We start from the raw sequence: 576,716 nt of genomic DNA, 5'->3' as shown, positions 1-576,716 counted from the left end.
TTTTTCTCCTATATTACATGTCATTTGCCTATTGACTGCCCATTAAGTAGAGGGAGGGACTCCTCAGTGTTGGACTCCTTGGGGGTGGGAGAGATGTGGGAGGCAGTTAGACAAGAGCACAAGAGCAGAGTAGGAATCATAGGACAGGTACAGAAGGTCACCAGGTCAGGAAGGCCCAGGTGCGTAGCAATGAGCAAAACAAGGAAAACAAAATATTGTAAGGTAGGACCTTGTCCCAGGGTAACCTGTTCTCCCCTCATATATCATTGATCATGCAGTTCGGTCACTCCCCTGACCTTTCCTCCCCAGCATTGTCACTAGTCAGGTGATAAATCCCCATAGAGGAGGAACAAGTGGCAGGAGAATAGCCTCATACAACCTCCATACAAGCCTTTGTACAACCACTGTCTTAAACCTTAAGCTCCCAGAACAATGAGGTTCTGCCCTGCTTTAAAGAATCCTAGGAGCAAAACCTCTGGTCTGTAGAGCACAGAGACAGAGTTTCGGTCAAACTAAAGGCAACACCTAGGCCTCAGCTATGTTTTAACTCCAGGCCCAGGAAAGCAGCAAAACCAGGTGAAGACATATCATGGCCGACATCAGGACCAGATGCAATGTCTAATGATCCCCTACCCTGGCACTGACCAATCAGTGGAGACAATGACCCTGAAAGGACACACCTGAAAAATATGATGAATATACATACTATTGAGATCCTCCCCTGAGACTTCCCCTAAAATCCCTGCTTTTGGAAAGCAGATAGAAAGCCTTCATAATGAAAGACCCAGCTCTCTCTCTCTTTCTCTGTGGAACATGCACACTACCTTTCTTCCTCTCCTTCTTCTAGGTGCATTTTCTTTGCCTTTCTTTCTCAAAAGCTCCAAGGACCTTTCTTTTGCATCTGTAACTTGTTTCCTGAGTCCATGCCATCCAGCTGGCTCACTTCTTCCACCTCTGTGGCTTTTTTTAAATTGCATTTTCCCATTATCACTTATCCTCCTTATACCACCCTTCCCCAGCAATCATCAAACTGATGTCCATGTACGCAAGTCCTTTTTCCTTTTTGCTCAATCCTTCCACCCTCTAACCTCCCCATACTTGTCCTCCTGCTCTCCATCTATGAGTCTGTCTCTATTTTGCTTATTAGTTCAGTTTGTTCATTAGATTCCACATATGAATGAAATCATATGGCATTTGTCTTTCTCTGACTAGCTTATTTCACTTAGAATAATGTTCTCCAGGTCCATCCATGCTGTCTAAAAGGGTAAAATTTTCTTTTTTTTATGGCCAAGAAGTATTCCACTGTGTTAATGCCCCATAGTTATTTTATCCACTGATCTACTGATGGACACTTGGGCTCCTTCCATACCTTGGAGATTGTAAATAACTGGCATAAAAATAGACACATAGATCAATGGAACAGAATAGAGGGCCTAGAAATACACCCACACCTTTAGAGTCAATTAACATTTGACAGAGGAAGCAAGCACATACATTGGGCTAAAGATAGTTTATTCAATAAATGGTGTTGGGAAAATTGGACAGATATGTGCAGAAAATGAAACTTGGCCACCTTTTTATACCACACACAAGAATAAATTCAAAATAGATAAAAGACTTAAATGGTAGACCCAAAGCCATAAAAATCCTAGAAGAAAACATAAGCAGTAAAATCTCAGACATTGCTTGTGGCAGTATTTCATCTGACATATCTCCTCAGGCAAGGGAAACAAAAGAAAAATAAGCAAAGGAGACTACATCAAAGTCTGTGACTTTCTAAATAAACTTTTGCTTATATTTGAGTACTTGCCTATGAATTCTTTTTTTAGCTAAACTCAAGGACTGAGTTCTAACATCTGGGGCTGTTTGCTGTGAAAAATTTTTCAAGATCATAGATCCAAAGTCATCACCTTTTGTATCAGAGGCTTCATGCAAACTTAGTCAGGTTTGTAGATAAAGTTGGAATTATGTAAACATACAAGGACACATATTATGTTCATCTTTTGTGTGCTCATAGCTGTTAGGAGGTAACCATTGTGTGGTGTTTATAATCATAATACTTTAGAACATGAAAATATGGAAAATGAGATTTAGAGTGTCTAATTTGTTTAAAGTAAAAAACTGAATGAGTAATTCAAACAGAACCAAAACACGTTTCTGATTCTCAAGATTCTATACACACTATATTGTGAACATATAATTTATGCAAAGATTTTTTCATTAAAAATCCTTTCAGATTACCCTTAAAATTATAACTTAAACAGTTATAATTTGTATATCCATGTTTGCTAAGATTTTGGGATCATTTCTCTTTAATATTTAAGGGGGGGAGTAGAAAGCCAAAGAGACCCTCCCATATACACGCATTTATATCCGAGACCACATCCGTAGTTCTGTGAATTCCCAAGGAGTCCTTTATTCAACTCTCATTTCAATATCTAACTACTTTTGTTATTTTTGAATCATTGTATATCTTCTCTTATGAATGTTCTTTTTCTTCTCCACATCAAACCAAATACCAACAGCTCAAGGAGTGGTAGATTGTATATTTTCTGAAGATAATGATGAATAATGATGAAATATTATGGAGTGACACTAGATAAAATCATTATAAAATTATATAAATCCAAGAAAAGAACAGTAAAAAATATGGAATTGATTATTTAAAATCATTTGTCTCAATAAGTTTCTGTCACCAGCGATTTCTTACTTGTCAGCTTCTCACTTTGGTGGTTAATTGTAAGCATCAACTTGACTGAATGTAGAGGAGCCCAGATATTTGGCTAAACATTATTTCTAGGTTTGTCTATGAGGTGTTTCCCAATAAGATTAGCATTGGAACTGGTGGATTCAGTAGAGTAGTTTGCCACCCACAATGTGGGTGGGCATCAATCCAATCCAGTGAGGACTTGAATAGAACAAACAGGCAGAAGTCGAAGAAATTAGACATTTTCTACCCGACACCAGTCTTCTCCTGCCCTCGGTGCTCCTGGTTCTCAAGTAGTCAGATCCAGACTAGAATCTACCTCATTGGCTCTACTGTTTCTCAGGCCTTTGGACCTGGACTGAATTATACCACCAGCTTTTCTGGGTTTCCAGTTTGCAGATGGCAGGCTGTATAGCTTCTCAGCCTCCATAATTGCATGAGCCAATTCTTCATAATAATTATCTTCCTGTTTATACATCCTACTGGTTTTGTTTCTCCAAAGAATCCTAATGTGCCGGTCTCACAATTCTCCCAGGATTTCTTCTGGGCTGTGATTGTGTGTCCCCATTAGTTATTTACCATATCGTTGCAACAGTCTTCTTATTAGCCTTTCTGTAACCATTGCTTTCTCCTCTCATTACTACCAAATTGTACTCTGTATTTCTGCTTTGTGCCCTTTCTAACATATAAGCAGGTTAAAATGGTTCAATTATCTCTTATGCTTCTAGGACAAGATCCATATTTTTAAAATAATACATGAAACACTCTTGCTAACTTACCTGTTTCTGTTAAAGCCACTCTTCTGTCAAACTCTCATGCAGATTTTATATGAAAATAACACAAGCCTCATGAGGTATCTTATTATTGAAGGTACAATTTTAAGTGACACTATCTTACTTTTTTCAGTAGACTGGGATGTGGGCACCTGTCTGTGGGGAGCCGGGTTTACCAAGGGCTAATTCATTAAAGCAGCACATCCATGAGATTATGTTAACCACTGAAGTTCAAACTAGATGTGAGCAGATGATGACAAAAGCTGACACCTCACAAAACAGTGAAGAGATATAACAACACCAAAGTGCATTAAATTAACTAAAACTACAGAAAACATTTGTATGTTTGTATATATGAAGCTGTGATACAAATAAACTAAATAAAATGGTATATCTTGACCATAATCATTAATAATAATTATATTTAAGCTATGGCCAAATAAACTGTATGCCATATCTGTGTATTAAGATTTTCATCAAAGTGGGGGTTTTAAATAAATTATCAATGAAGAAAAGCATGCCAGGATTGGGATAGAGCAATCCGAAGGACATTTGGTTTGCTTATATGGTTTGCTTAGAATCCAGGTAAGCTGTAAAACTAATTCCACATTCATACAATATGTGAGCCTTTCAGATTGGCTACTTCCACTTAGTAATACGCATTTAAGGCTCTTCCATGTTTTTTCATGACTTGATAGCTCATTTAGTTATAGTGTTGATTAATTTTTAAAGTGATAAATATAAAAAAGTCTGAATTACCCATAATGAATCTAAACAGGAAAAAAATGAAAGGACTCTAGCTGGAAGAAAATATGAGTAAGAAATCCTAAAAGACTCGCTGAGATTGTAGAAACCTGACTTAAAATAAGGTTTTCATCAACTACACCAAGAGAGCTCATTTAAGTTCAAAGAAAAAATCCATAGATCCATACCCATTCATGATGGGAATGACCTTTGAGGTCACATAGTCCATTCTTTAGCTATTGAAGAATGTGTTCCATTGCTTCCCAATTTAGTTTCCCAATCTGATTTACCGTGTAAGACAATATGAGCGGACACGGTAAAGTGACCTTTACAGAGCGGGCTCTGCAGTGTAGCAGTGCGCCGGCCCGTCGCAGTGGACTCGCTCACTGAGGAGTTCATGTAATTGGTCAGCAGAGAAGTCACAGGGAGAGGCCGTCCTTAGAGATGTCTAGTTGTCTTGATGGGGAGGAGCTACTTTTTCACCCATGATTTTTAAAAACCTTAGATAAGACTATTCACTAACCAATGAAAAATTTTCATTTTGGCAAAGTAAACTAAAAGAGATAGATGTGTGTCCAGCTGTAGCAGTTCTTTACCTCTTCTCTCATTTTTAGTAATGCTTTAAGTTTTACAGTTTTCTGGACAACACTGGGCCTCAGTAAACGCCTCCTAATAACAAGGACTTTCTCAAGAGCAGCAGTGTAATTTTTCCAAAGGATGATCACAGATTTCTGCAAAACCCTCCTTGATCTACTGGATAAACTGTCACCGTACCCTCTTGAAGTACAGGGTCTGTGATGAAATGAGTACGGGTTTTAGATCCAGCTCAGGTCTCTGCTCCTTCACTGACTTTGCAGTCACCTTGACTAATTTAGTGTCTCTAGGCCTTAGTTCTCCCTTTATCATCCTACAAAAGTATAAAGCAATAACATATTAATTACAAGTATGTTTAGCTGCTGTAGCAACAACAAGCCATCACTGACTTAAGCAAACAGTGTCAATTTTCTTGCAAGAAACCCAGAAGTAACATATTGCAGTGGTTGATTCCACTTCTTTACCGTGGGAGCCGGAATTCAAACTGTCTCTGCATTCCTACCCTGTCATCTTGGGCGCGCGGAATTCTATCCTAAGATTTGGTGATTCGAAATCCCCAAATGGCTTTTGTCACTCCCCATTTATTATTAGGGTTCAAGGTAAGAAGCAGGAGAAGAGAGATAATGCCAGGGTTGTCTGTTTCTGTGTCCTTTTACTAAGAAAGAAGAGTTTTGTCAAATTCTCCCTGCCACTAAGAAGCTGTCCCTGTACTTATCACTGCTGAGATTTTAAACATATGGCCAGCCCCTGGCTTCAAGGAAGACTCATAAATCACAGAGCATGATTATGTTGGCTATTTTTAACCAATTGTATCTCACAAGACTGCACATATTGGGAGAATGAACGCAAGTGATGGCTGGTGGCAGTATATGCCACTTTCAGACTTTGAAGAGTTATTATGAAGGTTAAATGAAAAGGTATGTCAATACCACTCCACAGTTAATGATAAATAAATTTTATTCCATTTTTCAAGTATGGCTTTAAGCAAAAGGGGTGCTTCTAGCCAAAAACAAAAAACAAAAATAAACCATCATGTGGACCAACAATGCAAAATCAACTAGCACCATGTCAGAGTCCTGTTGAGAAAATGCAGCCCCTGAAGTTTAGAAAGATTACTTTTCCAGTAGAGGCAGAAACTGCAGCAACTTGATGATATTGCCAGGGTAATAAACATTGAGAATCATCTGGAGTAAGATCCTTAAAGTGAGAAGCGGGCCTTCAAATATAGAGCAGCATATGAGAGACGAGATTATACAGTCTCTGTGTGTCAGACATACAGACACAGGTTTCGACTGAATTAGAATTAGTTCTTTACCCACAGCAATTCAGACTTTCAGAGCCCGCTGTATATCGTCATTGTTGTTGTTTTAGTCCATTGTACATTATCTGAGTAAGATGGTTCATATACTTGACAGTTTATTTTTCAATTATTGTTTACATTCAGGGTTACTTTATATTGCTTTCAGGCATAGAGCATAGTGGTTAAACATTGATAAACTTTATGAAGTATTCCCCTTGATATTTCAAGTACCCACCTAGCACCATACATAGTTATTACAATATAATTGACCATATTGCCTGAGTTGTGTTTTACATCCCCATGGCGATTTTGAGACTATCAATCTGGCCTTCTTAATCCTTTCATCTTTTTTACCTACCCTGCCAACTCCCCTCCCTTCTGCAACCCTTATTCTATTCTCTGCATCTATGAGTCTGCTTCTGTTTGGCTTATTTATTTATTTTGTTCTTTAGATTCTGCCTATAAGTGCAATCATATGATATTTGTCTTTGGCCGTCTGACTTGTTTCACTGAGTATAATACCCTCTAAGTCCCTTCATGGAGTCACAAGTGGTAAGATTTTATTCTTTTTTTTATGGCTGAGCAATATTCCACTCTCTATATATACCACAACTTCGTTATCCATTCATTTGTTGATGGCAACTTGGGTTGTTTCCATACAAATGAGGATTCAAACATTCTTAAAGATTATTTGGCCATTTTCCTAAATATGAGTTTAGATAACCTTTAGATATTACAATATTTTATACATGCTGGACTATGTTAATCTTACTTAGTTATTAGGTGCAAGAGTCGTGAAATCTAGATGTACAAAACCTAGACCCTCCCACAGAATTTTGTCTGTATTCCAAAACAATGCACCAATCCCTATATAAATCACAATTTCTCATTAAGAAAAGTATTTATAAATATTCAGCGACTCTGACATTTCTTTCTCTCTATAATCCATGAAATCTACTAGGATAGCAAGTTCACAAGGTCACGGATCTTTGCTGGGCTCACTAACAAACTCTATCCCAAACAGTTAGAACACAGGTCCTCAATGGTTTTTTTAATGGGTAAATTAATAAAATTTTAATCATGTGCTTAATAGCAAGTAAACACAGAAGTACACACACACCCACATACACACAGCTGAGATATTCCTGCTTTTTAGAACCTTATCTTCTAGATCCCTAAATACGCACATGCAGCAAATAAATCTACATTAAATGCTGTCAATTTGGGGAAAATGCCAAACATGAATTATGAAAAAAAAAGGGTTTGCTTTCTGAGAAAATACTTTTAATATTTTCTCATATTTAAGCTTAAGTAACCTCAAGTAAACATTGCAAATTTAGGTAATTTTAAAAAAAAAATTCAAGAGGCAATTAACACATGTTAACTAGTGAATTGATGGCAATCACTATGCACAGCAGGAAACGCTTAATATAAAAAATTCAAAACTTCCCATGAGATTTAAAGAAGAGGGGATCTCCAGAGCTACTAATTCAAAATGAGCTGTGAAAGAAAAACCTGAGATTTCAGGTAATTATTGACTTAGCCTTTCTAATTCTTGGAACTGCCTGAGAGATCACTTAGAATATCTATTCCCACCATATGCTTTAATTCTATCTGTGACATCCTTGACAAATGAACCACTGGATCCCTAACACTAAGTTTGAAATATTATTGAGTCAAATATTGCTTAAATGTCTCTACCTTTTTCACTTGGACTTGAAGCTTAAAGTTAACCCCAAAGAGAAAAAAAACTCTATAAGAAAGTCAGCTCACAAACTTATTTCTGCATTTGCTACAAATAATGTACCCACATATGATGTCTGTCCAGAAGGTGTCTAGCCATGCAATAGGAAAAATAGAGACATTTATTGAAGGAGATGTAAGATACAAGAAACATTGTACATAGGACCATGATGCCTCAGTCCCCTTCAAAGTAGGCACCTTGGGACCTCACACAGTCCTCCCAATTGCCATCAGCTGTCCCGTTGAACTTTCCTGAATCTCATTGAAGGTCTGAGATCTCTTCCCTTTCAAGGGTGATTTTAGTTTTGGAAGAAGTCAGAAGTCACAGAGAGCGAAATCTGGGCTGTAGGGGGCTTAGTCACCTGGTGGTTTAAAGTTTTGCCAAAACACTCTGCATGAGACGTGATACATGAGAGGGCACGTTGTCATGATGAAGCTGCCAACCACTAGTTTTCCATAGCTGCAGCCTTCTGAATCTTCCGAACAGTTTCCATGGAGGAATGTTCAAGCTTAACTCAAAATTTGATACAGACTCGTTGGTCTACTCACTTAGTCATTTTGAGTGTGACAGCCACACAGTACACATGCTCGCTCAACAGCATCTGCCACCCTCACTGACTAGTATGGTGAAGTCGTCATTGTTCACACACCCATATTCCAGCCCACTCTCCTTGGCTGCCAGGTTACATCGAAGCTGTGCAAACCATTCTCATTATATTAGCAATGGCTGGATTTTTCCAGCAGACTTCATACAATAAACATGTTTTCCCCCTCAAAGTAGTTAAAATAATTAAATGATTTTTAAAAGCTATTTTTTTCATTAGTTATAAATTATTCTAATATGTATGGTAGCCAAGGGGTGGAAGCAACTCATGTTCATTGACAGATAAGTGTGTATAAAATACATGTTTGAACAAAAGTGGGTTTACATTTGTGAGTATGCATAACAGACTTTATTCATGTATTATTTATTTATTAATCATTGTATTATTTATTATTATTAACCTACTTTTGTCCACCAAAGTAAAAACAATAGAATATTACATAGCCTTATTAAGCAAGGCAATTCTGACACATGCTACATCGCGGATGAACTTTAAAGGCATTATGTAAAATGACATAGGTTAACCACTAAAGCACAAGTATGTATGATTCCACTTCATGAGGTACTAGAGTTGTCAAATTCACAGAGACAGAAAAGTAGAGTATGGTCGCCAGGGACTGTGGGAAAAAGGAAATGGGGAATTACTGTTTAGGTGCATAGTTTTAGTTTTTCCAGATGGAAATCATTCTGGAGATGGGTGGTGATAATGGTTTCACAAAGGTATTAATGTACTTAGTGCCACCGATTTGTATACTAGGGGTACCCCCTTGGAAAAAAATGGAACTATCTTCTGGAGGGCAGGCCCCTTGTAGTACAGGTTTCCCCCAGTAGGTGAGTGTTCTAGGAACCCCTCTGTATCAGTGTACCAGCTGGCATTGTTGTGAGAGGCTGTGTTTGGCTTCAGTGATTTTTTTTTAAAGACTTTCAACGTGTTTACCCATTTCATGATGGTGATTTACTAGTGTACCTGCTCACACCACACTGTGTGTTCAGCAGTTTTGATAAAAAAAAACATGACCTCCATGCCCCACCCTCCCTACTCATCTGACCTTGCCTCAAGCAACATTTTTTTTTTATTGTTTCCCTGGATGAAATAAGTGCTCAAAGGGAAACATTTTGCCGATGTGGAAGAGATCATACAAAAAATGGCAGAAGCACTAAAATGCATCAAATCTGACAAGTTCAAAAACTTTTGAGCATTGGAAAAAATATCTCAATAGATTGCATCAAATGGAGAGTGCTTTGAAGGTGATTGAAGTTTAAACATGTAAGAATACAATGCAAAATTTTTATAAATAAATTCTGGTTTTTAAATGGTTAATTTTTTAAATGTATGCTGTGTGAATTTTACTATACTTTTAAAAAGAGAGGAAATGAGCCTACAGTGGAGATTAAGTTCAGGATTTCGCAGGAGGCAGATAGCTGCTGTGTCGCAGCTGGATGTGGGAAGCGGCAGGCTGCATCATGCGAGGAGGCAGCCTACACCACACTGACACATCTGGGTAGCGGCAGTTTGAGCTCATTGTTTTATTAGTTGGAAAACTTCTGGTGCCTAATGCCTTTTCTATTAGGATATATTTGTGCTGAATTATTTTTAATTTCACCCCATAAGTTAAGCATCTTCCAGAACTCTTCACAGTGGAATATTCCCCTTATTTTTAAGTATTTTCACATTTGTGCATATCCTATAAACTTATAAGGTGACTAGTACTTCTTTAATTCAAAAGATATATTTCTAATTCAAATCTTACAAAAGCATATCTGTTATTGATGGAATTAATATGTTCAAGAAAAATTAAAAAATAGAAATATATAAAAGTAGCTGGGAGACACCTCTCTATAACTTTTAACAGTTCTTTTGAGTCACACCATCATCTTGCTGCATTACTAAAATAACTTTTAACATTTCTGAATGATAATTTAAAAGATCAATTCATATTAAAACGATATGACAATTTCTTCCTTCTAAAAACCAATGGAAAAACAATATTATATTCTTATTCTCAGATAAAAAGTATTTAAACTGCCCTGGCCAGTGTGGTTCGGGGGTTCAATTGCAGGTTAGGGCACATATCGAGGTTGTAGGTTCAATCCCTGCTCACGATGCAATCAATTAATCTTTCCCTCTCAGTCTATATATGTACTGAGGGGATTCCCTGATTTCACCATTTCAGGGGATTCCCAGATCCCCTGAAATTCAAATATTGTCTCAAGGTTAATAACTTCCGATGTTTAGAGATACTTATTTTTCTATTCACACAAGCATAAAGGTCAACATCCAGTTTATCTAATAATAGCAGACTATGAAACTGTGTGCCAAATGGAAGAGATACAAAACATGAATAAATTTATATACTTCTTTCAGCAATTTGGAGATGCATTTGGCTTATTCTGTTATGAAACAGTACTAAATTTAAGCAGTCAACTAGAAATAAATATAAGAACCTGGTGACTATATTTACTGTACTTATTTATTTCAGAAACATTTAGTTTAGTCTGACTCTAGTGATACGGGAATGAACAAAATAAACCTGACAACTGATACCATGGCCCTTGAATTAAAAGCAGAGAGATGTGAATTAGCAGGTAAGCCACTGAATACATTGGTAAGATATCTCTTTTTAAACTACAAGTTGTGTAAGGAAAAGAGAGGGATGTGAGAGAGAATGACTGATGGGTTTACTTTACATGAGGGCACTAAGGAGGGGGCTTTTTAGAAGATGATGATTAAACTGAGCCCTCACCGAAGAGGAAGCCAGCTGGGAGGCTGTGCTATAACAAAAAATACTTATTGTGGTCTCTGTCCCCAGCTCCTGGCCAGGGTTCCTTAAATCCTTTGCAATTTCTTAAGCAATAAAGATTCTAGGAACATCTTTTGTTCTAATATTTGATCTTTGACCCCATTCCTGACAAAGAACTCCTACATCCCCTGAAATTTCCTGGATCAGAGGAGCATCTCTTGTTGTAATGAGGCTACTCTTGGTGAGCTACTCTACTGCATAGCTTCAGGTTGAAGGCTGGTCACCAGAAAGACCAAAGCCAGATTATTAGCTTAGAACTTTCAACCCCACCCTTTATCCTCTAGGGAGGAGAGAAGGAATGGACTGAGTTAATAGTGACAATAGGTCATGCCTACATAGTGAGGTTTCCATAAAAATCCCTCAACTGTGGGGTGTGGAGAGTTTCCTGGTTGGTGAACATACCCCCGGCCCAAGTGGTCAGCGCATCCCAGCACTACTGAGACAGAAGGTCCTGCATTCTGGACCCTCCAAGATCTCACCCTATGTATCTTTTCATCAGGCTGTTAATTTGTTTCCTTTAAAACATCCTTTGTAATAGATCAACAAGAGTAAATAAACTGTTTTACTTGGTTAAATCAGCCACTCTAACACATCATGAAACCTGAGGAGGGCGTCATAGAACACCTGGTTAATAGTCAATGGAGAAGGGCAGGTGACAAGGTGGACTTGTGGCAGGCATCTGAAGTGAGGCCAGGCTAGTGGGACTGATCCCTCAACCTGTGGGGTCTGCACTAAGTCCAGGTTGATAGCATCAGGACTGACCTGCATTGCAGGAAACCCAGCAGGTGTCAGAGAATTGCTTAATGTGGGAAAACACCCACAGATCCAGTGTCACGTGGGCCGTGAGTGTGAGTGTAAAGGAAAACACATGAGTTTCTCCCAGCCACCAAAACAGATGTTGCAAAAGAGCGTCCCGGCAGAGAGAACAGCGAGCACAAAAACCTTCAGGTGGAGCTAAGTCAGACCGGCCTCAGGTACAGAAAGAAAGCCAATGTGACCACACACGGTTACCGAGGGAGCACAGGACTAAAGTGAGGCCAGAGTTAGAGGCAGAGTCAAAGCTAATGTATTATGATAAAGGGTCTGCTGCTTAAGAATTTCCTTGGGAAATTCTACCAAGTCAGGCAGCTACATTCACAGCTCTGTTTCAGAACCTGGGTTATGGGGATACAAAGAAATATCCAAAATGTGAACCCGGTAGATGAAACTGCAAAGCTAAAGTTGGAGGGCAGAAGAGAAATACTGTCTTCCAAGAGGTAGCACTGGGTGGTGAACTCACTGAATTCGAGAATTTGTCTTTCAAATTTTGTCATTATCTGAAGAGGAGATTTAACTTTCAGGGATAAACTAATATTATCCAAGACTATCAACCCTCAAAGGAAACGTCTTTGAAATATTAAATGCATTTACCCCAAATTTCCTTCAGATCTTTTTATCAGGGGGTTAAATCAGAGTGAGAAACGTACAATTGTTAGGAATTTTATACCACAATGCATTAATGCCTACTCTTTAAGAGAAGGAAATATTTTCAAGCTTAATGAAAACATTTGGATAACAAAACAGAATCTTCACAATTTTACTTTGCCTTTAAACTTTCTGTATCAGCAGATTTTGAAAAAAAAAATCTCTACAACTCTTGGGAGGTCAGTCATACAAATTTTCTTTAAAAAAAGGAAAAAGCTCAACTTGACTGAAAAATCTCAAGAATTATTACTAAAGACTGCTGGGGAGATAACCACATTTGTTAAAATTTTAGGCACATGATCACAAAATAAATTCTGAAATGAAGAAGTCAGAAATTATATGCCTCTAATAACATTTGCTTGAGGTTAGCACAGGAGTAAGCCAAAGAACAAAGCAATCACGTGGCAATTAATTTTGTATAAAATGGTAATGACTCAATTAGTTGAATGTAAAAAAAAAATTGGAAATTCTCTCATGATTTAAAATCAAGGGGTTGGTCATCAAACCCTTGCTGGGTGACAGGCTGTTCTGGCAGAACAACCAGAAGCTGCAGAGAGAGCATCACATCATGAATTAGTCATTAAAGTACACAAATGCAAATATGGTCACAGCGACGGGAATCGCACAGAGGGATACTGCCGCCAAATGCTTTCACTCGTGAAGGGTGAGTGGTAAAAAACAGAAAAGGAACAGTGATATTTTAAACATCTACTTTGTTCTAAGCAATATCATAGACTCCTTAAGTATATTACATTATTTTTCATATGTTTTGTCTACGAAATGAAAATATCATAAGCATGTAATTATATCATTCAGTAGAGGTTATATGATAATTCACAGTCTCAGCTATAAAGTTTATGCTTTTATTTTGAAATGTTGGTTGGCTCTTAGTTGGGTATCAGCTAAAACAATTTTCTAGAAAGACTAAATTTCTGAAAGTTATTTATAAGAAAAAATGGGGGATCTATATAGCAGAAGGACCCAAAATTTTGCTCCATAATAGTAATCCAACTAATCGTTCACAACATTTTATTTTTATTAGGCTATATTGAATAAATCTATCTCAATGTATCTGTTTCAGTGGCTCTTTGTTAGTTAAAAATTTAACAACAAAACAAGCCCTGATCTTTAAGCTCTATTTCGAAATGTATTTATAGTTCTAGCATGCATGGACCTGTTGTCTTCTTCTATTTTGAAATATAAATTGCTATGCCTCAGTTCTCTGGAAATAAAATATTTCCAAAAGCAGGCACAGTCTATGAAATTGAACTAGTTGTGGTTACTTTTAAACAGATTAAAATAAGAAAAGACATTTTTCCAGTTTTTCCCCAATATATGAGTTAAGACATTTTTCAATTTCCCAGCATCCAACCCTACATGTGTCCTTGTTTGGACTTCATATGCATAACCAAGTTTTAAAAGTCTCACTTTTAGTTCAATAATTAATTTAATATGTGTAGATAGAAAAGAATGAGAAATTAGAGACATAAGCTAACATTGTCACGAGCAAAGCTAACTAGGCTTCTATATGTCTGAAACCATTATAAGTCTACAGGGTGATTCCATTCACGGGTCCCTTGCCCCACATACTGCCCCAAATCTTCTGACACAGTTCATTACCTTTCTCTGCATGACGAACCGAAGGCAGCCTATAACACTCCATTCTTTGACTAGCTTATTTCACTTAGCATAATTTTTCCAGGTAAAGACACATACTATATAATTTCACTCATATGCGGAATCTAATGAACAAATTGAACTAACAAGGAAAATGGGGACAGACTGATTAGAAGGAGAGCAGGGTGGTAGCTAGTATGGGGAAGGGAGGGAGGTGGGGGAAGGAGTTGAGCAAAAAGGAAAAAGGACTCATGGACATGGACAACAGTGTGGTGATTGTTGGGGGAGGGGTATAAGGAGACTGAATGGTAATGGAAAAACATGCAATAAAGATTACATTTTTTAAAAAGACTCAGTTCAAACTATCAACCTCACTTGTGTAGACTTTATGTTTGTTCATTCCTACCACTGATGCTACTTCTCTTTATATAAATGTCTACCTAATAACTATCATTTTTATAACAAGTATTTATGACAAAAACCATTTTCCCCTCAACTATGTTTCTTGGGAATAGTGATCACCTTCAGCCACTAGCAAAGACACTGGCATATCTCATACCAAGAGCTATTTCTTTCAGGCATACAAGAGATGCTCCGTCTCAGTGAGCCTTAGCTTCAGAAATTATCTTTGAGCGTCATGTAAGGTCCTTTAGCAGAGCTAGAAGATCCTTTTAAACTTGCCTTTAAATAGTTATTTCTTCCCCTTCTCTGAACCACTAGAGGCATCTTTCAATTGTTCTCTACGATTAGGTCATTCCTTTTCTGCAAAACCAAGACAATGGTAAGAAACAGTGCAACATTACTCCTGAGCTTATTTCCAAAAACACAAGTATAGCAAATTTCTTAACCTTTAAAGAACAGAAAACACAGTGACCCATTAAATGCGACAGAACATCAGAGAGCATATGTTAGCAGGCATGCACTGAATATAAACAAGAGCTGCAGATACTGCGAAACATAAATGATTGCTTTTTGTCCTGTGAAAATTCATATTCCTTAAGTCTTATTTTTTCACAATGGAGGACTTAAAAGCAGAACTAAGCATGCATGCTACCTTACGATAAAATTAACTTCACATAGATTGTGCTTTCCTCTCCCAACTCACCCTCACAAAAAAAAGCCCAGAATACTTCTGTGGAGGAATAGCCCGTGTCATGTTCTTTATTCTCATTGTCCTCCCAACCAAACCCATAGTTCCACATGCCTGTGCTCAATTTTTTAGGGTTCAACTTTCCAATTGTAAATTAGACCAGTAGGGTATAGCCACCTAGACCAGAATTTCAAAAAAAAAAAATACTATATTTAATTTGGAGAAAACTTGGCTGGTTAATCAGAGGTTATGGTGCAGCTCAATCATCAAAACTCCAGATACAGATGCTAAAGCAAAACCAGATAAGGGGTCTGAGTCTGGTTACTAGTAAGGATACCCAGACCAAAGTCCTTTGTAAATCAGTGCCAGCAGAGAGGAAATGAAGTCAGAGTCACTGGGGATCAGTGTTGCATGACTGAACATGCTCAGCGATGCGAGAGATGGTAGTGTGCAGTAAGGAGAGTAATAACAAAATAAATCAGCTTCAAGTTCCTGTGATACGTGCATGTCTAGGAATAGTAGCTAAATTTCTGTGCCTAATATTTTCTCCTCAAAAAATTAACTCATTTTATATACCCCAAACTCCATAAATGAAGTATATAAAGATTATATAATTATATTGCTTTGTTCGGATGTGGAAAATGAGATACAGAGAAGTTAAGTAAATTATCCAAAATTAATGATGAATGAATGCTATAGTTCAGACTCAAACATGAATAGAATGTTTCCGGAAGTGCACAATTTTCCATTATACTTTATCACAACTGGTCTCAATGGTACAAACCTTTTCTTATGTGCTTCTGCTGTAATTGATAATGTAAGGTTGACACCAGGTTTCTGGAGAACTACAAATATTGCTTCTTTGTAAAAAGAGGAGAAGAGAGTTTAGAGGTAGATAGAAAATTAGATGTAGCAGAAAGGCTTTCAAAACCTAACTACCTAGTGGAAGTAAAAAGAATGCATAATTGACTGTTTCTTAACAGATAAGTAGCATGAATTAGGGTCAACTTTGCCACTGTATAGACCTGGGTTCATGCCATGTATCTCTCAGTTCCTTGAGATCCAAGGAAAGCAATCGCCTTTAAAATTCACTTTATTGTATTATAAGAGGATAACCACCTACCCTTAGAGTAAGAAAGATTTACCTAGAATTTATGCTAAACATTTTGCAAATTCAAGTTTTTCAAGAAATAATTGTTTCTTCTTTCAAAATTGTTGCCATTGTAATAGTTCCATGAAGTGAAATAATAAATTATCTTAATAGGCACTCAGAATTTTATAAACATTGAAAGATGCTAGCATACATGTCAATAAAGGAATGCAAAACTGATCACAGATCTCCCAAATGTCTCTGCATTAAAGTTCAAGAACCGATAAAAAATAACATTTTACTTGAGTGCCAATTTATTCTAATTAGAAAACAGAGGTAATTATCACTAACATGTATGCAGCTAAAGAATAAAGTTCGGACCTAAAACAAAACTTAGAACCAATATTCTATTAATACAGAGGAACATATTATTGCTCAGAGCCAGGATTTGACTTTGTTTTGTGTCAAGAGTGTATATCAGAAGAATAATATTTTGGAGTAAAACTAATAGTAAAAGAAAAGAGAGATAGCAATACATAAAGAAAAAGAAAAAGTACAAATTAAAAAAAATTCCTTTCAAATGTGGAAATGTATACCATTAAATAAGAATGCTCATGTTCTCCAAAGTTAAAAGTATTAAAGGTTATTTTATTTATAATTTTTCTGTAGTTCTGACTCAATCCCTTTAGATATGCAGATAATAAGAAATAATATGCATGGTAACTCAAAAGAAAATAATTGGGCCAGCAGCTAAGCAAAATGGAGAAATTTTAATCCCAGAGATCTACTTACACTGCATTACCACTTAGAGAAAGGAGGGAGGGTGAGATGAAGGGACAGAGGAAGACTGAGAGAGAATATTTTCATGAGTGTAGCTCAGTTATTTCTCTAAACTATTCACTGTTCCAAGAATATAGTGAAGCCCATAGTACATAGAATTCCATTGCCACGATATCCAAATCCTTTTTAAAAAGTGTGTCCCTAATTGTCCTTCCACATCCAACTTAAAATCACATTCTGTTTGTGATATCACTTACCCTTAACTTCCAGATGAACACTCAAAACACATAGGTCCTTTACAATTAATCTTTCTTTTTATTTATTTATTGTTGTTCCGTTACAGTTGTCTGACATTTATCCATTGCTCTCCCTTACCTGCCCCCCCCAACTCCCACAGTCAGCTCTGCCCCATTGTCTGTGCCCATGAGTCCTCTATTTGAGTTCCTTTGCTTGCCCCTTCCCCTTCTCACTCTGTTATCCCGCCCCCCCCACCCCCTGCTCACTGTCAGTTCGCTCCTTATTTCCAAGTCTCTGGCTCAGTGTTGCTCAACTGTTTGTTTTGTTGATTTGGTTCCACTTATAGATGAGATCATATGGTATTTGTCTTTCACTGCCTGGCTTACTTCACTTAGCATAATACTCACCAATTCCACCCATGCTGTCCCAAAGGGTAAGGGCTCCTTTGTTCTTTCTGCCTTGTAGTATTCCAAGTTCCCTACACCTCTGGCCTGATTTGTCTAAATGTAGGATACACCAAAACCTTTCTAGTTAATGTGCAATCAGCAATATATTTTATTTTTACAGTGAAATTAAACATATTAAGCATGTGCATCATTGGCAAAGTATTTGGGTATGATTGAGATATCAGAATAAATTCATATTTCTAAAACTATACAGACCACCTACAGGATGCAAAAAAAACACAAAAATAAAACAAAAAAAAACCCAGCTCTGCGTTGAAGATCATTAGAAGCTAATATGAGTATTCTGAAGGTACTTCTTTCACATGACAATTTCAGTCCAAAAAATGTAAAGCCTTGAGTTTCTGTTCTATATTCATGTCCAAGCTCTCACTTCTACGAAGCACATTCACACACTATTCCCTGTAAACAGTTTATATTCCGTTCCTAAAGGGAAGAACATATTTCACTTGCTTCAATCTCAGCAAATGCCTCCACTAAAGAACCAGAGAATTTTCTCAGCTTTAAAATGCAATTCTTCATAATGCGTACTTTCCAATTAAAGTAGATATCTCTATAGAGCTTTAAAAAACAGAAGTTAAGAATGAATATGTGCAGAATGGTTCCACCTTAAAAATAAAAAAATATTTTACATTAAGCATTATTTTCTTATCACTTGGGAATGAGTTGCTACATTCATTCAGTTACATTTTTGAGCACCTGGAGAATAAGAGCAATCCTCTGGGACTCTACAGTTTAAATAAAGCATGCAAAATTTGCATGTTGGAAAAACATTGGTTATGAGTGTATTTATAGATATGTACACGTTTTATCTAAAGTATGAAATATTATACGTACTCTGTCTGGAAAAGTCCAGTCATTGTTGATATAACAAGAGAATGGTTTATGCAACACTGATGGGATCTGGCAGCCAAGGAGAGTGGACTGGAATGCACATGTGTGAACAATGACAACTTCATTGTGCTCGTCAGTGGAGGTGGTAGACACCCTTGAGAGAGCACATGTACTGTGTGGCCATCGCATTCAAAATGACTGAGCAAGTAAAGCAATGAATCTGCATCAGATTTTGGGGAACCTTGAACATTCCACTGTGGAAACTATTCAGATGATTCAGAAGTGTGCGACTATGGGCAGCTGGTGTCATCTCGACAACGGACTGGCTCACGCACCACGTCTTGTGCAGTCTTTTGGCCAAATATCAAAATACCAGGTGACTCAGCCCCCTACAACCCAGATGTGGTGCCTTGCAACTTCTGGTTTTATCCAAAACTCAAATCATCTTTGGCAGGGAAGAGATTCCAGGCTGTCAATGAGATTCAAGAAAATACGATAGGACAGCTGATGGCAATTGGGAGAACCGTGTGAGATCTCAAGATGCCTCTTTTGATGGCGACTGATGTATCATTGTCCAATGTGCAATGTTTCTTATATTTCCTTCAATAAATGTCTCTAATTTTCATATTACATGGCTGGATATGCTATATATACACACACATATATCTATATAATAAATATGTGTGTGTATATATATATTTATATATATACGGTATCATAGTAGAATTGTTTTCACATTTTTAAAGGAGGCTAGACTATTCTGTTTGTAAGGAAAATTATTTAAGCCAAGGAAAAGTATATTAGCTTCCTTATTTTTAATAACCAATAAGGATTTTGCTAGACAGAAAGCTACTTGACAATAATAATAAATTAACTTGTCTAAATAGTCCTCTTATATTTTATCTCATACAATATTATTTTTATGTGTTTAGACAAGGAAACTGTACAACAAGGAGTTAAGAAATTTGCTGAGATAGCCTACAATAATATTGATCTCATATTGCACAGAATAAAAATGCATCTTATTACAATAATACTTTTCTCTCACTGTCAGTGTGTGACATCATACTCCTTCAGCCACTGATATATTTATATTTAATATTCAGAGTTTGGACCAGAAGTCTGTTTTTTCCATTTTTTTATTTTTGTTCATAAAAATAAGATTAGAAATTAAAGGCACAACATACTGCCTCTATTTTCTTAACTTATGTAAATAGGAAGTCCTTCAGTTGCCTATCAAGTCCAGGCTGAGTTACTCCAAAGTTTTCTGTTAATGTCTTTTTCTTCCAAATAAATTCACTTTTTAAAATCTCACTTAAAAATGAATAAGGTAATGTCATTCACATACCATTTTCCCAGATGCAATTTTCAAATAAATTGGTTCCATAAAATTCATTCCAAGTATAAATGACTGTACTTCTTACAAATCAGACTAAATATAGTTTTCAAAACACACTGTTGAATGACGACCTGTCTCTTCACTGGCTAACATCTGGAGCAACATTTAAAACATCCCCTGCTTATTAAACTTTCACTATCAATTTCGGGCCCTTGTGTGTGAACTTTTAATGATATATGGCTTAATTCTAACATGAATCTAAACCATAATGAGACAAAATTCATTGGCTGTAATATTGCCTTCTAAAATTTCCAATCAGTACAGTAATAGAATTAAAGTATTTTTCAAACAAACTTTACTCAAATATACAAAGTCTGGTGGAATATTAACCAACATTATGGCAGCTAAGCTAATTTAGGTTGTAGGGTAAGAAACCCTGCACTTGGAATAAATTCTGCCTTTAAGTAACAGTTCTGCCACTTTGCAACATTTTGACCAAAACTTTTTCCTCCTTATAATTTCAAGCTTTTTTAATAGAAACTAAAGATATTAATATTATAATATAATATATGCATTTCGATAACATAATTGATGCAATATAAATGTCATCATTATATAAAAACTTCCCAGCAAAATAAAAGTTGCAAAGTAAATCAAACCTCATTAACCAGTAAGGATCACAAGATATGTATAAAATGACTCATTTATCTATGAATGTCTAAAATACTATGTCCTCAGGGGTCTAACATAAAAAAAAACCCACCTTGTCAATAAGTATTCATTGTTACAAAATAATGGGACAATGCCTCACATTTTATGGTGTCAGTGCTCCAAGGAACAAGGTTAGAAAAAATTATGAAAGGAACCTGATATAACTGATTTAAAAAGGGGGGAGAAGGATGGAAATGTGCAGCAGATGAGGAACAGATGTTTCCATTTTAGTAAAATAGCGCTAACAGAAGTAACAGCAAAAGTCTCATAACACTTAGAAATAAATCTTGGGCTACTAGGTATTGAGGGCTGGCACTTGTTTTCTAGAATGATCACGTCAGGACAGAGCAATGTGGGTGACAGTGGTTATCTCTGGCATGGCAGTGCAATAAAGAGACCTGTGTTTATGCACATACTTACATGATGCAAACGGGATTGAGACTTTGAATGGCAGTTTTCAGACGGAAAAAGAACCCACTTTTCTAGACTCGGGCAATGTGTTAGATTAGATCCCTATATAAAATCATTGACTCATATTCCCAAAAGTACATACTGTGTTGAAAGTATGTACTTCCCTCCCAACAGTTAATGGGCTCAGTCATGGTACTTGCTTTGCCTCCTGGTGAGATGAATGTACATTTTCCATTTAACTTTGGACATTTGACTTGTTTTTTGCTAATGAGACGCTAGCAGATACGAGGAAAACAGAGTCTTGATGTGTTTGTGTGGTTGGACATGTTCATTAAGCTTCCCTAGAAACCACGAGCAGAGTATTTCCCGTGTACTCCTGCACCATGTACAAACCAGACAGACAGTCCTTACTAGAAATTGAATCTACCAGAAACTTGATCATGTTTTTTGTTTGTTTTTCGGAGACATTATTTTATAAAAAGTTTTTTTCCTTTATATCCACAAAATGATATAATTTGTGAAAGTAGAGAAATGTGTCATAAATTATACAGAATATCCCTTAATAATAGCTCAGTGCAACTTGGCACTTGCCTCCCTGCTTAAAAATAGTAGAGAACAAAAAGTAATATAGGTAAACATATGTATAATCAAATATGAATTTGTATATGAATTATATACAAATCAAATATGAAAAATATTTCCTATATATAACTACACATAATTCTGTAACTATATATATAGACAAATCAAATATGTAAGAATCATTTTCTCTTAGGTATAAAAATCAGACTGTCACCCTGAGAGACATACAAATAGACATGATGTTGGGTTTGTAAATATACCTTGATCTTGGATTTCAACCCTCCAGAACTGTGAGAAAATACATCTCTGATTTTTTTATTAGAACATTTTTTATTGTGATCTATATTCCCAGCATCGACCAAAGTTCCTTAAACATGGTAAACTCTAAAAAGATGTTTGTATTTTTTTGAGTTATAGTTTACATGCCATATCATTTTGTTTTTAATCCTCAACCAAACATATGTTTTTATTGATTTTAGAGAGAGAAGAAGAACGAGAGACAGAGATACATCAACCTGAGAGAAAAACGTCCATTGGTTGCCTCTCATATGTGGCCCAACCAGGGATAGAACCTGCATCCTAGGTATGTTCCTGACCTAGAACTGAATTCAAAAACATTTTGATTTATGGGACAGTGCTGCAACCAACTGGACCTCCCAGCCAGGGCTCAGCATTATTTTGTTGGGTTTCAGGTGTATAGAAGTGTGGTTAGACAATCATATACTTTACAAAGTGTCTGTCCCCCACTACCGATAGTTCCAGTACTCACCTGGCATCATACACCGTTACTGAAATATTATTGACTATATTCTCCATGCTAGACTTAACATCCCTGTGCCTGTTTTATAAATATCAGCTTTGTTTTCTGTCAAATTCCATCGAGACTAAAATTTCCTTTCAAGGGGCAATTTTAGTCTGTGCCTTCATGAGAATTTCAAACATTTCATTTTCAAATAACTACCCACAGCTGTGACATAACTTTACTTAAACTATGAAGTTTTTGAATAATGACAATGAACTTAGAATTCTTGGAACTATAGGCAATGTGCTAGTTAAGCCTGGGGATCTCTGATTTCCTCAGAGAAATTTTCCTTTCCAAATATTCTACTTTTTATGTTTTTACACTTCTGTAAAGATCATCCTTAAATTACTTCAAATTTTTAATTCACAGGCTCATCAATTATTAGAACAGGAAGGGGCCTGCCAATACCTGCGAATCCCTGAGAGGTTGGAGACTAAAACACAAGCACAAAAGGTGAAAAAAATCCTATAATTAAGAATCTTTTGCTTGTAAAGGTGTATATTTTTGAGCCTGTCTTTCTAAAATACTACCATTGTGTACCAAATGGATGTCTCATTTATTTAAAAGTGCTAATTTAGCAAAGTTTTCATACTTTTAATCAGAAATTAAATTAAGATAGAAGAGAAAAAAATTGTAAAGTGAAAGCTAGAATGCCTAACCAAGTCAAGGCCTCTCATTTTAATTGATGTAGCTGATGGTAAGTGTGTAAGACTAGGACTTAGTCCTTCCCAAACGATGTGCCCTCACTTCCACATCTCTGGGAAAGTAACTCTCCCTGTTCTCTGAAACAGTTACTTCATCTATAAAGGAAATGAGTGACATTTGTGAAATATATAGCCCTGTCTATTGAAAATTGCATATTTTGATTTGAAAAAAAATATCATTAAACTCTGATAACATGTATCTTGCAAGGTGCTGAAGGGAAAACAAATATATTATTGTACTTTTTCTCAAGTCGCTCACAACCTATTGAATAAAATACACCTTACACAAGTAATAGAAATGCAGACGAGTCTGTGTTACAGTCAAAAATACAAATATAAAACAAACTTATGAGGGTCACAGAGGAAAGAGCTAATGTTTTTCTTAGAGTAGTCACAAAATTATGGATATCTATATTTGCATATTACGGATTTGGTGACCTCCTTATCTAGCATGGCTCCTCTTGTATTTTCTGTATTAACAGAAAAGTTGACCCCCAACTTTTTTAAAGACAGGGAGAGAAGCAGCAATGTGTGGCTGCCTCTTACGTGCCCCAACTGGGGATGTGGCCTGCAACCCAGGCATGTGCCCTGATGGGGAACTGAACCAGTGACCCTTTGGTTCACAAGCCAGCACTCAATCCACTGAGGCACACCAGCCAGGGTGACTCCCAATTTTTAAAAGTCTGTAAGATTGAGGGTAAGAAAATAGAATGTGTCACATTATCACAGGATCTAAAGACAGGTATTATAGATGATAGCTACCTAGTAGGCAAATCAGTCAAGTGGACTTAAAAATGTGAAAACTACCCACCAGGTCTGTAATATATAGGAACAAAACTGCTTCTTTTTCAAATAAAATTTCACAGTAACAGAAAAGTTTTGCATGAAGCAACCTCTTCTGGTTGTTTCATGTAGTGTAGTCAGAGGTATTTCTAGACATGAGTTCCATGCATCAAAGTATAGCGGAGAACAATTGATCTAGAAAAAATTAATCAAAATTCTATCAAAACCTCATCAAAGCCTGCATCTACAACATACAGGTTAGCTACTGGGAGTAAGGACAAAGTAGGGTTTCACAAATACCTGAAAAAAATCAGTTTTAACTTAATAAAGCCTTGCATAATGTTCCTTCCTTAACTACAGGGCTTAAATTTTGCATTTTTCTTCTCCGATTGCCTCTAGGTGATGACTTGCTGTGTAATAACTCCCCTGGTAAGCAATGTGCGCATGAATATAAAGTAGGAACCCAAGAAAGACCTGCCAGTGCTTGCCATTCCCCTTCCCCTTCCCTCCACTTGTGAAGAAAAAATGAATATTTGCTATACCCAAGAGTTGAAAACATCGGAAAACACATTTTCCTTGAGCATTAAGTCCTAACCCCCAGGTGAAAGTTAGAATTAAAGGCACAATTTCTTTAATTGAGCTATACCATTAAACAATATGGAGCACAATTTCAAGCTGCAAGGAAATGGGTTGAAGCAGGTATAGCCTTTATTTTCTCCATGTGATTCCAATATTATCCTTTAAGTAAAGCTGCTGAAAATAACCAGTCATTTTAAAGTAATTTAAACATACCCCAAACTGAAAATTCAATATGCCCCTGAGCTCTCCACAATCTATTTCGTTTTCAAACTCTGTTTAGAATAAAAACTATCAAAGAATGTAAGTCATTTGCTAAAAGGTCCCACCAAACATGTATGAGGTTACCTGCCGCATGTAGAATGAACCCAAGAAGATCCCTCAGAATAATCACACTCTCTGAGGCAAAACTCGGCTGTCGAAGGTTCAGAAATCTAGCATATTAAAGTTATGGAGCAGGATTTTGATAAGGACACTGATAATTTTAATATTTATTAAAACACTATGTGTTTACAAATTATTATAAGTGACCAAATCTACAAGATATTAAAATCAGTGATTCTCAAAGTATGAAACAAAAAACATTGAGAGAAGACATATAAATGCCATTTTTATGAGTTCACAGTATATTTATAATTCACCCTAAAACCAAAAACGTTAATCTAAATGATATGCATGAGGAAGCCAACATGCAGAATAATGACTTTTCTGAAGGACAGGCAAAGTCAGAATCCTAAGTCTATTTAATTTCAAGGCTTTTCCCCGATAGGACTCAGTCTCATAAGTGACCAACGGAAATCAAAATAACTCTCTTTTGCTATTTATTCACTAAAGAGGCAAGTGTGCTCCTATAAGCCTCCACTGAAATCTCCCAGGGTCACTGAATTCCTGGGTTGAAAGGAAACCTACTATCACCTAATCCCTACACTGCCTACTTCACTGTCCCATTACTCTGAGTCTGAGTAAATATATTTTATTATTCAATAATAACAATTTACTACCTCTACATGTGGCTCTTTCTGTTTCTAGCTAGTTCTTTAAAAGAGTTAATTTTATATTTAATTAAAATGTTCTCCCTGTTCATATTTTCCCTGGCTAAATTAGATTCAGCTGTGGATGTGTATCATACATAGTTCTGGAGTATCATCTACTCTATTTAAAGTGGTTTCCATATCTAATTTCTCCCCCAGGGAACTGAATCTCCAGCACCCAGCACTGGTGCTGTAGGGGAGAAAGAAACCCTTCTCTATCCTCAAGGTTCTATCATCTGGTCTAATAATTAAATCTACATAAGAAATATCAACAAGAAAAAATAACCAAATTTAGTAGATAGGTATGTATGGGAACCCCACATACATGAGAGGATAAAGAGAACAACACCTCCCACCCCCCCACCTACATAAGAGACTCGGACGTTATTCTGAGCTAAGGATAAGATAAGGTAATTTGGGATTTCTATAGGTGATTGCATGATGATAAGAGCAAATGCATAGTAATTAGTAGTTCACCTTTCCATATAGCTTATTATAAACAAGGCCTCTACTTCAAATTCTTCTAGGTAGTTAAAGGGCATTTGGAAGTTTTCCTGGGCCCTCGGTATCTCAGTTCCCTTGAGCTCAGTATAATCTGCATACTACAGAGTCACATCTTGGGTAAACCTCTACCCTACTGATATATGACATTAAACACATTGCATTGAGTTAATATATGAGTGTCCACTGCCAAGTAGTAATTTATACAATGTTACCATTCACAAAACAAGAACCTTACAGCATTTAGTCATTCTGGTGTAGTCTTTGAGAATTGTGGAGGCATTTTACTTTAGGAATCTACTCCCTCCATCCCCCTAAATGTCTAAATTATGTTAGCTCTTTAATTGATCACTGCATCTCTCTTAAAAATACTCAGGTTGTACACTACCTACTACAGAAATCCAACGATAATATTGCCAGCCAACTGTACAAGGAAGAAGCAAAGATTCAGTCTGACAAATCTGAGATGTCCCCTTACATCCCACTGTGCACTAACAAGTGCAGCTTTGGTTCGTGTAATCTTTGCAGACAAGAACACCTCTGAGACATAGGAAAGTTTGTGACATCCAAAAGGCCTTTTCTTTAGTCCCGTAATTCTAAAACAAATGCTTTAAAAGTATAGACTGGTATTCTGCATAAACATGCCTTAAAAGGAAAAACACCCTTATTAATTTGACTTCTGGTCTAAGTACAGGTCTACTTACAAATATTGATTGATAATATTGATTTAATCATTAATTAGTATTTTCTATCATGAGAAGCAATGAAAACACTTAGAAAATTATATGAATAAAAGTAGACCATTTTTGAATAAATGAACTTATACACAAAATCTACATATAACAGGAAAATTATAACTTTCCAATTAACAAAATAAAATTAGTCAGCAATAAATGATTTAATGTACAGCCTGGTGACTGTAGTTAATAATAATGTATTTTATTGAGCATAATTTGCTAAGGAGAAGGTGAGATAGATGGTGGGGTGTTACCGAACTGAAGTGGGGTTCAGCTGCTCTTCATCACCCATAGGAAAATTCTGAAGGCAAGAGTTTGGTGAGAAAAAGAGAGAGGTCTTCTTTTATTCCAATGCTGTACAGTCTGGGAGGGTGGCAGGCTCCCGGCTCCAGTCTTCTCCAGGGCACCCAGAGGAAAACCCAGCCGCCCCCTGCCAGACCAGTCCAAGGCTGCACCCAGAGTCCCTTCTCCCTTTCAAAGTACCATCCTTCAGGAATTGCATAGTTCGCTTTTTCAGCCCCGCTGCTCTGCTTCCACCAGCCAAGCCACTGGAATCAATTCTCCCCTTTAACATTTCTGAACCCTATGGATGAGGATCTCATTCCTTGTAACTATTTCCCCCTGGCCAAGGACATAGTTCTAGCTATCCCCAGGTCCAGAGAATCTTAACAAACAGGGGGTCTGGAATGGAGGGGGAGCCTTTACAAGAGAGGGAAGGATCTTGCAAAGTTCAAGCCAGTTGTCTGTCCCTGGGGTGTTTTTTTATCCAAGCTGGAAGACATTTTTTATGTAGAGATAAAGTGAGCACTGTTATCTTAGATTTAGTTTATTTATTATTTAATCATTCAAATGTTTCTCTCTTTAATGATTCTTCAGAGCTTGTCCTAGTAACTTGAACTCAACAGAAAGTTTACCTCCCAAATTGTCACTTCAGTATCAAAAGCCAGCCTTTGTGGAGGAAGCCCTAGCTGACATATTCGGGGTTTTCTTACCCAGGAAAGCACAAGATGGTGTTTAGAGATACTGATCCTTCCATATAAGCATTGTTTTTTATTATGTATGATGAATGATAAATAAGCACCATGCAGTTATTTGCCATCACACTACACATACCTGAAGCCCAGGGTAAAATTTGGCATGATCTTCTGAAGGGTTGTCAGAAATGAATTACGTGTGTGGGAGTAAGGATGAACATTAGAGAAAGAGAAAAGGAAGAAAATCTTAATTGTCCATATGTCTTTCTTTTCAATGCCAACTTCTCTGCTCATGGTGTGCTGTGGAGCTGGATAACTACAGAAGTCATGTTACTCCAAAGAATAATTGAAGGAACACAGATAATCAAGGGAAGAATATAAATGGACATCACCAGGTAGAAGGAATTAAAATAGTTTACCATAATCATATCTGAAATGTGTTTGGTACCTAAAGGCTACATATCATTTATTGCAATTATACCACCAAACAAGGTATATCCTGACTTTGATTGAACAAATAGTTCTTTTAAATGAAGCTAAGATTTTCTTAAAAATTATTTTGAAATGAAGATAGTCTAGAGAAAATATCGGCACAGATAATAAAAATAAAAATGCAGTTCCAATTTTCTCACATTTGTGTGGAGTGTGTGTGTGAGAGAGAGAGAATGTTTAAATGTTATATTGTTATGACTGAGAACCTACGACTTTCTACTTCTAAACATGTGGCATAATGGGAATAATGGAGGGCAAATTATCCCATGTTGTGAAAAACTGGAAATAGAAGAAAAATCTATAAAATAACAGTTGTCAAAGGGACTGGAACTCCCTGCTTTGAGACATTTTCTCGGCACAGACACCTGGAAGGGAATTCACAGGCCCCACAGTGGTTTCTCTGAGTTGGAGGGAGGGAGCTCAGAGTGCCGGAAGGATGAAGCGGTGCAAAGTTGTAAGACGGGTCTCCGGAGGCGTCCCTGAGTCGCGCGAGGTCTGAAAGCACAGGCTGCATCTCCGCGAAGCCAGGCTAAATGTGTGAGAGCTCACACATGGCGGGGGGCTGTTCTTGCGCTGGACAGCCAGAACAGAAAGCATTTGGGCAGTTCCTCTGGCATTCCTTCAATGGAACCTCCCGACCTGCCGCATGCTACAGTACGGATGACTGATCCCTGGAGTAAAGCCTTCTCTGAGCCTTTTTGATAAAATACAAAAACAGTCCCAGAAGTGATAAAACTAATTCCAAAAAACTCAATGTCAGGACAAACACATACATTTTTTAAAAAGTAATAAATCCCAGACATCACAAGGTTAAACATCCAACGAAAAATTACTAGACATTCCAAGAAACAGAAAGATATGACCCTTATCCAGGACAAGAATAAGTTGAAATCAGGGGAAGGGCAGGGGTGGGGGAGGGGCAAGGACAGATATTTGGGAACCAGAGAGGACACTACAACAGTTATCATGAATGTATTACAGGGTTTCAAAGGCAGCAGAGACATAGGGCAGTGACAAATAGAAGGTACTAAAAAAAAGCATCCAAAGATAATAAAGTATAATATCTAAAATAAAAATTGAACTGGATGGGAGTAATAGAAGATTAAGTACTACAGAAAGAAAGATTAATGTACTTAAAATAAATCAATAGATTCTATAAAACTGAAGCATTCATAATGAAAACAATAGAAAATTAATGAATATTAATTGGAGTTCTAAAGAAGAGATTCATAGTGGAGAAAAATGTGAGCAAATAATGGCTAATTTTTTTTCCAAATTTGATGAAAACTATAAAAACAACATGTCCAAGACGCTAAGGGAAAAGCATAATTACATGCACAAACGTGTGCCACACATGTACGCACACAGACACTGAGTTATAGTACAGTCAATTCTTGAAAACTCTAAAGAAACCATTTAAAAGCAGCCAGAGGTGTGGTGGGCTTGATAGCAGAGGCATTACAGAGGGAGAAATAAAGATCCGATTGATTATTATCTTGTCAGAAAATATCCAAGCAAGAATATAACAGAATAATTGAGCAAATTAAATCTGTTAAAAAATAAAGTCTACGGTTCTTGTAAGCAAGCCAGATGCTGTTTGGAGTAGCCCCCTGACCATTCACATTAGGGGGAGAAGGCAAGGTGAGAACATGTTCACACTGACAGAACTTTCGAATTGATGATCTTTGCACCTGGGTGTGGAAGGAGGCTGAGTATCTCAGAAGAACGGTAGAAAGGTGTAATGCTATTCGCAGGCTCTATATAAAGCAGAAAACTATAGAATCTTATAGAACAAAAGTTTTAATATTGTGTTAGATAATTATACACAATGACCTCCATTAAACAGAGCTCAGCATCCCCAGACATCTTTGCAACAAGAAGTAAAAGTGATCTCTCTACCTTTTAAATCTACGATGGCCTTGTGACTTCCTTGGAGCCACATAGTGGCGTAAAAGTGACATCATATTAATTTGGGGGCCTTAGGATGCCTTACAGTTTGAAAATCTGGAATCACCTCGCTGTGACAAAAGCACGTTTAGCCAGCTGAGAGGAAGAGGGACCACCTGGATGAGCGTTACAGCGGCAGAGCACACAGCCTACACAAACAAGTGAGCACCTGGGGCAGGTCACATCGGATTTTCCAGCCCCAGGCAAACTATCAAATATTTGCAACCTCAGGAGTGAGCCTGAGAGAAAAATCAAAGAATTGCCCAAATCGGCAACCCACGAAATTGTGAAAAATAATAAACCCTTGCTTTCTAAGTTACTAAGTTGTGGGTGGCTTTATTTTGTTTTCTTCAGAGCCATAGATAAGTGAATCAGAAATGAATTCTAGAAGAGGGGTGCTGCCATAGCTAAAATAAACCATGGGGCCATGGCTCTAGGGTGCAGTAGAGAAAAAAGGCTGGAAGGGAGATAAGACTGTATAGTGAAGGTTTGAGGAACAGTGAGGCATTTTCTGTTAGAGGCTGCTGTAAGTTGGAAGCTATAAAAATTACCTACTGAACTTGAGTAACTAAATAGGATGCTGCAAATTCCAACTGGCTTCTTTCAGCTGTCTATGATATGTTATTGCAAGAGAGAAACAGATGAAAGAAAAAAACTCTTCACTTTCAGAAGAATTTAGAATAAATGGAGGGAGGACATCCAAGTGATTTTTCAAAGCCAGTAAGAATTTTCATTTAGTGGGTGGCCTTTTTATTTTATTGATGGTTTCCTTTGCTGTGCAAGAAGTTTTGAGGTTGATGTAGTCCCATTTGTTTATTTTTTTTCTTTTGTTTCCCTTGGAGGAGATATATCAGAAAAATATTGCTATGAGCAATGTCTGAGATTTCACTGCCTATGTTTTCTTCTAATATTTCTATGGTTCTGGATTTAACTTTTAAGTCTTTAATCCATTTTGAACTTATTGTTGTGAGTGGTCTGAGAAGATCATCTAGTTTCATTTTACTGCGCGTATATGTCCAATTTCCCCAATTCCATTTGTTGAAAAACTGTGTTTAGCCCATTGTATCTCCTTGTTTCCTCTGTCAAATATTAATTGACTATAAAGACGTGGATTTATTTCTGGGTTCTCCATTTTCTTCTATTGTGTGCCTTTATGCCAGTACCATGCTGTTTTGATTACTATGTCCATATAGCATAGCTTGATATTAGATAGCGTGATTCCTCCAACTTTGTTCTTCTTTCTCAAGATGGTTGCTGCTATCTGAGACCCTTTGTATTTTGCACAGCAAAGGAAGCCTTCAACAAAATGAAAAGAAAACTCATTGAATGGGAAAACATATTCACTAATACATCTGATAAGGGGTTAATATCCAAAATTTATAAAGATCTTATCAATCTCAACACCAAATAATCCAATTAAAAATTGGGCAAAGGACCTGAATAGACACTTTTCCAAAGAGAGCATACAAATGGCAATAGACATATGAAAAAGTGCTCAACATCACTAATTATGAGACAAGTGCAATTTAAAACCACAATGAGATATCACTTTACACCTGTCAGAATGGCTGTCATCAGTAAATCAACAAACAACAAGTGTCGGCAAGGATGTAGAGAAAAGGAGAACCCACGCACACTGTTACGGGAATGGATTAGTGCATCTACCCTGGAAAGCAGTATGGAGGTACTTCGAAAAATTAAAAATAGAACTGCCTTATGGCCCAGTGATTCCACTTCTGGGAATATATCCAAAGAATCCTGAAACACCAATTACAAACAACATAAGCACCCCTATGCTCATGGCAGCATTATTTACAATAACCAAAATATGGAAGCAGCCCTAGCGTCCATCAGTAGAGGAATGGATAAAATCACTATGGTACTTTTATACAATGGAATACCACTCAGCTATAAAGATGAAGAAAATGCTGCCCATCTTTGCAACAGCATGGATGGACTTGGAGAACATTATGCTAAGTGAAATAAGCCAGTGGGTGAAAGACAAATACCATATGATTATACTTATGTGTGAAATCTAATGAACAAACTGAACTAACAAGCAACATAAAGGCAGACTCATAGACAGAGAACAGGCTGACAGCTCTGAGGGAAGAATTAGGAGGTGGCATGATCTAACAGAAAAGAAAAAGGACTCGTGGACATGGACAACAGTGTGATGATCGCAGGGAGTAGGGGAGTGGCTGGAGGTAGAAGAGGGTATAAAGGGGATAAATGGCAATGGAAATAATACAAGAAAATAAAAAAAGAAAAAATGAACTCCCAAACTATGAAAGAGCTTTACAGTAAATTTGAAACAAAGGATGGGTTGGTAATAATCTTGTTAAAACTTCTTAAGTAATTAAAACAATTATTTGTAAACCACCCAAACCCAGTTGAAAAAGGGTCAGTTAAAAACGTTAAGAACAATGTCTTCATATGTGACTAAGAGTAGAAAGAGATCTCACTCATAAAACACACTCAGCTCATCTTCACTGCTCTTACCAAACCATGTTAACGACTTCAAATGAGAAACCTTAGAAAAAAAGTTGAGTTCCACTAGCTTTCCAAATCATATCAAAACCACTTAAGACTAGGACTGTTTGTCTTCAAGCAAGCATCCTCTTGCACAAACTTTCAAATCAAAATTTATTTGTATTTAGATACAATTGGATTGCCCAGGAAAATATTTTGAATCTACCATAATTTTCACACAGATCATTAACAAAAAAAAATAATAAAATTTTCTACCAGATTAAACTTGTGAAATTGTATAAAGCATGGGTCACTTATACTGAAGTAACTGAAGAGTCTCCATAATAAAGTGTAGCATTGCATAATTTAGCAGTAGTATACCTTTTAGGAAATTGAAATTATCTAATTTTGTCAAAAGGGGTTGCAAGAACATGTTCCCAATAGCCCTAAGAGAAAAATATTAGGACAACGGATGAAGCCATTCAACCATAGCAGTAGGAAATACTGTATTAAGGTTTACTGTGGCTTTGATTCCACAGGCTCTTCATTCAATATATGGCATTTAATAAAAGAAGTTTGGAATCCAGAGAAAGGTTGAACACCCATGGGCTTTAGCAAGGACTAGAAGTAGGAGGTCTCCAGGGAGCTCTGGACGATTTGATGTGGAAGAACTTTGCTTGCTGTTTTCCTTGAAATGAAATTAGTTTCTTCTGTGTGCTGTATTAAGGTATACCATCCTAAAGACAATGGAAAATTACTCAGAGTAAACATCATTTTCCCTCTATTCCCTCTTCTTATCTTGAAAAATACACAAAAAATAAAAACTCTGTCTCAGCCTCACATTTCAGACTTCTGCTTGTGAACCTGAAAGCCTGGAATCAGCAGAAAAGAACAGAAGGCAAGGCAGGAAGTTCATATGCGTTTTACAAAGTTTTGATTAATAGCCCATAAAAATCCCAGTACAGATTGATGCACTAGCTTCCTATTCTATTATGTAGGCATTGCTTCTAATTCTGGCTAAGAAATGTGGCACTAGATTTGTCTGTCTTGTTCTCGTTCTATCTGTCAACTATTTATGATCTTTAGGATGCAGTCTGTGATCTGCATACTTATTCTATGTCTTCATTCCATAGTTTATGTTTTTATCTGAGAGCTTTTAGGAATCTTTACAGCTGCCTCTCCAAGGCACTTTACAAATTAGGCAGTTAAGCTGCAGAAACAGTACATAATATTTCCGTAGTACAAGTAGCATTGACAAATAGACTTTAGGCAGATATCTAAGTTTTGTGACTTATCCAGGAGTCTTTTTACTACAAGATGGTCCTTTCTGGTTTTATCATTTCATCCAACAGAGTATATAAAACCACCGGTTTTCTTCTACATCACATTAATATTAGATGTTATCAGTCCTTTTTAGCTGTTCTGTTCACTGTAAAGTGGTCTACAGTTGTCATTTTAACTTTTATTTCCCTGATGACTGTTTATGTTGAGTGGCTCTTCTTGTGTGTGTTTATGTGCCATTTACATATCTTCGTTTATAAAATGTCTTTTATCCACAGCTTTTTCTCTTTCTTTTGGTGAATTGTCTTTTCATTGTTGATTGGTAACAATTGTTTTTAGATTTTTAATATAAATCCACTGACAGAAATATGTTGTGAAAGTATTTTTTTCTTTTTTTGCCTTTTGTGTGTCTACCTATTCATTTTCTTAATTGTAACTTTTTGTTTTGGGTTTCTTTTATAAACAGTTTTTTAAAAGATTTTATTTATATTTAGAGAGAGAAGAAAGGAGGGAGAAAGAGAGGGAAAGAAACATCAATGTGTTGTTGCCTCTCCTGCGCCCCCCACTGGGGACTTGGCCTGCAAACCAGGAATATGCCTTGACTGGGAATCAAACTGGCAACCTTTTGGTTCATAAGCCAGAGCTCAATTCACTGAGCCACACCAGCCAGGGCTAAACATTTTTTAAAATATTTTATTTATTTACTTTTAGAGAGAGAGGAAGGGAGAAAGAAATGGAGAGAAACATCAACATGTGGTTGCCTTCCTCATGCCTCCTGCTGGGGACCGGGCCCATAACCCAGACATGTGCCCTGGGTTTTGGAGGTTTTTTTTGTTGTTTGCTGGTTTGTTTGTATAGTGGGACTCGATGCATTTCTCTTAATTCCCCTGCTCTGATCCCTGCTTTTGGAGACTGACTATATCTGCACTTCCGGGAGGCCCTGGCTTCCTCAGCTCTCTGAGTTTAATCTGACTTTTTTCTTTTAGATCCTCTGCCTTGTTTTGAGAATGGAAGTTGTTAGTGAATTTCTATATCCTAACTGGAAAGGAATTTATGTCTCATCCTATTTTAAAGTAACTTTTTCACAAAGTTAGAAAACATCAACAGTTTACTCTTGACTGTCAGGAACTCAGCTGAGCTGGCAAAAGAACAGAGCTGTCAGGTGTTGGAGTAATTGGTTAAAAACAATGAGCCAAAATGCCAGTAACAGTGAAGTCTTTCATTATTTATTGTGACAGTGTAAACAAGAGTCTCACCCAGAGAATGTGCCTGCTCCCTGTTCTTCTCTTTTCCTCTGTTAACAGTGCACTGGTCAATGGTCGGGTGGATCAGCACAGATGAGAGGCTCATCTGACTTTCAAGGGAGCCTGAACAAAATCATCCTGAGTTTTATGGACCCCAGGGCTGAAATAGAGAGCAAAGGGAAAAAGACTAGGAGTGACCAAAACTGAGTACTAAATCCAAGTGGATAAATGCAACGTCAAAGTTTTCCTCTCTTCTCTTGTACCCCCATAAGTGGACCTCGGTAGAACTGCCTGAAAAAGACCACTTTTGAAGGTCCCCGATAAAGACACTTAGGAATTTGCATTCCTAGCACCTGGTCTAAGAATGCAAAAATGCAAAACAGCATAACCAGCCAGAAGAACCTGGGTCCTTCGAGTGCAGCGCCCCTTAAATCCTGCAGTCTATCGGCTGCGTCCCAAGTCTGCTGAGGGGAGGGCAGCTTTCTCCCATGATTCCTGGCCAGGTGAAGACTTTGTGATTCCCTATATTTAAGCTTGAAAATATATGTAAGTTTTTGGCCAGAAGCCATACTCCTCATTGTCTGTTTTTGAAGTTAGAGAAATCAAATACCCCCAATACAATGGTGTTTAAATGACAGATACTTTATACCTAACATGGAATCTTTTAAACATTCACAACATGAAATAACCTGTATTTGAGTCATAGTATTAGCAGGTGATAATGACCTTGAAAAGCTCATAGTTTCCTCATCTATCCTATGCAAAAATAATACAACCTATTTACAGGATTTGTGGAAATATTTGTAATGTTCTGGGACCAGCATCTGCCATTTTCTAAGAGCTCCATTAATGTTAGCTTTATTGTTTTGCTTTGTTTTCTTCTGACCTCCTTTTATCCTGTTAATCCCTAAGGCAACCTGTAACATTCTGATAGAAATCAATCATCAACCAGAATCTGCAAGTGTCTGAGAAAGTGGCTGCTGTGTAAGATAGGAAACCTTTAATTCAAATCGTGCATGGAGAACTGCGACAGAATGACGAATCTGCATGTTCTTTCCCATCTCTGCGCACAAATCCAGATCTGTTTCCAAAGCCAGCAAACCTCATACATCCAGGGAGTTTTTGTTACCAGCCCAGCTTTCCTTGCCCTTGCCTTGAAGGAAAAGAGTCAGGCACCAAGAATAATGAAATAAAGATGGGTTTCAATACAAATAATCTTGGTGACCAAGTATAACTTATTAGCTATGTTACCAAAAGCAAATTTCCTAAACTATGTGAATTCCCTATCTATCCATATATATAATGGGGGAAATATAACTTATTTGGGGGCATATGAATATATAATTTAAAATTTTAGTACAATTCTTAGCAAACACAGATATATACATGGCAGTCAATGAAGAGTACTTATTAGTTTTATTGTAATGACAAAGAATGATAGTTCTCATATTGCGAATGTTTAATGCTAGATTCTTATCTGAATATTAACTTTGGACATTTGGATGTCCAAATCTTATCAACTGTTGCTATGAGACAAAGTTCAAATGCTAGAATAAAATTTTCTAATGTGCACATTTCCCCCTAAAATGTTAGATTACTATTAGAATCCTTCTAATTTTGTGTTGTGATATAGATGAGATCACATAGACCCTCTGACCCCGAAGAAATTTATATAGAGTTTAGAGTCTGAGATAATCAGACTTATTTATTACTAATGTTTCCACAAAGTCCTTATTGTTTTAGTCTTCCTTTGAGAACATATAAATAACTAAATATTTTTGTAGCAGGTAGGGAAGCCTTGTGGAACTTACAACTTAACCGTGACTTGTCAAAACACATTGTCTGGACGGTGTTGCTTTTCAGCAGAGTCTATCCTTGGCTCCTGAAACTTTCTTTTAGTGGCCAGGTGGTGGGCATCAAATGTGAGTATCTGTAGAGATTCTTTAAGTTTGAACTGCATACGTGGCAAACTTATTTTCCATGATCGAGCCACTAGGACATCATCATGTGCCCTTACACGGGGCCCCACACTTAGAGGGCCCCGCACTCCATTTAATGATCTTAAAAGCCTTAACCGTTTTTGAATGTAGGTCTAACCTTTTCATTTTGCAGCGGGCCTGCTGAGCCCATAATCTATTAATACAAACTATTTGCATTCAGTCTATATACTTATGTACAATGGAATGTAAAAAATTTGCAATGCATTTCAATATCAGCTTTAAGTTTCTCGACAAAAAGGCAATGAATCTAGATAATTGAGGATACTTGATATCCAGATTAGGTTTTTCTGTGTATGTCCCATGTCTCCTGCTGTTTGCATTGAAGATTTTGATCTTTTTAGGTCTCTTATAACTAAGTATTAAGCTGTGCTTCTGCTGAGTGATCATTCTTTGATTGTTTTGAAAGCCTCTTCTCTTTGAAATGCTGAACACAATCTTTGCTCTGGGTCAGCAATCACAGTGTATTTTTGTGTTCCCATTGCCAGCTGTTATCTAAAATATTAGAGTTCCGCTTGCAAAAGTAATGGGAACATGGTCTTTAAAACCTTTTTTATTTCCTGTGGGAAGAGTGATATCCATTTGAAGTGCAGTCTAAAAATAAAACCCTGTTGAATAGAAAATACAGAGTGCATGGCAAGTATTTAACAATAAATGAAAAGCCTACATCACAGAGGCTATCGCTGAGAACCGGCTCAGGCACATGTTGCTGATCATACCTATGGCTATGGGGCACTAGTTTTTTTAATATATAATCTATCCCCCTTTTCCAAGCAACAGTATACCAACTTTCTCATGGGATGCAACCCTTCCTCTAACTCTAATTCTACTTGGTTCAGTGTAACCTCATTCACATGTGGAGGTGAGCGTGAACAAAAAACATTGTTCTAGACATGGTCCTTCACTCATTTTGGTTCAGAAGTAAACCCCAACATGTGCGCAGAAGTTATCATGCGGAGAAGTTTCTTTTCCTGCCAAACTGTTGGCAGGCAGGACGACGTAAGCTGAGGATGTCCGACATCACCTTTATGAAACCTGGGGATAAAGACGACATAGTGCCAAGGAACAGTCAGTCCCCTGGACCACGCTGCTCTGGAATTCTCACATGTAACTAAAATAGTTACTTTTTCACATAGTATTCACTTTTTCACTGTTAGTTGGGTCATCTACTACAGTCAAATGAGTGACTTCTAAATAATAACTGGTTAATCAAGCCACACTCCATTTTGTGTACATTTTTCTTGTTCATGTTCAGTTTACGGTTTCTACTTTTTACTGTCTTTCATGTCTGAATTCACTGTTTAATAGAATTAAAAAGAAGAAATCTTTTTGGTAATTCCAAGAATATTGTCCTCCATAATTTATAAATATGATATGTTGTATTTTATTTGTATGTATTTGTGAGGTTATTAGTCCAATCTATTAGGGTAGACTTAATATCTAATACTTGTTAATCATCTGGTAGGTTATAATCAACATTGTGTTTCCACCTAGGAGAGTTTGGTGCTTAGCCCCTCCAAAGAAACCAGTTTTGCCTAATTGGTCCAACCACATGTACCCTACTATAATCCTTGTTATCCCTTATGAAGAGTTTTTTAAAAGGTAACATTGCCCAAATTTTAATTATAAGCATACCACATTTATCATGTTATTGGTGTGACATTTGTACTAGTATTTGTTTACTATTTTTCCCTAAACTGATTCAATTTTTCATCAGTTCTTATCTAATTATATTTCCTTAATTTGTATTCAAGATATATTTATAACAGAATTTTATATTTATTCAATACATGTGAACAAAAAAATTGTATTATACAGAGTTATAGGTGTGGACCTTGGACACAATCTCAAGTTGGAGGTGATAATATTTTTATTTTTTTAAATATTCTGTTTTGATGACCCGTACCTCGCATTAGCAGTATTATTTGATGTACTATCTTGTGGGTTTGGGGTGAGTTAATGAACCTTTAAAAGAAGGTGTGTAGTAGTTTTCCAGTATTTTAAGACAGCCTGGAACAACGCTAGACACACAATAAATGATGAATAAATTATGTTGGATTGTTGTTATCACCTTACCAAAGTATAGAAGCTTCCTTGGGAATGCCATTTGAGAAACATATTTAATTCTCCAAGCAGGTAATAATGGTCCATAATAGATAACAGTATATTTGCTAAAGTGATTTATATCCAAACCTGTTCTTTTTACCTCTAGTGTATTGTACTGCAGATGGCGTGAAGAGAAGCTGGCATAATGAGGCATTCTGTGGAGCATGGTCCCTGACAGTTCACTTCAAATTGCAGCCTGTCTGAGTTATCAAAGCTATAGTAATTCTAGTAAATTGATGTAATTTTAGTGCCGATCCGGCCTGATTGTTTTTCAAGAAATCAATATAAGACACTGTCCCTGACAAATGACTCTAAAGATTACTTAGACTGCAGAATGGCTTTACAGGACCATGTGAACCTGTGGCACAGCTACAGGTTCCTTTGACTGAGACACCGCAGGTTTCAGAGTTTGATAGTAAATGACTAATACTTAGCCTGGTTGTCAGTAGCTGAAAGCTTCATGTCTGAGGGCAATTTATTCTTCTTGATGACATTATGCACAGAAGGCAAAGATGATTGTCCTATGGGTATTTTGTTAGTTCTTCTGGATCAGTTTTCCATACTCTCCACTTCCATCTGCATCCCTCCAAAAGCAAAAACTATATCCCAGAGGTGTTCTCATTGTTTCTTTGTTCTCTGATTTCTACGTGGTTTTGACCAATGAGAACTACTAGAGAAAGGCTGAAAGGTGGAATAAAAAGAAAGGTTCTTTGCTTTTTGGACTCTAGATTAACAGAGAATATTTCTTTAATTAAAAACCATTATCTCTTGACTGATGGTTTTTACCTAAAACTAGATTGTTCTTCAGTGCTTCTAATGTGTCAAACCTCTTGGCCCATTAAAACCAAAGATAGTACTTAGTTGTTTACCTCTGCGGCTGGGCCCACGTGCTTCACCAACTCTTGTTGGATTTCTTTACCTATGTCCACATTCTACTTAATAGTCCTATTGACTCTATATTCAATAAACCCTTCTGAGCCGGTATTTATTGTCTAACTGATACAGTGATATCAGGAGTAGTTCCAAGAAACAGATTTTCAAAATGTAAACATGGGATTGGATATTTTATATCTTTGACCAATTTGTAAATATTCTGGTCAGGAAAAATAGGACTCCAGTAATATATGAAGTACAGTGGCATCATGATTATAAAATTAACAGGGATGGGGTTATAGACAATAGTGCAAATGGAGAACAAGATGTGGGGGTTAGAATATCTTTGACAACTTAGTATTACAATAAAGAATAAAGAAAAGTTGTAATATATTATGTTGCTTCTGACAAAACTAGAGACACAAGGAAATGGACAGAGTAAGTGCTTTTCATGCTCAATTAAGGACAAGAGAGGAAAGAATATTTACTAGTTTTAGTAATTTTGGTCCATGGGAAGTTAGCCTATACATGCAACAGAAGAATTACAAGGTTGTATCACTTTAAATCAGAAGGATCATGAGCATATATACAAGACTGTATTTATTCATTTATTTATTTACTTACATACTTTTAATTTTTTTACCTTTCTTGTATTTTTCCCATCACCATTTAGTCCCCTTTTATCCTCCTCTCCCCAGAAACCACTACACTATTGTCCTTGACCTTGAATCCTTTTCTTCCCTTTTGCTCAATCCCTCCACCCCAAACCTCCACCCCAACTAGCGGTCATCCTGCTCTCCTTCTACGAGTCTGTCCCATTTTCTTGTTGGTTCAGTTTGTTCATTAGATTCCACTTGAGTGAATCATATGGTATTTACCTTTCTTTGACTGGCTTATTTTACTTAGCATAATGGTCTCCAGGTCCATCCATACTGTCATAAAGGGTAAAATAGAAATTAAAGAAAATACACATAATTGGAAGCACATACTGTGTTCATGGGAAGGAAGAATTAGCATCATTAAAATGCCATACAACTCAAAACAATCTATAGATACAAAGCAATTCCTAACAAAATTCCAATGAAATTTCACAGAACTAGAACAAATATTTCAAAACTTTATATGGAACCACAAAGGGCCCTGCATAGCAACAGTGGTCCTGAGAAAGAATAACAAAGTTGGAAGAATCATGCTACTTAATATCAAACTATATTATAAGGCCGGAGTAATCAAAGCAGCATGGTACTGGCATAAAAACAGTCACATAGATGAATGGAACAGAATAGAGAGCCCAGAAATGAACCCGCAACTTTATAGTCAATTAACATTCCACAAAGGAAGCAAGCAAATACAATGGGCTAAAGTTAGTTTATTCAATAAATGATGTTGAGAAAATTGGACAGATACATGCAGAAAAATGAACCTGGACCACCTTCTTACACCACACACAAGAATAAATTCAAAATGGATCAAAGACTTAAATGTTAGACCTGAAACCATAAAAATAGTAGAAGAAAACATAAGCAGCAAAATCTCAGACATTGCTCATAACAATTTTTTATTGGATATATCTTCTCAGACAAGGGAAACAAAAGAAAATATAAACAAATGAGACTACATTAAATTAAATATTTTTTGCACACCAAAGGAAATCATCAACAGAATAAAAAGACAAACCCACATAATGGGAGAACTTATTTGCTGATATATCTGATAAGAGGTTAATATCCAAAATTCATAAAGTATTTATTTATTTATTTATAGTCAACATGGATGCATTTACTTGGGATCAAAATATTGGCTTGAACAGTAGGAGCTATATTAGCTTTCTGATCTCAGTCCTATCACCAGGAAGGAGCTGGTTTGATAGAGCAGTGTGATGGCCTTTCTAAGGTTCAGACTAACAGCTAGGAGAAAACACCCTGCAAACCTGTGGCTCTGATTTAAAGAATGTCATATACGCCCCAGACAAGGGGACTGCATAAGCTAAAGTCTCTCTTGTAGCTATATTATGTATGTCCAAAAATTAAATGTAGGCGTGAAGGTGGTCCTTGGTACTAGTTCACCTAATAACTCCATTGAGAAATTTTTGCTTCCTGAAGCTTCAGCTTTTGATTCAGTAAGTTTGGAAGCCTTGCACCCATTTGCCTCAATCTGGAGTCATAGGCATGAAATATTGTCTTTTTCATGTGTGACTTATTCCATTAAACAAAGAGGCAGAGAAGAGAGTCATTATACTGGGCCAGATGATTGATATTGATTATACAGCAGAAATTGTTTTGAGGAAGCAAAACTATATCTTAACCCACTGAATACACTGGGGAACTTCTTCATACTTTCTTGCCAATAGAACTCGTTAATGGAAATCTCTATTATACAAATAAAGACAAGGCCACCTGGGACTCATATAAAAACAAATGAAGATTTACCATTTCTATTTTTTCTCTTAACCCTATTCAAACTTCTATACACCTTCATTCACTGAACGCCTGGTTTGAAGTATGTAAACTCTTTATTAGGGCCGAAAGATTGTATAATGGTAAATGTAAGGAATACTGAAATCTAAGGGATATCGGCAAATTGTGATATACAATAATCCTTTCATTCTTTAAAAATGAAAAATCATATTATTTCACTTCCCAGCTGAAACTGTTCAAAGCCTCTACATGGCCATGTGTGATCTGGCCGCTGCCTCTTCCTCTGACCTGGATTCCGGTCACTCTTCCCCTCGCTCACTTTGATCCCATTACACTGGTCTTGCAATTCTTGAAACATGCCAGGCTCATTTCTACTAAGGGCCTCGCCTGAAGCACAGGGGTCCTACATCACATCCCTTGAATAGCGCTCAAATTTCACATCTCGGGAAAGCTTTTCATAGCTCAACAATTTACAGTATGGCACTTTTCTCATCACGATCTCCCCTTCTTCCAGCTTTATTTATGCCTCCACGTTCACCATTCTAAAAGTTACGTGAGTTATTCTTTTGATGACTTTTTGTTGTAGTTTCCCCAGAAAAGAAATTAAAATCTGTGAAATCACGAGCTTTGTATGCCTCAGTAACTGAACCCTGACCTCTAGGACAGTGTCTGGCATTTCATAGACATTAGCATTATCATCATAGAAGCCTTACTGTCTCTAAAGTTTCAAAAGACTTTTCTTATCTCTAAGACATCAATCCTGTGTGAACCTATTTTCTTATCTGTAAAAATCATAAAAAAATTAACATAAGCCCTGGCCATCTGTGATAATACACATAAAAGCGAATGAATATTAAAGTTTTGCTTTATCATTCTCAACTTCCCCTTTCTCTCTCTACCTCTAGTCCCTGCGACTTGATTAAACCATAACATATGCATACCTTCAGGCATTTTATCTGATCCGCACATTTTAAATAAGTAACCAGGACTGGTTTCAATATAAATGCTGAATTATGTTTAAGTGTGGTGCATATGGTATGTATAAATATCAAATATCCTATGAAAATTGGAAATAACAGTTGTAAAACAATCCCTGCTCTCCTCGGTACATTTCTTTATAACTATGTTTTATCAGATTTTTTAGGCATCAATATTCTATGTCTAACAACAAATGGTTAATTGCTATTGTTCTTGGACACTGCTATAGTCCATTGATTACCAAGAAATTAGGGTTAAACTGTAATGGGGAATGAATACGCTATACTTATATAAAACTACCATATTAATCTTAACAAGTGTTAAACCCAGCTTGATATTCTAACCTGATTTTTCTCTCAAAACTAGAGCTTACATGTTAAAAGGTTTTTTTTTTTTAATTAGTAAAATTTAGCAGAATCAGCAGTTTCAGTTCCTGTGTGAACCTAAGGAGCAGCCTGCCCTCAGGGGCCCCAGACTCGGACACTGAGTCAGACGGCCAACTCAAGGACGCTGACCATAAAAATCCATGCTGGGACCACAAAGAATGTCGCCTGCATGTCCATAGCACTTCCCCCTGGTCCCCTTGTTCTGCTGTCCCTCTCCACTCTTCATAAAACCTCTATAGTGAGTGGGTTCTTGAAGATGTGAGTCCCCCATCTTCTCAGGCGGCTGGCACTTGAATAACCCTCTTTCCTTCCCACCAGACCTTGTCTTATGAGTTTGGCTTTCATTGTGGTAGGCAGCTAAGTTTGGGTTTGGTTGCAAAACCACTGTAGATTAACACAATTACTGAGAGTGACGACACCATAAATTAGGTGGGTGTCATAATCAACTGCACTTAGTGTATGTATATAAACAGGATTAGTTAAGAAAAATTTTAAAGGAAACTCTAATTTAAACTAGGTTTATAGTTATAATCACTTAAAACCAAGATGTTAAAATTGTATTATACCCTGGTTTACTAATTACTCTAAGCCACTACACATTTGAAGAAAACATGAGTTTGGGGTTAGATAAAATTGAAATTGATAAAATGCCTATTATATACGTGCTGATTTGCAACTTAACATACATGATGCCCTTCAAAACTCCACAAGAGTTCAATGAGGTAGATAATACTATCCACCTTGGAAAGACTTAGGAATTGTACCATAACCTTTTCAAAGGGCAAACCCCCAGTAAGAAAAGGGTTTCTCTCATCCTGGAAACCAATTATATTTTCTTCTTCGCACTCTTGTTTCCACTTGAGACAAAGATGCTAGTGATTACTCCACTTGCCCTCTGACGGAGAGCCTAACCCATCCTTTCAGCATCCCTGCGTTCGTTTCATTGTGCACTGTTTTCTTTGCATATAGTGTGAAGGCACTGATGTAGCTAGCCTTCCTCACATTCTTATTCAGCTTTGCAACAAAGTATATAATGGATTTGGACTGCATTGTCAGTCTTTATCAGCATGTGGTATTGCATCGTGACTTTCACTGACAGAAAAATCTCTTCATTTAGTATCTCTACTCAGTTAAAATCAATGTTTTCTATTTTATCAGGCATAAATTAGCAGTGCTTACATTGTTGTACTATTCTCCTTTTATGGTGTCCTTATTTTCTTTTGGACATAGAGATTACATTTCTGAGCGCCTTATTACTGAATAATCACTTTATGTAATATTTGCATGGTACTTTATGATTTATAAAACAGTTTTACCCAATATGCTCATGCTATCTCTGTATATTAGTATTCGTGTGCAGAAAATACTCAGTTTTTACTATATCTGCCATTAAGGTTCTCAGGTTAGTTTGGAGAAAATTAAAAAGTAAGAAAAATAAATTGAATTATAGTATGACTTGGGCTGTTAACACTAATTCCCATGACACTACAGAGAGGTGGGGTGGACGAATTGGGTAAAATATTTCTGGAAAAGATTTTACCTGTAGAGATCCTAGAATGAGATGAAGAACTATGGCAGCGAAGGACGCAAGAAAAACATTCCATCAGACCTAGGCCCACGCACACGGTTTTAGAGCTGTGAATCGGTGCCGCAGAGAGAGCAGAGATTTGACTCCAGATCTGGAACCAGATGATCTGAGCTCGTGGAACAGCTCTTGCTCCTTACTAGTTAGATGTATAACCTTGGGCAAGTTACCCACCACTCCGTGCCTTGGTTTTCTAATCTGTAAAATGCGGATTATCACAGAACGATTGTTATAAGAATTAAATAAATTAACATGTAAAACAAATAAAATACTTCTTGGCACATAGTAAACACTCAATGAAGCTCGGCTGTTAATAATCCAGTCATCATGACTGGATTGTGGGGAGACATTAAGGTAGTGGAGAGAGAGAGAGATGAGACTCCTAGTGTTATATAACAAACATCACAACTTCTGGGCCACTTACTAAATGCAATTCTTGCTAAATGTTAAAAGAGAACAGTATTTTTCAGATCAGCTATAAGCAGGATAAGCTTGATGGGAACCCAACCTGACAAGTGTAGCCAACAACAAAGAAGAAATCAACATGCAATTGACCAAATGGTGTATATAAGCAATGGCCAAGCCTCCATTTGGGGAAGCAGATCTTGGGATATGAATCCCCTGCCTCCTTTACTTGCAAGCGAGTATAGCTACTTTGTAACAACCATGTCTTATTTTTGAATAGTCAACTCCAAACAGCACACCCCTTGAGTTCTGTAATACCAGCAGAGCAAACATTGTCTCCATTTTACACATGCAGAAACTAAAGATCAAAAGTTATAAGTAGAAGGCATGGGATTAATTATTTTTTTAGTGCCTTTTATTTCTATCTATACCATTTCAGGATACTATTTTTTCCTGAGACATAACATAGGAATACCTTGTTTTATTGTGCTTCACTTTATTGTGTTTTTCACAAATGGAGGGTTTGTGGCAAAGCTGTGTTGTGCAAGTCTGTGTTATTTTCCAACAGCGCTTGCTCACCTTGTGTCTATGTCCCATTTTGGTACATCCAAACACGTTAGCCTGAAACCTTCACCATTTGCGGGATTATTTAATGTTTAGCTTTTCCAAGCAGTCTAGTCAGCCATGAGGTTACAGATTATGACATTCCTCTTCCCCTATTTCCCCACACTAACAAATGTGTGATACCTTGCAGGATATGCTGACATTTGTTGACTCAGTTAACGAAATAGGATCAGCCCCAGTCACGCAACCCCAGTCCCGCTGCCTGCACAGTTGGAGCACATGTCCATCGCCTCTGCATGCATTGGCTCTGCTTTATGTCTCCAGAGTTAATTGACAAAAATATTTATTTCCTCCGGTTCGCTGATTCGCATTCACTTCTTTCAATACTCCTGTCCCTAATCTTTGTATAATTTTTATTACTACTTTGTATAATTTTATTACTACTTTGTATAATTTTTATTTCAAATAACTTCAAAATAACGTGGGAATAAACTAGATTAAACTATCAGAGCGTAATTTCATCTAGATTTTATTATATGTGCAAAATGCTTAAGAAAAATGTGTTGTTTATTTTCCACAGTAGAATGTTAATGTTTGCAGACTTGATCATTGCATCTGAGCGCAACAAGTAAGTGCGTGGATTTTGCAGAATAGTTTCTCATGTCTATTTCTCAATATTTTCTTCAACTAAGGGCAGAGTTACCCCAGGCTGCTCTGACAACATTACATCTTGAAAGAGAAATGTTTATAAGCTGCATGGCATTGTGGTGAAACAAATGAATTTGTTACTGTGTACTGCAAACGAAGGGGGCAGTTGTTGTGAGTGCACAGACAAAATTAGACTGTGCAACATAAAGATAAGAAACTTATTCTGCCTTCACAAGTCACTGGCCATGGGTCATTTTAACACGTCCACGGTGATACGGCAAAGCCGGTTCGTTGGCTGGACTGGATGAGAGGCACTGCGACTGCCCCACGCTTTCTCTCTCGTGGCAGAATCTGAGACATCTGGGTCTGCCAATATCACCACCAATCTTTGTGTGAACCGTCATTGTTCACCAGGAAAATCACTGAGTACATTTCATGTTTCATGAGTACTTAGGATCTATGTGGCCTTATGCAGCCCTGTTGCAGAGATTACTTAAGGCAGTTACCTCCCCACAGTAACTCAAGAGATGAAGCTGTGTGTGTGGGCATGCAAGGAAGCAGGAATGCATGTTGTGACTTATTTTAGAAAACAGCTTAACTTCCCTTTTTCCTTTTCTTAAAACAAATACACAAACAAAATATCACAGCATAGCATTTGGTTTTGCCAAACCTTTTTTTTTTTTTTTTTAATAAGGCTCCATCTTTGGTCATGCCAAGAATCCACCTTGAAAATGGCTTCATTGTCTGAGATGGAAGCATAAGTGATCCATGCCCTGCTACTAAACATTCTGAGGCAGATGCTGATTGATGCTGGGTTTCCTCCTGACAGCTCCATCGGGAAACCTCCTCCAATTTCTTACTAATGGAAAAAAGCCACTGATGCATTGGATGTCAGGGTTTGGATTCCAAAGCTTTATCACTTCTAGTCTTTTGCAATCTGCTTTATTGCCCATATCTTGACACTACTGCAATAGTACTTGGTGAGCCAGTCACCACGGTTTTCAGTAATCAGAGTTGTTCCTGCTGTTTGCACAAACGCTTCTGTCTGTGTTGCTGGAGATTTTATGTGTAGCGAGTGTTGAAACGCAGCTGTCCTGACAAAATGATGAATCTTTCAGTACTAGACGTGAGGCTCCCTGAACTTCACTAGGTTGGAAATATCTATTATCTTTTGGTTTCTACTCTATACATGATAGAGAAATGAATATTGTCAGATTGTTTCAATTCTCCTGAGGCTTTTCTAGATGGTGTGTTTAGTATCAACCCAAAGAACCTAATCTCCTTCAAACCCATTCTGTCTTCATTCTAAACCACAATTAACAACAATGAATATTAAAACCAAAATTTAAAATGAAATATTCATCTCATATCACTCACCAATACCTGGAATTATTGGCCAAGGGCTGACTATCACTGCTAAGATACAGAAATAATGTATTTGTTTCCCTAATGATGCACTGGATTTATCGATTCTACCCCTCTCTCTTTTTTGCCATCAATCCACATTTTAAATGACTATCCGGATCATCTCAGGTTCTACCTCCTCCAGGTAACTTCCAGAAGATATAACAAGATTTAAAATTTGGCTCTGGGTTCCTCTGATTTTACTCATTCAATCACCCTCAGGGGGTCAGACAAACCTGTATTGAAATCTTTACTTCATTTCTCCATAGCTGTGTGACTTGAGCAAATTATTCAACTTCTCTTATCTCACCTGAAATGTTATCCCTCAGAGGCTTTCTGGTAAGTTTGTTATGAGATTTTTATACAAAGCATACAGGACAGTACATACCCCCTTTATTAGACACTGAGTTAAATCTTAGCTGCCATCATCATCACCACCACCATCACCATTCTGTCCTCATTTCTACCACTCTTTGGTTCTTCCTTGCATTATTTAATTCTCTGGGTATGCCAATCTTTTTTCCTTGACAAATTTATAACATACTTAATAGCAGGAACTCAATGTTCACATTATTCCATGTCTTGAATATAAAAGGGACAATAAAGACAAGCGAAGGTCTCTGAAGTCCCGAGGAAGAGACTCCTCAAATGAATATAGAAGGTGTGTTTTGTTTAAAAGCACAAATTTGCGAGTGCAGGTGTGTACTCGTATTCACAAGAAAGAGAGAGCAGGCAGTGGGATGCGCGGGATTATAGAAGGACTCAATAGATGGCACTGAAAATGTTGGGAAAGTGGGCCATATCATGTGGCCATGGTGGGGTGTGCTTCCGGGGGGCAAGGTGAAATGGTCCTCGAATGCTTCAAAGAAAGTCATTTACAGTTCAGTTTAAAAACAGAGTCATATTGCTGAGTGGATGTTCACTCTGTATATCACTGTTGTGGAAACATCAATTAATTTGAGTTCAATAGATATGAATCTGAAACCCAGAATCATCACTTATTAGTTGTTATCCTTATTTAGTTACTTAATTTTCTCAAACCTTATTTTTTATTAATTCTATATTAAGCAAGATATTTTTACTTCACTGATGTTGGTGAGGATAAAATGAAAGTCAGGATTTCAAAGTACTATAAAAACTAATATAAAAATACTTATAGTATTATTATCTTTAGGTGCTCTCAGTGTTGTTATTACAAGACCATTATACTTAACCTGAGAGTGAGTTAAAAGATATATTACAGAGGATAGTAAGTGGAGACAGCAAAATCTGTAGCCAGACTCCTGGAGTTCTGTAGATGTGAGGAGACAAAGGCTTTGGTTGCGTTATTGAGTCTTGAAGCAGCTAGCTTGCAACCGCCACACACTCCTACTGTGCTGCCCGACCATGACGGGCGGCCCTAGCTTCATTTTTATTACTAACCTATCTGAATCACAAATCTCCTTGTAAGAAACCAGTTAACATTTCTAAAGTGTGTGGTTCAATATCAGTCTGGAAACTATGCAAATATTTCAACAAATGCAAACGAATATAGGAGTATTAATAAATATCCAAAAAATATTTATTGAGCAATTGGTTTAGCTGCTCTATGCAAAGCACTGATAGTTCTGTGGTAAAATCTACAGCATATATCACTATTATTGACCCCATAAAACTTAGAGTGCACTGGAAGATACACACACTTCAATTAAATAGCTACGCAAATATATAAATTCAAACTATGGTAAATAACACGAAGAAAAATAGTGTTTCAATCGAGGAGCTAATGGCAGGCCTGCTGAGATAGGAAAAATAAATAGGAGAGGACTAGATGAAGCAGGCTGAGCGCACAGCCTGCAGAGTCACAGTCTAGAAAGAAAGAGGTGTGTGTGAGAAACTTGAAGAAAGTCAGTGCAGCAGTGAGGGAACAAGAAATGAAGGCTGTTTTTGAAGAACATTGAAGGGAATATTTTCTCTTAGCTTCCTGTTTTTAGGAAAGGATACATAAATTAGTGTCTGACGGACAAATTCTGCTCTTGCACAAGGACAAAGGAACTGATGTGAAGCAACCCCTTCCTTTCTCTCTGGCTCTCAGTGCTCTAAACAGGTGCACTGTTTCCTGTGTTCCTCCAGGCTAAAAGTTTCCCAGGCTGGCCTGCCTTGGATGTAGCCTGCCATTGTATCTCTGAGCATGTTACCAAGTGGCTAAATCTAATTTTGCAAGACAGTGTTTTTAAGTTCACATGAATAATAGATCCAACACTTACGTGACAATGCAGGTATTATCAATAACAAAGGAGATAGATTTATTTTTAATTAAATTTATTGGGTTTCATTGGTGAATGCAATTACATAGGTTTCAAGTGTACACTTCTATAATACATCATCTATATATTGCATTGTGCGACATTTTAACCTCTTTTGTAGAGAAAGAATAATTGTTGAATTAAAAAAGGTGGGTGTTATATATGATTACTCAGGTTAAAACATAGGTATAAATCGTATCTGGTGCACTGGGCCCTTAGGCCATGGTAGAGATTTAGGTCATAATTATAAAATCCAATGAAAAATGCTGAACATTACTCAAAACCAACAAGACATGATAAGTATATAGTTACTAATGTGTACTCTCGCTTATGTGTGGAGAACAGTTTTGGCACAAAATAATTCACTATTAGGAAGTTTCCAAAGTAATTTTGGTAAGTTTGTCGTGTCCATATGTAAGTGAACAATATTCCAGCACTTAAGGTTATATAAATATGTATAAGAGCTGCCAATCATTAACAAATTTACCCATAAGATATTTAAAATCCATTTTCTGATCAAGGTGTGGCACATAGAAGGTTCTCAGCAGATAATGATGAATGAAGAAATGATATGCCTGTCAAAACCGACATACACAGTGTCATAAATTATTGATTGAACAAATGATTTAAAAATATATTGTATTTTTCTTTCTCACCCCATAAGATAATCCTGTTTTAGCCACACCAATTCATAGCCTTTGGTTCCATGTTATTGATGCAACATGGTACACATAAACACACAGTTAAAGTTTAGGAAGCAACTTCTAAATTTAAAAAAAAAACAACCTTTAAACACATGATAGTTCTGAAATTATAGTGTTATTGAGTGAGTCAAGCATTTCCTAAATTTCAAAAGCTTTATATCCAGAGCCATTTAAATAATAGAGATTTATTAATGAACAAAAATAAACTAATGAACAAAATAGAACCAGAGACATGGAGACATGGAACAGATTGACAGAAACCAGAGGGGAGGAGGAAGGAGACAGTGGAGGAAAGAAGGGGAAGGATGAGTCAAAGAACAAGTATGAATGGACAGCAGTGGACATGGACATGGACTACAGTGTGGAGATTGACGGTGGGAGCAGGAGGTAGGCTGGGCAGAGGAGGACAAAGAGGGAAAAATGGGACAACTGTAATAGGATAACAATAAAAAAATCTTTTAAAGAGTTACTTCAGAAATCATTTGATGAAAAACAAACAAACAAATAAATAAATAAAATTTACTCTGGAGAATAGCATAGGGAAGACAGGGGATTGGTATAAAGGAAGTTCCCATCAGACAGGGAAAGAAAGTGGAAAACTACCATGGCAAGAAAGGAGGAAATTTGAATGTGAAAATGCAAATAGATTGAGGTTGAATCTAATATCTCTGTCACTTCAAGCCCTGTCAAAAAAAGGTAAAGACCCTTGAGACTCTAATAAAATCGATAGACGTGTTGAAAAGATTCAGAAAATATCTAGGTACTGCACTTCATCACAATATTGAACAACCGCAGAGCTGCATATTTTAAAATGATCTTGAAAGGCGAACAGATGATCTCTTTATGTCATGCAAAAGAACCCTCTTGAGATTACTTGAATATAAGATGAAGTATAAGGGATGCCAAAAAGACTTGTCTTGGTACCACTGTGGGGTGTGAAGGGGTCACAAAATTCAAGCATCTCAAATCCAGAGGCTAATGACAGGACACACAGTCTCCATCCTGTTGGGGCTAGAACAGTCCTCAAGTGATAGATGGGATAAAACATAACGCGTTGGACTCTAGCACAGGACCACGGAACCAGGCCACACCAATGTCTGTATAGTGAGAATATCAAGGCTCAGAAGACAGCATCCAAAGACCTATGCCTCTCTCTCTTGAAAGTGCATAATCTTGTACTCATAGCACCACTTTTTGGCAAGGAGGGAGCAAGTGGAATTTGAGAGAATTGAAAGAGCTCTGAGAAGGAGTTCAGATTTTGAATTCACTGAGAATTTACACCAAAGTGACTGAACTGGCCAGAAATTGTCTCTTTTTTTTCCCCATAACAAATGCTTTATTTTTTGTCATTTCCCCCCCAACACTCCCTCCCACCCCAACCATCGCCACCTCCCACCCTTGATCCTACCCTCCTTCGGCTTTGTTCATGAGTCCCTTATACATGTTCCTTGATGACCCTTCTCCCTAATCCCTCCAATATCCATTCCCACCTTCCCTCTGGTTGCTGTCAGTTTGTTCTTAATTTCAATGTATCTAGTTATATTTTACTTGCTTGGGTTTTTTTTTCTTTTCTTTTCTTTTTTTTTTGTAGATTAGGTTCCAGTTATAGGTGAGATCATATGGTATTTGTCTCTCACTGCCTGGCTTGTTTCACTTAGCATAATCCTTTCTGTGGTACATTTATACTACGGAATTCACGCAGCAGAAAGAAGCAGCTCCTACCCCTTGCGACAGCTTGGATGGAACTGGAGAGAAACAGTCTTTTTATATATAAAATTGTGAGTTTACATTTCACTTGTGATATATTTTCTTTTTTCCCCTGATTTTGGGTAAAAAGAGGGTCTCCAAGAAAAAAGTTATTTAATTATTACTTTTTCTTTCTTCTGAGGTTTAGCAACAATTATTAAATATTCAAATATTCCTACAAAACATGACAATCACAGTCAAACCCAATATATACAGGCAATAAGTGTCAGAAATTCATAAGAAAATTTTCTATAAGATTTCACATTGAAGATGGAATTTTGGACATAAAAATGAATATGTATATGCCAAATACAGTGAATTCATAAACCTGGAAAAACCCATGGTTTGTACAAAGCTAAGAAATAGGACATTGGATATTCAGTAGACCAGATAGTATAGAAGTTTGAATGCCAAGTTGAGAATTTTAAAGTTCATGTGAATATAAAGTGAGAAAGGAGTTGTGGGCAAGAAAAGAAATGGTGTTTCAAGTCTATGTGATGATATGTTATTTGAAAAATCTGTTTCTATTAGTTTTCACTGCCAGATTCTATGCCCAAAAAGTGATTAAACATTCCAGGAAAAACTCAGATTTTATAAATGAAAACAAATACATATCTTATTTATTCTTTTTCATATAAGAGATGAGTTTCATTAAAGAGAAAAATTTCCTTTTCACCTTACTTTATCCAAAAGTTTCAGAGCAGGTTATAATTTCTTAAATTTATTTCTTAAAATAAATGAGGAAAACACTTATAAATTAATGAATTAACATTCAGTTTTCTACTTTAATGTTGGGTACAGCCACATCATACAGCAGTGTGAGCTCCACACACCGTGTGCACAGGCTTATCAGTTATTTTAGAAACTAATATATTCAACTGTGATTTAAGCAAATCTGAAAAATATATGAATAAGATCTTTTGTTACCGAAAAACATTTATCTCACTTTTGAATTTTCTAAGTTTACAAAACTAAGAAATGTGTCACAAAGATTTTGCTGATAAAAGGAAAACCTTCATCTACAAAGAATGTATTATTTCACTTTCAGGAGATAACTGTGTGAATTTTTAGAGATTAATTACTTTTGAATGAGAACCAGTTAGTTCTGTATGAAAGTACAAAACGACTTCAATTCTGACCTTTATATTCCACACTGAGAACACACTGTGGAATCACTTCCAGGCAGACAGGAAGCAATTTACTGTGGGAATGCTGACGGTCACAAAAACTTTTTTTGTTGAGCAATTTTGTCAATCTGAGTTTTTAATAGCATAATTATTATTTTATTTTCTTTAAAAGAAAACATGATGTTCTTGTTTTGAGGGTGGTAGAAAAATAATCCAAAATTCGAGGATGATTTGAGAAATCATTTTCTCTACATTGAACCTAATCCCAACTCACAGCCTCATTAGCACTGCAAATTGCCAAGTCCAGAAAATTCTGTGTCAATTAGCTATGCAAATCCAATGAGAATAATCACTATACATATACACATATATGCCCATATATATATATATATCCACATATATATGTGTGTGTGTATAGTGATTATTCTCATTTGATTTGCACATACACACACATGCACACACAGATATATGTGTGTAAAACTAAAACAAATTAGAAAAGACCCGTGGTAATGCTGAAATAAATATGGTTTAAGCAGAGAACTGTACAAGTCCTCCAGTGTAGTTCACATGACCCTAGGCCTCAAGAAATGTTTTGTTTGTTTTCAAATTTAATAGGATAAGAATGTCTCTGACCACATTTTCCATGTCCCGTAGGCTATTTTTTAAAATTTAATTTTATAATTACCATCTTTGCCAAGAAAAAAAAAATAGTCTGTGTTAGCAAATTAGACTTGCATTATTAAAATAGCTAACTTTTTATTTGAATGTACAGTTTGTGATTCAAACAGAAAATGCATGTCCACCTTGAATGGGTGTTTTGAATCAGTTTATCTTGGCTTGTTGACATATTAACACAGGCCTCGCTTTTTCAGGTAGGCCTATGATTTCTATCTGAACTCCTTCAAAAACTGGAAGACTTTGAAAGCACCATAGGAAAGTAGAAGCACACCAGCTAGATGACACTTACATCTGTTGGGGATGATGCCCCTGGCCACCAGTTGCTGTATCTTTGTGGCTTTCAAGAAGATACATTATTTGAAGGGTTATTTAAACAGGGACAATGGATAAAGTCTTCTCCCTCTCCCAATCCATCTCTAGTAGTTATCCAGTACTCCTCTTTTTTCCCCACATGCATTTGCCGCCGTTTATTTGAAAAGTCATTGGCCCCATGTTGTGTTGCTTCATGGAGAGGGGCGGGGAGGCCTGGAGTGTGACAGCATGAGCCAGGAATCTAATTTCTTCATTTCATCATCTTGACAGAAAACAAGGATGAGACCCCATCTCAGCCTTCTTAATCACATATCCTCTTCCTGGAATTCGATTGCTGGAGTAGATTTTCAAAACCAGGCATTTCGGGGCCTCATCTCTCCTGTGCAGGATCTAAGGGTTGGGGTGCCTGGTGTGGAACACAAACCCCTCGAGCCCCAGGGGGGAAGTCCTTTACTTTTGAGAAAACTTTCATTTGTGGATCTCCATGCCTGGGTGGGGTGGTTGTTGCTGAGACCACGTCTCCCCACTCCGACTTGCCCGATGCCGCTGTGTCACCTCTGTCTCAGAGGGTCTGTTCGTCCGGTTGTCAGGGCTTTTTCAGAGGAAATCTTTCCGCGTGTAGATGAGAACCTGTTGTGTCCTTGGGAAGAGGGGAAGTAGGGGCCTTCTTACATCCCATCTTGAAACATTCCCCATGCATTTTTATAAATAATTTTCTTTGTTTGACTGATCTAGTAGGGAGATGTTTTGAGAAAGGAAATCTTTTCTCATTCACACGCACACGCGCACACACTCGCGTGCGCGTGCACACACACACACACCACCATATTGGAAAATGATGGCTCTGCACTATGCTTAGATTATGAAAACTGTTATCCATCTCGTCCTTAGAGCAACCTCCTATAAAAGAATACTACCCTCATTTCACAGATCAATAAATTAAAGTGTGGAAAAATTGATATGGGTCCAAGGTTATAGAACTAGTCACCAACAAACCCCGAAGTGGTGCTTAGATCTAACTGGTTCCAAAGTAAATACTATTTTTTTAATTCTTAAAGCAAAATTTCAAATCTATACAAGATCAGCATAATACCATCACCTTTACCAGCTTTCAGCATGTTGCCATTCTGGTTTGATCTATAGCTACACCTTATTTCCTGACTTCACAACCAACTGTTCTGTAGTCAGGGTTCAATACTAACAAGAACATGGAATGATTATCCGCCGCTTGTGTAGTAGTGTAAATAAATGTTCATGACTACATTTACATAATACCTGTGACATTAAACGAAGGAGCTGGAGCCTTGAGGGCTAATCACACATGTAGCCCAGCATTTGTACCAAAAGCGCAACGTTGTCTCAGAAAAAAGTAATAGTAGAAAAAGACTGTACAGGGTGGGGCCAAAGTAGGTTTACAGGTGTTAGTGTGGAAAATAATATAACAATTCATAAATAGCAGTACAAGAGTAAACTCTGTGGCTCACGTACCCACAATTCTAAACTTACTTTGCCCCCACCTCTATTCTCAGTAGAGGTCCGTATAAAATTGCACTTGACATTTACTTATGCAACATGTCTACTTATTCCTAATTTACATATTGGGATTATTCCTACAGGGCTATTGACCAATACAATAGCTACAGCATCTGTAAAGGCCAATTTTCTTGATACAAAGACATGGTGATGAGCAAAATAATTTTGTTGGCAGCATGCAATGCCCACTGTTTCTTGCTAATGCACCACATTTTTATATTTTTATTCATAATTGGTGAATTTTATCTTAAATCAGCTTATTATGGAACAATTAAAGACTCAATTTGCCAGAATATCATTGTAAGCACAAGGTATACATTTAAATATTAATGATTATGCCTAATAAGTATAATATATTATGCTTGACGATGTGAGCTTGAGAATCTGAGTGTTGCCATTAGTGATTTGTTCACAGAGTATAAACTGCGTATAATGTCATCATTTATTGCCCTGTGGTTGTTTTACACTGTGCAGGAACTTGGAGTTCTAGAAATGATCACATTTCCTTAAAAATATGATTAATTATCTCACTGAAATATCTGATTACATTATATAGCATGCCACACACCCTGGTATTTACTGATCCACTATCATATATTAAACTTCACAACTAGTCTAAGCAGCTTTGTAATAATTATCTCTTTTTATTGATGAGGAATCTAAGACTAAGAAAAGTCTCAGACTTCAGGTCATACATCTGGCAGGAAATGTTGGAATCAGAAAGCCAACTCAAGTCTTTCTAAAATCAGATTTCTTATTATGCTTCCTTTCCTTAGTTTTATTATCTTTCAATCTTGGATAAATTAAATTATCAAACCACGTTCACACTAAATTCTGAAATATACCTGTAGCTATGGATTACCATTCATTTCCATCGTAACTATTTTACTTTAGGACATGTCATCTTTACCTGAACTATACACATGGCGTCCTATCTGGCCTCCCTGTCTCCTGTTTCTTTCCCTCCAGATTTGCCTAAATATAGCCAGTTCCTAAGTCAGAGTTCTGTAATGGATACCATTCTCCTTTTCAAAACTATCTGTCTACTCGTTGCCTTTCCAATTGTCAGTATCAGAGGTGAATGTTAGAATAAAAGTGCCTCCAACAATTCTTAATTAACGAATGGGTTTTTTTAAAGCCCTGTAAAAACACTGTCATAGCATGACACTAAAACTTTAAAAAAATTGTTCTACAGTGTTTCCTGCACATACCAGACATACTGTCTATGGTTTTGATTAGCTACTTGTGTCCCCCTAGCTTCCACACAGACACTTACAGGCATGCAATACTACCCACCAAGCTAAACGTACCTGTGCCTATTCTTTTACTTGCTCTTTTCTCATTCTCCATTTTCTCAGTATAGAACTCTTCTAGGAGAAGGGACACTATTATTTTTCAGGTATTTGATATTTCCATGTTCAAAGATAGGAAAATGAAGAATACTTGGTCCCCGGCAAAAACAAACAAACAAACAAACAAAAAATTACGTGTGACTTTTCAAGCCCAAGCACAGGCAGTTTTGAAGGCTTTACCTTGCAGGTATCGTGGGAAAAATCCCCCCTCCCCTCGCCAGACTGGGAGCATAGCCAATAGACTGCAGTCATTAAAGGGAGCTGTAGTCAAGGACCCAGTTCCTTCGGGCTCGTTGTACTATTTTGCACATATTTTTCTATACCTGGTGCCTTCTGCAAATATAGAACTCTGTCCTTAATGCTCTTTTTTGTCCTTACCCTCCCACCATAAAACCAAAGTGTTATCTTCCTATAGCATTTATATGCTCTTGTTTTTTCTCCAGGTTTGTACTATCTCATAAATAGCTGTCTATATAGGTTACAGCACCTCCTCTTAGAAGCAAACAGACATGAACACAGTATATAGAACATTAAACACAATTTAAGTGTGTGGAACTGACAGATTAGGGGACATTAGATGATGCCATGCCGTAAAAATCACGACATTCCATTTGTCCTGTGAAAATATAAAGTTCTCAAATCATTCTTCAGAATGGAAAATCTATACCAAAATAAGTAGTGGTTGCAACCCAATGCCATAAGTTTTCTACAGGGTTTAAAATCTCTAAATATATCTCCCATATTGGAAAATATACCAGTTTGTTAGTAAAACCACTGCCCAGTGACATGTGCAATTAATAAGACTCTATCAGGCCACTGAACGAAGAAATTCCTAAAATCTTTAGCATTTAGGAAGTCAAACTCTTAATCCACTGAACCATTTCTGCCAGTGACATAGATGGTACATCAAAATTTAAACTCACTCATCCTTACTGGCAATGAAATAGAAGCTAAAATCAGATGAGTGATATCTTCTGTCTTGCTTGCAGCTGTTCATGTTCTGCTTTGTTGCTTGTTAACAGCTGGGAGCATCTTTGAGAACACTCATGTTCTCCCTCTCTACAGAAACCCAATGAACATTGTGTCAGTCTCTGTGGACTTCTCCCCAGTGGACACGCTGATGAATGACAGCCTGGAAGACTGACGTAGAGATACAAACCCAGTGTGTGTGGAGAACGGAAACAGAATGAAAGTAATCTTTGTGCTGAAGGCAGATTGGATAATCGCGTGAACATTCATCTGCATGCGCATATTTCTCCAGAAAAGTTCAGCCCCCATGAAAATCTCAAGTCTAGAATGCCTGTTCCATAATTATCCCCAAGCTTATCGCTCATCTTTCATCTCCATGGAGGACAGCCACTCATTATTTTATATGAACACGTGATAGTCTTTTCAGTGACAGAAGACATTTCACCTGATTGATTTCTATACAGACTAAGCACTTCAAAGGAGTTGCCTGTAGTTGATTAAAGCAATGTGTTAATAGATTGCCTGACTTGTTCCTTTGTAGTAAATGCTTTATAAGTTTGTTTCTAAAGAACACATATTAAAGTGGAAATTAGGGAAGAAAGAACTGGGATAGTTCTATCTTAAACTCTAGTAAAAAACAGCACCTGATCATTGTGCTTTCATCACCTGGAAATGACTTGCTATTTTAATTTAGTGGTTTTTTTTTTGTTTGTTTGGGAGTATTTTCTACTTACTAGGTGCTATATTTTCTATTTTCACTGGGATACAGCAGTGAACAAAATAGACATAGTTTGCCTTTATGAACCTTATGGTACAAATGGACATACCCAATTAGACAAATAATTTTAAAGGTAATTAATTAGTTACAACTTGAGTCAATTATCTGAAATTGTTGAAAAAAAAATCAAGGTCAGTCTAGAAAGTATCCAGCCATATACTATGAAAAATAGAGACATTTATTAAAGATACAAGATACAAGAAATATTGTACACAGGACCCTTCAGTCCCCTTCAAAGTAGGCACATTGGGACCTCACACAATTCTCCCAGTCACCATCAGCTGTCCCATCATATTTTCCTGAATCTTATGGACATACGAAATCTCTTCCTTTACAAAGGTAATTTTAGTTTTGGGAAAAGCCAGAGGTCACAGTGTCACAGTATAGCCCAAATCTGGGCTATAGGGGGGCTGAGTCACCTGGGTGATGTGATGTTTTGCAAAAAAACACGCTGGATGAGATGAGATGCATGAGCAGGCACATTGTCCTGATGAAGCTGCCAATCACCAGTTGCCCATAGCTGCGGCCTTCTGAATCATCCAAATAGTTTCCATAGAGTAATGTTCAAGCTTAACACAAAATTTGATGCAGATTCATTGCTCTGCTCACTCAGTCATTTTGAATGTGTTGGCCACACAGCACTCAAGGACATCTACAGCCCCCACTGACTAGTATAGTGAAGGTGTCATTGTTCACGCATGCACATTGCATTCCACTCTCCTTGGCTGCCAGGTTACACTGATATCATGCAAACCATTCTTGTTATATTAAGAATGTCTGGGCTTTTTCCAGACAGGCCTCATGTATAACAAAGTTCCATTCTAGCATCTGGGGACAAGGGATTTGGGGGGAAGCAATGGAATGTAAGTAATATAAGAGATATACCTTAGCTTGGGAAGAATGATACAAGTGCAGAAAACAACACATTAAGATTCTGTGGTGGGACCCTGGCTGGTGTAGCTTAGTTTCTTGTAACATAGTCCATTGGTCCCATAATGCAAAGGTTTCAGGTTCTATTCCGGTCAGGGTAATAGGGGACTTAAGAGTTGGAAAATTTTAGTTTAAGTAATACCTAATAAGCTTAGCAATCAATTCATGTAGAAGCTTTTGTTCCAGGAACTGAAGGTATGACCCACCCCGACTCCAGGAGACCATAAGCAGTTCCACCTTTGTTCCTCAGAAGGACTGCAAGCAATTCAAGATGATATCTAAGCCATTGTGCTCCAGGGTGAGATGACCACTGCCCAGGACACAGCTAAAGACCACCGCCTGGGGCACAGGATAAGAATGCTGAAGTCCTTTTTTCTAATCCAATTAATTTTCCCCTGAATTTCAAAACCCCTCACCACACCTTGTTTATCCCCTGCTATAAAAACTTAGGCCTGGAAAGAGAAGACATAGGGTATGGACCTGCCATCTTCTCAGATCACTGGCCATCTGAATAAAGCGCCCATAAAGATTCAATCCCTGTCTCTGCTTATTGGGTTTGGTAGTGACAGGCAGCCCGAACTCCACTGTCTTTCTGGTTTCAGGGGCACATACCTCGGCTGCAGGTCCAATCTCTGGTCTGGGAGAAGTCTTGTGCATCCCCCCAGTCTGGACACAAATGACACCGGTCCAGCACTGATACCTGTCCTGGTGCGTATGGGAGGCAACTAATCAATCAAGGTGTCTCTCTCCTCTCCTGGATACTTCTCTCTCTCCCTTCCTCTCTCTCTCTCTCTCTATCTAAAAGCAATGAAAAAATTGACTTCTGTGGTGGGAAGAAGTTTGATAGAATTAAGAAGCAGAAATAATACTGTGTCATTAGATCATACATAGGCAGGGCAGGAAGTCAGGGCAGGCAGGGCCCTGTGAACCTATAAAGAAATGTTGAAATATTTTTCCCTTTAGAGAAAAGCTATGGGGACTGTGAAAGCCTCTAAATAAGGAGCTGGCCATGTGCAAAGGGGTGGAAAGGGGATACTAAGGGGAACTGGGAGAGGTGTGAGAGGGCTATTAATAGAAACATAATAGAGAAGATAGTGACTAGCCTGAGGTGGTAGCAATGAGAAGAGAGAGGAACAACCACCTTGGAAGCCCAAACTAATAGGATACGAAAATTGATTAGATATGGGGATGAAGTAGAAGACCGTAAAAGCAACTTCAAGGTTTCTTAGTTTGAATGATCATTGCTGTCAAAATCAACTTACTTATATCATGTGAAAAAAATCCGATTGTGAAATAAGATTCAAAAGGATCGGAGATCTTAATATCAAGTGTTACTGAAATTAAAGCATGAAAGTCATGATTAAAACAGGGCGAAGTCAGGTCTAATGCTGTCTGGCTCTTCTCTTCTGCATTGGGTGGAATACGGGCACAGACAGACCTGGGTTCAAATTTCAGGCCTGCTGCTTCCTTGCTGTTTGGCCTCAGGCAAATTACTTAACTGCTTTGGATTTTAGTTTTATCATGAGTAAAACTAGGATGACAACATGTAACTTTTATTATTGCCTTAAGTGGCATAAGCAAAGATGTTTAAAATAGTAGACATCTGATAGTAATACAGTTCTGCCTTTCTTCCTCCCCCTCTCCTTTCCCTCTTCATCTCTCCTTCTTGTCTCATTTATTTCAGCTGGGATTGAAATAACACAAATGTATATACCCGCATATCTCTTAATCCATTTCTTCCCCTTTTAAATAGGAGCCTGGCTGATGTATCACTGTCCCAGAGAGATGGCCAGGTATAAAGAAACTTCTTATCTTTACAGAGTTGGCCTACAGAGCAATACACGAGTTCAAGTACTTTTCTGAATATGATCTTTCCAATGAAACAATGCCTCAGAACAGGATCCTCCTATATCCTTTGTCAAATTGAACTCTGTGTTGTGACTGTTCAAGGTTGGACAGGGTCACTTGGGATTCGGGGAGTCGGAAGGATGTATGCAGAGCCATTGGGATGTCTGGAGTGCCTTTATTCTAGGGTGGGGCCACCCACACTCGCCATAAGCCAAGTATCACACAGGCAGTGAGTCCCAACTCCCATATACACCAAATGCACACAAAGCTGGCAGGGTGCCAAGATACTATATAACAAAGTGTGATTCTGTGAACGTGGCCCAGTCTCAAGGTTAAGGGAATGCTTCTTATCATAGTTACCCAGACATCTGAGTGAGGGAGCCTGACTGTCTCTGTTTACCCTACAAACTGCAAGTTAACTTTCTTAAACAAAAGTAAATTTTTAGATCCTGCTTTTCTTTGTTCATGTAAGTCAAAATATAGTTTGACTTCATAAAGCGTGACTATAGGGGTAATGAGGTACAGGATGATTATTTCTCCAAAAATTCCTTTATTAAAAAAACACATTAAAATACTTCAGCTTAAGAACTGTGCAAAAGAGTAAAATCAAAGACTAGGCACACGTTTGCAAACCACTTCTATCACCTCAATTATCTAAAATTTCAACATCATTAACAAACTACCTGCATCAGGAAGTTCAAGCAATGAAATATGCAGTTTGATTAGGAAAGCACGCACAAACTCATCTCCTTCAATATGCAGCCCATCCACTCAATTATACAGCAGGCCTAGGGAAGGGCACTGCTGGCTCTGTAAGTTAGGAAACGAGATGAACCATGAAAGCATCTTTATTAAAATGATGACACTCCCTATTTCTTACACACATACCTCCTCCAACCCCACCAGACTAATCAGTTGATTTCTGTTCCTTTTGACAATGGACGTCAGTCTGCCAAAACATAATAATGTAACTTGACACAGGCAAGGAAACAGAGTTGTAAATTAGTCAAACCCTGTTTTGTTAATTACTATCTCTTTGCATAAAAGTAACAGACAATAATGTGGGGCTGGGGGGTGGAGATGTCATACTTCCTTTTCCCTAGTAATCAGCAGGACTGCTTTGCAGTGGGAACAAACGGGCTTTGGAGACAAGTGAATGAATCTGAATCACAGTGCCACCACGTGTTAGCTGTGACGATGCGGTAAGGTAAATTATAAAGGACACATGGACAATAAGGGGGTGGGGTGGGGTGGTGCAAACAGGAGGGAGGTGGGGAGGGCTGGAGGGTAGGCCTGGGTGGGGGGAAAAGGCAGAGAACTGTAGTTGAATAACAATAAAATTAGAGGGAAAAATAAAATAACAATTATTTAATACAAAAAATATTATTGTAAAGAAGAAATTTCTTAAATATATTTTATTGATTATACTAAAAAAATGTACATAGAGTTTTCAGGACTGTGATGTTTTATGGAAGTGTAAACTTAAGTAGTGATAACAAAAATCTGAAAGGCCAATATAAATTTTGACATTAAAGCAAATAAACCAACACATAGAACTGAATGTTTGAACACTATTTCATAAAAAAGGGTGGGCCGTTTTAACCTCCAAACTATTGCAACAATCCAATATCCAAATAAGTGATCATTCTTTAAAGGGATGTGGGAGGGGGGATGAGGGAAAGAGATTGATTCGTGGAGATATCACTAATACGTAAGTACTTGTTTCATTTATCCACGCCATTTTTCTGTGTCTCTGGGCTGTTGGAAACTTCATCACATTTGTCTGTGCACGAGTTGTCTGTGAGCCAGAGCCTGGAAATCACAGACCAGATTGATTTGTCTTTTATTTCCCATTTGTAGAATTACAATGCTGCCAATTACTTTCTAAAGATTGGCACAGAAGTGAAGTGAAATAGCGGATGTTACAAATCTCTGAAAAATATATAGTGGCCCTTTATTGTATTATCACACAGCTAAAGAAAAAACAAAGTGCCCAATCCAGATTAGAATTCTTTATTACGTATTCACTGTATGAACTTGGGAAAAAGAAATGCATGTTTCTGCAATAGGCTGGATTATATCCTCCCCAAAATATTAGAGCTTAATCCTGGAATTTATAATGTGAATTTATGAAAAAATGGTCTTTGTACATGATGGAGTTAAGGGTCTTAAAATAGAGAGTTAACCTGGATTATCCTGGTGGGCCCTAAATAAAATCCCAAGTGTGCATTTGAGAGGGAGAAAAAAAATTTAACACACACACACACACGTGAACACGTATGCACACGGAGGAGGCAGTGGGAAGATGGAAGCAGAGAGAAATTTACAGATGCCGGCCCTAAAGATTGGGGCTGAGGTCACAAGCCAAGGAACAGAGAAACCATCAGAAGATGAAAACAGCAAGCGACCAATTTTCCTCCAAGTCTCCAGAGGGAGCACATCTCTGCCGACACCTCGGTTTGGGCCCAGCGCTGCAGATTTCCGGCTCTGGACTCTAGAATCGTGAGAGGAAAAAAATCTGTTGTTTTAAATACTAAATTTGTAGGAATCTGTTATAGCAACCTCAGAAAACCAATACGTATTTCTGAAGATGACTACATAGATTGGTCTAATATTTGTGTCTTAAAGAAAGGGGGCCCGGCAGTGGAAGGGTAACGGACCTTCTGTACAAGGCCAACTTTACCGAGGAAGGCTGGAAGACTTGCATTGCGACTCACCCACATCTCTGTCTTCAAAACAAACATTCCTTCGGAGATGCCGAGGCTGCACACAGACCTTGCCCTTTTGCCTCAATCTGCTGACAAGGTCAGACACAGGTCGTGCGCCCTTTCATGCCTAGCTAATTTCCCCTTCTTTGTTTCAAGAGCCATCAACTAAAATGAGAACTCTTTTCCCTTGAAATTCTCCAGCTACCACAGAGACAAACATCTCCTATTTAAACAGCTGTAGAACTGTAGCAACTCCCGTCACTCCACCTGCAGCTTGGTCACTCGTCCCTGTGAGAGTTTCAGGCGACCACCCTGCCCACACACAGCCATCTTGGGGTGGCACGCTCCCCCTACTACAAGAGCCTGAATACATTCAACTCAGTTGTCTGGTGCACTTTGTCTTTCAGAGAAGTTATTCATCAAAATAACACCTGTTATTAGAGGGATCTGTGACGAAGGGCCCTGCTACCGAATTAGCAGCTTTTAAAAATAATGTAGATGTAGTGGTATAGGAGTTGTTCCTGGTACATCTTGGAGTTTGAGTTAGTGCTCCCTGCCTGTTGCCCTAACCTCATTAGGAATGTGAATCGCTTTGTTCTGCATTGTCAGAGAGACCAGTTAGAGATACTAGAACCTTTCCCTGGTACCTTTTAAAATATCAGCATACTTAAATCATATGCATAATTATTAGGCAAGCAGAAATTCTAACAGCAAGAACAACTTGGACACCAAAATTACAACTAAACTACAAAACCACCATCCTTCAGAACCATGTGAAATCTAGCTGAATGGAAATCTACAACTAGGGATTTAAAGAAGGAGTCACGTTGAAATGGGTAAAAAGAGAGGTAGAACAGGCTGGTCCCGCATTCATATGTGCCAGATAAAAATTTGGAGGGATATCTTGTCTGTGGAGGTCACTCTTGAGGAGCGAGGGGTCTCAGCCCCACACCAGGCTTCTCAGCCCAGAGTTCCAGTGCTGGGAAGAGAAGTCTCCATAACTTCTGGCTGTAAAAACCAGCGGGGATTAAGACCAAGTGGATGAAATGCTTCTGGAGTCCCAGGCAGTTCTGTAGGACCCTTGCATGGACTTACTCAGACTCACTCCCTCTGAGCTCCAGCTTCGGGGCAGTAGCTTGAAAAGAACTAGGGACATAAAAAGGGGCACCAAACTGTCTGGCATCAGGGCAAGAGCTGAGGGGGAGGGGGTAGCTTTCTGCCCCACAAAAGTGCTTGCAGAGGCAATTGTTCCTTTTCTGATACCCACCCCCATGCACTCAGAAAGCCAGCAGGTGGGCACCATATCTGAGTCTCCATCAACCTGACTCATACTTTCACCCCACCCTGGTGATTTCCTGAGACCCCCACCCCATCCGCCTTGCAACCTCACCTAAGCTGTTTCCAGTGGTTTTTCCATACAAATGACCTATCTTGGCTCATGCTTCAGACTTGCCTAAAATCTCTCAAACAGCATCATATGGTCTTAGCATGTCCTGTACCACTTGCTAAGTGGCCCCCGACCTGGCACTAGAAGCAACAGGCCTGAGTTCACAGTGTGGCCTCTGCTGGGCACCTCCAGGCCCAGCACAACCGTGCTCCGGGGTCTGCACCTAAAACTAATATAATAATACCGCATGTCAACTGTAACCAAAAAATAAACAATTATTTTAAAAACTGAAAAAAGAACAACCTGCAGCACATTAAAAAACAAAACAAAATAAAACAATTTCCCACTTCTCTCTGCCTATTTATTTGAGAGAGGGAAGGGGTCATAAGCTAAACACAAGCCCATTTCATTTTGAAGGGAATAGTTGGAATTAAGCACCATATGGCTTACAGTACTTTTGCATATCGACCAGTAATTTAATAATAAGACCATTTACACATTTCAAAAAGTTAATACTTTCCTACTGTACAGCTGTAAAGAAAAAGTAACAAAGTGGACGATAATAGTAAGGAATAAAGATGTTACCAAATGGAAAATAAGATGTTAATCATGCAATGACTGAAGCCAACTGAGAGCCAAGAGCACGAGTGTTAGAGGAGGGTGAGGCCTGGTGGGGGCAGTTCATGCAGGTGCTCATGTAGGTTCGCCAGTGCCTGTCTAGGTTTCCCCAGGAAAGCGACACGCCTCATTCCAAAAGTTAAAATCTCTGTCTCTCCAGGTTAAAAATTAAGCAATGTTATTCAGCAAACATTACTGAGCACCTGCTAGGCAAGGACATTTATTGGTAAGTGGTGAATTGAATACACAGCTTCTTATAGCTCATGTTCTCAAGTTCCATTAGTCCACTTCAACTGGAGAAACCTTACACAGGCAGTTGAGTACATGAAGCCTTATACAAGTAAATTCGCTAGAGGATGTTGCCCTAACACCTGAGTATGTCAAGTACCATGGAGACAGAGAGGAACAAGCCAATATGTATCTTGGAACAATGGATCAGATTAATATCTATGTTTTTACATTTTCACTTTTCACAATAACTTTAAATGTCGCCTACTTTTTGCTTTGCTTGTAACCCCTCAAATAAATATGATTACTATTTTTAAGATATCAATAAGATTTCCAAAGAGATCATAAAGATGCAATCATATCGCCGCACGTTCTAAATTCATGTTACAGGAGAGCAGATGTGAAGGATTGGTACTTGACGGAAAAAGCAGCCACTTTGGTCCAGAGACCTCGGAAACTATCACATCTGCGATATAGGGAGGAGGCGAGCCTGCCTCTTCTTGAAAAGTACCTCAGAAGCGGGAATGCTATGTGCGAAGCAAATCTTTTCAGGTGACTCCATGCAGTGATGGATTTTAGCCAGACTGGCAACTGCGTACGGTCTCTGTAACCAATACAGCGGGAAATGAATGTCTTTTACTTTTTTTAACCAAATATCTGCCAACAAGTAATCTGAGTCTTCAAATGCAACACAATGAACATGGAGTAAGAGCAAATGATTTTACAAATTGTTGCTGGCAGTTTTAGTTGGGAAAAAGCTGGCAGAATATTCTCTCCTCTGCTTTGGTATGTATTTTCTGCTCATTCTCTCCTGTCCTTGTCCCTGGACAATGTCATGCTATTCAGAAAATTCCCCTGGTCAGACGTGTGAGCAAGTGCAACACAAGCAAGGCAGCTCGAGCTCCCAGTGCTAATTAAAACCAATGCTGCTTTTCTTTTCCTCAGTACCTCTCTATATTTTTTTAAATGCATTTTACATCTACGCATTGGAAACATTGCAAACCCTATTCAAATCAAACATTAAAGCTCAATGCCTAAATTAAAAAGGGTTGCATAATTTAACCCTTGCTCCATTATTAAACAATAGGAGGCTCATTTATGAGCCGAAGGAAAATGGGTTGGAGCAGGTGCATCCATTCTTATTTCTGTGTTCTTTCAATGTTAGTACTTGAGCAATATGGCTGAGACTATTCATCCATTTTAGAGTAATTTGAACAAATCCCAAACTGAAAATTTTATATTCCTTTAAGGTCTTGATCCATTTCAAGCCTTCTCCATCTATTAAAAAGAAAGCAAAGGTAAGATAATTTTTTAAATGGCCCTGCAGGATTGCAGTGGTTCCAAGTAGCAAGGGGAACCCATGAATATATGTAAGATACAGTGTGTGTCCAAATACAAAACTAGGAAACTTTACATTGGCTCAGGTAATTTAAATATTAAGATTGCTAAACAAGATATTTTCAAGAGGAAGCTAGTAACTACTAACAACCATCATGTTTCAAAAGAAGGCGTTCAGCGTTTATCATTAGTGGGTATTCTGGGTAAATTTAGAGAAACCAAGAAGCAACAGTTAACTTGAAACAGTTTTATACTTTCTTCTTATAGGCTAGAAGAAGAAAGCAGAATTAGCTTCTTTCTAGTAGAAATCCCTAGAAGGAAACAGCAGGGTTCCTAGTTACAGCTTACTCATACCGCACTGCTTAGCTGGTGGCCAGTGCCATCTGTGTGCAGTAGTCAGAGACAGGTTTAAGCCAGACTCTGCCTCAAGAAGACACTTGAACGTGGGTCAGCACAGATCAAGGTACATGCAGTTACAAAGTGGCACTTAACAGTTTTCCAAGTAAGTTTAAAAGAGTAACCTACTGTTAATGTAGGTGGTTTAAACATTTATTAGGTTTTTGGTTCTTGCTTTCTAAGTGTTCTGTGTAATATATTTTTCCAAATGTTTTTACGGTTGAAAACTATTATTATTATGAAATTTGTACAAATAATAGCAAAATCTCAGCTATAAAGTGAGTTGTAAAAGTGTACTCAGTGGCGAAGAAAAACTAGGGTTAAAACCCAGGAAATCTGAGTTTCAATCTATTTTTTCCACTAAAACAGTTTTTGGCTATTTGCAAAAATAAATTCACACATTCCTATTTTTTCTTAAACATTAATACACATGCAAGAAAAAAATGAGAAGTTGAAACATGTTTATGGGTGATTAAATGTTAAATAAAATAAAAGATATCTGATAATAGCAGAATCCATAGTTTGCTATGGGCACAGCTACTTAAATATAACTTCTGAGAGAGAACATGAAGATGATTTTACCAAGGATAATTAACTAGAATGCATGGTTCTGCAAGAAAACTGATCATTTAAGTGAAGAAGAATATAGCTTTGTTCTAAAAACCTTATTTTAGCTCCAACAAGTGGTACCTGAAAATATCATGGCTGGAAATTCTCAAAGATAATTTTGTTAAAAATGTAGAAGTAAGTAATCACACTTAATTACAAAATGGTAAATGTAAAATAAACTTCTATAATTTAGTTTTTACTTCTTAAAATAGCTCAAAAATTGCTAAAGTAGTATTAGATAAAGTAGAGGGGCTGAGTTTAATTTTCCTCCAAAATAAAGTTCTTTTCTTATCTGTCTCTTTTTATATACATCATGCGAAGGCTACTGTGAAACTTTCCCCAATGTAGATTACTCATTCATGTGTACATAAAGATGCACACGTCATCAGAAAACGCATTGATTCTCAAAGGGGCCTGGAGCCTTGCCTCTGCCATTGCTGCGGGGCACAATGAGCAGTTAGCACAGATGGAATCTTTAGAGACTCAAAAACTCAGTGAGGCCGTAAATAATATTGTAAAAAAGGCAAATTCCAGGATGAAAAACCCTGAAAACTTGTTAAGCATAACCACGTACAGCACATCACATTGGGTGAAACCAAAGACTCATTCCCCTCAGGTTTCTGCTGCTGGTAGTGGCCACAGGAAACCCCAGATATTAGCTTAGGAAACCCCGAAAAGTCAGCTTCAAGTGTGTGCCTGACACAACCCTAAGCTTAGTCATGTAGTGGTTGACCAATCATTCCGTAAACAGTTATTGATCCCTACTACATATTAAGTCACTATATTAAATGTTATTGATTAACAGGGATAAATTAGAAAGAAAGGAAAACTTAACTGATGCACCAGTTTGTTTCTTTAAGAAATTAATTTCGTAGGAATGAATATCAGAATTATATCTAAAATGTTACCTGAATTTTTATAAAAATAGAAAAAAATTGAAAAAATTTTCAGAAAAAGGGACATTCCTAAATTAAGTATAGTATGGCTATGTGAATATATGATATGAAATTTGTTAAGTTTATCTAAAATAAATTTTAATAAAATATGATTTATTTCCTATAAAATGCTAACTCATAAAAGTAGTATGATCTTTGTAAATTACTTATTTTCTCTGTGCTTCATTTTACCCATCTGAAAGAGATAATAGTTTTTATTCTATGTAAGTTTTGAGAAGATTAAATAAGTTTACGTGGGTAGCATTTTGCATAACACATACTAAGAGATCAGTATATACTATCTGTTTTTATATTCCTCTTATAATCTTATAAAAATTCCCATGTCATACAAATATAGCTTTTATAATATGAAGAAAAATACTCAACTGGATGTTTGTGAGTGATGTCACATCTTATAAGCAGGAACATAAAACAAATTATTTTCACCGTAATATAAATGTTAAAAGTATTAAAAATTCACCTTACAGAAGTGGGGGGAGGGAGTCCTATAAATTTAAGAAGTCTTAACAGCATACGCCCTTTTATTCATCTTAAGTTTGAAGCAGCAGAATATTAAAGGTTTGAAGAAGCTGGGGGAGCTCTGATTTTCTGTGTGGTCTGAATAATGAAAATAAGGTCACCTGTCTAACTTTCTCAGCACTGTGGGAGTAGGATTTGGGGTTTTAATGGGCCGTCACGGAGACTAGGCCACATGGATGGGAGAGCGAGGAGGAAGTGGAAACAGATGCGGCAGTGATTAGGAGTTGTGTCCCGGGTGTACAGAATGTGTCCCTAGCTGATGGTCGGATGTTTATAGTGTGTACTGGGTTCATCAAATAGGCACGCTTGGGCGGGAAACTGTGGGAAGAAGTTGAAGAAAGGAGATTAAAACAGGCTAGTGAGTCATAGCATTAGAGACAGCATGAAATAGAAGTCAGTGCTCATCGTTTCAGCTGTGTAATGATTGAGGTCAGGGAGAGAGAAAATATAAAGAAAAAGGATATTGTATTTTCTCCTTGGGGAGAGACTTGAAAAGTGATAGATAGGGTTTCTCAAATGTTCAGGAAAGCAGATGGGCACTAAATAACGAGCCCAAATCCTAAAAAGAAACCTGAATACTAATCTACAAAAATAAGAAAACATTTGGGTACCGCACAGGGTCAAAGCTGTGGGGGGAAACAGGAAAGGATCTTGCCCCTTGCGGCTGAACATAGACATCCAGTGGAACTTCTGGTGGTGTGGGTCTTTCGGCAGTTAGGGCCCGTAGTTGGTGAAAGGGATCGTGGTATGCATTCTGAATGTGTTAGTTTTGACTTAGGAAGAGAATGGGTCGGTATCTTAAAGTGATACCCAGTGGTAAATTTTGCCATAGGGAACTAGAAGAGGGAAGGTGAGAGAAAGACAGCCGGATGTTTAGTGACCTCATTGACTACCTTCCGTACTTTGGGCAAGGTCTGGACCATAAGTATGGAATCAAAATTGGATTGGGGATTACAGATAACCTAACCACGGTAGTATATCCCTGTCCATGAGAGGGCACTTTGCTTCTCTATATATTTCCCTTTTACTGTCTTTTTTTTTTTTTTACATTTTGTCTTGAATTAAAAATTAGAATATTTACACATCCGAATGTGGAAAAAATGGCCAGCACTCCAAATTCTTACCTTGATGGGAGTTGAAATTTAAGCATATACATAGTAATGGTAAAGTAGGAGGACATGTGTTTCATATGAAAAGTCATGGCTGTTATAAAAATAAATACGATTATGTGATAGAATGACTTTGTAGATGGGTAAACACACTGAGGGAAAAGAAGCCTTTCATCTGCATGTCGGAAGCTGACCATTGTAGAAACATTTACTCTTTCATTAATTCAGTTTTTTTAAACTTTTTTTACTCATCAAACATTCATTGATCTTTACTGTGTACTATGCCTCCTGATAAACATTAAAGGCACTAATAAAATGCTCAGACAGAGTTTTACCCTCAGACAGTTTGTAATTATGAGTGAATCAATTAGTAACATTGTATTTACATGTAATAGCATCATCGTTAAATCTCAGAAGTGTCAATCACTCTAGCATTGGTGTGGAATAGGGAGGTAGGTTCAAATGACTTACTACCCACAAAAGAGCAACTAATATTAATTGTTTGTACTCGGGGGCATGCTGTCAATATTCTATTTCATTCAATTCTCCTTGACCTAAGGTAGATTCTATTATTTAACCCACGGTAGACTTGAGAAACTAAGACTTAAAGATGGCATGGAATTATCTCAAAAGCCAAACAACCAGTACACCGAAACAAAGAGATTTAAAGTTAAATAATCACAAAATGGTTAATCTCATCTACCTACACACTTGGAATTTAAAAATAGACAGTTTATATTAGTAAAGGTCTGGAAAGGGAGCAGAGAGATATTTTCAAAGTTGAACATTGCAAGGTAATGTTCTTGGATTTTTTCCTCATACACTTAATATACTTCCAACAATACTGAAAAATAGTAACAAAAAGTAGGTGTACCCCCCTATAGAAACTATCATATAACTCCAAAAAATAATATGTAAATATTAACATTGATTTAACATTCACAACAATTCCAAGATTAGGCCAATGAGGCAGGAGAAGGTAAAGTAACGTATCCAAGGACACGGCCGGAGCGGAGCAGAGCCAGGATTCCCGCTAGTGCCCATTCGGCTACAGAAAGCCAGCTCTCACCACACTCTGATCTATGGCCTTGTCCGCAACACAGCAGGGAGCCAGATTTTGCCTCAATACAAGGACAGTGTTTGCTACAACTCAGCTGTCACTCCAAAACGAACGCAGCTCCCCTGGAAAAAAATTCAGCAAGAGTCGGATGCTCTGCATCAGGATTCGGCCAGCTTTCTCCGTGAACAGCATGATAGTAACTACTGTTTAGGCCAAGGCACACGATCTCTATCACAACCTTCCTATTATTAAAGCTGTAGTGTAAATGCTGCTATAGACAATACGTAATGAGTGAATGTGACTTTGCTCCAATGAAACTTTATTTACGTACGCTGAAATTAGGATTGTATATAATTTTCAAGTGTCACAAAATATTTGTCTATGTTGGGTTTCTTTTACCCATTTAAAAATATAAAGGCACTTTTTCGCTAGAGGCACATAACAAAAACAGGCAGAGGGCCAGATGCCTGCTATAAGTCAAGGACTATAATAGGAAGTTAACACCTCTAGGTGAATTAAATATAACTCCTACCTTCTTGGAACTCACAGTCTGCTGAGGAGTGGGCGCAGGTGGGTACATAGACATTAAATAACTCACAAACACATGCAGAGAGCTACACAGCATGTCAATTCCAAAAGATCATTCACCCTGACTTACGTTAGTTTAGGCTGCCTTTTCAGTTGACTGTATGAATTGTGTGCTAGGAAATTACTTGAAAGGAAAGAAGCCTTCAGCTGTAGTTGCTGTCAATTTCTTTGACTTAAATGTTCTCACCATGGCTGATTTTAACCTCCCAACATGATGTCACTGGATGTGCGTAATCCACTCTTAGAAGTATGAAACCCCTCACAAGTCTGTTATTAATAATAACAGAAACATCACGTTTAGTTAGGACTATCAAATGGTCCTGCATTTCTTGTGGTTCTATTATATATTGATAATATAACCTTGGAAAAATATCATAAATTTTCTTCTAATGTCAGTTTGGTTATATGTTAAAGGAGAAATATAACAACATATAAAATATAGGATTATGGTGCACGAAGTCTTATAGTACCTGATATATATGTGCTTAATAAATATTAGCTATTATTATTTTCCTTATACAAAAACATATTGAGTCAAGTTTCTTTATCAGCAAGAAATTAGGTAACTACTCACAAGAATATCATGGAGACCAAACCCACACACTGTGATAGCTGGAAAGCCCAATACTGAGATGGGGAACAATGGAGAGACTTAGTGTATATTATGCCTTTATTACAGCAAATTCAAAGTAAATCACTACATACGTACTGAGATGCACTTTGCCCACAGAACACATCTAACACCAGTTGTCAGGGTTTTCTCCTTGCAGCAGCAAACAATTCTTCAACGCTCCAGGCACCACTTGGGTGTCCTACAATGAAATTCACCTGGATTTTGCATCAGGTCCCCTCAAGTTCAAGGCTCAGTTCCACAAGATTGCCCCCATTTCAGAAGCCAGTTGTGAGCCTTGAGTCTCTGACTGACTGGCTAGTCACTGGGGGCTTCCCACTAACCCCTTCTTGAGTTCTATAATTTTGTAGAACCAGCCACAGAACTCAGGAAAGTATTTGACTGATTGTTTCTGGTTTGTTATGAAAGATACGACTCAGCAGAGCCAAGTGGAGTGGCACGAACCTCCGTGCCTTCTCTGGGAGTGCCACCCTCCCAGTTCCTTGATGTGCTCACCAACTCCAAAGCTCTCCAACCTTGAGATATATGAATGAGGATGTCGGTGCATAGGCATGGTGGATGGAGTCGTTGCTCTCTAGCCCTTTGCCCCTCTCCAGAGGTGGGGAGGAGCTGAAAGTTTCAATTCTTTCAAGAATTTGTGGTTTTCCAAAAGACCAGCACTCATTCGAAAGCTCTCCAGGGGTCCCCAGTCTCAAGAGTCACATAATCACACAAAAAGTATTCACCACTCTGGTGATTGTAAGGGCCTTATAAGTTCTTGTGTCAGAAACTAAAGACTAACACCAAATATAACAAAAGATATTTCTATCAACTCCATCCCCTAGGAAATTGCACGAGTTTCAGAAACTCTGTGTCAAGAACCAGGGATGAGGGCTGTGAAAGAAGCTTAATGAAAAATGAAGCCACCGGATATAAAATGGAAAAATCTCACGTGCCCTCAGGAAAAGAAAATTTAAGAAATACAATGTCTGATTTACGAAAGACTGGTGTTTTCTTAAATGATAGGGAGTTAGTCAGAAGCTGCCTCATGGTGTTTCAGAGGCATGGGCAGGAAATGACCCACGTGGGGCTGGTCTCACCAAATAAGCTGAATTGAACTTTGTATATGACTGGACTGGTTTTGTCTGCTCAGGAAATTTTCAAAGCTGCCCTTCATTTGTTTTGTTTTGTTTTGTTTTGTTTAACAAAATCTAATTCAACTCTTCTGTTTACATCCCTTGTTCATAAATACAGCCTAACCCAAACCCTGAATGAACTTGCCTGTAGCTTGCTACAATTTACTAGTCCCAAATTACAATTGCTCTGCTATCTCAAATAAACTGTTTTTTTGACAATTTTGAGCTTGCCTCTGTAAGATAGTTTCTTACTATATCATAAAATTACAACATTCAAAGCCTTATAGCCTCATGACAACACACGCCCATTTTACAGACGAGAACACTGAGATGATGGGAGTCGGAACAACTGCCGGAAGTCAGAAGTGTCTGTGAGTGAGAAATCTAGGATTCACAGCTCAATGTCTCTCTTTAAGCTTTGAATCAGTGCACCGTGCAATAAAAGGCTGTGTGTTTCTAGGTGGACGGTTTTCCCAGTGCAAGGCATTTCCCCACATGTCATTTAAAGAAGATACAGCACTTGTCATCCTGTTACTTTTTATTCATAGTCCCAGTGACTCTCCCTTTGTCCTCATTCCACATGTTAACACCTATCTCAGGGTTCAGACAATCCATAAATACAAATGGGAAGATTTAGGTTGTGTTGTATTTGTTCTGGGGCTTTCAACATCTTCATACATCTTGGTAATCATCGCTTCTCCAAACAAGTCTAGAATTGTCCTACTGGTTTGTGCTGTCATATGTGAATTCGTTTTTTAAAAGTATTACTTATGCACAGTCATCAGGGAATGTGTACGTTCCATGTTTGCTTAGAGCACACACACACACTACAGATTCATTTAAACTTTGTTACAGAACTCCCAGAAATCCTTAGTGTGTATCAGAAAAGAGGACTAAAGGTGCAAAAAATAGGACACAGATATACAATAGGTAGAAGGAAGAGTGATTTAAATAAATGAGGACTTTAAATTCTGCCCATTATTCTTGAAAATATCAAAGGCTTTTAAAGACCTTCTTTTTTTCTTTTAAGACAATCTCAAACATGCAGAAACAGCTGGAAGAATAGTCCAAAGAGTTTGTTTACTCCTGGACCACTTGTGAGCAAGGAACTCAGTCCTATTACCCCAAAGACTTCACTGTGGATTTTCCGTTCACAAGGATATGGACAGGTGTGATCTCTCTCTGCTTTGAATATCTAATAGGTGTCAAAATTAAAGGTCCTCCAGGGCAGAGACATCCTTATTGTACTCATTTATTTATTTATTTGTTGAACAACTATGCACTTAGCATACCTGTGTGTGCTGAACCATCTGGAATATTGATTATGTATTATTATGTGATGTGGATCCTGATTACATGCCTGTATTCAGCTAGCGAACAAGTGTCAAGCTGTACAATTATGAAGCATGCACTTTGTCTGTATTTAAATGGTCTTTTAAAAGTTCTGAAAATAATTGCACTTAAACTTAGTCTCTTTGATGGTTTCACATCAATGCGATTGCATTGAATGCCACTGAACTCTGCTCTTAAAAATGGTTACAGCAGTAAATGTTATTTTATGTCTATTTTACCACAATAAAAAATTAGTAAATCTCACAAGTGTTGTACAAGAGAAAAAAAGAATGGGAGAGATCATGATTTTCAGTTTTTCTCGTGGGCCTTCTGAAAGATTGTGTAATAAAGGACAAGCAGTAAAAAACTCAGGAGAACTAAATAAGTTCTTTGTGTATAGGCTTACCTGCTATTCTAAAGCTCTGGTTTATGTTGTATCTTAAGTGATAATCATATGGTTACTTGGAAGACATCTGGAATAATTAAGCTTTTTACACAATCTGTATCAGTAACATTTCTTCAGTAAAGATATAAGCTATGCCTCTCATACTTTTCTTCTGGTTTTTTAAATTTTCTTTTCTAGTGACTTTTTCAAGCAGGTATCTGAGGATATTCCAAAGGTTCTTCTTCAGTTAAGAGCCCAACTGTTCCCCATGAACGAGGCCCACACCATTCACCTGTTTACGTGAATTTCCTGCCTGTTTATTCCCGCCTCGTCACCTTATCCATCGCCGGTGGTAGTTCTTTTCATCACCATCGTACAACTCTGTTTCTTTTTCCTTTGGTAAAATTCTCTCTTCATATTTCACTTCAGTTTTTTAATTATAATTTTACTGTCTCTATGATAAGAATATAAACTCCTTGAAGGTACAGAATGTGTTTTATGTTGATTTCTTCTGTATTCCATTAATGTGCCAATTATGTGTCATAAGTAGCACTCAGTATTTATTCTGGAATGATTAAACAACACAGGCCTTTGGACCATAGAGATGTATCCCACAATAGTAGAAGAATTTGGAAATGTACATAAGCTGAAAATCAGGCATTTATTTATTTTTTGTCCTCACCCAAGAACATTTTCACTTGCTTTTTGAGAGGGAGAGAGGAAGGGAGAGAGAGAAACAGTGATGAGAGAGAAGCATCCATTGGTCACCTCCACAGACACCCAGACTGGGGATATGCCCTGGGATGGGGGACTGCACTACATGTCTGAACCGGGGGATGCAGGCACCTGCCCCAGGACCAGGGATGACCTGCAACCTAGGTATGTGTCCTGATTGGGAATGGAACCCACAATATTTTGGTTATGAGGACAATGCTCCAACCCCTGAGCCACACTGGCCAAGGTTAGGCATCTACCTTTGGCCCGATAGTTCTTCATGGAAAATATGTTACACTTAGAAAAAATATATATGTAATATATATTATATTTATATATATTTTTTTTTTTCAAGTTGACTGAATTTCAGGAATGAGAAATTTAACAACTGTAACATTTTCTGTGCTCTCGTTCATCTGAAATTAAGTGAATTAGACTTGTTTGCTGAAGAAATCTGGAGAGTGTGAGATTGGTAACTTTTCAAGTCTGTAGCACATGGTCCAAATCTTCGTCCTCAGCAAACACTAAATGTGGCCATTTTGTTTAAATGAAGTAAAAATAGTTGTTCTGGATATAAAATTAGCATCTACATCATAGTTCTTTCAGCTGGTTACTTATTACATTCTAAAAATGCCACTTGTCATGCACTGCAAAATATCTTCATGCGATATGGAGATCTCTTCCAGCTCATTTTTGCAAATGTGTACTAAAAATTGATTCTTTCCGTTTTTGCTACTAGTATATCGTATACTCTCAAGGTACTGGTGCTTTAAGAAGTGTCAGACATGAAGCAGGGTGCAGTTGGATAGAAATATTTAGACACTTGCTGGATAATTCTCCAAGCACTTTGAGTAACTTCAGCTTAGTTCTTTTAAACAGCGTTGGCTGAATTCCCCTCCACAGAACGGCACAACAGAAATAACTGTCAGTGGGAATTTTTCAAAAACCTTTCGGGATGATGACAAGACGAGCTGTCTCACAGAGGAGTAATGTTCAGGGTCTTGGTGTCGAGCAAGCAGATGCCATAAGTGGTTTCCTGTCGGGCAAGTACCAATGGGAGAATTATTTTTGCCTTTATGAGAATAGGTAACTCACTTCACTGGATGAGTAGGAAAATATCAGGCCCATTTTATTTCTAAAACATAGAAATTTGATTTATGGAAGTGGATTTATAAATCCACATGGATTTATAGTAATTTTGATCAGTTATAGGAAGTAACACATAGCCTTAAAAGTTAATTTCTTCCAAAAAGTATCAGGGATTAGAAGACAGCATATTAAAAATGGAAAAAAAAATTGGAGTTTTCTTAGTTTGTTTGATTCCTCAAATATTTACTGAGTGCTAGCTAGATTCCGGGCTCTGTGTTAACCAATTTCTGTTAAGTCTTTCTGTGAATTAGTTCTACTTTCTCTTCAGGCCTCAACTGAAGTCTCTTTGTCAGAGAAAACTTCTAAGAGTGGGCCCTGTACCATTCGATCCCCTTGTCATCCATGGCTTCCTGAATCAATCGTAAATATTATCATGATTTCTTTATGATGTTGCCTTTCCCAATTCTATAGAACATTTCAGAGAACAGGAACTGTGGCTTACCGTTAGCAACCTGTCTCCAGTATCTGTTAACTAACTGGCATATAATAACCACTCAATAGTCTTCATATAGGCATGATTTACAAATGCAAATAGTTAAAAATAAAATAGTACATAAAATGAAGAATTCCTGAAGGTACAATAGAAGCCCATGATTTGGGTAAATTCTGTTACCTGTAGAAGTCAGGAAAATTTCCACAGGGATGAGACAATAACATAAAAATTTACTCTGCAAGAAAGAATTCCAAGGCCAAGGAGATGGAAGAGCAGCTGAAAGGAAATTGCATGTAAGCACAGGATATTCAGGGAACTGGAGCCTGGCACCTGGACTGTGAGGTACAGAGCGCCAGGTAAGGAATCCAGGGAGGCAAAGTTGTCCAGTGGTCAAGCAGCCGTGCTGACCGCAGCCTCTACCTCTGCACCCAAGCTTTCATAGATTCTGCCAATAAGGAAGCAGTGAGCCAAATGGATTTCAGCAGTTTAATACTCACTATGTAACAGGCAGCATGAACACTATGTTCCTATTAGTCTCCCTTGTCCCCAGTGTGAAGCAGGCTCAGGTGAATAGTGCCCAAGCAGTAAATCGATGGCACGACTGAGAAACCTGGCCTTAGAAACAACCTAATTTACACAGAGAAACCTAAGCAAGTAGGCCCTACCCTAATTACCCTGGCGAGGGAACATCTGCCTTCTGGGTTCCAAAGCTGTTTACTATGTAAACCTCCTTGTGAACAAACTCTTGTCACATGACCAGTAGAAACGTCTTGGAGAATTGCTTCTCCATAGTGGAACACGTTATTGAAAGACTTCTTTAACAGTAAAGGCATTTTTATGTATATTTTCCTGGTGATGGCAAGATGATGAGGAGCTATATGTGAGTGAATAATAGGATAATGTGTCTATATGAGAGAGTAAAAATAAGTACTCTTGTCAAAGATGGTAGGTAAGCAGTTGCCTCATGTTTCAAATGCCCGAACACTATATGTCTAGCACAGCCAAACAATTTAGTCACTAGGCATATCTTTTGAGAGACATGCACAGCAATTCTGAGTGGAATATAAATTTATAGTTATGACTACAGTTTACATTTTTTCTGGGTTTCTTTAGGGTGTTGTCTGTGTTAATTCACAACTTTGAATTACTGTTCACATTTTATAGCACATAAAAACTTTCTGGCACGTAATGTGATTCTTTTGTTAATCGAATGCAAATTACTTTCTCCGAAGTCAAATTTTCTTTCCTTTTCCAATTTTCAACATACACTTTTTTTCCTTGCAATAACTTGTTTCAGGATGGTAATTTTTATGAAACAACGTCTATTACAAAGCTTAGTTTCAGAGTTGCTTTGCACTTAGAACTTGCTGGACTGGAAATGCCTCCATCATGAAGACTTTTTCTTTGAAACATTAATGAAGGAGAAAAGATAATATTAAATATACAATATGAGACCTCCATTCTTTACTTCCTGGACCAGTACTATATTAAAATTAATTATTAATTTAATTCACTTGAGATGGTGGGTATTTTAAGGAGCATGAAAATGAGAATGGATCTAATTCATTCATTTGACATTTATTGTGTGTGTTATACAGTCTTGGCCTTCTCTAATGTTTTTGTAGAATCATGAGAAAATGATAACTTTTCATTTATACACTCAAGAAACTTTCAGTATACTGAGAGAAACAAACGGGAAAGCTCTTATAATAAAGTGTGGAAACTGCTAATAATGGATTAAAGCATACAGGGGCATAAATAGTCTCTCTCCAAGTTGACGCAAAATTGTATTGGAGAAACAGAAGGAGAGCTTGGCCTTGACTCCTAAAGAGAGAGAATAAAATAATTAGAAAGGAATGGGCGAAAGAATGGTATGTCACATCAAAGGAAATATATGAAAAAATGTGTCACAAGGAGATCCAAGAATGTGTTGGAGTGGTGGGTCTGGGATTACACAATTAGGGAGTCACAGGAAAGGGACAGAATATGAGACTGGAAGGTTAAGGTAGAGCAGGCAGGTCCCCACGGGCCTTGGATAACTTGCTGCAGAAGACTTTAGATTTTGTTTTTTAGAGATGATATAAATCAACAAGAAAACTTTAACCCCTGTTCTAACCACAGTCATTCAAAGTTCACATGATAGAGTATTGGGAGGACACCAAATGGATGCAAGGTATGACTACAGTTGATATTAAGGCATTAGAAGTGAAAATGGTGAATAAATAAAAAAACCATGAAACATATTTCCAAAATTGATAATTTTGGTAACTGGTTGGTTGGGGAATTAGAATAGAAAATGGAAGTAGGAAAGTCCATGTGATTCGGAGCTCAGACTAGAAACATATTTCTGTTTTGGGGAGACTGAATATGAATCGAGGGGTAGATAACATGGCAAAAAGAGCTTAGAGGTCACTCAAGTTGTTGTCCAGATGCCAGCATGCATTCTATGAAGCAGAGGACTTTAGTAAACGTGAATGTGCATTAGTAACTTCAGTGGAAGATCTGAAGCTACAATGCAGACGTGGACAACCTGATTCACGTCTATCTCCTTTTGCACTTAATCAATGAATTTGCAAATCCACAACTGGGAGTATAAAATGACAGTTTTTCTAATAGGGTTGGAGGTTAATTATCAGTACTACTGATGGTTCAAATACCACACATATCCTATCTTTTCTTCCCCCCTTCATATTTTGCCTATATTTTGATAATGCACGTTGAAATCAATTACATACATGTACGTTGGTAGTTGTGGAGGGTATCCGACTCAGCTGAGTGAAGGTTAAAATATTTGGAGGCTGAAAACAAACCCGTTTCCTTGATTTTACATAGTTTTCTTGAAGTTCCTCAGAGCTCATCTGAAAATAGCAAGTATCTCCCTGAAACTCATCATTTTTGCATGAGGTACCATTGTAGTGGGAAGTGTATATTGTTGAGGCAAACAATAATAAAGTGATTTGTCCAACTTATGCACTGAGGACAAATATCAAAAACTAAGATATTTAATTCATTTTCTCCCAAACACCAAAAGCTAAGTTTCTGAATAAATTATTTATTATATGCAATGATTTTTAAAATTTCTTTCAACAAGCACAGAAGACAGAGAGAAATGCTTTCAGAAAAACAATTAGAGCACCATAGGCTGTGATAACTAAATACTGATGTCCTTTAACAATCCTTTCACTTCAGTTTATTGGATTGATTTTGTGATTAAATTATAAAATAATAGAGATCCACTAATGTCATTTTAATAAGGATGTTTATGTGTTATAATCTAATTGTGGATATATGAATACATTTCCAGTTTAATTAGGCAAGTATTTTTTTTAAAAAGTGATGGAAAAAGATTAATAGGACCAAAACTTTACTCTCTCACTTTCAACTTTTGAAATTTATATGATTCAGAAGATATTGCTGAATAGTAATTAATGTTGCTTCCAAATTGCAGCTATCAGAACAGTGCAAAAATCCTGCCGTATTTCAATACAAATCTCTCCTGTTGTGCTGCCTTATGGTGCTGAGCCGTAACTGCCAGAGCCATCTGAGACTTTTGTGCTGAACAAGTCATTCCAGTTTTTGGGGTCAGTAAAGAAGTCAGTTAGTTGGAAGCAGGGAAAGGATTTCTCTAAAGGTAAAATTCAAAGAAAAATGAGCTCTTCCTCATTAAGTATTCATTTCACACTACCAGGAAAAACAGCATTCATGTGTTTGAGAAAAATAATTATCCTTTCAGGCCTTGGTGTCACATAACCCCCAGAATTAGAGAGCTGTGGTTCCTACTGGACCTCCCAGAAATATTTTCCAGTAAACCTTTCTGGACTGTACTTTTTATTCATATGTTCAATATATTTATTAACCATCTATCTTTTGGCAGGTTTTAAAGCAAAAATTAGAAATAAAATAAATAAATAAAATCTAGGACCTAACTTTAAGACTCATAGTCAAGGAAGCAAGATACACATATTATACCAGTCATCTGTAAGTGCTACAGTATAAAATTATTTATAGACTATAAACATTTGACACAAAAACATAATTAATTCTCCTGGTAGTAGAGGAATAAATGTGGTGGGAAAGGTTTCACCTAAGAGAGAGAGAGAGGAATAAGCATATTGGAACTTAAAAGAATGGATAAGTTGGAGTTGGCCCAAAGATAATAATAATAATAGGTAACAGTATTAGTTATTGACTATATTCATGGATATCACTAAATGCTTCCCTGCATTAATTATCTCATGTGCACCACACAAAAACCTTAAAGTAGATATCATTACTGTTATTATTTATTATTATCATCATCTCCATTTTTAAGATGGAGAACTGAGGTCATATGAGTAGAAATGGAGGACATAGGATTTGAACACAGACATCCAGCTTCCAAACACCACATTATACTCTGCCTCCCACAGAAGACCATCTCAGACAGGAGTCACAAGCAAAAGCTAGAGCATGAAACACTCACCTTCAGAAAGCTGTATGTTTTTCAGCAGGACTGGAACCAAAGCTGTGCTTGGGAAAGTGGCGGATCACAGGGCAGATTACAGATTACCGTGACTATGGGGCATTTAAGGGAGAGCTATGACAAGGAGAGCAGGAAGATCGGACAGAAGGTCACTACAACATGCCAGGTGAGAGGATCAGTGCGGTCCGAAATAAAACTGATAAATGAGGATTAAGAAACAAGACAAGGTTACAAAATGTGGAGGAAGAGTGCGCAGGAGTTCAAGATTTAGGTTGTATGCATTAAATAAACCAAAGCACAGCCCATTTTAAAATTTGGGTTTAGAGTGTGAGAAATTGGTAAATATTAATGTCACAAACGAGTTCATGAGGAAGAAAGCTACTTTCCCAGGGATCAGATCCCCCCTATATTCTGTCTTTGAGGGTTTCATTTGCATTTCAGATGTGTATATGCCTAGTGTACATGTGTGAAACCATCACTCAGTCATCAGAGATTTCTCTGACACGGACAGGCCACCTTTGGCAGCCGTGAATCACTTGATTCCTTTGCAGAGTGGAAAAATAAAAATAAAAACAAAACAAGCAAAACAAAACTCCCTTCATGCCGATCCCACTCGAGGCCACAGGAGTCATCTAACGTCATGGGTTTGTCCTTCAGACAGATTAACCCAGCAGGTGGTTTTAAAATCACATGGCAACCATTTTATGAGACATTCCAATTGTTCCGCCAAAGTTATCTCTTCAACAGCTACATCATCTCATTGCAGAAAGTCAAAGAACAATCTATCCTTATTTTTAAAGGTAATGAGAGGTTAAGTGACCCAATTGGAGAGCTAGAAAGAGACACTCAGTCCATGGCATCAGTTCTGTGTAAGACAGTTCTGTGTCAATGAGTACAAAACAAGATATAGTTTGAAGATTCTTTGTGTTTACATACTTTATGCAATTTATACTGGAGCTTTCATTTACTAGTACAAAATGAGTTTAAATGAAACCAGAATTGAAGAGGTCTTTTTTTTGTTAAGATAAGTACTTTGTTTTTACTTCTTTGTAACCTTCTCCCTTCACTTGTGTGGTTCAGTAAACAAGAATGTCAAGGTGATGTTCAGTATCAGTGAAACAAACACAATATATGGAGAGAAACGATCACAGTGAAATTTCATTTGTGTACTAAACTTCATCCTGCACCACATTAAAATATAATGATAATAAAAATGTTTTTCAGTGTATCATATAAACACATTTTATTTCAATAAAGCTGGAAAAAAGAGAACATTTTCTGATTTAAAACATTTTATTTCAGAAGGTGACAGTGGCACTTTGAAGGGTCTTGGCTTTTATCAGCTGAGGTTGTGGAGCAGCAGGGAGATTTAGAGTCTGCTCATATTTGCCTAATAAATACAAGTGTCAAAAGAAATGAAATTCTTAAACACTTGGTACTTCTAGGTATTAATTCATTTACAATTATTGATTAAAAGAAGATCAGCAGAGAAAATGTTACAAACATTATTTTTTCCTAAGAAGCAAATATCAGCAAGAACCAAGTTTAAGTTACCATGGAATCCTTACAAGAATTAAATAACAATGTGTTTAGAAGTTGATAGAAGAGAGTTCAGAAAACCTTCTAAGATATGACTTTTCCTGTAGGTTTATCACTGTGGATGCAACGTGCCTCCCCAGAAGTATGTTACTAAATTTAACTGATGTTCTCTGGAATCTCCAAATTCCACTTTAATCTGTAGTATATAAGGGACTGGTTGGGTATCACAGGATCATTATAAAAGAACATCCGGTCATAGAATTTCACACAGAGAATACATTCCAAATCTACAACTGGATAAACCATTTTCTGAGCTGAGAGAACATTTTCAGTCTTATGATTTTCAGTCTTATGTGTCATGTGAAGAAATGAAGGACCATAACTGCACTCCATGAACTGTGATCACAGCTGAATATTAGTATCGTCAAATGGTGAAATAAATGGATAAATACCTAAAATGTATAAAGGAAAAGAGGACTTCACTTTAGAGGTTTGATTAGACAAGGGATTCTCAGGAATAAAATCAGGGTTCCAGAAGATGAAGAGAATTTTGAAGAAGCTATTAAAAATATAAACAGCAGCAAAAATAGTGATTCCAATGAATATTAAAGATATATTTAGTGATGATTACTTCATAAATGTCAGTAAACAGGCTCCATCCTTTAGGGTTTCAGTTATGCCTTAAGGGACTTTGTTTCCAAGGATACTTACCTGTTTGAGGCACAATTTCCTATATGATTGCATATTTGGGTGCATGTATGAAGCTGAAAAATGTTTGCCATGTTAAAGCAAAGAAAGGTGTTCTGCTGTGAATAATCATATTGACAAGATGCTGCAGTCCAGGCAACAGAGATCATTTTGGAGAAAGAATTAGTTATTCTGCAGCAGTTCTTCATGTCTTCGAGTTGTAAGACAGTGATCCTTAACTAAAGAATGTGGTTTATATACAATTAACAAGGATAAAGTCATTTCCAGTGGGGACACTCAGATAATGAGATAGTATTCTACTTAATGTTATGAGCTATTGATAATGTTTCATAAACAACAGAGTGGACACGTCCAGGGGTATCTAATTATCGTTTTGAAAAAATATAAGATGTCTTTTCTTACTGGCTTTCTTTATAAATAGAGGTTATCTGTAATGGTGAAAGATGCTAAGTTTTGCTGATATGGAACAGTTGAGCCATATACAATTATTACATTCTTTACAGGAGCTGCAACTCAAGAGGTCATCGCAATTACCACCAAACATTGTAATCTTTAATAACATGATTATATTGGCATGTCACAAACTTCAGGCAATGCCCACTTATAAAATATGCACTCGATGTTGTGTGTTAATGATTAAAACTGTAATAATTGTCTTCACTTTTTGCTCTCATTTATAAAACTCCCCTCAGGGAGAGCTGTTAGAAACAACCAAAGTGTCCTTCAGTAGATGATCGGGTGAAGAAGATCTGATGTATATATGCAATGGAATACTATTCAGCCATAAGAAAAGATGATATACTGACATTTGCGATAATATGATTGGACCTTGAGAATATCATGCTAAGTCAAATAAATCAGTTAGAAAAAGTTGGGAACCACATGGTTTCATTCATATGTGGGGTATAAAACTGAAAGTAACAAATAAACAAATAAGAAAAACAAACAGACACAGACAACAGTGTGGTGATTATCAGAGGCGAGGAGGACGAGGGGGATAGCAAAGGGTAAAGGGGACCAAGTACATGATGACGGAAGGTGATTAACTTTTGGGTGGTGGCCACTCAATGCAATATAAAGATTATGTATCATAGAAATGTACAATCAAAACCTATATGATCTTATTAACCAACATCTCCCCAGTAAATTTAATAAAAATAGTTTTTCTTAACAAATATTTTCATTTGTAAAAAGAAAAAAATGCATTTCTAGCATTTTTGTCACCTAGTGACACAGGAAAGACTGGCACTGTCTTATCCTTTTTATTATGTCCAGGGAAACAATTTAGATAAAAACCTGAAGCCACTTACCCAATGACAAAATTCAGTGATGGTGAGGGGAAAGGAGAAATGATCACTTTCTTTCTTGGCCACTCTCTTTGCTTGATTTTTTGAATCATGTCTTAGATTTCCACCTACACTTAGATATTTCTTCTTGGTGTCTTTGACATCAAAAAACTGGAGTTCCCTCGGGCTTCATTCTTATGCACTTTCTCTCTTCTACCTACACGAATCCATTAGGTGATGTACAGTTGTTGTATCTTGTGTACCACCTCTGAAGGACTAAATCCAGGTATATGCTTTAAGCCCATTCTCCTCTCTGCATTCTAGGAACACCGTGTAACTGCCTGTACATGGTGGTTTTGTTCTGTGTCAACTGGTTAATCTGGGATAACATATCACAATTTTCTTCCCTGTGTATTGCCAACTAAGGGTTGACTGCAGGAAAAAAGTATTTGGAAGCAAAGCAATGGCCCTTAAGCACTGAATGTTGATACAGTGTGCCTGGTACTGCTGATTAAAATACTCTGCATATATTTTATTTTATGTCATCTACCAGATTGTAAATTTGATGAGAGTAAAGATATTGGTTGTTTTGTCCAACAGTGTAAACTGAATCCACAGTACCACTTCTGCCAGCTAGTAAGCCCTCAATAAGTACTGTTGGATGAATGAAGAAACATTAATGTTAGAATTCATACAGCCACGTAAATCCACTGTCTCAAAAACAATGGCTGCGTTCACAGAACAGTTCTAAAAGAAGACTTGTGTCATTTTGTTTGTCAAGTTGAACTCAATGACATTTCTAAGATTTAACTCTTTTTAAGTTATACAAATGGAATTTCACAGGGTTCAGCCTATATGTAAAATAAGATCTTAAAAAATACACAGCAACTTGGGTAAATCTCTTATGCATTCTATTGGTCAGTTGTTTTCTTCTGTTTTGTATTTGTTCTCAGTATGATTGCTTTTCACTTAAGAAGTTTACCAATATAGTTTCCAAGTTTTAAAACATACATACTAAGTGGATATCAGTGACTTTAAGGACACGTGTTTTACCAAACGCTCAGAACCCACCCCACTGCGATTCAGCGGCACCTCTGCTATTGCACGCAGGTTAAATGCAGGCATTCATGCCTCAGTGGTGCACTGTGACTCTGGAATCTGTGTGTTTTTTTTGACATCATGAAAAGTGTTTGTTAAACATATATTTTCTTCTATTGTGAGAATATAAAAAGAAAAAATCAATATTATCTTCTGAAGATTTTGAAATATGAAGTCCAGTTCTCATTTTCCCGTTCTAATTCACTTTTGAATACTTGTCCACTAAGCAGATCAGATTGCTTAATATTGAACAAAACTACAGTGTGTCTCTTTTATAGGGTGAAAAAAGAAACCCAGAAGGAATCTCACCCTTTACCATTCAGTAGACAACGATCACCAGGGAGTTGGACATTCATTAAAAGTATTTTTAAAATAATAGACTAATAGTCACACCTACATCTTCTCCACCATTTATTTTCAATCTACCTTAACAATTACATGTGGACATTATATCCAACCTATTTCTGCAATGGTAGAAAAAAACTTCAAGTAAAATAAAAATAAGAAAAAATAAAATATCCACTCAGGAGTCTATGAGGTATGAGAAAAGAGAAAAATTACCCCTGTAATTTGGTCAAGCAGTTCTGGATGGCATATTGAATTGGTAATGACAAAAAATGATATCTGGGTGAGTAGCTTAAAAAAAAAAGCTACATATTGATCCCCTATGGTGTAGTCAGCCAGGTGTTAGTATTTTTTCCCTAGCAAAGTTATTGGGTAAGCTTTTCTATCCCTATTGTTCACCTGAATAAACTAAAGGTAATAAATTTATCCAAGTTAGCAAGGGTATTAGATATAAAATATACATGTTTTATATATTTATACACTGTTACAATATGACTTGAGATAATTTTAAGATACTGCAATTAACAATGAAAGTTAACGTAGAACACATCTTTGATATAAAATTTTTTGCTTTGTTAAGTAAATTATGCAATAATTATTTAGGCAGATGGACGTGTGTTGATAACCAGATAAATATTTATTATAGATTCTTCTTTTCTCTATTCAAGAGATTAAAATTTACTAGTTTGAAAATGTGGTCAAGAAACTAAGTTCATATTATCTATCTTCCAGGATTAAATAATATTAATGTAAGTCATTAAAAAGGTGTTTTTATCTCTAAATCACCACAATTCTAGGATGACACATTACCTCTCATGAGACTCTTGACCTCACAGAGGAACATGTCTCCTCAGCATCATAAATTCCTTCAGTAGTAATTTCTGGAGTTCACAAACTTTAGAACTCTTTGTTGTATTAATTTTGGGTGGAAATTCCTAGCCTGTCTTGGCTCCCCCAAAAGACATCACAGAGTCAGGTCTATAGCTGTCAGGCATTTCATTAGAATGCCCCTTTTTACATGTTTAAATTCATACATTTGATTTCTATAGGGTTTGGCACAAATAACACCCCTTTATTGTTATAAAATATTTTATTACAAAATCATACGCGTGTAATTCTGTAACATAACAATATCACAGTCAGCACACAGTATGGCATTTTAAGTGAGATGTTTAAATTAAAACTATAAATTATTACACCCATATTATTGCCCTACCAACCACATTCAAGGAGGCGTTAGTTCTGCTGGGCCTTGTATATCTATTAAAAAGTAAGCCAAAACCTCATAGTCCTGTAGCTTTAAAGGAGGGAGAATCTAATGTTAAGATATTCACATTGATAGCGGTCTTTCCGAGAATATCACCAAGTAGAAAGTCACCAGTATGATTGTAGGGACTCAGTCAGTACAGGTTAAACATAACTAAGCATTAATACTGTAAGAATATGATTTTATGTGTTAAATTATGTTATGTATTAGTTACATCACATCTATAAAAATAAAATGCACTATTCTAACATGTGTCTATCTCCTATGATAGCATTTTCCCCTTACATTTAGCATTGACACTGATTTTTGTTACATGGTGTAGCTATTTGACAAAGTAGCAGTTTAGAAATAATAGATTTTCAAATTCCTGTTCTGTGGTAGCGAAAACCAAACTATAAGGTAAACTCAAACAAATTTTAAGGTAATATATGGGTCATATAAATTAATTTCTGAAATGCTAGTGACTCTAAATAAAATAAAGATTTTTTGCTTTGAATGGTTTATTTGAAAACTTATTATGCAGGCTAGGAGAAGATGGTGTTAACATTTATTTTCTGCATTTACATTAGTGTCCTGGTTCTGACAGTTTACAGACTGGCTGTTCCTGACAAAGGAAAGTCAAGTTTCTTACCCTCATTTTATTAAATAAGGGGTAATGCATATGCTAGTAATGGTTATTGTTGATATTTGAATTTACCAACCTTGAAAGTAGCTTCCACATGTACTAAAAAGCATCTTGATAATACATAGTGGTCACAATCATGACCTTCTTGGGGATATAAATTATACTTTTTCTATCTATATTCAAATTTAATTTGAAGTAGTTAGGCTTAAGGATACAACAAAAATACCCATATGAACCTCCAGTGTCTCTTGCAAGGGAAATTTGAATTATTTGAAATTGAATAAGTATCATATGTGGGAGTGTTCTTTGTAAATGGCAAAGGGCTTAAAAATATATATTAGATTTTTTACTCTTACTATCAGGATAACTTCAGCTTTAGAGCTCCTTTAGCAATTTAATAATGCAACATCCTAGCTTCTGGCAAAACCTTCCCCGAAGCATTTCTGATGTGACTTAAGTCATTGGATGTTTGTTCTTTTAGTTCTTGTCTGATCTCAGCTCCAGCTTGCAAAGTTACTACTGCGACCACTAGACTCTAGAGTCTTTGGACAGTGTCAGCTGTGAACGGGGCCACGATTAGCATGTGTCCTGGTATAAGGGTCCCCAGCAGAAGAAGCCAGCTGCCAGCCACTAAGAGACTTGGTATGTTAATACCCAACTTCCTCACCCCTGGGAAGCTTTTCTTGTTTTCCTGACAAAAAAAAGAAAGGCTCTATTTATCTTCATTGTTGACCTGAAAACATACTCTGTATTGGCTGCCATCCTTTCTTTGTCTTACTTCTTTACTTTTTCATTGGTATTTCTCCCACTCTGAAATACATTACTTGCACTCAAAGCTTTCTCAGGGTATATTTCTGGGGGAACTCAAGCTAACACACATCTGGTGAGATCACTGCAATGGCCATATCCAGCTCTACATTTAAATGGCCTAAACACTTCAAGAAAATGGGTGAAGACCTGACTTAAAAGAACCAGCTAGTGAATGTTTTCTGAATAAATCAAGTTCTTTAAGGGCTATACAAATAGACATTTATAAGAAAAAACAATGAAGCTAGTTGGGGCTTTCTGTGATCTTCCTATTTTGAGGAAAGAGTAAGAGAAATTTAGACTCTCACTGAGTATCCTGGTGGTGTGTCCGCTGTCTTCTCAGTGGGCTAATTCTTGTGTTGCCCCTTTGTCTGCTCATCACAGTTGCTTCAGTATTTAATTCAGTCTCTCAATAATAGCATGTTCTATCCTTTTGCTTATTTTCGTGTGGACAATACCTACAAAATATGCGTCCGCTAAGTCCTTGAAATTCACCCTCAATGCTGGAATAAAAGGTTCTCTTTAAATTCAATAAGACTGCCAGTTTTGAGAGCTTCTCTATGTACTGTTTTGGGTATTTCTTATATATTTACATTTCATATAAATGAGAAAATAATTTGAGGTTATTAGTATTTATTAATCTTATAGGAAGGTGACAGGCTCAGACAATTTAATAACTATCTCCCAAATCACCCATCTATTAGAGTGACAAGGTCAGTTTTCAAGCTTAAACACATATAACTCAGTCTTTTCATTATATTACACTTATTTTTAACAAATAAATGCATTTATGCACATATATACAAAGTTAGAACAATTTGTTGACACATTGTCCTTGTAAATTGTGGTGAACAAATCCCCAATGAAGAGAATTCCATTTTCCAGTCATAGATCCATTTTCATTGGAATGCTTACTTAATTTCTCTAGGTCTCAAAACAAAAAAAGAAAACCTAAATTAAATGCAGGGTAAAAAGAGTACCCACTTAACAGTATTGGTCAAAGGATCCAATGAAGTAGCAAATCTAAAGTGCTTGACATGATTTCTAAAGCATAATATACTACCAAAAACTAGAAACTATTATTATTAACGATCTGAATAAAAGATGTGTTAATGGTATTTCAAGAAGGCTGTGTAAAGACAGAGAGTGTGAGCTATAAAGACAGGCAGTTCGATATCTAGAATAGGGAAATATTATTCCCCTGTTATCCTTGCTTAAGAAAATGTAAGCTCTGTTAGAGATTTCTAATAATCTCTATTTCTAGAGATTATTTCATCAATACCTTTGGTAATGAGTAGTACACTCATTCAGTAGAAGCAGCAATCTCATGGGAGAATATTGTGTTATAATAGAGGTCCTTTACACAGCTTTAATGTTGGTGCCACCCAAATTAAAAACAGAGACAAAACCAGATTTCATGATGTAGCATAAAACAAAGCAGTGTTGTTAAGGTTAGATCGACTTCATACTTTTACTATAAATCTTCTTTATTCTGGTGGCAAATGCAGATACAATTCACAAAAGTCATGTGGTGATATACATTAGACACGAATACTATTACCATAAACTAAGTGCCAATAAAGCAAAAAAAATCCTCTTGTAGAATTGTCCTTCCAAAGGAGAGTTTGAGGAGGTATTTTAAGAAAAGCAAAGTTGACCTCAAATAGAAAATGCTTTTGACAAAATACTGCCTTTTTTATTTTTCTCATGCTTTGGAAAAATCCCAACTAGGCTCTTGGTCAAATTTATATTCATGGCACAGAGTCTAAATTCACAGATATCAGCCTGATCAGATGCCACTCATTCTCCCAGCATGAACAGTGAATTGGACATGACTGAGAATACGATGCGGAAAGCAAGGACACATTAGTTTTCCCAGAGACACTGCTGGGTTGAATGTGAATGTAGCATGGGCAGTTAGAACATGCACGCACTTCGCCTCTGACTATTCAACACCCCCTGCCTGAACTGTTGTCCTGTTTCTCATCCATTCAGCAGATGCTGATGGTAACATAATGTCACAAACCTGGTTGGTTTTGTTGACTCAATTGAATCCAAAGTTAGCAGGTGGCAAATATCACAGTATAATACAGTGCGACCCAAGGTTGAGAATGCTAGTTCAGTTTATTGTGTAAGACAGGAGGGTGCCTCAAAGCTCCTTCACAAAGATGTACAAACAAAGATTTTTTGGGAAAGTCTGCAGCAAGGGGAAAGTTTTCAGTCTTATTACCTTCAAAGCTTTAGGTGTGTGTGGGGAGAGGGTAAGGGGAAAAGAGTGGAATTATTCTTTCATTTTCAAATTTCAACCCTGATAAATTATCTGCTTCCTTCTAATAAAAGGGGCTGGGAGAAGAAGGTAGGATGAGATGGAGGAAAAAATTATGAGAAGGAAGACAAAAGAAAGAGGAAGATGTGGGATGATCTGGAATGGAATCAAGAACACTGCAAATCTGCAGATCTGAACCTTCTTGCTAGTGCGGCTTCCAGCATCTTGTCTGTCACCTAAATTAACTACATACTGAGAGACTCACCACTTGAGTCCACAATGGCCAAACTATACACATAATATAAAACTCTGACCTCTAACCCACAGCAACCAGCCCAGGAAGCCACACTACAATCTTTGCAATAATCCACCTAAAATGGATAAAACTTAGGACCAAGCCAAATATGCTCCTTTAAACAATCACATCGGATGCCCCGCATCTACTTAGCCAAACTTTAACTTCACCGTACACACAACCTCCAGTCAGTGCACACTAAAGCCTTCCTTTCTTCCCCCACTTCACAGCTTCTCAGCTCCCCTGGCTGCATTCCAGTCTTTGCCACGTAATGAGGGGCTGACTTCCTTGTCAAGGAAGCACTGAATAAACAGTCTGCTTGGTTTCATTTGGGTATTATCCAATTATTCCCAGAACAACTTTATTGAAAAGTCTCTTTGATTGCAGCAATTAATGAGACATTATCAATGTCTTAGCTAGATTGAAAGAGAACATTACATTTTATTCATTCTTTCTGAAACAAACAAAACCAGAGTTTGATAAGGTTTTACTTTGGGACATTCAGCTCCATTGCCAGACTCTAGGCTAATCATTTCATTAAATATTCACAACATATCTAGAAGATAAATATTATTTACTCCATTTATGGATGAGAAAACTGAGGTTTAGAATGCTAAGTCACTTTATTGTAATTGGTTAAAAAATAAAAGGAGACATTTGGGAGAGCTAATATTTGAACATATTTTAAACTGACTCTGGAGCCAAGATGCGTATTACTCTGTGGCGCAGTGGTTAGGATTGAATTTACTAGTTCTAGACACTCTCGCAAGTTGCTTCCCCTCTTTGTTTCTCAGTTTTCTCATCGGAAAAATGAGGATAAAATATTTCTATACAAAGGGATGTTGTGATAATTGAGTTACAGCATACAAAGCACTTATAATAATGCCAGAAGGTAGAAAGTACTCAATTTGTACTTGTTACTAAGGAGAGGAAATTGGAGGAGGAAGAGAGGAAAAAGAAATAATGTTCTGCTTTCATCCTCTACTCATGGGTAGAACTTCCATTCCTTGGTGTTAGTTGCTTCCCAAATCAAGAATGGATTGTAAAAAAAAAAAATCTTAGAAAAGAAGGATATATTATGCATTGTGAAAAGGCTAGCCTCAGCCACAACAAGCCCAACCGTGGATTTATGTTTCACCGCTGGTCATCATGCTTCCACCGTCCTTGATCACTCACTTTAGCTTCCCATGAAAAGTGTGTCCCCAGGTCCACTGCAAAAAGCTGGGGATGCAGCTGCTTCTCCTCCTCCCTCCCATTCCACCGGCTCTAGGGATTTTTTCACTTCTCCTAGGGGAGTGGGGATGGGATTCAGGGGATCTCCCAGCATAGGTACAATGGTTATTCATATACTTGAAAAACTGGTTAAAGCAGTTATGCGAAGCCTGTGTTTTGTTTTGTTTTTTCTAATTGCAGTCTCCTCAATGGATTCTTCCTGTGTATTCTGCTTGGACCGCCACAGGGCAGATGACAATTTAGAGGCACCTGCTCTAGTGCACTGCTCTGGTTCCGACTCTGCCAGTCTCTCAACATAATAAGAAGTGTTGAGCTTCAAAGAAATAAGTTAGCAAAATACTTTGATTTTTAAAAATGTGTTTATTTTGAAATTCCTCTGTTTCAGAAAGCACCTGTGTCAAAAATAAAATGACTTAAAATATTATTTGTATTGTTTTTAAAATACTCTTTGTATCATATTTGGATAATTTGTCCTTTTTATCTCCCTTAATGAACGTCTACCTTAATACCATTTTAGAGGCCACCCTTGGGATTTCCATTCCCAAATAGTAAAGGCTTTGAAATACCTTTACAGAAACAAAGGGGAAAATGTATAATTCTGTACCATGTTTAAAGGTTAATCTAAATCCTTTGTTAATGTCTTGCCAGCAGATGTTTTAAGATAAGAGGCCTTGGTCAATAGATAAGCCTCATGGTCTATAAGCTTTTTGTAGATTTTTTTTGTGATACATTTTGTGAATGGCTGTTACCCTGGCAATCTGAACTTAGAACAGTGGTGGACAACTCTTTTTCTCCCTTCTGATAAAACCACTTATGAATAGACAGGGAGCATCCTTGCCCTGTACAGAGAAACTCACTGGAAGAAAAAAGGACTTGAGGATTGGATTTTGGCTACGCTGCTTGTTTGTTTTGTACCCTTAAAGAGATTATTTAAATGTCCCCATTTTAACTGGGAGAAGGTAATAATTGGCTTGAAATATTGTTTTTGAATTATAGGATGTAATGTAATATCATACTCATACAATGTATGCCAAATATAGTTATGTATATTTTCCTCTTTACCATCAACATAATCATCATCTTCTTCATCATCTCTGGTTCCAGAAAAGCACAACTACCTTGGATTAACAAATCTAATTATAAATATTCAGACAAACCAGATTCTAGCTAAACTGAAGAATTAAGCATCTCTGATTAGCAAAAGAGCAATGTTGTTAATTTGCATTACAGATATCTGTTCAGAGAAAATGAATTAATATTTATTTAGACTTATCTGCCAGGAAGTGTCATGATTTATTTTGGGAGCCTTTAGCTCTTCCAGTAGCTCAGTGCCAGTCCCCAAACCTCAAAATAAATATACAATCTAGGATGTAGCAATAATTTTAAGAAAAAAATGCTCATCCCATGTCCCAGTCAGATTGTTCTCCACACATTCCACACACAGGCACTAAACATTTACCCACATGATTTAGATTAATCCTCACAATACTTCTCTATGTAGGCAATGTTTTACCTTACAAAAGAGAAAATTGACATTCATAAATAACTAATTTATCAAGAGCTATCTAACTAAAAGGAATTAAGGAATGTCCATAGACAAATTCAAAAAAGATAAGCGATTTGATATTTACTTGTATGTGTATGTATGTACATATATATAAAAATGTATATGTACATTTGCATATAACTGTAATGTAATGATACTAGTTTTTCAGTAAGGTAATCAGAAAGCCTAAAAAGATGAGTATGAAATCACGGGCTGCACTAAAAGCCCTCTCAAGGCAAGATGAAAATTCAGAATCCTTCATATACATTGTATTATAAAATGTACTATTTGTGTTTCAAAACTATAACTTAATTTACTTCTCACAACTGCCCTATCGGCACTATATTGCTGTTATACCCACTTTAATCATGGGGAAACTGAAGCAGAGAAAATAGTGTGCCCAAGGGAACACCGCTGGTGAGTACAAGAACCTGATTTGAACAAAGGTGATCTAATGCATCCCGAAACATTACTTACCGTGCAGTGCTGCCTCCAAGCATGTCCTCCATTCACAGAATAATGGTTTACCTTAAAGGATAAAACATGAATGTGTAGATGGTGTCAAATGATTTATCTATGTATCTTCACAATCCATTAATTTGATTTTCCTAGAAAGGTAAACAACAAAACTATTAACATCTAAATTTTGACAATAAGGAACAGCGTTTCCTTGCAAGAAGTATTATAGAGGTCTGAACTTCAGCTCCTTTTGAACATAAGCAAATCCAACCCATCATATCTCATCAGTGCCCCAGTTGAGACATTCCAATTAGGGCTGGCTTGTGTTGTATATATCTCTGTGTCCTACTTGCAAAAGATTTTGAATTATTTTTCTCTGTTTTTTATTCTTTCACAGCACATACAAATATAGACACACAGTCACATACAATGTTTGTTATTCCAAAACCAAATCATATAGTTGTTTGTTATCTTTTTTGAAAATAATCTTTTAAAAATAATCATTTGTTTAAATCAATTTAAAAAGTAAATTCTGAATGGTCAGTGGCTGTGTTATGATGAAGAATATATCTTATTTTTGTCCTAGGTTCCCAAAACTGAGCTTCAGAAACTTTTGGAATTGCCTGACCTGAATGATAGGGGTGTCTTTCCTGAATGAGAGGGGAACCTCTTTTACCACACTTGAATTTCTATTAATTGGGTGAATCACAGTAGGCCCTTACTTTCAAGGAAGTCTCTGGGCACACCAGAATGACAAGTGATTAAGAAGGTTGGAACTTTTAGCCACAACGTCACCTACATCTCTAGGGAGAAGACAGGGACTGAAGACTGAGCTCAATTACATGACCTGTGATGTAATAATACCCAAATAAAAGCTCAACATGCAAAGCTCGAAAAACTTGAATGGTGAATACACCCATGTGTAAGGAGGGTAACCCCCTGGCAAGGGATCTCAGCACCTCAAATCCACCCAAATATTGCCCTATGTGTTTATTCCATTTGGTTGTGTCCTTTACAACGAAACTGAAATTATAAATAGAGTGTTTTCTTCAGTTCTGCAGGACAATCTAGCCTATTATTGAAACTTATGAGCTCATGGGAACCCCTAAATTTATTGCTGATTGGTCAGAAGTGCAGGTATCTGAAGTAAAAGCAGTGTCATGGAGGACTTGACCCCAGTCCCAGAGAGCTATGGAGCTATGGGCAGATTTTAATTGAATTACAAGACATCAGTTAATGTCAGAGAATTGCTGTTAGATAAGTGATTAATAATAAAATATAATATGATACTCAATGACCTCCCTACCAAATAAAAACATTTGCATGTCGGGGAACATTTCCAAAGGAGAAAATTTGACTCTGGTTACTCAGAAAGACAAGTCAATATAAGTTTGGAAGAATGCAGTTTTCTTCACATGTATTGTTTATCTAAGGTTTTGTGACAATTTTTTTAATCCCTATGAAATACAACTCTACTTAGTCATCAACTTCACTGACCAGACTTGACTCCAAAACACTATAATTGTTGCCAAAAATAAATTTGTATGTCAAATACAAAATTGTGCCATATTTGAGAAAATTCAAAATGATCTGCTTAAGGAAAAGCTGGAGACCGTGGAAGGAAATAAACCTCCTAAGCATCTCTAATCAGCAGCAAAGGAAGCTCGGATCATTAACCACTCACAGATAATGAGAACAAGGGCATGGTCACTGCACATCAGTGCTCCCTGGAGTGGCCAGGGCCATGCTGGCACATACAGAACATGCAGAGAAGTTGTACCAGAGGTAATGGAGGTGACGGGTTGAGAGTAAGTTCATTTAATCTTAATATAGTCTAGTCCAGTGTATTTTTTTCATGTTTTCCTAATCTCAAAGTCATAAGTCTAAATTATACAAGACAAACCACTTGTACAAGTAAAGGAGGAGAGTGGCCACCTGGTCAGATACCAATGGAGCAGCACTTTGTAGTCCTAGAAAGTACTCAGGCTTCAGAGTCAGAAGATGTCATTCAAGTCACCACCAGTTATTAGTAGTGAGATTTAAGGCACTTAAATTCTCTAAGCCTCACATTTCTGATTGGTAAAATGGGGATATACCTCACATGGTTTTAGAAGAATTTTAAATGTAATAAGATCAGGAATGTAATCCTTGATACACAAAGCTCTCTCCACAGTTTTTTTATTACATTTATTGGGGCAACAGTGGTTAATAAAATTATATAGGTTTCAAGTGTAAAGTTCTATAATACAAGATCTGTTTATTGCACTGTGTGCCCACCACCCAAATTCAAATCATCTTCCATCACCATATATTTGACCCCCTTTGTCCTTTACTCCCTCACTCCCCTTTCCTCTGGTAACCACTGTTACCTCTGTTGTCTGGGTATCTATGCGTTTGTTTGTTTGGTTGGTTTTTGTTCACTTGTTGCTTTCAGATTTATATTCCACATATGAGTGAAATCAAACAAGTTCTTCCGATTTGTTTTGCTTAGCATGATATTCCAAGCTCCATCCATGTCATCACAAATGGCAGAGCTCCCTCTTTTCTTATGGCTGAGGAGTATCCCACTGAACATACTCACCACATCTTCTTTATCACGACACCTACTGAGGGACGCTTCAGTTGTTTCTATGTCTTGTCCACTGTGAATGATGCTGCCATGAACATGGAGTGCCATGTCTCTGGTAATGTTTTAAAAGTCCGGGGCTAGAGACCCAAAAAAGAAGATTCTGGGTCATATGATAACTGTATGCTTAAAGTTTTGGGGAATCTCCAGGCTGTTTTCCATTAGGGGATGTACCGGTTTACATGCCCACCAGCAGTGGAGGAGGGTTCCTGTTCCTCCACACAGTTTGACATTTGTTATTTATATTTTCTTCTTATTCACATAGCAAATACTATTTTATACTGTATGTATCAGATGCAATCAGAAAATAGCTAATAACCTTTACAGTCATAAAACTAAATATTATATTACTGATCTTATACCAATTTTCAGAAAAAAAAGAAGTCATAATAAAACAAAAAGCACAAAGAAAAAAATATCCCCATCATATATAAAGATATGAGGTTACTTTTATGTAACAAAAGATAATATTTATAATAGTAAAACAGTGAAAAGGTGAAAATGAATAGGACAATATTAATAGTAAGAATTAAGAATTGTAATGTCACCCTATTCAGAATTGTGTAGTTGTCAGTCATGAACATGTATGTGCTGTGTGTCACTGTGTCTGTGTGACATGAGTCATAGAGAATCAAAGTGTACACGTTGTCATTGTTAAAGAAAGAGCACACTGGAGAGTAAATTAAGGTAGGAATGTAAGTAACTACAGTTCAGCACTAGTCTTAGGATTAAAATTAAAAATATTTAATTGCCCTATGTCAATTAAATAATTAAAATATGACATGATTACACATTGTCAAAAGATCTCAAACCCATTAAGCTTTTAGAATTTTGATACTTGGAATTTGCGTGTACATTCTAGATAGTGACAGAGTTAGACTTAACTGGTATCCTTCCCATCTGTTAACCACATAACATTTTATGTTACTTCAGTCAACACGTGCTTTCACGTCCATGCTTTATTTGATCCTGGAAATAAAGCCAGTGAGAAAAGTGGAACAGAGACTATCACTCTCATCTTACCAATGAGAAAGTTGTGCAAAAACTAACACAAACACAGATTAAGTATTTTATTTGTTCAAATCACATGACTCTAAACTGATTTGACTCCATACCAGTTTATAAACCTGTATCTCCTCCATTTCAAAATGTTCTCTGTCAAACTACATGTGAGTATTTAGTTCAATTGAGTAGAACAAAATATCTAGGAGTCCAAAGTGTGGTTTTGATTTTCACTAAATCAGTTCATTTCTTTCTATTTCTCTGGCATGGATCCCAATCCCGGCCATTCTGAATAAAAATACATTATCCACCATGGGCGTTTCTGAAGAGGAATAAGTGTATCCTCATCTCTCACTTTTGAAAACTAAGCACAAGAAACACAGCTTGACCAATTAAACTTATCTGTAAACATGTGGAATCTGAGCACCTAGTCCTATCACTTTGACCTTGCTGAGTCCGAGTGCAATGCATCTTCTTCTCGAGCTCTTGGTATGACAGCTAACAGGACACTTACCAGCACCTGTGGGGCTAGACTCAGGTTAGACTCGTAACCTTCTGCCCAGGATCCATTGGCTAACTTAACAGTTAAAAGCATCCTATTCACCTCAGCTTCTTTGAAGTGAGAAATTCAAGGCCAGCATTAATAAAAATAGATTCCACTTTCCTCTCAAACTCAGTGCTAAAATGACATTTTGTTCCTATCCTCTCTAATAATAAATGATTAATGATCACCTGAGCACAAAAGAGAAAAAAAAGTTAGTAAATATAACACTGTGACAATGTGTGAAATAGCTACAGCATCTCCAAGCAGCAAGTGAATGCAGTTAGAACAGCGCCGTGCGTGTGTGTGGTGAAATTCAAGCCTGCATCATCCATAAAACTCCTCTCACCTCGGCCAGTCCCAGAGCAGAATGCACGCATAGGCATTTTCAAGAGGACAGAAGTAGATTTCCATGTATGGGCAGTGTCCATAGGCACGCCCAAGGATGCAGGGTTACCTAAAATTGTTTACCAAAAAATCAGCACCTGAAGTTATAAAGAAAATCAGTATAAAATAAACAAGACTCTACAAAACAGAATGGCTTTAAAATTTCAAGGCCAAAGTATGAACAAAGACAGAGGGAATGCTTAAGAGTTAATGTGTTAACAATGACATAAAACAATCGCACCTGGTCCACTGGTCCATTGTGAGACTTAGATCAAAATGGTGCCCAAAATTTCTTCAGAATAAAGTGAAATAAAATAACTTGTCTGAAAATAGCATGTTGCAAAGTAAAGATCCACACTTAGATTCTTCCAGCTAAAAAGTCAAAACTTTTGCTGCCACGGGTTTGCTTTCCACCCGGGAGTATTGACCTTGGAACAGAACCATCAAATTTAAAGCCCTGGAACTAGTTAAACAATGGCAGAGCTTGGAATTCTCAGGGATGCAAAGAATCAGCACCAAAAAATCATGAATGAGCCTCAAGAAAAACTACATAAAACCAGATATAAGTTATATATATATATAATATATATATTATTTATATATATATACAGTAAAATATATACAAACAATATATAAAATGTTCTACAACACAAAAGAATCTGTTTCCAGAATAGAGTAAGAGAGAAGCACAGAGCTCTAATGTAAGAAGAGTAAACGTAGAGGGCCTTATCAGACTCGTATACATTTCTTTTATTGTTGACACAATTACAGATGCCCAATTTTCCCTCCCTTTGCCCCCATCCACCCAGCCCCCGCCCCACCTTCTTACAAGTACATATTTTGACTTTTACTGTGATTGACATGGGAAGCTACTGTGGGGTTTTAAGGAGTCAGGTGATACATGTCATTTACAATCCAATAGCACTTCTCTGATTTCTGTGTTCAGGAGGGATACAGCAATGCAGAGAAACCCACTAGGAGGTTCTACAATAATACAAAGACAAGAGAATAGTGGCTGGACCGGTAGGGTTGTGTTAACAGTGAAATAGACAGGATTGGTTGATGAAGCCACTGCAGGGTATGAAAGAAAGAGAAGCATAGGAAATGATTCCAGATTTTAGTTTGTTGTTTCGTTTGTTCTTGTTTGAGTAACTTCCACAGATGAGGAATCTAATGGGGCAGGAGGGAACAGATTAAAGGGGTGCCCTTGATTTTGGTGGGTCATGTGTAATTATGGGGAGTGGTCTTGGGAAAGGAAGGTACATGCAGCATATTGTTCCTCTGAAGTGACTTTCTAGGGACAGGATCTTCTTGTGAACTAACGTTCGCCCACAGAACACATCTAGGCTCATATCCACCTCAATCCGGTGTACGGTGCTGAGGAACTAATTTTATGGGTAAAGGGTTATTATCATACAAAGGTATACCTTCTGATTCATGATAACATTAAAAAATTAACATCCTGCAAAAAGATAAAAAAAGATTCATATTAAGGAGGAGAAAGGTCAGAAAAAGTTTCACAAACTAGGCAACAAGTGAACTAGAGCCACTAGCTAAGTACCATTCTACCAATGTGATGCTGGCACCTCTCACTGATTCTTTGAATGGTTATACATAACTTATGACATTTTTTTCAAATTCCATATTAGGTGGAAAGAAGACAAATAATGGGGACTGGGATACAGCTAACATGAATGGATGCTGACATTGTCCTGGTCTCTTCTAAGCACTTTCCACACGTACATTTTTTCGGTCTCACAATAAACCCAAGAGATGGAGGGTATGATTATCTTGGTTTTACAGATGAAAAGAGCTGATGCAAAGAATTGAATCTGCTAGAATCAATAGATAGCTCAGTCTCCTTGAACCTCGGCGGTTAAATCTATCATAATAAGAACTGATCTTCAAAATGATAAGCTCAAGACCCTGAAAAAGTTCTCAGTTTTCAAGAAGTTTACTGTTAAAGGAAATTAATCATTGAAGGTTTAGAAGGATCACAACTTACAGACATTAAGAGAATAATGCTATCTTATTTATATGGGATAGGGAGAAAGTAAATGAGCTAACCTTCTGTTATTTTTGTTAGCAAGGACACTTGATTCACCTAAATATTCTTTTCGAAAACCCTGATTAATTGGAGATAAGTTGAATAAACAATCCTGTCAATTCCGTCATATATAGCGACAGGTAGGTTTCTTGATAATTTAAATTATCTCAAGGAATATGAAGAGCTTCCCATTCCATATACCAATATTGTTCTCAGTTTGTTAAAATTCAGTTTATCACAAAAAATAATGATAAGGAAATGTAAGTATTTAATAGACAACAGAAAGAAAACATAAACAATTGGTTTTAACATTGTGCTCATAGTAGAAATCTTCAGGTGACACTCCCCCCACAAAAAAAATTGCAAACTGCAGAGAGGGGTCAGATGATACAAATAAACAATTATTTATAGAATATTTATCAGGAATATTTAATTAGAGAGAAATCAAACAAAACATACAAATCTGTGTATGGTCATATTCTATTTTTTAATTTTTATTGCATAAGAAATGCCAATGTATTCTAAGTACTCATTTGTGTGGTGATAAAAGGTATATGATTGTCTGTATTATTTTTTCTATGTCACGTTGAAGTACTTATGGTTCTCAGAGGTATAATTTTCACATTTCTAACTTTTGCACATGTGATTTCTGCCAGAAATTCCCTGCTTACTTTTGCAGGAGATGTAACAGAATTTAGTAGTCAGGGGCAAAAGTTTTGATACTTGACTACTTGTGTTCAAATCCCAGCCCCACTGCCTTCCTGAATATGTCCCCAGAGCACTGTTCCTTATCTTTAAGGAAGAAATAATAATGCCTACTTTGACAGTTTGTGTGGGTGAAATACGTGTTAACATATGTATAGCATTTAGAATCATGTCCAGAATTTAGTGTGGGATTTATATTATTAGCTACTATTATTTTACATTTTGGCCCATTTTGAATTATGTTTTTTATAAGGCTTAATTTGCCTCTTTGTTTTCTGTGGAATTTTTTTTCTATCATATTTCTCCTCCTAATACAAAAACTAATGACTCCTTTGGTTTTCATTGTCTCCCTTGTGAACATAGTCTTCTATCACTGTTATGTGATTAATATTATTTGTTTACATTCCAGTATTGCTTCCTTGGGAAGAAAAGTATCATGAAGGAGGAATCAGGGCTTGTTTATTTCCCCATACACATTATACACCTACATCCCAGATCTAGGCATATAGGGGTGTGTGATATATATATATAGTAGATAAATGAAAGAATAGTAAAATCCAATAGACTCAGTTGGGAAATAGACTAGGGGGATGAGAGAAAAATGTAACTTCTTTGCTCTTTGGAAATATGTGGGCAACAAGAGCTTCCTAGGAGAAATAGACTCCTTTTTGTGTGTGTGAATGCTCCATTTCCTTATGTATGAAATGAATTTTCTAGGGAGAACAGTCCTTTTTCATTGATATATTTAGAGCCAATAAGTTGTTATATATATATGATGTATACTTCTTTGGGAAGCATTTTCTCTATCAACTCTGGTGCATCTTAGAAGAAATATTTAAAAATGCATCTCTGGAGATAATCATGAGTTTAGCTTCAGGCATTTTGGAGAATATTGAATTGGATTTTCTGGTACCTCAACATTTACCCTTAGCAATTTTTAAAAGTCATCTGTAATAAATTGTGTTTACCTCAGTAATAAACACCACCCATTCCAGTGGGACAAAATAAACAAAAGCAGAGTAGAAAGGAAAATAGAGTTCTTTCCTGATGGCATCTAAGAGAGTCTTGCTCTGTGAACAGCCTTAAGCTGCTCATCACATCTCAAGTAAGACAGGACAGATGGGTTTGTTTTTCAGCTTCTTCCTCTCTCAGCCTCCACTTAGTGATTTGTCCCCCTGGAGAGTTGATATATTTCTTATTTCATGAGATAGGGGTGTTTGATGCTCTCTGTGTAGCATCAAAAAAGCCTAGCAAAACATGTTTTAAATGAGCTGGAAGTGACACCCCAGTTTCCATCTCAGAATAAGCATTACATAGATCCACTGGATGTAAACTTGCTGTGTTTAAACTTTTTAATAGTTAAGTGCGGTGTTCAGGTAATTGGACAGATAAGAAGAGGGTATCTGTGGCTTGCAACCAGGAACGTGGTGATGTTGAGAAATGGAGTTGGATTTGTACTAATGAATATATTTAACATCTTTAGTTGTGTAAAATAATGACTAAAGATAATTATGCATCTGATTCTTCCATTTGGTTACTCAATAACAACAAGTAAGTTAAACATTCTGAGGTTCCTTGTCCATCTATAAAAGGGATAAAATCTTCCAACCGACAGTTTTTCAATGAAGATTGGAGGTACTTCTGTGAGGCTCAACACCGGACAGAATTCATGATAAATATACTACAAATGGTAGTTAAAATGACTGGGACAAGATCTTTCTCTGAGGTTTGTCTCCACTCGAGTCACGGTGATTAGATCCCCTTACATTGCATTCTTCCTCTCAGATCTAGCACTGTGTCATTGTCATAGTCACTTCGTCACAGAGACATTGTGAAGACAAAAGGTTAGTTCCATCAATGGACATTTGGATGAAATGGGAAAGAATCATTTCAGCTGCCTCAATCATACCTAAGAAGATGTGTAAAAACCTAGGTATGCTTATTTAAAAGAAGACATTTTTTAAGTGTGGTTTTTATAGCTTTCTTACACTGGGAAAAATAGCATTGAACTTCTGTAACCATGTGTATGTGTGTCTGTGTATATGTATATGTATATATATATATAAATTATTTGCTTAAACATGGAAATAAAAAAACTAGCTCCACCTCTGCCACCTCCCTCTTCTGCCACTCCTGGTGCTGCCTGTGTGTTCATTTGGTGTGGACCTGGTACCTCTTCTGTGAAGTGGCAGCTGCGGAAACTAAGGTGCTTGTCCTGGTCCACGAAAAGCCCAAGGAAGGAGTCAAGATTGAGAACGTGGTCATGTTAATTTAAAGGTGGTGCGGCAGGGGGCTTCTGTGGTGCATGAAGTTCAAGATTAAGAGACGTATACCACTTAGGAAATGACTGAAGGCCTGTTGTGAACGATAGGATTTGTCAATGATGTAAATCAGATTCTGATTTGATGGGCGGCCACTCAGTGAAGGACACAGCTGCCCAGTTGGAAATGGACGATGAGATACAATTAATGTGTTCGAGCCGCAGACAGGAAGTGTCTGCTAAAAAGAGAACCTGCTACTTTACTCCAGGACTTTGTTGCTGCAGAACAAGACAACATCCTCAATTAGAAAACTGCAGTTTGGCAGTTTTCTCTATTGTGTTATTTTCCCATATTCCCTTATTATACGTAAAGTAACTGATGTATGCGCAGAACCATTTGCATTTTTTAAACTAAATGGCCAACAGTGTGTTTTGATAGACCTCAAATGGAGATGGGATGGGGGGAAATACTGTTCTGTGAAAGTGCCCCTTTCTCCATTACTGGAGCTCATTCAGTTCTTATCTTCATATTCCACTAAGTTATCTTGCTCTCACTGTTTAACCAAAGTAAATAAATAAATAACATAAAAATTCTTGCTTACCATGTCTAATTGGAGAATTTTAATGTTTTTTTAATTTATCGTTGTAAAATCAAAGACAATTTTATAGCTTTTTTAATGCAGCTGTTTCACATTAGGCAATCTGTCTTTAAGTATGGATAAGTTGCTCTAAAAGAAATGAGTCTTAGTTTTCCCTTCAAGTCAAGTCTTTTTGTTTAAATAAAACTCTTGTTTAAAAAAATAAAAAGGAAGAAAACGAGCTCCTACCAAATCTCAAGTTATTATCATGTTTTAAAATAAAGCTGAATTCATCTACGAGAAAGTTGTAATTTGTCCAAGGGGGTATGTTTCAAACTCTCTTTGACATCAGATATTGATGGTGTTCGATGGGTAAAAGCAAGACAGCCGAAACCAAGACAGGATCACATCTCCACATTGTGTTTAAGAACATAGGCCCTTCCTGTACGGGATTAATGATTAATTTGGAACCAAAAGATGAGCCCTTCAAGTTGAGACAATGCCCTATGAAGTCAAATCTGGACTTTGAGCTTGCTTCACTATTCTCTGCCTTGAGGAGTAATAGCACCCCTCTGAGGAGCAGGTCTATCATCTTCAAAAGATGTGGGGAGGTGAATAGTATCGATTGCTTATGTGACAAGGTTGTCTATTATTACATGATAAACCACTGCATAACTTAGCAGTGTAAAATAACAGCAACATTACTGTGTTTATGAAGCGGCAATTTGGGCATGGCTCAGTGAGTACAGCTTGTCTCTAAATCCGCTCAGCCATAGTGGGAGTGTCTCTAAGGCTGGGAAGTAGAACTCTCTGAATATTGCTTCACTGACATGTCTGACAGTTAATTCTGGCTGTTGCCTATGGCCATGGCTGGGACACAGTCGGGTGGTCTCTCAGTGTGGTCTGCGTTTCCTCATAACTTGATCGCTGAGTTCCAAGGGTAAGAGTCCCGAGGAAGAAAGTGCCATGGAAAAGCAGAATCACTTTCTATGACCTAGACTTAGAAGTCATGCAGCATGGCTTCCACTGTATTTTATTTTTTGAAATGGTCAAGAACGCCTGCCAAGTTCCAGACAAAGGGAATATAGACCATACACCTTCGTCAAGAATGTGCAATGCTCTGGAAGAACATGTGAGCCAAAAAAAAAAAAATACTGATATGCCATGGTGGAAATTAAAAGAATATGCCAGCCTATATTTCATCAGCAATGAAGAAGTAATCAATATCAGTAGGAGCAATGTCTATCCAGATTTCCAACATAGTTTATAAGGATATGTGCCTGCAAACAACTAATCCTCACATTACCCTTAAAATGCAATTAATATCCCCAGTTTGTAGATGAGGAAACAGTCTCTAAGGCACTAAATGACACAAAGAAAAGAGCTAATAAGAAGATGTAGAAGTTGAAATCAGGTCTTTCTGGCTTCAAAGAACTCGTATCCCCATGTCAGATCCTGAGCGTATGGGAACAAAGGCTTTTGAAAAGCAGATCACACTTCTCTACACTCGCTAGTGACATAAGACACTAAGAAGGAATAAACTTTGTTTTTCAAACACTGTGCTTATACTTTCCATTTTATTTGTTCACATTTTATTTTCTATGCAAAATGACTTACAACTTCCTAAACCTGTCAACTAAGAGCAACCTCTCACACCCTGAGACAGAGAGATATTGTGGTCTCAAGAATATGGAATCAGAAGGTATAGACGCTCATCTTGGTTAAGTAACTGAGGATGGGGTAAAAAAAAAAAGAGAACCCAGGCCCTTAACATCATCATGGAGCAGCTTAACAGACACTAAGGACCTCCATATGGACATCTGGCCACATAGGAAAAATAACCCCCTTCTGCTTAAGCTGCTGAACTGATACTAAATGATGCTTAGATTTCCTTCAGTTTAATACAATTCCTTATGGATGCCTTCTTCTTCAAAACAGACTTTCTCAAGAAATTGAATTTTTCCACCACAGTTCACAAAGATGTTCCTGTTGTTAACTCCTGTGACTAAAGAAAACAGTTTCACATTTCACAGGAAAATGCCAAAATTGTTTAATTTGAATCTTAGTAATAAAGGCAAATTGTTTACTGTGGTATTCAAGCAGACGGGGTTTAAGACTTCTTAAATGAAACACCTATGAGTCAGCACAAAGTCACAATAATAATTATCTTTATTTTTGATTTGTGCCATTTTGTTCCCTAAGCATTTTGCTTTCTCGTTTGGTACTATCAGCTAAAGCATTATTGCCAGAGACTTTCCAGGATATTTTTGTTGAACGCACTGTTCCGTAACTAAATATGTATGGGAAATGTGACATATAATGCTCCTCTTTTGAGTTACAAAGCTTATTGATACATTCAGGCTTTAAGAATTTCTGCATCAGGGATCAAAATTATTGAGTCATATCCCTGTAGTGCTGCTCCTGTTGCTGTGTGTAAATGATTCTTGTTGACAACACTGGGAATTAACTTTTAGAAATGATGAACTTAATTACACTCTTCTGAACAGGAACTAGTACTAGATACTTCACCTGCCTTTTACAAGTTTCAGCTGTGCAGAAAACAGGCTAACAATAGATAATGTACCTGTCCAATGCATTAATCCCCTTCACCTACCTGTTCTCAAGTTTGCATCCATTTACTGTTCATGAATTGTTCATTTCAAACTGAACTGTACATAATTAGTGACATAAAGTTGGAGTAACTTTTGTGGAACCTATGCATTACAAAAGAAATGGCAGATCAGATCATTACTTATCATCTCAGTGAGTAGCAATTCCATTTTCTTATTTTTTCAGGATAAAAACCTTGGGGTTGTTCCCAATGCCCCTCTATTCCATATTTCACCTGTCTTCTAATTCTGTTGACTTTACCATTTAAGTACATTCCAAATTCTGATTAGTCAAAATACATTTAAATTTTGACCCTTCTTGCCACCTAAATTACTACAAGGCACAACTAAGCTATCAGCATGTCTCCCCTGGAATGCCTGCATAGAACAGCTCATTTCCCTGCCCTGTTCACACGCCATGTACAGTATACTCTAGCAAAACAACTGGATCCTTCTCTTTTAAATTAGAGCTCAAATTGCATCACCCTTCTACTCAAAGCCCCTCAGTGGTGTTCCAGCTCACCCAGAGTGAAGACAAATTCCCTGGAGGGAATTGTAAGGCTCTCTCAAGTTGCCCCCTCAGACTCCACCCCCTTCAACTCCTCCTCTTTGAAGACTCTCCTCTATTGCAGCTACAAGAGCCACACGTGGTTCTTCCCACACTCCAGTTCCACTTTGCTCTTGGAGTTTTGCACTTTCTTCTACCTGGAGTGTTTTCACCCCACTACTCACAGGACTCTCCCTTGCTTTCTTTAATAGGTTCCTATTCAAAAGTCCATTTTCAATGAGGTCTTCCTTCACTGCTATACCTAAAAGTATTTCTGCATTCTCTAGTAACCCAAGTCTCCCCTTCTCCTTCATGATTTTTCTTGTTAAAAGTCATCATAATCCCATACCCTATATACTACTGTATTTTGTCTCTTCCCATCTGGAATGTAATCTTTATGATTTCAGGAATATTTGTCTGTTTTATTTTTCTGTTCCATCTCCAGAATTGATAGGAGTACATGGTCAAAGCAGATATTTAATTAATAATTAATTAATTAATTAATTAATTAATAATTAAGATTTAATTAATATATGAATACATAAATGTACTATACTTTTTCAGCCTACACTTGCATTAGTCTGCTCAGCTTGCCAAAACAAAACAACAAATACTGTGTCACTTAAGCAACAGTCATGTATTTTGCTGCACTTCTGGAGGGTAGAAGTCCAAAATCAATGTGCCAGCAAAGTTAATTTCTGGGGAAACCTCTATTCCTGGCTTGCAAAAGGTCATCTTCTTGCTGTATCTTCCTTCCTCTTTGCATGTGCCGAGAGAGAGAGAGAGAGAGAGAGAGAGAGAGAGAGAGAGAGAGATCTGCTGTCTTTTTGTCTTCTAATAAGGACACGGGCCCTATAGAATTAGGGCCCTTCCCTTATAACCTCTTTCAACCTTAATTACCTTCTTAGAAGCCCATAAATATACCCATTTGGAGGCTTATGTTCCTACAAGAAAAATGTAATACAATCTCACTCTTTTTTCTGCATATGGCAAACACATATGTGCATCGTTATAAGATATTTCAAATCAGAGACCAAGAGCAGAAAGCTGCATAAATAAACTGTCCCACATAAAGTGTGTAGCTACAATTTGGGTGTGCTAAATATGGGATGAAAAATCTCTCTTCAGAAATATAATTAATGAAGACTATGTACAAACTAGAACTTTGTACAACTTCAGATGAAGAGATTTAGAATTCTTTTAAATATTATTAGTGACTCCAATACAGAGCAATGATAATTCCATCATAAAACTACCTCAGATGGCAGTAGGCATGTCCTGCGGGGAAAGGGCCAACCTGCTATGTGATCCTGAATGACAATAAATACTGAAAAAGACCAGATCATAAACTATGCTGTTATTTATCTGCTTAAGATGTAATATTTCTTTCTATGGCATAATAGAAGACTTTGTATTAGTTTTCTACTTCTTCTGTAACAAAAAGTCATAAACATAGTGCCTAAAACAACCCTCATATTATCTCACTAATCCTTAGGTCAGAAGTCCAGGTGGGCTCAGCTGGTTCTCTGCTCACAAGGCAGAAACCAAAGTGTTCGCAACCCTGTGTTTCTTACCGTAGGCTTTGAAGAAGAATTTAGTCCCAAGATCATTCGGTTCAAGACTGTTGGCCAAATTCGGTTCCCTGGGGTTATGAAAGTGAGGCCCCAGTTTCCTTTCTGAATGTCACCTGGTAGCAGATTTTATTCCCAATGGCTGATCCCATTCTTTCTAATGTCTTCCAAGTAGCCCTCTAGTAATAATGGTGAGTCCCACTCAAGCTTCAAGTGTTTATGATTTCTTCTTTTGCCCTACCGCTCTGATTTCAGCTGAGGAATGCTCTTCATTTTTAAGACCTCATATAATGACGTATGCCTACATACATATTTCAAAATAACTCCCCAATTTTAATATTTCTAGTAGCCTCAATCTAGGCTTTAAGAAATAACAAAAATATTTAATTTTGTGCCTGGACAGATTAATAGGACATTTCAGTGCTGAAGAAGTTGCGTATATGGCAGAATGTAGATTGTCTTAAATTTAGCTAAGATGTTCAAAGTAAATCTCTTAAAAATAAACTTATTTTAAAAGTACCAGATTTACAAAAAAAAAAAAATGAAGGGGCTACAGAGAGTCCCCTTATAGCTCATATCCAGTTTAGTTATTATAAATATCTTACATTAATATGTATAGTTTTCAAAATTAATTAACCAATATTTATACATAACTAAACTCCATAATTTATTGAGCTTCCAATTCTTTTCTCTTGCAACATGCTTCCTGGAAGCCCTGTATCAACATACAAAAAGTCTGACAACCCTAGATTTCCTGCTGGAAAAGCATAAGCACTCTGAGCCACCACTGCCCAGGCATCAGACACATGAGTGAAACAAGTCTGAACCCTTCTGACCAGCCAAGCGAACAGCTGAATTCCACTGAGCGAACTTAGTCACTACCACATGAAACAGAGGTTAGCCTAACTGAATTTTAAACCATAAGATCGTGAGATCGAATCAAATAGTATTAATCTTGGGATAATTCATTACAAATCAGTATGTAAAAAGGACATTTGCCTCACCCTAAACATTAGGATACAAACAGATGCAAAATATATCTCATGAAACAATCTTAATTCCCTCTGTAGAGCACAATATTGCTCATTTAGTTTTCCAAGTCCTTGGTTTCCCCAAAACAAATCTGCTCTCCTTCCTCCCAAATGCCAAGCCTTGCTCCCTCGTGTCTGCCAGAGGCAGTGTTGGATCAATCGTAGATGGAATCTTAGGCCGTAGTGGAGCCCTGGCTGTCCCAGGCTGTGGAACAAGCCGAGGAGCCAGAACCCCTGCAAATCAGGGCAGCCATGGACTGCACAGTAAGGAAGGTGACGTGAGGAAGCAGCACACACTGGTAGAAAAGCTGTAATGGGAGAAATAAATATCACTGAGGGCGGAGATCTACAGAGATGGAAGAAACTAGCCAAGGACAATTAGTTGTGGTCAGAGACATGCCCCTGACACCTAGTCAAATTCTATGTGAGTCTCACTTTTTTGTTATGGACAGTGAAACCTCAAGTGTTGGATGAGTTTAAGTCTTAAAGGAACATAAACTAGGTACATCTTTATGGAGGGAGAGATTAAAGGGAAAAGAAGCAAGGCTGATCTTTATGTACCTGAGCAAAAGCATGATATTTATAGCGCAGTAATAACCACAATATCTGAACTTTGTTTTCCAGGACACATAAGGAAATAACAGTGTGAAACTACTACAATGTGACCCACTAAAAGTTATAGCTCTAGTGTGACATATTTTTAAAACTTATTTTAGGTCTTTAAGACAGCCAAAAAGTCAAGTTCACCTATTTTCTTCATGATCGTTCTCTATGAAAATTTACGAACCTCCCCTGGCATAGTAAAAGAAAAAGAGTTTTAAAAGGGTTGTTGCTAAACCATATAGTGTGCAGGATCACCTGTGGTAATTCATGGTTTTTCTTTTTTTTAATTCGAAGCACCTTGTTCTCTTTGCTTTCTATGTTTTCAAGATTTACTCTTGTGCCATTGCCAAGGGCCCCTCGAGCTTCACAGACGCGCTCAAGGGCTCGCAGGCGTAATAAACACATACCGCTGAGGAAAATGTGTTTGTTAAAGTGATCTCATACCTTGGAGGGAAAAAGCCTCCAAGTAGTTTTATGGCTTAATGTTGGGTGGCAACTGTTACTGCAAACGTATTATTCCATTTGATCCAAGTGTTATTTATAATAAATAGAAATACGAAGAAATTGGGGTATACGGCCTGGAATTGATTGAAGTAGTCTACTCCCTAAATAAATTTTCCTCAACCTTGGCAGCACTGTATGGACATTGAGCTGAATGATTTTGTGTGTGTGCTGGACTGACTTCTGCACTGTATGGAGTTCAGCAGCATCCCAGGCTTCTACCCCTGAGATGCCGGAAAACCCCCAAGCTGGAACTTTTAACAATGTCTTCGGGCAGTGCCACATGTTCTCTGGGGCACCCAGTCACACCTGAGGGAGAACTACTCCCCGATGGGATAAACGAGTGTTCTGAAATCAAACAGATCTTGCTTCTCATCCAAGTTCTCTCAATGTGGAATCCTTCAAGGTTATCTCATTCTATGGGAGATGGGAGAGTGTCTCCTTTACCAGAGGTTGGGAAGTGGGAATAACAGGGGAGAGGTTGGAAAGGTATACAAACGTTCAGGTACAAGACCAATAAGACCGGAGAATCTAATGTGTAACATGGTGATCATTGTTGATGACGTTGTATTATAACACTGAAACATGCTAAGAGAGTAGAACTTAAATGTCCTCACAAACACATGCACACACAAACATAAATAGGTAAGGTGATGAACGTGTACAAAATAGGAGGAATCCTCTCATCACATCTATGGAAAAAAGAAAAAAAGCCTGAGGTGTTGAGGTTGTCACTTGTGTACAAAGACAGTGGCAGGACTGCACAGTGGAACCATCCCTCTTATCCAGCTCAGCACACTGGCTCTTTCTTTACCTGCTTTAATCCTGATAACAAACATCCTTTACAAGTGGGTATCAGAGTCACCATTGTGTAGATGGGTAAACGAGTTCAGAGGTCTAAGTTACGTAGCTAGTAAGGAGCACACCGTAGCACTTGAATGGCTTCTTTCATGCTCTGCTCTTGAGAACCCTTTCTTCCTGTCCTGTCTGATCTTAAATTCATGTAGACCTCCCTGACTTCTCTCTCCCTCTGAATGGGAGTTTCCTATATTTTTATGCCTGCTATTTTAATTATATAGTTATTTCTGTTACTATTATTTCAACTGTTGCTCACTCTACCAAATATTAAAATTAAAATTGTAGTCAAAATGCTTTGTCCAATTTCTGTTCTCAAGGCTCCAAAGGCAGGATGAACAGTTCCTGTCCAGAACTATGCTCTCAACTTAAACATGACCAAACACTAAATCTCTGCCGTGGGAATCATTCTTTCTGATTTCCCTTTTTCTTTTAAAGAGTTTCATTTCTTCCTAATTACGCAGAACTGAGACTTCTCAAACAATTTTAACCCCTCCCATACCCAATTATCTATCACTTTTTTCTCTTCCGCCTCAGCTGTCCCCTTCTCTATCCACGATATCAGCACAGTACTTGGTTGTACAAATAATCCTGTAAATACTTGCTGTCAGCACTCAAGGTAAACAAGAAGTAGTGTTATGTGAGAAAAAATAGAAATTTTAAAGTAGATTATTAAAATGTCTAAAATAAAGCAATAAAAGAACCATGATTATTCACAATTAATTACAACAAATTTCTACAACCAGTGTTTCTTTAACCCTCACCACAACTGAGTGAATTGAGGTAGGTGCAATTATTGCTTTTATCTTACAAACAAAGCATCCAAAGCTCAGGGAATTGGAGTAATCTGTCCAATAACACTGCTAGAAAATGCTAGTGCTGGGATTCAAGCTTATTTATACCCCAAACTCATTTCTCGTTTAATGTCACTACAGGCTTTCTACAATAATATAAAATTGACTAGTGAACAAATCCAGACAAAGTATACCCAGTGAAACTGGAACGACAAAAGGTTTTCGCTGCCCTGGCTGGTGGAGCTCAGTGCATTGAGTATGGGTCCGCAAACCAAAGGCCCGCCATTCGATTCCTAGTTAGGGCACATGCCTGGGTTGTGGGCCAGGTCCCCAGTAGGGGGAGCACAAGAGGCATCCACACATTGATGTTCATCTCTTTCTCCTCCCCATCCCCTCTCTCTAAAAAATAAATAAATAAAATCATTTTAAGAAAAAAGGTTTTAGCTGCACAAAGATAAGATTAAAGGCATATTATAGCATTCTATCAATGCCACAAATGTCCCAGTAGGCTTCAGGCTTACATTAATCATTCCATGATCATTCAGAAAACTGTGTAAACATTTAACTAGAGGTCAGACCAGTAGCTCATTCATGATAAGACTTAAGATAGTTGTGCACATGAATCAAAGAGTCTACATAGTATATTGAACACAGAATGGACTTTGGAAGAAGGTAGGTCTGGATTTGAATTCTGACTCTATCACTTAACTTGGCCAAGCTCTTTACTTCACTTCCTTCTTTGAAGCAAGAAATAGTAAGATCTACCTTAAATTGCTACTGGGAGGACAAAACAAAGCAATTAAAGCATTTTATGCAATGAACGCTTGGTGCTAGTAGGTTCTTATAAATAAAAATAATATCACAATTTAAAAATTTTCAATAATACTTTCTTACTTTCATGCCATTTTTAATGAAAGACTCTTAAATTTGACATAGGAACTTATGAAATGCAGACTCAGAAATTTTTGTAAAGTCCTGATTTTGCTTGGTTGCTGTGTACGATTCCCTTGCAAAGAGCCATTCCATGCTAAAAATCTATCCTGTGTCAAGCTGACATTTGCAAAGCACTGGGGAGAGTCATTTAATTGTATATAATGTTAATATGCATCATTGAGAGGAGGATTCTGAGCATTGCTGGTCTCCAATAAAAATAAGCATAAGCCTCAAAAAAATGAATGTGTATAAACAATTAAAAATTTCTCTTTATGCTAAATACTGACTAAAACACTAAAAGTAATAATTTAAAGATTTAAAACATAAAAGTAATGTCATTTGTTTTAATTTAGTCATTTTCTAAAAGAAAAAGATATCTGGTCCATCTATACAATTTGTTTCTCCAGACCTATTTTCTATTTTTTTGATATTTATGTATCTTTTATCTGTCCAAGGTTGTTCCAGTTAGAAAAAGAGAGTACTGTACTACATTTGACTTTTAAAACATCAAGCTCTCTGATCCAAGGAAATTGACTCAAGTGGAGCAAGTATGACTGTTACTTTAGTGCACAATTTGACCTGGTTGATAAGACCTTTCAAGTAAACATAATAAGCACTCCTAAGTCACTGGCCTGAAAAGAAACATTCTAGCCTCGGAAAGATCAACGCCTGTCATAGTAAAGTAGGTTTACCAGATGGCTGAATTCCTCAGAGGAAATCACAATCCGCATGTTGATATTCTTTCATGAATTTACAGCGTGCAAAAAAAAATTGTTAATACTGCATCTAAATGTTGAATATGCACACCGAAGGCTTATATTTTCACCTTTCTGTGCATTTGGCACAAACCGCTATTATGATCTCTAAGGCGAATCTGATCGACACCTAACAGGACACAATAAGCAAGGAGCAGTTTTTCTCTAAGGATGAAACTCAGAGAAATCAAGGAATGGCCTGTGTTCAGCACTAACCTAGATACTTGCCATCGAAGGTCATAATGGTCCTGGTTCAGCTCATCCTCTTCAAATTCTGTTTTGTGATCCACAATTGTATCGATTCTTTTCTCACTTTGACAAAACACGTACAGTGCCCAGGACTGCTAGGAACATAGCAGTGAAAGCTTGGCTCCTCGTGATGGAGCTCACAAACGTTCAGTGCAATGTTTCACGTGGTTTCTGCCTCCCTTCCCTCGAAGCCCTGGGCCACTTAACGTGAAGAAGCCAGACTATCACACTGATGATGAGCTACTCAGGGGAGAAGTGGACAACGGTGTTAGCACATGAGAGGCCACTTTGCACTTGCTGGCTCAGGTTATAGCGCAGCAGAATACAGCTCCGTTAGTGGGCTCAAGTGAAACCAGCAAAGAAATGTCAACAAAATCACAAGATGAGAGAATCTAAATTGCTAGTTTAAACCACGAAGTTTCGAAAGTAGTTTTGTTATGTGGTATCTTGGTCCCAACTGTAAACATTTCAGGTTTGGAGTGTGTGTGTGCGTGTGTGAGGGGGGGTGTCCCATGATCTTTGTTATACCTGCTTACATTTACTGCCAGCAGTGCAGAAGCAGTGATGGAGAGCAGGTAAAAAAATGACATGGTGGTGTTCCAATAAAACTTTATTTAAAAAAATAGGCAGATGGGCAAATTGGCTTACATGCCATAATTCGCTGACCTCTGCTTTAAGTTAACAGCATACAGAAGTATATGTAATTCCCATTTTATAGTATGAATTCAAGTATTAGTAAGTAACTTTTATGTTGTCTTCAGAAAATTTTATATTAAAAGAAACCCCATAGACATTGTTGTAAAAAATGTCTAGACCAACAATCACAGTCAACACCCTCATGCACAGTGCGGTAAAGATACATGTGCAGTCCTGAGTACAGAACATTGTACAGTTTAAGAAATAGTTTTTAGTATCATATTCTTTCTAAAACCATAATAATGCTATTTTAAATACACTGACATTTAAAAACAATAAAAAGGAATAATACAACCTTAAAATTGTCAGAGCAAACATAAATTAATATGAATTTATGAAAAACAAGGTATTTCAACAAAATGTTTGTGTCTGGTGAAATAATAAGTACATAAATAATATAATTAGCACCATGTATTGATTAATAAAGATGTATCTGAAAAGATCCTTCTTTTGAACTCCAATTTCTTTTATCCTCAGAACACTATTTCACATAATTTTATGCAGATTATCTAGTTTTCATTGTTCCTTCAAGTTATTTATAGCAAAGAACAAATCAAAGCATAAATAAATTACATTTAAGATACAAATAACAGCTTCTCACTGGAGAAAATTAAAAATAACTGGAGCAACCTGGAAGACAGTGAGCTTTTAAATGCTTCTTCTCGCATGCTATTCATCTCTAGCTAAATGAGACAATTGTTCTACCAAAAGCCTCTCCTGACTTCAGAACAGACATAACACAAACAGAGATGGCAAGTGATAAAAACAAAGACTATTTTTTTTTAATTTGGAAAACGGTTTCTAGAAATGTCTTCTCCCAAGGCTCCCCAAAGCTTCTATCTTGATTTGAAATAAACAGAGTACTTGCAGTTCTACCAGTCACTGAGTAATTTTGAAGACCACTTCCTGTCGCTACTGGCACATCAGTACGCAGATGGATCAGTGGACAAAAGAGAAAGTTCAGAAATAATAAACTGAAGCACACTTGGAAATTCAGGATATTAAACGATCTCAAATTACTGAGAAAAAAACGACTCAAATAATTTGTGGTGGGTGTCCTGATAGAAATTTGGTAAAAAGAAAAATTGAACCAATAACTCACCTAATACGTGAGAGTAAATTCCAAATGGATTAGAGGTGAAATAAATAAACCATAATGAAGCTTCTTCTGTACTAGAAAAAATGATTAATTATTTTATAATCTGAAGATATAAAAATATTTTCTAACAATGACATAAACATTCAATAAAACATGTAATAAATTTAACTACATTTAAATACTTTCCAAAGTGAAAAGACCCTGTAGATAAAACCAAAAGATAAATGAATACAGGGAAATATTTTCAAAAAATATCAATAATAACAGGATAATCTTACTAACATAAAAGGAGTTCATACCATGTAAAGACAATATATCAGAAACATGATTTTTTAAGTTATTAACACTGTAACTGAAGTAGTGTTATGAAACAGATATGCAAAATGGCCCTTAAACTTGTAAAAAGATGTTCAGCCTCTTCCCCAGTAGCGGTAACGCAAATGAAAACTACACTGAGATGGCATTGCTCCCCCACAGTATCGGCAGAAGTGCAAAGCCTGACAAACTCGCACTGCAGGTGAGCCTGTTGGAAACCAGGCACTTCTGAGTGCTGCTGGTAGGCTTGCAGGGCTTCTGGAGAAGAATGTGGCAATATCTAAGGAAACTGCTTATCAATTTATAATTTACCCAATAATCCCACTTCTACAAATATACTCTGAAGATTCATGAGCAGGAATATGAAAAGAATGCACACATTTAGTCATTGTGGCATTTTTTAAATAACAGAGTATTGGGAACCACATCAACACCCAGCATAGAAGACTGAACAAATAGACTGAGACATACCCTCATAGTCAGGCAGTCATTACCACTACTGTGCAGTCGCAAGAAAGAATGAAGACACTCTTACAGACTGATTCGGAGTGATGTCTGAGATATAGCATTAAGTGGAGGAGCAGATTGAAAAACAGTTTATGTAGTATGCCACTTAGGTGTTTAAAAAAAGGAAATAATAATGTGTATATGCACATCTGTGTAAAGACTATATATAAAACAGATGTATATTAACATGTTACACAGTATGTGTCTATATGTACATATATAGACACATGTGTATCTAGGCATATATATGCATATACACTTATTTTTTGCGGAAAGAAACACAGGAGAACATAAACTGAAATGGATCAAATTGATCACCTACAGAGGGTAGCGTGAATCACAGTGGAACATAGGAAGGGAATGTGACTTTTTTAATGTGATATAGTTTGATATTTGATATCCTTCCATAAATATAGTCAGAATAGAAAAATACTTTATATTTTACATGAACAGAAACAAGTCTACAGATATTTTAAACCAATAACCTAAGCATAAAGAAGAAAGAAATTAAAACAAGTCAGGTGACCTTTGAACGTAATACTATGACTACATATGTTCAGTGGAATATATTTTAAAGAAAAAAAATGAAAATAAATCTTGAGTCTCAATAGCAGCGTTTTTGTAGTAGTAGTGACGGTGCAGTGATTTCCAGACTCTTATGAGTATTACACCATTAAGCAAATAATATTAATGTATTAAATGTTTGGAGAACCGGTGCTCTCTGTGGGAGAATGGGGAAAAACAAGTATGGAATGGGGAAGGAGAAGAAAGACTGTGGTTTTTAAAGACTCAGGTCAAAATTAGAAGTGTCATTATAAACTCATAATTTTTAAAGAAATATTTCTTAACTCTGTCCAGAGGACGGCCAGATAATAAACATAACCTAATTATGAACACTCCCAATATTGGTTTCTAAATCTCTTTCACTCCTGAAATAAGACGTCTTGGATCAACACTTGTTTCCTGAGCAAAGACAGAGAAAGTATAAAATGAGACATTCCGTTGTAACTCACAGGATGCCTACGATCGAAATGTGACAAGGACATATCAAAGGATACATAGGACCAGTGTGAAGGGTCTCCAACTGTCCACATCTGAGACATTTTGAGAATCCAGAGAAATACTACTATTACTACTACTACCAATAATAATAATAACAACACATTATACAAAAAAGAAAAGAATCTATGATCCCATTGTAATTGAAACAAAGCAAATAGAAACAAGCAGTGGGAATATTGGGAAGAAATGTTACCGGCAGTGTTTAGCTAGGAAAGAGAGCAAAGGGAACTAGACATTGGGTTTAACAAACTGGGAAGCATAAGCTTGCTTGCTAGCCAGGAAGCTACAGCTTCACACTTCAGAGGGATTAAAACTCCTCCCTCCCCAACTCCTCCCATCTGAGATTGGGGGTGGAGCAGGGGAAGGTAGGCATATGCACAATGGAAGTAAAGATGGCGCAGGGGGAGAAGCTGGACCATAAAGGCCTCTCAGATTAGCCTGTGGAAAGAAGGGATTGGTGGGGTGGTGGAGCCACCCAAAGCATGACAAAATTTGGGAAGTTGATTGGTCATTTTAAAAAAGCACCTAGTCTGTCCCAAATCCAAGTTAATATAATCAATCCCAGGGGAACAAAGAATCTCAATCTCTCTCTCTCTCTCTCTCTCTCTCTCTCTCTCTCTCTCGACCTACACTTACACAGTGCACTGGCCAGTTCTCTCCATGGCCATGTGGCCTTAGCATCATCCCCTTTTCCCATGGCCTTCAAGAGGGAAGCTCTCCCTTTGTCTTGCGAACCTGATAATGTACTTGCCCCATTCACATGCTCTTCCTAGCCCTGGCGCATGCAATCATGTGGCCCTAGCAGCCTGGTGGCCCATGGTCGTGCAGCTCTACACACAGGCTCCAGGTGAAAGGAGCCTGAGATGGACGACAGCTGGAAACACACACTAAACTAGCCGGGTGCTGGACTGGACTGGGTTTTCATATGGAGTATAAACTCTGGGCAGTGGCCTTCAACCTGTTCCTACTGAAGACAAGGCTGGACTTTTTCCACGGCAAAACAGTTGGAGATGGGGTGTTGGACATTCAAGAGAGAAAACCCCTGAATTGTACATCATCAATAATCTATTCCACAGAGCCATAGTCTGCTCTTCCAGTTTCAGGATTTTTTTTTTCCTTTAGATATCTCAAGAGTCCTACTTTTACTGCTAACACGTGTTCTTACATGAGTAACAGAAACACCTTGCCTTTACAAAAATTATCAACCATTAATAATAGAAGAAAAGATTAAACTGACAAATCTCCATTTTAGAATCTATAATAGTTTCAAGCAGGCATTGTTAATAGATACTAAAAGTCAGTAGGATATCTCTTTAGATCACTTATTAATGACAAGAAAAATGTACAGTGAAGAAATCTGAAAACATGTTAATTCAAAAATCAGAAGTTACTATCACCAATAACAATACAAATTAACATCTTAATATAGAGAACAGCTCGTTACTTTATAGAATTTACCAAAATTATTTAACCTGAAACTAATTATAAAGGAAAAATCAATAAATAAATCTTACAGACATTAAAGATAACATCTGAAGTCTTAAAATATATTAGTGTCATGAAGGACCAAAAAAAAAAAAGCAGGAAAGCTGTTCTCTGTTAGAGGAGAATGAAAAGATGGGCAACTAAATGCAACAGGTAATACTTGATTAGAAACTTGGTGGAAACAAAAACTGCAAAGGTCATTATCAAGACAATTGGGAAATTTGTATATAGACGATATATTAGGTAATAGAATCAGGTCAATGTTACATTTCTTCAATGTGATAACTGTGCTGTGGTTACTTAGGAGAAAGCTATTCTTTAGGAGATACTAACTGGGGTATTTAGGAGTAAAATTTGTGAGATCTGCAAAAAGTTCTCAAATGGATCAGCCAAAGAAAAAAAAAGAGATAAACTGTTAACAATTGAAAAATCTAGGTGAAAGGTGGATAGGTGTTAATTTTACTATTCTTTCCACTTTTCTATAAATTAAAATTCTATAAAAATCAGAAATATGAAAGGTACTCCTTCTACTGTAATTCCTATCCTTGTAACAATCTTTAGTTACTTTAGTTCTTTATATATTTTGGTTCTGGATTCGCTGTCTTCCACTAACGGGGATGCAGGCAATATCGACACTTTAGTTGTCATTAATACTGGAAGATACGTACATGCATCTCAACCATAAAATCTGTTTCACGTACAGGTTCCTAGGCTCCCACAATCTGAGATTCTGATGTAGTAAATGCAGAAAACAGCTTCGTAGCTTAGTATCTGGAACTTCAGAAAAATAATTCAGGGAGATTTTGAAGCTTGTACCTAAAATCCATATTTTATATGATTTCCAGAACTGGTTGATAGACTAACCCGAGGAGGTGTTTTGTTGTGTTGCTGGTTTTCGCTTTTTTAAGTGCACAGATTATGAAGCTGCTGTCAACTCTACTGAATAAGACTCTTCAAAATGATGCCCAGAGTTTGAGTTTTAAAAACTCCAAAGAAGCAAAACAAAGCAAACAATTTTTCAATCCCCCATGAGATTCTGATTTGGACCTCAATAATATATGAGCTCTTATGCTCATTCAACTTCATGGTAGCTTCCTGTCAAATGAAGTGTGGTATGGTTTGTTAAAGTTATCAATCTCAAGAAGTTACTTTAAATTGTGTTTTTAGGAACAAAGGATAAATTCAGTCTACAAAATTCAAGTGAACATTTGTTTTAGCCGATAACTTCAACTTCACCCTTCCTGCTACTGTGCAGATTTCTTATTTGTAGTAACACTACAGCAAATCCTTTGTCCTTTATAAATCAAACAGATAACCATGAGGGATTTTACACTTGCAAGGTACACAGAAATTGGCTAGGTACTGCGTGAAGGGGAAAAAACGGGGGGAATTTGTCCTTTAAAATAATTGAGAGGGGGAAACAAAAGAACTACATGCAGGCTGGCAAAGTTTGCAGAAGTAAGTATGCCACTTCTCCAAGGAACAGTTTTCATAGCTATTATATGCAAGACAACAGATGACCTTTCTTCACAGACCATGTGTGACACTCTCTCACCTGGGGACCTTTGAAAGTGGAGCTGCTGCGCCCACACCAGTAGAAGGCAGGGCCAGGGGAAAGGAACAGCAAGCAATTCAGTGCATAGAGGGTGATGTTAGCAGAACACAGGGCTGGAAATTTAGCTTGCAAGCACATTACAGAGGACATTCAATTCCAGAGGAATAAATTTAAATGTTATTTCAGTGGCATTGCTGAGATGAAACTCTTTAGAGTCATTCAGCCTGTGGAATGGATATTATCTCATGGTTTTGATTTACATTTCTCTAATGAGTAATGGTATTGAGCATTTTCATATATTTATTTAGCTATTTGTGCATCTTCTTGGAGAAGTATCTATTCAGATTCTTTTGCCAATTGTATTTTTATTATTGATTGATGAGTTCTTTACATATTCTTGATTCAAGTCTCTTACCAGATATGTGATTCACAAATAGAGAAGTTTCTTTAAAGTTAAGAAATATGTCCCCTAGAGAAGTAACTTGTGGTTAGTTGAAACTTGGTTAAGATTGTTTAGGCTTTGGGGGAATAGTAGAGTAAAAATTCTACTATGAAAAAATGCTTAAGATTCTGGAATAAATTATAAGTGTGAGAATTTAGGCATAAGTATGGACATTATTTCTTTTCTGAGCCTTATGCCATGCAAACTGCATCGCTGTTGAAGCCAGAGTGCTTGTCAGCTCATATTTCCGAAAAGTGTTTTATTATAGAAACTAAAAAATTTAACACGGGATATCAGGGGGAATCGATTCTTTCTACACATATTGTTGCAATTTGAAAATCTTAAATATCAATCTCCAAGGTCATTCCCTCCTTCATGAAACATTTCGTTTTTTCAGTCCTGAAGAAATGTATTGGTCTTTTGAGGCAATTTATATCTGGCTTCCCTCTGTAGATTACGCCATTGAGTCTCACCTCTACTTTTATGAGAGGACTTGGATAGATTTGAAGTTTGAGAAATCTCACCCAGGCAATTAGAAGTAATAAAGAATGTCTCTTTCACAGGGTAGCACTAATTTAATGTAAGGCTTGGAGAAAGCTTGGGGCTGGAGAATTATTGTTACTATCATATTTTATGCATAGTTGAAGTTCGACTCCCATTATTTACTCAGGCAAACAAAACATATCTTGTTCAGAAATTTGGAATAAAAATGAGAATGCATACTTAAAGGATGTATTTTAGCAAAGTCCCCTTCTGATATTTCATGTCTCTGAGGACCCGATCCATGAAAAATCATTGCCACGGACACATGCCAGGACTGAGAAACTTCAGAAGAAGGGGCATTGCAGAAGTTATAGACAATTTGCAGTAAATACAAACTGCAGTAGTCACATAATCTGCAGCTTTGAGATGGCCCATCCTTACTCAGCTTCTTTGCGACAATTCACCATCCTAAATGGGATTCTGAAAACAGCTAAATCATCAAGAGGAGCACCAGTTTGGTTGTAAATGCAAGCACCTACATCGTTAGGCACAGCCTTACTGTCTACACAATAGTTACTCCTGTGTTCTTTTAACCATTTGCACAGGTGCAACCCCCATGCTGAGAAGTATAGTCACTCTGTCAAATAAAAACATAATAATTATTAAACACTTATTGTATATCAGGCATTTTTCTAAGAATGGTGCCCTTGTTAAGTCATTCCAATGACTAATATTATTATTTCCATTTTACAGGTAAGAATATTGAGGCACAGAAAACTAAATTTAATTGCCTACGATCACAAACATTTTAAGCACGTTTGCCAAGATAAAATCTAGAATTTGAACTCCAGAGCCCACTGTTTTAGAATAAGTTGGACTCTATTCTCAAATGCATTATTTCCTGAATCAAGAGTCTAATTATTTCATTGTGTCTACTCTAGGACTTATAGGTTAACTACAGTGAAAATACTGGACTAAAGAGAAATGTTACCTGAGTATTTTAATCATGAGCACGTAGGGGAGCTCCTTCATGTAATCAATATTGACCTACCCTGTTCTGTGCTGGGACTGCAGTTGTAACCCTGAATGAGACGGGCTGAAGAGAGGCTCTCAGGAAGCTCAAACAGAGGAATAGGAGGGCAATCAATAAGGAAAGAAGAAGTAATTATGTGATTTCAGTGCTCTCAAGAAAATAAAATAGTCAATATGCCTGAGAATGCCAAAGAGAAGTAGGTGATTTAAGTGGCACGTCAGAAAGGACTCTTTGAGCAAGTGGCATTTGATTTGAGACCTTGTTCTTGAAAAGGAGCCAGACTAAGACTAGCCATTGGAAGGGAGCTCCAGACAGAGCTACAGGTGCACTGCACCAAAGGGTGGGAAATGCTCAGTGACCACGGAGACATTGGAGAACTCAGCACTGGACTCAAGTCACAGAGTCATCTTCAGAGTTGTATATTCATCACGACACATGTTAGTTAGCACTGCTTCTTGTCCCCAAACCTTGGTGTAGCAAAAATGAGCATTCACCACTTTGATGTCCCACATGAACTAGAATTTAGGACTTGTAGGGAAATCTCAGATCATTTGGCCGACCTCTCCTTAAAAACCAGTTGAGGGTGACCTCTGAATTACAAATGAAGGATGTTTTAAAATTATGATATATTTTTTCTATGAAAGCAACTCATCATCATCAAGTAAATAGTTAAACAATATCTCTATGCATTTCTGAGTATAAAATCAGATGATATTAAATAAATTAACATCAGCATCCATTTTTACTCTTAGTCTGCTCTACTTTTTCTTTTTTCCCAATTATTAGCTTGTCCTATGCTGCCACTAGTGGAGGAGTTTGTCCCCTCTCAGGACAGAAGTAAAGAGAGGGGCAAAACAAATTCAAAAGAGAAGAGGTTGAGAAAAACTGGGTGGGAGAAAAAGGGAGTGAGAGGGAGCCTGGTGCATAAAGGGAGCACACACGGACAGAGCACAGGGCTGCCTGCAGTGTCGCTGGGGTCAGGCTGATATAGGGCCGGGATTCTCCATGAAGGTACAGGGTGGACGTCTTCATTCTTCAGTTTCCCACCATGGGCAGCACTGACTGGCAGCGGCACGGATTCATTGGTTTGGGAAACACCCAAAGGGAAACCTTAATCTTACCTAGAAGAGGCTCAAGTAGCAATTTAAGGACCTTCCCATCTATCTAAGAGAGGCTCAGCCTGTATCAATACAATGTAACTTATATATTATTATACGTAATGTTTATGGATTGACTCACTGCAGAATATAAGCTTCAAAAGTAACAAGAGTGGTCTGATTTGTTGACTGATGTATTACCTTAAACAATATTTAGCCTGTATTACATAGAAATTAATGAATGACTGAATGAATGAATATATAATTGTGTTCAATGACTGAAAATATACAATAAAAAATGGTTTTTTAGGCTATTGGTGGCTATATTTTTTCCAGAGTTGCCCAGGGTTGAACCAGGTCATCTTTAAGTTACTTTCAACCTTACTCATATATGACTTCAGTTAAAGTTTTTGGTTACTGTTTCTTGAATAAACTCTCTTCCTCTTTCTCACTTTCTTTTCCTTCTGAGACACCCACAATTAATACAGTGGTCTCATTTATGGCTTTTATTTATTCTTTTTGATTCTCTGATTTAATATTTCTAATAACCTGTCTCCAAATTTGCTGATTCTTTCTTCTAATTGATCAAGCCTCCCTTGTGAAATTTTCAATTCAGTTATTGTATTTTTCATAATCAGAAATTCCATTTAGTTGTTTATATATAGTATCTATCTCTCTGGTGGTATTTCCATTTTTCTCATCACTTCCTGATTTTGTTTAGTTGTTAGGTTTAATGTAAGTCCTTGAAATACAGTAGAAACTTCCTAAAAAGTATAAAATAAAATGTAGGTGGAAGTTAAAACAATAGCTAACATTTACTGTTGTATATAGCATATCATATGTGGCTTTTGTTGGAAAAACACTTCACAGAAACTTCACAAGCCTTTGAAGCTATTTCCCCTTTCATGACGGTGGGATTGCCATGTGGAACTCCATCATTCCATTTCAGCTGTACACGTCATAACATCTCAGTACCTACTCTTTGGGAAAAATAAACAAATAAAGGCAAAGGTAAATATTTTCAAGATAGATTGGAAATTTGGAATTTGGGTCATGAAAACATTTTGTAGACTATTCAATCTTTTGTAAGTTATTTAAAGAATATGTATACTCAATAATTTACAGAATCTTCAAGGAAGGCAACAGCAGAGTTATTCATTCTTCTATTCATTAAATCATCTTATTAAATTTCTGTTGTTTAACAGGAATTATCCTAGTCCCTGACATTCAGCATCCACCAAAAGTACACCCTGCCTACTTTCTGGAAAGCACATCACCACCCGCATCACCCTTAGTTTACATCTATCTTACCTGTTGATTATTAAGTTGGAGTATTAAAGTCAATAATTCTCTCTCTTTCTCAATATAAAGTAAAAGAAATGAAAGCCTTCTCTTCCTACCTCTCCTGAGAGCTGTGGCCATGTTTCCTTTGCCTTCAAATTAATTCCATATTTTGTGCAATGTCTCACACTTAGAAGGTATTCAACAAATTCTGTGGATTTATAAATAATACACTGTAAATATTTTAGAAACTATACTTCATCCTACAAATTTTTATTCATTTCCCTTTTTCTGTGATGAAGGGTTTGCTTTAAAGTCAGATTTTCAATGTGTCATGTAGGTAATTTGGTGAGCTGTCGGGGGGCTTTAACGCAGCCCCCCAGTCCACCATGGATGAAGAATAAGTCCACCAAGACATGATCTGCTTGGGGAGGAGAGGTGGCTGATCTCTCAAAGGAGAAGGGCCCACAGCCTTTCCCTCCATGGGCTTTTATTAGGTTCATTCCCACAGGAATACAGATAAAGCTCATCAATCATTGTTAGGCAGTAAGGGTTAAACAATACATGATTTACAGAGAACTTTGAGGGCTTATTCTGAGTTACAGCCAATTAGTTAGAGGGCCATAAAACTTTAGGCGCCAGACTCATCTCAGGTCTGGACCCTTATCTTTTAAGCTGAGGGTACAAATTAAGGAGGAATGTATGTATTTTTTCACAGGAATGTATGTATTTTTTCTTAGGCCTGATTCCCCAGGGAATCCACCCCTCCCAGCACAGGACTGCACCACCCTCTGTTATTGTTTCAGGCTTAAGTCAAGCAAGGGAAGTAAGGCAGCCAAGAGATTAGGAAACTTCTTGCAGACAGAATGAGGACTCAGGCTATGTCAAGGCCCAGGGGCGAGGGTCCATCACCCCCTTTCTCTATAGACCCCCGAGTCCTTCCCTGCGAGCTTATCCCTGGTGACCAGAGCCTGTCTTAGGTTGATCCTCCCTTGAGGATTCTTACCCATCATTGGCTAACTGGTCAAGCTCAGGGCCAAGCAGGGTGAAGTGGGCAGAGATGGCACCCCTGCCAGGGAGATAAGCTTTGTCTTTTTGTGGCTTATGGTCCCAACTCTCTCTCAGCCTTAACCATGGGGGGTTACAGCCTCTGAAACTATGCAGGGCAGTTCCCAACAGTGAGCACCATAAGTGACCACCCCGACGCATGGTGTAGGTGGACCAGAGTAAGTACATAATAATGACCAGCCAATAGATGTTTGAGAGAGCACTAGAAGGTGCAGGCATCCTGGAGCTGGTTTCTGGGTGACAAAGAAACATGCTGATAAATGCAGGAAAACCATAGCTGGCTCTTGAAAGCTGCTAAGAAGGTGCAGAAATGATATTCTCTTGCAGCTATACCAAAATCAGCCCACTGGAATATGGAAGAGCGACACTTTCTGTCGCTATAGCCTTGCAGTTCCTCCATGTTCTTTTTTGATAAAGCCTAATGCCAAGCCAACATGCAAAGGAGAAATATTTCCCATCCAAATATAATAATACAAAACAAGGCAAAGGACTGGGCTTGTACCTGGGAGGCAATATATTTGCAACTGTCACAGAAGGTATTTTGACAGGCTTGGAAGTCTCACCTCTGTTGTAGGTAAGGAAACCTGTGAGCGAAAAACCATTTTTATCCTCATAACTAGTCTTGCTTAACATACTTAAGCACTGAATAGTCATTCCTTTTATGAAGAGGCATTAGACCTGTCATGGGTGGGTGTCTCTGAGTAAATGCATTAATTTATCTATTCATCACACATTTGTTTCCCCGTGATTCTGCTACAAGCCAAACACTTTGCTGAAACCTGGGAATAGTGAGGAAGAGGGAAATAGTATATAACCACACTGAGTTAAGCCTGGCCGAAGACGACAGCTATTAAATAATTCCACAAATGCTGATGAAATGCAATTGTGACTATCTCAGGCCAAAAACCTCCCAGCATGCTATGATATACTCTAAGATAAAGTAATTGTGATCAAATAGCTTGTAACGGGGGAAAGATTGGAAGCTTACTATGTATCCACCTGAGTTCCCTTCCTGATGCTTCTTTAAATTTAAGGCATAAGGTTATCTTGCATTTCATTGTAGGATGTCACACTCTTCTGCATTTTCTGAACTACAGAATGGAGAAAATAAGAGTTACACAGGAAATTACAGGGCACTGGAGAACATATTAGGTATGGAACCTATTTGTGTGTCTCTTGCCAAACATGGCCCTGGTAATTTTGTAGACACACTGACAATTCTAGCAATAAGAAATTCTTCCTAGTTTTATGTCAGCTCAGTTAGTGTCACAATCATTCTTCATTAATCATTTTCTGAGTAAGAATTTGCATCTGGAACTCAATATAGATTAATTAAATAATGGCTTTCTAGATCTCAAAGACATTTTCAGAAAATTCCTAGGCCAGGCAAGAAAAAACATTATCAATCCCCATTCTCTAATTAGTTTGTTGTGCTGCCCCTGGAATTCTATGTTCAAAGTGATTTTGAAGTCATCTTTACCCTTAAAGCAAGAACAATTAAAAGAGGTTACATTATCCCTGGACATAGGACAGTATATTTGAAACTTGTGTAAATTATTTTACATGCAATCACTTTACTTTTAGGCCAAGAATGTCTCTGAATAAAATATCACCTACTTAAAAATTCACTGTTGTCTTAAAATATAACTTTCCAATAATAGGCTGCTCGAGTCAATGCGCAGGCCCTGATTTCCGTGGTAATGCAAAAGGGCATTGATCTGAAACAAATGAAATCAAAATCAATTGAATGAATATGTAAGCTAGTTAAGTCACAGATCATTTTTTGCTATGCACCATTTGACCTATATCACCCATAAATTATTTTCCAATCTTGACAAGATGGAAGAAAAAGTAGAAACTAAGCTTGTTTCTTCCTATAATGGGCAAACATAGTAGGAAACTGAAATACTTAGTTTCTATGGGAAAGAGCTTGGCAATTGGAAGCCTTTGTATACATGGAGCAATTTTAGTAATATTTATTCAAGCACCGGAGGTCAATGAAGAGAGTATAGCTTGTGAAGTCAGGAAGAATGTTTAAATGCTGGTTTTACTACTGCTTAGTAATATGATCCTTGGCACATTAATTAATTTTTTAGGTTCAATTTCCTCTGCCAAAAAGCACAGATAATTGGGAATGTACCAAACCAGGAAATAGTAAATAAAGGAATTAATATATGTATATACCTATTTCCTTTGTACTCAAAAAATACTAGTTCTCCACTTATCACGTACATTTCTACTTCACAATTAATAATCCCATTGTTATCTAAAGGAATAACCCAACTCTTCCTCCTAACCTTACAGTGATGCTTTTTTTTTTTTTTTTTTTTTTTTTTTTTTTTTTTTTTTTTTTTTTTTTTTTTACCAGGAATCCCTTATACCTTTCTTTCCAATTCATTCCTTTTTTGGTGTTCAGTTCAAACATCTCTCCCTCCCGAAAGCTCCTATGATCCCTAGACTTCCTAACATATTCTCCCTCCGCAATCCTATAGCATGCTGTGCCTACTTCTGTTTACATGTTAATTGCTGACATATCTTCTGTCTCATCACCAAACTATAAGCACGTCTGGGTAGTTAATCACATTTTACTGTAATATGCTTCCCATGTTTTAATTGCCAGCTTCAGGGAGACCTGTTATTTTTCCCTTATACAATGTATCCAGTATTGTTTTTAATTCTACTAAAAATGCATATATTAAATTTGCATTTAATATATGCATATATTAAATGCATATATTATATTAAATAGAAACCAAATGTCACATATTGAGTTCCACTGAGAGTTAAGTGGAACTGAAATATATGCAACCTGATGTCAAAGACACTTCGCTTCTGTCCCTTTACTGCCATCTTCTGACGTGATCAGTGTTTGCTGCTGGAGTCATTCGTTCCTTTGAGCCTCTTCTTTTCCTGGGCTGAGCATCAAGGCAGCACTGAGGAATCTGAGCTAAGGCTAGTTAGTGATGCTCTTGTTGAAGACAACGGTGGTTTTATTTTCACCTGAAACTCAGGGTTGCCTCTGGTTCATTTTGCTGACGGGAAAGGCTAGGTGACTGTCAAAATCGATATCCTAGGGGTATTGCATTGGGTCCAAAACAATTAAAATAAAAATATAATGCATTATTCAAGGTAGCATTTATTTCCTTGATGATGCTTTTGTAGATGCTGTCTTAATATTCAGGGTTAGTAGATTATGTCCATTTTGAACTTGAAAAAAGTCACTAGGCCTTATTTATCTGTAAAAGGATAATATAGAGAGTGATTTTTTTTCAATTACTCTCATAGGTGCTGAATTTTATAACTCTCTTTCATTTTATGGGAGATTTCATTCAAAGTCACCTAGAATGGTGCATGATACAAAGCTTTTACTTTAAGGATATATATTGATTGCAGAGCATGTTCACATAGCTAATTTTAAAGGCACTTTTACAAATCCTGTGAAGTAAGCAAGGAAGATACTGGGTTTTTTTTCCATTTTTCACTTGAGAAATCTTGCACATGGATTCAAGGTCAAAAAGCACGTTCTTGCTATAAGCTCCAGGTTCTTTCTTACTTAGAGCAAATTATTTTGGTCCACTATGACTCTCAAATACATGCAAACATAAACTTTTGTAAAATAAATGGTAAAACTTGAGTTTCTATAAAGAACATGGAATTATGTGTCCAAAACATAGCATACAAAGCATTTTTATTTAAAAATGATTTACTAGAAGACTATATAAATAAACAACTTCCAATCCTATCTCTTGTCAACCAATAGTTGCTGATGTCATTTCAACACCAACAGGAATCCCCAACCAGGGGTGCCAGAAGGAAACTTTATGCAGTGCAAATACCTCAGCTGTGAAACAGCAGGGCTGTGGAATAGCTCCAGAGTGTTAACAGCTCAATTATGATGGCTGAGTTCAGAGAGTCTATGGTTTAGGAGAGAATATAAATTGCCACGATCCTAAGCCCTTAGTCTAGAAACTTCCCTGGTGTCTCATGTCAATTCTGCCATATTCTATTGTTCAAGCAATGAGAGTCTAAGTTCAAAACAGCAGATATAGCCCTGACTGGTGTGGTTCAGTGGATTGAGTGCCGGCCTGCAAACCAAAGGGTTGCCGGTTGGATTCCCAGTCAGGGCACATGCTTGGGTTGAGGGCCAGGTCCAGCCCCCATTAGGAGGCATGTGAGAGGCAACACACATTACTGTTTCTCTCCCTCTCTCCTTCTCTTCCCCTCTCTCTAAAAATAAATAAATAAAATATTTTTTTAAAAGGAGGAGACATAGAATCCACATCACAATGAAACAAATATCAGTGAATTTGGTGACCATACTTTGAAAATGGCAGCGTTGGTCTTCTGGTCACAAATTATTTATCTACCAACCACATGAAAACAACCTTCTCACTTCTAAGACCCCCTCTCCCAAAGTAATATCTCTTTATGAAGTCAGCCCCAAGCTTGAGTCCTGAGTATTGTTCTTTATATCAGTTCCAGATCCAGATGAACTCTTTCATGTGGTTCCTAAAAGACATTTGTGAGTATAGTTTCTCTTGACATAAAAAACTCTCAATTAAAAAGATAACACTTGTTTCTTTACAATCACTATACAATGCCAGAAATGGTATAAAATATCTTCATTCCAAAAAGCAGACATTAGGATTCACACAGGAGTCACTGGTCCATAGATATCCTAAAATATATCTGGGCACAAGTTGCCAATCCTTTCATTAAGGCTACACGCTACACCTTGAGAATGATTCTTCATGGCTTTTGGGCTCTGCCCTCTTGGATATTGGTTCTGTCCCCTGGTTCACCCTTTCTTTTTCATTAGAAATTACAAGCATTTACTGCTTCCTCATTTCCTCATCCAGCTTTCTAACTGTATTACATCAAGGACCCAAAGGCCTCTTTCATTTCTTACTGTCTCTGTTCTTCTAGTATAAGCTAGTGGTACTTCTACCAGAACCTAATAACTCTTAAGATTTCTATGAATCAAATTTGGGTATACGAGATCAGACAAAAGCTACAACCACAAATCTTGTTAAAATGTATCAGTTATAATAATGGAATAGCTGCTGCTGTAGGTTATAATCACGATGTACATCATAGAAGAAGGCAATGCTCTTTTCCTGACTCAGCCTTATTAAAGCAGGTGTTCCCAGCATCCTTCCATTCTTAACTAGAGAAAAGCATAGCCTTCCTGGTGTTTTGTAAAAGATGGAGTTCCATAGTACCCTATGCACCTCTCTATGCTCTGTGTATGTCTCTATCATGTCACAACATTGTTCCATCATTATCATTTGTGTGTCTATCTTCCAAACAATGCTGAAAGATTCTAAAGTGTGAGAGTCTCTATTTCTTCTAAGTACCCAGCACAGAGTCTGATACATAGTAACCTAACAGTCTTATAGGGAACCAGTTTATTTTTTTGAACAAAATCACCATCTTGTGGCATAATAGAATATTGTCACTGTGGAGTTTAAAATGGTCATTGGCCCTGGCTGGTGTGGCTCAGTGGATTGAGTGCTGGCCTGTGAACCAGTCAGGGCACATGCCTGGGGTGTGGGCCAGGTCCCTGGTCAGGGGCGCACAAGAGGCAAGCACACATTGATGTTTCTCTCCCTCTCTTTCTCCCTCCCTTCCCCTCTGTCTAAAAATAAAATAAATAAAATCTTTAAAACGAATGGTCATTGTATCTTTATAATCTTTGGCATAAATATCACTACTTTCTGATCTCCTGGCTCTAACTAATATAGGATTAAGTAAAAAGTAAAGTCTCGAAGATGCTCAGTTTTGACATTTCTGCTATAATCTCTGCCTATACGATTTAAGTGTTTGGTTCTATTTAACTGTATTTTGTTTTTGTTTCAAGGGGAAATTTTTCATATATGCTTAAGACAGGAAAGTTTTTATTTAAGAAAGAAACCTGGAGAAGTTTTCAAGAACCCAAAATACAGAAAGTAACATAGGGTTTGACTTCTTGAGAAGTAAAAATCCACCAGGAACACAGGCCAGTTCATCTCTCGAGGTTTGAAATTATTTCCTGCTCCTCTTATTATTTTCCTCTCTCTCTATAGAGCCCTCATCTTATCATTCAACTTGAAAATGTTTACATGACTGGCCTTGACCCTTTCCTATGTAAAATCGTTTGTTTTAAATCTACCAGCTAACTGACACAATCTCTATGTCCCGATACTAAAAGGCAGAAGAGTTGTCTAATTGGCCCAGATAATCTTTTTCTCAACTAGCCTGTCTGTGAATGATATTCTTTCATCATGTTTCCTCTCTGAATTTAATTAGTTGTGTTAGTGAAACTCTCTTGGTTCAATGATCTGTGATAACAAAATAGTACAATAATTTCCCCCAGGCTCACACAGCAGCAGCACCACTAAGAACATATTGGGTAAGGGGTGGGCTATAAGGATTAAACCTTACACAATGATTGAAGAAATAAGTCCAGAAAGGACAGTGGGAGGATCAGGAAAAATTCACTGATTGGCTTCCAGAAGACTTCCCAGCATTAAGTCTGGAAGAGTTGTACAGAAATGCAAATTTCATCCTGAAGATCTGGTAAAGCACATCTATAAATGGAATGGTTTTATTTTGTTTTCTGCTATATTTCCTTAAATTTGGAGGTTTTGGGTTGTTTGTTCCCAATGATGTATTTACCAACCTTTATGATTTGGCCTGATGGAGAACAATGAGGATCCTAACTTGATGAACTTGATCTAAAATCCAGACATTACCAGTGAGTTCCATAAAATGATATCACTTTTTCCAGTTTAACATCTATGGAATGCATTAGATTTAAGTCTAATATCCTCCATGGTTTGGGTTTGTATGACTTGTCCCTGGAATTTCTTATGAATCTAAGAAAATGATGAAGGTATTATTTATTTCTTCTTCAATATGAAAGGAAATTAAATTTCTATATTAGTTTAAGAATATCTATAGACAGGTTTCTGAGTGGTCTTCTGCAGATTAGTGTAGTCAGCCATTATTTACAGGTCCAGCATCATCACTGTAGAAAGTGCTGGACATCAGAGTTTGTTTGTTTGTTTGTTTTTCCCAAAATAAGAGTGTCACAGAGAATAAATTTTCTAAGATGTATGGAAATAGATTATGGGAAGGAGAGTTTAGTGATAAATGTTTATTGGTGGATTTTAATGTTTTTCAAAATGAGAACACAGAAAAAGGGGGAAATTAACTAAATTTTATTGTCACTTACGGAGTTGTGAGATGTTGGGGGAGAAAGAATGTAGAGGTTAACTGTCTTCCTACAAGTCCAATAAGCATTGAATTTGCTTTATTTGGCTGAAAAGGGAAAGCTAGAATTAGACTGATTCTTGGCAGCCTGTTGTAAGAAGAAATAATTTACTTTAAACAATACAACAAAAGGAAACAAGAGTTCTGGAACAAGCATCCTTAGTTTCTGATACAACAGTATTTCCTAAAAATTTGTTCACAGATTTGAGAAGATTGTCTTCTAAGCCCACAGCACAAATGCCCAGGTCAAGTCCCGTAACAGTTTATAGGACGTGCATCTCCTTGTCATTTTTAATTCACCTTACATGAATATGAATTGAAAGATGAAATATACAAGGCCATGCTTATGTTCAGTGCAGAGCATAAACTAGAAGAAAAAGAAGGTCATGACAGGGGTACTGGCCTTCAGTGTCTGAGGCGTTACGTCTGAGAATAAATCTACCAAGACATGATCTGCTTGGGGAGGAAAGGTGGCTGAACTCTCAAAGGACAAGGGCCAGGAGCCTGGTCCTCAATGGACTTTTATTGGGTTTATTTGCATAGGAATACAGGGCATATATGGAAAGCTCATCAGTCACTGTCAGGCAGAAATGATCAAACAATAGATAACACTTAAAGAACTCTGAGGGCTTATTCTGAGTCAGGGTCATATAGCTAAAGGGCCGTAAAACTTTGGGGAAACAAACTCATTTCATGCTTGGACCCTTATCATTTAAATTGAGGGTTTCACAGGATTTTATGCATTCTTTCTCAGGCCTAATCGCCCGGGGAAACCTGTCCTTTCTGGCACAGTGCCACACACACCTCCCGCATTGTTTCAGGCTTAGTTCAAGTAGGAGAATTAAGGCAGCCAAAAGATCAGGAGACTTCCTACAGACACAGTGAGGACTCAGGCTATGGCAAAGCTGAGGGGCGAGGGTTCTATAGCCCCCGAAGTCCTTCCCTGAGGGCCCCCTCGTGACCATGCCTGTCTTAGGTTGTCCCTCCCTTAAGGAATTTTACCTGCCATTGGCTAACTGGTGATGCACTAGGGACCAGGCAAGGTGACGTAAAGTGGACAGAGGCGGTGCTCCTCCCAGGGAAACAAGCTTTGCCCCTTAGTGGCTTGGGGTCCTAAGGTCTCTCACTCAGCCTTAGCCATGGGGGTTTACAGCTTCTGAAACCAGGCAGGGCAGTTCCCAACAAGGTCACACATAAATGATGTCACAAGAGAAGAGGTACTTTTTAATATTTATTATCAAGCCTATGGCTATACAGTATGAAAGAGTCCAAGAAGAATGTTAATTTGAAAGTAAAACAGATAGAGCATTATATAAGTTATCAACATCCATCATACTGAAGAGCTTATAAGGGCTGCAAAATACATCTGTATGATCTATTGTATAACCTAGGTGTATGCTATGGAGGTAAAACCTGCCAGAAAGAGGCACCAAAGGAAAGTACCTGTTGCCAAAATAAATGACCTGCGTTGTGGTACCACCTTAACTTGTAGTATATGAAATTACTTATTAGCTGTAACAAACTCCTGCCTAGCCAGTTGTGGGTGCCCTATTCAAAAAGGTATCTCTATCACAACCACTCCAAATCACAGACACTTTTCAGCACAATTCCCAATTCTTACTTTCACTCTAGTCTAATGACCTTGTCATTTCCTGTAGTCTCACTTCTATTCCAAACCTTCTCCGACAATTGCTTAGTCCTATCAATAATAGCTCTGTCATCTAAGTGGAAACTCATTTTCTAGTGTCAACGGTCAGAGAATTACTGAACACCATGCCTATTCCCAGATCACCAGTAACAATTAACTGTAACTTAATCTACATGGAAATGACTATTAATTGTATTACAGACAAAACCACAAACCTAAAATGTCATCACTTGTACTAAAGCCTGTGATTGCTATTTCAGCCTCTCCAAGAAGCAACGTCAATCAACCTGTCCTCAATTTTCTGGTCAATACCAGTGAGGTAATCTATCACGTGGGTCCTCTCCATCTCCCAACCACCCAGAAAGAAGACACAATTTGTATGACAAGAAAATCCCTGCCACCCTTTTTTTCCCCAGAAGATAATATTCTGGTCTAAAAATGATCTTTCTTCTTTTTTTTAACAACTCCCTTCCACCACCCTTCTTCCTATGAATCCTTTCATTTTGTACAGCCTCCCTGGGGTACCTTTCTAGTTACTAGAAAGGATGCTGCAGGATTCATGAATTGCTTCGTGAGGGCACTAGACCTTCAGATTTACTCTGTTCATTTTGTTCTTTAACAAATACAAGGACCGTAACTAATAGACGTCAAGGCACATTGCAAGACTTAAGTTTGGTTCAGTCTGTTGTCATAAATTTTTAAGAAGCCAATTTGTTTTCCAGTGAACATATATCATCCTACATAAATTTGACTAAAGTGTGCAACTTTGAAAACGGGTCCTGCAGATTCGTGCTTTTATTCAGTGATAGCTGGAGGTCACAGAGTGCCTAGTTAGATTACCATAAAGCACGTCTACTAAAAGTCTTCGGGATAGATAGCTCTGGGAACTTCAGATTTTCCTGGGAAAATTATTATTCTCTTTTTTAGATAACAGAAGGGAAAAGCTAGTAAACACTCAGGCCTCCTGCCAAAGGAAAACTATCTACGCCTAGAATGGACAAATTCCCAGCACATGAAGGTTTCTTTTTTTCATTTCCATGACACAGTCACATCTCGTTCCAAGAGCCTCTGGCAGTTGCAGAACATTGTTGGACCACTGGCCTTCCTTAAGACCACCTCTCCCTTAATAACAAGTGTACATCCAAGTATTGGCTTCAATTCCTGTTGTGCACAAATAGTGAAATTTCTCATAATTTAAAGCCAGAGAGTAATTACCCAGACTATATAGGAGAAAATAAATTAATACTTGTTGAGCTGTTGCTAATGCTTGGTAGAGAGTGGGCTTAGTGATTCACATTCTCACTTACTACTTGATATAATTTATCCATTTATGTTACTATTTGACTCTACAAGTCAGGGCACTGAATCACAGAGGTTATGCAGTTTGTCCAAAGTTATAAATCTGATAAATCAGGCAAAGGTTTGGATCCGTGTCAGTGGTATTGTATAGCATTAATGCTTCTGCTACTAGAGCACAATTTGCAAATTAGCATTTATTTAACACCTCTCAAGATGGAACTTGAGAGTTAAACATTGCAACAGAAAAAGTGACTGCAGGTTTTTTTCCCCTCACTAATCTGCTAAAAGATAGATGAAATAGCATAGCACTCTTCAAGATAATGTCTCCTGGAAGTATATTTACCACGTGACATTTTCAAAATCTATTTGATTTACTGTGCCTTCAGTTACATACACTGATTCAAAAGACAAAGAGCATATGATTTCACCTAGCTGTGGAAGCTAATGAACAAAATAAACTAACAAACAAAGTAGAAACTTTGATACAGACTCATAGATACAGAGAACAGCTGTCAGAGGAGAGGAGTTGGGGGCTGAGTGAAAAAAGTGAAGAGATTATGAAAAAACAAACAAAAAAACTTCTGGAAACCTGATAGACAACTACATAGTGATGATTGGAAGAAAGGGGAGTGTGGGGAGGTAGGAGAGAGTAAAGGGGGGGTAAATGGGGATGGAGGGAGACTTTACTTGGGGCCACAATACAGTATACAGATGAGTATTATAAAATTGTACACCTGAAACCTATAAAAATGCATTAATCAAGGTCACCCCAAAAATTCAATAAAAATTAAATAATAATAATCACATATACTGGTTCCCTCCGAGTCTCATTGTTCTAACCAATGGTGTACTCTCTAAACCACTGTCTCCAGCCCGCAACACCGCAAATGTGTCCTGAAATGCCCTTTCCACTCCAGTCTTGACCCTCAACTTGCAGTTCCCCAAAAACAGTCAGGGCAAGGTTTTGAAAATGTAAATCACATCATATTGTACTCTGCTCAGAACCTTTCAAAACTGTCCTGCCAAACTTGGTGTTGACTCCTGGCTCCCTCCCTGTCCTACTTTTTCCTGCTCTTCCAGGTCTTTACCATGTGGCAGCCACACCAATCCTGCTGAAATCCAAACCAGGCACAGTTCCCTCCTGCCTCAGACCATTTGTTTGTTTGTTTGTTTTCTGTCTGGAATGCTTTTCCCTTGATTTCCACTAGTTTTTCATGTATGTCTCCACAAAAAGGCCCTCCTTGACTATTCTATCAAAAAAAGCACACTTATATCTCTATCTCCAGTCTCTGCTGGGTTTAGCTTCACAGCTCTTGCTACTATTTGAAACTGCATTGTATACTTATTAATGTCTAGCTCCCAGCAGGATGTAAGCCTGCTCTACCTGTCTGTCTGTCTGTCTATCTATCTATCTATCTATCTATCTATCTATCTATCTATCATCTATCATCTATCTAATTTCAGTGTCTACAATATTTCTTATGTGAATAAATGAGTGGTTGAATGAAAAAGGGAATCTTATCACCACTTTCCTTATTCAATTTCACAAGCATTCGGATCATTATAGAAGACATTGTAGGACTAATTTTCTCCATTTGCCATTGTGTAACAACCATCTTGTCAAATTCATCACTGTTGCAGTCATTTATGTTGATGGTTGAAAAATGGGAATCCACTCTCCTCTGTTGTCCCTGAGGAGGCCAAGAGAAGCTGGGAGGCTGCCAGCCATAACAGAAAAGAAGGCAAGATGAGAGTACCATGGAGAAACAAGCAAAAACTTGGGGTGTTGAACGTCATTACAACTAATGAACCTACCCTTCCTCTGTCTTCTTAGTTGCATTGAAAACCTCCAAGTTCTAAAATCACTGGGATTTTTATTACTTGAAATCAAAAGCCACCTTAGTTAATACTTATTCACATGATATGTCTGGTTACTTAGCAAACTTAACTCTAGCTTTTAACCTAACTTCCCTTACTGTCACCATACATATTAGATTTTTAAGAAAAACAGTAAAGAATGTTTAGCATGTATTTTAACCAAAGTTATAATTTGTTAAAGCATTTAGGGACTCACAGAGACAGCAGATCATTGGCTGGGTTTTTACTGAAGTTGTTTTTGTACTTCAATGTTTTTTTTTCTGTTTTCTTGGGTATATTTTTAGTTTGTTTCAAGGAATTCCAGCTCTAAAAGATTTCGCTCTCTTTGAAGTGTGATTGTCATCACACACTAGCTTGAACTCTTGGTTTTCTGAGGAATGTGATTATTTCCAAAATAAATATAAGTCCATCTGACTTTTTAAATATACACAGACTAAGCTGTAATAGCAAGCAAAAGTCGGACACTTGATTAACATAAGAGGAAGGTGAAACAAATTCATAAGTAGGTACAATGAATGTCTTTTTACTTGAGGAACTATATGCAAAAAAATGAGGTATGACAAGAGATTTTCTAGGGCAGTAAATGGCAAATCAGCTTCCTCCTTGGCCTGAATCCTTCCTAAAGTTCAAATTAATTATATTCTGTAATCTCATGAAAAAAGAGGAAAGGGAGATTAATTCTCATGGAAAAAATGACATAGTTAAAGAAACATAAAACAAGACAGCAAGGGAATTACTGTGTGGGGAGAAAAAAACAAAAGGAAAACTTAACATTCCATTTAGCACTATGTAGTACAAGAGTTGGTGATGGCATTGTATTTGTAGTCACATACTTGACAAGTACACAGTAAAGATGTGGTCATTTTTATTCTATTGAAATCTTCCACAGGTAAAGGTCATGGATTAACCCAGTGATAATTATATTTTGATCCTAGAAGCTACCCTCCGTATAAGCTACAATACTTTGGTGAGCTATAATTACTGTTAACCAGTTTGCACTTTTGAAAACTAGGATAATGAAATGACATTTTGTTGGGTGATTTCTGCCTACTAGTTATTAGTTGTAATGTTGGTGACAACCTGGTTTTATGAAGTCAGTTCTTCTCACACAGTGTTTTATAGAACAGTGAGTTTCCCAAATGCTAGTCACTGCTCGACCAAAAAACAAGTGAACTCATATCTCTATTAAGATACATGGATTACAGAAATACTGAATTGATGTTAATCTGATTCTTTCCTGAAAAACATATCAGAGATTCTAACATTCTAACGGGACATTTTATACGTTCTTGAAGTGCTTATTTTTGAATTTATGAAAATATATTTAACATCTAAAGAAGTTAGTATTCAAAGAATCACAGTTTTGAATATATATATATATATATGCACACTCACTAATTAGGGAATAGATTAACCATTCTAGGGCATTTTCATCATTTTTAACCAGTTTACCCTGTGAACTTGAGGATTTGAGAATGTTTCCCTCCCTCTCTCCCTTTCTCTCTCTCTCACATCCCCTTAAATCATATTTGAGATCCATTTTCACATCAATATTCTGTGATTGTATATTTAATAAATTTATGGCAATTTAGAAAGTCTCATTTGTCCATATAAATATATGGGGCCTTCTTAATTAAAATTCTCTCCCCACTAATACTGAACCTCAGAGCCTTATGCAGTTCAGGGCATCATCAACCAGTATTTGTTGAGTGCCCCGAAAGCTCAGGGGAAACAAAGATTTATGAGACAACATATAAAGTGTAAGTTTCTTGACAATAAGGATGGCTGTTGGAACTAGTCTCAGACCTGGCATACCTGACCATAGGTATTGTCTTTACTCCTTAATGGACCAAGACCCTGGATGTTTTTAGTCTTCCAAAACTTTTGATCATATTAAGAAAACTCCCAAGCATGCATCACAATGGTTTCAAATAACATAGAAGTAAGGCATGCTGGTCAGGACAGTAAAAATAAAAGACTGGGCATAGAAACAAAAAACGACACTGACTGGAATTGTACATTACCAAAGCGCTGACTGATTTTGAATTGTTTTTGTCTGAGGGACTGAGCTATAGGTTTCTAAAGGGCCCTTCAGCCAAATATTCAAAGGAGAGGTGATGAGTGTTTATATACTTCATGCTGAAAAACATTAACACAAAAGAATAATCACTTGAAAAAAATGGAAGTGTTCAATAAATAAAAGGTTTGTCTGGGAGATTGCTGAAATTTTTATATCGTCTTAATCCCCTTGCGGTGAATGAAGCAACTGATTCCTGTGGTGCTGCGGGGCTGTAGGCAGATGTCACTCAATAAGTTGTTCAGCCACACACTGATCCTTTCATTGATTTGTAACTCTAATATTTACCCTGTAGTGGCTGAGAAAATACACAAGTTTAGTATCTGCAGATCTGGTCTGGATCTGGTCTTAGTCATTGCATCTTGGAGTCTGAAGAACAGAGAAAACATTTATTTCCCATTCACCTAATGCCATCTGCCCGCTGGTATTTGCCCACCCTTCATGGTACCAAAGAGCTCTCTTCCTTCATTCTTTCACCTGCATTTGCTTTTTACCCTCTTCTCACCAGGATATTTTGCATTCTCATCGTTGTTCTTTTAATTATTGCTGACATTTCTAAGAGTCGAACGTGTACATGGAAAACATAAGTCTCTCTTTTTAATATTGATTGCCTCTCTCACCTAGCATAAGTCTGATGTTGCAATGCCAGAAGACCTCTTTCACATGAGACAATACAAAGTGAGAAAATGAAACACAACCTCCCCATTTGGATAAAGAATCTTCTAATGTACACTTTTAATGTCTTCCTTAGTAACTAAACTCTACTGAACCATATTTCTCACTTAGCTATTTCCTTTCAAAGTGTGTAGCCATGCAACTAAGATCTGGTGAATTAAATAGCAATTAATTCTAAGAGTGACTTAGGATTGGTTCTTAAGGGGAAAGAAAAGACATTCGCAATACTCTTCTCTTTATTGTTAAGTGTGGTACTGTTACAGAGCAAGGGGGGTGGTTCACGATAAATTATTACAGAAAGGATTCCCCTTTTCTGTCTCTGGAGGTTCCTTCCCCCCACGCCCACCTGCTAGGTTCGCAATGCCCACCGCCAGAGGAAAGACGTCTCTCAATGCCAGAGACTGGTGAAAAGGAAAGGAATTGTTTATTTAAAAGTTACACAGACTTAGAGTGATGACTTAATGTCTTCAATAAGATACTAAAGTGCTCTAGAATGCCCACAGATGCACAGTCCTTCCCTCTCCCTGTGCCCAGTCCGGGGTACCGTGTCTCAGGAAAGGATGTAGAAGTCCGTGATTCAGGCTCCCGTCACCATCAGCTGTGTGGCTGCTGCGATCTCCAGTTAATCCAAAGCCATGCGGCACCTTCTCATGGCCCAGCAGCAAGAGTCCTTTCTCCCCTTTTCTTCCCGGCAAAGTCTCTCCTGCTGCCTAAGCCGCGCGGCAAAAAGAAACACTCCAAAACCTCGTAGTCCTCTCTACTCTCCTTCAGAACCGTGTGGTCCTTTTCCCCATTTCAGAACCACGTGGCCCTCTTCCTTTTCCCTCAGAACCTCGTGGTTCCCTCTATTTACTTCAGAACCGTGTGGCCCCCTATTTACTTCAGAGCCTCATGGTCTACTCTCTCTATGGCTGACGGGCCTAGGTTTAAATCCCAGCGCCCATCTTCCTTTGCAGCCCCATTTCTGACTCCTCCTACAGTCAGTTACACCTGCCAGCATCCCGGTATTCTTCCAGCCTTTCTGGGCTGCCATAGTAAGTCTGGGCAGGTGTGGCCCCTTGGCATGGAGCCAATCGTCTCCAAGCTCTCCCACAGGCCCTGTAACCAGGGGGAGTTGTTTCCCAGTCCCATCTTGGGTGGAATTTGGTCCCATCCCCCTGGCTCAAAGCATGGCCACAGCTACTTAACACATGCATGAAACCAGTTAAAGGTTATAGATATGTTAAATGACTGTGCCAGGGGTTAGCTGCAAAGCTCTTGCTACCCAAAACAGCTCTGAATGGCCTTGTTCCATGTGTCCCATCCCCCCTGGCTCAGGCTTGTGGGGGTGAGGACATTCTACATACATTTTTCTAATATTTCCTGGACACCTTGAGCTCTGGACCCCATTACGAATCCCTTCTTGGGGCCCTCCTCTTGGCTGCACCCTGCTTCAGTACTGATGTTACTGCTGGAACTACAGTGGTCATTACATAGGGAAGCTTGAGGATGAAAACAAGCAATGGTTGCACAGAAGGATGAAAGAAGTTAAGGTTCCTGATGATTTTATGAAGCATTAGATATACTCAGGGTTGTCTAATTTTTTACTTCTTTTACTCAAGAGGAAAAACTCTAGAATAGTTAGAGAAGGTCTTTTTTTTCCTTAGAAGCCAAGCGCAATGCTTATCTGATGCAAATATTCTACATGTCTTCTTAGAGCCCATTCTGCCCCCAGAACTAAGCTATGTTATTAAACTATTTTGATAGTGACTCACAAGAACAGTTTAATTTACATCACAATCCAGTGTTCACATATACAGTTCTTATGTATAATAGAAAAATCTTTTAAGAAAGAATATTTTATCTTTGTTATATTTAATGTTTGTTTGGTATGTACAAATACCCCTTCACTATTTGTGATATTTGGAAATAGATTTAGGAAAGAAGTTAGTGATATAATCATCACTATATGCCCGGCAGGTTGTTAGGTGATTTGCATAGGTTTAACTCATTTGATTTTTATAACGATGCTGTGAGTTAAAGGTGTCTACATTTTATCAATGGGCAACTATATATTTTTGAGGTAAAAGAACTTACCTTATATCCTGTAGTTAATGCGCACTAGAGCCAAGATTCAAATTCAGGTTTATCTGTCCAAATACATTACTTCCAAGTATTTAGCTCTTTCAGAATTAAATACCTCAGTTGTGTGACTCAAAAAACATCAGTACTCATTAGCTTGTTTTATTTTCACTCAAGTAATGCCTTTGGAATTTTAAGGAGTAAAGGAAAAGAATAAATGAAATCAAGGCAAAATACTGTGTTCACTTCTACTTCCAAGTAAGGCCATTGACAGGCCAATTAAAAAACCGTCCATGCTCAATGGATTCACTTTAAGTCTTGTAAAGAACCATGCTCTTCCTTGCGTGTCTCTGAGCATCTCTGTGATGTTTTATTGGTCAAAACTTCTTGATATCATCTCTCTTTTATTCTCCTTGAAGTTGTGAGTATTAAGTGCCAAATCATACTGTGCTGAATTGGACATTGGAATTATAAATACATTAATATAAACCTTGGTTTAAATAAAAATGGCACCTTGTGCAAATTATTTAACTTCAGTTTCCTCACATGGGCGATGATGATATAAATGCCCACTTCACAGTGTTGGTTTTAGGACTGCATCTGTGAAGCAGCAAACACAAGATGGGCATTTGTAGTGCTAAGTGTACAAGCTCCAGGTCACACAGACCAAATCGCATATCTCGGCTCCTTCATCACTACCTGAGCTGGGAGTGTTATTTAACCTCCCTGAGCCCTTTTTTTTTTCTCCCTTTACAGTAAGCACTAAAATACTCCTTTTGTGAGAGCTGTGAGATTGTAAAAGATAATTCATTTGAAGTGCTTATCACAAAACATGTCACATCTAAGCATTCAAATGTTAGCACTTGTCATCATTCTTCAGGGGATTAACACTGAGTTCGTATATAAAATAGAGGCTACGGAATTTTTGCAGACAGGCTTTTAGAATCTTTCTAGGAAATCTATCCAATTAATGCAATTAATCTACCATTTGAAGAAACATCAAACTCCCCTTAACAATATAAGTATCCGCTTACATAATCCAACAGTGCTAGTTCCAGAAGACTTGACTTATTTCAGAGAAAAAAAAAAATCTAAAATGATTAAAGATTAAAGTATGTACAAACTTTTGCAGTGCATTTAGTACATTTCTCTGTTCTGATGTTTAAATGATTAATTAGAAAATACATTCAGTGTAAAACTGAAAATAGAAGTTTTCCCAACATTTGACTCAATGTAATTTAGGTCATAAACTGATTCTTTACTAAATTGAAAACAAAGTTGAAAAATTCCATCTGGGACATAAAGTACTCTTTTCTTTACTTGAAGATTTCTTCTTGTGAATTCTTTAATATGTTAACAATTATGAAGTTTCTGCAGAGATTAGATGATTTTCTTAACTGCCACTACTTCAAAAGAACCCCATTGTTGCTCTAGCTCAGCAGTTTTCAACCAGTGCACCACAAGAATTTTTAAAATGTGCAATACTTGACTATTTAGTCAGAGGCACTGACCTCTTTTCCCTTAGATTTTTGAATTTTTTAAAAAAATGACAACAGCCAACATAATAGCCATCTGATGTGAATGAATGAAAATTAAGGCTATTTTTTGGTCAGATCAGCAAAAAATATATTTTGGGGTGTGCCATAGAATTTTAGTATTTAGTTTATGTGTGGCATTAGATGACAAAGGTTGACAATCACTGCTCTAGATTATTCTGTATTTCTGTATGACATACACAGACAAATGAACAATAAATAGACCTTAGGATTTCAAAGTTTACATAGCAAGTCTAGTTAATAGTCTGCTGTTTCCCTTTCTTTAATTTAATAGATATCCTATGAGATTAACTCTGTTACCTAAAAGCCACTGAATAAAATTATTTTTGAGGCACATTTTTTCTAAGTTTTTCATCTGGATTGGTCTTTTGTGCTGGTAATTTATATTCAATCTATAACCACTGGTGTTATCACTGGCAAGACTGGAATTCATTTTGAAATGTGGAAAAACCTCAAAAAGAGTTAACAAGACTAATTTAGTAAGAATTCCCTTGTCATTTTATTTCCTGTAGTCCTAGGAAGTGAGATAGCCTTGGAAACTTTGTAAAGCAAATTCTGGATTAAACGAGATTTAAGGCACAGATGCTAGATTAATATGCATCTTGTAGGGAGAATTTACTGTTGGAGAGGTAGTCTCCATAAATCCAAAAGGAATCAACCAGCATTTCCACACAACTATAAATCTATATTCTAAATCAGGGCTGTCAAACTCATTTTCCTGGGGCTACATCAGCCTCAAGGTTGCCTTCAAAGGTCCGAATGTAATTTTAGGACTGTATAAATGTAACTACTTAATTAGGGGCAAGGAGCTTAGTGCTGCCATGGGGTAAAACAAGGTGTAGGGCCAGATTAGGTCCTCAGGCCTTGTGTTTGCCACCTGTGTTCTAAATCAAATTTTATTTTATAAATAGGTGTTTGAAATCCATTCATCCCTTTTCATACCATTGTATCTCTTTGATCTAAAATCATCAGCTAATTAATGACTGAGCTATCATTTTGAAGTAATAAATAGCACTATAATTTGGGTACAAGGATATAAATGACATTTTTTATGTAATATTGGAAATGACTGCTAGCAACTACAAAATTATGCTTGTTTCCAGATTAAAACAATACTGAAAATAGTATTGTTTTAAAATCTACTAGATTGAGACTTCCAGTCAAGATGGAGGTTTAGGTAAACATAGCTCACCTCCTCACATGACAACTATACTACAGAACAACCATCAGTCAGAACCATCAGAAATTGAGTTGAATGGAAGTTCAGCCACTACAGAATTAAAGAAACCTCATCCATTCATACTGATAGGAGTGTCAGAGACATGGAAATGGCTGGTCTGATACCCATGTGTGGAGGACAGAACTTCAGGAGGGATATCTCAGGAGTGAGGGGTGTCAGCTTCACACCATTCCCTCCAGTACAGGGTTCCAGTGCCATGAAGATAAGTACCCATAACTTCTGACTGCAAAAACAACTAGGGATTGAATTGGTGGAAGAAACTTTTAGAGTCCCAAGCAGTTCCTCTTACAGAACCCTCCTGTGGACTTACACAGACTCACTCCTTTTAAGCTCCAGTATTAGGGTAGCAGCTTGAAAGGTACCAGTGGCATACAAGAAGGAATAAAAGTGTCTGACATCAAGGCGAGAGCTGGAGAACAGCTTTCCCCAAGACAGAAAGTCGGGCAGACACCACCGTTCCTTTTCTGAGCCCTCCCTCCACAAAGCCACAGAGCCAACAAGCAAATGTTAATTCTGAGACTCCAGCAACCTGGCTAACACCATTTGCCCTGCCCTGGAGATCCCCTGAGACTCTGCCCCACTGCACATACGGACCCACTCAACCTGTAAACAGTAGTTTTTCTGTATGAATGGCTGGTCTTGGCTTATGCTTCACGATTTCCTAAATTCTCTAAAACAAGTAACAGCTGATCTCAGCAACCCTCCAACCTCTGAAAATATTCCCACTTCCCAGGAGAGATTATATAATTAAAATTTTGAATATTGGATTAACAAAATAAGAATAAGGTCAGTAATAGCAGGTAGGAGATGAAAAGCAGACACTTAGTAAGAGATTATGTGTTTCTTCTTTTTGTTGAATGAGTTCAGCTTTCCATTCATTATTTATTTATTTATTTTCATTTTTAACTTTATTTTTATTGTTTACACTGTGAAATCTATGGCAGTAGGAGACTGCATATACAAACTCACTGCTGTCTTGTACAGGTGAAGATCCTGCAAAACAGAGTCCTGTACACTACAGTGAGTCAGAGGTGTTCCTTCATGTAACTAGGACATATTTGTGTTAAAATACATAGTTAAAATTGTATAGTATAAAATAGCCATGTATAACATATGACAATCCTAAACTGATTCTTGGATTTTTAAAAAAGCCAATGTAAATGATTAAAGGAAAGTTAATAAGCAGAAAGTTTAAAGCCAAGAACAAAGAGGAATGAAGCTAGCATTTTAGGACATAAAATAAGGATGTTGGCATTATTTGTCTCTGAGGGAACAGGAAGCAGAAAGATTAGAAAGTCACAATCAGAGCAAACAACGTGTTCAAGAAATTTAGGTGCACATGAAAGTTTCAGCAATGGTGTTTATATCTCCCTTGACTTTGATGAGTTCTCTAAATCTTTCCAGTATGTGCATTATACCACATCACATTTTTTCAAGGGTTGGAACCTAGCTATGATCCTGCCTCTCACTTTGCAGTCTTCCGTTTATTTGTCTCCCTTTTTAGAACTAAAGCAGACCTGAGAAAAAGACCAATCATTTAGTCAACGACTGGATACCAGAAGACAAGGACAGATTTTAAATTTTTCTACTTAGATCAATCAGAAGCAGATAGAATATAATAGATAAGTTCAAATATTGGTTTAAATAAGGAGAGAAGCAGTATTAAGCATTGGATCCAAGAGTATAGAAATAAGGATGGGAGATGATAAATCAGGAGTCAAGGAGACTATCAGGTGACAGTACAAAATAACCAATCAGGATGGAGTCACTAGATTCAAGATCTAGGTTATCAACAAAGCAAGGGCACTGTGAAAGCATTTTTACTGGGTGATAGCTGCTTCGGTGCTTATGTTCATTCTTATTTCATGTAAAAAGGAAATGAGTCTCCAAAGGTTTAAATATCTTACCTCATTTTACATGCATATGCCCATAAGTAACAGGGCTTTTATTCAAATCCAGTCTTTTTGGTTTTGAGATCCACAATTTTGTCCTATACCATATTGACCTCAAAATTTTAAGACATTTTTAAACTCTTTTAAAATACATTCACATTCATTTTCTAGAAGGATTCTTTTGGCATGGTTTACTGGTACATGACACGTTATAGGCATTTTCTCCTAACTAAATATTTTCAATTCTTTTATGTGTTTTACATTCCAGTTCTTGGAGCATTTCGTTGTTTTACCTGTTTACATTTCAGTCAACAAACAGGGTTAAATACGCAAAAGCTTTATTAGGGAAACACCTGTTGGAAAGAAAATAGAGGAGTCTGGAAACACTGGGAGAGTAAGTAGAATGGGCAGCAAATTCAGCCCTGTGTGAAAGAGAAAGGAGGGAAGGTTAGGTAGAATTGTTCTAGACTGCAGTGCAGTTTAAGAAACTTTGAGACAGATCAAAATCCTCCAGGAGTTCCAAGTCTTCTGGGAGTGGATCTGCCTTAGTAGCCCTGCTGCGCTATCACTGGCTAAGAGTAGGCACAGAAAGTAGCACCTTGGCAGAAACACTGCAATGAATCTCAGAAGGCAATAGCTAGAAATCTTACTCAGCCTCTGTGATTGGAGATCTGCAAGGTATATTCTTATGGGTGCCAGAAATGACTTCCAAGGCCATACACTTTTTGTTTAAATTACCAGACACAATCCACCCTATACATTACGTCTCAGATAACTAGATGGCATTATTTATAAAGACTTTCTCATGCCTCTCCAAAATCTTTTATATTCTTAGATGAAATTCATGGGAAAATATTTTTAAAGATTGTTTAAATAGAAAGAATAATTGAACATCCAAATTTGAATTATAAGTAAAATAGAGCACAATCTATTGCTAACCGTGAAAAGTGTATTTTCTCTTCTCAAATCTAAATGACTTGAAATTCAAACCAAGAGCATTACTGGATCTTTGGAATGAATTTAAAATGGACTTATTTTTGTTGTGAGAGATAACATGCAAAATTTGTTCAATTTATTCCAGCAGATATGAGGGATTATGGGGTGAGGAATACTAACGTCTTTGGAATGGCCGCAATGTGCCAAGGTGTAAGGGATAACTTACCTGTGAAGGGTTGCAGAATATGCCACCACTGCATGTGACTGTAGGATTTTTAGACCATGCCACCCCAGAATATGCTACTTTGATGTATTGATTGTTTTGCACTGTCGACACTTTGAAAAAGAGCAAGTGCAGATAAAGGCTGTATCTGAACTCCCCTTACCTGCTTAAAGACAGATCTTCCAAAAGAAGCTCAATTGTCCTAAGTCCTCTTCCTGGGAGTTTCATCAACCAGGGAAGAATGAGTCTTATTACAGGAGAGGAAATTAGAAATTGATTCTGTAATGGGTACAGGCTGAGAGGCCCTAGGGCCCCCCACAAGCCTAGTTTGGAGGCTGGGAAAAGCAGCAGCACAGGGATTGAGAGTTATTTTTGCATATCAATAACAGCAGGCTAGCTTCCAACCTGCACAGAGGCAGGCAGATGGGCCTGACTTTGACCTGTGATGTAGCTGGGAGGCAGCTTCCCATTGTTACAGTGCCTGCGTGAGAGCTTGGAGAAGGTTCCCTCCCACCCATCTGGCCACACCTGCCCCAACTAACTATGGCAGCCAAGAAAGGCAGATAATTTAGGAGTGCTGGCAGGTGTACCTGGTAGTGGGAGGAGTCAGAAATGGGGTTATGGAGGACGTTCCAGCCTGAGAATTAAAGAAAAAGTAGGCCGCCATGTGGGACAGGGACAATGCGGGAAGAAAAAGGGTGAAAAGACTTGCTGGCAGGCCATGAGGAGGTGCCACGTGATTTTGGATTAAGAATTGAGATCGCAGTGACACAGTTGATGGTGCTGGAATCTGCAGGAGACCTGCCCAGGGAAGCAGGGATTACTGGGAGGAACCAGGAGAAGTGAGCTTCCGACTTCTGTTTTTTTCTTCTGAAAGATAGTGCTTCTGACTGGCATGCTCTGAGACTGGCCCAACTGGGGGAGGGCAGGGCTGTGTTTTTGTAGGTGTATCTTTGTTTCTAAAGGGAATGAGATTTAATGGTAGAATTCCACCATTTTTATGAGCTTGTATAACTTTTAATTAAATAGGTCCTTTCCTTTTTACCAAACTCTGGCACTGAGAACCACAATTCCTACCTGCAGCAGGCAAAGAAGAACCATAGTACAAAAGACCCTGGGGGGTGGGGGGTTGTTTCTTTAACAATACCACACTCGGGCAACCTTCATACACTCCCCTGAGGGCCTACATCCTCTGCCCTTTCCCTATTAAGATTGTAATTAAGCCTGAATTCTAAGCCACCATAAGAAGTTAATTCATTTTCCCTTGTTACCTTCCATGAATACATGAGGTATACATGTTAATAGACTTGTTTATTTTTCTCTTGTTAACCTTTCATTATAGGAGTCTCAGGTAAAAACTCAGAATGGTAGAGGGAAAAATACTTTTTACTGTCCTACACATTCAATCTATATAATGAGCGTGGTTGAAGGAGATTATTGGTCTAATTTAACAAATGGAGAAAGTAAGGGCTCAGAACCACTACCCAGGCTCAAAGGTTAGGAAATATCAAAGGGGATTTCTACATAAATCTATGTAGCTCTAAGTCCTGTAATCTTTTCAAGTACATATATCTTAATTTGTTTATAAAAGATTTTCCAAGTAACTTGTGTATTTTCAGTATATTTTCAGACCTGTTTTATAGACTGCAAATGTATGTGTGTGTGTGTGTGTGTGTATCACATTTCTATCAAGGAGTTTTTAATCAAAGTGGAAGAGATAATACTGTATCCAAAGAGCTATAAAACAACCCTGCTTGTGTATTACATGACTATTAAATACGATAAATACTATGAGCCAAAGCTATTGCTATGGGCTGTATGGCAGATTAGGTGCATGCAGAATAGAAAGTGGAAGGTGTTTTTGATTAGTTTTCTTGTTTGATCAGACTGATGTAACACTGTCGGATACGTGGCGGCAGTCTGCCTTCCTTACCCACGTGTCTGGGTAACTAAGGGAAGCAGGGTTCCCACAGCCTTGAAGGGGTCTGATAAGCAGTGTTCTCATAGCCTTGAGACTGGGTCTGATAAACTGTTCCCATAACATGAAGTGGGCTCGCATGGGCAGAATTGTGTTATGTAATATTCTGGCATTTTTTTCCAGCTTTGTTCCCCTCTAGCATTTAAAACAAGTAGGGGCTTCTCACTGGAGAGACACACAGCTTGCAGCATGCGTGGCTCGCCCACCTGTGAATAAAGGAATGTCAAGCATCCCCGTGCGTTTTCTTTCACCTCCTGGAAGTGAGAGTGGATCTGCCCGGACTTGATCAGCTGCAACACAAACATAATATCACAAACCTGGTGACATAAACATAAGAAATGTATTTCTCACCTTTCTGGAGGCTACAAGTTCAAGATCAAAAGAGCCAACATGGTTAGGTGGAGCCCTCTTCCTGATTCCAGACTTCTCCACATGTCCTCATATGGTGGAAGGGACTAGAGATGTTCCTGGAGCTTCTTTTATAAGGCACGAAACCCATTTATGAGAGACCTGTCCTCATGATTTAAGCACCTCTCAAATGCCACACTTTCTGATACCATCAACAATGTGGATTAAGATTTTGACATGAATATTTTTGGAGGAGACATGAATATTCAGATCATAGCACTAATGATTAAATGTTGGATTTCAGATGCCTAAGATTGAATTCTATCTCTAATATTTAAGTTCACAGTTATTTTAAATTACTCTGTATAAATCTTAGTTTCTATATCTTCAACATGGGGTAAATAATATGCCCTTCACTGTGTTGTGACAAGATAGGATAGCAAAATGCATGGGAAAGCAAGAAGAAAATACGTAGTCTAAATACAAAAGACATTAATATAGGTGATGAGATCAGCATTTTATGTGAATGCCAAATTCTAGTCATATTTAAAGTAGATAATAATATTTAACTGAACTGTCACAGTTTTCAAAAAAACCATCAAAACTATTTGTTCTTGAATTTTAGATTCTTCTTTGAATTTTATGACTCATCAGTCTTCAAAATATTTGTGGAGCTCACTGATGTCCAAGAGATAACAAAGCTCTTAAGTAAGATTTTTAAACTTTGGAAAGAAACAAAATCCTAACTCTATCCAAAAGAAACCTAAAAATAAAACAAGCAAAGAGAAAAGCATATTTTCGGAATAGAAAGTACCCATAAAATTCACATGAATAAAGTATATTTCAAAATATCAATTCCAAGAGTTATTTATTTATTTATTATTTATATTCTTATTGTTTACTTTATCACATTTTTCCTTTAGCCCCCTCCAGCCAGCCCACCTCTCTCAGCCATAGTCAATCCCCTCTGTTGTCCATGTCCATGAGTCATTCATTCCCCTTCCTTCGACCATTCCACCCTCCTTCCTATAGCCACCGACCTGTCCCATGTTTCCATGTCTCTGATTCTATTTTCTCATTACCTTGTTTTGCTCATTAGATTCCAGTTTTAAGTGAGATCATATGGTATTTGTCTTTTGCCACTGACTTATTCACTTACAATAATATTCCCTAGTTCCATCCATGCTGTCACAAAAGGTAGGACTTCCTTTTTTCTTTCTGCTACATAGCATTTCATTGTGTGAATGTACCACAGTTTGTTAATCCATTTATCTACTGATGGACACTTGAGCTGTTTCCAACATTTAGATATTGTAAACAGTGCTACTATGAACATAAGTGTGTGTAAGTTATTTTGAATTGGTGTTTCAAGATTCCTAGGGTATATTCCCAGCAGTGGAATCACAGTGATTCATAAGGCTGTTCCATTTTTAATTTTTTGAGGAAATTCCATACTGTTTCCCACAGTGGCTGCACCAGTCTGCATTCCCACCAACAGTGCACTAGAGTTCCCCTTTCTCCACATCCTTTCCAGCTCTTGTTATTTGTTGATTTATCAATGATAGCCATTCTGACACATGTGAGGTGATATCTCATTGTGGTTTTAATTTGCATCACTCTGATGGCTACTGATGTTGATCATCTTCTCATATGTCTCTGGGCCATCTGTTTGTCTTCCTTGGAAAAGTGTTTTTTCTGGTCTTTTGCCCATTTTTTAATTGGGTTGTTTGTCTTCCTGGTATTGAGTCTTATGTGTTCTTTAAATACTTTGGAGATTAGAGACAAGGGTTTATTTCTGGGTTCTCTATTTTGTTCCATTGATCTATGTATCTGTTCTTATGCCAGTACCAGACTGTTTTGATTACAGTGGCCTTGTAGTATAGTTTGATATCAGGTATTGTGATCCTTCCTACTCTGATCTTCTTTCTCAAGATTGCTGAGGCTGTTCTGGGTCTTTTTTTGGTTTCATATAAATTTTTAGAATCTTTGTTCTAGATCTGTGAAATATACCATTGGTATTTTAACAGGAGTTGTGTTGAATCTATAGGATAGTGTGCACATTTTAATGATGTTAATTCTTCCAATCCATGAACATGGTTGATGCTCCCATTTGTATCTTCCTTACTTTCTTTCTTCAGTGTTCTATAGAATTCCAAGTACGGGTCTTTTACCTCCATGGTTAAATTTATTCTTAAGTACTTTATTTGTCTTGTTGGTATAGTAAATGGAATTTTTTCCTCTTAGTTTCTCTTTCTGATGATTAGTTGTTGGTGTATAAAAATGACATCGATTTCTGAATATTGACTTTGTATCCCACTATTTTGCCAAATTCACTTATTAGTTTGAGTAGTTTTTTGGTGTATACTATAGGGTTTTCTATGTACACTATCATGTCATGACACTACCTCAAGCAATCTATAGATTCAATGCAATTCCTATTAAAATACTAATGGCATATTTCACTGATCTAACAAATATTCCAAAAATTTATATGGAACCAAAAAAAAACCCCAAATAGCCTTAGCAATCTCGAGAAAGAAGAACAAAGTTGGAAGGATCACAATACCTGACATGCAACTATACTACAAGGCCACTGTAATCAAAACAGTATGGTACAGCACAAGAATGGACACATAAATAAATGGAACAGATTAGAGAGCACAGAAATAAATCCAAATAAAGCACAGTCTCTATGGTCTACTGATATTCAACAACAGGTGCAAGAGCATACAATGGAGTAAAAACAGCCACTTCAATAAATGGCATTGGAAGAACTAGACTGGTACATTCAAATAAATGAAACTAGACCACCAATTAAACCATACACCGGAATAAACTCAAAATGGTTACAGGGCTTAAATATAAATTGTGATACCAAATCCAAGAATTCTGATGGGAATGTATTCTTGGAAAAATGGAGATTGAGTTTTCAATAAGAGGGGCATAAGATCCTTAGTTCTTAATTATAAAATTATTCTTTGCTATTTAATGTGTACTAGCACCTTAATGTTTGTTAACACACTTAGTTTTGAGAACAACCCTAGAGGACAGTTGCTGTCACTTTACAGACGAGGAAACCTAAACCCAGAGGGCTAAGTGACTTGCTAAGTGTAGACATATGACACAGACACAGATAGTCTGACCCCAATATCCTTGTTTCTAGCTATAGAGTTTATTACATCCTATTTATTATATTATCTCCTGGTTTACCTTCTAGGAACATATTAGAGCCTCTGGGACCTACTGTGCTCAAGTAGTAGAGCACATATCCTATTTGTGGATGTTTTCCCTTTGCCTGGAATGTTCCTACTGCATTTATTCACAAAGTACACCCCTTCTTTCCTTTTACTTCCCACACAGGCACCTCCCAAGAGAACTTCCTTGACTATACCAATGTGTGTTACCTTTATACCTAATATGTGTGTGTTTTTTAATAATATTTACTATTCTTTGTATAGCATTATAGGTTTATTGGCCTTATTCTATCTTTCCAACTGTTTTGATAAACAGTGTCTAAACCAATGATTGGTGTGTGGAAAACACTTAATACTTATGTGTTGAATGAGTAGGCAGTCATGAACCAAATTTTATGCTAGCAGTTTTGAATATAATATTTTATTTATTCTTAAAATAATCCTTCTAGGCTTGGATTATCATTATTTCACTTTCACATGGGGAAGCAGATTCAAATATGTCAAATTTAACAGATGAGCATAAGTACTTAATATCTGAGATAGGATTGAATCGAGGTTGATTTTAGAGTTTCAACTTTTCTCATTACTCTGCTGCCTTTCCAATTACTTTAAATAAAAAGTCAGGAAGGTGAAGATTTTATCTGTACTGCAAGACATCATTTTATAGCATGACAGTATGTTACAGTGTATCCATGAAACTAAGTCTGTGGTTTTGCAAGGGTGCCTATCCATACTCTTACAGTAAAAGCTCTGATTGTTTTCTTCTAATATCCTTTTCTCTCTCTTCTTAAGTCTACTAAGATATGCAATTTAAGTTCTTCATTAAAATACAATGTGTAATTTCTTGGAGCTAGGAACTTTAAGAGCACATTTATCCTTAACCCTATGGTTAAGGATAACCCCCAGGACCAAGTCAATTGTAAGGCTTTTTATAACAAAATTAAAAGTCTATTCCTCAAGTGGCCAAAGTTATCTCTGCTCTATTTCAAGATAAATAAATGTATCTTTTTCCTTTGGTTTTACAAATTTATTTTATGAAGGCGTAATATTTTTGGAAATATAATCATGATATTATCCTTGTACTTTCTTATAAGTGTTTGATTGCTTGTCTCTGAACTCATATATTTTTTTAAAATTTATTGTTATTTAATTACAGCTGTATGCCTTTTCTCCCCATCCCTCCACCCCACCCCAGCCAAACCCACCTCCCTCCTCCACCTCCACCCTCCCCCTTGATTTTGTCCATGTGTCCTTTATAGTAGCATGGATGGAACTGGAGAGCATTATGCTAAGTGAAATAAGCCAGGCAGTAAGGGACAAATACCATATGATCTCACCTTTAACTGGAACATAATCAATGGAAGAAAAAAGCAAACAAAATACAACCAGAGACATTGAAGTTAAGAACAATCTGAACTCATATTTTAAGAACACGCATATAATCATCTTTTCTTTTCAGTATTAGAATGAATCTTTGGTTTAAGATAGCAGTCATGTGATATGATAAACGTAGAGGTGGTCTGAGAAAATGATTTTTGTGGCTATAGTTCATAAGAGATGGAATGTGCAGCTAATGCATTCAAATAACTTTCCATTATTTCTAATAAAACTTGTGCTAAATTGAATTTTTTAACTCTCATAAAGTTTTTAAAAATACATTGGTGTGTGAGATTGATTCCCATAAGTGATTTTCAGCAGCTCATTTAGAAAATGAGGAAGCAAATATCCAAAGCTTAGAAATATGCATTACCTATGTGAATGGCAAATAAAATGACATTTGAACACATTCTTCTATCAGTATTTGTTGCCATTGGATGAAAATATATTATTTGGTATATTATTAGTTTGATTGCTTATAGAGTTCTGAATGACTTCAATACAAATTGTGAACCTGTTATAGGTAAAGTAGTATATAAAATGATATCTGGGAAATATGTAAAAATAATTAATCAATAGATATAGGATCAAAAGCCATAATAACATAAAATAACATTCCATAAAGTTAAAGTTGGACACCAAGTAAAAGAAATGTTTGCCTTGACTGGCGAGGCTCAGTTGCTTGGACGTCACCTCACAGGTCTGATCCCAGTCAGGGCACAGGGCTGGGTTGCAGATGTGTTCCCGGGTTGGGGAGCGTATAAGAGGCAACAGGTCAATGTTACTCTCCCACATCAATGTTTCTCTTCCTCTCTTTCTCCCTCCCTTCTCTTCTCTCTATAAATAAATAAATAAATAAAATCTTTTTAAAAGAACATTTTAAAAACTCTTTTTTTAAAAAAAGATCCTCACTGATCTTTTTTTCTGGCTGTATAAGGATAGTAAAAGCCTCAGAGTTCAAGCTGGAACTTGCCTTGGTTTTATTCTTTATAATTCATTTTGGAAGTTAGAACAAATCAGCTAATTTCACTGAACTTCTTTTATGGAAATAGATGAAGAGTTTGGATTATATGATGTCTAAATTGCTTTTAAATTATAAGTAAATTTTTTGGAGATTCCCAATATCAAATCTTTAGAATCTTATATCACAGCATCTTAAATAACTGCAGGGCTCTTGGGAAATCTCTAATCCACTGATTCCCAAATATGACTCATTACTGAGATTGATAGATGACTGTTGAAACATGCTGCTCTGCCAACTTTACTTCAACAACTTCTGTTTCCATAAATCTGAGGTCTGGCCATGGAAAATGAATTAACACTTCATGGATAAGTCTAATAAACAGTGCCATTGGGAAAACTGAGGATAAATGTATGACTTATATGTATAATAAGTATAATTTCTCAGAGAAGTCATCAAAAATAATGAAATTTCAAAAAGAAATAAAAAGATAAGGACAGGGTAAATATTTTAGTAAAATCTAAGTGAAATCATGGTCATATTCTCTTGGAAGAAATATATATATACAAAATTAGAGTTATACCCCCAAAAGGGAGGGGACAAAGGGAGCTAAATAAAAGAGTTCTACGGTTTAAGTATTTTTCAAGAAATGACAAAGTACCCATTTATTTATTTTTTTATTTTATTTTTTTTAAATTTATTGGGCTGATATTGGTTAATAAAAGGCAAAATATGAATTTATTAAACTCAAATAAGCATGCTAAGCAGAGATCAAAGTATGCATAATTACATTATGGGGAAATAGGAATAAGACCATTTTATTTCATCTGTCTGCAAAGTGAGGCTGATTGACACTTAGGTAGCTTCCATGTCTTAGCTATTGTGCACAGTGCTGCAATGAGCACGGGGGTGAAAATATCTCTTTAAAATAGTGATTTTAATTTCATCTGGATATATAACCAGAAGTGGGATTGTTGGAACTATCATATCATAGTTCCGTTTTTAGTTCTTTGAGGAATTAATGAATTAAATGTAATTTGAATTACTACAACTGAAGCAGCAAGACTGTCCATGAGATTTTAAAAATCTCATTCTCCTTGGAAGAGTCAGAACTATAACATAAAATTAAAAGCAGATATAAAACTATTGTACAAGAATAGAATTCAGGAGAGCTTTCTTACTACAGTAATCCCCTCTTATCCATGGTTTCATTTTCCACAGTTTCAGTTACCCCTCGTCAACTTCAGCCTGAATATATTAAGTGGAAAATTCCAGAAATAAACAAGTCATTAGTTTTTAAAGGCACGTCATTCTGAGTAGTATAATGAGATCTCACACACAGTCCCCGCACATGGACCATTCTCACCAGCATCTGCGTGTTACAACATATGCTACCTGTCTGTTAGTCACTCAGTAACCTTGTTTGTTCACAGGCTGTCTGCTGAGTTATCGCTATGCTTGCAGTCAAGTAACCCTTAAAGCGTCCTACCACTACGTCACAGTGTCTGTGTCATTCACCTCACTTCATCTCATCACGTAGGCATTGTCGTCTCACATCACCACAGGAGGGGTCAGTACAGTACAGTAAGACATGGTGAGAGAGAGACCACATTAACTTAACTCTTTTTCAGTATATCATTACATTCATTCTATTGTATTACTGGTTATTGTTATTAATACCTTACTGTGATTAATATATAAATTAAACTATCATAGGTATTTATAGGGAAAAAACAGTATATGTAAGATTTGATACCATTCTTAGTTTCTGATATCCACTGAAGTCTTAGAACGTATCCCCAGAGGATAACTTGAAAAGATTAATGTAATTGATAATATCCTGAGCAGGACTGCTCAAATCAAAAGAAAGAGGCATAAAGCACCTATAACAGGAATGAAAAATGGACATAAATTTAGGTCCTATGTACATTAAAAAGATATTGAGAGGATATTAGGAGTAGCACTATGCAAAAAAATAAATTAATTAAGTAGCTAGAAAAAGAGAATACCTTGAAAAGACAACATTCCACATCTGACTCCGGGTATTAGGGGTGGGAGGAGCAAAGCTCTGTATCTAGTAAGGAGATTAAATCAGTAATTAAGAATTTTAAAATTAAGAAAACTTGTAAACCTAGGTGGGTTCCAAGTTAATGTTATCAAACATTTAAGAAAAAACATACCAATCTTTTAAAAAATGCAGAGATTAGGAAAAATGATAGTTTTAAAATGTTTTATATGAGGACAGCATCAGTTTCAACACCACATCTTACTGGAACTACCGGGGAGAAAATTATATGCTGGTCTATCTCATAAATACAGGTGCAATATTAGCCTCTGAGTCCAGTTGATATATTAATAAATCATTGCATTAAGGCCAAGTTCAACTTTAATATAGAATTAAAAATTAGTTTTAATTTACCACATTAAAAAGGAAAAGGTATTAGTCATCTCAGTAGAAATTGTAAAGTCAACTCACATTTATTATTTATAAAAATAAATTTTTATCAAACTAGGAATGACCTTAATCTGATAAAAAGAATAAAAAAAATATAACAAACTACACACTTAGTGAAATGCTGAAAATTTTCCAGAAATTAGGAATGAAATAAGAATATTCACTATTACCATTTCCATAAACACAATACTTGATTTACTGACCAGTGCGGAAAGGAAAGAATAAAAGTAAATGTAGTTATTGGACAGTTTCCAGGTAAATAATTGCTATCATCATATTATCCCTTGATCAAAACTGATCTTGGACTCAAACCAGTTTTAATAACCTCTTATATATTTCCTTAACTACCATGACATTTTTAGTTTTTTATACCTTTTTTTTCTACATATATAACATTTTCACCTGAAATTCAGGAAGTGATTTGAAATGTGTTGGGGTTGGAGAGAAGAGAGAAAAAAGTGGGAGTAGAAAAATTATGAGTCCCTGTTTAATATGATTACTTAACCCCCTTTCATTGATATTTTGCTTATTGCTGCCATTTTATTTATTATTTTTATTGTTTCCCTTTAATTAAACACATATTTTACTAGAATATTTTTGTTCACCATTTGCTATAAATATCTTTCTCTTTTAACTCTCTAATTCTGATTCATTTGTTTGTTTTTTTCTCCCTCTTTGACTGGAGTATTTCCTCAAATAACGTTTCTAGAAATAACACTTGTATTACCTACTTTTGAGTCCTTCCTGTTTAATAATGTTTAATGTTGCTGTGTTTTTGGATTATAGAGATGTGATCTCTTTTAATCAGATACCTGTAAACTTCACCTTATAGTCTTCCAACATCTGATGTTAAAGTTAAGAAGCCCTCCACTCTGTTAGATTTGAACACAACTTTCCCAACACTCTCAAATTTATTTTGAAATTTTTTAGACACTGTCTTTAACGATGGAATTCACATTACTTCAAGGTATACTTGGTGTCAACGTAGGTACCTTCTTTCATTTCAATATCGGTACTTTGTCTGACCTTAATATAGTCCTTTGAATTTGAGGAATCAGTACTCCTTGTTTTCCTTTCTTATATTTTCATCATAAGTTCCATTCATTTGTTTGAATTTCTGTTTTGTACATATTGTACTCTATCCTGTCATAATTTCCAACTTTTAATTTTTTGCTCTATATTTAAAATAAATCTTCATGTTAATTTTCTAATCAAACGAATGTGCTTTATAGCAGTGATGGACCTGTCATCCAGCGCTTATACTGAGTTGACTTTTAAGTGTGACTTTTACTTATTTTAAACAATGTATTTTTTACTCTGCCCCCTTTTCCTAGAGGCTTATTTTTATCATATGCATATAATAGTCTCAAATCTCTGAAAGTAGAGTAAAACTGTCTTCTGTTTTATGCTTATGTTAATACCCTGGTTCATTTGATTTAATTGCTCAGTTTGTTTATTTAAATTGTTATTTCTCTTCAAACATTTGTTCTTTTTTTCTCAATTTTTAAATTATTTTATTCTGTTCAATTACAGTTGTCTGCATTTTCTCCTCACCTCTCTACCCCACCCCAGCCAAACCCACCTCCCTCCCCTGCTTCCCCCCTCCCCCTTGGTTTTGTCCATGTGTCCTTTATAGTAGCTCCTGAAAACCCTTCTCCCCACTATCACATTTGTTCTTATTCTTTGAGGTGGAGATAACTTGGGTTGATGAGAAGTGACCTTCATTTTACTCAATTCATGATCTGTACCAATTGCTATTCCTATGCTAGGATTTTGTTAAAATAGCCAAATTCCTGACTTACACACTGGCTTAGCTTATGCTTCCACCAGCAATAAGGAACTTGGTGCCACTGTTAATGGAAATTTGGGAAGGAGATTTTGAGGAGTCAAGGTATGTGCTAAAATTTCACTACTGAGAAGACTGATTTTCCTCAATTTCTTGGGGGTTTCTGCAGTTAGCTGGGGAACGTCCCCTTCTTTATCTTGCCCTGACATCCAAAGAAATGACTATGCACTGATATCTTGTTTTCTTACTGTGATTTTGGAATCAAATGATGCTTAGGGACAAAGCTACATAACCTGACTCACCTTACGTTTCTCCTGTTCTGAACTAGGGAGGGGCGATGGCTTATTCATGGTTGTCCAGAGTGAACATCTTTGCTTACTTCTGGGCAACTTCTTCTTTGCCTTCATGGAATTGCCCATTATTCAATCTTTTCAGAGCTCACTCCCACCAGATATTCCAGAATTTCCTCAAATTTTCTGATAACTCACTGTTTTGCTATTCTTAGATTTTTAAATTTTTTCAGAATAGAAAGTAAACATCCAGTTCAGAGTCATTCTAAAACCAGAAAACTAATAAATATATGTCTAGTGGATTGGTTCAAATAATGTTTGGGAGAGTAAAGCATCTGAGACAATGAAAATATATTGTCTGACATACATTCCTAACAAATGTTCACTTGTGGACTTGTGAATCTACTAAAAACTATAAAAAGCAAGCTTATTATACTTGTTCAAAATGTACTTTTATGGCATACTTAAAATTGCATAATTCACACTAAGTTTAGCTGTTTTTTAAAGAAAATAAAGTTAGATTGGCAAGTTAAGAGAACTAAAACAGATTATACCTAAATTAGGCATGCCTAAGTAAAAAGGTTTACAAATGCAGCTTATGCTTTGAAATGAATGAAGGACCAGAGACCTGAATTTACTGTAACTACAGGCAAGTGAGTGGTTTCCATAGAAACAGAGAAAAATAGTTGCAGCTAGATCACCCACAAGGAAGGAAATTTTTGTGTGGCATTTCCTGCCATCCTCTGTTTGCACTTTTAAGAATAAAAAATTAGAAGACGTGTTCTAGGTATTAGGAAGATGACATGAGTAAAAATTTGATTCTGTTATTGCCTAAGATTTATAGAAAATTATTCTAAATATAACTATTAGCTGAGATTTCATGGAAAATACTTCACTAAAGACTTGAATTCTACAAAAGGTTGGGTAACACCTCCATCTTATGTAACGCCATGTGTCAATTGTATCTCAGTAAACACAGTGGGGTGGGAGGGAATAAAGTGCTTTCAACTGTCAAGTGTCAGTATACAACACAGTCTCATTAATGTAGTCACCCTATGGTATATTATATTCCCAGAACATATCCTTCTTATAACTGGAGGTTTCTACCATTTGACAAACGGCTTTCATTCCCCCCTCCCCCAGCTCCTGGATGCACCAACCTACTGTCTGTTTCCATGAGTGTGGCTCCTCTAGATTTCACATGTAAGTGAGATCATGCAGCATTTGTCTTTAGCTGTCCAACTTGTCTCACTTAGCAAAAGGTCACAGTTTTCTTCCATGTTGTCTCAAATGGTTTGAGCTTTTCATTTTTATGACTGAATAATATACCATTCTGTATCCCATTTATTTTATCATTCACCCACCAACTGACACTTAGGTAGCTTCCTTGTCTTGGCTATTGCGAACAGCGTTGCAGTGAATGTGGGGGTGAAATTATCCCTTCCAGATAATGATTTCATTCCTTTTGGATGTATACCCAGAAATAGGACTGCTGGATCATACGGCAGTTCCTGTTTTAATTATTTGAGGAACTTTCACATTGTTTTCCACAGTGGCTGTACTAATTCCCATTTCCATCAACAGTGCACTAGTGTCCGTTTTTCTCCGTGTCCCTGTCAACACATGTTATTTCTTTCTCTTTTATTTTTTTACCCACTTGCCTACCCTAACCCTTCCTTTGGCAAATATCAACTTGTTCTCTGTATCTGTGGGTCTATTTGTGTTTTGTTCTATTTATTCTTTTGTGGTTATTTTTAGATTCCACATATAAGTGAAATTTTATGGTATTTGTTTTTGTTTGAGTTATTTCACTTAGCATAGTATCCTTCAGGTTCATCATGTTGTCACAAATGGCTAGATTTCATCCTTTTTTATTGCTGAGTAATGTTCCACTGTATCTTTCTTGTCTTCTTTACCCGTTCATCTATTTACAGACATCTAGATTGCTTCTACATCTTGGTTATTGTAAGTGATGCTGCACTAAACATAGAAGTGTGTATACTTTTTCAAATTAGTGTTTCGTTTTCTTCACATAGATACCCAGAAGTAGAATTGCAGGGTTGCATGGCCACTTTATTTTTAATTCTTTGGAGCATTTTCATGCCGTTTTCCACAGTGGCTGCACCAGTTTACAACCCTATCAATAGCGCACAAGTGTTCTCTTTTCTCCACATCATCTCCAGCATTTGTTATTTGTTGACTTTTTGATGATTGCCATTCTGACTGGTGTGAGGTGATATCTCATTGCGGTTTTAAGTTTCATTTCCCTGATGATTAGTGACACTGAGATTTTCTTGTACCTGTGTGCCATTAGTATGTTTTCTTTGGAGACATACATGTTGTTTGGCCAATTTCTTTAATCTGATTATTTATTTGTTATTGAGTTATTATGTGTTTCATATATTTTGCATATTAACTCATTGTTTGGCCATTTTTTTAAAATCTGATTATTTATTTGTTATTGAGTTACTATGTGTTTCATATACTTTGCATATTAACTCTATCAGATATAAGACTTGTAAATATTTTTCCCATCCCATAGGTTACTTTTGCATTTTGTTGGTTGTTTCTTTTGCTGTACAGAAGCCTTTTAGTTTAATTCACTTTTTTTTCAGTATTTTACAAGCATTGTATTTATTGTGAGGAAGTCTTTTAATCTCCATAATCATAGTCATCTTTTAATAAATAGCAGGGACACAGTCTCACAGTCCTGACCCAGGAAATATAATTTAGGATTAATTTTCTTTCAAATTAAAACATTCCTCTGATGAGCTGCCCAGTGGAATAAAGTTGCATTCTCTGACAGTCGTTAGCCCCTCCCAGCTGATCTTTTGTATACAGGAATGTGAATGTGAACTTCTAATACCATGTTACTAAAAGCATCTCTCTGCAGCCTTCCCTATGTCTTCACTTAGCCCATGTTACTTTTCACTGTAGCCTCTCAGAGATGGGGATAGTACTGCTATCACTTAAAGGCAGCAAGATATCTTCAAGAAAAACAACTCTCAAATTCATCCATCCTACTGAAGCCAATTGCTTAGGAAAAGCATGTTACGGAAAACTTCTTTGCGAACCAGTTGTGGATCTTTTCTCTTTTGGATTTCCAAGTGAAAATAATTATTGGAGAGCCTAGAGTTATTACTGATTCCAATACAGTGATTTTTCTGCCTTCTATGATTTTTAAAACTTCAGTAGTGTAAACTTTGATTTCCATAGCTTTCAATGAATTTCGCAATGTCAACAGTGACGTTTGAACTGGATTATCTTTCTTCTGAAGGCTTCAGACACGAGCACGCTTCCAGCTCAGATTTTACTTTAACCCCTTTGACTGAACTCTCTGCTGATTCTAGTCAACTGGAACTTCAGCACCCCAATTTTGTCCCCACTGGTAAGCTAAACTTTACATTGATATTTTTGAGTATATTAACTTACATCTGTACTTCCTAATGTCAGATGTGTAAAAAATTAAATCATGATGTCACTTACTTTGTGGTGGTATGGCTGATGTGAATTTTAACTTTTTGAATTATTTTTCCCCAAAAATATATAAATAGATTTTTACAAAAAGTACAGAGAGATTTGCCAGTGGAGTGAAATTCAATGAACCCAGAAAACTGTTCATAGTAAAGTAGATTTTGTTTATTTGAATACTGAAGCTTTTTAAGGCTGAGTTTTGTTTGAGATGACTGATAAAATTAGGGATTTTATTTATAAACTTCAGAAAAAAACTTTTGCCATCTTCCATTTATTTATTTGTGTCTTCTTTTTCATAATTATATAGAATATAATATGTTCTTTAACTTCTTATTAAGAACATAAGCCAGGCAGTAAAGACAAATACCATATGATCTCACCTTTGACTGGAACCTAATCAACAAAACAAACAGGCAAAATATAACCAAAGACACTGAAATTGAGAACAGGCTGACAGTGACCAGAGAGGAGAGGGCAGGGGATAATGACGGAAAAGGGTGAAGGGTTTACAGGAACAATTATAAAGGACAGATGGACAATAACAAAGGGGTGTGAAAACAGGAGAAAGAGGTGCGGAGGACTGGGGTGGTGGGAAGGGGTAGGGAAAAGGCAGAAAACTGTACTTGAACAACAATAAAAAAAAAAGAACAACAGAATATTCCTTTTGGTTATATTATTTTATGACCTGGCTTAGGTTCCGTATCAGATGGCAGGATTGATAGATTTCAAAGTGAAGAATTTCTATTTTGATACCTACAGTGTTAAGTATCCAGAATTGCAGTTTTCATTCTTGCTCAGCAGGGTTGAGTAAATAATGATACACGCTAGTATTTTGCAGTTATCAAAAAGTTCTGAGGGTTTTGTTGATAATGAACAACTATGATATGTCAACAATGAATTAATTATACTTTGTAGGAGAATTTTGTATAATCAAAAATTAATATGCTAAATGTTATTCAAAAGGAAAAACTTTGTTATGATTTAATTGTTTATCTTTCCTCATAAAAAAAAGGCAGTATGATCTGAAAGTGAAAGTTAAACAAATAGTTTATAGCCCTGGATGTTACTGTACATTAAATTTTGTCCAATGAAAAGTACTTATAGGAAAAATGAATTGTATTTTGCAACCAGAGAATTCTTCTAACAGAATTTAGCACACTTACTTACTTTTAAATATTTGAAATGAAGTTTTATATCTCAACCAATAGTTGATTTGTTGCTTGTAGATTCTTTTGTATTCTATGCCTAATTTTACAATATCAGCCGTTATATAAACAGGAGATATCACATCCTTTTGTATATTTTCTTTCAACTGTAAGAAATCTCCATGTTATTATTACTACTTTTTGCACCTACAATTTAATAAAGTAGACAAGTCAGTTCTTTATAAATGAGCATAGCTTATTACAACAGATTTGGACAGGAAAAAGAGACTTATAAACAAAGTATGTGCCAATGCCATCATGATTTAAATAGCTATGTTCTTTTAACCTTGTGTTTTCTTCAATTTATCTCTGTCTCTGCACATCTATTTCTTTTTTTTTTCTTATTGTTGTTCAATTACAGTTGTCTGCATTTTCTCCCCAACCCAGCCAAACCCACCTCCATCCCCCACCCCCACCTTCCCCCTTGGTTTTGTCCATGTGTCCTTTATAGTAGTTCCTGAAAACCCCTCTCCCCACTATCCCCTCCCAACTCCCCTCTGGCTATTGTTAGATTGTTTTTAACTTCAACGTCTTTGGTCATATTTTGTTTGCTTTTTTCTTTCGTTGATTATGTTCCAGTTAAAGGTGAGATCATATGGTATTTGTCCCTCACTGCCTGGCTTATTTCATGTAGCATAATGCTCTCCAGTTCCATCCATGCTGTCACAAAGGGTATAAGCTCCTTCTTTCTCTCTGCTGTGTAGAATTCCATTGTGTAAATGTACCATAGTTTTTTGATCCACTCATTTGCTGATGCGCACTTAGGTTGCTTCCAGTACTTGGACATTGTAAATTTTGTTGCTATGAACATTGAAGTTCATAGGTTCTTTTGGATTGGTGTTTCAGAAAGATGCAAATTAAAACCACAATGAGGTACTATCTCACACTAGTCAGAGTGGCCAACATAAACAAATCAACAAACAAATGTTGGAGAGGATGCGGAGAAAAGGGAACCCTAGTGCACTGTTGGTGGGAATGCAGACTGGTGTGGCCACTGTGGAAAACAGTATGGAATTTCCTCAGAAAACTAAAAATGGAACTGCCCTTTGACCCAGCAATTCCACTGCTGGGATTGTACCCTAAGAACCCTGAAACACCAATCTGCACATCTATTTCAACAGATTCAACAGTTGTCTTTATGCAGCTCACCCGCACATCTGCAGCTTAGGTATAAACTCTTCCCCAGAGGCTGGAAGACACTTTTACTGTAAGAGTCAATATCCTGGCACTGCCTCAGATTCAGTGCAAATAGGCTAAACTCCCTAGAAATGTCTCTTCCTTCTTACATTCTTATTTTTGTCAGTAACCTCTAAGTCATCTCTAACATCCCTTAGCATTTATTGCAATATAAATTTCATGTTTATGTTTATGTACATTAGTTTAATATCTGTCTTCTCTACCTCTTTGTCCATCTCTATTGCCCCATCAGTCAATAGGTTGCCTGAAAATAAAGGTTATTTATGTTTTGACTCATGACCTCCTGGCTAAGAGACTGAAAGATTAGCCTCCTTCAAATCCCACAGTGAATGCACCTGTCTGGGCTTCAAACTGATCTTACTTCCAAGGTTTCCATTACACCTCTTGCCCATTGAGGGCCACACAGTCCTCCATAAGCACGCAGTCCTTCATGAGCTCAAGGCTAACCCATTCCTGCCTTTGGTTTGCAATTTCTACAGCTCTGTGTGACCTGGTTTATAAACCTGATGATCTATGATCTATATCTGTTTTTATTTTTTTCCAAAACTTTTTGCATCCTCATGTGACCTACACATATCCTGCAAGAATGAGTTATACCCCCAATCATTGTTCAGATTACTTCAAAGTAATTTCCCGTATTTCCCTTGCCTCTATTGATTAAGATCTCACTGAGATAAAATACTTTCTTATTCCCAAATGCCTATGGTTAACTCAAATGTCTACAAAATGTTTGTCCTGCATATTCAAAGCCTCACATTCTAATTTTGTTGTAAATACATAGGCCCGTGGCTCCTCTCCTGTGAGGTCATGCTTCTTGAGGATAGTTGCCCCTTCATAATTGTTTGTGCCTGTGCATAATACACAAGGAATACATAGGATTAGCTAAGTGATCAAATGTAATTTATCTTTTAAAGACTTTTCTTTATAGACAGTATTTGTTTAAATCATGTTACACATGTATTTTACCTGCAAGAACATTATGTTGAAATTATCACAGAATTTGTTACCTGACAGTACCATTGTGCAGGTTAGTGCCATTATGGAATTTGTCCTTCATTTGAAACTGTTACGGAGCATTATATATTCTAGAATCTATTCTGCATGATAGATCTTTTTGCCTTACTTCCAACAGAGTTAAGGTTGTATGAATGCATATAAAATATGTGAATTGAATATTTGTGATTGAGGGCTAGGGGCTGGGACCTATATGAACATGAGGTGATCGAGCTACATTCTTTCTGTCTCAGTGGTGTGGCGGTAGCTATTTGACATGCATGTGCACATATCCATAGCATGGAAAAATAAAACACAACAGATGACTGTTAGTCCTTAGAACATTTAGCAGGCCTGTCTAAGATGAAATATATTTCATTGTCAGCAAAACAGTATTTATAACTTTCACTTACATAATACCTTGAAGATAACTCATACCTATACAACCTTAGTAGTTCTCAATGTTGTCAATGAGGCAGAGTTCATTTATCTTTTTTTCAGTAGAAGGAGAATCCAAAGACTAGGAAAGTAATACAGTTAGACCCAAGTCACATACATGTAGTGTGTGTGTGTGTGTGTGTGTGTGTCTGTGAGGAGGTGGTGGCAGAGACAAGGATAGTTGAGGAGCTCTCAATCTATTTTTTGTCTTTAAATTTAGTATTCATTTTTCTCCTCAATACCACTTGGAAATTAAGTTTTAAAACAGTCACATGGGGGAGAAATGCTTCCTTGTCTTCAGAAATGGATTTTATCAGTAATCAGTAATAAGAATATAAATTTCCTGTCTAGGTTCTAGAATGTGCTTTCAAAGACTTCTAAGGCCATGACTAAATAGATCACCATCTATCATCATGACCTCAGGGTCATTGTCATCGTCACTGGGGTACTGATGATAAGCACAAACCTGTATCAGTGCCTGTGTGTCATGCAGTGTTCAAATGTTTTATATTTGTAAGCATATAATGTTTTATGTACATATGGCATATATAAACATATAATTTCATGTATAAAGATGTAATATGTTTATATGTAACTGTAATATATATGTTTATGTATGTTTATATTTACATACTTTTTAATCCCCCACATTCAGCCCCATAAAGAATTAGGTAACATTATTATTTCCATATCAAAGTATAAGCCAATCAACTAATATTGCCTAGTCCTTAAGAAATTTGAAGTGGAACAGTGGGTCACTCCCCACTATGAGATCAGCATGTTTGACACCCATGTGACACTGTTCCTTGTGACCAGCAGGAACAATGTGAATAAAAATATTTGTACATAAATGCAAAGAGTTCTTACCAATGATTCACATATATGCTTATAAAGTCTATATACCTGAAATGACCTATTATGTATCTATAATTCATCAAAACTCCTTTGGACCTAATTATGTTTTTGATTTCCATGAGTTTTTGTTGACTGTCTTTTTTAGAAGTTTAGAGGCCCCCATATAAAGAGCTGATCACTTGTTTATACTAGGTTAGTGTAATATTGCAGAATGAATGGATGACTGTTCTGTCTGAAGTTGTACTGGGGGCAATTTTAAAAGTTGTCCCTTGTTCTTGTTTGCAGTGTCTGCCTCTATGGATGTTTGATTCTTAGTTAGACTGAATTATGACTGTGTCTTCACATCTACTTTCTGTATGCTTGATGCTTCTGAATGTGTCTACGGCTCTTTCCAGCTCCTCAAAGATCCTACTTACCATTTTTATCTTCCAAGAATTAGTGTTATTCTAGTTCTAAATTAAAGTGTTGTTACATGATGAAGTATGGCATTCCTTTAGAATTTAAGTACCTCCATACAATTAGATTATCACCTCTTAACAAAAAAGTTATTTTATTTAAAAAAATTGTTTTGTTAGTTATCCCAGTTACATGAAAATAAGCCAGTACCAACAAATGTTAAATTGGACCAATGGCATACATATTTAAACAACATTGACATAATTCACATGGATACTGATATAATTACTTTACAGTGGTACTAAATATAAAATGCTAATCCCAAAGAATTAACACCATTTGTTTTTCATCTGTTTTTCCTTTTAAAATGGGTATGTTCCCCTGGTAGTTGTATAACATCCAGTTACCAAAAACGAAGATGCTATGTCTCATGACTGTCTGTTCATCACATTTCACATTAAAATAAATATCCTCCCTCGAAGATTTCTTGGTATCATGCTCCTGATACCAGATGACAATAAATCTGCTCTGCTGAAGTATAACTGAGTCATAGGATAATTAAATGCTGTGATTTCCTAAGAATAACAGATTTTAAGGTCTTATACAACCTCAGACAAATACCACATTTTCAAAAATGTATTACACTACCCAGGAGTAGCCAGAAGAGGAAATATAAACCCTTTATTAAAATTGTACCATACCCTCTTACATCACGCACATACACAAATGCATTCAGTCATTGCATTTTTAAGAAATTTTGACTATGTTTATCTTTTTGGATATGTCCTGGGACCCAGAAGTGACTGACCACTTGAATACAATTCCAGCTGTGTTAACATCAGCATAAATAAACAACCTTTTTTCTGTCAGGAGTAGTTTAGGGCTTTATGAGGAGGGCCTTTGGGATGATTATTTCTCTGTCTCAGGAAAATGAAGAGCGTGACTTCTAAGGATATGCAAGGAATTCCAATGAATACACTCTGTGTTTTTAACCTTGAGTTAGAGGGTGTACATGTAGCTAATTGCAGCCCAGAAGACCATCTCTGATCAAAAAGTAAAAAACAGGCCACTGTGTAAAAAGATGTTTGTTTAGTTAGAAGGAATTTGAGGTCCTAATTTCTGGAGATGCTGAGAACTATGGCTAGTTGTCCCATGACTAATGAGAGTGATGATTATACCATTACCAACTATTTGTATTTGTTAGGTGTCTACTCTGTGTCCAGCTCTCTGCCATTCTCTGTGAGAAATGTAAATTATTTGGAAGGTTCAATGTCTGCTCTCAGTGTACTCTCTAAATTTTCTTATGAAAAAAAATCCATATGTATGGTTGAAATAGCTCATCTTGCCAGTCTTATTCAGGGTAAAACATCAGCTGGGAGAATAGTGCTTTAGCAAGGTAGTTTCCAAAGCCAAAGTGTAGCATATGAAGCACTCGCGTTAGAATTATCAGGATACATGCAATACATGAAGACTTCAGGTTCCCATCCCAGCCCCTTTATATGTAAACTCTGTGGTTATAATCCAGAAATCCAGATTTTGGAAGTTCCTCGTGTTATGGACATACGTACTAAGTTGGAGAACCAAAGTTTTTGTCAATGGTCACGACAGGTTCATTGGAAAGAGATCCCTACAATGATCTTCTTAAGATATTTTTTCCAGATATATTTATTTTTTGAAGATTTTATTTATTTATTTTTAGACAGAAGGGAAGGGAGGGAGAAAGAGAGGAAAAGAAGCATCAATGTGTGGCTGTCTCTCACTGGGGACCTACCTGGTCTGCAACCCAGGCATGTTCCCAGACTGGGAATCAAACCAGTGACCCCTTGGTTTGCAGGCCAGTACTCAATCCACTGAGCCACACCAGGCAGGGCTCTAGATAATTTTAACAGTTTATTTTTTATTGTATTTTTCCATTACCATTTAACTCCCTTACTCTCTTCCACCTCCACTCGTTTCCCTCACCCCTGCAATCAGCACAGGGTTGACTGTGTCCATGATGAGTTCTTTCTCATTTCCGCTTGATCCTTCCACACCCTAACTCTCCTCATAGCTGTCATCCTTCTCTCTATCTGTGAGTCCATCTCTATTTTCCTTATTCAGTTTGTTCCTTAGATCCCACATATGAGTGAAATCACATAGTATTTGTCTTTCTCTGAATGGCTTATTTCAGTTAGTATAATGTTTGCCAGGTCCATACATACTGTCACAAAGGGTAAAATGTTCTTCCTGTTCATGGTTAGGTAGTATTCTACTGTGTAAATGTACCAGAGCTGTTTTATCCACTCATCTACTGATGGACACTTCGCTGCTTCCAAATCTTGGCTATTGTAAATAACACTGCAATGAACATAGGAGTGTATATAATCTTTCAAATTAGTGTTTTGGTTTTCTTTGGATAAATTCCCAGACGTGGAATCACTGGTTCATAAGGCAGTTCCACTTTTAAGATTTTTTTTAGATAACCTCATACTGCTTTCCACCATAGCTGTACCAATACACATTCCTCCCAACAATGTAGAAGGGTTCCCCTTTCTCTACACCCTTGCCAGCATTTGCTGTTTTATTGATGAAAGCCATTCTGACTGGAAGTTCCTCATGTTATATATATATATGCATTAATGTTTGAAAACTGATGTTTTTGTCAATAGTCATGATAAGTTTGTTGGCAAGGGCTCCCTACAATAATCTTCCCATTATGACAAGTTTTCCAGATAATTTTTATGACAGTAATCTATAACCAACTATAGCTCTATGTCAGTAGACTTTGTATAGTGGTTATTGATCCATGCATATACTTGACAGTGTTTTCCTATTTTTCTTATCCTCACAGATTATCCTCAGATGAATTAGGATTCAAACCTTTTTAATTATTTTTATATTTAGTGAATTTATTGAGGTGACATTGGTTAATATAATTATATAGGTTTCATCCAAACCCTTCTAAAAAGCCCTCCTTCTCATCCTTAATATGAAAGTTCTAATTTTCTCTCTATTGGATGCTGAATACCCACTTTTATGTTTTTGATATCAATATATAATGTTTATTTTCAACATTTAATCTTACATTTAAGTGTTTTAGCTGTTAGATATTGGGTGTAGATTTCCTTGTAATTTTATTAATAAATAACAAACTCCCACAGGATAAGAGATACATCGTACATCTCTTCTATTCCCCAGAGAGGCAATAGTAAAGAGCTCTATGAACAGAAGGAGCTGAACTGCTTGTTCCAAAAATGACTTTACAAAGATAGACCAATTGATAGGAACCTTCATTTCCTGTGTGGAATTTTAAAATTTAACTTTCATCTCTTAATGGCTCTACCTAGGGGCCTTCAACTCACTCTGTCTCAAGAAGAGCAATCCAGGTTCATATAATATGCATACATTGGCTGCCTTAGCAAAATGAAAAGTTAATGCTAATGTGATACTGTAAAACAAAATAACCTCAACAACTATCCTTTCATTAAATGCCTGCTGAAAATAATTTACTAGATGTTGAGTATATAATGAGAATCATGAGTTTAAAAGTGGCCTTTCTGATAACATACAAGGCAGTGCTAATGGAAGTATTGATAGTCATTGGCAGTGCTAATAGAGTCATTGCATTGCTCCATAGCGCCTGATGGAGTTCACTAAACTAGATAGAGGCAGAGATGAGAGAGAGATAGAGACGGGTATATAGATATCTCTTCCCACAGGGTTTCAGGTATCTTGTCTTCCTGATACCAGGTGAAAAATAATGTTTTTTTGGAATAGCACTTGATACTTTGGCATATCTAATGCTTTATACAAAAAAAAAATCAAGACTTGTAGTAAAGTATTGATGAGATTCTCAGGTTGACATGATAAAATACAACCAAAATCTTTATTCATAAAGCTCCTTCTGGGAAGCAATTGACAGAGAGCTCTCTTTTAAGTAATGGGTTTTCTTCTACACTATGAAATCAGGTTGGCTACCAATAATTTTTAGCCAACTATTGGAAATGTACTTTACTGTAACTGACAAGTATTATTCTCTTTTAAAGTACAATAGATTCAAGATTCTCTTGTAATCAATCAACCTCACTTTAAAACCAATGCTTCTTTTTTAAAAGGGGAGACAAAATAGTGGGGTATAGGTACACACTTATAATTAGTCATACCCTGCATATGTAAAATATGCCCATGTGTAAGTATGGGAACAAAATTGAAAACCATTATTTTAGTTACATAAGCAAGAAGATAGAAGTCAATGAGTAAAGTATTCTGGAAAAAAATTGCCATTTTATTTCAAATGAATTTCAAATCACACATAGCCTTAGATTCAGAAGTTCTGCTTCTAAGAATTTGTTTCAAATAAAATCAGGTACATACGCAGAAATAATGACGCAGAGATGTTCATTGCAGTGGTACTTTTAATAGAGAAAATAGAAAACAATTTGAATCCAACAACATTGTATTTTGTAAATAATTAAACTATATCAGACCCTACAAAAAAGCATGCTTTAAAGACTGGTATTATAGAACAGTTAATTAGTACTGGAAAATATTTTGGGCATGACATTAAGAGAAGCAGGCAACATAATTGCAAGCATACAGTTTTTGTGAAGGTGTTTATAAGTGAAATTTGCGCAAGAAAAAAATACATGAAAAACATATACCGAAACACTAAAATATATTAGTCCAAGGGATCGGATTCCATAAAACTTACCTTTTGTTTCTTGCTATTTTCCAAATTTTCTTGATTGATCATGTATTACTTTTGCAGTGAGAAAAATAAATTATATTAATGGAACTTTATATTTTATATACTTAAGAAAAACAAGAAACAACTTACATGAATATAGACATAGAAGGCAATGAATCATGACTGAGTCCTTCCCTAAATAGAGATTTCGTGGCATCTGAGAATTTTAGGTCTCCACATGCTTTTCACAGAATTTCTGTGACCCTCTTTATTCTAGTCCCATTTTTATGCTGGGAGCACAGCATAGAGGCCAACAAGAAAGCATCAGATATTCAAAACAATTGTTTAAGGACATTGAGGATATTAATCTAGAATGCTATTTTTGCAACCACTGTTCTCCCTAGCCCTACAAACTCCTAACCCTGCTGACAAAATTCTCCTATAAACAGAAATAGTTAGTACACACATGTAAATGGTCATTTGCTATATCAATTTAAAATTATGGCTATCACCTTATGAACTTCATTATTATTATTTCTCAGAAAAAATAAATATTTTAGGTATATTTTAATTTTATTTCTCATAATTACATTTTATTTATTTATTTATTTAACTTTTTTTATTGTTGTTCAAGTACATTTGTCTCCATTTTACCACCACCACTCCCCCCTACCCCCACCATTCCTACTTCCCACCCTAGGTTCCACCCCTCCTTGGCTTTGTCCATGTGACATCCATAGATGTTCCTGAAAATTCTTCCCCTTCTTTCCCCCATTATCCCTTCCCACACCCTGTCTGGTTACTGTCAGTTTGTTCTTAATTTCAATGTCTCTAGTTATGTTTTGCTTGCTTGTTTGTTTTGTTGACTAGGTTCCACTTATAGGTGAGATCATATGGTATTTGTCTTTCACTGCCTGGCTTATTTCACTTAGCATAATGCTCTCTGTGACAGCATGGATGGAAAACAAATCATTTTATTCCATTTAAGAAAGTGAATAATTCGGGGAAGAGAGGCACTGAGACAACCTGACGTGTTCCGTCAACTTTTTTTTTTAATTTTTATTCTTATTCAATTACAGTTGTATGCCTTTTCTCCCCATCCCTCCACCCCACCCCAGCCGAACCCACCTCCCTCCCCCACCTCCACCCTCCCCCTTGATTATAGTAGTTCCTCTAATCCCCTCTCCTCACTGTCCTCTCCCCACTCCCTCCTGGCTATTGTTAGATTGTTCTTAACTTCAATGTCTCCCTCAACTTTTTAAAGTCTGGAGTTAGGAAACAAAGAGGTGATAAACAAGGATAGCTTTAGGCATCAAACAAGCAACTATAGGAAAGAAGAAAAAAGTTCACCTATAAAAACTGTAACAAAAATAAACTACAGAAAACAGAGGACTTCTGTCCAAGAAGGAGGCAGGCATTGGTACATACACTTTGCTTCCTCACATAACCAAAAGAAGGAAAACAACAAATTAAAAAAAAAATGACAAGTGACAGAAAATTGAGCTGTATGGATGTCCGACAACAAAGGAGTTAAAGAACAAACATTCATCCAGACGGGTAGGAGGGGTGGAGACAGGAAGCTGGGGTGGAGAGGACCAGGTGAGTAAGGCAGGTTCCAAAGGACCAGGCAGTCTCACATTTCCATGTAGATAAACCTGGAAAAACAACTCGGGAGAGACACAGACTGTGCAACCCAGGGTTCAAGTGCAGTGAAATAAAGCCTCAAAACCTCTGACAGTAAAAATTTGTAAGGGTTTCCTCAGCAGGAGAATCTCCCAGCCTCACAGAAGAGTTTGTTGGAGAGATGCACAGGGTCCTAGAATATACACAAACCCACACGCCTACCCAGAAATCAGCACCAGAAGAGCCCAATTTGTTTATGGGTAATGATGGAAATGACTGAAGGCCAACAGAGAGCTGAGCAAGTTGCATTGTTCCAGCTCAGACCCATCCCCCACATATAGCACCACAAAGCAGCAAAGTGGGTTGCCTCACCCTGGGGAATAACTAACGCTGTGCCCCTTACAATGTAACAGCTGCATGGAAACAAAAAAATATGGCCCTAATGAAAGAACATATCAAGGCTCTAAAAATAGAACTGAGCTATGAAGAGATAGCCAACCTATCAGATGCAGAGTTCAAAACACTGGTAATCAGGATGCTCAGAGAAATGATTGAATATGGTTGCAAAATGGAGGAAAAAGTGAAGGCTATGCCAAGTGAGATAAAGAGAAATGTACAGGAAACCAACAGTGGATGAAATGAAACCGGAACTCAAATCAACAATTTGGAGCAGAAGGAAGAAATAAACATTCAACCAGAAGAGAATGAAGAAAGAAGAATTCAAAAAAATGAGGAAAGGCTTAGGAAACTTTGGAACACCTTTAAACATCCCAACATCCGAATCACAGGGGTGAGAGAAGGAGAAGAGGATGAGAAAGAAATTGAAAACTTATTTGAAAAAATAATGAAGGAGAACTTCCCCAGTCTGGCAAATGAAATAGACTTCCAGGAAGTCCAAGAAGCTCAGAGAGTCCCAGAGAAGTTGGACCTAAGGAAGCACACACCAAGGCACATCATAATTACATTAGCCAAGATTAAAGATAAGGAGAAAATCTTAAAAGCAGCAAGAGAAAAGGAGACAGTTACCTACAAAGGAGTGCCCATAAGACTATCAGCTGGTTTCTCAAAAGAAACCTTGGAGGTAAGAAGGGGCTGGAAAGAAGTATTCAAAGTCATGAAAGGCAAGGACCTACATCCAATATTACTCTATCCAGCAAAGCTATCATTTAGAATGGAAGGGTAGATAAAGTGCTTCCCAGATAAGGTAAAGTTAAAGGAGTTCATCATCACCAAGCTCTTATTATATGAAATGTTAAAGTGACTTATCTAAGAAAAAGAAGATGATCAAAACTATGAACAGTAAAATGACAACAAATTCACAACTATCAATAACTGAATCTAAAACACACACACACACACACACACCACAAGAACAAACTAAGCAAACAACCAGAACAGGAACAGAATCACAGAAATGGAGATCACATGGAAGGTTATCAGTTGGGGGGGGAATGGGGGAAAGGCATAGGGAATAAGAAGCATATATGGTAGGGACAAAATAGGGGGAGATTAAGAATAGTATAGGAAACGGAGAAGCCAAAGAACTTATACCTACAACCCATAGACATGAACTAAGGAGCAGATTGTGGGTGAGAGTGCAGAGCATAGGGGAATAAAGGCAGGAAAAATGGGAAAACTATAATAGCATAATCAATAAAATATATTAAAAAAAACAAAGGTTGGTAGGATCAAGGGTGGGAAGTGGGGATGGCTGGGGTGGGGGGAAGTGGTTGGGGTAAAATGGAGACAACTGTACTTCAACAACAATAAAAAGATGTGGAAAAATAAAATAATAAAATAAAAAACTATAGAAAGCAAGAAGAAAATATTATTACAAGGGAGAAATGATTTTAATGAATCAGGGCTTATCTACTTAAACATAGAAAGATCTGTTATGAAGATATTTTATAGCTCACAGAATCATTGCATCAAGTTGATATTTAAGCCATAGTCTAAGTTTTCAGGGGGGAAATATGTGGTGATGATGAGGCATGAAAAGTGAGACAGCTGCTGCCATTGCTGAGATTACAAAGCTTTCACTGCAGCTCTGAGAACAGAACTACACTGGAAAACTCAGTGAGTAAACAGGAAAATGACACAATGGTACCCCCCACCCAACCCTGTGCCGTGATTGGTTTCTGCTTGAGTCATGGCTGAGCTCCTAGCTCTGGTGCAAGATTAAATCCACACAAGACACACTGGCTTAGAGTAGGCAATGGGTGGGTCCGTCAAGAGAAAGCCACTCTGGACCTGCTTTTTCATTTTGAAAAACAAGGGACTTGGACAGTAGCCTCTTGTCCTGAGCCTCTTTCAAAGAATCTCTGATTTAATTTTTCATAGGCATTTGAGTAAAAAATATGAAGTCTCTATATTGGAAGGATTTAGGAAGTCCTACAAGTAACTATAAATTCTGAATGCTTTTACTTAATATAAATTTGCACACTGGAGAAATTTATTATTGGCTCCTGGCCACCCAACTTCTTATGGCTATGGTCTCACCCACCACCATTCACTCTTTTCAAAGTTCATTGTGCTGTAAGATATGGGGATACTTTTCATCTTCTCAAGAACATTGGAGAGACCATTGTTTGTCCCTTGAGTTGGCCATGGTGGATTCTTTTACTATTAGTAGAATTTTACCTATTTTTAGATGACAAATGTGCTACCTACATGTCCCATGTTTGTAGGTATCTTATTTTGATATCCTCATAAGACATCTATCGTTTTGCTTGTCCTTTGCTTTACCTGGTTGACAATTTGAGTTCTCAAAAGCTAATGAACATGGTTATGGTCTCTGAAAAATCTCTGCAGAAGGTTTTCATTCCAGTTTTTGAGTAGAAAATGTAAATTACAATGATAATTTAAGATTTAATATTCTCATTTTCTATAGTTCAAAAGTAAATTCAGAAGTCTGTAGCAATTATTACTTTTAATTTTCTGAGTTATACATTTTAACTGAACATTTATTGGTTGATATGGAAGTGGGAGTTGTTTACCTAGGCATGGAGTTCTCAAATAATCCAGTATCACCATCTAAATAAAAGTTGTTATTCTGTGTAGACAGCAAGGGAAGTAGTTGCTTAGAATCTAGAATCAAACTAGAGTTCATAGATTGCTCTGATACTTTCTAGTTTGTGACTTCAGAAAATGTAATGAATCTCTATGTTTTTCTATTTGTTATATGTGATAAGGGTGTAAAATTTCTACCTCATAATAGTTAAGAAGAATATTAAATGAGCCCTAGACAGGTAGCTCAGTTGGTTGGACCACTGATATACCAAGATTGAGGGTTCAATCCCTGGTCAGGGCACATATAAGAATCAACCAACGAACGCATTAAAAAGTGGAGCAACAAATCAATCTCTCTCTGTGTCTATCAAATCAATACATTAAAAAATTAAAAGAATAGTAAGTGAAATAATACCCTCAAAAGGCATTTAGTGCAATGCCTATAGCTAATGAGTATCTTGGAAGTGCTGTTAGGCCAAAGACATCATATAGGGTAGATTACATACTATCGTGGTGCTCCAGAAAGTGTCGACTACCATGTTTTAAGGATTGATCTGAATGATTCACCCAAATTAGTCCAAATTTCAGAACCTATGTAGTGCTAACGCTGCTCCAATTGAGGCACAGTTGTGCACAGGAGTACATGGCTATGCCGAGAGGAAACATCACCAACTGCAGGAGCATGTGCTTTACTTGATAAATAATCTTATTAATGTTAACTGACGGATTATTTGTCAGGAAATTAAAATAAATTAATATTTATATTATTTTTATAATAAAATGATAAATTTCAAGGAAAACTCCTATTAGCCTAGAGATGTCTGTGGGCATTCTCTATTCTGTAATGAGCTATAAAGCTAGAAGAAAGTTCTGAGACACTAGGAAGAAAAGTGACAGGTGTTGGCTGCCTAAGGGCCCTGGTTTCTGTTGGCTGCTTGGTGTTGGTATCCAATGGTCACGGTGGGTGCTCTGTGCTTCTTGATAAGATCAGTGATTTTTCCTTGATACAGTGAGGCTGTGTTATTTTTAAGCATTGGCGTCATGGAACAGTCTTCTCTTCTCAGCATATTGCGGTTTTTCAGAATCAGTTGGGAATTTTACTTTACTTCATTAAGAGCTGGGTAAGGAAAATGAGCTTTTCCTCTGTGCTAGAAACCAAACTTCTCTACTGTCTTCTCACTCCAGATAAAAGTAGACAGTGGAACATGTTCGCCGTGTCCATCTTTAAAAGAGTAATCAAACTTCAGAAATGAGATGACTTCTCATGAGATCAACTTCTCTGAATGTTGAACAGTGCATGAAATTAGGAGGCAGAGATATCAGTGGCAATCATGCATTATCGAAATTAACTTGACTAGATTGATCTCATAGATGGGAAGGGCTAGATCCATAAATTTCTCTTACATAAGAATATGAGAGTGAGGTTAAGAAGCATGAGTAGCTTGTCCAAGATCACACAAATAATTAGATATAGAGGTCAGTCTATAATTGTTTTATATCTTGCATTATCAGACCCTCAGGTGTGTTCTTGCTTATCTATTATCTATCATGGCCACTCCCAGTGGCCATGATAAGAACATGGCATGGGCTTTGTCATAGGACAGCTCAGATACATGGCAGATTTTTAACACTTGTGCAATTTACTTAATATTCTTTGCCTGTTTTTAGTGACATATCCACTTGGCAGAGTTGACTATGGGATTTAAAAATGTATAAAAATTGCCTTGTGCAGAGAAAGGGTTTAGAATACATATTTAATACATATGAAATATCTCATGTCCCATTTCCAATGTTCTGCCTACTTATACTCCCTTGTGACTTCTCAACCTAAATATGTGTTTATAGGTTTCTGTGAAGACAGGAGATAATGAATCTGAAAACCAAAAGTTTTCTACAAATACACATATCACTGTGAGTTTCCTAATTCTTGACTTTTTGGCCAAACTCCCTGGAAATGATTTATGATTAATTCCCAAAACAAAGATCTGGGAGTATCGGCCTAAATATCTTCAGTAATAAAAGAATCCTGTCTCCTCATTTGTTTGTTTATTTTCCAGTAATACTGAACAATTTGTCTTTCTTCTTTATCTGTCTCACAGATGTTTCCTTCAGAATTCTTATCTGATTCCACAATAGATAAGCATAATTCAGTGTTTCATAGTTCTTCCTTTCCACTAAGCATTTGGTTTCAGTCACTCAAATTTCAGAATTTAGGCTCCATTTCCAAGGCCACATGGAGACAAGCCTCAAAGGAAAACTATTTAAATAGTGGTTAATTCTGTAGCAGATCCAAGAGGGTGGGTTTCAGAAATCCCCTGACTTCTACGTGCAAATGCTACATATTTCATAATTGCTAATGAACATACATATAACCACAGAGAGCTTGGTCATTTCTTCACGTTATTTTGCCTTAAAAATCAAATACAACAATTCTTAACAATTTAACTCCTATGTTCATTATAAGGATTCTCTAAAAGAATGCATTTTAAAACAGTAGAATTTTATCAGCTCCATAAGAAGTGACCCCTTCATCACAGAAAAAAATGTGAGGCAAATAAGTAGAATTAATTTAAATTTTTGTGTGTAAATTATTTATTATCCATTTATTATCCATATATAGAGTAAGACATATATATATAAGTCACAATAAGACACAATATATATATATTGTGAGACATCCTAAAATGTAAGACATTGTACAAGGGAAGGAATTAATTAAAAGTAGACTTAAACACGGTGTCCACTCTTAACATTAGAGAAGACATCACTCATGACATTAATACTTACTGAGTAAACAACGTACTCTGATAGGTTTGCATTTGTTTGTGTGTGGGTGTGTACTGCCTGAGCAGGCAACGACCCTGTCCTCCCCAACATCCCAGACATCACCGGCATCCCTTGCCTTATTCTCATTCATGAGTGCCTGGCACCAGTGAGGGTCATCCTTTCAGTTTTAGGCCCATGCTCTCATCTTACCCTGAACATGGTCAGTATTAGGATCTTCAGTAGTCGATAGTTACACACAAGAAGGCAACCGAGAACAAAAGGAGAGCCTACGTGGAGAATTTCGCAATACAGTGACTGTGTGAATGTGTCACGTCAGTTTAGTCTTTAGTTTCCTGGAAGTTAAGTTAGAGCTTAGTCCCTTCCAGGGCTTATATTCTACACTGCCATGTCATGATATCTCTTTATTCGTGTTAGTCTTCCCCTGCTGTTTCTTTCTAATGCACACCCTTCTGGTCCAAACTTGGTCACTGTTCAATCCTCATCTGCACTAGACTCATTAGCCCCCACAAAGATCACATTCTGTTTTGCATCCTCTCCCCATGTCATCTGACTCAGGCCCACCTATTGGAGCATAACTCCAGCATCTGTATTGCTGAAGACCCTCAGCAGAATATGGGAGCCATCACGAATGATTGGTAATAAGCACCTCCTTCCACTTCCCAGCTCCAATGAGGCAAGAGGCAGAAACAGTATTCTTCCCTCTCCCAATATAAGCAGCAGATGTTAAAGAATAGTAAGAGATTTGGCCTGGCTCTGGAAAGTCAAATAAAAAATTAATATTGCACCTCAGTCACATGATGAATTAATTAATTTTGCCAAGCTGTCCTGGAAAACTAACACTGTGTATTACATCGTTTCTTAGGAAAAGGGTTTTCTATCTTCCATGCAGTGGACTTTAGAATTTAACTCTGTAATTTGGACTGATCACTCAAGGGAAAAAGGAGATGACCATTCGTCATAGTGCATGCCAAAGAAAACATCAGTGGCAAAGCACACATGTTCTAGACTTGCAGAAGAATAATCGGTATGTCCACAAGAGAGTAGAAAAGGAAAGAAATTTTAAAGTGGTACAGACTTTTTACGAGAAAGGAGAAGGGCAATCCTGGGGTTAGCTAGATTGGCCACAGAACGTGCTATCAAACAGTATTCACTTGTGTGCCTATGTATGCATGGCCGCCAGTTTATTTTTTGCCACCGCTGCACACATACCTCTTGCTTCCAGTATGAATACTCTAGACTTCTTTTGTGGAATCAATCCCTTTCCTACTCTTTGAAGACAGTTTATACTCTTAATTTAAACCGTGGATGAAGTCAGCCTTCCTTCTAGGTATTTCAGTTATTGGACCAATGGATTCCATATTGGTTATTTATCATTTGATTTGACTCTCCTACTACTTACAAAAGGAAGAGTTCAATGGTAGATGTGGTGATAAATTTCTAGTTTGGGATAGAATAGTGACAAGAAAAGACCTACTCGGCTAGAGTGGTAGATGCATGTTGTAGGGTGGTATTAGTTAACTATAGACAGAAAAGCAGGTCTCAAGAACTAAATTAATAGCAATAACCAGTAAGGTTGATAGACACGTTCCTATCTGTGGAAGGCCCATTTTAGCTTTCCTCTTTTCTTCTAGTCAAGGCCTGATAACATCAGGCTGGGCCCAGAGCCAAACAATCATTCTTAACTCACAGAAGTCTAAAAAGCTCTGGCCTTAGCCTCTGTTCTCAAAGTTCCTGACTCTCTATTCTTTTGTAGCGAAAGCATAAAAACTAAGCCGCATGTAGAAGTTTAATGTGTCCCCAAGGCAACACTGAGATTTTCCCTTCCTCCCACTGAAGAGATTTTGTATTTCATTTTTAGCAGGAGGAGGAAGTGGCTAATCTTAGGCTGTTTACAGAAACTCCTCCAGGGGCCCAGACTGGCCGAGCCTGTCCGATTTAGTTCTATTTCAGGGTGCCATCCATCCGACCCCTTCAGGTTCCTGTTTTTTATTTCATACAGGGATGAGACATAAGCAAACACGCATACTTGCATAACCAGTAGGAGAAGTCATGTGTAACCATCTGGTTAGTAACTGGGCCGAAGATGCTTCCCTGCTCTGAGAATCTGAGGCCTGGCAAGTCGCTGCTATTAATGACTCCCCATGTTTCTATATTTTCAGGTTAGCATGGGGACAAATCTTTCTTATATGATGAAACTGATTTTTTTTTCAGTAAATGGTTTTAGAACTAACTATACATCTTGGCAGCTGTGGTTTGTAACAATTGCAGCAGTGAACATTTTTTTCTTATGATAACTGTTAACCACATTTCTTTTAAGAATCCTTCCTTTGCCACATTCTAATCATGATGTGGGTAGATAAGCCCGTGTTATATGTGAGTCTGTCTGACCAAAGAGTATCTTACTGTTTTAGAAGGAAGACTAGGATCGTTCAATCAGAGAGGACTTTAGGACTTTAGTTAGACATGCCAGGCTTACCTTCTGGGCTTAGGGAAAGGATGGGGAGAGAGCCGGGAGTGGCAGGAATGTCCGTGCAGACTAATGATGGTGAGACCCCAGAGGAAATAGAACGAAGCGGTAGATACTACTGCAATGCTTGCGTACCAATCAGCCTCTACCCGAAACTAGACTGAACACAGAACTCAGTTCATTTAATTCAGTTTTGTTTTCTTAAACCAGTTCGTAGCACTATTTATGCAGCTATTTATAGTATGGTACCATAGGAAATATGTCCCCACTCTGCCTCTTTCCTTGGAAAACTCCTTTTCTTCAAAATTCCTCTCAAGGGTTTTTTCTTCTGTGAAGCTTTTTTTGGTACAGCTTGGGAGTGGGTGAGTCTATTAAAATCTTCATCATATAACACAATGGTGTGTTTACTTCTCTGCATTTCTCATATTGCAGGTGACTGTGATTTGTGTTATATTTCTTTGGTACCTATTCTGTGCCACATAGTGTCAGGTTTTGGGGATTTGGTGCAAAACAGGACAAACATTGGTTGTGCTATGTGTGAACTTGTGAACTGACAGGTTATTGATCATTAATGATGCGGTGTGTTTTAGCCAAAGGGAGAGCTAGACAACTGAGGAAAATGGCTAGAAAACTAATGATGACACATGTTAAGTATTTTGGTAGTCACAAACATGAGGAACACACAATGTTAAGTATCATGATTCCCGGGAACCAAGACTGGCCTCTTCAGCGTGGTGTTTTTGTTTTGTTTTCAAATTGGTGGGAGCCATTGCGGTTTGAGTATACAACAGAAACATGAACGAATTTACTGAATTGATAAATGATTCAAAGCATATTCATCTCTGAAAATTTCTCAACTAACACTACCACCCCACAAATATCTTAAACCTTTATTTAATATACACCTTTACCTTAACTTATTTCTTAATTTTTTGAGCTGGATGTTCATAGGCCACATGTCTCAGGTCTTTAAAGATCTCACAAATCGAGCTTGCAGACATTCCCCCCTCAATCCTACAGTCACCTGAAGGGCAGGTACATAGCACCCTGGGCCCGTGGCCCATGCTGGGCATCCTTTCAATTTTCAAATGTTATCATCTATGTTGTAGAAGTATTAGATTGGCTAGAGAACTCATTGAAACAGTTTTAAAAATGCTTTTTTTTATTTCCATGCATACCATATTATAGATTATGTCCATGGGATAGATCAACAGTGAACTTGACAATTCACCTTGGAGGGTATCTGAAGCTATTATACTCAGGCTAAGAACCAAGGATTTGTTATATCTATTGGCTTTACTTTTTCTTCTAATCCTGTATCTTCAGTTAGACTTTTATTCTGCTTTGTGCCAGGACCACTTTTTTTTTTTTACAACATGGAGGGGGGCAGTTTGTAATAGCATTTAAGGTCAGAACAAGCGGTTTAGCCTTCATTGTTTTGGTGAAGACAAGCTACCAAGGGTGCTAAGCAGGTTAGTGACGTGATCTCAGCTGTGCTGTTGATTGATAGTTCCAGAAGAAGAACTAATACTTTCTTTGGCTTCAAAATGAAGCTGAATTGTTTTAGTGAAATGATCACAACTTAGTAATAATCACAACATAGATGGCATCACTATTAACTAACATTATTTGGACCTGTGTAGATAAATTCAGAACCATGTTGTTGGAATAGTTTGATTTCTCTTTGTATTCCTTCCTCTATTCAATTCCTTTTTTCCCCCTCCTTCTCAACATTTTATTTTTTTAATTATATTTTATTGATTATGCTATTACAGTTGTCCTGATTTTTTCCCTTTGCTCCCCTCCACCCAGTACCCCCACTCCCTCAGGCAATCCCCCTGCCATTGTTTGTGTCCATGGGTCATGCATATACGTTCTTTGACTATTCCATTTCCTATACTGGACTTTACATCCCCATGGCTATTCTGTAACTACCTTTTAGTGTTTCTTAATCCCCTCACCACTTAAAAATTTTAAAATAAATTTTCTAGAACAGATTTAGGTTATAGAGCAATTCAGGAAATAGCACAGAGAGTCCATACACAACACCTAGTTTCCCCTATAACTAACATCTTACATTAGTGTGGTCCATTTATACAATGAATAATTAATACACCAATATTTATACATTTTTATTAACTAAATTCCATACTGTATTCAAATCTTCTTAATTCTTACCTGTTGCCCTTTTTTTTGGCTTCAGAATCTCATCCAGTAAATCCACATTACTTTTAGATATTTGTCTTCTTTCCTGAGGCTCTTCTTGGTTGTGATGATTTTATAAACTTTCTTTGTTTCTGATGAACTTGACAGTTTTGAGTACTGGTCAGGTATTTTGTAGAAAATTCCTGAATTTGTGTTTAGACTGGAATTATGTGTTTTGGGGACAAAGACCACAGAGGTGAAATGCAATTTTCATTATATCATATCAAAGGTTTATACTAGGAACACGACTTATCACTGTTGAAATTAACCTTTATCACCTAGCTGGAGTTGTGCTTGTCAGGTTTCCCCCTGGTAAGTGCGTTGTTGTCTCCCTCCCATGCCGTCATCTTTCAAAGGAACTCACAATGCGCCGTCCACGCTTCAGGAGTAGAGAGTTCTGTGTTTCACTTCCTTGCAGGAGTAATATCTAGATAAATTATATTAGTTCTTCTGCATGGGAATTTTGTCTGTTTCCCCCAATTTGTTTAGATATTATTAATTTTTATTAGTATGGGCACATGGATACCCACTTTATACTTTGGGTTTTAATACAATTTTCTTTTTGCTCAAATTCTTCTAGTGTCGACCATGCGGAGCTGCTTCAGTTGTCTCCCATTGCTCTGATGTACCCCTACCTTTGTGACTCATTTTTCTTTATGAGACGTTCTGTACTTTAGGACAATATAAGATAGTTCAGGTTCTCTTGAGTATTTTTCCTCAGTCCTCTAGTGAATGATTGAGCTATTTGTTTAAACCTCATTCTTTTCATTAAAGAAGCATTAGAAACTGAGATATGAGCAGTAGGTATGCTTACTAGTACAACAATATCATTACTTTCAGGCTCTCTTACCTGAAAGAACAGTGAAATATGTGTTTGCATAATAACCTATACATATACAATTATTTATAAGTGGAACTATATCTATATTGACCTGAACATGTGCTTACACTGATGTATCTAACTCACTACCCCGTGGATCATTGTGTCCTCCTCCCTCGTTTATCTATAACATCCTACTCTCAGCGACATGAAATCCTACTCACCGGTTTGTTTATCTCTTTTCATTTCCAGTAAACGTGTATGGGGTTATCAGAACTGTCAACCTGTACCCGCACCAGAGTCAACTCTACCACCCGGAGCACTGTACTTACTGAATACACTCTCTAGCCTTCAGCCTTATGGGTCGCATCCATTTCCAAGCTTACTTGGGACAGCCATGTTTTCCCCCACCGCCCCCACTTAGGTTGCTTCATACATTCACAGCACATGTAGATGGCTTTGTCACCCTCTTCTGCCTTCCGCCCTGAAATATCCCAACCACCTACACTGTGTGTTAATTTGCACACATTTGGGTCTGCTCTTTGTGTCACGAACTTTAAACACATGTGTAGTGTCATGGATCCTTGATTGCAGTGTGATAGATAATAGTTTCACTACCTGAAATATCACTATGCTCCACTCAGTAACCTCTCCTCACCCTAACAATATGCTAATGACCAATTTTTTTAGTATTTCTATTAATTTTTCCAACATCATGTACCTTGGTAGCACACTACATGCAACCTTTTCAAATTGGTTTCTTTCATTCACCAAATGCATTCAGTGTTTACCTGTGTCTTTAACTCTACATAGATACCATTTTATTGCCGAATGATATTCCATTGCATGAGTGTACCGCTGTCTGCTTAGCCATTCGCTATTAAAGGCTGTCTTGAATGCTTCTTGTTTGGGGTGATCTGAATAAAGCTACTATGACTTTCACAAGCAAGTCTTTGTATAGACATAAGTTTCCCATTAGTTTAACAAGTATCTAAGGGCATGGTTTCTGGATTGGATGTTAAGATTATGTTTAGCTTTGAAATAGTGACACGATCTTTCAAACCGGCTACATCACTCCGTATTCCCGTCGTCAGTGCATGAGAGTTCCTGGGCTCTGCGTCCTAGCCAGCAGTTTGTACTGTCACTTTTCAAAAAATCGTAGCCACTTGAACAGGTGTGCAGTGGTATTTAATTATTGTTTTAGTTTACACCTCTCTATACGGACAGGATGTCGAGTACTTTTATGTTTGTGTCTACCTGGACATCTTCTTAGACGAGGTGTCTCTTCAGAGCTTTTGCCCAGTTTCTGGTAGTTAGTTTTCTTATTGTAGAGTTTTAAGGGTTATTGCTATATTTTGTATGCAAGTCCCTTATCAGATAAACTTGTTGTGCAAACATTTTCTCCCAATCAGAAGCTTATCTTTTCCTTCTCTTAATTGTCTTTCTTAGAGAAACAGTTTTAATTTTAATGAACTCAAACCTATCAATTTTTTTCTTCCAAGGATGACACTTCTGGGTTTGTATCTAAGAACTCCTCATCAAATCCATGGTCCTATCTATATTCTCCTATGTTATCCATCAGAAGGTTTATAATTCTGTATTTACATTTAATTCTATGATTCATTTTGAATTGTTATTTTATGAAAGATATAAAACCTGTGTCTATAGGCAGGCAATGAAAACTTTGGAGTAGAGTTTGGATATAGGAGAGAGGATTTAAAATCTTTCTCCCTCCCTCTTGCTCAGCCTGAATTTTCAGAAGCCTAAATATCTATGTGTCTTGCCAGCAAATTGCGGTAAGTGTGTCCTCTGCCACGTGATGTGCCTTCATACGCAGGTTGGGTGGGCCTCAGAGTGAAGAGAAGAGAGTCACGGAGAGAGGCCAAAGACTCCAGGCTCAGACATTCTGGTTAGAGTTCCATGGTCAGCTTTTACCAGCTAAGTAACCTCGGACAAGTTTTAAGTAGTTTCTTGTGTCTCGGTTTCCCCATCTGTGTAGAATAATGGTAGTACCTATTCATAAGGATGATGTCCAGTCAACTTAGTTAGTATTTGTTAAGTGACTAGATAAAAACCTGAGACATAGTACATATTATTAAAGCATTTGAGAGGTAGATGCAAATTTAAACTCAAGTTATCTCTAGATATTTGTTGTTGTGCTTTTAAACATTTTAACTCTTTTAAAAACCCGTAGTCGTCATTAATAGGGTGTTTGTTCGGTGTGCACGTGTGTGCGTGCCTGTGTGTCCCTGTCTGACTGGCTGGGACTGTCCCAAGGTGTCTGTGTCCATGATGGACGGAAATGGAAAGGGGGGAAGGCCATCTCCTCTGTGACTGGTGTGGTGGTTCCGGACGTTGAGCTGTGAAGAGGAGAGTCTGGGAGCGGCCCTGGCTGTGTGCTGCAGTTTTCCCTGCTACAAGGAACGCCCTCTTTCAACAACCTTACCTTTTCTGGATTTTATTTACTTGTATATTTCTAGTGAGTGAGGCAGCCTTTTTAGGGTGAACATTAACAGAAATACAGTTTCTTGAGTTTCTGGCACTTTACGCCAAATGTGTCAGACCAAGACAGGCCGTTGCAGCCAACCCCAAATGCTGGCCCTGGAAAGAGCTGCCAGAGGGGGGGCCGCCGTGTGCCTGGCAGTATGCATAATAAAATGGCCTTTCCCTGCAGTCATATGGAACCCTAGACTGAGTTTTCCTCTACTTTCTTTCACATTTTATTTTTTGTAATTTTATTGAATTTATTGGGGTGACGGTGAATACAATTATATAAGTTTCAGGGGCACAACTTTATAATGCATCATCTGTATATTTTACTGTGTGTTCACCACCCAAAGTCTCCTCTGTCACCATTTATTCCCTCTGTACCTTCTTTTACCTGCCTCCCAACCCTTTTCTACTTTCTGTTTTAAATGTACCGTCTCTTGACTTTCTCTCCTCTGTATTTTCCCAGGCTAGTTCCTAGTTTTGTTTGACTAACAACATTACAATTTAATTTGTTACAGTCACCTTCCCAGGGCTCTTTGTTTTCTCACTTCTTTCCTAGATACTATCTATGTTCAGTAACACCTCCTGGCCCTTCCTGGCCCAAGGGGCTGCTTCACATCAGTGTTCAGCTTCCTGCAAATTTGCTTTTGCCAAATAGCTATACTGATAGGAACTCCTCAAAGGACAATATTAATAAACAGGGTTTTTTTACAAACTAAATGTGCAAATCTCTTAAGAGAACTAGAGGTAAATAAACCTCCAGCTTATTAAAGATAATTTTTTCAAAGGAAAAAGCTATGCAACCCATAACCCCAGAACATGGCACATATATATTTTTTATGTGGAAGCAAAACTGAGAACAAGTGGGGAGAGCTGGTGTCCTGCAAAGTGACAGGCGCTGTGTTCATTTGAAAACTTGCTTCCAGGTTTTCATATTAAATTTCATCTTGCGTGTTTGCCATCTGCTAAGTCAGTGTTCTGCCTTGTTGCTGTTCACATTTTTACCAGAAAGATTCTTTGTGGCAAAAAGTTGTCCTCTCGTTTTATGATATTTAACAGCATCCCTGGCCTCAGCAACGCCAGGAGAAACCCCACCCCCCACCGATGCTGATAAACAAAAACGTCTCTAGACATTGCCAGATATCCCTGGCTGAGGAGGCAACACAGCACATTTAAAATATTCTTTTTTCAGGAGAGGTTTAAGCCCATGGGGAAAAGATATGGTGAGAGGGAGAACTTTAAAGTGAATGTGAGTTAGACACTTGGGTAGAACTTCAAAGAGTTACATTAAAGTTTTTGTGTTATGAGAGCCTGCTTCATCATTGCATTTTTGTACTTGGTGTTTGTTTTTTTGAGTAGAACTCTGCAATAACCGGCAGTGCACAAGGAAGGCATATCCTGGTTTCATTAGCGCAAAATAAAGGAAGCCCTTTTCTTTGGAATCTCTCAGTTTTTCTTTTTCACGGACCCTTTCTTCGAGGCACACTTGTGCTAAATGTTGTCCCGGTCTCTGTGGCTGAGGGAAGTCCAACACACAAAGGGCCCAGCCCACCTAAGGAGCCCACCCTGAGACCCGGAGTCCAAAAGGAGACCAAAAGCGCACCTGAAGGAGTGCTCACTTCTGTATTCTTTTGCTTGTAGTTTAAAGCCGTTTGCGGCTGTCGTTTCGGGTTGTGTTTGTGGTGTACACATAAAAAGGCATGCTGTCTCTGTACCAAAGTGAAAAAGGGCCTATTTATTAAATGCTGACTACTGAGGTCATGTCGAGTAAAGATTTTCTAAAGAAAGCCCTCTTAACTCTATGTACCATTTTCCGTGTTGTAAGCACGGAGAGAATAATTCAACTTTACTCAAGCATGAGTAAGTGGCAGAAATAGATAAGAGTCCATGAACATCTCAGAGAAAATTGAAATGAAAAATTATTTCTGGCCTGAGACTAAGAAATGGACCAGGATTCGTATAGCCTGAAGCTGATAGAATTAGTAAGACTCCTTAAAAGAAATACTATAAAATTATATATACAATATTAGGTAAGAATGTGAACATTTATTTAGAGTTAAAAGAGTAAAATGACTACAATTATGCTTTTTTTCAATGCTGACAAATTGCACAAAAACATAATCTGCAAAAGATAACATGTTATTTTTATTAACAACTGCTATTTTTATTAACAACTGCACGATACCCTCTATCACATTTTCCCCCCTGTAATTTTTGGTGTCATGATCTTTGATAACCTCTTCATATGACACTGATTTTATAATAACATTTTCTACAACAAGAATTTTTAAAATAATTTATTATTTACTCTATCATGTTTGGCTGAAGTAGCATATTTTTATTTAAAAAGTTATTTTTAGATATATAATCATACTGCTAGTGCCCCATAAATTTTTAGGGTTAATGCCAAATTTGGAAATACCTCTCTTTTTTCTTATTTATAATGTATGAGATTTGGTATAATTTTTCAAACATGTTTCTGGCTTGGCACATTCCAAACGTGGTTCTCCCTCCAAGCGCAATCATCCGGAGTGAAACAACGTAGGTGACACTCATTTCATAGTCACAGTCACTGTCCTCGCACCTTGGTGTCATCGAGCTGGGTGAATTCACGCAGTAGACAGTAGGAATATTCCTGGAAGCCATTTCTACACTGGGACTATCAACAATAATTTAACTTTACATAGATATGGCTGATATGGCAACAATTGTATCTCACTAATCAAAAACAAATGCATTCCCACTTCAGCTTCCTCTGTGAAGCCACAGAAAATACCCATGACCATGCCAAAGCCCCAAGGCCCCGACTGATAAAAGTAAGGTGTGACCGAGGGAACTCAGAGTAGCCAGAAACAATAGTCCTAATGCATTATGACTTTTGCAAACTTTGCTAAAACAGATGATCACTTGAACATGGTAAAGATGAGGTGCCTTGAACTGAGGCTTCACTAACTCCATGATCTGCTTCTTCATGGGGAGCATCTTCAATAGAAGAGAAGTACTGCTGTGTTTTATCATCACACACAAGATATGTCATTGCTTAAACTCCTTCTTTGCACATGAACTGTTATACCGTGTGGCACAGGCATGGACATGCCTTGAGTGTGTAAGAGAGAGGCTGTTCTGGGTCTATTCTGATTTTTTTCCTGGTAAAGCAGTAGACTATCAGGGTCAGGGGTATTGTCTGTGGGTTTGGCAGGCATGGATTTAAATCCCGGCTGCACACTCATTACCTTTGTGACCTTGGAAGTGTTGCCGGTATCATGTTGGTGTCTTTCACTGCACCCATCACGAAATTCCAGCCTTGGACACTGGAGACCTTTCAGAGCCACCTTCCCCCAGTGTTGGAAACCAATGTTTAGCCTCCCTGTTATCACAGCCTGTGCCTCGGGACTTCATGGATTTCCCAATCCCAGGCCTTCTTCCTAGGCTTGCGTATCAATAGTCTGAACATTCTATAGGCAACCCGATCTATAAGCAAAATCCTGAGCCATTGTCTGGAACCATTCTAGCCTTTATTCACCACCGGTTTCTAGCTGACATTTTTAATATTTCTTTTTATCATTTACCCCTGGGCTTTCATTTATTTCTTAGGCTTGAAAACTTATATGTCTTTGCTACTCCGACCTTCTTCAAAACTCCATATGACATAGACTATAAGGTGGCATTTACCCTGTCACTCTTTCTCTTTCCCACTCAAGGTCGTCTCATTTCATTAAGTCTCAATCTATGTGGTAATTCTTGGCACAGTGTCCTCAAGCCCATTGGGTATTGCCACATTGCATTAATATCTTCAGTGGAAATTTTAAGTGACTCCTATGTTAGTAATCTTTTTTCCAGACTGTAAACAAAATCCCATATCACCTGCTATCATAGTTTGCTACCTTTACGTCCATGCCAGCATCAGCCAAACAAGCTGTGCAAAGGCCCATGACATGGGGACTTTGAAATAGCCCTGGGTTCCTTTGTCCTTTTCCAGGTAGACAATAAGCTATCCCAAACTTTAGGAAGCAAATTTTCTACTTGGTTTGAAATGGCCTTAAATGATTCTCAGTCCAGAGGTACATTTATTTTTATTCATGCATTAATTTACCTGTTCATTCATCCATAAAAGACTTTTGAAAGACTGCTGTGTATAGTAGCCACCATAAAAATCCGTGGAAATTAAGATAAGAGAGACATGACGCCCCATAAAAAGTCAAGCTTCATCACATCTACTTTGAAATGATCTTGTGTACCTCCCATTTCTCTCTGTTATCACTGAAGTCACTCTCCTTCTTACAGGTCAGAACCATTTAACCACAATTCATTTTTAAGCCTTTAAACTGTTTTTTGTTTGTTTATTTGTTTCACTTTGTGTCCTTATTTAAGTCATTCCACACAGAGAGTCAGAATTGTCTTTGAGAAAGCAAATCTGATTACATCCCTTCCTTGCCACAGCCCTTTCAAATTGGTTTCCATTGTCAGAACAGAAATCAACCTTGAATCTTTTTCCTTGCTTATTTCTCTGGCCTCTTTATTTCTTGCTGTTTTTTCCACCTTTGTGTCTTCCATTGTATACTTAATGGCTAGCTTTTGGGTTGATTCTTTGATTGCCTTCTGCCCTTTCTCCATTCTATATACTCTATTCATAAAGCCTGGAACACTTGTCCCACCCCTTCCAAGTCACCACTTTAGCTAGCATGGTTTCCATTGTCCCGCCTACTTTTAAGAGTCACTATCTCAGGGCAGCCTATTGATTAGGTCCATTAACAAACCACACTACTACTCCCTGTGCTTCTCCTATCGTGGTGAAGTTGTGTCTGGGTTACTTGTCCTTTTCCACAAGACTGTAATTTTCATAAGTAGACAGTCTGTAGTTTGATCACAAATGAACCCCTGGTACCTCCCAGATGGCATGTAGTGGGTGAGTTTGGTGAATAATCATGGAAAATGAATGAGTAGCTATTATTGTTTCAGGCCCGATGAAACAATAATAGCCTGATGAAACAGTCAGAGAAGTAAATGGTCAGTGAAAATGGGGTGTGATTGAAACTCAAGAGGTACATGGACAAAACAGCATGGAAGCACAGTAGCAGGATAGTTGAACCATCCACTGGAGAGACAGGAAACTTTCCACAAGGGTGAAGTCTGGGTGAATCTCGAAGGGCGAGTAGGAATGAGCCTGCAGAGAAGAGGGCTAGGCATCCCACTGGAAAGCACCATATATGATAAATACGAAAAGAGGCACAGAAAACAATGCTCACATCTGGGCCACGGGGCACACATGGGACGGCAGCGAATGATGAAGCGGGAGGGTGGACAGAAACCAGATGTCCAAGGATCCAGGTCCTTCAATTTATAACACCAACGTATAAATTAAGAGAGGCCACTGAATATTTAAGCAGAGAAGCGATGAGTCTAATTCCTTCTGTGCTGTCACTCTTTCTGACCTCTTGACTCAAGTACCCTGAGAAGCAGTTTTTGAAGTTTCACCTTAGTATGTTCAACCCACTCAAGACTCTTGTTAACCTCTTATATTCATGTTCAGTCTTTTAATGAGATGATGCACAATTGCTACCTGCGACACTTCCCTTTTTGTATATTGGACACTTCTTGATCAGATGTGGTGTCACATGAGCAAATCTCACAGTTTATATTTTAATAAAATGTGAGATAAATAGTATGGCATGTCTTATTTTAGTTACATGAATTTTGTGACAAAGAGCTTAAATGCATCATCCTTATATCTCAATTTATAAAAATTGAGACTAAACTCTGAAAAAATAATTTTAAAGTATTAATTTAAAAGACGTGAACATAAATAAAAATTAATAAAATATTTTAAAATAATGAAAAAATTTACCATGGCCTCATGCATCTGCTATGTTTCATTTTATGACTCCAACTATTTTCTCAAACCTGCTTCCATTTAGAAGCATAATTCTCTCAGCAACTGCTTTACAATTTGAAAGCAATGACTGGATCATCTGTCTACTACTGACATCTGCTGGTGATAGTTGACAACACACGTTTGCATCCTACTGGTCCTTCAGGAAATGTGTAAGGTGTTGATAAATATTTGTAAAATTAAATCCATTTGTAGAAAACAGAGATGAAGTAATCAGGGATTCACCTCTGTATTCAATGTTAACTTTATTCCCCTTGTGTCTTATAAGAATATCTCAACTCTCATTTATACATCTCGAGCTATATGATGAAGAGATTCTTTATTTGCACGGCTCCACTTGTATTTCCCATGTGCTTCTGGCAAACATCTGTCTTCAGCTAAACCACTCTCTAATTCTGATACTGTATACTCTTCAGCATAACAATTCAAACAGCCACTTCCACTTGCGTGCAACCGATGAGTTGAAAAGTTTTGCTATTGGTATATACAATAATGAACCCTTTTAACATAATTTTTATTTCCTTTTAAAAAATGATCTGATTTGATTGGGGTGACATTGGTTAATAAAATTTTATAAGTTTCAGGTTTACAGTTCTATGGTACATCATCTGTATATTTTATTTTGTGTTCACCATCCAAAGCCACGTCTCTTTCCATCACCATTGATCCTCCTTTACCTTCTTCTCTCTCTCCAACACCTTTTTCCACATGTAGTCTTCATTCTGTTGTCTGCATCTGAGGTTTTTGTTTAAGTCCTTTACTTTTTTCACCTAACCCCTCAAACCCACTCCCCTCTGAAAGCTGTCAGTCTGTTCTCTGTGTCTATGAGTCTGTTTCTGTTTTGCTTGCTTGTTTGTTGTGTTCATTAGATTCCCCATATGAGTAAACTCATGTGGTACTTGTCTTCCTCTGACTGGCTTACCTCACTCAGTGTAATGCTCTCCAGGTCCATCCATGCTGCTGCAAAGGGTAAGATTTCCTCTTGAAGGTGGATTCTCAGGATTAATTCCTAGAAGCAGTACTACTGGGTCAACACATATACGCTATAGAAAGTTTTCTTCTATTCCAGTAACACTTTGTATTTCCATCAGCAATGTACGAGAATGTCTGTAATGCCCCAGACTTACAAATAGAATGTGTCAGACTTTTAAACTTTTTGTCAGTCTGATGAGAACTAGTATCTGAGTCTAGTTTTAATATACATTTATCTTTTTAATGAGTTAAAACTGACTATTTCATATCATATTTTAGGGATGAACTGTAGATTTTAAGATTGTACATATTTTTGCCTAATTTTCTTTTGAATTTTTGGTATTTATATTCTTGATTTTTAAGAGCCCTTTTTACATATTAATCTCATTTTCAGTCACATTGAAACTAATTTTCTCCAAGTTTTTAAATTTCTTTTGATTTTATGTTATTATACATTCAAATTTATCATAATTTTTCCTAATGTATCAGAATTTTTGACTCAGTTAAAAAATAATTTCCCTCACACTGAGTTTAAAAGTTCAGTTATAATTTCTCAGAGTATGTATTGTTTCATTTTTTTACTTTTAGGTCTCTGGATTACTTCATTTATTTTTTTGATGTGTAATGTGAGGTACGGATACAGTGTTATATGTTTTCCAATAGTGATCCAGTTGTCCACTTACACGTTTTATATTTCATCTTCCCCCAGTGATTTGGGGGAAGATGCTTAACCAGGTGCTGAATTTCTCTTTGTACATGGTTCTGTTTCTAAACTGCCCTTATTAATTCACTGAACTACCTGCGTGTCTATGTTACAGTGTCAAGAAGGGAATACACTTCCTTGGTTACTCAGTGACTTTGAGAATTATAAGCACTTTAGTTTTTGTTAGTCACTGAAACCAAGACACAGACTTTTGAGTGTTGAAGGAGATGGTATTTGCAGAAACCGTTGCTTTAACTCAGCTAGTGCTGTACCACCTCTGTCTGTGTCATCTTTTTGTTTCGAAGAGATGAGAATATTATGGAAGACCCAGATATTTTATTTAATTGGGAACCCCAGCCACTTCGAAGACAAAGGATTTAAAGTTTACTCTTCCACGCTGATCTGTTTCAAGTTAGCCTTCTTTCCCAAATGAGAAGGTTATTATATGTCACGCTGACATTGCCTTTGATTTTTGTTTACTTGAATGAATGAAAGGAAATACAGAGAAACTGAGTAAGAGCTATGTCAAAGGGTATTTATTTCAACAAAAGACAGATTTTCTTTCAAGAGCTCTCTTCAGTGATATCCTTGTGAAGTCAATCAGTAGAGCTAAACTGGATTATGTATGCCGTATGTTTACCCAGACACAACCATTCTGCTGAAATGACTTGTCGAAATTGTGAACTTTTCATGTGGTATTCTCCATTCTACGGATGCACCATTCTTTTCTATTGCCTTTTGATTCTTGTATTTTTATATCAGAACTATAACTTAAGCAGTGATAAAATACTATGACTGATATTTGTACAGCACTTCAAAATATTCTTTAATGGAGGCTGATTACCTAGATTTACCAGTAGGACATGTAGAAGTCTGTGCAGAAAAAGTCCAACCATAGTTAATATAACAAGAATGGTTTGTGTGACATTGATTTAACCTGGCAGCCAAGGGGAATAGACTGGAATGCGTATGTGTGAACAATGACAACTTCACTGTACCAGTCTTCAGGGTTGGTAGATGCCGTTGAGTGAGCATGTGTACTGTGTGGCTGTTGCTTTCACAGTGACTGAGTGAGTAGAGCAACAAGTCTGCATCAAACTTTACGTTAAGCTTGAACATTCCTCTGCAGAAACTATTCAGATGATTCAGAAAGCTTTGGGGACAACGCAATGAGTGCAGCACAAATAAAAGTGTAGCACAACCACTTCGAAGATGGTCGAGTATCTGTTGAAAGTGATCCATGTTCTGGAAAGCCAGCAACAAGCAGCGCACCTGAGAATGTCAAATATGTATAGGCTCCAATCAACAAAGATCAGTGACTGACAATGCAAACATAGAAGCTGGTCTGAGGATTGCATATACTACTGTGTCCGAGATTTTGATGCAGGATCTTGGCATGAAACGTGCTGTGGAAAAATTTGTTCTGCAGCTTCTCCTTCTAGAGCAGAAGGAACATCGTGCTGCATTTGCTAATGAATTGATTCAAATCGCTACCATTGAACCAGATTTCCTCAAGGTCATAACAGGAGATGAATCATGGGTTCTAGGACTATGATCCAGAAATGATGGCTCAGTTGTCCCAGTGGAAGTTGCCTGGTTCTCCACACCTGAAGAAGGCACAGCAAAGTCACAGCAAGATCAAGGCAACGTTAACTGTGTTTTTGGATCGGGAAGGTGTTGTGCAACATGAGTATGCCTCTCCAGGCCAAACAATAAGGAGTACTACCTCAATGTTCTTCATTGGTTGAGAAGTGCAATATGATGAAAATGGCCACAGCTATAGGCAACTGGAGATTGGTGATTTATCACCGTGTGTCCACTCATGCATCATGTTTTGTACATAGTGTTTTGGTGAAACTTCAAATCACCCAGGTGACTCAACCCTCCTATAGCCCAGATTTGGCACACTGTGACTTCTGGCTTTTCTCACAAGTAAAACCACCTTGAAAATGGAAGAGATTGCAGACCATCAATGAGATTCAGGAAAATATGACGGGGCAGCTGATGGTGATTGGGAGAACTGTGTGAGGTCCCAAGGTGCCTACTTTGAAGAGGATTGAAGCATCACGGTCCTATGTACAATGTTTCTTGTATCTTGTATCTTCTTCAATAAATGTCTCCATTTTTCATAGTACATGGACAGATACTTTCCGGACAGACCTCGTGTGAATGTTAACTGCCGTATTGTAACAGGAGCCACTGGATCCAGACATCCTTCTATAACATTGTACGCCTGCAGGGTTTTGTTTACAATGGACTTTGTGAAGACAACAAAGCATTACTTATTTAAAAATGAGGTATCCTATGGAATGACAATTGAACACTTTCTATTACACAAAAGAACAGGTGAGAAGCTTTGCCATCTTTGGCTGAAGGAATGAATTGCGTGGTGTTCTGGTTTCTATTACTTCTTTAGTTGTGTAATTCCATGTCTCTTCTGGTGGCCTATGGTGACTGTGCTAAACTAATTCGTGCTTTTAAAAAAAGTGGGGGACCCACTGCCCTGGCCTGGTACCTCAGTTTATTGGAGCATCATCCCCATATGCCAGAGCTGTAGGTTCCATCCCGGGTCAGGACACATGCAGGAATCAACTAGTAAGTGCACCGATGAAGGCAACAACAAATTGATGTTTTTGCCTTTCCCTTAATCTCCTTTCCTCTGTCTCTAAAGTCAATAAATTAAAAAAAAATTTTTTAAATGACTGATCAGAAAGGAAAAAATATTTTAATATTTCTACACTTTTAAACATATTTTATATTATCTTATTTAATACATTGACTATATGCTGTTTATATTTATGAATTTGTAAAAAATTTATATTAAGTAACTTTTATTAATTGATTCTTATAGAAATAATTTCCTTGAAATATGAACTAAAGTCTCCTGCAGGACAAACCCAGAAATCTTTCAAACGACATAAGTGATACACCTTTTTTCCCCATGCAATGTCCTGTACAGTTAGTTCCCTTCCAAGCAGTGTCTCAGGGACATAGAATTATTCATTGAGGGCTGTGTTTTCTCAACATGTGACCTCCACTCTCACTGTAACAGAACATGGAGAACAAACCTGTGTTTCTCACTGCCTGGAAGCGGTCCGCATCACTATCACTCGTGCGTACAGCCCACCAGCCAAAACTATTCACCTTGCCCCGACCTAACTATCACGTGACTACAAAAGAGCTGGGGCCATGTCCTCTATGAAGTACAGAGAGTACATGGAGTACTCTATGGGCCATGGAATATTTGGGGAGCAATAACTCTGCCTCTTGCTCTCTAAAAGCTCTGCTGATAAAACTAGGAAACCTTCCCTTTTCATTTAGGTATGTCTGAAGATTTTCTTTTTCTTGCAGCTCTGAGCACTTTACATTTTCCGGTTGGTTGCCTCTTTGTTCCACCTATTTGTGTCGCTGAAGGTAGAGAAACAGAGAAAGAGTAGAATCTGCTCTCTCTGGAAGACAAAGTAACCGCCAGATTGCATTCTAAGCTGAAATGCCACGCTGGGCAGGGGCTAGATGCCACCACTCTCCCTGCGTGACATGTGCAAGCCGTCCCTCTGTTGAAATGCGTCATGTACTCCTGTTTAACACCTTCATGTTCGATATACAGACTACAGTTAAATGGTCAAACTCCCAAGGGATGCTATTTTACAATTTTTCTACTACCTGATGCTTACGTATGATGTCAGTGAGTTGATTTTATGCAAACAAACAAACAAACTTCTGTTGGATTCATCTCTGCCATTCTTCAATGTTGAAGCAATTTGCCGTGTGAAAGATGTGGTGGAGGCTCTGAACTGACAATCAGAAGGACTAAATTATATCTACAGTTCTGTCACAAGCTAGTTGTTTTTCTTTCTGGGCATTTTACTGAACTTCTCCAGGCCATTAGTTTCTTAATGTTAGACGAAGGTGCTATTACAGGAGTCCCTTTCCAACTTTGACACACAGACACATACAACCTGTTTTTAAAATAAAATCTGCCTTAGGACCCCTACATATACACAAGAAAATGAAAAAAGGAATAGCCTTGAAATCTACTGAATCCAACGTGTTCAGGAATTTTCCAACTCCTAATGTCTATGATTTTGTAATTCAAAAGGAAGAGTGGAGTTTTTTTTCTTTATAGATCAAAGTTAGTAATTCATTGCAAACACTAAGTAAATCTCTGAGCTGAGTTTCCCTTCAGTGAGACAATGTTTCCCTGCATTTATCTACTGTTTAAGAGAACCGGCAACACAAAGGTCTCACTTTAAGTGAAATGGTGCCACATGTGCTCAGTGCATATGATGGTCTCAGGAGTCCCTTGGTTTATGTTGTTGTCCCCCGAGGAAAGGGCATATCTTAAACTTCTATGTGAAAAATTTAAACACAAGATTAGAAGAATTATCCTCTTGTATAACCTACAAAGTGTTTCATTTTCATAAAACTAAGTTTAACTTTAGCCTTAACTGTAAAAGAGACTCAGGAAATCTCATTATTTCATACAAATTTCATACTACCCAAATTATATACTACCCTTTTAGTTAGTGATTTGGTCTGATTCTGGAGCTTAAAATACCCAAAACCATCACAAGGAAAGTGGTTCTGGAGACACTCTCATGCTGGCAAAGCCATGGATGATGACGATAGAATCCCTGTAGAAAGTCCTTTTCACTCTTCAGCTAGTTTTCCCTCTGATTCGTGAACTAAAAGTTCAGTGTCTTATGCAGTGAGGCTGACGAGGACTCCTAAGGACAGACGTGAATTTGTGTTCTTTAGTGTTCTAATATTTAATTATTTGGGCAGTTTTTAAAGGTTTCATGGCATACTCCTTCCATTACCTCTTTTACAAAAGTTGAGTCACTATAGTGAATGACATTATCACTTGGTGTACCTAATTATTTGATTTATGTTTCTTCTCTCATTTATTTTGAAGGCATATAATTAGCACATAAATATGTGTGATAATCCCTCTCTTTTTTCAAATACACAAGGGAACATTTTACACACACATTTGCCCCAAACCTCTCACGCCTGGCTCAGTGATCATTTAGTATCAGCATGTTCAGATATACCTCATTCTTTAATGTTTTTAGTTTTTGTATTTTATTTAATCTTAATTGTATTTTTCATTACCATTTAGTACCCCATACCTCCCTCCCCCAAGCAGTCACCACACTATTTAAGGCTTTGCTCACACAGACTCATGAAGACCTTTGAAAACCTCCCGCAGATAAACTTCTATTCATGCATATTAGACAGACACACATATCAATGTACACACACTTCATGCCTTTCTTCCTTCTTCACCCCGTTTTTTAAAAGACAAAACTTCTTTTGATCTTTTTGTGTGATTGCTCAGTTCTGGACAAAATTCCCACATCAGGTGGAATGACAGCGTGCCAGTGCCCTGTAGAACAGTTGTGCAAACTATCCGAGACATTTTCCTATGTCACTGACCCTAAGCGAAGCACTTGGAAAGTGCAAAGTGAGAACTTCCCGTGTTGGACTTCAGTTCATTGAGAGCCAGATTCCACACAGAGTGAAGACACTGGAGGAGTCGCCATCCTGTCCTGCATGAAGATGCAGGAAGCAGAGGGCTGCTTTAACACCTCACGTGCGTGATGACGGAAACCACGCCTCGCTGCCCTGTCCTTGGTGGGAGCCACTGCTGTGGCACTTCCCCTAGCACTTCTCTGCATGTGCTCAACAGTCAGACAATGTGCCAATGCTTTATGGCCTCAGAAAAGTATCCTGAATTATATAGAAAATAAGAGGGCAGCTTATGGGGTGCATTTTTTATCATTTGCAATGAGGAAATGCTTTAGTTAGACAATCTTAAGAAATCAATGAGTCAAATGCTTTTTATTTGCAGGTGAATAAATTGAAATTGAGAGACAATGACACTTGCCTCAGTCAGGTAGCCTGGTTGGTTAGAGCATTGTCCTGGCATGCCAAGGTTACAGGGTTGATCTCCAGTCAGGGCACTTGAAGGAAGCAACCAATGAATGCAGAAATAAGTGATAAATGGAACCACAGATCGATCTTTCTCTCTCTCCCTCCCTCTCTCTATTTATATTTATATATATAATATATATAAATATATATGAAATATATATTTGTACAAATATATATATAATATATTATATACAATGTATACTTATATATTTATATATATAAATATATATATATTTTAAAGAAACAATGGCAATCTTAGTCAAGGTATAATAGCCAGTCAATGGTAAAAATGGGATCTCAGGCCAAAACCCCATTGCTAATTAACTATTCCACCCCATTTGGTGTTTGCCGACTTTGAAGGAAAATTCCTGGGCTAAGAGATGAGTCTGTGCCACACTCTGACTTATTTGGGCTTCAAGGTCAAGACCTCTGAGACCTAACAAGGGCCAGGATGGTAGTTTGGGAAAATACAGGAAGACATGCTCAACATTAATATGCAATCCAAACCAGCCCCCTTCCATGCTGCGGTTTCATTCTGGAAGGAATTTCCAACAACAAGATTGCACCTTTTCCTGTGGAGCCGGCCAACTGGAAACAAATTTAACATGCCAGGCTTTCGACCTTCACAAAGCTAGAGCTTTTCCTTTCAGAGCTGATGACTTATGAGTGCTTGTAATGATTCCTGGAAAGGTATTATCAATTTATATCATGCACTAAAGTAGAGTTTGTAGCTGCTCCAATATAATCAATTATGGGAGGAGGTGGCGTCATGGGTCTAAATATTTTAAGATCTGGTATATTGCTGCACTTTCTAACCAGAATGACCTTGCATGGAGACAAGATAAGTGAACATGCTAAGGATAAAAGCAGAGCCAGAGACTTTAGTAATCTCCCACTAGGCCTCTGCAATGATCTTCATTTGAGTCAATGGCAAATTGTGAAAGGTGAATTGGAAGGTGACTAATAGGGAAAGCAGTGAGTGAGAGGCAGGAAACCATCAGGGAGTGTGGTAACCAGGAAGAATCCATTAAGCCTGGAGACAAATGGGTGTGTACTAGTCCCTGCACTCTATAAATTCATAGGGTGAGGAAAACAAATGCCTGACCTCTTTGAATTCGAGTCAATGGATGATTTTAGCAAATCTTTTAGATGGTCAGAATTATGCAGTATGAAACAAACTGTACCACGTATTGAAATTTAGTCTCAAAGAAGTTATGTTGTATCTGGGACTAAATCTGGAGGTTTCTACTGTTAGCTGTTGAATGGATCAATATAACACCGCTGCATACAAATGCTTTGGAGATTGCCTTCCTCTGACTTTCAGAATTTTTCTAAAATTATAGACATTATTCATTATAAAAATTAAAATTATAAAAAACTATGAAGTTTATTTACTTCTTTACTTATACTCGTAGTCTTATTTGCCTTTCAGACATATGTAGAATGGTGGATAAAATCTGAATATTTTTAGGTATTTACAGATACAAACTTTGATTTCACTAGTTACTAACTGTACAAGTTTGATCAAGTTACCTCACGTGCACAAGCATTACTACTTATTATGTAAAAATATACTTATTACTCCTGTGAGTTTCTTAATCCATAAAATGAAAATAAGAACAGTTTAACGGTTGTTGAATGAGTCAAGGGGTAATGCATGTGCAAGCAGCTAATACCACTGTCTCTGTCACGGAGTACACATCTAAGTATCCTGTTCCTGCCCTTCCTTTTTCTTATCTTTTTCAGGGTATAGCTAACATAAGCATGTGTCACATGTCTTTATTGCATGCTAGCTAAATAAGTGTTCTCAACTGGGGAGATTTTTTTCTTTTTTTTCTTTTTTCTTTTAATTTTTATTGTTATTCAATTACAGTTGTATGCCTTTTCTCCCCATCCCTCCACCCCACCCCAGCTGAACCCACCTCCCTCCCCCACCTCCACCCTCCCCCTTGATTTTGTCCGTGTGTCCTTTATAGTAGTTCCTGTAATCCCCTCTTCCCACTGTCCCCACCCCACTCCCCCCTGGCTATTGTAAGATTGTTCTTAATTTCAATGTCTCTGGTTATGAGATTTTTTTCTGCAGGGGATATTTGAAAATATTTTTCAAATATCTACAGTTATTTTTGGTTGTTGTAATAGGAGAGGTGGACACTACCACTGGTGCCCAGGAAGTAGAAGCCAGATACGCTGCGAAACAACCTACAATGCACAGGACAGCTACCCACAGCAGATTTATCCAGTTCAAAATACCAGCAGTGCAGATCAAAGTCGTCTATGGTCACTGACTAGATGTATACACTATCTTTTGACATGCAGTTTATTGAAAAGCGATTTGGAATTGAAAAAAAATCATCAAAATCCAGCTCATCCTTAATATCAATAATATTTATTGACAACTTTACACTAAATACGCATGTATGCAAATATGTATGCGTATGTGCATGTATTCAGATATAAGCATACATGTATATACACGTACACATTTGTAGATGGTGCTACCTCATTTTATTCTATACCGTTCAACAAAGTTGTTTATATTTTATACATTTTAAGGGGCTTAATCATGTAGTGTAACCTGACTCAAGAACAGCAGCTAATAACTGATAATGGCCAATATAATCAGGTGTTACTGAATCCAAAACCTACGCATTAAAGCCCTAAGCATTTTAACCCTGCCGCTTAATGATTGGGGCCTTCGACTAAGAATTTAATCTTCTTGAGTTATAGTTTCTATTATATAAACAGAAAAGTAGTAAATTTATATTTCCATCTATGCTATAGAATCAGTGCGAGCATCCAAAATATCAAGTCAATGAAAACATTAAAATTTTAAAGTACTATGAAATGCTAGCTGCTACGCCCACTGATGACAGATTTGTCTCATCACCGAGTATGCTCGGGGAGTTTCAGCTTTATGTTGGTGGCACAATATTCTACTGGTTGCTCCATATAGGAAGAGAGCTAAATGAACATAAAAATTCCGCCCAGTGAGACCCAGCTTCTGTTGGGATAAGTGCTGTTTCTGACAAATCATTAACCATAGGAAGACAAAATATATGTCTATCCAGTGTTTCCTCCAAAACTTCAACCTCTTGTAGGTATTGATGGGACCGGGGTTGATGGAACTGAAATCATTGATGCTGGAGATAAAGTTGGGTAGCTTATTCACAGTTTTTCCACACAGCTTTATTTCATGCTTTTTGTAAAAAATAAATCCAAGAACTATCAACAAATACTGAGACTCTCTACTCACAGAGACACATGTAACATGTGTGAGGGCTCCTAAAAAAAAGTACCTATTTCTATGAAGATTTCAGACTACCTTAATACCACAATATGTTCAAATAAAATGCCCTTACTAGTGACACATTTTACAGAGTAAAAATTGATGTATTTGGTCCTTATAAGATAACTAACTGTTTATAGTATTTTTCTTGGTTATTTACTCCATGGTGTAATATTTTTCCCTGATATTGATCAGGACATTTAACTTTCAGAAAGATGCTTCACTTAACATTCTTATTGATCAAAATGTAATATAATGATATTCAATACACATTTACTAAGCAGTTACATCAGTCAATCATTTAACACATACTTGTGAAATAAATGCTCATTACTGTGCAAGGACACTCGGAAATAAAAAAAAAGTTTACTTTCTGAAAATAAAATGGAAATAAATGATTTAATAATCTTTCATATTTCTTCGAGGAAGCTCAGAGCCGAACTCCAACCTCATTACAGTCACTTTGTGGCTTATAAGATCCTCCTGTTTGAGTTATTTACTGAGGCATCTCTGCTCCTTTCCCCTTGACTCTCTGCTAGGTTCCTGTGTTTCACTCATGCTCTGCGGGGCAGGAGTAGGACAATCTGATCAGAGTCCAGCCCTATCCATTGAGTCTGACAGTGGTGTGCAGAGGCAAGATTAAAATTGGACTCATATTTTTTATCCTCCCCCAGGACATTTTGTTTTCATTGTTTTTAGAGAGGAAGGGAGAGATAGAGAGACAGAGAGAAATATCAATGTGAGAGAAAAACATCAATTGGTTGCCTTCTTCTGTGCTCCCCACTGGGGATTGAACCTGTAATGTGGTATGTGCCCTGACTGGGAATCAAACTCACAACTTTTTGATTGATAGGACAATGCTCCAACCAACTGAGCTACATGGCTAGGGCTAACACTTTATTCATATTGAACCTATACATCTAGGCCTGTAACCAATGCATATTCACAAAATCAATATCAAAAAAAAGATTTAAAAACTTCAAAATTTCCCTTGGAACACGACTCAGATCCTTTACAGAATGAGAAACAGTATAAATAAATTAAATATGAATGTACAAAATCCTTATTTCAGTGGCTACCCACGATGGACATTGAAGCTGTCTTGACAACATCCGTCCGCTGCTCCCCCAGCGTGGCACTTTAATGGAGTTTGGATTGTAGCTACTTCAAGGTGAACCCTGATTGACCAACATTTACACTTTGCTCATTCTTGCCCCAATGAAAGATTCAAGTAGCCCATTCTGTCATTGAACACAGGGATATATTGACTTAGTTGTGTGTTTCTGTGTCTCTTTTATATGCACATGTGTGTCTGAATATACAAATATGCAAACAGAAAGGGGGGTGGGTGGAGAGAGTGATAGGTAAATGTACTCAACAACATCTAGTCATTCATAGAAGGGCACCAGAGGGGGAATATGTGAAAGTGCTTTGTGAAATGAGGAGATGTAATATAAAATAAGTATTCTCTACTCTCCATTGCACACCTATAAGGTGTAAGTGTTAAGTATTATTCCATTTTACAATTGAGGACATTAAAATCTCAAAGAGGTTTTTGTGTTTGATCCCATGACACAAATAGCTGACCCCTTGAGGACCACCCACCACAGGGTGGTAGATGAGCACAGACAGTAAGTGAACAGAAACTCCAGAAAGAGGGAGCCCAGCGTACAACAGTTCTTCGAGAAGTCTGAGACTGGCCAAGAAGCAGAATAGCTCTTTACATGGGGAACAATAAAAACAAGCAGAAACTAGAAAGAGAGAAGACATCTGGGAGCTGAGCCAAGGTCTGATTCCAGAATCCCTTACTTTACCCACTCAGACACTGCTTTCATTAATCTCTAATATCTCCAATAGCAAGGAAGTAAGAATTAGACACCACCCAAAATTAGATCCATACAACCACTTGTGGCCTTTTTGTTGTTGTTGTTACATGGCTAAAGATCACTTTAATGCACATACGCATGGATTGTCCTTGGTCGTTTTCACTTTTGTTAATCTTGCGGGCACTCAGCAGAGCCTCCTTTTGGTGAATGGATTTAGGCTGCTGGGAAGGCTCTTTGAAGGAGAAAATTACTAAGGCACAGAAACCCAAGAAGAGGATGTGCCTTTCCAGAAAATTAGTTTTGAACAGAATAATATGTCAATGAAATAGCTAATCTTACATATCACATAGTTTATCAACAGTATCTCTAAGATAGTCTCTGTACCAGAAGAGAAAAATAACATGAACAAAATAAGAGAATTTATATTTTTTGGCTATTATGAGGGGCTGAAATACCTTTTAAAGTACATGTCAAACTAGAACCATCAATTTATTTTTTGCCAGCCATTTTGGGATGGCTTTTCACCATTTTTTAAAAATGTTCATTGAAAAGACAATATTTTATATGACTTCACCATTAATCTATATACCTATCTGTTACAGAAAGATGTAAAAATTAGTCTCTCATTTTCCTTTTCTTATCTGTCCCTCAACCAAAAAGTACCTGGTACTGTTCCTTCCAGTGCTAAAATCAACCACACCGTGAAAAATTTTCTGATCATGACAAGAAGCACATTGGGAGAGACCCAAAAAAATTTGACTCAATTTCAAAATAATGTTCTTATTGCTCAGACTGACACCCCATTTTCCTTGCCTTTCCTTGTTCCCCACACTTTTGATTTCCTCCTTCCTGGATGTTTACATGTCTCTGGCACTACCCACCTGCAGCAGTGGCCTTCTCTGACTGCATGACCTACAGCCCACCATGCTAACACCAAGCCACGTGTTTTATCACACAACCAACAGCTACCAAGGCACCATCAGACAAAATGCCCCAGTTTAGATGGGCCTTAAGCTTTACTGTATCAAAAACTCAATAGAAACCATGGTATTTTGAAGGAAGAAGAGTGGATGCATTTCTGGAAAATTAGGAGTAATGCCTTAGCTTCCTCATAAAGGGTATTGAGAACAATTTGTCAAATGTTTCACATGTAGTTGTATTCTGAAACTTTTAGATTAGAAGTAAACAGGCATTTACAGATCTTAGAACAATGTGAGCTCTGTGTTATAAAGATGCCCAGAAGCACAGGGTGTAAATGAATGGTCAGTGGTATCAGATGTTGGAGACTGTATGGCTTTGAATCAAATGTCCAGGTCTAAGAACCAACATTATTGTCTGTGATGACAGGTGCTAGAAATCTGCAGAGTGATATGAATGAGGAAGACAGCTGTGCGGGGTCTATGGTTGCCTGAAATGAAAGAAGAGAGACATTTAGCCCACAAGACTGTTCATGACATGGCCCATTCTAACCTTTATGACATCATCAAAATTATAAGAATGTTTCTTTTATTAATTCCAAATCTCTTAGGGTGCTGTGAAAAATGCATTTTCTCCTATTCCTATTTTTATCCATATTCTCTTCTGTCTGATTAAAACAATTTCCCACTCTCAACACCTTTCTTCAGCCAGCTAAGTTTCATTAAGACAAAAATCAAATGACACATTCGACTTTTATTCTGTCTAGTTGCTGTTCCTCTGAGACCTAATAATCCACAGTGCTTATTTTTATCAGCCCTTAGGAGCATGCATTAAAATTGATGTTGAATGTTCAGCTTCTATTATGCTGTGAGCACTTTGGGACCCCAGAGGTTGACATTTTATTATATTTGCTTCCTTGAGTGCCATAGTACTTGAAATATAGTATGTACTCCTTGAATGCTTATCGAATAAGTAAGTGACTGAATGAATGAGGTTCCTGAACTCTTTGTCTTTTATTTTCATCAGCACTGGGATTTTCTCCTACCTGGTTGCCCATCTTCTTCCTTCCAACACCAAACTTTCTCTCAGCCAGTCATTCCTAAGCCACTACTTTCTCCTCAGTTGCTCCTTTGTCCCCTGTCCCACATTTACTCTTCAGCATCCAAAATGTAAATTTGTATAATATAAAAATGATTTGAGATCTAACTTTGTAAAATGTTATTCAACTATTTAAAACACTGTTCAGCTACGTGGTTACACTCAAATCCATCCCCCATTTTGTTATGTGTCACATTGACCACCCTCTCTTGTCATGACGCTTCTGCCAGCACTGGCTGAACACCGCACAGCAGAAGGGAAGAGACCAGGGAATTTACCGCCCTCCCCCACTTTCTCTGCCTGGGCTGCATTCTTTCCTCATTTCCAGTCCCTACCTGACAAGCATGTCATACTTTCAGATTCTAGGATACCCCACATCTTGATTTCTAGTAACTGTCTCTTCCTGTTGTCATTTTACTCCATGAATGTTTTCCTTCCTACTGTTACTCATTTCTCAGTAGCTTTACCATCCCTCGTTTAGCTCCTTCATTTTTCTGCAGCCTGAGTATTTAGTTCACTGATTTAAATTGCCTTTATTTTTTAATACTTAGAATAGCTTATTTCTTCATTGGACCTTGACTAATAAAGTGAATTTAGAGATATGGGGAAAAATGGCTAAAATTTGTCTTGCTCTATTTTTTAATTAATTACAAAAAATTCCTATGTTTTCTGAATGACTGCAGTGACTCTAAATAACTCATTTGCATCATATTGATTTTAATGGACACTGGAAGCTCTGTGAAAACTAAGAAAAAAGCAAACGTAAAGGAAAGTAACATTGGAAACATGATTATCATTTTATACTTTATGAGGACTAACAAACCTTCTTACTCTGTCAAAGACCTAAATTCAGCCAGTACAAGTGTTACTTCATGATTCTATAATCTCAGGTTTATTTAGCTAAAAGTAAACCAATTACATATAGTTCCATGTAAAATTATTCACCTTAATTAAAAAGATTGAAATTAAATACTGTTGGTTCTGTTCTTTGAAATGCCAGACAATATATTTTTTTCCACAACATGGGTGGCAAGCGGGTCATGTGGGCTAAAATGTTAAAAATAGATTTCCTGGAAGATTCTGCAAGTTATTCAAAGAAAAACATTACATCCCAGTGGATTTTCTAATATTTCCAAGAAATGAAATGAGGACATTTAGCTTTGATTTAACCAGGAGCCCATTTTATTCAGTAATTTTAATTAAATGAATCAAATAATTATGAAGCTTATCATGTATTCTAGCATGAAAAAGCTAGCAATAATACTCTCAAATCATGTTCCTAGGTAAAATTTGGCACCATATAACCCTTGAAAAAAGTCCAGGGAAACACACAAAAAATAAAGCGAAGACAACAAAACACAAAGTGAAAATGTGCCAACTACTCTAGTTCCAGACTTATAATACAAAACAAAGGCCCTTTATCTTTATACTTTTGCATGAGAACATTTCCCTTTATACCCGTAGAAGAGGGGCATGTGTACCCTGTTCATTGTGTTAGTTAGTCTGCTAGGGCTGCCATAACAAAGTACCACAGAGTAGGAGTCCAAACAACAGAAATGTACATTTTCACAGTTCCGGATGCTGCAAGTCAAAGATTAAGATGTCAGCAAGATTGGTTTCTTTGAAGCATTTATCCACTTGAATTGTAGAAAGCCATCTTCTCCCTGTGTCTTGGGGTGATTGTTCCTCTGTATGTGTCTGTCCTGATTTTCTCTTTTCATAAGGACAATCGCCACATTGGGTCAGAGCCCACCCGAATTACCCGTCATAACATGATTACTTCTTGAAAGGCCCTGTCTCAAAATAGTCACATTCCGAGGCCCTGAGGATGACTCCAACATATGAGATACAGGGGCACCAGTCAGCCTACCGCACTCGCACAGTGATTGAATTTCTCTTTCGGAGAGAATGAGTGTTGGACTTGGTGGTTTGGGTACTAAGAATGAAATAAAGAGGTAAATAGAAGACAATGAAAAAGAGAAGATAAAAATGTAGAATTATTTTTCACTATGCTATACTCAAATCTGTACTACTGTGACATTCTTTTCCATACTTTGTACATTTTGTCAATAATAATTGTTTCTCTCCTGATATTCCATTTTCACTGATCTGAATTCAGTGGTTTTCCTTTGTGCTGCTTTAGCAGTGGGATGTGTATCAGCACTGATAGGACTGTCATCTTGTACAATAATTACATATAGATGCTCCTTGTCTTAGGATGGGATTATGTCGATAAATCCATCATAAGTTGAAAGACTATCATAAGTTGAAAATGCATTTCATGCACCTAACCTACTGAATATTACAGCTTAGCCTGGCCTGCTTTAAAAGTACTCAGAACGCTATGTAGTTGGATAAAATTATCACGCTGCTGCTGCCCAAGCTCATGAAAGGGTCTCTATCCCTAGCCCAGGAAAATATCAAAATTCCAAATTTGAAGTGCGGTTTCTACTGAATGCATACCACTTCCGCACTGTCACGAAGTTGAGCCAGCAGAATCAGACAGTCTGTGTACTATGTCCCCCGTTAAACTGAGAGCCTCTTGAGGGCTGGGATGAGTTGTTTTGTCTTTATGTCATCAGTGCTTGGCTTGGCACCAAGTAGGTCCTACATTGACAACTTCCTGACCCAACAGATATTGTTCAGCATTCTCTTTGTGGGAGATGTAGAGGACACAGTGATGAGAAAAATCACACACAGTCCCTGCTCTACTGAAACAGTTTAATGAAAGAATCTCAGTACAGTAGACACTGCACACATCCCCATCATTAGCAACACCATGACCCACAATCAGGAAAAGATATCCTTTATGTTTTCTTTTCTAGACACATGGAATTTTATGATGAGCATTATAGTCTTTAGGCAAGGATCTCCTTCCACCTTAGTCATTCTGTACAGCACAAGTAACCATAGGCCCAAGACTTGAATTCTGTAGTGAGTCAAATACTGTCATGTGTAGGGCCAATTCTAAAACTTCAGGTGGGTATAAATATAGCCTGAGTAAGATGCATGACAAATTATAAACCCCAAAGCCTAGAGGTGAAATGGTTACAATTCAAAGGGTGGCCGTGATGAACGGACTGCATGTCGAGTAAAACTTTAATTCCGACTGAGTAGCCTGCTTCACAAGTTACTCAATGGAGGGGCTATCCCGCCTGTGTCAGCCCAGCTTTGCTAGAACCCTTCTAAGGGACAGAGATGGTATTTCAAACACATTCTTTGCCTCTCATCTCTGGGATAAAATGTGTGATCCAAAGCAATTTTATATCTAGATGTTTGCACTGGGATTCACCAAATTCCTCTCTGAATGATATAGGAGGATGTTTTTAGTTTACCTCTACAAAGTGGCTCAACTTCAGAAATGAAGTATTTTCAAATTTTCTCATACCCAACACTCAACTACTCTGAAATTTCCTCCATCTCTGCTTCATCACTTCCCCTTTCCCTGTGGTTTAGATTTTAAAAGTTTATTAATTAGGCTTTCCTCATTAATTTATCTTAACACCATTACTGGCATCTATTATATTCCATTAATATAACTCCTGCTCTTATGGAGCTTGAATCCAAGCAACTAAAAGTTAATTCAAACAAGTATAAGTATTTCTAAGTAAAGAGTATACATGGGTAAGTATTTTTAAAAGACTTTAATGTACAAAGTCCAAGTAGAGCATATGAACCACCTTCATAGACACACCCAGATCTGCAATGGTTCAAACTAAATATACCTGGGACTTTTCCATCACTCTCCATCACTCTCCAAAGTCACCAAAAGCTTGTTCTTTGAAAGCATGTATGAAAAAAGCAAATATGACACTCTAAAATCCTAAATGCTTGATAATACCTAACATATTATGTCAGTAATTCATCACTAATAATTTGTATTACAATATATGGTGAGTATTCAATCCATAGAAAATTCATATTCAGAGATCCCTATATTTTCATATGGATGTGGAAGAAACATGTCTTAAAATATTATTTTTCTGCTTTACTAGTTCCCTCTACTTCATCTTTGGTTTACTGGGTAATTTTGCAAAATTTTTTTGGCCATGTTTTGTAAACAACTTAAAAAACATCACCACCACTACATCAGCTAAATATATAAAACGTTTAGTGGATACAATCACAAGCACTTCTATAATATTTTCTTCTTTTCAATGCGGGACACTTCTCGCATATAATCCAAATAATCACCCATGTATGTGTTCCTTCCGGAGACTTCTGGCATATCAAGTTCTTCTTAAACTGACAAAAACAGATACTACAATTGATCTTAGTTAAAAAGTTGAGAAGCAATTATAATAGATTCTCCTTAAAGGTGGAAAGGCTGCATATGAAGCAGCCTTTTCACCTGAAAAATTGTATCTACTGGAGTGTTAAACCAAAGGTCTCAGCCTTGGCATATTTATATAATCCTGCTTATTGGCTTTTAAAATTATCATCTAAATTAAGAGGAGATTGCTAGAACTAATGATCTGAGGGTCTTATTTGCCATCTCTGTTGGCTGCCAAAGGAGTTACAAATTTCCTAGTTCCAGATCAGTGCAACCACAAAGCAGATTCCTTTCCTAAATGATTTTACTGACAGCATGGTTTTTTCTATAGCCCCACTTATCACCGTAGAGGCTTAATTGGAAGTGGAAGGGGGTCAGAATAAGCCATTGCAATAATGCAATGAGTACAAATGAAATGATGATCTAGTCAAGGCTACTCAAGGGAAAAATTACTCCATATCCATAGATAAGGGTTTTCCCACAACTAACAGATTCAGAGTCTTGGGGGAGGAGACCTCAAGTCTTAAACATTTAGATTATAAGTACTCTGGAACCTGGCCAAAAACCTATGTGTGATCTCTTAGGCCCACCCACAGACAATTACAAACACTTTACCTAGCAAGTGTCACAAAGGGAAATTACCCTTCTCCCACAAGATCTGGTGCACAACCAATGCATTGTAGTCACTGGAGGAAGCAGCACTCAAGGACTTAGCCCCTCCCTCTCCAGGCTGGCCATGCTCTTGCATACAGTCTGCCTTCCTAGAATAGTCACCTCTATTTCAACACCTCTTTATCAGGGGCCTTGGGAAGCAGACTTTCCAGGGCACCTCTGTCAAGGTGTCAAAGGGGTGGTAGAGGGGAACCTTGAAGATACTTTGTTGTCCTCTCTGTACAAGAAAAGTATTCAGTTGTTGTCTATTCCTGGTCTTTTCCCTTCTTCCTTTTCCCTTCCCTCTTGGGGTTCTCTCAGCAATGAAGAGACCCCACATCTTTGCTGATCCAGCTGTTGCTAGACCAGCACTATTCAATGGGAAAATGAGAAACAGGGGATGGGCCAGTGTTTTCTGTTCTTCAATATACTATCACAGTAAATGACTGTAGGCCTGAATGTTGCTTTCATTTTGACTACTGTCTTAATTGGCTGATTCAATACCTGGTAGTTCAGCTCCCCAGGTCCTGTGCAAGAAAGTAACAATATTTTCTTTACTGGTTTAAGGAAGATTAAAATATAATAACATACACACAGTGCCTAGCAGAGTTTGTTACCAAATACAAAGAGGCTTTGCCTGCTTTAAAAAAAAATTATGTATTTGTATGTGAGCAAAGAGACGACCCTTTACTTAGCTGCACTTAGGAGCCAGACACAACGCCTAATCCAGGTAACGTCCAGGCAGCCCATGGGATGCCACAATTCTTCTCCTCACATGTCACCAAATGGAAAGTTTCTCTTCATGATCTTGTCAACCATGCAGATACCTAGACCCCACCTCAGAAATTCTGGTTAGAAAGATCTGGAATGGAACCTTGGAATTAAAAGTTTAGCAACTATCCCCCAGGAGATTCTGGAACAGGTGGCCCACCAGTCCCTTTTCAAAAAACCCAGCCTTCATTTTCATAGGTGAATTTGATGTGTGTATAAATGTTCAGTTCTTTCCAAAAATAATCCAAGATTTTAATCTAAAATGGGACTGTGTGCATGTAGACTATCTTGGTTTGGTCATGCTTATATTCAAATAAAGATTGGTTTCCCAACGAATAAGTTCCCATAAGTCAACTACCCTTCAGGGGTCATATTTTAGCTATGATTTTCATTTAAAAGCACTTCCCCTTCTGTTCTATTTCTGCTAGGATTATACCAGGTTAGAACATGTTTTCAATAGTTGATTTAATGTGTTTGAAAATGTCTCCGCTTGTCGTATGTAAAGGTGAAATTGGTTAACCTAACTCACCACCCTGTTCCTCCCTCTGGAGGGTATCTCCCTCAAAACTGATGCTCTCTCCCTTTCTGGTGTCCATGACCTTCAGGTTTTGATGGGTATAATTGGCCACCTCGTCTTCAGAGTCGGATGATATTCTATCTCTGTCACTTGATAGACTGACCTCTCCTTTTACAGTGAATGGGGTCTCGATAACCTCTGCCAAGATCGAGGTCACCTTTGTTGTTCAATCATGCTGTAAATGAGAGTAGCGGGTTGCTAGGTCCTCATAGTATGAGGTGAGCTTGCCCTCTACTAAACACCATTCAAACTGCACCACAGCAGGTCTGTTCTGCCTTCGTTCATGCAGTGGGGGAGTGTTGAAGTCAGAAATCAATTCATCCACGTGAAAAGTATAGATCTCTCAGCTTCACAAAATAATAATTTCTTGGTGTGAGCATTTTTCTCATAGTATTATTTTCAGTGAGCTCACACGAACAGTATTTTAATGAAAATCAGCCATTATTAACAAATGACTTAAGAGTGCGCATGAGTATTCAGTAAAGGACATTTCCATCATATAAATGAACACAGCACCTGGAAAGGAGAAATAAGTGTCCATGCTATGTATAGATGTTAGCATAGATAGATTCTATTATAACATATCTCATTTTTATTGATATTAAGGAGTTGATTTTGATTCCCTGGATATCTTCATTCTCATCTTGTCATATAGCACCTTTGTTAAAAAAACAAAAAAACCTTATTAGACCCTTATTGCCAACAAATGAAAGTATAAACTTCTTGTGACAACATAAATGAGGTTTTCACAACTTGGGTTAAAATAATCTTTCTAATATTTCATTATTCCTAATTTGAATTCTGACATTTTAGCCAAATCAAACTACATGTATGTAGAGAAGTTATTTCTATTCATACTTCTATGCTTTTCCACATTATGTTCTTTCTACATGAAATGTATTTCCCCCCTTTTTCTTCCCTCCTTCAGATATTTGTCCATACAAGGCATTCCTTTTTCTTGATTTAAATATTATCTTCTCTGTAAAACTTTCCTGATCCTTCTTTTTCCCAATGTGCCTTGAACATTCTACGCGTCATGACTTCATATAGGAGACTGAGTTTTGGGGGATCGTCTTAAAGCCCAGTAGTGGGCCTGTGATGTAAAACATAGTTTCCTTTCTTTGTTGTGTCTTTATCTGGTTTTGGGATGAAGATAATGCTGGCTTTATAAAAAGAGTTTGGGAGTCTTCCCTCTTCTTGGATTTTTTGGAATAGTCTGAGAATGATAGGGGTTAGCTCCTCCTTAAATGTTTTGTAAAATTGTCCTGAGAAACCATCTAGTAACTCACATAACTCCACTCCAGGAAGACAAACAACCCAGTTAAAAAATTGGCAAATGACCTAGACATACACCGCCAAGAAGGACATACAGAGGGCCCAGAAACATGTGAAAGGATGCTCGGCATCACTAGCCATTAGAGAGATGCAAATTAAAGCCATAATGAGATACTACTTCATACCAGTCAGAATGGCCATCATAAACAAATCAACAAACAACGAGTGCTGGTGAGGCTGTGAAGAAAAGGGAACCCTAGTGTACTGTTGGTGGGAATACAGACTAGTGCAGCCACTGTGGAAAACAGTACGGAATTTCCTCAGAAAACTAAAAATGGAAATGCCTTTTGACCCAGCAATTCCACTGCTGGGATTATACTCTAAGAATCCTGAAACACCAATTCAAAAGAACCTATGCACCCCAATGTTCATAGCAGCACAATTTACAATAGCCAAGTGCTGGAAGCAACCTAAGTGCCCATCAGTAAATGAGTGGATCAAAAAACTGTGGTACATTTACACAATGGAATACTACACAGCAGAGAGAAAGAAGGAGCTCCTACCCTTCACAAGCACGCAGATAGATCTGGAGAGCATTATGCTAAGTGAAATAAGACAAAAACCATATGATCTCACCTATAAGTGGAACCTAATCAACAAAACAAACAAGCTAGCAAAATATAACCAGATAAATTGAAATAAAGAACAGAATGACAGTAACCAGAGGGGAGCAGGGAGAGGGATAATGGGGGGAAATAGGGAAGGGTCATCAAAGAATATGTATAAAGGACACATGGACAAAGCCAAAGGGGGTAGGATCAAGGGTGGGAGGAGAGAAGGGATGGGGCCAGGGGGAGCAGTGGAGGGATAATGGAGACAATAGTACTTGAACAACAATAAAAAATAAAAATTAAAAAAAGTATATAGGTAAGATTTCTATGAATAAAAGATTGCTTGAATATGTAAATAAGCTCCATTGTGTTTCTAAGTATAAACTAGTGGGTATACTCTGAACTAAATTCCACCCCTGGTTTTCCTTCTAAGACATTGTTAGTGGTATCTGTCATAGTACAGCCCAGCGGCCATTCACATTACCTGAGTAATGACTCCCAGGTTCTCTCCCTGGTCTCCCATCACTCCCAGGTGCATCCAGTCATGTTTAGATCTAGTGAGGTCATCACATTTTTCTGGCCTTGGCTATTGACTCAAGAATGTACGAAATGAGACCTTTGCTAATTCTCCTGGAAAAGAGATTTGTACTTTTCCACTAACTATGAATCTTGAAAGATGTGAGGAGTGGAACTTGACCACTCTGGCTACCACATGAAGCCAACATTATGGTAACAGAGTAGAGAGGCAGAGAAATTAAGGTGTCGGTGATGTTGTTGAGAGTGTAAATTAAGCCACGACACAATAGAACATACTTTGGAATGTGATTCAGTTAAGATTGGCTTCTCTAGCTTTATCTATTCCAACGAGTCATAACTGATCATAAAAATTTTAGTATTCATCCTTACTCAGACCATACTGTTTATTTTTACTTAAATGGGCTCAAACAGTAAAAAAAAAAAAAACAAAAAACAAAAAAAACAAGCAGCCATCAATGGATGGTTCTCAATAGTTGGCATAAACATACCATGGTTGGTTTGAACCTCAGATGTCCGAATTCTGAGATAACTGAATTTTGCACCAGTGTCTCCAAGTCAATTAAATTCCAATAACCCACAGTAGTAATTTTCTAGTTAATATATCCTTTCTTATCTGTCTGCCTATGTCACTTCCCCCTTTCTCTATTAGTGTTCTCCATACCTTCCAAGGAAACTACTCCCACTTGAAATTTTGCTACAGGGTCTTCTTCTGGGGGAACCCAAACTAAGACCAAGACAAGGGGACGTGCAATGTCAACGCTATATGCTGGCATTTGTACATTGGGGCCCCTTATAATGTAACTCACTGTATATGCACCCCTACTTTCCTGCCTTTATGTTCTTAGAGATCAGCATATGGCATCCAAGGGCTACTTCAGGAAAATCCAAGTGTCCTGGAAAGAGGTAACTTTGTCTGTAGGAAGGTGTAAGAAAATGGAGGCGAGAAAGTGTGTCTGATGGCCATCAAAACAATCCAGGAGAGGGAAAATAAAGGCTTCATCCCATCAGCCTCTTATGCTTTTGGCCTATGGGTTCCCATTACAGCTAGTTCCCTTCGAGTGGTGAGAGAGATCAGATCAGAAACCAGAGAAATTAAAGGTACTTCACTATTTTGACCAAGTCAGATTCATTATTTTATAACATTGGAAATGTCATAAAATAAACCATACATACAAACAGATATCCTACCAGCTGGCTACCTTTCTCAATTGCTTTTTTTGTTCTAAGTCCTGAAATTTAACAACTGTCCTGTAAATACACAACTGTGAGGATCTTTGCAAAGCACATATCTGAAAAGGGTTTTATACCCAGAATATATAAAGAACTTTTCTGCGATGTGACAAAAAAGGCAAACAATGCAATTTTAAAAATGGGCAAAGGACTTGATAAGCATTTCTCCAAAGAAGATATACAAATGTTTGACAAACATAAAAGGATACTCAATGTTGTTACTCTTGTTGCAATGTACAAGCCCTGACTCAAGTCGAATCACCGCAGCTTGCAAGCAGGGTCTTCCCAGAATCGGCCACTTAGGTCGCAGAACGGCAATTGTCTGGGAATGAGTCTTTGAGGGGGATCCAACCCTATTCTGCCTCCCTCTAATGGCCGCCAGGCTTCTGATTTTCACTCTAATTTTAGGCTATTGTATGTTTTAAAGCTGTTCAGACAAAATTTAGTTAGTTACTGATTCTTTTTTATTTTTTAATTAAAATTTAAATTCAATATTATTTTGTATTAGTTTCAGGTGTTCCGAAATCACGTACCTCACAAAGTGGTCCCCCGATACTTCGAGTACCCCTCTGCGCCATCCACAGTTATCACAGTATTACTGACGGTATCCCCTACGCTGTACTTCACATCCCAGTCACTACCTGCGCTATTGTGTTTTAAAGTTCCTCCGGAGCTAGAGGATCAGATGGGAATGGAGTGAGTTAAAACACCCCCAGACTTGCTGTTTTTAATGAGATGCAGCCATTTTTCTTGATTAAACTCTTCTTGGATTTCTGTAAACCTTTGGTTCATTTCCAAAGTTCTGAAAAAGTTCATTCTGACTATGTCTGTCAGTTTTCTTATTGCTTTTTGTAAAAGAGGGATTTTTCAGGAGATCCTCACTTTACCAGTTTTGATGACAATCTCCCCCAAGTATTACTGCAAGTGGAATGATGGTATAATATCAAAACCAGGAGCCTTACTTTGGGACAGGATGTGAGCATAGTTCTATGCCATGTCCTTACATGCGTAAAGTCGTGTAGTCGCTACTGAAATTAAGATACAGAACTGTGGAGATTTTTCTTGTGCTACATTTTCATAATCGCATCCACCCCTAACCCCCCACCTTCCATGATTCCTAAACCCCATATCCACTAATCTGTCCGGGAATCAACATCATCTGTCAGAAGAGGTCTCCATTTACCAGGAACTGTGCTTCCATGATATCCCTGCTACACTCAATTTTTGTCAGGGAGCAGCTGACAAGCCTCTTAAAAAAAAAAAAAAGTAATAGATTTTAGAGAAGGGCCCAGCCACTGGGCAGCCATCTTTCACGTTCCCTGGAGTCAGAGAGCTGACAGGTTCATTGCCACAGCTGCCAAAATCGGTAAGAACAAGTGTAATGTCTGTCTCTGCCATTGTTTCATCTCCAGCACTTGGCAGGTAGTAGTGATAATACTTTACTGGGTACCAAACACTGTTCGAAGTACTTTTTGTGTAGTGAATCACTTAATTCTTACTATAATCTTATGAAAAAGGCAACATTATTATCTCTATTTTACAGATAAAGAAACAAAGATATAAAAAGGCTACTTAATTTGTCCAAGGTCATACAGTTTATAAATGACAGGCAGGCTGGCTTCTGAATCTTCAGGTATATATAATACTATAGCAGGCACTCAATGATTTCTGTTAAAGACATGAGTGAGTGAATGAATAGGAAATAATTATTTTCTCCACAAATTCATCATTGGAAGAACATTTACAATTCAATCTTAATTCCTGCTGAGAATAGGAAAATAAAGCAACTAAAATAATTAAAGTAGGCCTAAAGGGACCCTACTCCCCAATTGTTACTAGCTTCAGCTCTGTCCAAACTCCATCTCAGATGAGCTAAGAGAGAGATTCTTCTTCACATTTAGTTTAAAAGCTTATAGAAACCTTGAAGCTTTAGAAACTAAAATTTGGCACAGATATTTGAAGCTAGAGTAAAATGTGATTACTTTTTACTCCACTATAGTAATTTTTACTTAGGTCAACAAGGGTTAGCAAAAGGTTTATAGGAGATTTTATCAAAGTCTATTGTTGGCAAGTAAAGTCTGAAATACCTCTGTGTATCAAAAGAATACATAGAATTATAAAGCCCAAGTGCTAGGTTATGTGCTGATAGGTCCCAAAAAATATTGTGGAAGACCTAACTTTGCCCTTTGTCTTTCTGTGACCTTTCCTATAACTAGAGCTATGCAGGTTTGATAGCCAGGCAAGCGACTTCCTTAGGATTTTAATCTCTTCTGGAGGATGTCTGCCCCAGCCCGGCTCACGCAAACACTAAAACAATACCTCAGCAATGGTAAAACTACCCAGATAGCTGTAATTCCTATCTCCTTATGCCAAAGAAAGAAAAGGGGAAACCATTACTCTGCACCTATATACTGTTTAACCTGTTTTGGAATTAACATTAGCAGCAGGGAACTGTGAAGCAGGGCTTGGGCCACATTCATTTGGCCATCAATAGAACTTTTTTTTTCCTTGAATTTCACTTTGCAATTATTGTATCATTGTGAGGTGTTAGAGAAAAAGTTCTGAAACTCCTTGTTTTCCATTGAAAATATAGTTGGCGATGCTGCTCATGTGACCATGGTCTGTCCTGCTCATAATACACTGAAGAAAAACATACATCTGAGGCCCAGGGACTGATCTGAACTGCACTTTTCCTAAGCAAATAGATTTTTGGTTTTTTATTCTTTTTTTCTTAATAGATTATCGGATTCCTGTGTCTTTGTGTATGTCTTTTTTTAGCTGGTAGGAAAGTCAGAGGCAAGTTTGTTGCCAACCTCTAATGAATTAGAGACCACGTAGGCTGCACTCTGCATATTCATTGCACTTTCGGATTCGTCTTTTCTCCAAAAATGCTCTCCTTTTTTAAATTTCTTCTCAACTTTTAAAATCTTATCATGTGTATTTATTCCTTCTTGAAAGAGACAAGGCAATATATTTTTATAATCAAGAAGTTTAATTTGTTATTCCTGGCATTATGTAGTCCACTGTGTGGCCTCAAAAAAATAAGCAGACTCAGCTGACTAAATAAAATTGAAAACACAAGAATATATCTCTAATGCATTCAGCTTAAACAATGTTTATTATTTATCACTTCAACCAAGCAGCAGGGGAAAAATTTAGGTTTCATGAAGACTCAGTAGTCTTTACTTTTATTTGAAAAGAAATACAAAATTACAAATATAGAATTAGGAAGTAAATGATAAAATAAGCCAAAAAATTATTATTTTTTAGAAGTGACAAAAAACATTTAAAAATTACAAAATCCAGAAAAAATAGCATGTTTTAAGTAACTGCTTGCTATGACTCTATAATTCCTCTGCTTATATTTTGACTACATGGTCCTTGAATATTTTTGAATGTAGTTTTATAACATTTCCTACAGAAAAAAATTGAAACAAACTCACTGCTTCCTCAAAATTGATCAAATATTTTAAATTATTATTATTTTATAATTTTTTTGCAACTTGTTCTTATATCACCATGCAACAGTTTAGGATTTCTATGGAATATGGGGAATTCTATTTTGATTCCCCTTCATATATGAGTTATGGGATGTCATTGCATTTTCTGGTGCAGAAACTAATTTTGAAACCTCTTTGAATTGATGTCAGTCACGTACAAATCTGTTAGCATAACCATAACTTTAAAAAACTAAAAAAAAAGTATGACAAAGTGAACATGTTTCTCACGTCCCTTTCTTGGTCTTGCAGGGTTCAGAGAAAATGAGGGATCCTGGTTCTTAAACTTTATTATCTTCACCATGAATTTCTTCTGCAAGCAATTGTTAAGGCATTTAACAATTAGTTCAACATTATTGCAGCTCATAATTGCTAGTAAAAATGAGAACTAATAGAGCCCACATCTTCCTGGAAAGAGAAAATGATTGATATTTCACAAGAACTTACACAGGCGACCCTGTACTGAGAAAAATTTTTAAAAATGAATCCATCTTTGAATCTACTTAATCAATACTTAAAAGCACCCATTCTTCAGTATACTAGAAATATGCCATCATAGAGACAGACCTGGTACATTAAAATGTAATGGGGGATAATAAACAATTAATTTAAATAAATAAGCAACAACATAATACACAATTAAATTAACAACTACAAATTGTAATGAGTGTTCTAGAGGAAACAAACAAGGTCACAGAGATCACTAAAGCATTATGTAAGCTCAGCCCTTCAAGATGAAAGAGAACTAGACACAAGAAAAATGAGAGAAGTATGGGAAGGGGGTGGAGATCCATTTATGCAAAAACCTTGACACTTAAAATACCATGACTTATTTGGGGCCACTCAGAGGAAAGCGTCGTGCTGCATAGAGTGGTCAGGCAGGCGTCATGATGTGACTTAGGGGCGCAGGCACCTCCGGATCGCTGCAGTCTCTGAGGCCAGGGCAAGGAGGGTTCCAAGTGCAGTGGGAGCAATTTCACGGTCGTATCTGCAGCTGACATGATATATTTTCCATTCAGTCTATAAGGCTAAATGTCTTGTGGGCAGCAGGGAAGCGAGTGGGGAGGCCAGTTAGGAGGCTCATCCGTCAGGGCGGGTAGGAGGTGATGGTGGCTTGCACTCGGTAATAGATTACAGACGGAGCCGAGTGGCATACAATAAATTGTTAATAGCTGGTGCGGAGAATGTGAGTCACAGGAGAAAGAGCATCCAGATTTGATGTGGAGAACGACTGAGGGAGAAACAGATGTTTTTAATCCTGAAAGCCACCCTCTGAGGTGAGTGTTTTTATACTCATTACATGTATATGAATGTGAATAATAATGAGAGAGCTTTAACTTTCCTTCTATCCTTCCATTTAGAAGTGGAAGACTATAACTCATTTTTTTTACTGGATTTGTTGCCTTAAGAAATGCACAGTTTGAATACTGATCTTCATTCCTTCCACTAAGTTTTTGGATACTTGGAATAGTTGGTGTCAAAGAACCTATGAACTGCAGAACTATTGTTAGAGCGTTCTTGCGTTCAGAATTTCCACTAGAGGGCGCTACTACAATGCGTTTTATTTTCTCTTTACTGTTCAATTTTGGTAACTGTGGTAAAGTCAGTACCTACTAGTCACCCACAGACTTAACCTTAATAAAGTTTACTCACTGTGTAATCTTTTAGAAAATTGTATGATCCTTTTGCACAGGAACCTAGTGTCTTGACCAAGACATTTTGAAAGGAGAAAAAGTAGAAAATTAAGGAAAATATAGAAAACAAAGGAAAAAAACTCATTATTTACATAATTGGAAACAAATTATCTAATTTAAACTGTAGTGGAAGAAGAATCTGAAAATGTTTTAGTAAGTAAGGCATACAAGATTATATAAAATTTCATAAAACTATTATTACCTTAAAGTGTATAAAAATCGCATCGTTGTCTTATTCACTGTGCTCTTTATTTTTTATTTTAAGTGACTATCTAATATATATTCAAATACAATTAAAGGGTACTTTTTAACATGGTCCCTACATCTGTTTTTCCTATGAGGGCATACATTATGGAAGATAAAATCTTTTTTACCCCAGCTAATTTTCAAACACCTGAGGGTATCTCCAATTTAATACATAACACCAAATAAGCATAAACATAAAAACAGTAATAACAGCAACCAGTTGGGGGCCAGTCGACATGCTAATCACTTTACACAGATGTAGAATCTTATGTAAATCATTTCTGTTAGATATGAAGTGTTGATTTCAGTTGCACGCGGGACAGACAGAGCAACCCTGGGGCGTCCCTTCCCTTTGTCACGTGCTGAATCAAGAAATGCTGCGTGGGGACCATAGCAGCAGCCTAGCAGCGGTTCACGGAAAGGCAAGAGTGATAAAGGCATCGCTCAAAGTGGAGTCCTCCCCAAGGCACCAGCGGATGAGCGCCCTTCCAGTGAGGCGCGTGTTTCTAATTTGGGCCCAGGGATCTGCCACAGGAGGTGGTGTGAGCTCTGAAAGGCCCTTGGGTTTCATTTGCTGCCTCCTGATATCAGATAAAGTGGTAAATACCACCTTTTGAATTGGCTGTGTTCCATCCTGGCAGATGGCTATTAGCTCCGCCTGCTGGGAAATGAACCTTTTGTTGTCCCTCTGAAAATAAGCAGGTCAGTTCACCACATCCTGAAATTACAATTGGAGAAAGAGCCCAGGGGGGCTCCAAAAACAGAATGTGAAAACACACTCCGGGGAAGAAAACTTCCTTAGCCACAAAAGATGTGTGTTTGATAGATCTTAACATTTTTGTATTCGGAGCTCATGAAAGAAATCATTATGTTTTGGTGTAAAGGCCCAGGACATGTCAGTAGTTAGCTCTGGTTGTGAATTCTGGCTACACATTGAAATAATTTGGAAAAATGTTAATAGTCTCAGATGCTCAGGCCACACTTCATACTAATTAATTCAGTATTTCTGGGATTGAAACCCAGGCATTAGCCCAGGCAATTCCAGTGTGCAGCCAATTCTGAAAACCATTGGTTGTAGAATGGTGTTTCCCAAACCCTTATAAGAATCACCCTGAGTTCTTATTAAAATATAGATTGTGATTCAGTAGGTGTTTGATGTAGCCTGAAATTCTCAGAAAACAGTAATATTGCTGTTAACACACCATTCTGCGTAAGGAGAGCACCAGGCGACGTGGGTGGGCTTTCCATTCTATGACAGGGAGAGAGCTCCTAAAATGTTGAATTCTACGTATTTGTTATGTATTCTGGAGACAAGTCTCTCAGCAGTTACATAGTCTGCAAGTATTTTTCTCCTTTCTCTGGGGTTATCTTTCCACTTGCTTGATAATGTACTTTGAAATTCAAAACTTGAATTGATGGACTCACCATTATCTAGTTTTCTTTGACAACTTGTGCTTTTGATGTCATACCTAAGAAATCACTGCCTAATCCAAAGTCACAGACTTACTCCGACGTTTCTTCTAAAAGTTTTAGTTTTAGCTCATATTTAGTTCTATGGTCCAGTATGATTTTTATATATGATATTAAGCAGCCTACCTTTATTCTTTTGCATGTGTATATCCAGTTCAAGCACAATTCTTGAATAAACTATTCTCCCCCAATCGAATTGTCTTGACACCTTTGTTGAAAATCAATTGACTATTAAAGATTGATTTCTAGACTCTTACATCTAACCCTACGCCAGTTCCAGGGTTTCTTCATTACTGTAGCTTTGTGGTAAGTTTAGATAATTGGAAATTTGAGTCCCCCAGTTGGTTCTTTTTTCTCAAATTGTCTTGGGTTCCCTGGGTCCCTTGCATTTCCACATGAACTTTGAAATCGCCTTGTGAGTGCCTGGCACACCCCCACACACACTGGCTGGAACGTGGATAGAGATCGCGCTGAAACTGTAGATCAGCCTGGAGAGTGTTGCCATCGTAACGTTAATTCTCCAGATCCAGGAACCTGAGACTTATTTCCATTTCCTTAGGATTTTGAAAATTTCTTTCAACAGTATTTGTAATTTAATAGTACAAGTTTAAAGACAGAGGATGGTAATTCTTTGGTTAAATTTATTCCTAAGTGTTGTATAATTGCTGATGCTATTGTTAATGGAATTGTTTTCTTAATTTTGTTTTCAGTCATTTATTGCTAGTGCATAAATATACAATTTATTTTCTGATAAGTTTTAATTGTTTCTTAGTGTATTTCTTAGAATTATATACATATGTATATATATGTACATATGTATGTGTGTGTATATACATAATTAAATTATCTATACATACAGATAGTTTTACTTTCCAATCTAATACAAATATAATCAATCTAAAGATTATATATATCCTAAAAGAAATAGCATATTTCTTTTTCTTGACTAATTTTTTCTTGCTAGAACCTCCAAGAAAGTGGGAAATATAAACAATGGTAGATACCTCTTCTTATTCCTGATCTTAGGGTAAAAGCTTTACTCTTTCACCATTAAGTATGTGTTAGCTGTGAGTTTTTTATAGAAACCTTTTCTAAGGTTAAGTAATTTTTCTTTTATTCCTAGTTTGTTGAATGTTTTTTTATTTTTACCATGAAAACCCTGAGATTATATCAAGTTATTTGTGTGTGCATGTCTATGGAGACGGTCACATGATTTTTGTCTTTTATTCTATTAATATGGTGTACTGGGTGGGCTGACATTCATAAATTATAGCAATCTCTTTTTCTGGGAAAAATCCCACTAGGTCATGGAGTATAACCCTTTTTATGTGTTGCTGGATTTGCTTTGCTTTTATTTGGAGATTTGTTGAGGATTTTGCATCTATATTTACAATACCATTTGGTCTTTAGTTTTATTTTCTTGCATTGTCTTTGTTTTTAGCATCAGGTAAGACTGGGCCCATAGAATTAGTTAAGAAGTAATCTATATTCCTCTATTTTGAGAAGAGGTTCTGATGTATTAGTATTAATTCTTCTTTATACAAAGTGTGCTTCTTCTTGTGTATAAGTTTATGTGCAGGAAACACTAGGTGAACACAGAGAACTGCACCCAGCTGAAGCCAGCCATACAGGGAGACGCAACACACTCACAGATACACACTGCGCCCCCACACCACCACCATCTCCCAGCTAGCCCCGTCTCGGCGTGTTATGAGCCTCCCCCATCCACATCTTCAGTACAAATGCCCACCAGATTTCGGATAACCCTCCTTCCACCCCTTCAAAATCGACAACTCTTTCAATGGCCAGTTCCAGAAGCAAACTTTACGTCGCTGTCAAATGTCACTTTATTATAGTATTTGTCTATATGTTAACCATTAAATATATACAACTGTGCCTCCTTTTTATTAGGTTTCAATTTTTAGGCTACCTAAGAAGTTTTTGAGTGTTGCCTCTAGCCCCATTTTACAGTAAGCCCTGCAGTTTTAATTGTGCATTTTGTGTAACGTGGTGATTTTTATGTATATGGATGTCTTGCTATAGCAAAACTATTTGTTTCTAAAAGGATTTCAAGTTATTTAAATATTGTTGTCTTGCTCCAAAATTAAAACCACAAATGCCTACAAGGTCATGCTTTGCCTGATTTTAAAACCCAAGAGGGTTTTTAAATTCTGCTCCCTTTTTTTAATTAATTACTAAGAAAATAATACGTATTTTAAGAGCAAAAAATTTTTGAAGCCAAAATATCCATATAAAATTATTCCTGATTTAGTTCTACTCAGTGTTTTCAAACCTAATTATGCTTGAGAATTATTGTACAAGTTTATAAAATAAAAACTATATATGAATACATAAAGGTGTTTTTGAGTCAGTTTGGCCCATCAACTTTTTTTTTTTTTTTACTTTATAATGATTAGAGGAAATGTGTCCATCTAGCATTTTGCTGATATGCTATTTAAAGTTTTGAGAACTATTAAAACCATTAGGGGTCACCAACCTTTTTGAAAACTGGATGAAAGTTATGGATCAACTCACCAGAACAAACATATGTATTTTCTCATGCACAAAAATTCTGAATATAAATTTAGGAGATGAAGAGAATCCCCCAAACCCAGTTACGTGTCTTCAGTTAAAACAAATCTTGCTATTGTGGAGTTTAACATGATTTCCCTTGGAAGTGTGAGCTGTTTGATATTCATTAAATTCTAAACCTTCAGCACCAACATTTGTAGGAAAGAAAAAATGAGTATAGAGTAAAAACGAAGTCAATCATGTGTATAGCCCTCGTGTACATTAACTCTTACACATACAGCTCTTCTTGACTCATGTCAATGAGCAAACTGTCACCATTGACCAGTATTATGAAGTGGTCTGTGTGTTGCAAGAATGAATTACTTTCTAATTGATACATGACTTTCCACTAGATATTTAGTTCAAAGGTGTTTTTAAATGGTATAATGACTATAAATTTAGTTTCATGTATGTTCCTATATATAAGCATGACAAACCAGGTGAAAGTTTGTTCCATATTTTATCAATGGGCCTTTGCAGAAAAGAAGTTATTACTTAAAGTGTGACACAGTAGACTGTGTTTCTTACCTTACACAATGCATTTACAAGCACTTTTTATATAATGCCCTCTGTAGTTCGAATTCATTGGTTAGAGCAGAAACTACTAGTAGGTAGGAAGGGCAGAAACTATTAGTTGCTAATTCAAGAGCATTCTCTCTTTCACTCTTGCTCACCTGGCTCTTTTCTTCAGCTATGAGGAAGCAAGCTGCTCAGAATAAGTGGGGCTGTCTGCCAGGACCTTGGATCTGAAGCATGATCTGTTGTAGCAAAGTCACAGTAAATTCATTACCCTACCTTTTAAATAGGAAAACAAGAAGAGTGGTTGATGGTATCGCTCTGAAACTCAGTCTGTCACCCTATCGTTTCAGTGCCCCCCTTTTTTTAAATCCTGAGTGAGTTTTCACAACCTGGCTCAGTAGCTGTGCCCACTTGCTCTATCTAGATTTTACATTCCTAGGAAATATGAGACCTATGCTTCTGTGGTTTGTTGTTATTTGTTTGTTTGTTCATAGATCATCTGGAGTCTAGAGCAAGCCCAAGGATTCTATTTTTGTTCTTGTTATTGCTATTGTTGGTGTGGTTTTTCACTGCTTTGCTTGTAGTATAAGAAATCCCGGGGTGGGGAGAGATTATTTTATGGAAATACTGATATACGCAGACAGAATTTGTCACACTAAGAAGGATCTTTAAAATCACCCATGCAAACCCATCATTTTACAGGTGGAAAGGCTGAGTCAGACAACAGAAAGTGTAATTAACCTTTCTTGAGCATCAATTATGTATCCATGTGCTCAGCATATGTTATTATGTTATTAAGTGTGATCCCTGAAACCAGCATTGCTAATAGCAATATATAGGTAAGGAAACTAATTCCAAAAATGATTAGATTACTAACTCAAGTGACAACCGGCGCTTTTGTGTTATTCACCTAAGTATTCCTGGCTCCCTGACGTGGCCAGTGTGTCTGACCACACTTCAGCGTGGGAGCCCCTGTGCGTGTGGTGGACTAGGCCACGGGAAGGTGGCATGCTGCGGAGAGTTGTGGGAGGATGGGGGGCAGAAGCTGAAAGAACAGGGGTGGGAAGTGGCCTCTGTGGAAGCAACATGTTTTTGAAGGACTGTGGTCCCCAGTTTGAGAAATTGTGATTTATAATCTTTTTTAGGGTTCAGAAGCCAACTTATTCTTAATGTATGATGACAGCCTCCATCCTCTGACCATATTTTCCATGTGGAATTTAAAAAGCAGATGGAGGGTCACTGAACTGTTCTCGAACCCCTATCACTTCAGGGTTGATCTGCAGCAGCTACGGTGCTGGTGCTTCCCAGAACATGACCTCTCCGAATCCTCGCAATAGCGCTGCGTGAGGTATTATCATTGCTGTAGTAATTATCACTACCACTCTCCAGATGGGTAACAAAGGCTCAGTAGATGAAGCAACTTTCCCAGGGTCACACAGCAGAACTGACAGAACCAAGATGTAGCCCCTGTTCTGATTCGACCGCTTACCCAGTGGCTTTGCCCCTCACTGGGAAAGAAAGCCTGTCATTTACCACAGTCTGATCCAACATTCTCTGAAACTTCAAAACAATGAAAAAAGGTGCATGCCTTCCTTTCTTTTTTCCTTCCTTCTTCTTTCTCCCCTTCTTCCTTTCTGCACGCCTCTAAGAGGCAGAAACATCTGACACAATGGGCACAGTCATCAGCGGAGCGTCCTCCACTTCTGTCACTTCTTTAACACGTGTTTTACTAATCCTCTCGTGACAAAGTTTGGGCCACAATCAAAGTCATTTGAGTCAAGAGATTAATGGGAAACAGCAAGGCTAATAAAAGGCTTTCAATGTATTTCATCACACTTAAAAGTAACATATAGTAAAAGAAGTTATGGCTATTTCTTTAAAAAGTCATTTAAAAGTTACCTATTTCTATAAAAAGTTAACATGTGAAAGAAATCGACTCATTGTTCCATCAAATATTGGATCAGACTGACATTTTCAAAGATGTCTTATCTCTGGGTTTGCCCTTACAGATTGTATTGTTTGGAACTAAGTCTGAGAAAGCAGCCCAATGAATACGTGGGGCCAAATTCCTCCCTTTCCACACCCTCACCCCCGCCTCCGGCTTCTCTGCTCTTAGGGAGATCGTTGTTCCTCCTGCTCTCAAAGTGCAGAGCTGATTCTGTTTTTACTGTTGAGAATGGAAATGCTCTCACAATAAGTACAGTCCAGTGCTAACTGGAAAGGGAATGGTAGCTACTTAAACACAGTGCTGCCAGTGACGTTCACTGCCTAAATATGCGGGGGGTTAATAAAGAAAAGAAAGTGAATTGGTTTAACATTCACTGTAATAAAGTGTCAGTGGGCAGTAAGATTAACTCATCTTCCATACACTGATTTATATATAAAATGTTTTGGGTGCCCAAGGAAAACAAGCTCTCATTTCGTGAATGAGTTTATTAAAACCCTAATGCCTTGGGCAAGTTAGCAGTTTCTTTCTGAGTCACTGAATGTAAACATCTCTAAAATGAAAGATGAGAAAATGTCAAAATGAGATGCCAATGCTGGTGCTGGCCTTAGATTAATTAACCTTCCCTTTAATGCAACATTTAAATCATGTCTCTGGCCGACCAGTCTCTGAAAGGGAGAGAAAGAGTAAAATATGCTGTCCTGGTGGAGTCCTGCCTGTTATTCATTCACACAGACTGAGCTCCTCCTCGAGCCTGGGGTGGTTTTACCGTGAGGCTTGAAGTTTTCACTGATGTTAAAGGTTCGGGGAAGGGAAGCAAGGGGTCAGTAGTTCTTGCTCTTCTTGTGTTAGGTGATGGAAAATCGTCACATAGCGGAGAAGTTGTAGACACTTCTGTAACATTTCACTGCAGTGAGTAATGATCGATGAATGACAGCAAAGGCCCTGATTTGGCAAGTGCTCTTATTTCCAAGATGAATAAGGCCATAACAGTATTTAACAGTTTTCATAATTTACATATAAACGAAGGAATCAGGTTTCACTATGAAAAATATTATTAGCTTCCAAAGCACATAACTATGGCTTTGCTCTGAGCCCTGGAGTATCAAGAACCGGAAGCTGGAACACATGTAAAAATCATCCAGAATTCCTAATGTTATACATGAACCCTCTTTCGGGCTACTGTAATTCACAACTGTTCAAAATTTATTTGAGGAGCTCTAGAGATAGGAAGCCACAACCAAGACAGCTCATTCCATATTGGAAAACTCATAAAATTTCACTGGTCCACATATTTAGAAGGTGTACTTTAGGAGTTACTCGATGAGATTAGTTACTATAAATTAAACTTAGCAATCACTGCTTATGTGTTATCTTGTGACCAAATATCCCGTTACTTCTACATGCAGGTTCCTTTTTACCTCCGAGTGTTTAAGTATTTCCTTTTCTTACCTTTAGGTACCCTTGGGTATTCCCCTTTACTTGGCTGACATCTACCAGGAACATATTGCATTTCGCTTTACAAAGGAGATATTTTTAGTAGTGAGTATTTCTGTCAATATCAAGAACAACCAGTGAGTGTCACTGTTCTAACACAGACAGGTACTTACTGGTTTGCGGTCCCATAATGGTCAACACCATCCTGCAGAAACCATAACTCTTGTCATCGTGAAGAGCACAGGCAGTGGGCTGGATGAATTGAGGGTCCTTTTATTCCTCCCACATAAGCTGCTGTACATTTGGACAGATTTATGATGCCTCACTGTTCTACTTCAGTTTTGCAAGAACAAAATTTATTTCCCTTCCCCTTCAAAATTAAAAAACTGGTTGTTTTCCCCAAAATGCTGCCACCACTCAATTATTTTTATGGTCATAAACAATTGTCTCATGTCTACTGATAAATATTTCTGTCTTTATTTCAATCATTTATTAAATTGATTATATATACTAGGGGAAAATAATAATTCTGAGTATACATCTGTACCAGGTTTTCTGCTAGGCACTCCGTGTCTATTATTTCTTTTCACCCCCCCACAATGCAAGGAAGGAGTCATTGCACGTGCCATTGTGTCGTCGTGAAAAAGAGGCTGAGAGACATGAATAACTTGACTCAGAGTGATGAAGTAAGTAGCACATCTGACATACAAGCCAAGACTGCCTGACACCAGACCCCTATTTTTTCCTCTAAACCCTCCTGCTCTCACACTATAGATGCAAAAACAGGAAACTTAGAAACTAGTGTCTCAGTCCTTCTACATGTTGGCATTTTAATAGCCTCCACTGATGTCTCCTCTGTCTCCCCTGCCAGAATTCTGAAACAATTGAGAAATAGAGCACCAGAGACTGACAGAGGGATATCAAAAACTCAGATGTATAATTTATGAAAGCTAGGAGACTGGGCCTTTGATGTTTGACCAAATGAGACACACAATTTCTTCTTCTTCTGACTCTGAGACCTACCCATCAAATTACTGACAGGCTGGGAAACAGGCAACTGCCATAATGTCAGATAGCAGATTTGGTGGCGGGAGAGAGGGCAACAGAATAAAATGAAGAACAAGGGAAAAACTGCTGAAACCAAGTATTACTAGCTCCTTTTTCTCCCAAACAAAGTTGAAAATACCATAACCCAAATAAATGAAAATTTCCCCAAGGAAAGAGAGGCCAGAAGTGTATTCTACTAACATCTCTACGCATGGCAACAGGGGGGCATGGAAAAATGGTTCCTGAAACAGATGTTTTTACATCTGTCATGCCAAGCAAATTAGTTTAGACTTTGTAGCACTTATTGCCACATAATAATTTCAGGGATTTACTCTGAGTGAAATGGGAGTTCGTTGAATGAAGAGTTTCAAGCAAAGGAGTTCTATTAGCTAGATTTCATTTTAAATTCATCTGCCTCATGTCCGTTTTCACTCAAACCCAAACCTACCTTCAGTTGAGATGGGGAAACTGTGGGTGAATATGGACTGAGCGCAAATAACAGAAAGTTCAGTTATGAATGTTGATTTTGAACATGATTCTTTCAGACCAAATGGAATGTGAAGAAAGATATGTGACATATGCCTGGAATCAGGAAGGGAGATCTGGCCCGGAGATGTGCATTTGGGAGGTGTACACATATAGATCATATTTAAAACCATGAGTCAGGATGGGATCACCCAGAGTAGGGAATGAAGATAAAGAGAAGGGTACAAAGGTTGGTCCAGGGGCCTATCCAGAGTTAACAGGTCACGAGATGATAGGAATGCACAGAGGTGCCCGAGAAGGAGCACGTAGTGGGGCTGGAAAAGAGCCAAGACAATGTGAGACCCAGGAAGCCCCATGAGAAAAGTGCATCAAGGAGGAAGGCACAAAAAAATGATGCCAGATGCCCCTGATATATCAATAATATAGCTAAGAAGTGATCATTGACTCTGACAATGAAGAAGTCATTGGGGACTTTGGTGATCTTAGTGGAGTTACAGGGCAAAAAAACATTGAGGAAGATTTAAGAAGTGGAATTAGAAATAATGACTATTGACTTGACTTTTTAGGAATTTTGGAGCAGACAAGAACACTTAAATTGAGAGGAAGCCACCAGGAGAATTAGAGTCCAGAGAGGTTGCTTTTGAAATTTTTTTCCGTGTTTTCAGGAATTGGAACAGCATGCTTGTATGTTGATGGGACTTATCAACTAGAGGGAGGAGCAGAGACTGGATTTGATTCTGTAAAGAGAGAGCATGGGGGAATTATTGGGCTGCTGTCCTGAGTAGCTGAGAGGGATGGTAAATACTGCATAAGTAGAGGAGATGGGCTGAGTTGGAAGTACAGTTAGTTCATCTGATTATCAGACATGAAGTCAGAATATATGAGTCCAGATGCTGGTAGGTGGGTGGAAGCTGTGGAAGTTTTCTTCAGATTGCTTTAAACTTCTCAGTGGAATTGGAAGCAAAATCATCAGCGAAGACTGAAGATTGGAGAGGAGGTGCTGGAAAGCAGTTTGAAGTGATAGAATAAAATATGAAATAGTTTTGTAGGAGAATGGGAAAGTAAGATAACCAGGGAAATCTATTTTGCCTGTTTGGCAGCATTAAGTACCCACTTGAAGTTATTATGAACTTGAAGGTGATCATTCTCCATTTTGGCATGTTTTTACCTTCAGTTTGGTTTAACTACCTGGGGATAATGCATGGACTAGATGTGATGAACACATACATACTTCATATTTAAAAAGGAATTTTTGGATCTCCTCTATTCTATTCAAAAGTATTTTTAATAACTTATGATCATATTACAGCTCTATGAGAGATGATATTTTAATTTAATCTGTATTATAATTTTCCATTATCATTTATCCCCCTTTTACACCCTACCCCCCCAATCACCATGCTATTGTCCATATCCATGAGTCCTTTTTTATTTTTTTCTCAACCCTTCCAAATCCTAACCCCTCCACAGCCATCAGCCTGCTCTCCATCTATGAGTCTGTCCCCATTTTTCTTCTTAGTTTAGTTTGTTCATTAGATTCCACATATGAGTAAAATTATATGGTATTTATCTTTCTCTGACTGGCTTATTTCTCTTATCATAATGTTCCCCAGGTTCATCCATACTGTTGTAAAGGGTAAAATTTTCTTTTTATAACCAAGTAGTATTCCATTGTGTAAATGTCCCATAGTGGGTATGTTTAAAAATAAGGATTCAAAGGTTTGATACCATGTCTCTGAGGCAATTACTAATATTTTTCTTTCTTTTGGTTTTTTCCTTATGCAACATGGATTCTGATTTTAAGAACAAACAAAAATGTGAACAAGAAATAGCATAGTGAACTAAGAGAACCAATTGGATAAAAATTTAAAATGATTTTAACAATCAATCCCACCCCCCTAATTACACAGAGAAAAACTAAAGCTCAGAGGGGAGAGGCGGGTCTATGGGACACTAGATTCTGCATAGTTCTACACAGAGAGTTTCCTGCTTAAACTTTACCTTATTTGTTTTCCTTAGAGCCAGGTCACAGATTGTATTCTGCCTTATGTTTTCAGGACCAGGGGGTATTACTCATTCCGATTTTGGCAGCTGAGCAGGAACAAACAGCTAGAAGCTTTCATTATAGATATTTTCCTACAGAACAGGTGTGTAGAAATTTTGTGCTAATTCCCAGCAGACGTTCCACCTATCTCCTGTTATATATTCAAGAGCTTAGCTGAAGCAAAAGTAACTTGTCCCTGCATAATATCCCTCATATCGTCATTAGGAAAATGGCACTACTGTTGCCTGGTTACAGTAGTTTTCTTAATTACCTCTTCATAATGTTGAGTTTCATAAGATACACCAACCCAATGGAAAATGCAGGTTTATCGTTGGTTACCCCTGTGATTACCTTTCTAATTTCATTTGGAATTTAAAAAATCTAGGTACATGGAGTCTTGTCCTGTCTTATTCATAGTCTTGTAACCTTGGTTAAGTAGCTGAGCATTCTGGGCCTCTAGTTTCTTAGCCCAGTAAATTATATTTTATTAGGTTTCTGTGGAGAGTTGGGAACATTTCTGTAGGACTGCTTATTTAAAAGTGATTACTATTTCTAAATGGAGGTGTTACTTAGCAAATTGCTTTTGAAGGTAATCTTGGAGCTGTATCTTAAAAGAGAAATAGATTTCCATTGACCTGGTGGGCAGGCAAGACATTCTAAGGACAAAAACCAAATTGACCAAAATTCCAGAGGCAAGGAGATAGAGGTTCAGGGTATTCTGGTGATTCATCATGGATAGAAAAAAGGACAGGGAGTGAGCAAAGGAGGGAGACATGCAGCTTTTAAGGCTGGGTGGGCAGGATATCAGAAGAGTGTGTTACTCACCCAGGGAAAATGTAACTGGAAAATCTAACCATTCTAAACTCTTTCAAAGATGACAGCTAAATCATCTTGCATAACACCAAACAGAACCTACCCACCTGCTTAGTTTCTAATGCAATTAACTGAAATTTGTGTCCTCCTACATACTTTTTCATAACTAATTTGACCTATACCACAGAGTAGTTTTACAGCAGCTGTAGTCAACATCAGAAGTTATTTTTAACGATAATTTTCTACTGTCTTTCTGGTCTATGGAGTTTCTAAGCAATTTTTTCTTGCTCTTTTGTTCCCTCACACAGGCTTGCAAAAATGCTCATCTCATCGTGGGCTTGAGAACAGCATGTGGGCTGCCAACGGCATGTACAATGAAGGTGAGGTTTGAGGATGGGTTTTCAGGCAATCCTACCACCTTTGCTCTTTAGTATAATGAAGTAGCAACATCAGTGTCTTTGTGGGGTGTGAAAATTTAACACTGATTTGCAGTATCAAAGACATATTATTAACAACAATGTACCTCATCACGAAGTTTGCAAAGCACATTCCCATCTCTAACTTAGTTCTACTCTAAGGTTCAAATGAAATTGCTTTTACTTACAAATGTCTAATACAAGATTTTACATGAAAGAATCTTTGCACCACTTGTTTTAAGAAATGTATTTACATTATAAAATAATAACTTGGTAATCTCATAGTAAGTATTAATAAATTAATCAGCAACAGACCATTGTGAAAATCATTTGATACACACGTACCTATAACTTTTAATATAAGATATTTAATGTAGATTTTATACGGTAACTATTAATTTATATAGATATGAATATATACATATGTATCTATAAAACAGAAAAATGCCTTAAAAACCCACACACTAGATGAAATCAGATAAATTGAAAATATACTTAGTAATCAACTGCTTCCTGAAGCCTGGTCCTCAAGAGAACAAGGCTATTGTTTAAGCAATTGATTGGTTAATCAGGCAAAGTGTTAAGGTTAGACAGAGAACGGGTCATTCAGGAGATAGACAGTTCAAGCAAGGAAACATAAGAGCAGAGAAGCAAACATTGACAATACTTGCTAGAGAACTTTTCGTGGAGGAATTTACTTTGGCCCATGACATTCCCTGTCCCAACACCACACTGAGATGAGGACACTGAGCCTTCACAGCCCAGTGCTATTAGCTCTTCAAATCATTACCTTGCCTTGGTTCTAGGCCAGACAGAATCCATTTTCCAGTGTGTATGATGTGGAAGTGTGCGTTTTGGAAAATGTGTGTCCTGGGTATATGCTATGACTGCTAGTTCACAAAGCAGTGTTATTTTCCCTAACACAAATGAATGTTGTTATCATTTTATTGGTATTATTTTATCCCAGGTTTTTTGAGATATTTTTGACCTATAGCGTATGTAAGGTTAAGATATACAATCTGATGACTTAATACATGTGTATAATGTGAAATTATACACATGTATTAAATAAGCTATATTATAAGGTTTTCATGAATGCCTCCATCCCTTCACATAATTACCTCTTTAGTGGTGATGACTATTAAGATTTACTCTCTTAATGACTTTCAAGTATATAATACAGTTCTTTTCATTATAGTCACCATACTGTGCTTTAGGTCCCCAGAACTTATTCATCTTTATTTGGAAGTTGTACCCTGTGACCAGCATCTCTCCATTTCCCCCACCATCAACCCCTGGTAACCACTATTTTATACTCTGTTTCTACTGATTTTGGCTTATTAAGGTTCCACATATAGGTGAGAACATTATCTGTCTTTCTCTAACTCATTTCTTTTAGCATAACGCCCTCAAGGTCCAACTATGTTCTCATAAAGGGCAGGATTTTCTTCTTTTTTGTGGTTGAATACTGTTTTACTGTGTATAAGTATATCATACTCTTTAATCCATTTGTCTACTGATGGAGACTTGTGTTTCCATATCTTGGCTATTGTGAATTATGCCACATTGAACATGGGGTTCAGGTATCCCTTTGATAACCTGTTTTTATTTCCTTTGAACATATATACAAAAGCAGGAATATGGATCATATGGTAGTTCTGTATTTTTTTAAGTTTTGAGGAATCTCCAGACTGTTTTCAATAGTAATTGTGCCAGTTTACATTCCCACCAACAGTGCACAAGGGTTCCCTTTTCTCCATAGTCTCTCAAACACTTGTCTCTTGTTTTTTGTTTTGTTTTTGCATTTTAATAGCCATTCAAACAGGTGTGAGGTAATGTCTCATCGTGCTCAGTGTGATTTTGATTTCCATTTCCCTGATAACTAGCGATGTTGAGTACATTTTTATGAACCCGTTGGCCACTTGTAAGTCTTTGGGAAAATGTTTATTCAGTTTCTTGCCTATATTGTAATTGCATAATTTTTTGTTCATTTTTCTGTTGAGTTGTATTAGTTTTTTTATAGATTTTTATTTTAACCCCTTATCAAATAGATTGTTTTACAATATTGTCTCTGATTTTGCAGGTTGTCTTTGTATTTCGCTGATTTCTTTGCTGTGCAGAAGCCTTTTTAGTTTAATGAAGTTCCACTTGCTTATGTTTGCTTTTGCTGCTTTCACTTACGTCAATTTTTTGTGTTATCCAAAAAATCATTGTCAAGATCAATGTCAAGGAGCTTTCTCTTTATGTTTTTTCTAGTCGTTTTACAATCTCACTACTTACATTTAAGTCTTTAATTCATGTTGAATACTTTTTGCAAGCGGGGTAAGATAGGGTCCAATCTCACTCTTACACATGGCAAGAGCAGGCCAGCTTTTCTCTGGCATAAAGTTTGCTATGATCTTCCTTCTTTACTGTTTAACATTACTTAATATTTTGCCTCTAAATGGCTTTCTTCTATTAAGTTTCTACAAACCCAAGGAAAGGATTATGGAATTAAAATTAGCAAGGAGAAATGGTAAGTCAATGACGAATCACATGAATAAAAACAGGGTCATGGTTAATATTAATGACAATAAGAATATTAGGAAGAACTGGTATTTCCTGAATTATTTTATGTGCCAAGTGCCTCCCTAAGATTTTTGTGTGGGTTCACTGATTCTTCCCAGCGACTCTATGAGGCCAAGACTACTATCATACACAGGTAAAGCAAATGAAGATTATATATGTGATATGTGATGTAACTTCTACACTCATGAGGTCTTGAATCAGGACTTGAAACCAGGTCTGTCTCCTGAAGAGACAGAGCTCTTGACCATTCACAGATATTGGTTTGATCCCGAAAACTAGTAACACACAAAACTTCTACCTACTGTAGAAATCAGAATTAGAAGCATTGTAATTGTTAGGTGCTCTATGAGATAAGCTGGTACAGTGTCCATCCACGTTCAAGACCAGGTTCAGTGACTCTAAAATTAGCACTCTTTCCAAAATTTAGGCGATTTTAACCTAGCGTATTAAACATCATAGACTTATAAATAAGACTCAAAGAAATAAAACATGTTCAAGCACATCCCTTAAGAAGTAACAGAGCATAAATTTTAACTGAGTTCTTCTGAGGTGAAGCTGCCTACTTTCCCAGCTCTCTCCCTATTTGGAAACCAAAGACCAAGCATTATATTAAACATAGCAATCACCACACTAAAGGTACAATTTGGTGACACATCAGTTGAAAAAAAAAAGGAAAACCTTAGAATAGGACTAATAGTTGGGGAGACACAAGTAACTGACATAAGAAAATCAGAGAACAACTCATGATTCCATATAATTAAGTACAGGATTACTAAGTAAGGAAGAAGAAGCTCAGAAGAGACTTCGCATGGACTGGCATGTTCAGGGACGAGGTCGCACATCAACTAAGCCTCAGAGAACTTGGATGATGAACAGCAGGTGGAGAACATTCTTAAAAGAAGTAGCAGAGAGAAGTATTTTTGGTTATTTTTGTGAGGCAGATAAAGGAATATATTCTGACCCAAAGTGAGAGAGTGTACTCAGGAATGGAAAGAAAGCTGGTATGGATAAATTAGTTTAAGCCAGATTATCAGAATGCTTTAATGTCTAATTTTGTTTTACCTGTATGTCTACATAACTTTATAAATGCATAGATGTGTCAATATGCTTGCTTTTGAATGTATAGTTTTATTTTTCCCCCTTTGGCGTCCTTTTCTTCCTTTCCTTTTCTATCCAGCCATGTTAAAATGACCTACCCATATTAACAACCTAGCCTGTAGCTTTCTATATCGTTTTCCCTATTCAAACAATCATAGGATAAATCGTAATTCACCATATTGCTGGGCATGAGTTTTGTTTCCAGTGTTTTGACACCATGACCAATGATGCAATAAAGACCCTTGACGTATAGGTCATTATTTATGGCTGTGTTGTCTGCATAGACTTCTAAGAGATGGATTACTGGTTAAAAATAGGCTCTAATGCTTCAAAGTTTCATACCCATGTAAGAAAGAATGCATTTCCCATATATCCTATAAAAATAGATGCCATGGCTCCTTCTTATTTTTGCTAATGTGAAAATATTAAACTTCCTCTATTGAAGGAGTTTTTGGAGAATAACAGTCTAAGACGGGATGTTGAGGATCAGAGTAAAAGCACTAAGCAGCCATTAGGAAGGCCTGGTGTGGCAGACACTTCAGAGCTTGTTAGGTATTCGGAGTGGGCCCAGGCTGGGGCGGTGGTGAAGCAGTCCATGGAGAGGCTGTTGCATCTGTGTCTGCTAGTATAGCATGGTATTCCTACAGAAGAAAACGCTGGACGTGGTACCAGAAAGAACAGGGCTAATGAGAATCAGCTTCCCTTCAGCATGCCTCGTCTTGTGTACATTTCTCCTTTATTATGCTTTATCTTGGAACCATACAGGAAGGAAATTCCTGTAGCTTAGCAAAATAGGTCCAAATGGACATGATCGATGTTTCTAAAAGAACATAAAATACAAAGATAATATATATTTATAAACTTCAGTTAAACGACATTCACTAAGTTGTAGTAAGTCATATAGATCTTTCATTATCATTTGTTTACTGTGGTATACTATATTGTTTAAATTTTTACAGACATATTGTCTTCCATTGCAATTGCAATCTCATTAATTTCTTTTAAAACAAGATTTTATTTATTTACTTTTAGAGAGAGGGGAAGGGAGGGAGAAAGAGAGGAAGAGAAACATTAATGTGTGGTTGCCTCTCATGTGCCCCCTACTGGGGACCTGGCCTGCAACCCAGGCATGTGCTCTGACTGGGAATTGAATCAGTGACCCTTTGGTTCACAGGCCAATGCTCAATCCACTGAGCTACAGCAGCCAGGGCCAATCTTATTAATTTCTTGATTGTCTAATAGTTCTGCTTTAGTGTTCAAAGCCATATGGTTTGATTTATAAAATATATGACTGTTATATCTTACTTTTATATTATCCTTTATCTTTACCTACTGTGCCTCTTTAATATTTATCCTTGTAATGAGGAATTCCATCTTGACTGATATTAATATTGTTAGACTTGCTTACTTTTCAATTTTCATTTACCTAGCATTATTTTGGCCACCACTTTATTACTTTGCCCTAAATATTTTTATTCCTTTTAAAGTACATAACTTCCCCTACCTCCACACTCCCCCTTGATTTTGTCCATGTGTCCTTTAGAGGTGGGGGAGGGAGGGTGGGATTGGCTGGGGTGGGGTGGAGGGATGGGAAGAAAATGCAGACAACTATAATTGAATAACAATAAATTTTTTTAAAAAAAGAAGTAGAACAGCACTGTATTGATGTAAGGGTACAAAGCTTGGATTTTTGTTTAAAGGTGGGCTCCATATTCCTTTATCTCCCACTAATGGAGAGTTATGTAACCTAGTACGCAGTTCATTTTAGGAAATATCTGTTAAATGCATGTATGCTTCAGGTACATATTATAGTGAATTTAATTGAAGTAAAGGGGTAAAATGATTAGTAAATGGAGATAATGTTTCATTTAAGTTCTTTAAAAAATAATAAAGTACATAACTTGATTTTAATCAAATATAAATCTGCCTTTATTAGAATAAATTAGTCTGTTTATGTTTGAAATTTCAGCTGATATGCTTGAATTTATTCATTGTATTTTGGTTTGAACTTATTATTTATGTCCATTGTTGAGTATGTATTTTATTTTTCCTTATTTTTCCTGGCTTGATCAAGGTGCAGTATATTTCATATTTCCTCTTTGGAAAATTACAGTTCTTTTCTCATTCATTAAATATTACATTCACTTTTTTCTTGTCCTCATAATCAGATGCAAAAATCATAATCATAAAACAAATTGTTTTGTCTATTAAAATATATACTTCTATTTGCCTCTTATTTGATCCCCTCCTCAAGAAAAGAATGTTTGAAGGTTATTTTCACTTTCTAGTTTTCCTTTCTCATTCTCCTATTCCTCATTATATTCCTGTAACATTCTTCCCCATGTGATTTGTTGAGAGAATTAATAACTAGTAAATATTATTTTATAGTGTTTCTTTTCTTTTCAATATTTTTAATAGCTCTATAGTAAGTATCCCTGGGAAAAGTATGGTATTATCCACTTGAGTTTAATCAGACAGGTAAATAGATAAATATTGTATACTATACTATTTATTCTTATTTTATCTTGAGGTCTCTCTCTTGATTCATCTTTATTTTAGTAGAGTCTTTCCTTAAATGTTTTGTCAAACAAATAATGTGTGTTATATACTTCTCAAATTATTGCAGACCCTCAAATGTCTTTCTATACTTGAGAATAAATTATATCTTGTTTGGGTATGTGATTCTGGGGTGAAGTCACTTTTATCAATCTGATATCAGTCTCTTTTCTGTTTTTCTTAGTCAATATTTTACTGACTCCCAAGTGACAAAATCTAATTTGGAGATTGGAAACTGTAGTCACTAGAGTTAACAGGCAAAATTTCCTGAAAGAGACCATATGCAAATCCTTGCTTTTATAGTGCAAAATGTAACACTATAAAAATTTTCCAAATGTTCAATCATTGTTTTACAATAAAACACCACAAACTTGGAAGGCTTAGAACTGGGCTTACATAACCATTTGCTTTCTATTCTTAAGTAATTGCAAAGATGTATTGTTTCTTCTTGCATAAAGCTGCAAAGACAAAAAATACATATCCTGGCTGAATTTGGCAGATAGATTTCAAATATATATATGTTTTTAAATATACTGAAAAGAAAATATGTAGCTTTCTTCTGTTACTTTTAGAAATTATATGAAGGGAGGAAGAAGAACATTCTACAGGGTTGGGCAAAAGTAGATTTACAATTGTTTGTATGAAAAATAATACAATAATTAATAATACAAGAATAAACTCTGCGTTGTTCATCCTCACAACTATAAATCTATTTTACCCCACCCTGTATGATAGAAAGTATGATTGCCAAAAGTTTTTCAAGATGACGTAATGTGATCGATTATTCAATGACGTTAATCTAGATTTCTTAGATTTGTTTAAATGAATACAAAGGCTGTAACTGACATCCAGATTATTGATACAAAAATAGTTTCAAGTTGCCAATATTGCTTTTAAGGTAAATATAATGCTGTCTCATGAGTTAAGTAATTAATTCAATAGTGTTTTCATCCTATAACTTTTGCTTTGGCAAACTTATTTCTCTTTATAGTATTATAGTGTCTAATTTCAGACTCTACTGAAGTTCAGATCCCCACAAAGTTATCTCTTTTGGAGATTGAATCAAGGGGATTTTCTGTACTATTTCCACTATTTTCCTTCAGAGGAGAAGGAGTAACAACCCTGGTAAAACCAGTCATAAAGACTGTATTTATGAAGTAGGAGTACGAAAAACTCTCTTCCAGCAGGCGAGAATCCTAGAATACGAGAGGTGGAACCGGCCTTAGGGAGCATCTATCTAACCCATGTTTGCCAGCATGCCAGTTCCTATACCAGGGCAAGTTCTGAGGCTCTACACTCCCCAAAGCAATGCCCTCCTTCTGAATTCCTTTGCTGGGTTAAAAAGGGAGCTTCCATGGCAAAGTGCTGGGCTTTGTTTTTGTTTTGTTTTTTTCAATTTTAAATCTGAGCTATCATTGGATTAAAATGGCATGATGATATTTTGTATTCAGATAATTTTTAAATACTTGTTATCATTTTGCACTTTGGTTTTACACTTATTTTTCTAACATAAGACATGGTTGATGGTTAATGTGACCACATAACTTACTGTCTAAATCAGGACACTTTTAAAAGTTTCAGGTTATTAATTACACCGTGACAAAAGACAACCCAGAATATAAGTTTCCTTCAAGAATGAATTCAGAATAAGGTTAAAATATTGGTAAGCAAAATGTAAAAAATCAATATCTCCTCCATGTGCACTTAGCTATATTTTGAGTTATCATTATAGATATATCTTATGCTTCATAATATTTTGCAAAAATTTATCTCATACTGCAATACTCTCTGCAGTCTGCTTTTGTTAATAAACAATGCATAAGAAACCTTTTTTCCAGTAAATAAAATTTATTCATACTCTCTTTTAAAAACATTGCTCAGCATTACATTGTTAATCTCTGGAAGAATGACAAGCCAGCAAACACATTCCTTGCTCCAGCTGGACTGGTTATGCTCAAATAGAGACCACAAGTGTTCACAACCAGTCACTCTAGCTTCTCAGGAGTCAAGAACATACTATCTCTGAAATGTAGATAGGTTCCTACAAAAGCTACCTTCATCTCACCTTGCTATTGGCAAACACCCAAGCAATCAATATAGCCCAGTCCTAGACCAGTCAGCCAGGGCATAGAGTTATCAGAAGACTGTAGCCATAAACCACTAGCACCACCAGCCCCAGAGCACCAGCTGAGAATCAGCTCTGCTCAGAAGGATGTCAGTTCATCCAAATGTAGCATAGTGGCCAGTATGACCAGTTATTAGTTTAAGTGCTTATTTCCTCCACTCCCTACTGAGCAGACATAGAAAATGAATCAGTAATTATCACGTTCTTAGATTTTTCAAAGAAACCACAGCCAAAGCAGTCTTTATTAAATTATCTGACTGGAAGAAATCAAGTCACAAAGCAGAGAAAAACCACAGTCTTGCATGTTAATTTTGAAAGCAGTTAATATACTGAATTTGAATGTCTTATTAGACTCCTTTAACTAATAAAAAACAATAAATAAAGATCGTGTAAATGTGTATTTGATTAGCTTTTATGTGTCAAGCCATCTTTTAGGGACTGTGACAAATAGAAAAATAAGTCAACACAAAGTTTTCCTTAAAGTATTTTTTCTGAACTAGGAGAAAAGACTGAGTCCACTTTCAAAAGCTTATATACAGGGTGGGGCAAAAGTAGGTTTACCGTTGTGAGTACATGAAACAAAGTTATTATTATTTAGTAATTATTGTATTATTTTCTATATTAACAAATGTAAACCTACCTTTCCCCCTCCCTGTATATATAAAGCATGCTAGAAAACATAGTTAAAAAAGCCATGAAGTAGGGTTATTAGTAATCTATGAGAATTAGAGGAGGCTAAACCCACATCTGACTGACTATAGTGGATGGATGTGGATAAAGAAAGGGTTCATCCTGGAAATGGCATTGCTCTGGGGCCTTGAAGGATGGGTAGGGGTTCAGAAAAATTATGAGCAAGACAAAAGTTTCAGGATAAGGATTCCAAGTAGAAGAAACAGCAGCAGCAAAAGCAGAGAGGCCTAGCAGGGGGCAAAAAATTATAGGATCACACGATTTTGTAGAGAGTCACAGAAACACAATTGAAAAATGCGGAGAGCAGGTCATGGAGCTCCCTGACTGGTAAAACAATGAAAATGGACTTGATTCTACAAGCAACCTGAAGAAACAATTGTTAAGATTTTGGCAGGGACATAAGATACAAGCTGTTGTTTAACCCATCATCACCTACTTTGTTCCACACATCTGTCTTCTCTTGATGCTATCTTCTTAAGCAAATTATTTTGTGTTCTTGTCTCTTCAAAATATTATGTGATAAGACCATGACAGGCCAGATTCAAACAAGTCGGAGGCTGCTGTTTTCTTCTACTGCTTTCGCTGAGTCTTTCATCCATCAGGAATGCCGTTGCAGAAGGCTTCTCTGAGCTCCCAGTCGGAATATCGGCGGGACTAACCTGCTTAATTCTGTTCTGGTCCTGTCGCCTGTGTCCAGGAAACATAGACTTCTGGGGAAGCAATTTTTGAATTGTATTCCACCCTCCCATGTACCCCAGCTGCCTTTGTTTTCCTTTTAAGAGCTTGTATGTGTCTTTAATACAGTGTGGAGAGCAAAGCGGAACCAAGGAAGTACTTAATATATTAATACAAATATAGAAAATATAAACATATTTTAAATATATATATATATAATATTTTAATGTATTTTCCTTGGCTTTATATAAGAAAGAAGACAGTGCTCGGGGTACTGAACAAGCATTTTTCTGGAAGTCATGTAAAAATGTTAACTTCATTCCTTTTTTACTTATTCATTAGTAAGCATTTATTAAGCTTGTGTGGCAGGAACTGCACTGGTCTCTGAAGGAACAGACACTCTACACTTAATTTTCTCTCGGGGAGACCATAGTCTCCCTTAATAATGTCTCCCAGGGAGATCCGTCTCTCTCCTCTGTTCCTACTCTCTGCAGATGAAACCATTACCGACATGACTTGGCTCTTTCACGTCAACCATTAGTACCTTACATAACTGAGTTCTACAGAGGAAATGACTGCAAAGAGAATTTCTATCTCTATTTCTGTCTCCACTTAGGCAATGAGAAGCAGACCTGGCAATTTCATTTTCAATTAAGTCAGAGATTCAAAACGCAAAGAGATCCTGACAGAACTCCCTCATTACCTACGATAGAGCACAGTACAGGGGAACTCACAATTGCCGAAGCTAAGGGTCACATATCAGACTTTATTTTTAAAATCATACATATTGTAGTATAATTAGTACACAGTATTATATTACCTTCAGGTGTACAATATAGTGATTCAACGTTTATATACTTAACAATGTGATCACTAAATCAAGTCTAGTAATCATGTCACCATGCAGTTGTCACACTATTATTAACTATATTTGCTTCATCTTTTCACTCATCAAAGGAATAAAAAGCCTCCTGGTGATATAAAGACCAGAGTCATTGCGTCTCTGGAAAGCGACAGCTAGCACAGGGCCTGATAAATTAATCATCTGGGAGGACAGGAGACAGGTGTTGAGCTGTGGGTGGGCGAAGGCAGCAGAAACCAAAACAAGAAAATAAAAAGCCAGGATTCAAAACTGAAAAAGAAAGAAAAGTTGCACTTGGACTTGTAGAAAGACAGATACGGAGGCAGTTTAAAGATATGGATATAATAAATAAAAGTCTATATATATATATATATATATCATTTGTAGAAAGTATGAAAATGATAGAAAAATACGAAGGTATTAGAAAATCAACCTTAATTTTAAGTTGCAAGAGTAATTATTCTGGACATTTTGATGTTTTCTTTCATTCTTAATTTTCCTACTTTGTCAATCATAGTCAAGATCATACTATATATGATATTTTCTCTCACTGAAAATTATATCAAATAAATATTTTCTCATTGTTAAAATTTGATGATGTTTGAAACCAAAAATAGTAAGAAAAAGCAACCCAACAATCAGTTTGGCCTTCCCTGAAGAGGCTATTTAACGTTGACTCCTAATCTTTCTACAATGGAGATGTCAATATCAAAATATTTCCTTTCGTCAGAGCAGAGGAATTCTTATCTTTTAGGAAGGTTTTGCTCAAATCCCTCTTTCTGCACTCCCCACTTTCAAAACATACACACTATCTCTCTTTACACACACACACACACACGCACATACAATGTTTCCTTATCTTTGCATTGCCTTTCCTGTAAAGCAGATGGTGCTTTAAATTCCTAGGCCCCTCACAAAGCTGTTCCTCTAGCAACCTTCCCTAAAACACTGATTTTAAAACGAGCAAAGATGTTCTTTGAATTCCCTGCTAGTCAATCTGTCAGTCCAGCCTAAAATGTTTCCAATTAAAAGTAATCAACTTAACAAGAAGACAATGCAATCATAACTGTAGTGCAGAGGTTAGGGTGCAACAGTGTTAGAAATAATGCAAAACTACTTTTTTCGTGGGGAACTAATTTCTAAAGTGGTTGGAATTTGTAACCCATTTCTAGCTCCATCCAGCACACACACCCCTACCTCCTGCTGGGTTATGGATAATGGGGATGGCTGGAGAAAGTCAGACATCTACAGAAACAAGAGGTTCTGGAAAATGGAAAATAGTACCTTGGTCTGGCAGTGAAGAGTATAATTAGAGCCTTTTAATTCTTGCCATTATTCCTCCTGATCAACAATTGAATTAATGTTCACAGTTCAAAAATATTTTTCCTAATCCCATGATTTAGAAAGGTTTTAAAAAGAAAATCAGATACTAAGAAGTCATAATTATAACATCTAATACTTATTGGACATTAATTTTCTGCTATGAAATACTCCTCAAACACATCATCTAATTTCATCCTCACCTGTGAGGATTGGGGTGTATTAGAGTCCAATGAGTTGTTAAGTTGTGTTAGAATTTTATTAACTGCAAACGAACAAAAACATAAAAACACACTCACGGAAATTATTGATTGCTTTCTGTTTCAGTGCCCTCTCCTATAAAATATCTGTAAAATGGGCTTTTTGTGGAGATAGTTGGAGTTTGTTCTAGATCTTCAGTTGCTGGTGAACTCGACTGGAGTTCGTTCTTCTTAACCAAGTATTTCTTCATTGCCTGCGTACTGAGCTCTTGCTGATTGCTCAATATGTTCCTTCTGGAAGGACCATTATCCTTCATTAATGGAGGCTGCACAATCTCGGCTACACTTCCCACTGAGCAGAATCCAATTTCTCTTTTCCTGCTTCAGATGACCTCAGGCCCAACCACTGAAAACTCAAGAGAGACTCTGAGTCAGAACCACTAGCCTGAGCCTTGTGAACATATAGAATACCTTGAGAAATAATAAATTAGAGATTTGAGTCTCTAGTTTCATGGTGTTTTGTTATGCAGCCATATAAAACAAGAACGCCAGCTTGCTTAAAGCTACATCCCCTTTGCTGTCCTTGTATCATACACCACAGGTGACGTAAAAGACTATGTCATAGTAAATTAACCTATTTGAGGTTCAAAAAATTTTGAATCTCTGTATCTTTCTCATCTGCTTTTATTTGGCTCCCTCACCCAATTATGAGTTGATCTCACAAACCTTTGAAACTCAGAAAACCATAGACTTTTGCTGTTCTTTGCTGTTTGGGGCTTCAGTTTCTTTTACAATATTCAAATAATAATATCCTACCTATTTTATAGGGGTTCTATGAAGATGAAATGAAGTATTATGGAAAGCTTTTCCCCCCCCAGCGTCTGTAACAAATGGTCCAGGGTCATTATCATGTGATTCAAGGTCATTATAGCTGAAGCAGAAGTGGGAAACAAACCTGTAATATGCTAGACATTTAACAATGCTTATCTAATAAAACTATTCTACTGGATAAATGGAGGTTATTCACATTTTCCATGCTGAAGTTTAAGAGGAAAATAAGAAAAACGTCTTCACATCTGCGGTTGCATTCTTCTCGAAGAGCCCAACTTTTGCCCTTCTGTAAGTGCCAGTGTTTAGAGACCAACTTTTAGAAAATTAATGCTTGTGCCTGGGTAGAAACCAGCCCCAAAACTTGAACAAGGGGGAATTACTAGCGGTTTTGGAGATTTGCTGGGACTTATTTACACTCCTTAAAAAAGGTCCTCCCCTGTCTCTCCCGGCAAACCCCGCGCAATTCCCACCCACTCTGCGGCACTGGAGGCCGGTGTTTCGGGATTATTCCTCAAGTAGCCACTAAGGGGAGCCGGACGCTGGACCGCCCTCCAACGTTGCCTTGACAACACTGGGCGCAAAGCCTTTGGAGTGATGCGCCCGCTAAAGCAGGTGTCGGATTGCAGCGCGCTCGCGCCTCTTCTGGGATTGCGTGAAGCCAGGGAGCCTCTCAGAAAGTCTGGCTACTATTCCTCCGCCTCCCTTTCGGACAGCTTCCTAACCCGGCGGGGACGCACAGAGTGAAAATGGTCCATCATTCAGGCTCGATTCAGTCCTTTAAACAGCAAAAAGGTCAGTTGGAACCGGTCCCGCTCCCTATCAGTGTCACGTCCCCCTCTGCATGCCCTTGCAATTGTGTAGGAGCATCTTTTGCAGGCTAATACTACGCAGAGGTGGAGAACTCTGTGAAGTTTTTTTTTTTTTTTTAATTATTCTTTGTCTTAATGCCTCTTTCACTCTGCATCTGAGATGACTCTGAATTCTGAGCCTCCGCACAGTCTTTGGGAGAAGTGGAATTCGTCATCTCAGGGACTGCATTTAACGTGAATTTCCGCGAAGACTGGTTCAGTGCACTGCAGTAAGCCCGCTGAGTGGGGTTGCCCTGCCAGCACTCTGAGTGAGGTTTCACGGCAGAAGGACCAGACCATGTTTGCCCGTCTGTGATTCAGATGGCTCATAAGCTTCATGCAAGCAGCTCTCTAGAGAAGCTTTGACACAGTCTTGGGAGAAATGAGTTTTTGGAGAATTCAAGAAGTTGGCCTGTTGATGGGGGCTCAGAAACTTTCTTGGAAAACTTTATTTTGTCTGTGTCCAGTGCTTGACTCTGAGTTTCAGATTTTTTGTGATCGTTGGTAGGTTCCCCTTCTAGGAGCTTTATTTTTGCTCTCTGGCATCCAGTTCATGTTTCTCCCTGGGTGCAGTGGTAGGAGTCTGCGTGTTCATAGTCTAATCAGGAATTTTTCCAAGTTATCCTGCTTACTTTTCTGTCCTTGTTCCATATTTTGTTTTAAAGGAATTTACAGAGTGCATTTATATTGAGGCATATTCCTAGTCTTCTGGAGTTTGTCTGAAACAGTTATTAAACAGCAACGTCGCCATTTTTTTGCATTAGTAATGGTAATTATGCCATACTTGACCATATGCTGCTATATGATATAAGTGAATTTTGTAATGGTAAATTTGATCATTCAAAGTGAAGTAAACATTTACTTAAATATCCCTACTTTCCCCCACAGAAGCCATATATATATGTATGTGTGTATATGTGTGTGTGTATATGTGTGTGTGTGTATATATATATGTATATATATAAACTTTGCTTGCCAACATGATTACTAGACTTAGTGTAGTAATCACATCATAAATTAGATAAATGTCTAATCACTCTATGGTACACCTGAAACTAATATAATATTGTATACCAACTATAGTTAAATAAATAAAGAATACATTATATATTTCAACACTTGTGTCTATGTAGATATTTGACTTTTTTAAGCAAAAACTGTATAAACACACCAGAGATAATTTAGTAGGGATTCCTATATTAGGTAGAATATTGGACTGAGTGAGCTTTGAATTCCATGATTTTATAAACTGTTCAAGACCTCTAGGTTCTTGCAAAAATATGTTGAAATTGAAAGTGAGTGACAGTTGTGTGAGAGGTTGGCCAGTAGGCAAACATTTCAGCTAGTATACAATCCCACTTCAAATCCAAATGTTCTGAAGAAAATTAAATTGCTTCAAAAGTTGTGTTTTCTTTTTTTTTTAAAAAAAGGTTTGATTTATTTATTTTTAGAAAGAGATGAAGGGAGAGAGAAAGAGAGAGGGAGAAACATCAGTGTGTGGTTGCCTCTCAAGTACCCCCTACTGGGGACCTGGCCCACAACCCAGGTATATGCCCTGACTGGGAATTGAACTGGCAACCTTTTGGTTCACAGTCCGGCGTTCAATCCACCAAGCCACACCAGCCAGGGCTGAAAGTTGTGTTTTCTTTAATCATTATTTTAAATACATAGAAGCTTTCAGAATGAAGACAAAGGTTATTGGAACTTTGCACTAGCTTTGTACAATTAATACCTTCCTTTAATACATGACTGTGGGTGATTCATTTCTAGGACCTGGAGCCTTGAAATGCCCCCATCATGATTTATTATGTATGGATATGTACTGTGTTTTTTTTTAAAACAAATAGTTGCCAACTTTAGACCAACTGTCATTGCTCAGTGTGAGTGATAAAAAATTTTGCTAGTCCTGGCACTTCATATTGTTTCCTTGATGATGCAGTATGAGCCAATATTTTCAAGTCTTTCTTTACTTTTGGCACAAAAGGCAATTTTAGCAGAGAAAAATATGGAGAGGAGGAGGGATACGAAGGATGTAGCATTAAAGTGGTCCTGCTTGATTCCTTTTTAAGTCTGGAGGGCATTTGTGAAAGACCAAAGTGAGGATTAGCTATTTCAGTTTTTCAAAGAGATAGAAGCAAAATAATATTCTAAATTCTTTCTGAGCTAGGAGGTATGAGACAAAACACTTGTGCTTTTGACCAAAACATTATCCTGAAAACAACACAATAAAGGTGGAGAAAATTCTGTATTAGAACTATGGAAACCTAAATTTTAAGCTTAAAGGGTTTAAGTGCTTTGGACTTTGTTTCATGTATACCACAGAAAGATTGAACTCCTGACCCCTGTGGCCTTTTCTATCTCTCTGCCTTTGTCATTTGGGGAAGGTCAGGTGGCAGTGTGACATTGTAACAATGGAGATGCTTTCCTCCTGGGCTAGATAAAGTGGAAAGCACTGCTTTTAGTTCACTTTTAGAAAATAATTTAGCTGAGTAATCCAGTTTATGGAGATTATTTTTGCTTTAAGCAAGTGGGGTCAATGTATTTTTATTTTGATTTTAAAGTTATAATACCTAGAAATAGCCTGAGCTATCCAGAAAACACCCTTACTGTTAGACTTAAGAATGTTCCACCGTCACTTGGAAAACGCACACACTGTATTTAATCTCATTGAAGGAGTGGATATTTTTCTATATATGTATGTGTAGTAATCCAGCCCTAGCGCAAACTCCCTCACTGATATTATGCAGTATTTTTCAACAAGTCAGGATAGACACCAGAATAGTTATCTATAAAATGAAATACTATATATAAAGCCATTTTTTCCATTAATTTAATCTATAGTCCTCATTGTCAGCCCTGGATTTTAATTCTCCATTCCTATTTACATGTTCTTTGATATTGCTCATCCTCAGTTACCACTTCTGTGAAATGAAGATAACATTTACATTGCAGATTTGTGATGTTCGTAGCAGTTTGGCATAGAATGGGGCTCAATAAATTTAGGGAAAAATAATAATAATAATTCTCCTCCCCTCCTTCCTTCATCTCCCTCCTCCCTCCCTCTTCCTCCTCCTCTTTCTCCTTCTTGTTCACTCATCTCTTGTTGACTCTTAAGGACTAAAAGAAATCCTTAGTAGTGTCCTTGTAACATTTTGCCTTTTATTTACTTCTTTTATCACTCAGGGTTTTTCCTTTGGGGTTTATCTTCAGAAAATAGTCGACTACAGACCATCAAAAGATAGCCATGTACAGTAATATTGAATTACAATCACAAACTACCGAAATTATATGCCCATTCCTCAGGAAAACTTCCAAAATTCCCATAGAATAAATTTAGATATTCCATTCATTGTATAATGTTAAACTTTCATCGCAAATAAATGGTATGTATTCACTCTCCACTCATCCCATGTTTCCCAAGCTCTTGCTGTGTGCCAGGCACTGTGCTCATCGATGGTACTAAGACACCTATTGCTGCCCAAACCTCCTTCTGCAGAGAACTTAGGAAAGCAGGAACTCTGAGAGCTTTGCTAAACACAGCCTGTATGAGAACTGTAGGCAACTCTACATTTTTCTAGAAAGACGTCTGCATTTTGTTTCTTGGCGACGCCAGTTAAGTTGTGTCTTCTGAAGAGGACATCCACAGACAGAGGGGAACAAAAGTAGGTTTGCAGTTAGTTGTATGGAAAATCATACGGTAATTAATAAATAATCATACAAGAATAAACTGTTTTACATAATCAAAGCTATAAACCTACTTTTGCCCCACCCTGTGTAGTTTTGAATTTTTACTACACTTTAACTACATTCTAGGTTGTTTTAATAAGAGGTTTACTGAGTTAGGAAGTACAATTGAGAATTTCTGGTGGATGGGCAGTGGGGTGGCGGTTTATTTCTGAAGTCCCATGGGTAAATCGGAGAGCATTATGCTTGCAGACAACTGTGAGCGTGTGTGTGCCTTTTCCTTAGTACATATGGGAGGAACACTAGCTGGCAAATCAGCAGTGATTTCTGGTGAAAGTCCAACCATGCTTCCTAGCCTGGCTTCCTCTGTTTCACTTGATTTATGATGGATTCATGTGCCATACAAGTGAGAAAAGGACAATGCTAGTTCTGCCTTCTGGTAGCTGTTATTTACCAAGACATCTAGCAAGAGTTTTAGTGAGACCATAGGTCACATCAAACACAGCCTGTCCTAAAAGACTTGGGTTTAATGGGATAAGCTGAAGCTGTCAAGTGATTTATTATTACCCTGGAGGACATTTATTTAAACATGAAAAGAGTGTTTTTAATAATTTCACAGAATCAAATACTTTGTACTCACATAAGTCTTTTAATAATAATAATCTTTACACTTACTTGGAGATTTATAGAGTATAAAATATTTTCATTCACTTTTTCTCAAAATAAGTCATTTGCTATTGCAGGTGCATACCTATAAAACTTCTTAGCAACCTTCCTGCTTTACGTTTAGTTCCCAATTCATAAAACCCAAAAGGGATGGTGTTAGGAGAAATACCTTGTTTCAGAATCTCTGATATCCACTCTTTCAGACTCTTTTGACCCTCGCGATGTCTGCATGATCTAGAACCTTCACATACTCTTTCCCAGTAAAACCAGAAAAAAATCTGATGCCATTACTAAACTCATCCACACCTGTATATTAACTCTCCCTGGTGTTTTGGCAGTGTGTTCTTTTATGTATGACTAACGAAAAGAAGACATTGTTCTTGTTACGATAATTCCCAGCTGCATAGAAAAAGAAGTTACCCATTGATAATCTCCCAGTAAGGGCCAGCCAAACCATGGAAGAGAATGTGGATATATTTCAACCCCCAAAGAAAATACATATGCCTGGGACTATTTCTTTAAAAATCCTGCATATCTTAAATAGCTCAGAGTAAATACTGTATTTTTTCAAAGCAAGGACAATTGATGTTTAAAAGGATGGCTTTGGATTAGCAAAACTAGTATTAGTTATATAATAGATATGTACCCTCTACTTAGGAATGAAAAGAAATGGTCAAGTTTAGAAAAAACTTGATCCCAAGTAATTATAATGTAAACATGTGAATATTTTAAAGCTATCTTGAAGTAAAATATCACACTTCTTGAGGATTATAGGGAACTGAAGTTTTCAATGAATCTAGATTTCAAAATTATACTCTGCACATGGATGTTACTGAAAATTTGGGGGTCAGCATGATTATATAAATCAAGTTACTGAAACAAACCTTTAAAAAGCACAAACATTCAACCTTTTTCTGTTTATTATATTGGTATTTCATAATTGTGCTGATGTTTAGGACCTATTGATGTAAGATTTGTGGATTAGTGTTAAGTAGTTGTACTTTGATGAAAAGACCATAGACTCAAAGCCCCTGTGAATGAATTCTGTAGCTTTGGGTGTTTTTCTTCTCTGAACCATACATTTCTCATTCAAAATCTTGGAATTATAATCATCACCTCTCAGGATTAGAGTGAAGAAACAATAATAAACACAACAACAAAAACAGCAGTAGCAGCTCATGTAGTGTGAACACTACTTATTACCAATTGTCTCAAAAGCTTAAACGTACACTGCATTATTTCATATTCACTGAAGCTTTAGTAGTTACATACATTATTTTTCCTATTTTCAAGGTGAAGGAATTGAGTTTAGATGTTACATGCATTAGCAAGTTAGACCTTAATGATTGGTGGAACTGGGGTTTGAACACAGCCCTGCCTGACTCCAAAGTCCACCTTTGTACCTGCTCTACATTCTGTAAGGAAGCTTTGTACCTGCTCTACATTCTGTATAGTGCAGGTTCTTTGGAGGAAAAGAAAATTTAAGCAGCTGGAAGGCATCTCCATCTGCTCTTACGTGATTCCTACCCCAGGCGTCTATGGCTTCTTCCCTTGCTCTACCTCTTCTCTGCAAAAATATCAGAGCTGCAGGCAGAGTTCTATGATTTCCAAGCTAGATCATGAGTAGCTCAGTGTCCCTTCTGTGGCCATAGTAAAATAAAAATTTCAGACAGGAAAAGCCCCACACTTCCTTCTGATTCTACAGTTCTTCAGAGGTTACAGAAGTGGGAAATCACATTCTTAGGCTGGCGGCGCATTAGTGCAACCAACGTGGCTGTTCCTTCTGTTGTTGCATTTCCTCCTGAATTGCACTGAATAACTTTTTGCAACGTGGCGATTACTTTCTTCTGTTTGATTTCAACCTAACCAGCATGTAAGATGCCTGCACCAGCTGCAGGATCCAAGTTCACCAAGTATGAGCCACCATATTTACATCTTCACTATAACTGAGATGCAGTTGGCCATAGAGGGGAGAACTTCCCTATGGATAAAATTAGGTGGATATGAAATTATATTGCTGCAAGAATTTTGCAAATGCACTGCATTAGTCATGGTACAAAGTTAATAGGCTACCCAGAAGGCATCTCCCACAAATGACTTCTAAAATTGTACATGCAGTATTTTATATCTGGCTTTGAAGTACTCTAGAGGTGGGAGGTGGCTACTTTGCAAATACATGCACTGCACAGGTCTGGTTTAAACAGTTTCCACCATTCGCTGGTATCTTGAGCAATTTGTTCTGCTCATTTCCCTCAACTATAAGATCAAGGTTTATCACATTAGCAAGATCTAAAGAATCATCCCGAGCTCTTGTTAAAATACAAAATGTTCAGTCCCTCTGACATAAAATCTTATCTCCAGGGGAGACTAGGAATCTGCTTGCTTAACAAAAATGCATCCTACAGGATTCTTGTAAGTGAGACCATTGGAAAAACAATTTTGTAAAATAATATAACTATGTAAGCATTGGGTGAGATAATGACTGTGAGTAGCTTATAGTAAGTTGTAAATAAATGCTCTCTCTTATTTGTAGAGGCAAACTATATAAATGCCAGGTATACTGACCTATGTACATGCATGTAGTACTGCGAAAATATAAGTGCAGCGTGTTTCTCATACTAACTATAATACCACACTTTATAATACTATACTATACTGTACTATACTATACTATACTATACTATACTATACTGTACTACACTACACTACACTATACTATAGTATACTATATGTACTATACTATATATAGTACTTTTCAAAATTTGGTGAGGTTCCTAAACAGGAGTTTTTGTTTTGCCTCATTTACTGGCCCCCTCAGTACATGCGTTGTTAAACCTTAGGGATGAGCTCTCAGGCTCTGTCTTCAGTTGTTCTTTCATGACCCTTGTCCCCACCCGAAATGCTCTCATTTGTCTTTTAGGTCCTTTTTTTTTTCACTGTGTAACATTTTGCAAAGCAAGGGGCTTTGGTAAATACTCTTTCATAACAAAATATCTCGAATGTCTTTTTTGAAGTGAAACACATGGCAACATTTTATAGCTTTCTTGATTTATGGAAAGAGAAGATGTACCTATGGTATGTATGTTCGTATAATTCGCTGTTATAATTTAAAGTCACTGTGAAAAAGGCAATGTGTGCAGTGAAAAGCAGGGCTGTGAAGTCACATAAAATTAATTGTGTTTGAACCTTAAGACTTACACAGTGAGTGATCGTGGCAAGCTAACGAGTTTCAGTGGGTGTCAGTTCCCCTGTGTATGAGAGCAGAATAATAGGTGCTATTATTAAATGCTTCCCCTTGGCCAGCCACCGTTTAAACTACTTTATTTATAGTAGCCCACTTAATCATAAAAAGAAACTCTATTAATTTCATTCCACAGACGAAGAAACTGAAGGACAGAAAAGTGAAAGAAGTGTTCAGGGCCACAACCAGGAGTAGTAGAGGTGCCTATCTGTCAGGTAGAAATGTTATGAGTAAACAATTGTGCAAGGTAAGTAACCCCTACAGAATTGTTCTTTAGTTCAGTACTTGATAACTAGTGTTTTAATAAAACACCAATACTCTTTATCTGCCCCAACTCCACATCAATAAGATTAAAGGTTGTTCATTACTCAGCATGAAGTTTGTGCTTTTTAACCTACATAATCCTTACTTAACTGCTTGGTTATACCAATATTTCCCAATTAATTTTTCAAAATACCCCAAATTTAGCTGATGGCAAAGATTTAACTTCTTTTTCTGTTTAGGTAAAGTAAGTTTAATTTACTAACATTGGCTCAAATTTAGGCCTATTCAAAAGACATAAGAAACGTATTTTAGCTGCGAAGTGGTGGTTCTCACAGACATAATGGTATCGCTGCAGCCGGTGGTACTCAAGAATATTCTAGTCTACCTGTCTAAAACAACCTTGAGAGCAGACTAGTCGTATAAGCACAAGGTAGCCTCAGGCTTGAAATAAGAGAGACGGACTTGGTCTGACCTTGAGTGCAGGAGTCAAGCAACTTGGATTCATATGATTCTTCTCTGTCATTAGCAATGAATGTATCATACGATTTTATGAGCTTTGGCACGGTCTTTACTTCTGTAAGTTTTTCTTTTTCTCCCATATGAGTTGGGGCCAAAAGGATTGTGTTGAAGATGGCTTTTTAGAGTGTGTACTTAAAAAAAGATATTTACCAATCTACCTCTCCCCCTTTTTTGCTATTTTTCTAACCTTCAAAAGTTCTAATACATTCCACTATGATATATGCTTATGTTGTAAATAGTTCTACAAAACTTTGATCAGGAAAAGTTAAATTTAACTTATTTTTCTTATAGTTCAGTAGTTAGGCTAATTTCTTTTGAATCATGTCTATGAATTTCAACATATCAAGGATTTAAATTTATAAAACAATATTATCTAAAAACTCTCCCCATATGTTGTTAACCTCTCAATTCACATTTATTTCTGATATAACATTGGTGATTTCTGATTATTTATGATTTGTTACTCTGCCTATAAAAATTAGACAGCAGTATTATTCATGGACTGTAAGTGTGGAAGTCAGCAACTGAAGAGAAATTTATTCAGGTGGGGTCCAAATTACATCTTTCTCTTCACTGTACTTTTGTCTGTGATAATATGAAATAAAAAGATTTAAGGTGTCATTCACTTAAAGTAGACAAAAATTGTGGGTAACATAGTAAATTCAGATTTCCTCACTGAGGAAAATACTGTCTTTTAGCATACTGTGTTTGGTATAATGCCTCTGTTAGCCACTGTATTTTGAATGAGGCTTCTCCCTCTCTCCCACACTGCTCCCAGATGAGAGAGTTGGTGGGTCACACCACACTGAACAGCTTGCAATTAGTCATATCTCTTACCAGATGTGAAGAAATCACCCACTCAGAGGCATTTATGCCCTTTTAGAAAACAGCACTTTGGAATTCAAATCATGTATAGCAATTACACTCATATATAGTCCATACTAAACTCATTTTTATCGATATATGCTCTAAAAACACTTAATAATTATATGATTGGACAATTACTGATACACAAGGATGTTCTGTCTATATATAACATTCAAAACATACTCTCTTCCTCGTACAGTCTGAGACCTGCATGGTCCTTGAGCACGCCATTGTCTTCAAGAAGAGCATGATTCGATATTAAAGGGTCAGAAAGGGATGGGGGGGTTCTGTACCATTGTCTGCTTCAAATATAGTCTTGGAAACACCTTCTGTGGCCAACTAGAAATGTAACAATCAAGGATTTCTTTGAAATTACCTGATATCCCTTCCTTCTACCAAGATGATAAAACTTGATGTGAATGGTACTCACCAGCTATAAAACTCAATATATGTGAATTTTATTTGTGTCAAGGATTTTTTTTGTCAGATTTAAATCTTTCCTTCAACTTCTCAGTAAAGAAAAGATGCTATCAACTTCCCAGTAAGTGAAAAGTTGCTATCGAAGAGTCTGAAAAATACCTGTCTTAAATCCATGGAGGATTTTTAGCAAAGTCAGTGCGTGCCATTCAGCAGTGTGTGCGCGCTTGACGTGCATACTTCCTCTCATTCTCTCCCAGAAACTCAAAGAAGGCGCTGTCAGATGTGGTTTACACATGAGGAAATCGAGGCACAAGCTGACAAATAGGTTCCCCAGTAACATGAGATAAATGTTCAGCAGAGCTGGAATTTAAACCAACAATACAGCCGTAAAACTTGTTCTCTACGAGAGCACAAAAGGTTTATCGAGATGGTCAAGAGAAGCTGATGGAAGTAGTTCTGGGCCCACTGTGTGTCTGTCAATGGGATGTCCACTGCAGATATGTTATATTAACACCTTGAGGCCAAAAGTCTGTTTTACAAATAAAGGAAACAAACTGAGAAGAAAATTGCACCGAGTCACATTGTTAATATGTGACAGACCTGGGAATAAATCTCATGGATGTGCACCATGAGATACGTTGTGTTTCAGAAGAGTCGTTTGTTTCTGAAAAAATAGATTAGGAAAAATAGTCTGTTGGTACATAGGCGTGGCGAACACTCCAGGATGTGATCTTTGCATGCCATACAAAGAGGAAAGTTATGGGCCCTTATGAAATTCAGTCAGTTACAAGGTACAACAAAGATACCAACAAAGAATATTTCAGAATTTTTGTTACAGCTTACATCTCACCTTTTATAGGGTGATCACAATCTATGAAGTGTTCTTACCATCTCAGAAATACTATTTTCCAATCGCTTGCTATTCCTAACCGCCTTCTCCTGCAATGCCCAATCCCTGTTAGTCACATATCCTTCATCCCACCCTTTCAAGTCTGGACTTGATACTTGTTATGCTATTTCCCCTGGACAGGAACACTGAGTGCGAGGTTGACGTGTACTGGGACATGTGTACGAGGATGGGAATGTGGCTTATCCTAAGCCCCAGGGCTGTGCATGTCTGCATACACTTACTGAATGTCTACTATATGTCAGACACCATGCTAAACATGGAAGGTACAACAGTTTATGAAATTTGACATCTGCTGAGGAAGCTCTGCTAAAATTTATGTTCTTTTCCATCAGTACTCTTAATGTTTTAACATAGGACTGTCTCTTAGCCACTTATTTGTTATTAAAGAGGTAACTGACTGTCATAGCTTTAGTCATAAAAGTGCTATGGTGGTCAAGGAGTCACTTAAACACTTGAAAGCAAGCAAAGCAGCCTCAAGAACAGGTATGGTCATCCTTATCCTTGGAGTAAACTCCTAGGAGCAGACCCAGTATTGAAATGAATGGCTGCCCATATTAATGCTGTGGAAGTACTTTAATAAAATTTCACAGCATCTAGTATAAGGAGGTAGTATAAGAAGAAAGTTGCATACAAATCCATAATCTATTACCCACTAATAGATCAGCCGTGTTAGCTGACAGCTTCAAAAATTATCTAAAACTTGACTCTTGTATCTATAAAATAATAGTTATTTCCTATGGTTGCTATATGAAGTATGGTGATATATGGGTTGGTAGTCAATAAATAGGCAACTGTATTGAGGCTAACCTTTTTTGATCATCAAAAATGTGAATCCAATAGTGATGACTAGACAGCAGATATTTATTGGGTAGCTAGCAAGTGCCACATAGTGTTGATGCTATACATCAGAGAAAGCAAACATCTGTGTACCAAATGATCATGCTCCTCTGTTGTCCAAGTGCAAGCCAGACTTCAAAACACTTCTTCACGTGCCATTCTTGGGACAGAGTTCATGTGGAAATGAGATCTTCCTGTCGAGCTTTTTATACAGTCAGTAATTCATCTCTACCTATTCCCATAGGGAAAACTTCTCAATATCACTTCTTCCTTTGTGCGCTCTTCTACTGGAGGATGGCCCTTACAGACAGGTAGCCCATTTTTCTGCTATTTATCAGTATTTGTGAGAGGAATGAAGGAAAGGCAAAACGGTGGGGTGGGGAGAGGCATCAGAGCAAAACAAAAACATTTGCAATTTTCTTTTGTAATGTAGTAATAAAAATAATCCAGGTATTTCTTGGTATTCATGTTGGAAGTCCAGGCATTGCTGGCTTCCCTTGAAATCTAGTGGATTGTACCACACCTTGTCCAAAACCATGTGTTCTACTGGGAGCAAAAATTGGGCATTGAACCCAAAGCCTGTAGTTATCAATCAATAACCCTCTCTGACCCTGCCCATTGGATACTGTTTGCAGAGATGGAGTGAAGGTTGGTGAGAATGCTGGTGGGATGCACACCAGGGGACAAGGACTTATGGGGGAAAGAAGCCTAACCCCAGATGAAGAGATGGGTTTTCAGGACAAGTGTATGGTGGCTCTTATGAAATTATCAAGGTTTTGCCTCTTTTGCTTCATTTCAAAACTTATTACCAAGGAAGGACTTTGATCACTAATGTAGACACAGAGGTTTATAGGACTCTTTGAAAGGAAGTCATGAGCTTATTATTACAGGGGAAACTTGTGTTAATAAATATTGTTTAGATGGTTAACTTAGATGCATTAATCACTTTCAACTCGGAAGAGGAGTTATTTTGATTCATAGCATGCACTTAATTCTTTACATGCGCATCCCCTTGGTACCAGTTACACATTACTTTGACATAGCTTAGAGTTTGACCCTTGAAGGTGAGCTTCAAAGTAACATTTTAAAATTTAAAATCCATGTTTATGTTCCCTCTGTAATCTACTTATTGAACTTAAAATAAAATTGGCAATGATTGCTTTTATAATATATTATACTTGTACAACCATTTATGGTATATACCATCTCAAAAATACAAGGATCATGCAATATTCACACCTCTCCAGTACATGGAATTGTTATTTTTAACTAGCATTTCCCAGTTTGCCATCGTAAATGGTACTATTTTGCTGGAACTCTTACTTGCTAATAAAAATCACATGATAAATGAGAATTGTTTTAAAGAAACTAATGAGTCAGTGAGGAAATAATCTTCTTTAGTATTAAGAAGAGCTCTGATATTACCAGAAATTAATAGTTAAGCACAGTGACCTCCTTTCTTAGTGGAGCAGAGTATTCCTCTGGCAATACCCTTTCATCTGAGAACTTCAGGAATCTGAAAGAAAGAAGGAAGGGAAGAGAGATGAGGAGAGGGCAGAGAAGAGGAAGGGCAGAAAGAAAAACAAACAAAAAGCAGACTGATCTATGGCGAGAAATGTGCAAAAGCAAACCCAAATTTTGAAGCCAGCCCAGTGTTGCCACTGAGAGCCCAATGTTTGAATTGTCTGAGGACTGTGGGATAGAATAAAAGCCACACTTACTCTCCTTTGGGAGACATGAATGAGACACTTCAGCATGGATGACCCACCTGCATCAGATGTGGCGTGTACTGCATGAGTGTAGACTTGGGATCTGCTGATCTGGGAGCTGTTACGAATTGCAGACACTCAGCAAGTTTAAGCAGGCTACCTAGCGGGACTCTATTTATGCAGCTATATTTGCACATGGCCTAAATTAAAAAAATATATATATATTTTTTGTTTCTAAATTTTAAAGAACACATGATCTTTGTAGAATATTTGAAAAAGAAAAATTACTACCTTTTAAAATTGTGCCTGTTAAAAATTCTACCTTTAAAAATTATAATTAGAACCCGATGTTCTAGTTTATCACTATTTAGGGTTATTTTATGTATTATTTTCTAGTTTATTATTGTTTAGACTTAACTTTATTTTTAGGTGCATCCATTTAAATATTTTCTACAAGTTTTACATTTGTTTAGTTATAAATATTTTGATTCATCTTTGAGTTGAAAAGTGTACAACTTCATGAAATTTTTGCAGGCAATACACGGCTATATCCGATGGAATACACTTTCTTGATACCATCACATGCAAATAAAAACTTTGACTACAGAATACATAGAATAGGGATGATTTTCTTTAAGTAGTATAACTTCTCCATATTTGAATCTAATTCAGTACTATGAAAAAGGAATCTAAATTCAGGCCAAATTTTTCCTTATGTGGGGTAAACTGCCCTTTTCTGCCTAAGTTTTTGTGGATTTTGTTATTAACAATGAAATTCAAGTTTCGGGCAATTATGTCTGGGCATTGAATCCCTTTCCATTGTTTTTGTCTGATGTGTGGGGAGCCCTGGGGAGCTGCAGTGTGTGTCTTCAGCTCGGGGAATTTATTGTAGCAATGCTTTTATTTTATTTCTGATTCTTTTATTCTTGCCACTGTTTAACCGTGACAATTAATTGTATAAACTCAGGGATAGACACCTTCAAAATGTATCTTCTCTTTTTTTTATTGTCATCATTTTTGTCTTCTTTTCCTACATTCCGGAAGTGTTGCTTAAGATTGTATCCTCTATCAATGATTCAGTTTTCCATAAGTTGATTTTGTTGTTTGTTTCTTCAAAAAGCATTGTAAATGTCTACCAATAATTATTAGTGACTCTAATTATATCTCCAAATTTACCTGGCTTTGTTCTCATTTAATGTGTTTTAACTTAACAGTTTTTGAGAACACTATTTTTAAGGGGAAATTGCAGATGCTGCCTATATTTTGTTTATTGTTGCATGTCTTGTTCAAAGTTTTACTCTTCTGTAACTTTTGAGACATTATTTCCAGTTCTATTGAAAAAAAAGACCTTATATAATCCAGGTGGCTCACCTACAGCAGTTTGAGAGGATTCTCTCTATACCCCCCCATTACATCTTAAGGTGGCTGACTGCTTGCTCTCAGTTCATTTCCCAGTAAAGTGACCTGGAGTCTTGAGATGACGGGAAAGTGGGTCTTTGGGCAGTCTCTCTAGGTGCCATTTTTTCTCATAAGTGTTCGATAGGCTATGCTTCTGACCACATTTACTAATGAAAAATCATTTTAGCTTAGTTTCTACTTAAGGCAAATGGTGTGTTTTTGTCTAATTTATTTGTGTTTCTGTTCCCTACTGTATCAAGGTAAACCCAGTAGAATCAATGAAAAACTCCACCTCCACTTGTTGTATGTAATGTTTGGGATGGACACACTAGCCCTGGGCTATTGCTTCTCACCATTGATACCATGGCGGTCAAGGGATTGCAAAAGTGTCTTAATTTGCCCTGTCCACTGTTCTCGTTAAGGGACATTAGTAAACTCAAACCAGAACTCCTTCAACTCTCTTCCCGCAATACAACACCAAAGATGTTTGTGCAATCTGGCTTTGTCTATTCCAAAACCTTTTCTTAATTTTTAGCCTTCAAGTAAGGATGAAGGTTTATTCATACACTTTCATCCTGTTGCTCTTCCTCTCTCTCATCTTTGGTCTCTTCATTTGGAATTTCAGGTCGAGGGAACTAAATGCTTTTCCATAAATGCGACTTCCCCAGAATTCTTACTTTACCAATATATGAATTATACCTGTCAGAATGAACGTGCCTTGCCCTTTTAAATTTTGCTTTAATGCTGCCTGGATTTTAAGGTTTTTACCATTTATGTTGCTTTCTATCTTTGATATATTGAAGTTCAGTTTGTTTGTTTTCAACTTTTTTTAATGATTTGAAATATATATATATGTATGTTTATATATATATTCTGTTTCAAATTCTGCTGATGGCCCGGCCTGTACCTGCTGTTCAGTAAGTATTAGATCATTCACACATTTCCCCCTTAAGTAACTTGTTTATATTGTTCATCCAACAAAGTTTTTTTTATAAACTTGGAAACTATTCCTGTTTTGATCATTTTCATAACTAAACCCAGCCACTTTCCCCATTTCCTTGAGCATAATCACAGTGAGTTCTAATTGTATGCTTACTTGCTTCTACTACCACCCACAAATAAGCTGTAATATGTTAACATCAGTTGCTTATTCTTTTTATTAATAAAATTGAACTAATTGCCTAACACAATAAATATTCATTTTATTTTGTTCTTGAAAAATTGGTATGCAAAGGTGATGAAATCCAGGTTTCTATTAAAATACATTATTCAGTTATTTTTCCTTTTGACCATAAAGCATGAAAATAAATGATTCAGCATGTGAATAGAAGCTTCCGCAGGGCTGCACTAATTAGGAGGTGTAGCTAAGACAACAGTTGCTGATTTCTCACTGAACACTTTTACAACATTAAAGTAGTACAGGTTCATGGTTTTAAAAATAGCACTATCGTGACAAATGACTTTAGAAAACAGCAGCGATATTATGTCACACCCTTTGCACCCCCAGGTAACGCTTCTGAGGGTATTCTCTTGGTGCAACATGTCTTAGAAACTCTCTCAGGCCAATAAACTGGCAGAATTATAGGCCCTCCTCATTTGTCACCATCTCTTAGGGATTACTGCCCCTTGGTGCCTAATCTCTACATTCTTACAAACCATTTTTTCAGAGGGGAAGGTATACTGATCCCCATTATCCTTTCTTGGTCAGAATGGAACTATGCTGCTAATTGTGTGTGAATATACATATTTTATATATATATATGTATTTATATGCATTTATATGCATTTATCTATATATAGATATGAATGTATATGAATTCATATTAATTTTTATATAGATAAATGCATACAAATACATAAATTAACATGTAAATTGTATATTTAATTATGTATAAAGTAATAAAGCATTTTATATAATTTAGATGCTAATACACTATCTATTTATTATTCCCTTTATTTTTCCCAGCATCCTAGACTTGATTTATGAACACAAAATCTCCTTAATCTTTTATTAACCTCTTTGAAAATTTTAATTGGACTTTCTTTTGCTCGTAATAAAATTTTTCTTATCCTCCCCTACTCCATCTTTTTTAGCATACTGCATTGTCTTTAGTGCCTCCTTAATTTTCTTCAACAATAAATGTTTTAGCTCTGTTTTGCCTTTTACTTTGCTAACTTTCTTAGATACCCACAGATCCCTGGCTGGGCGTGAGTCCCTAAAATGCCACACGGAAGGTCTATAGGCTGGGCCTGGTTCCTGATGTACTTCCCTGCAGGGAGATCAGGTAGTAGAGGAATACATTCAGCCCCCTGGCTGAGAGAGTGGTGGATGTAGGAAATACGGAAGAGTCCTCTGCAGTAGGGGAGGAGACCTGGCAGAGAAACCTCTCAGGATGCCAGTCTCTCTTGGCTTTAGGAGTCACCCACCTTCCCACAATAAGTCATATGTCGATGTGCTGACCCTCTTAATGAAAGTCTCATGGAATCCATTCTGCATGTTTTTATTTGAAGCTTTCTTTACTTCATTAGTTTCCCTTGTCACCTTATTACTGTATTCTGAAAGTTAATTCAAGTCTCTTAATGTTGTCTAATCATGTTTTCCTTGATCTCATAGATTAAAAACTGTACTCTTTAATTCTTACTTTAGTGAAGTTTTGGGGGTAGATGGATAAGTGATAAATATGTTTGCAATAAATCTTCTGTAACCAACTGGATAACCTGACAACTTTGTAGCAGTGACAACTTTGAATATGCACAGTTCCATATGCAGAGAGGATCCTGCACTGACACGGGTCTTGAAAATGAGTTTTTGGATTTACTCCAAAAGCAAAATAAGCAAGCAGAACTGCATCAAGCTACAAAGCTTCTGCAGAGCAAAGGAAATTATTAACAGAATGAAAAGGCAACACAATGAGTGGGAGAAAATATTTGCAAGTCATATATTTAGTAAGGGGTTAATGCCAGAAATATATAAAGAACTTACAGAACTCAATAACAAAAAATAGGACAAGAAAATCTAATTTAGAATTTAAAATAGGCAGAGGAGCTAAATAGACATTTTTCCAGATGATGTAAGATGGCCAACAAGTATGTAAAAAGTTGGTAAACATTGCTACTCACCAGGGAAATGTAAATCAAAACCACAATAAAATATCATCACTAACCTATTTAAATGTCTATTATTAAAAATACAAGAAATAACAAGTGTTGGCAAGGATATGGAAAATAGAGAACCATTCTGCACTGTTGACAGGAATATAATTTGGTGTTCCCACTATGGAAAACAGTATGGAGATTCCTCAAAAAGTAAAAATAGAATTACCACATGGTATAGCAAATCTACTTCTGGGCATCTATCTGAAGAAAACAAAAGTACTAACTCAAAAAAAAATATATATATATGTATGTATATATACCTCCATGTTCATTGCAGCATGACTCACATTAGTCTATGGAAACAACCTAAGTGTCAGTGGATGAATGGATAAAGAAAGTGTGTGGCATATACAGGTATATATCTCTATCTCTCTCTATATATATATCTGTGTGTGTGTGTTTAGTTGCTTTTCAACTTTTCCAATGATTTGGAAAGTATATACTCTGTTTCAAATTCTAATGGTCTGACTTGTATCTGCTGTTCAGTAAATATTAGATCATTCGTACCTTTCCCCTTCATTATCTTGATCATTTCATATGTGTGTGTGTGTACACACACATACATACATGTATACATGTAAGTAATAATACATAGTGAAATATTATTTAGCCATAACAAAGAAATTTTGTATTCGTTAAAGCATGGATGGATGTCAAGGGCAGTATGCTAAGTGAAATAAGTCAGACAGAGAAAGATAATGTCATATGATCTCATTTATATGTGGAATATTAAAAAAAAAAGCAAAAAAAATCCCCAGAGCACATAGATACAGAGAACAGATTGGTTGTTGCCAGAGGCAGGGGGTGGGAAAAGGGGCAAAACCAGTGAAGAGGGTCAAAAGGAACAAGCTTCCAGTTATAAAATAAATGTCATGGGAAATTAATGTATAGCATGGTGAGATGGTCGATATTGTGTTGTGTATTTGAAAGTTACTAGGAGAATAGATTTTAAAAGTTCTCATCATAAGTAAAGAAAGATTTTGTAATTAGGTATGGTGGCAGATGTTAACTAGACTCACTGTGATGGTCATTAAGCAATACATACCAATAACAAATCATGTTGTGTAACTGAAACTAATAATGCAATGGTATATGTCAGTTATGGCTCAATAAAGAGAGGGAGAGACAGAGAGAGACAGAGAGAGAGACAGAGAGAGAGAGAGGGAGGCCTATATTAGGTGTGTAAATATAGCTTCACCCCTAAATTTTACCCTATTAAGCTTCACAGTTAGCATGTGGCTACCTTTTATTCTTGTCTGCCAGAAGTCAGGAAAGGCTAGTATAATTTAACTTTAGGGCAGATTTAACCATGTCTGAGGTCAGGACTTATAGCCTGGGTAGTAAAAAGTGGTGTTTGCAACAAGAAGTATCCAGGTCCTTAGTAAGGATTGGTTAAGAGTTGCACTGTCTTGAGAGAAAAGGTTCATGGGTACTTTTAGAAGTGTTTTGTATGTACAGAAATTTGGGGAATATTAGATTTATTTTTCATTTCAAATACCTGTGACTTTTTATTGCTTCAGGCTCTGTCCTGCATCACAGCAGAACAAAAGGAAACTACACTTTGAAGAGATTTATCTTTTATTACAGTGCTTTCCTGCTGGTTTGCCTCAGTAATTTTTAAAACATACAATATCGACTATTTATTCAGGGGCCCTGACTTCTTTTCATTTAGATTGTCAAATTTTGAAACATGACAATGGCCAACCCAACAATAGCCATTTAGTGTGAATGCCCTGCCTTGAATTGGTCATATAATAGAGTTGCATCTTATTGGTCCTGTTGCATAATAAGGTTGCGTTTGGCTAATTTTTGGTACCAGAAATCCTCATATACAAGTATAGGCACCCGATTTTTTATAAAGTCATTTTGGAGCAAAAAGGGTAGTTGATTATTATTATTATTATTGTAAATCAGTCAAAATTATACATGTTTTCTCAGATCAGCAAAAAATATACTTTTGGTGAAAATATAATATATTTGGGTGTGCCAGAGGATTTTAGTAATTAGTTTATGTGTGCCATGAGATGAGAAAGGTTGAAAATTGCTGCTTTATTGCAGTACTTGTAATAAAACATAATTGCATTTAATATGGAAATGTGACTGAACTGCCTTTTATGATATAACTGACAATGTAATTATAAGGATTTATATGAACCATTGTTGTTTACGCTTCTCCCTTGTGACTGCTGGGCAAAAAGATTGGAGAACATTTGCAATAAACATATTTATTCTGAAAGAAAAGCAAAGGGAGGGTAAATTAGGCTGCTGGTATCAGCTGCCAACTTTGGTGCTTGCTGTCCTGGTGATCGAGAATGTAATATTTCTGAAACTATTATTCCGACTACTTGAAGCGCGCCCCAGGTAGCACAGTGGAAAGCACTTAACATAATTGTCAGTGACTATTCATCTTTAGTCCTTTCAAACTTCAACTTCTTTTGCAATACCCCCTGTTCCTTTAAGATTTTCATCTCACCATAGCTAGTTGTTTGGCTCTGCCTGTGGGCGGTGTACCCTGTTCCAGATATTTGTAAAATAACTCCCACCCCTCCCACATATATCCATTAGAATTTAGCAGAACAGTTGCCAATTTTCTGAACTTATTCAGTGCCTGATTTATGGATGCAGGAGAGTTATTGGAACCGAACATTACTGTCTCCATTTACCATTCCCTTTTTCAAATAAGAGTTTTCACCAGGAGGATGACAATTAAATCTCTCAACCATAGTCATGGATCTTGACTCAAACTGCACTCATGTTATTCTCATGATAGCGCTCCAGGAAGCTGCAATCAGTCATCAAAATTATTTTGTAATTTTTGCTTTGAAACAAAATAATAATGATAAATACTTTGTGTACCTACTCTATGTCAAATAGTCTACTTGGAGTTTTTTTCTGTATCATCTCTAATTTTTACAATTACACCAAGTAGATTGTGTTTTTCCATCATTTGGTAGTGGATATTGATTGAATCTGTGAAAGTTTGAGTAATTTAAATTCAAACTGTACTTTATGAACTCTGAAACAGCTATGTCTGACCTTAAAATCCCTCGCGTTCCATTAAGCCAGACAAATTATCTTGAGTGAGTGACTGGTGGCAAGCAAAGGCTGGAGATTTTTGAGCAGATGGCCTTGTGGCAATTATGAAATCATGTTAGCTAGGGTTGACCCTAAACAGAAATTCCACCACCAATTTTAAATGCATGAGCGAACTGTGCTTCTGGTATATGCCTCGGATTATCAGTCCATCTCCTAAATGAATTTCATCTTTGAGGGAAGGAATTACCTTCCAGCATAACATTGTACTGTTTTTTTTATTAAGAAATATTAATAGATTACTGTAACAACCAAGAATATATCTTTATGAATTAATATATTGCATAATTTTGCTTGTTAGTCTCCTATGAGGGATGGTCTCATGTGCATCCTCTTTTTAATTTTATTCTCAGGATCAGTAGAGATGTTTAATAAATATGTCTTAAAAGACTAGATAAATGTCTGATCTGGAATTTTCACTGAAGACTCTTATAGCTCAATTGGTGGAACTAACATATACGTGTATCAGTAAAGAAAAAATGATGTAATTAGATATTTGTTCTACAGTGAGCAATGCAGTCCGACAAACACATTGGTCAAAGAGTGTGGGAAAACCAGGTGGGATGGCAAAATTAGGGATGTGCCTAATTTAAATTTGTGAATGTCTTAGAGATCAAGTTCTCCCATCATCCACATATGGAAGCTGTGACCTATAGATTAAATAACTTTCCTTAAATCATCCTGACAGTTAATGGCAAGACACCAAATCATCAGGTAATCCATGTGCAAATTTGAATTGATTGGTGCCCACTTTTAGGGTCTGTATGAGTCAGGGTTCTTTTTAGAGCTGCTGTAACAAAGAAGCACAGACTGGATGGCTTGAACAAAATAAATTGATGTCTTCCAGTTCTGCTGGCTGGAAGTCCAAGAGTAAGGTACTGCAGGTTTGGTTCTTCCCGAGGCTTCTCTCCTTGGCTTGCGGATGGCCATCTGGCTGTGCCCTCACATGGAATCTTTTCTGTGTGCTTGCATCCTCAGCCTCTCTTGCTCTCCTTAGAAGGACACTAGTCATACTGGATTAGGGCCCCACCCATGTGACCTCATTTAACCCTAATGACATCTTTCTAGGCCTTATCTTCAAGTACATTCACATCGAAGCTTAGGAGTTTCTAATTGAATTTGGAGGGACACAATGCTGTCTATTTGAGTGTTCAAGTCTGTGCTTTCTGATGATGTGTCCTTGGTTTGTTTTCATATTCTTGAGGCAACCCTACCCCTTTACCTAATGAATTTCCTTTTCTTCAAGTCTCCTATCATCTTCACTTCTTACTGATAACTAATTTCCTCACATTCTTCAATGTAAGTTGTAGGAAGAAAAAGATGAAACCAATTGGCTTAACATGTCTCTGAAAGGAAGAAGACACCATAAGTCTTTGAGAAGACCAGAGGTTGTCTTTTCAGAGTTCAAGTGCCTAGTTTTGGTCCATTCAGTGATGGCCAGGACAGTCCTAAAAGGACTGCTTTTACAGTAGGGTTTAGTGCATATTCATTTGTAGTGTTCACGAGAAGATGAGGTGGGCTAGTGGAAACTAATTAACATCTGCAGTACAGATGTTTTATGCACATACTTTTGCACAGTTTCACCATGACAGCAGATGTGCCACCTTATGTGGGTCCACATAGCTCCAGGGTCCTGGGTGCTGTTCCAAATTCTGCAAGCTGAGAAGAAGAGATTTTAATTTGTCTTCCCCCACACAGAATGGGTCTGCTGGCAAACCCATTTCTGCATGTCTGGCTCTTGTTCAGTTTGAGGGCTTGTACCTACTCCTAGTATTTGATGTCCTCACTGGTCCAATAGTGTACCCCTTGCTAACATTTTCAGTAATTTCTGCAGCAATTCTAAAACACCTTTGCCATGGGACCAAAAAGGCCCTTTCTCTCTGAATCTTCCCTGTTCATGCCTGCAAGGCCGTCATTAGAGACAGCATAACCTCTGTGTTGACACTCTCTTGGGTGGACACCCTCTCCATTTGACACCCTGAACTCTGTAAGTATTACATTCTATCTCAGTGGGCAAACAAATCCTGGTGACCAAAATCTCATGTTCGGAAGTGCTGAGAGAGCTCTCTGTGTCCCATCACTGTGAACACAGATATTAAGGACAGCAAGCTTGTATGGGTTTTATAATATGAGCCAGAAGAATATGTGAGCTGTGACTTTGCTACAAGAGCTAAAAGGTAGCTCTAACAACAGTTTCTGAATAATCTCTGTATTGCTGTCTACATCAGGAACCTCAATATGAATACACTTAATTTTAAATAAAATTATACATTTTCTGGAAGTACAATTGGCAAAGTTCGATTTCCCTTATTCTTACCTAATTTTGTATAAAATATCAACTTTGGCCAGTGCCATATGTAAAAGAAAAGGCTTGTAGAAGGTGGAAAGAGAAGGGACAGCGTGGAGGAGAAAGGGAGAGAAAAGGAAATGTTTTTCAAGAATGTGTCTATGTATATGATATCTCATGGTGCAAAAGAGCACCAAGATCTACAATCATGGTGTAGGTGATTTATCTCCCTTTCTGTTCATAGACAATAATGTCTTGCTTATTTTTCTATTCTAAATTCGATAAGTATGACTCTAAAGTAACTTTTTTCAATTGATATTAATCTGCATTTGTGTGTGTGTTGGAAGTGTGGAGGTGAGTAGTGACAGTAAAGGTGGCAAAAGAAGCAGAGTCTTAATCTGAAATAGCAGATTTCAGAAATGAATCTAGGAAATCTTTCAAAATCTATGCTATCTGGATACATTTGAATGTCAAAGGAACTATACCATTTCTTTGGCATTTTCTAATTTTCAGTTTCCTCTCCTTCTTTCACCTCCTCCTCCTTTAAAAAAATGCTTCAATTCGAGAGCTTTAAGGCTAACAGGTATAATATAAAGCTGATTTTTTTTCATGCTCACTGATTTTTTAAATAGGAAGAAACAACATATTGTCAATTACCAGCTTCTTTAATTCTTCTTTTTAAATAGTTGTTCAAATGCCTGGCAACCTTTAGGATACTCTTCCAGTTGTAGCTTTTATTTTCAACAGGGTCTGATTTTGCTTGTTAACAATCTTAATTTATGTTCTGAATACAATTTCTTTCTCTAACTTTATCCTCATTTTGCCTGCTGTATGCCTGTATAAAGAAAGCATATTCTTTCACTTTCTCTTCAAACAATATTGCCTATTCTCTGGCTAAGTGTTGTTTTCTAAATTGAAATCCTCCTAATTTGGTGTGTTGCTGAACCATTATGTGGGGGTTACCCTTGGATGCTCAAAAGAATTTCAATTTGTCAACATCAGTCCTTCCACTTCCTGTACCCTGCTTATTTCCCAAAGAGAAAATGAGACTGGACAGAAGAACACCCTCCTCATCTTTTCTCTTGCTCTATATTCTCTGATGTAAGGAATAAGTCTATTCGTGGATGTAAATTAACTTGCCCTATTTAGAATGGCATATGAACTAGGAATAACTGTAACCCTTAAAAATGGATCAATTAACTATCCTTTTTGTCCTCTTCATGATGAAAAGTCAGACCTGGATAAATGAACTTAAACAAATAAATATCCTTTTCATAACAGAGGTTAGTGTGCATTTATAAAATGTCATCAATGAGTACATATTCCATTTAATTCACGGGTGAATCTTTAAGTAACTGTACTTTTTATATGACTTCAATTACATTTTTTTATTCGTCAGATCCTGGTGGACTTTATACAGTGCACTAGGCACTGTTCTAATTCTAGCAGTAAACAGAAAAAATAAGCATTTTTATTTTAGAGAGTGTATATTCTACTGGTAGAGAGAGACAATACAAGTGAGGAAAATGCATTATGTATCAAAAAAGTAGTAACTGGTACCACTTACAAAATTAAAGCAAGAAGATGAGCCATAAAGTAGCATTAATCACAGTTGAATTAGATAGATTTATAAATTGGCCAATTTACTTTGAACATTTATATTTATATTATACATATTTTTGTGAATACATTGTTTTATTGAAATATGAGTCATGCATGCTTATTACAAAATATTTGGAAAATGTATAAAATGCAAGTGATAACATAAAATCAATCATAAACTTTTACCTAGAAATTACAACTTTTACCCTACTGATTTATTTTCTTCTATTTTTCTAAGTCTAAAGATTTATACATACAAATGTCAGCATACATGTGTACTTGTAAAGTATTATAATATTTACTATAAAGACATAAAAGAAATGGTTGAAAGTATAAGCACGTCAATCACAAACAAAAAGAATGAATTTCAGAAGGAACCACATGAGCCTCTTGATTTCTCAACATTTAATCAAGGTCATAAACGGCTCACTGTTCAACTACAGAATTGACATAGATGAAGACAACTAACGAATTGGAATTTAAATATGACAAAAATTGCAAAACATAACTTAGCAATTAGCTAGAAATTATAAAGAATAGGCTGAGATATGGAGAACAGAATTAAAAATGCAAACATATACCTAATTGGAAATCTGGGAAAAGAGAATAGAGAGAATGAAGGAGGCTTTCAGATTTGTTGAAAGAGATAAATCTTCACATTCAGGAAGATCTTTGAATACCACACACATTAATCAAAATAATCCACATCTAGATACATTGTAGTAAAACTGCAGAATATGAAAAAAAGAGGAACTCAAAAGCATCCAGAGAGAGAAATGAATACCAGCAAATAAACAGTAATTATACAGAGTGCTGACTTCTCAAGAGTAACAATGGATGCCATCAGACAGTGGGATAACATCTTCAAATTGTAGAGAAGTAATTGTCAATGTAGAATTACACTGTGATAACACCATCTTTCAAAAACAACTGTGAAATAAAGATATTTAACAAGATTAAAAACTGCATTGGATACCAAAAATTACTTAGTAAAGAACAGTTTAAAAATATGATACAGTCAGAGGAAAAATAACTGGATATAATGCATGTAAGAAGGGAAATGAAACATGTGGACAATGTAAATAAGCAACAATCTATAATATCTTGGACTAGTAAATAAATATTAATGAAAACACTGCTGGGATTATACCCTAAGAATCCTGAAACACCAATTCAAAAGAACTTTTGCACCCCTGTGTTCATAGCAGTGCTATTTACAATGGCCAAGTGCTGGAAACAGCCTAAGTGCCCACCAGTAAATGAGTGGGTTGAAAAACCATGGTATATTTACACAATGGAATACTACACAGTAGAAATTAAGAAGAAGGAATTCCTACCCTTTGCGACAGCATGGATGGAAATGGAGAGCATTATGCTAAGTGAAATCGTCCAGTTGGTGAAAGACAAATACCATATGATCTCACCTATAAGAGGAATCTAGTGAACAAAATAAACTACCAAGAAAAACAGACCAAGAGACATAGAAACATGGAACAGACTGACAGCTTCTAGAAGAGAGGGGGAAAGGGATAATGGTGGAAAGAAGGGGAAGGGATTAGTCAAAGAATATGTATGAATGACCCATGGACATGGGCAACAGTGTAGGGGGACTATGGGAGCAGAGGGTGGGCTGGGAGGAAGAGGGCAAAAGAAGAAAAATTGGGACAACTATAAGAGAATAAACGAGAATAAAAAAAACCAGATGGACAACAGCACCATGTGAAAAAGGTAGGCATCAATTCACAAGCAACTCTGGACAAGACAAGCCTCCCCTATCAGAGTATTAGGTTGTAAGGTGGTTGGCAACACTTTTATTATCCTAAGTCTTTGTAGCAGCTCCTGAAACTGAGACCAAAAAAAGGTGGGAGGAGGTGTCTCATCTGATATAATTAATCAATAACCTAGCCAAGCCCAAATAAGAAATAATGGTATACAATCCAGGAATTGAAAAGAGCAGTATGAAAGTGACTTAGAATGCTACTCAGTGTTGTCTGGGAAAGTGTCATATCAGCAAATAGCCCAATGATAGGCTGAATCTGTCTCTGGAAAGATGTTGAAGATAAGCTGCTATAGGTATCCCAAGGAGGTAAGAACCTGACATGTTTGCAGAAATAAGAAAAGATGGCCTTAGTTGAGGTGAAAACAGAAAAGATCAAAGACGCAGACAACTAAGTGGAATCTTATAAATCTGGTTTGGAATTTTTTCTTCTGAATTAGATAGAAGCCATTGCAATATTTTATTTTTCTTTTCTTTTTTTAATTGGGCAATCACAGTCGTCCTCATTTTGCCCCCATTACTCTTCTCCCTCCCTACCCACCCCTGCCTTCCACATTCAATCCTCCCTCCACCCCTTTGTCCATGGGTCTTTTATACATGTTCCTTGACAACCCTTCCCCTTCTTTGTCCCATTATCATGCTCCTCCCCCCTCTCTAGTTACTGTCAGTTTGCTTTTTATTTCCATGTCTCTGGTTGTATTTTGCTTGCTTGTTTGTTTTGTTGATTAGGTTCCACTAATAAGTGAGATCATGTGGCATTTGTCTTTCACTGCCTGGCTTATTTCTCTTAGCATAATGCTCTCCAGCTCCATCCATGCTGTCACAAAGGGTAGGAATTCCTTCTTATGTCTGCTGCATAGTATTCCATTGTGTAAATGTACTATAGTTTTTTGATTCACTCATTTACTGATGGGTTCTTAGGCTGTTTCCAGCATTTGGCTATTGTAAATTGTGCTGCTATGAACTTGGGATGCATAGGTTCTTTTGAAGTGGTGTTTAAGGATTCTTGGGTTGTATTCCCAGCAGTGGAATTGCCGGGTCAAAAGGCAGTTCCTTTTTAGTTTTCTGAGCAAATTCCATACTGTTTTCCATAGTGGCTGCACAAGTCTGCATTCCCACCAATGCATTAGGGTACCCTTTTCTCCACAGCCTCATCAACACTTGTTTATTGATGTATTAATGGTGACCACTCTGACTGGTGTGAGATACCACTCATTGTGGTTTTAATTTGCATCTATCTGATGGCTGGTGATGCTGAGCATCCTTTAATATATCTCTGAGCCCTCTGTATGTCCTTCTTGGAGAAGTGTCTGCTCAGGTCCTTTGTCCGTTTTTTTTTTTAATTGGATTTTCTGTCTTCCTGGGGTGGAGTCATGTGAGTTCTTTATATACTTTGGAGATCAAACCCTTGTCCAAGGTATCATATGCAAATATATTTTCCCATACAATTGGTTCCCTTTTCATTTTGCTGATGTTTTCTTAATCCATGCAGAAGCTTTTTTATTTTGATGAAGTCCCATTTGTTTATTCTTTCCTTTATGTCCCTTGCTCTAGGGGACATATCAGTGAAAATATTGCTGCGTGGTACATCTGAAATTCTCCTGCCTATGTTCTCCTCTAAGACTTTTATGGTGCCATGACTTATATTGAAGTCTTTTATCCATCATGAGTTTATTTTTGTGTATGGTTTAAGTTGGTGTTTGAGTTTCTTTGCATGTAGCTGACAAGATGTCCCAACACCATTTGTTGAAGAGGGTATTTTTACTCCATTTTATGCTTTTATCCCCTTCATCGAATATTAATCAACCATAGAGACATGGGTTTATTTCTGGGCTCTCTATTCTGTTCCATTGATCTATGTGTCTGTTCTTATGCCAGTACCAGACTGTTTTGACTACTGTGGCCTTGTAATATAATTTGATATCAGGTATTGTGATCTCTCCTACTTTGTTATTTCTCAAAATTTCTGAGTCTTCCCAGGGTCGTTTATGGTTCCATATGAATTTTTGAAATGTTTGTTCTGTATCTGTGAAATATGTCATTGATATTTTAATAGAGATTGCATTAGAATACTTTAAATAGAAGAAAGATACCATCTAATTTCCATTTCTAAATCACTGTGCAATAAGGGAGTAAGAAGGTCAGGTAGGAGGCATTGCTGTGATCCAGTGAGCGATGATAATGGCTTGGTTTAGTGCTAGAACAGGAAGAATAGGGAGAACTGGAACGGGTTAGCATGTGTTGGGAGAATAATTGAAAGCACTAGGTGACAAATTGGTTTCAGGAGAAAGGGAAAAGAAGGAATCAAGAAAGACTGGAAATTGTGACTTGAGCACTTGGATGCACTGGAGGTCTCTCTTTACTTTAAAAGATTTTCATTTAATTCTGTTTAAACCCTATGTAGCCCTTACAGGCGTTCTTGACATGTATATGTAATTTTGAGCTGTTTTAGATTCCAGCAGCTGATAGGCATGATTCTTGTTGGCTTCTCCAGGAACTCTCAGCTCTTCACCTATTTTATCTTTAAAATGAGTTACCAATTGCCTCTCTGCTTTTCCAGGTTCCAAAATTATGAGGATCACTACTATAATTGTTGTTGAAAGCAAAGCTCTTAGAAATGCCTGGCCCAAAGTATGTGCTAAGTGAATGCTAGTTATTATTTTACTATGTTTACTACAAAATTATATTTTACAAGTTTTTGTGGTTTGTCTTTAGGAATATTTCACTGTCGTTTCCTTGTCAGTTGTGATAAGATTAGAAATAAGCAATCACGAGTCCATGTACATATTTAATCTAAAGTTTGAATTTTGTATTATTTTATCTTATTTTTTCTAATTCAAGCTGAATTCTGGCACGTGATTCTGGACGATTTTCTTTCTTAGATGCACTTCTTTTCTAAAAGCAACTCAAGATTACGGCGAAAACTAAAGCCTAACGTGCTAGCAGTCAGCGTTTAATAGCCTAAACTTATTGAAGATAGGGTGATGTATTATTTCAGTCTCTGTCAGTTCTGAAACATTCAGTCCACTCTCCTAAGTGAAGTTTAATTATCCAGAGCTTTTTCACGTGTGATTGTGGAAGGCCCATGAGACAACACACCACAGTAACAGTGTTTCTTTTTTTCTCCCCGCTGTATGCCTTGCTGTTCCTTCTTTCTAGAATGCTATCTCAGAGTTTGCATAGTGGACATCCTCTAATTTTTCAGACTTCAGTTCAGCATCCCTAATTTCAATAGTCCTTTTCCTGCTCTGACCTCCCGTTCTAAACAGTACTCATATTACTCTACATCCCATCCCATCCCACTATTGTGTTTTGTTTTCTTTATACCATCTGGAATTATTCATGGACTGTAGACTTTGTACTAACAATCTCATGCCGCTTGGAAGTTCCAAGGAGCAATGTCTGTCCTGTTTACTGGCACATACAACAGTACCTGACATGTAGACATAATAAATGTTTGCTGACTGAAAGAATGGTCTGCTTGGCTGCCATACATAACTGGTAAAGCCTCATTCTCACGGCATCTCCACGCCCAATCTCCGTTCTTGTGTCTGATGTAGAATATTGTCAACAGTGTCTGGAGAATAACTTGTCCAAAGCTTTCCTCATCAGCGGGCTGCTGGCAGGACCATTCCCCACAGATGGTGATTGTCGCCTGTGATTTAGAACTTACTAGTGATTGTCTAGTACGATGGAAAATGGGTACTTGTTTTTCAGAAATAAACATAAAGTGGATTTATGTTTAAACTTTTTATATTTCTTGGGAAAATGTCCTGGAGGGCAAGAAAAATCTTGATTGTATTCTTTGTTTTCCAAACTTTATTCTAAAGATAAGATCATACTGTAACTTTTATCTTTATATTTACTCTGTCTTTTATAATCTCTCTGAATTCTAGCCAATTGGGCTAGTACATTAGTATATATACACATGTATATACATGCACATACATACATATCCAATTCATGAAATTTATATTCAATTTGTGCAGAAAGACTTCTGGGCTTAGTACATTCATCAAAATAAAATAGTTTGCTCAAACAAGAGAAAAATGATAAAAAATGTCAGTTTGCATTTCCCAAGTTAGAAGTTCTAAGACAGTAATGTAGAATCTACTGATACTATGATAATAATAATAGATCATACAATGAATATACAATCTTAGAATTTTCAAAGCAATGGTTTATTTCTAATTAGTGGCCTACTGGATAACGTCCCTCTTCAGTTTGCTGAGATTTCCAGAGATTAGAATGTAACTGGCAAGGACATCCTCTAATACTTACACTCGGCTTTTCTACTCTTCTTTTTTCCTCCTCCCTCATCCACCTACTCTGATAATCTCTTAGGTAAAAAGAACTATGAACTCCTCCTACCTTAAGAAAATTTAATAAAAAATGGGTGTTATTTTTTAAAAGCTGCGTGCCTAAAAAAGAAACAGTTATAGAAAGAGGCTAATTGTCCCCAAATGCTCCTTTACTTTGCAGTTAGTCATCATGGCTCAGAAATTACATAAATATTCTCTCAAAGCCCGTTTCTATCTGGTAGCTCGCTTAGAACAGTTATGAACCCATCCTTAAGCCCTAGTTTCTGCCTCCTTGAGGATGCTCCAAGGTTATATAAAAATTGTACTGCTTGTATAATTAGAAGTAGGTGTTGCCCAGGCTGTGAGATTGCCCTCTTTAGTTGTAAAAAATACTTGCAGTTTTTGATAAAAAGTTGAAAAATTGCAGCTACTGTTCCTAATTATTTTTGAGCCATAATGGATTTCCCATACTGGTGAATCTTTGTAGGAATATTGCATTTATTCTAATCTGTCTTGCGTGAACATTTACCTGACTGGAGGTATTTGTAAATGCCGCCATCATTGTGCTCTTCAGGACTAAATAGAAAAGAGACATTCATTCACAGTTAGACTGTAGGTGAAGTTCACTCTATATCTACATTCTCAAAAGCCTGATCCTGGGAATTCTATTAAATATTTAAATAAAAAAAGGATGATAGTGATCAAATGAGGTAGGAACTTGCTTCTTCATAATATTTACTACCATCCTCTAATCACCTCTGAGATGGATATTAACAATAAAAAGCACAATGAAGACTTAAGTAGGTTAGTTTTCCCAAGCCCTAGCCAAACATGTTTTAAACAAACTTGTTTTCAGCCAATATGTACTAGCATACTAAACAAACAATTCCACAAGACATGCTTTGAGAAAGTTTAACCCTTGGGTCATTAAACCTACATATTCTATCGTGTTTAACTGTGAGTTTAGTTTTGAGAATCTTGACTTATTTCCACATTTGATATGGTGTCTTATGGACATTCCACAGTCACATTTTAGAATGCTCCTGATAATTAAACTCAAGTAAGGACAGTGAACTGGCTTCTTTTTAGGAAGTTGCAGCAATTTATATAAAGGGTCTCCCTATTCTGAATGAGTTTAGACTATTAAACCCTGAAATCTAACATGTCAGACTAAATGTGTTCACAATTATTTCAGGTTGCCTTTAGAGAAGAATTACACTGAAGAAACAAGACATCTTAAAGCGAGTGCCAGGATTCAACTGGAACTAGGAGAAAAAAAAAAAAACATGACATTTAGACTCCTGATTAAATATGTACATTGAATAATATTTGCCTATTTCTAATTCCATCATAACTGGCAATGATGTGGAAGTAAAGGATTGTGAGTGATGAAACAACAGAACGATAACAATAATAACTAACCCTTCTATAGCGCATACTTTATGCCACGCATTCTCCTGAGGGCTTTACATGTAATAGCAACTGGCAATAGAGGTCCTCACAATTTTGGAACCTGAAAAAGCAGATGAGCAAGTAGTAACTAACTTCATACATGACATAGGTGAGAAACTCAGAATGCATGGAGAAGCCAACAAGAATATTGCCCATCAGCCCTCAGAACAGCTCCAAAATTGCCAATACCAAGAACTTCTGAGAGGGCTACCTGGGTAGAGCTTAAAACAGGATTAACTGAAAACCTTTTGAAGTAACGAGACCCTTCCAATGCATCTGAGTGCTCAATTCCTAGTTTTTCTTGGTTCCTTCCTCTATCCTGGAAACAACCTACCACTTAGCTCTTTCAACTCTACACCCAACATACGCCAAATCTTTCCAACTCTCCCAGTTAATCTCTTTAACACTAGGCCAGGCCACCATCATGCCTGTCCTGGTTAATGCAGTAGCCTCCTAATTGGCCTTTCTGCTTATATTCTTACTCCCTACATCCCATCTTTCCTGAGTTTAGTAGAATATAGAGTCACTTTCAAAAAGGTATCAAAATGGATTTAGCATGATGGGCCTAGTTGTCTGATTTGGCATTTCAGTCATGTGAACGTGTCCCCTGTCAGTTCCACTGTTCCTGACTTTTTCCTCTAAGACTTCTGTCTGGCTTAATCGTTTTCTTACCTCTGTGGTCCTTTCACCCTTGCATGCTTAATCTCAGTCTTTCTCAAGTTCTTTAATGCATTTAAAGTATGTTTTTTTAAAACATGCCCAAATCCTTCTTATGCTTAAAAACTTTTCCTCTATGGTACTGACATTTTTATCCTAAAATTATAGAATATTTGATACATGGGGATTTGTATGAAAAGAACATTTAAGACACAGGATATAAATGAATATGTTGACAGAAAAAATAGATTGAATGAAAATGTAAATGAAGTGATGATATTGGGAGCTAAGTTTCTCACTGTTGGAAGAAGTGTTTACAAACATAGAAATAACCCTCAGGTCCTTTGGCAGCTATATTAGTTTTATATTACTGCTACAACAAATTAGGGCAAATTTAGTGTCTTCGATTTATACTCTTAGTGTTAATTCTGGGAGTTAGAAGTTCAAAATCAGACTCACTGGACTAAATTCAAGGTATCAGTAGGATCCATTTATTTTGAAGGCTCCAGAGAAGAATCTGTTTCCTTGTCTTTTCCAACTTCTAGAGTCTGCTTGGATTTCTGGGCTCATGGCCCCTTTTTCTCTTACAAGACCAGCAGGTTAGCATCTTCAAACCTCTCATTAACATTCTGACCTTTGCTTTCATCATTGCATCTCTTCATCTGACCTTGACTCTCACACTTCCTTCTTATAAGAACCCTTGTGATCACCTTAGGGTTACGTGGACCACACAGATTTCTTCTCCCATGTCAATATCTTTAACTTAATCACAGGATTCAGGGATTAGGGTGTGGGCATCTTGGAGGAGGGTGTACTCTGTGTCTGTGCGTGTGTGTATAGATAGATGTTACTATTCCGGTATCTGAAATATTGATATATAGTGACAGAAGATTCAACTTTGGGTGGTGTATACATAATGCAGTATACAGATGATGTATCACAGAATTGTATACTTGAAAATACATAATTATACTATTCAATGTGACTCCAATAAATTTAATTAAAAGCCCTTAAGGATATAAGACTATGTTTTTATTTGTCTAGATTTTCATGAGTAAAGTTCATTTTTTTTGTTCCTTTGGATGATCAAAATGGTTTCATATTTGCCAGACCATAATTGGTTGGAATGCTGAAGGCTTAAACCAAGGATGCTCTTCTCTAGGGAGAATTTGCCATTTTTATTGCTGGGAGCAATGTGCCTGGACCACTTTACCCTGCTTTAACTGCCCAAGATTAATGTGGAATTTTCAACTTTAGTTCCTCGCTGGTGGGTGGCCACTGTTCTAGCTATTCTAGTTCTAGATCATAGTTTTTTGGGGGAGTTGCTTAGTTTTTGTTTGATTTGATTTAGTAAGCTATTTTTCCACCCTTAGAAAATCTCATTACTTTCTACAAACCAAGAAACACATTAAAATATGTTTTAACCATAATGGAGTAGTACTTTAGCAGAACCCTTCAAAATGTTTTTCATTGTGCAAAATGAGGACTATTTTATATATAATATTTTATTCTCCCTTGAGTGACTGTAGGTTTCTTATAGATAACACTAATATTGTATATTGTATAGAATATTGTAAAGTCAATATTGTATTGACTTTAGCACAGTTCCACACAAATCAATTTTAAAGTGAACAAGTGAATTAATTAATGTTTTTTAGAAATCTCTTCACAATAGCATTACATGTAATATCTCATTTAAGCCTTCATAATATATTATGACTTCTCTCATTTTACAGATAAGGAAACTGAGAAAGCCAAAGCCACTCTTTAACATCAGGCCTTATTAGCAGTCCTATTATGAGTTTCTTAATGTCCACTGGTCAATAGAGCCACTTGAAGGCGCTGCTTACCACCCCCATTGAGAGAATGTCAGCATCTGCATGAGGGGGACTTGAGAACAAACAAACAAACAGAAATTTACCTGTGTGCACACACACACCTTTCTGTAGAGCTTTCTCTCTTAGATTTTTCTAGTGGGATTCTGCCATGTAAACTTTACTGAGAGAGGGTAATATTGGGGCATTCTGTACAAAGTTAGCCCTTAGAAGGAGTGCTGGGCAACCCTTTATATTTGAGAAAAGCTAAAACTCAAGCAAACCTATCGATGTTCTTGTATTTAGACTGCAAATTCAGTGCTTAGAGGTAAGCCCCACAGAATTTCTTCCTAGGCAGTGAGTCTTGAGGACCACTTGACTTGATATGTTAAATTAATGTATAGTTTATATCCTACTTCCATAGCAAAAGATTAAGCCAGTGTCATAGAGATACCAGCAACTACTGCAAATATGATTTTTTTTCTTTATTAGGGAAATGGTAAGTGTACCATTAGGGTTCACAATGGTACAAGTTAAAACACATGTACTGAGACAGCCTGGGGTCAAAGCCCAGATCTGACACTTACCCTGTGGTCCTGGCTACCTTCACACCTCAGTGCCTCTGAATATAATGGGAATATTAAGAGGACCTATCTCACAAGTATTTTGTGAAGTTTAAAGGTGACTAAATCTACCTAAGTGAGTGAATGAATGGATGGCCTCAAGTACCGACACATAATGAGCACACTGTGTGCTTTTTTAAATTTATATTTCTCCATCCTTAGCCAAGTTGACCTGCTCATTTTCAAATGGGCACGCTGCAAATCGATAGTTACAGGTACCGTTCTTTAGAGACCTTAGCACTTTGACTAACATTTGAAAAGAATTTTCTGATTCCTACGAATAGTCTTGCTTTATAATCATAAATATGTATTAAGTACCACATGTTTGCTAATTTTGTCTAAAAGTTGAATATCTCGATACCTTTTATAGTGCTGTGTCTTTTCATTATGCTCACTGAAAGTGTATTACTTTTTTCTTGCCTAAAAGACTCCGAGGAACATTGAAATTCTAATTTTGTTTGTACTCTGCAAAATTCTAGCATTTGAAAGAGGCTGACAGTAAGTTCAATGTATTTTTGAAATATTCTAATGGAAAGGGCTTATGCACCTGTGCTGCCTTCACTCAGGGAGCTGTTTTGGAAAGTAGGTGTGTAATGGTTTGCATTTGAGGGAACACTTGAAAGCAGATATAAAAGTTAAATAAGAAGGAAAAAAGAAAGCAATCAGTAATCAATAAACCACTCACTGTTTCTGCCTTAGATTGGGTTTTGTTAAATGTCTTCAAACTGTTCAAATCTTCAGGAATTGGTTTCACCGTTGGCAGAGAGTAACCTGCCAAAGCTCTGGGAAAATCATCAAGAATGTCTTTCAAACACCTTTTAGGGACGCTTTACAGAATTAGGTACTCAAATTAGGCCTTAAGTATTTCTTTAGTATTAGATGGATGTTATGGTTTGGGTAATTCAATTCAAAAAAGGAATTTTTTTATGGTTGTGTACAGGTGAATTATAGGTGGGAGAGAACAGACACAGAGAGGTGAGACACACGTTGAGAAGATTGTTACAACTCAATAAGGTTATAAATGTGCTAATTAGAAAAGAAAGAGACTCAAAGCCCCACTGCAAAACTATCTTTTCCTTGGATTTTGTAGGAATTGGCATTATGCTGTGTTGGGGGTTGGGCAGGCTGGGACACAGGAGACGGAGAGGGGGAGGAGGAGGGGAGAAGGAGAGTGAATTGAAAAGATTAGGTGACACGTAATTACTCTTTAAACTGTGAACTGGTTTAATTGTTTTGGCCTGGGCTCAAGAACTAGCTCTGTTACACATTAGCTCTATAACCTTGGGTTATAATACTTCCATCTTATCGTTAAAATAGGAATAAAGATACTTGGCCAAATGTATTATTGTGTAATTTAAAACCGAAGGAAAATGGTTTGTACACTCAAAAAATACATAGGTACGATGAAGGAATCCAGTATCTATTTCTGTCTTTATGAATCATGCACATTTGCCTTAGGACTCCACTGAAAGGACGTGAACTTATTTTCTTTATTTATCCCTTCAGTTACTTCCTCAGGATTCATTCCTAGGACTAAACACACTCAGGAGGATAGGTGTCATCATATTCTTGCTATGCCTTGCTATACTGTTTTCTACAGTGGTTGGATGAGTTTTTGAGGCTAGAAGTGGTATGTAATTTTACCAGTATCCTGGCTACCTCATCACATCTGGGGTTTAGTGTTTTAAAATGTTTCTTTAATTTTGTTATTATTAAAGAGCCCTCCATGGTGCTTTAAAATGTATACATTTCATTGAATAATTTCTGCAACTCTTGTTAAAACTATTTGTATTTTCTTCTTTTTAAATTATCTTTTCAATTGCTTTTTAATTGGCCTTACTAGGACCTTGAGTTCATAACATACATTATTAAATAATTAAGAAGTTAATTTTATGTTAATGTTTTATTTTAAATTTACTATATTTGACAATTAATAATTATTCATAATAATTATCTTACACTGATAAATAAAATGAAATATTTATATTTTGCCAACTATATTTGGCATTAATATATCCCTAGTGTGTCATTTTCTTTTTAACTTATTTTATTACTTGTATATGTATTTTTATATATACACACATAAATTCTATTTGTGATTTATTTTTGCCTTTTGCCTCAAAGTTGGTAATATATGTCTTCACAGAGCTGGTAGATATTCTATTCTTTCACTTATGTTATTTTCCTCTATAGGTTGTGTTTTATCAATATTTACCTTTCTAAAACATCTAGAGTTTATTTTGAAATGTGGTAGAACAAGTATGATTTTGATTTAATTAAACACCAGTCTACCTTGACCTCTCACCTTTCTAAGCTTCTGTGACTTGCTTTTTCCTGGTTCTTTTTCATAATCTGACTTCCACCCTTCCTTCTCCCTTCTTTCCCTTTCTTTTTAATTCTTTGTCCCTTCCTTGTCTCCACTTCCTCCTCTTGTTCTGTAAATAAGAACCATTATCTTGAATCATTTCTCAACGTTTTTCACTGGTTTATGCTCCTGAAGGACTTAGCTCTTCACATATCAGTGTCTACCTCTTTTCAATTTTTTTCTAGAGTTACGACCTACAGTAGATTAGGCTCCCCAATCCCATTTTTCTCCTTTGGGAACTTTGCTTGTGAAATCTTGCTTCTACTACAGATGTAGCTGATAGAAAATGAAGTTCACTTCCTTCTCCAAAATAAGTTTCCTCTCTAAATATCCTTAATTTTCTCTGACAGATTCTCCTTATAATGATTTGTACACACACATTGAGAAAAGAATGATAAATTTTAAAATTAGGAAGTCACTGGGTGTCCAGAAGGAAACTCCAGTCTTACTTACAGTTGAAGTCAGGATCGAGCTGTAAGGAAGAAGTGTGAGGGGCCAGAGTTCTGGAAGTTGAAGACTGAAACAAGACGTTTAAAAACTTGAGGTGGAGAAATAATATTAGAAAGGGATTCTAGCTCTTCTGTTAATATGCAGAAAAGTTCTCAGCAATGTTTGGACTAAATGATTTTGCATGTACCTTCTAATGCTAAAAAACAATAGATGGGTCCAGCTTCTTTGGGACTCTCTAAGCTTCCTGGACTTCCCGGAAGTCTACTTCCTTTGCCAGATTAGGGAAGTTCTCCTTCATTATTTGATCAAATAAGTTTTCAATTTTTTGTTCTTCCTCTTCTCCTTCTGGCACCCCTATAATTCGGATGTTGGAACGTTTCAAGGCGTCTGGGTAGAAGCCAAAGAACTTATAAGTATGACCTATGGACATGAACTATAGGGGGGGAATGTGGGAGGGAGGGGGGTGGGCAGGATGGAGTGGAGTGGGGGGGGAAATGGGACAACTGTAATAGCATAATCAATAAATATATTTAAAAAAAATAGATGGATAGGGCAGCTGGATACACGTGTCCTTTTAAATTTCTTCCCACCCTGTGTGTTCCTACCTCTCTCTGGCACTGATCACATATGCCTCGTTCCATGGCTTTGTGACTCTGCTTTTTCTCTCCCTAGATCCAGTAAAAATCCTCATCTTAATCCTCCCCCAAGAGCATCCGCCACAGCACCGAACACAGCCTGTGTACCTTTAGCATTTAGTACTCAGTGAGTGAAGGCCAAATCCTTTCCCTGGTATTTCCTGCTCAAGCATGCACACACCCAAAAGCACTGCAGCATGCCCTCTTTCATGAATGAAGAGGAAGAAAGAGAAAAAGAAAAGAAAGAAATCAGTATCTAAAGGCGGAGGAAAGAGGCCGAAGGGTTTGCACTAATGTCATGCAAGGAAAAGCCCCAGGCCTCTCCCCACAGTGGAGAAGGGTGGATCCCTATCCATGTCTAGATTCCGTCTTTTTAACAGTTCTGATGGATACATTTTGGTTATAAGTTCCTGTAGTCATACTGATGATCTACATTTGTTGCTTTAGTGATCAGAAGGTATACAATATTAAAAACAAATATAAGACTGAATTTTGTTAATATGTTAGCAAGTATATCAGTCTCAAATTTTTTCTTTTGATATCACAAAGTAATATAATTTAGGAATTGTTTTTGGCATTAACAAAGATCTTTTAAAACCTTGGATAAGTGGTTAATGTATATACTGATATATTTTTAATGCTTTGGTAAAAATATGTGATTGTTTTTATAAATTAGACAAACCTTGTCACTTGGAAATATTAAAGCAAATTTACTTTCAAACTAATCTGCTAACAATACCCAGTTGATTTGTAGATGCAATTTATCATTTATTTGAGTAGACTTTCTAAATCAGGAAATGTTTTGACCAACTTGACAAACAAAGCTGATTCAGCTTTTAGGATATCAAACAGTAACTTTAACTGCCAAAATTTTACCATTTCATTGTAAAAGATGTTTCATAAGTCATGTGATTATGTTTATTTTCTCGAACTGCTTGCAAGGTCTATGATTTTCAATACCTGGGTAAAATTCTAATGATATTTTCTAATTTGTGACAAAATATCACAGTGATTGCTAGATCCAGTCACACATGGCTTGAAACTCCTTAGCAGAATGAGAATTTAAAAAGGCATCAAACCAGGGAATGTTTGAGATCATCCGGCCCTGACGTTGTTGTAATTCTGGGGAAACAGGCTCAGACAAGACACACTGCTTGTTTGAGTCATACAAAGAGGAGACCTCAGGCCTTTTGAATCACAATTGATTTTTCTCATTATGTAATATCCATAAAATCAATTTTCTAGATATTTCATTATATTATACATCCTTATATATTACACTATTTCCTAAAAGTGTGTTGTTGTGAAATGACTTACTTTACCTTTCTAGCTTATTTAGAATAGTAAATATATTGTATATTACACATAGGTTTAGAAAGTCAGAAAACCCACAAAACGTATGGGACTAGACCACTATCAATGATAACTTTGGCCAAATAGCAAAGATGGTTAAAACTTTAAACCTCTCCTCAAAAAACAGTATTGATTAATATCTTCAGTAGCTGGAACTGAGTTGAAAAATATTTTTCATTGATTTCTCTGTATTTACACAATTTTCTACAGTTGTCAGTCTCATGAATAGTAATCAATAAACAAACACAAGTTTCTCATTCTCCTCAGCTCATAGGACATTTAGGTGCAGCTGCCATCGTCGTGTGACAGGTAATAAAACTTGTATTATGCCTCCTCAAACTCACCGTAAGGACTGAGGAAGTTCCCAAATAGCGGGCCATCCAGATTGTTCAATTCAGTAAGTAACCCAGAGAAAACTGTTCAAGACCAAAGACAGAGTGATATGGGTATTTTTCAGACAGACCTGGCTCCCAATATTGACCTAATCTGTGAGCTTAGGAAAGATATGTATTTACTATAATCCTGAATTCCCTCAGTGGTAAATGGTGTTATAAATATTTTTTTCTAAAAAATGTGATGAATAAGATTTAGCATCACAGCCTAGCTTTTAAAAGTTTGCATCTGGTATCTTTAACTGTCAGGTTTTTAGCCTGTGTCCTTTTTATACAAACAAAATTTATCTGGAATTGAAAAAATTCAAAATGCTAAGATAACAAAAGATCTCAAGATTACTCTTAAGAAAGTTGTGTTTGTTTGTTTGTTTCAAACAGTGGAACTGAAGTTCTCTGAAGACATAGTTGCAAAATGTCGAGATGACTTCTTTGTGCCCTCCCTTGTGGATTGTAACACCTTCAGCTTGTTTCTTACATTCTCTGTTCCTTGGTTTGTTTCGCCTATAAAATGGTGAGGAGAACCTGTTCTCATCAATTCTACTCAATTGCTATAAGGATGGGTGAGAAAAAAAGACCCTTGAAAGTAAAAGGTGCTGTGCAACAGTGTTGCATTACATAAGAAACTTGGGATCAAAATCAGCAGAGCTCAGTAAATGTTTAGGCAAAGAGCACTGTGAAAATGCCTTGGTGCAAAGCCAAGTGGAAGCTCTGACTTACAATACATTAAGGAAAAGTGTACCCAGAATCATATTCTATTCAGTGTTGTGAGCACACTAAATTTTGGGGAAGTCAAATGGTGTCGAGTCATTTGTAAAGCAATCAAGAATGAGTTTTTGCAGGAAAAAAACTGTCAGGCAGTAAATAATAAAGGGGGACAGGCTTGAAGTTTTCAAAAGACCCCTGTGAGTTTGGAGAGGAATGGAGGGAAAGGCTGAGAAGAGGTACCAAGTAAATGGTTTTCACATGTATGGACAATGTCTTTTGACTTACAGAGCATGACCCAAGCACATTTAACAAAATGGCAATATTTGTCAAATGTGAAATCGTACTTGATGGGTGGCTGTTCACTGTATTTTACTCTATTCCTTTTGTGTATCTGATATAATTTATAATTCTAAATTGACTTTTAGGTAGGGTCTTGTGCTGCACTGCAGCATGGATGATGGTTAGGAGGACTGAGAAAGTGACTGTGTGAGACATGACTGAAGCAGAAGCAATGCTTTCATTATCGGTGGAGAGGCAGGCCTTCCTCACACAGCCAGGCAGGGTGTGCTCTGCAAAACCAGGGGGATGTGCTCTGAGACTGTGCATCCGGGTGGCGTTCCGTGCATCAGCCTTTGGAGTGAAAGATGAAAGAGAATCACAAATAACCAAAGCGTCCTTAAAAAATGGAATTGAACTAACCAGAAAGGATAGGTTTCACGAATGTGGTGACTTTTGAACTCAGTCTAGAAAGATGACCAAAATTGGAGTAAGTGGTGGGTATAGGAGGGTGGTAGGTCATTCCAGGCAGATTGGTTGATTAGGGCAGTCAGTCACAGAGTCGAGGATATAGGGTGTTTGTATTTTCGTCCAGCTCAGATTTGTCCAATCCAGACACTGTTTTACCTGAAAAAAAACTAAAAGTCTGGAGAGATAACATGATGTCCAGACTGTTTTTGTTCTCCAGAGCCCAGTTTTACCTTCTTCCATCCACCAGTCTCTTTCTGTGAGTTTCAATGAATCTTTTTCACACTAAAGTCTTAAGAACTGTAGGTATTACTTCTCTTAGTGACGTTTGCCTTTGAAATCAGGACCATGGTGAAGGATGGTGCTTTCAATGAGAGCACCCTCACCAGAATAATCTTTCTAAAACAATGCTCCCCTTCATTTAAGAGACTTCTGTTACCTCCGATCAAACATGCTAAGTATAAAATACAAACTCCGCAGCATGACTCTCAGACCCTTCATTATCTGCGCCTGTTCATCAAGTTCTCCCCTCTCCACATGCTTCTGCCACACCTACCCTCTGTCTTCCTGAGAGGCACTCAGTGCTGGTGGGGGGTGTTGGCGGGAAGGAGCCCAGGCCTCATGTGCCAATGGAGCTCAATTACAGGCTTCGCCAATTATCAGCAGATTTAATTTGGGGCAAATTATTTCTTCAGGAAACGTTGGTTCTTCATTTGCAAATAAGATAAAAGTATTTAGTGTTCAGGGTAATTATTATATTTAAATGAAGCAGATAGAAATGGCTTAGAAGACTTTCTAGAGATAATCCAACTCTCAACATGGTTAGGTCTTTTGTCCTCATTCATCTTTGAATGGAGCCCTTCACTTTTGTTGATTTTTCAATGGACTCAGTCCTTCCCCTCTCTCCCCTGCCCCATAGCCCAGACACACATGTATATTAAATTTATTGGGGTGACATTGTAAAAACGATTATATATACTTCAAGTGTACGATTCCACAATACATTCTCTGTATATTGCATTGTGTGTCCATCACCCAAAATCACATCTTCTTCCGTCACCAAATATTTGACCCCTTATTCTTTTTCTTCTTTTTCTCTCTCACCGAGGACATTTTTTAATTGTCCTCGAGGAAAGGGGAGAGAGAAACATCAATGCAGGAGAGAAGCACTGATTGGTTCTACCGTACGTGCCTGGACCAGGGATTGAACCTGCAGCCTAAGTATGTGCCCTGACTGGGAGTAGAACCTGCAACCTTTTGGTGATGGGATGAGGCTCCAACCAACTGAGCCACACTGGTCAGGGCTGACTCCCTACTCTTAATGGGTTTAACCTGGTACATTTTATTCTGCCCCTACCACACTGGAAAGTAAGGCATTTTCCTCCTCTCCTTTGTGCCTCTCCTCTCCACGGTATCAGCTGCCTTCCTGGATTCTGAGATACGTTATATTGACTTTGGATTTAAATTATTTACTTTCTGCAGCCTGCAAAGGCAAAACTCCTGATAAAACACACAGTAATTAGGACAGCTTTAAAAATGCATACAATTCTGCCGGGCGCGGTGGCGCGCGCCTGTAGTCCCAGCTACTCGGGAGGCTGAGGCAGGAGGATCGCTTGAGCCCAGGAGTTCTGGGCTGTAGTGCGCTATGCCGATCGGGTGTCCGCACTAAGTTCGGCACCAATATGGTGACTTCCCGGGAGCGGGGGGCCACCAGGTTGCCTAAGGAGGGGTGAACCGGCCCAGGTCGGAAAAATGCATACAATTCTGCTAACCACATAGAGATTAAATGACTTCCTTAGATAAATTAAGTTAATCCTTAATCTTTATTACCTTTTCCTTGTTGCCACAGTGACACCCTTGTGGTAAAGTCTGTGTTTCTACAAATAGGGATTCTGCACAGTTTTTTTTTGGGTGTTGTGCTCCTAATCTGGGGCATTAACGCAAACATTTGAGGAAACTTTAATATGCAAGGTCATTGAGGGAAGTAGTTTCTGGGGTTTTTTTGGGTTTTTTTTTTTTGACCTGTTAAGAGCTTACAGTGGATTGCTGGGGCATTTTCATAGTCAAGTCTTAATTCTAAGGGAGCGCTCCACTGAGCATGTGCACCAGCACAGACTCAAGGCAGGCCCCGTGCGCACAGGGCATGAAAACATGATAGCATGCAAAAGAAAGAGATGATTCTGAACAGCTCTCAAATTTTATTTTTGGTGATTTTTGAAAATATAATACAATTCTGAAAACCATTTTGAAATAAAAATTACTTGTAACAAATTGTAGCATATTTATTTTACATATCACTGTCTCGGCCTTAATCAAAGATACAAGGTCTGTCTGGAAAAAGTCCAGCCATTGTTAATATAACGAGAATGGTTTGTGCAACATCTATGTAACCTGGCAGCCAAGGATAGTGGACTGGAATGTGCATGTGTGAACAATGACGACTTCACTGTATAAGTCAGTGGGGGGGGCGGGGGTAGACGTCATTGAGTGAGCAGGTGTACTGTGTAGCCGTCACATTCAAAATGATTGACTGAGTGGAGCAACAAATCTGCATCAAATTTCGCATTAAGCAAATGAACATTCCTCCATGGAAGCTATTTGGATGATTCAGAAATCTGCAGCTATGGGCAACTGGTGATTGGCAGCTTCATCAGGACAACATGCCTACTCAAGCATTATGTCTCTTGCAGAGTTTTTTGTCAAAACATCAAATTACCCAGGTGACTTATCCCCACTACAGCCCAGATTTGGTGCCCTTTGACTTCTGGTTTTTCCCAAAACTAAAATTTTCTTTGAAAGGGAAGAGATTTCAGACCATCAGTTAGATTCAGGAAAATACAATGGGGCAGCTGATAGCAATTGAGAAAGTGTGTGAGGTCCCAAGGTGCCTACTTTGAAGGGGACTGAGGCATCATTGTCCTGTGTACAATGTTTCTTGTATCTTGTTTCTTCTTCAACAAAAGTTTCTATTTTTCATAACATGGCTGGATACCTTTTGTACACACCTTGGATACATATTTGAGAGTTTCAAAGGTACTGTTGACCTAAGAAACACCCAAACCAGTAGAGAATTTTTATGAGTCTATTTGAGCCAAGTTGACAATGGCTGGGAAGCAAAATCTCAACAGATTTAGAAAGTGCTCCAGAGAATGGCAGTTTTGCAGCTTATGTTACACGTTACAAACAAAGGAAGAGACATAATGGGGTGGGGGGGTTTACATGAAACCCGTTGGTGGTGTATTAGGGAGGCAGGAGAAAGCAAAGCAAGGAGATCTCCTAGATTGGGCGAAGAGTGAAAAGTACAGAAAAATACTTCTTTTAAAGCATTGATGGGTATAAAATAGTTAACAATTCACGTTTACAGCACATAGAGATGGTATTTGAGGAAAAAGATAACAATGAGGGATTTCCTTTAATATTACATGTGAGGAACAGGTGGAAATGAAGTGACTGTTTCACAAGCTCATAACAAGGGTCACCATCTCCCAGGCCTGAAGTACCTAATGGCTCATCAGTGCCCTGTGCTCCACTGTGGAGTCGGCACACGTTTTCGGTAACAGACCAGGGAGCAAATACTTTGTTTTTTTTCTCTCATTCTCATAACTGCTGCTTTCTTTTATTTTTTTAAATTTCTTTTTAATTACAATTGACACACAATATTATATTAGTTTCAGCTGTTTAACAGAGTGATTGGACACTTCTATACCTTATGAAATGATCCTCCTAATAAGTCTAGTACCCATCCAATACCATAAAGAATTATGATATTATTGACTATATTTCCTATGCTGTACTTTATATCTCTGTGACAATTTTTATAACTGGCAATGCTTTGGGTTTTGCAGGCTATATGCTCTTTATTGCAACCACTGAATTCTGGCATTCTGGCATAAAAGAGCTATAGGTGATATATACGATAAGACAAATACAGCTTGTCTACCAATAAAACTGTATTTACAAAAACAAGTGACAAGTCAGATCTGACCTGTAGACCAGAGTTGAATGATCCTACTGTAACTCCTCCACTCATCCAGTTCCACATTTTAGAGTTTCTCACTTTCAACGCTTTGCCTTTCCTAAATAAATTCTGATTTGGCAATGAAAATCTAATTCAAAACAAACAGTGAAGAACATTTTTTCTCACAAAACCAGCACCTCCAAATTAGGGCTCCTTCAGAATCGTTTAATGCACCAACTTACCGGGTCAATGTTGTTAACAAGAACCCAGGTTGTGTACATCTACCTGCTTCGCCATCTTTAGAGTCTTGTTCTTGTCCTCTGGCTACTGCCCCTCATAATTACAATGTGGCTGCAGCAGTCCCTGCCATTAGACACAGACACAGTATTCCATTGTAAAAAGAAAGAGTATTCGGTTTGTTTCTCCTTTCCAGAGCGAGAAAACTTTCCCATATGCCCCCATGAGCATGCTTTCCATGACAAAAACCTATGAGATCTTATGAACCAATGCCATCTGAAGAAATTTAATTTAAAAAAACACATACATTTAAAATACTGTGGTCTATTTCCTTTGCCACATTGGGGAAGTTCTATTTCATTTTTATTCTCCTTATGTTTTCAAATAAGTTTTCCACTTCTTGCTCTTCCCCCTCTTCTGGCATCTCTATGATCCGGATGTTGAAATCTTTAAAGTTGTCCTAGAGGGTTGTCCAGAAAGCTCCGGGAGTCCCAAAGAAGTTGGACCCAAGGAAGCACACACCAAGGGACATCATAATTACATTAGCCAAGATTAAAGATAAGGAGAGAATCTTAGAAGCAGCAAGAGGAAAGGACACAGTTACCTACAAAGGAGTTCCCATAAGACTGTCAGCTGATTTCTCAAAAGAAACCTCAGAGGCAAGAAGGGGCTGGAAAGAAGTATTCAAAGTCATGAAAGGCAAGGACCTACATCCAATATTACTCTATCCAGCAAAGCTATCATTTAGAATGGAAGGGCAGATAAGGGCAAGTTAAAGGAGTTCATCATCACCAAGCCCATATTATATGAAATGTTAAAGGGATTTATCTAAGAAATAGAAGAAGATCAAAAACTATGAATAGCAAAATGACAGCAAATTCACAGCTATCAACAACTGAACCTAAGAAAAACCAAAAACAAAAGCAAACTAAGCAAACAACTAGAACAGGAACAGAATCACAGAAATGAAGATCACATGGAAGGTTATCAGTGCGGGGGGGGGGGGGCATGGAATGGAGGAAAAGGTACAGAGAATAAGAAGCATAATTGGTAGGTACAAAATAGACGGGGAGGTTAAGAATAGTACAGGAAATGGAAAAGCCAAAGAACTTACATGTATGACCCATGGACATGATGTAAGGGGGTGAATATAGGTGGGGGGTACAGAGCAGAGGGGAATAAAAGGAGGAAAAATGGGACAACTGTATTAGCATAATAAATAAAATATATTTAAAAAATAAAATGCTATGGTTTTATTAGTATTATGAATTAAAAAAAGAAATATGTCCGGCATATAAAAAGCCCTTAAAGAATGTAACTTTATTATAATAATATTGACTAAATGAAAACAGGAAAGTCAAATAAAGGATTTGTTTGATAAATAGTAACTCACCAAAATAAAAAATTTGATATGTGAATAATAATCTGAGTATATACATTTTAACAGATAAATTTAAAGAATCTCTTAAAACTACAGTGTAATGAAGCAATATTGTTAGTGATGTAATACTCTGATAGTTATTTTAGGATTTTTTGTTTGTGGAGTAATATTTTTAAAAACATAACAGGCCCTTGGAGTACTGAAATCTATGTAATGCTTCAAGTTGTCCCATAAATGTAACGCACTGAGCAGGCTACTATGGAGGAAATGAACAAGCATTTATGATCCCTGACCGCAAGGGGCTGAATACAATGGTAGTGATATAGCTTACTCACACACATTATAATGCACATACAAATTACCGGTATTCATTAAACAGACTAAGTGCTATTAAAATTCAAAAGAAAGAGACTTTACTTTTAAGGACGGCATAAAGACTGTACTAAGTATGGATGTTTATGGATGCATGACTGGGTGCATTAAACTACAGAGAAAGTAGTCGCACAGAACCACATTCCTCTTTAATGTGCATTTCACACTGTACGTTCCGCTCCCTGTTAACTTCTAAAGTTAGAAAGGGTGTCAGAGAAATTTCCCTGTATTTCTGAAAATGAATGTTGCAGGCAGTCACTGTAGTTCCAAAAGCCAGGAGTCCCTTTTAAAGTGAGTCACAAAACAGAGCGTTTTACACGTATGCCTTACGATGAGAAGGGTGAGAACGCTGTGACCTCATCCTGCAATCCCATGGCAGCCATGGGCTCTATTTGCTCGTCACCGGTGAGTCCTGCTTTGGCACTGTGTTGCCCATGGTGTTCCTATAAGCAGGAAGAGGAAGTAAAGGAGCTTGTCTGGTGCAGTCACACATATTTGGAGATGTCATTTTATCATCCCTGGATGCCTTTATCGTAGCTACTTCAGGGAAGAAATCACTTCAGGGTTTTTTTTAATAACTAAGATAATAATTAGATTGTCTGGTGTATTTTTTAAATCCTTAAAGAGGAATATTTCAAAGCAAATATGACTTGCAATTTGGGGAAAACTATTATCTGAGGATGGCTTAAATGCATTTCCTTGATCTTGTCTAATTTTTTTTAATTTCAGTGTAATTACTGTCTCTGTTTTTGCAGTAAAATTGTATTATTTTAACCTTCATGTAGAAATATCATACATTTTGTTTATTTGCATATGCTGGAGAACCAGTCTAAATTTTGTTTAAAATAAAAATAATATGAAAATAACTTCTTACTTTAGGAGGGGAATTGTCACAACCCCAAAGCCCTAAGCTTATAAACTATATTTATGTACCCTTTGTTGATTTACTCTCTGAGGTCTTGTCATTGTTGTTTTGTTCAGAACACGGAATAAAGGAGTTGAGTTGGTGGAGCAGATTCACAAACAATGGCTCCTACCCAAGTCCACCTGCCCTTATTGGCAGCTGCACAGTGGAAGGCTTCAATTGAAGAGAGATTATAGTGGAGGCGAAAAGAAGTGGAAACAATTTTGAAATAAAGGGCTTGAGACTTCTTTTAGAAACAGAATGACAAAAATTAACTACTGAAAACCATAAAATATTACAACATTGGAACTGAAATTGTCCAGAATTTGGACATTAGTTGAAATTTAATTTTGGAGTAATGCCATGATTTGGAATTTTTTTCTTTTTAATATTATGTAGTAGCCTTCTTTGGAATTGTCCATGACCATTATGGGGCAGCCAATGTATTTGTTTCGATTTGGGGAAAATGATTAATGATTTAGAGGAGTGAGTTCTTTTATCCTGAAAACACACTTCTTACCCCACCACACACATTTGTGACTGTAAAATAGTAGCCACAGCTACCAAGACAGAGCCAGACTGCCCAAATGTTATTCGGGATAGGTGTGAGAGAGGGAACGGGTGTGTGTGTGTCTGTCTGTCTGTTTGGAAGTCATGTGAGCCGCTTTAGGGCTTTTATATTTCCAGGCCTACCTAGAAGCTCTTTATAAGGTGCTGAATATTCCTAGAACTACTCTAAGGCCATGGTGCCGATGGCCATATGGAAATATACCACACCCTAGACCTGCCAGGGATTTCAGAAGTAGGTACTCATTCATTTTCATAACGTGTGTGCTCCAAAAGGCCGTGCCCAGCCTAACCGAAGCATGCTACCTTCAGAGCGTCAGGGCTGTAACCGGGACTATGTCTGTGACCTATCACGACTTCACCATGATCAGTTTGCCTCCTGCGGCCTTTTTGACTGCAAAAGACTTGTCATCCAGTCACTAAGCTAAAAAGAAACTTTTCACTGAAAATGTGCATCTGAGTCAGGAATGATGGGCATAGTTTCTGCTAAAAGAGACAGAACAGCTAGTGGGCTCCTGTTTTGAATCAGTTTGACTTTACTTTCCCTTGCTTTTCATTGTTCTCCTCGCAAAAAGTGGCACTTATTTATCCACCAGTCCATTTTCTTTTCAAGGAGTAGAAAAGAAAATTGTAGAGCATTTTTTTTTTCCGTTGTGTGGCACTTTGGAAGAAAAACTATCAAGGACCAGTGATTCCTTGAAAACCAGCAACATAAAGGAACATGTTCTCTTTTCCTTTATCTTTGAACTGGGCATTAAGTCTCTGCACAATGTGAGTGATTTTGAAAGCATTCTTTTCTATAATGTCAGTCTGTCAATTAAAATACATTATTCACTCTATGATGACAAGATTAGAACATTTATATTCAGATGGCTTTTAAAAGAAAATTAGGAGGTGATGAAACTCCCTTGAGGGTTTTGACATTAGATTTGGACTGAATTAAATGAATTATGCTTCGATTTCTTACTGTTCTAAGGTTGAAGTGCTCGGCATTGATTTTGTGTAGGTTGGTTATTGTTTTCTTATGAATTCCCACTTTATATAACAAGTGGCCTTGCTCTAGATACTCTATTCATATTCTTGATAAGATTATGTAAGCTGTTTTTCTTCTCTAAAAAATATATATGCATATATATAAATGTATGTAAAGAAATTTGGTGTCCCTTAGATATTATTTGAGTGACCTTATTTCTCTTCAGTTGATAAGTTCCAATAACTCTGCTGAACTACGCAGTAATGTCAGTATGGAATTCCTGAGACTATGTAAGCATTTCTTGAGTTAAAACAAAGCTTTAATGGAGACCCAGGAGACTTACTTTCAAATCTTAAAGTAGGTTCATAGGAAAGAAATGCAGAGAAGATACTCTCCAGCTAAACAATGGTGGTTTTAGTCCTTTCTAACTGGGGCCGTGGCCTAACATTTATAGGCGAAATGATTGGCTCCGATGAATGGGGCTCTGCTTTCAGATATAATGTAACAGCAGAACTAAGGTTTCTTTATTCTAGGCCTATATCTAATTTTGAACCTTAATATTACATCTTTTCAAAGCCTTGCAAACACATAGAAATCCTGATGGAAAATGAAAATGCGTCCTTGTGTTACATTCCGAACTGGTTAAACGTCTTCAGGGAGGTTAGCTGCATACATTGTGTGCTGGTTTTGTGTCACCGTCTCAAGTCCTAACACATGGGAGGCAAATGTAACCAAACAGCAAGATCAAGAAAGAAGACGTAGGCCAGCGTTAGTGACTTTTGTCAATGTACCCACTGGCTTCACTCAAGAACCTTGGAGCAAAAGTATCTATTTCCTAGAGCATTTCCAAAGCCTCTTTGCCTTAGGAGTCGGGTATAGGAAAGGAAGGGCTTTATGGTTGCCCTGGAGGCCGTCAACAATGTTTCTTCTTATGCATCTGTGGAAGGTGCCATAATAAGAGGAACTTGGCTTGGAGAACCCATGGTCCTGAGTTCAGTTAAGGGGTTTGTCGATAATGGGGCTGAACATCCTGCAGGTAGTTAACTTTAGTGTTCTTACTATTAAATATTCATAATTAAGCTTTGTTTTAGGATTGTCGTGAGAATTAAATATATCAAATATCACCTAGGAATGTAAGGTTGGTTCAGCACTCAAAAATAAATTATTATAATTTATCACACTAACAGACTTGATAAGAACACTACATGATATGTCCACAGATACAGAAACAAACATTCAACATCCATTTGATAAAAACTCCAGCAACCTCATAATAGAAAATCCCTCCATATGACTTAAGGCATTTATAAAGCACTTCATGAGAGAGTATTGGCTTTCCCCCTGAGAGGTGGAACTAGGCAAGATTGCCTGCTTCCACCACTCAGCATTGCATAGGAAGTCCTAGAAAATTAAACGAGGATAGAAAATGAAATTAAAGGTATTCATTTGGACAGTAAGAAATTATAGTCCATTTTTTGCAGAGAGCCTAATAATTTATATAGAAAATTTCAAAGAATCTACAAAGCTGTTCCTGAAAGTGCTAGGCAAGTGTGCACGTTTACAGAATGCAGGAGCAGTAAAGGAAAACCAGTTGCATCCCTCCGGTAAACGTTGTTTGCATACTGTAAGTGCAGACCCGGGGCCCAGTGCTGAAGCTGTGCAGTGAGCAAGACAAGCACGGCCCATGCGCCTCATGAAACTTCCCTTGTAGCTGGAGAGACTGTATGTTAAATAATAACTAATAAATAAATAAATGCAAACATGGTAAGTCCTGTTAAAGCAAAGTACTTGTATCTAAGGGGACGTAAAACAAGGTAAATTCACCTGTTTGTGGTGGGCTGTTTGACCTTGGAAGTCAGCCAACAGGACACAAAGATAAAAGTAAAGATGAGGGCACTCATATCACGTTCAGGACTATTAAAAGGCATTTTCACCAATTTGCAACCCCCTGCATAACTTTGTGCCTTTCTTATAATATTCTGTTTTGCATTAAACTTAAGGAGAGCTTTTCTTATTCATTCTAATATATTCTAATTATATGAGATTACACACAGCCATCAAACTCAAAAGTACATTCAAGTCTGCAGATACCTTTCCCATGTTAACTTATAAGCATCTTAGAGTGCTTACAGTTTATAACCAAAATTTTTTTTAATTTTATTCTCTAGTGGTTAAAAAAATTGCATATGCTGCTTTCTGTGCCCAAAGGTTATGCTGAAAGCTCCCATCAAGTTATACATGTTTGTGTGTAGTGGATAATCTGTTTATCCCTCCAGATCCGTCCTGCACCGTTTTCTCCTGCCCAGTGTCCCAGGAAGCAGGTGTCTGTGGATGACAACAACCAGGTGTTTGCAGGACCTCCAGCTCCTGTTTAAATTTAACCAGTGGGAGGCAGCAGCTACAGACCACACGTTGACAAAAGAGAGGTTGGGTGTTTTATGTCCCTGGCCCCCAACCTTCCAGTCTGTGGTTTGACAGTGGCTACATTCCTCTATCCAAGAACATAGGTGCTATAATTACCTCTAGGTTCTTGTATCTGCTCCCTCTCCCTCCTGCTCTGCAGGCCCAAGGTTGATAAAGTTTTCTGACCCTTGTTAGTTGAAGAGAGCTTCACCAACCTTTGTTGGTTTCTCTTAATCTTGCCCATTCCTTTGTAAAAATTCCCTTAGTAAACTTTCATCAATTGCTCTGAGTTAGCCATCTCCATCACACTAAGACTCTGATGTAATGGATGTATTTTTCTTTGTTCAAAGTAAGGGTAAAACTGAAACGTGAGTGAAGTGCATACTGCTGTGACAGAAGTTTCTGAGTATGTGAAGAGGTTGCCTGTTGTATCACAAGGAGCAGGGCCCTAGGAATCAGATGCACCAGGTTTGTTTCACCTCCAGCAGTTCCTACATGTGGAATTTGAGACAAGTGACTTAAGTTCCCTGTGTCTCCGGATTCTCACACGTAAAGTGGAGAGGACAAGTCCTGCCAGGACTATTGTGAGAATTACTGATAATATGTAGGATGCACCTGGTACTTTGTAGACACTCGATAAATGTTGCTTTTATCATAAGCACTAATTCCAACATTCTTGCAACAATTAAAAAATGTGGCTTTGAAGAAGACAGAGCTACAGGGATATTGACATGTAAGAAGATAAGAAAAAAATTTGTATCCATTTATGCTTTTTCCCCAAATGCTTATTATTTAGATAAATATGCATTGATTATATCCACTAACACAGAATAGTGTGTGCGGATTTTATAAAATTAAATGGCATCCTGAGACACCACCTACCCTCAGCACATCCACTCTAAAATACTTCTGATGAAGCGGTGATGTCGTACTAAAACACATAATTCTTCTTGAGAATATAACAAGAGACAGACAGATATAATTGTTATTTTAAAAATTTCCTTCTTGAGGATATAATGTAAAATTTATTAGGTAATAATATCATTTTATTTTACTAAAATATTCCACAATTTTTCTGACCAATTACTTGGTGAATTTTTGAAGTTTATTCTATTAATTTTTTTTTACTTTCACATGAGTCCTTAGGATGAGTTATTTTTCTAGAAGAGAAATTTTATCAAAAGAATGGTCTTTTGAAAAATGTAGGGTTTACACTGAGATCAAACTTCTTTACTGCTCAATTTTCTTTTTGAAGTTTTCTAAAGATCTATTTTTTCCAATTAAAACTCTGTATCAGCTCAAAGCTCATTGAGTTATATGGTATCTGAATAGCAACTTTTTCTCTTTTGATGTTTGATGCCTTACGTGAATGCATTTCTAGAAAATACTGTTTTGCAGCTATCCCTCTTGGGTCTTTACATGCACCCAAGTGAAACTGTCGTTTCATTAGGTCCTTTCAAATATATGAACATTTATGAAGTGGAAGTGGTACTAATTGTTGTTTTAGAAAAATCTGTCTTAAGTATAGGAAATGACAGGTTTTCCACAGTTCTACAGGTTTATCCTGGAACTTGAGAGTAACATGCTTCCTAAAACATGTTACTACAGTCTCTCTTCTAGTTATCAGTTTTCAATGGGTAGTTATCAAACAGTATTTAAGGGTACCGTGTAAAACCACATAATAAAGGAAAGGGAACTTCGGGACATACTAGAAAAAGGCCGGGTTTTTGCTCTGGGGGGCGTTAATGTCGATCATGCCACACGAAGAACAGAACGGATTGCTAGGACAAACAGAACGTGATGGCCATTGATGTGGAACTTCGAAAAGAAACTTTGTACTCTTTCGACATAAGATATCTGACTGTCGGTTTTGACTATGTTGGTTACCAGCAAAGACTATCTGTGTATCATCTTTGGAAACAGTAGTTCAGAAAATGGGGAAGCTGCCTTTGCGTCAGGGATACAGTAATGCCGAGCAACAGGGAGGCCATTCGTTCCATCTTCGTCATTATTTACTCAATTTTCGTTGTGTTCATTTGGCAAATATTTTTAGCAGTTATGTGTTTATATATATTTTCTACAGACTTTCTTACCTGTGTACCAATTCCTTTGAAAAAATGTGTTAAACCCAAGAATCATAAATAGTAAAGTGTAGGAAAAGGAATGTATCACAAAGATTCGGTTCTGATGACCTTCACAGGTAAGACTACCATGGTACCGCCATCCGGATGAGGAGTTTAAACCTGGGTGGTTTTAGAATAGCCAGTGCACATTTTTGACTGTTTTTTAATATAAAGATCTGCTTTTATGTATATGCTTTCCATGTGAGTGAGAGCCATTTTACGCCCCACACCGAGTTAAGGCCTGGCTCAGAGGAAGAACTCAAGAATTATTTGAAATTATTAAATAAATGATGGGAAATGGAATGAACAAAAATCAGTGTTAAACATATTAATTGATACTTATTTTGTGTAACTCAGTTACATACATTGTTAACTCATAGTAAGTTATTTATTATCCATATCTGTTATTTTATAGAAGAGTTTGAAATAGAAGAAATACAGTGTGATGGACGGTGGGTAAGACATTCCTATTGCCATCAAAATATATTCTGCAGTTCACTAAAATTGTGTGTGTAGAATTATTAGAGGGCCTGAGGTTTACTTTAGCTCTATGGTATCTACATTCAGAGCACTCTGCTTAAAATTTGTGTGGTATTTATACCAAGCCAAGCAACAGTAACAAACCATCTGGGAATGGGTTCCCAAGGAGCTATGGAGCTTTCTGGAAAGATCAAAGGCTTCGGAGTCCAATAACTGTAGCATTAACATTCAGTTCTGCCAGTTGCTACATTCATGACCTTAAAGGTAAACTTTTCCCTGTTCCCTGTTTCACGTTCCATCTGGGGTGGGTATTCTTTGCTGACAGTTAATGGGGCTTCCACCTTCGGAGTCAGAGTCCTGCTGAGGTGTGTTCTTCCAGCAAATCAGCCTTCACTGCATGGGAGGAGGGACTGTTACACTAAGTCCAGGAATGCTCCCTCCGGACCTCTACCTGCCGGCCTATTAAATATTAATAGTTTTTGCACTGCACTGCGCTACCCCTTTCAGGCCTCTTAGTCACCATCAAAGCATGTGCATACGTTTAAGGGAGGCTGAGGCATATAAAGAAAGTCTTCATTTATTAATAGTAGTTTGAACGTTTATGAATTAGATTTTATTTATTTTTTTCTTAACCTAAATGGTTAGATTTATCCAAAGACAATCTCAATAGTTGTACTCACAACTCCCTAAAGGAACTTAAACATTTATTTCTTTAAAAAATGATGAAACTCCAAACTAAAAGAGGAACTGTTTATTTCTTAGAACTATTTGACATTAATCTCGAATACAAACAAAACTAATCCAACTAATTCCAATTCCTAAATGGTGCCTTTGAAGAGTAGTTTTCAGAAGCAGCCATTCCAAGAATAAAAATTAGGTTTTTAACTTCTGCTGAATGTGTCTGATAACTAACACTCTCCTATTTGGATTTTTAGGTATGAACATAAGCAAGAGTGAGATAGCCAAAGAAACGTCATTGAAACCGTCTCGGAGATCCCTGCCGTGCCTGACGCAGGGCTATGCTTACCCCAAGAGCCTGAGCCAGTCGACCTCACTCTTCCAGGCGGCTGAGAGTGAGTCGCAGGCTCCCACGTCTGTGACCTCCATCTCCCCTGACAAAGCAGAGCAAGGCGAGCTCCGTTTTCTTGTTCCACTTATAAAAACGAAGTTTTTGTTCAAACAATTCCTTCTGGTTTTTTCCTGTCTCCATTTCACTAGTGGGTGTAAAACTCTTCAGCAAGGAGGCTGGCATAGGAAGAACAGTACCCTGTGCGAGTTAGGTGAAAAGCTGTGTGTTGGCCACATGTGCCTTCAGTTCTGTCTTGCCTTGAAGGCAGCCAAGCCCACGGGAACCTAGACCTAATAACTGACATTTGCAGGGGAAGCTAGACCAGCGTATCTGAATTGTTGCCTCTCTGTCATTGCTCATGAAAATTTACAAGTAGTCATTGATTAGGATATGTCATCAACTATAAACCCAATTTCCTAAAAAGACCAAAGGCTTTAAATCGTATTGACAATAAAGGAGGGAAGAATCGGTCACATGAAGATGTGGTTGGACATGTACTGACAGTCAGATGTGGGCACTGAAGCCTCAGATAAATACAAGTGCTGAAATACGAGGTGTAGGGCAGAGCCAGCCAGACGACACGTTAGAGAGACTTTGTGGCTGCCCTCGGACATTCCTCTGCACTCAGATCTGCCCGTCGGAGACACGCCATTGTGTTCACAGGAGTCAGGAGTCAAAATACAGCCAGGCCAGCAAGTCACTGAGTGGAGAGAGTGTATTTTTATTTTCCCATCCCTTTCTCAGAGGCTTGGGTCTTACTAGAATGTATTTCCTTGGAATTCCTTAAGGTTGCTTCTTCCTTTGGATAACTTGAATATACCAAGATTATCTTTTCAATACTATTGTGCAATCACTACCTATTCTAAAAAGTCCAATGACATCCATGTCCAATAAGGAAAGTAGCTAATTGTTCAAGAGGGTGAAGGTATTGTGAAACACTGTACCGATGTTAATTTTAAATAGCTAATTTCAATTCATTAGCTTAAAACTTTATTTATGTTTGACCATCATTTAGATACCAGTCACTATGGTCATTTTTTAACTGTTATGTTTTTATTTCTCAAACCTATCAATTGTCTTTTTTTTTTTTTTTTGGTTCAGTTAATGCTGAAGAGGATAAAAAAGACTCTGTACTCAAGTGCTCTTTTGCTGACCTTAGTGATTTTTGCTTAGGTGAGTTGATTTCTAATATTCCCTTTATATTTTTCCCCTCCTTAAAGATAAGCTGTCTTCTTCAAACAGGAAACATTATTTTTTTTAAATTCATGTTTGGTTCTCAATATATGTTAGGTGAGTATAATATCCTGAGGTTAAATTATTAAGGTATTTTATATCGTTTGACATTTAAACGATATTTGTAAGCTTGTGATGAATAACAATCCCATCACTGAAGATGATGAATAATTTCTGCTGTTTTTCTCTTGGAAATTTTTTACAATTCTCCATGAATAAGTACATTTATATTACTATGTCTAGATTTATTAAAGTTCAGCATTACCTATTGATTTCCTACTGTGCGGGATGAAGGTTTATCTCATATAACCTTTCAATTTTTCATAGTTATATTGCCATTTAAATTTAATCCTCTCTACCAACTAAATTTGTTACTGTAAATAGTATATTTGCACCTTTATATCACATTTTATCACATTTCAACAGTATATCTTGACTCCTAACTTGGCAGGTATATTATAGCTATGAAAATTATGCCTTCTGCAGATGCGTATCACTTCCTTTAGTATAGTTCCAAGTTGCTATGACCTCTGTGTCTCTCTTGAATATTCCTAGAGTCAAGGTTAAATCAATTCCCCTTGCTAACCCTCCATCAAATAGTCAAAATCATACATTATACTTACTTCATTGTTTATACCACAAATTTTTGTTATCCTAGATTATCTGACATTGTTTTCTTCTTGGGAGAACAAAAATACCCTTTTTTCCAAATATTTTCATTATGTTTGAGTTCCTTGTTTTTATATCCATCATCTCAATCTTCTTCTTTAAGGAATTTTTGGTTCCATTGACTTTTCTTTGGATTAGAGGATGATTCCAGTTTCTAATGTCACACTTATTATTTTTTGCTAGTTTTCATTCTCATTTTTTTCAGAGTATGTCCTTAAGCAACTACCTCTGAAAGTTGATGTGATGTGCAAACTTTCTAAGTGATTGTGTATCTGACATGACTTCAGTGAGCTCTTATTATTGATTGGTATTTGCTTAGCCATAAAATTCTAGGTTAAAAGTCTTTTTTTTCTTAAATTTGGAGACTGTTATGGAGCATCTGTTGTTACTGCTGTTTCGATCTTACCTCTTTGCAATTGATATTTTTCTCCTCTATGTACAATTTTGTTATCTTTGCTTTTTGTGTTATAAAACTCTACAGCCCAATGAGGAAGTGTGTGTATGTGTAAACATGTGTGTGTTTTAATCTGTCCTGCTCTAGAGGTTGTATATCCTTTGAGTTTGTCTCAGAACTCCTTTTCACTTCTGTATGATTTTCCCACAATTATGCCCCTTTGTTTTTCCCTTCCTCTCTTTCTGGAGGTCCAATTAAAAGTTAAATATTTCCTTTTATCTTGCGGTTTTGATTTTTGTCTTAGATCTGGGAGATTCCCTAAATTTTTCTTCAAAATACCTTTACACATGTATTGGGAGAGGAGGGTGCTATAAAATCATATATGTTATTTAATTTCCAAGGTTTTTAAAATATTTTTAGAATGTAACTTTTAGAGCATGCTATTTTATTTTAGGACTAGATCTCTAATCTCTCCAGTGCTATTTGTGGTTGTCTTAAGGTTTTCTTTGCTCTTTAAATTTTAGCCTATTTTTCCAAGGATCAGTTTGTCTGCCTATTTAAATTAGTCATTCTCTTTTAGGCTATAGAGCTTACTAAAATTTGTGATCTTCAGTTGCTTGTTTACATTTAAGATTAAAAGAACAGGAAGGCTAACTCAGGGTTTTGGATACATGGACATGTCCCAGGAACTGACAGAGTTAACTTTCCAGTGAATGGCTGAGAAGCTACTGCACAGATGCCCCACCCAGGTCAGACTGAGAACCTCACTGTAAAGTGGCAGTCCCACATTAACTGCTCTCTCACTTTGAATTTCCTTAGAGAAAAGGTTGGTTTCTGCAGGGTCTGTTGTCAGGTTTTCAGCTTTCTTCATGTTTTCATTGTTCATCCTCACTCCTGGCCCCTGTACATTTGCCAGTTTGAGTCCAGACACCTCTAGGATTTGACTGAGGAGATATGCTCCTCCCGTTTCTGCACAAACTCTGGGCTAAGCTACTCCCTCAGTCAACACTCTCCCGTCAGAATTTATTCTCTAGAAAAGTGTTGCATGCTTTTACTTTTCAAAAGTTATTTTAGTGTCATGGTAATGAAGTCTTTAGAGGAAGGAACAATGAACAAACAAATTTAAAATTTATTCAGCTATTTTCAACTCTGCTTCTTTATCAACAAGTTGATAAATGGCTCTTTGATGAGTTGCTTTACTGTATGGACCAAATGAGGAAAACCTGTAGAACATTTATTTTAACATCTAAAAATCTATTCCAAGATAGATCAAAAAATGAAAAACATACCTCTTTTCTCATAGCTTTGTTTATGGTAATGATCAAACTTAGAAATGGAAGCAAATTGATTATTCTAATAGGGGTGTAGTTAAAATAATTGTAAAATATCTACATGCTAGAGTATCACATAGCTGTTAATAAATTTTTTGAACATTTGTACATGTTGATAGAGGGGAAAAACAACTTAAATATAAATGTGGACCTCTTATTTTAATTACTAACTTTAAATGTATTGGAAAGAACTAGAAAGAAATATGTCAGTATGCTAGCTAATGGAATTTTTACACGGTGAGCTTATTTGTGGTTGTTATATTCTTCTTGCTGTTTGTTTTTTCTTTCTTTTTTTCTGTAGACAGCATCTAAAATATTATAGATAAGAATGTGTAAAGAAAAATATTTACATCAGAACTTTTGATAAATAGAAAAAATGCTCATATTTCAATCAAAATATCACACATATCTTTAAATAGTTTTCAAAAACTGAAATTTGAAACTAGTTGATAGTTACCTAGCATTTGGAATAATACTGATACTGAAAGGTTCTATCCTGATAATCCATTAGTAGGCAATATAACATTTTCTTTATTTTTCCTATAACAACGACAAGTTTACTCAGCTGCCTCTGGGGCCTATCTCTATTATTGCAGGAGGTTTCCTTTAGTTGAGCAAGATTTACATTAAAACCTGTCAATTGCTGGGCTTGCCTATGATCAGTGCCTTTGAGCTGGGCCTTTTCAGATTAATAAATTGAACACAAGTACAATAAAGACAGATTTCATCAAAAAGTGATAATAATCTCCCTCCAAACTTATTTTACAACTTGGGAGTGAATTTATTTATGACCTGCATAGATGAAGTTCTCCTTGGTGAACGCATTGGTGGCCTGGCTCCATTGCCTCCACGAGGGTTCTCAGCCTGGCTCCACGTTCAGGTCACGCAGGAGCTTCTAGAGCTCCCTGGGCCCCAGCTCCAGAGAATCAGTTTTAAATGGTTTGGAGAGTGCAACTGATGCCAGTGGTCTTAGGTATTCCCCATGTAAATATTACATGTAGCCAGGGTTAAAAATTTCTAGCATAAAACCCCTATCTTGGTTTTTCTATGAGGACATTGTTAAGGTACCTTTTTACAATTTTTAACAAAGAAAATTAGTCATGGTTCTTATAATACTCTTTTTTTGTGTGCATGTGTCAGAGAAGCAGTGCAGGCTCATTAAGTTTCCTAACTAAAAGAAGACAACCACCAGCAGATTCATTTCATATAAAATGTCAAAAAGAACATTTAATCAGAACAAATACACTCAGAATACAAAGGCCTTTGCTATAGTAATTAACTCGGAAAGAGGTTACTATTGTTAGTTACTTTCTGGTAAAACAAAGAATAAAAACCTTGTCCGGAATATTCATAATGCGGTACAGTGTGCATGTCACCGTTCACTAATAATTCTCCCACGTCAGTGCTCGTCCACAGCCCAGCAGTCATTCCAGGGGTGCAGACTGGCCTGTTCAGTCCCAGGCTGCTTGTTTTTCACAACTTGCCACCACAGATATTACCGGTTTCTCCAAATGCTCAATATAATTTGGTGCCCTATCTCCATTTCCCCCCTTAATTCTAGTTCGGTATATCTCAGTCATTTGACACACTCGACTTGCGGGTGTGTCAGACTTAGGTCTCTCCAGGCATTGTATCTCATACTCAACAGTGTAGCACTTCCCAGCATCGTCCTATCAGTTATTCAATTCAGAGAAATATCACATCTTTTTAAGGCTTTAAAACATGTACATATGAGGTCTTCATTTTTATAATGAAGATGAGAATGAAGCTGTAGCTGACTGTAGTTATCACCAAACTGACTGATGTATCCAATCAATGGCTTTTCTTTTTTTACAGTAAACTTATTTGAAATGCCAATGAGAATATTAATGCTGTGGCAGAGTGAACTGTAGGTCTTCAGCATTTCGTTGAGGATTGATATTTCTCATTGTTCAGAATTAGAGCTATAGAGGAAGGACTGTTCCTAGTTTATTGGTTCAGAGCTGGAATTTCCTCCTTGGTTGTACAACTAGATTTGTAGTATGCTGTTTTCCCAGCCAGACATTGGTCAAATCTCCATTCTTGTTCCTATTAGCTGTGTGACTATGGCATATTATTAACCTCTCTGAGCCTCTGTAATTTCATTTGTAAATTGGGATTAATTATTCATACTTTGCAAGATTGTAGAATTAAATGAAGAGGCACAACTTTGCCATAGCTCCTAGCAAGAACATCATCATAGAGGTTCAACAGATATCTGTTCATTGCTTTATGCAGTAACTAAGCTTATCTTTCAACACCAGATTCTGCTAGTCTCAGAGATACCTTCACTAACCAGCTATTACTATTATAATCAAAATGTGATTCTTACGGCAGAGTGGAATAACAATAAGTTACTGAACTTTTCCTACACAACTCTCTACGTGCATTATCTCAATTCTCATAACAATCTTTTGGTCAGGAACTGTTATCTGCCTTTTTCTTACAGAAGAGGAACCCATCCACTAAGAAATAAATAATTTTGCAAACGCCTCGTAGCCAAGGGAGACTGAGATTCTGACTCAGGAAGTTTTAACGCCTGCCTGCCTTCTCTCTTACTCACCACAATAGGAACCGAGACCCGTAAGGTGAAAAGCAGTCAGTGATGTCCTTAGGCCACTGGCTCTGCCAGATGTTAGTAAGTACCAGGACCGGAGGAGCAGAGAGATGGACTGAGGGCTCACACTGTACGGTAAAATATTTCCTGGAGATAATCTATTAAAGCAAGCTAATCAGGTTGAGAGGTTTAGAATTTTGTTTGTTCTTTTTATTATCATTTCTGAGCCTTTATTTCTGCTCTTTATAGAGCAGCTCACAGAGCCAGGGAACCATTTCACCCCATGTTCCCAGCCACAGAGACACAAACACACATACACTCATACACTCATACACACACACACACACAATCATTCTGGAATGTGTTGATCCATGTAACAATGAATTTGAATTTCTGGTGTGACAGTAATCTTGTCCATCAGTCCTAGAAGCCTTGCTACTATGTATCGCCCACCCTTTTTCTTGTTAGAATGCCAGAAAATAACCAGGACAGAGAAATTCATATAAACAGGTAACCCGTGTTTGATTCTGCCTGTACTCATGGGGCCATAAAATCAGGTAACTTTGAAATGAAATAAGTAGGGCTCATTAGAACCAACATAATTTGAGTCCAGCCAACCAATATATGTATCTGTCGTCTAATCTGGTGCAATTAACATTTTGCAACTGTTATGAAACAGCTCCCTCCGGAAGGGGTTTATATTAGACAGTTAAGACATTTGTTTGCTTTCTGTAAGTGTAATAGTCTAGATTGGTGAAGTTTTCATTGGTCTTAAAACAGTTATGGTCATATGAATACATGGTAATTCTGCTTTTGTTCTGTAGCATTAGATAATTCCCACCAATTTGATTACTTTCACCAACAATATTTCTTATTAATTTGGTATAACAAGGACTTTCTACTAATGTGAGTTTATTTAAGAATTATAGAAATGAGGGACTTGCAATGAAATAACACTGTTTTCCAGTTATGACCGCCCTATAGTCACGGGAAATCTTTTCAATTGTTTATTGAGCACATTAAATAAGTCATCTGGGCTCAATTCTGAAGTTATATTTGGAATCTGACACTGCTCACCACTTTCTGCTACAAGTGGTGTACCCACTGCTACACCCTGGGCCAGCCTGCCTCCAGCTCTTGGTAGACAGTGCAGTAAACAACTCCTTACTGGTCTCCGCTCCAACTCCTGCCTCCTGATGGTCTGCTCTGCAAACAGCGGTTACAGGAAGCTTTAGTACAGGAAATCTAAATCTCATTATTTCTCTACTCAAATCCCTCCACATTCCCCATTACATTTAAAGTGTAAACTCCTTACTGTGGCTCCTAAGGTCTTATAGGATACCCGGGCCTGGCCCCTCTCGGCCATGTCCTAATGCTTCCTTTTATTTCGAATGCTACAGCCAATGCATATTTTTTGTTCCTTGTTCAGAATACATTTTCTCTTACCCCAGGGCCCCACACTGATAGAAAGAGAATTCATACAAGCTTGACTCTGTGTCTCCTAATCTTGATTTACTTTTATTCATAATACGTAAGTATTATCATGTGATTTATTGAAATTATGTGATTTATTTTTCTCCCTCTTTCTGTGTCCAGAGGACAGAGACTTTGTCAATCTCGTTGATGCCTGTAGCCCAGAATCAGGAACAGTACCTGGCACGTAGTAGGCACTCAAAGCATATTCTAGGATCAGCGAAAGGCCAGATGAATGGATGAAAGACAAAGAGGTTACTGGCACACATACCTTTGGACAGTCTGCTGTAGAATTCATTACCTTGAGATCTATGATGTTTTTCATCGCTGTGATTTTTCTCACCTGTTAGGAATCAGTACGTTCTTGTTTTTCTCACTCAGGACCTAATTTGATTATGTTCCTTATTTTCACTTAAATTCAGTGGGAAAATCCTTTTTGTAGAGCATTTAAAGACCCCAAAATCATCACTGTTAAGAAGTAGCAGAATGCTTTTTTAACATTGCTGTTACCTTAATCCTCCCTAATACTCAAAGTCATTTATATGCTTCCTCCTTCCTGTTATCATAGCACTTTGGATATGACTTTATTTACACTCAGTTCACTAAGTGATGATAAGTGTTCTTCATATCTGTCTTATTCACATTGCCTAGCAGACACTATCTATTCAAGGATAGCTGGATAATGACAACTGGGGGAATGTTTGGAAGGATGCGCGTGAATAGATTTAGACGGTGCCACAGCAGAAAGCAATTTATCTGCAGGATTTGTTTAGCGGTGGGGTTTACCAAGTTCAGCTCCTCTCTGTGACGGACTAGTGCCAGGACTTTAGAACAATGACAGTGTTAGGAAGGAGTCAGCAACAAAGGAAGTACAAAGAATAGACCTGGATCTACATTATCACCTTTTAACCACCGAGTAGTCCATGAACGGACCATTAGAATTATTCCTTACAGGAAACTTTGGTGAAATAATAATTTTAAACATCATGGAATGTATTAGCAGTCCAAAGATAACAGTTTCAGGTACTAGCTTTATTACTAACTGTACACTATCTGTGCCTCAGTTTCCTGACTTGTGATATCAATAATATGGTTTGATTCCTTATTATAATGTAAGTAAAGCTTGTTTGAGCAGAACTGAATTACGAACTTTTGTTAGATGCAAATGAGAGAGTATATGTTGGAGGTAATATATAAATTATAACCTATGACCATAATCTTAGGCCATTATGATTATTATTTTAATCTTCAGCCTCAACTACTCTGGCAGCTGTGTTAGCGGTGGGAAGGTTGCAGAATTACAAGTGAATGGAGGCCAACTAAAAAGATCACTCATGCATATTTAGCATTGTCCAAAAGTTACCTCATCCATTTCCAGATGCTCCAGCAGTTATAATATAATGTAACAAAGTAACGAAATAAATGGCATTGTACTAAAGAAGAATAATTGAGCTGTAATAATGTGACTATTAACATTACACTTCCAGAGACGGGCCTGAGTTTTATGTTGCAAACACAATGGCCTGCTGTACTGATTGGTCCCCTTGAGCTTTCAGCTGATGCTGGTTCACAAACAAAATGTAGAAGACCTAGTGGATTCCCACTCAAATCAACTTTGCATCATAAATCATAGTATTGATGAATGTAGAAGGGATTTACAATGAAATTTTAAATTGTTCCTTGGTATACTAAAGGTAATTACTTTGTGTCCTATCCTCTTAGGCTTTAAAATGGAAAATGTCTTTTTTATTAGCCGTACTTTATATATTTTGTTTGGTAGATTCCTAAACACTAGAATTGTGAATTTAAAGAAAGGCTAAAGAAAAGGAATATATATTTCTTCAGTACCTAATGTTTTCAAGTCACATATATTGTCCTTCTTATTCCTTGGAATGAAAGGATTTAATATTTCCAACTTTCAGATTAAGAAACTATAAGTGACCCACTGTCATTAGGCTAATAAATGACATAACTAGGATTTTGACTCGGGTTGCCTAAAACCAATATTAGTCCTCATTCTGCTACATCACTCTCCTTACTGCTTTACCGTATCTGGCCTTTGCTCAGAAGTTACTACCATGTCTGTACTACAATATTTTTCACCTTTTGTACTGGCATCTTTCCTCCCTGCTCTGTTTTTTCTCCAATGCACTGATCGCAAAGCACACTTAATATTTCACTTAATTTGTTATATTGTTTTTCTGCTCTTACTTGGATGTTTCATGATGGCAGAGTTCTGTTTGCTGCTAGAACTCCCACTCTTAAAGGAATGGCTGGCATGTCGTAGGTGTTTCATAAATAATTATTGACTGAAGGAAGTGTAATTTACCTAAATCTAGGGGAGACATTATCGTTTATTCACAAACAGCTTTGAAGTCAGATCCTGATGTGTTTCAAGTCGGAATGCACCCCTTGCTGATGTAGTGACTTTGGCATGCTACGTAATTGGCAGATGCCTGAGTTTATTATTAAATGTAAGTAAAAAATGTAACCAAATGCAGATCCAGCTGCCTGCCATTTTGTAAGTCAATACTCAAGAGACAGATGCTGGTGTAAATGAAAGAGATTTATTTAACTATCCGGTCACCGGAAAAGATGGGGGACTCATGTCTTAAAGTCCATCTTAACCTCTCAGTGCAGGCGTGGGTGTTTATAAGGAGGGAGAGGAAAGGCAGAACAATGAGATCAAGGGGAGGGGGCTGAAGAGTTTTCTACATGAAGCCCAGCATAGTCCACTCTGATAAGGAGCTCACAACTGGTCAAGTGATGGTCTTGTGTACGCCGTCCTGGTTTTCGTCATCCTGGTTTTCCATCTTCCTGGCTTTCCTGTTAAAGGTCAGCAAATCTCTCAGATCTGGCATGGCTGAATATCGGAGTCCGTAACTTTTGAAGTTAGTTACTAGGATTCTCACATAAACATGCTGTTCATCTACAAGCTACATGTTAGTCAGAATCAGCCCTTGACAGAAACAATGTCAAAGGAATGGTGGGTTGGGTTAGTATTCTCCACTGCTACAAAAATTATAACCACTTTGTAGAGTTGTTGTAAGGATTGAAGAAGATAATGTTGTAAAGTTTCTGGCTCTTAGTCCTCAGTAAATGTTAGCCATTGGTCAGTGTTAGCTATATTAATAGGTGAAGGTACAACCCTAAATGCCTAGAGCACTGTAACATAATTAATAATTATATCCTAAAACATGGTGTGACCTGTCCAATCTTAGTTCATACCAGTGCTAAAAACCTGCTATTACTAGCTTTATATGGCCTAACACATTATAGCAGATTTTAAGCTTTCCTAATAAAGATGTTCATGTATGTTTTATAATCAAAACTGTTTTTTCTGTCTTTTTTCTGTCACAATCCTATGTCAAGTGATTGAACTCTTTAAAGCACTATATATAGTTGTCCATGTCAGAATTTGTGTTTAATAGTTTATTAATAGTTTTTTAAAAATAAGCGTCTCCATAAGATTTTCATTTATTTGAAAAAGGTTCAACATATATGAATCTATTTTTTTAATTTGAAGAGACATTTGTAACACAGGGAATGTCAATTTTGTGAAGTGTGTCAACAGTTCTTACAGCCCCCACAGAGGTTTTGTGCTTTAGACTCTTTTACATCGATTGTAGCTTGTTCATTATTTTTTTATATCTTTCTTGTAATGTATGGTAGCATTTCTTCGATGGTTTCTCAGACTTCTTACACCCTTACATCAAATTCACATTTATAAAACTTTACAACTTTTTAAGAAAATAAGTTCTCAAATGTACACAGCTTTTAATTAATCAAATGAATGCTCAGAAATCTATTGAATTCTTACAAATATATATATATATATATATATATATTTGTATGTACTCTCTCTTGATATTGAATTTTTACAAATATCTCTAACTTCAAGTTCAAAAAGATGGTGTCCAGTAAAGTGTACATAATTCCAATTTTATTTTCAAAAAGTTTAAGCACATTAAATACCAGAGATGCATGTAATTTTTATGAAAGTTACTTTAGTGTCCGTATTAACCCACTCACAGGCAAGCTTTCATGTTGTTAATTTTTTTGGCTTACTAGGTGGATGGGTCCTAAGATAATTATACGTGGCTGAGTGCTGGAAAAATATGAAAAAAGGCAAGATTAGTACATGTAAAGAGACAGAAAATTAAAAAGGATAAAAATGGATATAATTATCTTTTTCTCTTTTGTAGCCCTAGAAAAAGATAAGGATTACTTGGATGAATCAGAGCACGCCAATTATGACCGTTCCCGACTCATTAAAGATTTTGTTCCCAAAGATAATTCTGAATCCAAGAGAAGATTGCCAAAGGTAATGTAAATTAAACTATCAATAAGCCACTTGAAGGCTATAACTTTTAAAAACTTTTAATTTTTCAACACTAATCTACATTATGCTGGAGAGTATGAGGACCCACAGTTTAATAGACATTTCTAAGGTTGCAAAATTCAAAAGTAATGTGTAGTTATCACAGTATTTTTATTATGCAACAGAATTTTTAAAAATCTGAAATATAAAATTATTTAGTAATATCTTCTTTAGGGAAGGGACCTAAAGAAGAATAAATGGAATAATTTTCCCATTATTCCACCATTTTTCATGTTTTTTGAAAGCCAGCATGGTTTCATGAATACATGAATTTTAATATCAAATGGACCCAGCTTTGAATTCCAGTTCCTTTACTTACTAATTTTGTTAACTTGAGCAGGTTAAACTCTCTCAGCCTTGTTTTACCTATCTATAAAGTCAGAAACACATTGTCTGCTTGACAAAATTCTTTGCCGACTACCTGAGTTAACCATATGAAATTATCCGGAGCACAGTGAAAGCTGACTATATAGCAGGTTTTTACAACAACTTGGAGGCTGATAATATCTCACTGAAACTATAGCTCATTAACAGTGAGTAACCAGGATAAATCTCAGTTTAAAAAAAATCCTCGCTTGAGCAATCACACCATCTCTCGAAATCAGACTCTTCAAAGCATCTGAGTGTGGTTGTCCAAAACCCTTTTGATGTGTTCCAACACTAATCCTGGCTCAATTCAAGCTCATTGTTTTTGTTTTTTATTGCTTAAAATAGGAATGCCTTTGTAAAATTTTCAGTTTAATACAAGGAATGACAGACAGCTTTTATTGTCACTGCATGGCTAATAATCATACTTGTGAATACAAAATTTGTCTGGAAAAAGTCCAGCCATTGTTAATGTAATGAGAACAGTTGGAACAACATGGATGTAACCTGGCAGCCAAGGGGAGTGGACTGGAATGTGCATGTGTGAACAACGACAACTTCACTTTACTAGTCAGTGGGGGTGGTAGACGCCATTAAGTGAGCATGTGTACTCTGTGGTTGTTGCATTTAAAATAACTGGGTGAGTAGAGGAACGAATCTGCATCAAATTTTGTGTTGAGCATGAACGTTCCTCCTGAAAACTATTCAGATGATTCAGAAGGCCACAGCTGTGGGCAACTGGTGATAGGCAGCTTCATCACGACAGTGCGCCTGCACATACATCATATGATCACAGAGTTTTCTGGCAAAACATCAAACCACCCAAGTGACTCAGCCCCCGTACAGACCAGATTTGGTGCCCTGCAACTTCTGGCTTTTCCCAAAATTAAAATCACCTTTGAAAGGGAAGAGATTGCAGACCTTTGATGAGATTCAGGAAAATACGACAGGGCAGCTGATGGCAATTGGGAGAACTGTGTGAGGTCCCAAGGTGCCTACTTTGAAGGGGACTGAGGCGTCATTGTCCTATGTACAATGTTTCTTGTATCTTGTATCTTCTTCAATAAATGTCTCTGTTTTTCCTATTCTGTGGCTGGATCCTTTCTGGACAGACCTCATACATCACATTCTCTGTAATGTTTGCTCTGATTTGACTTGGATTAATTTCACAAATCCTTTTTTTAGTCACTGCCAAAGCATTAATGAAGAAATATGGCACAATTTAAATGTTATTATAAAAGAGGCCAAACTTTAATAAATACATGAAGGGATAAATGTTGTGCCAAATGTACTCATTCTTGTTTGGTTTTGTTTAAAGGGGTGACTATTCAGTGCCTGTGATTCTTGGGGTATTCACAAACCAGGGGCTGGTCTCCCTGTGTGTGTTCTGTCTGCCTCTGTAGATGGTCAACTCAGTGGATGTCTAGAGAGTCTATTGTCTGTGAAGCATTGTTCTGAGTGACCTGAAAGAAGGAAGTATAAGAAAAATTGAGGAAAAACAGATGTTTTTCCTTAAGATACCTATATCCCCAACAGGAAGACAAGTACAGTGTACTTCGAATAATTAGAAAATGAACTGAGATTAAATAAAATTTGAATATGTGCTTCCCTAGAATTTACCCTGTGCCACGAATGATACCCTCCATTTCATTTCTGCTCAACAATAGTCATTTCCCAAATCTCACTTGGACTGAACTTGAACTTCAGAATATAAAATTAAGGGGAAAGTGTTAAACCTGCATGCATATTTTAGTGTAAATATTTTCGGAATGATTTTGAATCTCAATGGTGAACTTTTATTTTGATCATGCGTTTACTGCTTCTGATAATTTAGTAAGCTAAGTGTATTGGTAAGGCACTATAGATTGTTTTGGAATTAATATCAGAACAAGAAATTGTATCTTCAGAATATTTTGCTTCAGATTATTAATTTTACCATGTGTTATTTAACTACACTAAAATTCTTTAATATTTTAAAGATGGAAAAACATCTGCAATATTGAGATCTAATGTAATGATGTTATACTGATAAAGTAGTAAGACATATTTTTTCTTTGTTTGGAAGCTACTATGTTCTAAGCTTGGCACTATAGGACAGGGAGAGATGGCAAACAGAGAGCAGGTTTTGCTCTTCAGGTGCTGGGATGCAGTTCAGATACAGGCATATAAATGGAGAAAGCTAAGAGCTCTAGAAATTAGAGATGACACTAAATATAGGATAAGTCAAGATTTAGCTGGCCTGACTTTTTATAATAGACGCTGTATTTAAATATATCAGCAGCATTGTAGTAGACAGAAAATTGACCATAAGACCCTGAAAAAGACAAAAAAAAACCCAAGAACATAAAGAAGAAACTGAAAACAATGGAATCACTGAAAGAACAAACATACTACAAAAACAGAAAAGCAATCAGTTGGAGACAACTCAAAAAGAGAAAATGCTTCTCCAGGACCTGTAGGACTTGGCATTGGGTATCTGAAGATTCACAAAAAGCAAGTTGGCTACTGGAAATGAGTGCAAACAAACACATCTTTTGTCAAGTTCATTGGTGTGTACGGATTATCTGTGTGCCCACATCAAATATTCATCTGTAACTTTAACCATTTATCCAAAATTCCCCATCTGTGTGAAATTGTTTAATAATGCCTATTGAATTGATTCTTGCGTACTGCTTCCTATATCATGTCAGCACATAATATGAAAGAAAAAGACAGATGAATTTCCTAGTTAAGCTTGCCAGATTGAAAAACAGATGTTATTGTTTATTAGTAGGGGACAGTTCTTACCATATCAATGAATAAAGACATTTTAAATTAAAACAGAAAATTGGCCATACTTCTTTTTTTGCTGCGTCCACTCTACTTTCAATGAGACTTTACAGCTCCTCCCATCAAGAGGTGAGAAACGCTGAAGCTGGCCTGGGGCCTTGTGTTGGCCCGTAGACTGCTGTGGAAGGGAGGATGTGCCCGTGCGGAACTTTAGACTCTGAGGATCTGGCACTCACACTCTTCCTCTTGGGACTCTGCCTCCACCATGCGAACAAGTCAGAGCTGTTCTGCAGGACGGTGAGACCATGTGGCCAGAGCTTGGTGAGCCTAGCTGCCCGCCCAACTCAGGCAGAAACATGAGAAAACTCAGTGACGAAGAGCAGGAGACATAGACCCATGCAAAAGTCCCCCTGACACAGCCTACTCACAGAATCCTGAGCTGAACAAAAAGTGTTTGGGGAGGGTTTGTTTCTCAGCAATAGCTAATGGAGACAACCATAAATGTTAAAAGATGGCATGTTGGCTGGTATCAGTGATTGCTAATAAAAAGTGAATTTTTCATCAGTTACTGGGAATATTTGCAAAATTGTCTCTGAGTTGTTCACATCATACTCATATTATCCATTTAATTCTGTAGAACCCAAGTATATTTAAATATCATAACCTAAATTGTACGGTATTTAGGCAACCTATCTAAAACTTTTTGAAATTACCATTTCTAAAACTCTACAAAAGTGCTTTCTTTGTAATAACATTAAAGTAGGTCAAAATTCCAAGATTGCATTTAATTGGACTATATTTGTATATAGAGTTAACAGCAGTCACAAACATCCAATAAAAATAATGAACTAATTTTTTAAAGGCAAGTTTTTTATTATTTCCTTTCAACATTTTGACAAAAAGTTCTCTCACACCTTGGTGGATAGAAATCCAGAAAGCAAATTTGTAATGTAAGAAAATAATCGATTTCACAAATTTATAAACTGGAGTTCTTGGGCTATCTGCAAGCAAAGTTTTGAGTATAGAGGGATTGTTTTTAACATAGTTTGGGTTAAAACATAATTGCCTTTCTCTGTCGTAGTAATATAGAGAGCACTGTGAATAACACTTGACGTCAACAGGATGATCCTCAGAAGCAAATTCTTCTCTCCGTCAAAGAGCCACGCTCTACCTCCCAGCTGGAGCCCCTAGATGTGGACAGTGGGTGACTGTCTACAGTTAGTCTAAGCTAGAAAAACTAAACCTGTGAAGCGGAATCCATGATTTCTGCTTCATGAAGAGTTTGCTGCTGCTACTGTCTCTTGGGGTGCCACTGTCTCTTGGGGTACCACCGTCTCTTGGGGTGCCACCAATAACTACAGATGTTGCCAATAATGAATCCGAGAATATAAATCTATATTCCAAATGATGGTGATGTCTCCTTTTACAGAACGTTTGGTATCAAATTAGACAGAAAAGAGGTTATGGACTAGGAAAATCTTAGCATGAATATTTTAGCAGTTCATTAAATTTAAATCTCAAGGCCATTCAACTTGATTGTGTAAACTGGCATTGGCAGATGGTGTTCAGCTTTAACTCAGTAACAGGAATAACTTTCTGTTAAGACTGGAGACACTGATCATTTGGAGGAGAAGGTGAGAGGGAGCTGGCTCTGTGGCCTTTCATAATGTATCTTTCACGTGGGCCTTGGCAACACCTGTATTTACCTTCATGGCTCTTTACCTCTGTATTATGTACAGGGATTAATATCCTGTATGTGCATATTTTTCTTGGCAATTGGGGGATAATGATGATGAGCTACAAGATAAAGGACTAAACTTGACCCCATATGGCTGTTTTAATTGATAAAATTATGTATGAAATCAAATGTTAATTATCTGAATTTATTGAGGTAGTTATTTCCTAAAGAAAAATGTTAATACTTTGCTAACTTTAGGACTTAAAATGATACATTTTTATGCTTAGTAATATCATTATGGGCAATGATACCTTAGTATTTGATTTTCATGTAAAATATGGGACATACAGCACATTCTCTTGATTTATTAATATTTTGGCCAGTGTTTACATTTATCGTCTTGCCTAGTATTAAGAAAATTCCTTCTCCAACAGCCCAGAGAAATGCCTGGTTTGGTCAGCAGAGTCTGTGATACCGAGGGGACACATTCCCGCCTGTGATCATTGGAGGCACCTCCCTCCCCTTGTGCCATTTCATTGCTTCTAGTGTGTATTTTCCAGAAGATTTAGTATAAGGTTTTCCAGAATCATCCCACATTGTCTGTGAATTGCTTAACTTTAAAAGTGCGTGCGTGTGTGTGTGACGGCAGAGGCAAATCAGGTACGAAATGTTGGTCCTTCAAAACATGTGCAAGTGTCTCACAAAACCTGGTCGGTTACTCAGAGGGGGTTGAAACATTTTAGATGCCCACCTCACATCTTATAACAAGAACTTAAGGTCTCAATAGGTGTTAAATTCAAAATTAATATGTAAAAATAAACATTTTTTAAATCACACAATTTTTAAAAATTGACTTTTTAAAATGGATTTTGCAAATCAGCACTAAAATTAATCGTGGAATGCTTAATAGATTTGAGTGTTTCCATACTAATCAGTATCAAAATTATAATCAAATTTAAAGTAAGATATAAACTTAACATTTGGTAATGAGCTGATATACTGGAATATACGAGTATGTAAGGATGGTTAATATTCTCAATCTGCAAAGATATCATAATAATATAATTAATAAATTCAAGAGTAAAAAATATTGAAAAACAATATAATTTCAACATGTAAAATAATAAGCAGTACTAATAATTGCAGAAATACAGATGTAAGGAATGCTTTTTAAACCAAATTAGAAAACATTTTAACACAAAATAAAATCCAGAATTTACACTATAAACTTTTCATTCTATTTCTTGCTCATAGATGTGTATATTGATCCAAGTTTTCTGGAAAACAATTTGACCATAAGCATTACCAACCTTAAAATAATCTTGCTCTTTGACCCAGACCCACTCTAGGAATTTATCCAGAGAATATAATTAAATGTTATCCCAAATAATTATGTTTAAGGATGTTTCTCACACTGTAATTTGTGAGGAATGGGAGGGATTAAAGCATTTAAATGTTCAAGAATAAAAGATGACATTAAAAATAGAACTGCCCTCAGACAGAGCAGTTGAAAAACAACCAACCCCCCTCAGTACGGTTATGTAAGAAGGTAGGTTACAAAAACAGTATGTGAAGCCTGATACCACTTGTGTACAAATCTTCAGCTCTTTTTCACTGAGAAAATGCTTACAATTTAAGAATTTTTATAGTGTTAATGTTTTCTTAAATTTAATTCATAAGTATTACCATATTATCATTCCCATTTTAAAATTTTGCATAGCTACTAAATGCCTAAGCTAAGCTTTAAAATAAGATGGTTCTGTTCTCCAAAGGTGCTTTACTACTTTATTGCACTGGCAAGACAAGAGCAATTCGGGACTTTACCTCTTTAGTCTGGTCACCATAGTAAGTAGCACTTCAGTGAGCCCCCCCAGTACAGATTGATCACTTATACGCCAGAAGCTGTGGCTGAGCACTTGGTGTGCATCATCTCAGGTAATTCTCGTAACTCAATGAGAGTAAGCAGTAGTGGTCTCATTTTACCAATGAAGAAAGTAAGGTTGGAGAGGTCAGTTTCTAGCCCAGTTTCTGAGCTGGGCAGGAACACAGCTGGATTGTAGCATGTCTCTGACTCCAGAACCCTGTGCTTCTCTGACTTTGGCTCAATAGTTAATGTAAGAAATATACTCACATACATTAATCATACCTATCTAAAGCCCTAAAACATTGCTCTGAAGTAGATAGCTCAGCACTTTAATAATTGTGTGGCTAACTCACAAACCCCAGGAGTGGATTGACCTGTTTTTAATTGTATCAACAAGCTAATAAAAACAGACAAGGAGTCTGTTACAAACTTAATACTAAACCTCAGAAAAATAGTGAAAAGGGAAAAGGTTTATATTCCTTGGACTTGCATAATAATCAGTATACTAAATACTTTCAACTGCATCTGCAACACAGTATGGAACTCCTCTTGTCAATCAGGAAAACCCCCCACAAAACCCCCACCTCTTCCACCAAAGCCCCCACCCCACAGCTGCCGACAGCTCTGTGTAGAGCAGAATACTAGGGCACCAAGGCATGGAGACGTTTTAATTATTAGAGTAGATTTAGATGAGGGAAGGATCAGCTGGGGCAGATCTTTTAGTTCCCTTAAAAACTATAGAGGAAGAAATGTGCTTGTCTACTTAGGAAGTCTTAGTCTTATTTCATAAGAGATACAGAAAACGAACAAGATGCCATACGTGTTTTCTCTCTCCCGAAACGAGGATCTTGGTAATTAGACACGCAGCAGGCTCCCCCAATCACCGGCTTATGGGTTTTCCCCGTGAGTGCTTAAGAGCTCACTTCGGGAGAGCCATCTCCTGAGCCTCCCTGGAGGACCTTAACTGGGAAATGAGAGCTGCAAACACTCGTCTGCAGAAGTTTAAACACGTTTATGGAATGTGAAAGTAAATTCAATAAATGAGTGTGTGAGCATGGCAATTAAATTGTACAGATAATTGTTCTACTTGATATTTATACATTTGATCAATATAGGCTCCCATTGCATTGATGTTGTAACTACTTAGACATGAAGACAATCAGAGGAGTCAGATCAAAACTAATGTCATTCGAAGATACTGAAAGTCAAAGCCCCCTCACTCATCTCCCGTCTCCAGGTTCTGGAGGTAACCAGGTAACCAGGCCGTCCACGTTATGTGTGTATCAGAAGGATCACAGGATTGGGTGTTGGAACATTAATGATAATGATGATATTAAATAGTTACAACAGCTAACATTTATTAAGGACTTTTCAGGGATCTTGTTGGCGACCTATATTCTTTTAGCCTCATAGTAACTCTAAAAAGCTATGGTGTATTTTTACCCACATTTCATATGTGAGGGAATAGAGGCTTATAATGGCATCGTAGAGCTGGGTAAGCAGTAACAGGAATTGCACAGAAGCCAACACAGTGTTAAGCTCTGTGCCGTGCAGTATACATGTTCTTGCACAAATAACAGCCCTGTCTTATTACAAAATCTTTATTACAAAATCATAAGCATGTAATTCTGTAACATAACAATATCACACTCAAGCACACTGTATGACATTTTAGGTGAAATGTTCTAATTAAAACTATAAATTATTACACCCATATTATTACCCTACCCACCCCACTCAAACCGACCTTCTGCCGGATGCTATACAATGGAGGTACGGACAAAGGGCTACGAAGAAGGTATGAGACAAGTATATCAGGCAGGTAGAGAACATGTTTGCATTGCTGGGGTATGATCGAGTACATTAGGGACTATGCATATTGTACTTTTCTTGATACTTTATGCTTAAGATAAAATATAATAGAATTGAGAGTCCTGTGCTCAGATCTTGATAAACTATAAAATACCCCTTCCCTGCTGTTTGTAACTCTCCCCCTGCCCGTGTCCTTTTCCTACATTCACATGGGCATGCAGACTTCTTAATGTCACCAAATAAGTTCATCAAAATACGAATATTTTGAGCAGCTACCACTAATCTCAAAGGAAAAGAATGTCAACAAAAATAAAACACTCTTGTATTTCTTAAATAACTTCTGATGCTTATGGTATTTTTTAAAAAAATCATTGCTGTTGAGGTTTTTGCAAGATACAAATCAAGACTGCAGATGTGGGTGTCCATCACAGAAACCTCTATGGTTTTATTAATCCCCTGACGCCGCAGGCAATTTACACCCAGGGGTTACAGTAACCTACCATGGGTTGTTTAAAAGTGTCAGGCTATTGCATGTAGTTAAAATTGCCTACTCCGGGAGCCTACTGGAAAATCAGTGTTTGAGCCTGCTGACTAACTCAAGGCCGTATCCATCCAGTGGCTGCTGCTTAGCTCCGCGGCTCGTCAGTGCCAGGTACAAGTCGTCCTGTGGAGGCTTTCTCGACGGAAATAAATGTAACCTTCTGTTGCATCTCCTCAAGTGAATGTTAACCATGAGGAGGAGGGTGGCAGAAACACTTGACTCCATTTATTTATTTGTTTTTACGTAAAAGTTACTTTCATCACTTTCCGATTAAAGTCACTTCATTATATTCAGCCCAGTGCCGATATAATGCGATCTCAGTTTAACGGATGCAGGATTTTTCAGAAATTACAAAGGTTTGTATTTATTGTACTTTTCTCTAGCGAACAAGAAAATGGCACAATTTCCATGAAAAGCTGAACAAATCAGTAGGAATTCCTAGTGAACCTGACTCGACTATCATAAACATTCCCTAACCTTCCCTGGCTCACCAATGAAAAAGTCTCGTTTGCCAGACCACTACGGTTCAGACTGAAAGATGCCTCCTCCCTTGTATGTTAATCTGCATAACTCATTCAAATAACTTAAGAAAGTGAAACACATTTTTAAAAATTGACAATAAAATTATCAACATGTCATGACTAAACGTCACTTAAGTGAATCACGCATAGACATATTAACCAATGAGGCATGAAGGCAACCTCCTGCTGCACCCTATTCCTAACTCCCTTAAAATAAAGTAAAAAAAAAAAATACAGGTATTCTTCTAAGGAGATGAGCTGTCTGTTTTTAAAAGTCATTATTCAGACTAAGGCATTTAAAGAGTTGTCTAAAAACCCTCCAGTCAGAAGCTTTGCGCAGCATTCAATATGTAACACTCCGGCTAATGGAAAAGCAGACGTGGAGGAGCGAACTTGCTGTTGTCAGGCTGAACAGGGCTTTAAAGGAGATTGTCATTTGAGACTCTGGTGTCAGCAATGAAGGATTCCAAATGCAGCTGAACCCGGAATTCTGACTGTGGTATGTTTAATAGTACATCAATCTGTATTACTTTTCTGTTTTCTTAAAAATCAGTAGAGAAACCAATTAAGAACCATTGATATTGATTTCAGAATGGGGGAGTGAGTGTATCTGTTATTTCAAAATATTAGAAATTTATTTTTAAAAATAAGAAATGGAGGATCTATATGGTTATATTTTAAACATTAGTTTGTCTTCCATGTGAAACAAATGCCACCTCTCAAATTCTGACTAATCTTAAACTCATTTGAATGTTAGTTTCATTAAAAAATCATTCACAAATTCTACTCTAAAATTAGTTCTTGGTGCAAAAATGTATAAGATAGAATTACTTGTTAAAGTACTTATTTTGAAATGTTCTTAAAAATTATTTTTATATAAGATGTTTTAGTAAATAATTTCAAAGTAGAAAATCTATGAAAAAAAATCCAAACTTGAAGCATATCTCATACCAATAAATGCTGAAATAAACAAGTAACACGACTATGAAATTAACTGTGATTTAAGCTAGGGAACAAAACAAGAGGTGGTCAACTTGCTGTCTTCATTTTTTCATAGTTTTAAAGGTGATAAGAAAACTAATTTTGTCCCATTCTGAGGGCTTTATTTTAATGTCTTTGTTTAAAAATATTAACTGCTTTTCTTTGGAAGTGAGAGGTTTATTTTCTAAATAGGCATTTAAGGTTAAAAATGGATAATCTGTGGTATGGAAATGTGTTATTTTCTTTAAGAAAAAGAGTAAGTATTTAAAGATTCCTTATATAGTACTTAAATATAAAAATCAGTCACCTAGAAGAGGTATACCTAAATTTTTTCTGTGTAAATTACTTCCACTAAGAGGATATGAAAGCTCATATTTTTTTAAAATGTTGATTTCATGGAGAACCAGTAAAAAAAAACCCACAGTTTATGCTCCGTCATAGACTATTGTATTTTGAAAGGCTTGGCTTTGGTTTTCATCAGGTGAACCAGAAAAACTTTTGTACTTTTGAGTAAATAGAATTGGATGAAGTGAGACTAAGTTTAGAACAATGCTTGTTACATTATAGAAGTTCAATATTTTTTTCTCTTTAGTTCTTGTTTAACTTTTTAAAAGAATTCTGATTCTTTCCATGGATATGTGTCTCAGTAGACGGTGTTCAGAGTCGCCCCTGCTGCAGGTGCGCAGCTCACATAACTGGGGTGTTTTGGATCCGGTCTGAAGTCTTGTTGGTAACCCCACTGATAGCGTTGCCCAGCAAGGCAGGTCTCTTCTTCAGGGTACTCCAAACGTGGAAAGTGATTATCCCCCTTAAAGAAAACAACTAATGCCACTACAGGAAAATGTCCTTCAGAAGCAAATTTTCTGATAAATCCTCCAGACCGATACATTGTTTGAACCGTCTTGAGAGCAGTAAGAAACACAACTTTTCATCCTTTTACCTGATTTTAACTCAATTAGTACTCAACCATTAGTATGAAAGTAGCTTCCCATTTAAAGACTCTTCAGGGAAGAATATATGCTGTGTAATTATTCTTAATGTTCATAAGACATATGGATGTTTTACAACCTTAAAAGCAAACTAATAGGCAGACCTATCACTATTTGTTAGATTAAATATTTCAAAGATTATTTTTGAACATTTTTAATCAATAAAATGATAGATTCTGTGATATTTAAGGTTCAAATTTCACATTCCAAGAAATTTTGGCTGTGGCAACTTTTAAACAAGGTATGTGTGGTTCTGTTTCAACACAGATACTTTACCACGGTGGTTGTGGAACTGGTTCTATCAGAATCGCCTGTAGGGCTCACTGAAGACAGAGGACAGGCTCTGCCTCCAGGGCTTCTAATAACAGTAATTCCTACTGAGACTTTAGAATTTGCATCTAAAAAATTCATTGAAATATTGGGATGACATTGGTTCATAGAATTATATGTATTTCAGGTGTACAACTCTACACTACATCATTTGTATATTGTCTTGTGGGTTCACCACCCCAAGTCAAGTCACTTTTCATCACAATTTATCCCCCCTTTACCCTTTTCTGCCTCCCCCACCCCCTTTCTCTCTGGTAATCACCATACTGTTGTCTGCGTCTATGCAGTGCTTTTTTTTTTTTTTTTTGCTTAAGCCCTTCACCGTTTTCACCCAGCCCCACAACCCTTCTCCTCTCTGACAGCTGTCAGTCTTATCTCTGTGTCTATGAGTCTGCTTTTATCTTGTTTGTTAGTTTATTTTGTTCATTAGATTCCACATATCAGTGAAATCATATGGTACATGTCTTTCTCTGACTAGGTTATTTCATTTAGCATAATATTCTCCAGGTCCATTCATGCTGTTGCAAAAAGTAAGATTTCCTTTTTTTGTTTATGGCCAGGTAGTAATTCCCTTGTGTAAATGTACCACAGCTTTCTAGTACATTTATTTACACAAGGGAATTTGCATTTCTGACAAGTTCTCAGTTGACGTTAATGGTTGATGCTGCTGGTGCTGGTACCACACTTGAGAACCACTGCCTGAAAATTCCACTTAATACCTCCAGTGTACTCTGCATTTTGAGAGACTACCGTGTGCCAAAATCTATATTCAGTCTCAATATTTATCGATGAATAAAACACACAACATCTCTACCCTTGCAAAGCTTGTAGTCCAGTGGAGAAGTCGCAAAATAAATAAGTAAAGCAATACATAAATACCTGTTCACCAGTTGTCTTTAAGTGGGTCATTAAGCATTGGAAGAGGAGCTACTTGGGGTGAGCAGGAAAGCAGCCTCTCAGAAGGTATTAATGGCCAGAACTGAAAGATGAGAAGTCAGCCAAGGGAAGAGTGGGAGAAAGAGGCATTCCAGCCATAGAGTCTGCCCTAGGAGGGGCTGGAGTGGGGAAGAACTTGCTGTATTTGAGAAACTGATGCGTGGCAGGAACTCAGGGCCTGACCACCGGGATGGCCGGAATGAAAGGGGAGAGAGAGGTAAGCAGGCACGATGTTGCAGGGGGCCTATGGTGGGAGTTTGTATTTCATTCTAAGTTCAAAGGGTTTTGAACAGATTTTTGTTTTTATAAGATCACTCTGTACATGAGAGTGAGGTGTCAGTGGCAGGAGTTAGGGTGAGTTTATAGCAATTTAGCTGAAAACTGACGGTGGTTTAGCCAGGCCTGGTAGCAGTTCAGGTGGATACATCAGTTTGCCACATTAAAATGTGGAAACCACTTGGCTCTCTAACCACAGAGGTAGCAGTTGTTTAAAAGTTACAATAGGATTGACTATAATGATATGGGGACATGTCAGGGAAGTGAAAAAAGAAAGCAGGTAGAAAGCAAAATTATAACTGTGTATGTGTGAGAGAGAGAGAAACCAACTATTGTAGTGATATTATAGGTGACTTTTATTCCCTTTTGTATGCAGTAAGTAAAATGTTCATTATTATAAAATTCTTAAATTGAAATATTTCATTGAAAAGGAAAACCTGTGACTCCGAGGAGACCATCACAATCTGTACGGGTCGTGCGCTTGTGTGCGAATCGTGTGGGTGTGTGCACTGGCACGTGCATCCCGGCACTGTAGAAAGTATTGTAGATGCAAAATGAATAAAATACAGTTCCTCTCCGCAAAAAAGTTTGCAGTTTATTAGGGAGGATAAAAAATAGGAACATAAGAGCAGTGGGTTTCAAATGTTAAAAATTATCTTTATGTTATTTGAAAGCCCTTCCAGGTACCGATTGCTCCTATCACTACGAACCCTAACAGATCTTGACTACACTCTCCCTTTTCTATGCCCTGTGTTTCCTCTACTAAGGAATGCTCACACTTCCCTTTCTCTATTAATTTTTCAAAAATTGAATAACATATCATTTTTTAAAGACTAATGCAGAGCGGTCTGAGGATCACAATAAAATTGTGAAGGAGGCCCAGAGAGTTTGCACATACCTCCTGCCCCAGCTTCCCCATGATCAACACCACTTGCAAGCGTGGTAACATTTTTACAGAGGATGAACCTGCCCCTCTGATCCATCATTTATCTTAGGGTTCACTCTTAGTGTTGTGCCTTCTATGGGTTCGAACAAATGTGTAATGACATATACCCATCATAGTACCAAACACAGAATTTCACTATCCTAAAAATCTTTTGTTCTCTGCCTGTTTACCACTTGACCCCACCCCAACAACCCTTCCAGCAACCACTGATCTTTTTATTAGGGTTCTTACTCTCTCTCTGTTGTTTGGCTTTTTCCTGAGTCCCATACAGTTGGAATCATACAGTACCTGGCCTTTCAGCTTGGCTTCTTTCACTTAGTAATATGCATTGAGGGTTCTTCATGTCCTTACACGGCTTAGGAACTCATTTGTTTCTGGTGCTGCATAACAACCCACTGTCTGGATGAACCAGCGGTTACGCACTCACGTACTGAAGGGCATCGTGGTTGCTTCACAGTGTTGGCAGTTGTGAATAAAGTGGCTGTAAACGTCCGTGTGCAGGTTGTCGGGTGGACATAGCTTTTTGATTCCTTTGGGTAAATACCAAGGATTACAATTGCTAGACCATGTGGTAAGAAAATGTTCAGTTTTTAAGAAACACCCAAAACTGTCTTACAACATGGCTGCACCGTTATTTTATTTCCACCAGCAACATGTGAGAATTTCTGCTGCTCCACATCCTCACCAGCATTGGGTGGTGTTAGGGCTCCAGATTTGGGCCATTCTAATAGATGCGTCGTGGTATCCCACTGTTGTTTCAGTTTATATTAAATTAAATATATGATGATGGCATATGATGCGGAGCATCTTTTTATATGTTTATTTGCCATATGTATGTCTTCTTTGGTGAAGGGTCTGTTAAGGCCTTTGACCCAATATGTCATCAAGCTGTTTGGGTTTTGGTTTTTTGGGGTTTTTTTAGTTTTAGTGTTTTGGGTGTTTTTTTAGTTTTAAGAGTTCTTTATGAATGTTGAATAACAGTCCTTTAGCAGATGTGTCTTTTGCAGATACTTTTCCTAGTTTGTAGTTTGTATCTAATTCTCTTGATACTGTCTTTCATAGAGTAGGATTTTAGTGAAGTTCAACTCATGAATTATTTCTTTCATGAATCATGCCTTCAGTATTGTATCTTGAAAAGTATCACTATACACAAAGTTATCTAGGTTTTCTCCTATGTGATTTTCTAGGAGATTTATAGTTTTGCACTTTACATTTAGGTGTATGATTCATGTTTTATTAAGTTTTGTGAAGTGTGAAGTCTGTGTCTTGATTCATTTTTTTGCGTTTGGATGTCCGGTTCTATCACCGTTTGTTGAAGAGAGTACATCGTTTCTGAATGAAGAAATGAAGACCTGTTTCTCTCTGTGGACAGTCAGTGTATCTTTGCTCTCAAAGCACCTGCACTCACCCCTCCTATGGCACAAATCACACCAAATTGTAATTACTTGTCCTCCTATCTTTCTCCCTGATTAAACTGCTCTCTCTCAAAGGATGAGGACCATGGGCTATTTTTCTTTGTAATTACGTGAGCACCTTGCACAAAGCCTGACTCATCACAGGAGCTCACAGTGAACTTGTGAAGTAAGTAAACATGAACCCTCGATATTAGGAAAACATTACAACTTTGCGTACAGTACAGTTGAGTGTGGCCTTCAAGCGTTAAGGTAAGTAAGCACATGTTTAAAAAGAAATAAAAATTTTTGAGTCATTTTACTTCTAGGAATTTGTATTAATAAAATAGAGAGGTTAACAGAGATGTATGAACAAGGATATTCATTGCATTATTATGAATCATAGCAGAGAATATAGCAAAACAAGCCTAAATACCCTTCAGGAGAAGGTAAATAAATAATGATATAATTATAAGAATGGTGTTCAGCTATTTCAAAGTGCAATAGAACATAGCCAACCTGCACCATTAATCCACTAGTGAGCTGGTGGCACAACAATAAATAAAACATGGGAATATAAAATGGTAGCATTTCCCACCCTTGGTCCTGGGACACCTGACTCAGCAGATTGACTCCACTTGAGCTGCTGAGACCCATCAAGCCTCAGACACTCCTCCCTAAAAAGCAAGTAAAAGTTTTGGGAACCCCGATATTATGTATCCTTGATCTCATGCGTATTCCTTGCACTTACACAAGATGAAAATAACTCAGCACTATCACGGAACAGCCATTGTTTTTTGCCTAACTCAAACAAAATTAGATAAAACTTTGTGTATTAGACATGTATAATGGACTCTTCCTGTTGTTTTACCCAAATGTGACTTTCTTTGGGGTTCAGGTGGAACTGACCATCTTTTCCTATGCTAAAAGAGCCAACAGAATTCTCCATCTGTAATGACAGATACAGTTTTGGACAAGGCCCCCAAGCTGAATCCCATGCTGGAATGCTCTCCAAGAACTTTGAAGAAAGATGCCCCCTCTACAGATACAGGGAGGGGGGCAGTTATTTTTGGAAGGAAGTAATGAGGCAAACAGAAAAAGAAACAAAAGCAGAACTCAGAGACAGAATAGAGATATAATAGCAGAGGTAGTGACAACCCTGACAGCTGCATTCGAATAATCTCCAAAACCTGCTGTTCTGGAAGCTGCCTGGCTCTATTTCTGGGCTTTTTAGAGGTAGAGAGGTGAATACTTTCTACTGTATAAGCAGAAAAAGCCTTTCCAGATTGAGGGGAAGTTAAGATGATGTGGTCTGCGTTGGATTTCTGTCATTTGGAACTGAACGAGTCCTGATTACTGTAGAGATCTGTAGTATGTGGTTGAATAAGAACAGACTTTATAACCGTATACGTAAAATTCTGCGTGTTGCTGCATTATGTGTTGCATATTAAGTGTATGACATATGCATACACACGTGCGTTCACATCTCTATTTTGGTGAGAGAAGAGAATGAGAGAAAGAAAACTCTGAACTCGTAATAGCAATTACGTCTGAGTTGTTATCTCTAGAAATACTGTCTCTTTATTTTGTAATGATCATGCATTCTTGGGAAAACAAAAGCAGAGTTGGGAAAAATGGGAGAGGTGAAAAATGCTATCATTAAGAGCAGAGGAAGGGTTGGGACAACTGGAGGAACAGAATAAGCAAAAATACAGAGTCTGGACTAGATCACGTATGTGCAGCAGCCAAGGCACTGAGAAGTAAGTTGAATACAGAGAGTTTATATGGGTATCTAAGAAAACTTCCTACTGGGAAATTATCTGTATATAAGGAAAGTTCATATATGCAAATGAAGTTCCTTGTGTATTATTCCTTATATTGTCTAAAAATATACTTAGTTTGTTTTTAAATGACATGCATGCATCAATAAAACATGTTACTTAGGAAATTTATTTATTAAAAAATCACATGGAGGATTAAGTGGTGAGATGTTTTTAAGACTCCTTAATATAGGCCTCTGGACTGTTTGTGCATTGTGAGTGTGTGAGTGTGTGTGTGTGTGTCAGTGCATTGGAAAACGATATTTTCAAAAATTGTAAATGCTTGCCAGAGTGCTCAAAATGTTTATGAGTTTATAAATGTAATTTATTATCTTAGTCCTTCCTAGTAAGCCGTTCTTCCTTTGATAACAAGAATGCATTCAGGATTCTGCCTTCAAAAGATTTCTCATCCTGACATGAGATCTTGGAGTTTAGCAGAGGCTACTGGCATGTCTTGACACTTAATTGAAATGTTTTTCATCAATGAACATAAAATAGCCATTTGTAAAATGGAAAGAGATCCTGGGTCAGGGACAAGATTAGAGAAACTACTATTCTTGACAAACTTGGACCTTGGAATCTGCCATCTATGTTTGCTACGGTCTTAAAACAGGCAGACAAGAGGGGAGGTTTTAGTGGAAAAACAGCATTATCTGAACATACGTTGAATAGTGTTATTAAGAGTCATCTCTAATGCTGTGTGTTCCTAGTTCACCACTACTTAATGTGGGTGCCATGGCCCTGCACACCCCAACCCAATTTGCTAGGACTGTTTGGTGACTTAAAATTATTTTATTCAAACTGAGGTACACAAGACTTTAATACTCATTTTATTTTTTAATTGCTGTTCATTCTCTATCTGCCATCCCTTGAACAAGTATCTGGGGCAGTGGGCACAACAAAAAGAGATTTGTTGAGTGATGGATGCCTCTCTGTTTCCTCAGTGAGTAGACCTCAGTAGCCTCTAATGGACAGTAGGTGTGTGTGTGTGTACCACTGAGATATACTAATTTGGCTTTCACGAGATGTGATTTGTTTCATTTCTGTTTACTGACATATTTTTTTTACTGTCCATACCGGGGGACACTGAATAAGGACTGCTCTGGGCAGCTCAGGGCAATATTGGCTGAAAGATAAGCAGTGATTTAGTGCTCTTCCAGATCCTTCACAGAATTACAACCTTGTGTTTTGCTTTTAAACAGGGATGCATTACAAATGATTTGCCTCAGTAAATCAGCAGAGCCAATTTTTCTGCCTTTCAAAGCTAATGTCCCGACCACACCTACATTTTGGTTTTAGTTCTACTTCTTTAAGTGATGAATTATCTATTACTGTTTTGCCAGCTTCAAAATAGTGTAACCATTAAATAAAGCATTTTACTTGCTGAGAATGACACAGGCTGGTCGAGCTGTGGACTTGAGATCACTAATGTCTCTCTTTAAAGTGCCTATGGCTTCTGTGCCACCTCCTGGCCTCCTTTGCTCACAGCCCTCAGGGACTGTAACTCACTGGCTGACGTCAAATGCCCAAGGCACTGCCACCTGGCCTCCTCAGGTCCTTTCCTCTTCTCTTGCCAACATCAAAAGTCCTGCCCCCTTGTCTCAAGTCTTACACCAGGCCAGGGACGGTAAACCCAAATTAGGCTTAATTTGAAGTAAGGTTTAATGGCATGTTAGAGCCACATGTTTGACAAAGCATAGCTTTCAAAGTATTTTTTAAGCTACACAGTAACAATTGAAAAAAATTTTAATGAACTCATTTTAATGTGTGTTAGAAAAAATAACCATCCTTCACAGATTCTATTTAGGTTAACATTATTTTGGCAAAGGCTATTTTTTAAAGGAAAAATGCAATAAAAAATAAAATACGTGTTCTATGGCTGTGGCAATATACATATACATAAAATTTGAGAAACAATACCATATTGTACCCTGTCTAGTCACTTCCCAGATGACAGTTGTCATTCATCTAGCACTTAAGAAGTCTGGCACTTACGCCAGGTATTTTAAACACACCAGCCACCATCTTCACAATTTTTGAGAGGAAGTAAATGGGCCTATTATTACCACTTTATAAATAAAGATGTTGAAACATGAAGTATTTGTAACACAAGATAAGAAGCAGAAGTAGCTCATTAACTCTGGTGCCCCACCTACAAGCCATGTTGTCTCCACAAAATTAAAGAAATTTGCATGCCCCTACTTAACTCGGTTTCTAACGTGAGGTCTTGTGTGCTGGTTGTTCATAGTTTCCAAAAAGGAAAGATTAATAGGTGACATGCAGATGTCAGTGACCTTCACTAATGCCCCTTTTTCTTATAAATTCAAATGGCTACACTGTTAGTTTAGCTGTGGGGCTTGCACAGGGTCTAGAGTGTTTGCAGTAAGAGGTGCAACCCCTTTCTGAGAAGACTTGCCAAAGGGAGCTTAGGTACAGAGGTGGGTGTTCTTAGAACTGGGAGGATTCTGCAGCTGTCTGACCCAGAAGTCCCTAGCCTGGTGTCCGGGACCTCTGCAAGGCTCACATGGAGCTCCAGGGGGGTCCATGAACTCTCTGAAATTGTGAGCGTAGTTATATTGATATGTGTGTATGGTTTTTTTTCTTGGAATATTGCCTATTACCAAAACAGGATTAAAAACCACTGGTTTTGTCTTGACCCACCCTTCTGCAGTTTAAGAAATTAAACAATCACCACTGGAGAAGCCTATACAATACGAATAGCCAGGGCCATAATCTTGAATGACACCCATGGGGATCTCATCGAGTTCATCTTTCTCTTTTTCTCTTCATGAAGCATCTAACTTTTAACAAGAGTGATTCCGGAACTGGAAAAAACTAAATTTCTGGCCAGACAGACATTAATACTTCATTGTATATTCAGTGCCAACTTTCCAAAGTTTCCAACATGACCTGTTACATTTTTTTGATGAGGAGATTATTTGTAGCCAATGTGATACGGGCCTCTGCTTTATGATTTTAGCAAAAATAGTTGTTTGATAATCATTCTTCCTCTTGTTTGATCTCAGGAGTTTCTTGTCTTATTGATAGAGCTTTCAGGGAGAAGGGAGAGGAACAGAGGCCTGCTGGTTCACGAACATTTTCCACAGCTGTAAGGAACACAGCCTAGGGCTCCTCTTTTCTGCAGGAGCCGGTACATTTCTCATCAGATCAAATCCATCTTGATGTGAAGGTTATGGGAGACTTTATTCTCTGCTTTCATGGAGTATGTGATTGATGGTAAACACCTAAGAGTTTAAGACAGTTTGCCTTGGATCACATGTGAATTACACAAATTTCCACGTATGGTCAAGGACATAAATGATGATACTGAGAAGCTATCCAGTACCAGAAACATTGACACTGTAATCTGAGGGTCTGCCAATTGAAGTTAAATATTCAAGTGAAAAAGTAGCCTTTGGCCAGAGTAATGTTCTGGGCCATTCCTGTGTTTCAGAGATATTTTTCCCTGTTCTGTAGTTTTGACCTGACATTTTTATTTGCATTTGCAAAAGTGCAGATGCATTCAACCTGCCCTGGGAGAATTTGAGCTGTCAGTGCTGAACTTCCTCTTCTTTTTAGGCATCTACCTGCCATTCATGTTATTGAAGCTAGAGCCAAAGCACTCTACTACTCTTCAAGTACTCTTACTACTGAGTTATCCTATAAATATCTTGGGTGGACTGGGCTGTTGGGCTCACTCCTGGCGCCCCACCCCCAGGAAAGTGCTAATGGAAGGCCTACATTTACAGGCTGTGTGCATGCCCTTGTGGGTAAAAGCTACCTAAGTGCTCAGGAATGCAGCTTATCTGTCCATTTTTTATTTCTTCCTTGGTCTTCACTATCTTGTGAATTCTTTGATAATTTTTAAGATTTTGCTTTGCATAATTCTTGATCGTTCATGGGAAAGATTGACCTGAATAACTAGAAATAGCACTTCGTTTTTTACGAATGTAGTCATTGGATTTGTGAGAGTACCAGTATTTTAAATTGGTTTCTTAAACACATGTGGGAAATCATCGTGTGCCCCTTTACAATGAACACTCTTGTTTTGTTCTGAGAGCTCTGGGGAAGAGAGTGTGGCATTCCTGGGGTGAGGCTGCAAGTCCCTGCACTGATGTTACAGGTACCTGACATGGCCTTCAAGCAGTCTTACTTTCTCAAAGTCTGTACAAAGCTCATTGTCTCAAACTCCTTTACAATAAAATTGTCATTTCATTTTGTTCTGCATTTAAAAACTTATCTTCTAGTCTAAAAATTGTTATTTTCAAACTTTCAGTAAGTTCTTAAGCATATTTTCCTTGTATTTCCAACTGAACACAGCGGAAGTGCAGAATAACTTCAGGCTGGGTTTAAGGAGAGTTTACGTAAACAGTGGTCTTACGTGGCTGACGTGGAGCTTGACGGTGTTCACCTCTCTTCCACAGGTGGCATTTGTTCCTAAAGATGCCCCTTAGACCTCACAGAATCCTTTTTCAGTCACCAGTGATGTAATATGTCCAGGTTAATAGCTCTGATGAGCTTATTTTACCATATTTCATATTTTTTAATGAGGACTTAGGTACAAGTAGACTTGACTGAAGGCAGTGTACGGTTGGGTGGCCATGACTGAAACTGGAGTTTGACTGTTTAAAGGTCTTTGACTGCAATAACTACAGTGTGTGTGCCACTTAATGTTTCAGTGTTTAACTCATTTCATTCTTAAAGTGCTCATGTGAAGTTGTTATTGCCCCCATTACATGGGTGAGGAAACTGAGGCTTAAGTTGTGAGTCAGATTTTAACTGCTGAGCAAATATACAGTCCCAGATTGTTGATTGCAAAGGTGAACAGCAATGTTGATCTTTAAATTCTTGTTATTATGAATATTTTGGGCAAATTGAAAACTGTATTATTAGACTATATTAGCTGTAACAAGCTATGTGCAACACTGACATTTACTAGGTCTGAATGGCTTGCCATAATTGTTTCAAAATAAATTATCACAAATAAAATTGAAGACTCTTGTAAATACTCTCTGATCTTTTTCCTCTTTGACTCAGCAGAATTACCCACTGTTCTGATTTTGTTGATTAGTTTTCTTACTAATATTTTTATACACTTACTACGTATGATATATCCTTAAATAATAGGGAGCATGTTTTTGCAGGTTTTTAAACTATGAAGAATATCTGATGTATTTTCTATTGCTATTTAAAAGGTTAAACAACTCTTTGAGGGATGGCTACCTAAGCAGAGACATCATGCTCCATTGCGTGACTCCAAAACAAATGGCATTGAATGTATCTCCACAGTTACTCACCCTCTCGTCGGTGTGGAGTTTTGTTTCCAATCCTCTTCTGTTCCAGATAATGCAACAGTGTTTACTCATTTGTTAAAGGTCTATTAATACCATCACATTTTTTCTATTACATTATTTGCTTTATTGATTAAGAGGAGTTATTTATATATTCTGGGGACTAATCATTTATTATTTGTATTTATGACAATTATCTTCTTGTTAAAGCTTCTTTTTAAAGAATACCTTCTTGTACAGAAGTTGTATTTGAGTGTAGTCATATTTACCACTTTTACTTGCATTACTGGTGGTGTTTTTTTTCTTGTTAAGAACAAACACATAAACAGAACTACTTTTCTACCAAAGTCATAAAAATAGCCTTGTATATTTTATTCTAAAATCTTAAAATTTTTTCTTTTCATATTAATCATTATTTTTTCTTTTTTATGTATTGTGTCTATTTTTTCCATGGAAATATCTGACTTTCTTAGCACCACTAACTGAACAGTGCGCCCTATTCATGAACAGTACATGGATTTGTAATTCCACCTCAGTGTCATACATGTGGGTCTTTTCCTGGGATCTCTCTTGTTTCTCATATTGTCTATTCCTGGATGAATACCTTGCTGCCTCAATTGCTATACAATTATAATAAATATTGGTGTTTTAAAGGATAAGAATATAGGGGACCATTCTGTATGGCACTGGGAAATGTAGCCCAGCTCCCACTCAGAAAGGCCACTGGGAAGTGAGGTCTGGCACACAGGATCCACTCCTATGGATAGGCTCTCCCGAGGGGAATCAGGCCTGCATTCTCCCTACTCCGCTCTGAGGTTTGCTTTTGCTAAAACTCCCCCACCCTGAATTGAGGCAGCAAGTGCTTACTGCATATTTTTAAAGTAAATTCCTAAAATATGAGCTAAACCTCTCAAGTATGGAGTGTAACCAGTTCAACCACTTTTCTCTTTACATACGCAAATATCCTTCTTCTTTGATGTAATTAGCAACATCTTCTCCTTTGTTTTCTGTGAAAGGTAACCACCCAAAGCGAACCTGTGCATAGTAAATGACGACCATCCTCAACGTAATGTGCCCAGAAAAACAATAAAAGCCTGTGCAGGCAAGGGTCGGGGCCCTCTCTCTCACTTAGAGAGTGGTCCTGCCGTCCCTTTTCTCCACAGGACTTCTATAGTCTGTGCGAGCTTGTCCACTGCAGCCACAACACAAGGACCCTGCCGGCCTGCGTCCGCATCATAAACCCACTTACATAGTTTTTTCAGAATTTTTCCTATGGAAACACTTTTATCTTTTATATAAATATAGAATTAGCTTGTTAAGTTACACACATACACACAAAACTCCTTCGAGATTTTACTTTAAATTATATCAACTTTATAGGATGAATGTGATATTTATAATAATGAGTATTCCTGTGATGAACAGATGCTTTTACATGGATTGTAGGCAAATTTATCCATGTTTTTCTTCTTGTGATCTGTTTAAGAACTATTCACCTACGATCAGAAGGGAGGGAGGAGGGGGATAATGGAGGAAAGAAGGAGAAGGGTCAAGAGAAGGAACATGTATAAAGGACTCATGGACAAAGACGGGGGTAGGGGAGGAATAAAAGTAGAAAGTAGGGATTGGGTAAGGCAGGGGAGAGTAATAGGGGGGAAATGGGGACAACTGTAATTTAACACCAATAAAAAATTTAAAAATAACAAAAAGAACTATTCATCTACTCTGAGTTATGTTAGTTTCTAGGAGCAATATTTTGTGCATTTCACAATTAATAATTTTAATTTCTTATTGCTTTTTAGAGCTTTACTGAGATAAAATCCACATACCATATAATTAATCACCCATTTAAAGTTTACAATGCAATATGTTTTCAGTTTGCACAAAGTTATGCAGCCTTTAACACAATATGATTTTAAAACATTTTGTCTCCCCAAAATGAAGCCCTGTACCCATTATCAATTTCTTCTACCCCTAGTTAATTTCTATTCCACCCACCCCTCCTCCAGCCCTGAAATATAATTAGTCTATATTCTGTCTCTTATATTTGCCTATTATTGAATCTAGTATAAATGAATTATGTAAGATCTTTGGCCACTAGATTCTTTCATTTACTGTATTTTCAGGGTTCATCTATATTGTAGTATCTGTGGATATGTCATTACTTTTCAGCTCTCCATCGCCTTAACCACTCAGCCACCTCATCCCTAATTACTTTTTAAGGTCAACTAATGTTCTGTTGCATGGATGTACTACATCTTATTTATGTGTCCATAGGATAGACATTGTATTGTTCCATTTTTTTTTACTATTATGAATAATGCCATTATGAATGTTCATTTCCAAGTTTTTCCATGTATACGGCTTTTCATTTTTCCTGAGTGTATACTCTGGAAACTCCTATGTGGCCCTCTTGCTGACATCATTTTCAAATTTTATGGTTGGCAATAAATACCATCAGTTATTTTCTTTATACACCCAAGTGTTAAATTGATGATATGGTAACTCTATACTTAACCTCATGAGTCATCGCCAAACTGTTTACAAAGCTTCGGCACCATTTTACAGCTCCACTAGCAACGTATGAGTGTTCCAGTGTCCACACCCATGCCGGTGCTCACTTAGTGTTGTCTTTCTGATTCTACCCACCACAGTGGGTGAGAAATGTTGCCTCCCTAATAGTTTCCACTATTTGGAGAAACTTTGAATGGGCTTGTTGGTCACTTGTTTGTCCTTTTGAAGAAATCTCGGTTCAAACCTTTACTTATTTTTAACTGAGCTATTTGTGTTTCTATTATTTGTATATTGTGGATAGAGTCCCTAATCAGATATGTGGTTTTTAAGTATTGATTTTTCATTCTGTGATTTGCCTTTTCACTTTATGGATGGTACTTTTTTGAAACACAAACATGTTTTAATTTTTATATAGTCCTGGTTATCTTTTGGGGGGGGGTTGTTGTTACTTGTGTTACTAGTTTTGTATCTGAAATCATTACCTAACCCAGGGTCTGAAAAACTTACTTAAAATGTTATAGTTTAATAATTTTGTATTTTTTTTCTGTTACATTTAGATCCATGATTCACTTTGACTAAGTTGTGGTGTGTGGTTTAAGTAGGGATCCAACTTCTTTTGCACATGAATATATGTACAGTTGTGCATCATATTTTTGAAAAGACCATTTTTCTAATTGAATTTCCTTAGCACTCTTGTTGAAGGTCAGTTGACCATAGATGTATATGTTTATTACTGGACTAGAATTGATGTTTGAATGAAGTCCAAAGGAGTCACACAAATTTATGTATGTATATCTAGTCATCTGAACAGCATAATTTAGTAAAGAGACCATATTTTAGCTTTCAATATTTTCTAGTTTTCATTGAATTTTATTTCTTTGGCTTATTACTTATTATGTCTTATTTTTTAATTTATAAATATGTTTTCACTACTCTTATTTTTGGTTTCTGATTTTTTATTTTTAGTTCTATCCACAGCAGCCACACTATCAACTCGCCTGCATGTTTTCTGGTTTTCTACCTCTTTTTACATACCTGGCAACCAGAATTCCGCATGCCTTCCTGATAATTTCTCTGTGAATTTCAAAATACGTGAGTTTTATTTGATCAGCCGTTTCTAGGTGTTTCGTGGCAAGAGGGTTGGGATGCTGTTGCCATGTTGCGGGACTCACAGCCCTGATTTTGCTTTTGTGCTCCGCCTCTCACACTTCATCCTAAATTTTACCAGGGAGATTTTCCATCTGTGTATTTTCCCCTCCAGGCTTTATTTAAGTGGTCATAAAAGAGTGCCACAAGCCAAAGTATGTGCTTCCTATTCCAGGTGATATGTGAAATTTGATAACATTGAATTAGAGCAGAGACTGCCTTTTATTTTGGAATAAGAGAAGCCCTTGTCCCCTATTTTCTCCTTCATGATGTTAAAGGTGCTTACTCAGGTAGGAGTAAAGCAGATCTCAATTGTCGCTTCCAGTTTTCCCTGAAAAGACCTTTGGAGTACATTAGAGAGTGAATTCAGCTGCCAGATATTTATGCGAGCATCATTCTTTACAGAAATAAAAACCCTAGCCAGGTTTAGTTGAATGATTTGAAAGATCTTAGAAAACAGCCTCTGGAGAAACACTTGGGGAAAAGAAGAGCATCATGGAATGCCAGAGCGACAGGGGCCTTTACTTGCAGTAGCGCCCACACTGCTTCATGACAGGGAAATTGAACAACGGGGAGGACAACTTTGTTGTCTGAAGACACTTCAGCCCGGATAGAAGCAGGAGTAAAAGCAAAAACAAAAAAACAACCAAAAAACCCCAGGTCCCTTCATTTCCTTCTTTTTTTCTTTCTTATTTCCTCTGTTCTGACATTTTCCAAACAGGTAAGTAATCCCCCAGTAGTTCTAGTGAGGATTTTAGTGAATGAGACCATAAGTCTTCCTTTCCTCCTACAGTATTCCATGAGATCCCTTTCCTAAATCAACTTGTTAATCTTTTAAACCAGTTCTTTGATTTTACATAATTCATGAACCTTTCCATGACAGGCAGACTCTAGGATGGCCTAAATGATTCGTGCCTCCTGGTATTTAGACTGGCTTCTTTCACTTGGCAGCTCAGTCATTTTTAAAGCGCTTAAAATTTTAATATGATTTTTTTAAGGCTGTGAAAGTCTGAATGCTGTGAAGTTATAAAGCAATAAGAAGAACAGGCATCTTAAGTTCTACTCGTTCCCAAGTGTCTCTAACTCCTCTAAAAGCCTTCTTCCTGAGAGAGTGAAACTCAAGAACTAGATGGAGGTCGAGGTTGCCATGAGGTCTGGAAGGCCTCTGGCGCTCTGTTATTGCTTTGTTTCCCTATATGCTATTTTGAAGCTACGCCTGGGAGCAAACAGTTTTGCCTCATAAATTACATATCCTGCGGGGCAGGTGAGGCGGCAGAATCCTTTTGCACCTGCCTCTGGGTCAAGGGAGGAGGTATTGGTTTGTTTCCTCCTGTGCATTCATTCCCAAAAAGCATAAGCAGTGGGAGAGGCCAGGCACAGCCCTGCTTCTTCAAAACCTCGTTCCTTAATCTGGGGTTGCACAGAGCCACGGAGCTTGCACGTCCACCGAGTAACGAGTGAGAGCAGGATGAAGCAAATCACTGTGGAGATCCCGGGTGGGGCAGGTTGCTCTTAGGCTACCACCGGAGAAGATGCTTTTTGTCTGGTTTTGGAATTCTGCTTTCGGCCCACCTTGTTGTGCCCCTGAAAGAACAATCAGTCAGCAACTGCACTCTCTTCTATGCCCCAAGCCTGTGTCCACCTTACCCTGCTGGGCCTCCGAGGGAGCCTGCTCTGACAAGGCACTGATGGGCTTCTTTTGTGATGTACTGTTTTGTGAATCTGAAAACATTTTTATTTTTCAAAGTCAGTGTGGCACTATTGCCTCCTAAATAGTAAGCAGAATACGTGGGGGACTTGTGAAGATGTCACAAGCTGCCTCTGGGAGATCGGGAAATCAGTACCTTATTAATTGTAAATGGATTGAATTGCATGCCGCACTTACGAAATACGCACAATAACACAGAACAAGGGTCAGGGGCACAGAGAGTAAAGTGAAAATAGTAATGGTCTCTCACTGAGCACGAGGGCACTACAAAACACAGTGCTCAGGAGCCGTGCTCAGATCAGCCTCCCTAGATTCTAATTCACCCTCCCCATCTCAGCTGGCTCCCTGAACTTGGACACTGTTGTCTTATATAAGTAACTGGGCTAATGATAGAACTGCCATATTAGGTTCCTGTAAACATTAAATTAGCTGATATATATAATTGGCTAAATGCTTAGCATATTTTCTATAATGTTAGCTATAGTTGTGACTATTGAATCATTCAATTATTATTATATATAATGTATAATATATATCAGTAGCTAGTGGTACTAGGTTAGAAAGGCAATTCATCAAATGAGTCATCCTTATAGAAATTGTAAAAATTTTATTAAAGATTTTATACTTCCACAAGTAGCAACTTTGGTGGTAGCCGTAAGAGCAGTATAAAATGTATTCTGCTTCCCAGCGCCCTTTGGTGTTATATCTCAGCAGTAGTTGAAAATGTAGAGAATATAAAGACCTTTCTATCTATTTTAAAGTTGGCCTCAGCTTCAGTATCAGTGAAATGGGAGAAATGGCATTTCTCTATGCTTTTATGAGTATGATGCGTGTTAATATATGCAATGTATGTTGAAAAGTACTTGGTTTCTGCTTAGCTTATGTTAGCATTATTATTTCTTTCAACATTATTTTATTATTTTCTTAAATAGCAGTTTTTCTCTGCCAGGTTGTAATAGGAGCTGGAAGATAATCACTTACAGATTGTGCTCTAGGGTAAGAGAACTCCAGGGTTACCAACTTAGAGAGGACGTGTAAGGGTGATGCTCAGTGAAGGAGGCAACAAAACCAGCCAGGTTGGTATCAGCAGTGAAGGCCACACCTGTATAGCACTAAGGTCATATATTGTATGCCTCAGGCTCATAATTAAATATGATTTGCATAGTAACTACATTTCTGGCATATTTTAAGTTAAGCTAGATACACTAAAATATATATATATGTATTAATATATTTTGTTATTCTGCAGAACACTTAGAAAATAAAAAAATCTTCTCTTATAAGTACTGTTTTAAAATGAAAAACTTCTCTGAGAAAACAAACACTCACAATTTAATTAATTCAGCAGCAGTTACTAAATTTCCACCCAAGCGTGGACTTTCTTCTGATCCACAGTACATGGTGCGCTTCCCGTTCATTTGTTTTTAAAAAGGGTCGGTTTTGCTGTTGTATCTATGTGATTTTCTTGACAAAACCTTCTCATTTGTCTGAAATAAAAACACTTAAAACCCTTTTTCTTCCCTTTATAATAGCAAGAGCTATTTTGAGGAAGGGTTTTAACTCTGAAAAAAAATTATAGTTACATACCGGGGCTGTTTGGATTTTTCTCTAATTGAGGAAGTAAAGCTAGAACTTCTGGGTAAAACATGGCATCGGACTAAGAGTGTCTAGGCTGCCATCTCCTAACTTGCCCTTAAAGATTGTCAAAAGGAGCTACAGAAACACAAAAACAAACACCATCACTGGAAACTAATAGAAAAGAATTTTTTGATTTGCAGATCTGGTACTATAAGATTAATAAAACACAAGCCTGGATCACAGATACTTGGCCTTATCAGCTGAGACCAGTGTGATCACCACCAAAATTACAAAGGAGAGGCTTACGTATGTGGACAGTTGTTGGTCTTCATTATTGGGCTGCTGGGCCTCAGAGTCAAGGAAAATAAGCATCCATTCACTCTGCTCCTCAGTAGGAGCGTCTCCTGTGCATGCCAGAGTCATGCCCTGCTCCTCCTCCCTGCCTCACCTGTGCCTCTCTCTCTCTAAATCCCGACAGAAGCAGAGATATCTAGCAAGCTGGCATGGCAATAATTAGTTGCATTCTGAATACCTAAATTTTGGTAAAAGGAGTATTGTGTGTGGGAGCAGACACCGGCAGCACCCGAGGCATACATGTATTGGGGAAGTGCGCAGTTTCTCATGCCATATACTGTGACAAAATAAGTCATTTACTTAAAGCATAGACCAGGAATCAGTAATCAATAAGTTTCCATCTGCACAGAGCCATGTTCCGTGAAATAAGACGCCAGAATTTGGCTCAGGCCCTGTACACAGCAAGATCTACTCTGTAAGTCAAGACTGACTTACTACTAAAGAGGAAAATAAGCATTTTCTGTGAATCATTAACTTTTTTCTCTTAGTCACATACCTGGTAGAAATGCATGCACATGTGTGTACTGCAAAATACACAGATGAGTATTTTTTATAGTTTTATTTTAATAGCTAATAGAATCACAATACTCAGAGAGTTAGTGAATGAACTATGAACATTCCACAAATGTATTTTAATAGGAAACATTTTTGTAATTTTCAATATCATCATGTATAGAAATTAGATTTAGGTCAAAGGAAGATTGATCGCAGCAGTGGGGAATCAGATCTTTTGCTACAGAGTGTGGGAGCAGTTGGATAAGCACAAGGAAATAGTTAAAACGTGACCCCTGTCACACATTTTATGCAACGAAACCAATTCCAGTAGACTTTGGATCTAAATGTGAAAGGACGAGCAATAAATCTTCTAGAAGTTAATGGAGGAGAAATTTTAATGACCTAGGAATAGGGAAATTTGTTTTAAACAGAAACAAAACTACAGACAATGGGGAAAAAACAAATCTGACTGCATTAAAATTAAGGATTTCTGTGTATTTCAAAATGCCATATAATTGTATAGAGTTCAGCCACAAACAGACATCTGAAAATGAACACATGAATGTCAAAGGACTTATCTAGAATATTTATAGACAAATAATATGAAGAGGCATTGGGAATCATGGAAATGCAGATTAAACACCAGTGAATTATGACTAAGCACTACTTCACCAAAATAGCTAAAAACAATTTTAAAAAAGACTGAAAAAGTTATGGAGCAGGGGACACTTCAGTACTACTGGTAGAGATTTAAGTTGATTCAGAATGCTTGTCATTACCTACTGAAGTTGAAAGTTAGCATTTCCTGTGAATCAGCAATGTTTCTCCTAGGTTACAGACTTGATACAAATGGATGCACATGTATATTGTAAGATACACACATACATGTTTATTAGAGCTTTAGTTGTAATAGCCAATACTGGAAATAGCCCAAATATCTAACACAATTAGTGGACAGCATAAATAAGTTTTGTTGTACTCCTATGATAAAACAACAAAAAAATGACCTACAAATACATAAAATTTAAGAGTGGATTCATGCTCATAATATTACATGAAAGCAGCCAGACACAAAATACTGGTCATTTTATGTTTGCATTACATAAAGTTTAGTAGAACTAAATATAGTGTTTAAAGATGTAACTTTTGGTGATAAAACTAAGAAGCTCGGAAAGTGGTGCCGCGCACGGTAGGATCCTGGTTACCTCGGTGGAGGGGGATGGGAGTGCATCACAATTACGAGGGAAGGCTTCTGTAGGAGTTGGTGAAGTTCTGTTTCTGGACTTAAGTAAAAATTATCAGATAGCTCTCTAAATGTCAGGAAGTTTTTTGAATCTGAAGAATACCTTTATGGGAAAAATGGAAAGAGAGTTGGTGCAGAAGTTCAAGTAGTTTAATAGAGAGTGTGAAGCAAGAAGGCCAACATCTACAACAGCTAAGAGCATGGACCTGGAGTCCGAATAGGACTTAAGTCCTGGCACTTCAGTGATCTTGGGCAAGATACTGGTAAAACCCCATCTCTTAGAAGACTACCCTGAAAATCCGGTGATCAGTAATGCTGATTTTATTAAAGTTAGAGCAAATAAGGGTATGACATGGGTAGTCTTAAGAGTGTTTTTAAAAAGGCGAAGTTAGGGGAGAGTTCTCAAACAGTTCCAGGACCTGGGCTGAGAGGTTTTAAGTTAAGTCTCACAAGGCAGACACTTGGTAGAAAATTAGGCAGAGTCTGTGTAAAACAGCAGACGGAGTGAGCACAGCAAGGCTGGGGCCTGCAGGCAGTGTTGATAAGCAAGTGCGCTGCTTTTGGTGAATCACTGTCCAACGTCTTGGGAGCAAGTATTTCTGGGGGCAAGCAGCTCAGGAATTATTGTTTGGTTCGGTGCCATTGGACATAGATTTAGGAAAACAATTGCTGGCCTAAATGTCATTTACTATAGAAAATAATGTTGGTTTCAGTTCTTAGTACTTATATTTTTAAGCCATAGTATCTGTATCTTTGAAATGCAAGTTGTGAGTATTAAACATGTTAAAACATGTAAACCACTGATGTCTGGGCCTGATGTTGAGTAAATACTCAGCATAGGTTAGCTGCACTTACGTTTTACAAAGCTATATTGAATAGCATGTGCATTTGGATGCCAGCATCAGAGAACCCATGTTCTGGTATTAGATTTCCTGATTTCAAATCTTGTTCCATTACTGCCTAGCTTGTCTCCTCCAGATTGACAATTTTTTAAATCATCTTTCCCTATCTTAGAATATAAAAACACATTTTTTTATATTGGATTGCCATTATCCAAATAGAAGTGGCTGAAACCCGAACTGTGGGCTTGTCCAACCCACACTATTAACAATCCTTGTTTTATTTGCAGAATGACATGAATTACATAGCATCCAGTGGACTTCTATTTAAAGATGGCAAAAAGCGGATTGATTACATCCTGGTTTATAGAAAGTCAAATATACAATATGACAAAAGAAACACATTTGAAAAAAACCTGAGAGCTGAAGGCTTGATGTTGGAAAAGGAGGTAGGTGCTTTAGCAATACTAACTATGTGATACAATATGCTGGAAGGGAGATGATCTTTTATGTTTTAATATGGAAAGTATGTAGCACATGGCTTTATAAAATGTACAGTTATTTTCTCCCAAATGTAAAAGAAATACATACTATGCATAGTCCCACTTAAATATGTATTCCTTTTTTACTGTCTACATTTCTGTAAATTTAAATGTTTTTCAAAGTGTATAACTATCTTTAATATGTTTTAAATTGAAGAAGGAATAATTATATCAATGTAAAGTACAAAACCCTATGAAAAGAGAAACATAATGTTGAAAGAAGAGAGTTTGCTGAACTGTTAATGTCTGGGTTTTAATATTACAAGTATGAGCAATTGTCTTCCTAATGCTTTTCCTTTTATGCTTTTTTTAAAAAGCTGTTTTTAAAACAGTTTTAGGATCACAGCACAACTGAGACGAAGGTACAGGGATTTTGAACATACCCCGGCCCCTCACATGCATAGCTTCCCCACTATCAGCATCTCCTACCAAAGCAGTACATGCATTACCATTGGTAAATCCACATTGACACGTCATTATCGCTTGGGGTCCATAGTTTACATCAATGTTCCCTTTTAATGTTGTACATGCTCTGGGTTTGGACAACTGTGAAAAATGGATCCATGGTACAGGATCATACAGAGCATTTTATTGCCCTGAAAATTGCCCGTGTTCACCTGGGCACCTCTCCAACATCCCCAACCTTGGGTCTTTTGCTTTCTGCATAGTTTTGCCTTTATCAGAGTGTCATATAATGGAATCACGGTTTGTGTAGAGTTTGCAGTTTGGCATTTCTCCCAGAGAAGTATCCATTTAAGTTTTGTAGCTCCTTTCCTTTTAGTGTGGAATGATATTCCATTGTCTGGACGTACCAGTTTATTTATCCATCATGTCCTGAAGGACACCTTGGTTGCTTCCATGTTTTGGCAATTATGAATAAAGCATCTATTGTACATCCTGCGGGTAAATGCCGAGGATTGCATTGCTGGATCCTACGGTAAGAGTATGTTTGGTTGTGTAAAAAACGTCCAAACTGCCTTCCAAGATGGCTGTACCATTTTGCATTTCCACAGCAATGAATGAGAGTTCCTGTTGCTTCACATCCTTAGCAGCACTTGCTGTTGTCAGTATTCTGGATGCTGGCCTTGTAACAGTTGTGTTAGTGGTGTTTTCTTTTATTTTTGTTTTCCTGATGACAAAGGATGTGGATCAAATATTCATATGCCTATTAGTCATCTATGTATGCTCTTTGATAAGACGTCTGTTAAGATCTTTGGCTCATTTATTAATTGGGTTGTTTGGTTTTTTTATGGTTGAGTTTTAAGAGTTTTTCATATATTTTGGATAACAATCTGTTATCAGATGTGCCTTATACAAATATGTTCTCCCCAGCTCTGTGGCTTGTATTCTCATTCTGAACTTTGTATTTTTCAGAGCAGAAGGTTTAATTTTAGTGAAGCCCAGTGTTATAATTATTTCTTTAATGAACAGTGCACTTGGTGCTGTATCTTAAAAGACATTATCATACCCAAGGTCATACAAGTTTTTTCCAGTTTTTTTTCCCCTAGGAGTTTTACAGTTTTTTCACTTTACAGTTCATTCTATGATCTATTTTTACTTAATTTTTGTGAAAAGTGTAAGGTCTCTGGCTAGATTCATTTTCTTTTTGCTTGCAGATTTCCAGCTGTTCTACAGCCATTTGTTTAAAAGACTGTTTTCACTCCATTGTATTACCTTTCTCCTTTGTTAAAGATCAGTTGACTTTTATAAGTCAGGTTGATATTATGCAGGTCTATTCCTGGGCTCACTATTCTGTTCCATTGGTCTACTTGTCTATTGATTCACCAATACCTCTACTGTAGCTTTAGAATAACTCTTGAAGTCAGGTAATGTCAGTCCACTGAGAGAAAAAAAAACCTAAATTAAGTGTTGGAAGAACCTCTAAATTATAACCAATGATAGTTAATGTTTTTCTTAGAAAAAATGGTACAGACAAGGCAAAAAAAAAAGCTTTGATGATTTATTTGTTTAAATATTTAGATGATTTTCTAATAATCTTATCAATGAACAGAGTACTCACCAATACTTAAATAACATTAGAACCCCCTCCTTTCTTTCCTCATAGAACACTTCCTGCTATTAGTTTTCTGAGGAATACATGTTAGGAAATGTGGCCCTAGAAAAACAAACCCAGTTTTAGTTATTAAAATGCTTTTACTATGCATAAAATAACAAGCATGCAATGCCTTGAAACTGTTCAAGGTAAGGATTTATTCACACATAACCTAAAGTTACAGAATTGGGCAAATGGATTTCTGATCTCAATTTCTATTGACTCCTTTATCTATGATTCCTTTTTTATGCCTCTTCCAGGATTTTTAACCCAGAATATCCATATCACTGGTAACTAATTCAATCAAGAAATATTTATTGGAAAACTTATGAACTAAGTCTTTTGAAAGGCTTTTCTTCATTGATTTTCCTTGTGATTTCTTTCCTATACCAAAAGAATCAATTACTTCCTCATTTGTTTCCAGAACAGTTTATAAACATGCTCTATTAAACTACTGGTAGTTGTTTTGCTCACATATCCCCAGTTATTTGTTATTTCTACCATTGGGACCGGTATGGTGCAAGCTGTTGGGGATCCAGTGAGTAAAGTAGACCATATGCCTGCCTTCACTTAACTTGCAGTCTGTATAGAAATCAGTCATGAAAACTGATTCATCGGCTCATAGTCATTACCCATTTTTCTTGGCAAAATGTCCAGATTCTCTTTTAAGTCTTCCTCTCCCTTGTTCCTCCAGATTCTGTCCCCTACCCCGCAAATAATCCTGGATGTTATTCATCCCAAAGGGGTCCTGTTCTGTTTTTAAAAAGAAATCCATTCATTCCGGAACTCTCACCCTCTAGTCTCTGCTGAAAGCTGTATGTTTGTTTTGTTCATGGGTTTTTTTCTGGTTTTGGTCTAGACTGGCTCTCAGCAGGCCAGTGTCCATGTGTATAACACTGTCTCTGGATTCTGGGTTCAACAAATACAGTTCTATCGATTCACATTCACATTCGTATGATTGAAGGTAAACTATGATACTTGATGGTGGCTTGGATATGGTAGGAAAGAAAAGAAAATATTAAGGATAACTTGAGTTTGTGGCTTAAGTCATCTCTTTATTCGTTCAACAAACATGAGTGATGTACCCAGGTGTGTGGTATTCTGGGGATGAATAGCAGCTATGATAAGAATGTGCCATGTTCTCATGGAAGGAAAAAAAAACATAAAGAGATAAGGAAAATGACATACTAAAGGACATTACTCAATAATTGAAATGGAAAGTTACATAGGGAGTGTGACTAGGTAGTTACATTAGCATGTGTGATCTGAAAGAAAGTGATATGAATGGGGAAGAGTCCATCATGGGAAGACAAGGGGGCTGAATGCCATCTGCAGAAGAAATAGCCAATATAAAACTACTGTTGACTAAGTGAGAGCTAATTTAGGGAGAAAGTGGGATGGGATTATAGAAATGAAAATCATAAAGTGGTAATTGAGGTAACTTTGAGAAATACAAATAGAAATGTTTGAAATTTCTCCCTAGAGCTCAAGTGAGGAATCGGAACTGAAAATACAGATTGATGGTAATAGAAGTCATTTATTAATTTATTGGTACAAAAGTTGCTACAGGGGTGAGGGGGAAAATGAGCCCTAGAATGAGCCTGTAACACATAGAAGAGGAGAAAAGTCACTTGAGGGAGCTGGAAGTAGGTGAAAAAAGGAAAAGATGAGGAGTCACAGGGAAGAGTGGTTGTCTGGGCAAATTACTACTGAGAAGTCTAGTAAGACAAGAAAGAGACCTATTCCATTGAGATCTTTGGCAAGAGCAATGGAATCATTTCTCTGAGGAGATGGACTTGCAAGCTAGATTGTCATGAGTAGCAGAGTGAACAAATAATGAAAAAATAGAGGCATCCACAAATACCATCAACTCGCTTATCTGTAAATGGGAGGATGAAAAGTAATAGCCAATGAGGGAAAAGAGATCTTGCCAAATTTTGTTTAATTTCCTTCCTGCCTGCCTCTCTTCCTTCCTGCCTCCCTCCCACCTTCCCTCCCTCCCTCCTTCCCTCCCTTTCTCTCTCTCCAGGAAAGAGAGATGGAAGGAGGGAAACAAAGAGAGAAGGGAAGGGAGAAAGATTGAGGAAAGAGAAAACAGAGGAGATAAAAAAAAATTTAAAGGCATTTGGGTCAAGGTGAAAAGGAAGATAGAATAATAGTTTGAATATCAAGTGTAATACAAGGAAAATGAAGGTTTCTGAATTATATTTTGAAGTTAATTTTCTACAATTATTTCTTTCATTTGTGAAAGATACTTTTACAAAAGGTTTATCTTACGTTTTTAATTCTAAAAGTAATGACATTGATTTTTTAATAGCTGAGTTAATTAGGACTAGATTAATTACCCCAATGTTAGTGTATAAAATCAACCTGCTGTGACAAATGCAGTCTCATGGAACCAAAACGTTTCTACAAAAAGCATTTTAACATCATATCATAAAAATGATTGCCTTAAGGTTTCAAATTAAGATTTTTAACACTGTTTTTGTATTGAGTTTCTATTGCTGCTTAACAAATTTAACAGCTTAAAACAAAACCCATTCATTAACACACAGTTCTGTAGGTCAAAACTTAGGGCATGACATGGTTGGGCTCTTTGCTCAGTTTCTCACAAGACTTACATCAGTGTGTTGACCAGACCCTATTCATACCTGGAACTCCAGGCACCCTCAGCTTATGTGGTTGTGTCCGGACTTAATTCCTTGGGGTTGTAGGACTAAGGTTCCCATTTCCTTGCTTGCTGTCAGCCAGGTGCTGTTCTCAGGTCCTACAGGCCATTCTCTTTCCTTTCCACATGGCACAGCTCCTCCATTTCAAAACCAACAATGGAGAATCTTCCTTGTGTCCCTCTGCTCTTTTTAGTCTCTCTTGCCAGGAGGAGCCCATTTCCTTTTAGGGGCTCATCTGTCTTGAAGGATAATCTCTTTTTTAACACCAAATATAATATATAACATACCTAATCATGGGAGTGAATATTCCATCATATTCACTTGTCCCCAGGGTGGTCCAGGACCAGGGCAGCTGCAGAAAATGAGGATCTTGGAGAAAGTTTCAGAGTTCTTCCAGCCACACTATTAAAAAATATCAGCATCATGAAGAAATGTACTGCCCTTCCAAGCAAACAGAAAGGAACTTGCCTCTATGATGACAAGATAGAATCTAAGTATATTTTTAGTTTAAATCTTATGTTAACTGATGACTAACTGGTATGTAAATACATCTATTTGAACTACCCAATTCAGCATTTTACATTATCACAAATATTTATGGCCTTTGATGGCAACTTAATTTTAATCAATATAAATTGAAAATATTTAGGGCTTGTGACAGGCAGAAAAGAGACAATGAAATTGTGGAAATATCTACACAATTGGATTTTAGCTGAAAAATGAGAGTATTTCTTAATAAACAGTCCTCATTTTCTTAGACTTATTTACATTTACCAAAACTAAGCGCTGAGCCTGGCACAGAGTAGGTCTCAAATCCTCATTCAGTTGCACGTTGATGTGAACGGACTTTAGATGGTCACGTCAACGGGAAATGATGCACATTTGAAGGCTGCATGAATGAATAGGTAGATGACCTGCCCCTGTCAGGGAAGGTGATTTGTTGTCCAAATTAATTTCCAGATTATATTAGCAATTTCTCATTATCTTAGACTCAATACCATAAGTTCCACATTCTATTTTCTTTCAGTTCTCTGACACCAACTTGCAGAGTGACTTTGTAAAAACAATTTTTAAATTTCTTCTTCTCTCCAGCGAATGTTCTACCTCTTGGGAATTTTGGATGGAACAATTAAATAATACTGTGAAGTGTGAAGGCAGTGGGTGTTTCATTCCCTCAGAGAAGCCTGCCTTCACCAGAGTTAAACAGGATAGTGCCAGATTAGGAATTTTGATTGCAAAAGAAAGTAATCTTTCCCCCTGACAAATAATCCCTTCACCAGCCCCCTGCTCAGTAGCTACAAGAAAACAAACTCATTTTTTAAAGTTATTTAAAAAAGGGATATTAATTTAAGGGAACTGTAAAAGAAGACAATTTATGTTGCTTGAAAAGATCTACATGTGTTCAAAGACATGCAAAATTAAACACGTTCAGGTCTATGTGCACTTAGCTTGACGTTTTACTCATTCATGATAGAGTGATGCAGAAACGTCCCTCTAAAGCATCCCTTTTATTTAAGTGTATTAATTGTCTCACATTTTAGAGGTTGATAGAAATGAGTTAATAATCGGTCCTAAGCTATCTATTTATTCATGATGCTAATTTGGTTCCTCACATAGCACCTCTTCCAGAATAATTCTGGCTTAATTTCTTTCTTATCTCCACTATTTCTTGCTTAGGTGCAAGTTACACAGAATGGACTCAAAATAAGTTACATTCATTAAACATTTGCCAATTTTTGTTTTCATCATTCTTTAGCTTCATTTAAAATAAACATTCGCTGTAGGGAAGGTCTTTGGAAATTGCCCTGAGGTGAAAGCATCTTTTGCTATTTTTCCCATGGTGGTTTGTAAATTACTGGTACGTCAGTAAGCGACTGGAAGAGAAAAAAACACAATCCCTGGTCCAAAAGAGTTGACATTCAGCTTGATTTGTTCACCTTTTGTATTGTTTACAAGCACATGTATATTAAAATGTCTGAGAAGTTTTCTAGTGGGAAACCCAAAACAAACTTGACCATGGAATACACACCCCTCCCCACCACCTCTTTTTTTTTTTTTTTATAATACTCTGTGAAATAAGATCTAGCAAAGGCTGGCCTGTGGAAGTGCCTGCCCAGTGGCATCAGAAGTGAGGCTATCTTCTACATCTGCGTATCAGTCCAGTGAATGGCTCATGGTTCTCCAATAATCCTGCTTTAAAATGTTGCTGATACAAATTTAAAAGATTGTTCTGGCAAACTTGTGAAATTAGCCATATCGAAAATATAGGGCTTTATGAGTAGAAGGATATAAAATTTAACAGTTTAATTTTAAAAGATATATAATTTTAAATTAAAGTGATAAATTCCTTCCATACTTTGAGTTTTTAAGACTGGCATGTTTCTCGAGAAGTTCTGTCTGGTTGAAATTTAAACGAATAGTGTTAACCAAATGGAGTCCTGCTGTGCCTAACCTGGCACGTGTGTCTAAATGGGAGCAGACACGTGTCTTCCATTATACATGTTCAGCTCCTCTCATAAGAGGAAGGAGAAGCCCTCTGGTCACAAACTTCTTAGCTCTGTGGGCCTCAGATACTGTAGGAGCTTCCAAAAGTAACTATCTAGTAGAATATGAATGTGAAGAATATGTAATGCCGACGTAGTAGATGATTTAGTAGACTTACGTTAGACTTATGTTAGATTGGACCACATGTAAGAATCTTGATGATTTGTTCAAAGAAGCATCTGGTCCTCTATTAGTGATCTGAGAAAAATATTCAGAACAATGGGATCCAATTGTGAGAATGCTTAAAAATTAGAACAAGGTACACAATTTTATTAAAAGCTTCTTAGATAATTCTGGGGCACACTGACTCTGCTTTAAAAACTCTTGTCTAGATCAAAGACACTGAAATTCTTATGACCTCTTTATACGATAAAGAGTAGACTAAAAGGTTAGAGTAAGCAAGCAAATTTGACAGCTTTGTAAGGTAATGGACTTGTATATGTTATGCTTTATTTCCCTCCCAGGATTTCCATAGTACCTAGCAAGTAGTAATTACTCAATTAGATATGCTAAAAGAATAAGTGAATGAATCACTGAATGACGGGTGGCAGCTGTCAGTCTCTTCTGAGCAAGAATGAGAGGAACTTGAGAAATTACCCAGCAAAAATAACTACTTTAGATTTCTAACTGGATCATAATTTTTCTCAATGGGGATTCTGGATCTTGATAACGATCAATATAAGAAAATGCACTGACTCATATTGGTGATTACTTCTTGTATATGATGGCATTATTAAATTTTTATTTAAGATTTTTACATATTAAGAATTTTTATTCATATAAATTACTTTTAAGCTAGTGACAATGGCCCATGTGTAGACAAGGGGACAGTGTTCTTTCCCCTCAGATCAAGTTGTCCCATGATATCATCAGCTCTGGTTATAAATAATGGTGCCTGTCCTGCTCTCCTTTGCAGCCAGCTGTTGCAAACACTGATATCATGTTTATTAAAATTCACATTCCATGGGACACGCTGTGCAAGTATGCAGAGAGGCTGAATATCAGGATGCCCTTCAGGTACTTGGAAATTTTATTTCATTTTCTCTCAATATATATTAAGATCAGTCTTTTTGCAAAACCTTACAGCAATAAATGCAATTCTTTCAACAAGGGAAATGCTTTTTCTTCCAAAGGTTAGGTAATCTGGGACACTTTTTTTTCCTTCTAATTTGCTTACCTAATGTGGGAAATCTTCTGCCTCCCCAGGTACTTTATATCATTTCTAGGTGGACTTCTCTAGAGGGAGAGAAAAAGTTGTTTCCAAATTTTAACGGATAACATAATTCTCGGCATCAATCTCATTTCTTATTTCATGTGGGTGGATAGAACTCTCGTTGTTTTCGTGGAAGGCAGGAGGTATAAGTATGTAGTATCCTCAAGTAAACAAATACAGTGTTCTTCTCTGGATAGCGGTTAGCAAGACTCATCCCTCAGATGCAATTCAGTCAGATGGTTTCTTAGCTCTGCCATCAGTATCAAAGGAAAATTGTAATGAGATTCCTGCTCAGTTCAAAGATTTATCAGTCCTTCCTATAGACCAGCAAATATTGAATAGACATGATTTCCTATATTACAGAATGTTTCCCTTTCTTTCATCGCTTACCAAAATAAAATTCAATAGTTTTCCTATTATGTGCAAAGTGTTAACTTACATTGAAGATATGAACATTTACACTCATTTGGAGCTCAGCATGCTTTATCAGCTCCTAAGAATGTTTTGAAAGGTTCAGAGTAACAATATACAATAAAAAGGGCCTCTAAATAATGAATATGGATGAGCAGCAGGAATGCAATTCAAAAATATGGAGAAATTTCTCATACCTGGTAGCATGAAAGAGGCCAACTATGGTAAAAGTGCTGATATCAATACATCTTACAATATTCATTTCTTTAAATGATATTATTTTTTTTATTTCCTGGTAAGGATGCATATGAAAGAGTTCTGAGACATGTAAATAAAGCCATATAAAAATCATAAAACTTATACAGTTATTATCTCTTCTTATTGATGTATTTGAAATTTCATCTTTATAATATGTTTTTCAAAATAATGTTTACAATTGCTGTATCATGATTTAATAATAAGATGCTAGAAAATATGCAACATTTTCCAAAATATATCAAAATAATGCTGGTTCCACAGGCTTAGTAGAAAAATATCCTGTGACCAAGTGTGCTTCTGAATTCTGAGTTACACAATGTTTCTTCACTGTAGGAATATTTAGAGAAGTGGTTCTCACTCTCAGTCTTCAGACTGCATCAAAATCACCCAAGAAACTTTGTAAAAATAAAGGTTTGTGGGACATACACCCAGATATTCTGGTATATTAAGTCTAGGATAGGCTTGGATATATACCTTTGTAACAAACATCCCAAATGATTCTGATGCAGATGAGAAAGAAATATTGTCTCAGAGATTGTAATATTTTAACAATTACATAATTTTTATGAATTTCAAGGGACAGTTATACAGAACAACCTTCCGCTGATAATGGATTTTTAAAAATTTTAATATGATGGTATCCTTGGGAAAATAATTAGAGAAATGCTGGAACACAGACTTCTTTTGGAATATCTTTCCAAACCAGTTTAAATAATAGATACAGCATTACCTAACTCCTTAGTGATCAACTACTCATTTATTTATGATATTCCTGAAATTTAGGATAGTTCTCAGCTCATAAAAAGAGAATGCTAATCAAGCAGGAACTGCATAGCAAAGTGTTTCATGGTGGCCAATTCAGTTTCTGACTGTCAAATGTTAGCACATTTAAGAACATATATGCTGTCTTTAAATATACAAAAATAGCGAAGAACTTAAATAGGAAAATGCATCTCTTTTTAAAGATTTATGCATAAAATATGACTAATCTACATATTTCATCAACGTTGAAATAAACATATTATATCCCACAAAAAAAGCTGCAAATTTATTCAGAAAAAATATTATGGGTTTTAACACTGCCTGCAGAAGTTTTCAGCTGACTTGTATGAACATGAATCTTGAGCAATTTATCTAAGTTTTCATATTGAATATATGTGTAAAATTGTATATACCTATATTTTCTAGCTATTTCTTTGCTTGATTATTCTTCCAAAGTAAATATGGCCTAAATATTGGACTTGATGTTTCAAAACTCACCAAGGGAATTTCAAGGAATTAAAATAGTCTGCATTTTCTCGTGTGTATCCTATCAGGATGGACTTAACCTGTCCTCTCTACATTCCAGCAATACCAACTCCTGCTTTCATTACTTTTCTTCTAATTCAAAGGTGCTTCCTATTCATTCTTACCTCTCTTTCACCTCAAAAGTGTCAGACATACTTTAAGATGACTCAGTCATCCTAAACGCTTCTCAGGCTGAGTTCCAAGGTGTGGTCAACCTGCCATCTTTCCTCAAGCTTCTCCCACAAATATTTAAATATAGCAAATTTGGGGGAATATTTTCAACTTCTTAAGAACCATCCTTTTTCTAGATAAAAGAAATATTTTTATCACAATTAGGATTAAATTTAGATCACTTTTTATGCAAAGGATGCTTTATTCAAAAATAAAATGATATGAAAACATACAGGGAGCCCAATATATAGAATAAACAAAAGTGGAGTAATTGTGCTTGACAAGAAGCCAGGGACCCAGGGTCCCATCTATGTGACCACCCTCCTCTCTTAGCCCTGAAGTCATTTCTGTATGTGGCTACTTGGCTGTATGAAACTGGTTGGAAACAGCATTGACATAATTATTTACTTATAATTTTGAGTGATTGTGTAATAGGTGGGTAGGTAGATAAAATAGATAAACGCTGCCCCGATGCGACGTATAAAATAGCAGACATTTCTCAAAGGAAAAATAAAGAAAGCTCTGTGCTTGAATAACATACAGTTAATAAATTACAGTATGGAGGATTAGGTGTAGGAAGTGATTTGGTTCTGCAGGTTCATTTCTGTAGAAAACTAAGAATGGCAGGTGATTACTGACTTCAGTGTACACTTGTATATTGCTAGGGGTATACAATTAAAAACAAAATCTCCCCAATCCAGAAAACTGCTCCACAAATGTAGAAGAGAAAGAAAACACTTTTATTATTGAATAAGCATTAAAATAGAATGTGATGTGCATCACAGGCAATTTGCCAAGAAATTGCAAAGACATAAAGAAATCACAGTTTCTTGCATAGCCAAACAATACAACCCATAACTGACATGCTCTCAAGATAAACATAACCAGTCCTCAAGTAAAAGGACGCACCAGCACTGATTTTCACATAGTTCATCCTAGATTTGATCGGTAATTAGGGTGTTAGTAGGAAAATTTGTGCCCTGGCTGGTGTGGCTCAGTAGATTGAGAGTGGGCCTGTGAACCAAAGGGCCACCAGTCCGAGTCCCAGTCAGGGCACATGCCTGGGTTGCAGGCCCACTCAGTGGGGAATGCATGAGAGGCAACCACCCATTGATGTTTCTCTCTTTCTCCCTCTTTTCGCTTCTCTCTAAAAATGAATAAATAAAATCTTTAAAAAAAAGAAACTTTGTGCCTCTTATTTTAATTTTTATTTGCTCTTATAATGTAGGGGTCTTAAAGGTATATATATTCATCGTGTATGATGTTCTTCCTTTATTTGTTCCAAAGCATTTCAAAATTTTAAAAAATTATTTAAAAAACTATTTCAAAGTAGCAGCAAAAAGAGAGCAGTGCTTAATCCAAATGCTGTTTGATTTTATAATATTTCTTATTATATCTACAACCAATACTCATAATGATAATCTTTTCCTCCTCATAATCAGATTTCTAGATATTCGATGTTAAAATTATTTTAAAGTAATTTCTACTTTTGTAGTTTTGTAATAATATCTTATCAGCAAATGTTTATTGACGGTAAAGTGTCCTCAGGCACTGAAGGGGATAATTGCAACTCTGAATTAAATGAAGGCTCACTCATTCATCGGCCATCGTAGTGCACACTACTTATCAAATAATGTGACATGTATACAGCAGGCACACAAAGTCAAATGAGGTAGAACTACTGTCTTCAAGGAGCTCAATGTCCCATGAGAGATAGTCAGTGAACGGTTGTATACCAATGGGGTAAATCAATCTGCGTAGAGGAGGTTCAGAGTGAAGATGGGTTTAGAGTCCAGTGGATTGACTGACGTATGCACACAAATACATGTATGTTTTGAAGAAATGAAGGGAGAAGATAATTTAAAGGGTGAGTTCAGAATACACATAGCAAGCTTTAAAATCCCAAATTTAAATTTAGTGTTTAGTATGTCGGGACAACCTAAAAACTGTTTTCTAGTCATAGGACCAGTGATTGCAGCAAATGTGGTAGCTAAGAACATGTTCTAGTTTCCTAAGCAGTTAACACAGGACTGCATATAAATTGTCCTGACTCTCAGCCGTGCTTTCTAGATACCACACTGACCCTCTGTGATGGGTTTCATGAGTGGGGATACAGAGGCTCAGGATGACGTTCCCGAGCTCCAAGATGAGGATGCAGTGAGAATCTGAAGAGATTAATTAACCTCTGTCATTAGAATTTTCAGTTTCTCTAAAATGAGACATGCTCCACACCTGCTTAAAACACCTATCTTCCCATTGCGTTTCATACAAAACCTGAGCGTTAGTGGTCAGACTCCTCGTTATCTGTGCCTTGTTCATCAGGCCCCCGCGTCTTTTATCACTATCCTCAACTCCCAGTTTCTGCTCTGGTGATCACCTAATGAGTTGCAGTTCCTGAATCTTAACAATGTTTGCTCTTGGTCTCATAACCACTTCATACGTGGTCTGGAAGGCCATGTCTCAAGTACTCATTCAGAGGACTACTCCCACTCAGGCTTCAAGATCCCTCACAGACAGCACATCCTCTGGGAGGGTTTCCCTGTCTCCTTTCTCCTCCTCTGCAGAAACTAACTGAGATTCCTTCCTAGGCACTTCCACAGAACTCTGCTTGCCTGCATGGGCACATTTTATTATTATAACTATCACTTGTCTTCTCAATTGTAAAGGAAACTCTTTAAGGGTAGAAACCCTCTTTATTCTCTAAATTTTTAGAGGTTATACTTTAACATGTCTTGCAAAATCAGAAATATTCATTAAATATGTGTTTAGATGGAGGGATGGATAGATGGATGACTTCGTATAACAGATACTCCAATTAATATGCATTCTGTAGCAGAAGTGAAACCTTCAAAAAATAGAATGAAAAATTAGATATTTAAAGTGATTTATTGATTTATGAAAGTGTTTTGTTATTAGTGACTTAGATCTGGAAATTAAAACAATGTAAATTTTATATATTATACTGGCTGATTTCATGTCTTTCTTAAGCATGTGGAAGTTGGAATATTGAAATGCTCAAAATGATTGCATGTTGTCACTCAGAGGTTTCACTATTTTCATGTGACTTTGCCCAGCTGATTTCTGTTATTTTTCAGGAAAAAATCCTATTACACTGACCCGAGGACCAAATCAACGGGCAGGTTGGTGGGTGATACATAATTTGCTTATGACTAATTTGTCATTTGGGGGAAAAAATAGAAAGACATTTGATTATCCTTAACAGCAGTTGTAAATTTTAGGGGGAAAAAAAACACTTTATTGATTTATTCAATAGATTTCAAAAATGATGTTTAAAAACAGATGTCTTTTATTTTAATGTACCATGGACATTCCTGCAATCCTCACTTGATATATTTTCAAGTTAGCATTTTAGAAGATTTTAATTTTTAAAAATAGTTATAAGACCAAGATTGATAGGTAAATATTGACCCAGTAGACTAATAAAACAACAGATCCAACAGAGACCTTCTGGATCATGTGACCCAAATCTCTTATTTGACCAAAGAGGTAAAGGAGAGACTAGCATTCACAGTGATGAATTGCCAAACAGCACTTTGGAATCACAGAACTATTCTTATTCCACCACCTGAAGCTGCCTTTCTTATCCTAATACTGAAAACAAACTTCTTTTCAAGAGCTTTCATCTCAAAACAGCATCCCTTACCAATCTGGGTAACAGCAGCTATGATAAAGGAATTCATCAAACCACAAGCCTGAGACAGAAGAAATTATCCCACCTCAACTGCCTTGGCCCTGTTTCACTGGAGGAAATATTCCTTTTAATGAGTACTAAAACAAAATGCTTCTTATATCTGGCTGTTTTTCTGCTCATTGTGATAAAAATCAACTAACACAAACAAAATATGAATGTGGTGGAGTATGCCCTATTGAGTAATATTATAGGACATATTACAAGTCAGAATGACACAAAGTAGAAGATTCATATAGTATAAATATCAGGCCATTTTAGGAAAGGATTCATTAAATCTAGTTCTAACAAGAAAATGGCTGAATATAATTTAGAACTTTACAATGAGAAAGATTTCAATTTTTAAATTTTAAGCATTAAATTTAGCCATGGTAGGGATTGGTGACAAAACAAGTAAATCATGAAGGGAGGAACTTAATATTAGAACAAGTATTAAAGGGGTTAGTACTCAAGTTGCTCTTTTAAAAAACTATGATCCTCAGCCAAGTCAGATTTTTCTTTTTTTGTCCAGTTGGCATGCCCAGCATCAGAATGAACTTCCATCACTTCCCTTGTGCCTATTTGGTCCTGGTCTATGCAGCAAATTTCAGTTAATTTTCATGTAATAAAGCCAGAGTCATTGGAATATTTAACATAAATTTACAACTGCAGATTTTTTTTTTGCATGCTCCTGCTTAATGTTGGATGTGTTGAGAAATGCGTGGATTCATTTTTGTTTGCTCTATAGAATTAGTGATCTTTTGCTGCTGTACCATTAGTGGGTTTTCTGATAAACAAGCATCTTTATTTCAGAGACTTGCAGAAGGACGAAATGCTGTATTTTAAAATGGCAACAAATGTTTATTTATGTAATATTGTCACAATTTAGTTTGAGAATAAAGTTGTGTTTAGAATGACTAATAAACATTTATATATTAAATCCTAAAGAAACAGCATTTTAATAGTAGAAAAATGTTTTTTTTCTATTTTGGTCAAATTCAAAAGTAAACAAGAAATGAACACTATACTATGTCCTATGTTTTATTATCTTTTGTATTTACAATTTTTCTGTTTCATGAAGTGAAAATTCAGTTATCAGTTATTTCAAATGATTATTAAAGTCTCTTAAACGCTACTATAGCCCACCTGAGGTGTAGTCAATATGAGGTGATAGTTAGTGTACAGGCAATTACTCAGATTTTGAAGTTCATCATTTCTCCTGGCAAGTCAATAGGAAAGGGTGATAGTTTTACTATTGCTGCTACTTATTATTTGTTTACAATGCACTTTCACATTCAATTTTGAAAGTCTTTAAAATGACCCTTCAGGAAAGCATAACAAATTGTAACTCGTTTTGGAGATTGGGAAAAAATCGATGACTCTATCCACCACTACTCACCACCACCCCATGCCTCACCCCCCAGCCCGCACAGCTGGTATGATGCAGTTTGGGCTCTGACCAAGTACTTTTGCGTTTTTAATTCAGATTTCTTTTCATTCCCTCCTGGGAACAGGAAGAATGCATGTGTGTGATTGTGAGTGCGGGTGTGTCTTACGTCTTTTTAGGACTCTTTTTCTGTAATGTCCGTGGAACATCGGCATTACTCCGGAATGCAACCTCATCTAATGCTAGAATGTGACTTTGTTCCAGTGTACACAATTATTTTAGAAGACTCAAAAAATGGATGTCTCAAAACCCAATGGTTCTGGACAAGTCAGCGTTTCCAGACCTGGAGGAGTCAGACTGCTACACTGGCCCCTTCAGCCGCGCAAGGATTCACCAGTGAGTTCCCACCTGTTTGCTCCTACCACCTGCCTCGGCATCTGTCATCACCGGGAGTTGTTGATAGGATAAGAACAGCTGGGACCAGTCCCGTAGTTTGCCGAATAAGTCAGAGAATGCATCCTTTTATTCAAATGTACACTTAACTTGGAACAACACTCAGGGAACATTATTAATTAATTAAATATCAACTATGATTTAGAGACATTCCAGTAATGAATAATTAATTGTAAACTCAGGGAATGACAGTCTAGCTCCTAATTCTTTGAAAATAATTACTATGGTAGTAAGCCAGTTAATGTGGTAAAGGTAACAAAAATGATGATAATGTTAATAATGACAAAATTGATGTTAAATAACATGCTTGAGTAACATTGTTCTAGTTAACAAGTTACATTTAAAATTATATTAATTAACTTGTATATATTAGTTTAATCCATTATAGTTTAATCTTATTAAATGAAGGTGAATAAGAATTGTTTTAGGGATTCATTACATGCCTATCTATGTACCGACAGACAGCACCTCCTTTATTTACTGAAGTACTGTTTGTTAAGTTTCCACGTGATGCAGACTGAGGTTATGGCCCAGTCACTGCTTTCCCAGTACTTCCAGCCTCCTGGGTCAGACAAAAAGGTAAAGGTAATAATTAAACACAATAAGATGAACATGAAGATGGAGCAATGTGAAGTGTACGGTAGGTCTATAGCTGCAAGATCAATTTGCTATACACAGTTTTGGGTGGGCTTACCTTCTGGGGTGTTGGAAGTTGAGAGGCAGGATGAAACAGAACTCCTGGCCACCAAACTCGTGACCGAGCCAGTAATCAATGGGAAACCCTCTCCTTCCAAATATTTTATTTATGCTATTATTTACTCTTACAGGAATCTGGAAGCGTTATTTTTTAATTCCAGCTACGAGAAATGGAGGAAGGAGTGGAAATCCGAATGACTTCCACATTTAGAGACAGGTTGTGGTTTCATGGAAGCCTCTTCAGCTTTTTGTTGTACTTTTTCAAGCTCTGTGAGGCACCAAATTGAAAAAGAAAAATTCTGCTCTTTCTCTTTGAACCCGAGAAACTGGGGCAATTTTCCAAAAATCTCAATCAGATCATGAAACTGTCTTGCTTAAATTCCCCCCAGTGGACTCTCATTGACACTTATAATAAAACTCAGAATTTTTATCAGCTACCATGTGGCTATAAATGTTGTGGTCCCTGCCCAACACTATCTTCTCATCTACAATTTCCACACCATCTGCTTACTTCAGGGACACAAGCTTCAGATGCACCCATTAAAAGCTCAAGTTTTATTCCATGTCAGAGTTTTTGTTCTCTCTGTTCTCTCTTGCTAATGTGCTCTTCCTCCACATCTTCACATGGCCTGTCCCTTCTTATCATGCAGCTCCCACTCAAAACCGGCAGCTCAGAAAGCCCTTCTCTGAAAATTTTATCTGTAGTCCCCTTGTCCCGGTCATACTCCATGCCATTAAGCAGTTTCCATTTTTCTTCGTATTAGCAGCTCCTGAAATTGTGTAACTGATTTCTTTACTATATATTATCTGTTTCCTTCATTTGTAATGTAGCTCCACAGAAAAAGAATTTATGTGTTAAAAATATTTGTTCCAAAAATTCTGAATCAATCTAATGGTAAAATAATTGATGGACATTTCTTCCTATGCTTATAATTAACAGGACACAAGAACTGTTAACTCGGTGCATACAAGTACAGAAATAAAAAGCACAATATCAGAATATTAGAACAACTCTGGGTCTAATAAAATGGGCAGGTATATAGGTTACCATAAGACAAGGCAGAGTAAAATTAATTCATTAGGAAATATACAAATGAAATGTACATTTTTGTAAGAGACGGAGGAACTATACCTAGAAGAGAAGATCCAGCAAACCTTTATGAAGGAGCTAGTTCTTTTCAGCAGGTAAAAGTGGGGAGGGAGGTGGTGAGAGGTAAGAGAACAGATATGAGAGACAGAACAAAATCTTGAGGTAAAGAAAGATGGGATTCCACAGTGACGATCAATTCTACAATTTGGCAGACTAATAGATACAAGAAGCCAGAGCTATAAGAAGTAAGATAAAGGGGGAGGTTGAAATGCAAGAATAGAGAGCCCTCAGAGGAAAATAAGAAATTTAATTATGCATTTTGGAGAACTGCTGACCCATTAATAGTAGGAGTCCTCCAAGGGTCAGAACAGGGCCTTAAAGTCAGGTGGGAAGTGACACAGCCAGGGAAGAGGGCATTCTTTTCAGAACCTAGGCAAGAGGCAATGAGACCCAGACCAAGATGGATACAAGAAAGCCAGGGCAGGGCGGGGCAGTATAGTTATAAAAGTTACTTTGTGTGACGACTCTGTGACTATGGATGGCGAAGAGAAAGCAAGGATCAGAGAAGACCCAATAGTTCAGGACTGAGTCTGAGAAAATGGCGGTTTATCATTCATAAAGATAAAGCAACTGGAAACAGACATCAGAAGTTGAGTGAGGGCCAGAATGCTTCCATTTTTTTGAGGCTCCGATGCTGAAAACACACCCTTCCTTTCCTCTTGGGGTCACCCTGTTGCTTTTTGTGTCGCTGGCTCTAACATGGTTCCTCCTTGCAGCTCTTCCCACGTAGGGACAGAATAGGCCACAAAGGGGAAGGGAGAACAATTGCTCATTGCTAAAGTTCTGTAAGTAAGATAAGCTTGCTTGGAAAGTGCGGCACGGGGAATTCCATCAATTATTAATGTGTTCTATTTGGAACTACGTTGTTTAATTAAAATGTATGGGAGCCGATGGAAACTCCTTGTTCAGTGCCAAACAAAAATCATGAAGACACCCAGGCTTTCTTACGAACTGAAAGATATTAACATGAATATTTGATAATACCCTATATGATGTGTGTTTAATTTTTCCCTGCTGGTTGATTTTCTTTTTAAAGAGGATGGTTCACTTTCTGATTTACTCTACTTCACATGCATTAGTGTAAAGGAGAAGACAGATGGATGACTGCCCAGGAAGTTCTTCCTGTTGCTGGATTCTGTGCTCTGCTCTATTATAACCAATCCCCCTGTCTTAACAGCTTCATAATAAACAACAAGGACACCTTCTTCAGCAATGCCACTCGAAGCAGGATAGTCTACCACATGCTGCAGCACACCAAATACGAAAACGGGATATCAAAAGTGGGTAAGAGCGCTGAATAGTAATGCAGAGAGCGGAGAACCAGCAGTTGCTAATGTTACCGAGGAATATTTAACAACCGAAGCTTCGCCTTCACGCATTAAATATGAACACGTAACACACGGAGCACGAACTCTAAACATCCTATTTTTCTGCCTTTCAATAAAACAAACAAACTCTTTTAAGAACATTTGGCCATATGTATCAAAATGTGAAATGTGCAAACACGTTCAAACAGAAATTTTGTTCTTGAAATGTATCCCAAAGAAATCATCAGACTTTGAGTAACAATATACAAAGACATTTGTTCATTGTGGCTTTGTAGTAAAATAAAACTGGAAATTCTGTAACTGTCCATCATTAGGAATTGCAAATAAATTAGGTTACATCCACACATCTATTAAAAATTAAATAATACAATGATTTCTCAACACCACTATTCTTTTGAGATTTTTCGAGGGTTGGAGAATTCCTCTGCTCTCTGAACCAAATTTTGAGTTGAGGAAAAAGTTACTCTACGCTTTTGTGATCCCCAATGAGTGGATGTTAGAATTCCTCAGGTTTCACGATGTGGCCAAGCGAAATCGTATGTTAGCACCTTGCAAATCTCCCTGTATTGATACTGTACTCAGAATTAGACTCAGCATCAGTCTCTTTCCCCTCAGTGTCCTCATAGGTGACATGGTTAGGAAAGTCGTTTTGGTTATTCTAAGTTTTTTAAGTAACTTGTTGTTCGAAGTGTATGCATGTTGCTTCAGAAGAAAGTCTTCATTTAAACTAACTCAAGAACTGTTCCTTTCTTCTTTTTCCAGGTATCTGTAAACTGATAAACAATGGTTCATATATAGCAGCTTTTCCCCCACATGAGGTAATTTTGAAATATAATTTCCATTCCAAATAATAAGGTTCTCATGCTCAGTGCTTGATCCCATTGTATTTTTAAATTTAAGTCTGACTTCCCTCTCTCAAGAAGATTCAATCAGCAACTGGCCCTGGGCTTTTCTGGGGCCCCCGTGGCATTTGGTGGCTGTACACGGGCTCCGCTGCTCCAGAGCCCTCCTGCAGTTTGCCCGCATCAGGAAGCCCAGCCTTGGAGGGAACTCGTGCGCGTTGCTCGGCCACTCTGGCTGATGCCTCTACTCCAACACAGAGCTCCATGGCGACACAGTCTGGGACCCACACCGTTCCCAAGGGGCAGGTCCCTGATTTGTGCTTACTGCATTGGGGTCCCTGAAAATCAAACCCACATAAAACCTACAGCCCATTATGTATTTGATTCTCTACCTGATGTTACCTCTCCACCAATTTTAAGTAGAAAAGCCTGCTCTAAGCTGTGGTGGGCTTTGCCTGCTGAGTCCTGAGTTAAATTTGAATCAGTTATCAGTTTTAACTCTATCATGTCCCCACTCCCCCCCACACACACACAAGCACTGCATTTATTTTAAGGCAAATTTGAATTTTCATATAAGAATGGAGTCATTCAAATTAAAATTTTCATTTCTGTACTTTCAAAAATGGTCAGTGTTCTATTTATTAAGGCTGCGGACTCCCAGGAATTCACAGTATAGTACAACCCATAACAGATAAAATGTGTTAAGCACTTATCATTTGGCACTGAGCTAAATGTTTTATATGGTTTAATTCATTTAATCCTTGCAAAAACTCTTTGAAATAGGCAATGATATTAACTCCATTTTATAAATAAGTCACCGAGGCATAGAAACATTAAGTTTCAAAGGTACAGTTTTGGGCCCGGGAAGCCAGGCTCCAGTTTCTGTCAGTGATGGTAAAGTCATTGTGTTTATTAATAGATCTTAGGTTCCAAAGAGTAGAGTCTAGTTTACTTTAAGTGAAAGGAATCTCATTGGTTTAAGAAGGAATTGAAGAAAGGATTTTTAAGGAACTATCAGAATATTTTCAATGAATGAGAGATATATAAAGACAATCATTCCAGAGATAAGTTAAAGTTTATAATTTCTGAAGCTTTCAATAAGTTTTTTAATTATTCTGTAAGATAAAAAAAACAAAGCAATTCCTATTTAGTTCAAACTTTAGTCATAGAAGGGGTATCCATTTCTCTTACTCTATCTGTTTCAGGGAGCCTACAAGAGCAGCCATCCCATCAAAACTCATGGACCTCAGAATAACAGGCATCTATTATATGAACGCTGGGCACGCTGGGGAATGTGGTACAAGCATCAGCCCCTGGATTTAATCAGGTACTGCAGATGGATGGATAATGGAAGATATATGCTGTTTTGTTGTCATCTTCTTAGATTTGGAATTATTTCATTTACTCATCAAATTACCTGTATCAGAATGCAATCAGGAAAAAATAAGCCACTCTGAATCTTTTCAATAAAAGGGACTTAATTTAGGAAACTGATTGCACAGGAGACAGGAAAGGTGAGAAATCAGACAGGAATAATGAGACAACTCGAGATTAACAACAGCAGAAAATTGCGAACTACCCTAAAGCTGAAAGGAAAACGGAATAAAGTATATTTCAGTGCCCAATACCTGGACTATGAACTTTGCGATCAGGCTGCCTACGAAGAAGTGAAAGTGTAGGGAGTAGAGCTGTGGGTGAGCCATGGCTCTCCTGAGGTCAGCCAGGGGAGGAGAAAAGATCCTGGCTTCTCCTTTCCTTCCTCCCTTCCTTCCTTCCTTCCTCCCTCCCTCCCTCCCTTCCCCTTTGAGTCTCCAGGTACCTCCTGGCCCCACTAAACAAGAAGCAATTTATAAAGGAACCTATGTAATCCACTTTCCTGTGAAGTAGATTACACTTTCCTGTGAAAACAAGTCAAAACAAGGAAAGGCAGAAAAAAGATCCGAGGGCAAAGAGAAAAATGACCAAAAAAGCATCTATATATATATTTATCTTTCAATAAAGATTTAGTATCTATTTGATTCAAAATATTTGATTCAAAATGTTTGAATCTGAAAAGAGCACATTTTAAATATTGTCAGCTACAAAACCCAGTTAACAAAAGAGTTGCATGGCATTTTTCAAAAGATTTCACCGTAAACATCAGAAAGATTTCAATGTAAAAACTAAATAAAACAATTCTCTCTAAAAACTGTTGAACTCAGCATTTGTTTAATTATGGTTGAGGTTATTTCAGCAGCCGAATCCTATCATCAGATGAAATGTCACGTGGGGAACCAATATAAAAAATATGAAAATGGAATGGCTATGGGTGAAGTGTGACGGGGAGTAACACCAACAGCAGCCCCGTAATCGTCCTGGCCCCGTCGTGGTTTTGAGACACGTTTAAGGAACACTTAGATAGTTTAGCAGACTGTGAATAAGACTGCTCTGGTCAAGGGATTTTCCTCACTTCTTTGCCTGAAACGGTCTCTTTCCTCTCCTGACACAGATCTGAAATCTGATGTAACTCAGGTGATTATATTCCTCTCAGATAATATTGTTACTCCTCTTACTTAACCTTTAACAATGAGTAATTTAAAATCTCAGTATAATACTGTCTGCATAAGGGGTCTACGTGTGTAGTTTTCTATAATTTTTCTGAAGATATCCTGATACATTAATATGCGCTAAAACAAAACAACTCCAACCTTCAGAAGAACACTTGTTTAAAGGCACAAAGGCTTTGATGCAGTACCTGTTATTAAAATAATCTTCTGTTTAAAAGTAGAACATTATCATTGTATGAAAAAATGAATAGACTAGTGACGCATGTCTCCTAGGAGAAATAATGAAAAAACATTAGGTAAATGATACTTAATGGAAAATGACTTTTTGTCTACACCTGGTAGAATTCACACAAATAATACAGAAGATAAAGTAGGAAAGGAATTATTTTCAGAAAGAGAAGTCTTGTTAAGGAAAAAATAACAAGATAATTTTCTTGACAGTAAGAATCACTGCCCAGTGTCATGTTCCCAAATGAACTATATAACACCAATCTTTAAAACTATTGCTGGGCCAAACTGTGTGTTAAGTAAGCATTTTTAGGAAGTGGAGACTAAACAGTGGTAGAGAATTCAAGGAGTTATCATTTTATACCAGAACTTTATAAACAGCGTGACAGTTAATATTGACAGTAGACCTGGTGAAGAAAAGGCGACTTAGTTTTTACAACCACCTTATTCTCCTGCCATTTCCATGTAGACTGTACTCATCAGCTGAAGGGAAATAAAATACGTTCAATTCCCTTCGCTTCATTTGATACTTCCTGTGCTGGGAGCTAGTAAAGCGTGGTCTGCTCCCCGGCAGCGGCAGTCATGAGACAGGAGGGGAACGGAGGAGCGCCAGGTAACTGCAGTAAAGTGCGTGAATTTAGGCACTGAAACTTGGGGGAGGACAGGACATCTAACCCATGGTTGGAATGGAAGTCAGGAAAGGCTTCCTGGAAGAAGTGATAAAGTGACAGATAAATGTAAGCCAGACACAGGAAGAAAGTGAAGTGTAATATTTCAAAGCATGAACCAAGTAAAGAGTCACGTGTTCCAGGAACTGCAGGGTTGAACTTTATTGAGGAAGATGTGACATAATTGTGCAGATTGTGTCTAGTGTAAGGGTGTCTGGGCAGCCGTGCATATGCAGACTGAAGTCAGACCTGCTCTCCCCACCCACCCAGAGAGCAGCCTCTTTATAAGGCATGCAAAAGCAATATGGTGTAGCACAGCTCTGTGTGGAGAACAAAAAAGGCATTCTAATAGGAGGCTGGAGAGAAGCAAGAATTAACTGGTAAAAAGCTTTATGAACAATATTAAGAAAGTTGACACAGAAATAACACATTTTATAAAATTGTTCCTAAAAGGACAAGTTTAAAGACAATCAATGTCACCATGATTAGAATTATTAACAACCATGAATGTTAAGATAATCCAGACGGAGCTGCCAAGGGACTGAGCTGGTAGCCTCAAGTGTCCATCTGAAATTCTGACTAGGTGTGACATCAGTATTTGTAGTGTGACTTATGTGGCCTTAAGCTAACAGTTTGCTTGCTTACGCAGGCTGTATTTTGGTGAGAAGATCGGGCTGTACTTTGCTTGGCTGGGATGGTATACTGGGATGCTGATTCCTGCCGCACTGGTTGGCTTGTGTGTTTTCTTCTATGGAATATTTACAATGAATGCAAGTCAAGTAAGGTAAGCTACTAACAGTCTTATTGAAAATTGTTGGTCTTTCCTCTGATTGGACAAAAACTTTATGATAATGCTGACTATAAAAAAACAAGAAGTGAGCTGCTTTTGGGCCAGAACCACCATCTTCAAGTAATTTGCCAAAATGACTAACACAAAGGGAAAGAGGAGAGGTACCCATTATATGTTCTCTAGGCCTTTTAGACAACGTGGAGTTCTTCCTTTGGCTGCATACATGCAAATCTACAAGAAAGGTGGTATTGTAGACATCAAGGGAATGGGCACTGTTCAGAAGGAATGCCCCACCAATGTTACCATGGCAAAACTGGAAGAGTCTACAGTGTCACCCAGCACGCGATGGGCATTGTCATAACCAAACAAGTTAAGGGCAAGATTCTTGCCAAGAGCATTAATGTACGAATTGAGCATATTGAGCACTCTGAGAGCCGAGATAGCTTCCTGATACGTGTGAAGGAAAAAGATCAGAAAAAGAAGGAAGCCAAAGAGAAAGGTACCTGGGTCCAACTGAAGCATCAGCCTGCTCCACCCAGAGAAGCACACTTTGTGAGAACTAAGGTCCCAGTTCAGGTCCCAAGTTGGGGGTGTGCAAGACGCAACCAACCAATGTATCTCTTGCACATCGATATTCTTTCCCTCTCATTCTCCCTCCCTTCCCCTCTCTCTAAAAATAAATAAATTTAAAAATAAAATAAATAAAATGAATTAACAGGGACAGAAAATGATTCTTAGACAGTTAGTTTCTGTTCATCTCAGTTCCACGGGTATGTATTCACGAGGTTTTCCCATGTCGTGTAGACTCCCCCTCCACCCCTACAAAGCTGAAAATGAACAAAGGCAATGAAAGGAATCGATTTGCTATTCCTATTGACGTATGTACCAATGGGGCAAACTAGGTTCCCTTTGCATGAGATTGGTATTCTCTAACCTTTAGTACAAGGAGTGTTTCAAAAGGCATTGGCAAACCCTTTGCTTCAGTGCTTTATGGTATTATATTTCTGCTACTTCTGTCACGCTATAATTAAGATCTTGTCAGACTTTCTATTCTAAATCAAGATGAGCTTCACTGAATATCTTTCAAAGTTTCATGGAGCTGAAATCTTCCATTCAAGGTGTCAGACGTGAACTTGTAGGTGTTATCATGGTGGGTTGGTGGAGAACACAGAGCTTTTCTTTTGTGTCGCTTTGTTTCAGTATACTTTTAAGCCCTTTTATGTTTCTTATAAAGAAACAAAATGTTGAAAAGCTGAGGATTAGGTTGTACTTATTATGTTTCTACCAGCTTTGTTCAGATAAGTTAAAGCCATATTTCTTAATTGCCCTGCAGGTAATTGTAGAATTATAAAACCATCAGGTTGTAGATTATTTATTGTATGCATATGTACATGTATATATTTACATGTGTTCATTGGTCTTACATAATCAAGTGTGGTCAGATTTATGCCTGGGAGAGGATATATCATAGGAATATGGAAACGACCAAGCAGGCAGATATGGCCTGCTTCTCAGGCCCTGGGTTTCAGGATTAGAGCAAAGAACAGAAACCCCAACTTTCTAGTCCATCCTTTCTTCTTTGGCATGAGAATTCACCAAGAAATTGACCTTCTTCCAAAAGCAGTTGGGTCTTAAAGGACTTCTAGACCCTCTCCTTACAACGTCTTTAGCAAGGAGGGTTTCTTTCAGTTATTAACTCTCTGTGATGGGCAGGTGTGTTATCAATACCCCTTATGTCATATTACAAATAGATATCATCTCAAGCTAGAGGTAAAGAAACCGATCCTCAGAGAGGTAAGGGACTTGGTCAAGGTAATAGATCTAGTAAATGGTCAGCTAAGTCTCAAATCTCTATCTAATATATTTTTTAAATCATGATAAGAACACTTAACAGGAGATCTACCCTCTCTAAAAATGTTAAGTGAACACTACAGTATTGTTAACTATAGGCACAACATCGGAGAGCAGATTTTTAGAACTTACTTACCTTGCATAACTGAAACTTTTTACCTCTTGAACAGTAGCTCCCATTTCCCACTCCCCTAACCCTGGCAAACGACATTCTGCTCTGTCCCCATGAGTCTGACTGTTTTAGATGCCTAATATAAATGGGATCATGCAGTATTTGTCCTGCTACTGGTTTATTTCACTTCATGTGGTATCCTCCAGTTCATCTATGCTGTTGCATATGGCAGGACTTCCTCCTTTTTAAGGCTGAATAATATTTCACTGTATGTTTATACAACATGTTTTATCCATTTACTTATTGAAGTATATTTGGGTTAATTCCATATTTTGGCTATTGTGAATAATGCTGCAATGAATCTGGGAGTGTAGATATCTCTCCAAGATCCTGATTTCGGTTCTATTAGATAGATACCCAGAAGTGGGATTATTGAATTATCTGGTAGTTCTATTTTTTTTTTGAGAAAAGTCCATATTGTTTTCCATAGTGGTTGTACCATTTTACCAACAACATACAAGTGTTCCAAATTCTCTGCATCCTTGCCAACACTTGTCATCTTTTGTCTTTTTGTTTGATAATAGCAATCTTAACAGGTCTGAGTTAATATCTCATGATTTGATTTGCTTTTCCCTTGTGATTATGTCTGATTCTAAAACTCATGCTTTACTCATGCTTCTACACTGCCTTCTTTTAGATCTACTTGAACATTTTCACAATTCGCCCAAATGGACATCACCAAGCATCTCGTTCTGTTCTTTGTCACAGAAAGCCTCCAGACCCTGGAGTGGGTCTAGTCATCTGCCCCCAAATGGACAAATCACTCTCTCCTCCCATTATCTTAATTGCTGGTGATTATTATTTCATTTAAGTCGTCCCTTACTGTGTATATCTGACAGTAGATGTAAAAGAAAAGAAAGCCACAGTGGAAGTCATGGTTTATATTATCTGCCTCTGCAAAAGAAATTAAGAAAACACTCATGCTGGGCTCTCTTTCTCCCTCTAGTGGGGCAGTAAAAACAAGAAAGTTCTGATGGCCTCAAATCCCTTATTTCAGGCTAAAAAAATACATTGTGAAAAATTGTTTAATATTTTTATTATGTATCAAGTTGTACTTTGATAAAATTATAGAGAATAAGCTTAATTATTCTGGAATTAAAAATAGGATTCAGTCTGATAGCTGGGATTGTAGACATGCTGTTTCATTTGACCTTTTGGAAAATGAGGAAGAGGATACAGTATAAAGTGATTTTATTATACTTCGTTAGGATGAGATTTCAATGCAGGATGCATTGTGTCATACTCAAAACACGAGGAATTATGAGAGCAATACCATTTTAATCAAATTTCCTTCAAGGAATGTGTTACTTCTTCTTGTTTGTATAAATTAGTAGTATTACTAAGAGAAGATATAATTCTCTCTTTCCTTGGGGCTTTTAAATTGGGTCTTTTGCCTGTTTCCTTCTACTTCCTATGGACATCCTGTTTACTAGAAACACGGTGTGTGTGCAAGAGGGACGATGACACTATGCGCAAGACCCATTACCTCATCATCACTAATAAGTTAGTTTTGGGTAAGAAAGCTTTTTTAAAAATATAAAACAAACATATCATCCTTTTAGGTATATTATAGCTGATGGAGAACTGGACCCAGAACAAGAAAAAAATGAAATTCAGTCCCCAGAAGGACCTACTGTTAGCTATGTGACCTTGAGCAACTCACTTAGATGAAACATCCGCTTGCTCTGTGTTGTGGAGATGACTCCCATTGCAGGAGATGACAGCGAGGACCGAATTTAATGAGCAGGAACTCATCTTTGCTCACTGTAAAGCACTGCATGACTATATAGTATTCTTACTGTATCTTGAGAATTCCTACTACGGCTTGAGAATACACACATCCAGCATTTGAAACGCACATGAATTCTGTTTTTGCTTCATTTGAGTGCAGACATTTTGGAAAATTGCAATTCTTGCTACAGACATCACCAATTAAACTTTCATTTTCAGACATATTTGCAAAAGCCTTGAAATTACTTTCAACATTTCCAGAGCAGATTTACTTAAAGACAAGTTATTCAGGCTATACTCATTGGGGAAGAACCATGTATGACAGATAAAACAAAAAACATCTTAAAAATAGGTTGCTGTAAACTCTCAGGCTGTGAAGCTTTTGAGAAGTTTCTGTTGGTGCCCTACTCCTTTCACAAAGTCATCTGTAATGTATGCTGAGATGTTTTAAAAGGTAGTGGCATAAAACTGAAGAGACAGGTATTGTAAAGTTACATTCTAATACAGAATATAATATATTTCAGTAAATAAAATCTGTGCCCTGTCAGCATGACACTGTGTCAAAGCATAACAAAAAAAAAAAATGAGGGAAAGGAAAAGAAAGGGAAGGAAACAAAAGAGAAGGGAAGGGAAGGGAGAGGAAGGGAAGGGAAAGGAGAATCAACTCCCTCAAATTTCCAATGGACATGATCCTCAAATTTCTGATCGTGGTGCAGCCGATCAAGGCCTGGCAGGTCCACTCTAGACTCAGGGAGACGGAAGAAAATTCTTGGAGCTGTGGGGATGCTTGATATGCCTTGATTCATGGGTGGGTGAGCAATGTATGCTACAAGCTGCAGGTCTCTCTAGTGAGAAGCCCCTGCTTGTTCAAGTACTAGAGACAGAGAAAGCCAGCCTCAAACCAAACAATTATATAACATAGCATGATTCTGCACATGTGAGCCCACTTCATGTTGTGGGGACCGTTTATTGGACCCCGTCTCAAGGCTATGAGAACACTACTTATCAGGCCCATTCAAGGTTATAGGAAAACTGCTTCCCGTAGTTACCCAGACACCTGGGTGAGGAAGCCAGACTGTCTCCATTTACTCTACACCAATGGACATGATGCACTGATTTACTGCGGTGGGGACTATGAAGTTGTGTGAGTTATAGATTCTGTTTATCTTGCTGATTCTAAGGCAGTGAGATTCAGGGGGAAAGGGTAATAAATTTGAGAAATCAGAATAGTGATCTGTGAGTCCAGTCAGCCACTTCCAAGCCTGTGATCTTGGTTAAAATTCCCTTGGGTGTGAAAGTGTCTCCGTAACACAACCCCACAAGTGTCTCCCAAGTGTAAAATATGGTCTATGGTCATTACATTGTCTAGACAGAGATTTCTCAAAACAAAGAAGCAAACAGGAAGCTCTGTATCACAAATACCCTAAAAGTTCAAGTTGGAACCTTGGCCCATGTGGCTTGATTGGTTGTCCCATACGCCGAAAGGTTTCGGGTTCGGTTTCCAGTCAGGTCACATACCTACGTTGCGTGTTTGGTCCCCAGGTGGGGCACATGCGGTAGGCAACTGATCAATGTTTCTCTCTCACATCAGTGTTTCTCCTCTCTCTCTCTCTCTCAATAAATATATATAAAATTTTTTTAAATTCAAATTGGAGCCACAGTATTAATTTCTTCCTCACCTGTATACCATGCCCCATTATTTCCATTTCCTCTGTTCTTCTCTGTCTTCGCCGCTTCCCACAGGAGCTAAGCACCTTCCTAAACATGAAGGTTTATGCTTTCTGTTTTCTTCTTTGATTTCTCCAGCCGAGAAATTTGCAAGGCTACTGAAGTCTTCATGTGCCCCCTCTGTGACAAGAACTGCTCACTACAGAGACTCAACGAAAGCTGCATCTACGCCAAGGTGAGCGTGGACCCTCGCATTCTCCTTCCTGAGCTCCAGGTAGTAAAAAGGACTTCAGTAAGTTGCTTTTTACCAATTTCCCAAGGGTTTCCACATTCCACATCATGGACAATGGGATGGGGTGTCACTCCGCGGCAATTACAGAATGCCTATATTTTTATTTGAACATCGTTGTCTTCCTTTGTTTCTATACATTAATTATTGCTATTATAGACTAAAAGTTTTTCTTGAAATGATGTCTAGATTCTCTTTAGGAAAAGATGATTAGTTTTATTGGTAATGATTACATTTAAATCTTCCATGAAGACTCATGAAATTAAAGTACTTTTAATTTTAGAGAAAAAAATAAAATGGCATACCAAAAGTTCTCAAATTGCTGCCAATTAGAATCACCTAAAGGTTTTTTAAAACTCTTGAAACCCAAATAATCCCCAGAGCAATTAAATAGAAATCTTTGGATTTGAAACTTAGACATCAGCATATTCAAAACCTCCCAGGTGATTCTAACATGCATCCAAGTTTGAGAAACTAAAGTTCACAATTATTGTTTGTTTATAAAACAATGTTAATAAATTATAATTAACATATAATAAAATGTGTGTATTTGTGGTGTATAAGTTGGTACATTTTGATTATATATATGCACCAGTGAAATCATTACCATAATCAAGATGATGAACATATCCATAAATTCCAAGTTCCTTCACCCACTCTTATTTGTAATCCCTGCCTCCCACCCTCCCAACTCCACCACTGTACTCAGGCAACCAGCTGCTTTCTGTCATTATTATAGTTAAGTGTGCATTCTCTAGACTTTGATGGAGATGGAATCCTACAGGGTGTGATTTTTTCCCAACTTCTTTCGCACAGCATAGTCATTTGGAGATTCACCCATGTTGTAACATTTATCAGCAGATTATTCCTCTTTCCTTCTGAGTAGTATTGCATTATATGGCCATACCAAAGTGGGTTTATCCATTCATCTATTAATGGATTTGGGGATCGTTTCAAGTTATTACCATTGTAAATAAAGATTCTATGAACATTCATCTACAAATCTTCCTATAGATAAGCACTACTATTTCTCTTGGGTAAATACTTAGGAGTAAAGTAGCTGGATTATATGATAGGTGGATATTCAACTCTCTAAAAACTGCCAAACTATTTTCTAAAGTGTTTGTACCATTTGAGAGTTTTGCCAACCGTGTATGAGAACTCTAGTTTTCTATATAGTCACTACCCCTTAGGATGGTCAGCCTTTTTAATTTTAGCTATTCTCATTGTACTTCAGTTACTTGAAAATTATTCCATCTTTCAGGGTCTTGACTTTAAGATCCATGACATGGGCTCCCAGCAGTGCTCTATCTAACACCACCTCCCCAATAAACACATCTTTCTGTGCGCTCTACTCAACGCACTGTGAATAATGTGGGCTCCCAGTGTGGCAGTGGGGATCGGCACCATTTCTGTCTCTGAGCTCCCGACACGACACCGTTACCGCTGATCCTCTCAGATGTTTCTTTCCTCGGGTAGCTTCCTCATGCACATGTTCACTGGGCACTGTCTGGATGGGCACTGTCTGGATGGCCTCTCTCTGCACCCAGCAACTCTTTCAGTGCAGTAACCTGAGGGCGTCACAATACTCACTGCCTCTGTTTTCCGCCTCTCCATGGTCATCAGGACTCATCATCTAACAACCACTATCTTGAAATCCATTGCATGTATATTTTGTGCATTCTTTGGTTGTTTCCAGAATGGGGGTACAGTTAGTCACTGCTATTCCATCTTGTTCAGAAGTAGAAATCTCTATACATTTAATTTTGACAAGGCTAGGTATAAAATCAGAGACACTTAAAATTCTACTGCACGACTGAACTTGGTAAACTTAGCTTCTGAATTATATTTCTTGAATATATAATTGAATGCACAGCATAGGAAAAGTCTGTTTTGTTTATAATTTCATTTCTAACATATACTTAGTTTAGAAAGACGTCAAATGTTCCACACAGATGTCTCATCTTAGGAAGCATTTCCTCCACAGTTTTTGTAAAAGTCAAATGCATTGGAGTTTTTAGATGTATATACACGTCCTTCCCCCAGCCCGTGCATTTCAAAGACACGGCTGCCTTAGGGACACCAACAAGTCCATACATACGTTACTTCTGCTTTCACTCGAGCAGATCTCATGAACCACACTGGCATTATCTGGACACTAAGGATCCATATAAGAAACACCCATATCTGGCAGAGTGATAAAGTAAAGAAACTGTCCCAAACCTGGGGCTTTTGTCATCATGCAGAATCCTCACTCCTCCTTTTCATGGTAGAAAAGAGTACATTTAGGGACAGTTATGACCCGCATTAAATGACTATTTACATATACCATGCTGTATCTCATGGATGTATTTCTAAATAGTTAATGTTTTAATTTATTGAGTTAAGTAATAGTTGAGATGTGTGAACAAACATCAACAAAACAATGAAAAGCTTTTTCAAGGAAGGTCTTGCATAACCTATGACCTTGCAACCCAAGTGTTGTGAACCATGTGGCATTTTTATTTACCACTTCTTTAAAAACACGGCTGCTTCTGGAGCAGGCAAAAGCCTCTATTTCTTAGTACCGTTTTAGTCCCCGTTGTAAAGCCTCTGTTGGAACATTCTAAGAGGCCATTCCCTGCAGTAGGTCATTGCTAAAGGAAAGCAGACAGCTGCTGAGTTGGTGGTAGCAGCAGGTGTCTCTGTGAGATGCCTCTGCAAACAAAAGAGCTGGACTCCCCCGCTGCGTGTAATTTCATAAGCTCGGTAGGAGAATTTCTTTGTGGTCTTTTCCTCTCCTATACATAATACATACTGATGATCTACTGACGACTGTTATGAAAACCGATTTTTATAACATTTTGAGAAATCCCGAGCCTTAACAATCAGAAGTTTAGAGCCACATAGGACATCTTGCACCCATCCACAAACCACCAAAATGAGCACATCTTTTGTGTAATGATATTTTCAGTGATGCTGCAATACAGGAAAGTACATCTGTTTCACATATTGTTCGCAGCATGACCCAGGGGCTACAGTTAAAATACCTACTTACTGCCCCCATTGAGCAGCCTCTGAACTGTAGACTGAGCAAAGAAGAAACCATTTTACTCCCACTTCCCTTGTAACGATGTTCTTTTGTCCCTAACTGGCTTCTCTCTCTGGTGAGGTTAGTGCCCCTCTTCTCTCTATAGTGGTGATGGTATGTACTTGACCGCCAGACATATATTGTTTTGACTGTATCCATTTAATCTCTTACTAACATAAATATAGTGAGGGCATTGTGCAAATGAAAAGAAGCAGAGGTAAATTGAATTTACACTTTATTAAAATCAAACAATTCTTGCAACCCTGAAAAATGTATTCAGTAACATCATATAACTGTACATTGTTCTTTATAAAACTTCAGGTAATATCTGATTCAAAACCACTTGCACTATATCCTACATGTCAGTGATTTAGGAAACTTCGGAAAAACAATTTAAGATGAAATCCATTGCCTCTTGCAGCCCGTCTGGGGCCATGGTCAATTCTGAAAGACACCGGAGAGTAGGGATAGCGCTGTGATACCGTGCCATTGGAAGTCTGCCTCCCTGGTGGAATTCTGCATTTTGCAACTGCCCCAGTCCTGGCTGTTTTGCTAACAAGAAGTACAACTGGGTATGCTTCAACTGAAAAGCTGACTTCTTACAGTTCACCTGGTAGCTTGACTTTCTGTGGTCCACAACTACTTCCTCGAGGTGCTAGAACCATTTCTAAGCAGAAATGAAGATGGAGTTCAAAGGGAATAAAAGGGAAGAGAGAAGAAAAGGGGGAAATGCTGATCCTTTATCTCCCCCCATGAGACAATCACATGAAACAGTTGCAGGATCCGTGAAATGATCTCATACCTTATATTTACAAACTACAAAATAATGTGATTCAATTGGAAAAAAATTATAGGACCAAAATGCAAGCCACAGTCACTGGCTTATTTTGACCAAAAGTGTGACTCGTAGTTTTGTTTGTTTTCCATTAAGGTGACATACTTGTTCGACAATGGAGGAACAGTCTTCTTTGCTATTTTTATGGCAATATGGGGTAAGTATGTTCTTCCATTACTTGCTTCCTATCTCTCATTCTCTGAGGCTATTGCTGTGTTTCTTCATATACACACTTGCATGGACACACACACACACACACACACACTGTGAATCAATTCAACAGAGTCTCTTGCTTTAATTGCCCTCTTCACACATTCAATGCTTCTTTGGAAATTTATCTCCTGATCTAATCCTCTAATCCCTAAAGCCTGGGACCTTTCTGTACTAAAGCTTATTTTTTTTCCTGCCAGAAGCAGATGGTAATTAAAAACAAACCAAAATACATTAAAATCCAAGTTGAGCTTCTTGTATATTCTCTCATGAAACTGATGGTCAGAAACATTTTTTGTTTCCTTAACATTTCCATTTATCTTTTATTACCTTATTCTTCTCATATATTTACAGATGCAGAATCTGTCCCATGTATGATTCATCAGTAATGTCTAATATGCATTAAATTCTGTCCCTAAGTAGCATCTTAAAACTGTAAAAGTTATGTACAGGTACCTGATTTGGCTAACTTTTGTTACCGTGTTCCTCACTGAATTTTTCAAGTACCCAATTAATTGAGGCCTAAATCAGACAGGTTTGAAGCCCCGCCTCCTTTGAAGAAAAGCAGTTGCTTTCCTGGTTAGGGTCCCCTTTTCTAACATAGCCCTGTTGAATGCAAAGTCATTGTCAACTTGGCAGCTCAGGGGACTGACCACGTTCGTACATGCTGATGCAGAAAAGTAAACTGTACTAAGGGGTAGATCTCTCACTCCTTTTACCTAAATGTCCCAGAAGGAGAAATTCTGTGCCATACTGTCTTTCTAGCTTTAAGTAAAATATTTTTTTTAATTTACTTCCAACGTCCCTTCAACAAAATGTTAATGGTGATACATGATGTTACGATTACAGGGAAAGCAATCAAGAGTCCATCTGTTGATTTTTGCCCAAAAAGAAAAATCTAGTAAAAATGTAGTTTAGTTTCTTCACTTTCACTGAAGGGTTTTTTAAATTAAGTTATCAAGCAGGGTAATTGAGGTGAAATCTTATAGTCTTACCTGAATCCATAAACATTTCTCACTAAGAAAAAAATAGACCAAAATACAAATTAAGGTTACTCAATAGATGCTTCAGTTCAAGCCAAAAAGGAAATCTTTTGGATGATTTCTCCTCCCTCTCTTTTTCTGCTACTAGTCTCAGGCATTTATAGTTCTTCTTGGCACAAGCCACATGACCGTGATCTCATTTCAGCTTCAGGAAGACGGGTTGGTGCAAAGTCCGGGATGTAGGTAAACGCTTGCATCTGAAGCCTTTTCCCCTCGGTTTTACATTGAGGTACGGAGGGGAGGTATGTCCTCCATAGGAATGCCATCACGTGCATTTTCTCGACCTGCTGGCATGGATGAATCATTCACAGTTTGGTTGTAATAACTAGCATTCCCAAAACTCACATCATAAGGTTCCGGTGCATTGTCTAATCGCAGAACTGAAAAAGTAACCAAAAAAAAAAAAAGTGTTTTATGGCGACAGTGTGAAAGATGCATACACACCTAGGTATCTGCCACACCTGAGGAATCATTCTAGATCAGTAAGTGCGTCTACCCTTTACATGGGCTTTGCAGACATTAGTTTTGAAATTTTAAATAAATAGCTGTTTCTAAACCACATTTCTTTCTAACACTAAGAGAACAGTTCAAATTCCCAAATTTCCCTGCTGGTGCACCAAATCTAAAGGAACTGAGGGAGAAATCACAACAAAAGTGTATAAAGAAGTATAAACACATGTCTTACCACTTGAATCTTGTGATTTCAGGCCTTGTCAATTGATACTTAGAATTTTTCCTTCTGGTGTAAAAATAACTTTTAAAAAGTGTAGAGCATTAATTTTAAAATCAGTGTCATTATTCTACCAAGGGACTTCACGTGGTTGAGCCACTAAATGTGGAGATGGAAGAAAACCCTTTGTAAAAGCTTGTATGCCCTGCCGGTAGCTCCAACCTATCATGGACTCGAGGTTTCAGGTCTAATGATAAAGAACTTCTTTTCTTTTTCAAGAAACAGCCAATGATTATTTCCTTAATGAGCTTGAACTTATTTTCAAAGAAAACGTGGGATGCAGGAGGTACTTTTAAATACTAAAGCAGTGACTATTTACTAAGTAGATTATTAACCTAGTTGTTCATTGAGTATTGTTCATTGTTCATATCCTATCATTTTCTTGAGCCATCTTGTTACAAACTGGTCTCCCAGGAACCTTAGGGATTTGGGAGAGGTGTCCCTAATCTGTCTTGAAGGAGTAAAGTAAATGGTGTGAATAAGTTGTTTTCTTTTGCCTCAATCTCATCTTAAATTATATTAATTGAATACACTGAGCTTTTGTATGTGATTATAGATAAAGAAAAAAATCCTGAAAGTTAAAAAAAAACCCTAAAACCCTCTGTTGTTAGAAATCCTATCATTTAATTTTGAAAATTCCACTTTTTACTTTATATGCATTGCTAGAAACTCAGACAGAATTCGGTTAAACTTACAAGTAGTAGATTTGGTTCTGAAAAAGAGCATATACCAGTCATAGTCTCAAGTTCTCAAAAATCAACAAGATTCACCAATGGACCCCCCCAGGGTCATTTAACTTTTTCTATGACAGCAAGAGTCCCTTGTGAAACCCAGTAAACAAGGGGTGAGTCAAGCATTTGAAGTGATTTCATTCGTGTTCTAAACATTGAACTGTTGAGATCCAACTCAGTGCTTGATTCTTAGCAGTTACATTATTTTATTCATAGACAGTACGGTTCTTTTTTATTGTGTGAAGGGGAAAATCCTGAATTAAGGTAAATTGTGACTTTATGTAGCCAAATAGGCAGCTCTCTAGAAATCATGTTTCAGAGACTCAATAAAACAATTAGTATAGGTCTACTGTAGCTGTAAAACTTGTGAGGAGCTTCTAATTGAATATGTCTCTGCTCCAATTACTGATGATAAAAAAATCTAGCAATGCTAACAAAACTGACCGTATTTTTCTCAATATCATAACATTATCTTCCAATTTTACACATGTATTCTGGGTTCAGGGATTATTATTGCATCACCAACTGTGATGCAATGAGCAACAGTTTCAAATATTTAAAAATTTTTCTCACAGGTTCATAATTATTTGGTTTATGTTATTTGAGAACCAGAGAGTAGATCAGAATAAATATTTGGTCTGTTTCTGTCATGTGAATCTCTGAACCCCTCTAGATAATGTAGTGCCCATTAGCAATCCACAATTAAAACCATGGTGGGAAAATGATGTCTTGAAAGTTGCATTTACCTGGTTCGTTTCTATCATCATAAAGTCGCCGATGGGAAAATGAATTTGTCTTCCTTTTTCCACACAATAAGTAGCCAACAAGAGTAAGCAACGAAGCACCCAAAATAGCACCTAAAATGGCCCCAAATACTACTCCTGTATTTCTATTCTCTAAAGAAAAAAAAGAAAAAATAGTTTACAAACAAGAAATAAAAATAATTATTCAAAGATCAGATATGTGTGTGAGTGTGTGTGTGTATACACACATATCCGTACATACCTGTGGACTTCCTACATACCACAAAGAATGTTTAACAATATTTTTATACTTATTTATTTATTAGATAAGGATGATACTGTGTGTGGTTTACCAAGTACTGAGTATTTAGGGTATATTGGCAAACCATGTTTCCTGGTACACCCGAGTCCTAGCTTTAGAACAGTGTCTCACTCCTTACCAACATCGATACTACTGAAACGCCATGTATGTGCCCTATCGGGACATAACTTCCATGCTGAAAGCTGTATTGTCTTTAATCCACTCTGAATCTCTGATGAACTTTAGTGGTGCAATGAATTTTGAGCTTGTTTCTATGATAATTTGGAAGTAAAAAGCTAATCGGAGTAAGTGGATAATAGAAAATGAATCCACAGAGCTCCAAGGAAAAAGGAACAATCAGAAAAACTTGTCCTGATGAGGACACTTTGAAGGAGAACAAATGACCGAAGCAGGTGTCCTCAATGCCTGGCACGTAGGGAACAACTGTGTGGGTCTGAGTCTAAGGGAATGCACAATTTCACTGTCACCTCCTTTACCAAGTACCTGTTGGAGGACTATCATCAATGAACTACTTACTGCTCCCTGAACTCATAGTTAGTGTATTTTACTTTTAGCGAGGTTTTTTAATTTCCTGAGAAGCTGACTAATTAAGTAGGTGAGCGATCTTATATAGTCTCTGATTCCATATGAAGCCCTATTTTTTAAAAAACAATTAATCTTCACACAGGAAAGTTAACGGCAAAATTATTACTAAAATGAAAATGAAGCAAAGGTCACATCTTTTTAAATTAAAGAGCAATGGTAAGAGTAAGTGCTCAGGGTTCTCAATATGAATGTTGAGTTTAGAGAGACAAGAGACAGTATTTTTAAAAATACTCCTGGCGGAATAGTAGAGCATGTCTGGGTGAAGTAGATGTGTTACAATTACAGCTAGAGTGAAAATACATGTGCATACAATGCATGCGTTACAGACCTATAGGAAAGCCCAGATTTCAGAATTTAAAACCTTCCTGTACACTCCCAACGAGTTTCAAATAGGAGCTTATATATGATTTGGTGTTTACACTATTAATATAATCTGTGAATAAGCTGTATTGGAAATTGGTGAGTTTGTAGGCAAAAAAGAGTATTTTTTTAGGTTTCAAGGAAACAGTAACATGGTTAGACCTGAAAAAAAAATAAAGCTATGAATTTTCATTCAACATTAGAGATCTTTTTCAGTTTAGGTTTTAAAGCTTGATGTAATCCCTAAAAATGAAACATAAAAATGTCCCCGTACCCAATTTTCTTGTGATAGAGGTAAACCCCATTTTGTGGTGTTCATTAGGTACTAAACTAAAAATTAAGGAGGCTTTCCTTTTGTTGAGTTTATTTACTTTTTTTAAAAAAAAAATCAGTGTTTTATGTTCCTGTGATTGCAATGAGGTATCAGGTAACTTATAAATTTACTTACATCGCGTTTCAAAACCAACAGTCATATATTTTTACAGTTCATTTGTACAGTATTCCTAAAAGCATATGAAATTTCAAGCAGTCTTTCTAAAATTCAGTGGAAATTGTTAGACAGTGTCTCAAAACTGTATCAGCCCCATCTCAGTCTCTATGTTTCTTTTCAGCCTGGCCTACTTCTCATTTTGTGCCACTGTCTCCTCACGTTTCCACACAGTAATGACCCGCATGTGCTGACTTACGCTCTGAAATCCCTTCCCTATTTCCAGTGCCTGCCGTGGTCACCCCTAAAAGTGAGAGCGACCTGTGCTATTGGAGTCTCCTTCATTTTTCTAGTAGGATGCATCCCCCAGTTGTAATCCATACGATTTACCTGGAGATTATTTCATACCAAAGGAAAGTTAAATGTGTTTATATTTACCTTCTTGGGGGTCTGATGTATTTGGAAAGATTTTTGAATTATTGGTGAATTTTAAGGTGGGCTGTAGAGTCATTTCCTGATAGGGGGTGAACTCGGCCATGCTGTCACTGGTAGTGCTGAGCCATGTGTCCCGCTCTGTTGTCATGGGATTCACCGAAGCGGTGGTTGGTGCCGTAGGGAGGATGCTAACTGTAACGGAACTGTTGTCGGTGTTCACGGTGTCATTGGCCAAAGACCAAGGGAACGTTTCCGAAGGCACAGCAGACGTAGCATTGGGAGGTTCTGAGAGGGACAGATGGTTTTCATCTGTTACTGATGAGTTCTGGGGCATTTTAGGACCAAAGCTGTGGCTCGTGGGAGGGCTTTCGGAAAATAGGGGCGTGGTTCTTGGACTCCAGGAAAAGTCTGTGGTCGAATTACCCCCGGAATCTGTTGTTTCCTGGCTTTTATTTGATGGACCCATACGAGAGGAATTACTTGCTTTGTGATGGAAGGCTTCTCTAATTTCTTTATCTAAGTTGAAAGCTGCTTCATTTGTCAAAGGAACATGTTCTTTTGCCACATTTCTTAAGCCTTCTGCAATGTTTTCTGTTGTGTTTACTTGCAGACTTTCTGTCCCATGGCTTACAAATAGTAGAACACCAAACAAGGTTGAAATCGACAGAAGGTGCATTGAGGTCCGCATTGTAGCTTTCTTTCGTGTCGGGGTTATTCAGGGGAATCTGGAAGAAAATTACAACCATTTGAATTATTAAATAAAGATCTACACTTTTAAAGTGATAAAATCTAAGACATAATGCTGAGATAATAATACCATACTCTTAATTCCAAAAATTTGTTTTCTTTGAATTGTGTACTAATATTAAAATAACCAAGTTCTGTATTCTGTATATTTTTTCTTTCTTTAAGGAAATTCCATGCAAAAACTTTGTCAGGCCAGACACCACTATTCCACTGTGTCAAATATTGTTTGTGTGTGTGTGTGTCTGTGCGTATAAACTAAGTAAACTAAGTAAATTTTTTTTAAATATTGTAAATATGGTGCATGCAGATGTAGAGCTGGCTGATTCCTTCAACTTATTTAAGGAAAACATGTCATTTATAAAGATGTAATTTGGAATATTATGAAAATGATGTTACTGAATATACACTAAATGTACCACTTTAAAGTGAACCAGTGACCCAACTTGAAAAAATGTTATATCTAATTTGAATTATTCGAATTTGAAATTAACATTCATTTTTCAAAATAATTCTCGTGATACCCTTCATTCAGAAAGACTTTTAGATTTTAGGATACTCTTTAATTATATTTCCTGATTGCATTAATGAAGCATCTGGTGGAGAGTGGTATAAATAACCTAGCGAGATAGTGGCAGAGTTGGGATTTGAACCATGGTCCTGACCTCCAATCCAGGCACATCATTCTTTTTTGTTAAGTGTCTTCTACACTACTATGAAGTGCTACTAATTCAATATATAGCAGGATATGAGGAAAAGGATTTTGAAATTAGATTTATATTAAAATCCTGGCTCCTGTCACAAATAAAAACCTATGAAAAACAATGATCAAAACCAGCCATGGTTTTATCGTCATCACAGTAGCTATATCGACTTCACACTGTCGTTCTGAAGACTGAATGAAATGATTAAAGTAGATGTATTCTGAACAATATCTGGCCTGAGGTAAGCAGTTAATAAACATTAACTTCCACTCCTTATTATTCAAATATAATATTTCTGTGAGTGTCTTACACTTGACAAAGTTTATAATATCATCTCACCTGATCATCTCAGTGACCCCTTAAGACAAAAAGAATAGCTTGTGTCACCCCCATTTTGCAGATGAAGAAACTGAGGTTCAGATGTACGAGAACATTCACCGGACCATTATTTATAAGTGTCTCCAATCTAAACATCTATCAGTAGCAGACTGGTTAATCAACTGTGTAAGATTAATATGTGGACATTAACAAACTAGAACTACACACCAAAATATAGGTGATCATCACAATTTTAATGCCCACCTTAAAATGCCAGTTGTCCTGGTGATTCCATATAAATAAAGCTCAAAACCAGGCAAAAACAAACCGAGAATGTTACGTGTCAGGGAAGTGGTAACTTGTGGGGAGGCAGGGGACAGTATCGGTTGGTCGGCATGGGAAGGGCTTCTCTGTGCTCACCACACTCTGCTTTTTGACCTGGTATGTGTTACATAAATGTTTGAATTTTTGATAATGCTATTTATTTATATTTAATTAACATTCTTTGCATAACCAAGAAAATCAGTTTAAGTTCTAAAAATGTTAACATAACTGGAAAACATATTACTACTATTAAGCATTTATGATATCAGATGTTCTGCAGGTTTTCTCATTCAATCCCTACTAAAACCAATCAAACACTGAAAAAGGGATTATTAATCCTATTTTACAGATGATGAAGTGGGGCATAAAAATGAACATAATGTGTCCAAGCACACATTATCTAGAAACACACAACTAAAGAAATAGAGTTAGTTTCAAACCTACGCATAAAACCAATAAGGACTTATTTATGTAACAAAAGTTACAAAAGAATATGGAACTTAGTACTCAGCTGCTATTTAGAACTTTTCCATCAACATTGTCTTAGCACAACTACAAATTTTATTATTTTTTATTTTAATTATAGTACATTATAATCTCATTTTTTAAACACTGGAAAAATTGGGCATTCTACCTTAAGTAACTCTCAAACACACTAAATACAATTTTATCCTAATTTAATACATTTTAACAATTGTCTCTATGGTTTCTAGATGGATACCCTTACCGTGTGGTTTACAGATTAGCATGAATAGAACAAGCAATTTCCCCAGGACTTATGTTAGTGCACCCACATTTCATTAAACGGATGCCTCACCTAGCACATCTAAAATGCAATTCCAATTCGTTTAAAAATACTCACATGGACCTTTTCAGAAGCACCCTTCTCCTGTGAACTCCGTCAGGTTTGTGGCAAACATTATAGCCTTTGTCATTATCTACTGTCAGTGATCTGATTAGTTTATGAATTGTACTTGGTCACCTGTCTTGTCATTATTACGCAGCTTGATCTGGTTTTCCTCTACCTAAGCTTTCTGGTTATTTTCTCTAAGGAAGTGGTCACCAGAGGGTAAGAAAACGTCCCTTGGCTGTTCTTCTACCTTTCTTTGAATGTTACAGCAGAAACAGGGCGTTGAGCTTTCGTTCCTTCTCATAATGAGAGTCCGCTAATGAGAGTCAACAAAGTGAGTTTTGTTGTCCCCGTTTCCCTTTGCCTGTAACATGGAACCACCAAAGGGATTTCTCTATCCTTCACCTAGTTTTTGATTGCAAGGTGAAAACCTAAGGTATCGATACCCCAAATGAGCCAAACATCCTGTGACAGCCTATAAAGAAGGGGCAGAGAGGGATAGGACAGAATGCTCTGAATACTATTTGCATTTTATTCCTAAATGAATATGGTTGTGAACATAGACTTATTCCTGTTGTCTGGGTGTGGCAGCAAGGACAACTCTGCTTCTGTTCCCAGGCTTGTAAGAGAACCACATTACATCTCTTCCTTAGGTCCCTTCATCGTAAAGGGATAGAAGCAGCCAGGTCTTGAAGCCATTAGCTATTCCACATCTTTGTTCTGGAGTTTTGCTGGAGCCAAGAGTAAGCAATTTTAGTTAAGTCCAATCCCATTCTGAATTGAATAGAGCACATTATAAGCAACAAAGGCTAATGGAGGTGGTAGAGAAGCTCCAGAGGGCAATGAAATAACAATATATCCTTTCTCTTTGCACCTTTCCTCTCAGCTCGTCTCTATCTCTACAGATCAGATTCTTAAACTATATCGTGAACTGTTCTGTAAACCAAGTTGGTCTGGATGATGGATGGCATGTTTGTGTGTGCCCAAGTTCATCCGTCAACCAGGTGCAGTGTAGAGGGAGACAGGTAAAATGAAAGAGAAAAGTGAAATTGTAGTGAGAGAGAAAATCAGGGCAACCAGCCAGGTAGTGTCATTCTCCCCACCCCCATTCTCTGCCTCTTCTTGCCCCTCAATGAAAACTCCCAACAGAAACTTTGAGGGTGTAACACAGCAGCAAATCTGAGATCATTACCAACTTGAAAAACAACCTAGATTAGAATTATTATAAAGGGAACAGAAAAAAGAATGTCCATCCACTTTGTGATAGTTTAAACACAGATTTTAAATATTTCTGTATGTATTGAAATGTTTGTATTACTTCTAGCATGTAATAACTTGCAAAATATACTTTCAGAGAGTGTGAGTTTCACTGTTTTTAAAATAATTTCTTTACACAGAGAAAAATGAACACTATCTTCTCCCTTTCTTTGGTGTTGGTACTAAGAAGCGGTTTCATATTACCACTTTTGTCTGGAGGGCCACAGAAGGTGGTGAGAGACAGAGAGAGAAACCCTGGCCCTTAGGGGAGACAAATCCACAGTGTCCGTACATAATTTTGCTGGTCCTTAAATGCAGGAAGCCATTATTCTGCCCCGCTTCCATGTTCTAACTGTGTCATACTTGTTTTATACCAAGCTTTAAAAACAAGAAGGTATCTTTCTTTGTGTCAGGTAAATCAGCTCATGCAAGGGAAGAGAAATGCTAGACATTCTGAACTCCATCAAAACCAGAACTTTTAAATAAAAACATTAGTTCAGGTACACTGAGGGGAAAATATAAAAACATGTTTCTGTAGTTTTACAACTAAAGAGTATACTGTGCTACTTCTCTCTTAGTTGCTTTTGATCACTTCTTCTTGTTACAGATTTCAGAGCACAACGTAACACAGATAAGTTTCGTTTGTCTTTGTCGTAGGAAACTCGGTCTGACATGTAGTCCGTGTCTGAGGCAGACCTCGAGTGTCACTATGAGTGGCTTTTCCAATCTTGGGCAGTGTTTTCCTTTCCTTAAATGAAAGAGCCACAATAAATGAGAATGTAGGGAATCATGACTCTATAAATGCTTCTTTTATGAGGGTTTTGAAGGGATGAGGAGACCACTAACTATAAAGTAGGACTGTACCTGAGAATCATAGGCATACCATTTTACTTTTATTTGCTTCAAAAAAAAAAAAAGGACAAAAACAAACTAAGCAAACCCAGAACATGAACAGAACCACAGAAATGGAGATCACATGGAGGGTTATCAGAGGGAGAGTGGGAGGAGAGAGGGGGAAAGGTACAGAGAATAAGTAACATAAATGGTAGGTAGAAAATAGACAGAGGGAAGTTAAAAAAAGTACAGAAAATGTAAAAGCCAAAGAACTTATATGTATGACCATGGACATGAACTAAGGTGGGGGAATGCAGGCAGGAGGAGGCATACAGGACAGAGTGGAATAAACAGGGGTAGATGAGACAACTGTAATAGCATGATCAATAAAATATATTTAAAAAAAAAGAAAACTGTGACTTTCCTCCCAGCCCCCGCAAAGTTATTTTTTTTTAAGTTTGTAAACATCATTCTCACTAAAAGTCTGAGAGGTATGCATAAATCCAGGAAAAATACAGAGAATGTCATACTCCCTGCTAACTTGGGCATGGTTAGTCATAAACTTCAGTACTGAAATAATTAGGTAAAAGAATGTCATGCTTAGAAAGAACAACTTGTCTCTGAAAGAAATATTCTGGACCCAAATTCCCAAACATATGCTTTTCAGCCGTCTGTCCAGTTTCACTGTCTATAGAAACAGCCTCTATGGATCAAGTAGAAAGTGCGTGAACAGTAAAGCAAGATTAATTTTAAGAAACTATATTTGCGTCTTTGTTCCATGGGATGTCTTCTGTAAAACTGAGTTAGCCTTTAGATTTCCAGTGAGTGCTGGACATGTGCACATACCATGCTAAGTATTATATACACACATTTTGCCAAATGTTTTAAAGAAAGTCTTTGGGAATGTAATTCATTGTAGTAGGAGGTTGCTTTAGAAAACTATCATATTCTAATACTTTCACAACAACCTAGAAACCCAAATGCATAATTGAAATCTAAATATTCAATTTACATTCATGCTAGAATCTCCACTTAAAATGCTTTTACTAAGAAGTGATCTAAGGAATCTCTTATGTGTAGTCACGAATGTTTGAAGGAAAGTTTTTATTTTAGCTCTTCAGTTGGTTTCATTATCTAGTAAATTTGGCAGTAATTCTTGAAGTTAACACACTTAACGATGCAAATGCTCATTTGGAAGGTAGTTATTTAACGAAATAACTACCTGTCTTTATAATGGTCTTTGTAGCTACCTCCCAGACGGTTTGTCAAACGTTGAGCCCACTTTCATTCTCTTTGGGAAATCAATGAAAGAGAGAGGGTCAGACAGACAGACACGGGGTTGGGAGAGGAGGAATCCTATGTCACACAGCACCCAGCACAGACTTACCTTTAGTTCTAGGAGGTGTTTACAAACAGGAACTGAAATACCACAGCTGCCCCGGCTAAAATGAGTCTGCTGTGCATTAGAGAAAGCGATGAGTTAAGTATGACAACGTCCCACTAAGCAGGAGGGTGGCAGAGAAAATTAGGTGGAGCTGGCTGTATCTTGCTTGTGTAATAGAGCACCCAAGAACCTGACTGACCTGCTTCTCAGCTGTCAGCACGGAGATACAACCTCATTCAGGCCTTAAAAAAAATAAGTCCAACCCTCCAGCTTTCATAGGTTGGTTGTTTTGACTTTAGGGCCAGCTAGTTTTCTTACACGGTGCAAAACAAAGGGCATTTATTTCTTGCCCTAAGTGAAAAAGACGACAAAGACTTAGGTAACAACCCTGGTGCATCAGGAATTTCTGACACATGCTGGGTCCCCACTTTGCAGGTGAGGAAACCAAAATGAGTCACACCCTGCACCTGCTTCTGGCCGCATTTATTCTCTTGACTCAGAAACAAGTCTGTCTTTCCCACCGTGGAGTGTTCTGTTTGTGTACTTAAAACCTGAATGGAGAAAATGTAGTGGGATCGGTAGTGGGGAGCCTTCTCTGCTGTGCACTGAAATCAGTTTTATAGAAAGTAACACTTTAACACAAAGTGAATTGATGTGTATTGGGATCCTTAAGAAAGCTGTAAGCTTTAAGTTCGAGTAACCACCAGGACTGGGCTTTCTTGCTGACTTGCAGAAGTTTGAGGGGTACCTGGGGCCTGTCTCCAACTGGCCACATGATCCTGAGAAATCCTGGGAGCTTTCTCAATTAAGTAGTTTCCATCCTCTGTTCACTTTGCTTTTACTCTCAATTTCGAAGCTGGAGAGTTTCAGAAGTGCCCCGGTAATGCTTGATTAAATGCTAGAGTTGAATAACAACCTGGCATACTTCCTTCACTTCCTTTCACGGCTTATGAAAAGGAGAAGAGTGAAACTGCACTTTCTGGGATATGCTGAACATCAATATTTGGGGACTGGCGCCAAAGTCTGTTCAGCTAAGTATGCCCGAGGTTCGTGCTTAGTTTCTGTTGTGCAAGGAGATAGGTTTCCAATTGCTGAGAGAGAAAACGAAACTTTAGCTAAGGTTCAGGAGCTTCCAGTTGAATGCAAAGGATCTGCCCAGTTAATTGGCCCCAGGAAAGAACAAGGTAATTCTATAGTTTTTAATTTTATGAAGCCTAAAGGACCTTTCAGAGTTTGATTATAAATTAAGCCAACCCGTACAAAAATGTTCAAAGAATATTTAAGCTGTATCTGCACTGGTATGAAGAAAAGCAAGTTAAATTTAGTCAAATGACTGGTTACTAAGCAATGGCTTAATAGAATTCAATTGGTTATTTTCAGATTAGTCAGGTACTGGGGAAAAAATTCAGCTGAAATAAATACTTCATGTCTGTACTTAGAGGACTGGACATGACTTGGCAGGATCAGATGTCCCTGAGGAATTTTTCTGGATACGGGTATGAATATATTACCATTTTCTGGCTTGACCCTTAATTATGGCCGATACTAAGCATAGAAATTACAAGGTACTTTTGCTACAATTCTCTGCTTCCACTGCCATAGAAGTCAAAGCTCATCCCCCGTGACCTTCTTTTCTGAAGACCTTAACTATGGCCTCAGAACCCTCATCATTGCCCTGCCGACCATCATAACCACTTGATTAGAGCTGACCATGGAGACAGACCCTATCTACCCTCCCTCACGAGTACACTGGAAGTAAGCTCTAAAAGAAAACTATGCATAAACTTAATGCCTTAGTTATTACTTGGCTCACTTAGTTGTGATCACCTGTGAAGTCACCTGAGTTGAAGTTAGAAAGGAATTTGGGGGCAAACAAGTCTCACTGAGATACACTTCCAGGTATATGACATGTTGTGGCAAAATCCAACCCCAGGTCAGACCTCCTTTCACTAGAGTTAGTCCAACAATAAGAGACAATTACCTGACAAGCTCATCAGCCCAGCCAGCTGAGATGACACATAGCGCAATGCTCACGTAATTTTTTCTGGCTCACCTACTACGGTGCTTGTCATCTGGCACTCACCGATTGCTTTACAGCCACTAATTCAGTCTCTCGATATATAGCAGAAAAAGAAACACCCCTTTGAAGTGGTGGAACCACTCACAAGTGAATTTTCTAGAACATGAAGAATATAGAGATATTGTCACAGATGAATCTGAAAATAGAAGCAGAGTAGCTTGGGGCCATGTTTCAGATAAAATCAAAACATTGTTCTAGATTTAAAAAGGTATTATTTTTCAAGTCCTATAGTACGGCATGCCTGATGCTGAAGTCACACATAGGGAATTTGTTCCCTTAGGTGAAATCCATTAACAGCAAGTTAGGAGTTTGAAGCAGAATGTAAACTGAATTCATATTTTTTCTCCATATAGAAGCATGGACATGTTCAGCAACAAATAAATATTTGATCAATAATAAAAAACAGTATGATTGTTATATTCTTTGAGGATACTTCAATGATATGTGTTATAAATATAATGGAAATTGGTGACTGGAAAATCTCTTTGAGGGTGATAATTGTTGTTTTAATATTCTGCTAGAAGAGAAATAGAGGGATCATTCTCATGAATGCTGAGAGTTGTTTAACATACAGGCTTATTTTTTCCTGTTAAGTCACAAGATGTTATTATAATATGGTCTTCTTCATTGAACTGTAACTTTATGGAAAAAGTTAAAAACTCCATTTTGGTGCTGAGGGCTTCCTAGAACTTTGCCCTTTGTTGAGTAGAAGCTGTGACACAGTGTATACACATATGCGTGGGTGCATACTCGGATGCATATCACACAAATGGGGAGCTAAGGAAGGTTTCAAAGCTGAGAAGTCCTATGCAAACTTTAATTCAGCCATGGCTCAAGGAAGTGAATGACACAACTGTAATGAAACCTGTTGCATTCTTATCAACACATTTATGTCAACGTATTTCCTTGGTAAATGTCTTCATGAAGGCAAGAAACTAAAATAGAGTTGATGCTGAAAGCTATCTAAGTAAGATCCGAAGCTAACTCAGTAGGTATCCAAGGATTCCTCAATCAGTTGAAAAAAACAATAGCATTATATCTTTGAGATGTTTTTATAATAACATCTTAGATTGTATGTTTAATATTCATTAAATTTTGGAATACATTTTATTATTTTATTATTTTTAATGATAAGTCAATCCAAATTGTTGCTTAAAAAGCCTCATATTCACAAGAGATTTTAAAAATAATTTTAATTTCTTTTATATTCTTTGTTGTTTTAGGGAAGTATGACAAGATAGTCAATAAGCTGTATAAGACATACATATGAGTATGAAGGATAATATTCTGAGGTCTAAGTAACATGGAAGGAGGAGAGAGAAAAATGCTCTTGAAGCATCAGTGAGGAACAAGCTGTTCACTACTTCATCTTCAGTACCTGTTGGGGTGGGACACAAACAGCCTGAGAATGCCACATGGAAAGTGGGGTTTCAGAGCCACCCCAGGTGTCAGACCAAGAATTGTGGTTGACGACTTTGAGTAAACGAGAACATAGTGAAAATATCTCAAAAGAGTTGCCACGGAGCGGGGATTTTCTCAAAGGAAATCCCCATTCCTGAGAACTAGAGTATTAAAATCTAAGGGCTAAGGGATGATGTGAAAATTTTGGTCTTCTCGAGGCAAGTGATATGAGTAGAGTTAAAAAGCGTAGCAATTTAGCCCTGGTGGACCCAAGTGTGAGGGAGACAGGACAGAACGGTGTACGTGTAGAATATGAGTATGGGGACGTCTTGTCAGGATGGAGAGTTCTGGGCTTCCCCTGGACTCCTGCATAAATGAGTTCTGAAGTGAAGCCTCTTATTCCTAACACCCGAAACAACTTTTCAACCCTGCAAGTAGCAGCCTGCTGGGAAATAATATTGCTCCCTTTAGCAAGGACAAGATAGCCTATTGTGTGGGAATACCACACGACTGATTCATTCCTGCCTGACAGAGTGTATTGTTATACGTTTCCTTATTTTAGAGCCCTGATTTAATTATAGAGTTTAACCTCTTTAGGTTACAGTTGCCCAAGTTATAAACTGCGTAATCATTTTATATGGACTTAATTAAGTACACATACAATCAGGCATAAATATAATAGAATGGCAAAACTGACAGACTGATAATATTATAATTTATTTTGCCATCTGTAGGAACAAATCCAAGGGATTGATTAATGTTTTCTAAAAATACATATCAAGTCAGATAATAGAAAATCCTAGATCTGTAATTTGTTTTTTTCTGGTTATAGAAGTTGTCATAGCTAAACAGCAACCTCAGCAGCAACAGTGCGTGGAGTCTGTTTGCTGAGCGTTCTCTCAGCACTGAGCCGTGACCCGGAGTGGGGCAGAGGGAGGGAAGAAGGAAATGCCTACTCTAGCTCTGTGCTCTCTGAAGAAAAGTCCTGAACTGTTCCCTGGCTCAAACGCTGGGGCAGAAGAAAAAGAAAAAATTTGATGTGACCTGAGGAGGATTTTGAAATCAAGTCCCCAGGCAGCAAATAACAATAAGTGGCTTTCATATTCGTATAAAAGACAAATATCACCTTAAACATTTTGTAGATAACAGTGAAAATGTTATCTACATTTTGTGAATGTAGATAACATTCACAAAATGAATGTTATTTTCATTTTGTGGTTGTGAATCTCCTTCTTTGAATAAGTATTTTAAGTCAGTTACCTGCCTTCAGAGTCAGAGTGACCTGGGGTCAAGTCAAGTCCGTTTGGGCACAAGTTGCAAATTTGGGGAAATTTCTAGTGTGTTTCGATACGAATTGATATTTGTGAAATGATTTTCCATAGAGGAGTTTCTGTCTCCATTCATTTTGACCTTATTTCTCTGCCATTATCAATGCCGACTGCCAGGGAACACGTGCACCTCTCCACGCAGCCCCCCGCCTGGCACCTGACAGAGGCAGCATGTGCACGGGAAGGAGTCGCCTCAGAGTCCGTTGCTGTGTTTGCATAGTTAGCTATAATTCAGCAGTACTGGAAGTGCCTGCAAACCCCCTGAATAGCTTACTGAACCCAAACTACATGTATCCCTGACTCAACATGCCATCAGTCAACTGTAAAAAACATTCAGGGCCACTCTATCACCCACTTTTGGGGGGAGACAGAGATTCTAGTTATGCCTAAAGGGAACTTTCAGACATATCAAAATTATAAATATGAGCAATTTCATTATTCCTTGACTAATTGAATGTTTGCTGAAAGGGTGGACCAAGAAGCATTGTTTGCCTCTGCGTGACTGTCTCCACAAAATTTAGATATAGTGGTTTAATCAAAGAAAAAATCTTTTCAGACAATTAAGTTATAAGCATGTATCAAAATTTCAGTAGAGGTTGACTGCAAAGGAAATATTCTCTAAAAGACCAGTGCGAAGATTTCTGCCTTGCTAGCGATAGTTATAAGAAAAGAGAATGGTTAGTAATCATTTTTAGACTACAAAAAGGTGGGGATGTGAGGTGAGGACTTTAAACTCTTCACTGATGGATCACGGTTGTGTGGATGAGCAACTAACCTCCTACAAGTTCTCAGTCTCATTTCGATCTATTAGAATGTTGCAGTTTTGCTTAAACATTTTGTCTGTGATGATGATTCTCGGCAGAAGTAGGTTGTGAATTACATAACCCAAGAAGGGCTACCCCAAATCACGTTTGCAATGAGTTTTCCTTTGGCATGGAAAAAGATCTGGATTTGAATTTCAGCCAAGTGAAATTTCTTCAGGTAACTTTACCTCCAAGACCTTCATATACTTATCTACTGAATGAGATCAGCAATCTTTATTAAACCTGGGTTGTTGTAGAAATCATGTTAGGTAATTTAAAAATACCTAACACAACATCTAAAACATTGTAAGTGCTCTCAATAAATGCTAGTTTCTTCTTTTTAGGATATAATGCAATTCATTTCCTTTTTTGTATGCTCTTTAAAAAAGTAGACAAACATTGTGCTTTAAAAATGTTTTGAATGGAATTATTCAAAGGCAATTTTACAGTCTTAAATACAAAAGAAGAAAACAAGGTGATATGAGCCATTTGCTAGATATGGGCAAATATGGGAATTAATATAGGGAAACTTATTATGGCTGAATTTTTATACAATTGAAATATAAGTCATTGACAACAGCTCTATTATTCTCCTTCCCCCCTCCCAAAAAAAGTATATTAATGGAGGGAAAATCAAAAAGTTTGTCTACAACTAACAGAATGTTGAAAAAAATTGGTTGTTATAATGTATTTTACTCTTAAAATGAATTACGTGTGGACTACTTACAAATTGTACCGTATTTCATTCATGCAACACCCCATGAAGACAATTTCATGATTGTTGGTAAGCTGTGTATACAGAGGCTTGTCATTGCTTAGTCATTTGTCGAAGATCACGCCATTAAAGAAGGCCATAGGCAGCTTTCAACTGAGAACACGGCTATGACAATTCATGCTCTTTCCCCACGCCACATCACCTTTCCTAAATTTTTTTAGGATAATTGTAATTTGATCAAGATAAACTCTATTGTATTATTACAAAAGTGAAGTTAATCATTTATTTTATAGCGGTTGGCATTACCTATGGTGCCAAGTATTCGGTTGCAGAGGGATGCCTTTAAGGTGAAGAGGCAAATACATAACAATGCACAGCGCTCTGGTACTGGCTAACCAGGATGAAAGCGAACCTTTGTTTGGAGCACTCTGCTGGAGGCCATAGTTGTTCCAGGGGTTAACTGGACAGTTTCTTGGTCCTCGTGAATGTTTCCTGGAGAAGACAGGACAGCCTATGAGGAGGATGAGGCTTTTAAATGACTTAGTTACAAGTTTTTTTTTTCTTTTTTGTCATAAATTAATAACCAGGATGGCCGTACCTCCGCCTATCAGCAACATAACTGTCCTAAATATACTGCTCAAGAAAGATACCTTGGCTGGAAATACCAAAATTTTAATAATAGCTTATTATTAGTGGTGGGATTGTAGGTGACTTATTTTCTTCACAATTTTAATTAATTCATTCAGCGTATATTTATTGAAAGCCAAGTATATGGCAGGCCCTCCTAGACACCTGCTGGTGTCGCATTTGTAATCAGAAAATGTTCCACAGAATTAAGGAAAGGAAGTCTATTACAGTGTTGAATGGTAGGATGAGGAAAGGGCCTGAGAAAAACCAATTTTGTGCTTTAAAATGACTACATTATATTTTGTTTCAAAATACAAAGCAAAAGATGACAAGTTTTTTTGTTTTGTTTTTTTTCTTTTTCTCTTTCTTAAAATTTTTATTGTTATTCGATTACAGTTGTATGCCTTTTCTCCCCATCCCTCCACCCCACCCCAGACAAACCCACCTCCCTCCCCCAATTCCACCCTCCCCCTTGATTTTGTCCACATGTCCTTTATAGTAGTTCCTGTAATCCCCTTTCCCCACTATCCCCTCCCCACTCCCCCCTGGCTATTGTTATATTGTTCCTAACTTCAATGACAAGTTTTTATTTGAGTGGACTCCTCCAATTTTTCAGCAGTTCAATTGAAAGGGTCAATTTGCATTTGAACAGATGCTACCAAAATGTCTAATATACAAATGCCGGTAGCATATTGAGTGACTGTGTTACCAGAGTAAAGGGATCTATTTGCCTGTGTGCATTAGGGCCCAGTAAGACAGGAACAGGAGTCCACAGCAAAAAAAAGTAAGGGTTTATTACTTGAGAAAACAGCCCATGCCTGGAGGCACAGGTGAGCTGATCAAAGACCTGCCTACCCTGTGGCTTCCAGGGAATAGGTTACATAGGGGAAAAATCATGAGTCATGGTTACTAAGGGAATTAGGGTCAGGGTCATGGTCTGTACTGGTTGGTCAGCACTAGGGTAGGGTGTAGGGGATCAGTACATCTGGTCCTGAGGTCAGCCATGAGTAGCTTTGTTTGAATTCACTGATTTTCTGGGGTGGAGCTGAAACACAGCTGAGACCAAGATGTTATCTCTGGTTTGACTGAAACTCTGTCCCTTTGGTCAATAGACCTGAGGCTTTGTTCCTAAGATTATTTGAGGCTGATTATAGCCTCATTGTCCGGAGGGCTTAATGGTTAAGGGAGTTGGATGAGCAAGGGAGAGGGAGGCAGGTGAATCAGGGCACTGGATGAGGCCAGTTTGGATCAAAAGGAAAGAAGGGAGAAAAGGTCATGTTAAAGAAATGAAATGTTGCGTGGTTACAACCAGAAGAGCTAGCTTTAGGGAGATTCTTTACATGAAAGTGAGGTCTGCTCTGGTTGAGATGGCGGTGCGAGTCCTCATTGTTTTAATACAACAACGTGCGGTTTGCAGGCAGCTTGTTATTTCTAAACGAATTTTATTAGGAAGAAAAAAATGTCAAGTCTGATTTTAGGAATCAGTAAAGATGTTCTGTGCTTAAGGCTCCAATGCTGGCCGTAGCACGTTCTTAGAACCTAGTTGTGTGTTGTTTCTTACTGAATGTTGTTAGAGAGGGAGAACGAGGGGAAGGAAATTGGAAGTAAAGTTAGAGAAAGACCCCATATCCTTAGACAAAGAAGAAATTTAACAAGACATGAAGGACTTGATTACGGAGTGAGTCCTGCCTATGGCTGCGCCAAGTGCAGTTCAGCTGAGATATTCAAAATCTGTCACCTTGCAATTATTTATAGGCTCCGTACATGGATCAGCTTACTGTATATTCAGGTACAGACCTCCAGTAGTTTCACATCTGTTAAATGTTAACCAAAAAAACAAGCAGACAAACAAAACAGTAGCATTCCCTAGGCATGGAAATTCCAAGTGTGCCACTGTCATAGCCATTCTGCTACTCGTAGGACCTGCTCAGTGAGGTTTCTATTTTTACCTCAAGTATGGGGATGTTGCAACACGTGTGGGGAGAGCAGAGTGTGCTTGAGGATGTTGCTGAAAGTTAACCTGGGAAATGGAGGTGAGTCTTTAACAGCACCTGGGCGTTATCCAAATTGGCACCCTCAGAGCTCTTGCTCTGATAAACTGTTGTTTCAGCTGGGTCTTGTTTCGGGAAGACTCTAAGTCTTTCTCTCCTCTGATGAAAACAATACTTGGAATTCCTTTTTGTTCTCCATATTCAAACATATTTAAATTCATTTGTGTTGGGAATTAACCTCTTTCCCCTGCACGCCAACCCCCCTAGCAACCCCCAACCTTGCAGAAGTATGGTGAAGTCACTTTCAAACTTTCAAATTAATAATTTTTTCCAAGTAATATTGAATTTGATCGATATATAAAATAGATAAAAAAGGAGGATTCTCTGGCAAGGGCCCCTTCGCATATTTCCAATGAAATTCCATGGAGCATAATTTGAAAAGCTCTGGAATAATGGAAAGAACACTTGACCAGAAGTTAGAGTCACAATCACTGGATCCCATTGAGCCAGTCAGTCCAACTTAACGGACATCTACTGAGCATCGTCAGTGTTCTAAGCACTAAAACTGATAAGGGGGAAAAGGTACTTTACAAACTTACCTTCAAGCGTAAGAAAAAGCAGGTACAGGAACAAGTGTAATAAAGTGTTGCAGATGCTTTGGCAGATTTCTGGACAAGGTCAGTGATACATGTCAACCACTCGGGGCCTTGTTTTCTGTAAATTCAAAATAAATAACTGGGAACAAACTACATCTGGAATCTGATGTCTTTCACATGCATGAGCGTGTGATTCTGTTACTCTGGGCCTTTGAGTTGGCATCACAAAGGAGAGCCACTGGAAATGGGCATGAGGAAATGAGAGAACAAGGACTGGAAGTGGCATGTGCACCTTTGATTTTTTTGAAGTTGAGAAGAGTTTGTCACTATAGTCAGAAAGGCAGGAATAAAAAAATTAATACGATGTATGGTTGCTAAGGAACACAATCAGGCAGTATCATCTTCAGCCTTTCCACAATACCCATTCTGCCCCCCCGACTCATGCAAAACTTGGCTGTCCCCTGACAACAGAAGCCCTGCTCCACTGGAGGCCTCTCATCCTCCAACTCCACCCTCAAGCCAGTTTCATGAAACCAAGGGGAAGGGTTGATAAACTTTCCCCATAGAATAGTAAGAACAAGAAGAACGTAGGCAACGGATACTTCTTGGACCCACAAAAAATTAGCATTAATACTTTGTTATATATTCTTTTGGGCACTATGTATCTATTTCTATAATATATCTATCTACATATTTGATATACATATATGTATATACCTACATATTCTATAAGATTTCTATTAATTTATGTCTGTTGACACTATTCTTTGTAAACGAAATGGCTTTCACTTTATTCACTTAATTTTTAAAGCAATTTTATTTTAATATTAAGTGAGTTTAATATGCTTCCTTTCCCCTTCACCATCCCACAGCCACCACAGTCCTTCCCAGCCATTGTTCTCCTCCCTGCTGTGTCATTGTTCCCTCTTTTAACCCCGCACTCTTGAATGCCTACAACTCTCTCTATACTTCCTATCTGCCTATCTCCAGGATACTCCTTGCTGAAGACTTTCACAGCTTGCTCTCAAATTCCCATTCCCACCTCTGAGCATCTCCAATCCCAACTCTATCCATTAACATCCAGGGAGGCATTATGGTAGAAAGAGTATGAGTTTTTTGAGTTAAAAATGATTTAGGGTCCAATCAGCCATGTAACTTAAGCAAGTCACTTAATCTCTTGAAATCCTAAATTTCTAATCTTAAAAACACCAGAGTAATAACAATAGCCATTTTATGGCACATTTCATATGTTGTTGCCATTCATATTGTTGTTAACTTTTTTTTTGGCCAATCCAATATTTATTAAAGTCCATTGACCTCTATTTAGGACAATATGGGCAGACTTTAGGGGAAATTTCACAGTGGAAGGTATTCTTTTTTTTAATACATTTTATTGATTATTCTATTACAGTTGTCCCATTTCCCCCCTTCACTCCCCTCCACCCTGCACACCCCCTCCCACCTGCATTCCCCCCCTATAGTTCATGTCCATGGGTCATACATGTAAGTTCCTTGGCTTCTACATTTCCTACACTATTCTTACCTTCCCCCTGTCCATTTTCTACCTACCATTTATGCTACTTATTCTCTGTACCTTTTCTCCCTCTCGCCCCCTCCACTCCCCCATTGATAACCCTCCATGTGATCTCCATTTCTGTGGTTCTGTTCCTGTTCTAATTTGCTTAGTTTGCTTTTGTTTTTGTTTTATGTGTGGTTGTTAATAACTGAGTTTGCTGTCATTTTACTGTTCCTATTTTTTATCTTCTTTTTCTTAGATAAACCCATTTAACATTTCATATAATAAGGGCTTGATGATGATGAACTCCTTTAACTTGACCTTAATTGAGAAGCACTTTATCTGCCCTTCCATTCTAAATGAAAGCTTTGCTGGATAGAGTAATCTTGGATGCAGGTCCTTGACTTTCATGACTTGGAATACTTCTGTCCAGCCCCTTCTTGCCTATAAGGTCTCTTTTGAGGAATCAGCTGGCAGTCTTATGGGAACTCCTTTGTAGGTAGCTGTCTCCTTTTCTCTTGCTGCTTCTAAGATTCTCTCCTTATCTTTAATTTTGGGTAATGTAATTATGATGTGCCTTGGTGTGTTCCTCCTTGGGTCCAGCTTCTTTGGGACTCTCTGAGATTCCTGGACTTCCTGGAAGTCTATTTCCTTTGCCAGATTGGGGAAGTTCTACTTCATTATTTGTTCAAATAAGTTTTCAATTTCTTGGTCTTCCTCTTCTCCTTCTGGTACCCCCATAATTCGGATGTTGGAACATTTAAAGATGTCCTGGAGGTTCCTAAGCCTCTCCTCGTTTTTTTGAATTCTTGTTTCTTCCTTCTTTTCTGGTTGGATGTTTCTTTCTTCCTTCTGGTCCACACCATTGATTTGAGTTCCAGTTTCCTTCCCATCACTATTGGTTCCCTGTACATTTTCCTTTATTTCACTTAGCATAGCCTTCATTTTTTCATCGAATTTGTGACCAAATTCAACCAAGTCTGTGAGCATCCTGATTACCAGTGTTTTGAACTGTGCATCTGATAGGTTGGCTATCTCTTCATCACTTAGTTGCATGTTTTCTGAAGCTTTGATCTGTTCTTTCATTTGGGCCAATTTTTTGGTCTTGGCACACCTGTTACATAAAGGGGAGGAGCCTTAAGTGTTCACCGGGATGGGGCAACCCACATTGCTGCGCTGTGATGCTGTACGTGGGGGAGGGGTCCAAGAGGGAACAATGGTGCTTGCTCTGCTCTCTGCCAGATTTCAGTCACTTCCCCTGCTACCCACAATCAAATTGGGCCCTTCTGGTGCTGCTTCCTAATGTGCGGGCTTGCGCACACTCTAGGCCCCTGTGGATCTCTCCAACGAACTCTCCTGTGAGGCTGGGAGTTTCTCTAGCTGCCGCCTCATCCCCCAAGGGTGTTTTCAATCAGAGGTTTGAGGCTTTATTTCCCCTTGCTGGAGCCCTGGGTTGCTCGGTCTGTCTCACTCCCCAGTTGTTTCTCCCGGTTTATCTGCACATGAATGTGGGACCAGCCACTCCACAATCCGCCAACTCTCCGGGTCCTGCTGCGTCGCCCCAAGTCCTCTCCACGCGGCTGCCTGTCTGCGCCCCTCCTACCGGTCTGAATGAATGTGTCTTCTTTAACTCCTTGGTTGTCAGACTTCCATACAGTTTGATTTTCTGTCAGTTCTGGTCGTTTTTTGTTTTTAAATTGTTGTTGTTGTTGTTCTTTTGGTTGTGCGAGGAGGCACAGTGTGTCTACCTACACCTCCATCTTGGCCGGAGGTCCATATTTTTGTTAACTTTTGAGAATGACTGTGATAGAGATTAGAAGTAATGTACCTAAAATGATTGTTAAAACTCTTTACAAATAATTGGAAATTAAAATGAAACAACAGTCATTATTTCTGACAGCTTGACCTTAAACAATTCTAGAATTAACATTCTGCCTCAGTAACCATGATTGGCTTCTATTTCACCTCTTTCACGAACACAACTGTGCTTCCTCTAGGTGCCGGAGATCAGCGTTGGCCGCATGTTGGAAGTCTTTGGGAGCTTGAAAAGCATACTGATGCTGGGTTTTGTCCTGAGATTTTGATTTAATTGCTCTGAGGTAGAGCTTGGCATTAGGATGTTTTTAAAGCTCTCAGATGTTAAACTAAATCAATCCCCTTGCTTCACTCATCCAGCTCTTCCACCTGCATCTCTCCCCCGACCTTCTCACCCTTGTTGAAACCTATCTGGGTCTCTGTCATTAATGCTCCTGTATTCTCATGGTCTGCTTCTTGCTTCAGGCACCATCTTTTCCAGCCAGGATGCCCAAGTTAACTATGCACACCAAACTTTTCACCACCAATTTTAATAAAATGACTAGTGTTTGCTTGCCACTTTCCTGGTTTATGGATACTTTTCTTAAAGTCACTGATTTGAGGAGTCCTTGACGGATTCCTGTTTCTTTTTGACATTTTCAGGCCCATTAGTCCATCCTCAACTAGCTACCAGTGCAATGCTTTTTCTCATCCTCTTCTATCAAGAATTGGGTTAAATTCATAATACTCTTCTGGAAGAAAGAAAAATGACTGAATTGAGACATTAAAACTTTTAGTCCACCATCTCATATTTAGAATCTATAACTTATTTTTTAGAATCTACTCTTTAATCCAGGAGGCAAAATGGGAGCCAGTGGGATAAATCTTGCTGATGACTTAGGGTAGTGTAGTGTTTTATTTCATGGTATATTATTGGAATTTGAGTATATTTAGATGGACTAGGAACTTTCTAGTTTAGGTTAGGCTCCAACTTTTCTTACTGTATTTGTAGGAGGCCACATACATTTACCTATCAGAGAGGTTTGAGAATAAAGAATGACTTTAAATTTGGTGTTCTTCCCAGTTAGGTTTTGTAGGTTTTTAAGGCTTAAGGGCCAAGCCATTATTCTGGTTTATCTTGAGTATGGTTAGCTCATATCCAGCCATGAGTTCAATTGCTACTGTAGGATAATTGTTGGACAGCAGGACCAAGAGGGTGTCAAGAGGCAAACAGGATAGTCATTTCAGGAAGCAAATGCAAGAATCTGAGTATGTTCATCTTGAAATTAGACTGAAAAACTATGGAAAGGAAAGGAAAAATGTGTTCTCAGGAGTTTCATTCAGGCAAAAATTAGGTTATAATAGCAATGTAATTAGACTGTGAAACAAAAGTGGTCAAAAGGAAGACCGAGAGTACGAGTGCTGGATGGAATCATGTAGGTTTGGCCCTGTCTGGGGTCTCGGGAGAGCCATCTATATCAGGTACCATCTTTGATCCTGGAATGGAAATTCTAGTGGTGGTGCTGGGTTGTTTAGAGAGTTTCAGTTTAAGACCTCCAGGCTGAGGTGACCACTCAGGAGTGGATGTCGTTTTTCAATGGGAAACATGAATCCATGAGTCAGTTCCCTTCAGTGTAGTGGCACAGGGCTGAGTTAGTAATACCTGATGTGGCCCTTTCCATCAGGGCTGAAGGGCATCTTTACAGAGATGGCACTTCCAAAAGACATCATCTGCAGGTTGGAGATCATGATGTAGGATCTCCATCTCCCAGATTCTGTAATGGAAAGATTCCTGTAGGAACTAGGAGCTAGTCTGAAGGGCCCTGTAGGTTCTTTACAGTAAATCAGGAGGTCTCCTTTCAGCAGTGCAGGTTCACACATTCCTTGATCTAATCTCATGGGTCTGCAGTTAATGCTTTCAAAAGGTGACCGTCTATGTTTGCTGACAAGAGTAAATCTTAGGTTGAGCAATACCAAGGGAAGAAACATAGGCCAAGGCAAACTAAACGAATCCACCAGTTTTGCCAATTGAGTTTTGATTACCAGGTTAGCCTGCTCTATGAGACTGGAGGATGGGGATGATATGCACAGTGGAAGTGCTTCAAAACCAGCCAGATCTTACAAATAGAGCGTGTAATGTGTCCTGTGGTGTGAGTTACCCAGTCACTACAGACTCCTGAAGGGATTCCCCAAATAGGAGAGCTTTTCTAGGAGTTAATTTACTTACAGCTGAGGCTGTGGTTCTGTGGCATGGGAATGCTTTCACCCAAGGAGAAAACAGACAATTTAGTACAAACACATATTTGTATCCTTGAAGGCGGTAACCAAATAAAATTCATTTGCCAGGCCTGAAAGGGGCCTAAACAGAAGGGAAAATGCCCAATACAAGTATGAATGGGTTTTCCAGGGCTGTACTCTAGACAAATTGGCTTTTTTTTTTTTTTTTTTTTTTTTTTTCGATACCTGGACAGCTGTCTTGGAGATGGCTTCAAGTAGTATTTTTTTTTCTCTGAAACCATTTTGTTGGTGTCCCAGTGAGTTCAGCCATGTACATATCATAGCATATGATACCGTATGTGATCAGGGGGAAATGTCGGTCATTTGGACCTACCTGTAAGTTTTGTTTAGGGCCGAATGTACAGCCTTTTTCTAACCATCTCTTTTTGTTTGATTGAACAGCTAAGTACTGTGCTTCCATGATTTCATGGTTTACATCCCCAGTTGCTTCAGCTGGTGGCAGAGATGTCTCCATTAGGGGCTGCAATTGTTTTAATGCTGCTCACTTAGCAGCAGCAACGTCAATCCAGTGATTACCACCACTTTTCTTTGTGTTTGCCGTTGAATGTCCAGGAAGTTTCATGGTTGCTAAAGATATCGGTAACCTTTGGATAAGGTTATTTGGATAAGGTTATAAGATATTGGATAACCTTTCAGAGTTCTACAACATAAGAACTTTTTGTGTGTGAAAGAAGTCAAGAATGTCTCTGCTTCCTGAGCATACTCATGTCATGGGCCACACCACAGGTGTACCCGCTGTCAGTATTAATCACACCTTTGGCCAGATGGCAAGCTCAGGTTTATGCATAGCACCCTGCACGTTGAGCAAAAGTTGCCTGAGGCATGGGAGCCTCACTCTTTTCCTCCCACACCCACCTTAGTACTCTCCGAATCCTGGAGAAGAAGCATCTGGCATTTCTTGTCACTCCTAGAGAAGACTTTATCTAGGTCTTTCAGGTGATTTTGAATACGCATGTACAAATCAAAAGAAACAATCAATATTTTGGCACTACTGTTGACCTTCTCTTGTAGCATCACTTTGATGGGCTGTGCTACCAAAGGTCTGCTTATTTCATCCAACGGCAAAGTTTACTTCCCTTCTAGGAATGCACACTGATAGCAGTATACAGAGACGGGGAGAACACGGTGTGAGAAAACAAAATTCCAATTGTATAAATTTACTACGAGTTTAAATAATTTTAATAATTTAGTAATATGGTGAAAATGCATCAATCCAAAGAAGAAAAGCAAGGATGACAGAATGTAATTTGGTTGGGTACATTATTATAATAGCAATAATATTATTATTATTTCTAGCCACAGTCTTCCTGGAGTTTTGGAAAAGAAGAAGAAGTACACTGACCTATACTTGGGATCTCATTGAATGGGAAGAGGAAGAGGTAGGATATTAGGAAAACAGAAGATAAGGAAACTGGGATGACAAATGATGCAGAAACTTGTTCACTGCCCTTAATATATAAATCAAAAGCAGCTAAATAATATTAGATTTTCTCTTGATTTTTTTTTACTATCAAGACTTTTTATTTAATGAAGATAAAAGAGATCAATGATGAAGTAATGTAATTTTTCTCAAAAACGATGTTTCCTTATGTTTTTTCCTGATGTTTTTCTGTGATGTTTCCTTAAACTACATTAGTGGAAAACTGGGGTAATTAAAATGTATAGTTCAGGGTTTCTTTGGAAAGTAATTTGCCTCTTATTTCTTCTTTGCCAAGACTTGCTATAAAAATAAACCAAAAAATGGGAAGTTTGTATCAATTCTTAGGTAATTTAAAAAAGTTTCTCCTTTGATATTTAGTAACTTGAAGTGTCTCTCATAGGAAACGCTCCGTCCTCAGTTCGAAGCGAAGTACTACAAGATGGAGAGAGTGAATCCCATCAGTGGAAAACCAGAGCCACATCAGCCCTCTTCAGACAAAGTCAGCCGTCTCCTTGTCTCTATCTCAGGAATCTTCTTCATGGTAAAGTACCACCATTGCTGGCAGGATGTGGTGGGATTCCAGGGTTAGAAGGAAGCTCTAGGATAGATACCAACTCATTCTGTGATCCCGATGATGCAAGAAACCACATCCCGGTCAATACTTCGGGGCTCCATACAATGAAACAAAATAAAACTCACAGCTGGTCAGGGAGTAACAACCCAGGGAGTTTCTGCGTATCCTCAGGTAAAACACTCTATGGGAGAAACAACGATCATCTAAGGTAAACTGTATGAGTCGCCCTGATGAATTAGTTATCTTGTTTTAAAACCAAGTATTCCATTTAAAAGTGGAAATTTAACAAAATTCTCATTTTAGGGTGATAACTTTATCACACTACAACAACTTAAATTTTATACTATATATTTTGACTCTGCTGTAACTTAGTTCCTTAACAGAAAAAAATTAAATATATGTATACCCTCTTAGAAAAACAAATTTCTTTAGCTCTTGGGAGCAGTGTATTCTCTATGGTTTTGTCTTTGTTTCGTTAATTGTGCAAAATACGGTTACCTCCTCTTGGTCCCCCAAATTACAGATCTCCTTGGTGATCACTGCGGTGTTTGCAGTCGTGGTGTATCGCCTGGTTGTCATGGAGCAGTTTGCATCATTCAAGTGGAATTTCATCAAACAACACTGGCAGTTTGCAACATCTGCAGCTGCCGTCTGTATCAATTTTGTAATCATCATGGCCCTGAACCTTGTAAGTGTTTACAGTTTTTCAGTAGGTACAAAAGGGAAGAGGTCTGTGTTTCCTTTACTTAGCTTGTATTTAGAGGAACTCAAAATAAGACCAAGCTGTGTGTCTGGAAAAGACAATTCAGTTTAGCAGAAAATGTTTTATCTGTGTAGTTCACATGATAGATTCCTTCAAATTAAAATAAATGAGCCCTGGCTGGTGTGGCTCAGTGAGTTGAGTGCCAGCCTGCAAACCAAAGGGTCTCTGCCTTAATTCCCAGTCAGGACACATGCCTGGGTTGTGGGCCAGGTCCCCAGTAGGGGACGCACACAAGGCAACCACACATTGATGTTTCTCTCCCTCTCTTTCACCCTCCCTCCCCCTCTCTCTAAAAATAAATAAATAAAATCTTTAAATAAAATAAAATAAATGATAGTTGTTCAAGGGGTGACCTCCCCCCAAAAAAAGAGAATTATCTTCCGGAGGACAGGCCCCTTGTAATATAGGCTTCCCCCTACAAGGTGAGTGTTCTAGGAACCCATCTGTATCAGTGTACCAGCTGGCATTGTTGTCAGAGGTTGTGTTTGGCTTCAGTGAATTTTTTTTGAAGACTCTTTCAATGTCTTTGGCCATTGCATGATGGGTGATTTACAAGCACACCTGCCCACAGCGGGCTAAGAGTTCAGCAGTTTTTGACCAAAAAACATGTCATGACCCCACATGACCCTCCATGTCCCACGCTCCCTATTAACCCAAACTCTCCCTGAGCAGCTTTTTTTGGTTTCCCAATCAAAAAGGTCCTTAAAGGGAAACATTTTGCCAATGTGGAAGAGGTAAAACAAAAAACTATAGAAGCACTAAAAGGCATCAAAATCAATGAATTCAAAAACTATTTTGATCAGTGTAAAAAAATGTCTCAACAGGTGTAATTGCCTCAGATGGAGAGTATTTGGAAGGTGACTGAAGTTTAAACATGTAGGAATAAATACACAATTTTTTATAAATAAATTCTGGTTTTTTGGTCCCTTCTCGTATTGTTGAAATTCCTTTCCCTTTGAGTTTGTAGTTTGATTAGTGATAACTTCATTCATAAATGTCTAGTGTGTGCTAGAAAGCACTCTATTTCTTGCATTCCAGTAAAAGATTGTTTGGATTAGAAAACCATTCCCAACAAACTCAAGCTCACAGGAGAATTTGGTGGAAAGATAAAGGAAAATCAGAAAGTGAAGGATTGTTGTCACCAGGGCCTCATGTGAAAGAGAATACAGTCAGACAACCACTCCGATTTTATTTCTCTGGGACAAAGCATTTTGTTCCTTCCTTTCCCTTCCTTCCCGTCCCTCCTCCCACTTCCCTCCCTTTCCCCCACCCCCACCTCTTTCTTTTCTTTTCTTCCTTCCTTCCTCCCTCCCTTCCTTCCTGCAAGGTTTTCATGCAAGGGTTGTAGTTAATGTTTTCAACTGGAGTCTGCTTTCTTCGGGTTCATTTTAATTTGTAGAAGGAGAATATTGAGTACAGAATCTTCAAACAAGCCACACAATATTTTAATTTATGCCCCCGGCTTATAGATCAAAGCGAATAATAAGCACTGAGAAAAATACAATACTAGGATAGAGGGGCTTATAGGGTAGTATACGTTGTGCATTGCAAAGTCACCACATTGAAGGAGAGCCAATCACCCCACAGACATTAGGTTTTTTAACACTTATGATAATACTCTTATGGTAGGTAGTGAAAGATCTTATCTGTAACAAAATCAGTACGTCATGACAGTTTTCCAGTGGACAGAGGTTATTGTGGTTAGCCCCATTTTCTGAGGAAAAGGAGGCTAAGTATTTGACGTGTTTATTTCTAGGTAACACTAGCAGTCAGCCAGCCTGACCTTAAACTGAAATCTTTTCTTACCCTTAGTAAGTTGGCTGACATCAGAATGACTGGTCCTAGTGCTGCTACCATTATCTCATTAGCCAATGGGAAAATAAGACTCAGGGAACAAAGGGGACTGCCGCGTAGTTGAAGCACGAACAGAACCTGAGTAAGATCAGAAAGAAGCCATCAGTTGCCTCCGAAATGAGGTGGTAGGATTGTGATAGTGGATCGGAGGGCTCAAAGGGGAGAAAGAGGGCACCCACTCGGAGGAGCCAAGAAGGAGCAGGTAGCGGATTGCTATTTGAAGAATTCAACCTGCTATGTGCAGAGACACAGAAGTGCATGTTGTCTGTCCTGAGGAAATTGTAAGAAGTGTCTATGAAACATACATCTATGGAAGACTGAAGAAAATAAGGTTAGAAGAGTAGATCAGTGCCCATCTGTGGCGATCTGGAGTAGCATGTAATGTAAAGAACTTAAACCTCATCTTCCGCCTCTGTGGGCAGTGGGGAGCCACCCATGTGGGTACTTGATTAGCCACCAATCAACTTAGCAGATACATTTATACATGTAAAAGGCATTAAAATATTAGAATATATTACAATGTAGTTGCTATGCTAATAAATGTTTTCTCTCAAGAAAAAAAAAACTGGGAAAAAAATTAAATCAAAACTGCTAGAGTAAAAGAAGATGTCCTGGGTAGATAATGACCCTGAAAGAAATGGGAAATAAGCATTACAAACTAGTGATACTATCTCACCTAAGGCTCTTATTAAAAGAGATGTTCTTTTCACTTTTAAGTAAAAGATGTTTTCCTGTGCACAAATTAATTCAGAATTTAGACAAAGATGTAATGCTTTTTGAGCAAACATAAACCTGACTTTAAAAATATATGGGGCAAAGATAGTATCAAGAATCAAACTAAAGAGCAATTATAGCTGCCCAGATAAAAATTGCAAGCATATATCAAAATGTTATCAGAAGTTACCTCTGAAAAGTGTAGGTGATTTTTATTTTCATAACATCTTGTCTAATGTTAAATGTATATTTGCATTTTCTAGATTTTCTATGATAAGCTTATGTTTCATTTAAAACTAGGAAAAGACAGTATTTGATATTAATTTCCAATATTATACTTTAAAGAAATCATCAAAAATGATAGCCCAGGATTTTTGTAGAACATTCTTATCATAATATTATTTGAGAACAAAAATAGGTAAGAGACTCCATGAGTAACCAAAAACACAAAAAATACATTAATTCAAATTCTATGGAGTATCATAAAACCAACTAAAATGCTATTTTAACATTATTCTAGGACATGCAGTTACATAAAATTATATATAATTGCCCTTGACTCCCATTGGAACACACCTGCATTTTGAGACAATAGGAATGAGAAGAAAATGTTAACAGTGGTTATCTCTCAGTAGTGGGATAATATTTGACTTAATACATAATATTTTCTGTTTATTTAAATATTTATCCCTATAGGTAGGTTTTGATTTACAATTAGAAAAAAATAACCTTTACTTTTAAAACATTCCAGCATTTTGTAAAACTTGGAATAAATTAGAAATGGAATGTGCTTTGCTTTTACTTTATATATGAGTCACCCACAAACCCACAGCCACTAAGTAGCAACTGTGGGCAACTTTTAAAATTCTGTCTTTCACCAAGTAAAGAAAGAATGTGGCTAGCAACATTCAATCACACACATGTTCCCCTGTTCTGATGTCTCCCCCCCTGTCTGCCCTGCCCCCAGCACTGCCCAGGCTTTCATTGGTGTGCGTAGCCAATTCCTCAGTTCCCTACCTGCTAAAAGGCAGTGGTCCTCGGACATAGGCAACACAGAGATTTGTTACCTGGGTGATCCTTGCTACCTCACGCAACGTCTTGGAACTTCAGTTTAGATCTGCTTCTGGTGCACAGAAGGTGTTCGGTGAATCTTAGCTTTCTTCTGATTTACTCTCTGTGGAAACAGAGGCATGTACACATTGTCGACATATCGTCTGTCTTTTTTATCAAACATATGTCTAAAACACAAGAACATTTGAAATTTTTATTGGTTCATATAGAAACCCTGGCCACTATGCTAATGTCCAGGGTTCCTATTCGTACCTTTTTAGGGTCTTAATTTTAGCTTCTCCTTGTTCAAGTCTATGATCTTTATCAGTTTTGAACTTATAGTTACAGAATATATATTGTTGATGGTATAACACCATTAAAAATATTAAGAAAAGTCATTTGACTCAACCTCAAATGCCACTCACCTCCATTCCTACCGTAAACTAAGTGTACCCATTAAAAGTAATCATCGTTAATGGCTTCATGCCTATTTATTCGCCACCCACCCATCATTTATTATTGCCTTCAGGAGAGTACCCTGTGTTCCTGTGTTTGGCACTTTGTTCCAAAGACCTACTGATCTTTGAAAAATCTTGAGTGAATTAATGAACTTGCCTACTATTTTTGAAGGAAAAAGAACACAAAGAAGCCAAATGTGGTTAATTAACTTTTGCTTGGGAAGGCAAGCATGACTGCTCTGGGAACAGGACCTCCAGGTCCACGGTTCAAGCCTCAGGTTCTACCCAAGTTCTTTTCAGCTAAACTGAAGAACTTGTGGTCAAATTTGCATTTGAAAAAAAAAGGAGCTTTTATCCTCAAACATCCTCCATATAAAAAGCACTCATATTGCAAAAATTGAAATTTGCCTAAGGTTTCCATTGGTATACTAGAGTGTAGTTTTATATTATTCCAGTTGCTTCTTTTTTTAAATCATTTATTTATTGATGAGAAAGAGAGAGAGACATCGACTTGTTGCTCCACTTGTCCACACATTCACTGGTTGATTCCTGTATGTGCCCTGACCAGGGATCAAAGACGCAACCTTGGCATATTGGGAAATCGCTCCAACCAACCAAGCCACCTGGCCAGGGCTCCAGCTGCTTCTTGGTGACCATCCCTTAACCTCTCACTTTGCCTCCCCTCTAATCCCTAGCATGCACACACATCCCCACCCCTCAAAATTGCCCTGTCAGAATGATTGCTTTCACACGCCGTACAGTTGGATGAATTTACATGACAGTTCTTCCTGGACTTTGTGGTGGTTCTGGAGTTGACAAGTCACTCTGCGTGGACAGATTCTGTGGCTCATCATCATGTCGGTGCCAGTCAGCTAGTGTCAGGGCCTAAGATGATGCAGGCTCCCAAAAGCTTCGCAAGAAAGCTTCGCAAGAGCACTACTTCCAGAGGTGGATGGGCATCTTTTGTGATTTATAACTTTCTTCCAAATGTTATTGTGATCCATTGAGGCTTCAGCTGCAAATGTCACCATCCCAGACTTGCACACAGGTTCTTTGTGCTAGGTGTCACGATGAAAATTGTAAATAGTTTATGTGATAAGGCATAGCATAAATGGCACGAGAGAGCCATTTAGCAAATTCTGACTTTGTTACTTACTTAGTAGTGTTACCTCAAGCACAGAACCTGACACTTTAAACTTTAATTTCCTCTTCTGTAAAATGAGGACCATTGTACCTAATTGATGGCATTGTTGTAAGGACTAACTTAAATAATAATATATATAAAGCACTGCTTGGCACCTTCCAAATACTCTGAATGACACATACTTAGATAACGTTTTCTTTCACTCCCAAGGAAGGCACTCAGTTCATTGCTAGAGGCTCAGTGCCATTTAAGGTCTATTTATTGATTGACACAAGTCTATCTTATACTTTTTGGAGACCCTTCTATAAACACCTGGTGATTAATGGAGTGGAGAAAAGACCATTTTACAATCAAGATAACATTGGTGTTCATGCATTTAAGCTAATCTTGTCCTAAAATTCACTTGTGTGTATACTTTTGTTTTTATTTTTTAAGCCCTACACTAGAGAAAGAATGAGACTATTGTACTCAATGTAATCTTTCTGTCTCGAGATAACACTTTAGATCTTAGGAAGAGGTAGGTTTAAATCCTGGCTAAGATGAATAATCACAATAGCTCTATTGAAAGAACAGGCAGGGAAGGTGAACAACTTTTAAAGTGTCTAGATACCTACCTTTTAATTGTGCATGCCGGCAAGCAGGGTTATTGAAATTTATAATCTAGAGAATAATTTGTAGGATTATAGGGTTATGTGGTAACATATACATGCACACACATGTACCCACAAACGCATATCACCCTTCTGTCTGTAGCAAATGTACTTTCCCAACTGGATTTACTTGGAACATAATAAAATATGTTTTCTTTCCTTGAGTCTGCATGAGTCATGGATAGATCATGTCAGGGCAGGGAGAAGGTGGCAGAAGATGAAAAATATTGTAAAATTCTATTATTCATGTGCCTTGCTTGCTTATAGACTCAACATATTAGACTTATGAATCGTGTTTCAAATAGCCACCAAGCCTACTTTGTTCCTTAGGAATGCAAATTTGTACACTGTCTTTATCAGAGTTTGGAAAATGTTTTATCAGTAGTAAGGAAGTCAGGCTCCCACTTAGCCCTCCAGTGTAGTAAAAACTGTGTAGTTTGGCCATGAAATACCAGGTCTGCCATTCATTAGTTAAATCACTTCAGTGTTTTTCTCAGACTCATCTTCATTTATAAAATGGAAATAAAGATGGCTCCCGAAACAGACTTTGTTATTACAGAAACCAAGTGTGGCTGTGTTTATACATGTATTTACAACACTGCTATACTACATGCATTGTGTGTGTATATGTAAAACACTACATAGTAACCTCAAAAAGATGCTTCTACCTAAAATGTAGCTACTTTGTACAATACGTAGATACTTCTTTGAATATGTAAATAGCAGCCTTTTCTAAAGAAAATAAATAGTAGTGACTATTGTTCTCATGTTACAGGCTTATGAAAAAATTGCTTACCTTCTCACTAATTTAGGTAAGTCCATTTTTCTTCACCCCTTCGTAAAAGAACACTTTATATGGGGATATCAGTCTGTAGTTGCTTTATGCACATTAATATTCTTAATATCAACTTCAGTTACATAATTGCCACTAAACAATGAAAGAAGTGGCACAGGATGGTGGACTACACCACATAACTGTACAGAGGCAATGCGTGTAGTTACAAATCCTCCTAACTGGAAATCAGCAAGCCTGGTTCTTCTCATGCTCACGTGCTTTTTTCCTTACCTTTCCAGTTCTTTGATCTCCCCAATATTATTTCACCTTTATTTCTCAGTTCTATACTACTTTTGAGAGCCAGTGTCACTGTCTGCCTTGGCTTAATTCTTGTCTTGATACCTGGAAAGTAAATTTCTTGAGACCTTCTATATCAGAAAGTATATTTTCTCTATATTTTAACTTGATTTTTAGTCCCTCAGTTTGGGGGTCAAAGTCTTTGAGACGGAGCTATTTGAGCAGGAATCCTTCATTGTTCAAGAACTCACCACGTGTCAGGCACTGGACTAAGCACTTCTCATTCATCATTTTGTTGTATTGTAACCACAATTCTCTGACAGTAGGATACTTATTTTATGGATTAGAAAACAGGATAATTAAACGAGTAGAATTTAAATGCAGACATGACAGGCTCCAGTTAACTATAGTGGAACAACTGTGTCACTCCCCTGTAATATATTTCTTCTCCCGTAATGTATTACAAGAACAAGTGATAATAGAAGAAACATTGCATGGAGGGGACCAATGGGCCCTCGTTCGTGCTCTGGGGCTGAATGATAATATCACTTGGACATTATGTAACTATGAGCAAGTTTCCTCCTCTCCCCATTCTTTACCCTCTTCCTCCCCTTCTTCCCCCCCCCCACCTCTGCTCCTCCTTCTCTTTCTGAGTCTCGGTTTCCTTATTGGGAAAATGAGAATGGAAACAGTTCCTGTTTCATCCTTGTTGCCTATTGGCTGCCTGGCACATGACAAGTGCTCAATAAGTGGGAATGAAGGTTCATTGATCTGAGCTAAAGTATCTTCAGCTGGATAATGAAGCACTTGAACTAGGTTGCCTCAAATCATTCTTTTAGCTCTGATTATTTATATTCATTTTCATTTAAAGTACTTTATACTCAGAATGGCAGCAAATCTAAAAAAGTGATTTGGGGTAGCATCATTAATAGTAGCAAACAGAAGAGTGATCTGTGCTAAGTACCAGAGCAGCACTGCTGTGAGGACATGCCGCCTCTCCTGCGTGCTCTTGCTGGAGCCCACCGACCAGGCACTCTGACAGATGGCCCATAGGCCCTCCTATTTCCGGAACATGCCACCTTTGGGCTTGAAGCTCCCCAGGACCTAGTCCCTCTTTATTCTGTGATTGGCTCCTGCCTATATTTCGGCCTAGTTTTTTCTTATTAGATCCCAACTAATTTTCTACCTTTCTTGAATTCTTCGATTATATTGCAATATGTTAGATTTACAGTACGTGGTTTTTGTCATTTATTTGGATGCTGGTAGGAGCAGAGGGTGCAGTTCTTGCTGTCATCTTCATCCAGTCTCTCTCATCACTTTTTTTTTGTTTTCTTTTGTTTTAAGAATCCTGGAACCATACCATGTGAGAGTTGACAGGTTCTTTAAATCACATTGTCAAAACTTCTCATTTTATAGATGATAAAATTTACTGCAGAAAATGCAAAGAGACCTGCCTGGGACTACCAGCAGCTGTGTGTAAAGCTGAGATAAGAACTCAGCTCTTCTGCCCCTCTCTTTTCTTTACCATTTCACTTAAGTCTGCACTCAAAATACTCATCCGTCAAAGAACTCTGTGCACAATTTAGGTCCCTGTGTTGAGCATAGCCAGATACAGTGAAGGGCTAATTTCATGTTTATGTTTACTTCTAAATGAAAGTAACAGAGAGGATCCTGTAAATCTTTACATGTTAATAACAGGCATCAAATTTTCATAGCTGTGGGGACGTCTGCAGATTGTCCCATTGGACCCTTTCATCAGCCCCATATTGCAGATATCATCATTCACATCCTACCGATGCAAACACTGGCACTTAGAGACCCTGAGTGCCTCACAGACCTAGTAAATTCCAGACCAGAACTCAAACGTGGGGCTTCTGATTCTGTATCCACATTTCTTGTCACTCACCTCAACTGTGTAAACACACCCTGTGTTCTCTAGAATATCCTCGAACAGAATCGGAATGGGAAAACAGTTTTGCCCTGAAGATGTTCCTCTTCCAGTTTGTCAATCTAAACAGCTCTATCTTCTACATCGCTTTCTTTTTGGGGAGGTAAGTCAGCTTTATACACAGTATCTTTAGAGAGTGAAAAAGATTGGCAACAATTTCATTTGCGGTTTGTTAACGAAGGTGGCACTTTCTTATGCCCTGCCTTAGAAAATGGGGCTAACCAGTTTCCACGTGTTTTCAATCATAAGATTTCAGTATAGTACTTCTGGCTGCCACTACCAATTAAAGTTGGCATAAAAAATAAAACTTTTATGCCATGAATGGGTTGAATTATGACTGTCCAATCTTTGGTAATGGTTTTGTTTAATAAGAAAATAATTTTTGCGTAACCCTAGGTCACAGTTCCTTAGTGTGGAAAATTCCTCTACCTATCATGTTAACATTTTTTTCCTAATTTGGCTGCAAAATATGGAAACAACGCATATTAGACCACTGCTTCTTATATGCCATATGATTAACACCCCAGCCATTGCCATGCAAACATACTGAAGCTAGAAATACTTAAAATTAAATTATTTGCCACATTATATTCATATTCTTAAGTAGATCAACCAGACATTAAAACTCTACAGATGAAGGTGGAGAAATTCATTCAGTTGGTTTGTCTGTACTGTCTCTACCCATCCATATTGAAGTCACAGGTCACTTTTTCCGTTTTATGACCAGCACTTTGATGTGTAAGCATGACCTAAGTCAGCCATTCAGAACAAGTGGCATCAGCGAACACCTATGTCTCCCCACACTTGTACTTGCGATGCATTGGATGTTCTTCCGTCGACCCACACAAATGCTAATGAATTAAAATGGCTTTTTACAGATTTGTAGGCCACCCGGGAAATTACAATAAACTTTTTAACCGCTGGAGACTGGAGGAAGTAAGTAAGCTTGTAAGGGTGCTTGTGGGGATGTGCATGGACGTGGGCCGATGACTGTGAGAGAAAGGGGGGTGGAGAGAGAGAGAGAGAAAAGGTAATTACAGGGGATTTCAGGCATGTTGAAAATGCTAACCTTGCTATTTATCACTTCTTTGCCCTTAATTTAACCTCTCTGAATATCTCTCTCCTCATCTGTAAATTGACAATAGTAATACTTAGGTTGCAAAGCTGTTCATAGAAAAGAAATAATTTGTATAACACAATTAGCACAACCCCAGGCCTGTGGTAGGTACTCAGTAAATTGTTGATATTTAGCAATGCTCTGTCTCCACAGCTACCCAAATATTCTGTTGGCCAGTGACAGACTAAGGCCATTCAAAATCCCAGGTTTTTGAGAAGTCCCAAATCAAACATGCAGTTTTTTTCATAGCTCAGAAGAATGAGTAAATCTGCTAAAAGGCTTTTCATCTACCCAATTTGGAGTGTTCAGCTGGAGTTAACAATGGTAGTGGGGGAAACAGAGTGGTTACAATACAGGCAGATCTGTGAGCTGATGCCACCAATGACTTTGTGTAATTGGCTATTCTCATGAAATTGTTGTAAGTCATGATTCTTCTTTGAAAGTGCCAAGGAAATAATTATAATATTGGTGTCAGGAAAAATGTTTTATAACCATTCTAGACATTTTCCAAGATATATATGATATAGATAGAGCCATATTTTTCAGCAAGGGATTATTTATTTTGAAAAAAAATCAGTGAAATGAGAAATGTGTGTTTGCGATAGACCCTAAACATCCTAGAAATGTATCTAGAAAAAGCACATATAATAAAAGATAATGAATTCAATCATACAACAAGCATGCATTGCCACACACTCTCTTCTAGGCTCCTGCCGGAGAGCACAGGGTGTACAAATGAAGAAGCCCCTTTCCTGTCTTTGTATCGTTTATAGTCATAAAGAAAAGAACGTAACCATGATATGTAACAAATATTGTGTCTTTCCAGTCTGACAGTACACATCCTAATTCGGTCACACCCAAATTCGCGATCTCGCACATCTCTAAGTCTCAGTTTTTTCTTTTGTAAATTGTGACATAAATGGCTATTTCAGCACTATTGGCGATAAGCACGTTAAATCGGACCGTGCATGTGAAATCCCTGGCACAGATAATGGCAGCCAGTATAAAGACAGGCAAAAAGTACTGCACTGTAACTTAGAAAGTTATGGACAGTGATCCTGGCCTTTCCTCATACTGTGCTATATAATATCTCACAAAGTATTTTATGGAAATCTACATAAAATGTTAATAAGAGCTAATTTTTAATGAGGACTTACTATATGCCAGCACATCCCAGCAATAATTTCTAAGTGTTTCACATATATTGATGCATGTAAGTCTCACAAAGATTCACCTCGTACACTCATTTTACAGACGAGAAGACAGGATCGTAGAGAACTTATGTAAATTGCCTCCAATTACAGAAATATACTAGTAGACTGATGAAGTCTGCAACTTGATGCCAGTGTGATCAAGGCAGCCTTGTTTCAGAGTCTGTGCTCTGAACACTGTCTTTCCAGCCGCCACTGGGATGGGCACAGGCCCAGTCCAGAACGTAGTGGAAACTAACTTTCATGAGAGATTGCTGAATGATTGCTGGCTCACACGGGTAAATTGGATTTAGAATAAACATATAAAGTAGGGGAAGTGAAAGGAACATGGGTATTGATTAGAGTCTGATAGTCCTGTCTGCTACTTAGCTTCATCGTCTGCGCAATGGAGATGCCGACACCCGCCTCACCAGGTTCTTGCGAGCAGCATAGGTGGAGGTACCCAGCTCTGGGTTGTCCATGGGCATAGAACTTTGCGTGGTGTAATGGGAATAACAGCCTGGGTCTCCTGAATGCTCGTTCATGCCCTTTTACTCATTGCAGGTATAGGACCTTTTTACCAAATGAATTTTCGACTGTGGAGGACTAGAGTTAGCTTAAGGAAATCATTATGTGAGGAAAGGGGATTCACAAAAAAACGTTGGATCCCTTTCTGTGCCCTATAAATCACAAAGTCATCAAGGCATCATTTCAGCAAAATTATACAAATGGTCTGCCACCCAGCCTTCCAACTTTGGCCTACTGTTGGGGAGAGCGATTCAATCACATGGTTCTGCAGTAGTCTGTTTTTCTTTTCCACATAATGATATGCTTTGATAAATCAACTTCTCCAGGCAACAAACATATTTGGCAAATAGGATTTATCTTTAGTATTATGTAGAAAAGCACCGGATTTGGGTTCGGGAGGCCAACCCTTTTATTCCCACACCATCAGTCAACATTGCATGACCTTGGATAAGTTAATTTGCCTCTTCGAGACTCTGCAAAAATGCAGAGCTTCAGCTTGCAGCTGTGATCTTTGCTCCGCTTCTCTAGCTCAGTGATTATTCTGCCCCAGATAGTCTACTGACCCATTTATCGTATACATGAGGCAGAGTTCAGGGGCCCTACATTCATCCTAGAGAGAAGGGGCATGCTTAGATGGGAAAACTGAGACTTCTCCACACAATAAAAAATGCCACTGCCAAACCCTCTCTCTGGCTCAGATTAGGAGTTTTAAATTACGGGGCTGAAACTGGAAAATCAGGCTTTTCATGTCCTAATTATTTGTTCTCTTTGAAGTCCCACTGCTACCGATTTGATAGAAATAGAAACTATGGATCAAAGCTGTAGAGTTGATCGTCTTTGTGAGCAGGACATGAACCCATTTCCAAAGAAACACACCCACGTTTTTCTACCCAAAAGTTTTTTTTATAGTACATTGTTTTCAAGCAAAATATATTGATTGCAATTTTTATTATAATCATACTTTTGTTTGTGTGGGTTTCTAATGCTGTTTTTAAGAGGTAGAATTTTTTTTAATTTTTATTGAATTTATTGGAGTGACATTGGTCAATAAAATTATATAGGTTTCAGGTGTGTAGCTCTATATCACATCATCTGTATGTTGTATTGCGTGTTCCCCACCCCAGGTCAAGTCTCCTTCTGTCACATTTACCTCTTCTACCTCCCTGCACCCTCTTCTCCCTCTGGCACTCACCATACCATTGTCTGTGTCTATGAGTTTTGTCTTTTGCTTTATCCCTTTACCTTTTTCGCCCAGCCCCCCTCCCAGAACCTCCTCCCCTCTGACAGCTGTCAGTCTGTGCTCTGTATCTGTGAGTCGGCTTCAATTTTGCTGTGGCCGTACCACCCTGAATGTACCCAGTCTTCTCTAATGTTAACTTCAATTTAACGTCGAAAAATACAAGGATCACGAGAAGGCAAAATTTGGATTATGCTGACAAACTCTTTTGTGGCATGCTTTTATCACTTAAAAATATGTTACAGTATATGTAGATACTTCCTCATCAGGAGGCAGAGCTTTAGCATCTGCCCCCATCTTGAGAGTGGGCTAGATTAGTGACTTACTCCTAAAGACTCCTAGGGAGAGGGACAAATGAGTGACTGCACAGTAGAAACACCTGGAAAATACTACACCAACCAAGTTATGGTTAATATCACTAGTGATGTCATATGGATATTATGCAGCCCCTGATGGGATGTCATGAAAATTCCACTTTACTTCTGTGATCTTCCTCCATCTCCAAAACACATAACCCCAGTCTAAACATGTGGAATCATTAGAAAAACCTATATTGGGGGATTTTCCATGGGATAGTTGTCCAGCAGTCCTTAAAACTATCGAGGAAAAGGTGAAGGGAGGTGAAGGGACTAAGCAAAAGAATATATCACATAGACACAGACATAGTGAGATGATAGCCAGAGGGAAGGGGGATGAAGGTAAATGGGGGGATGAGGATGGAAAGAGACTTTGCTTGGGGTGATGGATGCAGGATGTGGGGTGCAGATGATGTTTTATCGAGCTGTACAATTGTAACCTGTTTGGTTTTGTGAACTAATGTCACCCCAACTAAAAAACTTTCAAGGACATGAAAAACTCAGAAACTGTCTAGAGCAGAGGAGACTGAAGAGACATGACAAATATATGCATTAAGGTATCTGGGTCAAGAAGATATAAATTGAAAAACTGAAATCTAAAACGTCTAGGGTTTCGTTAAGAGCAATGTGCTAATGTTGGCTTCTTAGCTTTGACAAATATACCTTGACAATGTTAACGGCAATGGAGGGAACTGGGTGAGGGGTATGTGGGAACTCTCTGTATTATCTTTGAAAATTTTCTACCAATTTAAAATTTTCTGGCATAAGCTTATTTTTAAAAAATATATTATAAACATTTCACCATGGAATCAAACACTTGTCTGTCTCCTGTTAATAGATGCGTAGTATTGCAGAACATTCATTAAAGGTGATCATTCCTGACACAGAGTTTGGCAGTAGTAAATGCTACTAAAAAGTTAGATTTGTAATGGGGGAAAAAAGGGGGAGCGGCAAGTCAAGGAACAGAAGTAGAGGACTCATGGGCACAGGTGATGGGGGGATTGACTGTAAGAGTTGGGGGGACAGGGCAGGGAGAGCAATAGGGAAAAGGCAGGACAACTGTAATTGAACAACAATTAAAAATAATAAAATACATGGTAATTTAAGAAAAATAAAGGCCATGTTAAGTGTAAAGAAAGTTAGATTTGTTGTTATTGCAGTTATTCTTTTGATTAAAATCCTGATGTAAATCCTGAAAACTCCCCTATCTAGTACCCTCATCCATGCTGTTTCTTTCCTGTTTGCATTTTCTATACGCCTTGCGATCTTGTGACCGGGCTTTAGAATTTGCTTTGCAGTTCAAAGGCGGGGGTGTCCGGGCCAGCTGGGAAGAGAAGGGTCATTGCAGTTCTGGCTCTGTTTCAGTGTCATCCGAGTGGCTGCCTCATAGACCTCTGCCTCCAGATGGGAGTGATCATGTTTTTGAAGCAAATTTGGAACAACTTCATGGAACTGGGATACCCGTGAGCACTGTATTTGTAAAATTGCCTTTTATACAGTTACAAAGAAGACAGATAGAGGTAGTGTGAATATTCTTAAGAATTTGGGCTTGGCAATCAGGTGAGGGTCCAGTTCTCGATCTGCTCCTCACTGAATGTGTGACCGTGTATATGGGAATAAAATTTCCTGAGTCTCAGTTTTTACATTTCTACAAGGGTATCGACAGCTCTATCCACCACAAGAACAGTTGTAAGGACTGAAGGAAATAATAGACGTAGAGTAACTGGTGCTCTGTTCAACATATTAAGACACTTGTTTTTCTTAAAATATTATGATAGTACATGTTCTTCGGGATAGAAATAATTTTCTGACTTATTTTGGCTATCAAAAGTCCAAAACTGTTGTTATTTACTATTTCCACTCCCTCCCAGAAAAAGAATAAAACAAAGATAAATTCAGGGATGGAAGAGGTTTGTACTCTGTGTTGCACACACACACACACACACAGACACAATACACAAATCATTAGAACAAGGTGATTGTGATAACATCAAATCAATACCACTCTTTTGTCCTTTAGATAAGTTTTAACTTGTCTGTGAAATGCCGACATGAAAGGATGCTGAATCCCCACTTTTACACCTATTAAATAGGTTATCCTTCAAAATATAGTAAAATACAATGCATTTTAAACAATTTGGTATGGAAGCTCTGGGGCCTAATCAAGGTTAATAACATGACTATTCCGAAGAATTTCCTGACTATGGGGAAGAACTGGTTAGTAGGTAGATGATTTAAATAGTTTAGGATTAGTCATCAAATTATACCATGATTCTTTCTCCCTGCTGACCCACAAATGGCCCCGGGACATTCCTCAGCAGAGACCTTGGGGCTGGAGAGGGGACATTAATCCTGAAATCTGCCATAAAGTATTGTGTTAAATCACAAGCAGTCTTAGTATGAAAGCACCGAGATCTTGTTCAAATTCTTACTCTACCCCTTGCTAAAGATGCCTATAATTTACTTGGCCTCACTGAGACATTATTATTTTTATTTGTAAAGTAAGGGATTAATAAAGATTAATTGAGATGACCATATGCTCATTAACCTTCAATAAATGACAGCACCCTTTTGTGAAGATTTTTATACAGATCCTCAATATTCACACCAGATTAAAATGAATCTGTTCTAAATGAAGAGAGAATAAGGGATGGAGGATTTGGGAACTGAGTCTATTCTTCACACCCCTTCCTGTCCTTGGCTCATCTCTTTGAAACATACGGTTGGGGGAATGTTATCTTAAAATACCTGAGAAAATTAGCTATTAAGTGCCTAGCACAGGAACTGACATGGTGTGAGCACTTCATACACACCATCAAGATAGTGTAGTAGTTCCAGTAGTAGGAATAATTCTTTTGTGACCATCTTCCTGGACTTCTGTATACACCATGCACTTTGCACAGCACATTTTAGCATGGCCTTGCCCAGTGGGCAGCCTGGATTATGCATATCAAATGCCCAGGGTGCCATGGCAAAGGACATCCTATTGGTGTTTGTCCAACAGCTGGGCAAAGGCATTTTGAAAACAGTCTAGCAGACGTAGGCCAGTCGCTAAAGCAGTGATTTTCAAACTTTCGAACCACAGGTCTTTTCCTTCCAGTAAAATCTGAAGCAGAACTGAAATAAATGGAAAAGAAGCAAGCAAACCTGCCTCAATTTCAACTTCCATCCCCTTTCTTATCTTCATGGGGCCCCAGAGGCAGCCTCCATGGGACACACGTTGAAGTACTGCCTGATATTTTGGTCTGCCTCTGGTTCTTTTAGCTCCCACTGAAGCTCTAGGTCCACAGTTAATTGAAATTGAGAGTTGTGTGCTGTTCACTGAATCCTGTGAAATTTACCCCATCCTAGAAATACCGTGCATCTAACGCAACATAATTCATTGCCCCAAAGCCCACAATATGTATGTACTGGGATATTTCTGAGTAATATAATTTCAATACTGCCCCTGGGCTAGGGAAAGAGTGCTATTACTTTCTTTCCAAGTCTGAGAAATGAACTCAAAAACAAGTCCATTGCCTGTAAATTATTGTTCACTATAGTAGCAGAAAGTAATCACTGATGCTCAAACCCTTCGCTTTATAAACACAGGTGAAATGACTTGCTAAAACTCACACACTTAATGCACTGCAGGGTGGGGACTAGAAACTACATGTCTTGAAACCCTATCTAGGTCTCACTGTTTTAATGTGGAACATAATTGTACTCATGTTCAGAAAACGTAGCCCAGAAATGTTGGGCTATGGGAAATGAAGGGTTCGGATGCAATCACAACAACAGGCAACACAGGAGTTCAAGCATTTATATAGACGGGGTATGGAAGCACTCATGTCTATCTAGTCAATACCGGGAAGCGTCCAAGTGTATGGGGGGGTCAATTCCTAGATAAATATGTGGATGTTTATAGGATCTGGGAGAGTTTGGAAGGCTGAGGCCTTTTCTCCCATGCTAAACTTGAAAGACGAGACCATATAAACACCTTCAGTTCCCAGGAATGCTTAGTGTAGTCCCAGGGTATTTGATGTCAATACACTATGAGTTGCTCCCTAGGTACTTAAATAAGAGCTCAGAAGCCCTTTGTCTGCTTTGCGGTGTAGGTTGATCCAGAACTGGTGGTCACGACATAAAATCAAGCGGGGAATACAAGATGCTTCTATACCTCAGTGGGAAAATGATTGGAATCTGCAGCCCATGAATATTCATGGACTGATGGATGAATATCTAGAAATGGGTAAGGACGGATCCTTCTGCAGAACTATTTGGCCTTCTTGTTACTGTTTTTCTATTTTATACAGTCTTTGGCTCAAGAGAAAATCATCTCTGTCCTTTCTAAGCCAAGCATTCTAAAACACATCGACGCCTTCATCTCAACAGACTAAAGATATTAAAGCATTGTCCTTAGAAGTCTACCGCGTTTTGTCCTCATAATATTTGTCAGCCATAATAAAGTAATAATTCTTCCTCACAATAAATTGTTACACAGACCTAGTCTGAGTTGTGGCTTCTTCAAGAAGCATACTTACAGTAGGAAAATAAATATTTACATTCCAATTGTAAAAATCACAATGTGTTATCTTAACATTTGCCCTTTCTCTGGACTTCAGTTTTCTTATCTTTAAACTAGAGAGGACAAGATTAGGTCTCTTGGGTACCTTCTAGAGCTAAGCATTTTTCAAGGCCCCCTTTTTGATTTCTTCCTTTGTTTTTACTCCTCCTATATGCTGCATGGTACAGAGGTGGAAAGAACATAGACTTACAGTCTATTGAGCTGAGTTTGAATGCAGGTTTTAACATTTTTTAGCTATCTGCCCTTTAGCAAATTTACTGAAAGCTATAGGAGCAATTTATGTAAGTCACTTAATATTGCATAATGAAGGCATTCAATAAATGATACTGTTTCTATTACTAATTTTCTAATGTTCTCCCTTTACAGTTTTGCAGTTTGGTTTTACCACCATATTTGTTGCGGCTTTTCCTCTGGCCCCTCTTTTGGCTTTGTTAAACAATATCATTGAAATCAGACTGGATGCATACAAATTTGTCACCCAGTGGCGGAGGCCTCTGCCAGCCCGAGCAACTGACATAGGTAAGATTCAGGAGTTAAATGTTTTTGTCATTGCTAAAGCCAAGAGGTAGCCAAGTCTTATATAACACCATGCAGGTTGCTATCACTGGGGCTCCCTTCCAGCCATAACAAAACTGAGCAGTTTTTAGTTGAAAGGAAGAAAGAAGGGGAGAGAGAGAGAGAGAGAGAGAGAATAAAGAAAAAAGAAAGAAAGGGAGGGAGGGAGGAGAAGAAAGAAAAAGAAAAGAAAAGAAAAGAAAAGAAAAGAAAAGAAAAGAAAAGAAAAGAAAAGAAAGAAAGAAAAGGAAGGAAGGAAGGAAGGAAGGAAGAAAAAGAAAGGAAGGAGAGAGGGAGGGAGGGAGAGGAAGAAAGAAAGAGAGAGAGAGAGAGAAAGGAGAGGAAGGAAGAGAGACTAACTTAGTTGAGAGGAAGTTCATACTAAACATACTATTTCATAAACCTATTTGTAACTACAAGGGATCTCATGTACATCTTTCTATGTTAGTAAATATAGCTCTGCCTCATTCTTCTGTTTTTTTTTTTAATTTAATCTTTATTGTATTTTTTCCACTGCCATGTAGTCCCCTTATACCCCCTACCCCCACAATCACCACACTGTTGTCCATGTCCATGAGTCCTTTTTCCTTTTTGCTCCATCCCTCCAACCCCTAACCACTCCCCCATACACTAGCTGTCATCCTGCTCTCCATCTATGAGTCTGTCTCTATTTTCCTTGTTAGTTCAGCTTGTTCACTAGATTCCACATATGCGTGAGATCATATGATAATTATCTTTCTCTGTCTGACTTACTTCACTTAGCATAATATTCTCCAGCTCCATCCATACTGTCACAAAGGGTAAAATTTTCTTCTTTTTTATGGCCAAATAGTATTCCACCATGTAAACAGAGTTCTATTATATGTTGTATGACAGTTTTAAAAATCAGCCACCTGTTAAGAGATATTCAGATTGCTTTAGCTCTTGCTATCCTAAACAATACAGAGGTGAACATCTTCATGCCTACTTTGTCTTATTATTTTCTCAAGGTGAATTGCTAGAGTGCAAGTCCTGTGTCAAAGAGCATGAACATTTAAAGTTTTGCTAATTTGTTAACATGTTCTCTAGCGATACAGCCCCAGTGTATCCCCCCACCATAGTGAATGAATGCTCATTTCTCCATTTTCTCAGCAACGCCAGCTGTAATCAGGTTTTTGTTATTCCATCCTCAACAATAAGAGGAAGAAAAATGATATGTTAGATTTACTTGCATTTTTATTATAACTATGAGATTAATATATTTGTATCTTTACTAACTGTGTTTATGACCTTTGGCCATTATACCTGACCTGGCGATCTTTATCTCATATTAAAAATACTAGCTTTTGATATAAATATTGTGAACATTTTCAAATGCTGGTTTACATTATTATGCATGAGGTTTTCAAGTGTATCTATAATCAAATTGATATTTCTTCCTTATAGTTGTTACTATTTGTGGCATTCTTTAAAGAGATCCTTTAGAATTCAATACTTTTCACCCATTGTTTTAATTGTTTTGTATTTTAGCTATATGTGTTATTTGCCTTTTGTTTGTTGGAATTTTATGATTTTATTTAAAGTGTTGATCTGTCTGAAATTTGCTAGTAATAAAGGTGTTAAAACTGAGATCCAGCTTTTTTTTAATGGATAGCCAATTTTCCTAAAATTATTAAACAGCCCATCTCTTTTAAACTTGTTTGAATTATCTCTATTTTCTTGTACCAAAATCTATATAAACTTACGCATATTACTAGAACCTCCATTTGTACATTGATCTGACTACTTATTCTTGGCATAATGTTTTAATAAACTGAAGTTTTGTAATAGGAATTCAAAGCATATGGAAAAGCAAATCCTTGCATTCTTTTCTTCTCCAGTTGATATTACTCATATATATTCAATAACCACAAAAGTCTGTTTACAATATATTGGTCTGTACACAGAGATTTAATGCCATTGAACTTGATATCCCATTTATTGAAACAACTGACATTCGTTATGTTAACTTGCTGTTATTTAATTTGGATATGTTTATAATTCCATTATTAAAATAATGTAAGCACATTAAAGAAAATCTAAAAAATAACTCAGAGGAAAAAAACAAAATTCCAATTTTAGCTTTAGTGTTCATTGCACTTTCCAATGAATAGATTACTATTTTTTAAATTTTTCTAGGTTGTCTTGCTCAAACCAGATGACACAAAAGTATAAAAATAATTAATAATCCTCCCCCCCTTTTACCTTTCCCTTCTACCTAAGGGATTCAGTGAAATCAATTAGACAAATATCCTTCATCAATGTTTTTCTTGCTCATACAAATATGTAAAAAATATTTATGAATATATATTGGGTTCTGCTCTTTTCTTCATGAACATCCTCCAGCTCAAAACATACTGGTGTAATCCATTTAAATAGAGTAATAATATTTGTAATATGAATGACATAATTTTTATAGACATTTACTTAATTTCCCAACCATAAACTGGAATAAACATACATCATATAGCTATAGATAAATATATGCAAATACAGATATTGACATTAATATTGTATTATTATATATCACATATCCATATATATAGATTGTAGTATAGATCCCAATATCAGATTAATTATCACATACATTGTAACAAGTCATATTTAAACAACTACCTAAAGCAGTTTCTGTTTCCTCAATCCCTAAATACCACTGGACAGTATAAGAATTTCAAATCTTCAGCAATCCAGTGAATTTTTTAAAATCTTATATTTTGAAGCACATTTCTCTGAAAACTAGTGATTGAAAACTTTTTAATGTTTGTATTGGTTATTTATATTTTTATACCAAATTACTTATTTGGATTATTTGCTCATTTTTCTTTTGGATAGTTTGGTTTATTAAAATTTTAGGATATTTTTGTATGTTAATAACAAATAATAGTCCTTTTTTGTTTTATATGAAGCAAATATTTTCCCCTTGGCTATTGTTTTCTTTTGACTAAATAGTGTGACTTTTATAAAAATATATGTTAAATTTGATATATTCAAATATTATATTTTTTTATACATTCTGATTTCTGGGTCTTACAACCTTTCCAACCAAGGAAATGTTAACTTTTTTTTATTTTTCTTTTTTCTTTTGTTTCTTCTTTTTCTTTCTTTATATGCAATGTAGATACATTATAAAGATTTTGAAAATGAAGAAGGTGAGGAGGGTTGCAGGGGCAAAGTTGCCAATCTATACAATCATCTTTAGCACTTTGAGTATTTTTTCTAGAACTTTTTCATTTTTTATATCAATATTTTAAAGCTGAGTTTAGTCCTATTTAAAACATGGTTTGACTACAATCAATAGTATACTGATACTATATGCAATTTCCAAACCTTTATTTGTGTGTGTCTCTTTGATGCCACGTTGCCCTCTTGAGAAGCAGAAATGTCAACTAGTGATTTGCAGGTCTTAATATCAAACTAGGTTTACTTTCTTGTATTTTTGCCTTAAAAAGTACTTGACATAGTGAGTACATATGTTTCAGACTTTACCCAACGATATAGAACTAAATGGTTTTCGCTTGTTATTTTTATTACTTCGGCAAGTTGTAATTAGGCTTCGAAGCAGCAGTACCAAGTTTTATTATGACAGACGTAAACCAATTCCTAATGATACTTTAATTTTCAAACCTTTCAAGACAGAGGTCTACCTTTCCCCTGTGAAAAAGCACTCAATAGCTGTCTTATCTGTAGTGAGATCCTATACCAAGAAATCAACTAATAGAGCTGTGATTCCAACATAACTATAACATTCTTTTCAAAATAAGATTGAGGAGAGGGTTTTATTTACTTACTGTATTCACTCTCTTTCATCTTTGCCCTACTAGGTATATGGTATGGAATTCTTGAAGGAATTGGTATATTGGCTGTGATCACCAATGCGTTTGTCATCGCCATCACGTCTGATTACATCCCACGCTTTGTCTATGAATACAAATACGGCCCCTGTGCAAGACATTTCAACTACGGAGAAAAGTAAGGCTGAAATGTGCACATTTTTCTGACATATTTTGTGTTTGTTATTGAAATGAGAGCTTATTGGGGAGTGTTGTTCTGTGACAATTAAGGGCAGTGTTTCCGACCATTGCATTTATAATGTGGATATTGGAGAAATCAAGCGGGATGAAAAGGAAAACAGTGTTTTACAGTAAATAGTTTTAGAGTCTCTCCATGTTTTCACTTGTAAACGTATCACTGACATTAAATGTTAAAAAAAAAAAAAGATGCTATAATGTATTTAGAAGTCACATTTAGAACTGGAAAAGACCTCAGAAATTATCCAGTGCAATCTTTTGACCATGCGGATGGGGAAATTGAGGCCCACACTGGGTAATGAAATTGCTGAAGCGAACAGAGCTAGTCGGTGGGGACATACAGAATGGGAAGGACCTGTCAGCTATATGACGAGAGATTTCTCCAAAGGAATTTACAGCGAGCTGTCCTGTGCATCATAGGATATTTAGCAGCAACTTTGGCCCTAGTGCAGCACATTTCCAATAGCAACCTTCCTCCTCCCCAAGTTGTGACAACCAAAAATCTTTCCAGACATTGCAGATGTCCCCTAGGGGACAAAATCACCCCCAGGGACTATGGGATGTTTCAGATGTTTTCTTCTTGCATGCTGATATCAGGGAAGAATGCAAGAGAGACTGGAGTTGGGGAACAGAGATAAACTGGAGTCTTAGCTGGAGATTAGCCTTTGATGTAGAAGTCATAATAGAAGATAAAGCAGTGATAAGAGAAGCTGTTTCTCCTTCTTCCTTCTGGAGTGGTTTTCGGTATGTGTCTTATCTAGACACAGGACATGTGCCCCAACAGGCTGAGCCCTGGTTTAGGATGAAATCAGTCCTTAGATCTGCTGATGAACTGATGTTTTCTTAGAACACTGAAATGCCTTTCTGAACATAAATGTTTCAGTTTTTCAAAGAGAGGTAATAAAGGCATGAAAATTTTTTTATATTATAGAGTCTTTTCAAGGGATTTTAACTTGAAGTCAAATACCCTGGGCTTAAATTCCAGCTGTACCTTTTACTCAAAGGAACATCATCAATCTGGATCCATGATTAAGAAATGATGTCTGAAGTAACATTTTATGTACTGTGAAACACTATATAAAGTGGTTTTATTATTATAGTGAAAAATCAAAAAATCCATTTTTTCTTAATTCATAACGATCTAGAAACGTGGAGGTGGGGAAGGGAGGTGGGTTTGGCTGGAGTGGGGTGGAGGGATGGGGAGAAAACGCAGACAACTTTAATTGAATAACAATAACAATTTAAGTATAAATAAATAAAGTGGAAAAAATAAGATTAAAACAATTGAATCATATGGTAAGAATTTAAAATATGTAGACATGTTTTGCAGTCCTCTTCCTTAGAAGCATTATTTGCTGGCGTCTTTACTGCCACCTAGAGGCAAAAAAAATTAAATTGGTTGGTTACTTTTAGGACCTACCTTTCAGGGGTAGAGATAGCACCTGACCCTTTGTCCATATTGAATGAGCAGAGATGTAGAATAATTTCAAGAGGGGTGAAAGCACACATGCATGGGGTCAACCTTCTATTTCATTTTTTTCAAGGTATGCTTAGCAGCTAAATTGGAGTAGAGTCACTCAGATTGTAAATTTTCAAGGCCAGGTAACAAAAGGATAAGAGAGCAATGAAGAGGAGGGTGTTGGCAAGAGAACAGTCGAAATGGTAAATGATGAGGTCTGGGATAGGGAAGGGAGTGAAGCCAGTGGGGCCGTGTAATTAAGAATTCCGGGTTTAGAATGAGATAGATGTGCACTTGAGCCCAGGTACTATCAACTGTTTACGCTGGGGCAGCGGTTCTCAGTGCGTGTTCTGCAGGTATCTTTCAGGGCCCATGAGGCCAATACTACTTTAATAATAATACAAACATAGAGCTTATTGTTTCACCGCATTAATATTTACCCTGAAGGGGCACAAGCTGTGGGGATAAATTTTTCTGGTGACTGTGCTTAAACCAAGGCCGTGACACCAAAGGGAACTAGGACTGATGGTATTTCTCATCACTGTACAATTGCCATTTTAAAAGTTCAGAATGTCCTTGATGAAACAGTAATACTTATTAATTCATGAAATCTCTCTTGAATACATGTCTTTTCCATACTCCGTATGACAAAATGCATAGTGTGCATAAGCACTTCTGTAACGTGCCAAAGTGCGGGTCCGTCCCAAAGGGAAGCACCGTGTGCTCGTTGGGGCTGCAAACCCGTCAAGCTGTTCTAGCATGGAATAAGGGTGGCCAGCCGATGATGATTCAGACTTGGGTATTTAGCAGACACTCTTTTCTAAAATGCACAAAACTATCTCATCATTTTAAGGAAATAATGGGCAGTATTTGTTCCTATGAATAAATTTTAAGATTTGAGGTGAAAATTAGGATTTTAAATAACTTTTTGTGTACCACTGTGAACTTGAAAGCTTTCCAGAACTTATAGATTATTTTTCCTAATAAAAATCAATGGTAATATTAATGTTAGTGATGTTTCGTAGCCTATAGTAAAAGTGTATCAACATTTGGAAGACCTGTATAATGGAGGGAACATATATTTTTCAAATGACCCATATTTGATGTTACAAAATCATGTATGGGTGAAAAAATAAGTTAAAAGTTCAAGATAGAACTATGGATTTTAACCTAATTACATAAAAACACCTTACTGATATATTTAGATTCCACTTGCAACTAAACTGTAGGAAATGACCAGATGCAGAGCTTTGGTGGAATATCAAGGAAAAATGTCAAAAACTATCTGAAATGTTATTAAAATCATCCTCACTTTTCCAGCCATTTATATTTTTGAGGAGAGAGTCTGTACTTAACTCTTTAACCGAAATAACATATCACAGCAGATTTAATGAAAATTTAATGAGATAGGGGAATCTAGTTGTCTTCTGAATACTAAGATAAGCATTAAAGGAATTTGCAAATATGTAAAATAATGTCACTTTTCACTACACTTTTTCTTTAAGAAAATATAGCTATTTTTTTTGTGTTATTTCTATTAATTTATAATGTGTTATTTCTATTAATTTATAATGGATTTGATAGTTATTTTAAAATTAATTATTAGAGAAATGTTTTCTAAATTTCTCAGTTTTAATTTCTAATGTGTTAAATATCAGTAGATATACCCCTAAAAAAAGGCCTGATGGATTCTATAATTAAAAATATAAAAGGTGCCTGAGATCAAAAATTTTAAGAATTACAGGTCTAGAGAAAGTTATTTAGTCTCTGTAAACCTTAGTTCTTTAATTTACATGATGGAGAGTAAAAGATTATTGTAAAAAACCTGTTCACAATTTAATATATAACCACCGAGGTAGGGATGTTTGCATGTGTTGTTCACTGTTAAATACCAAGACTCTAGAATTTTTCTAACCAAATGAGGTTTTCAATAAATACATACCTAGTAATTAATAAATATATCACAAATAAACATGTTCATTGATTGGCTGCTTAATTATAATTAACCAAATAATATTATATGCATATTTATAAAATATTTATAGGGGTTTAATCTATAGGAAGTAATTACCAGTACCTAACGCATAATAGACACTTAATAAATGTAAATCAAATAAATGGGTAAGATGGAAACTACTGGGGGAAAATGGCAGACAAGGGTCTGACTCATTAACTACAGATGTAAGGGGAGTCGGGGAATAGAATCGGAGGGCTGGGATGCTGGGGGTTTATAGTTAGAGGGAAAGGGATGGTGGTGCTTACCAAATCTTGTCATTTGTAACGAAGAAGTTGGACTAGAAATTTGTGAATCTCTGAATTACGTGATACCTTTCTTTTCTTCCAGTTGTTTAAAGGGGTATGTCAACAATAGCCTCTCCTTCTTTGACCTGAGTGAGCTTGGGATAGGAAAATCGGGTTATTGCAGGTACTGACTTACAAATTGTAGCTATCTTATCTTCTTGCCTTCATCCTTCCATCTCCTCCCTCCCCATAATAACAAGCCCATTTGAACTGTCCTTCTGGAGATCTGGCAGATCAAGAATATTTGTAGCTATCTTATCTTCTTGCCTTCATCCTTCCATCTCCTCCCTCCCCATAATAACAAGCCCATTTGAACTGTCCTTCTGGAGATCTGGCAGATCAAGAATATTTGGAGCCTCCACATTTTGATCTCTGTTCTTCAATTTTTTTTGTTTGTTTTTTGTGGATTTTAGATACCGAGACTACAGAAGTCCCCCTTGGAGCTCCAAACCCTATGAGTTCACCTTACAGTACTGGCATATCCTCGCTGCTCGACTGGCCTTCATCATCGTGTTTGAGGTTAGTCACAAACTGGTAGAGTAACTATAGCTAACTGCTTTTCCAGCTGATCTATTAGTTGCCTCTTGGAAGTCAGCTCATTAGTGACTTCCAAAAAAGGACTTGACTATGTCCCAGTAAAAGGTTCAGATACAATGAAATCAATCAGTCTAACAAGTGCAAAACAGCAATAGCTGAAAAATGTAAGAAAGTAGGTTAGTGGGTGGGTATTTGTACAGGAAAACTAGGATGAAAGTCTATTTGAAGTTGAACTTAAAGCTTAGATTTGAGCCTTCTAATAACCAAATTTTAAAAGAAAAGGATGGTTTTTTATCATCTGATAAAATAATTCATATCCATTCATCAGGATGGAGAAACTTATTTCCTGAATAATCAACTCTAATTACAGTTGATCATGTGTATTAATATAAGAGGCATTGCATAATTTAGTCAATTATGCCTGAGAACACTTTTATAAAAATTGCGTGGATTTAGATTATCAGGTCATGCAATAATGTTAGATTGTAGTCCCATGAAGAAATCTTGGAGAAGCTACAGGATTACTGGCTTGCTTAGCATAAAATCAGCAACCAGCTTGATACAGTGAAGCCCTTAGCACTGGAATATATTATCTATTCTCTGATGTAACCACTAAGGTCTAAGGACACACTTGGAAGGCACCTGTTTCCTATGACCAAAGTTACGGAGAGAGGGAGCGAGGAAAGAAACTCCTAGCCTGCTTTTCTGTGGGAAATCTGCCCTGCTCACTATGACCCACGGTGCTGTGCAGTCTCCTGGGACACATGGCAAGCTCAGTTAAAAGTGTTTTGAATTCTTTCTTCCCACATAGAGACTATTGTCACAAAGTCCTTTAGGTAAATGGGTTCTTTTCCATAGATCACAGTAACTCTATCAGTATCAGATTTTTTTTCTTTACTGAGTAACTGAAAGATCTACATTTCTTTATGGGAAAAGACAAAGGATACATTTATAATAATGGGAAGTAATATTTAAGTAGAATCCTCATACCAACATTAAGAGACATTGTTACTATCACTGTTTTAGAGGTGATACACAGAGAATGTAGGTGATTTGCACAAGGTTACACGTCTGTGTCAAGTGTCAGAGTAAGGTTCAGACATAGGCGGTCTCATTTAGCATCTGTACTCTTAACCACAGGCATATTACCTTTTGATTTTTGTTCCTGGTTTTCATATGTAATACTTTTGTCAATCTATTGTTTAATATCATAGAATAATTATGTAACAAACATAAAAAATTTAAAGCCGTTGTAATGATAAAGAACTTAGGTGAAAAGTGTGCTTTTTCTTCTTCTTAAATTTGCAGCACCTTGTTTTTGGGATCAAGTCATTCATCGCATACCTGATTCCAGATGTACCAAAAAAACTTTATGACCGAATACGACGGGAGAAGTACTTAGTCCAAGAAATGATGTACGAGGCGGAGCTAGAGCATTTGCAACAACAACGGAGAAAAAGTGGTCATCCTGTTCACCATGAATGGCCTTAGTAGATACCTTTTGCCCAGTAGGAGGAGGGATAGCAACTTCAAAGTCTAGGTGGGACCTAGGAGGAAAACATTCCTGGCAGACCATGTGTATAATATTCTACTTGGAAATGCATCACAGCCATTCCTTGGATTTAGAATATCCAAGCTTCTGGGGCAGGGGGGAGATGACTTATGACATTAAAAAATGGCTAGGTTGATGTCGCAGGAAGGCAGGACATAACTCACAGGGAGCTGTATGTTTGAAGGCCCCCACCTTCCATCAGCTGTAGCACAGTAAGAAGGGTGATGGTGCGTTTTCCAGAGACAGAGTTCCATGTAAAATTTCGTAAGCCAGGCATGACTTCAAGTGTAGTGTGGTTTTTACTCCCATTCGAATCTGACTTGGGAACCTTAGGTTAAGATACTCATCAGAAATAACTTAAAGGAAGGATTGCCTTTGCTGCCAGAAATCCACGTCCCTTCAGCCTGCTGGTTCATGAGAATTCCCCTTGTTTCGTGCTGAAATCGTGGACCTGTGCCACGGGGACTTTATGCTGCTCTACGTTGACTATGCAGTTGAAGAGTTGCGCCTCAGCGTTAGTTGTCAAACCAAAAATCTGAGATTCTGAAAAGAATACCATTCCCTGAAATAACAGTCTATTGTGTTCTATTTAAATCTGTTGTATCACTGACAGAACCAGTTGCACTGGATTTTTCTTTCTTTTTTTTAAACTAAATGCCAATAGAGCCACATGCTTATAAAGTATGGGTGTTTATACTCCTATCATTTAGAACACTACTAATTCATATTTTGCCATGGAAGTCTGTGTATAATATAGTTAATTTTCCCCTTGCTGATTTATTACATCCACTCATTCAGAATAATTTGAAATGCTGTAAATATTTTGGTTTTCCTTGTACCTTTGCACCTTGACAATATGTAATGCGAGTTACAGTTTACACAGCTCTGAGACCACTCCCACCGTACACCGTTGTGACTTGTTTTTTCAGGAAAACAGAAGCCAGATGCTTTTCAACTCTTTTGCTTTTCCAGCAATGTGCACTCTTGCTCACGAGTGAATGAAAGCAATGCATGAATGTACATTTCTATTACTTGTCACATTATACATATATTTTTGAATTTTACTTTTCTTTCATTACTGAAGGGAGTTTTCTGTTATTTCTTTGACAGATTGATTTGATTTATTTTTGAAAACTCTCGAGAAACAAAGGCAAATTAAGTGTGAGAGATTTGCTCTTTTGTGGAGTTGCTATTTCGGTGTCAACTCTGTATCTTTGAGTGTGACTGTTCGCAGATGGGTGAAGTGGGAAGGGTGGGACACTGAACTGCAGAACATCTGGTGAAGGCATAAGCTATGGGGGCAGCAAGAGAAGAAAGAGCGGAGTTGAGTTAAGGAGATGTATGATGGAAATCAAGAACCTTTTCCTCACAAAACAGTCAAAGCTAATCTCAGTTTTCTTCCCCTGAGAATGGGGTGAGGAATAACCTAATCATCCATTTACCCATAGATGCAATTATTGTGATTATTATTTGTCCAATTAAACAAGGCAGTTATTTCTAAAATTCATAAAGACCAAATTAAACCCAATGGTAATAAAGCTACTTCATGTATATGCTAGCTTTTCTCTAGTAAGAAAATTATCCAGTTTCTCTTACTAGAAAATTATTTTTATAAGTCTAACGCTAATTTTTTTTTAACTTTTCCTTCTTTCCTTCTATGGAAAAGTTATAGTCATTGGTTGGCTGTTTGGTTTTGACAGAAATATTCACTTCCTTACTTGTCTTCTGATTCTGAGCAAGAAGAAGGACTTCAATCTTCTAAATGTCCATCACATGACCTTGCCACATGGGACTCTTCCATCAAAGAGGTTCTGTTTCTGCTGCCTGTGTGTCAGAGCAACCTACCTTGCTAACTACAATGAAGTTGTGAACTCCTCCATTTTCATATCATTTGCACTCCCTCTTCCTTTGTATACACACGCCTGAGAATAAGTACTCTCTGTGCCTATTGAGGATGTAAATGTCAGTCAGGTGCATAACCTAACACTTATATCTTCTCCAAATAAGGGACGCAGGAGCAAAGAATCAGGACAGTATGCCCCTGAGAATTCTTCTCTTTCAGAGTTACCTTTTATACAACCACCATGAAGGTTTAAAATTATATGGATTGCCTAGAGTGAAACATGTGAAAATAAGAAACTATTTTAAGTGACAAAGTATAATACATCCATTTAGAAAATGCCTTCTCTGATATTTTTGAAAATGATGGAAAATGGGAGAAACAATGAAAAAGCATCTGAAATTTTCCTCTTGGGAAACAAGGCAGTAGAATTTAGCTATGCCTTCATCATGGTTAACAAGAAAATATTGACAGCCCTTCACAGTATGCTAGTTTTAGACCACTCTGCTTTAGTTGAAATGCTTTATACCACGGTTTTCCAACAAATACAAATTCTTTCTCAAAGATTTATATAGCACACACTCTTCTCAGGAATTCTGTATCACCTGAATGCTGCTTATCTGTTTTCATATTCTAAATCGTCTTTTCAAGCAAATTAATGTATATGTGCATGTAGTCAACCATGACAAGTTGTTCAGAGCTGAAGCGCTTTCACAGTGTAGCGTGTGGAAAATTGCCCGAGACTGTACCGGAAGTAGTGTGTACTTGTCTGAGCCTGCGCATGCACTTTTAGATGAAATGCTGCCGAGTGCCCGCATGAGGTACAACTTCCACTGCTGCACATTCTTCCAGAACAACTCTTAGCACAACCTATGGTAGAACGGAATGAAAAGGAACTTTTTCACTCAATAAATTCTCATGTGATATATTTTCCTACAATCTGCACGTTAAATTTACTCCTGCCTGATTTTTCAATATTTCGTTGGGATTTGTTGAGTGTGTATGGGGAGAGGGGCATTACTCATTCTTGAGCTCTGCACGGCAACAGTTTCCAGTTTGTACAAGCCCTTTATCATGTGCTTAAAAGTTTTGACTATTTGTCTTCTGATACATTCATTGTCCTCATCAAGGCATTGGCAAATGAAGGTGCAATGGAGTGTCATACTGCTCTTAATAATGCTTTGTGCTGGAGACAGATGGGCGAGGAAGCTCGCTTCGTTCTTGCGAGGGTGATAATGCTTCTTTTTCACACTTGGGCTGGCTCTACTAATTACCATCAAAATCTCTTTAGGACAGGAATTTTAGCACAGATATAGTTCATGCGGAGGAAGGAGGACATGTAAGGGCACCAGAGCCAACTGTCAACAACAGGCTACCAAATTGGCCATTTGTTTGAATCGACTTGATGTTTAAAATTGAAAATCCAAGCTGCCTGATGGGTTATTTAACTGATATGGCTGAATTGATTAATGTGTCAATTTGTGGCAGGTAGACATAGGCCCAGGATGTTGATTGTGTGTGTGTGTGTGCTCACACACATTGCCAGGCGTATCTTTTGGTGTGTAAACTCTCTGTGAGATGTGCCCAACTCAGGCCTTCTATGATTGTCAGGTATTCCTACTCCATTTTCTCCCAATGACGGTGTTATAAAGGCTTTGGAAGTAGTTGAGGTTACATCCAGGAAACTAGTTAACATTTTACCTCATTTTGGGTGTTCTCGGTGTCTCAGCAAATAACCTTTGGGATGGCCTGAAAAACCCAGCTTCTGATGGAAGGGTGAGCATTTCTATTCAAGATGAAATATGCCAACAATGTACAGTCCAAAGGGAAGATCGTGCTAGCTAGTGTTTATGTATTAGCACTGGTGATAAGTTATCGTCGATTGAATTTGACATCTGGGTTCACCTACAAAACCACCTCCATGACTACATTTGATGATTTTCTTTCTAGAGAACACACGTAGTACATAGCTACTGCATCCTAACCACATCCATGTGGAAGGTGAAGTGAAAGCACACAGTTTGGTAGAGAAAAGATGCATACAATATTTGGGACGAGGTCCAATTTCTTGTACCATCAGAATCTACTCTCTGGAAAAAGCAGCTTATCCATCAAATCTTGTTGCTTTGTGACTGCACCCATGTGTGTGCCCCCACACAATTCTCCCTCCAGAAAGCTCTTGTTGCATGTACAGCTGGCCCAAAGTGGGAGTCATGAGGACCCCAGACAGCAAGCTCTGTGGATACTGCTTTACACTATCCCTAGGAAGGAACCATGGGAGACTTTTAGCGTATGCCTATATTGACTTCTTCAGAATATGTATTTCCATCACAATGATCATTCTTTCTGCAAGAAAAGCAGCGTCTCTGCCCTTCGTTTTTCAGAAAACAAAGCTTTCCTAAATTACTAGTTGGAAAATAAAACGTAATGAGATCCATTCAGATAATGGCCACAAAGATAATTGTCATGGCAACGGTCAACCCCTGCTACTGAAGCTGCCTCAAAACCTTTGTAATTATTTTGTCAATGAACATGGCACTCACTGCCAGGTGAGCACTTTAGGGCAAATTTTATATCTTTTCTAACAAGTAGGATGAGGAGCGTTTTTCCACTGATTTTGACACAGTGTACTTTTTTCATGATTTTTTTCCTGAGAAGAGAAGGATAAGATGGTCCAAAAAACCTGGTGGCAAAGATCAGTGTAGAAGCAATGCTTGGGGAATGGTGGAGGGGACATAGAGACTTTTCTACTGAAAAACTAATGTATCTGACTTTCAGATTCTATTTCAGTATCTGCTGCGCGCATACCGTGTCTCCTTTCTGACTGAAAAACAACTGCAATTTAGTTCATCTTTTAACATTCAAAGGAAATAGTTTCTTATTCATTATCTATTATAAGGTTTATGAAGCTAAACATAGTAGCTTAGAGTTTAGTGAAAACTCCAACTAAAAAGTAAATGTGCCAAATTTTAATGTTAAAGATGAAAATGCACTTAAAAACATAAATAATGGCCCTGGCTGGTGTGGCTCAGTGGTTGAGTGCCAGCCTGTGAATCAAAGGGTAGCCGGTTGGATTCCCAGTCTAGGACACATGCCTGGGATGCGGGCAGGTCCCCAGTAGGGGGCGCGTGAGAGGCACCCCCTACAAAAATATATAGATATTGATATATAGATATAGGTATTTGTTATTGTTAATCGTCAAACATTCCCACCAAACTCATATGAAATTTGAAAGCCAACTTAAGGGAGCTTTGCTCTGTTGAAATAAACTGAATCAGTTTTTAAGCTGGTGTCTTCAGGTCAGCATTCTTGAAAATGGTAAAAAATAAAGGTACGTGTAAACCTTGCAATGTCATTCCACGTCGGCCAATACCATCGCCTGAATGCTCAGTTCTCCACGCATTCTGCCCGACTATATTTCACTGTTATAAAAACCAGTTTAGGACTTGCTCGTGTATTTTCTTACATGGCAATTACTTACATTAGGATATTAAAGCAATGCACTATGTGCAATAGCTTTTTTTATTATTAGCTTTTCAATGTGTCCAAGCAGATTTTGAAATCAGAAATTAACTGAATGCCCTGAGCAGTTGTGTACACATTTGCTTTAACATTAAAAAACAAAAAACAAACAAAATAGATATGTTGCTGTTTGTGGAAATTCCTGAGGACAAAAAGATCAAGGTAACCCATTAAGTCATGAGGTAACTTCTGTGTTTTGCTTGTGTGTGTGCGCAAACGTGTGCCCTAAGCCTTGGGTAGCCCCAGTATTACAGGCGCCATTCAATACACTGAAGAAGTGGTCATGTCATACAGTACGTCAGACCTAATTTTGACATGTTTACTTGGTTACTGGTAGACCTGCTTTAGTCTCTTAGTTACTGTAAAATATTTTAGGGTAGATAACTACTTTGCATCTTATTCCTAACCCTGTGGAGACTGTTCACACGGATCATTTGAATGCACTTCAACCTGAACTTACTTTAAAAAATAATTAAAATAATTATCTAGCTTAATTACATATCTATGCTCATTCTGCAGGTTTTCTCCCCTCAAATTAACTACTTGTGTAAATTCAGCATTGAATTTACAAGTACTCCAGGGATCTATGAAAAAGCTACATAACATTTTGGCAATATAAAATATTTTCAATATCCTATTGATATGCAGAAATATTATCAATTAACATTTGATGCCATAGGCCAGGACTGTTTGTCATAGGGTCTAATGAGAGAGCCACCGATTCACGGACACCCCAGATAAGGACCATGCTGTGATTAAGTAGCCCAGTGTTTATAAAGCTTAACCACATATGCCTTCTGAAAATAGCTGATATTTCAAATACAAAAAGTAAAATATTAGAAAAGTGGGCTTATGTCTGTTGTTCACACAGGCGTTTGCAAATCTAGATTGATTTGGTCAGGACATCAGAATAGAAGAGGAAATAATAGCTTGACTTTTTTAAGAATTAGAAATAATAAAACCCATTAGATGGTTTACTATCAATTATAAGTTGCACTTGATTAATTTAAAATTTTCTATCATTTTAATATATGCCATTGGTAATTTGATTACAAATTAAGATGTTTGAAAATAGATTCTACTTCAAAGATATGAGTGCTGGATAAAAGGTTAACTCCACAGTAAACCTAAATGCCTTGCAATAGAGAAATTGAGCACATGCGGGTTCTAAATATATGAATGTATATATAGAAAGCTAAAAATTCGGCAATGTTTTAAAATGATTGATTTCTAAAAGAACAATTAAAGGGAGACTCCTCTATTTTTTCTGTTAGCAATCTGATCTTGGTAATACTGTTTGACTAAGATTGTAATATCACAAAAATATTTCAGTAATACCCTCTTTGAAATACTGTTTGCAAGCCCTTTGATCTATGGTTTATTTTTTTATTCAAGTAGTATTATTTAAATAAACAAAGAGAAAAGCCCTTCCCCCTTCCACTGTTGTTTAGAGAATCACAGTTGCTTTTCCTTGTGCACTGAGTCATAAACTTGGATTAAGATGCTATCTACTCATAAAGGTTTACAGTTATAAATGTAATACTCAACCATAGATATGGATATTGCATTTTCCAGTAATAAACTTATCTATCTTTATCACAGTATTTTTTCAACAATTTATGACTCTCCAGAAAATCATATTTTATTTAAACTTGGCATTAACAAGGCTACTAATTGGAAATGTATGGCTTACTTTAATTTATACCTTATGTTTATCTTGTTACTTCTAATTCTCAAACTACTTTAGTAATACTTGTACTATGCCAATATCTTAAAAATCCTAGAGAAACAGTGAACTAACTGAACTTGAATACATTAATGAGTACCATTTCCTTCCTTTCTTCATATGCTACAGATTAACAAGTATTGAATGTCCCGTGCAGGCCAGTCACAGCACTAGCTACTCTACATGATTTACCTCTGTACATCCTCATGACAGCCCTGTTAAGTGAGGACAATTTTTGCTCCTTTCATTTTGTAAATAAACTACTTTAAAAAGCCTTGCCCAAGCTTAGTGAGATAATTTGTGTAAGAACTTACGTCTGAAGCAAAGCTGTTTGACTCTATTCCTCGCTTCAATCAATAAGCTGTCTCCTTCTCCAAATGGTGACAAAGACACCAGTCATCAAAACAGATTCATTCAGAATGAGCATAAGAGGTGTTGAGGTCATTCCATTCCACTTTTTTACCAATATTTGTTGTGTTAAAACAGAGAGACTGGCATCAAGTTTGGTACCTTTTAGGTCATCCTAGGAACTCATCATTCATAGCCCTATTTATGGAGCTAGTCATTCTGTGGTGAAAAAAAAAAAAAAAGCCACAGATGTAACCCATTTCCATGGCTTGGATTGAACTTGGCACTGGGCAGATCTTATACCGCACTGGTGGCCTTTACACAGCTCGGAGCTGACATTCCGCAGAGCAAGGGTAGGAGAGGTGTGCTCTAAATAATCTATTGACTCTAATTCCTGACCCCCTTTTGCTTTGCTCTGCAACCGAAGTGGATTCTATACACTGTGGAAGATGATTCTCCTGTGGATTCCTCTCTCTTTCTACCTGAAGCCTTAGAGGTTTGTGTGTTTATTCCATTAGAAAGTACTTGTGAGGTTTATATAATAATATGAAAACATTACTACCTTCCATTCGTAAGTCACCTTATTCTTTAATGACATTCCAGGTAAGAAAATTTGTGACTGAAAAAATGGATCTTAAAAATATTTCTGGTTAAGTATTCACATAGTACTTTCCAGTACTTACCTAAAAGGGACAAAAATACCTGTAGGATAATTTGTGAGCAAGATATGTGAGAAAATTTGTGAGGGAAATGAAACACCATATGGTACATTTTGTTTTTGTGCGATTTCAAGTGAAAGTTCAAAATCTTGAAATATATTCCAAATGTATATGCCAATGAAGTTTTGCCCAGATTGCAACATCCACCTAATTTCTTAAGTTAAAATGTATAGGAGTGTCCTAACTACTAAAATGTTTCTAGAAATTTTGTTCCTTCTCAATTTCAAATATTTTCCAAACATACCTCCTTTTTTCTTCCTTCAGCCTTTTTCAAATATATTTTTTCCTCATCTCTTTTATAACCCTGTTCCTAATTCCTTCTTTCTCTCCTCCTATTGTCTTCTCCTATTTGAGAGAAGAAAAGCATTGAGCTGTGGCTTATAAATGCCAGTTGTCATTTTTTTCTTTCTTCTATGGATTTTCCCTTCTTTCTGTCTTCTCCTCATAATCAATACAGGTTACATAATATTCCCTATCTCATGTTTCTTTTAAGGTTTCTTTCTCCTGGCTAACATTTAGACAACACAGCTTTTGGGATTCCTCATCCTTGCCTATTTGGACCATTTCTTCTTACTTTGCTGACACTGTTTCTAGGCCTCTTGATCTTACCTGGCCACCAAAATAAATATCTGACACCAGCCATAATATATCTGCTTTCCTCTGATCTAACCCTTGTGGTACTGGTTCTTTTCTTTACCTTTTAAGAATTTTTTTTTGCTTCTTCCAGAAAATTTTCACTATGTCCCCATTTGTTAATTCACCTTTTGACTTTTGTAGTCTTTCTTACTCCAGAACTTTAAAAATTATCTACTAGAGTTCAACTAATAAGATCGTCTGCTACGTTAGCACATTGAGCTTGCATGTAAGAGCTAACTGAGCAGAATAGAAGTCTTGTAGACAAAGTATTTTGCACCAAAAAAAAAAAAAAAAAAAAAAAAAAAAACCCTGGCTGGTGGAATCTTCTGTGGGCTGGTGGACTATTTGCAAGGCCCTTTTACACAATGCTGTCTTAACAGCCTCCTATATGACATTCCTTTCTTCTTTATCCATTTCCAGAGAAAGACTACACACTTCTTGTTGAGCAGAGAAGCAATTGTTCATTGTAAGGTGATAAAAAAGAAAAGAAATATGACACTGAACCCCCAAAGGGGGAAAAGTATTTGGGTATAATTGTTTTCACGAACCAGGAATTCCACTCTCCTCCTGTACTCAGCATAACTACTGCTAAGGCTTGCTCGGGACAACCGAAGTAGCAGGAATGACTGGAAGAGGACAGAAAGATGTGTGTGGCAGGGGTATTAACAGCAGCTGTGTGTTCCTCCTGAAGCCGCAGGATCGGGAAGATGTGGATGTGTCTACACACATGTGAGGGATGGGGATGCTGTAGATGCCATTCCCTGGTCTAATCGGCAGAGACAGAGAAGTATTTAATATGCATACCCCCGTCCTCAGTTGGCCTCCAAACCCCAAAATATCTGATGGTGGAAAAAACTACCAAAAAAAGGAAGTTTAATATGACGACAAAGCAAAGCAAAGAGAATAATTCTTTGTACTATGATGAAATCCAGTCTTAATTTATTCAAGAAGGAAGTCGCCAGGGCACGTAAGGCTTGACTGTTTGTTCTCACTTGAAAGTTTGGATCTTCCAAAGGATATCCTGGGGAACAGTCATTTTATTTGTAGATATAAATAAGTATAAATAGACATTAGAGGTTTCTTCTAGCGGTGGCAACTATGTAAAAACTACTAACCAACAGGCAAGAAGTATGTGAACTCTGTGGATCTCTGTGTGTGTGTGTGTGCGTGCTCACGTGTTGCCTTAGAAATGGGTAATCTTCTCAAAGGCCACATTGTCGTAGCTTTTGTCCTTGGGATCGTAACCTGAAACATGGACGAGGCTTTCTTGTCTGAGTCCATTCTGTAACACAGATTCAGTTCTTTGTTTCCGGCTACTGCCATTCTCAAGGTTTTCCTGAGGAGAATTGAAAGACACATACTAGTGAAATAGTCTTGATGTATTCTAAAACAAATTGAAGGACTCTTGTTTATGCCTCCCCCTTTGAAAAAATGTTATGTAAATACAAAAACTGCACAAATAACTGACCCATGGCACGTTTTAATTGATAACTTTGATGCTTCAATTCACTTAGGTACTATTACTAACGATAATAAACACAGAATAATTTAGTGAGCTTTTACAACATATTGTGGGTTGTGTGAATATATATATACACATATTCATATGTATATATAATTTAGTAGAGCAAACCTGTGACATCCTGGTGTTACCTCCTGAGGAGCGACAACCTGTGTCTCAGATGGTGGTGGCCCACAGTGACATGCTAAGCATCCCTCCCACGCTCTACTCAGCCTTGACAACAGAAGCTGCCTGCATCGACAGGATTTATCATTTATTTCAGGAAATTCTTGCCCAGGAAGATAGATATGTAAACTAATAAGTAACTTGATACTTTCCTTTTGGAACTTACTCAAAATCCATTTATCTGAACAATACACTGACCAACCAGCTGCCTCCTCAGCAAAACAGTGCCTTCCCCATTCGAGCTCCTGCCCACATGGTGTGCTCCTTACTGCAGTAACTATGAACCTCAGCTTTGCTTCATCTGCATGCTGTGATGGCGTTTAGAGGAAAGGGGAGCCACTGACAACAGGTGATGTGATAAGGGTGAGGAGCTGCTCTCCTGGAGTATTAAAAGAACGAAATGTCTGGGCCCAAAAGAATGATAATCAGCCCTAACAAAAAAGAAAAGGAGAGGAAACCCCGCGCCTGCCATCAGTCATGCTGAGAGGACAGACACACGGGTAAGACGTGAGAGGAAACACTGCTGCCCCCCCGGGGTCTGCAGCTGTCAAACACCACGATGACTCTGAATGCTCGGGGCTCTTCGGCCAACGCGGCTCCACGCAGCTTAATTTTCATTCTTGCTTCCCTTCCCCCCTCTCAGGATCCTTCGGCGGGAAGCCAAACCCACAATACAGGCCCGTCTTCCCTGTCGTTGAGGACAGCATTCCGTGGTGCCCCTGGGCTGTCCGCACCCCCGCTCTGTCGAGCTGCATCGGTCAGTAAGTCGAATCTGGTCTGGCCCCAGGCTGTGATCTTCGGAGGAGGTGGCCCTAACAGTACTCGGACAGTGTCTCTAGCCCCGCCTGGCCGAAGCGCAGCTCGCAGTGGAATAAGGAGAACAGGGGCAGGGGGGTGAGAGAAGGTTATGTGTATCCTGCTGCTTCTCTACCTAAGTTCCCCCAATAAATCTAACTTTATATTGATCCTCCAAGGAACTAGAGATGTTTGTGTCCCGGTTGTGCTGCACTATTTCCCACTCCCCCACCCCCACCCTCAGTGCTCAGGTAAAAACTGAAGTTGGGAGGCATGATGTAACTTATGCAAAGAGAGTAAGACATGGAATGAGGGGTAAACCCAGGGCCAACACTAAAGCCCATGCTTTCACCATTATGCGAGACTGTGACCCTATTTTATTCCAGTTCTAATATTCATTTTTATATTATTTCCTAAAATCCACCCTCAGAGGAGTTAAATACAATTTTGGAAATTGATCACTTGGCAAGACAATGGTTTAGCCCAAAGGTGCATTTAGCTACGACATAACTCCTTGCTTAAAGCTAATCAGCTGAGGAAACTGAGGTTGAAACCCAGATTCCTTCAGGTTCTGATACTCACTGCCTTCCCTCCCCACACTCGTCATTGCAAATGGTTTCAGTGAGCAAAAGGATGTCTCTTTGAGCCAATGAATATGTTTCAGAAGCTCAAACACCAGCTCACCTGCTCTGTTCCACCATCATGCTGAACTCCACACCAGCACAGTGTTTTATATTTTTTAGACCAAAAGCAAAATAAGTTGCAGATGGGTCTAATTAGCACTGGTTGAATATCCTTGCCACTTTGGTTACCTAATAATGAAAGAACAGATGGATTAGGTGGTTGCACACTTGAGAAGTAGGTCTCCTCTCGGTCTAAGAGCTGGTTTTAAACAGGTCTGACTGGCTAAAGGACAGAAATTAATAACTGCTCAAAGGGGTGGGAGCTAGTTTTTTAAACATCCACAAGGTGTCAGGTGAGGCAAGCTCATGGCCACAGAGCTAAACAGAAAAACACTTATTTTAAAATATTTATTATGGAAAACTCTACCAGTACCCTTTAACAGAAGTGACAGCAGGAATTATATAATTTCTTCCTTTAGGAAAGCTCTCAGGTTTCAAGCCAATCAGATATATTAAAGGGCAGTGGAGTCAATATTTGTAAAATTGAAAAGGGTATATTTGCTGTTTCTTTTTTCTTCCACCCCAGCATCCTGAGCAAACAATACCCTCATGTTCTCCCCAGCTAGTCTGGACTTTCCTGGTTCTTCCTTCCCCATCATTAAAACGCGCCTGTTCGACGTCCCATGCCTTCAAATCCTACTACAAAACAAGAGTCTCTGGGCAGCAAAGGCTACAATCTTTAATGTCCAGCACTTAAGAAAAAAAGTTAACTGACCTCTGTATCTTTGGTCTTGTCAGAGAAATTTCCTAGAATACATTCTAAATTGTTAGAAATTATATACACACACACACATGTATTTACATATATGTATACATGTGTGTGTATGTGTAAAATGCTTTGGGCTTTGCTGGCCAGAGGGTCTTTTTGTAACTACTCAACTCTACCTTTGTAGAATGAAATCAGCCAGAGACAATAGTAAATAAATGGACATGGCTGTGATTCTATAAAACATTTCTTATAAAGACAAGTAATGGACCACATTTGTTGTTAGTTTGCTGACTCCTGACCCAAGAGATAAGCTTAATGAGCTAATAATTAAAGTTTCCATATCAGAGTCTTGCAGCCATATGATAAATGAGGAATAAAAATGAGTAAGAGTCAGATGAATACAAATTGTTGCCCAGTGAAAAATAGAATAGAATAAATTTATATGCTGTATTCTCATCGTGGGATGTTCTGGCCTTTCAATAATCAGCAAGGATATTTGATCTTGACGTATGAAATGGTATTTTCATTTTACATGGTTAAAGATATAAAGGAAAATAACTTGTAGCTGCCCAGCAGAATTTTACCAATAATTCTAAAGACTTTGATGTGTATCATGGACCAAGATCACCCTTCAGTAGCTGATGCAGAGAAAATGATGTAAACGATCTGGAGGTATTAATCAAAATAGACATAGTTCTGTTTATCAACATGTGTGAGTAACATGAATAGAATATCTTTAAAGTGCTAGATTATCCAGAAGAAGCAGAATTGAAATTACCACTCAGTAATACCAAGCAAGACAAACAGCAGGACCCAGATAAAATATGACACAAAATGAGCAGGCCCACAAAAGGCCTCTAGTCTTCCCTACTGACTCTTAAACATTTTAAGACATTTTTAAAATATAGAATATTATAGAAAGCTTGTGAAGACCTCTTAGGCGAGAACTGAAGGTATCAAGTTAGCCTTAGGGCCTCATTTGAAAAGCACCAGGAGGCAAGAATATCTGATGTCAAGAGTAAATACTTTTTCCCAAGATTTGTTGGAGTGGCATAATTAGACTCTCATAAAGCACTCCCTTTTGGCCTTAAGGATATTTTACTAGTATCTGGGACATTTTTAGAAAAAGAAAGCATAGGAATTGATACCAGGACAACTGTTTATACTCAAGATGGCAAAGAACTTTCAATCCAAATGCAGTGTAAGTGCCACCACAGCAGCACAGGAACCTGTGAGTTTTGATGGGCACATGGAAAATGTCTAGACTGGCAGCCACAGGGTTCAGCGTGCACACACTTTCTGCTTTGCAGCCAGACAGTGAAAGCATTGCGTTGGCTGTCGGCTAAAGCTGTCTGACTGCTTGACTGGTAAGTCCAGGTGTATCCTACCAGCATCAAGGAAGCCTCCACAGTTGTTGGGGGACTAAGGCAGAATTTAAACACAATAAATACACAAAATTTCATCTGAGTGCAATTTCACAAAGAAAGACATGGGGGAGTTGTAGCACACGAATGCCTGTGGTTACAAAGTTTATGTTCTATCCTATATCATACCCAAGGCTGGCTCACATTTAAGAGAATAGCCGGTGATATCACACCCGGGGTAATAAGTCACTGGAGCTTGCAGAGAGTATTTCCAGTGCAAGGTCGCCAGTGCGTTACTGCCATTTAGATTACGTGTTGAGTGCGAATTTTGACTTCCGTTGCCTGAAGTTATGTAATGGCAGTGGGGAAAAATACACCTTCATACTAACTCATTCAGCTAAAATACTCATATACACTCCAAAGAGACAGAGTAGCAAAATTGCAATGGGCCTATGTCACCTCATTCTCCCTCACCAGTCCCTCATGGGCTTTGTCATAAAAAAGGCGCTAAACCATTGGAGGGACAGTGGCTCAAAGTATGAACAGGCAACACTGGTAGCAAGAATGTCTGACAGCGAAGCTGCTCACTGTGCAGGGCTCATGCCCCTGAAGCAGTGACCTGCAAAGGACGACACATCCAGAAGTGACAGTAAGACTCTCTTCTGCTGATATGGCGAGTCAGTAAAGGCTAACCCCTGAGAGAGTAGGGCGATCGTAGGAAAAACTTCAGTCTCTTCCTGAGGTAAAAGGGAAAAAAATCACTCCTAACATTTAACCTTCCTTATTGATTGTTATACTGCAAAGGATTTCTCATACTCAGGCTTCTGGAGGCCATGTGTCAAAACATCTCCTTTCATACCAAGTGGAGGATATTTAATATACATTTTGTATATATTATTCATTATATGTTATATATTAATCATGTATTAATCTTCAATATTAGATATATATGATTAATAATATATATAAAGAGCGATGTGTTTGCAAGTCACTTTGGAGAGCAGATAGATCTCTCTGGGAAGAGAAGCTTTTTGTGGTGGATCCAAAATCACACCAGTAGCACAGTCGCTCGTCCACCAATGCACGGAACTAGCCGGGTCTGTCTTGGCCCCAAAGAGGAGATCCATGCACCCAACCTGTGATGAAGCTGATGATTACTCCAGCAGCAATGCAGCCCAGGCAGCCCACTGCACTGTAGTACAGGTAGGAGAGCGAGTACCAGGTGTCAGCGACTGCAGGTCTGTGGAGGACAACGGCACGTGTGAGTCCTCCAGTTACAATTCACAGGGACTTAGAGGACAAGTTACAATTCACGGGGACTTAGAGGACTGCTGAGGGTTCATTTTAGGGCCTGGCATCTCTCCAAACCCCAAAGCTTAAGTTTTTGCCATTTGATTATTTTTTGAGGACTCAAAGGCAGACTAGTAGTGCTTGGCATTCATTCCACTCTATCCCATCCATCCCCAAATTACAAATATTGCTACTGAGATACAATTGCAACGAGGACCGTGCTTTCACTTTCTTTTGTATTATTTACTCTTCTGACATTTAGTAAGCCTAGATTTAGTCCCAGAAAATGTGACAAACATTGAAGATTTATAAAGCCACCTTGAGTGGTGTGGCTCAGTGGGTTGTGCATCGTCCTGCAAACAGAAAGGTCACTGGTTCCTTTCCTGGTCAGGGCACATGCCTGGGTTGCAGGTTCAGTCCCTGGTTGGGGCCATGTGAGAAGCAACCAATCTATATTTCTCTTGCACACTGAAGCTTTTCTCCTCCCTTCCCTCCTCTCTTCCCCTCTCTCTAAAAACAAAAAAAATAAGATCTTAAAAAAAAAAGAAAAAGAAAAAGGAGAGTAAGCTGCAAAGTCTACCTATAGGAAGGAGTTAACAGTCGTAAAATGGAGTGGCAATGTCCTGGTGGAAAAAGATCATAAGAGGATTCTGGGAGCATCAAACCCAGGCTGATGTATGAAATGACACCTTAGTTCATTTTTAAAGAACGGTTACTAGCTGATCAAGCAAAGAAAAGAGGATACTATAAGCAGGAAGGAAAAAACAAGGTGATAGACTTGGGAGCTATAAACAAGTTGATATTGTTTGTCCGTAAGATTTGTGGAGAAGAATAACTTTAAATTAATGAAACTCAGGCAAATGAAAGCAAGATGATGGAGTGCTCATACATTATAGGGAAAGGACCACCTACTCAGGAGCATAATTGGGTGTGAAAATGCACATTTATTAGAGTCAGGCATAGTGCTCCTGGCTCTCTCTCTCTCCTACTCCCTCATTCTCTCCAGATAGATAGATGGGTAGATAATAAATTTTAATACTTATAGATATATAGATATAATGTTTTAAAGATTTTATGTATTTATTTTTAGAGAAAGAGTAAGGGAGGGAGAAAGGGAAAGAGGGAAGCATCAATGTGTGGTTGCCCCTTGTGCCCTGCCCTCACTGGGGATCTGGGCCGCAACCCAGGCATGTGCCCTGACTGGGAATTGAACCAGTGACCCTTTGGTTCGCAGGCCACTGCTCAGTACACTGAGCCACACCAGTCAGGGCTAGCTATAATTTTATATAGAGATATAAATTTAATATAATTTAAAATTATATATATAAAATTAGTATTATTTAATCCTCTCAAAATCTTGGTAAAGTACTTATGACTTTCCCTAATGACTGTAAGAATTCAAGAAGTGACAAGTTACTAAGTAGGACAAAGATAAAGCATGAATAAATTGTTAAATTAAAATCCAGACCCAGGTATTTCTGCCCACATTCTTCTCCCTGCACCCCATTATCTCCTGCATTTTTGATATTTTAAAGTACTTTTCCCAGCCCCAAAATCGAAAGGAAGACCTTTGTTAAGGTCTATAAAGTCTGAGTTAGAAATGATAAATTCACAGCACCGCTCCTCTCTCAGTAAATCCCAACCACTCTCCGTGTTGCTCACAAACCTATTCTACTTAGAGCCTGTATTCTTTTAAAAAACACTATGATCTCCAGATGTATTTTCAATGTCCTCACTATTTTATCTGTTTGCACTCATACCTCCAACTAACCCTTCTGCCACGTTTACCCTTCCACACTGATTGCAGAGGAATGGATGTCGACAGAGAGCTGGAGCCCTGCGGGACACTCCGCAGTGCTGGGTGCTGCCCAGAGGACGTCCCGCAGCAAAGCAACATCTGTCTGGTCAGACTGATCGCTGAAGAGTGCACCTTCCTCTAACCTGGTGACCCCCTCCCTGGGACTTACCACCATCTTTAGAGGCCCCATACCTGCTGGGTAGCACCGGAGGCACTAACTCTGTCACGTTTGATGGGACACACTGATCTGTCGATAAAGGCAAGGGCCATGTCTTGGAGGCTGGTGCAGGATAAATGAAGGCCCCAATGGCCACCCAAAATGCCAAGATGATCCCTGTCAGAAGGCCTCCTAGTGCGCCCTTGTGAAGGAAAACAGACGTTAATGCGAGGTTTGACAAAGCCCTTGAAAGTATGATGAGGTAAAGAGTACTGTGCTCCAGAGATTCTGGTTTTCCACCCAGATCTAAGCCGCTCGTTCTGGAAACGGCCTCCCTTCCAACTCCCACAGTGTTTCTTTATTTAAAGATAATTTGTTCCTTAAATAAAAGCACTACATAAGCTCCTGCTGATCATCATATTTAGCTTCCTAGCAGGAATCTTTCCCCTCCCTCAGTTTAGTCTCTTTCTCCCTCTTACCTCTTAAAAAGCTGTTGAAACCTCAGTTCCCAATAGCTGAATTTCAGAAGTTTGGGAAAACCTCAGATAATGGAGCCAGTGTGGTTGTTTTTCATTGACATCTATTATTATAGGCTAATAACACAGAAACTCTATTCCCATATGCTTTTCCAAGTGATACCAGCAGAGTCTCTGACTCCCAAGTTTGGAATGTTGAGTCTAAACTCTAGCATATATATTTACTAGCTCTTTCATTTCTCAGTAAACAGTGAAAAGTCACTTCTGCAAAGGAAATAGAATAGTCTAGCAGAGACCAGCCCCACTGGAAAACAAAATCTGGATGCTCCTGGATTCTGCTGAATAGCTGAGCCTTCTCTGCGAAAGAAAATAATATGTTTGTTTCTCTGTTGATTCAGAATAAAAGTTCTCCAATAACAGCCCTGGAATATTCTGTTTGTTGTGATTTAGGGAAACTAAAACAACATGTGTGATTTGAATGGTTGTAACTTGGTCTGGACTAGAAGTCTGCAAGCATCTATTATAAACAGCCAGCTAATAAGCATTTTAGGCCTCGCAGGCCATTCAAGTGCTGTCCCAGCCACTCAGCCCTGCCATTGCAGCACAAAAACACCCCAGACACTACGTGAACAAAGGAGAGTGACTGTGTTCCAGTAAAATTTATGGGCACCGAAATGTGAATTTTTAATATTCGTGTCATGAGACATTATTCGTCTTTTGATTTTGTCCAACTTAGAAATGTCAAATCATTTTTAGCTTGCCAGCCCTAACGAGACCAGGAAGATGGCTGGATTCGGCTTGAAAGGTGCAGTTTGCTGACCCCTGGCCTACCAGTAAAGGGTGAATGCATTTCAATACAAGGCTCCACCCTCACTGATTTGGAGTAGCTGCCTTGTGAAAGCCGTGCTGAGAATTCTGACGTTGCCTCCATGTTTAGTAATGAGACAGCCAGGATTGATTACAAAGATCTTCCATGGCCAATGACAAGGGGAGAGGTGATACAAATTTGTAATATTTATTATATTCTATCTAGAACGAGGTGGTTTTTCTGACTAAATAGAAGGACCACAATTCACTAACATAGATAACAAATTAATGTTTAGAACTCATGAAGATATTATGTATCTAGTTATCCATTCTTTCATGACTAAGAAATTGCCTTTCTTCATACTGTCTCTCCAAGGATATAACTATCCTTGTCAACTTCAATATCAGAAAAGTTGATTAAAACAAAGTGCCTTCAAAGGAGACTGCCGGTGAAGGACTGCAGATTCCTAGATGTTCCCTGCCTACCGACTCCCCTCCCATAAGATTTGTCTGGAAGAGAGATCGATAATAGCCAGGCAGTCACAGAGACCCAGTTAGGTATACCATTTGATCAGGCTTTATCGACAACCATATAGTATATTAAAAATATGCAGAGTCAGGTTTTCTGGAGTCTAATTTTCTAAAACTTTATGTATGTAAGTATATACATGGAAATATTAAAAGTATCAACTTGTTAAATTGAAAAAGTATAATATTTAAAAGATTAAAAAATATTATTATCTACAAATAAATGTTTATCTTGAGTTATACTTACTACACAGTCATCCAACCAACATTTACTTAAGGACAAACTATTAGCTTGCCAGCTAGCAAAACCAAGAAGATCCAGCTCTCAGAGTATACAGGGCTTGTCTCCTCTTCCCTCCTTAAATTAGTTCATGATAACATAAGTAAAAAAATAGAAAAAAAGAAATGTACATATTTTTTAAGTTTTAAAAATTGTGTTTAAACTAAAGTATTTCTGAATTCAATATCTATTTGAAACTTCCTTCTATGGGCCCTTACTTTAAAGAAGACAATTTAAACCCTGAAGAATCAGCTTTGATGGCATGACACTTGGTATTTCACAACCACCTCTTAATTGCTTCACTTTCCGCTTCTAAAACAGCTTCACTGCAGTCAGAGAGAGGAGGGCTCAGGTTTTGTTCAGTTCTATGGAAAAAAACACTAGTTTTTTTGTTTTTGGCAAGGATAAATGGCCTTCCCATGAAGGAGGGAGAGTTGAGAGAGGAGAGGGGAATGCGGGACCCTTACCTTCCAGTTCACAAAAGGAAACACGATCCCCAGCGTGAACAAGCCCAGCATGGGCCCCCCACACATGCCGTGGATGCTGATTGCGGCCTGCGGAGAAAGGCAGGTCAGAATCAGCTTCATGACCCACCTGGGACCACCTCTTTTTTGGACTTGGGATAAAATTCAATCCTACTGACTGCACCACTAATTAATCACGGGCTTTCTGGAAGTCATTGCTCCCTTCTGGGCTCCATGATAAATATTGTGTTAAAAAATAAAAATTCGTACAAAGAGACGTGTGTGCATTTGTATACACACTCAGGTAATGTGGATTTGGTAAAAGTAGTTTTCCCTCAAGCTGGAACTCATTGATTTGTTTGTATTTTCTATCTTATCAAAATGTTTTTATATAATGTACCAAATAAATACACCTATAACACATTTCATATCTTACATAGTTGATCAGCTGTTTGAGCAATCATATTATTTTGATAGCAATTGCCTGTCAGTCCACCTCTGACATCTTATGCGGAACACTTCAAGGAAGTTGAAGCATTGAGGTGTGACGGGAAGCCATAGGACGCTCATGTCCCATTTCCCTCCTTTGTGGCTTCTTGTGGAAACGGAATTTGACAAATGTATTTCCATGTCTTTTAAGCTCTAAACTATTGAGCCCAGTGAAGTGACAAAGGTTTTCCATTAAAGTAATTTGCTGTCAACCTATAGCCTTGTTCCCTGGCCTTCTTGAACATACACAGACACCGTCATGCAGGCAATGAGCATGTGCACGCACACACACAGCTACTCTGCAATCAGCCCTGTCTCGTTCCATTAATGCAACACAGGGCCCTTGGATCAAGGGGCTGAGATGAGGATGTTCCAAAGATCTTTTGTATACAGTACCTCGTGGTTGTCAGGTGCCCCCTATATGCCAGATAGTAAGGATGAACTACTCAGGCACTCTAAATAAAAGCACTCATTTAGTCCTTACAATTGCCTGTGTAGCAGGTAACACTAACGCAACTTTATAGATGAGGACATTGGGCTGAGAGAAACCATAGTTAAAATAAAGGCATATTCCATGCCTTTAGAGGACAGGGGCAGAGGCAGAGGTGAGATTTAAGAGTTTTAAGCCATTTTGTTTGGCTATAAAACCCACATTTTCTTTTCAAAAAGGAGTGTTTAAAAAGAAACAAAGTTAAGAGCATAGATCACCATAAGGGCCTTCTTTTTTTCACTTAAGGGAAAAATGTCTTGCAAGAGTCCCTCCCTAATAGAATATTTAAATTCTAATGTTGGCCTTGCCACACAAAACTATGATCTGGTGAACCTTCTGTTGTTAACTCAGGCTCATGCTGCTTCAGAGAGACTTCTACAAACAATAGAGGGATATGGCCGAGGGGCTTTCAAATCCCCTCCACCTGTATTGCAAGTCCTTCTGTCCAGAAACAGGAGATGGAAGGCAATGTTAGGAGTGTTTTTCCAGGGTAATTTTTAGAGAGCTCAATGCCACAAATAAATCTTTCATAAGACAGAGGCTGATAAGATTAAAGTTGATACTTTTCCAAAATGTAGATACTTAATTTAATATTCTTGACACTTCCTCTGTTGGTTGACAGCATTAATTCATAGTTGCTATGGTTGCTGAATTTGGAAGCTAATTTACTAGGTATTACATGGGAAAGTCAATTAGCTAAAAAAAAGGTACTTATCTGTCCTGTAGGGGAAAAATTAAAAATCTCTTACAAAGTCATTAGCTTCAGGAAAAATAAGTCTTATGTGATAGAAAGGAAAAAAATCTAAGAAAGTCAGTGATTATTATCCACTCACACTTATCCATTTTTTTGTTTAAGCATCATTTATTGAAACCCTCTGCCATGCTAAGAACACAAAGACTCTTCATATAATACAAGGATAAAGAGGGATTGAAAGGGTTGAAGTAGAATCTGAAGACCTGCTTCTCTGTCGTTGCTTTGTGAGTTGGGCAGTTTGTGAAGGGAAGAGGTGTTGTACCTCAGGAGACCTGGCTCATAAACCTGGTTCAGCCACTAACTAGCTGTGAGCACTTGAGGAGGAGATTTCTACTCTTTTCTGTATTTATCTACAAAAGGAATATGGTAAAACAAATTATCCTTAAGACTCCTTTTAGTGCTGGCTCTTCCTGGAACGGAGAGTGGGACATGTGGGAGGCAGTTCAGGTCGGAGAATAGGTGGGTGATGGATGAGTCGAGCTCCAGCTCCACCCTCTTTACTTATGTGACTTTGAGACCATTACTTCACCTCTCTACGTTTTAGTTTCTTCAGCTGTAAAGTTAGTAGATTAATCAAACTACTCCCTAGAGAAGTGATAAAGATTAAATGAAGTAATACATTTGAGACTGTACCTAGATTATATAAGCTTTTCATTAAATCAATTGTTTTTATTGTCATGATTATCATTCCTACTTTTACTCCAGTATCATAACTTCTCAGATCTGAATTTTAAAAGTTTCTAATTTTATTACAGTATACCTTGTCACAAGTCCCATTATTAGTTTTTTTTTAATAGTTTGCTCTTCTGAAAGTAATTTTGGTTGAAATTTTATCCATATGTCTAATTTGGATCTGGCATCAGAGAATGGCTTGGAGGAACAGGAAAAACATTAGAGAACAAAGTGGGTAAAATGTTGCTATGACATTAAATGCCTTTTTCCTCTTCCATTACCTGTATGATGCTCCCCATGAGGGATGCAGCCACAGCCATGGAGGTACATATCACACCAAACAAGATACCTGAAAGGATAAAAAAACCTCATTACCATCTCCCAAGCTGTCTTTGAGGGGTTCCTTTAGCTCCTGCCCAGGACTCCCTCTGATGCAAGCTCTATCGGAAGGGATGTCAGTGAGAACTGACCTCAGTTGTCGCAAGCCCCAAGAGGAGCATTTAGAAGATTTTTCATGCTGAAACATGCTATCTTAGGTCAAGCAGAATGAGCTGGAACCTAGTGTCAAGTAGCTCCTATCCAAAACTCAAGAAGAGAGCTGTCACGTGAAAACAACACGAAACTGTGGGAAGGCCACTCATCAAGGCTGATCCAGATCGTTAGCAGGAACTAGTTCCACTTTGACCAGTGAACAATCACCTGAAGAAGTTACTAACTTCCCTGGGATTCAGATAGTTTTACAGCTTGAAAATCATTAAATATTTACACATTTTATCTTACAGGCTTTGCAAATCTGGACAGTTCTGCTGGTTGTTTCCCTAAGGGCTTTATTCATACTATCCTCACGGCCTTGGCATATGGCATACTAGATTGTTTGTTCACATATCCACGTTGGAGAGCCCTCTGAGCCCTCAGGGTGCCGTGCTCTGAAGCACCTCGCACGGCACTTCTAGTACCGCAGGGTCTTGCTGGGTGCATCAGCATACACCTCTTAGTCATAGTTTAAAGATGATGTCTTTTTTTTTAAATCATCATCTTTTAAAAATAATTGTTTTAGTACATCTTTGGTCAAAAATCACCTTAAAAGTACACTTCATACCCATTGTAACTCATAAACTAAATAAGAGAGGGAAAGCGATACAAAGAGTAGGAGCTAGACACTGGCGGAAACACAATGACAGAAGCAGAGAGAATGCGATTTTGCTCATTCTCTCTGAAATTCTCGGTCCGCTAAATACCTAGATCGGTTCCCGGTGACTATTAATTCAACTTTACCGAATGTTGACCATGTGTCAGTCACTTTACCAGAGGCCAGGACTATAAACAGTCAGAACTCGATTCCTGCTCCAAAGATCTCACATTCTGAAAAGCAACTGCATTTAAAAAATTAATATATCTAGCAGTGCCTGATACATAGCGAATACTATGTGCTTTCTATTATTACTGTTGTTATTATTATTTTATGTCAGGGCTAATACATGATAGTTCTAATGCTTATTATCAGTAAGTCACTCAAAAGGAAATCAGGACAACATCTTTTTATGTTGGATTTTCCAGCTTTTCAATAAGACACAGAAAAAGAAGGAAACTCAAAACAATACTAAAAGCCAAGTCTGATCAATAAACACATTTCAGAATTCTGAACTTGTTCCTATTACATTTAAAGATGATAATTAGATTGCAGAAAACAATGTTTTCTCTGATTGCTTTATGAATGAGGACAACTTCACCTACCTGAAGAAAATAACAGGATGTGTTTTCTCTCTACCACTGATTATCCTTGGTGCACCAACAGTTACACGCTCAAGTGAAATTATCAGCAGCCATCCCTCAATCCAGGGGCCCTACCTTTTTTTTTTGTGCTGACCAGAGAATTGACTCAACCTCTCCCGCACCAAAAACTTACGCTTCGGAAGAGTGCTATCAATAGCAACTGCAAGGCAAAGCCGTAAAGGTGAGTGAGAAAGAAAGCTCCACAGTTGCAGCTAATGCTGTGGATTTTCCCAGTGCTACATCAGCTCAGAGGATCAGACAATAAACCACTGGCGTAAACGACACTTGTGTTCAATCCAGCACATTCATAAATATCTGCTAGAAACTGGGACTTGTACTGAGAATAATGTCCATCCACCTGCTGTTAGCTCTAACTCATTATGCAAGATAAGTAAATAGATCCAGGCAATTTAATTAACCAGTTGACAAAGATGTGGTCAGGTGTTGATCTCCCTTTGTTCAACCATAAATAAAAAGAAACAAATCATATAAAATTCATGGCAAATGCTGTCAAACAAGGGAATAAATACATTCACCTAAATGTTCAAATAAAGAAAGCACTTTCTGGAAATAATTTACCTGAAGGACCAGAAAAGAAAAATATTTATAAACTGTTTGTCAAACTTAATATAACATAAAATATACAATCTCAATGAAACAAACAGCAGAGAGGGCAAGAGAAAGCCAATGAAATGGAAAAACAACGAGGTAGGGTGCACCACCAGCATGTTAGGTGAAGATGGTCCCAAGTGTGATAAGGAAAGACTAGGAGGAAATAAAAACCATGACAGTTGACCAAGCACTTCCACTCTTAGGTACTTATCAAAAAAATAGATTGTATAAAAGCATTCATAGCAGCTTTATTTGTTATAACCTCAAGCTGAAACAGCCCAGGTCCACCAAGAGAAGTAGAAGTTTCAAAAAATCTGTGGGAGACCCCGGCCGGGTAGCTCAGTTGGTTAGGGTGACATCCTGATATGTCAAGGTTGCAGGTTCGATCCTTCATCAGGATACAGACAAGAGTCAGCCAAGGAATGCATAAATAATTGGAACAACAAATCCATGTCTCTCTCTCTCTTTCCCCCCTCATTGTCTCTCTCTTAAAAAAAAGCAAACAAACAAAGCCCGCAAACCTGCGTTATATCCATACAGTGCCATACTACTCGGCAATGGAAAGGGATGGACCATGGATACACAAAATGACGTGAATAAATCTCAGAACTTTGTGGAGTGAAAGGAGTCTTACAAAAAAGAGTGTGAACTGTACTGTGTGATTCCATTTACATGAAATGCAGGAAGAGGTAAAGTATCTGGGGGGGTGGGGCAGGGATTGACTGAGATGAGCAGAGGGGAGCTTTCCAGGGTTATGATAGTGATTTATGACTTTAGTGGTTGGTTTGTACAGGTGTATGAAGTTGTCAAAATTCAGGAAATGCATACTTAACTTCTGTCCATTTCATTGCAGGTAAATAAACACCATATGATCACCTTTAAGTGGAATCTAATAAACAAAATTAACTAATGCACAAAAAAGAACCACAGGCATGAATACATGGAGCAGACTGAAAGTGATGGGGGTGGAAATCATGGGAAGAAGGTGGAGGGACTAGACAAGAACATGTATGAATGACCCATGGACATGGACAACAGTGTGGGAACTGACTGTGGGGGGCGAGATGGGTGAAGAAGGGCAAAGGGGGAAAAGTTGAGACAACTGTAGTAGAATAATGACAAAAATTATTTAAAAAAGAAAACTCTAAACAGTTATTTAATTCTAGTTAATAATATGCATCTAAAAATTTAGGGGAATGTATTTAAATATGATGGATTATTAAATGGATAGAGATCTAGATGGATATGAGGAAAAGTAAGTTTAGAAAAATGTTAATGGATGACATATATATAGGAATTCATAGTAAAAGGCTTTAAACCTTGTTGCATGGTATAATTTTTATAATAAAATTTAAGGGCCAAAATACAATAGCATAATTAAAATTATTACAGTTAAAACTTTACTTTGTGGAGAATTCAGAATTAACTGAGGAAAACCGATTTCTTCAAGTATGAAGAGTTAAAAAACAAAGCTATGGGAATGAGAGAAAAACTGAAAAAAATGAAGAACAAACAACCTAAATTTGAGAAAAAGGAGATAAGAAAACTACCAATATTAGTAGGCAATGACCATACTTACTGGAAAGCCAATTAAAATTTGGAAATCAACAATGGGTGGGTAAATGGAGAGATATATAGTTTATAAAACAAAAACAAAAAGCTACAGATTTTCCACATCGATTATACACAGTTTAGGAGAGATGTAGGAAGCATCTCATTCACAACATCAATGGAAAAAGAAGAGGAAGGAGAAGAAGAAAAAAAGAGGGCGGAGGGAATAAGAAGAAGTCAAGGAGGAGGGCAAGCAGGAGGAAGAGGGAAGGCATGAATATTATTAATATCAGGATCAAAATCCTTCCATTACTACATGGAAAAAATTCAATGCTATTGTTATATGTAAATCTTACAAAGGTGTCGATTCTTCCCAAATGCACTTTCAGGCATAATGCAGTCCCATGAGGGAGCGTGCAGTTAGGTGACTGCAATATGTTTTATTTTAAAGTTATGCTGAAAGAAAAGCTAAACATAGCAAATTTTCTTGTAAAAAAAGTAACAATAGAAACATTTTTTAATTATAAACTAAAAAAACAGGTGACAGGATTATATAGATACAATTTTATTTTAAAACTGTATATATTTTTCCAAATTACCTATATTTCCTATAATAAGTAAACAAGCAAATGGTTTGTTTATACTTAGAAGTAAATTGTATAAAACTATAATTAAGTATTAGAGTAATTATAAATATACAATCATACAATTAAGCAAGGAAAAATTATTCTTTGAGGTGATGTTGCTGGGAGTTTGGCAATAAAGAATTTGTATCTATTAGACAAAGTGACTGGCCATAGTGAGCAGAATAATGTCCCATATGGAGGAATTAATATGATCAATACATAGCATAATCAGTTCATAGCATAATCAAAAGATATTGAAGTGATGAGTCTAGAAGGCAGGGCGAGCACAAAAGAGTGTTGAAAATAGGGGTGGAGAAAGGTTAGCTAGCTGGTCACGCTTTCCAGGTACCCTCCTGGTATCTTTGCAAGTGTAAGAATCTGTATGTGAGTTTCCTTAGGTATCTCACATGCTTTTGTGCCTGTGTCCTGAGTAGCATGCCAGGATTTCGACACGTACCACACACATACATTTCATGATACGGGATGAAGATTCACTGGCTGTACCTACATAAGCCTTTACTGATCCAGGTGCTCAGCTTGTCGGAGAGATGGGGAAAACAGCTCTTGACAAAATCCTCAAAGGTCACTGTTGCTAAGGCATTGATGCTGGCAGCCACGGTGCTACAGGGAGAGAAAAGCGAGAACACGGTCCAAGCTAAATAAAGCTAAGCCACCAGCCTGCCCTGTTTTCCAGGGCAAATAGATAAGGCAGCGCTCTGGGACAACAGATGCTGGCATACATCCTCACTCTGGAACTCCAGGGAAACCACATGGCCTTTCTGCTCACTCTTCAAAGCTGCTTCTCTGCTTAGTGCTTTCAATTCTTCCACAAACTCCACTGAACAAGCTAGGTTTTCATGTTTTAACTCCCACTCATTTCTTTTAACAAGATGTTAAATGAGTTATCAAGCAGTAGCAGAGATATTGTGTGTGTGTGTGCTTGGGTGTGCTCTGGTGGAGGGCTTAGGTTAGACTTGAAGCAAGATGTAGTGACTCTCCTAACCTAGGTGTCAGTTCACTTGGCCACTCATTAATATTAATTAATGTATTAACACTATTCATGCATCTGTTTGTTCATGCTGGGTATGAGGCATATAATGGTGAACAAGAAAACAAAGATCTCCCACTTGTTTTGGAGTCAGGGACATTTAACAAACAATTGTGTGATTGATTAACAATTGTATAAACTGTTAAGAAGGAAAATAACAAAGTGCTAGGAGAACCTGTCTTGCAGAGACCTAAACCAATATGAAGTCAGGAGATTCTCACCTTAGGAAGTTATGGTTAAAATAGGAACTGAAACCACCCATGCAAACTGAGAAAAAGACGTTCTAGAACAAAGGGAAAATTACACTTAAATGTCTGAAAGTTTGTTGCATTCAACAATCTGCAGCCATCAGAGTGGCTAGCCAGCAATTAGTAAGGGGGGAAAAGACAAAAGATAAGGCTGGGAAGGAGCCAAAGACCTAACCTCATAAAAGCTCTGACTTTCCCATCAGAGTTCAGTTTTATGGCTCTAAAACTCACTTAGGTGAGAGAGGACCTGAAATTGTCATTTTCTTTGCAGAGTAACATGAAAGCTTATTGAATTCCTTATAGAGGCCAGGAATATTTCAGCGAGTAGAATAGATAACTATATAAATTCACATGATGCAAAATCACAACCACAAACAAAAGTTCTAGAACACTGACAAGGTAATGAACAAAACCCGGCCAACCATTTGTAAGTTTTCCGTTGGCATTCATTATTAGTTCTTTTGTTGTCCTCCAGCCCACATGTGAAAACTTGCTATAGCGGTGCCAAAGGTATGAAAGAAAATTGAAACAACTTATTTTTTTGGTAATGCTGGATAATAGTACCGTTAATTTTAGCTGTAGGTTACTTCAGCTGGAATAGTTCCAAGGGTCCATCTTATGCATTATTTAATCGTTCCATCCCTAAATGACAGATACAGTGAATACAAATTCCTAAGACCCATTTCTGGGAATTGAAACTATACGTACATATCATTCTTATTTTCCTGGGAATCAAGGCCTGGTATACGTTCCCTGTAAGACTCCCATCTGCAGCTCCAGGGAAGTCAAATAAGGAAAGGAGGTGATCAAATCACAGGAGCACCCATGTTCCCAACATGTATGTCTCAAAATTAATTATGTGAAAGTTGCAAATAGTATGGTTAACCCTTGAATCCATTGTGAAGAAGGGAACAAAAAGCTGAATTTGCCCCAGAAGGATCAGAGTTTTAGAACCTCTGTTGTGTTGTTTTTGCAGGCAGGTGTATTATTCATGTGTCAATTTCTCAAATTCTAAAACTGCTACAAGATGGTATAAAGATTTTTTTCCTATCTCTCCACCACTATGTCTTCATTCTACCCCTATCCGTGTCTTCCCGTTTGCCTAATCCAACACCCTCCTTAACGTTATAGGACAGGCAGGTTCTCTAGAATACATGCTCCCGAGGTCATCGCTTTCTGGGAATCTTTAAGGGGTTTAATCCGCTGACAGCTATATTTCAGCAGTCTGAAGAAAACCAGCCTTGGAGTATGAGAAAAAAATAAAGAGAGCCCCGTGGAAAGGGACAAGCAGAGCTAGCGTGTCACCCCTGCTTGTGTGTGATCCTCTAGGGCTCATTGTTTCTGTCTTTAGTTTCCTCGAGGTCCTAATGCCAGCACCACAGAACAATAGCACTTTGTGTTGCTAATTCAGAATTCTGAAAAAACAGAGTAATATATTCAACAGTACACTAAATTAAGATGACAACATTAGCAAGTTGCAGTCGTTATATGGATTCAAGAAGTTTCTATTTTGAAAATTTGTCAACATAACATTAATATGTCGAAGCTTAAACATTTTCAAAATACCCATTTTAAAATTTCCAAAATTTTACCAAAATTCAATATTCTCCCTGATAAATATATTTCCTAAAAGTAGAATAAATATATGCATTTTTGTCCTTATTTATAATTTTATTCATTTATTTAAATATTTAAAAATGTATATATCTTTCAAATCAAAATCTAAAATCATGTTTAATGATAGGATCCAAGAAGTATTCCCTTTAAATTATATAGCAAAACAAGGATTTCTGCCATTCCTTAATTGATTATCATTGGCCTCATAACACAGTTATATATGAGAATTAACATAGAATCATAATTACTTAAAAAAGAGAAAAACACAAAAATATTCACAGATATCATGATTTCAGTACAATCAAATCCTTAAAAAATTTAAATAATAACTAAAAATAATTAGGAAAAAACCTAGATATCAAGGGAAATTCTGTAAAAAAAAAAAGGTAATTAATAATTGTGAGCCTAACAGATTTTAAATCATATTTTAAAGCACAATTGCTAAAATTATTAGAATTGACATAACGGTAGACAAATGGATCAAAGGAAAATAAAAGGGAATCCAGAAAAAGTCCTAAACACATCAAAAAATGTAGGTTGTACTAAAAATGACTTTTCAAATCAGTAGTGAGAAGATTTTTTTTGTTTTTACTAAAAACATAATGGGACAACTGGTAACTAAGAAAAAATATGGGTCAGAAACTCAGTTTTCTTATCTCTAAACTGGTGATAATGTGAGTGAAGTTTCATCCTCGTATATAGTGTAACAACTAATGAGCAAACACAAGTAAAGGATTTAGCAGCGAAGCTGACACACAGTAAGTACTCGGTAAATACTAACAATTTACCACTGCCATCACCTAATCATCCTTGTTGCACCATCATTATCATCACGGCTCGGTGCTGTCCATGCACTAACCTCAGGGTTCCACTGAAGGCACAGGACACAAAAAGTCCCGGAAGTCCAGGCATTGAGGCAAATATCTCCATGACAAAGTATGGCATCAGCTGGTGAGGAGGCAAGCAATATAGGGTTAGTGGTCTCATCAGCAGTGTCTGAACTGTGCAAATGTAGCTTTTTAGCAAAAGAAAGTGAGAAAATACACAATTAATAATAACAGAGGAGTTTGCATGGACTAAGGTTGTTACATACTAGCAAATGAGGTTATGAACAATCCAATTCCATGGACCTGAGGCCCAGCTGTAGGGGAGGGGGAGGGGTAGAAAAGAGACAGTCACTATTAGGAAGAAAGGGCTGGACAAACTTTTGAAGGTTCAGAGACTTTAAAAATGTTTCTTTTGTTTGCAATGTATATTTTCTTGTCTGTTTACCCTTAAATTTAGCAAGTAAACCCTAGAAACAAATGCCTAAAGCAGGTCTTCGGGGAATCTAGGTGCTATGGTTCTACTCTGTAGCCTGATTTGTGAGAGAGAAGCCCCATGAGATTTGGCAGGACAGTTGAAGATACAGGGGAAGACAGAGGAGACGACTGGTCCTCCTGAACATTTGTCTACAGAGGGAATGTTGAAGAGAACGTTTAATGGAATACATCGGGGTGATATTGTTTAAGCTATGATGAGAAGACATGAGCTGAAACATTGGAGAAATAAGGGTCATTTTGTTACATTTGAGACCGAAGCATCATTAATTAACCTTGAGATGTCTAGAAAGAGTTGAAAGGTAGCTTTGACAACCAAGCCCTTTAGTTCAATCTCACCTTTCTTTGTCCTCCACCTTGCCCTAGCTCCCGGCCTCATCTCCAAGGGCAAGGTGAGGTACCTTTTTTATTTTACATGTCCAATCCCTCATTTTAGAACCTAAGGTGTGTTGATATCACCCAGGAGGAGAGAAAAGAAATGTAGTCTTTTGGTCCAGGTGGAAAAAGAGGAAGGCCCCACATTACCCATCATTGGCTGGAAGCACACTCATTTCAGCCATTCCCAGGGGCCCGACACTAACACGTACCTGGTCCGGTGCTGAGACAATGCCAGAAGTCCAAGGGTCGCAGTCTTTGAAGTAGCAGTACATGATTAAGCCAGAGAAGACAGCACAAAACAGAATGACCCAGAGACCCACCAAGTTGAAGTACAAGGCTCTAGGAAAAAACACACAGGTCTATCGGTAGCCTCTATTCCATATTACAAAGACTCAAGGTAAACGCTTTTTTGGCCTTTTTGCTTTAAAGTAAAATTTTACAGCCTTCAAGAATTATTACATTTATACTTTTGCTCTTGTTTTTTTATTTGAGAACATTACATTTTTAGACTGATTACAAAATTTGATTGAAGTAGATTTGATGGATTTTCTTTTGAAATTGGGAGTTTTTCTGCAAAGCCTCAATGTGTGGTGTGAGATCTATTTTCTTAGATGAAATTCCACATAACAATCACTCATGTATAACTTCAACTGATGTCCCTCCCGCTCAACTCAGGAAATTGTCAAAAAGCCAACTTACATTTTAACACATTTTCTCTCAGAGAAATAAGAAGATGAATGCAGACATAGATAAGTTTTGGAAATACGCACTTTGGGGATTAATTGAGATGAAATGTGAATTTGAGGGGTTTTTATTGTTTTTTTTTAAAAAGAAAATAGAAAGTGTGAAGAGCCTTAAGGTCATTTTATCCATATTTTTGGGAGCAATGTGTTTTATTTTATAGCACATAGATATGCTTAATTATAGTTATGCGTATAGTTTTGCAGTAGTCTATGGCTATTTTGTATTTATTACTACTGTGGGAAAGTAAAAAATTTACTCATTTTCTTTTTTTTTAATATATTTATTGATTATGCTATTACAGTTGTCCCATTTCCCCCCCAACTCTACTCCATCCTGCTCACCCCCTCCCTCCCACATTCCCCCCCAATATTTCATGTCCATGGGTCATACATGTAAGTTCTTTGGCTTCTACATTTCCTACACTATTCTTACCCTCCCCCTATTTTCCACCTATCATCTATGCTACTTATTCTCTGTACCTTCCCCCTCTCCCCCTCCTACTCCCCTATTGACAACCCTCCATGTGATCTCCATCTCTATGGTTCTGTTCCTGTTCTAGTTGTTTGCCTAGTTTGCTCTTGTTTTTGTTTTAGGTGTGGTCGTTAATAACTGTGAGTTTGCTGTCATTTTTACTGTTCATATTTTTTATCTTCTTTTTCTTAGGTAACTCCCTCTAACATTTCATATAATAAGGGCTTGGTGATGATGAACTCCTTTAACTTGACCTTATCTGAGAAGCACTTTATCTTCCCTTCCATTCTAAATAATAGCTTTGCTGGATACAGTAATCTTGGATGTAGGTCCTTGCGTTTAATCTTGGGTAATGTAATGATGATGTGCCTTGGTGTGTTCCTCCTTGGGTCCAGCTTCTTTGGGACTCTCTGAGCTTCCTGGACTTCCTGGAAGTCTATTTCCTTTGCCAGATTAGGGAAGTTCTCCTTCATTATTTGTTGAAATAAGTTTTCAATTTTTTGTTCTTCCTCTTCTCCTTCTTGCACCCCTATAATTCAGATTAATCTCAAAATGGACTAGAAAGTAGGCCAGCTCTCCAATGCCTGAGAGAATAAAAAGCCTCATTGTGGCTCTAGTTGCAGAGGACTGGGAGAGCAGCACTGGGCATTTTCTTGGATCCAGTCACTAGTCGAAGGGAATTAAATGCATCCACATTCAAGTGTAAGGAGCACACATTCATTTCAAAGTCCCCTAAAGCCTGCGCTGTATAGATACACCTGACTTTCAGAAAGCCCTGAAATCTAAGTATTCATTATTGAAGCAAATATGTTCAGTAATTATCCCATTGATTAGTTTCAATTTTACATTATTTACATTAGCAAAGAGTCTTACCTCAAAAGTTACTCTCTTGGGAGTAGTCTTACAAAGTTTATCTTTGAGTTTCATTTGGTTTCTTTGTGTGTGTGTGTGGAGGGGCTTGAGTTAGAGATAGCCTTTTGGGAATACACTTGATACATAAAGTGATCAATACCTATGAATTGCATTGGTTGTATTCAGGCAAACTCTCTGTACCAGCTTCTTCTGAGTGCTTGCAGTATAGCAAGCAGTGAGCACACAGAACCCACATTCATGGAGGTGATATTCTTGGGTTGGAGCCAAGTAATAATCTCTGACATGAACTAAATGAATGATATCATCTTTGATTCACATCTAAGATATAAGAAATATAAAGAAATAAACGAAGGCAATGGGAATAGAAAATAAGTGTGTGTGGATATGGCTCTTCTCATCTTAGCGGGGAGATGGAATGGTGCTGGGGAGGGATCTCATACCCGGTATCAACTCCTCCTCCCCTCTAGCACCATTTCGTACAAACAGCCCTAGCCTATAAATTGTACCTTCGACTTTCATTTAATGTAAAGCAGAGTTTTGAATGAATTTGAATTTTATATGAATCTTAATACCAAAAACATATTTGACATTAATATATTTTCATTAATTCAGCTAGTCAATCAAGTGATGATCATGTGTTTAGAGAGTTTGTTAATTTAATTACCATTGGATATAAATATGTTACTAGTGAATTGCTGAAACACTAGTAATGCTTTCACTTCTTCCTTCCGAGAATGTGTGAAGTATATAAAGCGATATATTCACTTTTAGAATTTAAGTTACAAATTGGTGAACCATGTCCAAGCAACTTCATTTCATTTGGTTTAAATAACTGTGCATTGAAAATACTTTAAAGTCAGTTGCAGAAATATTCACAATGACTCTTTCCCACTCTAGGAAAAGTTGAAGGCACCCCGACAAGTCAGGGGCAGCTGGAACTCTGGACGGCAGCAATGAGGATAAAATGCTCATTTTAGGTGACATGTCAGTTTATCTCCACCAGCTTTGCAGAAGAGTGCATTCTTTCTCTTGGTCTGCATTCGAGAATGAGGCTGATTTTCAGAGCTTGGAAAAGGATTGACAAGCTGTGTGCCTGCTGGAGTCTCTCAGAGTACGCAGGCCTGGCAAGGATATCCTGGCAAAACTTGGAGCACCTAGAGCCCCATTATGACCTGCCTCTTCTTTTTAAATCTCTCATTGAAAAATTTAAAGGCATAGCCATCAAAAGAACAACAGTAGTTGACAAACCACATGCATCTCATCACAGAAGCTAAGGAATACATGCTGTGTACCTCTGCATTGCTACACACAGCACCTAATTTAACCCTGCCATTTCTCAATAAATAGAGGCAGAAAATGATGGAGAACAAAGGTAAACAGACTATTAAGTTCAAATCCCAGCTCTAATAATTCCTTGCTGAGATGAGAGTAATAATACATGCCTCAAAATATTGTTGGAAGGGTTAAATGAATCTTTCTCTTTCTCTTATATGCACACAACACTAGGAAGCATTAATGAACACCCAATAAGGGCAGAGAAAACACAGAAATGTTTTTATTAATAACTTACAGCTTGGCATGCTTTTCTGTTTTGCAAGAAATGCATCGCTGGATGGTTGACTGATTAACTCCATAGACCCCGAGCCATGTAAAAGTTCCTCCCACTGATATTGTCCAAAAAGTATGTCGCCTGAGAGGGTCTATATCAAAGCTACGAGGCAGAGAGAAGAGAGTGAACAGAGAGTTTTCAGGGGATTAGGTCATGCAGCTGAATCTTTATAAAAGATGGAAAAGTTGCATTGAACATACTCAATTATGTTTAGTCGAGATCCATTTGCTGATTGCTCTAACACGCTGTGAAGTCCACCCACTTGAGCTGATCCTTGAATGAGAACTGTTAAGAAGCCCACAAGCATGACAACCATCTGAAATGCATCTGTCCACACCACTGCTTTCAGTCCTCCCTGGAACGGAGAGAACGGGTGAGAGTTCGCGACATGAAGCCTGCAATTCTTTCAACTCTGTTACCGTGATCTATGTTTCCTTCCTCCCTCCCTTCCTTCCTCCTCCCTTCCTTCCTTCCTCTTCCTTCCTTCCTTCCTTCCTTCCTTCTTTTTTTCCTTTCTTTTTTTTTCAGCACAGTTGCTCAGCACCTTTTATGTGCCATGTATGATGTTAAGTATGGGATTAAAAGAGACAGATTCTTTCCTTAATTTCTGAATTAACTCCCTTAACTTCCTTTAGAATCTGGGGGCAGAGGCAGATGCTAGACAACAATATAGCTTTCAGCTTAGAATTGTGGACAGTGTAACTGAAGCATATAGCAGGGAGTCCTGATCTGGTCTTCCGGAAGTGTCACTGGAGCCAAGCTCTGAGGAATGAGAGGGAGTTTAGCAGGGCCAGAGGACGCAGAGGAGACGGGAGCAGCAGGGAGCTGCGAGGAGAAGCATGGCTGCCTGAGGATGTAAAGGAAAGCTAGACTACACAGACTGAGGGACATACAGAGTGTCCGTAGGGAGGTCACGGAACTTGCTAGAGGCCAGAACACACAGATTACAACAAAGCCACCTACATGATTTCTTATGAGCAGTAAAAGAGCATTGAATAGATTCACGCGGTGAAAACTTTTGTGTGTTCCACAGTAGTTTCAGCGGTAGTTGGGTGGGCGGTAGATTGCAAGGACCACGGCAGACCAGGAGTGGAGAGAGCAGCTCAGGGGTTGTTTTAGTTGCCCACATGCAAAATGACAACAGGTGGAAGGAAGGCAGAGAGGATAGAAAGGAGTTGATGGATTTGAAAGATATGTGGGAGGTAAAACCGACATAGGTTGTGATGAAGTGAATGCAAGTGAGGGGGAAGTGAGGATACTCACCCAGGCCCGGCTTGTGTAACCTGAGATTTCTTTTTGTAAAACTAGAGACAGTGAATAAATTTTGGAAAGCTGAAATGGTAGAATACTCAGAAGAAGAAAGAACTGGGAAGGTATGATAGACTCTGGGTATTCATGGAGAAAGGAGTTTTAAGAGCTAGAGGATGGTCAAATAGTGGGTTGAGCGAACCTGAATTTCAGGAAGATGGAACTAACAGTACAACACAGGGTAGTGTGATTGGACAAGAGGTTAGGGAGATGCTCAGAGTCCCTTGAAGAACCTGACAGCATAGCAAACAAACAAACAAAAAGAAAACAATATCTGAGCCCACTTCCCAAGGATTCTGAACAAACTGAGGTCTGAGGTAGGAGTCAGTCCTCAGTGCTTTTTGAAAGTTCCCCAAGTGATTCTAATGTGCAGTTCTAGCTGAGAACATGTGGACAAGAAGAAAAGAGGAAAGAAAGACACTGACGGAATAACCCAGGTATAAAATCTCGTGGCACCTCGGTGAGGGTGGAATGAGCAAATTGCGAAAGATTAAATGAAGTGTTGTATTTCAAAGAGCTTTGAAACTGAATAGCACTGTGAGAATGAAAGGACATGGCATTTTTAACAATAAAAAGTAAAATTATGCTCTCCCGTTACTCCTCCAGAGTGTCAAGAACTTCTGTGAAAAGATGACAGGCTTCATCTTCATCTTAGGAAGAAAGATGATATTAGGGCTGTCTCATCATTTCTTTCAAAATTACAATTAAAAAACAATTTAAAAAATTAAAAAAATACATTAAGGTTCCTGCCAGAGGCACCTGATTTGTATATTATATTCAGATCCTGATTTGAAAAATAGTCAATTTCTTAACTCCCACCTCCCAAACAGCAGCATTTTGATTTCCTCTAAAGACACTGAAACTTCCAAACTGAAATCTCAACATCAGAGAGCGTGATAGGGAGACCGAATGTCAAAGACCTCGGTTTTCAGAGACTATTTCACATTGGTTATGCAAAAATATGCATAAACCTGAACTTCAGCTAGACATGAGGCAAGAGAACAAACCACTTTATCAAAAGTTCATTGAATGATAGGTTATAACCACCGTGGAAATTGCTCTGACTCTATAACTCCTCCACATAGCAAGACACACACCTACATGCATGTGTGCACACGCAACCACATACACACACACCACTAATCAGAATTGTGCCATAGTGTCACTTAAGTATTTAATCAGTTTGTGTTGTTCGACGTCCAGTGCTTACTAGATTGCACACCGCTGCAGGGCAAGTATCCCTCCCTATTTCCTTAATCTCTTTCCACCGTTCGTTTTAGGCTGGGCAGCCACAGCATTACCAGTGCAAGGAGTCTGCAGTATGTCTGAGCCAAAGTGTTAGACATAAGCCACCATTTGGTGAGACAAGGGGGCCTCTAAGCTGGCTAGAGAGCAGAGAGAAGGAACAGGGGTGTGGTGGGAAGAGGTTAGATGTGTGGATTTATTCACATAAAGAAAAGTTCCCAGCTCTAGGCCAGGAAGCTTACACTTTATCCTGTAAACAGTGGGAAGCAAGAAAAGAATTAGTTCAGTCAAGTGGCTTGAAGAAATGGGTGTTTCCAGATTAATCTGTCAGGGGCATGTACCGTGGAGGGAGGCACCGAAACCAATTAAGAACTGATAGTTAGTTCATTTTAGCTTATTCTGATTATTAAAATATCCAGACTTGTTTCTGACATGTTACTTTTTGGTTTCTATTTGTTCTATTTTCTCTATGCTCCCCCCCCCCCTTTTCTTCTCTTGCTTAAATCAGTTGAGGTTTTCTTTAGTTATTATTTTAATTCCATTTTTCCACTTTGATCACTTCATTTAAATGAGTCCCCATGAAATTTTTAATTTAGAGCCTAAATTTAAGAAATGTCAATTCAAGGATCATAAAATCTTTAAGTCTGCTTAGTCTCTTCCTGATTTTTCACACTATTGTTGTCCAGTTGGCAATTATTCTTTTTCTTAATTCCCAAATTACATGTAATAATAACAATTATTATATTTTTAACATTATAAAATTCTATATGTAGTTAGATATTATATAAATTACACCATATTTTAAAATTATTATTATCATTAAGTACCAAAAATTGTTTGGCTAGACTGTCTAAATATTTACTATTTTATTATCTTGTTACTTTTTTTATCTAAAACTGGATAATTTTTTCTCTTCCCACAGCACTTCCTCTAGGTTCTTCTCAGGTGAAGATATTGTAGTGGTAAGTTCTCTTGGTTCTTAAGGGTCAGCTCCTGAAATATTGGTTTGATAAACATACAATAGTTAGTTGACAATTTTTTTCACTTCAGTGCTTCGAAGATGTTATTCCACCATTTCTGTCTTTCGCTATTGCTGCTAAGAAGTCAGCATTTAGCATCCTTAGCAATGTATCTCCTTATCATTGTATAAGCAGGTATGTCAGAGCAACTAATCTCAGATAATGCCAGATGCTTAAGGAACAGGAGCCTATTTTTAACCTAGGGAGGAGCTGTGTGTCTGGAGTAGAATGGTATGGTGGGGGGGGTGGAATGGAAACAAATTAAGATAAAACTTTGTGGCATAAACAAATGGTGGGAATTGCAAGTATGGAAAAGAGAGATGGGGTATTTTAATTATATATTCTCCTGATATATGTTAAGAGTATGTGGCATGCACATAATGCCAAAATACATGTAGGTCGGCTACATGATAATATATCAAGTACTTTGTTTCTCTATAAAAAGGAGGATAGAGAATCCAACTCTCTGGGAACCATTGCCATATTCTTAACTGGTTACTTATAGCTTTTGGATTGTATATGGTGCCAATGACTCAGGAGAAGAGAGATTCCCATTGCAGGGCATGGCAAATAAGAGGTGCTCCATGAATGTTTGTTGAACTAAACTAATTGTAGCAATTATATAAATATGTTGCCAACACCCCCAGGTTCCTTAGTTAAAGACTGAGCACGTGTAAAGCCAAATCCATAAATAAGAGACAGAAGCAAGCTGTGGGATGCTCAGGTTTACAAAATACCAACCATCTTGATTATTCACACATGCATTTTGTATTTCTCACCCCTTAGACAGTGAAGGATAAATTCTACTCGTGGTGTATAATCGCTATTAATGAGCTTTTTTTTTTTTCTCAGAAGTTGCATTTGGTCACCTAATCCTCTGATCAAGGAGGTAATTTATTCATTAAGTCTTCTCTTAGCCAGGGCTTTCTCAAATGAGCTCAGAGCTTAAATTCCACTAATGGTTGATACCAAAAATAGTTTTAAATAGAACAACAGCACCTTCCTCAGGAAATGGTAACAGATAAGCCAGCATACTTCTTAATTTTGGAATAGCAATTTCTGCTATATTTAGAAGCCCTGCTGCTGGAGATTTTCCCTTATCCTGTATTAGGAGATAGTGCTAAATACTTTTTCACAGCTAGGTACATACCAGAGTGCAGTAGAATGTGCAAACAATTCCTGTTGCAAACACGGAGCCCCAGAGATCAAACCCAGTCACTACAAAAGGAGAAAAAATATTGAAAGAAGTTTTTCTGAGAAAAGCAACAGAGCAAACTTTCCAAGAGAAAACATCAATATTTTTGTCAGCGTTCTTTGTGGACAAATGAAAATAAAATCAGAGTTTTTTCTTAAATTTTCTCACTTCTGATAAAGATTTATATTATTATATTGTTATACATCAACCCAGTCTGTAAATTTCACATGTTAAAAGTCGAATTTTTCCTCCTAAAATTCTGGAGCTTGTGATCTGCACCAAATATGTGTGTTTGTTTTCCCTTAACAAAGTTAGTCTGAGTACTTTGAAACCAGTTAAACATCAGCCATGAACTGATATTCCTCAATATAAGTAGATACCCTAATTCAATGAACATTAAGAACTTTCAGTCTGATAGGTGTCACTATGAAATTTATTTCACGTCTTTTCCCTTTTGTGTCCAGGACCCTATTCTCTCAAAGGGGTCAAGTATCAATGTTGAAGTAATTACTTCAAGCACATTTATCACTGTGCTCAGATTATCGCCTTCATGAGATCACCGAGAAAGCACCATGTTTGTAGGTGACCTTACTCAGTCTTTGTGCCTGTACATCCTTACAGTGATTATGAAACAGAACAAATGACAATTAAATTGTGTGTGTGGAACCACGTGAGCAAAACCAATCATGGTTTGCAGTACTTTCAAGGTTATGTTTTGAGAACATCCTATCGTGATTCCCACAGTAATTCAGAGCACCCTAAACACAGGAATGTCTCCCCAAGATTCCGTATGTATATATCTCAAGGTGAGAATGCAGGCACAAAAACGGTGGACTGTGCCCAAGGAAAGGTCGACAACTCACCCTGATTGAGCGCCAGGGCGGGAGCATACACCACCACTCCTGTGTAGAGAATCTGGTGGAGAAACAAGAATTAGGTGAACACTCAGAAAAATGACACAGAAAGGAGAGCTGCCTGGAAAGTTCTTTATTGCCCTTAGAGATATATTTCCTTCACCTTGTTTGCCAAACATTTCATTCCCACCCATTCTCATTCTGAAGTTGGTGACCACTGAAACTAGTTTGCAGAAGGGATGGAAGGATTAGATGGAGGAGTACCTAACAGGGTGGGGCTTTTAAGATGGCTGCAAATTTTGAGACTTTTATGGCTAGATTTTGTGTATTTCTAAGAATAGAAAACTGGGCTTCAAATTTTTGATTCATTCTCCCTCTCCCCCTCTATCCCAAGCATCCATCGCAATGGCACAAATACGTTTTAGCAGTTTGTAAAATATGGATGTTGGAGTGAAGATGGGAAGTGTCTGTGACTAGGAAGTACTGTGCAGAGAAGACTACAGCCACACACCGAATACACCTCCTAACTCCCAGAATGGCAACCACACACTGAGGGAAGCTGGTGCAGTCCCATTTTATTTTTAATGAAATTTCACCCTTTAGAAATGTATGTGAGGGTTTTTAAAGGCAAATACCTGTGAACAGGTCAAGGAGCATTATTTTTCTCCTTTTGTCTCCCTCAAATCCTTCAGTCCCTGAGTGAGAGTTTCAGTTAAGAAATAGGAAGAAGGTTATCTTTGAGCAGAAAGTACTTCCTGAGCAGTGGAAATGCACCATTGGGGTGCCCCAGGCAAGCTTGAGGCTACAAGAAGGCACCCCAGAGCCTGGGAGGTAGGAGAGGAGTCCAAAAGGAGAAAGTGCTAGTATTGGTTTGGAAATACTGTCTTCAAATGAGTTTCAACAAAATAAGTATTTCTGGTTCAACTCACCCAGTTTAAAAAAAGAAATCAGTTACAAACTGACAGCAACCAAAGGGGAGAAGGGAGAGGGCAGAGGGGAGGGGGATAATGGGGAAAAGAAGGGCAAGTGTCCTCAAGGAACATGTATAAAGGACCCATGAACAAAGACAATGGTGGGGGGGACGATTGAATGTGGGAGGTGGGGGTGGGTAATGTGGAGAAGAGTAATGGGGGGAAATGGGGACTACTGTAATTGAACGATTAAGAAAAAGAAAAAGAAATCAGTTAACAGACCATTTCCTATCTTTATATACAAAGCAACTTGTACAGGCTAATTAAGAGTTGATATGAATTTTAAGCAAATGTTTTTTGTGTGTGGTTTATGATATACACTTGTTTATTTGGACATACTTATGGGGCATTTGCAACAGGCGACTCTTGATTAATCACATATTCCTGAAAGATTGCAGTTTCTTCTTAGTATGAAGTCTCCCTTTTAATTGGGTCAACTACCCCCTGAAACACACAAACCCGTGCCCCGTCGGTCCACAGTCCCACACCTGCCGCACCCTCATCCTTACCGTCTGCACGATGTAGATGACCGTTGCTGCATAGCGAACTGGTTTGTTGAATCGTAGCTGTAAGTACTATGGAGAATAAACAACATGCAAAAAGTCAGTGAGTTTCACACAGAGCTGCTGAAAAGATTTCGTTTTTTTGGTGTTCCTTTGAATGTAGTGCGTTGGATTTATGATGTGATTTTATGCTATCTACTTGGCAGAATAGGACAAAAATTTGGATTGTGTAAAGTCAAAATTATATTGAAACTCAATTCTTGCTTCAGCTTCTCCTGATGAAACGTAAACAGTTGCTTGAAAAAAAAATCCAGGTATTCTGGCTTTCTACTCGGGGTTTTTCTACTGCATATACCCAAACCATCATTTCTTTCTCTATGCCCACCACTCCAAAATTTACTGCAGGCCTTTATTTTACCTTTCCTAGATTACTGCAGTAGCGCCCTTAATGGATCTCCTGAATTCTAGTCCTTCCACCCGTTTTATCAACCACACACCACATCGTGTTGATTCTCCTACATGGAACTCTGTTCATGTCCCTCTTTTTCTCACAATCTCTAATTAGTCTGTATCACGGAAGCTTCATCTTCTAAAGCCTTTATTGTCTGATCCATAGTTTTCCTATGTTACGTCAAACTAGAAAGACAGTATGGAGAAAAAGATACATTTAAAAAAAAAACCTGGATCAGAAATAAGGCTCCTTGAATTCTAGCGTGAGCTTTGCTACTATTTCACTCTTTGATCTGAGCCCCTGGATTCTCATCCATGAGATAAGAGAGACTATTCCAACCACCTGAGTTTACGCCTGGAAGAATGTACTAACTCAGTCGGTGGATGCAGCTGCCATCTTTAGCACGTCGCACTATCACTACAGTCAACAGACTGTAAAATGAAACATGAAGTTCGACAGAAAAGCTGCCTTTTTCTGGGCCTCACAGGTAACATTTACCATCATGATGCTAAATTATTTTCAAACCCCCAAGCCTGGTCTAGTCGCCTTCTTTTCCATCTCAGGAAAGAAATAGCAAGACCGCTTTTCATGTTGGTTCAAGCCCAAAAAACACGGAGCCATCCTTGACTCCTCACTTTCTGTCCCTGCTCACATCCAGTTCATCAGATAACCCCAGGCCTAGCCCCACTTTCAAAACATACGTATTTGCTTGTACCATCCCCTCTGTTGCCACTACAACACCACTACCTCTTGCCTAGATTATAGCAATAGCTTCCTAATCAGAACCCCTGCTTCCACAGTCAAAATTCTATACTCATTCTGAACATCCATCAGTGTAATACTCGAAATACAAATCACATCATGTCATGCCTCTGCCCAAACACTATAATGACCCATCTCACAGAGAGTGCGAGCCAATCCTCACAATGACCTAAAAGACTTCATAACATGGGTTCAGCCCCTATCAGGCCCTAAATATCGATTTCACAGCAAACGTTTTGTAACATCACTTACTGTGCTAAAATAAGATTCAGTAATATGATATCTTATACCTGTATATCTAATTTCTCAAAATTTAAATATAACTGCTATGATATCAAAAATGTAATTTAAAGGAGAAATAAAAGGAAAGAAATTTACTTAAAAAGTAGTCTATAATGCTTAAAGCCACTATGAATGAGGAAATACAGAAGTAATATTCAATGCAATTACAATGAAAACGTTTGAATTAAAGGGAAGTAAGGAGTTTAGAAGCCACTTTGTTGCACAAGTCCAAGAAAAGTGAGAGAGCAGGTAGACACTAGCCTCTAAACTAGTGGTAAGGGTAAATAATAATCTGAATTTACTAGTGTATGATAAAAAAATAACATCAACTGAAGTAGAAACAGCATGCTGAGACTAATTATATTTTTAAAGATTTTATTTATTTATTCTTAGATACATGGGAAAGGAGGGAGAACAAAAGGAAGAGAAACATCAATGTGTGATTGCCTCTCTCTTGCCCCCTACTGGGGACCTTGCCCACCACCCAGACGTGTGCCCTGACTGGGAATTGAACCAACAACCCTTTGCTTCGCTGTCCAGCACTCATTCTACTGAGCCACACCAGCCAGACCAAGACTATTGATAAACTAAGGGAAGATAAGGCAAATGTATGATATTGGAAATGAGCTAAGCCTAATTTATAACTTGAGGGTGAGAACAATTCCTTATGTTTTGACATGGGACAGAATAGTGACAATGTAGTACAGGTGATGTATTATAGTCTTGAAGTCCCACTGTTACTGCTGTGTAATACCCACCTCAAAGCTCATGAGCTTAAAAATCAAGGATGTGCTGTTTCTCCTAACTTTGAAGATCAGCTGGGTGATTCCTCTACGTGTTTCCCCTGGGCTTTCATGGGGTTGAAATCAACTAGAAGATCAGCTGGGTGAGAAAGTCCAAGATAGCCTCACTAACATATCTGGTAGTTGGTGATGGCTGTTGGCTAGGGTGTCTGTGTTTCCCTTCGTGTTTCAACTCACACTCCAGAAGCTAGACCAGCTGGAACAGCTCCCTGACACAGCAGTACCAGTACAGCATTCCAGGAAAGCAAAGGCAGAAGCTATGAGCCTGACGATGCCTAAGCTCCACGCATCACTTCTGCCACATTCTATCGGTCAAAAGAAATCACAAGGCTTGTCCAGGTTCAAGGGTTGTGGAAATAGACTACTCCCTTTGGTCTTTAGTACTTAAAAAGATCCTGGAAAGAAGATTTATGGAGAGGGAACAGGGAATGAAAGATGAACAAAGAAACAAATTCCAGCATCAGTAGATAATAATAATGATAATAATGATAATAATAATAATAATAATACAAAACTCTTAGGTCAGATTTACTGTTTGCCAGACTGTATTAAAAGTATTTGCATATGAATGTCAACTGTAATTGAAAAATAAAAAAAAATTAAAAGTATTTGCATATGATACCACATTACTCCACAGAGACATCCTTTGAGATAAGGGATTTTATTATCACTATTTTACATATGTAAGAATTAAGTACAGAGAAGTTAAGTAATTTTCCCAAAGTCACACAGCTAGCAAGTGGCAGAACTAGTATTCAAAGCCAAACAGACTGAGTCTAGAGTCCATACTTTTAACCCCTATGCCATACTGCCAAATCTTCTAGAGGAAGAGACAATCCCAAAACAACCTCAGATGTACTTTACAAGTAACCTTGGTTTCTTATTATTAGGATATGGAAAATTTTAAAATATGTGGAGGCCAATAAACTTTGTAAATTAAGTTCATACAGTGTAATCTCACAGGCATTCCCACATATAGACATATTCTAAAACAAGAGGTAATTAACTTCTTCAACCCATGTTTGTCCCATGGAGGCACCGATACTGTAAATGTTTTTTTTTTCCATTTCTGTACTAATTTAATAATTAAAACAGAGTTTCAAATCTCCTCAGTTTCACATTTGGTTCAACGCTTTATCTCCGGAGGTGTGCCTGGGACATAGTGGACACTTAATGAATATTTGTTGAAGGAATGTTTAGTGGCACGAATGATTTTCACATTTGGGTATCTCTTAATAATTAGAAAGCTTTTTAACACTTCACAAAAGCTTCGTAAAATACGGCAGTTGTTTTCTATGTGGAAACTGAGTTGATAAGAGCTAAGTAACACACAGAGTCATCCTGCTGTTAAGCAATGGATTTAGATATCGAACTTGTATTTTCTGAATCTAAGTCTCTCTCTCTCTCTCTCTCTCTCTCTCTCTCTCTCTCTCTCTGACACACACACACACACACACACATACACAGAGGCAATTCTTTTTAAACTGCTAGCAATGCCTTTGGGCGTCCAAATTTAATAGATGAATGGAAAAAAAACTAGAAAGTATTTCTATTTTCAGAAGTACTCTAATGAACAATGGGTGTATCTGCACATATATTTTAAGACTAAGCATAAATGTAGTCATTCTCTCTTGAATCTATATCCTAGGTGGGAACTGTTGTATGACCCAATCCAAATTTCTTTGGGGGGGGGCAGAGAGAAGATTAATGTTGAAATTTAGGTATATAATCATCTGTGGAATCAAAGTTTTAAAACCTTCTAGAAAGTGTACAATTGCCTGAATGGCTTTGAGGTCTAGAGTAATCCTTCATAGTCATTTGGCTTATAGAAATAAAAGAAAGAAAGAGGTCTGTTAAGAATTCTCTGCTGGAACTTAGTAAGGATAATGTTTGATAAGGAAAATAAACACCTTTTTCATAGAAACTGATTATTAAGCACACTTAAATATTGGACATGCATATTCAATTATTTTAACTTGAAATTTTTCTTGAGAATTATTGCAAAGTCAAAACAGAACTACCTCATTTTCCTTTCATTAAAATAATTCCCATATGTGTTTTATTTAGCAATTCATTCTTATTAAAATAGTTTTTAATTTTTTAAAAACATTACTATTTCCCCATTAATAACTGGAGCACAATAATTTGTGTTGGAGTGCTCAGCTCTACTCTCTAATGGAAAGAGATACAGACAGAATAGGTTCTCAGCAGGCTTTGCTCACTATACAATCTTGACAAAATCATTCATCTGTACTACCTCTGTTTATAGCTGGAAAATGACAACACTCATGGTATATGTCCTGCGTGCTTTTCAGAATGATGTTAACAATAATACAAATAATAACCTTAGCTCTCTTTCACTGAGAATCTCTTACAAGCTAGGCAATGCCTTGGGTGTTTACATATGGGTTCTCATCATATCACTGAAATAGCTTGATGGTGTTGACGCCACTTTGTTGACAGATGAAAGAATAGGTGCATTTGTATCCAAAGCTTAAGCTTGTCGCAACAATACTGCAATATCTTTTCTTGGAAATAAGTAAATATTCTTCAATTTCCACATGTCACCATCAAGAGGACATGTAATATTAGAGAAAATAACACAAATAACAAAAATGTTGTTCACGTGGAGATAGAATACCAACTCCTCCCAAAATAAAGAATAAAAGAGTAGCCGTCTTACCTCATAAGTGCTGGTGATACCAGATTGGTAGAACACAGGCAGAAAGAGCTCTGATGTCAAGATGATAACAAAAGTGTAGGCAATGGCGAAGAGCCCAAAGGAGGCCCCGAAGCGGTAGACATCGGAAGGGGCGCCCAGGACAGTGACAGCTGACATGAAGCTGGCTGTCAGTGACAGCGCCACGGGACCAAAATTCATCTGTCTTCCCCCCACCAGGAACTCCTTGGAAATCGCCTTCTTTCTCTCCTTAACAGCAAAGAACACCCCGATTCCAGAAGAAACAATAAAGAGGGCTGCGAATACGAGATAATCCCAAACCTTAAAGTTCTTCACCTCCATGCTGGGAAGTATAGCACCGGAGAATAGCTTTCAACCAGGCCTCGGGGAAAAGTTGGTTCCAAATGCAGAGCTCAGTACAGCAGATGCTTTGCCCAGAGAGCAGACGGATTCCGCGAAGAGAACGATGACCAGAGGCACTTTATGGATCTTCAAACCCCACCTTGTGCTCAGAGAAGATCCGAAAGGTTGACTACAGAGAGGAATCTGGTAACAGTATTGATACCAACAGATGAGAAATTGAAATTTGACCCTGACCAGGAACTATCCGTTCCTTTACTTAAGCATATGCCACAGAGAAGGAATTCAGATGTGTTCTGAAATTAATAACAAACTGGGGGAGGGTGGATGTGGAATGGACTTGCCAGATAACATGCTCTTTTATCTCCAGATTTTTTTTTTAACTTAAGGTTAAACATTACTGGGAAACAGAGGTGATACAAGTTGACCACCTCAGCATTTCAAATTCGTGAAGTGGAATCTGTAAAATGCAAACACAACCCCCTCAGTGGCATCTTTCTCCTGAGTAAGGAGAGGCCGAGGGTGTGAACCTGAAGTTGCCTGAGGCAGTGAGTGTGGAGGGAAAGGAGCAAAGAACACGAAACAGACTTCTGTTCAAATTGGCTCAACCTTCAATGGAGCTGTGATCTTGTTAACAAACTATTTAACTTCTCTGAGATTCATAGAAACAAAGGAATAATGATCTTAGAGGGTTATCATGAGTCTATAAGGGTCTCAAACTTCCTGACTTCTTTTCCCTGATCTTTAAAATGAAAGACAATAATATTTACCGTATTGGCTATTATTTATGCTTACAGGGGAGCGTATTGAACTTAACAATTGATTCTCTCTTGACACTGGGCCTCAAAAAGTGAACTTACCAAAAAATGAATAAATTGTTTGTAGTCCTCAGCTTTATCTTTTCCATCTCCCCTTTATTTTGACCACTTTATAATGTTTCTACCTGGAGGCTTAGAATTAAGACCAGGACAAATGAGAGAGAAAGGTGAAAATCCAGTTGTAGATTCTTGTTTCTGCCCTTGTTAGACTCTGTCAGTTGCTGTGAAGTACCCCCCTGCAAGCCTTCGGTGGCAATTTCTCCGTGTTTATGCTTCTCTTCCTTCTCAAAGGTTTTCGCAACCCCACCTCAATAAAGCGCAAGGATCTAGTTCCTTGGAGCCTTTCCTGACTCACATTTTTTGCTCCCTCAACCCAACTCCTGGAGGAGGCAGTCTCCCTTGGGACTTTGTTATTTGCAAGCACCCTCAACAACTGTAAAGAATATAGCTGTATGAGTTGGCCAGCTGTTATAAAGGCACAAGTCCTGGTTGATAGAACCCAGTGAATATTCGCTATTGCAGAAAACAAAGAAATCATTTTAAAAGAAAAAGAAGAAAATAAAACTTATCCATAATGCCCAAGGCCAAACATTTCCTATCAAAAATAAGAAACTCTAATTTTGCTTTTGACGTCCAGGTAACTGAATAAATCTTTTACTGTTTGTTTAGCGTGGACACTATCTTCATTCCTTACTTTGCTCCTTGAATTTGAATTCAGCACAGAAGCTTTGATGGCTGAAATATGCTGTTAGTTACAGATAAAAATGCAAAATCTCTGCCAAGAGCTGTCTGTGACCTGTTTTTTAAGTTCCTCCTCGAAGTTTGCAGAGTTGATATGATCAGTGTTAATGGAAAAGGTCTTTAATATTTTCACCTTAACCTAAGGTTTTAATCATTTTTATCATGAGGTATTCTAATTACATAACAGGTTTTTGTTTGTAACGGTCTCAGCAGAAAATCTGAACTCTGGCTTCCAGAGGCTTAACTACTTAATACACCACCTGAGAATTAATATTAAATCCGCAAGGCATATAAACAACTTGTACAAGTCAGATGACTATTAATTCAAAACACCATTATTACATCTGTGATGTTCAAAGGTTAAATACCAGAAGCTTGTAGTTGCAGAGTCAATGAATACTGCTGGTCTTATTATTTTCTATTGAATTTACTAGGGTGACATTTATTTAAAAATTATATGGTTTCACAGGTACAATTCTATAGCACATTGTCTGTGTATTGTATTGTGTGTTCACCACTCCAAGTTTCCTTGCGTCACCATTTACCCTCCTTTTACCCTCTCCTACCTCCCCACACATCTTGTAATCACCATACTGCTGTCTGCCTGTAAGGGTTTTTTTAATCCCTTCACCTTTTTCTTCCTACTCCCCTCATGCTCCCATCTGAGAGCTGTCAGTCTGTTCTCTGTATCTATGAGCTTGTTTCCATTTTGTTTTTTAGTTTATTTTGTTCATTAAACTCCACATATAAGTGAAACACCCAGGCTGGTGTGTCTCAGTGGATTGAGAGCCGACCTGTGAACCAAGGGGTCACGGTTTGATTCCCAATCAGGGCACATGCCTGGGTTGGGGGCCAGGTCCCCAGTAGAGAGTGTGTGAGAGGTAACCACAGATTGATGTTTTTCTCCCTCTCTTTCCGCCCCCCTTTCCCTCTCTCTAAAAATAAGTATATAAAATCTTTTTTAAAAAAGATTCCACATATAAGTGAAATCATATGGTATTTGTCTTTCTCTGATTGGCTTATTTCATTTAGCATAATACACTCCAGGTCCATCTATGCTGTCGCAGAAGTTACAAGTTCATTTTTTGTTTAAAACCACATAGTATTCCATTGTGTAACTGTACTACCAGTTTTTAATCCACTAATCTAGTGAAGGGGACTTGGGCTGCCTCTGAATCTTGGCTATTGTGAATAACCTTATTGATTGCAGTGAACACAAGTGTGCATGTATTCTTTCAAATTAGTGTTTCAGGCTCCTTTGGATACATTACTAGTAGGGGAATTACTTGATCATAAGACAGCCCCATTTTTAATTTTTTGAGGTAACTCCGTACAGCTTTCCGCAGTGGCTATACCAGTGTATAGCCCCACCAACAGGGCACAAAGATTTCCTTCTCTACACATGCTCGCCAACACTTGTGATTTGTTGATTATTGATGATAGCCATTCTGACTGGCATGAATTGATATCTCATTGTGATTTTAATATGCACTTCTCTGATAATTAGTGATGTTGAGCATCTTTTCACTGTCTGTTGGTTATCTGTATGTCTCTTTTTGGAGAAATGTGTATTCAAGTCCTTTGCCCATTCTTTAATTGGATTGTGTATTTTTGGTGTTGAGTTTTATAAGTTCTTTATAAATTTTGCATTTTAACCCCTTATCAAATATATTAGAGGATATGTTCTCCCATTCAATGGATTGTTTTCTTATTTTCTTGATGGTTTCCTTTGTTTATTTTTCTTGTGTTTCCCTTGCCTGAGGAGATATATTAGAAAAATATTGCTACAAGCAATGTCCAAGGCTATACTGCTTATCCTTTCTCCTAGGATTTTTGTGGTTTGGGGTTGAACATTTAAGTCTTTAATCCACTTTGAACTTATTGTTGTGGGTGGCATGGAAGGTGGTCTAGTTTCATTTTTTCTGCACATGTATGCGTTCAATTTTCAAAACACTATTTATTGAATAGACTGTCTTTAGCCCAGGGTATGTGATTGCTTCCTTTGTCAAATATTAACTGACTATAAAGGTGTGGGTTTATTTCTTAGCTCTCTATTCTGTTCCATTGATCTACGTGTCTGTTTTTATGCCAGCACCATCTGTTCTGATTATTATGGCTTTATAGTATAGTTTGATAGTAGGTAGACTGATTCCTACAACTTTGTTCTTCTTTCTCAAGATTGCTATTGCTATTTGGGGCATTTTGTGGTTCCATAGATTGCTTTGGGTAGTATGGACATTTTAACGTTGTTAAGTCTTCCTATCCATGAACATGTGCTTCTAATTATTTCTATCTTCTTCAATTTCTCCCTTCAGTGTACTATAATTTTCTGAGTACGGGTCTTATACATCCTTGGTTAGATTTATTCCTAGGTATTTTATTCTTTTTGAAACATTGTGAATGGGGTTGTTTTCTTAATTTCCCTTTCCAAGGGTTCATTATCAGCATTTAAAAATGCAACTGATGTGTGGATATTAATTTCATATCTTGCTACTTTACTGAATTTATTTATCAGTGCTTGTAGATTCTTGGTGGAATCGTTGGGGTTCTTCATGGACAGTATCATGTCATCTGCAAATAATCACAGAGTTACTTCTTCCTTTTTAGTTTGGATGTGTTGTATTTCTTCTTGTCAGATTCCTGTGACTAGAAATTTCAGTACTATGTTGAATAAGAGAGGTGAAAGCCGATATCCCTATTTTGTTCCCCAAATTAAGGAGAACAATTATAGTTTTTGCCCATTAAGTATGATGCTGGCAGTGGGTTTTTCATATATGGCTTTTATTATGTTTGGGTATGTTCCCTTTATTTCCACTTTGCTAGAGTTTTTATCATAAATGGGTGCTGAATTTTATTAAATGTTTTTCTGCATCTCTTGATATGCTTATGTGGTTTTTATCTTACATTTTGTTCATGTGATGTATTATATTTATTGATTTGCAAATGTTGTACCGACCTTGCAATCCTGGAATAAATCCCACTTAATCATGGTGTATGATCTTTTTGATATATTGCTATATTCAGTTTGTTAATATTTTGTTGAAAATTTTAGCATTTACATTCATCAGGGATATCGGCCTATAATTTTCTTTTTTTGTAGTGTGTTTATCTGGTTTTGAAATTAGGATAATGCTGGCCTCATAAGATGAACTTGGAAGTCTTCCCTCCTTTTGAATTTTTTTTGAAATCGTTTTGAGAAGGAGAGGTTTTAGTTCTTCTTGGAATGTTTGGTAAAAATCCACATAAGAAGCCATCCAGACTAGGGATTTTGTTTGTTGGAAGTTTTGTGATTACTGCTTCAATTTTACCAGTTGTAATCTGTCTATTCAGATTCTCTGATTCTTGCTGATTCAGTTTTGGAAAATTGTATGTTTCTAGGAATTTATTCATTTTTTTCCAGATTGTCCAATTTATTGGTATGTCATTGTTTGTAATATTTTCTTCCAATTGCTTGTATTTCTGTGGAGTCAGCTGTTCCTTCTCTACTTTAATTTCTGATTTTATTTATTTGCATTTTTATTTCTTTTTTCTCAATAAGCTTGGTTAAAATTTTGTCAATCTTGTTTATCTTTTCAAAGAGCCAGCTCTTGGATTCATTGATCTTTTGTATCATTTTTAAAAATCTATTTTGTTTATTTCTGTTCTGAATGTATTATTTTCTTCCTTCCACTCATTTTGGGTTTCCACTCAAATGTTCCATCTGCAGTATGGGAGAGTGACTCAGCCCAGAGATCCTTGCAGATGTCCCCTCAGCTCTCTGTCCAGAGCCACGAACCCCAGACTCTCTGCGAAGGACTCTAGTCTGTTTCACCTTCCTTCCACTGGAGCCCAGGGTGAGTGGCTGCAAAAGAGATTTTGTGCATTGGCCCTTTAAAATGGTGCCTGTGCCCCGGCTGCTGTGGCTCAATGGATCGAGCACTGACTGTGGACAGAAAGGTTGCCAGTTCAATTCTCAGTCAAGGCATTTGCCTGGGTTGCTGGCCAGGTCCCCAGCTGGAGGTGTGCGAGAGGCAACTGGTCAATGTTCCTCTGGCACGTCAGTGTTTTTCTTCCTCTCTTTCTCCCTCCTTTCCCCTCTCTCTAAAAGTAAATAAATACAATCTTTTTAAAAAATAAAATAAAATATATTTGTGTCTCTAGCAGACTTCATTTCTCTGGGTCAGAAAGAATCCCTGATGATTTTCATGGTCGGGTGTTATGTGGATGCCCTTCCAGCTGAGCATCCTGGTGTGGGGTTGAAACCCCACACTCCTCAGCAGGATCCTTTGCAGCTGAGATATCCCTCTGGAACCTCAGGTGCTGCCTATGGGAGCAGCCTTTTTACATTTCCACCCTCCCGACCGCCTCAGTGTGGCTTCCCCTCTACATCCCTGGTTACAGCACTTCTCTTCAGCCAGTCTGCAATTGGTTATTCAGGTTGATTGCTCTCCATTTCAGTTGTAATTCCAGTTTGGTCCTTGGAGGAGATGAATATAGTTCCCACCTAGTCTGCCACCATCTTGGATCTCTCTCTCTGGTGGTTTTAATTGACCTTCATCAAGAAACAATATTTTCTATATGAATTCCATTAGTATTGGAGTTAAAACACCAGGGAAACAGACCCACTGATAGTTTGGAATATGCAGGAACCTTCATGCATCTCATAAAGTAGTCCTTGCTTGCAACATTTTTCTGATTATAAGGTACAGCATCAATGTATTAATTTAATTTTCAGTTATTTTCCTTTTACCCTTTGAGATAAGGATATAAAAGAGAGGCTTTGGCATTATTCCATGTCTTAAAACTCTCTTCCTTTTTCCCACTAAAACTATGCAAGGTTAATGCCAATTATAAGACATAGCATCAATTTATTAATAACTTTTCAGGGAAACCAAAAAACCAATATATTAAATCACTACACCAACTAGAAGGTACATTTCTATATCAGAAATACTAACATGGGGGAAAAGAAGGGAAAATGTGCTTCTTTGACTTGAAGAAACTCCAATATTTCCTACACCCTCTTTCCGGTGCCTCAAATGCCACCATCGCCACTTCATTCCTTTAGTGTAAGACAGTTACAGTGTAGACACCATCGCTTGCCACATGCACAGACACACACAGTCACCCAACAAGGCCCCACCATCCAATTACCTAACAGGTTAGCTTTGTAACTGTTATTAGTAGCTTCTGTAGTGTAAAATAGTTCTGCATCTTGCATAGAGCAAGTAACATAACAGAAAGAGGAAGAGAGTTTGAGGATATTGAATACTACCAAGGCAAGGAACCGATCAAGACCTGGAAAGATGGAGCATCCAAAGAAAAGATACCATTGTTGCCATGTTGCTAATCCCAGCCTATGTACACTGTGCTTATTTTGGCCAGGGACAGGAAGGAGGAAAGTATACATGGATGGGCCTTGGCCGTTCTGAGACTGCACTGTTATGAAATGACTCTGTTTTCACAGCTCTGTTCTAAAAACAATGGGAGCAGGAGTATAGTAGAATGAAAGGCTGTTATTTGGTTGTATTTTGATTTTAAACAAGGAAATGGCAAGATCAGAACTAGGCCTCAGAAAAGTTAATCTGCTCTAATAAGTTTACAGGATGACTTTTTAAAATCCGGTGGACATCATCAAGGATGGCTCAAAGAATTCCCCAGAAAGTGAGTAAGCTGCTGGAGTCTAGTAGTGAAAGCTGTCCTCCCACAGAGTTCTCCTTTCAGTGAGCATGCCTACCTAACAAATCCCCAGGATGCAACCTGGTTACCCCAAGTTACAGCTGAATGGGAAATACTGCTTTTTGCCAGACTTACAGAGCCTGTAGTCATTTCTGCCTTCCAAGGTATATTGAATAATTCCTATTTTGAAGAAAATAATTCTGTATACAATAATGCATACTTCTGCTTATGGAGACTGATGGTAAATGGACCATATCCAAGGATTTTATCGTGAAAGTGAAAAGCTCAAATCCAGAGTTTCTGCTCCTCCTTTGAGCTGCAAACTGCATGACCCATAATAGCGGTCTCCTGATTGGTTGGCACTTTTATGAATTTAGAAAGAGTAGGTTTGAGGAGAAAGTGGTGAAGACAACAGAACCCTGTTTGCAGATTAACAGGCTTTTTTTTTTTTTTTTTAGCTGTGGGAATGGTGTTGGAGATTTGGCATAAGACCGAAGACAAAAAAATGGCACAAGAATCTGGCCTGTGGCAGGAACATTTCTCAAAACCAGTGAGATTGGCCTAGTGTAAGAGAAAAGCAAATTAGAATAATTAATAGTAAATGTTAAACATTGTCCAGCTTTACTGAGATATAAGTGACATGCAACATTGTGTGAGTTTAAGGTGTACATGTGATGATTTCATGCACGCATATATAGCAAAATGAGTGCCACATTAGGATTAGTTAACACTTTCACACCTTTACGTAATTACATTTGGGAGGGCTTGAGGTGAGAATATTTAAGGTCTGCTCTTAGCAACTTTCAAGAAGTATACAATGTAGTATCTTAACTACAGTCATCATGCTGTGCACATTAGACCCCCAGACAAATGCTAAATTTTTGTCATGTGAAAATGTTTTGTGTTGGAGTGTAATTCTCTTCTTTACCCCAAGCCTTAGGGAAAACCTGCTGGTTTTGCAGGTTTTCACTGGTATTGCATTGGCACTTCATTATTAAATTAGAGGAGAAAAGTTTGTGTTTTTCTTTCTGCTCAAAATGGTAGATGAGGAAGGAGAACTGTTGGAGGAAGTAAGAAACACAGGAAAGACTTAGAGCCCAAAATAAACAAAAATTGGAGGAAGATCTGAGAATCTCTATGATCTTTGAAGTTGAAGTGGGGAAGAGACCACTTGGTATCTTGGTTTGTTTTTCTTATCTTTTTGTTTCCTTCTTTCCTTCTTTCCTTCCTTCCTTCCTTCCTTCCTTCCTTCCTTCCTTCCTTCCTTCCTTCCTTCCTTCCTTCTCTCTCTCTCTATCTCTCACTCTTTCTCTCCCTCCCTCCCTCCCCATCCCACCTATCTTTCTAACATTAAAATAAAGGGTTATCTTGGGAGGCTGGAGGGTTTAGAGCATCTAGGAGTTGATGCTTGAATTTCATTCATATGCTAGAAAAATATTTGTTCCCCAAGCCTTGGTGTGATACAGTGTAAAACATCCTTTATCTGCAAAAAAGACCAAGTCTTTGTCTACCTTTTTACTAAGCTATCTTATGATTTTGGACATGTTACTAATGTCTTTGCTTCTTAGTGACCATACTTTTTTTAAATGATGGCATATCATATTAATAATTAGATAATTAGACTCATGTAAGTAACTAAATTACCTTTACAAGTCTTCTCAGATGTGACCTTCCTTGACTAACCTATTTAAATTGCAAACAACCACATTCCAAATTTTTTCTCCTACTTTGTTTTTTTTTCTCCAAGAAATGTATCCCCTACTAATATACTGTATGATATTTTAAATGGAACATCCCTCTACAAGAATGTAAACTCCCTAATGGGCATTGTCTATTTTGTTCTCTTAAGTACTTCTCAATACCTTGAAGTTTCTCAATAAATTAAACTAAATTATGTGAATTCAAGTGGTGTCTTTCATCTTTATTATCTATGTTTGATTCTTCTCTTACTAGGAGAAAAAGAACAACTAAATTTTTTTCTAAGATATTTTTAAAAAGCTGAAATACTTATCTATCTCCAAACACATTTTCCTATCTAAGTAATAACTGAAATTTGTATTCCATCCTATCAGGTTCCCCAAATTCATTGTAACTAAATGTGACCGAGGTTACAACTTTATTTACTCATTCCACAAACACTTACCAAATGTGAAGAAATGGTGACTGACAACTTTAAAAGGCAAACCTCAGTGTCCGGAAGAGAACATATTTAACATTAAAACAGACTAATAAATGGACACGTCCAGAGTAAACAAGTGGAACATTTAAAGGAAACGTCTCGCCAGGAGGGCTCTGAGCCTGATGATCAAAGTCCTGGGCTGCTGCCCTTGGGTCTCTGGCGACCCCTCTGCTATAGAATGGCGAAGGAGAAAACCACAGCACAACTTACTACGGCTTGCTTTTGTTGAATAGGTGTAAAGAGAGAGGGCTTCTCGTTTAGTCCAGGCTTGTAGGCATTGAAATAAAAATTTGTAATGAACTTCAAGAGGGGACAGAGTGTACTATGTGTTTGACACTTTTATATATTATATCATTTTGACTTTATATGGTTACGAGTCTATAAAAATCAGTCAGTAGTCCCATTTCATAAAAAAAAACACATAAAAGTAATTTGTGCAAGGTCAAGGTCAAGTTCATACAGCTGTTCATTGGTGGTTTTAGACTTAAGTCTAGCCTGGGTGGCTCCAAATTCAATATTTTGTTTTTTGTTTGGGGTTTTTTTTGCACTGACTATTTCTTACAAAGATGGCTTCAGCTTACTCACTTTTCTAGCTTTTATGGGCAGCTTTACAAATGCACTAGAGGAAAATCTGGGTCTCCCTGTCCAGCCGAACGCTGGCATCAACACATCCTCAGGGAGAGACTGGCCGTGATAACCAAGGTCTCTTGTGTTGATCGTATGATATTTTCATATTCTCAGACACCTTATAAATAGAAAAAATTTTCAGTTGAAATAGTTTTAATATTGAATGACTTTAGCATTCAGATTCTCTTGAAATACACTTGAACATACAATGTAGTTGGCAAGCTCAGACCCAATCTTATTGTTTACCACAAAAACACTTTAGTCCATCATGTCTTACCCATCCCAATGTTCCTCATGCCGCACCTGCCACCGCTGCACCCCACTGTGAATGAATGATTTCTGCATATTTATTAAACTAAAATTTAGTGAACAGTTGTCATTACTAGGGATATGCAAATAAATGTGTCCCAGCCTCAGAGGCAGTATCAAAAGAAAACTTTTGATATTGTGCTGTGTATGATAACTACAAACATGTGTTGTATATAATAACTACAACATAGAGTTTTTCCATAGTGACTCATCTGAAGACCAGATTTGGGTGATTATGTTCTCAAGTGTTTAGTGGCACCAAAACCATCTCTTTGGTTGTTCATAAGAGATCAAGAGGTAGTGATGGAGGTCCATCCACACTGGTCATACATTCTTTTTTAGGAGCTCAGGGTAATATATTACTCAAATATTTGAGTAATATTTGTTTCAGTGTCGCTTGGGATTCTAATCTAAGAAGTAATTCTTTGGAATTCTATTATGGTTCCATGCTTTCTGATTCTAGTCTAAGACTTGATTTCCTAACTGGGTTAGGTTGCCAGGCCCCGGGTGGTTTATGATACATAGAAAATTCCTCATAAAAATAATGCCCATGAGGATTCAGTTTTTCAGGTGCCTGATTAGAAATGATTTAAATTAGTGAGAAGTGCTTAGTCTTACATTAAAAGCAGGGAAAAACCCTGAATTAAAATATCATATTAATCATCTACCAACTTTTTGACCATAGGAGATTTACTTTATGTCTGTCTTTCTTTGTCACGAAACTTGAGCTAATATCTAGTTCATACACAAAACATGCTAAGCGGTAAGGGAGTGGTAGAATGAACTGGTGCAATTTGCCACTATAGGTTTCTACAGGAACTCTATAGGTATGCCCATACAAATTCCACACAAAAATTTCAGCTAGTCCACCCTGGCTGGGGTCCTTGCATTTTTTTTATTTCATATATATGGATTTAATAAAACTTAAAATATGTTATTTTTATTATATATATTATACCAAGAGTTATTTTATATATATATATATATATATATATATATATATATATATATATATTACAACTCTTGGTGACTGACTATGATATTGAAACAATTTAACAAACTTACATGTGATAATGAAGTGACTGATACATACTTAAGTGTCAATAAATAGATGCTCTTATTATTAATAATGAGGACTAGAAGATTTGAGTGAGAGTCAGGCTCAAATTTTTACTTCATCGTTTACTAATGTTATCACCTTAAGAAAGTTAGTACTTTTCTTTGGTACTCAATTGATCTTGTTTAAAATAGAGATAATCCCTTTTCACTGCATTGCTGTATTAGAGTCACGTGTCAACTACCTTGCACAGCATAGAAGTGTCATAAATGGTGTCTATCACACACATCACTACTAGTGACAGCTGTCCTATTTCAACATTTGCACCAGGACCTTCAGCAGTGTTCTGGAAACAACAAAGAATATAGGAAAACACCAAAGGAGATATTGTATTATTACTTGTAAATATTTACTTCCTAAGCCAGGAAGACAAAAGTCAGATTTTGAACTTAAGAGTTCCCTTGGCTTTGCTCTATTCTGCATTTGTAATGTCTAGATTGTGGAAGCTCTCCTGACTTCATTGCAGACTGTCATTCGTATTTTTTCATTTTATATCACTTACTTTATTTTTACATGAGTTCTTGTATCCTGCGATCATAATATCCTTATAAATGTACTAAAAATTCTGGCTCCACTGAACTCTGTCAGGCAAGCCTCTAGCTGACTTGTGACGTGGCAGGTATTTGCAGCCTTTACAAACTCTAAGTAACTTCTTGTCCTTTCTTATTCTAGAAAAGGAAGTGCATGGCCTATTTTTCAGATGTGTTCAGCTTTCCCAAATCAGTGTTATTTCAGTCTCCCATGAAGCAAAAATATTGTGGAATATCATAACTAGAACTTAGAGAAGAATGTGTAAGAAAGCATAGTTGCAAATAATCTTACTATTTGCTATATTTTAAAATTCCAGAGCAATAAATATATCTTTTACAAATCAGTGCCTCCATGGGATAAACACAGGTTGAAGAAGTTATTTTTTCTAGTTTTAAAATGTATCTGTGTATGGGAATGGCTACAAGGATGACGTTATTATACATGTTTACCTACTGCATTTCAACTTCAAAGCCCTACTCCTTGTCCTTCCAAGTACCTTTTCAAATTATTAGACCTTGCTTGAGGTCTATGAGGTCTGTCTAGAATAGCTGATGTTTTTTTAATGGGGAAGCATGGGTAGGTAGCAAAAATTATTAAATGGGAAAGATGTAAGTCTGGGCCCAGTACTGCTGCTAACCTGCAGTGTGACTGTGAGTAAAAATAGACAAACAAACCTTTGTTAGAATGAAGATAATGCAACTAATCTCAAAAGGCTGTTTTGAGGTTTCCATACTAAGTTATAAAGAGTAAAAGCATCATATAAGGGTACTGGAATATGCACTCAGGTAGAAGCAGGGAGAATAAGAGTGGAGTCTTCAACTTAGACATCAAATGAAACCGAATTACATTTTTGCTATATTATTTACTAACTATACAACTTAGTCTAATTACTTCCTCTCTCTGGGTTCCTTTTTAGTAAAATAGAAATATTTTACAGGGTAGTTATGAGCAACAAAAGAGATAATATAAATCAGTGCCTGGATAGGATAGTGTCCACCACATACTAGTTTTTCTATACATATCTGTTACTTTCTTTTTTTATGATGGAGAAATTCGTACAAGGGTCAATTTAATAAAACACACATTTATTGAATGCAAGCTGTATAAAAGATTCAGAGATAAGTACCGAGGAGGTATGCAAGAGCAAATGAAACCTGGTTCATATTCACAAGATAGCTATAATCTAGTAAGGCTGTGGAGATGGAAATGTAAGTGCGTCATCAATAAGTAAAGATGTCGTGTAAGTTCTAATCCATCATTTTAATGAGGAACGCTGAAGTGGAAAGGGTGGCACTGTGACGCTGGGGCAGAGACATAAATCCAGGCTGTGCCAAGCAAACCGAGATATGCGGTCTCCCTGTCTGCAAGGGGTATGGCAGGCACTGGAAAGAAAGGGTACATTCAGCACACTTTTTGCAAATTCCTCAGGCCAACTTTCAGACCAGTAATTTGTACTTTGTTTCTGATCAGAGGAAGTTCCAGAATATTCTGCTTTGCAGCCCCCACTCCCTGGTAGTGTCTCAACTGGGTAAATGCTTGCATCCTCCACCACTCTGTGCCAAAGCACCCTCCCACACGTACACAGCATTCCCACTGAGGTGGAGGAAAACCTACACCCTGCAGCAGACAAGCTTCGATGCCCCAATTTCTGCCACTAAGCCTGACCTTATAAATGTGTTTATTTTCAGTTACCAAAGAACAAAAATGCCCCAGATGCTCATGGGACTAAAGTTAACCTCACTATCAAAGGAGGAAAAACAACAAATAGACCTCATAATGCTTAATAGTAGAAACATTTGTGTTTGATTTTTGTCTGTATGCTTAATTTAGGAACATCTATATAATTTATGCATAAGAATCAATGGGCAATGATCCTACTCAAGAGGAGCAATTCAATTTTCAGCTTTGGAAGTGTGGCTCTGCCTGGCCTTTGATGGTATGCCTGACATTCTCTTTTCCTAAGACAGGTCTTGTTATACTTGATTAAAGGGTTTGGTCTTTTGGGTCTTGAATAACCAACTGAACTTGCAGAGCTGGCATGAAATACAAAAAAAAAAAAAAAAAAGAGAAGGATAGAAAGAAAGGAAGGAAGGAAGGAACGAAAAGGAAAGGAAAGGAAAGGATAGAAAAAAGAGGGAGGTGGCTTTTAAAAATCAACTAGTGACCTTGTAAGACAGAAGTAAACACTTAATTTTGAGAAGACAGGGCATCATAGCTTTGGTCAAATTTGGATTCTTCTCCAGCTCTGCTGCACATTCAGGTTTGAGAAAGTTATGAAAACACTGAGACTTAATTTCCTCAGCTGTAAAATAGGGATGACACCATGAAGAGTAGTTGTGAGGATTAATAAAATGATGCTTTTAAAGTAGTTAAGATAATTAATGTAGCACCAGGCATGCAGGTGTGGTTCAATAAATGATAACTCAATAAAGGGACTTACTACATAGGATAAAAAGTTTAGAAATACACAACTTATAAGAAAATCTTCATTGAAATTTAAAAACCTTTTTGCTTAACACCGCACACAAACAAGCCTATTTTTTTCTTCCATTAAACATTATTTTGGAGGCTTTGGCTCCAGTTAATCATTGTTTTGTCTAGTAATAAGATACTGCAGCATATCAACAACAACGGTCATGAATTGTGAAGTTTCAACCCAGGAAATAGTCATTCAGTGTGAAGAAAAATTAGCGTTACATGTTACATGAAAGGAGATATCCTCAATAAATTTTAGGCTCTGAATAATCTTTGAAGAAATCTTTCTGTAAGTTGATTATGTCCCATCTTGCCACAAAACAGAAGACTCTGTAAGGGAGCATTGTGCAACCTTGTTCTGAAGGCCAGACCATGGAAACGAACCTACCAAAAGGAAAGGAGAAGAAAAGAAATGCAGTGTTTTGGGCCACTTTTTCACTACTTGCCCGTCAAAGGACTACATTCTGCATGAGGAACCCAAATATATTTAGGGGGCCCCCTTGCTTCTTGAAATGGAATCTTAATTTTCTCTGGGACACGCTAATTATCTATGGATATCAACAGAAACTTCCATAGTTATGTTAATTCTCAAGAGTCTATCTTTTCTCCGATCGCCGATACCACCTGCCAGGACACTGGACAAGAAAAAGGAGAGTTTACTGACCTGGGGACACTCTCAGGATATGATATTTAACACCTCAGCCAGGACCCCAGGGAATGGTCCAAATTCACTGCTAGAATGGCTCCTAGAAGAGTGAAGAAAGCAATGGCTACGATGGGAGAAGGTGAAGCGTCTGAGTTGTCGTGGCAGATGGTGGAGAAAGGGACAAAGTGGCTCAGGACCCCTGTCTAACCATGATAAAAATATCAAAAGTGAATGAGGGACGTTCTGCAAAGCAAACCCTCTCAAACTGCCAAGGTTATCAGAAACACGGTAAGTCTGAGAGACCGTCACGGTCTCGAGAAGCCTGAAGAGCAGTAATGACTTCATGTCCTGTGGTATTGTGGATGAGACCCTGGAACATTAAAACGACATTTGGTAAAAACTAGGGACGTGTAAATGAAGGATGGGTTTTAACTAATAGTGATGTTGGTTAATTGGTTGTGACAGTTGTGGGTAGTGATGGAAGAGACTATCGAAGGGGCAATTGGTTAGGAGGTATATGAGAACTCCCTGTACTATCCTTGTACTTTTTTCCTATATCTAAAATTATCTTTAGATTAAAAGTTTACTTTAAAAAAAGCATGCTCAGGTAAGTGAGAAAGCTGTACAGATGCATTATAGAAGGCCAGACGGCCCAGAAGAGAATTCAGTTGCCCCAGAACTAGGGATGTGAGGAGGAAGGAGGCACAGACATCTTTGTGGAGGTCAGGTGTTTGGAGAGGCTGTCACAGATCCCGGCTCACTGAAAGCAAAGAGGGTAACGAGGCTCTCAAACAATAGAAGCTACGTGGCAGAATTAACAGCCAGAAACTGGGATGTCACCATTGTCACTATGAATGACATGGTCAGAATGGCAGTCAGGAGGACTTAGATAAAGGAGAGTCCTGGAGATCATAAATAGAACACAATGTCTCTCATGCCTGCAGATCCGAGGCGTCAGCATGTTTCCTGAAGTCTGAACTAGGTGAATTCACCCGGTGGTCATTTCCTAAGTCCATGAACGTATCCTTGTGATCGATGCCCTTGGCAGTTGGAGTCACTCTCACATTGGGTCTTTGGCCTTTGGGATAATTGCCAGTAGAGTTGGGAAGCCAAGTGGGAACCTGTGAACCTGCATCCCATGTCTGCCCAAAATAGTAGCTCAAAAAGAGCATTGCATCCTAAGGGAGATGGCAGAGAGATTAGAGCAGTACAAGATTTAAAGAAAGCAGTTTACTTTCATTTGCTAGTCTGGTCTCCTGTAAACCCAGATGGCTCCTGCAGAATGATGCAGACTGTGAACAGCTCAGTCAAGGAGCATCCCCAATCACAGCTATCCTGCCAACCAAGATAGGCTTTGTTAGATGACACTGATATAATACGGCTTCGGACACAGGGCACATGACCATTCATCTGGTGAACGTATTCCTTTCCATTTCATCAGGATTACGGATCAGAGACAATGACGTTCACAGCAACAACATACTCACAATCTTACCCCAGGTTATGTTAACTGTCCTTTTTGTCATAATATAGGGAAGAAATCTGGACTTTCCTGATAAGAATAAGCTAAATGTGACTAACATGCAAAAGCCTTTAAGACACAAGTGCTGCAGAGGTTAAGTAGATAAACCCTGTGAATATTTAGAGACCTGTCACTTTAATAAAACACCTTACGGGGTCAGAAGTCGGGGATGTGTCAGGACTTTCCCTTAAAAACAGGGAAAGAACAAATTGTGCATACTGCTTCTTCTTCCACAAAGAAATCCAATTCCTAGAAGTCTCTTTTATCTGAGGGTAATCCATTTGACATCTAAGAAGACTACTCTGGCCCATGTGCTGGAGGCCATGAAAGAATATCAGCTTTGATTGGAGCCCAGAGAAAAAAAGGGTTTTCACCAGGTCTAAGCGGCCATATAAGTGGGCCTGCCACGTGGGTCATGGTATTTCTATGGGTGGAAAAAGATGCACCGGGGAATTTGTCAGGCCCCAGCAGAATCAATGGGTAGTCTCCTGGGTCCTGGACTCTGGTAACAGCAGAAAGCTTGGCCAGAGACCAGGTGACCATATTTTTAAAACTTCCCATCATGAAGTGGGTTCTGTGGGACTGACCATGTCATAAAGTCATGCAGTAGTTCCAGCCAAAATCCATTAAAAGATAGAAGTTTCAGGACTGAGCATAAACAGGACCAAGTTTGTTTTAGGGATGGATCAACTTGGTATGCAAGGGGACAACCTGAACAGTGGTTGCGATACCCGTGCACCCAGAGTGGCTTCCAGAATAGCACTGTTGCTCAAATTGACCCATAAGCCACCTGGTGGCAAGCTGATTACTTTGGGCCACTTTCAAACTTGGAAGGCCCGGCAGTTTGCTCAGAGAAAAAGGGATATTTAATCCAAGTGTAGGTTTTTCTTTCCTGTCCACAGAACCTCAGACAGCACCACCCCAAAAGAGAAACACTGCCTTCCGTTCTTGATTTACACAAACATAATCATGAATAGGGCTTGTGATGTGGAGCAGAATTTACTGAAGCTTTGGGGGAAGTTAAGGGGCGGAGGGAGTGGAGAGCTGTTCACATCGCCACAGTGCAAATAACTGGAAACTGATTACCAGCCATCCTTGTTCTTACAGCTGTTGCCAGTTTTGGTGACTCATCACCTCTCTTTTATTTTCCTTTCCTCTCCTCTCTTTTTCTCTTCAGAAGCAAAATCCATCAGCCGACTAATTAAATAAAAATTTTCCTATTTTCTTCTTCAGAGTAATACAGCTCTGTACAGGTCCTACCCCTAACTCAGTTCTGGGCCTCCCTTTGACCAATAAAAAAAAATGTAAAGAAAGCTTTGAATTAAAGCTGTTAAGAGCCCAGTTCTTGTTTGATGTGGGAGCAGGGGTGTTTGATCTTCCAAATACAGATACAATAAAGTGCATATTGACGATGCTGTAAACAAAATGTTTGAACTCCATTTGTTATGAAAAGCAGTTGTACTATAAATTTTAATTATATGCTACTATGATTCTAAATTTAGGTGTACCTGTTACCTATATGCCTGAAAGATAGCATCGTAAAATCTGAGCGTAAGTTTATTTTAGTGATGGTCGAAATTTGCTGTAATTGATACATTTCAAATCACCCAGAGAGAAAGAGCAGCCCATGGTTGGGTTTGGAATTCCCGGTTCAATTCTACTAATTAGCTAGTGCCTTTGTTTCACCTTCTGCAACACGAAAGCATGTAACTAATAATGCCTAGCCTAGTCTGTCATGAAATTAATATAACACCTAAACAAGAGAACTAATTTGAAAATGAGAACTAATTTAGAAGGATTTGGTTTACTAAGTTAAATTTAAGTAAGGCTTTTTATCATCAGAGATATTATTATAGGTATACCTGTTTTCACTAACAGAGAGAAATCTGAAGAAGATTTTCATTTTTATGGTTTAAAAAAAGCTGTTATCTAATATAGGTCTTTTGTAAAAGTAAAGTGGTGTAACACTAACTTTTGAAAAGCAGAGGATACTTTTTATTTTGGCTTATGAACATTTTCATAGAAATGCTCTACATTTTAGATAGCAGGGGGAATCTGTATATAAATGCACACTTATGGTACATATGAATACATCATATATATACACACACACATATATATATACATATATATATATATATATATGTATATATATTCAAAATTATTCATGGTGAAGTATTTTTGGAGCCAGCAGTTCTAGATCAGGGATGGACAGGCAATGGTTCTCAGGTCAAATTCAGCTCCTGTTTAATTTGCCCGTCCTTATAAAGCATTATTGAAATGCCCCCCGGAACATTCATCTACGGTGTCTATAGCTGCTTCTCTGATGTAACAATAGAGTCAATAAGTGCAACAGAGACCTTATGGCCCCAAACACTAAAATATTTAGTGTCTGTCCATTTACAGAAAAAGTTTACCAACCCCTGTTCTAGATACTAGAATGATAAGGCATATGGTATAAAAATGTATTTATATGCTGGGGTCTCATCTGCATTGTGCAGTGGAGTATTCACGCAATTTTCCTGATTATTCAGGCCAAAGCCAAGTTACTTCCGTCACGTCTTTGCTTTGGAAGTCTATGGCCTGAGTGAACAAGAGAATTGCCCTTCTCTCCACTTTCCTTCTGCTGTTCATGCAACTTTGGATTAGGCAGTTTTCACAAATTTTTTTTACGTGTCTCTTTCCAGATCTGTTTCAGAAATTACAGAAAGTACGGGGACTCATTCTTTCCCTTTCTGCTTCCTACTTAATAGCAAACATTTAATGTGCTATATTAGCAAGATAAACACATATATCTATACCCACCACCATATGTTTATTTATAAGACCACCATGTCTTTTTGCAGTGAACGTACCTATTAAGGAAGGTGTAAAAACAGGCATGTGTTTTTGTTAAAAATGAATGATGCTGTTCGTCAGCAGATATAATAAATCCATCCCCTGCTTATACTTTACAAAAAAGAGCTAGTTGTTATTTGTTTTTTTAATCTAACATATTACAGTTTGATATGAAAAACTTTAGTGGCCATTCACAGAAGAAAGGGAATTGACATTTTTCCAAATACTTTGAAGTTGTGCAATTCATAGATTTTAGACTTTATTAAAAAATAATATTTGATAAAAAATACACAACAGACACACTCACATTGGCATTTGGAAATTACAGTGTGAGCATCAAACAATTCCGTCAAATATTCCAAGTCTGCCAGAACTGACTTTCGCAGACAGCAATGGCGATAGCATCTGAGAACGAGGAATAGCGGAGTCCGCAGACTGGCGCCCTAGCTGGCCTCTGCTGTGGGCACATCAGTTTCTATGGAAAAAGATTTGCTGTGAGGCTCACATAGCATTGGGCCCATGAGCAGATTTTAAAAATCGGATTTGGTCAAGTGTGACAGTGAATTATTGGAACCAGACTGTCTCATATACTGTAATGTATGGAATCCCCAAACTTCATGACTACCAACCCTGACTTTACTACTTATCAGTTCTGTGACTTTGCACAAATTACTTTTCCCCGCTTGGGGTGAAAGTTGTAGTTACAGATGAGGGACTTTGTTTCCTCATCTGTAAAATACAAACTCTAATAGCAGCCACAGGTGTTTGTGTGGTTTAAATGAGATAATATATGCTGAGTGCTCAGCCTAGTGTCTGATGCATGATCAGCACTCAATAAATGTTAGCTGTTAGAAGTATTATTGGATGAGCTTTCTATTATGCTCAGGTGGTGGTAGCTCATACTATGACTCCTGTACCAAATAGCAACTGCCATTCTCCCTAAGAGTTTGGCTAAAGCCTGGCAAACTGGTATTTTGAAGCAAATTAAATGTTATTGTGCCAAAAAGTTGTAAAATGATTTCCAAACTTAATTTTCAATTTCATACTCTGACAGTAAAACATTTCCTTCACACTTCTGATATAGGTATGTTTTGTCTACTTATGAATTATTTACATGTATTAATATATTATTCACATTTTAAGGTGCATATAAAGTAGACATTTAAGAGAAACTATAAGATATATATTAGGGTATATATTATACTTATAGAATATATATTAGAATAACAAATAAGATATACAGATTATAAATGTATTATATATTACACATAATATTTATGTATTATTAGTATCTATCTATCTATAACCCCTCATATCTTTTCCTATATCCCAAAAGATGTGCTAGTCTTTCAGCTAGTGTTTCAAAGATTCCCTTTTGAAGACCATTGTACCAGACATTCAGATGTAGGTTGGGGAAGAAAATCCCAGGTATACCTATTGTATTTCAAGTGTGTTTACTGAGCTAGTATGTATGTTCTGAATAATAATCAATAATAATAGTAATAATGGACATATATTAAATGTTAAATATACCCCCACACAGTGCTAAGTAAATTACATATACTCTCATGCAGTCCTTATGACCACTCTCTGAGACAGACACAATTGTGTACCTTAGATTGTAGATGAGGAATATGAGAACAAGGAAGTTAAGTAACTTGTCCGATGCTCCTATGGAAGTAAGCAATAGAGCGATGCGTTACAACCGTATCTTCTTCCCATGACCAGTGTCCTTCCCCTTCGGAAAATCATGATAATGATAATTACTACCTTCACTAATGGTAACTGCTATATTTATGAGTCCATGTTATCTGCTGGAACTTTACTAAGTGTTTCTCATAGGTAGCAGTATAAAACATTTGTTCAGAAAACTCCTTTGATAAGAAAGTCACAGCAGAGAACATAAAAATCTAAGGGTATATGTCTACAGAAGTCAAAGAGGTAAGAACAAAATAAATTACATTGGAGAATGGTGGGTGAAGTTTAAAAGACTGAAGAGATAAGAAAAAAGAGGAAAAGAGGGAAATCAGCTAGAAAGTTTGAGGCTGGCATAGACAGAAAGGTGAAATGATGAGTAAAAAATCCCTTTAATAGGAGGACTTTAAATAACAGGAACATCTAATGATTAACTAAATATTTTTAAAATTATTGCCATGTGAAGATCTCTTTTGTTCTCTCAAATCTTCGGGGGTGTCCTTTAATTCAATGTACAGCCCTTTGAGAAACTACTGTTCTTACCATTAGCCTATAACTGTGATACAAACAGCAGTCTGAAGACTTACAGTTACTAGGTTTGTGGAACTCAAACCTAGGCAAACTGATTTCCTCTCTTGTGTGCTTAGCCCCTATTTAAACTGCCTCATTTTTACAGCAAATAACAACAGCAACTATGAAGATGACACAGGAGACTTTATAACTCACAGGAGGCATTTATTGGACAACTATGCTGAGCCATGCTAGTTAATAATCACACATTGTCTTGTTCAGCATTGTAAACACTTTTCAAGGTAGTGTTAATTTCACCATTTTACTGTCAGGAAACTGATGCTAGAAAGGATGGAGTAACCTGGTCAAGGCCTCAGGACTGGCATCAGAAGTCGGATTCAAACTCAGGTCTGTCAGACACCTCTCCCCGCCAACCTATGGTCTTTACATAAAGCAACGCTGTATCTTTAGTTACAGTAAGTAATTACATCCAGGAGGTAAAAAATTGAGTTTATTCTGCCTCTTTAATCTTGGAGAGAATGCTTTGTGCATAAGAAGTGTCTCACTATAGGTTGAGTGCCACCTATAAGGCCCCGGGGTGGGGTTGGAGATTGGCCCCCCCAAAAGCATCCCAGAGACCTCCACGGCAGTGTAGAAAGTCAGAGGGCCGCCACCACAAAGGCTGCACCAGCCTACCTGGGATCAGAATCTTCCTATGTCCTCCCTTAAAGGAGAAAAAGAATTACAGACTACTTCAAGAGCATGAGGAAATTATTGTAAAACATCAAGTGAGGTTTTATGATCATATTAGCATAAATCCTTATTTCTATGCATTAAAAATAGCTTTGGAAAAGTCTAGTAATGACTTTATCACTTCCTAAAAACTAACTCAAATTGACTTTTCTGAGGGAATTTAGGAAAATTAGCCTCAAGCGCACTCACGGCTCCCATTCTTTCTTCGGTGTCCGAGACAGTGCTCTTCCCTGGCTCCCTCTTACTTCTTCCAACACTCCTTCTCCTTCTCCTGCAATCACATTACTTCTTCAGCCTGCCCCTTACTTATAGTGCCTTTCCAGCATTCCACTTTTGATCCTTTTTGATGGTTTTATGTTTAGTGAGTATTGTTATTTTTCTCCTCAGCAGCCCCTTTCCCTCCCCGCTAAAACTTAACTTCTTTCCACTCTAATGTTTGACTAGGTTTGATACCCATAACTCCAAAGCAAGAACAGGCTCTGTAGGCCTTCACTAGTCACCGTAATCCCCTCCCTCCTTCCCGGATACGGTGGCTGGTTCACAAGGATGCACACGACGTCAGGTGTAGGCAAGTCAGCACATCATGTTTCTCTATTCAGGTTAATAGGGAGGCAGTGCCCATACGATTTAAATTGGTCAGTCAGAGCAAGTCTGTGAATGGCAGAGCAGGAATCAAACAGAAGCCGGGGGTTTTTTATGGCATATTGTTGAGTTTTAAGGCCCAAATCAACTGGACCTATGCTGTTTTTGGACATTTCAATTATGTGAATCAATAAACTACAGAGTTCATTCAACTTGCTGTCACTTGCCATTAACAGCTCCTAAACTGACCCTATGTACTTTCCCTCTGAGGAATAAAATCCACTTTCTTTATGTATAATTATGTAGCTTCTCTGAGGCTCCCCAGGTTAAACAAGAAGATATTCACCAAATTGAATAAAATAATGTAGTAAAGCTTTGGCCTTATGACTGATAAATAATTTATATAATTATTTATATTCATTCACCTTTTATTTTCGTCTCTGACTCTTGAGCTCCAGATCAAAATGTACAACTATTTATGAGACATCTCCATTAAGATGGATCCTCAGCATTTCAAATTAACTTGTTCAAAATTAAATTCAACATTGTGTCTGCAAAACTACTCTTCCTCTTCTGAGAGATTGATGATTGTTCCCACAACACCTCTGTACATGTTATCCAAACCCCCATTTCTTTAGTCTTCAATATCTAGCCATTACCCAGTTCTATTGATCTGTCTCTGAGAAGTCTCTGGAATGCCAGTCCCACCTTCCACTCTTTCTACCTTTACCTTGGTCCAGGCACTTCTTATTTTTCACACGGAGTATGGCAATAGCCAATTTATCTTCTGTCTCCAGTCTCTAAATTCTCCAGTTCTTCCAAAGAGTTGTCAGCATTCCTTCTAAAACAGATTAAACCTGTCATTCTTTTGCTTAAAATTGATAAAAACCATCTATAGTTACTACTGCCTAAAGACAAATTTTACATCCTTAGCAAAAATATATCTTGCCTTTCAATTTCTAACTGCAACCTAATTCTCAGTTCTCTTTTTTTTTTAACCTTGACCCAATTCACCCTTTACTCTGAGGTTTTCATATATTCTTATCTTTGGTCAGGCTGAAAAATTGAAAAATTGCTATTCATTATTAAGACTGGCTCAAATGTCATTTCCTCCAGAAAACCTTCCCCAACAATTCAGAATAGAATTAATCACTGTTAAGCCTGTGCCCCTTTAAAACATTATATATGTTGCTACTATAATACTTATTATATTACTTCTTATTTTTATTTATCTATATGACTCCTCTGTTAAACTCTGCATTCCTGAGAATAAGAATTATGTCTTTATACTCCCAGAATCTCCAAAACATACCTTGAAATTAGTAAGGTTGTCATCTTGTATAGATTACTTCCTGTGTGCCTGGCTTTATGTGAGGTGTATTCTGTAGTGTGTCTTTTTATTTCTTCCATCAACCCTTAGAAACAGGTCACCATTCCCATTTCGTAGACGAAGAACTTGAGACCGAGAAAGTTGTTTGACTTTCCCAAGGCCACATTATCTGTAAGTACCAGAGCCAGAACACAGTTCCAGACCTGTGTAATTCTCGCTATGACTTACTGCTTTCTTACGCATGAGCTTTCTTACAATTTTCAAATAATGAGTTTGTTTGGATGTTACCCAATATGTGTATGTATTTGTTTCTTCACTCAATTTCAAACCCTAACCATGGTCACTTTTCTGCCTCCTATTTGCTCATAAGGATATTATTGAATAATCTCCATAACCCTCCCCTTACTACAATAAAACATTCTTTCTTTCTACCGGATAAGCTGTAATTTCACTTTCCCCTACTAGAAAGACAGATTCTCTGGGGACTGGTAGCTGTGATGTAGCAAAAATGAGAACATCCCAAGACTTTGTCGTGCCCTTTCCTATAAAAGCAGGAATCCACCACGGCCGTGTTGCGAAGTAGCTGATTGTCATTAATGGCAAAATATGAAGCAGGAACTTTATACTCTAATGAGCCCTTTCTTATTTTGGGAGCTCAATTTGGCATGGAGTTTGCACATAAATTCTTCACTCTTCTGAGATGACAGTACCAAATTAAGCAGTCATTATATTTTACTACAAATAAAATATAATTCTTATTTTGAAATGTTATTTCAACTGGCACTTGAATGAGTTTTGTAATCTTTCCTTAGGTATGCAACATTATCTGCCTGCAAAATTTAGATAACTTCTTGGAACAGATTAAGTTAAATCCCACAATGTAGCCTTATTGCAATCAAGGTTAAATATTGGCTTATGATTGATTTTTCAGGTCACAGGGAAAAAATCTAGAAGAATATCTCATTTTCCTTCTCTCTCACTTCTCTCCTTACCCATCCTATCTACCTGTAAATTCTTAATTTCATCAAGTCCTTCACAGGACATAAGATTATAATAACCAATTCTAGGTTTTTATGTCAAGGGAATATTTTCTGGGAATTTTTTTGTGTGTATGAGGAGTGTTGAATTATCCATCAAAACTAGCCAAAATAGCCAAGGTTAGACTTTCACTACTCTTTAATTACTATTAGCTCTAGTACTAATAGTACTATATTTTAGTACTAATAGTACTAAAGTACTAATACTAAGCTCTAGTACTAATAGTACCTAGTACTATTAGCTCTAGTACTTTTCTCTATGTGAATATCTATATAGAGAGTGTGTGTGTATAGGAGGTAAGGGTGTGGAGGAAAAAAGATGGAGAAAAACAAAGAGAGAGTTTTGTTGCAGAGAAAAATAACTTTCACATGAAATACACATAATAGGAGATTATCCTACTAAATTTACACTACATAAGCCAAGGTTACTAAACCAAGATTACTTACAATTTCATCTAATAATTCATGTAGTTCTATCCAATAATGCTAGTTTATTTAATGGCTACGTTTTTCCAATTTGACATTAACTTCCAGAAAGTTTAGAGCCAAATTTAGTGGCTCACACCCATATTAAATGTATGGCTCATTATAGTTTGTATGACAAGCCTTATTTATTGTTACATCTTATATCCTGTCTTTTATAATTCTTCTGTGTTTTTGCTCACTTGAAACCCAGGCTAATTTATCATATGTTGTTGTGCTCTACAACTCATTTCTAAAGATTCTGAAAGAGTAAATAGCTATCAGTATGAAAGTCTTTCAATTGTCAGTTAATTGAATACCTCATATACTAATTATACTAGTTTTACTTTTTTTAAAGACATACGTTTTGTGGGTGCTCGCTGTCTGCCAAGAGCCAAAAATAGATTCAATATAGATTTTAGCTGTTAGTTAATCTGAGATGCCCCTCTAACCTTTTTGAATTCTTCCTCTAAATTCTCTTAAACAAACTCTGCCTTTTGCATTCCAAGGGATTTTAACCTGTTTCTGGTTCTCCCTCACATCTATAGGCCTTTGAATCGTGCCTGTTGAGATATTTCACAGTGCCTGTTCAGCAATGTTCCTACCTCACATCTCCATCCATTCTGATCCATCCTGCAAAACTATACAACATAGTTTTCTCAGAATGCTATTTTTAACTTTCTCAAGAATTCCTACTTGCCATCTTAAAGTGAAACTTCTTTGCCTAGATCCAACAGTTCTAAGTAGCTAGTCTCATCTTCTGTAATTCATTCCTCTCTTTGCTCTCCAATACAAACCTTCCTCTAACATTTCCAGAGCAGCAGCATCTTCATTCCTGCTTCCCACGCGCTATTCATGCAGTTTCCATGACCTAGAATACCTTCCCTCTCCTCTGCTCCAATTCAAATCCAATCCAACTTTTAAGCCTCATTTAAGCCATGGTTCCTTCAAAAACGTCCTGGGTCTCAGAGTTTGTTCCCCATCAAATGTGCTAGTTGTTTCATTATATTCTTCCCATGTTTTCCAACTGAATTGTGTTCTTTGATGGCAGATATATATTGTATCATTCTCTTGGGTCATGTCACTAAGCCCAGCATTGGGAATTAGCTGAGACTTAGTGAGTTTTGGTCACTTCATACCATAACCAAGTACTCAGCCAGGGCTATATATTTTGGCATCGGTGAAATAAAAGCCTCGAGAAACCCCAGGAACTCTTTAATGACCTGATTTGTTTAATCAAGCATTTCACGATGATAACATGAAATCAGATTTGCAGTACAATCAGAGTCCCCAACATGATGTAATAGATGAAAATGTCTATGGCCTGTGTTGGTTGCTATAAACTATAATTAAATACAGTCACGGGGACATATCTCTATAAAGAAGAAATATCTCAATAAAGAACTGTCAAAAGAATGAATTTGGATTTTGTTTTTATAAATTAGAAACTCACATTGCTTCCCAGGAATTAGAAAACTTAGGGCACTGAATGCCTCCTTGGCAGGGAAATCAACTGCATGGCATGAACCCTACTACTGCCCACTCCCCACACTTCGCACAGGCGTAGCTCCTCACTAATGTCACTTGCATGACAAGTGAGAGCTTGATAAGAGGTCATGTTAATCTTTTCCTCTTCAAAGACCATGCTTCCGATCACACATGCCAAAGTGCAGTTAGAACGAATTCTGAACAATGGACAGGTCAGCTAGAGTCTGTTCGGAGAGTAACTCGCATCAAGTAGAAAGTTAACATCCGGTGTCCCTGTGCTTCCACAGTGTTCTCACGACTTCGGTGAGGAGTTTTGCTCTACAGGCCATGAGCAACCGCTGGGGGTTTGTGAGTTGAAGATTAATATAAACTTATCATAAAATGCCAATTTAAATTATGGAAAGAATGATAAGGTTTTCATCAAGTCTCATTTTCCAGTCACTTTTACTAACAATTCATTCAAGCAAGAGTCAGCAATAGATGTTAAAAACATTTGGGTGAATATTGGATGGGGTGAGAATTGGCGTATCTGCAGTCTGAAACTATCTCCCACAGACTACTTATGAAGGGGGAAATGGCAAGTGTTCAGGGGAGAAACCTGGCAAACACCACTGGCCAAGTAATCGAAACTAACATCAGCGATAACAGAACAGTTTGAGAGCATGTGCCTCCCACTCTGTGCCCTGAGATGACACTGCAGAGCCTATGGAGTGTTGCTGCCAAAAACGCATCCCCTGAGTCTAATTGTGAGGGAAAAAAATGGAAAAGCCCAGACTGAGGTACATTCTGTAAAAATCACCTGTACTCTTCTCTTCAAAAACCATCAGCATTGAATGGACCTGTGTTAGAGACCTTTCCTGTCCTTTCCTTTCCTTCCCTTCCCTTCCTTTCTTTTTCTTTTCCTTTCCTTTCCTTTCCTTTCCGTTCAGTTTCTTTTCTTTTCTTTTCTTTTCTTTTCTTTTCTTTTCTTTTCTTTTCTTTTCTTTCTTTCTTTATTTATTTCTGCTACAAAGAATATTTTTGGAACAACTGGTGAAAGGTGAATATTAGAGACTGTTGTGTCATTGTTAATTTACTATGAATTTAGCTAATTGCATTATGGTTATAAGTGAATGTCTTCATTCTTAAGAGCTATATTTTGACATATAAAGAGTTAAAATATCTGTCACTTACATTTCAACATTTCAAAAAATATATAAAATGCATATATTTGTAGATATAAGTGTATCATCTGCACATATAATATACATGTATATTTACATATAATATGTGTAAATACAATATGTGTGGCTATAAACAGAAGTATATGGAGAGAAAAGTCACAATGGTGAAGGGATCTGGGAATTCACTGTACTGTTGTGGCGAGGCTTCCCTAACTCCATGTGGTAGACAGAATAGTGGCCCCCTGAAAATGTTCACATTCTCATCCCCAGGATGTGTAAATATGTTAGGTTACATGGCAAAAAGTTTAACATTGCTGATGGAACTATGGCTGTAAATCAGATGAATTTGGGATTGGGATTTTCCTGGATTATCTCAGTGGTCCCAGTGTAATTGTTAGGGTCCTTGTAAGTGGAGAGGAGATAGAAGGAGAAACAGAGAAATGGCAGCATGAGAAGGACTCAGCCTGATGCTGCTGGCTTTGAAGGTGGAGGAAGGAACCAGTAACCAAGGAAGCTGAAAAAAGCAGGAAGAAACCTAAAGAGGAATACAAATCCCTAAGGCCTCCAGAGGAATATGGCCTTGCAAAATGTTAATTTTATCTCAGGGAGACCCATTTTAGACTTCTGACCTCCAGAAATGTAACAAATTTGTATTGCCTAAGCCACTAAGTGTGTAGAATTTATTAGAGTAGCAATAGAAAACATAGACTTTTCATTTTATCCACAATAAAAGATTAAAAAGGGAAGGTTATCATCAGAATGATTTTTAAGAATGCTATATTTGGAGGCAGAGTGTTGAACTGGGGAGATGAGACATTATCTACAGGATTCGTAATCTTTTGGAAGCTTGCTCTGTAGACAAATGAAGATGAAGACCCAGAGTAGTGCGACTGGGAACCACCACATTGCAGAAGTATGATGGAACCAACAGGAAGTGAGACAAGAAGAGAGAAGGAAGTTTACATTTGGAGAGTTCCTGGACACGTAACAAGAGAAGGACAGAAAAAAAGGAAATATATATATTCGTTTATATATTAATATATATTTATATATTTATAAATTGCCACCTGAGGCATGTGAAATATTGCACAAGGGATTGAATTTAATCATGCTTCTATCACCCTGTTCTGTATGACTGGGAAATAATAGAAATTCTCTGAGCCTCAGACTCCTCAACTGTATAAAAGAGTCATGGTATCTATATTGCTGATTGCTATGAAAATTAAATGAAAAATAATACATATGCCAAAAAGAGAGATTAGTATAAAATTCATGGTCAATACAGAGAACAGTAACTGTATTTATTAGTGTTTTGGGGTTTTTTCCTTTACTTTTTTGTCTTTGTTTTTTTAACTGTTACTTGTATTGCTACTGTGGTACTCAATGACACTGAGTACCAACAATAGTTGGTACTGAGTTCTTTGTTCTTCTACCTTTTGGTCTTCCTCCATCAATTATTTTCTGTTCCTTCTCCCTTTGTCCACCCCTTTTAGGCAGGCATTTCTTAATCTTTAGCCTTAAACCATTTTTTGTTATCAAACTATATTCATTCCTTAGATGGTTTTTCCCTTTGATGACTTAAAATACTGTCTTAAAATAGTATTTTATTAAAATAAAATATTATTAATATATGTATCCAATTGAATTCTCATGTCTGAGTCATACAGCAAAGTCACAGAATGGCAAAAATTGTCAGTTGTACCTTTAAGAGGTTTGCAGGGGAAAGAAAAGAATAGGGATGGTGGTTAAGAAAAATATACAACTGAGCTAAACTAGTTTTATGATTTTGATTTGTTTTATTGTATTTTTAGAAATGAAAGACTTTTAGTTAATTTATGTTGTCAGGGGAAGTTGTTGAGGAAATTATAAAAATAAAAGGCAGAGAAAGATGATAGAAGAGGGAAGACATCAGGGCAGATTTGAAACAGGGGGTCAAGGAAGACTTGGAGGGCCAAGGGAGTGTGATGTATATGATGTGCAGGTGCGAGCACAAATTCCCCAGCATTGAATTAAAATTCAGTGAGGATCAGTCAGCTAAGAGATGCACTGAAAAATGAACTCATTTCTTTAAAGTTTTTGTTTCCAGAAGCTGCACCTCTGGAGCATTGGCTGGCAGTTTATATGGATAACGTCCCTTGTGTCTAAGGAGCCTGGGGTGGAATGGATTGGAAGTCCTTTTAGTAAGTTCAGTGTTGCTTATTTGACCAAAGAACCATCTGCCCATCAGACAAAATGACAAAGGCAATTTGAAGCCCACCGTGCCTTTTCCTTGAACATTTTTCGAAAGTTGATATTGTTTTGGCCCCAGGAAGAGGCACAAAGCACAAGTGTCTACAGGTCCCTGCCCCGAAGTTCCAAATGTGCGACCGCTGGGCCTGCAGGGCCCAGGCCTGGGGGTCAAGCTGAGCCTGGGGCACACACAGTAGTCTTCTCCCTGCTTGTGGCGCCACCTCCACTCAAAGGTCCTGTTGGCCCGTTCATGGAAGGATCCTTTCTTGTATTGTTTTTTCTTTCTAACAGACTGTATTTCTAACAGAAGACTTGTATTGTTCAGTCTTCTAAGTGACTGAAAAGTCACTTTATTATTTATTTACTTTACATTCTAATTTTAATTTAATTTTCTTCTTTTAGTATGTACTTTTAACTGCACAATTTATGTAACTGAAATTATAAAAAAGACAAAATAATTTCATTCAATAAAGTCAGTTGGAATTTCCTTTGTAAAACAATTTTATTTGACATGCCATATGTACAAAACAAGAAAAAACAAGAGGAATGTAAATGCAAAAAGTTTAAAAATAACATAAAATAATATAATCTTATAACCACCCAATAAATTTTGTTAATGGTTTTATAACATCCCACATCTATATAAATAGAGTTATTTTTCAAAATGGAATTTTACTACATATAGACAGTGTTTTGTGAAGTTGCATCACATTTAAAATGAAACAATGTATGTAGATAAAAAACCACATATGCATCGACATTTTAGTACATGCAGACAAAGAGAAGTGGAAGGCTACGTGCAGCCCGGGGACTGGCTGTAAAACTGGAGGGTTAAAGGCATGGTAAAGGAATAGTTAGGCTTTGTGCTTGGCATTTTTATAGTTTTAGAATGTTTGTAACATGCCATGTATTGTTTTTTTTATAAACAATAAATGTAAATGAATAAAAAGAGAAAATATCAGGCCACTGAGCACAGATTCTTCATGAGCAGCAGGGAAGGGGGATGATTTTGCAGAACGCCTAAGCCACCCATGGCTGGCAGAACAGCCACTTAGGCGGCGCTTTCTGCAGCATCCTGGAAAGGCCTTATTCCCAGCTGGGGTCACGTGACTCTCATGTCATCCTGGGCATGTGAAGCCTCCCTGGAAGAAAATTCTTTGTAAGGCCTGGGTCTAGACCTCTTTATCTTCGAATAGTTGCAGATGGCAGTGTTAGGTTTCATGAAGGAACAGGGTGGGCAAGCAAACCGGAGTCGTTAACCCATGGGTGGCTTCAGAGAGAATAGAGCATTTTAAAATGCAGACCTTCTTCTCTGGGGCGAAGCGATAGGGTAAGAAAGTAAAGCTATGGGAAGTATTAAGTTCCTCATATTGCAAACTAATGATGAAAAATTCAGACTTATTCATTGTAATGATTTCTTCGAATCTTAGACCGAGGGCTCCTAGAGATGCACAAAAATTATAATAGGGATCTAAAAGCCATTTTCAATATGTTTTAAAATCTAATGGTAAAACTATGTGGTAATCACATTTTACCACAATAAGGCTGCATAATATAGCTAAATGCCAAGACTTCTCCCTTGTCTGGAACCATCTCAGTTCATGTGGACACATCATTCTACATCCCGACATACAAATTCTTACATATTTTATAACAGTGGGAAAATAATTAACAATTACTTAAGAAATGGAAAATTTACCCTACTTTTGACAATGAATCTCATTCACTTCTTGAAGTCTAACCTGTGTTTCATTGTCTAACTTGTTTTCCTCTCCACATCCCACCCATAACTGGTCACGCTGGATACTCTTCAGGAACCTCATCGTGCCTGTCACCTCTAAGGAACTCTAGCAGGGCTGACCCAGGACACTAGGCTTCTCTTCCTTGGCTCCTACAGAAGCACACTGAATCTAGTTTTTCTTGTCAGGAGTATGTTCTTTCTTGTATTCAGGCAGAATCTTTGCTCAGGATCCTCAGCAAACACCTGGTGTAGGGCTGCTATTCCATCAGCAGCCATCAGAAAGCCAGGCTTCTGACCTGGAAAAAATAAAATAAAAAACCTAGATCATTGGTTTTGCCATTTCAGAACTTGGTAAGGCTAAGATGGCTGAGAAAAACTTTTAATAAAGATTGTGGGGAATTAAACATGAGCAATTTGAATACAGTGTCACCTTTTAGTTCCAAAATAACTAGAAGATATATTTCTCTCTCTCTCTCTCTCCCTTCCTTCCTTCCTTCCTTCCTTCCTTCCTCTTTCTTTCTTTTTCTTCATAGCCATTGTACCTCCCTGGGAGAAGTTTTAGAGGATAATCATAATTTAGCAATTGACCACTTTGGAGGCAACTAATAAATTATTGTAGAGACTCTGTTAAGGCCTTGCAGAGATTCAAAATGAAGCAACTTAGTTCTTGATCTCTAGCAGCTTATAAGTATGATGAGTAGGTCTGAATAATACAACATGAAGTTGACAAAAATGTGTGCAAAGTTCTATAACAGCACAGAGACAGAATTGCTGAAAATATTTTATTTCTTAGAGGAAATATTTAAGCTGGTTCCCAGATATTCAATAATTCTTTTAAAGATGGAAAAGAAGAGAATTCCAGGCTTGGAGGCATGCAAAATGCATGGTAAAATGGAGTATGTTAAGTACAGTATTATTGCTGGAGTTAAAAGTGGAGAGGTCTGTAATGGGAAGAAAGTCTGAAATGAAGTTCAAAGCCAGTGTATACAGTGCCCTAAATCCCAGGCTAAGGAGATCTCATTTCTTTCTATATTCACTGAGGAGCCACTGAAGGATTTTGAGCAAGAAGTATTTTCAGACCTGTGCATTAGAAAGGTTTATCTGGCAAAAACAATAAGATAGTAAGATGGTGGCCAGGAAACTAATTATTAAAATAATACCAACGGCAGATGTTGAAGACCTAAAATAGTACATGATGGAAAGAAAGGGATGGTGGTTTGGCCATAAAAACATCTGTAGTTTGAGAAGGTGAACACTGAGATTTTTCCTGTAGTTGTCAAATCCAACTCTGTCACTACTCAGAAAGAAGATGGGAGTAAATATTTCTTTTGAGGAAAAAAAGAACTTTACAAAAGAAACATAAAGAAACAATTTCTTGGTATGCTTAAGGATGTCAATAGTGCCCCCTAGAGGCAGAAAGCCCCGGCAAAGTGAAGGCCTGAAGTTCACATTTCCTAATGCTTTTACTCTTTTTTATTTAATTGAAATTATTGTGGTGATATTAGTTTTAAAAATTATATAGGTTTCAGGGGTACAATTCTACAATACATTACCCCAAGCCAAGTCTCCTTCCATCACCATTTATCCCCCCTTTACCCTCTTTCACCTCCCCCTGCCCACCTTTCTCTCTGGTAATCACCATACTGTTGTCTGTTTCAAATGCTTTTATTCTTTAAATTGGACCTACCATGCAGTCACGGAAGGAAAACTGAAAACTTACTGCTTCTGTAGATAAAAATGTCACCTATTGGTCTCTTCATGGGAGGGTGAGTGTCAGAAGTTTATGCTGGGAAATAAACTTTGAATAAGTAATTTAAAATAGAAACATAAAAGAATTTAGTCCACAGAAATCAGAAATCTATAACTAAAGAATGGGAGGACTTGAGTGACACATATTGCCTACTCAGGAGTTTCCTGTCTTTTCCTGAGTGAGAAACTCATTTCATCTATTTTTCCACTTAATAGATAGCTCCACCCCGTGGTCATGAGCAAGGTGACTGCCTGTTTTGTTACCAATATCTGGCCCACCAACCACATGCCAGAAAGTCTTATAAAATTATCAATAGCTAGCTAGCAGTTTCCATTACTTTTAAATAACCAATATAACCTCAAGTCATGGATAAATTGCCAACAAAATCAAATTCAATAGTGATTACTTTTGTGGCTTAATGATTTCTATTAAACTTCCAGAGATATTAAAAACAATTTATGGTTCTTGTCACTGCCTTTTATTCCTAAATCCTTAACTATCCCAGGGACCTTATTTCATATAAAAAGTACCTTATTTTATATAAAAAGGAGGAGAGAGAAGGGCAGTGATATCCAAAAGCACAAAAGTGTCCTCAAAATCCTATAATTTAATCTTAAATAGCTTTTTAGTCCAAAGAAAGGAAACCAATCTTATGAGCTGTTTCAGTGTTTCCTTGTGTCCCTAGAGGGTGAGACTGATTTGCATGTTGTCTGTTCTGAGTTACAGGAAGAAGGCCTATGGCTCACCCTTGAGCTCTGCTCTTGTCTACAGGTTTCTTCCCTAGAAGTGTGTAATCATCCAAAAAAGCAGCTGTCTTTGATACCACAACTTGCTTAGCGAACTGTCGCAGGTTGTTTGAACACTGCCACCTGGACACGTTGGTGCTGTCTTTGGGTCACTTTAAAAATAACCATGACCAGGAAAATTTTAAAAATAAAAACAAAAAGATCAGAAAGAAAAAAAGAACAGCAGAAACAATGGAAAGAAGGAAGACAGGGTTGATTTTCCTGGAGGGAAAACAATAGTTGCCTGGTCATTTTGTCTCAGTTCTGGGAAAAGAGCCCTGGCTATGTCACAGTGCCCTTCTCTGCTCTTCCTCTCTTTTCTTTTCATCTCCTTTACTCCACCCCTGCCTTCTTTTCTTTCCTGCTAGGCGGCAAAGACCCAGGGCATTTTTCTGTCAGCGCAAAGGGAGAATGCCATCAGCTTATTTGGTTCTTAACTTTTGAATTTGATTCCAGGGGCTTAATTCCAGCTACAAATTAATGATCAGAAAAACATTTGCAATGATGGGCATTGTGTGATGTTCAGATTCTGTGTGGTCTGAATAGATAAAAGAGGATGCGTTATTTGTATCAGCAGTGTTTTCAAATACTCAAAGTGATGTCTACTTGTGGCAGGAAGATTCAAAGACTCTTACCTGGCCCCATACCTGGCCCCTTACCTGGTATGATCAAATGTCTTTTATAACTTCCCAGCTGAGGTGTGGAAACTGGAAAGTTTACCAAGGGCTCCAAAGTTGAACTAGCTGTGAGGGAACTAGGCGTCTGGATTATTGGCCTGGACCCTTAAAAGATTGGAAAAGAGACCTCACTTTAACATGATTCAAGATCAATGAAGCTAGTTTAGTGCAAAGATTATGCTTCCTAACTCTTTCTACAGGGCCCGCATTACCCTTTACCAAAACCAGATAAAAACATTACAAGAAAACTACAGGCCGATATCTCTCATGAACATAGATTCAATAATCTTAAACAAAATATTAAATCAGTGGTTTCCAGGGGCCGTTGGGGAAGGAATACATAGGCCAGGGCAGTGAAAATATTCTGTGTCGCACCATGCTGATGGGTGCCTGTCATTACACATTTATCCAAACCCACAGAACACACGCCCAAAGGGAACCATAATGTCGACAGTGGACTGTGTGTGATGATGATGCGGCAAAATGGGTTCATCAACGGTAACAAATGTACCACTCTGGTGGGGGTGTTGGTAGTGGGAGGCTGTGTGTGTGTGCAGGGAGTGTATGGGAATTCTCTGTACCTTCACCTTGATTTTACTGTGATCTTAAAAATTGCTCCAAAATATAAAGTTTTTTTAAAAAACATTAAATACATCAATAAATAAATGAAGTGAGTTTGTTACTGCCATACAAACAGCTGAGAGTATGTTTTTCCATTCATAAAATTTAAATTTATAAATGAAAACTAGGATTTTGAAAAAAATATATATATAACACTGTGAACTTGATAGCTTCTTAATATTTAATGATTTTCTCATGAGATTACTGATGCTATTTACAAATGAATTTTTTTCATATGTTATCACAAACTATGTTAGCATTTGAGAGAAATTTGTATACCAGTTAACCAATATTTGTTCAGATGATCAGTTCATGGTGTTACAAAATCATTCCTAGGTAATTGATTATCATACTGTAAGACCAATGAATTATAGTGTAACATGTGAGAAGTTCATCAATATGATTTCAGATTTTATTTTGCATGTAACTTTTAAGGGACTATCATTTACCAATTTTGGTATATTAAAAAAGATTGTATGCAATATTTTGATTTTTTGTTCTTCAATCTAAATGGTATATCACAAGAAACTGAATGTGACAACGTAGCTCTTTTTACTAGCCAGATATTAAAGGGATATACAAATATATAAAACAATGTCACTCATTGCACTAATTATCTTTGTATGTTTTGGAGAACATAATTTTTCTTTAATAAAAATTATTATTTATGTTAAGATGCAATGGATTTTACTGTTCTTATTTTTAAATGACTTAAATATAGTTTATAAATTTCTCAGCTTTGGGTCTTGATACAGTACGTATAGAGGGGTATAACTCACATAAAAGCTCTTTGGGGTCCTCATAACTTTGAACAGATCCTCAGACCCAAAAGTTTGAGAGCCATAACGCTACTGTGCTTCTCAAAAATAAAACAGAGGTGCTTGCCATCTTGCCTTCCACTAACTTGCCTCTCAGAGGGAAAGCAAAACTAAAAATAAACATATACATAAATAGAGAAATAAATAAAATACAGTTGCAGAAAAATGCTTTGGAGTCGATAAACTCGGGATTGAGATGATAATAACTAGAGGGAGAATAGGAAAGTGGACTGGTCAGGGAAGGCATCTCCAGAGAAGTGACAATTAAGCTGAGACATGAAGAATGAGATGCCAGCAATGTAACAAGCTAAGCTAAGAGAACAGTGGTTTGAGCCTGGGGCACAGCAAACCAAAGACCCTGAGGCAGTAAAGAGTTAGGACTAGACTCCAGCACTGTCTCATCCCAAAGCTCCAGCCTTCGCTTTTCTCCTCATAAACCACAACTGATTTCTTCTAGGCCAGCTTTGCTCTGGCCCTTGGAACAATCCATCGGGAAAATGGCGTCAAGATTGTTTTGATTCTTTCTAAACGAAGTCTTCAAACTCAGTTATTTGCCAGGCTAACGAGGAGCCTGCGGACAGCCTTCGTTGCTCTTGGGAGCAGGACTCCCGGGAACACTGCTTGTCGGCAGCGCCAGGAAACTGCTGTCGCCAGAAGGAGGAAGAGAACTTAATTTTACGGGGAGAGGACTTAAATGGGACCTATAAATTATGTAACTATTTTTCTATACCTTGGCCACAATCTGGAATTTTGTAGAATAAATTATTTGAGCCAATTTCACTGTGGTTGTGAATATTACATCTTGCGCTGTGGTCTCTGAAGCGTGTGTCTTTCGCTGAGCTGGCATTTTGAAAACGGCCGTGACCAACCGAAGACAGTGGCAGTTCCCCATGAAGATGCTCTTTCATTTCCCGCTCCCCACGACACTGACAGAGGACGCAGAGGCAAAAAGCTAAACGACATCGGTGTAGGAAGTGAGGGAAACTAGAGGCATTGTTTTACTCAATGATGGAATTTTCTCATATTTCCAAAAGTCAGAAAGTAGTATGTCACCGCTCCTTCTGGGGCAAGGCTTTATAAAGCAGGAATTGGGCAAACAGTAAAGGAACACCTGAGTCGGTATCACAGTGCAGACCTCCATGCGGACGCACCAGACCAGATGCTGTGGAACACCGCGAGGGGCAGCACGACACAAAAAAGCAGCTGGGTGACTAAGACAATTCAGGCAATCGGCGATATGACTCATAAAAAAATCACACCCCTCCTACAGCTTTGTAGTCAAAAGCACCTGTGCTCAGGGCTGGCTGTCGTGTAGGAAACCCACGGGTGCTTTGTCCACGCGATGGGTGATGAAGTTTCAGCGTTTACACTTCTGCCAGGGACTCAAACATTTATCTTTAATGCTGACCTTGTGGAAGGTACCATCCTTTATGTTTGTCTACCGGGTATGTCACCACATAGCCACATGTCCAAAATCATACCACCCAGTCAAAACCACTGCTGTGCCGTCACCCTGCCCTCGATGTTGGTATCACCTCTGTCTTCCCATTTTTGCACAAGACCGCTTTGATTTTCCAGCCTTTTGGAGTCAAAATCTGAAAGCCATTGAAGGTTTGTGCACGGTGTTGCCCTCATCAGATCTGCCAATACCACACCATAAGTAACGGGTGGAGCTGACAGAGAGGCCCGGGGCAGGAGCACCTGGAGGTTGTAAGCTTAAATCTAGGCACCATAGGCAGAACCTGATGAAGTCACCTGCACCCTGCTGGGCATGAGTCTGCATTCCAGAACAGCAAAGTTGTGAGAGAGCGATTCCTGGATAAGATTCCTTAGTGTGAAAATCGCCTAATGAAAACACCCCAAAAGGGAACTCCTGCGTTTCAGTCCGCTGAACTCCCTGAAATGGCCTTGGAACTTTTGCGTTCTCCTGAGGACTTAGCTATGTCAGGTATTCCTCTAAAATGCCTTTCATTCTCCTTTCTAACCCTGTCTGCCACCCTACCACCACTAGATTCTACACTGGTATCACCAAAGTTGTATCCTCTACCTTTGTGTCATACAGTTCTAGCTGTCCTCTCTGCTGACAGTCTGCGTTCCAAGCCGCCCTGCACATATGACTGTTCATGGCTACCTATAGCTCAGCAATCTACAGCGGTTCCCTTCTTCTGTTTAACTCCAAGCTTCTCCGTGAATTGAGTGACTGTTAGTTGAGGCAAGCCTGGTTTTAATTGCTTCCAAAACGTATGCTTCAATGTGAGCAGCCTAGGAATCTTACAGTATGGGCTCAATTATTCCTGCTGCTATGTCCTTTAACCAGGCTTTCTCTCTTTTAGAGACTATCTTCCTCATTTCTTTGCATTTTTAGAGGGAGCCCATAGTCATTATGGAAAAAGTCAATCTACAGAGGAGAGAGATAAAGCACCTACACTGTTGAAAAGACGGATACGCAGTTCCAGAGGGAGGAATTCACGTTAGGCCAATAGTGGTGGAGCTATTTGTATTATCCACGTATTTAATGTTTTTCTCCAGAAACTTGTGCCAGGGTCTTGAGCAGAAACAACAGTTAAGAGTAAATCTAAAAACGTTTTGCTAAACTTCCGACCGAGAACTTCGATGTTGATGCCTTATAGCCTGTAGAGGACGAGGGACCATAAAGAATAAACTGCAGGAAAGACGACGTCAGCAGTGTAAATGCAAGCAACAAGTGGCAGAAATCTAACAAGTGCCCGTGAGGAAGGGAGGAGAAGCCAAGTAAACACCAGAGGGGACAACCAGAGACATGACTCAGAAGGCCTGAGTGACGTAAGAACGGCCGGCACCATAACGTGGGAGCGGAAACTGCAGCATTCACCCCGCTTGCCTGAGGAAATGGCAAAAATTCCAATGTGAGCTAAGAGGAATGAATTCACAAGCACCAGAGCTGCTCTCTGAGGACTCCATAAACTAGCCGCGAAGGAACAAAATTCAAAAAGCACTAATCCCACGATTCTCATAACTCTGTTAGTGAGACTAGAATTAGAGAAATTCCACTGTGCTACTGTGCTTGGGAACTGATTGCAGCCATAAGCTAATGAGGCCCAGGAAACGCAGATGTGAGCCTTGCCCAGGGTGATGACACGTCTCAGTTGCCAGGAACAGCCCTACTGTGTGTGTCCTTCCCATAACTCACAAAAATGCCTCAATAGGGAAGACAAATTACAATTTTTCACTTAGGTTTTTTTTTTTTCCAGTACTATAACATTCACCTCTTGAAACAGAAATGTTCGACTCTGAGCTGGCTGAACAACCCAAACCTGCAGGGCCTGGAGGTGAGCTTCAAGCTCAGGGCTTCTGTCTGAGCAAAGCTTTACACCAGAAAGACTGAGGGAGATCAGTGCTCAATTAATTCCTGCACCGAGGTGATTTTCCCCTTAGCTTCTCAATAGAGGCAGCGTTCTTCAGAATCTCTTCTCCTTTTGTCTTCCTTACAAAGCAAATTTTTTCCATTTCCACCTTTTGTTTTGTTTTCATCTTTAAGCAGATGAGGGGACATGGTTAGGGGAGGGTAAACCATCGTAACTGCCACCACTTTCCCTTACATTGGAACAGCTTGAGTGTGCTGTGTCACTAGAATATTACAACTCTGTTGCAACTAAGAACTACGGATTTTGCAGGTGACGAAATGAGTGTCAGGGACATCGTGTGATTTCTCAGGTTGTTAGAAAGAGGCAACATGGGGAATGGAAGGCAAGGCCTCACAATTTTAGTCCAGGTTATTTTCCACTACATAAGGTTGCCTGAAAGTTTTCCCACAGTTTCCATCTTCTCTAGTGCTTGGCGAGGGAACTTCTGTAAAGTTAGCACATGTTTCATCTTATAATATACAACTCGGCACTTAATTCTCTGGAACATCAGGCCTTGTAACCACTCAGTGAAGAATGCAAAAAATTACTTTGCTATTGTATACTTCCAACATCTTATAAATTACATAGTATATTCATGTCTATATAGAGGCTACGATTTACTCTGTGTCAGTCCACACACCTTCAAGATGCAGGCTACATATATCATTTATATGTAATTTTTATTATGTATGTATATGATACACAGATACCCAGGAAAGAAATAGCACACTAGAAGTATGTACCTTTACTGCTGTCTACCAAGTAGTCTTGTATAATATCATGTAGTTTTTATCAGCCAGAATTTTTTTAAAGATTTTATTTATTTATTTTTAGAGAGGGGAAGGGAGGGAGAAAGAGGGAGAGAAACATCAATGTGTGTTTGCCTCTTGAGCACTCCCTGCTGGGGATCTGGCCCACAACCCAGGCATGTACCCTGTCTGGGAATCGAACCAGCGACCCTTTGGTTCGCAGGCTGGCACTCAATCCACTGAGCCACACCAGCCAGGACTCAGCCAGGATTTTTGAGCCACATGAATAAATAAGCATCTTTTAAAAATACATTTGGGAAGAAATTATATTCAGTATGTGAAAACGGGCTTTGTTAGTATTTCACCAGTTATTGACTTCTCTCAAGTATGTCTTCAACTTCTTTACTGAAAATGGATGTTCCATATGTTTTAGGAGAAAAAGGCGTATTTTTTTGGCATAGGAAAAATGTAAGTCTCTAAGAGACTGAACTCCTGAGAAATTCTGATGGCAAGAAATAAAAGTGGAGTAGAGCTTCACAATTTAATTATTCTGGGCAAAAAAATATCCTGGTTTCCTGGGCAACTTTATTTCTTAGCAGGTACAGAATAAAAAATAACTCGTGCTTCTTTATTGCACATGAAACTCAATAATTCCAACAAGGCCCTTTTATTATTTAGTTGTATTTATTACACTCTCCTATCCCCACTCCACTGCCATTTTCCTACTCCTCTACCTTTAGGGTAAACCTATGCTAAATTCCTCAACACATCAAGCATGCCAGGGCACTGGACTAAGCCAAAATGTTCCAGAAATATGCTGGTTGCTCATCTTAATATGGGAGAAGTTGTGATAAGTTCTGAGTTTTGACATACCACATGCTATTATTGTCACACAGAAATGAAAAGAAAGGGGCACCATTAGCCAGTTTGAGCAATCGAGTGAGTTCCCATCATTCCTGTAAAAATAAAATAAAAAAGAATAGCTCGAGAGGCCGGATTGCACAGGAGTTTGAGTTATTGCAACAGTTGAGACTTGATCATTACAAATCCTTCAGAGGATTCAAAGTGTAGCTACTCCCTGATCAGAGTCCTTCCAACCAGGAGCGAAAGTAATGACAGGGGCCAGATTTTTACAGGGAAGACTAATATTATTTTTAGTGCTGATTAGAGAGGTAAATGCGATGTGATGGAAAAGGCTTTGGGTGAAAAAGGAGAAGCTCTAAGTTCAAGTTCTGGCTCTGTCACTATTAGCCATTAGGTCTCAGTTTTTTCAACCATCAGCTGAAGCTGTTGACTTCTTATTATCCTGAGGTTGGGGTAATGTGACATAGGAATAAGAATGCAGGCTGTGGAATGAGACTTGACCCTGGGTTTGAAGTAGTTCTCACTTGCCAAGAAACTGAGCATAACTCACCATAAAATTCACTAATAAAAAATAGCATTAGAGTATCCGGAATTGGAAGACAACCCAGTAACTAGAAGGAAAGGCACATACCTTCAGGGCTGACCTTCACTTGACATGCTATTGCATAGTTGTAGCATAGTTAACATTTTTAAATACTTCCTTTGGTATTCAAGGTCTTTGGTATTTAAGGTCTCTGGTCTGCCCCAAGCCAGACCACAGACCTCCCAACAATCTAGCAACTACAGAATATAAACTGGGCATAGCAAGGGACCTCCAGGATCTCCGTCTGGAGCTAGCCACCTGTCCATTCTGATTTTTTGGTGTCCATGCTAAACCAATTACTAAGTAATTGTATTAGTACACCTGCATCTGCCCCACCTGAAGCTCAACCATAAGAAACCATGAAAAGAGTGACGGGTTTGCCTTCTCTAGATCATTCCCATGCAACCCTTCCCATGCCACTCCAGCTTCTCATAGAATGGAAGCAGGTGTAATGAATCTGAACCTGGGTGTCCCCCAGCAAGGAATTGTGAAACATGTGGTTGAGTATGTTATGGGATGTTTTCATTTCAAGCATCATGCTGAAGTGAATACACAAAGAGTTTGTTGCTAAGGAGATCTGGATCCAAACCCTATTTCTAACTATTTTTTTAACCAGCTGTCTATCTCCAACAAGTTTTAAGAACTTTATGTGCTTCTATTACCTCATCAATAAATTTTTTAAAAATAATCCAAATAACTCTCATATATTCAGTGGTTACTAGGGACTAAGTGGTTTATGTGAATCATCTGATTTAATCCCCACAATAAGCCTGTGATGTAGGCACTCTTTCATTCCCACTTTACAGTGAGAAAAATCAAAGTTCAGAGACATTAACTAGCTTGTCCTTGTTTGAAATCACACAGCTCTTAATAAGACAGCCAGGGTTTGGACCTCTTAGTCTGAGTCTTGAGCTCATGTTTTTCTGAAACACTGTCCCATAAGAAACTAGCATAGCTATATTTGCTCATCCAAATCTCTAAAAGAACAAGAATCTTATTTTCTAACAAATATGTGTATACTGCCAACAGAGCTAGCCTTTTGAAAACTGCCCTAGAGAATATAGGCCATATGTCTATTATATCTCTGGGTGAGTTTCCAACAATCTACAACCCCCCAAAGTCAAGCACAGTGTCTCCAGAAGGTGAGTAGGCGCAGCTCCTTCTAGTATTCATAGGACTGATTACAGTGCTTGTGTTCATAGTCTGACCCCTCCAGACTATGAAATTCTGTATGCCCAAGGCCAATGGAGAAGATTTTTATTCTGATGGAATAGAAACAAACAAACAAACAAAAATACTGTAGAGGCTGCAGTACATAATGAAAAGTAGCTGTTACCAAAGAGTCTGTTTTGACTAACTGTGGCGTCCACTTATGCACCACGTTTGAGCTTTTTCGGACATGGCTAGTCTACTTCCTGGGCTATTTAGCTAATACCCAAGACTGTGTCTTCCTCTGTATGCTAACATTACTTACTCATGTCCTCTCTAATTAGAAGGCAAGCTACTTAGACCTTAAGGAAAACATGAGAAAAAGAAAAGGAATGATTCTCTTAGGCCTTCACTGCTCCCAGATACCAAGAAAGGGACAATGTCGTGAGAAATAGAATAGCGATGAAAATAGGTGTGTAGCCTTGGTCTGCGTGAAAGATGACAGAAATCTGACCCCCAGACAGAACACTTCCCTTAGTGATTCTATGGAACAAGTACATAGATCACGTTGCTAAAATTCCTGGAGTGGTTATTTGACCAATAAATTCCACATCTGTGTTGTGATCTCAGATCCACTGGCTACAGAAACCATATTGACCTTTTGTTGCCAGGCCAATGTTAGATTCAGAATGTGAGCCGTTCATTCTTTTTTAATAAACATTGATTACCAGGCTCAGGTCTTATTCTCAAGGAGTGTAGAGTTTCTCCAGATGAGAAACAGCTAGAGAAAAAGGTAGGAGAAGAGCTGGAAAAGGATTTTTGGAACAGGAAACATTCTGAGGCAGTGAGAATATGTGCTGTAGGAGAGTAACCCATAGGGGGAAAATGCTGACAACCCACGGCAGAGAAAGAAAAGCGATAGATCAAGATGGCTGAGTAGACAGGAGGTTCCAGACTCCGGATCACGGACAAAAAGGTAAGCTTTGGGAAAAGTAGGGGACCTCTTGATCTAAAGGAATGAAAGCACGAATGCCTGTATACTCACATGTGTATGTTTAAAACAGTTCTCTCTTGGCCATTTAATTTCTTTGCTGTCACTCAGCACATGACTGCTTATGCTCCTCTTAACCTCCTCCCGCAAACAAAACCTCCGAAGAAGACCACCTTTAGAGTCTGTGAGACCCCCAGGGTGGGACCCTGGGAGAAAGCTGATGAGAGCTGTGCCAGTACCGTTCCCAAGACCGGAACGTCTTCTCTATCTTTGTTTTTCAACGAACGAGATAAATCCTCTACCGCCATGAACTGATTTACAAATTATGATTTTGTATTTTATAGTTATAGAATATTAAATTATATTTATTCCATGTATAGTTTCAATAGAAATTATTTAGTTAAGAAAAGTCTTATTAAACTGGAAGGAGGTTCCTGTTTTCCCCAAAGCTCATGAGTAGCTGATTTTTTCTCATATTATAACTTCTAAAAACACTTTTGAGAGAAACTTAAAAATCTGAGACCATATTATAGAGAAAGGAAAATAGGCAACTATTATATTTATAAATCAAGTTATAAAAGTGGTATCTTTCCTGCTACTTAAAAGATTCAAGCCAGTTTGCTTTCACTCATAGAAACTCCTTGGAAATGCAAGTCAAACGACTGAAAAAATTCCTCTGGAAGTAAGTTCTCTTTAATCCAGCAGATTACCCACCAGAATCGTGTGAGCCACCGTTTGTACACACGAATAAGTAAAGCACAAGCCGGTGTTCAGGGCCGTATCAGTTTTCCAGTTCTGTGTAACAAATTGCCACATGCTTAATTAACTTAAAAGAACACACATTTATTATCTCCCAGTTCCACTGAACTGGAGTCCGGGCATGGCTTAGTTGGGTCCTTGACTCAGGTTCTCAGAAGGATGCCATCAGGGTGTCAGCCAGGCTGTGGCCCCATCAGAGGCATAAATAGAAGAAAATCTACTTCTAAGCTCCCTCAGGTTATAGGCAGAATTCATTTCCTTGGGGTTGTAGGACTGATGCTCCATTGTATTTTATTAATTTATTTGTTTGCTGGTGGTAGGCTGGAGGCTGCTCTCAGCTCCTGGAGTTGCAGTTTTTCACCAGCTGGGCCTCTCTATAGGCAGTTCACAGCACGGCAGTTTACTTCTTCAAACCAAGCAGGGAGAAAGGTCTAACTTTCTCTCATGTGATAGCAAGATGGATATATATATGCACATGCACAGGCCCCTTCACACAAGGAGTAACAGTCACAATCTCAGGAGTGACATCACCCCGTCACAGTTCATCATCTTTGCCATATTTTGTTTGTTAGAAGCAAGTCTCACATCCCAGACATACACAGTGCGAAATGGGGCGGCCCTCAGTTCTGTGCACTGCAGTCCACAAGACACAAGTGGCACTTTGGCAAGAGATATAAAATTGTATTTTTTTCCATGTAATTTTAAAATCAAACACATATTTTGATATTATACTTCAGCAATGATACTGTTTCAGAATATATGCATGATCATCTCTCATTTCTTACAGTTACCTTTTATCAAAATGCACTATTATTTTTAAAGGAAACGTGAAGAAAGAGACGTAGTGAAGAAAAAGAAAAAACAACACAGTACAATATAATTTCTATGTTAAGAAAAAAGGAGCAAAAATGATAGAGATATTTTTTCTTACTACTGACTGAAGTGGACCCCTAACTTGAGGAAGGACAAACGTAAGTAACGACGGTGTGGCTACCACTGGTAAAGAGTACTAGACGTGACACTGCAAAGGAAAAAAACTCACCTATCTACTTGTCACACAGCAGTCTGCATATATTGCTGGTGCTTCTCAGGGACTCTGACCCCTTCCAAGGAATTCAAGGAGAAATCTCTTACAGAAGCTTGAAAAATATATTACACGTATCCAGAAGAAAAAGTTAGCTAATTAACGTTCATGTACATAATACTTCTTCAAATAAAAAAAATAAAAAAAAACATGAGGTTATGGGGTGGAGGGATTGAGCAAAAAGGAAAAAGGACTCATGGACATGGACAACAGAGTGGTGATTGCTGGGGGGCGAGGGGATATAAGGGGACTAAATAGTAATGGGATAAAAATACAATAAAGGTTAAATTAAAAAAAACATGTGTATGATACATTGAATAGTCTAGAAATGCAGACATATGTCTAGATATATGTAGAAATATAGATATATATAAATATATATTTCTAATAACATCTCCTGTGGCACAGAGAAAATCAAGCATGTTTGAGAATGGCATACCAAATGCTTCAAAAAGGCCAGGAGGAAGGGTCAAGTCAAGGAACATGTAAAAGGACCCATGGACCAAGACAACTGGAAGGGAGGGATTGAATGTGGGAAGTGGGGGGTGGGTGGGACAGGGGAGAGTAACGGAGGGAAATGGGAACAACTGTAATTGAACAATAATAATTTTTTTTAAAAGAAAGGCTGAGAGAAGGCCTAAAGAATAAAGCACTCAGCTTGTAGGCAGAAGTTCTGTAGTATCTGGATATCACTTGCTGTTACTTCTAGGCTCGTGTTTCATATCTTGGGTACACATGTCACCTTTTGTATTATTTATCTCTATTCCCAATATATACAGGTATACAAGCACTTATAGAATTCCTTAGAGAAAAATGGAACTATAGACCGAAGAATATATGAGTGGTACAAAAAGATATTTTATATTTACAATCTATTTTTGCTTAAAAGAAACACATCATTTTTATTCCAGAGTCTATTGGCAAAAACAACAGTTTAATGCCATGGTTAAGTCAGAATCAGACAAACTTGGGCTTGAATTCAATTACACCAATTACTATCTAGACGTCTTTAACATGTAAGTTTCCTTGTCTATAAAATGGAACTAATAAAAATAGAGGTGCTGTGTTGCTCATAAAGTAATAACTAGATGTAACAATTTTCATGTGGCGGTAGTGGTTATTATTAACAGCAGTTGCAAAATCAATATCATTCTCTTAAGGAAAAGTTCTAATAAGGGATGGAAAGCTGTCTTTCAAAAAAGGAATAGAGGGGAGAAATGATGAAAACATTTACATAGTAGTTAATATTTAACAAATATTTTAAAGAAATGTAAAGGTATCATTTCAATATATGCTAGAATGCTACCATCATTTTTTTTAATTTGTCATTCATTCACATTGTATGTGAATTACAAAATAAAAAATAATATGCCTGCCATCTCTAGGATACTCTTTCATATTAGCAATATATATTTTTATATTAGCAAAAGCTATCTCAACAAAATCCACCCCAAATATATGTTAATGTTACATGTCCACTATCAGCAGCTCCTTGCACCTTTATCTTGAGACTGAGCTGTTTATGTTGCCTCCGTATTCTGTTCCTAAAATAAATTAAACAGGTTTCCTTTCCAGCTAATTACACAATTTTAAACAAAGGGAAAAAAATCCTTGACACCTGTGACAAATAATCTAGCCTCACAAATAACACATCTGAAAAATGTATCTGGCATTCCATGGGAAACAGCTCTGGCATTCTAAAGGACAAATCATGGATGTTTTGAACATTTAGGTCCTAGAAAAAAGTTATTTATTAAAAATCAAGGTTCTGAAAATGGTCTTTTCCCCCTGCTAATTTTTCCATGGACTAATAATTCATGGTGTTTTGCTTTCTTAGGCTCTGGAAAATTAAGAGGAGAAGGAAAAGTAGGAAAACATAATCTTAAGTCTAGAATTATTTCTGTGCAGGGCTAACAGCTGCGTTTCCAATTACACAGAGGGAGGTCTTAAGATGACCATTTCCAAGTATTTAGCTAATGCCATTGGAAACTACAAAAAGTATTATTTTTAATCCATTTGGTTATTGGGCAATACCTTTTTTCATAATAACAATAACACGCTGCCGTTGTAAAAGCATTATACATGTATTCCAGACAATGTGGTTTTCTATGCAGGTAAAGAGAGGAGATAAGAACCACCAACAATACCATCTCAGACATACTCTTTATGTGCATTTCCACACCTTTATATGAACTCTCTACTTCTCCCCAACACATAAACATTTATTATTAATATGAGATTGTAATAAATGCGGTACTTTAAAAGCAGGTTTAATCCTTTATAGTACATTGTGTTCATGTACAGGTCAATACATATAGATCTTAATGGTTTTTATGGCTGATAACTAACCAATATATGGCTACTCAGAACTTATTCTGAAGTTTCTTCTAGATAATTGCATTGTAAATAAAGACTGCCGTGCTGTAGTCTTTGCTCATTTATATTCTCACACAGATATGGTTATTTATTTAGTAAAAAATTCTAAAAGTAGAGTTGAGAGAATGTTTTGGTAAATTTTTGTTACATAAACCGTTGTTAAATTACTCTCTAAATAGCTGTAATTGTTTATATCTCCTACAATTTATGTAAGACCCATTTGGCCACACCCATGCCAATGAGGGATTTCACTCTTTTTAAAAAAAAAAATTCTAATAGTTTTGATGTACAGTATGTGTTAATTTTATATATTCAATTAGCTATTTGGTAAAATATCTTTATTAGTGATTAATAGTTCTTTTGAGAACTAATTATGTCATTTAGTGATTTTCTTTGTGTGAGTTTATCTTGTTCTTAGTTACAGTAAAAAGTTTACTGAAAGTCAAAGTTATTGATCCTTATTTTGCTGATTGCTGCAAATGTTTTTCCAGCTTTTTGTCTATAGTATATCTTTTACATCTTTATGTTCAGTACTTCTGCTATATGGAAATTATATATTCTATTTTATCAATTACAATTTAAAATTGTATTTCTGCTGTTGTAGTAAACTTAGAAAAAGCTTGTTTCCAGACCTTTAATAATAATATAGTAAAATATATTTTATTTTTTAAATAAAACATTACAGTCTTAAATTTATTTGTGATATGTTTTATTTCATGTGTGATATGCAACTCTAACTCTGTTTTTTTCCAAAACAATTATCCAGTTTTCTGAATGCCACTAATTGAAATAAAATTTTTTTCTTTAGGCTATTTATCTTTATTATCAATCCACCTATTCATTTTGGCATCATCTGACTTAATTATTTAGAGTAACATATGATTTGATAGTTAGTAAGACAAGTCCTCGGGTAATTTTTCCCACTTCACTTGTCTATCTTTTTTACTCACATATACTATACTCTAAGTTCCCAGGATGTTCAAATGATAATCTTCAATATTCAATGCAAAGTGTTTTCACCAAAGTAGAGAATGAAAGGAAAACAAACACGAACAATCCAACAGGTGGTGGCAAAATACAGGATCTAGAGGTAGCATAAAAATTAGAGTGATCCATTCTGATAAAGAAGTGAGGAGGGTAGCAGAAGGCTTTACAGGAAAGAATGGAATCTGGGTGGGTTTTGAGGGACAAATGTGAATGGTCAGGCAGATAAAAAAGGTCAAGGAAGGGCAGTCTGGGAAGCAAAAAGCCTTTCTTGACCTTTTCAGGAAGAAAAACACTTCCTGTGTGTGTACATTCAAAGCATTTTGCTCATGTTTCCATTACAATCACAGTTAACATTTATTCAGAACTTACGACATGCCAGAACTTGTTTATATAATTTCTAAGCATAGAATAATTGGTTAATTCTCTCAACCTCCTGTCACATAGGTACTATTATGAGCCTTATTTTATAGCTAAGAGCACAGAAACACAGAGATCCAAAGTAACTTGACTGAGCTGGTAGGCGGCACTCAGGATGCTCACTAAGTAACGTGTCTTTAGGGTCCACACTGGGAAGTATTATTCCATGCTGCCTCTTAGCACATATGAAAATTAAGATATTTTTAGAGAACTCATAATTACTATGCAAAATAAGGGTGATAGTTATGTATCTCCTCTTTCCTCTGTAATTCCTGTTTATCTACAATGATATATATTTGTGACTGCATACTCATTCAGAATCCAGATATTACAGGTGCCTCTTTCCATTGATTAAGCAACCAGTGTGGCCTCAGCAACTGCCAAATTTGAATCTAAAACCCTGTTCTCAGGCCTGACTCCTGATTTCATATTGGAAACAAATTATAGACATTGCCATTCAATAGCTCAGAGGACCTTGTATTGATTTCCAATATTAAACTTGTTATCAGCCTCCCTACATGTTCTCCTCTTAAGTATGTCTCCCTTTCTCGATTAATACCTCCATCATTCCCTGTGTTGCATAAGCTAGAAGTCTGTGGTCATTTTGTGACTCATCTCTGGTTCTCACATTCCCTATCCATTGGCTGTAGCCGACTCGTCAGCCTACAGGTAAAAAGTTCCTGATGCTGCTCTATATGGAGCTAAGAATCTCCATAGCTGTGGGGTGGATTTTCTGGCCTTAATATGTCCCTCAATGAAGGTGAAGTGTTCCACAGCAACCCTTTTCCACTGGCCTGTCAGAAATAGTTAGAAAAGACAGTTTGCAGTTTTTTAACTAGCCTCCTAGCCCACGATATTTACAGTACAAAAATGTCGTGAATTTATCCAATACCTATTTATTCAGTACACAATATGACACACTGCTTTAACGATGGAAACCTATCACTGCTCTCTTCAATCAGAAGAAGAAAGTCTATGGTCAACATGGAAAGGGCATAGAACCATAACTAACCAACCATAGAACTGGTTAACTCCTGGATCTACTATGTTACCAGTTATGTGACTGCAAGCACACTACTTATTGTAACTACGTGTGATAAGTGGTTGAAAGGAAAAGATAGCATAGAAGCTGTGACAGTGCTTGAGTTATTATTACCAAAGAACCAACAGTTCTTGAAATATGCCTCCTTTCTCCTCACTCTAGATACACCTCAATGAACCATGCTTTTCTGTAGAAAGTGGCATCTTGAAGGCCATAAACAACAACTATAATAATGGCAACATTCTGCTAAACATTTTTTATACATCCCAAGGCACTGCCTCTAGAAAATCACCCCCTTTCATATCACACATCCTGATGAGGCACGTAGCTCTGCCCTCAGTAGGTGAATGAGGACAGGAGGGCTCAGAAAAAAAGAGTGGGGGGACCAGGATTTGAACATGCTCTCCCAGGCTTCAAAACACGTGTTCTTTGTCCTATAATTTGCTGCTTAAAAAACTGCTCAAAAGAAATGTAGCAAAATAAATAAATAAATAAATGGAAGTCACACACAATGTATAAAAGCTCACCATGAACTCTGGGAAATTCCAATACCGACAGAAATACACCTACTCCCTTACCCAGGTCCTAAGCAGGAGAGAGAAAAAAATGTCATGTATTTAACTGGAGCGCTTGGAGATGAGCCTAAATGGGTCAGTTGCAGAGCCAAAGGCATGCCATTCATTGCTCCTGCTCCTCTCTTTCTGTGGGAGGGCTGGCTTCCCCAGTGTCTACTTTAGTTTTCCCAACTACCAGATAATTTTAGGATAAATGATCCTAAGCTTCTCGGGGAGTAGAGCCAGTAAATTTCCAGAACCTAATTTTAAAAATTATCCTGTTTAAGTGGAAGACAATATTTAATTCTGAGGTTAGCAACAGTCATAAATATTTGAGTTCATACAAGTTTCCAAAAATGTCCTGTAAATGTGGAACCAATTTTAAAGCAAGGACTAGTTTATAAAACTATTAGCCCCAAACATCTGTGATCTATAATAGAAAAAGAGCAAGACCTGAGTAAGACAGAAGATGCGATATGGAGGAACGGAAACACTGAGGAAGATAAACACAGGTAATTTGGAAGGAGTGTTTTGTCTTCTGAGTGATGTTGACTTGTTTGAATATTTACTTATAAAGACTAGGGTTTCCATTTTATTGTAATGTCTTCCAGACAGATGCTAATAAAAAATCAACAGGACAGATTCCTATTTGTTGGGACCACTAATAGCCTATAAAAATATGTGTTTGGATTATTTTATAATTTTTACTATCCCAGTTAACTCAATAGCCTCTGATTTTATACAAGAAATGGAAGACATAGACTAAAGAGATGACACATGTAACTTTCAGAGTAAACTTGGGTCAAGGTATCCTTCAAGATAAAGACCTATATGAGATCTCACACACACACACACACACACACACACACACACACACACTCCAGTTCATGATTCACAAGCATGAGCATTATCTTATTAAATCTTGTAGCAGAGAAAAAGAAAACTCATAAAGGGGAAAAAAGGAGAAAAGAAAACTCATGGACACAGACAACAGTACGGTGATCGCCAGAGGGAAAGGGGAAAGGGGGAGGTAGAAGAGGGTGTAGTGGGAGTAAATGGTGATGGAAGGAGATTTGACTTGGGATGGTGAAGACACAATACAATATACAGATGATGTAGTATAGAACTGTATAACTGAAACATACATATTTTTAATAACTAATATCACCCAATAAAATTTTTTAAAGTAACTAAATACATTTTGTAGAAGATAAAATCCTAAATTTACTTCAAATACACAAAAATAACAGAATTTGTTAAATATCTCTATGGTACAAATAAACACGTTTCCCCTTCACTTAGAGACCTGTTAATGTGTTCTGAGGCTCTAACCTCACTGCTAGATATATTTTTACTAATGTAATAGTTGTAGGGAATTTTGGAGATAAAAAGAAACTTAGCAAACAGACTATCCCTTCTTTATACAGATGAGGAAAACAGCACCCAAAGGAGATTTGCTCTGAGTCATATGGTTGGTTTGTTTCGGAATAAGAACTACATACTAGGGGTTTTGACTTCGGGGAAATATGTGTAAATTCTACAAACTTGTTTATTTATTCAAATATAAGTAACATGCATACCTCCAGGGACTATTCTAGGTTACTGTTCAGAGGAGAGCAAAACAGACTTGATACCTGATGTCATTAATATTATAGTCTACTGAGAATTACAGAAAAAAATAAGGATAATCATACAAAAAAATAGAATAACTTAAAACTGTTACAACAGAAAAGATTAGGATGCTTGAAATCAATATTTTAAAAATTTAATATTTTTTAAAAAAGACAATTTAGATCAAGAGCATAGAGTCAGAAAAGATCTTTCTGAGTAAATGACACAATCTACAACTTAAGGATGGTGAGATATGAGGTATATGAACACTATAGGAGTGGAGCCAGCATGCAAAAAGGCTCTGAGGCATTAAAGAGGTGGATGCATTGGAATAAATCAGAGGAGGCCAGGGTTCAGAAATGTAGTGAAGGAGGGAAGGAGAAGAGGGCCATGTGAAGATGTCATTATTGATGTGGGGAGCTGGATAAGAAACAAGTTTCTGTGAGTGGGTGGGAGGTGGGGAAAAAAATAAGAGTTCAGAGGTCAGTGTTTGACCCATTAAATCTGCACTGGCACGTGGAGATACAAGAATGATAGTCCAGCATGGATAGAAGAAGGTTGTGAAAATAAATATTTATGAGTTATTGACATGCATGTAAATTTTAAATCTATGGAATGGATAAAGTTATTTAAGCAGAGTGTGTGGTGAGGTGGGAAGACAGGTCAGGAACTTTGAGGAATTCCAACATTTAGTACTCTGGCATAGAATAATAAACTGGCCAAGATACAAAAAATGTAACACCAAAGTAGAAAGAAGAAAAAATAATACATTATATTGTTATAGAAACCAAGAGAATACAGGCATTTTAGACCAATGCTTCCAATATGTTTGTACATATTATATTAGCACAAAAGTTTAAAGAGGAGTACCTCTTTAAACTTTATTTGTTATAAAACGGATGTGTGACCTTGGGCAAATCATTAAAACTTCCTTGTATCTAAAATAAAAATAATAACTTCCTCTCATCTATTAGATCATGATGGACATTAGTTAGAATAATATGCAAGAGATACTTTGTAAACTGTCAATTGTTATGCATATGTAAGATTTTTTCATAAACAAAACCACAAGTATTTATTTTAATTTACTACTGATTTTAGTAGTTATTAAGATACATAATGCTACTAATAATCATATGAGTATAAATTACATTATCAGGATTTATTTATTAGATTACCACTTTTTAAAAAGGTTTTATTTTTTTTTTAGAGAGAAGGAAAAGAAGGTAGAAAGAGAGGACAGAAATATCAATAAGTTCCCTCCCACAGACACCCCATCCAGGGACCAGGTCCTCAGCCCAGGCATGTGCCTGTACCAGGAATCAAGCCGGCAACCTTTCTCTTTGGGGAGGATGCCCACCTCACTGAGCCACACGGGTCAGGGCAAGATCACCACTTCTTGTGTGTGCTTGTGGTGGACTTAAGTGACCAGTAAATATAGTATTTTATTTCATCAGTAGAATGTCTCCATGTTGTGTACCCCAAAGTTAAAACAGGAAAGAAGAAGCTAAGGGAATGGAAAAAATTTCTGTTAAAGGCTGAATTCATCCACCATGAGTATGGGTACTTGTTAGAGGCCACACATTAAACTAAAACTAATGAATTAATATGTTCCTCTTCAAACGTGCTTCTTTCTTCAGTGGTTAATTAAGTCACATGGAAAACAGTTTTTACTGCTAATAATATTAGTGAGGCCTCCTGCTCAAGGCTAACATCTTTCTTAACCTTCGGAATGTTTCCTTCACCTTCCCGCATGTCCATCACAAGGAGCTGGTCAGGACTACGGTCCCTCCGAACAACAAAGACCGCTGTGCAAGTACACAGTATCCTCTCCTGGAGGGACAAGAGCAGGCACGCCCTCCTTGTTCCAGCAGAACAGGAGTCCAGACACCCTGGTGGTTGCTGAGATCTGGGATGGAACGAAGTGAAAGTAGCAAATTACAAATCCCAGGTCAGGTTTGATCTGAAGTCAGAGGCTGGTTCAGTGATAGGCACAATTAAGAAAAACTCTGTACTCAGGAGATCCACTTCAGCTGTGCAAACCAATAAAGATTAATTTTATTAGGTCTTGAAAGCTGTCAAATTGTGTGAGTTTCTTATTTTTAAAAACTGGCTTGGCAACGTGGAACTTTGAAGTAGTTATTAAAGGCAATTACATTATTGAGTGGTGCAGAAACTGAGTAGAGCCGTGGACAAAGGTGTTCAGCAGGATGGGAGACACTGAAAGAAGTAATGAGAGATCCTGAAGAAACTCAGAAGGCGGCACGATTAGGAGCTTGGAGTCCTGAGTTGTCATTTCGGCTCTGCTGAAATTAACTGTAACAATGATTCAAGTCCTCCTGAGTACAATGAGATGTTGTTACTCTTCTACATAGTGTATGTGAAACTACTTCTGCATCTCCCAGCCAGTCCTCTCTCTGACCGATAGCCGCTGGTCATGCTTCCCAAATTCTAGGAGAAGGCAAGGCAACTTGAAGCTCCTAGGAGAGGCAGAGATGAAGATACTGTGATGTCAGACTCAATCCTTTCCTAAGTTAATTGATGTTATCCTAAGATTGTGTTGCGTAAACATAAATCGCGCCGATGTTGAGACTACAGCTGCTTCAAATGGAGAATCAGCAATTGACTATGCCTTGGGTTTTGATTGTTTTATGTCAGGAGTTTTTAATGATGTAATATGGAAAGTAAGTTTTTTACAAAGCCATTCTTCCAGGATGGCAGAAAACAAACTGTGAAAAGAGGGTATAATTTAGTGAAGAAATATAAGCTTATGAATTCTCATCATGTGGAAGTGGGACTTGTCAGATGACATAAAAAGGCAGCCAAGAGGAGATAAAATACCCATTTGAACACTCCTGCATTCCTCGTCATTGAATTCTCAAGAAAATAGTTATAAGTGGTTTCCTAGCCCTTAACAAAAATAAACAGCTGTGCTAAGTGATTTTGAATCCTCTGGGGTTTCTGATGACTTTGCCAATTACTCTATTTACTTTAAAAATGACCAAATGGAAGACCCAGCCAAGACAGGGGCTTGGAATAGAGGCTGGCGTATTAAAACGGTTAAATGTCTGCTTGCTCCTATCTTCACATTGCAGCATTTTCTGGTAGTAGTTGGGGTTATCTGAAAGGAAGAGTTGTGGGAGTTGAAGAAATAGTTGCATTCACTGGTTTAGAAAGGAACAGCTTGAAAATAGTAGAAAACCTAGTCTAAAACAGAGGTTCTCGAAGTGTGATCCCCAATACCAGTAGCACTTGGCACATTGTTTAAAATGCTCATTCTCGGGCCCCACCCAGACCTTCTAAATCAGGACCTCTGGAAGTAAGATTTAGCAATCTGCGTTTAACAAGCGCCATTGAATAGGGTGCCAATAAAATTTTAAAACAATTTAGAGGAATAAATTTTCCATTTCACTGGAATGAAGTTCCTTTATTTTGTTGCCAGGAAATAGCAAAAAATAGCTGTCTCTGCTCATCTTTATGGCCCTGTTCTTGGCTGTTGAGTTTTGGGAATTTTTCCTAAGACCATCAAGTTAGTATATGGCACAGCTGGGCACTGTACCTAGGTCATCCGAGTCCATGCCCCATGTTGCCCCATTCCCTCACCCCCTCCCAAGGGTTTGCATCAGCTCCACAACGTGCATGGGAGAGACGGTTCCCAGATTTTCATTTATCACACGAGAAAACTAGCTGCAGAGTGGTTTAGAGGCTTAATGAGAAACCAGAAAGAGAGAGGTGATGCCAGGACTGTGACGACAGCATGAGGGCCCTAAGAAATGGATTGACTTAGGAAATTCCACCCCTGGGGGGGGGGGGTTGTGAGAAGCCACACAATCCCCACGTAGCACATGCTTTTTATTCCACCTGAAGTGCTTTTCCCGCTCCTCTCTGCCCAGAGACACCTGGTCGTCCTTTCGGTCTCAGTTCAGAGAAAACTTTCTTTGGGAAGCTCTCTCCTAGTAGCACCAGACTAGGTGCCCCTTGGCACCCTGCTTGTTTGCCTGCACCCTTCACTAGTATCACTTGTCTAGTTGTCTGATAGGAAGCCTGAGGCCCAGTCTTTCGTCATCAGCAGCGTAGCTCCAGGATTACCGAGCATAACACCTAGTATATCATTGTTTTTAAATTAATATATGCTGGATGAGTACACTTATAACTCATATCATCATATATCTGTATAAAATATCTTCTCTTGTTCTGAGCAAAGATTATGCATAAAGTAATTCCTTTGAAAGAATGTAAAGAGCTCATAACATCTTTTAGTGATCATTTCAGCATCACGCAGGCCTATCTGCTGGGAAATCCAGGCTTCTGCTGGATGGCAGTATCTTATGTTAAGGGTTACTTTGTTTCCCTTTTCTGACATCAGCAAAGATGGAGAACATGTGAGCTCTAGTAATTGTATCTATTCATACTGTCATGTTTAAGTTATTTGTTGGCTATCTCTTTATCACATGGTTCAGCTTCCATTCTTTTCTGGATCTTTTCATGTATTCTATTTCCTGCATTATTTGGGAATTGCTTGCTATACTCCTTAGACTAGTCATGTAACTTTTGACCCTCAATTTCTTCATCTATAAAGTAAGAATAGTAATAATGTTTTTATATATTTGCTAACACTAAATTAGATAATGTATGTGAAAATAACGGGCACGGTGACTGGCACATAACAGTTGTTTCAGAATTATTTATTATAGTTATTTTCTTTTACTTCTTTCTTGTGATTGTACAGCCAGAGCTATTCAAGTAGAGGCTACATGGAGTCACTTAGTTCCTCACTGAGTCTTCAAGGTGATGTTCATAAATCACTTTCTATTTCACAGTTGTGTTTAAGTGAAATCTGTTAATCTGAGATCCTTAGATTGTCCTAAATTTTACTTTCCCAGGTTTCAAGGGATATTCCTTAAGCCTGTACTGAGAATTTTAAAACTCAGTCTTTGACCTTCAACATTAGGATAGAATTTGGAAATGGTGAAGAACCCAGAGGTTGTTCCGAGGAGTCAGTCTAGGCAAGCGAACAATAAATTTGGTTCTTATTCTGTGGACAAAGTCTTAGGTGGATAGTAAAGCTCAAAACAGATAATGACTCTAGGAAGCACCAAGGTTTCAATCTATTACAGACGCAGCTATTATAAACACTTGTGTATAAATTTCCGTGTGAAAATGAGTCTTCAGTTCTATGAGATAAGTGCCCAAGAGTCTAATTGATAGGTTATATGGTAAGTCCATGTTTAGTTTTGAAAGGAACTGTCAAATTATTCTTCAGAGTAGTCATACAATTTTATATTTCAACCATCAATGTATAAGTGATCCATTTTCTGTGTACCCTTGTCAGCATTAAGTGTTATTTTTCATTTTAGTCAGGTCATTTTTAACTGATTAAAAAATACATTGATTTTACCCACCCATTTTAAATTGTTTTTTCAATGCCATATTTTCTAAGAAAAATATCTATTGAACAATTCCCTCATAAAGAAGTCAATCATCCCCTAGAATCTTTTAATCAAAAGTGGAATTTTGCCCTGACAGATGTGGCTCAGTTGTTTGGGCATCACTATAAAATAATAAGCTATAAAATAATAAGAGCAACTAAATTTCTTAGTGACAAGACACAGAAAAATAGCGTAAAGGAACAGTGACTATCTTCCTGGGGTTTGATTGAGCCTGAAAAGTTATACACAGTTAGAAACATAAGTTATAACCTCGTACTTTCTGAGAATCAATTCAGTGATAACTAAGGTAGTTAAACTACTAAATAGTCTCTGTGGCTGGGCACATGACCTGGCTGAAATTAATCAGCCAGGTAATTACTTCCTAGTTCTTAATTCACAGTTGATTCATATTAAAACCTAACAGCACAATGGTGATAGCAGGCTAAACAAAATCAAAATGACTAGAGAATAAAAATGGGAAGGGTACTAGAATCCAGTATCTTTCCCTTCCCTGATTGGTCCCTTCAATTTGGTTGGACTCCAGCCAATGACTGAAGGCTTATTAATAGCAGTCTGAATTACAAATTCTGGGATTCATGCTTCATTTTGTCCTATGATATTGCAGACCACAGAAAGCCAAGTGCAAAGTGGATAAGACTAGGACTCAGAAGAAGACATTTCTACTGCACTGGGTCAAGTTCTAGAACTGCAGTGTTCTATATGGCAGCTGGTAGCTATATGTAGCTATATAACATAAATATAAATTACCTACAATTAAAAGAAAATTAGGTGCAGAAGCTACATTTCAAATGCTTAATAAGCCATATTTAGTTAATGGTTAATATTGAGAAAGAAATAAAATATTCCATGATGTATAAAAATTCTTTGGAGAGCACTGTACGAGAGAGAGGTGGAAATACAAGGAAGATGAAGGAGAGTCAAAACAGAAAACTTAGAATAAAATAATATGCAGAGATCCTGGCGACAGACACCTGTGATAAGCTAGCAGAAAAATAATTCTCTATTAAGTCCTTTTTATCAGTTTATATTTTTCCTTGCATATTCAGAACCACAGGATGGAGACTCAAGGATGGGACTCTGGTCCCTTGCAGAAGACGTTCACGCCAAAATTCTAAAACACGTGACATGCTCACTAGCCTGGCTTATTGAGAAGGCTACTTAAGAATAACAGAATGAGTCAATGCCCTGGTTACCAAAAGGAGGCACAGGGTAAATATACGGTCTCAGGAACAAAGCAGGTACCGTACCTGAAACATAGGCCAAGTCCACAATAGCAGAAATGTAGAATTAGTCACTCCTGAATTAGTGTAGTGTTCCTTAAACTTTCCCTCCCATCTTTGCTTCCTAAAACCACCCTTTCCAATTAATACCAGGTATCCCATCCTGACATTGTATTTTTGGCCACAATCCTATCTACTCTCCAATTGTTTGACTAGATTAACTCGGTAAACTTCTTCTGATTCTCCTGGCTTTTACTCTAGTGTCTCATTCGCTTAAGGATTTAGCTTGCCTTTCTAGTACAATGCTCAATTCTCTCTTCTTGGTTACCTCACTGAGTACTAGGGCCAATTGTCCCCTCATTTTCATTTCTTGCCCCTCAAGATCTCTAAAATAATCTCCTTTTATGGGCAAAGGACCTGAATAGACATTTCTCCAAAGAGAACATATGGATGGCCAATAGACATGAAAAGATGATCAATGTCACTAATTACCAGAGAAATGCAAGTTAAAACCACAATGAGATATCAACTCACGCTGGTTAGAATGGTCATCATCAACAAATCCATAAACAATAAGTGCTGGCGATGATGTGGAGAAAGGGGAACCCTTTTGCACTGTTGGTGGGAATGCAGACTGGTGCAGCCATTGTGGAAAGCAGTGTGGACATACTTCAAAAAATTAAACATGAATCTGCCTTTTGACCCAGTGATCTCACTTCTAGGAATTTATCCGAAGGAACCCAAAACACTAATTCAAAAGAACATAAGCACACTTATGTTCATTGCAGTGTTATTTACAATCACCAAGATACGGAAGCAGCTCAAGTGTCCATCAGTAGATGAGTGGATAAAACAACTATGGGACATTTACACAATGGAATACTAATCAGCCATAAAAAGGAAAAATTTACTCTTTGTGACAGTGTAGATGGACCTGGCAAAAATTATGCTAAGTGAAATAAGCCAGCCAGAGAAAGACAAATACCATATGATCTCACTCATATGCAGAATCTAATGGACAAACTGAACTAACAAGGAAAATGGGGACAGACTCAGAGATGGAGAGCAGGCTGACAGCTGGTCGGGGAGAGGTGAAGGGGTGAAGGGATTGAGCAAAAGGAAAAAGGACTCATGGCCATGGACAACAGTGTGGTGATTGCTGGGGGTAGGAGGGTCTAAGGGGTCTAAATGGTAATGAAAAAATACAGTAAAGGTTAAGTTAAAAAATAGAAAATAAAAATAAAATAAAATAATCTCCTTTTAGGTCAACAAAATCCTGGGAACTCCTTACATTAGCAACATCTTCCCACAACTTGTTGTTTTGCTCCCCATCAAGGCACTCTGTTTACGACTACTTTTGTACATCTTTCCCCATCTTGTGCACCATCATAAGCTCTGAGCTTGAAATGGGATTTACAACTAGCATCTTTCATATAATTTCCTCCAGTCTCCCTCGATGTGCCTCAATGTTTGTCCACATAGAAATTCAGGACCTTGCTTTCTGGAGATCCATCAGAATCACTGTTAGTGGTTCTAAGCTTCAAAGGAGCACAGAAGCTGCCTGTGATAGGAAATTCCTTCAGTGTGTTAAATAAAAAGGTGAAGATTTTATTAGTGTCTGTTAAGGTAATTCCTATTTGTGAGGGAGATCTCAACCTGCCCTTCTGAATTAAAGGTGATTATTGGATCCAAATATTGTGGATATGTGAGACTATTTAAAGCAGCAGGGAGGAAATGTTAATTTCCTGGTTTAGGAGGTCATTGGGTACAAGGAAGTGTGTGTGTGTCTGTGTGTGTGTGTGTGTGTGGATAGGGAGAGGGGAATGGGCACTCAATAATCCACATTTAAAGTTCAAGTGCAGTCATATACACACACATCTATATTCTAACATTTTAATCTCACTATACAGCTGTTGTTTTATCAATTAATGTCAGTTTTAATAACACATTGTTCATTTAATTAACTGACAATCATTCAATATAAACTATATCTGAAGAATATCCTGTGAATGTATCTAGGGTGAATGAATAATATGTTCTATTATTTAAGTAGTAGAAATTATGAGAAGTGTGATTCCCTGGTCAAAGGAAATGACATTTAAAAGTGGTTTCACTAATATACGTACACACATTCAATGTATGACGATATCTAGGCCACTGTAAGAGGACGGTTTGAAGCCTTGAGGCCTCCAAAGTGGTAGCGTACAGCCCTTTAGCTAGTATTGCAGAATTATCTAGAGCCGAGTTAGGCTATGGTTCTTTATCAAAGAGAAGGGGCACATAGCCTGCCAGGACTCTGGGGAGGACACACACTTGGCTATCTCAGGGGGTGTGGTTGGACCGCAGTTCTGTCTCTCCCTGGTTCAGTCCTCCTCTACACTAGAGTAGGCTTTAGACTAGCTGCTCCTAATCTTTTTAAATAGAAAACCCCCTTTCTAAACATTCACATTCTAGCAATTGTATCTTTTTTAAGAATTTTTATTGTTATTCAGTTACAGTTGTATGCCTTTTCTCCCCATCGTAAAACAGTATGGAATTTTTGTAGAAAACTGAAAATGGAACTGCCCTTTGACCCAGCAATTCCATTGCTGGGATTATACCCTAAGAACCCTGAAACACCCATCCAAAAGAACCTATGCACCCCAATGTTCATAGCAGCACAATTTACAATAGCCAAGTACTGGAAGCAACCTAAGTGCCCATCAGCAAATGAGTGGATCAAAAAACTATGGTATATTTACACAATGGAATCAATAGCAATTATATCTTAATATAAATTTTTTGAAAATGCATTTAAAAAAACAGTATATTCATAATGGTTTTCATTTTATTTTTACCTCATATTACAGAAAATTGAAATATATTCAAAGCTAGAAAAGAGAACATAAGCCCATTACCTACCTTCAATAATTACCAATTCTTGGACCATCTTGTTTCATCTCTACTTCCATTTATTTTTCAACTTTTCTCCTCCCTAAAATTCTAATTGTGATGGAACTAGTCTTTGAAATCATTCCATTTCATCTATAAATGTTTCTGTATATGTCTGTAAAAGAAATAAACACTAAACATTTCAAAATAGCACTAGATAATTTGAAAATCAACTTCTTATTATCTAGTTAGTGTTCAAATGCCTTCTGATTTGTCAAAATATTATTTTATTTTTAATACTTTCTTTACTTGAATCGAGATATAAATAAAGTCCATATATTAGAATGTTTTGGTGTCTACAGTTTCTTAGAGTCTAGTAATTTAATGTTATCACAAAGCAAACAAGCCAGCAAAATATAACCAGAGACATGGAAATAAAGAATAAACTGACAGTAACCAGAGAGGAGTTGGGAGAGGGATAATGGGGGAAAATAGGGGAAGGGCTATCAAATAACTTGTATAAAGGACACATGGACAAAGCCAAAGGGGGTAGGATGGAGGGTGGGAGGAGAGGATAAGTTGGACGGGGGGCATGGTAGTAGGAAAACAGAGACAACTGTACTTGAACAACAATATTAAAAAGTCAAATAAATAACAATTAGAGACCACCATAGTAGTTCAATTGAAAAATGATTTTAATTGAATGACATGATTATATGAATAAATTAGTAGATACTCTGTCAGTTTTCTAGTTAACCTACTTTACTCTGGATTTATTCCTTAACACTCTATTAAAAATGCAAATTCAAAACCAGCCAATAGCTTTCAGATTGCTGGACCTAAAACCCTCCCTCTAAGCCCCATCTAGATGGATGACATTGTAAGTGAAGACAGATATCAGTGTACATTTAGGAAGCCACTCCTCTCACTAAAGCCGCATCACCCTGCATCATCTCCATGGTATAGAAGAACAACAAAAGAATATTCCAACCTGGTTACAGTGAAGCATAAAAGGTGCAGCAAATACCTTCATACCAAGTCACAATTCAACCAATCAAATAAAGAGACACTGGGGGGCACAAAAGCTCTGAGGAGTATTAAATAAGTCAGTTAAGTTTCTGCTCTCAAAAAAAGCCCAAATTGAGGAAAAATAAGAAGACAAAACTAAAAAATGTATGTGGTTTAGATTAGAGTACTAGTCCTACAAACTTTTATTAAAAAGGCTAAAAAGTTTGCTAAAATCTGAGAAAACATAAAGAAATGCTTCTCAGTAGATACACTATGGAGCTGAAAGGGTGAAGTCAGATGGATGGAAATGATGGAGGAGAAAGTTCTAAGTCAGAAAGGTATGGTCACTGAGATGGAAATGCAGTACTGAAGGCACTTACAGGTGTATTCATCTGACTAGAATGAGAGTTCCCTTTGGGTGGAGAGAAAGATAAAAGTTGAATAGACAAGATAATCCTAGATTAGAAATGTTGGAACAAATAGTTTGGACCTCAGCCACTAGGCACAGGTGGTTTAAATTTTAAGACTAAATTGAAAGTATAGATTGAGGCTAGAGACAAGATATAAACTTGGAAATCAATCCAGAAATTAATGATTAATCACTTAGGCCCATGTAGAGTGGCGGCTGTGGGAATAAGAGAAGTTAGATACATAACCACATTCTAAAATAAGAACTATGATATTTTCAAAGTAAAAAAACTTTAAGTACATTATATAGAATATAAAATTTGAGAGTGTTTCTGATTTAAAACTTCTCTATTCCCTGTCTGTAGCCTAATAGGTAAAGCATAAGACTGAATTTTTCCAAAGGTACAGATTTAGAAAACATTTTGGAACGTCTATGTTTTTTATTTAATCTTTTTCTCTTTGTTTCAAAGAACCACTTGCATAAAGTAGTCTGCTTCTCATATGAAAAAATATTGTTCTGCGTATAAAGAAAGAAATCCATCTTGAAATTGAGAAGCCAGATATGTAAATTTGAAATTGGCATAGCTTCTTTCATTTTTTTTGGCTTGAATTGTTTATATGGGACTCTTACTATGTGCTACTAAAGCCCTACATGCTTAGCCAAGGTTACACAGCAAGCTAATGGAATAAATGGGATTAGAACATGAGTCTGTTGGATCTCAGTCTGATGTTCTTTCCACTAGGTGCTCACATCAGAAAGGATGCCAATTTATTTCTTGGCTGCACTGGATTGAGAAAAAAAATGTGGAGTTCACTTGAGGGCCCCTTCAGAAAATCTCTCATTCAATGATGAAGCTTTCATATGGAATGGCATGACAAACAAAGGCATCAGCATTAACCCAGTGGGAGCTCTCTTGGGACCTAAAACAATGGTCTCGGCTACACACACATACAAATACCAGCTTGAGTCTACAAAGTAAATTTAGACTGAAAGTATTTCAAAAAGTAAGACTAGAAAGAGTGTAACTCTTTAAAAATGCTGAAATTAATGTGAAAAATGTACCTGCCTCTTTTGTCAACGGCGGAGGCTGAGATAGAGTCCACTACTATAAATAGTATTGCAATACTACAAAGTCTGTCGATAACACTTGTGCCTTACCTAATAGATTAATTTTTATACCAAAGTTTGACGGAGAAAGATATATTAATGCTGAGACACAATTCTCCATGTTTCTGCACATCTTGCCTTTTTTTGAGATTATTTTTTCAAGGATATTGGTAAAGTGAACAGCTTTAGATAAAAATAATGTCTCCCTTTAGAGCACAGGGCAAATTTGTTTAAAGTCAGGTATAAAAAGATGGTATCTCCCTCTAAGGAAGATGTCAGGCAGTTTTACAAGGGTCCATTAAATCGAGTTTTCTAAGTTTGAGGCTCCCGATCCACATATGATGCAAACCAACCACGTGTGCAGGAACCACTCAGGCTACTCCACCTAACTCCAAAGGAACATGGAGGACAAGGGGAAACCAATGCATACATAGAGTTCATGCTACTGCTATGCCAAGACTCACACAATTTCTGACCTAAAACTATCACATATTCTGCCAGCATCCATGGAACGGGGGTAGGCTCTTAACTCACAAGTAGGGGGAAATGTCAGATCCTTTACTGTTCTTGACAAATAATTTCTAGTTAGACCTCAAAATAGACATGGAATAAACTATTTCTCTATGGTTTTTACTCAAAGGGATCTTGAAAAAATAAAGAAAATAAGGATTAAGTAATGTGTCTGGGAAGCCAGCCTGGACATTTCTATTCTGGATTCAATAAGATCCAATTCCGATTAGTCAGTTACATATGGTTCTAAATGAGTGTGGTAACTTTGTTACTATAATTGATATTATTTCATGGGCCAAGGAACCCATGCAGGGCTTTGCCAGTGATAAATATGTCCATTCCAAATACATATTCAGAAACCAGAGAAATGAACCCTGGGTACACCGTTGGATGCAGTAAGGCCCACTGTGAGACTGGCCAGTATTAGGACTCCATTTATTACCTAACTTCCATATACCTGTAAACTAACAGGAGAGCCACATGGCAGTTTGATTCCCTGGGTATTCATATCAGCTTGGACCTTTCCTCAAAAGACCTTGAACCCTGGCTGGTGTGGTTGAGTGCCAGCCTGTGAATCTAAGGGTAGCTGGTTCAATTCCCAGTCAGGGCACATGCCTGAGTTGCTGGCCAGGTCCCCCATGGGGGGTGTGCAAGAGGCAACCACACATTGATGTTTCTCTCCCTCTCTTTCTCTCTTCCTTCCCCTCTCTAAAAAATAAAGTAAATACAATCTTTAAATAACAAAGACCTTGAAAATCTGATCTTTTCCTTTGCTCCCTAATAAATGGTCATAAGTCTGTTTGGGGGAGGATTGAAGGAATCACCACTAAGAAGACCTGAATTCTCTTTCAAGTGATAGGTTCTGGGAGTTAGAAATGACCTGAAGTTTGAAACTGGGCAATGAATGGACCATGAATTACTATTTGGGTGAATGCCTCTTACTGACTATCCACCTATTTGAACTGTAGGAACACCGTGTTCTATAAAGCATAGACCCTTATATGTCAGAATCTTCTGACAGCCATTATGACCTTGCTGCCTATTAAGGGGATTTTGCCCACCTTGCCTCTGACAGCTAAGTATTACCACCTAGTCTCTGTGGTTCTGGAACTCTATAATTCCCCTTGTTACTAGGGCATCTCAGTGGTATACGACATCTTTTACCATTGGAACAAGGTTAGAGTACTACTGTAAAGCCTGTACTTCCATTATAAGAACAGAAATATAGATCATGGAGTAAGATAAGAAGCCCATAAGTACCTCATTATATAGTCAAATTGTTTTTGACAAGGTGACAAAGTTATCCACTGGGGAAAGGGTTTTTCAAGGAATAGTCCATAATTTCGTATGAAAAGTTATCAAACTTTATCGCCAACTCAGATCACATATAAACTCAATTTTATATGAATTACATATCCTAACCTAAAAGTTGACATTATAAAGCTGCTAGGAAAACATTTTCACATCTTGAGAGTAGGCAAAGAATTCAAGGCACAAGTAGCAATCAGTATTAAAAGACAGTAAATAATTAAATGTAATTATTTAGTGTCCTTTAAAAGATAATAAATTAGAGACTTGTATTTCCATCCACTCTCTCTCTCTCTCAAGACCCTATTAAAATTAGTACATGAAAACTTTTTTTTAATATGGCTTCTTTCTTTTATTGTTCAAGTACAGTGTCTCCATTTTCACCCCACCACACCCCCCACCCCATGCATCCCCACCTCCCACTCTCCAATCTATCCCCTTTGGCCTTGTCCATGTGTACTTTATACATGTTCCTTGATGGACCTTCTCCTATTTTCTCCCATTATCCCTCTCCCCCCTCCTCTCTGGCTACTGTCAGCTTATTCTTTATTTCCATGTTTCTGGTTATATTTTGCTTGCTTTTTTCTTTTGTTGATTAGATTCTAGTTAAAGGTGAAATCATATGGTATTTGTCTTTCACCACCTGGTGAAAGACACCTTATTTCACTTAGCACAGTGCTCTCCAGTTCCATCCATGCTGTTGCAAAGGGTAGGAGTTCCTTCTTTCTTTCTGCTGTGTAATATTCCATTGTGTAAATGTACCATAACTTTTTGATCCAATCATTTGCTGGTGGGCACTTAGGTTGTTTCCAGTACTTGACTATTGAAAATAGCACTGCTATGAACATTGGGGTGCATAGGTTATTTTGAATTGGTATTTCAGGATTCTGAGGGTACAATCCCAGCAGTGGAATTGCTGGATCAAAAGACAGTTCCTTTTTAGTTTTCTGAGACAATTCCATATTGTTTTCCACAGTGGCTACACCAGTCTGCATTCCCACCAACAGTGCACTAGGATTCCCTTTTACCCACAACCCCTCCAGCACTTGTTTGTTGATTTGTTTATGATGGCCATTCTGACCAGTGTGAAGTGGCATCTCATTGTGGTTTTAATTTGCATCTCCATAATGGTTAGTGATGCTAAGCATCCTTTCATATGCCTCTGGTCCCTCTGTACGTCCTCCTTGGAGAAGTACTGTCCAGGTCCTTTGCTCACTTCTTAATTGGATTATTTGTCTTCCTGGAGTAGAGTCATGTGAGTTCTTTATATATTTTAGAGATCAAACCCTTGTCTTAGGTATTATTTGCAAATATATATTTACCATACAGTGGGTTCCTTTTTCATTTTGCTGATGTTTTCATTAACCTTAGGGGGGAGTGGGGAGGGGACAGTGGGAAGAGGGGATTACAGGAACTACTATAAAGGACACATGGACCAAATCAAGGGGGAGGGTGGAGGTGGGGGAGGGAGGTGGGTTCAGCTGGGGTGGGGTGGAGGGGTGGGGAGAAAAGGCACACAACAGTAACAATTTTTATTGAATAACAATAAAAATTAAAAAAATAAAATAAAATACAAAACAAAAGCTTTTTATTTTGATGCAGTCCCATTTGTTTATTCTTTCATTTGTGTCCCTTGCTCTAGGGGACACATCGGTGAAAATATTGCTGCGTGGAATATCTGAGATTTTCCTGCTTATGTTCTCCTCTACAATGTTTATGGTATTGCAACTTATATTTAAAATCTTTTATCTTGAGTTTATTTTTGTGTATGGTATAAGTTGGTGGTCAAGTTTCTTTTTTTTTTTGTATGTAGCTGTCCAGATCTCCCAGAGTATGTGTTTTTTTTATAGTTACTGTGTTTGTGCTCTATTTTAAAAATTTGCATACTCTTAGGTCACAAAGATCCTCCCCTAGAATTTAGTTTTAGTTTTTGTATTGATGTCTATAATGAATGTTTAATTTTTTATTTTTTGTGAGGTAGGAACCAAAGTACATTTTGTCCATTTAGATAAAATTATTGCAGCTTTCCTTAAAAAAATAACAGCCTGTCCTTCCATAGTGAACTAACCTGTTGCCTTTGTAGCATATCTATGGATCTATTACCATATTCTGTTTTCTGTTGCATTGATCTGCATGCCTATCTTCATGCTAGGACCACACCATTTGTGATTACTATAGCTTTACAGTATGTTTGGAAATTGAGTAGTGTACATCCCCTCCATTGTTTGTTTGTGTGTTCATTTTCCTTTTTCAAACTTATTCTGTCTATTCTAGGTGACCTGCATTCCCATGTAGATTTTAGGTTCAGTTTGTCAATATCTACCAAAAAAGTAAACAATCTGGGATTTTAGTTGTTAAATCTATACATTATTTGGGGAGAATGAGCATTTTAGGAGAGATGCTGAAACTTCCAAAGCCTCTGATTCTTCATCTGAAAAATCAAAAACAAAAATTGCTTAAATAGATTGATTGTAGAGATTAGGTAAGATATTGAATACCAAATTCTTGACTTTGTCTGGCACATAATATATGCTTATCATTATTACTATTATTGTTACCATAGGTAGTTAGCTAATCATTAATAATAAATGAGAGGAAAAGGAGTTAGCTTAATGAACTGGGGACCATGAGCTTGTTTGCTTCACCAGGAAGCTACAGCTTTTCACAGCATTGTGCTCCAAGGGATTAACACCCTTCCCTTCCCAGCTCAGGTACCAGATTTCCTGGGTGTGGGGGGAGTAGGGGAGGCAGGCACCTGAACAATAAATGTCAAAATGTCAAAATGGCTTGGGGGGGAGGTGTTTGACCGTAGAAGCTTGTCAGTCTAGTGTAGGGAGCAATGGATTGGCTAGGGAGTGGACCCATCAAAAAGCCCACAGAAGCTTGAGAAGTTGATAAATTATTTTAAAAAGTACCTAGTCCATCCCAACCCCAAGCTAATATAATCCCACAGGAACAAAGAATCTCTCTCTCTCACTCTGTCCCCCAACTAGTAATGCACTCATCCCATTCATTCATGTGCTCTCACCTGGAAGCACATGACCATGTAGGCCTAGTAGCTGCCAGGGCCTGCAGCAGATGACATGGACTCTGAAGAGCTGAGCTTTAATATGAAGCAGCAACTATGGACACTGGCTCTTGTTTTGGCCTTGCTGAAGACAAGGTTGAACTTTTTCTATGGTGAGATGGAAGTAGATGGGACATTGGAAACCCAGAGTCAGATTTCCACCAAAATAAATCATGCCACACAACAATTTCCCATGCATGGGTCCTCAGAATGCTTTCCTTGTGATCCCGTGGAAGATCCTTATTTCTATCAATAACATTACTATTATTATTATTAACCAAATAATCTCATATGTATTGATTCATGTGATCCTGACCTTAACCACCTAAGGTAAAAGAGGCAGTACTTTGTACCATCAAGTATTTATTGAGAACTCTTCCCTAGTTGTTTACTCAATGAACAAGGAAAAGAAATTTAGGTAAGGAACTATCTTGCTCAAAACCATACAGCTAGTAAGTAGTGGAGGCAGGTCTTAAAGCAAATAAGTCTTCTAATTCTGGTATCTCTTTTACTATAGTAGGCATTTAGGGGAAGTCATGGGAGCAACGAAGGAGACAAAAAACTCAGAACAGGGATTCATTCTATGCAGAACTAGGATAGAAGATGACAAAAGAAGAGACTCTGACTCCTTAATTCTTTTCTATCTTCACTCTTGAGCTCACCACACTTTCCTTCCTCTTGCCCTCACTGGCCCTTCTCACCTAAAGAATTGTTTTGTCAACCTTCCTGCAATAGACCTGAAGTCTTAAACACTGGTGGAGGTCTGGCTCCCCCTGTATTGGGTCAGCCAAATGAGTTGGGAGCTCAGTTCACACTCCATCTGCAACTCTGTCCCAAACACCTCTCTCACAGCAGCCGCATGCCTGTTGGCCCTCAGGCTATTTCCTGACAGCTGACATGAAGTTGACAGAGACCAGGGGTGTATGTTTGGGTGCAAATAACACTTCTGCTTGGCTATATTTGTCTCATTTGATAGTTTCCACTTTACAGGATGACCTCATGTTGGAAGCTGCTGGATAATTAATAAAATTCTCTCTCAACACTTTTCTGACACCCTGTCCACATCAGGTGCTGGGTTTTTTTTTAGCTAAGTTTAGTCAATGAAAGAATAGCTCAACTGAATTAACTGAGAAAGGCTATCAATGGAGAATTTTCACACCTGGCAGGTCTATCATTTTGTAGAAACAACCAAGTTAATATTAGAAGGGATACGTAAACATTTACTTTATAGTTTGGTGCCAAGTTTCAGTGGATTATTAATTTTTATGGACACACTAATAAACTTGTGCTACTTTGGGATAAAAAAAAGAGGGAATGTAATGGAAACACTGACATATCTCTGACCGATTCTATTTTACCCAACTCAAAACTTATAAACACTTCACTGGCTAAAAGGCCTGGAATGAACTGAGTAAACTGTGGGATATGTTTTCTAATAAGGATTTCAATAGTATGGCTTTTGTTTCGTAAAACCAGTTAACGGTGCTCAATGTCATGTTGGAAGAGTGTCTTTTCTCAGATTTGACACGTACTCATGCACATAGTCCGACAATGAGCAGCTCCAAGATTTTAAGAATCATCCTGTGTCCGTGACAATTGAAAAATCACAACCTCTGCTCTCAAATGACTTTGTTCAAGTAGCTGCTTCTGACATCCTAAGAGGTTCCAGAGCTCCGGATCTTGGAGAACATTCATAACATCATAGAAGGGAGTGTTATATAAAGGTCCCAATGAGGAAAATGGATCTTTGAACTTGAGATAAACAAGAGCCTGTTCCTAAGGCACCAGAAAATTCCCTGGGATGTTCTTTGAATATTTAGTGAATAGTGTATCACATGACCCACGAGGGCTGTCTAGGGTGGTTCTGTGACAATTGGCTAGGCATTTTGGTTTAATTCAGTGTGTAGGATTCAAGGAAAAGAAATGTAGATTTGATTACACAAGTTTGCATTTGGGTTAAGCCTAGAATTTGAGAAGATGCTAAGAATACTCTCCTTAGGGATCTTTTTAAAAAGTATATTCTAAGCAAAAAAAAATTATATTGTTCTACTTATTTAGAAAGTATAAATTTAATTAGTTCATTTTGAAGCTTATTCACATAAAGCTAATTTAGAGTTATGAAAATTCTTTGAGTTTTTTATATGGGTTATTCTCAGGCCATCTTTTTCCTATGCCATGTTATGTTAGAAAGCCCTATTCCCGAAATCCTGGAGAGACAAAATTTTTAAGCTGCTTGAAAAAAAAAAAAAACCTATCAAGCTATCTGGGCATGTCAGATTATCTGATACATACCATCCCAGTGTGTAGACCAACATTTGAAGCAGCCTTCCGTTTGTGTGTGGATGATTTATGTGATGTTTGAACACAAATTTAGATATGAATACACTATTTAAGTGTGGTCATTTCTGTCATTTTTAAAATCAGAATGAAAGTTTAAATATAAGCACCAAAAGGAGGTAAAGGAATTTTGTTTCCTTGAGCTCCATCTTCTTTAAAACAAAAAGATACAGCACTGTTTCCTTTTTGTACTAACATGAGAACAAACGAAGAGGACCTGTGTGTTTTGCTAGGCACAGTTAGTAACCAAAAGGACACAGACATTTTATTGACACTAATTGATGGGACTATAGTTTACCATCATAGATTGTGTGGGGAGTCTCCCCCATCTAGATTTTATTCCTCGTGTGTCTTGTTGAAGCCCAGGAAGGATCCTAGATCCTGATACATTTTTTTAAATCCTCACCTGAGGACATGCTTATTGATTTTAGAGAGGGAAAGGGCGGGGAGGAACATTAATGTGAGAGAGAAACATCGACATCAATCAGTTACCTTGCACACACCCCAACTGGGAACCAAACCCACAACCTCAGAATGTGCCCCTACTGGGAGTCATGACCTTTCAGATCACAGGACAGTGTTCCAGCCAACTGAGTCACAGCAGCCAGGGTCTAGGTCCTAATATTGCTTGTGCACGGAAATATTGAAGTCTCCTTATGTCCTCTGCCCAGCCCACATCCATTACACGCATGTGGCCTCTCTCAGGGACTTCCATCTTTTCCTTCCTTCTCCAATTTTTATCTCATATGCAGAATGTTAAACGCACTTTCCCCCCCTGGAGTTACAGCCTCTGTTCTAGACGAAAGCAACTGTCTTCATGCTCATGCAGACTGTCTACATATTACGTTTCTGGTCCTATCCCTCCAGCAACATGTGAAAATCATTGTGAAGTAGATAGAGCCTCAAATTAAATTGCATAATTGGAACTGGTCACCTTTGCCAACTTCCCAGCAGTCCCTGCAGAAAGTACTTCCCACTTCTTTTGAAGGTTTGGTTAGGTAGCGATTTCTCTGGGGGTAACCTGCAGTAGAGCTCAGGACGGCAGAGTGCAGCGTAAATGTAGCTCCAGTAAACATCTCGATAGTGTGAGAAGACAGCGAAGTGAAAAGCGTAACCAGACTTAAATCGAACTTTATCGCCATCATTTACTAGTTAAGTGATTTGACTTGTAAATGGAACTTTCTCAGCTAAAAATTGGATGATCATGGTCCCTACTAGTAGGGTCATTAAAGGAGACTTAAATATTGCACAACAAATGACAGCTATTATAAGGCAAGACACTGGTCTTGGTTAAGTATCATATAATGTCTTTCTAAAAATAGACGCCACCTGTCCTCTGCCCTAAAACTTCAAAATGGTCAGAAACTATACTTCAGGCACTGACAAAACTACAGGGTTTGTTTGTTTGTTTTTGTTTTGCAATTATAAGTGTGGTGATTTGGTATATGGAAGTCTCCACAAAAAGCAGAGTTCAATGATGCTCTGACTGAGCCACTGAGAATCCCTCATGATTCTATCATGGGGAAAGAATGTGTACTGTTTTGAGATGTGGGTGAGAGTGAAGACAGCTTTGAGAGGCAGGAAATGAGGACAATCGTGGGGAAGCAAGTAAGACAGCCTGACTGTCAGACCAGGGAGCTAATTCACCTACTTAAGTCAAAGACCTGCTGACTGCAAAATAGATCTGTCATGACTTCAGTGAAATAAAGTCTTGCTTTTTAGATGTTAAAAAGAAAAATCAATTTTGCAAAAGACCTATCTGAAATCTACGAGGGAACTGCAGGTGTTGAAAGCTGTAAAATCTGACAGCAGTCAAAATTAAACGTTCACTTAATCACTTTGTGGGGATGACTCTGTGAACTTCATAATGGAGGGTTATTTCATAATCTTCATAGGCTTTCCCTGGCTGCATGTCAGGCTATGTGTGCATAAGAGAACCTGTCTAGGTCACCTTTTCATTACTGCTATGGGAACCAGTGGTGAAGCAGAACATTGATTGGCACTTTATTACATAAGATTTGTGTCAAATCCAACTCTGACTATGCAATACTGCCCTTTGCCCAAAATATTTTACATGTTGTTACAAATAAAAGTCTGTCTTTTCATTTGATGAATATATAGCTTTACTACAATACCCTGTAAGATCTCAAAAGTTGCCCATTAGATCTTAAAGTTTGGAAGCAAAACTAATAGATTCTTGATGTTTGATATGATTTATATGTACATTCATCTGAATAGCATTATAACAAACTTTATGAAATTTATAGCCTATGGTTAGTCACAACTTTTCTTAACCTCCAGCTAGGCTATTTCTTTTCGTGTCTGTTCCTAAATATAAATATGGTTCTTTCTATCTGTGTTCGTAGAATAACACCCAAACTATTCTTTCTTTGGTCAACTTGACAATTGGAATAGCTAGCTGCTTATTTTCCTGGTTTCTAACCCTCTAATCCTGTAGGTTTCATATAAGTTTTTTTTCCTTATATCTGTATTTTCCCATCTCAGTAGTTAGGATGCTTTGAGCTGCAAGTAACAAAAATAACAATTACCAGTCATTTAAACAATAATGACATTTATAACCTCACATGGAATGTAGTTCAGAAGTATATGTTTCCAGGCTTGTTTCAGAAACTCAACCAAGTCTTCAGGCTCGTCACCTCCTACACCCAAGATGGCTGCCACTGTTCCTGGCATTTGTCTTCTTACAACTGCATGAAAAGGTAGGAAGGAAGTTACTTTTCCTGTGTATCCTTTTAATAAACATAAGAGAAATTAAAAAAAAGTTTTTCCTAGAAGTTCTTGAATAGAATCTCCCTGAGGTCTGTTGACCAAGGTTGGGTTAGTGACCTTGCTGTGGTCTGAATAGTGGCCTCCAAAAAGATGTTTACAAGCCCCAACCCCTGGAACCTCTAAACCTGTGCAGACATAACTGAGCATCTTGAGTTTGAGAGATCATCCTGAGGAAGAGGAGGCAGTCATGCAAGTGACTGAGATTGGAGTGACGTGGCCACTAGTCGAGGAGTGCCCACAGCCACAGAAGTTGGAAGGGACAAAGGACAGATTCTCCCAGATGAAGTGAATCCTTGCTGACAACCTTGACGTATGGCTTCTGGCCTCCAGAATAGTGACAGAATAAATTTCTATGTGTTTGGTTTGTTTGTGTGTTTGTTTTAATAAACTTTGTTTTTAGAGAAGTTTTAAGTGCACAGCAAAATGAGCAGAAAGTACAGAGTATGACTGACATGAAATCCCTTTATCATGCTGTCCCCTGTGCACAGAGGGTTGAATGTATATTTAAAACTTTGTAAAAATTGGAATCTTTGTCTTCAATGATGTCAAGGGGAAACTCAGCATATGCTATGCACAAAAGGAACATAGATTAGTACTGAAGACTGAGTACGGCTCTGGTGTGAGCTTTCATGTAATTTACTTAAATATCTTCCATGAAAACAATGGCATTTTGACATAGACCGTCTAAAAAGTAGAGAATTGGCCTGGGACAAGTCAGAGCATGTGTTGTTTTATTTCTCTTCCCCAAAGACATTTAATATTTTGGACAGCCAACTAGGAAAAAATTGTGCAAATAAATTAGAGTTGTGGAAAACATATGAACATGTTTAAATACATATGCCTAACCATATGTACAGAACTATATAATGATTTTATTTTTAGTTTCAGTACTGTACCATCAGTTTATATATAACATGGAGAGCCCCGTCGTGACAGTTAGAGAGGAGAAATTAACATATGCTGAGGCATTGTGCTCTGTGCTTTTCATGTACCCATTCATTTAATTCTCATAATAATTCTGCAAGATATTTGTTATTATTTATTTTATGAAAGGGGACACTGAGGCTCATAGGTCCTGTGATTTTTCCCCAGATCATTCAGCTTTTAATGTCAGACTAAAGCAAACCCAAATCTGTCTTCATTCAAATTTTATATCATGTTGAAAATATCATTTTTCTTGGAAAGAAATATGGGTGTTTTGTATAACAAAGTTATGCTGTATAATACCTTAGTTAAACTGGATAGGAATGAAGGGAAGCAAAGGCCGCAACAATGTAATTACTGCACAAAGCCTTACATTCATTCCTGAGCTGAAGTCAACCCTGCAGTTTGACTTAGCAGTCGAGGTTTCAGGTAATGGGCCAGTAGTGCATCTGGGCTTTGCTTCTGGATGGTGGCCACAGGGAGCCTTGCTGGAATTTTTCTAGGATTTTATGCCAAGTTAAACAAATGTTGGCAGTTTAGAAAGATATCCCATAGATATGAGAGCAGAGGTGGAAAACCCACCATGCTAAAGAAAAGTACTTTAGAGAGGACAAAATCAAAATATGAAAAAACTTAATTTTCTACTATTCTGCATGATTTATGTTGCTTTCCAAAAAGAGAAAGGTAAACTGTATGGTTTAGATTACATACAGAACTTGGAGGACCAGCAAAACAAAGATCTCTGTTATCAACAAATGACATTTATCATTTTGACTTGTTTATTGAATGTTTAGATATAATTATCAGATAGACATTTGAACAAAATTAAAAATTAAAACTATGCCATCTCAAAAGAAGTCCGAAGTACACTAGAAAAACTTGATCCATGTGTCCAGATAAATTCAGTGATAGTATTTTCAAACCCTAAATTATTAGAATATAGAAGTAAATTATTAGAATTTTATTGATTAGCTAGTTCCTTAATGTAGTGATTTTATTATTGTGTATTTTAGTGAGTTTAATTATCACTTTCCAGAAACCTAAGTACATATGAATTAAAAAGTATCTTGAAAAAAAAGTGATTTTAATTAGAAAGCAGAGGGAGAGTGAGAGAGAGACAGAGAGAGTTAATGGAGCTAAAAGAGTGGATACCCTATTGATATTCTGTGCTTCCAAAGAAAGTATTATGATGAACTAATTCCTGGGGATGCATATGAATATCGCCCATAAATTGGTTAATGTTAGTGTTGGAGTAAAGAGAGTAAAAAATAGAGACATTTGAAAACATTTTCTAAAATGCCTCCGGAATTTTATACTATAGGTGTACATCTTCTCCACTCTTGTTTATAGAACAGTCCTCTCAAACTTTAATGTGCCTAGGAGTCATGTGAAAATCCTATCAAAATACAATTCCTGATTCAATAGGTTTGAGATGTTATCAGGCTTCGGCATTACTAACAAGCTCCCAGGTAATACCAACACTACTGGTCTTTGTCATAGAGGGACCAACCTACCCAGTTTGTCTAGAAATGAGGGACCTTCCTGGGACATGGAATGTATAGCCCTGGGAAAACCAGGATGTTTAGTCACCATTTAGGACATTTTTAATTAAATATAGTAGGGATTAGCTGAAACTCAACAAAAGAATATCTGAACATGCTCAGAT

At 37.6% G+C, this 576,716-nt stretch overlaps 3 protein-coding genes and 1 pseudogene across 6 annotated transcripts; 2 read left to right on the top strand and 2 right to left on the bottom strand.

The window, feature by feature from the left end:
- The first annotated feature begins 86,346 nt into the window (after nt 1-86,346).
- On the top strand, nt 86,347-87,371 carry LOC112303204 (NEDD8-activating enzyme E1 regulatory subunit pseudogene; annotated as a pseudogene).
- Nucleotides 87,372-168,995: 81,624 nt separating this feature from the next.
- ANO3 (anoctamin 3) lies at nt 168,996-455,079 on the top strand. Of its 3 annotated transcripts, XM_053925078.2 has the most exons (28): nt 168,996-169,498; nt 243,368-243,439; nt 313,503-313,697; nt 314,738-314,809; nt 325,517-325,635; nt 358,371-358,529; nt 366,805-366,905; nt 372,324-372,368; nt 374,568-374,699; nt 377,780-377,886; nt 378,693-378,748; nt 379,978-380,099; nt 382,864-382,998; nt 388,565-388,661; nt 392,717-392,777; nt 421,067-421,149; nt 421,591-421,731; nt 422,288-422,452; nt 429,173-429,209; nt 431,409-431,520; nt 432,296-432,353; nt 437,211-437,308; nt 439,943-440,076; nt 440,779-440,931; nt 444,807-444,954; nt 448,817-448,897; nt 449,187-449,292; nt 450,619-455,079. In XM_053925078.2, the coding sequence occupies exons 1-28, from the start codon at nt 169,333-169,335 to the stop codon at nt 450,799-450,801; spliced, it is 3,138 nt and encodes a 1,045-aa protein (XP_053781053.1). In that variant the 5' UTR covers nt 168,996-169,332; the 3' UTR covers nt 450,802-455,079. The 3 variants fall into 3 exon arrangements, with proteins under 3 accessions (XP_053781053.1, XP_053781054.1, XP_053781055.1); XM_053925079.1 differs by lacking the exons at nt 168,996-169,498; nt 243,368-243,439 and adding an exon at nt 257,073-257,192; XM_053925080.2 differs by lacking the exons at nt 168,996-169,498; nt 243,368-243,439; nt 313,503-313,697; nt 314,738-314,809; nt 325,517-325,635 and adding an exon at nt 335,563-335,742.
- Nucleotides 393,932-404,825, bottom strand: MUC15 (mucin 15, cell surface associated). 2 transcript variants are annotated; one of them, XM_045194258.2, is made up of 5 exons: nt 404,625-404,825; nt 400,237-400,410; nt 398,210-398,931; nt 396,081-396,230; nt 393,932-394,253 (listed from the first exon to the last, which is right to left on the bottom strand). In XM_045194258.2, the coding sequence occupies exons 3-5, from the start codon at nt 398,892-398,894 to the stop codon at nt 394,093-394,095; spliced, it is 996 nt and encodes a 331-aa protein (XP_045050193.2). In that variant the 5' UTR covers nt 398,895-398,931; nt 400,237-400,410; nt 404,625-404,825; the 3' UTR covers nt 393,932-394,092. The 2 variants fall into 2 exon arrangements, with proteins under 2 accessions (XP_045050193.2, XP_024414602.2); XM_024558834.3 differs by lacking the exon at nt 400,237-400,410.
- Nucleotides 455,080-460,807: 5,728 nt separating the features above from the next.
- Nucleotides 460,808-498,716, bottom strand: SLC5A12 (solute carrier family 5 member 12). The gene is made up of 15 exons (XM_024559038.3): nt 498,042-498,716; nt 493,067-493,132; nt 491,596-491,647; nt 490,688-490,755; nt 486,166-486,320; nt 485,927-486,067; nt 482,478-482,607; nt 481,431-481,519; nt 478,167-478,279; nt 473,378-473,445; nt 470,695-470,781; nt 468,172-468,338; nt 466,028-466,131; nt 462,820-462,947; nt 460,808-460,989 (listed from the first exon to the last, which is right to left on the bottom strand). Exons 1-15 carry the CDS (start codon nt 498,378-498,380, stop codon nt 460,837-460,839), a joined length of 1,860 nt encoding a protein of 619 aa, XP_024414806.2. The 5' UTR covers nt 498,381-498,716; the 3' UTR covers nt 460,808-460,836.
- Nucleotides 498,717-576,716: the final 78,000 nt, after the last annotated feature.

The sequence above is a fragment of the Desmodus rotundus genome, chromosome 5, assembly GCF_022682495.2.
Source record: "Desmodus rotundus isolate HL8 chromosome 5, HLdesRot8A.1, whole genome shotgun sequence".
Classification (NCBI taxonomy): Eukaryota; Metazoa; Chordata; class Mammalia; order Chiroptera; family Phyllostomidae; genus Desmodus; species Desmodus rotundus.
This window is presented reverse-complemented; position numbering and strand designations above follow the sequence as displayed.

Coding starts and splice junctions, on each gene's coding strand:
- SLC5A12 (XM_024559038.3), bottom strand. CDS start 498,380: ATGGAGGTGAAGAACTTTAAGGTTTGGGATTATCTCGTATTCGCAGCC. Junction 490,756..491,595: donor CGCCCTGGCGCTCAATCAGG/GTGAGTTGTCGA, acceptor CTCCTTTTGTAG/TGACTGGGTTTGATCTCTGG. Junction 460,990..462,819: donor ATGATGGTGGAACAGAGCAG/GTGAGCTGGTGT, acceptor AATTCTCCTCAG/GAAAACCTTGAGAATGGCAG.
- MUC15 (XM_045194258.2), bottom strand. CDS start 398,894: ATGCGGACCTCAATGCACCTTCTGTCGATTTCAACCTTGTTTGGTGTT. Junction 396,231..398,209: donor TACATCAGACCCCCAAGAAG/GTAAATATAAAC, acceptor TTTTTTCTTTAG/AGAATAGAAATACAGGAGTA. Junction 394,254..396,080: donor TGATGATAGAAACGAACCAG/GTAAATGCAACT, acceptor TTACTTTTTCAG/TTCTGCGATTAGACAATGCA.
- ANO3 (XM_053925078.2), top strand. CDS start 169,333: ATGAATTTCGCAATGTCAACAGTGACGTTTGAACTGGATTATCTTTCT. Junction 388,662..392,716: donor AAAGCTGCATCTACGCCAAG/GTGAGCGTGGAC, acceptor TTTTCCATTAAG/GTGACATACTTGTTCGACAA. Junction 440,077..440,778: donor GGATGAATATCTAGAAATGG/GTAAGGACGGAT, acceptor CTCCCTTTACAG/TTTTGCAGTTTGGTTTTACC.